Source organism: Cinclus cinclus, chromosome 23, assembly GCF_963662255.1.
Source record: "Cinclus cinclus chromosome 23, bCinCin1.1, whole genome shotgun sequence".
NCBI classification, from domain to species: Eukaryota; Metazoa; Chordata; class Aves; order Passeriformes; family Cinclidae; genus Cinclus; species Cinclus cinclus.
Genome location: NC_085068.1, coordinates 4,741,770 through 5,299,667, shown reverse-complemented (window position 1 = coordinate 5,299,667; position 557,898 = coordinate 4,741,770). Strand labels below are relative to the sequence as shown.

Here is a 557,898-nt window from a genome sequence, read left to right as displayed (position 1 = left end):
CAGCTGCCCTGGGGTCTCCTCACATGGGTGACCTGCCACAAGCAAAGACAGGAGTGAGTGGAAACCATCCATTTTCATTGTTATAAAATCTACTGCAAATTTTTACCTCCCTGCAGCTCTGTTCAGCCAATTTACATGAGCAAGAGGCAATATCTGGAAACTAGTGATGCCCTAAGAGCCCCACACACTCCCCAGAGCCTGTTCTGTCACACAGTCACCTGCCTAGGGATGGAGCAGCACAGAAAGCAAACACCATCCTGAGCCCCTCACCAGCTCCTGCTTTTATTTCTGTGTTCTGCCTCCCACACCATGACCACATGCTGCTGCATTTCTCCACTCCCAGAAAGGCTGTGCCAAGTGGAGCCACATAAGGCTGTAAACCCACCAGGTATTTGCCTAGCCTATACATCCTGTCCCCATCCTTCAGGAAAGGGTACCAAGCTTTGCCATCCTCTTTCTAACAGTATTTTGAAATTAAAAAAAAAAAAAAACAAAAAGAGGATGGGAAAAACACCGATCAAAGGGCAGCTGCTGTTCTGGCACAGCAGCTCTAGGTCTTCCTCCCTCTTCTTTGTCACCTTGCGAGTTAAACCACTCCCTGGGTTGTGGATCTCAGATTCTCCTTCCCAGGAGCTTATCGGCCCTTTGCAGGCAAAGTATGGAAATGACAATTTAAGATATCTTATACGGAGCTAATCTCTCCTCTGGAGATAAGATTTTAAAACCTGGAGTCACTGCACATTTATAGGACACAGAATTAAATACATTAAATAAAAGCAGCCAGCAGGTTCTGGGAAGGATGACATCCCCACTAGCCTGGATCTCACTCAGGTACAGCCCCGCACACGCTGCCAGGGCTTTGGGCCACACGAGCAGTGGGTTCTCACCAACATTGGCCAGGCAGAGGTGGAGGCGGCCCCTCACAGCCACACGGACACCGAGGGGCCGCAGGGCGCCGTGCCGCAAAGCCTCCCGGCCCATCACCGTCCCGTCAGGCTCGTACTCAGTCGTGGCCACCTCCAGCTCGTGGTAGGTCCTGACGGCCACCTGGCCCTGGCGCAGCAGGGGCTGGGGACAAGGCAAAGACAGACAAGGCACAATGAGTTACTGAGGAGTCTGGCCCGCAGGGGCCAAGGGGTCTGGGTATGAATGGCACTGGATGTCCTGGCTCTGTCGGACTTAGTGCTAGAATACTGCCAGAGCTCCAGGGAAGGGTGAAGAAAGTTAATGCTTTGTCATCACTTTGGAGGAAAAGATAACAAATCCTGTGATTAGGGACTTGTCAAGCTGACACCAGACTCAGTTACAGAAGGGCTGACAGCATCTCCACTACTGAAGACACAAGGACAATGCAACAGCATCTCAACACAGGACCAAAGGGAGAGCAGGGCTCTTCCCTAGCACTCCACAGATGCAGAGGGCTCTTCGGCATTACCAGCCATGGGAAAAGACCTTCAATCCAACCAATACCTCCAGTTTAATGGCAGCAGACCCAACATGGAGCAGGGAGTCTCCATCCCAGATGTCAACCTGGAGGCTGTGCTCTGCCAGGTACCGCAGGAACCAGCGCTGCTCCCCAGGCCGCAGGAAAGCTGGATCCACCATGTACTTCAGCTGCAAGCCTGGTGGTCCTGCAAGACACCACACTGTCACAGACATGGCCACTTGGCTGGGTGGGAAGCCTCAATGTGCACCTCATACAACTGACACTCTGTGTTCTACTTCAAACACTGGATGTTTTGAATGTTTTTCATGATATGCAAACCAGTAGAGGTTTGCTATTAACAGACACCAGCCCATCCCTTGGGCCAGAGGCAAGCTCTCATCCACCCAACAGAAGAGGAGCAGCCACACACGGATGCTAAAAGCAGAACTTACTGTTTAGGGTCCCATCCTCATTGACACGGACAAGGAGCTGCGCTGGCACAGCCAGCCCGGCAGCCAGCCCCCCGTCTGTGCTGACCAGCTGCAGCCGGGGTGTGGTGACTGGTGGGAAACGGTAGAACTGGAAGGTGAGGAAGACAGTCCTCGGCCACAGCCCCTCCGCACTGCCCTGGGCATCCCTTGAGGAGAGAGAGGGGTTGGGGTTACTTGCAGCATGGCACTGCCACTCTGTCACCAGCTCCTTGTGCATTTGGCACATGCCAAGAGGCAGAAGAGCGAGAGAAGATTGGTAGCATCACAAGCATTTGGACTTTTCTGAAGACAGCGGCCATACGGTTTGCCTTAACTTTCCAAAAAGCTTCGCAATTCCAGCTGTCTCCTGCCATATGCTGTGATGGAAGTGCCCAGCAAAGGCAGCATGTTACCTTCCCACAGCACACTGCCAGCCACGGAAAAAACAGAAGCTGGGCCTTATTCAGCCAAAGCTACCCCTTGGGTGCCAACTTTTCCAACTCCATTTGCATTTCTGGAGGAACCCTGCATTAATGAGCCCTGACATCACATTGTGGCTCATGGATCCAACTTAAAATAACTGGATTATGACTTAAAAGTGCCCAGGAAGGACAAAAGCAGGTGCTAAAAGAAGAGGCGCCTCTGCAAGGATGCCTCCTGCCCAAGCAGGGAAGAGGTTTGACAGAACTTGGGAAGGACTCTGCCCAGGAGGCCTTTGGGATCTGCCCACACAAGACCATGAGCTGCCATCCCACCTGCCAAAAGCCAGGAACTGCAGGATTATTTCATTGCCTTGCAGAGGGTCAGCTTCCTCCAGCCGCAGGTTGAAGCTGCCCAGCTCCACTGGCTCTGAGATTTCCACTGGCTCCTGGTTGCGGTCCAGGATGTCTGGAACTCCAGCAGCGTGCAGGCGTGCCAGCGCAGCACGAGAGAGGGACACATGGGAACTGACAGAGAAATAGGGGTGAGCTCCACAAAAGAGGCCATAGGGATCCTGGCAGGGCAGGTGATGGGGCCACAGGAGCCTAGGGAGGGCAGCTGAGCATCACCTGCATGCCTGCAGTCCCACAGGAGCCATGGGCAGCTGCAGTGGGGTGAAGGGTAGCGCCTGCAGCTGGTCACTGGCACAGGGCTCTGCATCCGGCGAGCCCAGGTTGGCCTCCAGGTGGGTGATGCCCCCATCCTGCTGCAGGGTCTGGCCTGTGTCCCGTGGTGAGGCCACGAGCTGGGACACCGACAGCTGGTGAGAGAGTGGCAAGCATGAACATAGCACCACAGTCCCAAGGCAGCCCCCTGAGGCAACCCTTGCAGCAAGCTGAGCCAGCAGCTCCTCTGTGCTAAAGGAGTCAAGCCACAACGTGCACCAGTGTTGTCATTCCACCAAGAACTGGTACAACTTGGCCACACAAGGGTTTGCACCTCCACTGCCATTGCCCTGCTGCTCGCTCTCTGGCAAGAAGAGGGATGAGCACATGCAGCAGTAAGATCAAACTGCTTAATGTGGCCTTATGAGGCATTTCATTTCATCAAAAATATTTGCGTGCGTTGATTCCTGCATCAAGATATAAAACAGCATAAAGAGGGCTCTCAGTATTCACAGTTCTCCTTAAATCCTGGGAGCTCTACACAAACAAACCATGTGTCACTGTCAGCACATACCCGGGACAACAGCACCCAGCAAATCTGGGTTGTCAAAAACCAGAGCTGCCCTCACTCCTAGGGTGTGAAAAGAGCACAGGGAACCTCTCCCAGCAGCATATCACAGGCAGGAGCTGGTTTGCTGCCTGGAAGAGGTGGAGTTGAGGACGCTTGGTGCCTCTTGGCTGCAGCAGACAGGAAAACAGGCAGGGGATAGGTCAAGAAGCACATCCTACATGTGGGCCATCCCCTGGCGAATGCTGCTGCCCACCACCCTCATCCACTGGTGCACGTGACACTTACCCCTGGTCTCCGTGGGGAGACTGGCACTCGCCGTGGGGTTGACACTCCTGTGGAGAGGGACAGGAGAGATGCTGTAGAGGAGCCATCACCCTCAGGCCCCATAACTGCAGCTGCACCCACTGTCACCAAATCTGCCCTGTCCTCCCACCAGCCCTTTCCCATTTTAGAGGTGAAGGCAGCGCAGTGAACCAGCTTACCATCACCCAAACCCTTCTATTGACTTATTTCCCAATAAGACTGCTGCTTGGGGGTTAACACAGCACATCTCCAGATCCATCCATTATTTTGCTGTAAATCAGGCTAACTCTGCCACAAACAGCAGCTCCCCCAATCCCTTACAGCACCACAGTGCCCCATGGCCACGCAGTGCTGCCTAAGTGGGATGCTTAATGATACGTGAAAGTTTTAGGATACTTAAGGTTTTCATCACTTCAGTTATTTTTTGTCACTCCCTTCAACTGCTCGAGCATTTGTGCCCTGAAACGGTGGGAGCTTTATTGTGTTTATATTCAGCTGCTCTCTCATGCCGGCACAGCTGAGCTTGCTGCACCGTAGAGCCACGGGTCCTTCACAGCAGAGCAGGGGCACAGATGTTCCATCTCTGCATCCACGTGATGCTGAGACCTTAATTTGCTTTCCCCCACCACATATATCCCAGCTATTTCATGCTGGCTGCTGCGTAAAGGAAACCACCCCATCTCTCTCATGCCTAAAATACTGTTTCCTTCCAGTTAGGATGGCTTTGGCTGGCATTAAGAAGAGGATGGACACATATAGCAGCAACACCAGCATCTGAGCTGACAGAAGAAGCTCTTGGCCCATCCTGGGCCAGGCAGCAGCATGTTTCTCAACAGAGCTCTACAAAAAGTTAACCCAATAGTCTCTTCAGCACCTTGGAACTCAGGCTGCAGGAGCACAGCTCTGGGACCACCACTGCACTTGCAAGCTCTCCCTGGTGCCATAAGCCCCCTGGAGCCAGGAAATGCCAGGGAGTTTGTCCCTGAAAATTGATGGGAATCTCCCCCCACCAGGGACAGGGCCCACAGCCCAGCACACTCCCCCAAGCCAGAGCACTCCAGACCACCACCCGGTTGGAAGCTCAGTGTCAGTACTTGCCTCTCTCTCCCCTTACCACACCACAACTCCATCAGCATCTCAACCACCTACAGCTGAAAGGCACCAGGAAAAACTTTTCAAGCAGCACCAGGAAGGTATCAGTCATGATGCAGCCTCTGCTGCAGGGAGGTGAACCCCACATAACCCCAATATCACCAGACCCCTTCACCTCCACCTAAAGCTTTCCTCTCCAAAGCCCCTCCCAGCAGCAATCCTGGCTCCTTGCTAGCAGAAACACAGGATTTGTCACAGCAAAGCCATGGTGACACTGCCATCTTGTGGAAGACACCACAGCACTGGAGCTGGCACGGAACAGCAAGCCACCATAATGGGCATTTGCTTGGCCCGGGGGGTGGCACCAAGTGGCTCATTAGAGAGCTGGGGAGATCTGACACACACTGAAAAAAGCTGCCTGGGGTCCAATGCATCACCCTGTCCAAAGCATCACCCCGAGACACAGCTGAGACCCCAGCAGGACCATATTGCAAAGAAAGGGGAGTTTGCTTCCCACTAATCACAAAAGGGGGATGAGAGAGAAAAAACCCAAAGAGGATTTTTAGGAAGACAGTGCATGGACACAACCTCATGCCCAAACCCAAGCCCACAGCATTTTTCCTTCCATCACCAATAAAGCGGAGGAGTGCTGGAACCCCAACCACACGGCCCCCCAAACTATAGACAGATGCACCTGTGCACATGCTGCTTGCTCTTCCCCAGCAAGGCACTAGCACATCCTGCATACATCAACCCAACCCAGGCTGCTGACACACTCCCTCAGTGGTGGTACAAACAGATTACTTTTCCCCAGCCTATGACTGGCATCTCTCTTGTCCCCATGTCTGGAGAGACTCTGAGTCCAGAGAGAGGAGCAGCAGTACCCGCAGCAAGAATGTGCTACTGGTGTGGCCACTGCACCTGGTGACCTGGAATGGGAGTGGGCTGGGGCAGTGCTGGCAACCCCTAAGGATTTTGCACAAGGTTCAGCAATATCATCACTTGGGAATTTTGCAAGTTAAAAAGTAAGAGCTGAATTCAACTTGACAAAAACTTGCTTCACTCCAGTAATTCATAACTAGCTTGCTGAAACTCACTGAAATCTTGTTTTCTCTCCCGAGCAGACACCAGTGCCACACGCTATATTTTAAATGTCAGCGATCTGGAAAACACTCACTCAGCGATGGCGTAGGAGGCTGCTTCAACTCGTCCCTGTCTTTACATAGGATCTCCGCAGCAGTTACAAGATGTTCTTCCGAATCAGTGGAAACATGGAATTGGACAGTCCCAGACTCCACGTGCTTCCCCTGAAGTTGGCAATAAAAACGTTTTCAGACGGTGTGTTACACGCAGCCTCCCTCGTGCCTCCGACAGCAGCTCCCTCACCCCGACACCGGAGGCAAAGCTGCCAGTGGCCAGCACAGCCTTACCTGCTGGGAGTTCAGTGGGGTCCGGTAGACCAAGGTTTGGTAGGGGCCACGGCGAGCGCCACCACGCAGGGGCAGGACCACGTCCGTGTCACCGGTGCCCGGAACAGGGCTCCAGACAGCCCAGCGCACCGAGCGCATGTCAGCCACCTCACTGCGGGCACTGCCGGACAGGGCCTGGGGGTGGGGGAGCACAGTGAGCACCAGGCAGCCCCACCTCACTGCCGGGGCTGGGAACGGGTGCTGCCAGACAGGCACTGGCTCTCACATCCCACCACGCCTCCTCACACCCGGCTCTGGCATCACAGAAGCCACTGCTTTTCATCCCGTTCTGAAGACATTTCACCTTCCAGGACCTTATGCCTGTAACCCCTCCCTCAAGCAGCCACACGAAGGGATATGTGTTGGACTCCTATCGCTGGCAGAGGGGAAAGGTTTCCACTTACCCAGTGCATCCACTGCCTCTCTCAAACCAAAGGACAGGCACGGAAAGGAGAGGGCTCTGCCAGTACCCACCATCCCCCTCACAGCTAATTATGGCGCTGAGGACAAGGACAAGGTGATCAGCTTTGCAAGCAGCTTTAGGATTAACCCCTCTGCCCCCGGGCTGCACCACAGGGACTGGCTCCACTGCTGCCCCAGACAGCACTCCCCACAGAGCCAAACGGATCTGCCTCTGGACCCCCAAATCTCCATGGAACCCTGGGCCTCAACTTTCCAACTGAGCTGTACCCAACAACTTCCAACAGCACAGCTAAGCATCTCCCTTCTCCGTACAAATCCCTCTTGTCTAGCACATGCATCCTGCCTTAAAAATACCCATTTCTCCCACTTTGGGTCTGGACAGCTTAATAAGAGGCATTTGCTATATTTTCAATGAATATCTTAGCAGGATGATTAAAGCCTCCTAAAAAACACTTGGCCATCAATTCAGCCAGCCAGGAGCTGATGGCTCCAACAGCACAAGGTGTCTGGAGGGGATACACAGTACTCATTGAGCTGGGTTTAACCTGCAGAAAGGTTAAACTAAGATGTGAGTAAACAATCAGTAAGTAGGTGAAAGTATATTGACTGCAGAGACCAGAGATTTCTCCTGCCTTTACAGTTTGAGAATGTCAGGCTGAAGCACCCAGAAAAACCTCAGCATTCACAGTAAAACAAAAAAAAAAACAAAAACAAACCAAAAAAAAAAAAAAAAAAAAAAAAAAAAAAACAGGACAGGTTAAACTCACTTCAGCATAAATGCCAAAGTCCAAAGAAATGCCTTTTTGATATTACAAAAAGAGCTGAAATTTTCCAAATTAGCTTGTCAGAACACTATGGGAATGCTGCAGGCTACATTCCTCCATCTCCATATAAACAGTGGAGAAATGGAACCACATGTAATTAAAATAATTCACCAAGCCATGCAGGTTGCTTTGTGCAGTGCTGTGGAAGGCACCCACACACTTTGCAGGGCCCTGCATTACACAGCATAGCCATACAACAAGGAGCTACTATGACTTAGAGAAGCAGGATGGTGAAACAGGGGCTGAGGAAGGAGCTCCTCAGCAGGGCTCACTCCTCCAGAATGGATCCCTGCTCTTTCACAGGCACAGAGACAAGGCACACACACTCTCAGCCCTACCTTCCCACCAGCTCTCCCCATGCTGCAGAAGACATATTCCAGCTGGAAGCAGACCTCGAAAGCTGGGTGAGGAACCATTTCACTCAGCTGGATGCGGCTCCTCAGCACAAGGGCTTGACCTGCACCCCTGTGCAGGATGGAGAAATGGTTGTGGGAGATATCCGAGGCAGGAGGGAAGCAGCACTGGCAGCAGAGAGGCTCCCCCTTACCTGGCTCCAGAGCTGGGCACCCTCTGGCAGCCACCTGGTGACAATTCCACGTCTGGAACCAGCACGACAACCTGCGGTGCCCGGACGAAGCGCAGGCCATTGTGGACACCAATGTGCAGCCGCCGCTCCCGAACCACCACCTCTTCACCATCTGGAGCCGTGTTAGCCTGTGACAGGAATGTTTTCCACTTTGGGCAGCATTCCCTGTGCTGACCACAGCCAGAAGAATTCAGGCAACCCTTTAGAAACTCGAGAAGCAGGACCTATTCCCCCAGCAGATGATAGATATTAAAATATTTTGTCTTTATGGCAGAGTTGGAGCAAATCTGGCAAGAAAGGACTCAGCCAGTGGCCACTAAAGAGATGGACTCAATACACACTGCATCTCATCTCTGCATTTCCCACAGCAAAGCAATCCCAAATTCTGCTTATGACTGTCTGGATGTTCAAAACAAAGCCCACACAGAGCACACATGAACTAATCCAATAGGGAAACAAGCTAAATGCTTTCACAGAAAAAAAAAAAAAAATGGAGACTCCAAGAGAAACAAATGCATGAATATCACTTATCTGGCACTTTTCACCCCACTCATAATTCCAGACATGAGAATTACTGCTCTACACTGTGCCTTCCCCAGTCCCAACCACATTGGCAGTACCTAGAATCATGGAATCACAGAATGGTTGGGGTTGAAAGAGATCTTAAGCATTAACTTGTTGCACCCTCTACCATGGGACATCTTCTACTAGAGCAGGTTGCTCCAAGCCCCATCCAACGTGGCCTTGGACATTTCCAGGGATGGGATAGCCACAGCTTCTCTGGGCAACCTGTGCCAGGGTTTCACCACCCTCAGAGCACTCTACTTACCTGAAGTAAGCGATCGCTGTTCAGTAAATCCAACAGCTCCTCCTCAAACTCCTCCAGGGAAGGGTACAACCGGATGAAAAGCCGCTCCAGATAGCAGGTGACAGTCTTCATCAGCCGGGGCTTCTGCAAGCAGTCATCTGAAAGACAAGGTGGTGGCCACAGGTTTCCCAAGCAAACAGAAAGCCACCAGTGCTGTGCTGGGTGCTCTGCAGTGCCAGCAGTGGCACTGCCCACTCAGCTTTGAGCATGGGCCTGAACACCTGCAGGGACTCAGCTGCTTTCAAGACCTTGCTCAGCTTCAGTACCAACAGTTACTACCCCAAAGCCATCAGCAGTAGGTTTTCCAGGCAGGAAGCTGAAGAATAACTAGGCTGCAGAACTGTGAGGAGTTTTTTGCCCTCTGAATCTTCAGCACACGTATTTTAATTCCAGAAGCTCAAAGGGAAATGTGCCATAAGAAGAGATTAACAAAAGCCGAGCAGGCAAGAGCTCATCCCCCCAAACCTGCCAGGCCCCAGCGATGTTGGACTTGCCTCTGAGGAGTTTAAACAAGCTGCAAAAGTGGTTTCTAAGATTCCACTGAACGACTGTAATTAAACCAACCATCACTTATCCCTAGCAGCTTCCCAGAAGGAAAGCAATTAACGGACAGGGAACTGACTGAGCCATTCTGACAGATTCCAGACTGAGTTCTGAGCATGAAGGCTGTGGCCCCACACAGGGGAGATGCTCTTGAGAAGGACAGACACTGCAGAGAAACCACTGTGCTCCCACAAATCCCATCCCAGTGCCCTGCCCAACCTGACCACAGCCTCCCAGGGACCCACTGCCTTAAAGCAGGAGCAGCACATGCAGCAGGAAAGGGAAAGAGCCCTTACTTGCATCTCCACGTGCCGGCAGCAAACCAGGAACAGTCTGCAGCCCAGATATCAGCAGGTTTTCAGGAAGGAGGTGAAATATTGCCTCCAGGGGCTGGTGGGACTTCAGGGCATACTGCAGGTGGCTCTTCTCCATTACTGTCATGTATTTATTCTCTGAAGAAAACAAAACATCCCAAAATGATCAAAACTGAGGAGATAGCTTCACAGCCCCAATGTTGAATGAATCATTATCTGTGAATACATGTGCTAGGAGCAAAGAAAAACCTGTGTTTGCCCAGCCAAGCTATTCCCAGCTGGAAGTAAGGCACATCCACTGAGCAGTACAGGGCATGGACCACGTCTCACATCAAGACACATACAACACACATTTGGGTAAGAGAAGCCGCCAAGAAGGGACCATGTCTGGCTGCTGCTTACTTTCCACAGGGTCCTGGAAGCGTGGGTGCAGTAAGGCACGTGGCGTCCCATGGTACAGCTTCAGCCTGAAAGCAAAGAGCACATGTGCAGCAGCCAGTAAATCCACCCTGAAGCACATCTTCATCTTCCACAAAGCCCCTGCTCAGCAGCAAAACCCACTCAACCCATGCTGGAAAAACCCTGTCCTTTAGAGAAGGGACAGGCATCCCTTCCAAACTCATCACTGCTTCCCCAGAGTGAAGAATTCCAGGATTCTAAATGCTGTCTCGGTTTCTGCAGCCCTAGGACCACCCTTCCCTGCCCCCAACCCCTCCCCCCCCCCCCCCAGAGGAGCCATGCATGTTGCCACCTCAATTCCTAGTGTGACCTGTCACACAGCAGCAGGGGAACCTACGCTCTGTCCTCAGTGGCTGGGTTTGTCACCTCTGACCCGCCATGAAAGAGGGGGATGGTTCCAAAGCCGCAGGAAAGATGCTGAGAGCTCCCATCCCCTTTCCCAGCTGTCATTACCACTTCCACAACAGCAGCAATGCCAGGGTGGTTCAAGGAGGTGTGGAAATAAACAACCTAGGACAAGAAAGGAAAAAGATGGACTATTTCAGAGCTGGCAGTGGCAGCTGCAGGCAGAGCAATGTCTGTTATGCTGGGACACTCAGTGGCACAACCAGAACATCCAATAAAACTTCCAGACAGAAGTTAATGGCAAATTACTTCTGGCTACAAAGTTTAATGGCAAATTACTGCTACAAAATCTCAGCCCTTAAGTCTCAAGCAACGCATTTTCTAGAGCAACTCACAGGCTGTAGACCCCAAATGCGTGGGGCTTCAATGCATCCGAGTTACAGCATTAGAGCAGGAAAAAGGAGCCAGAAACCTTCCTGGGGAGGGACATGGGAATAGCCTGCACCTAAGGGCAGAAGGGGACAGGACACAGGTCACCTCCCCAGGACCCAGAATTTAAAGCTAGGTTAATCTTTCTATTAAAAACTCATTGCCAGTGTTTCAGCGAAAATGTTTTCTGCAATCTGGACTGTCAGGAACGAATAACAGATAAACACATTCCCACATCAAGCCTGGGATATAAATCATTATTCCATTAGCCTTTATTGCAAGGTGCTGGATTAACAACCTGACTGCTGTGCCTGAAGAGCAAGGCTCACCCGGCAAAGGCACAGGGAGCCCTGACAGGGGATCCCCTGTGCCACTGAGCTTGAGGGCCCCTCCTGAATGCCAGCATTCACATTTCTGTCACTGCATTCCTCTCCCCTAGACCCTGAGGACAAAACCCACCACACATCCCTGTCCTCACACCTTCCCTGCTCTGGTGAGGCTGGTGAGCATGCACACAGTACACGCAGGCAGAGGAGTAGCGACTTTCCTCCCTGCCTGTCACAAATCAATTCCAGCTCCACCTGAATTGTTCCTAACATTGAGCTGCTGACTTTCCCACAGTTGGAAGATCCCACCCCGCATGCAGATCACCCGTCCTCTGTTAGACCTCAAGCCCTGCAGCTGCATGGACAGGCAACGCAGTTCAGCCACCACAGAGAGGCTGTAAAACAGTCCCCCAACACCCCAAAACCCTGACAACTGCTCCCAACCACATGGCAAACACCCAGGAAGCCTGCAGATGCTGGGAACGTATTTGGAAAAGCAGCTCCTCCCAGCATTCAACTCTCTGCCCTAGTTTTAATCCAACCCTCTTCAAAACAAGCCTGGGAGGGACAGTATTGAAACACTAGGGAGAGAAGCGCACATGCCAACACCCTTCAATGTCACTGTTGATGACAGAGTAAAGGAAGGAAGAGAACGGGGCTGAGCTGTGCTGCACTTCACCTGTGGCACTGAGGAGCTCCTGGGAACAGGAGCTATGAATTGGAAAACATAGGTCATGCTACAGGGCAGCAGGATCTCCCCATTTAGGGATATTTGCTAGTATCAGCGGCAGATGGACGCACGGCTTTGGGAGAGTTCAGTTCCCAGATAAGGAGAAAGAAGCGCTGTGCAGGAGGGTGGGCAGCTGCTCCTTCCCTTCCTTCCCACTTGTGGGGGAACACTGCTCTCTGTCGCCAGCTCCGAACACAGCAGGTGGCACACGGTGGCACATCACTGTTCCCACGGTGGCACCAGCCTCAGAGGAAACTCAGCACCCCAGTTCCCCCAATAAACCACACACAAAGCTTAATAAATAGGCAGTGTCTGGGATGCACCCTGGGTAAAAGGTCAGGAAGCACTGGGATGGGAAAGGATTTGGTTCTATGTTCCCCAGACCCTTGGCAGCCCCCACCTCATTGAACGTCGCCCTGGCTGAGCGCGGTGGGGCAGCGCTGGCAGCTCGCCAGCTGCTCCTCCACGTCTTCCCAAAGAAGTGGTGGTAGGTGGCATCAAAAAGGGAGAGGCGCAGCTGGTACTTGGTTCCCTGCAAGGCACAACGCACCAGCTTTGGGGACACTCGGGGACAGGTAAGCTCAGCATCCCCAAAGCTCAGAACACACTCTGGTAAGAGAGATTATTCCCGTTTTTTAAGGGATGCCCAAATAAAGCACATGGCCACAGACAGCTTCATGCATTGCTACAGAACCTGCCTCCAATCCAGAGGCTGATGGAGCAAAGGAAAAGTGTGAAAATTGAGCATTATGCACAGAATATAGAGGCAATTAATGTTAAAGTGCTATCCAGAAAAATTAATTTAAATATACTTACCTAAACTAACAAAAAACAAAATGAAAAATTAATTAAATGCTAACTCAGATTTACAGGTAATAAGGCATGGGACTGAAACAACTTTGTGCTTCTGGGAGATTTCCAGTTAGTTCCTCCCAAAACCACCTTGTTTTAAAAGCCACCATTGGGAGCTCAGGCCCACACACATGGACATGAATGCTGAAAGGGGCTTAGAAAAAAAATGGTGGGTGACTTTGTAAATCCACAGAAAGTGAGAGAATACAGGGGCGGGGGAAGGGGGTATGCTTAAAGAGGAGCAATTTAAGTTTGATCTTAGGGATAAATTCCTCCTTGTTAGGATAGTGGGGCACGGGCACAGGTCATCCAGAGCAACTGCAGCTGCTCCATCCCTGGAAGAGTTCAAAGCCAGCAGGTTGGAGAGGGCAACCTGGTCTAGTGGAAAGCAGCCCTACCCATAACAGGAGGGTGGAAGGAGATGATTTGTAAGGTCCCTTCCAACCCAAACTATTTCATGATTCTATGAATAGTGAGACTCGGCATAAACAACGTGCGCAGCAAGATATTGCCAGGGTCCCGTCGCGGGACCGATCGCCCCTACCTGGGAGAGGGCAGCGCCGTGCAGGTACTTGAGGACGCAGCGGAACGCGGTGGAGCGGGGCGGGGGCCGGGCCCGGGCCCGCTGCGGGTGCGGCGGCAGCGGCAGGTGCTGCCGGAACACCCGTTCCCACTCACCCATCGCCTCCCGGGGGTCGCCGCTGCCTCTCGGCGCCAACTACGGCGGGCGCGGGGCTGGAGCACCTGGAGACACGCATCGTGCGGGAACACACCACACGGACCCCGCACAGCCAGCACACACAACCCCGCGCAACAAACACACGTGGGTGGGGACGGCCCGGCTCGTACCCGCCTGGCGACGCACACGGGTCCAGCCAGGGCAGGGCCGGCCCGCGGCCGCCCATCCACGGGATCCCGGTACGCGGGAGCGGGACTAGAACCGGCCCGGTCCCTCTGCGCCCACACCCCCCCGCTCACTCACCGCGCCCCGACGCCATCTTCACGGGCCCAACCAACCGTGCCCCGGCCCGGGGGTGGGGAAATGGATGCGCTGCCGCCGCTCGCCGCCCCGCCCCCCACCTCCTGCGGCCCATCCCCGACGGAAAGCAGTGGCAGTCTGCGTCGAAACGATCCCGGAGCGATCCCGCACCGCGCGGGACGCGGCGGCAGGACGGAAGCGGCGGCGGCAGCGGCGGCCGCCCCCTCCAGCGCAAGTGGTCGCGCCCGGCTCAGCAGCGGGTTACTAGGGCGATGGTGCCGCACCGCGCGGGGCGGGTCCTCGCGCTGGACCCGGCCGCTCTGCCGCCAATAGGGACGGAGCGGCGCTCTCGTCATTTGCATGCGGCGCGAGAGGCGGGCGGTGCGGCCAATGGGCGGTGGGACGGGCGGGGCCAGGCGCGGCGGGGCGGGGCCGCCCCCCACGAGGGCGGGCGGCGGAGCGGCGGGAGCGGCGGACGCGGGACAGGTGCGGAGGCGCGGGGGGAGCGGGGCCGGGGCCGGGGCCGGGGCCGGGGCCGGGGCCGGGGCCGGGCGAGGGCGGTAGAACCGGGCAGGGCCGCTCTCAGGGCTACGGGCGAGGTCACCCCGCCGCACGCCCCTCCCGACGCTCCCTTGTGCGGAGAGAGGGGCCCTCGCCCCGCCGCCTGCTCTCGGCCCAGTGGGACCCTGGGCTGTGGGGGGATGGACGGAGGTTGGCTGTCCCTTCGTTCCCACAGCAGGGTGAGGTAAACACTGTTCGTGATGCTCCGGTGGTATGCGGCCTGTCACCGTACACCGGGAGTGACAGGGCAGGAGTCCCGGTGACACGGTGTGAGCCGCCGGCAAAGCCCCAGTGACACGGGGGTGGGAATATTGGAGCCGATTTGCGCGCAGTGAGTCAAACGCCGCGGTTCTGTCAGTTTGCTGCCGTTTCTTAGTTCGTTCCTTGTCTCAATTTGCTGCGGTAACTGGAGGGCTGCGGATGGAAGGAGCCCCGAGCCCTGTGGCAGGTCCCTGGTCCCCTCGCAGCCCAGGTGCTGCTGCTGCTGCCTCACCATTTCTTCTGCGAGGCCCGAAGCTCGCGAGCCTCTGTCTCGCCAGCCTCCATTTTTTGGGGGCTGTTTTCCTCGTGATGGGGATCCCCGTAGGCCCCCTGCCCGTTCAGCCTATGGCTGGCACGGGACTGCTAGTGCGGGCACCACAGGCTCTCATCCAGGTGAGATGTGGTCTGTGCTGCTGACAAGTGTGGGCAGGGTACACAGCCTGCTTCCCAAAACCACAGGTTTCTTCCCCAAGTGTTGCTGGGAGCCTCGGCGCAGCACCGTGGGTGAGTGCCAGAGCAAGCTGGGCGATCTGTATCCAGTCTCTATCACATCCCCTGTACAGGCCTGTTGCATATATTCAGTGATTTTCCAGCTGGTGAGCAGCAAACGCCTCTACATGGAACTGCCAACGGCAGATTCAAGAGAGCGGCTGGTTTTATTAGTTATTACTATTACTGTTTTGATTAGGAGGGTGGCAGAGCCAGCTGTCACCTCCCCCTCATGGCCTGCGGGTCTGTGGGTCAGATGCATCATGGAGCGGGAGCAGATCAACTTGGCACATGGCTCCCACCATCTGTGGGGGTAGCAAAGCCACTGATGGGCTGTTGCTGGGAACATCCCCAAAGGGGATGGGGTTTATGACCTTCTCTACCTGTTACTGGCTGTTCCTGGAGCTGCTGTGGCATGGAAGGCAGGCAGTCTGCTGGGATGACCCACCCTGGCAGTGCTGAGTGGTCCCTGCCAGTGTCAGCATGGTTTGGAGCAGGCAGTGTGCTTATTGGCCCCATCACTGCCAGGACTGCGCTGAAATGGCAGAGGAAGTGCCAAGATGCTGCCATGAAGCTGAACAGGACTCGGCTGAGGGAAAGGACCCAGGTTTGCCTGATTTATAGCTGCCAGAGAGAGCACCACTGCATGAGCAGCCTGTCCCAAACCCCTTTTCGCTGGCTTGGCCTCTAGTTTTCCTGTTAGATCCAGCTGCATTGGTGTTATTATTGCTGCGGGATCAGTTGCGCTGCCACAGGGACCAGCCTGCTCCAGTTACTGAGGTGGCATGCTCCGGGGTGTTTCTTTTGCCCAAGATAGCCAAAAAGCCAAAGGCAGTGAGAAGGCGTGATAGGCGCGAGGAGGATGGGTGGCCAGTGGCAGAACGAGGAAGCCGGGTGACCCTGGTGCTGGAGGCAGCCCCGCAGCATCACTGCCGACTCTATATTTGATTATTTTAAGAGAAACACGCCCGGCTCGATTTAAGGCAGCGACGATGCAGCTCCTGCTCAGACTGCCCGTGGCCCCGGACGAGCCTTCCCCCGCCTGAGCTGCGCAGGGGCGGCTGGTGGCAGCCGCTCACTCGCCCACGCGCTGCCGGTGCCGGGCTGCGGCGCCGACACGGTTAAGGCACCGGCGGGATCGGGAGCCGGCTGCAGCCACCGGCGGAGCCAAACTTGCCGAGTCAGGATGTGAGAGCGGCAGGGACGGCTCTGCAGCATCCTTGGGTACTGTCGCATCCCGGGGCGCAGAGGGCTCGGCTTCCCTCTCTGCCAGACGCCTTTTCCCGGGGACAGAGCGGGAATGGGGTAGGAACCGTCATCCGCTGCGTTTGCCGCCGGCTGTAGCAGCTGCTCTGCGCCGGCACCGGCGCTGCTTCCCGAGACCCGCGGAGCCCGCAGACCGCCGGCAGCCGGCTTTGACTCATTGCCTTGTGCCTCCCGACCGCGCATCGCCCTCCGTCCGAGCACCTGAGACAGGTAGGTGCGGTGCTGAGCGCCCGCGGCGCCGCGGCCGTGGCTCGGCCGGGGCTCAGCCGTGCCTGGCTGGCAGCCACGGCGTAGCAGGGAGGTGGCAGTGTCACACCGCAGGGACCCGCGGGCAGCCCGATGGACCCCGGTACTTTGGCTCTGGTGTACGTGACGGCAGAGCCGGAATAACCTCGACCGAGGCGCTAAAAGCGCGTGCTTTTGGGCTGTGTCATTGACTCGGGCAGCTGAGCAGCGCCGATGCGGGCGCTTCGGTGGTCACGGGCGACCTCACGTGTCGCAGCTGAGTCCCGAGTGTCCGCCTGCCTCGTTGTCGTGATGATGGGCTGGGGAAGGCGCGGGAGCCCGCCCGGGCGGCCAGAGGGGCCCGGTGGGCTGGGAGATGCTGCGCCGCAACAGAGGCTCCCGGGCCAAAGGAAGGGGCAGGGCTGCTGCTCTGCGGATCCCTGCGGCGCCGGTGCAGCCAGGGGAGGGGGGGGCACGGGACCAGCACGGGGCATGAGCGCAGAGGTGACGGCAGGAGGTGGCAGGAGGTGCCGAGGCGACAGAGTAGGGCAGCGTGAGTCACTGAGCTAAAGTCACCTTCCCCGCGGCGTGGAGGGGGGTATTTGCTGCAGACACAGTGAAAAAGCGAGGGAAATATAGGGACAGGCACCTGGCATGAGGAGATGCTCCCTGCGACATTACCTGCATCCGTCATCTGACTTGGGCAGGATGCTGGGCTTCCCAGGGCAAAGGTCCCCCAGCTCTCCGTGCCCCGGGGCCTCACCCTTGAAGGATCATGCTCACCAGAAGCAGCAGTTTCATCCCTACATTGACATTAATTCCATGTCCACTTTTACCCACTCCTACTCTAATGGCAGCATGTCTGGCAGGCTGCAGTATGTAGTCCCCTCCCATGCTGGCCCAGCTCCCAGGGGCTTCCCAGCCATAAACCATCTATGTTGCAGCACCCACACTCCTGTACCCCACTGTGCTGCCAGGGATGAGAATGGACCTTGGTGTGAGCCCAGATCATGAGGGTGTCCTTCACCTGGCTCCTGGGTGCATCCTGCAGAAGAAAACACTTTTCTTCCCTCTTGGGCCACTACTGAAACTCCTGCAGTTGGAGACTCACAGCTGAGTTGTTCCATGAGGAAGCTGGAGGTGCAGGAGCAGTCTCAGGGAAGCACCAAGCTGCTGACAGAGAGGGGATTGGACTTTTGGCAGTGTCTTTGGCTCAGCAGGATGAATTGGCCCCAAAGGCTGTGGCACTTTGGCTTCTCAGAGTGCAGAGCTCTGACCATGTACCCGTGGTCTAGCTGTGCTTGCCAGCAAAGTCCCCCTAGCACTGCCGGACACTTCCCAGCCACTGCGCTTGGTCCACACAGCATTGCTGAGAGGCAACAGGGAAGGGGCATCAGGTTCTGCTGAAAGTCGTACAGATCTGAGCTCCTGGCACCACAGCTCCTGGAATATGCAATCAGCCAGTCCTGAGCCACGGAGGAATCCGGGATTGTGTCAGTGCAAGCAAGGAGCTGCATGGCTGCACTGGGACACGGGGGGGTCTGCTGTCCCCCCCCTGCAGGCGTCCCCCAGCTTCCCTCAGCTTTGTTTTGCCACCACTAGCCAAGCGACATTGAGCTGGCATGAGCTCGCAGGACAGTGCCCGGCCGGTGGCTGCTGCTGACCCGGCGGTGCTGGGTGTTGCTGCTGGGCGAGGCCGCGGGGGCTGCGGAGCCAACACTCGCAGCACCCGGGAGAAGCCGGGGGGGGTCCACAAGGGCTTGGGGGCGGCTGAGCCGGGTCCTGGTTGTAGGGCTCGGCAGGATCCTGCGCCGGGCTCGGGTCAGTGCTGCGGGTTCGGGAGAGGGCGGCTCCCTTCTGACTTCTAGAAAATAAACTCGGATTTTACTGAGTCTGCCTGAGCTCCGGCTTCAGCGCGGCTGTGGCCAAAGGAGATGCACTCCTGCAGCGCTCAGGAGGAGGGCGATGGGGATCTGTGCCGGGAGCTGCGGTGGGCGGGTGGGCGGCTCCGCGGGGATGGGCTCGGCTGCCGCAGCCGCTGCCATTGGGCTGCGTGGGCTGCAGGGGCTGCGCCGGGATGCAGGCACGCCGGGCCGGGACGCCGGAGGGATGCAGGATGCTGGCACACTATGCTGGGATGCAAGAGGGGTGGAGGATGTGGATGCAGGATGCAATATGCAGGCACACTGTGCCGGGGTGCAGGATGCAGGCATGCTGTGCCAGAATGCGGGAGGGATACAGGATGCAGGCATGCTGTGCCAGGATGCAGGTGGGATGTGTGCCAGGACATGACTACACTGTGTAAGGCCATACTCCTGCTGAGCCCAGGGCAGTCGGGAGGAAGCCTGGAGATCTCTCAGTCCCCATCTGGGAAACAGCAGCTTGTGATCTGCAGTGTAAAGATGGCATCTCACCAGCCTAAAGAAAGATGGGATAAATTTAAATCCCAGCCCCAGTTCTGTAGGGAAGTGTCATTGTTTTCTGTGCTACTGGAAACTGCTGACAGTGTTGCAGGAGCAGGAACACAGCTCTCAGGGAGTCATGTTGGATGCTTCTGGCATTGGGACAGGGACAAGGAGAGTCAGGGGTGCCTGGGGGTGAACCCTCCTTTCCATTGGAGCTCACTCACCCCTGTGCACACAGTCATATGTGGGCTGTAGGAAAAGACAGACTGTTTTCGTCCCTTTAGCTTGTCCCAATCAGAGGGACCCTCAAGGACAGCTCCAGGGTTTTCAGAACATTTCATTTTTCAGGCCCATGTTTCCCCACCATTTCCTGAGATCTGGGGACCCACAGAAGTTTGGAGAGAGCAGCCAAGCTGGGAAGTCAGAAGGGATGGGGCGAGATGGTTTTGGAATCAGTGGGTCAGGGTGTGAACCCCAGGGTCTGAGGCTGGCAGAGCTGCTGTGCCCACACTGCTGCCAATGCCACAAGCCCATCCGGCTTGAGATCTCCTGCAACAGGAAGCGCTGTCATGCGCGTGCCCCGAAAAGCTCATTTCTTCCTCTTTTCCTCTTCCCCTGGTAGGGGTGAGGCGGCGAGTGGCTCCGGGGAGCCCAGGCTGGCTCCATGTATCCCGAATCCACCACTGACTCCCCAGCGCGACTCTCGCTGCGGCAGACGGGCTCCCCAGGGATGATTTACAGGTAAGGGTGCAGGGCAGTGCTGGGGGGGGGGGACTCTGTGGGGCTTCAAACCCAAGCCTGTGGCAGCCCAGAACTAACATGCTCCCTGAAATTGCCCTGGTACTCCTAAACTGTCCCAGCACACTTCGTGCAAAAGCTTCCAGCAAAAAATTCCCATGCAGTAGCAGCAGCAGCAGCATTTTGGGGTGCTGGTGCCTGTTATGGGTATAGGGTACAGGGGGCATTTTCAGGGTCGTGCCAGTGCCTGCTGGCCTGCCAGTGCCAGCAGTGCCTGCTGCAGTGTCCACTCTGCTGAGACATGGGTGGGTGTCGCTGACCCTTCCCATGGCCACTGGCTCTGGCACTACTCCCGCTCCTCCTTTCTAACGGGGTTTGTGGCATCTTTCTTCTCTCTCCCCTTTGCTGTCGGAAGTGCGAGATACGGGAGCCCCAAGCGCCAGCTCCAGTTCTACAGGTAACCAGGCCCTTACCCCTCCCCAGAATCCCTCCAGCAAGTGGCTATGGCCCCTGCCCATGCCCAGATAATGTCAGCACAGCACTGCCCTGTCCAGTGTGCCAGGGTCCCTCTGTGTGGGATGGGTGTCACAGGTGTGGCGTCGCCTCATCACCTGCCTGCGGGTTCGGAAGCATGGTGTGGGGACCCTGGGGTGTGGCTGGGTGGGGGGGACCATTCTCACAGGCTGTCCAGGCAGCACAGTGTGGCCACATGGCTGTGGGGTGCAGCTCTTGTGGGGTGTGGAGCTCAGCTCAGCTTGGGAGCAGTGTCTCATGTCAATACTGTGCCTGGAGAAGCCCCTGGCTTTTCCTAAGAGCACCTCTGGGAAACCAGCCAGCTGTTCCACGGCTCCTGCTATTAGGAGCAGTCCCATTAAGTGGTACCGGAGGCAACAATCGCCCCCATCACCCTTTTACCATCTGAAGTAGGGGTGGCACATCCCCACACACTCTGCCAGCAGCTGCTCCAGTGCTGCTAAGGCTACAGCAGCCCAGTGGTGTGGGACTGGGTCTGGTCTGGCTGCCGTGGGGTAGGGGACCAGGGGCTGCCCCTCTATGGAACCGTGGGCCCCCGCCCCACTCCATCCCACACATGACAGGAGGAGGTGAGGCCAGCCGGCCATGGGATGGCTCAGATGGCTCCCCGTGACTGCCACCAGCACTGCCAAGCCCAGCTATGGGCAAGTTTTGGCTGCCAAACTGGCCTCAACCATTGAACACAGCTGGTGCAAAAGGCTCCCAAGCACAACAGACAGGAGCCTGTCCGTAGGCTGCTCTCAGGCAGCAGCTGCCTGTGTTCATCACCCAGTCTTGTTTTGGGGCTCTCTCCTGGGAGGCGCTGCCTTTCAGTCCTGCCACAGCGCAACTCTGACTCCACTGCCATGGGTACCACAGGAGAGCTGTGTCTGCCACAGCGCACTGTCTCTGCTCCCTGATGGTCTCAGTGTCCAGCTGTCCCCACCGCCCTGTGTGCTGGTGATGGGGGACCTGTCACTGCAGGGCGAGGGGCGGTGGTGCCAGCGTTGATAAAGCAGCGGCACATCCCCGGGCTTTTAGTGAGGCGCCATGAATAATTTAACTCCCCTTCGCAAGGAAGAAAATCCCCTAATAGGGCTAATGGAGCGCGTCGAGAAGCCGGGCGCTGGGGGCCTGGCGCAGCCGCCAAATGCTTTGGCCGCCAAGCTCCGGCACTCCCCTAATGCAAAACAGCTCGGCCACCGAGGCTCTTATATCTGCCCCGGGGCAGCCTGGCCGCACAGAGCTGCTGCGCTGCTGAGCAGCTTCCCCGGCGCGGTGAGTCTGGGCCGGCAGCGCGGGTGGTGAGCGGGGCTGGGTATGGTGGGCGATGGCCAGGGACGGGCACTGCCATGGGGCAGCCACTACGGGCAGCAGGGAAGATTTTCCATGCAGGGTGACTTGGGATTTGATGATTTAGTGTGGTTTTCTTTCGGAGTTTGGGGTCTTCCTTTGGGGGCTTTAGGCAGGCTTTCCTCTTTGGGGGCTTTAGGCAGGCTGCTGGCTGCCAATTTCCCAGCTTGACAGGCCAGGCTGGCCACACATCTCTCTGGGCAGCTGCCCTGCCTGTCACCCACTTGTTGTGCCCCCGACTCTGCTAACAGTGCCATTATCCTGCAGGGCCTGCGCTCTGTCCCCATCCCTGCTCCTTCCTCACAAAGCACCCTCTCCCGCTTGGGCACGGCACAGCTTATCCTTGGCAGATCCTGCAGCCCTGCTGCCGCTCATCCCAGGAGCACTGGGATTTCTGCTATCAAATGGCCATGAATGCACCCACCAACTCTGCACTTTCTCAGCCATCCGGTTTTGTTCTGCCAAAAAACAGGGCAGTGTCAAAATAGGGCAGCCGGTGGATACCCACCCCATTCCTCAGAGCAGCCCAGCTCAAACCCCCATCTCTGTTTGCTGCAGCTGTTTTGCGGCTGTAGAGCAGCAGTGCAGCCAGCTCAGGTTTCTCCTTGCTGCTGTCAGGTGAGGGGATCCTACCGGGGCAAGGAGATCCCACGAGGTGGCCATACTCAGCAGGAGCCACCAGCACTGCCCTAATTAAAGCTACCAGCCACGGAGAACATCTGGTGCTGGAGGTGCTGGGTCTAGTCTCCAGCTTTGAGGTGTGGCAGGAAGAGCCTGATGACCAGGATTCAGTTTGGCTTTGCCACAACAGAGGGAAAGGTTTCCTTTCCGTGTCTCCCAACTTTCTCAAGGCCTTTCTACAGAGCAGGAGGAGCACAGAATGGTCTCTGGCAGCACCAGATGCCAAAGGAGACCTCCAGGGTTTTGGTCATACCTGGCCAGCTGCTACTCCATATCCTCTGGGCTTCCTTTTCCTTTCCTCTGGAGGTCACACCTCAATGACAGAGAGCACTTCACTTTTGGCTCCTGCAACTGTCAATTTGAGCTTCACAGGGAAAATAAAAGCCACCAGTGGGAGTCTGGCTGGAGCCTGATGCTGGTGTAGATCTGTCACAGTGCATCCCCAGTGGCCACTCCGGCACCAACACTACAGTTTTGGCCGTGCAGACACTGAAAACAAGAGAAGTTACAGAGAGAGGCACAGAAATCGACGCTGCTGATAGTGCCAGTGAGGTCCCAGCCATCGAGACAGCAAGGGCTCGGGTGTGCGAGGAGCCCACCCTGCGGCAGGCTATTTTCGGCAGCGGCACCGGCTGGGAGGTCGCTGCCGCGGTGGTGGGGAAGGTGTTGGCTGGTGGCGCACATTGCGGCAACGTGACGCAGGCACAGCGAGCACCCAGTGCCCACAGACCCTCTGCCAATGTCCACCCTTTCCAGGGAGCCCCACGGGGATCCCTTTCCCATCCCGATTTTCCTTGCCCACTGGCGCACAGTGCCAGATTCTCACCAGCAGTACTTGTGCCACTGCTCGCCGTGCCTTGGCCAGCTCCTGGGACCCACTGCGTCCCTCACAGGGATGTAAACCAGTGCAGCCCAGACAGTGCAAGCTGGGAGCCAGCACAGCCGGGCCACTGGCCACCCTGCTGCATCGTGGCTTGGGGCAGCTGTGGCAGGCACCACTGCAGCCTCAGACACGGACTGTGCCTCATTCCTGTCCTGCTGCTTCTCCTGTTGTGCTTCAGCTCTCACGGCAAGGCTTTGCTCTGCAGAAGAGGCTGGCTTTGCTAGGGTCCCCACGTGTCCTGGCAAGGGCAGGTGCCACCGCTCCGGCATGGCGATGCAGGCAGGACTGTGCCCTGAGTGGCAAGGGAGCCCATGTTGTGCTTTCCCAGCTCTCTCCGTAGCACCACAGAGTGTTTGGCGGCGTGGCTGGCCGGCAGAGCCCACGCTCGGGCGGCAGGATGCTCTCCATGACCTACAGTGAGAGCTTGCGCAGCGTGGCCAGCCGGCCCAGCCCCGAGTGGGGGCTGCCCCCAGCCCCCCGGGCGGCCGACGGGCTGGAGCTGCGGCGGCTGCGGGACGTGCGGGCGGCGGCGCGGGCGAAGACTCTGGAGGAGTTCCTGCGGATGCACGGGCTCTCCCTGGCCGACAGTACCGCCCGCGCCACTGGCATGAAGTACAGGTAAGGCAGCACCGCAAGGGCGGCGAGGGCCGAGGTGAGGGGATGACACAGGGTACGCTGCTTGGGGCTGGTTTGACACCTCGTCAGGAGAACGGCTCTCACCTAAACTCACCTCGGCTCCCCTGTGCCGCGCCGAGGCTGGGAGGAGCCGATGCCCTTGGCACGGCATGCGCCGGAGAGGCGGCAGCGGATCAGCGCCGTTAGCACTTTCCTACTTGGTTATCTTTGAGCTTCTCACTTGACATTCCGGTTTGCTGTTTGGGCATTTGCAGACGCAACGCCCTCTGAGCTTTAAAGATTAGGCAGCTGGAGCAAACAGCCGCCGAAGGGCTGCTTCTGCCTCAGAGGTGTAAATCTCTATCTGATGCGGGTACATCTCTGCCTGACTGGGGGGTTACATCTTCACTTGACAGGGGTTCATCTCCACCTAATGGTTGTAAATCTCCATCTGACGGGGGTACATCTCTGCCTGACGAGTGTGCGTCTCTTCCTGACTGATGGGTGTGCATAATTTTGCTTGTGAGTCCTGGTGCAAGGTATTTCAGGATTTCAGCCAATGTCCTTGTCAGGAGGACACTCTGGGCAGCTGGAGAGGTGGCCACAGCCCCTCTAAGGGGCTGTGGCTGCTCTACCCAGTGCACTGCTTCCCACTCTCCCCTGGCATTGCAGGTGGTGCAATGGGGCCCAGCACCCCCAGTAACCCAGGTCAGGCTTTGGGGGGCACCAGGGCTGAGGACAGTGACTGTTCTGCAGTGACAATGCAGGGGTGCCCCTTGTTCCCCACTTCAGCGAAGCCCCCCAGAGCTGGCAGCTCTGCCCGCTCCTGCCGTGCTGCACTGTGCCATGCCGTGCCGCGCTGCAGGTCAGGTTGCCCTCCACTCACAATGACCGCGGTAACATTTACACAGTGGCAAGAGCCCATCTAATATTCATGGGGACATTATTTATTGATGGGAGCAGCTGGCACAGACACCCCGAAGGTGCTCCTTCTTTGGGCACGTCCCTGCTGCCACCAAAATTTATAGGGTTTCTCGTCCTCTGGGGGCTGACAACTGCTGCCAGGTCCCCCCCTTCCCCCGCACTGGAGCCGGCACTGGCAGGATTACCAGCTAAGGAGCTTTGCGAGAGAGGGAAGCGGAGGAGATTACAAGATTTTTCATTAGGTTTGAGGCAAATGTGCATAATTTCCTGGAAGCCCCGCCGCTGCATTTTGCTCCATCCTGAGGGGCACAGCAGGTGCTGGCAGCCAGCACGTGGCCCCGGCTGCAGGACGGTGCTGTGGTGTGCTGACTTGTGTCCCTGCTTCGGCAGGTGCTAGGCTGGAATTCACCTCACTCGACTTCGCTTGCACTGGGAAAAATAGGGGAAAATGTGCTGCTGGGGCTGTGGCCCCGAGGGCGACAACTTTGGCAAACAGCTGGGCTCTGCTATGGGAGGGCCGTCAGCATCGCCGCCACCTGCGCTGTCGCCCAGCCGTGGGGCTGGTGATGCGCACGCTTTGCTGCCAGAGGGTTTGGTTTCGGACCCCTGCAGGGGAATCTGCTGCTATGCGTGACCGGAGTGAGGCAGGGAAGGACCTCTTCACTCCGCAGCCTCAGCCCTTGCTGTCCCCCATCCGGGGCTGGACCAGCAGCCTTACCCGCAGAGGGACGCCAAGCGGGACGCAGGGGATTCCTGCTCCGCCACGGCCGCTCCAGAGGGTACCGGCAGCGGTTCTGCCCCCCCACCTGCCCGGGTGCTGCTCGCTCGCTTCCTGAGCTCATCAAATATTGAGGGCAGGAGAGCTGACGGGAGCGCTCCTCGCCCGCCGCCTCGCAGCCCCCCGCCGTCACGTTGGCGGCGCGCGGGAGGAGCTCCCCGCCTCGCCCGGGGCGCCGGCTAAATTTAGGCAGCTGGAGCTGCTGCCCGCCGGAGCAGCATGCAGGTCTCCTTTGTGTGCTCCGAGCACAGCATCAAAAGCCGGAGCGCGGAGGATCGGCTGAACCGACAGAATGCCGGCAGCCCCAGCCTCGGCACCCGCGGCAAGTTCCGCGCGGTGGCCATGGTGGCCCGCAGCCTGGGGCAGCTCTCGGTGCAGAACGCTCCCTCCTCCAGCGACTCCAGCGTCAAGCAGCCGGGGATGAAATACCGGTAGGAAACGAGCACTACTGGGGCTTTCCCTGTTCCTCACTGCGATCGGGGCGGCGAGGGGGGACTGGGAGCCAGGGGCGCCGCACTCTCTGATCTCCGCGTCCGGCTCTGTCGATTTCTCGTCGCTAAAAGTGCTGACCATGCGCCTCCGTGCGATTCCTCCGTGTTTGCTCCTGCCCCCTCAGGGCAGCTTTGATCCAGCCGCGCGTAAAATCTTCAGGATGGGGAAAGAAGGGACCCTAATATTCAGGGTAGGATTAGTAGCATCCTCAGTGTCTGCCAAGCCAGGCAGGCTGCCGAGCCGGGGGGGTCTGGGAGTCACGGTAGCGTTAATCCGGGCTGCCATGGCATCCTTTCAGTGCTGCCGGAGACTCAGTGCCCTGTGAAAGGAGTGCAGAGCCATAAGTAGCTCTGGCCGCCCATTGTGGTTCTGGAAATGGGGTGGTGTGTGCATGTGGGACCCCCCTGGCCAGCACCCACAGGGCTCATACACCCCATGTCTTGGCTTTGGGGCAGAGTACAGAGGGCTTCCCCCACCGAGGCTGAGTGGGCACCCGGGCATGAAGCTGGGGCTCCCCCCGGATGAGCATGGACCCCAGGACAGGGTAAGGCCCCCCCCCAGATGAGTCTGCACGCCATGGTCTAGCTGCCAGCAGCTGCGTGCCTCCGCTTCAGCCCAGATGTGCCAGCATTAGGCAACAAAGTGTGTCAGGCCAGCAGGGCGCTGGGGTGAGCCTGGACATCATCCACCAGTGTCATCCAAATCAGCCAAGTCCCCTTAACCGGGCACTGGGGAGGGGGCTGGTCCAGTTCTGTCCAGCTCTCAAACACCAAACCCATGCAGTGGTAACAGCAGGACTGGGTCAAAGCTCCATGGCATCCTCAGGGTTCAGTAGTCGTGCCCCACAGTCATATCCTCATACTGGTAACACCCTCCCCCAGGCAGTGGGTGATCACTTCAGGAGTCCTCACTGGTGGCTGCTGGAGGGACAGTGGCACAGGGGGATGCTCCAAGCAAGTGGATGGGATAGGAAGGCCATAGCACAGTGTGAGGAATTGCTCGGCCTTCCCAAAGTCTGCCAGTATCTCTATTGGGCAGCCTACCAACATACTTTTGGACTGGGAAGCCAAGAGCAGCAATAGCCACCTGCCCAGGGGAACCCCAGCAATGCTCTTGGAATGTCCAAGAGGATGCAGGTGCTCTCCACTCCACATGGCAATCCCCCATCATGGACTGGCTTAAGCCACCGCTGGCCCATGGCCATGACCTCTCCCCACTGCAAAATGCTCTAAAAACACCACGGGACAGGGGGAGCACTGGTGCCTCCAGATGCTGGGCAATAACATGACAGCACAGAGGGATGCAGCCTTGACTCGGTGCAGCCCACGGTTGCCCGCGGCCGGGCCACAGCCACTCCCTGCCCGGCTGCCGGTGCCCGTGTCGGCGGTGCCGGCGGTGGCGGTGCCTCCGGTTGCTATGCGACACCCGCGCGGGCGAGCTGCCGCGGCTCACCTACACTTTATTTATTTTAACGCTCATTTCTTGAGCCTTTGTCATTTTTAACAAGTAACTGGCTCTCCATCACCACGGCGAAGGCGTCTGCCAGCCTGGCCCCCTTCCCGAAAGCTGTTCTCCAGTTCCTTGTGCCGGTCAAATTTTCTGGGGTGCTCCATTTCTCCAGGATGTTGCTTCACTCCTGAGCACCCTCACTTGGTGGAAGCCCTGTGCTTCCCTGTGCGATGCAGAGAACAGGCACAACTCATACCATGTATAGGATGCTTCAGTCCTGACCACCAGCATGCTGGCTCCTCTTTCTCCAGTCTCATTCCTCAGCGCCAGCAGCACTCTCAGGGCAGCCGGACACCCCAGCCTCATCACAGGGAGCTGCTTTAACGAGGTCACTGCTCTCCCAGTAGCCTTGCCGGGCACATTATCACTGCGCAGGTGCAGGCAGTTCCACAACCAAGCTGCCGGATGCCTTGTTAATCAGCTGAGAACTGAGTAACTGGTACTCATTGTGGAACCATCCCAGGTGGGGATGGGGACCATGGCCCACCACCACACCTCCCGGTCCTCGCACCCGATGTGTTTGGTGGCATGCAGGATGCATGAGACAGCGTTTTGGGGCTTTCTGGCACCTTTCCTAATGGTCTCTGTCTTCCAGGAACCTCGGGAAGTCTGGGCTGCGTGTGTCCTGCCTGGGTCTGGGTAAGTGCCAGGGTTTGCCACAACCCCTCAGCATCCCCTCAGTTCTGCAGCTGCTGCCGGCACTCCCCAGCCAGGGCAGCACTCGCTTGCCCAGGCAGTGTTTGCAAAGGGAAGGAAAGGGTTTTCCTCAGCCCTGCGGCTGTTTTGAGTCACAGCCCAGAAATTGTTGAATTATATTCTCTTTTTCTGACACGATAGGAAGCGACTGGGCCGTGCTGGGAGCACCACAGTGCACGCGGCAGGGCCGGCTGTGGCCACCACGTGCCAGGGCTGTGCTGAGGGAGCCAGGGTGGGTGGCTGGGGGCTTCAGGTGGCGGCGCTCGTTGCTCACCACATTCACCATGCACACACCTCTCTCTCCCCTGCAGGAACATGGGTGACTTTCGGAGGGCAGATCACAGATGAGGTAAGGCTGCACCCCTTCACCCCATCCCTCCCCAGCTTTTCCTTGGGGAGTGGGGGGGGATGGGGCCAGCACAGGTGTGGCTGTGGCCCGGGTGCATGTGGCACGCCGGAGCTCACCAGTGCTCTGTGCACACGCCCATGTGCCAGCTCTCAGCCACCCCCTTCACCGACCCTGCTCTCTCCTCGCAGATGGCAGAGCAGCTGATGACTTTAGCTTATGACAACGGCATTAATCTCTTCGACACAGCAGAAGTCTACGCTGCTGGCAAGTAGGTACCCTGCTTTGGTAGCGCCACAGGGGTCTCACCCTAACCCTGACTCCCACCAAATCACAGTGGCACTGGGAATCTCCCAGTTTTGTCAGCTGCAAAGCAGCAGGATAGGGCTCTGAGCACTTGCTCACGGGGGGAGTTGTGGTTCTGGCAGTCCCATGCTTCCCATTGTGGCCTGTATCATGCAGGTGCAGCCATGCACCTTCCCAGCACAGCTGTACCCAGGGCAGGCTGGCCCAAGGCATTGGCATGTGCCTATGCATTCACTTAAAATTAGCAAGCTCACGCACTGGGGGCAGCTCAGTACTGGGCACTGCAACCAAGGGGCAAACAGTGTCCCCAGAGCTACTGCATTTGCCTCCTGTTCTCCCAGGGTCTGGGGCCGTCCCTGCTGGCTGCCACCACTCCCCATGGCCACAGCTGCCAGGTGCAAATGGCTGATGTCCCCTTCCCTTGTAGGGCCGAGGTGGTGCTGGGGAACATCATCAAGAAGAAAGGGTGGAGGTAAGCCAGATGCCATCCCTATTTGGTAAAACCATTGCTGTAGTCCCAATGGGCTGGGGAAAGCTGCTAGAGGAGCCTTGGGCAGGAGTGTGCCATTCCAGGCAGGGTGCACAGGGCTTTGCAGGTGTCACCACCAGTGATTCTCTCATTCTCCCTGCAGACGGTCCAGCCTGGTCATCACCACCAAAATCTTCTGGGGAGGAAAGTAGGTAACACCCACCTTCCAGTAGAGCAGGCACAGGTCAGGCTCTCACAGCAGGCTCTCACCCACCTTTCCTTTTCCAGGGCCGAGACGGAGAGGGGCCTGTCCCGAAAACACATCATAGAAGGTAGGGGTAGGAGTGAGGGTGCTTGCCAGGCACTGCTGGCCCCGGCGCCAGGCTGTGCCTCACCATCTGCCTCACTGCTGGCAGCATGGGGCTCAGCATGCCTGACAGCCCCATCCATGCTGCAGGTCTGAAGGCATCACTGGAGCGGCTGCAGCTGGAATATGTGGACGTGGTGTTCGCCAACCGGCCCGACCCCAACACGCCGATGGAAGGTGGGTGCGTGCCGCGGTGCCACACCCCTCCCCGCTGCCTTTCATCGCCGTCGTGGTTGGTTTGCGCCAGGCTTGTGTTTCAAGGGCATTTTCCCTCCCGAGCAGAATCCGCTCCTCCACCACTATGGCTGGCCCGCACCACAGTCACACTTCTGCCACCCCCTGCTCAGCGCCAGGACCCTCTCGGGCCGCAGCGGGGCGGGTTGGCGGTGCGGTAGCAGGTCACTGCCCCGGTCCCAGCAGCAGTGACTCCACTTTCTCTAAATCTCTCTTTTATCACCAGGGGACCCATTTAGTTCCTCCAAGTCCAGGACTTTCATCATAGAAGGTACTCCCTGCCCGCACTCTGCCCGCCAGCCGCTGCCTGTCCCAGCGGTGTTTCCCGGGGCAGAGCCCCCACTCCTCTGTGATTCCCCATCCTTGTTCCCCCCTCTCAAGCAAACCCCGCCATGAGATGCAGAGGCAGCGGCAGCACAACACAGACTCCCCCTGGCCCTTCAGGCCGTACTGCAGTTTAAAGGACAAAAAGCAGAGAGGCTCCCACCCCCCAGGGTCCTGCCATAGGACATGTGCCTTGGCACATGCCGGGGTCTGCAGCAGGGTCCCTCCTCGCCGGGGCAGCTATGAGCATGCTGGGGTGTGTGCCCTGGTGCTGGCCGGGCGAGCCTCATGCCCCTCGCCGTCCCCGCTGCCCGCCTTTGGCTGCAAGAGCACCCCTTGGCTTGGCCCCAGCCCGCATGGCTCAGGGCTGGCTCCCCCCAAGACCCCTGAGCAGCTCACACAGGGTTCAGGCTTCCCTCCATGGGTCTCTGTGTGTGGGCAATGCATCAGTCCCTCCCCCTGCAGCAGTGTCAGTGCTGGTCTGGCAGAAGCCTCAGGCTGCTCTCCATGCAGGGAGAGCCTGGCACCGTGTGAGCATGTCAGGTCGCTGTGGTCCCTGGCACATCCTGAGTGGCTGCTCCCTCTGTCCCCATCCTGCTCTTCTGAAAGCATCCCCTGGACATCACCCAGCTCCCACTGCAGCATTGGGCAGTGGGATGCTTGCCAGACATCAGTGTGGTTCAAGCCCCCTTCTGCCAGTGCAGCCCCTGCTAAACCCCACCTGCCACTCTCTCCTTCCCTCCTGGCAGAGACAGTGCGAGCCATGACCCATGTCATCAACCAGGGGATGGCCATGTACTGGGGGACCTCGCGCTGGAGCTCCATGGAGATCATGGTAGGGGCCCAGGGGACTGGGGCGGCTGCAGCAGAGCAGTCTCGGCGATGCCGCTGATGTTGATTTAATCAGACAGCAGCTGTTGGGAGCCAAGCGTGTGCAGATGCATTTAAGCCTTAATTATTTTTCGGGGTGGTTGCTCAGGACTTGGCTGGGCAGGGGGCTCGGGGGGAGCAGCAGGGTGCTGAGGGTGCTGGCTCTTCTGCAGGAAGCGTACTCAGTGGCCCGGCAGTTCAACCTGATTCCACCGATCTGCGAGCAGGCTGAGTACCACATGTTTCAGCGGGAAAAGGTGGAGGTGCAGCTCCCTGAGCTCTTCCACAAGATAGGTATGACAGTGGGGATTCCTCCCCAAGCCCAGTGCTGCTGAGGTGAGGTGCCATAGCCCCTGGGGGAGCTGGGAGCAGTGGTGTCATCCCCCTATTTTGCTCTGTCCCCAGGCGTTGGAGCCATGACCTGGTCCCCACTGGCCTGTGGCATCGTCTCGGGAAAGTACGATGGGGGCATCCCCCCCTACTCCCGTGCCTCACTGAAGGTGAGCTGCACCAAGGCTGGGAGGGCACACGGGGATTGACAGAGCTGGGGGAGCAGGGCCAGGGGCCTTGCAAAGTCCCTACAGGAACAGGAAGTCCAAGAGCCACAACCCAGGGAGTTTGGGGATACCTTTGCCTGTGCAAGGTACTGGTGCACCCTGATCCCATCACAACACCCTTTTCTGCTCCCCAGGGATACCAGTGGCTGAAGGACAAAATCCTGAGTGAAGAGGGCCGGCGGCAGCAGGCAAAGCTGAAGGAGCTGCAAGCCATTGCTGAGCGCCTGGGCTGCACCCTGCCCCAGCTCGCCATTGGTAAGAGGATGGGGGACAGTGGGGGACAGCTGGGGGTGGCACCGAGGGTATTTGGGCCATGCTCAAGCTCTCTTCTCTCCCTCCTGTCCTAGCCTGGTGCCTGCGCAATGAGGGTGTCAGCTCTGTCTTACTGGGGGCCTCCAATGCTGACCAGCTGATGGAGAATATTGGAGCAATACAGGTCAGTGCTCCCAGCAGGAGCAACATTTGCCCACGGTACTCATCGCTGTGCTGCACTGTGCAGAGAAAGAGGGCTGCAAACCCAGCTCCATGACAGGTTTTGCTTGTCATGAAGGCGAGAAGCAGCGACGAGGGCTTTGCTTTGCTGGGCTGGGGGCAGGGTCAGGACAGACTCAGGCTCTCCCTAACTGGGTCACCCAGCCAGCAAGCTGGGGCTTGTGGCAGGAACATGGTGGGGTGGAGGCGGTGAGCACACACCAGGATCAAAATCCCAACTCCCCGCATTGCCTCCATCCCCCACAGGTCCTTCCAAAGCTGTCGTCTTCCATCGTCCACGAGATCGATAGCATCCTGGGCAACAAACCTTACAGCAAGAAGGACTACAGATCCTAAGCGTGCCCGAGTACACCGCCCGCCGCGCAGCCCTCGCCGCCCGTTCGCTTGCTTACGCTTTGTTGGAGCAAAGTGGAGAGTGTGGTTTTGCACCGCGAGCGCCGAGAGCCAGCGCTCCCGCCCGCGCTGCCCCGGACATGGCACCGCGGCCGCCCGGCCTGGCTCTGTGGCGCAGGGACGGCCGGCGGGAGGCGAGCCCCGAGCTGCCCGGCCACCCTGCCCGCAGCCGGAGCCGCCCCGGGACCCGTTGCATGCGTGGCTCCTGCCTCCGCGTTGGCGGAGGCGGCGGGCGCGGGGCGCACGCGGTGCTGTACGCCCACGAGGCCGACAACACGAAGCTGTTCCCCAGCCTGCGCCCGGCCCTCGCCTCTGCCCTGGCATCACCGGCGCGGTACCGGCACCGGCACCGTGTGCGGCCGCGGTTTCTGGCGAGCACCTGCTCCCGGGGATGGGGTGGGTGGGATGGTGACAGGGAGACAGTTCTCTGTGGGAAGAGCCTGGGGTGCTCCAGCAGAGCATGGGGTAGGGGTCGGGCTGGGGGAGCGTGCGTGGGCAAGTGTGCGAGTGTCTGTGTGCACGGACACACGTGTAGACACGGGGACATAGAGACATGCAGACGTGTGGGCTTGCAGACAGCAGCTGTGGAGGTGAACACAGCCCACGTGTGCCTTCAGCTGTATCTGCACAAAGCTACTGAAAGCTTCTACACATGCACCCACATCCACCCATTACAGGGGTGTCTACAGACACAAACACACACATAGTCACACATGGACAGATGTAGATAAGGATGTAGCTCTACCTCCACCTCCATCTCTGGTATCAGTCTCTGAGAGATCAATACCTATTTACATATATAGATACCTGTATGTAGATGTGTATACACACCTCTGAAAATTACATACATAGTGTATATACACACACATGTAGATACTCGTGTGCTCGTGTATATACAGACATACATGGTTTTGTGTATTGATCCATATATGTAATATACAGATGTGTACATATCCATGTAAATATATTGCTATAGCAGCATCCATGTTTGCATGGATATATGCACACATGAAAATTACTGTTACGTACTTAAATGTGTGTATACAGAGAGAGATGTGTATATACTGATATATGTGTAGATGTCTCTGTATCCATACCCAGCTCTTTAACTATATACTCATGTCTACACATCTATGAACATATGCCATATATGCACATGGACAGATATTTAATTTAGATATAGCTACAGCTGCATATGTAGTTGTATGTCTAACTATAGCTGTGTATATATATATATGGATACATATATGATAGATGATACATATCTCTATAGAGAGAACAATGTAAGTAGCTAATAGCTAATGTAATTAGCTAATAGCTAATATATCTATCCCTTTATAGCACTGTGTAGAACAAACATTTTGCCAATACTTCTATATGTATCCATAGCCACATACATTTATATGCAGTTTTCTCTATCTCTGCACACATAAAAACTGCAAATGAGTGTGCAAACCCTCAGCTCTGTGCAGCGTGTGAGCTCTGTGCACTCTGGGCATGTGTATGAGCTTTGTACTGTGTGTGAGAGCTCTCTGGAGCGTGCACAGCTCTGTGCACTGTGAGAACTCTGTGCACAGAGCTCACACAGTGCAATGTGTGTGTGTGTGTGTGTGTGTTTATCTCCTGTGTAGCCATGGATGCACCTACAGCCCCACTATAAATGTGCATATGTACAAACACGGGAGGGTCTCTCCTGACCCCACTGATGACATCAGAGCCCCCCTCTGCATATGGTTGAGTCAGTATGCACCCATCCCACATCCATCTATATATGTACATCTGTCTGTAGAACTACATCAATGTTTGTGTGCAAACAAACATACACATTCCTATATATGTGTGAAATAAGAAACATATGTCTCTGTGTGTATATACACATATATAATATCTCTGTCTAGGACAGTTATATGCCTTCACCTATATCTACACTTATGTATAAATATATAAAAATTACAAATACATGTGTGCCCGTGTACACATACACAAAGATCAGTACACCTATATAGCCATACAGAGATACAGATATGGAGATACAGAGATGTGTAGATAGATAGATACATCTGCACATGTATGTGTATGCATGTGCATATATTCAAATTTAAAACACATGTATTCTTACATACACACATGTATATACACCTCTGTAAATACAGATCTACACATCCATGCCACGTATAGATCTATCCTATGTACATGTATCTCTTATCTACCCATACCTGTGTCTACACCCACACTCACAAGTATGTATGTACACAAATACACATGTATTAGAACCGCAAATACATGATATAGACATGTATAATATACACACCCACATAGCAGTACCTAAATAAATCACTATTTATAGCTGTGTATGCTCACATAAAGATATATATGCACACATATAGATCTAAAACTTACAGTTCTGTATATATCTACACATGTGTATATAGATCTACACATGTTGTATATTAGGAGGTACATGTGTGGGGGTGACATAGACATATGTACATATATGTGCACTCATGCAGAGATAACAGTATCAGTGTAGATACACAGGACATTCTCATGTATGTCTGTGTCAATGTGTGCATGTCCCTGCATCCCCATGTACACACGTCTGTGTACATGTGTGTGGGTGTGTGTGTGTAGACATCTGTGTCTGTGGACACACGTGCGTGTGCATGTGCAGATACATGTGCAGGACAACAGGGGTACCAGGACCGTGGCCAGGCCCCCCACCCCGAGGCCACCCCACCATCCCTTCCCTTGCCAGACTCCACTGCATCCTTCCCAAAGGATTTATTAAAACACAGAACAGAAATCGGGACACACAGAGCACGAAGCGGATGCAGGGGCGTTGCTTACGGCTGCCGGTGTCACCACGCTCAAGGTATCCCCATCCCAGTTCCAGCTGTCCCCTCTGTCCCACCCACCTCCCCTCCATCTGCCTGCCCCAAGCCCAGAACATGTGGACCCCCAGCCACACCACCGCAGTGTTAGGGATTCCAGCAGGGCAGCAGCACACGTGGGCTTGCTCAAACACCACGAGGACGAAGAGACGGCCCGTAGGGGGAAGCTGGGGAGCACAGCTGGCTGGGACATGGCACCACTGGCCTCCACTCACCCCCACACCTGCCAACACAACCAGACAAACACCGCAACTCCAGCCCTCCCTCCCTCCCTCCCCTCAGCCCACCTTGCCCAGACAAACTCTTCAAGTCTTCAATAAGAAAGTGCAAAAAATATACACGGACACAAACCCCCGGCCCCGCCGCTCCCACGGGGGCCGCAGCAGGCAAAGCACACTTGAAGCGGGAGCGGGGCAGCGCGGCAGCAGCAGCTTGTATTCCACGCAGGCAACGATGGCACAATTTCCCCACCGACCTCTGGCTCAGGGACAGAGGACTGTCCCCCGGGGCTGCTGCAAGAAGAGGGGAGGGAGGGCTGCCCATCAACCAAAAACTGGACACTCCCCACATGCCAACCCCACCTGGGAGGGGCTGCAGGAAGGATCTGCTCCCACCTCCACTGCAAGCTGCTCAAGTCAGAGGCTGCAGCCAGATAAAGGGGAGCTTCCATTTAACCCCCCACCCCTTCATGTTCCCCAGCAAACGGAGCACAGGGAGAGGAAAGCACAGCCTTACCTTGGCTAGGAGTGGGAGCTGCAGGGGAAAATCGTGGAAACTGCTAAATATCTGTGGTGACAGAGAAAACACCTTGCTCACTACTGTCCTTTGGCAGTACTCCTGGACCGCCCAAATCCACCCTCTGAAATTTTCTGCCCAAGAGCAAAACCCCAACCTACCAGTCACGTAGGGTCCCAGAGGCATCTGGCTGTAGTTGACAATTCCTCCTGGCCCAGGACCACGGAAATTTGGCCCAAAGCTATTGTTGAAGATTTGAGCGGAGCCAAAGGAGCCCTGGGGAGGCAAGAAGGGAGAAAAGACATGGGCCTGACCCGACCACGTCCCTCACAGTGAGGGCTCTCTGCCCGTCCCCACGGACCTGGGCAGCTGGGTCTCCTCCACGGGTGGCCAGGCGGCTGAGGATGCTCCGCTCTGACATCTGCAGCCGGGCAGCCACGGGCGGGATGCGGGACAGCATGGAGGGCAAGCGTGTCACATCAGCCTTCATGTCACTCAGCAGCTCCTCCAGCTGGTTCAGCACTGCAAGTAAAGGAGGAAGTACTTGGGGGGACGCCTGCCAGACCCAGCAAGCCGAGAGGAGTAGGCAGCTCCTGGCTGAGAAAACACAAGATGGGGACAGCAACCTCCTGGCTTGGCTCCCCAGGTGAGGGTGGGGAACCCTTCCTAGCCTCAGAGCAGACTCCCCCAGCCCTGCAGGCACACACCCTTGTGCAGGACAGCGTTGGCAGGCTTGTTTCCAGCCAGGGACTCTTTGGAGAGGTGCTGGTGGCTCTCGGCAAGGCACTCCACTTCTGCCAGCCGCGCATTCAGTGCCATGGCCGGGTGACTGGGGTCTTGGGTCATGTTGAGGTACGCCGCCCTCCGCAGCTGCTCCTCGATCACCAGGGCCTGCTCCAGCAACTGGGAGGTGCAGGAGGGGAAGGATGCAGGATCAGACCCCGGCCCACTATAAACCAGTAAACCACGGAGCCCCTCACAAAGCCCACTCCCCACGTGGTCCACAGAAGATGCTGGCAAGCTCCCCCCTGGCTTCAGGGTGCTGCTCTGGTCCTCCCATCAGTAAGGAGGAATCACCAGCCCTAGACATGCCACTCACCTTAAACCGTCGGGCAAGGAACTTGTTCTTCATCTCGAGGTAGTTCCCCTTGTGTATCTCTGACTTGAAGGGCTCGTTCAGGATCACATAGCGTGGGTCATTCTGGATGTCCTGCCAGCGGGCATAGCCATGACTGGTGTGGGGGAAGTGTCAAGGGCAGAACCAGCCAGCCAACAGCCTGCCCACCACCCCACAGTCATACCATGGCTCTAAACCCTCTCTCTGCTCATCACTGCAGCACCAGCCCAGTTCCCACACCCCCAGAGAGGCCTCTCCCGCCTTGCTGCCTCCTGCTATGCCAGGTCAAAGGGTACGTGACAATTCCTGCCAACAGCCAGTAGTCATGTCGGCGGTGCCAGACGTCATAGATCTTGCCAGAGGACATGGCAGCCCTCTCCTCATTCTGCCACAGCGTGTGCAGCTCTGTGAAAGCAGAAGGGAGACAGCCTAGTGAGGCAGCCAGACTGCAGGTCAAAGCACAGCATGTGGGCAGGGCGATGGAACCTCCCAGGACCACAGGCACAGTGCAGACCCAGATCTGCTGCTGCAAGAAAAGCATCAGCCCATCCATGGCCCGTGACAAGGGTCACATTCCTTGAACAGGTTCAGAGCCTCTGCAGCAGCTTTGCAGGAGAGGCCAACACCTCATCTCTCACTCTTACCTGTGAAGCCACCATCAGCAATGTTGAACATGAATCTGAAGTTCATATTTCTGTCATCCTTCTTTCCTTCCTCCTCTTCCTCTTTGTCACCGTTTTGCTGGGCATCACTTGGCTCCTTCTCTTCCTCCTTGCCATCCTCTGCTTGGCAAACACAAGAAATTGGCCTGTCTAATTGTGCTCCACCACTAGACCCCTTTGTGCCACTCCTGCCCCACCAACAGCCATTGTTAGCACAGGCAGTGCCCATCCCAACAGGGTCTTGTTCTCACTCATGGCTCCCGTGCACCAGTGGTGCTGGTGGCATCTTTGCCACCACCCTGTGGGCATGCCAGGCACTGGCCTCACTCTGGGAATTCTTCCCACTCTTCTCTCTCCAAAGTCTCATGCCTCACCTGGTTTGACTTCTTTATCCTCCCCCTTCCCTGGGCTGCTGCTCAGCTCCGCCTTCTCCAAAGGCTTCTCTCGCTCTTGAATCCCTTCATCTGCAGAAGGGAACAGGCCTACAAGAAATGCTTGACATGGAAAATGCTCTGCAGGGAACAACCTACTTATCCAGAGAGACTTTCCCTTTTAGGGTAAAGTAGCTATATTGTTTGTATGTTCAAGATGTTCAAAGAACTCCAAGCAGAACATTCTTCTCCATATTATCAAGTAAATGTATTTAGTTTTCCCTCTTCCTTGAGACGTCTGGAGGAACAAATGCCTCCTAAAATGACCATTTCATACAATTTACAACTTGTTTTTTCAGGAATTTCTGCAGGACTTTGAGACACGCAGGTTTCCCAAAGCAACACAGAGAAGATACACAGCCTCACCTTTCACCAGGAGCTCAGAAGAAGGCTCAGCCTTTTCACAATCCTCTTGCTTCTCTTCCCTTGGCCTCTCCTTACTGCCACAGCTTTCTGGGTGCTCTTCTCTCTCCACTTCAGCACTTGCAGGCACCTAAATGCCAAGCATCCATTCCAGATCAGCCTGCCCCCCCCTTCCCTAGGGAGTACCCCAAGTTCTCAGGCAGAGCAAGGGAAACATCCTGGAGGAGATGTTGAAAAAAGCCACCTCACCTGGCTGTCAGACACCCTTCTGGGCTTCTGCTCCACCAAGTCCTTTTCCTCATGGAACCTCAACTGTGCTTCTATTTTGTCTGTAAGGAAGAGCAAAGCCAGGAAACTGTTGAGCAGGGCCTGATGGGTCAAGCACCTGCAAAACCTCCTAGTGTCTTAGCCCACCTCCCTCCCTAGCCAGACCCCAACCACAACCCCCTGGAAACCTGCAAGGGCTCCTGGTCCTGTGTGTGTGTGTGCTGGACTGGCCGGAACAGGCGTGTTGGGATCTGAAGACACAACTTCACCGGATCTCTTGCTCTCTGGACCCTCAAGAACCAGGTCTGGGGTGCTGTACTTCCCATTGACATGCTCGAATTCCTGGACCTGGGACAGACACACACAATCAGGTCAAAGAGAGCAGGGACATTCCCAGCTGGTACCACAGAGTCGGCATGTCCAGGCTGCTCACCCACAGAGTGACAGGACTGTTGCACCCACCCCATTGGGAAAAGTCTCCAGAACATTCCTGAAAAGGCCCATGCATAATTTTATTTGCCCACCTTCTTCCTTACTAGTGACATGACCCCGATGCGAGTCAGCACGTGCTGGCGTGACAGCCCTTCCCGAGGAACACCGTCCGCAAAGGTCTCAGCACCGTCTGCCCCAGGCTCACACAAGTGTCTCATGAAGAGAGAGACATACGCCCTGCCAAGGAAGCCAGACTTCAGTCCTGCCCCATGGCCTCCCTGCTCAACCCAGCACCACACAATTCCCTGTCACCCATGGGGGAGGGAAGTCTCACACCCAGGAAGGGAACAAGAGATGCCATCTCAATGAAACAGACACTGCCTCCCCAAAAAGAGCCTACAGTGAAGGGGTGCAGGTCCCAGTCTCGCCTGCCTGCCAGGACTTCTGTACCTGAACTCCTTCTCGCTCTTCCCTCGCAGATCCCGGACCAGCCAGTGGGAGTTGAAGGCATCCTGGGGTGGCATTCCCCAGCGCATGATGGCATTCAGGAATGCCTTGCGCTGCCGGGCGTTGAAGCCCAGGACCTGCAGGAAGAAAAGGTGTTGCTGGGATCACAGAGTGGCCTCAGCAGCATGTGGCATTCTGGAGCTTTACAGCTGTAACAGGCATTGCTGGACCAGGACTAATGTCCCAGTGATTCAGTACAGAGGGATCCAGCCTGCAGGCAACCTGGGCACAAAAGCATTGGCCGTGCTCTGGCTGAGGCTCACCTCAATGCTCCCCCCAACTCTTGCCAGCAAAGGAGGGAGAGGTTTGTCTCTGTCAGTCTTCAGCTGTCTCCGGGATTGTCTTCTGCCACCTAGAGCCAAGCAGCATCAGTGACGGATGGGCCAGGCAGCAAGGAAAGACACCTCATGTGCCCAAGGTACCTGCCCTCCCTCCTGACAGGAGCAGAACCCACCAGAGCATCTGCCCAGACTGAAAAATCCCTCCCAGCCACCACTCCCCAGGCCAGGACACTCCTCTGCCCTTCCCAGGCAAAGGGGGACCATGCCTGGTCCTCACGGTGGATCACGCCACAGTCCTGCAGAAGTCCAGAAAGAAGCTTGCTGCCTTTCCTGCCCTTGAAAGCTCCTCACCTGATAGCAAGCAGGGATACAGCCCCCTAAAGAGAAGCCCTGGGCACACCAGTCCCTCCAACCCAGACATTTGCATCCAAATCCCAGGGAGTATCAAACACATCAACTCACTCTGGCCTTCTGGCCTCTCTTCAAAGTCTTCATCCTCATCCTCAGAGCCAATGGAATACTCTGACTGGTTGTCAGAAAGCTCATCCTGCCACTCTGCAGGACATACAGAGGCCAGGTTAGAAGACCCTGGCTGGGAGGGATGTGCTAGAATGTCTGCTTGAGGGCATTTATTGCAGCCATTCACTACCAGGCAGCAGGAGAGGGGGACACAGCAACAGGAAATCACATCCTCAGGTTTTACAGAATTAGCATTCTGTTATGCAGCAAAAACCCAATTTGAAATATTTTGCCCACATACATGTCTTTCCTAGATTCTTCCAGCAAAACCAGAGTTTACAGACCAACAAATAAAAACAAAAAATCTTTGAAAAATTCTACACTGTAATGTTTAGGGATCTGGAGAGTACAGATCCAGGCAATCTACCAGCTGCAGAGAGACAACAAGTGACAGCTCTGTCTGTCCCGTGAGCCCAGCCAGGACCGAGCACCTGTGGCTGTACCTTGGTCCTCCTGAGAGGTGTCATTGTAGTTGACCTGCTTGCGGATTCTCTTCCCTTTCCCCAGGTTCCTGGCCAGATCTTCCTGCTGCTGCTCGTAGTGGTGCCGCAGCAGCTTCTCCCAATAGTCAGGGTCCACATTCTCCTCTTGCTTGATGATCTCCCGTTCCACTTCCTCCTGCAGAGCCAGAAACAAAGGGCTCGAGCAGTCACAGAGAGAAGAGCAGGGAGGATCTTGCCCCATGCCAAGCACTAGCAGGGACAGGAGAGGGAGCAGAGGGAACACAGAGGGATGTACAAAGGGGTGATAGTAAGACTTGATACTGGTCACATTACCACACCGTCCTCTTCTCTCACAACATACTGAGCCACTTTAAAGGAGCTGAGATACTCATTCATGTTCTGCAGCTCCGTGTCATCAGTTGCATCCTGGTTTCGGTCCAAAAGCTTAGAGATGGCAGCATCATCATAGTGGATCACACTGCTGTCATCTACATCCTTATTGTCACCTGGAGAGGAAAGCAAGGGGAACAGCAGCGCAGATCAGGGTGCTGCACAGTCTGCTCCTGAGCCAAGCAAGCTCAGGTCAGGTGAGGGGATAGGGAGGGGGATGAGTCACTCCAGCAAAGAGGGGCTACACACCTGGTGGGGTGCCACCATGCTTTTTTTTCATGCCAGCAGTTGCTGCACCCCCTTTTGCTGACAGTGTGTCTGAGAAAGGGGTAACAGCATCCTGCATGGCAATCCGCTGTCCCTGAGACACCATGCCTGTTGCACAGGGAGAGAACAGTGAGCCCCAGCAGCTCAGAGAGGGCCCTGCCTCACAGAGAGCATTCCCACCTCACCCTCCACATCATCCTTGAAGAGTTCTTCTGTCCCAAACTTGAGGATGTCATCCAGCTCTTGCTTGGTCATGGATCCCGACTTGGAGCCAAGCCCCGGGCGGACCACCAGGTGGGTGAGCATCATCTTCCTTTTGGCCACCTGGGTGATGCGCTCCTCCACAGAGGCTCTGGTCACGAAGCGGTAAATCATCACCTTCTTGTTCTGCCCGATGCGGTGAGCTCTGCTGAATGCCTGCAGGCGGAGCATGGAGCTGGTGAGGGTGGTACCATGCCAGCTGGACAACAAGGCCATGCTTCTCACCCTCCAAGCTGCACGAGAGGCACCCAGTTGAGGACAAGTATGAGAAAGAAGTGAGAATGTTACAGAGCCAGTTTTATGTGTCAGGTCTCTCCTAAACTGCAGAGAGGCCAGGATGAGGCCAGAGGGTGTGGGAAGGGCACTGCTGTGCAGAAACACCCACACACACAAGACAAAGTGTCAGCAGCTCTCAAGTGAAGATACTGAAATCCCAGTGAGAGTGTGCAAAGAGAGGGCACAGCCACAGAGGTACTTACTATACAGGAAGGAAAAGGGAAAGTCAGAAACCTGGATGTCATTGTGGGGATTCCAGTCAGAATCATAAATAATGACAGTGTCGGCCGTAGCAAGGTTTATGCCCAGACCACCAGCACGGGTGGAGAGGAGGAAGCAGAACTGCTGAGCCCCAGGAGCTGAGAACGACAAACCCACAGGTGAGAACAGGTGAGACAGAAAGAAGCAGAGCACACAGAGAGGAGCAGCACTACTTCAGAGGGACAGAATGGCTTCTGAAGCGGGCAAGCAAGAGGCAGGGGTGGCAAGGAGTGAAAACACATCATTCTTTGGGAACCAGGTACTGCAGAACCCAGCTCCAGAGGAAAGGGGAAGCTCTGACATTTGCTGACGTGTTGGAGGGAAAGGCAGGAGCCCCTTCAGCTCAACAGCTGCAGGCACAGTCAGGGTTCCTTGTAGGAACCAACTCAAGGGCGTAATGGCACGGTACGAGCAACCCCCACCGTGTCACTGGAAGCCAGACCCGAAAGTGTGGCACGAGCTATGGGCACTGGCAGATGACCTGCTGCTGGCCACACGCTGCCATCCCCCCATGCCCACCCCTCAGCAAGGTAGGAAGGTGAGTACCATTGAACCTGTCGATGGCCTCCTGGCGCAGGCCACCAGTGATGCCCCCGTCGATCCGCTCATACTTGTAGCCTTCGTACTCCAGGAAATCCTCCAGCAAATCCAGCATCTTTGTCATCTACAGGGAAAGGCGATCCTGGCATGAGAGGGTCTGCATGGCCAAACACCCCTGCCTTCCCTGGGGACCTGCCCTGCCCTAGCATGGTCCTTGCCCACAGCCCAGAGGCCTTGGTGGCGGCAGCACAGCACGGTCAGCAAAGCAAGCATAGCTGCCAGAGGAGCAACACTCACATCTCATCTTCTACAGGCAACTCTGCCAGCCGGAAAGAATTGTGTCTGACTGTCCCTCCCCAAAGAGGAGCTTTGTGACTGTTATCTCCTTTCTAACCTGAGCTAACAGAGCTCTTAAACACGACAGGCACTCCCTCAGGAGTGAGCTGGGACACAGCCCTTCCACCATTACTGCCCTGGCTGCTTGGGGGAGAAGCTGTCACCAGCTATTCCACCTGTCTCTGTCTGCTCCCAGCACAAATTTCCCATATATAATTTTTTAAAATTCCTTTAGAATTTTATTTATTATTATCCCTCCCTGCTCTCACCTGTGAGAAGATCAGAACTCTGTGACCCCCATCCCGTAACTTCTTCAGCATCTTTTGAAGCAGCATCAGTTTCCCAGAAGATTTGACCAAAGAATTCCCATCATAAGATCCATTGGGCAGCACTGGGGCCTCCTGTGAAGGCAGCATCGTCAGTGCCCACAAGGACAACGCACGTTAACCCCATGAAGAACTTCACTTGCATATCCAAAACAAAAAGTCCTTGTACGAAACCACTCTCATGGAAACACACAGTGTTAACCAAAGCAGCATCATGGAAGCAGCTGCCACCCAACATTCTGACACGTTCCAGGGTGCAAAGGCAGGGGACGTACCACGGCTGCCACAGGGAACAGGTAGGGGTGATTGCAGCACTTCTTCAGGTCCATCATGATGTTGAGCAATGAGACCTGGTTCCCACCACCTTTCGAATTCAGAGCTTCGAAGTTCCTTGTCAGGATGAATTTGTAGTACTTCCTGCAGGGGGGGGCATGGGACAGACACCCATGTTAGCTGGGGCAGGTGTGGGACTGGTACAAACAGGAGGGCACTGAATTAAACCCCTTTAGTGTCACTGGAGATGCAAAAGGGACATTTGGAGGGTTTAAAGAGCAATTCAGCACCTAGGGCTGGGTCTTTCCAGTTGCTCTGGGGGAAAATCACAGCCCTGGCAGTGAGATGGACTGGGGGGAACAGCACCTCTACCACCCCCCTCAGCTGAGTGCCAGCCAAGCCCTCTTGCCCCCAAGGTGGGGAAGAAGTGACAGGCCCTTCCTGCAGGTGCCCTGAGCTGCAGGAGATGCCACTGAAGCTGAGCAGGTCAGCCTAGCAGAACCAGAGCTGAGGCAGTAGCAATGCTCCAGGCTGACCCAGGCACACAAGCAGCACAGGCCATGTCCTAGTACCAGGAACGGGAGAAGGAGATTCAGCCTCAGTGTTTTCTCCCTGCCCCCAGAGCCAGCAGAGCCATACTGCAAGCCTGCCATGCCCCCAGGACTGCACAGAGCCCAATTCAACCACACCTTGGTGAGACACAAAGGAACTCTCACTCTTCCTGCAGCAGGCCCCAGGCCAGCTGGGTGCCTCTGACCCCTCAATCCCCACTGATACCTCACCATGTTGGGGAAAGCCAGACACTCCTGGAGAATGTACTGGAATCACTCACTTCTGCATCTGGCTCAGCTCCACTCGCACGATCAGCTCGGTTTTGGCCGGCATGTTCTTGAACACATCGGCCTTAAGCCGCCGCAGCATGTGGGGACCCAGCAGGTCATGGAGCTTTTTGATCTGGTCCTCCTTGGAGATGTCTGCAAACTCCTCCAGGAACCCCTCCAGGTTGCTGTGGAAGCAGCCAGACCCCCACAGCACTGAGCAACAGGGGCACGTGAAAGCAAAAGGATCTGCTGCTTTATGAGTTAAAACCAGGGCAGAGCTCTCAAGGCACATCAGGAGATAATGCTTGTGTGCCTTCACCAAAGCCAGAGCAAGGAGCCACCCTGATGGCCTGGGAAAGTGCAACTTACTTAAACCTCTCTGGAGTCAGGAAATTGAGCAGGTGGAAGAGCTCTTCCAAGTTGTTCTGGAGCGGAGTCCCTGTGAGAAGCAGCTTGTAATCGATCTTGTAGCTATTCAGTACTCTAAAGAACTGGAAAAGAAATAAGTTTGGGTGACAAGGACTGCAAGGAACCAATGTGTCACTGTAGAACTCTGCAGGGTGCACAAGGAGCCTGAGCAGTGACCCCCATGCTGGGCACACAGAGCAGGGTGCCAGCATGTCCTGCTCCCAGCCATTCCCACTGAGCACAGGCAGCAATTCTGTGTGTCCTTGGGTCACAACCCTTGTCTCCTCCTGCACCAGGGACAGTGAACATCACTGGAGACTGCACTGAGCCTCAGGTAAAGGGGAGAGGAAGGAGAGGGATCAATTCCCTTCCATGATAGCCTGTCCAAGGATGGTCAGGCAGCCAGGCTGCTGCCTCTCCGACCGCTGAAGGGCTTTGAATGCCAGAGGATATTAAAGAGGAAAAAAAAAAATCACTCACAAATGCCTACCACTTACTTTGGACTGGTTGTTTTTCAGCCTGTGTGCTTCATCCACCACCAGACAGGCCCACTCTATGGAGCCCAGCACCGCCTGGTCAATGGTGATCAGCTCATAGGACGTGAGCAAGACGTGGAACTTGATCTGGGCTTCCTTCTGGATGACCAGAGGGAGAGAAAAGCTAGGATAAGAGATCAGTGAACAGGACAACCTCCACCTTTGCTGCTGCTGCATGTGAACCAAGACAAGAAGGACTGCACTGCCTGGCAGAGCCCACAGCAGGGCTGAGTTGTGCCAGCAGAACACCCAAACACAAGAACCAAACAGGAGACTAGAGAAATAGAAAGCTCTGGGAGAAATCTGTAAAGCTCATCACAAATCTCCTGCATTTGTAAACAAATAGCTTCCCTCTGTAGGACACAGCTCATCAGGGGCCTAACCAGCCTCCCTCTCCAGGTCAAATTCTCCTCTTCCCTTCTTACTGACAGGTAAAGCAATGGGGAAAGCACAGACTCAGCTCCCACCTTCATCCGGAAGACCTTCTTCCCGCTCCGGATAGCGTTGTCTTCAAAAGAAAACTCATTTTCCCGGATGACCGAGCGGCTCTCCTTGTCCCCCGTGTAGGTCACGACGTAGAAGTCAGGTGCCCACATCTCAAACTCACGCTCCCAGTTGATGATGGTGGAGAGGGGGGCACTGACTAGGTACGGCCCTTTCGAGTGGCCCTGCTCAGGGAGACAGAGCCCAGGCTGTTCTCCCCATACCCAGCAGCTCTCAGCCACCTCGGGGACTGCCAGGCACTCCACTCACCTCTTTGTACAGGGAATACAAGAACACAATAGTCTGCACCGTCTTCCCTAGCCCCATCTCATCAGCCAGGATTGTATCTGTCCCTTGTGCCCAGGAGAATCTCAGCCAGTTCAGCCCTTCCAGCTGGTAAGGGTGCAGCGTGCCTCCCGTGGCATCAATGTACCATGGCTGCTTGTCAAACTTCACTGTAGGCTGGAAAGAGACCCATGGCACAGAGCAATGAAAACCACTTGCCCTTCCTTCCCCTGCACCCAAGCACATCCCTCTTTAGGTTTGTAACATCCAACAGCTCCAAAGGAGACACAGACATGGTCCCTGGCATAGCCCAGCCCCCAGGCTCTTCACAGCAACACCACTCTAGAGTTTTCAATGAAAACAGGGTCCCCAAAGGAACCAGAGGAGGACAATGTCACAGGACAAGGGCACAGACAGCCCACCCTCCCTCTAGGTTCCCATGCCACCCTACTGTCCCCACAATTCTCACTCACATCCACAAGAGGTGTTTCTGGAGGCTTTTCCAGCTTCTCCTCTTTCAGCTTTTTCCCTTTCTTGTTCAGCTTCTTCAGAGGGCGCGTGTCCTCCCCCAGCATCAGCTCCCTGTGACAGCCAGCACATGTCAGAGATGGCTGGAGGTCACTGTTCTCTCAGCTCTGAGCCAAGGGACAGAAACACCTCCCACACTCCACTGCCCCTCTCTCCACAGGAACTCTTCTGGTCCAGTTAGCAGGGGCACTCACAGGGCATTGATTTTCCCCTCACAATAGTCCACACAACAGTCTCCAGAATGAAGAACAGCAAACCCAGAGTACTGTGGTTTTCCCCCAAAACAGGCAGCATAGCCATGGAGACCATGAAAGTCATGGCAGTGCAGGCACAGAGGAAGGAGAGCACAGGCTGCAAAAAAAGCAGGTGAGGTTGCCCAGCAGTCCCAAAATGGCACATCAGGAGTGCCAGCCTTCATCAATGCTGGGCAACTGCTCTTTGAAGAGAAGTCACTGCAAGTGGTGTCAATGTATTCAAAAGGGGGGCACCTCTGTGTCCCAAACACTCACACAGCTGCCCTGGCTCTGCCCAGCTCCCCTGGCTGTGGGCTCTTACCTGTGGTTCCAGTAGAGGAGTTTGAGGTTCTCATAGTAGGGGATGTCTATATCATCGATCTCCCAGGTGCACTGGTCATAGGGCAGGTCCTTCCACTTGATCAGGTAATGGATGTCTCCCTTCTTATCAAAGCTGTAACACGGGGCACAGAAAGCTGATCAGTGAATGCCACCAGCCCCTGGGACCAGCTCACCACGATCTGCCTTGGCAGAGCTGGATCCTTCATCCTCTGCCTTCACCTACAGACTAGGACATCCAAGCTGAGGTAGAAAAACAAAGCACTGACACCTCCAGCAGAAATGGCTGTTCATCTATGAGTGTGTCAAACCATTAAGCCTTACAGGCTGCTTTTTCTTTCCATTGAAAAACCTCATTTCTCTGTTTCATCAGGCCTGGATGGATAACAGTGCTTCCCCTCTCATCTGCAGCATTCACCACTCTAGGAAGTTCAGCTTACTAAAAACAGAATAAACACACTTCCAAGTCTGACTCTGTGCCTACAGGGAAACCTGCTGCCTTGTTAGTGAACAAGGTAAAGCTCATTTGAAAATCAGACAGGCAGCTTTAGTTCTTTCCTGCCACACAGCCTTCTAGCAGAGCTGCTGCTACTGCTTGATATTTCAAGCTGCCACTTGAAATGCAGAAATTCAACAAAAACATGTCGCCAGCCACTCAATGCAGAAAGCCCATCTGCACAGCACATTTCATTCACAGGGAATTTCTTCTACAGAAAAAAAAAATCAATGTCAAGGTTCTGTAATGGAGTTGGCCACATGTTCCAACTCTTCCCCTCAGTACCACCCCATCAGCATCAGAATTTACAGAATGGTTAGGCTGTAACAGGACCCAAGCAGTATGACTGGGAAGAGTGGAGCAACACTGGGCATCCACCTTTGGGAAAATTTGCTATAACTCTATTTTTAATGGGCAACATAGCAGAAATTAAAATAAGGCAGCATGGATCCCCTTCCAACCTCAGCTTCGCCCTGAGAGCAAATCTCCAATGCAACAGAGACCCCAGCACAGGTCAGAAGCTGAAATTCCACCAGGCCAAGATTTTGACCTTGCAGAAGGATGGCACAATTTCCCTGACGGGCTCCTCACCTGTGGTTCAGGATGCGGTGGATCATCATCCACTCGGGCTTGATGCCATAGCGGTAGAACCGCTCCTCCATCTTGGCATACTGGGGGTCCTTGTTCTTCCGCTTCTCCCTCTGGTTGTCCTCGTCCCCAGAGCCGTAGTCGAAGGCTGGTGGCTCATCCATGTCGTTCTTCCGTTGGTAGTTGCGGTACATCACGGTGTGGTAGAGCTCCAGCTGCAGCAGGAGGGAGCCACACTCAGCCCACGGGCAGCGAGAGAGCCGGGCAAGGGCTCTACATCAATGCCACGTGGGCTCACCTGCAGCTCCTTGACCCAGGAGCAGTGCCAGTAGGAGAGGCCTGCCCATTTCACAAAGAATTCACGCTCTGGGATGCCCTCCAGCACCTTCGGTGGGGGGAGAGGCAGCTCTGGGTCTGCGGTGGGCAGCACAGGTGGGAGCGGGGCAGGCGGCGGCTCCTTCCAGGCCCAGTGCAGGATGCGCTGGACTTTGCCCTTCAACGGAGGGCACTGGGGATACAGAAGCAAACAGGCAACAATACACAGTAAGGTGAGACGCTGTCAAGGGCCACAGGGAGCTACAGCTGGGAACTGGGGGGCAGAAGGGGACCCTCAATGCCAAGTGGACAGCCACCAACACAGGGCACCTGAGAAGTGTCCGTGACATTTCAGCATCCCTGATGGGGATGGGTCTTGCCACCAGGTAGAAAAGGCCCCTCTCCATAGGCCACATATCAAACAAGGCTTTCTGGCCATCAGAAACCAGGCCAAGAAGTTGTCAGCCAACAATTCCCACAGGGAGACCACAGAGGCAGCAGAGCCTTCCAGAGCCATCCTGCGCCCTCAGCACACGCACCCACACGACACTCCTCAGGGAGGGGTTTGGGGCAGAAGGCAGGGCTGTGAGGGGCAGCAGCAGCCACTTGAACCACTGGCAGGCCAGGCAGGTGTGGGAGCAGGGACAGAGGAAGGAATAGGAATGCTAGTAACACTCACTGTACAGCGTGGGCAGAGCCATTCACCGTTTGGTATCTCTGGCAGCGGCGGGTTCAGGCAGTGAAGGTGGTAGGAGGACGGGCAGGTGTCACAGCACAGCAGCTCCCCTCCATCCTTACAGACACGGCAGAACTCCATGTGGTCATCCTCCTCCTCCTCGCCACCATCCTCTTCTTCTTCCTCCTCCTCCTTCGGCTCCCACTGGATGCCCTCCTTCTCCTGGGGAAGCACAGCCAGTGTAACATCAAGGGTTTCCCCCAGCAGGCCACCCACCCCCACGGGGCCCCGACCCCACTCACACAGTGGGGGCAGCTCCACTTGCCCTCGGGGGCCTTCTCCAGCTCGGGGTCCAGGCAGACCAGGTGGTAGGCACGGGGGCAGGTGTCGCACAGGATGATCTCCCCGCCCTGCTGGCACACCTCACAGTAGTCCTGATGGTCCGTCTCATACCCGTCCCCCTCTTCGACTGCAAGCAAGGGACAAGTGACAGTCAGAGAGGTGGCAGAGCAGCCAGCTCTCCCGGAGGGAATGGGACACTTGCTCCTCTACCATACAGTTAAGGAAATAAGGACAGCATTTCACCTCAGACCCCTCCTGTTAATTCCCACTACCTCTCTGTCCCTCAGCACCACAATTCACCTTTGCACACAGCATCATCTCACCTCTGTCTCTCTTTCTCTCTCCACACTGTATCATCCTTTGGTTCCTTCAGGCTCTCAATGGAGAATGCCAGAACCTGGAGAGGTTGCAAGGGAGGCCAGTCAGAGAAACCTCCCCAGGCACCAGCACCAGCTGCAAACGCACCATGCAAGGGTGACACGGCCAAGGACAGGACTCCTCTCCTGGGACTACTCTGTTCTTCCTCAGGGCTCCCTGGCACAGAGGCAGGAGCACTCTCAGCACAGCATGGATGGGAAAACGAGGAGAGGAACGAGGCCTTGCAAGTGCCAGAAAGGCTAATCTGAATTCCCAGCTGTGCCACAACTCCTGGCACAGAACTCCAACCTTCCACTCCTCCAGCACGCAGCAGGAGCTGCCTACCTCAAGCACCAGGGCCCTCATAAGACCACAAGAAATGTCCTTCACACACAAGACATGGGGCTAGCCAGCCAGCCCAGCCACACTGATCAATGGGGAGGCTGGCCAGTGTCACACCCTAACAGATCCCCAGCTCAGAAGCTGTCCTTCCATTTCTTGGAAGCAAAAATCCATCAGAAAAGCTAAGAAGCCAAAGGATGCACCTGGATCTGAAATACCTCATCCCAAACAAGGACACAGGACAAAAAGGAAACGTGCTCAGCAGAGGGGGCTGCTCTCCAGAGCAGCACGAGGACAGAGGTGCTATGGCACAACATCTGCACGGGAAGGGATGAAGGGACACACACACAAATGTGGTCACACAGCCACTGGCAGACCCTGACAGATCCTTTCCACCACGGTTCACGTGCCTCCCTGTCCCTGTATCACTTCCACAGCTCTGCCACCTGCCTCTGCCTGACTGCACACCTCACACAGGCAAAACACTCCTCATCTTCACACGGTCTCACCCACAAGCCTGCCCTGCTCTGCTGGGAGCTTACCACAAGCCACAGATCTCTGGGGGCTGTTCCTCAGAAAACCACTTCCCAGGAAACTCCACAAATTTTGAAACTTCCTTGCAGTCATAAGCCCCCCAGCAGCAGGGCCTGGACACCAAGAGAACACCTCACATTCCACTCACACAGGCACATCCTCTCCCACCGAGCCAGTGCCAGACACAGCCCAGAGCTGCACAGGCCAGGGAAGCACCATCTGAACAGGGAAATCCAATCAGAATAGGAATAGAGTACAAAGGATGGCCTACTCCTCTTTTTCTTTTTCCTCTTCTTCCCTCTCTTCCCCAGGCCAGCTGAGCACTCAGAGCGCATGGAGGAGCTGTTGATGCTGGCACTGTCAAAGTCAGATTCTTCCCGTTCCTCCTCTTCACTCTGCAGAGGAAAAAGCAAAGCACACCCAGTCCAAGTGCTGGCATCCCAGCTGTCGTTCCACTGTTGAGACTGTGTTCTCCTGGATAGCAATAACCCTATACTCCCACCCTGTGCATCCAAAGGCCTCTTTTAACAGTACTTGGCAGAACTTTGCTCCCTCTCTCTCTTTCGACACCCATTTCAGCTGTGCCATCCCTCTTGTGTCCATGCATGCAGGCATTCACTCTTGTCATTCCCATAGCATGAAAGAAGTCAAAACAGGCACAGCATCCCATGGAGTCAATACATAATAATAAATCTGAATTCTTACTCGGTAAACTCAAGCATGCAAATCCCCAGCCTGCAGACTCCTAACCAGGGGCTCAGGCACCAGCTGCAGGAGGCAGCCTGAGTTCTTTGTGACTCTCAGGAAGGTGAACGTGTGGCTCTAGAGCACAGGAGGAATTTTTTGTGATATATGATTGAAAATCTGCAGAAATGAGTGGCTCCTGCCCTTCAACCTTCAACACACAGATGTTGCTCACAAAGAGGTTGTGTTATGGGAACTAGAGCTGGAACTGCAACACAGGGAGATGAGGAGGATTGACCAATATTATCAACACCTAGAAGAGCCCCACCCTCAGTCACTAGTTATCTAAGGAAATTATTCTTTAAAATGCTGTTAATTCCTTGAAACATGTCTGATACTGGTGCACTGAGAAGAGCCCAGTGTGCTCTGCCTGGGCAGCTCCAGCACTCCAGGCAATCCCACAGGACTCCAGCTGCTGTGGGCAGGCCCTGCTAATGCAATTAAAGCATCCTAGAATTCTCTGTGACATACGGTTCAGATGCAGTGCAAGAGGTGAAGAATTCCTTTGCAAATGAAATCTGAAATTATGGCATTATCACCCTCACTGCTGAAAGTAAACAGGGTCATGTGATTTTAGCAAAAACTGTGGCCAGACACGAGTCACACAAATCTGAGCCTGGACAGGGGTGCAAGTGGATGGGCTGATCAGGGCCTGTGAGCTGAGCTGTGACGCCCCTGACACGGGGTGACTGTGCCATCCCCAACAAGGGCTTGTCCCAGTACTTCCCTCCCAGACCCAAAGCTCTGCAAACTTACAGAGGAGCCCTTTTTCCTTTTGCTGGGGATTCCTCCAAACCGGAATTTCAAGCCTGCCATCTTTTTCCCTTTTCCCTTTTTCTTCCCATCTTTGGAGCTCTTGATTTTTTTCCGTACACCTGGACCTTAGGAAATTGAAAATTTGTTTGGTACTCTACAAACAACTGTCACCCAAATCACCCCCCAGCACAGTGGAGTAGCAACTACCCAAGACAGTACATGGCACAAAGGCAGATCCCTCCCTTTCCTACTGCTGCTCAGCTTAATTAATTGCCACAAACTGCCAAACATCCAGCAGACCCAGAGGCTCAATCTACCATGGTTCATGAACCACATGCCTCTCAAGGACCTCTGCAAGGGCAAGGGGAGCTGCAAGATACCCCTCTGGCATCCTCTTTTCCTCCCCAGTTTGCTGAAGCTGGCGCTTTGCAACCTTGTGCCAGCTCTGCTGGCAAGAGGAGCCCCCCACAAGTGGCACCCACCCTTCCCCTCCTTGGTTTTTGCCTTCCTGATGATGGGGGGCAGGGCAGAGTGCTGGGGGCTGGCAGGGAGGGCCGGGGTGATGGTGACAGTCTCCACAGCTGCAGCCACAGCTGCTGCAGCCGCCGCCGCCGAGCTGCCCTTGAAGGGGTTGTTGGCACTGAACTCTCGCCACTTGGCACCGAGCACTGTCATCATCTTGGACATGGGGATCTTGGGGTTCTTCTTGGCAATCAGAGGCCTGCAGGGCAGGGGAGAGGGAGAACCACATGTTAGCAGCACTGTGTTGTGTGTCTGCTCCTGCCCTCATGTGCCAGTGCTTCAGCCCAAAAGAGATGGCAGCACTGCCCCCCAGCAGGAGTTTCATGGGGAGGCAGCAGAAACCAGAGTTTCCTTAAGTAAATATATGCAAGAGGGGCACACCTAAACCTCCTCAGAGACCTCCCTTCCCTGGAATAACTGCTGTGCTCTGAAAGGGTCATGGTACAAGCAGAAATTCATTAACACTGTTTTTCTCATGAAACTTTTCATACAAGCATACACAAAATATGGGGTTTTGGAGAGCAGGAAAAACAAACGTTTCAGATGTTTGAGACAATCCTGCAAATAAATGGAGTTCTGAGGACTGAGTTGGGAGGAAGAAGCAACAAGGAGCTGGCAATGCAGAATTGACTTCACAACTTCATCTGCTAACTGAGCAATGCCCACACCTTAACTACCGGGTCCACAGTTCCCTACCTGAGGAATTGGCTGAAAGCTTTGTAATTTGTCAGAGTGTGATAATCCTCTTCCGAGAAAACGTAATCTACATCATCAAGACCCCATTCCTCCATGAGCTGGGCTGAGCTCTTGGGCTCCTGAAGATTTAGAGAGTCATCATTAATGCAAACAGCAGATGAGCAGCACAAGGCTGGGTCTGTCATGTGCTCCACATCTCCCTAGTCAGTGATATGCAGGGATTTGTTTCAGGGATTTAAGAAACAGCACACGCAAGTGCTTAATAAATTAATGCTTCATGCAGTCCCAAGAAACAAACTAACATGGCACCATGCAAATGCCCCCCCCCACCATGTAACACTATGCAAGGCCTTGGCAGGTTTCACAGCTCTAAGAAACTCAACTTCTCCCTGCACTCAAGATAAGCACCAAGGAAACAGAACTTTTCCTGTCCCAGTCGTTAACCTGCAACCTCATCCTTGCCAAACCCAAGGAAACCTTCTCAAGAAACCTTTGTCCAAGCCTGGCTTCAGGCACTAGCACCAGCTCAGGGAAAAGAAGCCTTTCATACCTTTAAACCTCCATCCTCATTGTCATCCTCTTCTTCATCCTTCTTCTTCCGTTTTGCCTTCTTCTCCTTCTTGTCTTTCAGTTTTTTCTTCTTCTTTTTGTTGGGAGAATAGTCACTCCCTTCACTTTCTGACTTCTCTTCAATCTCCTCTTCATTTTCTGACATTTCATCATTGCTCCCCTAAAACAGAAAGGGACAGTGAAGAACAAGCCTGCCACTTCACTCTCTTCCCACAAACCCTCCCTCTCACATGAAACCACCCCTCTCCAGTGGATGGATGCACTCTGCTTCCCCACAGTCAGAAAGCAGCAGGCTTCGACAGCTACACTGCGCTGGAAGAGCCAGAGCAGGGACTGCCCAGGGGGTATTTTTGTTTATTCCTGGAGAGATCGTGACCCATTGCACAACACTGACAGTAACAGATTTACCATCTCAGTGTGGCTGCCTGCTGGGAAGAGCCCAGGTAATTTCCTGGGCTGCCAACATACACGGCCAGGGAATGTCCAGCCTCTCAACAACCAGCACACCCAAGTCCTCAGCAGGGCCGCTCTCGATCACTCGTTGCCGAGCCTGGATTGATACCGGTGGTTGCCGCGATCCAGGTACAGCACCTACACTTGGTTTTGTTGAACTGCATGAGTTTCCCACAGGCCCCCTCCTCGCGCTAGTCCAGGTCCCTCTAGATACCATCCCATTCCCCCTAGATGCCATCCTGTCCCTCGGGGGCACCGAGAAGCACCAGGGCTCGGCTCCTGCCAGCACAACGGACAGCGCCCAGTCCCGCCAGCCCTTCCCGGGCCCGATCCCGGTTCCCTCTGCCCCTCCTGCCCGGAGGCACCGCCCGGCCCCGGGCGCTGATCCCCAGGGCTGCCGGGGCTCGGTGTCCAACGCGCCCGGCCGGTCCCTCCCGGTTCGGAGCAGCCTCTCCTTCAGCGGGGATAGGAACAGCTGGAATTGGGCACAGGATAATTGGTTTCCATGGGAACTGCTGCAGTACAGGTTGAATCTCCCTCTCCGCTGCCTTCCCTGCCAAGGACCTTCATCTGCCTGCGCTGAGGTTCCAACCACAGCCTGGCTGTTCCGTGCGGATTTTTTTCCGGGGGGTTGCAGCACTGCTTCGTGCATCGCCTCGAGCTCCACTGCGGCTGCTGCCGGCAAATTCCCGCGGCAGTGCGGCATGACAGCCCCGATACAGCCCGGGGACTGCAGCGGGCACAGGCACTGGCCTCACACCTCACTCCCACTGCCTCTAGCTCATTTGACCCCAAAACTCTTGAGAAGTTCAGGAAAATAAAGCTCCATTCAAGATCCTCTATCTTTTACCCCCTGACCCCGAGGGCAGCCTGGGTGCTGCTTCATGCCAACCGACAGCCCCAGCATCAGCTTCTCCTTGGATTTGAGAGATGACCAGGGGAACCTGGTTAGAGCTTCCCACAAAAGGCATTAATTAAAAAATAGGAGGGCTCTCAGCCTGTTATTTCCTCCCCACCCCCAGCTCAGCAGCAGCCAAGTTCAGCAGAAGCTGCACACACACCTGCAGGGCGCAGGCAGGTCAGCAGCAACAGCAAAGGGGCAGAGGTAAAAATACCTTGGGGTTGTGTTTTATTTTCCCCCTCTCAGAAAACAGCATAGGAGAAAATACAGTGCCTGATGATGGGAGAGGTAGAGGGGGCAGAGGGCCTGAGCCTGCTTTGGGGGGTATCTGTAGAAAGAGAACATCATCATGGCCACAATGGAAACAAGCTTCCTTGGAGCCACAACGGCAAGAGGCAGCACAGGATGGAATCACCTGTCTTTAAACCAGCAGCTCATCACATTCCTATCTGTACCATAAGAACTTCAATGTGATACATCATCCAGCCACTCTGTTTACAGCTGCCTTGGGGAGATCAGCAACACCCAGCCCAGCCTTGGCAAGGGGGAACATGCCCAGTTGTACTGGGTGAGCAACTTCTCCCCAGCCCCAGCAGGGTAAGTGGGGGGCTGAGGAATCGTCACTGCTCACCCTTTCTTCCCAGCAGCTTGTCTACATTTAGGCAGGAAAAGGGCCAGTACACAAGATGTCTGCTCCTCTCCTCATGTCCAGCACTGTCTGGGGACGGGACAGTGAGAGAAAGAGCCCATGTGGCACAGCATCAGTGAGCCAGGCTCTGGGAGCAGTGCCAGTCAGCCTTCTAAACCCAGCAGCACACCTCCAGTGCAGCCTCAGGGCCTGACCCTTGAGGACACAAATCCTCACCTTCATTTTCTTACAGAAGGCCTAAGAGTCTTTCCATGTGCCAAGTTCTAGAGGCCCCTGGATCACCCCACTTGAAAAAAGCTGGAATGAGTGCAGCCAACACCAGTATCCACAGAAACCTCCAAGCCCTGCCCCAATCATGTCCCAACACGGTGGTTTGCATCTCCCTCCTTGGGAATATGAACCCCAGGTGCTGTGTTGGTGCAGCACACGTCAGCAAGATTTGCTGCTGTCCCCGGATGCTGCACTGTGGTATGGGCAGGAGGACCTCAACACATAGGGCCGGACAGTACCGCTGGACACACCGATGTACCCACGAGAGCTGAGCTGCTCCTGTGGGGCAGGTGCCTGCATCACTGCCAGGAGACATGGAGGCCCCTTCTCCCCCCAGCTGCTCCCCAGTGAACATTGCAGGGGACATTGCCACTCCTAAGTAGCCAAGCTGGGCAAGAGAGCCACATCCTAGGGCTGGGAGAGCACCTCCTCAGTGAGGGAAAACCCCAATAACAACCATTCTTTCCATCCACAGAGACCCAAGAGGTGCTTGCCAGCAGCGCTCTGAGCTGCTGCCTCTGCACCACAGCTGAAGAGCCCCAGCCCAGTGTGAGAAAATGCAGTGTTACCTCCTTCTTCCTCCTCTTGATTTTGGCAGTCTTGCCATCTTTCAGCTTCTTGGATTTCTTCTTTTTCTGTACCACAGCTTGATCTTCTGAAAAAAACTCATCCAATCCTTCCAGCACCCCATCATCTTCTTCTGGGGACAAAAGGGATAGCTCACGTGGACAGACTGCACAGGCACAGGACACTGTGTTCACGATGACAGAGGAGCACACCTGAGCAGCAGACTCAGGCCACAAGACAGAGAGCTCTGTGGCCTCTCCTGCAGACCCTCACACTGGCAGCTACCCCACTGGTGCTCCTCAAGGGTCTTGCCCAGCAGCACCAGCCTCAGCTCTTCCCATGCCCTGATCCTCCTGCCACTCACCCAGCATAGAGGTACGGGCAACCCATGCTGCGCTCTCAGAAATGGGCATAGGGACACCCTGGGCACTGCTGTTCCTGCTGACCCGGGCCTGACTTGGCTTTTACCTTTCCAACCCCCGGAACTCAGAAAAACACACAGAGTGGAAGAGAGGAAGTGTTCATGTAGAAAATGGGTGCCATGGTACCACAGCCACCAAGTTGTTCTGGGTTGCTCACACCAGCTCAGGGACCCAGCCCTGGGCAGAGGCACTGATGCTAGTGCATACCTCCCCTCCCCATCATTATCTTCCCAAACCCAGAGCATTCTAGCATCCCAGCCAGTCTCCACATGTCTTTAGGCCTGTCTTTGTTTTTAATTTCTGAGCTCATACAGCAACACCACTTCGGAGTGGTCAGGATGTATTGCTTGCTCGACTTGCGCGAGGCCCCGGTAACACCTGCCCAGAGAAACTGTGGATGCTACACCCCTGGAAGCGTTCAAGACCAGCTTGGACACAGCTTGGAGCAACCTGCCCTAGTGGAAGGTGTCCCAGCCCATGGCAGGGGATGGAACTGGATGGTCTTTAGGGTCTCTCCCAGTCCAAACCATCCTGTGATTCCATGATTCACTGATTCACGCTGTGCTGGTTTAGGTCTGACAGGGTGGGCATCGCTGCACCAAGCCCAGCCCGGGGTATCAGCCGGCTCCCAGGCACCGCCCAGATGGGAACCGGCTACTGAGGAGGACCGGACACAGATCCCTCCAGTCCGGGAAGCGCGGAGAGCGGAGATCGCCCGCGGCACGGCCGGACCGACCCGGGGAGAGATGCCACTGCCCCGCCCGTACCCCCCCCCGCCGGCCGCACCGCCGCCGCCTACCCGACACATCCTCCTCGTTGTCCGCGTCGTCCAGCAGCTCCCGGGCGGCCGCCGGGCCCCGCATGCCGGGCGGGGCAGCGCCCGCCCCGGGCCGAGCGCCGGGGCCGAGCCGGGCGCGGCCGCTCCGCGCCAAGATGGCGAGAGCCGGCCCCGCCCCCTGCGGGGGACACGCCCCCGGACACCCCTCCCGCCACCCGGGCCGCGCCCCCGACCACGCCCCCCGCTCGCCGCTCCCCAAAAACCCCCAAATTCCCCCCCACCCCAAACCGCCCCCCGGAGCCGGAGCCGCAGCCGCCACCGAGCACGGGCTATGAACAACTCTGCTGCCGTTTATTCCAGAAAAGTGAAACTGTACAAAATGGCTGTCAGCAGCGGTGGGGCTCAATCCTCCTCTTCCTCCTCCTCCTCATCCTGGTTGATCTGGAAGTAGCGCAGCTCGTAGCTCTCCTTGCTGTTGGCCACCACGCGCAGCCAGTCCCGCAGGTTGTTCTTTTTCAGGTACTTCTTGGTCAGGTACTTGAGGTACCTGAGGGAGAGGCATGGCTGACAGTGGTGCCCTCTGCCAGCCCCCCAAGTGGCATTTTGGCTAATAAACCCTTATTCCTGCGGGCTTCCACCTCCAGCAGGACCAATACATCCCACTGGCTAACTCCTAGCAAAGCCCCTGCCGGAAAACGCTGCAACCAGAGGAATCACACGGATCCTGGGAGATCATTCTTGCCCCAACAAGGCTGTGATCCCAGGGCCTTGTACCCCCTCCCCCCCCCCCCCCGAGGTAATCTCCACCAGGATGGTGAATACCCACTGCTAGGATGTGCTAGGTTTGGCAGAGGTGTGGCACCGACGTGGAGCAACAACGCTGGGAGAAAGGCAGGTGATCACAGGGCAGGGCACGCCCACCACCCACACAGCTCTGCTTTTCCCAACACTCTGCATGCCCAGCCAGCTCCTGAGCCACCTCTGCCATAGCATGACCCTGGTTTGCCGATGGCTGGGCAGCGAGCCAGAGCACCAGTGACAAGGGGAACAATTTGGCACAACCACATTTTGCTGATGTCGGCCCAAGGAGGACCAAAGCCCCACAAGATGAGGGGAACAACCTGAGAGAACTTGTCTGCAGATACCTGCAAATTCTCCACTCAGCATCTACTGACTGCAGGTCCCCTCACTACCCAACCCAGCAGCCTTCCCAGCTGTAATACTAAACACATTCCTCTCTCATATATCATTTCAGAAGAGCAGCCACTCAGCGAGTGCCAGGTAGCACAACTGCAGCACAATTTGTGCACTGAGACATCTTTTCCCTGGCAGCCTCTCCTGCCCACAGGCCCTCAAGTGCCATCCCCAGCCGAGGGCCATCTGGATCTGATGCACTGACCAACATGTCCCAGGGGGATTTGGGCCTGCCCCACCTCACCTCTTGGAGAACGGCACCTCTGATGTGACGGTGATCTTGCTCTTGCTCCTCTCGATGGTCACCACGCCCCCGCCCAGGTTTCCCGCTTTGCCGTTCACCTTGATCCGCTCCTGCAGGAACTGCTCCTGCAGGAGGAACACAGCCATAAGCCAGAGCCACAACTCCCACCAGACACAGCCCCCACTGTGTCCTCCCCAGACTGGCTTGTGCCTGGTGCCTGGAGCTGGGGAACAGACACCAGAGCCCCCATAGCCCAGGAGAGCCCCTTCCTCAAGCCAGGCTAATCCATCCCATTGAAGCTACACCTAGGTGAGGTGCTCAAGCCTACACGTATCGGACTGTGGCATAGTAGGGATGTTCCCTGCCCTCCGGGGGGGACAGCCAGGTCAGTGGGGTCAGGCTCCTCTGTACTCTTCTCAGCTCCAGCCTCACCCAGGCCCATGCTGAAGTGCAGTTTGGACAGGCATAGGTTCATGACCATAAAGTGCAACATCCCTGGCCCTGCTACATCCCTGCCATGACACGAACTCATCCAGCAGAGATGGGCAGAAAAACTCCATGGACAGGAACAACGCTTGGGCTTTAACTACTCAGTATCCCAAACCCAGCCTCATCCCCACCCCAGCACTTCCTGCTCCTCTGCCCATGGTACGGCCTCAAGGGAGCAGGGCAGAGCTGCAGGCTAGCCGGGGATGTCTGGGGCTGCTAGTAGCGGAGCATCACCCTTGGAAGGCTCCCGAGGGCGGCGGAGCCATCACGGCTCCCGCGGAGGCACCGAACTCACGAAGTTGGCGGCGTCCATGATGCCATCCTCGACGGGGTGCGTGCAATCCAGCGTGAACTTCAGAACCTGCTTCTTTTTCTTGCCACCTTTCGCCGCAGGCTTCTTCTGCTGCAGGGGGAAAGAGAGTGAGGGAGAGTGAGAAAGGGAGGGGGGGCGCCGTGAGGGACCGACCCCAGGGAGCGGGGAGGGGCCGCGCCGAGCTCCGGGCTGGCGGAGAGAGCAAGGCCCAGGCGTGGATCGAGATCGGGGACAAGGCGGTGGGAATGGGGCTCGCCCGCCGCCGGCCTCCACGATCCGGATGGGCGGAAGGCGACGCGTGGGGCCCCGGGAAGGCGCGGGCCGGGCCCGGCCCCACGCGGAGAAGAGCGGGCGGGGGCAGGCCGCGTGGCTGGGACAGGCGGCGTGGCTGTGGGGAGTGCCGGGGGCTCGGGGCGGGGCACGCGGCGTCCCGGTGGCGGCGGAGGGAGGTTCGGGGAGGTGGCGGCCCGGTGCCGGTCCCGCGCTCACTCACCGCGGGCGCCATGGCGGCTCCGCGCGAGGCAGAAAGGGAGCGCGCCCCACGCGCCTGCGCAAAACCACGCTCGGGCCGTCCCAGCCGAGCGCCGACGGCGCCGATCGCTTCCGGTCCCACCCGGGCAGGGCGCCTGCGAGCGGACAGTGATGCCTGGCGGGGCGGAGCGAGGGCGGGGGCCGGGCAGCGGGGGGGCGTGGTCTGTGGGGCGCGAGCGGCCGGGAGAGGGGGCGGAGCGTCCGGAGCGTGGGGAGCGGCACGTGGGGCGCGCGTGCCCTGCGCCCGCCCCGCCCGCGGGGGGACCCCGGCCCCGGGAGCCTCACCGGGCACGGAGTGACCCCCCCCGGGAGCCTCACCGGGCACGGAGTGACCCCCCCCGGGAGCCTGTCTGCACGGAGTGACCACCCCGCACACCGGGAGCCTCAATGTGCGCCGAGTGACCCCCGCGCTCTGTGGCTCCTCACTTTGCACGGAGTTACCCTGCACTGTGGGAGCCGAGGTGTGCATGGAGTGATCCCCCACACCCCGCGGCTCCTCACTACGCACCGGGTGACTCCCGGGCACGCCGGGGAGCCTCACGGGACACGGGGTGACCCAGCACCGCGGGGAGTCTCGGTGTGTACTGGGTGACTCTGCACCCCGGGGCTCTCACTGTGCACAGGTGACCCCCGCACCTCCTTGCAGGCCATCACCAGGCCATGCAGATGTCCATGTCTCCGTAGTCTGGGCTGCTACGCAGTCCCGCGTCCCCACAGCCGAGGGCCGTCCCCGCCGCAGGGCCCCGAGGAGCGCACGGGGCTATTTTTGGGCCGTGGCGTGGCAGCCGATCGGCAGTGCCAGGGGGGCCCACGTCACAGGGTCGGCCGGGCCTTGCCGCCTCGGCACCGCTCTCATTCCTGCCGGCACACGGTGAGTGAGCAGCAGCACAGCTCGGCTCGGATCCCCCGACTTACAGACAGGGAGAGGTAAAGCCTTCATTTGGCCAGGACACACCTGTGTCCAGAACGGGTACTCCCGGCATGTGGGGCACCTGAGTGCCTTCACTGCCAGGCTGCCATCGTAGGGCACATCTCTGGGCAGGGGACACCCTATTCTAGGGAATGCTTCCTCCAGGGGGACACCCTGCTCTGAAGGAGCCCCCACCCCTGTCCTGGGGGATGCTCTGCTGCAGGGGATGCTCCTTTGCAGGGGACAGCCCATCTCAGGGGATGCTCCTGCTTTGGGGGACACACACCAGGGGGACAGTGAGCTGAGGGGACCATCCATCCAGCCTAGCGCTGCAGCCCCCAGCCTGTAACACCAGGGGAAGGGGCGTGTTCGGGGCAGCCTTGTGCCATGCAGCTCATAACCTAAAAATAGTCAGTAGCTCGGGGGCCCTGGGGCAGGATTCGTCCTTTCTGTGGCAGTCACAGTGCACTCACACGGGGTCCCTGAGCACAGGGCTTGGCTCTCAATCCCACAGATGGCGGGTGGTATTTTCTCCCCACTGGAGAGCTGCTCAGAGCTGGAGAAGGCCAACTGCCACCCATTGGTGTGCCTGCTCTGCCACGAGCCCTACCAGCACCCCTGCCTGCTCGACTGCTACCACAATTTCTGCGCCAGCTGCCTGCGAGGCCGTGCCAGCGATGGCCGCCTGCGCTGCCCACTCTGCGGGTAAGGGACAGCCCTGCCCGGGGCACAGCACAGGGCTGGCAGCTCAGCACAGCACTGCTCCCTCCACCCCCAAAGCTGCCCCACTGGCCCAGGTGGGTGTCCCTATCCTTGTCCCCATCTCTTCCCTGCAGGCACCCCTCAGTGGTGAGGGGTGGCACGGGGCTGCCCCCCGTAGACCGGCTCCTGCAGTTCCTGGTAGACAGCTCAGCTGACAGCGAGGAGGATGTGCAGTGTGCCAACTGTGACCGATGCTGCACCAAGGCGGTGAGGGAAGCGGGGTGGGTAGGGGACCCCTGCCAGGGCTGTGCCTGCCACCAGCTATGTCCGTTCACACAGGAGCTGGACACCATGTACTTCTGCAACACCTGTGGGCAGCCCCTCTGTGCCCCATGCCGCGAGGAGACCCACCGTGCCAGGATGTTCACTCGCCACGAGATCGTCTCCCTCTCCAAGCGCACCAAAGACATCCACAAGAAGTGCCGTGAGTGCCAGGCCAGGCTGCCCCATGCCGTGCTATACTGCACTGTGCCGTGCCAGGCTATGCCATGTTCCCGTCCCCTGCAGCACTGCACGAGGAGCCCTACATCATGTTCTCCACCGAGAAGAAGTCCATGCTCTGCATCAACTGCTTCAGGGACATGCAGGGGTGAGTAGTCCCAGCCCCACACTTGCCACATGCCCCATCCTGTGTTCTCCCCTGATGTCTGTGCCTGCAGGGAGAGCCGGGCACACTGCATCGACATTGAGACAGCGTACATGCAGGGCTGCCAGCGGCTGGACCAGGCAGTGATGGTGGGCAGGGCCAGGGGGTGTGGGGGCAGCATGGGGGTGCAGTGCTGTCTCATGCACTGCAGCCACCCTGCCACCCCGGATAGGCTGTGAAGGAACTGCAGACCTCCACGCGTGAGGCCATTGTCTTGCTCAAGGCCATGATCGAGGAGGTTCGCAACAGTGCCAGTGAGGAGGAGGCAGCCATCAACTCCCTCTTCAGCCGCATGCAGGTGCAGCATCCCTCTTCATCCTCCTGCACATGGAGTACAGGACAGAGCCAGTGCAGTGGGAAGGGACTGGGGTGCCCACAGGACACAGGGTGGCTGTGCCATTTGCAGGAGCAGCTCTCCGAGAGGAAAAAGACACTCCTGAAAGCTGTGCAGAGGTGAGGGACCACAGGCCTGAGACCTGTCCAAGGGCTGTCCCCCCATCCCAAAGTGCTTTGGTATGCCTGGGGCTGGATGGCTCCCTGGGGTCTTGCAAAGGATGTGCCATGCCCTGCTCTGCTGCAGCCAGCATGAGGAAAAGGAGAAGGCATTCAAGGAGCAGCTGGCCCACCTTGCCTCCCTGCTGCCCACTCTGCAGGTAAGGCCTCATACCAGGCAGGGACAACTTGACACCAAAGCCAGGCAGTGACAGATCCCCTCCACACACACAGGTCCACCTGGTGACCTGCTCGGCCTTCCTGAGCTCTGCCAACAAAGCCGAGTTCCTGGACCTGGGCTATGTGAGTGTTGCCAGCATTGCAGGGTGGTCAGAGCATCCTGCGGCAGTGCTGAGCTCAGGGCCAAGGTGCTGGGCACCCCTCACCCTGCTTCATCGCTGCCTTTCAGCAATTGATGGAGAGGCTGCAGAGAATCGTCAAGCTGCCACACCGCCTGCGTCCATCCCAGACCAGCAAGGTAGAGCCCTGCCTACAGAGCCTGTGGGCAGTGCCAGCTGCCAGCTCTGCCCTAGCCCCAGCTGCACTCTCCTCTCTTGCCCCCCAGATCAACAGCGAGTACCGGGCAGAGTTTGCCCGCTGCCTGGAGCCCCTCCTGATGCTCAGCCCCCGCCGTTCCGTGGTGGGCAGTGCTGGTGGCATCGGTCCTGGCATCACCGGCACAAACATGTGAGGTGCTAGGATTGCACCCAGGGCACATGTGCTACTGTGTCCCCTGTCACGTGCCACACTGCACAGTCCCCTCAGCATTTTACCATGCCAAGCTTGCCCCTGCTGCTGCCCTTGAGCCTGTCACCTCAGCAGTGGTACCAGGACAGCACAGGCACAGCTGCACTGATGAACAACAGGCTTCAAGTGACACTTCTGGGAAGTGGAGCGGGTGGCAGAGGGGTGGGCAGCAGCAGGGCTGGCAGCTGGAGGCCTGGTTGAGCCTCATTCTGTTCCCCAGCCCAGCCCCTGCCATGCTGCCTGGTGGGCTCTGCCCCCTCTCCATGGGTGTTCCACCTGGGCCAGCTCCTGCTCGCCCACATGCCCGTGGTGCCACAGCCTCTTTGCCCACCACTATTTTTATCAGAATTTCAGGGAAGTGCTCGGCCATTCTTCACCAGGGATATATTTAGGCCTGTTGATGTCACAGCAGCACCGGCCCTGCCAGGCCCTCCCAGCCAGAGAGGACAGACGGGCACTGCCGCCCCATGGGGACTGCTCCTCGGCCCCAGCCAGGCTTGGCACTGCAGGGTGGCTGAGCTCCTGGGGGCTGCTGACCTCAGCACGGGCGGGGGGAGCACAGCACTGTACGGTAGGACCAACGGTGGTGGTGGTTAGCACGGGGAGACCACGCGATAGTGGGAAACACAGGGGCAGTAGTGCCTGCCGGGGGCCAGGAGATACCAGGGGTGAGGGAGCAAGCTCAATCCCACCCTTTAGAAACTGAAGGGTGCCGAGCTCAGTTCCTGGCTTCTCACTGCCACAGCTGGTTCCAAAACTGCAAGAATCAGGAGAGAAGCCCATAGAAATCTGATTTTTGGGGCAACATAAGGCACCCCTGACTGAACCCCTGTGCTTGGGTGAGGGAAGGGACATGTGGGACTGGTGCATCCCCAGGTTGACCGGAGCTGAGCTGGCGACATGGTCCCTGGCACCTCACCCCCACTGCTGCTCACCTGCAGCATGTCACTGTCACCTCTCCATGCAGGCTCCCCGGTGGCCAATGCTCCAAGACCCTCATGGTGCCCAGCTGTCCCCCCACCAGTGACAAAATGTCCACCGGCGCCATGGTGAAGAAGCCAACGATGCACCGGTACATCAGCACCAAGGTGCTGCTGGCCGAGGGGCGCGAGACCCCCTTCGCCGAGCACTGCCGCAACTACGAGAACACCTACCGGGTAGGGAGCATGGGTCAAAGCAGGATGGGATGGGACAGGACAGGACAGGACAGGGCAGGGCAGGTTGGTGCTGCTCATATGGCTGTGCTCCCCGGTTCCCACAGATGCTGCAGACGGAGATACAGGGCCTGAAGGACCAGGTTCAGGAGCTGCACCGTGACCTCACCAAGCACCACTCACTGATCAAGTCGGAGATCATGAGCGAGATCCTGCAGAAGTCGCTGCAGATGGATGTGCAGATTGCAGCTCACTACTCTGCTGTGGAGATGATGCGCAGTGTCTTTGAGGAGGTACAGCTGGCACATCCTGGCAGAGCAGTGCCCCTCTGTGCCATACCACTGCAGACTGCCCAGCTCCCTCTCTTCCTTCCAGGTGTGGGAGGAGACCTACCAGCGGGTAGCAAATGAGCAGGAGATCTATGAAGGTACTGGTGACCCCATGCTCCCTCCACATGCCCCCTGTGCCTGCACTGTGGCAGGAAAACAGTCCCAGCCCACTCCTCTGACCCCCAGCCCAGCTCCATGACTTGCTGCAGCTGCGGCAGGAGAACAGCTGCCTGAGCACCATCACCAAGCAGATCGTGCCCTACGTCCGCTCCATCGCCAAAGTGAAGGAGCGGCTGGAGCCCAGGTGAGGAGTGCAGGGGCTTTCAGGGCCAGGGGAGAGACATAGCTCATGGTTCACACCCATCCCACCACAGGCTGCAGGAGCCTCAGGAGCCCAAAGAAGAACAGGCCCAGATGCTGCTCAAGATCTGTGATGACAATGAAGTGGTGCCAAGGTAGGTGACAGCAAGCACCTGAGTGCCAAGTTCCTCCCCTGCCCTTTCCCAGACAGTGACCCTGTCTCAAAGTGCCTTCCCTTCCCCAGGGATGCCTCTCCTGGCAGCAACAAGGGGGCTTCAGCCAGCCCCAGGGAGGGCTTCATGTCCAGGGACACCCCTGGAGACCCCGCCCCAAAAAACAAAGACTGCTGCAGGAGCCAGCAGAAGAGCGGAGCAGAGAATACCACCTCAAAAGAGCCAGCACCGTAGAGCCCAGTGCTGGGCATATGGCAGAGCTGCTGGGCAGAACCATGCCCCGGTCACTGACCAGCTCCTCTTGCCCGGTGCCACAAGCCAGGGCAGGAAACAGCCTGGGTAGCCATGTCTGCAGCACATACAAAGGCCTCAGGTGGATTTGCTTCTTAAAAACTCTTTGTGCTCTCCCTTGCGTGTGTCAGACTGAAATAAAAGGATGCAGTTGTCCATGTTTGCATGGTTCTGCAGTGCTGACAAAAGGGATCTTCTGGCTCAGAGTATCCAGCTGCTCTTAAAACCACAATATCAGCACATTATGGGGAAAAATAGCAACTCCCGGTGCAGGGCAGGGCCAGGGGTACACAGCTGAGTGATGGAGCATCCTGTGAAGTGCTGGGTAGCCCACGTACCAACACGGGCCAGGTGCCAGGAACAGCTGCTCCAGAGGTACCCTGCACATGTGGGAACTAAGAACTCATGGATTGCTGTGGCACAAGGGGTAGGGTTTCACAGATTACTCCAGCTTTTCCCTAGAACTTCACATGCCTTCCCCATACCCAGTAAGCTGCTGTCTCCTCACAGAGCTTCTGGTCACAGGATTTCGGAAAAGGTTAAGAGAAGCTTTTGGTGTCAAAAGTGTCAAGAGACACTGAAGGTTTTTGCTCAGGGTGAAGTTTATCCCTTTCTTTTGGTGCCAACGCATCCTGCTTGGACAGAGCCTGCACAGCTGGAACCAGAACTTGTGAAATTAGGATCAAGGTGCATTTACTGTGAAGAACAATCTGGGAATGAGGCTTTGTTTCTGTTCTCAAATGTAAGAAACTCAAGTGACAATTGCTTGTTTCAAAGTTCCTTTGATCAAGGGCACAGCAGGAACATTACTGCCTATAAAAAAAATAGTTACAGATTAACCTGCCCAAGGCACCACTGGCTTCAACCAGTGCTTCCCTGAGCTTCCCTGAGACAAGAACAGCCCAAGTGGGAGCCTCTGAGTGCCTAGCACAGATCAGCACTCTCCAACTGGTGAGTTTTCACCTTTGTTCTTTTCTCCCAAGACAAAACCCCTTCAGCAAAGGACAAATCACCAGCGAAAGCGTCTGGCAGATGCTCTGTGATCAAGCAAACCCAGTGGAGGATGGATCCTGCATCAGGTTCAGCAAGGAGAAACAGAGGGTCAGGGTCAGCCTCATCCCTGTGGCTGCACAGCCCCACAAGTCACTGAGTCCCATTCATGCCTCAACGCAATGCTGACATGTTCTGAGAACCCACCAGGAATTATAAAGGATTCCAGTTTTCATGACGATGCCACCAGCACCTCAAGAGACCTTCAAATAACCAGACAGAAGTTGGCAATGTTTTATCTTTTTTTTTTTTATATAAAAAAAGAAAACCTAAACCCAAACCCAGGCCATTCTCACCAAGTGCCCCTTCCTGAGCCGTACCACAGCGCCTTCCCCATGGAACACCACAAGCTCCAAGCATGAACCTGACAAGCAACTCACTTCCATTCCAGCAAGGAAGAATAATGTAGAACTCAAGAAAACAGTGAACCTCTTTGGTATATAACAACAAAGTTATACCACACAGCTCAGTGGGAACCATTTCCAAATGGTTACTATAAAAGAGCGTTAGCTAGCCCAACTCTTCTCCTGGTTGGAGATTTCCCTAGAAGCATCTCCTACTTGCCCTGACATCACAGCTTTTGCCCAAAAGAGCAGGGAAGGATCTCGGGGACTAAAGCCCTTAGCAAGCCTGGCAGCTGTGGTTCTTTCACAATCCAAAATCCTGGGATCTCTGCAAGACAGAGGCAGCCTGGCAAGAGAGGAAGCAGCGCGATTTGGAAGCAGGAACAGAGGTGGCAGCAGAAGGCAGCAGCTGGAGCAGAGACACTGCATCCACAGCAGCATCCAAGGGAGCAGGAGAGAGCCCAGAGGTGCTCAGATCCAGCAGCACGAGGGGAGCAGCAGAACCCTCCCTACAGACCCCAAGGCTAGAGAGAACTGAGTGGTGCCATGCTGCCAGCACTCTGGCGCTTTGAAGGCAGGCAGAGCCGGAGGCTGCTCCCACAGCCACCCCATTGCCAGCTCAAGGAGTTTGGCCCGAGGAGATTAAAGCTGTGTCACCAGGCTCATGAGGTCAGAAAGCTTTAAAATCGAATTATGCAACAGGAACAATCTGCTGCCCAGCACCTTTCCCACCCAGGGCCAGGAGGGCAGTGCTGTTTTCTGGTAGAATCAGTTCCAGAGGCATTCCAAGACAATTCAACTGCTGCAGGCAGGATTCATTCTCTTTAGGGTCGCTACAGGCTAAGTTATCTGGAAGATCCCTGAATGTGCAACGAAGGACTGATCTCAAGGAGGAGGGATGAGCTTCTTATCTGCAACTGATGGAGCAGGCTGCCCAATGCTGCAGCCCTCCACCAGCTCCTCCTGGGTGGCCGGGAAATACCAACAAGCACTTCCCAATGCCAGTGCCACACAGGCGCTGGGCGCAGCAGGAGCTGGGCATCTGCTCAGCCAGTCTGGTTTTCACCCATGTTACAGCTCCAACTTGACTCCTTTAATAAAAGGGAGACCCGATGGCACCTTCCTTTTGTACTCCAGGTATTCTTCTCCAAAGAAATGAATGAGTGTGATCTCCTCCTCCTCGATCCGCTCCCTGAAGAAGCGCCAGGATGCCAGTGCGTAGCCCACCACACAGATGGGATTGCAGAGCAACACCTGGAACAGATGCTGCTGGTGAGCGTCCCCTCGAGAACCCAAGGCTGCTCCAGCCCCACAGTTCATCCCCCTCCAGTAACATTGACACAGAAAAAGAAAAGATCCCAACACTTCCTGTGAAACTTCATAAGCACTAGTTTCTCCCCAGAATGAAGAAAGCAGTGCACAGGAAGCACTGGCTTCACTGACCTAGCTCTCAAAAGCTCCATGTGCCACCCTTACGGATTCTCTCCAGAGAAACTCAAACCAATGCCAGCGCCCAGCCAGCCGCAAGAACACATAGCTGCAGCAGCACTGAGCTCAGGCTCGGCTGCAGCTGGCCAGAGCTGACCCTCTAGTCAGGGAGTTTCCTTGCCCTCAAGAGCAGTGCTGGTGTTTGGCAGGAGCCAAGTTGAGTCTGACCACTCATGGAAGGCATGTCGACCACAGGGATACAGAAAACCCTGGACATCAGCTTTAGACCAAGTGCAAATCACCCCCCAAACCTCCAAGGGGGTTGTGGGTCTAAACCCCAGCTCCACCACCTCTCCTTACTGCACAGAAAGAAATTAAGGGGACAGGATCTTCCCAAAGATCACATGGGGCAGAGCGCTCCTGATTTCCTGTGTGCCAGTGGGAGGCAGCAGAATCCATGCCCAGCACCAGGTGCTGTCTGCACCCCATCACAGCACGGGCAGCAGTGAGAGCAAAGACCAGGGTCGTGACAAGAAAGAATCTGACCACACTGGATACAGTACCTGTGTCCCAATACTCCAGTAAAACCATCCCACGTAGGACGGGTGCCGGAACCACCCATACACCCCACTTGTCACCAAAGTGTGGGTGTCAGATTTCTCGTTCTGAACGATGTGGTTGAAGTTGGAGCCGGCTGTAAGCATTGCCGCCTTCCTCAGGCAGTCCCCGAAGATAACCATCAGCAGCCCCACGGTGCTCAGCCAGGTGATCTGCTTCAGCTCTGCATGGACAGGGAGGGGCACAACAGGTTTGCACAGGTCTCAAGGGGTGCAGTGAGCTGCTCAGTCAGTGGGTTTTGCTCCCCCATCTCAAAGCAAAACATGCGACAGCAGCAGCCATGCGCTGCCATCCTGCACCAAACAGATAAAATCAGCAATCCCTGCTTGGCGTTAGCATGAATTAATCCATGGTGCCCAGCTGCAGAAGCTCAGCAAAGCCAACACAAAGCACAGCCAAGCACATGCTGAGGCTGTTACAAAACAACAAAGGGGAATAGCTTCCCTCTCCAAAGAATAAACAGACGAGCACAGCCAGTTTACCCCACACTGGGCAACCAGCAACAAATTTTGACAACTTCAGTTTATTCTTGTCAGGTGTACCTGACATATCATTCTCATACCACCAAGGCAGGAAAGGGCTGAAGATTCCCTGGCCTGGCATGTCAGAGTGAGGGAGGGCTCGCCCCTGCCCTCCCAAGATCCAACCTGAGAGGCTTTGTGCATTGAGGGATTATGACCATGGCAAAGCTGCTGCAGGCCTGTCACAGGGCAGCAAGCTGAGGGTCACCTCCACTTCGCTACCAGACAGATGGACCCCATGCGAGCCACATGCAGCCGGGCAGAGTCAGGGAGAGACAGAGCACCCGACCTGGGAAGAAGAGCTTCTCCAGCGTGAATTCTACCCAGGAGGACAGGGCAGCCAGGTTGTACTCGAAGCTGTGGTTGAGTAGGAAGGAGTCCAGGGAGAGGCTGCGCGGGTTGTTGATGGCTGTCACCAGATACTCCGAGTAGTGAAAGAGGGAGAGGGAACACATGTACCTGCGACGGGAGGGAGGCAGGCCAGGTTTAGTAAGGCCGGGGGCACCGCGCCCGCCCGGCTGCCCGGCACGGCCCTTACCATCCGAAGTGGCGCCAGGCGGACCGGCCGGCGCTCAGCAGCAGCCCGCAGCCGAAGGCGAAGCCCAAAAAACAGGCCCGGACGGCGATCTGCAAGTACAGGGAGGGTAGAACGCGCTGCTACCGCCGCTCCCCGGGCCCAGGGTATCCCTACCGGCGCACCCCGCCACCAGGACCGAACCCTCCACAGCAGCACTTCCCTCCGCCGCCCGCCGGGGCCACCCCCGTACCTTGTAGAGCGGCCGCGGATAGATGAGCAGTAGCGCCGCGTTCACGCCCGCCACGTGTAGGGCGAGAGCGAGGCGGCCGCGCACGCCGGGGGCAGCCAGCAGGGACGGGGACGAGCCGAGTAGCAGTGGCAGGGCCGCCACCGAGGCGCCGAGCAAGAAGGAGCAAAGGCTGGCGCGGCCCTCCCGGCCCAGCCGCCCCCTCCGCGCCACCGCCGCCGCCATGATGGCGGCCCCGCCCCGCCCGCGTCGCCCGGGAAACGGCCCCGCCGCTCTCGCGAGAGCCCCGCCCCGCGCAGCCGCGATAGCAGTAGAGCGGCGCGGCTCTCGCGAGGGTTGCGCCGCGCCGGCCGCCAGTGCTGTGGGGCGGGCGTGGGCCGTGGCTGGTGGGGCCGCTGTGGGTTCGGGGACGGAACCGTCGGGGTTGGAGACCTTTGCCAGGATCCTGTTGCACTGCCCGCCCGGCACCGCCACCGTAACCCCTAAAGCACATCAACCAGCGCCAGGTGCAGACGCTGCTGAACACCTCCGGGCATGGTGACTCCACCACCTTCTTGCTGTCTGAAAACATTTTCTGATAGCTGTTCTGAATTTGCACTCTGTCAGCCTAAAGCTATTCGCCCCTGTTCTCGCACTGCAGGCACGGCAGAAGAAACCAGCCCCCACCTCACTACAACCTCCTGTCAAGTAGTTTGTTGTTTAATATCGCAAACCGGGAACCCATTCCAGCAGGAACTGCTCTGGGGATCCCATTAAAACAGTGAGACTTCCTTAAATACAACGTCGGGAGCGCCTGGCGCCACTTGGGGAGCGCGGGCGGATCTGGGGGAGGGAGGAAAAGCACAATTGTTTGAAATAAAAGTGTTAGCCATTCATTCCAGTCAATGAAACAGACTTTATTTATGCCACAGGATTCCTTAAATAACTTAGATGTGCACAGAGAACTACCTAGAGATGTCACAGACATTCAGTGCGGCCCCGGCGCGGCACAGCACGTACAAAAGCTTTGGTGTGCATGGTAGGACAAACCAGCGAGTCGAACACAGCAGCACAAAGACTCGCGGCCTCACACGCCCCTCAAGCCACCACTCGCCTTCATCCTGCCTCTGACACAGGCAGGAGCATCACCAACAGGATCAAACAACAACAATGACTCTGGAGGCAGATGGCGAGTGCCTGGGAAGACTCCTGGGGGCTTTCAGGGAGCTTCAGCCACCTGTAGCACGAGGTTTACAGTGCTGAGCCCATCAGCAGCAAAGCAGCGGCACCGGCAGCAGGCTGGGGCGGGCAGAGGCATGGGGCTGGCGCGGACCGGACACAAAATGAACAGGAACGACCTGGATGTTTGGCAGGTGAGGGAGCCAGCCAGGTCACTGCTGGGCAGCCTGCTGCATCTGCGCCTGCCGCTTGGCTTTGGTCTGCAGGTACCTGCCTTTCCCTTCCTCAAAGCGACGCTTCTCGTCCTCTGTCTCCGTCTGAGACCACAAAAAGAGTGCAAAGCTGCAGTGTCAGCGTGCTGACACGGAAACAAGTGTCCCCAGAAACAAGCCTCCCCTCACAGAAGTGTGAGGGAAAAGTTGCCTTCTACCAAAAACACAACATGACAGCCAGTGTACTCCTACATTAAGCATCAAATTGCCAAATCAAATATTAACCAACATCCCCAAGTCAGGAGCACCATGTCAGCAAAGCTCTGCCAGGATTAGGGGAGCTAATATAGGCAGGAGGCTGGAATGGTGACACTGTGGGGAGCAGCAATTAGGCATGTGGAGGCCTCCACTGCCACTCAGGGTCCCCTGGTGCAGGGCCTGCATGCAGCCTGTCTTCAACAAGGAGAAAAGAGAAAATCCCCAACCTCCACATTGGCAATTTTCAAAAGAAATAAAAAATAATAACAAAACAAAAACAAACAAAAGCAACCCCCACTAAAGCCTGCCTTGGAAAGTGTTGTTTGTGCTCATATTTTCCTGCTGAGTAACTCAAGGGAAGAGTATTTCTTGGACAAAAAGGCCAGCTGGGCTCTGCCCCAGGAGGGGAAGGAAAGGTGATGGCCCTGCTGGCTCCAGTCCAGAGAGAAAAGCTCTTACCAGCAGCTGCGGAACGGGCAGGGGCTTCCCCTCCTTGCTCAGGGACACATAGGTGAAGAAGGCGCTGACGGCACGGTACCGCTCCCGAGGCTCATCCACAAACGGGTCAGCATCCACAAAGACCTCTATTTCCATGGATTTATTGCTTGTGAATGTCATACGTCCTGAGACAGTGATGACACAGCCTATGAAACAGAGAGGGGCTGGTGAAGGGAGCAAGGTGTCCTGCATGTCCTATGCTTAAGCTGTGTCTTAAGCAGAGCATGGGACAAATCAAACAGGGACTAATTTTCTCTGACAGCCTGTCCTGAGAGTGCACTCAAGGGAGCCAGGGTGTGACAACACAGGAGATCACAGTGCCTGCCACCACCCTTGGTACCTTTTTTGATCTTCTCATGGAAGTTGATGGCATCCACCGAAGCAGTGACAATGTTGGTCTTGCAGTGGCGGGCAGCCACAATCCCAGCAACCTCATCCATGAGTTTCATAGTGACACCTGTGAGGGGAAGCAGAGGGTCCTGTCTCGGGGAAGTCAGTGGAAAACCATGCAAAGGTCAGTAAGGCCTTAGCACAGCCAAAGTTACACTGGAGAATTGGACCCCAGACTAAGTCCCAACTTCAGGAAAATCCAGTACCAGCACAAGGACTCCTGTCAATACCAGGGCAACATCCTCACAGACCTGTGATTAAGGTCAGCTCCATCTCTCCTGAATTTCTTTGAGCAAACCTCACCCTTGCAAGGCAAGATCTGTCCCACAAACCTTGAAACAGCTCTGAACCAGATTGTTTTATTTTGTAAGGATTAGGTGTGTGTTGTCCCAGCCCTTAGCAAACACACCTCTCCCAGGGCTTATAACACACGTGCCAGCCCTGCAGGTGGATGGGACTGCCAGCTAAGAGCAAATTATTTCCACTAATTGCAGCCACAGGCTAGGTGTTTGTAGTCCAGGAATCTCAAAAATCACCTTTGCAATCTCAGAGGTGATGACGAAACTGTAGGATTTACAGTTTGAGTATATGAGTTTTTGGGGCACAGAAAAGGATTAAGCTTTTGTCCCAGGTAAACCAACTCTGACCCTGACAGTCAAGGCAAAGGGGCCTGTGTGCCTCCAGAGGCAGAGCCCACCAAAAACACTGAGTCACTCTCCAACCACACTTGGCTCCAGGGAAAAGCTACCCGAACCTGCAACCCAGCTGCCTCTGAGGGCAGCACCCACTCACCTCCATGCACAAAGCCCAGCAGTGTGCAGTCCGACGGGCCCACCAGATGGATCAGGCTGGATTGGCTGTAGCCAACGGTGTGTGGCTCTGGTTAGAGAGCAAAGCGAGGTGAGCGCTGCTCAGCTTGCACCCGTACACCACCATACACCCCTGTCTTAAATTGCGCAAAGGAAGAAAACATGGGCCTGGCTTATGCAAATCTGAACTGTGTTGAAACCAGTTGGAGAAACAGTTGGTGTTTCAACCGTGTTAAAACACCAGGCTGGAGAAGTTCCAAGAGCAGAGACTGTTCACCACCTGATGGGCTGCCACCTCCCTTTAATCCCTACCCTTCCACTTTATTCCAGCTCAGCTCATTTCTTTCATTTCAAGCTTTCAAAGAGCATGAAAGCCAACAGGAGTGAAATGGGTCACATGACTGTATGCTTCCCCCCTCAACTGAAACTCCCAGACCCTGCTGCATAGAGCCCCTGTTTTCCCCTTGGTGAGAAGAGCTTCACCCCCCCAGGTCACATCCTGGTGACCACTGTCCCACCACAACCTTCAGGTGACAAAAGTCACACCTCCAAACTCCCAGCAGAGGAAGTAGTCTCTCAGAAGTGGCTGCGTTTTCTATCTAATGAGAAATGTGAAAGAAGCTCAGAGGAAATAAAAGCAGCCAAGTCCCACACAGGGTGACCACCCATGCAGCAGTGCCCACTGATCCTTACCTTTTGTCTGCCTGTCTGTGAGCAGGGAGGACAGAGGAGAAAAAAGCATTTGAGCAACTTTCATCCCCCATCACCTCCCCCAAAATTCTGTGTGCCACCTCTCCACTGCTGCCTGAAGACCTGAAGACCACAGCCAGGCCTACAGGCCACCCCTGCCCAGCACTTGCATGTACCCCTTGCTGAGCAAAATCAGCTCTAGCTGCACACAAGAGATGCAAGGAGTGATACAGGAATGGGGTTTTGGAGAGGGGATTTCATCCACCAGCCCATGCAGGGTATCACAGGTATCCACTCAGCTCCCCCTCCACCCACATACTGTGGCTCCAAAATCCCATCCCCATCCCTGGTGTCTGTTTCACATTGCACACTTGCAGCTACAGGGCCCTGAGAACAGCTGGAGTTGCCCTGGGGACCAGTTTTATCTTCCAGTACTCCTGGGCAATTTGCACTGGCTACACACTGCCCATGTTACCTGGGTTGATGACAGGTAAGATCACGTCACCATTTCTCTGCTTAGTTTCCAGCCGATCCAGTTTCTGTTCCTCATAACGCTTCTTCCCCTCATCCTCCTGCTCCTTTCTCACATACTGGAAGAGAAGGCTGGTAAGAAGGAGATTGGCAAAGCCACTGGCACAGCTGGGAGTGCCGACAGGGCCAGGTTAGTGCCATTCCACAGGGAGGACAAGTTCCAGTTTTAGGGGACCCAAGTGAGCTGTCCTACCTGGATGGGGGGAACCTCAAGGACCTTATTCACGTTCTTCAGGGACAGCGGCACATACCACAGTGTTGCCTTGTTTGTCAACTTCTTTGCCCCTGGAGGAGAAGGTGGCAGCAGGTGATGGTGCCAAGGCCAGCAGTGCTGTACCTATCAACCGGTCTGGGGTTGGGCACACACCAGTAATGCCACTGGCATTGGTGGCCCCTTCCCCTGATGGCTCCTGCCAGACTTTAGCTTGTAGCGGATGTGACAATGCACTTTTGGGAAGGTGTGCCAGCAAGCAGAACTGGTTGTCACAGCAACAGCAGGAAAAGGGACTTTTTCAGGCCAAAGGCAGCCACAGGCAGCAAATCAGGCAGGAAGAGCTATGAGCAGGTTTTGATGTTTTTCACTACAATGGAGCCATAAATCCCAGGGAGCCTGCTTGGCCTCTCTCCCCAGCACCAGCCCTCCCTGCACTCCAAGCTCTGTCAATAAACACACTAGATCTCCCTGCCAAATGCTGCCAGTGACAGAGCAGAGGACGGGGTCACTGCTGAAAGTTCTTGGCTTAACACTATTATCTCTGGAGTTCTGGAACACAGCCACCAGCAGCCACCCACCTGTTAAAATGTTTTCAGACATGACGTTGACCTGAACCTCCACAGAGTGCCGGGAGGTGTAGGTGATCTCGGCACTGACGTTGGCCACCTCGCCGATGCACATCGGCGAGAGGAAGTCCGTCCGCTCCACCCGTGCCAGTGCAGCCACACAGGGCTCCTGGGGACGGTGAGACAGCCAAGGTAGTGATCAGGGCCACGACGTGTGGGACCAACCAAACCGGCCATGCCGTGTGGGGCTTGGATACTGCAACTGCCACCTTATCAGCCTCTGACCATACTTCTTTCCCCATCTGTAACCAGCTCCAGGGTTGCCCCAACTCGCCTTTCTCAGGAGTTAAAACATTGACAGCAATAATGACAAATAACGTTTCTTCTGGTAAAGCACAATTTCAGCAAAATGCTTCTAGCTACTGGGGCCCTGCCCCAGCTGCAGTCAGAGACACCAGTGGAGTGCATGCAGGAGCAAACACTCCCAGTGCAGGACTTCTGTTGCCCCTGAGACATGGCAGGGAGTCAAGGGTCACCATGCCAGAGGCTGGCAGGCACCCGAACACCTACTCACCCCAGCCTGGGAATTGCAGTGGCGGGTGCTGATGATGGCTCCCGCCTCCTCGATCATCTTCAGAATGGTCCCGCCGTGGACATTCCCAGCGATATTGGCATCGTCTGGGCGCATAATCCTGCCGAAGGAGGCACATGAGAGCTCATAACCCCTGCCGCGCCCCCAGCCCAGCCCCGGTGCGGCTGCCCGGAGGCAGCATATCGCCCACCGGCTGAGCTGCCGGGCCATCGCTGCTCGCACGCGGCTGGCTTCCTGTGAGTTGCGATTGAAACCGCTCCAAATTACCGCTGGGAGCGGAAGGAAGCAGGGCGCCTCTGCCGGAGCAGCCGGCGTCTCACCGGGGCCGCACCCCGCCGGGCCCCGGTGCGACACAGACCGAGCCGGGCACGTGCCGGTGCCGCACGCGGGCTCCCGGCAGCAGCCGCGCTTTCTGTCAACGGCGAATAACGGCCCAGGGGGCACTGAGGCAGCGGCTGCGCGCTGGCCCGGACAGGAGCTGCTGTTTCACGGCGGCCGCGCCCGGGAGCCGCGGGGACACAGGCGGAAGAACCACGGCAGCCCTGCCCTCTCCCAGCACCCGCAGCACGGAACACGGGCGCGGCGCTGCTGCGCTCTGCCCGTGGCCGGTGTCATTGACAGCGTGACTAAAGCAGGCGGTGCCACCGATGCCGGCAGCAGGGCGGGCAGCGTCACGGCCGCAGACCGGCACCCGCCCGCGGCCACCAGCGCGCCCGCCTCCCTGCCCAGCCATGCCCGGGACGCTGGCCGCGGCGGGGCCCTACCTGGACACCTGGATAGCTGCCGGGCTCGGGCCCGCGGCCCCCGGCTCCGACATGGCGGCACCGGCGCCCCGCTCGCAGCGGCGCTGCGGAACCGCCGCGCTTGGCCACGCCCTGCCGCGCCCCGGACACGCCCCGCCGCGCTATTGGCGGGCAGCGCGCGGCGCGCCCCCGCGCGGGGAGGACCGCCGGGGCCGCGCGGACCGGGGCGAGGGTCGGGGGTCGGCTCCGGCGCTCCCCGCGGAGTCGTGTGACCCCCCCCCCCCCCCGAGACCGGCGTCCCCCACCGCGCCCAGGAGTGTCCCGTCAGCGCGGGGACTCGTGGGGAGCCAGGGTCTTCGGGTCGGCACGTGCAGCACCGCCCTCCCGCCCGCTTTTCCGGCGCCGTCGGTTTTCTCCGGCTGTAACAGAGCTCCCGTGGGCGCCCAGGGATTTTGGATCGCGTGGTAGCGACAGTCCCGAGCAGGCAGTGACAGCTCGCAGTGGAGCGCACTCAGGGTTCGGAGGGGGTCCAGGATCCCGTCCCACCCCGTGCGAGGGTCGGCCTCGCCGACCGCGAACTCTCGGTTCTCGTTGGTGCGAGCGCGGCGGCGCGTCTCCGTGAGGGAGCGGAGGGTCTGCGTGTAGACGGGGCAGCCCGCGGGCGCGGGGGGCCGGGAACGCCGGAGCTCTCACCTTGCACAGCTCGGCGGAGGCAGGAGGGGGACGCAGGAGCCGGGGTGCCTGCAGGGCACGGGTACGGGGTGGGGACATGGCGCTCCCGCTCTCCACACCGCTACCGGCTTTATGTACAGCCGGCGGGGCAGGGCGGGGGGGCCGGGCACGGAGAGCGAGGGCCAGGCACGGGAGGAGGGCGGCAGGGCGGCCTTGCCTTGTCCTCGGTGCTGATCGAGAGGCACCTCCGCTGTCCGCGGTCCTGACGGAGGAGGGTCCCCGCCTGTCCTCCCACACCGCCCGCTGCCCAGCCCTCCGGCGCTGCCCCGCCTGCCATTCATAAAAAACCACTTTGCCGAGTGGCGGCCGGGACAGGGACAAGTGCAAGTCCGGGTGCAGCCGTCAGCCCAGCGCCTCCCGTTCTGCCTGCGCTGCTACGACCGGCAGCGCACGTGGGGGCAGCCGGAGGAGCCCATCTTTGCTGCGCCTCTCGCCTGGGCGGGCGGCGGGAGGGGACACCCGTGGGGCCGCTGCCCAAGGCCGCGGACAGCGGCGCCGGCAGCCGCGTGAGGTCCGCTTTTGGCTCCACCCGGACTTGCACCTGTCCCGGTCCTGGTCCCGGCAGCCATTCGGCAAAGCGCAGCTACCCCAGCTGAGGCCGGGGGGAGCGGTGTGGGGGTCCTGAGCGGCGGGCAAGCGCCGCGCCGTCGGGCGGGGCGGGCGGAGGGGCGGCCCCGGGGGAGGGAGAGGTGGAGCCGGCGGGGCCGGGGGCCAGCGGGGCGGGAGCGCCGCGCAGTGCCAAGCGGCGGCCGGGGCCGCCGGGGCCGGGGCCGCCGCCGGGGCCGGGGCCGGGGCCGCCACCGGGATGGCGCTGGAGCGGGCGCTGCAGGCGGCGCGACAGGGCGACGTGGAGGCGCTGCGGGGGCTGCGGGCGGCCGGGCTACTGCGGCCGGGGCTGCGGGACGCTCTGGGCGCGTCCCCCGCGCACCACGCTGCCCGGGCCGGCCGCCTCGCCTGCCTCCGGTACCTGGCGGCCGAGGCCGCGCTCCGAGGGGACGCGCGGGCGCGAAACGGGGCCACGCCGGCCCACGACGCCGCCGCCACCGGCAACCTCGCCTGTCTCCAGTGGCTGCTCACGCAGGGGGGCTGCGGCGTGCAGGTGCGAAAGGGGGCGCGGGGGCGGCGGAGGGTCCCTCGGTGGCTCGGGCGGCCGGGGAGGCGTTCCGCGGTCCCGTGTGGGTGGCTGTGGCCGCGGGGAGACGGTCACGCGTGGTGCTCCCAACTCTGCCGACTGCGAGCCGGGGTCCGTCCTAGCCGGCGCGGGCAGGGCCCCGCCTTGCCTAGCGGGCGGCATCCGACGGATTCGGAGAGTCCCCGGCATCCCGGAGGGGCTCAGCCGCGAGGGTAGTACATATTGCTCGTGGCTGCCGCCCCCTCCCAGGGTTACACAACGGCGGGACCGGGGAGGTAAGCGGCTTGCCCCGGGGCCGGCCGAGAGTTAAAGACATGTGACGGCCGAAGGAAGAGGAGGCGGCGGCAGGGCTGTGAGCGGAGATTAATCGGGAAGGAAGGGGTCAGCACGCATCGGCGACCTCCTGGCCAGGGGCCAGCCCTACCCGCGCCCCACCGAGCGTGGAGGGCGGACTGGCCGGCGGCACAGCGGGCCCAGCGGCAAGTTCCCGCGCTCAGAGGTTCCGCGGCCGGTAGAACAACGAGGGCATTGTGCTGCACTCACTGTGGCGGAGGGCAGACACGCTGGTCCCACTGTTCTTCCAATGTCCTGTGCTCCTGCTCCAGACCCGCTCCTTACGGACAGGAACCCCACCCTGGCCACCCCACCCGCCCGGAACCAGCTTCGGGCTGGGGGATGCCCCACGGCTGCCTGCTGTCCCCAGCCCCCTTGCCGGAAGGGCTTGGTCCTTGACACTGACAGCCGTCCCACTTCCTCCTGCAGGACACAGACAACTCTGGTGCCACCATCCTACACCTGGCAGCCCGCTTCGGTCACCATGAGGTGATCGACTGGCTCCTCCGCTTTGGAGGCAGCGACCCCACGGCAGCCACCAACACGGGAGCACTGCCCGTCCACTACGCCGCGGTGAAAGGGGATTTCCCTTCCCTGCGACTCCTCTTGGGACACTGCCCCAGGTAACGGCCCCCACTGCTGGCAGCGAGACAGGGTTTGCCGGAAGCTTGGCACCCACCAGCAGGAGAGGGGCTAGTGGGAGAACAGGTTGCCTGCTGTGGCCCCAACCCTCCCTCCAGCCACTGGGCAAGGTGCCAGTACTGGGGACAAATGCTGCAGCCACCCTGATCCCCCAGCTCCAAGGGCAACACGGCCACGTTATCAGGCTGGGTAGACAGCTGCACCTTCTTTATGGCCCAGAAAGAAAGGGCGAGGAGAAGAGGGGTGAGCGCTGGCAGAAATATTGTCACTGGCCGCTGAGTCGGCTCCTGGCGCAGGGCGATAACACAGCCGCCTTTGTCCGCCCTCTGTTATGTAAATGGATTAGGCTGACCGCCGAGGAGAGGCTGCTCCCCGCGCCGGAGACGACCTTTCCACTTGCCCAGGTCCGTGGGCATTGCTGGACATGGCAGCCTCTCTCAGACGGCTCCGTCGTGGCAGCACCCCTGCTTTTCCCCCTGAGCAGTACCTGGGGCTAGGCTGGTCCCCGGGTTACGTGGCATAGCAGCCCACGGGGCCCACGATGCCGAGCCTCGCCACGAGGCTTCAGCAGGCGATTAGGTGGCCGCTAATCCGATTTCCTGTGGTGGGCAGAGGCCACTAGAAATAACCCACAGACCCGGCCAAAGCAGAGCAGGGGGTATGTGCTGTTGCTCCGCATTGTCCCTGAAAGTCTCCAGGGTTGTGGATGAGAGGGACTGCACAGCTTTCCCACATCCAGGTAGTCCTGAGGCAGCAGGATGTGAAGCAGCACTAGGTGTCTCTCCGTCGCTGGGTGCCACAGCACCAGAGCCCTGCATCCTTTTCTCCAGGCAGGGTCACAGAGATCCCTAGATCACGTCGAACTTACTGCCCAGAGCTGTCCCATTCCCAGTTCTTTATCTCCTTGCCCCAGGTGTGCCATTTTAGCCTTGAGCGTTTCTGGGATTAACCCCTGTAGCCCGAGCCCAGCCCCAAACCAGTCACTGCTCCTGCTCGATGCTCACTGTGTCAGTCCAGGTGTGGCACGGCACTTGCATTGCCTTTCACGCTGCTTGCCGGGGTTGCTCCACTGCTGTCACCGCCTTCCCCCTGAATTATTTACTGCTGGCCCTGCTCCCAGTCCTGCGCCTGCCCGGAGGCTCCGTTACAGCTCCGAAATCCAATCCCTGGTACCGCTGCAGGATGCTGGCTCTCCCAGCCCACCTTCGCACCGGTCTGTGGGGCCACCCCCGGCAGCCGGTGGCCCAGCATGGGGTCTCAGCCATCTGGCAAAGCAGTTTACTGGTGCTGCCCAAGGGTCTTAACCCCTTCCCAATCACTGAGAAATGGGAATCAGGGCTGACCCTGTGCCTGCGCTCCCTCTGTCCCCTGCACCCCAGCCTGCGGCTGCCTCAAGCCCCAGCCCCTACTAGGGGACCACAGAGGATTCTGCCAGCCTGGCAATGCTGGATCGTGGGGCAGGCACTCAGTGGCACAGCACGCAAGGCACAGCGGGAAGGGAGTGGTGGCCACAGCCCGTCTCACAGTTACAGGGATCAATTATTAAGGGCCTGCGATCGTTGCGATAACAGAGCAGAGTATTTATTGCTCTTCCTTTTTTAAATATTCAACAGGTTTTTTTATGGAGCACTTAATAAAACAGCTTCCTGTGGGGTCGGGAGGCAGGATGCAGGATGTGGAATACAGAATATGGGTCTAAGGGGGATGTGGGGTAAAAGATGTGGGATTGAGGATTTGGGTTGCACGATTTGGGATACACAATTCAGAACGAGAGACACAAGGATGCTAAGGCCTTTTGGGGCAGTGAGGGGACACTGGTGTGCAGCAGCTGGGCTGGGCAGCACCATGGTGCAGGTTGGCCTTTCCCTGCCGGCTCCACGGCCGGTGCTGTGTAAGCAGCTTACTTTAAAATACGACTATATTGCAGTGTCCAAAAACAGCCGGAGGAAGGAGCTTAGCCTAAGCAGGCTGATTAACTTAGTGACCTCCCGCTGCAGCTGCAGCCACCACCAGAGCACTGGGACCTGTGGGAAGGCGTGGGACAGACAGGTCTCAGCCCTGGCACTGCCCTGCCTGCCTGCAGCTGTATCCCCTGCACCTGCCCACGTTCCTTGTGTCCCACAAGCCCCCATATCCCTGTATCCTGCCTGACCCCTGTCCCAGCCCTGGCAGTAGCAGTGGCCACAGGTGACGGGCGCTGTGCCCCGCTTTCAGTACACTGAGTGCCCAGACCAAGACGGGGGCCACCCCACTGTACCTCGCCTGCCAGGAAGGCCACCTGGAGATCATCCAGTACCTGGTGCAGGATTGTGGGGCTGACCCCCACGCGCGCGCCTATGACGGCATGACCCCTCTGCACGCTGCCGCCCAGATGGGCCACAACACTGTCATCGTATGGCTGGTAAGTGCTGTCCAGGCACAGCGTGGCACGGAGTGGTGGCACAGTGCAGTGGCACAGCACAGGGCGCAGAGCCCAGTGCTCAGCCTGCCTGCCCACACAGATGAGCTTCACAACGGTGAGCCTGTCAGAGAGGGACGCCGAGGGGGCCACGGCCATGCACTTCGCTGCCAGCCGCGGCCACGCCAAGGTACTGAGCTGGCTGCTGCTGCACGGCGGGGAGATCACTGCCGACGGCTGGGGTGGCACACCGCTGCATGATGCTGCCGAGAATGGCGAGCTGGAGGTGGGTGCTGGTGGCCAACAGGGTGTCAGGGCGAGGGGGGGGCCCTTCCCTCCAGCCCTGCCATGCACCCCCACTCTCCCCAGTGCTGCCAGATCCTGGTGGTGAACGGTGCCGACCTCAGCATCCGTGACCAGGATGGCTACACAGCAGCCGACCTTGCCGACTACAACGGCCACAGCCACTGCGCCCAGTACCTGCGCACCGTGGAGAACATGGTATGGTGGTGCCCGGGCACAAGGGCATGGGGAACACACAGGGAGCACACACAGCCTCCCCACCCCTGCCCTGCTGCCTGACCCCAAAGCTGTGCCAGCAGAGCGTGGAGCACCGTGTGCTGTCACGAGACCCCTCGGCAGATGGGGAATGCCGACAGCCCGACTCGGGCATGTCATCGCCCAACACCACGGCATCAGTGCCCCAGGCGCGCTTCGAGGTGGGCTCCCCTGCCAGCACCCTCTCCAACTACGACTCCTGCCACTCCAGCCAGTCAAGCACCGGGGAGAAGAGGGGCGGCCCCCCAGGGGCCCCTGCCGCCCGTGAGTGCGGGGCCAGGGGGCACAGGGCAGGGGGTGCAGGTCCAGCCCCACCTGACCCCCTGCCCTGCGCAGGGGTGCCTGAGCCAGCGCTGGCGGATATGCAAGCGTACATGGACATGCTGGACCCCGAGATGCGGCCACGGGGCAGGGGCCCCACGGGCGAGGGTCCCCCGCCGCCACCACCCCCTGCCTTCCCCCCGCCACCGCCCCCACCCCCCACCACCCGGCCACCCCCTCCACCCCCCGGCTACCCTGCACCTGCACCCCCCGCTGCCCCCCACACCGCTGACATCTACGTGCGGGCCAAGAACAACCTGCGGCATGTGGAGAGCCAGGCGCTGCGCCGAGAGGTACGGCCTCATGCATCGTGTTTCCTGCACCATGCCCCATACACAGCTCAAGGGACATACCACCCGGGAGGGACATGCCACTGGTCACTTCTCCCCTTTGAGGAGTTGTTGCCTGCACTGGGAGGGGACAGTTGCAGCTGGAGGCCACATGCCTGCAAAGCTGGCATGCACTGGGGCAGGGGGTGAGGTTCAACCAGCAGCGAGGATGCAGCAGCTGGGGCCAGTGATGCTCTGGTGGCTCCACGGCACTGAGTGGGCCCACTCCACTGCTGCACCGGCTGGGACAGCTGGCAGCATCATGCCATGGCAGCCGCGCCCGTGCGGGTGGTGATGCCACCGGCACCATGCCGAGCTGGGCGTGGGCAGCTGCGCAGGTGGTAACCTGAGCGGCCGGCTCCGGTGTCACCCGCGCCACAGGTGTCGGGTGGCACAGTCAGCGCTGCCAGGAGCTGAGAGGGCTCAGCCAGGCGTGCACAGGTAAGAGGGGTGCAGCCCTCCATGGCGGGCTGGGGGGGCATAGGAATGCAGTAGTTTTGGGGCCACCCTGACCCCCTACCATGGCTCTCACCACCTCAGTGGGGACAGGATTCTGGGAAGGTCAGGATGCTGAAAGAGCCCAGTGCTCTGGGAGACGGGGCACGTGGGGTGGGGGTCTCGGCAGAGCAAGCGTGTGCTAGGCACGTGGCGGGCTCTGGACCCCACAGTGCTGGTTGTGCACGGCTTTGGCTCTTTAGTACTTACCGGAGTAAAGAGCTGCCTTGGGGAGGTGTGGGCGTGTGGTAGAGCGGTGCCACACTGGTGTGGGTGCCCCATGGAATGGGGTTTGTCAGCATGGACCCTTGCTCCAGACAGGGGCTGGGACTGCCGCAGTGGGAGCCAGGCTTGGTTCAACTCCCATGGCAGCCAGAGTAGGAAGCACCAAGCTGACGTTTGTTGACTTAGCTGGGGCTGGCGGCGGCGGTGGTGAGCACCCGGCCTCACCGTGAAAATGCCATGGGTGGAGGTGGCGTACGGGGAAATGCAAATAACGGGGCCCCCAGCAAGGGGAGCAGAGCTATGCCACGGTGGCACCCCAAACCCAGGGAGCAGGCACAGCCCCTGCAGCACAGCACTCAGCAGCACAACTCGCAAAGCCGCTGTGGAATGCGCCGGGGTGAGCTGAGGCTGCGCTGCTTGAGAGCCCTGTTCAGAGGGAGGTTTGGAACTGGGCCCCAGCCCTGCGCGGGATAAGCTTCCGGTAATCCGCGGGGCTGGGGCTCGCCACTCCTGTTCCCAGGGGGTTATCTCGGGAGAGGCTTGGACAGGATCCTGGGCACAGGCTATGGGGTCACAGTGCCAGGCACTGATGCCGCACACTGCCACCATGGCACGCAGCCCATGGTAGAGCCGTTTCCCGAATAGACCCCAGGGCATCCACCTGTTGTCCGTCCAGCTCTGCATCTGCCCCAAAGCAAATCGCTGACACAGTCATACTCCACGGCGGCCCTTGTGCCACGGTCACAGTCGGGCACGGCAGTGCTGAGGTGGGCTCCCCATTGCAGCTGGCATCGCGTGACAGCAGTCCCGAGGGCCTGCGCCGGGCCGACTCCAGCAGGCGGTCAAGGAATTTCGGCAAGCAGCCGAGCACCGGTGACTACTACAAGCACCTGGGGCACGTCGTGGCCGAGCAGCCAGGCCCCCAGCGAATGGCGCACACCGAGGAGGTGAGCCCCGCGCCGCGAGCCTGTGCACATCTTAGTGGCACCGGCACCGAGCAACGCCTGACCACGCTCTCTTCCAGGCATCACCCATCTCGGCGGACACCATGAGCAATGGCGAGAGCAAACCTGGTGCCGAGCTGCCGCCTCCGCCTCCGCCCCCACCACTGCCCGACACCGGCTGCCCGACACCCCCACCGCCTCCTCCGCTCGTCGAGACTCCCGCCGGACCCCGCCGCTCCTCCTCCTCTACGGGAAGTAAGTGGCAGGGTGCCGGGTGGGCACGGGGAGTGATCCTGGGCACTGTCCCATTGGCTGCACTGTGGCATTGACCTCTTTGGCTCGTCTCCTCCCGCGGCACTTCGGCCGCGCGGCTCCTGACAGCCTTTCTGTCCTTCTCTCCTCCGGTGTCGGCGCGGGGGCCCCCACGCCCGCTCGCCCCTGCCTGCTCTCACTGCTGGCCGCTTCTCTTCTCTCTTGTCTCGCGGTGGCCAAATCCTTCCTCTGCCGCGTGCCCCGCGCCGCCTCTCTGCTTCTCTCCCTAGGAGGAAAGGCGCTCAGGCAGATGAAGAGTAAGTACCGCGGTCCCACGCTCCTCCCTGCTCAGGGGGTGCCCTGGCACGGGGCACAGCTGGAGGGGCCTGTGCTGCGGCCGCGGGGCATCGACGGCCGCTGCGGCTGTCACCTGCCCGCGGCGCTCCGGGCCCTCGCTGCGCGTCGCCGGCCGGCGGTGCCACGCGGGAGGCCAAGCGCTGGTGCGGGGCTGCCGAAGCCTCCAGGCAGGGCTGGCAGGGCTGGGCAGGCAGTCGGGCCCCGCGGCCCCGCGGCCCCGCACACAGAGAGCCTTTGTTCGCGCTCAGCCGGCCGGCGTGACCCCGCCACGTGAGCGCACCGGCCGCTCCCCCGCCGCTGACTTGCAGCCGGCGGGCTTGGCCGCTGCTCGGCGCCCGCTTTATTAGAGCCGGCTCCCGGGAGCGGGGGGTCTCAGCCGGCGCTGGATGGCAGCGCGAGCGTCCCGCTGGGCCCTCAGCACCCGCAGCCCTCTGGCTCCAGCGTGGCGCAGCCCAGCGAAGCGAGCTGCGGGCGCCCGCCGCGGGGAGGGGGCTTTGCAGTGGCACGGTACCATGGGCCGTTAGGGACTCACGCATGGCTGGCACGGACGGTGGGTGCTCGCGAGGCGGGTGGCGTGAGCAGTGGGAAGAGCATCCCCGGGATACCGGTGCCACGCAGCCCTTTGGGCACCGGGCTGGCAGGGAGTCTGGCTCGGGCTGTCGGTGCATCGCTGCCGGGAGCTGCCAGGGGAGTGTTAAGGGCCGTCCTGCAGTGGCAGGGCTGCCACCGGCCGTGGAGCCATCCCTCCAGAGGCACACTTCTGTTGCAGCGTAGTGCCTAGCGGGCATGGAGTGGCATTCGGGGTTGGGGCCGGGCTGGGACATTTGCAGCTGAGTGTTGGGGTGCTGGGATGCTGCTGCAGCGGGGTGTCATGGACCCTGTAAGCTGCTGTTGGAGTGCTGGTCTTATGGATCTGTGGAGCTGGGGTGCCAGGTTGTTGAGTGCTGCGGGGTAGCTCTACTGGGGTCTGATGGACCCAGGAGTTCGGTGATGTGCTGTTCCTGTGGACCAGTGAGCTGAATGTCTGGATGGTTGCTTCAGGGGCATTGCAGGGGCTCCTGGATGTCGGGGAGGGGGCAATCAGCCAGCCACCCATCCAGCCCTCTACCCTGCAAGCTAATGGGAGATTCACAGGGGCAGGGAGATGGTGCTGGTGGGGTACTTACTGCCCCTCCTGCTCCCTTCAGGCACCAAGTCCTTCAACATGATGTCCCCCACCGGCGACAACTCGGAGCTGCTAGCCGAGATCAAAGCTGGGAAGAGCCTCAAGCCAACGCCACAGAGCAAAGGCTTCACCACCGTCTTCTCCGGCAGCGGCCAGGCAGGGGCCAACGTAGGTGGTGATGAGGGTCAGGGGACCTGTGGTACCGCGCAGCACAGCACGGCAAGTGCCCACCGCCCTCCCTCCCTCCTTCCACAGGCAGAGTCGCCAGTGTCCTCCCCATCACCCACCAGGACGCCCACCCCACCGGCCACCCCCGAGGCTGCTGGGCCACCACGCTGCCTGGCGGGGAGCTCACCAGAGCCAGTGCTGAACGGAAGCTCACCGGTGCCGGCAGCAGGCGCTGGGGCAGCGGTGGAGGTGGAGGCGCTGGTGCCGAGCCAGGACGAGCAGGGTCGGCCCATCCCCGAGTGGAAGCGGCAGGTGATGGTTCGCAAGCTTCAACTCCGCATGCAGGAGGAAGAGGAGCAGCGGCGCAAGGTAGGGGAGTGGTCCCGCGCCCTGCGGCGGCGAGCGCGGTGCGGGCATGGCCCATGCAGCTCAGGACCTGGCGAGATGGCGTGCGTGGCATTGCCTCTGACTCCAAATCGGTCTAGGGACCACCCTACCTGCATGCAGGGGAGTCATACCCCGGGGATCCCACACACGGCGGCAGCGGCTCAAGGTGCGTGCGGCATGGCCTCAAGAGCCCCTTTGCCCTCTTTTCCGCCGCAGCCTGGGAGCCGCTCGCCGCCCCTGTGCCGGCGTGGGCCACCTGCCCGCGGGGGCATACCGGGACCCGCCAGGCAGCCGATGTGGGAGGAGGACATGCAGCACCTGGAGAGGCAGCTGGGGAGCCTGCGGGTGATGCACGAGGCGCAGCCGCTTCCAGGGGGGCCGGAGGAGGAGCTGCCGCCACTCGTGCCGCTCTGCACCCCGCCGGCACCCCGGCGCTTCGCCCTCGCCCACGAGGACGCGCCTGCCCGTGGCAGCCAGTCCCCCATGCTGCCGAGGAGCGCGGCCTCACCACCAGCCACCCTGAGCGGCCGCGAGGGCCCCGGGGCGGGGGGGACAGTGGATAGCCCCGGTGCCCAGCACGATGCCCGGCGCGAGATCCTGGGCTGCGGTGTCTCTGTCCGCAGCCTCAAGGCCAACTACGAGGGGCCAGGGGGGCGCCCTGCACCTCCCCCCAGGGTCACTAAGTGTAAGCGGGTGCAGCCCCCTGGTAGTACCCGCCGGCCCATCCTGGAGGAGGAATACGGGGATGGGGCACTGCGACGGAGCAGGCCAGCGCTGCCAGAACCTAGCAGCCCACATGAACGCACCAAGGGGTGCAAGGAGCGCGCCGTCTTCCTCTTCCTGGAGCACTGGAAGAAGCGGGCACTCGCGGCGGTGCCTGGGGAGGAGCGGCCGCGGAGGCTGGGGAGGCGGCGACCGGCAGCGGGGCGGCTGCTGGCCCGCTGGAGGAGTGTCGCCCGCCGTGTCCCAGGGCGTCAGATCCGGCGGCTGAGCCGCACCGCGGTGCTGTACTGGCCCCAACACTTCCTGCCCCACGTCGGCGGCTCACCCATGACCCATGACAGCCTCCCGCTCGACCTCTTCATGCTGGGCTACTTCCAGCTGCTGGAGATGCCCCTCAGCCCCGAGGAGCGGCGCTTCCGCCACCTCCTCTGCTACGAGATGTTTGACCGCCTGGGCAGCCACAGCTGGCACCGCGTCCGCAGTTTCCACCGCACCGTGCTGGAGCAGGTCGAGGCTGGCCACCGCCACTGGCTTGACGGCTTTGAGGACCTCGTGAAGGAGTTTTTTGAGGATGACCCTGTGACAGTGGTGGAGAGCCTGCCAGAGACCCCCACCATGGCCCCGGAAGGGCAGGGGGCAGCAGTGCCAGTGCCAGAGCTGGGAGAGTTCAGCGAGGAGGACGTCTGCCGCTTCATTGACCGCAGCTTCTCCTTCTGGAAGGAGAAGGAGGCAGAGATGTTTGACACCTGAGTCCGGCAGGATGCTGCAGGCTGTGCCAGTGGTGTGGCGTGGAGTGGGGCGGTAGCAAGCTCAGGGGACAGCTGTGGGCTGGTGCCCGGGTGTGCTCGCCTGCCTCTGTGTCTCGTGGTGCAGCTCAGCTTTGCAGAAGGCTGGGTGTCGTTCTGCGCGGCCCCGGGCCGAGGTTGCAGTGTGTGCCGCTTGCCGTGGCTGTGTGTTGTGTGGGAGGAGCAGCGGCGGGGCTGCGCTCCCCTCTGGTGTGGTGTTTGCGGTGCCGGGGCAGCGTGGGCCCCCGCGTGTCATGCAATAAAGCTGTGGTGTGCTGCAAGGGTTGGCCACGCCACGGGCTCCTTCCTCCTCCCTGCGCCGGCGGAAGGCGGGCAGCGAGGGGCGCGTCGGCGAGCCATGTGCTGGTGACCCTCACCAGTACCGTGCCAAGGAGGGCGGCTGCCAGAAGGATGCGGTGCCGCGCACCAGGATGATGCTGCGGCCCCATGGTGCCGGCAGTGAGGGTGGGCTCCCGGCAGTGCCGGTAACACGGCTGTCTGTTGCAGGAGAAAGAAGAGGAGGAGCGCCTGGCCAGTATGCCGGCCTGGAGGAGGGACATCCTGCGCAAGAAGCTGGAGGAAGAGAGGTGAGCCAGGGTCGGGGGATGCCGCACAGCCGGTCACTCCCGCGGCTCTGCTAACCCCACTCTTCCCTTTGCCTTTGCAGGGAGCAGAAACGGTGAGTGCCGCAAGCCCCTTCCCCGGGTGGGCGGGCACGGCGGCTCCCGCGGCTCTGGTGACCGCGGCGCCCTGTGCCCTCTGCTGATAAGCAGGAAAGAGCAGGAGAAGCTGAAGCGGGAGGAGGAGGAGAAGGAGAAGGAGCAGTCGGAAAAGCTAAGGACTCTCGGGTACGATGAGACAAAGCTGGCGCCCTGGCAGCGACAGATCATCCTCAAGAAGGGGGACATAGCCAAGCACTAGCCACGCCACACAGCATCCTGGCTCTTCGCAGCAGGAGGAGGCTGGCAGGTCCTCCCATGGACCGCGACAGGCTTCGGCACCCTCCTCCTGCCGTGGATGGCCACATAGCCCAACCTAGAGAAGCACCGCCCCCCCCCCCAGCCCCAGGCACCCGTAGCCCCCCACCTCACCCCCACATCCCGCTGCCGCCAGCCCACCCTGTGCTGCCAGTTGCAAAGCGAGCTGCCGCGGCGTGGGACGCACGGCTCCCTGCGCACTGCCCGGCTCGGCTGCTCCGGCTGGGCTCGCCGCACGCCCCGCTGGCACTACTCGCCCTTGCAACGTGCTCGCCCTCACTCCTGTCCCTCCAGAGCCGCTCAAGGCCAGCTTCCGGCTCACCTCTGCCCAGACCGCCTGCCTTTCCAGCGATTAAAACGATAAACCCCGCCAGCAGTGCCCCGCGCCTTCCTGGGGCTTGCCCACACCATCCCCCACCCGCACCACCCTCGCCGACAGCGGTGCCCCCCTCACCACCATCACCACAATCACCCCCAAACACCCACATCGCCTGCATCTCTACCAGCACCCACGGTGCCTGTCAACTGTGGTGGCCACATCACCAGTGGTGGTCCTGAGGCCAGCACTGCCCTGGTACCTGGCCGATGAAACCTTGCAAAGAAGTGCCAGGGCTGGCGGATGGAGAACACACCATTTATTGGGGAGGGGGAAGGAGCGCCCAGCAGCGGGCAGCCTTGAGAACTATCCCATGGGTTTGCAGTGGGCTCGGTGCCTGCTCGTCCCGCGAGTGGCTTGGCAGCCGACGTGCTGAGGCATGGGGTCCTCCCCGGCTCTGGGAGCAGGGGGACATAAATAGAGGGGACAGGTGGGAAGGGGACATAAAACTGACATAAAATGTCTACACGGTATAAGTAACAATACTTAGGGGTATGGCTGGGATGAGGTGCCCAGTGAGATGTGGAAGTTTTGGGACCTCCCTGTGCCAGGGTGCTGACGCTGGAGATCAGGGTCCCACAGGCAGACTCTGGCGCAGTGCCTCAGCACAGCCGGCCAGCTCCATGCGCTCCAGGGCAGCAAAGACGTGGTCCAGTGTGGCACTAGTCTGCTGGCACCAGCGCTTCAGCATCTCGTACTGCTGGTCGCGGATGTGCGCCACCTCCAGCTCTACCAGCTCAATCTCTGCCTCCCGCAGTTCCAGCATCCGCATGAACTCCTTCCAGCGCCGTACTGGCACTACATCGATGACGGCATAGAGCTGGCTGCCCTGAAGCAGGGCACTGCGGGGCTCTGGGGGTGCAGAGGACTCCCCTTTGTCGCTGGGTGGCTCACACAGCAAGGCCTGGTGGTTGAGGCTCTGCTTTGCTGTGCCAGTGGCACGCTCTGTCCCCTGTGGGGAGCATGGCTGGGTCCAGCACAGGTTGTCCCACCTCCGGGCACTGAACTGGCACCATGGTGTGGCTGCAGCCCCAGCCATTGTGGTGGTGGCCTGTGCCGTGGGGAGGGGACTACCTGCCAGGGCACCATGCCAGAGCCTCTTCCTCTTGTGGTAGATGGCAAGGGCACCCAGGAAGAGAGGCCCAGTGAGTCCCAGCAGGATGTACTCCAGACCTGAGCCTGAAAGGAGCAGGAGCGTTTCCATCAGCTGGCCAGCATGGTGACTGCACACCACCGACCCTTGCCCCACTGTCCCCATACCTTGGTCATTGTTGCTGCCGCATGCTTGCTGGCACTCTTTGCCACACGTGTCCAGTGTGGTCCTGCAAGGAGATGGGACCCATGGGTGCCATTCTGTGCCATGCCATGGGCCCCACGTGTGTTCCTAGCCGGAGGGTCAATGCTTACGTGTGGCATGGCCGGCACTCGTTACCGTCTCTGTAGAAATCAGGCTTGCAGCTGCTGTCACAAAGTGTGTCCTGCGCCTCCGAGCCTGCGGAGAGGGTGGGCATGAGGCACGGTTGCACAGTCAGAGGTGGCACAGCTGGCAGGTTGTGCCATGGGGCAGCTGGCACTCACAAGGTCGCTGGATGAGGCGCCCAGTGCAGGTCCGGCATTTTCGGCAAGAGAAGTCCCTGCAATGCTCGTCAAGGCAGACACGGAAGTGGCCGGGCTCACAGCCACAGGCGACGTTGCTGGTGGCCGAGCAGTTGCTCAGCACACTCTGGAAAGCTGCACAAAGCACGCAGTGAGCAGCATGGCACCACGCTCCATAGCACTGCATGGTGTGGTGTGGTGCCAGCTCACCTTCTCTGTCACACTGGTAGCAAGCCTGGCACTTCCTCAGGGTGTTGGGCTGGGTGCGGAAGGTACCGGCGGGACAGGCGAGGCACTCGCTGCCATTCTCAGGGCTTGTGCAGGGCTTGGACAGGAATGTCCCTGCAGGGACAGTGGGGTGACAGGGAGCACGGCCACCTGGAGCAATGCACTTGCAGCGCCATGGTGTGCTGTGCCATGCCACGCGGATTGGGCTGCGCTCACCTGCGGGACACTGACGGCAGCACTGGTGAGCAGCCTCGATCCAGTTCATGCCAGCGGGGCACCGGGCGGGGACTCTGCTGGCATGTCTCCGCAGGCGGAGGAGTGGCTGCACAAGGACCCCCTGCCTTTGCGGCACGGCGCGGTCCCGCCACCCTGGGGGCTGCGATTCGCTGGCCGCCAGCCACAGCGCTGCCAAGGTCACCTGCAAGCAGGGAGAAAGAGCCGGGCTGCAGGCAGCCGGGTTGTTCCAGGAGCCGTGCACCCGTGGCTCACACCAGCTCACAACTGCGTGGAAACAGATGCCTGCACAGGGCAGAACGGCTGAAGCCGCGGCCTCTGCCCCAAAGCCGCGTGGGTGTGCTGCCCCAGGGCCGGGAATGCCCCGCGGCAGCCCCTGGGCTCTGCTTTCCCCGCAGTACACGAGCAAGCAACTTCCGGCTGGCACTGTGTGCGGGGGCCACTGTGCCGCAGCCTGTGCCCCGGGGGCTGTGTCCCCGTGCGCTCTGCAGCTGGGGCTTCCAGGCTGGCTGGGGAGCGGCACTGAGATGCTCGACCGCCTGTGCCAACAGGACCCCTGCCAGTTCACCAGGGATGGGGACGAACGAGTCAGGCACACAGACTGCTGGCGCTGCCAGCTCAGGGAGGTGTCGGTAGCCGGGCTCTTAGGGGTTAATGGTGCCAGTTTTGACTTTCCTGGGGTTTATCTCCCTCACAGAGGAGGCGATTTCCTCCCCGAAAGGAAGCCGTGCCTGGCTCACGCTCCCCCCGATGCTATCGCGCCTCGTTACGTGCGTCCTAAAGTAGGTCACTGCTCCCCCGCGGGGTACCAGGTGCTGTCCGCAGGATAGCCCCGCTGCCCTGGAAGCCCCGGTGGGTGCAGCGAGACTGCCCACGCTGACACCCCTTCCACAGGCCGGGCCGGGGGCTGAGAGGACCGTGGCACTGATAGTGTGGGCAGGAAGCCAGGGGATTCCTCGCTGGGGGCTGGATTTCCCAGCCGTGATGGCCCCGATTACGGCAGTTGAATCATTTTCTACTAAACCCGCCGCCACCGGCAGACTGGAAACCGCGCTGGGCCGCCCCGCTCGCAGAGCGCTGCCGGCAGATCCGGGCGGCTGCCTCAGTCCCGGCTGCCAGCGGCACATCTGAGTCACCGCTGAGGCACGACCGTCCCGCAGCGGGGCCCTGCCCGCGCACCCCGCCTGCAGACGGGCAGCGGCCCCTGCCCAGCGCGGGGAGCAGGTGCCCGGCGGACAGGGGAGTGGTGGACACGGAGCAGGCCCAGGGTTGGCAACGCGGTGGGGAGAGCCACGGCCGCTTGTGCCGTGCAAGAGCCTCTCCCGCCCGGAACGCCGCCGCCGCTCCAGGCGCCCGTGTCCCGGGGCCGCCGCCCGTGCGCCTGGCTAGCCCCGGAGGCAGCCGCCCGCAGGCTGTCGACATAGCCACTCCCCGCGGCACTGCCCAGCCTGCAGCCCCATGACTGACCCCACTCCTCCCACTGCACCCCGCATCCTGTCTGTCTCTTTACGGCCCGTGGCCCCCGCGGTCACGCCACACCGTGAAGGTTTTGTGCAGCAGAGCCCGTCCCCAGCTCTTAGCCAGAGGGGTAAGCGGTTTTGGCGCGCTTGGCATTGGAGTTAATCCATCTTCCCCCCTCCCTCCCTCCTCCAGACCTATTACGGCCACAGCCGTGGGACACCCCACGACTGGTACCAAGGATCTATAGGACCCCCACGCCACCGCACTCACCCAAGCCGCCCCAGGGCAGCAACACTTCATCCTTGTGGCCGATGCGGCTGGGTCATGCCGGGGCGGTGAGGGGAGCAGGGCAGCAGGTGCACTGGGGTGTCGGGGCAGCTCAGTGCCCGGGCGGGGTGTCCCGGCACCCCATGGCTGCCGTCAGCAGCACGCGACGCGTGGTGAGTGAGCGCCAGCCCTCCCCAGGCAGGCTTTTACGCCCAACCACAGCAGGAGGAAATGCTTTTTTGGAAATGAGTCCAGGGGGTACGAAACCACATGACGAGAGTGCTAGGCGCGGGAGGGACCTGCGCTGCCTCGCCTCGGACACGGCCACCGCCCTCCCTTGCTCGTTGGGGCAGAGCCACGGCCGTGGGGGTGATGGGAGTACACAGGGTATGTGGGGACCAGTGCTGACCTGCATCCCAGGGCTCCATCCCCACCCCGAGCTCTAGAATGGGAGTCTGGAACTGGCCCCAGCCCCCTCTTTGTCCCGGTGGGGCTCCCTCAGCCACACTGCACCCACTCAGGTGATGCCCAACCTTGGGTGCCGCTGAAGCCGAAGGAAAGGAGAGGCGGACATGAGCGTGCACCAGCTGGTTTTATTGTTCAGCTGGGACGTGGAGTGCGGCTGAGCGTGGGGGGGCAGCCGGGGCTCTTGCCACTGTGCATGTCCCGCTGTGGCTCCCACACTCCGGTCCCAGGTGCTGCCATCCACTGACACCCCACAGGGCAAACCTGCTTCAGCCCTGCACCATCCTCTTCCACCACCAGCCCCAGCCTCCTCCCTGTGCTGTCCACAGCACCGTGCCACTGGCACCACATCCCTTTCAACACCTTCCCCACTCGCCACTCCCGACATCATCATCCCTTCATCGCCTGCAGGGGCTGACCCACAGTCTCCCACAGCCCCCCACAGCCCCAGGGCCCCCTGCCCGACAACTGTTATGTCGGGGGACAGGGGGCTCAGCACAAGCCACGTGCCATGTCCAGCCCCACACCGCCATGCCCAGGACACGTCCTCGCCAAGGGGACTGGTCTGCATCCCCATCCATGTCCCCACCAGCGTGGCATCCCAGTGCCTGCTCTGCCCAGCCCCGGCATTACGCTACGGTTAGAAGCAGGAGAAGCTCCTTGGTACATCCATGCATCTGTCCCTTTCCATGCCAGCGGTTCTCAGACCTCCCTGCAAGACACAGAGTGGGGAGAGATGCCTTCAGCACTGGGACTCAGTCCTTGGGAAGCCCCTGGAAGGGCCGGGGCATCCCCCAGGAACAGGCACCATGTGCTTACGAGGCAGTCAGCGTGGAGTTGAGCAACAGCGTGGTCCGGATCCGGTACAGCTGTGCCAGTGTCAGCTTGCGGTGCTGTGCCGACTGTGGGTCCGAGAGGGTTCGGCGGGCGGGAGGTTGGAGGTCACGCCTTAGCTCCCCTGGGAGGGATGCTGGGCTCTCCACTGGCTCTTCTGGCTCTGAGAGCTCTGATGTGGAGCTGCCACTGCTGCTGGGGGCAGCCAGAGGTGCAGGGTCTTGGCTAGTCCGGGGGCAACCAGCACAGAGGTCAGAGAGGCTGCGGCTTTGGCTTAGGGGGCCTGGGGAAGTGGGCGACAGGAGTTGGGGCAAGCTGGCCTCTGACTTGGACTTAAGCACCCTGGCTGGGCAAGGCAGGAGCTGCACAGGTGTCCGGCGACGCAGCCGGGGCGAGGCAGGCCGTGGAGCCGGAGGGGCCAGAGAGGGCTCCCGCCCCTCCTCGGCTGTCCCCTGTGGCTGCTGGCCAAAGTCCCGCAGAGAGGCAGGTGAGAGCGTGCCATAGGCGCTGTCGATGGAGGACGAGCGACAGCCGCTGCCTGGGGAGGCCACGCCATGGGGCGAGGGGACAGGCAGGGCGCCTGCAGGCAGCTCCTGGGTGGGAGTCTCGGCAGAGGTGGGGGTCTCAGCAGATGTGCCAGTGCCGATGGAGGTGCTGGTGCTGATGGAGGAGCCATCCGAGGTTGAGCTGAAGGGTCCTGCATCCCAGTCTGGGGAGGAGAGCTCATCGCCACCGTCTGCTGCCGCCATGGCCAGCGTCTCGGTGGAGCCGTCAGACGGGCTGTGGATGCAAGAAAGTGAGAAGGGGCCTGTGCCAGGCTGGGATTGTGCAGGTTTTCCCCTCTCTAGCTCCCTACCACTGCTGTGAGTCCGGGCTGGCACTGCTGTGGTGCAGGATGGTAGGTGAACTGGCAGCTGAGGTGCCACTCTCACCATCATCCTCCTCATCCTCCTCATCTTCCTCCTCCTGCTCTTCCATGTGCCGGCGCTGCCGCAGCCGCTGCAGCAGGTTCTGGGAAGAGGGAGTCGTCAGTGAGGAATGGGGTGTGCACAGGGCACCCACTGGTCCCCTACCCACCCATGTGCCCTCACCTGGGCATTACGCACTGCCTCAACCCAGCTGCGGCACAATGGCCCACTGGTCTGGAAGGTGTAGGCGGCCACAGCACTACCCAGCTCGTTCAGGTAGATGAGGAGAAAGGAGCCTGTGGGCAGGGGCTGTCAGCAGTGTCCAGGGACCTCCCTGTAGTCCCCCTTATGCCCAGTGCTCTTACCTGTGTCTCTGAGCTCCCGGCAAACGACTCTGTCCACCAGCAAGGGCTGCCGGATCACCTTGGTGCGCTCAGCCTTCTTGAAGGGCTTGGTGATGAGGAAGAGGTCAGTGAAGAGGAAGCAGTAGACGTCCATCTGGGGGTGAGAGTGGGGCCACGGGCACCAGTCAGTGCAGAGAGTGAGGGTGGGTAGGCAGGGGCCGGAGCCAAGACCTCCCTGTCCCCTGCAGTCCTCACCTTGCTGTCTTTACCTTCCCGCATCCTCAGGCTGCCCTCGAGGAGGAGCTGCCGGGTGTCCTCCGGGGAGGTGCCAGGTATGGGGGCCGTCAGGTCCAGCCGGAGGAACTCCTTAAGCAGCTGCCAGAAGCCCCCAGTGTCAGTATGGGGTGCATGGGGTAACATGGCATAGGTGGTGTGGCATGACATAACATGGGGTGGCTTGGCATGAAGTGACATAGGGTGGTACAGTATGGTAGCAGAGCAGTGTGGCAGAGTATGGCATTGAGTGACATGGCTTGAGATAGCAGCTCTGCCATGTCCAGCCTACCTTGTCCACCTCATCTGTGCTGCCCTCCACCACCTCGTAGGCATCGATCCGGCTGAGAATGGCGTCCAGGCGCTGCCGCTCCTGCCGCTGGCGCATCCGCGAGTTGACATCATTGATGAAGCGCTCCACAGAGCTGATCTGTTCCAGGAGTGGCAGTGGGTTTGAGGGGCCAGGAGGGGCCACCGACGCTGCTGCCCCCCACCCCTGATGGCTTACCATGGTGTTGATAGCGTCACGGGCACGTGGGTCATCAGTCTTCTTCAAGATAGACTTGAGGAGCAGCGGGTACTTGGTGAGGCGCTGGTGAGGTTTCACCAGCATGTCACTCAGCTTCAGGCGGCTGCACTGCTCCTGCTTCTCAGCCCACTGTGGCACACAGGCATTAACACCGGCAGGGCCCAGCCCCAGCCCCAGCCCCAGCCCTGGTCCCCGCCCTCCCTTTACCGTCACATAGGTGCGGAAGAGCTCGCTGTCCCGCAGCAGTGCCCGCATGTACTCCATGCAGCCCTCCTCTTCCATGCAATACCGCACATAGGGCTTGAAGAGGGACCCGAACTGGGGGACACAAGGAGGTCACCATGCAGCACGCGCCATGGCCTGGCTCCCCACTGTGGTATGGCATCCCCACTCACCATCTTGAAGGCATCAAGGAAGTCAATGGGGTCAAGCAGTGCCCCAGTCCGTCGTGCCTTGGCCAGCACTGAGACCATGACACTGCGCCACAGCTTGCAGTGCAGCCGGATGATTTCCCCAATGTTGCTGAAGAGCCTCTCAGCATCCACCTGTGGGGGTGAGGTGGTCAGTGCTGGGAAATGGCACCTCCACCCTGCAGCATGGCAAAGCTGAGGATCTATCCCTGAACACCCTGTCCCCTGCAGCCCCCTCCACTCACCTCACAGAGCAGCCCTGACTCCTGTAGGTTCACCAGACAGGAGAGAAAGAGCTGTGGGGAGAGAATAGGGAGCCGGTGAGCTACAGCCACAGTCCCTAGCCCCAGCACAGTGCAGCAGCTGCCAACACTCACATCAGTGATGACTTTGAGGTTCCGGATGTAGGTGGCCTCTGTGTGCAGCAGCTCCCAGATGGCTTCCTGCTGGTGGCACTGCCGGCGCGACAGGACCTGCCAGGCTGAGTGTCAGCATTGTGCTGAGTCCTGGGCAGAGCCCCTGAGACTCCCCAGGTCCTGTTCCTACCTCTGTGCCCTGGATGATTTGCTGCCAGCTGTCCTCCAGTGTCAGCCCAGCCTCGTCCCCATCCTCCTCCCAGGAGTCACGGTCAAAACGGAGCTGGGGCGGCAGCTTGGGCAGCCCAAAGGTGCTGTAGGCATGCAGCCTGTTCACCAGCTGCTCCAGCTTCTCAGTCTCCTGGCCAAAAGTGGGGGACAGAGCGGCTCGGTGGGGGCCAGGGAACATGTGCCACGGACCACCTCACCCTCTCTGTGGAACTAGGGTCTCAAGCCCCAGGACAACCCATTCCAGCTCCCCAGCACAGCCACAGGCAGTTCCCATATGCCCTCCCCATGCCTGCATCCCACATACCCGCACGAAGGAGCCCGTGTTAGTCCCGGAGCCGAAGAAGCCGCTGAAGCGGCTGGCAGCACGATTCTTCCAGGTGTCAGTGCCATTGGCGGGAAGAGAGCTGCTGCTGTGCAGGGCTGGCTCAGGGCTGGGGATGCTGGTGTCCCCCAGGAACTCTGTTATGTTCTTCCTTCGCCGTCCCAGAGCCTGCAGAGGGGACAAGCAGTGTCCCCAGGTTCAGTGTCCAGCAGTGCAGCCATGGCACTGGGATGGGGACAGCAGCCTGGCTGACCTCGAGCACCGTGGGGCAGACAGACAGACACCCAGATGTCAGCCCCGGGCAGCGGAGTCACCCGGCCATGCTCCCCTGCCTGCACTGACCTGCCTACCTGCGTCCCAGGGGTGCAGAGCCCCGGGGGTGCAGGACCCCGGGTGCTACCTGGCCAAGCCCGGCCGGCCATGGAGAAGCGGCCCCTGCAGCGCGGGGGCTCAGGGCATCCCGAGGGTCGCAGCACCCGGCCGAGCCGCCCGTCCCCAACCGCACTCCCGGCTCGGACCACAGAGCCGGGGCCGGGACAGGCTGTGGCCGAGCTCCTCCGAAACAAAAGGAGGTGGGGCCAGCGCCGAAAACCTAATTTCCCTCCTCGGCAGATAAGCTACCAGAGCTGAACAATTCACCGGCGGAGATCAAAGCCCCCCGGCTGGTCGCGAGAGCTGGGTCACGGCCAAGAGGCTCCCGCCGCCCCGGGCAGCGCTGTACCGGCTGCTCCGTGTGTGTCCCTGGGCCGTGCCGGGATGCGGCAGCTGCCATCTCCTCATCGTGGCAAAAAACGCAACAGGCTCGGGGCTCCCTGCCCGCCGCACAGCCCTGGGAAGCCGCGTGCTGCTGCCACCGCCGCCACCACGGCCCCACACCCGGCCACGTCGGTAGACCCAGGCGGGAAGAGCTGCTACCGGCACCATCACCATTACTCACTGTGCTGTCACTCCTCCAGGTGCCCCGGCCGCCACCAGCCCTATCGCCTCGGTGCCACTTGGGGCCCACCTGCCGCCAGGAATGTGGTCGGGATCGAGACCCCCACAGAGGTGGCTGGTTGCCCACTTGACCCCTGGCCCTGCTAGTGCCTTGCCGCTCCCGCAGCCAGGCATTATAGTCCTGGACACGGGCAGCCACTAGCCCTGGCCATGCAGCCAGTTTGCCACCCTCAGGGCCTGCTGGCACAGGATCAAGCAGTGTCCCCCTGTCTGAATCCTGAAGAGCTACTCCCTGCAGGCCTGGCACCCTGGTCCCATGGGAGTGACACCCAGCCTGGTCCCACACCTTATCTGGGGCCAGGGTCCACGGGGCAGGACAGAGCTGCTGTGCTCAGCAGCTGCCAGGCGCCACAGTAAGAGGAGGGCCAGCGGCCAAGGCGAGTCCTGGGGCCAGGACAAGTCCCAGGGGCGGGGTGGCACTAAGTGGCAGCCACCACTGGTGGCACCACTGGGGCCCTCAGGGCTCCTATTTGCCTTTGCTTTGGTGCCAGCCTTTACCTGGCACAGCCGAAGGGCTGGTGCTGCTGCTTTGAGCTGCTACACTACCATGGCTTAGCCAGCACAGCACAGCACAACACAGCACAGCCAGAATATCACAGCTAGGAGAAAAAGCCGGTCTTGAGAACTCCAGGGGGATCTCCAGCCCACACCACACGAGGCCATGGAGAATACACCATGCTGCTGCCCCATGACCCGTCTTCAGAAAGAATGGCTATGGGGGGATCACCCATGCTGTTGTCCCATCCCCAAATCCTTCCTCCCCTGAGCTAGCACTGGCACTCACCAGGCTCTCATTGCCCTCCCGGCGTCCTGGCAGCGGCTCCAACACTGGCCCAAGGAATGCAGCACTGCTGGCAGGGTGCAGGATGGGCAGGCTGGCTGACCTGGCATCTCGCACTGCCTGCTCCACCTTCAGTTCATCTCCAGGCTTGGCTGTGGGAGCATCAGGTTGTTAGTGTCCTCTGGGAACTTTGGAGCAGCCAAGCCTCCCTCTGGGCCCCCTCAGCACCTTTCACCCGCAGATAATGTCCCCCGAAGCGATACGCCTCGAACTGAAGGGACAGAGGTGTGTGGGACTGGTCCAGGTAGATGTCCACTTTGCCCAGCTCGATTGCCTTCCTCTCGAAGACTGGCAGCAGCACTTCCCTGCAGGACATGAGTGCCACATTTGTCTCTGCATCTGTCCCCACACTGTACCTTGTCCTGTCTCCAGCAGACTCACCCCAGTGACTTCTTCTTCACAGCTGGCACAATCTCTGCTTCGATATCGATGCTGAGGTCAAACTTCAAGGTGAAACACTCTTTGCTGGGGTCCTGGGGGCAGGTGACAGCTACTTGCCCAGGGGTCCCTCCCTCCCTCCCACCAGGGCCATCCTGCTGCCCTGCTGAGTTCCCCAAGGAGAGGAGCCAGTGCCTTACGTCCGTGTGCCTGCGCCAAGCCTTCTTCTTGGGCAGCTTCAGAGCTGAGCTCCTGCGCTCCCTGCGGGCACAGGGAGGGCAGGGTGACAAGGATGCCACGGGCAGGGGCTGCACACGGGCTGTGCAGGGCTAGGGGCTCACCCTCTGCTCTCTGACGGACCCTCCTCCTCCTCCTCCACATCAGAGGCAGGGCTGGTGCGCGGGGGGCACGAACGTGTTGACATGTTGCGGGCCAGGACGGAGCCTGCAAACGGGCATCGAACTGGGCTGTGACACCTCCCCCAGCTCCGTGCTGGCTCCCAGTGCATCCCATTCCCATCCCTGAGTTGCACCAGCCCCGAGTGCATTCCATCGCTCCTATCCCTGCGCTGCACTTCTGCCGCGGAGCCGCGGGAGCAGCGGTGCCCCAGCCCCGTCCGGCTCACCTTGCGGGGACAGGTCGAAGCGGATGTGGCCATCGAAGTGCATGGCGCCATGGAGGCGGCCGTCGCAGAGCTCACACAGGCTGAGGGGGCCGCTGAGGCTCAGCTGCCGGCACTCGGCGTGGTGGCATTCCTGCAGGGACATGAGTCCATAGCGGGCTGCCAGCTATGGAGCGTTGAGAGGAGGGATGGCCAGCACCGCGAGCAGCAGGGTCCCCTCTCCCGCCCCCAACCGCAGCTGGCGCACTGTTCTTCGGGAATGCTGAAGCCAGAGTGGGCACAGGGAAAGCAGCATGACCAGGACATGGCCATGTGGCAGTGGGTGCCGTAAGGACATGGTGATGACACGGGGGCTTCTGCGCCTCAAAGCCCCTCCCTGCTCCACTGCAATGAGCAGAGACCCTGGGACACCTGCACACGCCGAGGCTTGTGAGCTGCGGGACAGTCACCTGTATTGTGGCACTAGCACCTCACCAGGGGCCCAGGAGGCCGCCCTGGCACCCCACAGCCCCTTTGTGCTGACGAGAGCCGTGTCCCCGTGGCAGGACGGAGGAAGTGAGCGTCTGCAGCCAAACAATGCTCGAAGCCGGCGAGTTTCCTCCGATTGTGTGCGGCCACGGCCGCGGCCCCAACCCCTCCAGGCATTCACAGCGGGTTATTTTTAAACCCCCAGCCAGGCCCCCAGCACAGCGCACAGCCTGTGTTCCCTGGCCGGTGCCCGTCTCACTGGGGCGCCTACTGGCCCCGCTCCTGGGTACCGTGGTGCCGCCGGCCACTGCCACCAAGTTCTGTTGCACCGCTGACACATCCCCGTCCCCGTGTGGGACCCCTAACGCCAACCTGCCCGCGGAGGGGTGCGAGGGTGCCGGGAGGACACAGCCCTGCCGGGCTTGCCTGCAGTACACCGCGCTGCTGCGGGGAGGAAGCGCCTGTGCAGCTCCAGCCGCCCCCGCTTCCTGCCCTCCTTCCTCCCGGCGCTGCTGAGGTCAGAGCTGACACGCTCCCACCACCCGCGCTCTCTCCGAGGGGCCGCTGGCCCCTCTGCAGCACCCCCTGCCATCCACGAGTGTCCTGTCCCAGGACTGGACACAGCCTGAGCCCCGGTACACCTCTCAGCTCTCCTCCTCTCCCACCACAGCGTTGCTGCCATCGCGGCCATCGTGACACCTGCGTTTGGGGATATGGCCGCGGGTCCAGACAGTGCCTGCAGCTGGCATTCATCCAGTGAGATCCCCTGAGACCCTTGGCAGCCACCCCAGAGGGATGCGGGGCTCCACCCTGTGCCAGCAGCTCATCCCACAGGAGGGGCCAGGCGGGATGGCCGAACCTCTCTGCCCGCCCCAGGGATCAGCTCCTGATTCGAGCCCCACGGAACTCTCAGCACAGAACAGCTCCGCCGCCCCTCAGCAGGTGCCTCACAAAGCAAGGGGGTTCACAATCCTGCACCATGACACGGCAGGATGAGCTCCCAGCCTGACCACCCTCCCTCTGCCCCCTCCCACCTCTCCCCCCCGACGCTACCTGCCAGGCACCATCAGGGGTCTGGTGACAACGGCGGGGTGGCCTCAGTCACTCTCGCCAGTCCCAGCGGCACTCCTGGGCAGCTACAGTCCAATGCCACGTGTGCCTCAGCAGCACCGGCCCTGCCAGCCCGGTGTGCAAACAGAGCACCGCGGCACACCCCGGTGCACCCGGGCCGTCCTGCCTGCTGCGCCGGAGACTCGCTAGGAGCCAGGCCGTGGGTCCGTCCCGGCTCTGTACAGCCGGCAGGAGAGAAGAGACCCTAAATCCACCCTGGCTTCACGTTAGCGAGCGGAGGGACAGACGGGCTGTAGTCGATTAGCCCAAATCAGGGCAGCTTGGAGAAACGCTTAAACCGCCTTTAAACGTGCCTTTAAATGCCAGCAGGACCCTGACACCAGCAGGGAATGCACACCCGGCACGGCAGGCCAGGAGCTGCCGACCAGGGCAGGGGCCCTTCAGGAAGTGGCAGGTTGGGCAGAGCTGTCCGCTGCCCCCTCTCACCTCCAAGACCCCAGGCAGCAGCTGCCCGGCGCTGCCCCCACCCCGCAGGACCCACCTTGGCCGCCCTTCTCTCTCCAGTGCAGTCCGGATTCTGGCAGTGCAACACTGTCTCCTCTTCTGGGCACGGCTCGGCTGTGGAGAGAGTAAGGTCAGTGCCTCGGTGCCGTGGTGAGCCCTCTCCGGGTCCGTGCTGAGGCCCCCACACCGGGAATCCCGGGTTTCAGAGCTCAGCAAAGCACTCGGGTTCAGCCCGCTCCTGCCCGCCCCACAGCTCATCCAGGGGAATGAAGCCCCATGCCCAAGAAGCCAGTGATGCATCCCCGCCGGGGGAACGCAGTGGCAGAATCCGGCACCTCCTGCTCAGCACCCCAGACTACAGAACGAGGACACGGACCTGCCCCAGCTCCCCTGGGGCTGGCACGGCCTGGGGCTGCAGCAGCAACACTACATCTGCCGTTGTCAGCCCCCAACGGGGCTTAGAAGCCACTTTAAGCTTTGACAGTTAAATCGGCCTTAGGGACAAATCCTATTTTGAAGGCTTTTGTTATGTGTCGAACCTAATCGTTTAAAAATAACAGACTCCGTGCTGTTCGCAGCGGCAAACGAGCAGTACAGACACCCTCTGGCAGGACAGCCCCGCTGCAGGCGGGGATGCACCGTTGGGAAGCTGCCTGCTGGGCAGGGAGCCACTGCCGGGGATATGGAGAGGCCAGATGGCATGGCTCTGCCACAATGGCACGGCTCTACCAGGTGGCACGGCTATTATACCAGCCCAGCGGCACAGGGACTTCCCCGCCGCACCACTTCCCTCTCCCGCATCCTTCCTGCCAACAAAAACAGCATCCACGCCGACCCGAGCGAGACCGCAGCCAAGGCCGAGGTTAGAAACGGTCTGCGGGATAAAACAGTCTGCCTTTTGAGGCAGCTCTGAAAAAACTGCTGCCTCTGCTTGGAGACTGGGAAGCATCTCGGAATGGTGCTGGTTGCCCAAGCTCCCATCTTGGGAGGCGATCACGGGGCTGCTGCGGCACTATGGACGTTGCTGGAAGGTGCAGGAGCAGCAGGGCAGCGCTCAGCTCTTCGCCCTTCGGGAGCCGGGCTGGGAGCCGGGGCCGGGAGCTGCCCCCGCGGCAGGAGCACAATGAGACCTCTGTCCCCGCGGCCGCCCCGCAGCGCCCGCCGGGCTTGGCCGGCCCCCGCCCCCCACCGCTGCCGTTTCACTTGACCTATCGGGAATAATAACGGAAACAAATAAGAAATTCTTTCATGCACCCAAGGGAAAGTTTTCAAAACTCACCAAAAACTAGAGACTGGCCGAAGCGGCCGGCGGTGCCAGGGATCAGCCCCACGCCGCAGCCACCGGCACGGCCACGTTCCCAAAAGCCGACCCTGCCCGCGGGTCACACATACACCAGGGCCTGGGACACACGGGCTGGGAGCTCCTCGCTTAGTGTTAGAGGCAGGAGTGCGTCCGGGTCCCCACCAGACACTTCGGGGGCTGCAGGAGAGATCCTGTCCCCATCAGCTCCTCTCCCCGCCCGGTCACCTCCTCCTTCTCCTGCTGCCGGCTGTGCTATTACACCCGGCGTTCCCGGTGACGGCAAACAAGTTTTGAAACCGGATCGTCCTTGCGGCAGAGCACACGACAGCGACTGCAGCAAGCTGCTTCAAACGCCTGCCTGGGCCGGGGGGAGCGACGGCGGCACGGGGCGCTTTGCTGAGCGCTCCCCAGCTGCACCTGTAGCATTCCCACGACATCCCGGCGGCACCCAGGAGCTTCTCCCAACCCCTCACCGTCGTTGCCAGGGCTGGAGGCTTTGGGCAGCCGCGCTCAGCCACAGCCTGCCGGTTGCCCAAAGTCCCCCAGCCACCTACCCCCGAGCTCCTCGCTGACGTCCAGGCTGGAGCTCCAGGAGAAGCGCTCCACTGCCCCGTACTCCAGCCCCGTCAGGACGGGCGGCAAAGCCTCCAGCTCGTAGGCACCCCGCTTCCTCCAGTATAGAAACATCCTGGGCTTGCGGCCGGGGGGCTCCCCGTAACCGTGCCCGCCCCGACGGGGCCACCGGTGGGACTAACCGGGGGAGACCAGCTCCGGCTTTAAGAGTGGGTCCCGGTCTCTGGACAAGCGGTGCATTGACGCCGCCGGCGGGAGCCGCGGGGCGGCCGAGGGTGCTGCTGGAGGCTGCCCAGCGCCCGCGCGGGGGGCGCACAAAGGGCCTTTCTTCAGCCTCCTACAGACATTGCACAAATTTCACTTTCCACCGTCTATGGAAGACATTCGGCCACGGAGACAAGACGTGTTTGTGATGGAAAGAATCAGCATTAAGAATGGGGCTGTTTGGCGGCTCTGCTGTCCGCCCGGCGCTTGAGGGGGCAGGAATGCACCGCCCCGAGCTCCGGTTGTATCCCTGCACCCGTGGGCACACGGGGGCCCCCAGCCTGCAGAGGGAAAACCAGGGATCTTCAGGGGGATTTTCCTCCTGCTAATCCAAGAAAGCACCAGATAGGGCTTAAGCCCCACAAAGACAACAAAAGATGGTACCTTGATCCTGCCCCATGCAAAATTTCCAGGCCAAGACAATCCCAGCCTCCAAACTTACCACAGCATCTCCTTCCAGAGGCACCAGGTGCTTCTCAGAGTTTTGTTGCCTCTAGGCACCCTTTGCCAGAAATTCAGTCGTAAATCACTGCTGCAAAAGTAACAGATTCCAGTGTATTGCAAAATTAATCCTGCTTGATTTAGTGCATCCTTAATATTAAAAGTGCTGACACAGATTCCCCACTGATCACAGAACAGCATTCTTGCTAGGACACTTCACCGAGGTTTATGCTCTAAAGCTCCCAGCCTCCTTGTTGTCCACTCAGGGAACGCCAGAAGCCAGTAAGGTTTGCCATTCCTGAGGCTGAAGCATCTACTTCTGGGCCCCAGCAGGCACTGGCATCCCCCCTGCCCCTAAAAGCCCCAAATCAGACGCAGCTCAGCCCACAGAGGTTACTCACTTGCCTCCTGACTCCAAGGGATGGAGCCACTGAGGGATCCATTGCCCTCAGCTGGGTAAGGTGGATGCTGGGGGGCTGGTGACAGCACCAAGGGGAATGCCAGGCTACAGCGCTTTTAGTGCTCATACTGCTCCCATGTCCTTTGTCTATCTCACCTTTCCTGAAGCTTTTTCCACCCACTCCTTCATGACTTGAACTCCTGTCTCACCCTGCCTGGGATGCTCCCCATGGGTGCACCATGGCCCCTTTATTTACTTTAACCACTGTTGAGGCCACAATGCTAGCCAACTTCTTCCTTTGCTGCCAGACCCAGCCATATGGGGATAATTAGGCCTAGATTAAGTTTAACTCTTTACAAGGCTGCAACAGTGTACAGCCTCTTTCAGCTCTTCTCCAGCTCTGTCCCCTCCTCACCTCTCAACCCAGTTTGTTTGTTTACAGCTGCTCGTCCCTGTAGTTCTAGGAAATCTCTTCCCAAACCAGATAAAAGCAATTTTGCAGATTACTCACACCCACAGCAGCCAGCAGCCAAAAAGCTCTGGCCCCAAGTAGTGCAGCACATTCCTCCTTCCTCTGCTTCCTCCCCCTCCTCCACAGACCTGGCCCAGGGGATTTGAACCAGCACTGGGCGCGGGGAGCTGCAGATTCCAGGGCTGGACTGTTCCCCAGTCTGGGCTAAGGCAGAGCCATGCCTCATTTCACAGGAGCTGCTGTTAGAAGCCAGGTTACTTTTGCAGTCACAGATCCAGTAAGAGCCCAGTGTGCTGGTATTGTCCATTAAGAATAATATTTTCCAAAAATGTCCTCAACTTCACCCGAGGCACTCATGCACCCCCCTGTGATTCCCACCACTCCTGGCTTCCCTTGGGAGCAAATTGCTAATTGACAAAGGGCTGGGAAGAAAAAGAAATTAAGTTCCTGTCATGTCCCAGTGGGCCAGACCAGATGGGGTCAAGTAAGGCCATACACCCCAGTGCTTCATGCAACACCTGGGTGACAAGTTACTCTCCAGTCCCATCCTGTTACAGCCTCTATCCATAGCACAGTCCCTTAGAGCTGGGGCCATGTCAAAGCTGCCTAAGCTGCTCCCAGACTGTGCTCAGGGCACTGAGCTCACCCTGCAGCACCAGATACGCAGCAGACAGCACAAGGCAGGAGACTGCAGTCTCAGCAGACAAGGTGGGCTGTGCAGCATGGAGTGGTTCCATGTTTATCACTCAGGGGGCCAAGGACTCCCTGTGGTGCTCCTTCCTTCCCCTCTCCTGGACCAGCAGGACACCCAGAGCCATGGATCAGCCACGGTGCCAGAATCCCACCACGGGCCCTTCCCCAAACCCAGGGGGACAGTGAAGTTCTGCTCAGGACACTGGATTGCAGACAGCCCCTGAGGGCCAGACAGGCAATGGGAAAAGGTCCCCACCAGAGTGTGGGCAAAGGCAGCTGCCCCCAGCTGTATCAGCCTTCACCTAGCAAAAGATCCAAATCAGCCCAATGTTTACCATAGATATTTATTACAAAACACAAAAAATACAAACAGAACATTACAAAACATTATCAAAACCAGCCCCACTGTAGCATCTACCTGCTCAGGGCCTCTGCAGCACCCAGGGCTCCTGCAACCACCTGAGGTCCTACATGAACAACCCCTGGCTGAGCACTCTGAGGTTTCAAGTGTAATCACACTCAAAGGGGAACTCCCTCCTCTTCAAATGCGGCTTCTTCTTCCTCAGTTTCCCTGAGCCCATGATACTGTAGTTGTAATCGGATGTGACGTAGGGTATCTCTCCCTCAACTCCTTGCTGGAAAATGGGAAAAATTAAACCAGAAACAACTTTAAGAACTTCAGAGGGGGAAGCACATCCCTCCCCAGGGTGACAGAGCTGATGGTGGGAAGGACCCAGCAATCACCAAACCCCACTCTGGCATCTGAAACTTGAACAGAACATTCTGTTCTCCCAAGGTTTCTGTGCTTAAGGACAATTTCACGGAGAGATAACCATCTGCTGATGCCCAGGCATCTCCCAGCACGCATCAGCCTCAGGAATAAGAAAATGGAAAACCTGCCAGCCAGTCACAGCTCAGCCAACCCCCACCCCTTCCGTGAGCTCCTACCTGGCCCACAAATACACAGTTAGGGATGGCAATGCTCCCAAGGAGCATACAATTCACTAGTCTCAGATTCTCTGGAGGCACTGGTGTCAGGATGTGGTAAAGTTTCTTCTCCATATCAACCCCTCGGACAATTCCTAAAAAAAAAAAAAAAAAAACACATGCAAAGCTCAGTCACTAGGTATCCCTGCTCACCGGCACATCCCTACACATGATTAAGCACCAAAGTCCAAACTGGAAGATTAAAGTCACACAAGGAAACTGAGACAACTACTGGAATTCTGCAAAAGCCACATGGAGTCCGCTTTTGAGAACATGAACCAGAAAATGAGTCACTGTGGAGTTCTGAGAAAAGCTCTGAGTGGCACCGTGCAAGGCCGTTCCCCGCAGCTCTTACCACCTGCTAATCGAAGTCCAAGGACTTCGCAGTACAACCTCTGTACTAACAGCAGAGAATACACCACGCTCATCCTACTTCTCTAACTGGTTTTAGAAGAGTAGGGTAATTCCATCAATCTGCAACCTGTCTGCAAAAACAAGGCAAGTGAGAGCAGAGTTTCAGGCATGCTCACCAAAGCCCAGGCAGTTGCAGACTGGTGTCTGTGTCAGCAGGACTGGCCCATCAGCCTGGCATTGGACTTCCTCTGGAATGCAGCAGAGCCCGACCCAGCTGGCGTTCACTGCATACATCATGTTGCTGGGAGCAACATCCGTGTGAATAACCCTGAGTGCAACAGCATTAAAAGGCACCTGAGGGGGGAAAGGGGAGAAATAAAAGTGGTCATCAGCTCCACATGGATTGAGTTTGAGTTCAGAGAGAAGACCTTGCTGAGTACAGACCCTGCACACTCTTACACCACACCTAGACACAGGCACTAAGGCAGGGAACACAAAGCAGTTTCTGCACCAACACCTGCACATGCAGAACACAGAGCGGATGTGTCATACCAGCAGCTCAACAGAAGCTGAGCTTCCAGATACCCTCCGTACAGCCACTCTGCAGATTAGAATGTTTACTCCTCTTCTGAGAAACACATACAGTAGGAACAGAACTGCCCATCACTTTAAGTTGGGCTCTATGCACACCTCCCGCAAACCATCCCAAAAAGCTCCTTTACCTGATATGGCACCAGGCTGTGCAGTGGGAGCACCGCCCCAATGTCCGGGCTCTGCAGGTGCCCCAGGTACCCCAGGATGGACATGTCACGCAGGATGCCGCTGTGCACTCGCCTGAAAGAACAGCCCTGTGTCAAGTACAACGTGTGGTTCTGTTCAGCCCATGGACCTCACACAGTATTTAATGTCCTACTTACGCTTCACCCGCCAGCCCTGCCCGAGGGAATTCCGGGTGGATATATAGCAGCTTGTGCTGTGGAGCTGACATGTCCTCCCCTTCAGGGTACTTCCAGCTCTCCAAGCTGTCTGCTCCCAGCTGCTTGCACTTGGATTGCTGCTTGCCCTTGGTGTGCAGCCCAGCGCTGAAGTGGACATGCTCAGGTGTCAGCGGGGGCATGGCCTTCCAGTCATAGATGTCCATCTGAACAATGTGGCTGGGTGACAATAGCCGGATGATATCAATGAGGAGCAGCAGCCCTTCACCTTCAGAAGCACAGGAAACACAGGACTGCTGCTACTACTGCGACAAGTGGACAGCAGCGTTAGCTCAGGGCAGACACGCTGTGAGAGTTCTTGCCCCACATGACCGTGTGCCACCGTTACCTCCCTCCCACACCTCTCCAGAGCAGAATCACCCCATTTACCTTTCACCCAGCCCATGGTATTGATGACTAGAGGCACTTCCTTCTTGTAGCAGCTGAACACGTATTTCACAACATCAAGGTACCTCTCCGTGTCCTGCTCACAGCTGGTCTGACCATAATACACCATCTTACGGGGCATCTGCTGGTGAGTGAAGGGAGGACCTGGCAAAGAGAGCACCAAACATCCAGTGCCTCCCCCAAGTCAAACCAAAACACTCCCATCTCTTAGCACCCACATGCCTCCTCTCCTGGAATAATCCATGCTCTTCCCACATGCCAACTGTCCTCCTTGCACAGCCTGCAAGTAGGGGAAACTGGTCACTTGCAGGCTGGGAGTTTTGCTTGTTTCGGGTTAATATTGGGTGTGTTTTTTTGTTTGAAATCACTGCTTACACACTTGCAAATCTTTGACAAACCATCTATGACAACCTGGTTAAACAGCAAACCAGCATGGCCACATCCTTTTAGACAGTGACCCAAATGTGCAAGACTACAAACACCAGTAGTTTCCTGGACTCTCTTTTTTCCACTCATCACAACCACCCAAATCTGTTCAGATCCACTTTGGATTTGTTAAGCTAGTTTTACCTAAAAGATACAGATTTTCCCAAAGAGACCTTCCACATCTGAAAGGCAGAACATCCCCTTTGACACACCTCAGCATGTACTACCACCTCTACAACATCATCTCTCTTTAAAGACAAAATGAGCAGAAGAAGAGGTCTGTGTTACTCAGGGAGTTTAAATGTCCCTACAAGAAAACTCAAAGAACATTTGGTTTGTTCTTTCCAGGAAACTCTGACAGCTGTAGCAGCAGCTTTCCCTGAAGCAGAGCTTCTGCCTAGAATACACTGTTCGTTTCAGAAACGGAACAGGTCTCTGGTAACCACAGAAGCAGTGGAACACATACCCAGAATGGGCTCCGTGACACTGCTCAGGGACACGCACCCAGGCGGTGTGAATTCCGTCTGGCCGATATCACACTCCATGTACTCGACCACAGGAAGGCTGCAGGGAGAGAGACTGTGTGTTAGCATCCACCAAAAGAAATATAGAATGACCTGAATGTATCAGAAGAGTAAACTGATTTTGTTCCAAGTTACAAAGCTAAAATTAATGAATAAAATCTCTTCTTCCCGCAACCAACACTCATGGTGCATTTTTAAGCATTGTAACTCCTCTACTGAACCCAAACTGTTTGGTGCCCAATATGCTCCTACACTCAGCAGCAATTTAACACTATTTCAAAATACAAAAGTTCGGGAATTGAACTTTTCTGAAATCACTCAAGACAAGAATGCCAGCTTTTCTGAATTATTGTTTGTGTTTAAAAGCTATGCACCTTCCAGGTCTGATGGCTCTTCTGAGAGACCTATCAAACATTTTTCTTTTTTCCTTCTCCTAAATCTCATGCAGCACTTAAAAGCTTGCAGAACATAGAAAGACTCACCGGTTCAGTAACAAGTTAATTAGGTATCTGTTAAAAGTCGATTTCCCAGTATTTTTTGGGCCACACACCAGCACCACAGGGACACCTTCATCTTCGGCTAGAAAGGAAAGCAGAGGGTGAACTTAACTGATGCTGGCATCACTGATCCACCCTAGGCAATGCCTAAGCTCTCTGCACGTTCTTTAAACAGAAAAACGTGACCCTCACAAAAAGCCTCATGTATCTGCTCTTCTTTTCTGCCTACTAAAGCCCCAACCTGACCAAAGGCCTGCACTCACCACAGCAGGCCTGGATCAGCTCCTCCAGTGCCAGGCACATGCTCTCCGACACCAGCAGCCCGCGGTCGGGGCTGCACTTCACGATGCCCACGGACGCCAGGACCGCGTCCTCTGGCGTGAAGTTAGACTCCTCCTTTTTCTAGGCGAGAGGGTGAGCACTCAGCACGGGGTGTGCGAGGCCACGGCCTGGGCGCTGACATGGGCGGTGCGGGGACGGCGCAGGGCGCAGCGGGCACCGCGCCGCCTCACCTGGGGCTCGAAAAGCCGCGACAGCGGTGGGTGGCTCAGCAGGAACCGCGTCACCGGCGTGTCCAGGTGCTCCAGGAGCACCACGGCGCAGTCGGGCGAGAACCGCGCCATCACCTTCACCCGCGCCTCTGCAAGAAGCAAGCGCCGCCATCACCCTCAGCCCCGCGCCCGCCCGCGAAATGGCACCCTCCCGCTCCGCAGCGCCCCGCGCACAAAATGGCCGCTCCCCGCACCGCCCGTGAAATGGCGCCCGTCCGCGCTCCCGTCCCGTCCCGCACTCACGCCGACGGACGCGGTGCGAGCGCATGGCGGCGCGGGCGGCGGCGCGCAGCTGGCGGAGGGCGGCGGCGGGCGGGCGGGCGCCGGGCAGCGCCTCCAGGCTGAGCGCGCAGTGCGTGGCCGGCGAGAAGACCGGCAGTCCCGGGTGGTGCGAGGCCACAGCGAAGCCCAGCAGGCGGACGGCACCGTAGAGGCAGCGCAGGCGGCACTTGCCGGTGAAGGTCAGCGCCTGCAGGACAGAGCGGGCGGTCAGGGCGGTGCGGGGCGCGGCGGGACCGGCGCGCTAAGAGCGCTGCTCACCTGCCGCGGCGCCAGCAGCAGCACGGCCGTGCCCTCCGCCGCCTCCACGGCCACCAGACCCGGCTCAGCCGGCGGCACCATCCCGATCCGAGTGAAGGAAGCGGCGAACTCCCGCCAGGCCGCCTCTGCCCGGCTCGTGCGGGCCAGGGCACGGGCCGTAGCCCGGCGGGGGCGGCTGCGCCGCGCGGGCATGACCGCCGAACCTCCTCCGCCTCTCGGGGCCGCCCCTCGGCCGGCCCCGCCCCGCCCGGCGCGAGGCCCCGCCCGCCGCCCCGTTAAGAGCCGCCCGCGCGGTGCGGGACCGCCCCGTCATGTCGCCGCCCGCGCTGCTCCGCCTGTGCCTCTGCGCAGCTGCTGCCGCCGCCTCCTCCCTGTTCACCCTTCGCGGCGATCACCGCCTGGCCGGGCTGTTCCCGCTGCACAACGCGCCGCACCGCGACGACGCCAGCTCGCTCGTGCGCGGCTGTGACGAGTGAGTGTCTGTGCTCCCCGTGCTCCCAACTCTCTGTCTTCCCTAACAACCACTCTCGATTCCACAGCGCTGCCTTCAAGAGCCACGGCTACCGCCTGTCCCAGGCCCTGCGCTTCGCCGTGGAGGAGATCAACAACTCCAGCACGCTGCTCCCTAACGTCACTCTGGGCTACGAAATCTACGACACCTGCTCTGAGCCTACCAACTTCCACGCCACGCTGTCTGCCCTTGCTCGTAAAGGCAAGCAGGATGTCCAGGTGCTCTCCAGTTTCCAATACTATGAACCCCAGGCTATGGCTGTCATTGGCCCTGACAGCACCCAGCTGGCCCTGACCACAGCTGCTGTCCTCAGCCTCTTTCTTGTACCGGAGGTAAGTGCAGGTCCTGCGGCTGATAAAAAACAGGGATCTAAACAAGCGATGGTTTCAGGGAGGGTGGGCTTAGAGCTGAGGAGCCTGGTAGAGATGGAAATGCAGCCCCTCTGTACATGCTATCCTAGGATCCTTCCTAGACAGTTGGTGGGCTGGCTTGCTATTCCTCACTGCTTTCTCCTGCTTTAGCATGCTTGGCACTGGGTCCACTGCCTGCCCAGCTCCAAAAAGGCTGCCAGTGCCATTAGCTCTCAGGGGTGCAGCTGCCTGCACCAGTGCATTCCACTTTCCTCTGGCTCCCTTTGCAGATCAGCTATGAAGCCTCCACAGAGTCACTGAGTCTGAAGCGGCTGTACCCCTCTTTCCTGCGCACCATCCCCAGCGACAGGCAGCAGGTGAAGGCCATCTTCTTGCTGCTGCAACACTTTGGCTGGACCTGGGTAGTGCTGCTGGGCAGTGACAACACCTATGGCAGGGCCAGCCTAGATGCCCTGCAGGAGCTGCTGACCACAAGCAATGTGTGCGTGGCCTACCGAGGCACCATCCCTGCCAACTCGGATGCCAGCAACCCAGAACTTCACAATCTGGTCCGAATCCTCACAGATGTCAAGGTCAATGTGACTGTTGTGTTCTCCACCAGAGGAAGCGTTCTGCCGTTCTTTGAGGTGGTGGTCCAGAGGAACATCACGGGTATGGTGTGGGTGGCCTCTGAAGACTGGTCCTTGGATCAAGCTATCTGGCAGGTGCCTGGCATCCAGAACATTGGTTCAGTGTTTGGGATGGCAGTTGAGAAGCCAGAGTCTACAATGCTGGAACGCTTTGAAGCTTGGAAGATGCTGGAGGAAGGCACTAGGGCTGAGTGTCCCAGCAGTGCAGAGGCAGGTGGGGAATCTGTGGAGAATACACGGCTGGACTGCACCCAGTGCTGCACTGGCTGCCGTGCACTTGCCACTGTCCCTGACATGTATGACGCTCAAGGCTCCTTCAATGTATACTCAGCTGTATATGCCGTGGCCCATGGCCTCCATGATCTACTGGGCTGTGCCTCAGGGGCCTGCAGCAAAGGCACTTTCTATCCCTGGCAGGTAAGAGCAACCTTGTGGAAGAACATCCATGAGGATCCTTTCCCACAGTGAAGGATTTTTTCCATTGTACCCAAAGGTTTAATGTCTTTGCCAAAGGCTCAAATCTCAGTTGAAGACTTGTGGGCTTCAGCTTCCCCTCACAGTCAGACCTAGATCTAGACTCCATCCTAGGTCACTTGTTCCTCTACCACCAGCCTCTCACTGGATGGGATTTCCTGCAGATGATGGGGGGCTAGTAAGTAGCTGCAGGACAGAGGAAGTGTTCTCCAGCACATCTCTCCCAATGGCAGGAGTCATTGGAAGGGCTCCTCTCTTATTCTTCTGTTTTACAGCTCCTACAAAAGATTAAGCAAGTAAACTTCACCCTGTACAAAAGCCGAATCTCTTTTGATGCCAATGGGGACATTCATAAAGGCTATGACATTATCATGTGGAAGTGGAGGGGACCAAACTGGGCTTCTGATGTGATAGGAACCTTCCGTGTGAACCCTGACAGACTGAGCATCAACCCAGGCAAAGTCCTGTGGCACACAGAAGATGGCCAGGTACTGTTCTGCACCCAGGTCTTGTTGACTGCTCACTTCCAAGCTGACTCCATCCCAGTGCCACCAGTTCTGGGTGTTTCCTCATAGCAGGGCAAAACTGAGGGCAGAGGCAGTGTTGGGGTGGGAGGTGCTAGAGTGCTGCTGAGCCTGAATTGTGCAGCTGCCTGCCAGCCTGACCCTGTCTGTGCTCCTGGCAGGCTCCCAGCTCAGTGTGCTCTAAGGCCTGTGAGCCAGGGGAGATGAGGCTGCAGCAAAGCCACCACAAATGCTGCTTCAGCTGTGTGGCCTGTCCACCGGGAACCTTCCTGAATGCATCAGGTCAGTACACCCCGGGGTCTGCTCCTGCCCCTTCCTCCCCTGCCTGCATCCTACCTCCTGCTCCTTTCTCACCATTCCCAGCCTCTCACATCCTGTGATTGGTAAAAACTCTGAGCTGACCTGAAGGCAGTGGCTCCTGTTTGCTTACCAGTGGGTATGCAAAGCCCATGCCCTGTGCTTTCCAGGGAGTACTGCCCACAGGTGAGCCCACCTGGGCAAATAGAACCCCTTTGCCTGTGGCCAGGGAAAGGGGATGTCCGGCCTGGTAGCTGTACCCTACACCACATCCTCTGCCAGGGATATTCAACCTAGTGGTTGCCTTTGTGGCCCAGATGGCACATGGGGCTTCCGCACTACGTGGTCACCAGCACCTGGCATATGGAAATGTCTCCTGCCTCAGAATCACCAGCCACAATGACAAACCCCTTCCTGGCAGTTAGTCCCTCAACACCCTTGGCCTGTGGAGTGGGCAGGGGCAGCTCTGGGGACCGCGGGAGCAGAAAGCACCCCTACATGGTACTGACCCATTCACCAGCAGGTGCTACAGATCCTTCTCAGGTTACTGCTGCTGCCTGGGGCCCCTTCCCACCCACAGCTCCCGTGGCCCTGAGCCTCACACAGCCGAGCCCCTGTCTCAGCTCATGTCATGGATTTTGGGAGACTTCACAGGATGAATTTTAGGTGGGGGGTCTCTTAGGAAAAGAGCCCCCTCTGCTACCCTTGGCTGAGAGCGCCTGCAGCAAGGACCAAGCGCAGTGAATGAGCAGAGCCAGGGAGCTATGGGCTGAGCTCTTACCAAGTTCGAGGAGTGTGATGTGTCCATGTCCTCCACAGACCCCTTTGACTGCCAGGCCTGTGGCTTGGACGAATGGGCCCCAGCAGGGAGCGAGGTCTGCTTCAACCGCACCATCGAGTTCCTGTCCTGGTCTGAGCCCCTTGCCTGGGGGCTGCTGGCCCTGGCTGTTCTTCTCATGCTGCTCATAGTGGGGCTGGCTGTCCTGTTCGCCTTCAATGCCTCCACACCTGTCGTCAAGTCTGCGGGTGGGAAGATGTGTTTCATCATGCTGGGCTCCCTGGCCTGCACCTGCAGCAGCCTCTTCTGCTACATCGGGGAGCCCTCGCGGGCGGCATGCCTACTGCGGGTGCCGCTCTTTGGCATCAGCTTCACCGTGTTCCTGTCGTGCGTGGCGACCCGCTCCTTCCAGATCCTCTGTATCTTCAAGCTGAACGCACGCTGCCCTGTGCTCTACGAGGCCTGGATGCGGCGCCAGGGGCCGGTGCTCTTCGTGGCCGCCAGCACGGCGGCACAAATGCTGCTGTGCGTGGTCACCGAGGCCGCCAGCCCCTCGGTGCCGCGGCGGGAGTACAGCGCGAGGGACGGGTGGGTGGTGCTGGAGTGCGGCCACAACGCCGCGGCCGACGCTGCCATTATCTACACGGTAGTGCTCAGCGCCGGCTGCTTCGCGCTCAGCTACGCGGGCACAGACCTGCCCGCCGCCTACAACGAGGCCAAGAGCCTGACCGTGAGCCTGCTGCTACACCTGGGCTGCTCGGCCGCCGTGCTCTGCTCGCAGGGCGCGCTGCGCGGCCGGGCCGAGACGGTGGCGCGGGTGCTCAGCACGCTGGGCACGCTCGCAGCACTGCTGGGCGGGTACTTCCTGCCGCGGGCCTTCGTCATCCTGCTTCGGCCGCACGAAAACACGGCCGAACACTTCCAAATGGCCATCCAGGAGTACACCCGCCGCCGGGCCGCCGCCTGAGCGGCGGGGCTCGACCCGCATCGCGCCTCCCCCGCCGCCGGGACCCACCCTCGGCCCTGGCCCGCCCTCGGCCGCGCGCTCTCATGCGTCACTGCCGGCGCCCGCTGACGCCACATCCGGCGGTGGCGGATGCCGGTGGGCCACGGAGCTGTGCCATGGCGGCGGCGGCGGCGCACAGCGTGCGGGTGCTGCGGGAGCTGAACCGGCAGCGCGCAGCCGGGCAATTCTGCGACGCGACGCTCGGCGTGGGCGGCCGCGAGTTCCGTGCGCACTGGCCGGTGCTCGCAAGCTGCTCCCGCTTCTTCCGCGCGCGCGGCCCCGGCGGGCCCGTGGCGCTGCCCGACGGCCTCGCCGACACCTTCCAGCTGCTGCTCGACTTCTTCTACACAGGGCGCCTGGCGCTCACGGCGCACAACCGCGCCCGCCTGCTGGCGGCCGCCGAGCAGCTCGGCGTGCCCGACGCCGTGGCGCTGTGCCGCGCCTTCCGCCCGCGGCCCCGCCGCGCCGCCACCGCCACCGCCCTCCCGGAGCCCGCGGCGGCCCCGCAGCCCGGCGGGCAGGCGGTGCGTGAGGGGGGCGGGAACGGGACGGCGGGGCCGGGGCCCGGCGGGGAGGCGGGAGCGGCGCCGTGACGCCGCTGTTCCCTCGCAGGGCTTCCCCTCAGCCCCGGAGGAGGCGGCGGTGGGTGGCGGAGGGCGGGGGGACGGCGACGCCGATCCCCTTCCCGAGAACAAGGTGCTGCGAAGCAAAAAGAGTCCCCCTGCTCCGGGAAAGGCAGCGGGGAGCAGAAAAGGTACAGCGGTGCCGGTCGAGTGCCCCACATGTCATAAAACCTTCCTCAGCAAATATTACCTTAAAGTGCACAACAGGTAAACGCTCTGGTTTCTCCTTTTCCTTGCACGCTGGGTGGACGCGCTGTCCCCGCGGATCAGCCCCTTCCTGGGGGGAGGGGGGAAAGGATGGCCCCATTTCTATCATCAGGTCCCAACACCTCGGCATCTGCCGGGGTGGTAAAGGAGGATCTCCTCTGCCCCTGGGGGAGGGTTATACCTCAATGAAAGGCGTCCCAGAGCTGCAGCGACTGTCCTGAGCTGTGGCTCAGGAAGGCCGTGTGAAGGGCTCCGTGGGGGCTGTGCTAGCTGCAGGTGGGAGATGGCAAATCCTCCTGGGCTTTGAGATTCCCTGAGCTGGGGGGGGATTGTTTCTGGGGTTGCGGGGGACCCATAGCTGGGCTTTATGAGGAGCTCCAGGATAGACCACTGAGAGCAGGGCATGGCCCTGCAGTGAGACCTCAAGCTTTGTTTCATTTGTGATGGGGAATACTCTTGGCCCTGCAGAAATGATTGTCCATCGAGTGCAGCAGGCACTGACAGCTGTACTGTTGAGGGGACACAAAAGTGACATGAAAGCAGCTTTAGGACAGCTGTGAATAGTAGCACTGTGGTGGTGGGGGGAATACCCACCTCACTTTTCCCTGTCACCTCCTGGGTCTGACTGCAGATGCTGTTGGCAGGCAGTGATGTGATTCTGTATTTGCATACCCCAAAGGAAACACACTGGAGAGAAGCCATTTGAGTGTTCCAAGTGTGGCAAATGTTACTTTAGAAAAGAGAATCTCCTGGAACACGAAGCCAGGAACTGCATGAACCGATCGGAACAGGTACGCCCAGGAGCTGCCCTGCTGGACTGGAATGTGGCTGCTGGAGGAAGGTAGCTGGAGCCTTCTCCCAGTCCCAGCCCATGCTCAGTTCCAAACAGACCCCATGTCAGCACTGTGTGGCACATGTTCCATGGCTGCAACTCCCTCAGCCAGGGCCCCTGTGGCTGAGACTCATGCCTGACGCACAACACGGCCTTTGCTTATGTTTCAGCACACCAGCACTCTGTACTGTACAGTATTTGGTTCTTGTGGGTATGGGCTGAAAGCTGTAGCGGGGTTCCAGTGCCATGTGCTGGGCAGGGGGCTGAGCTGTGGGCTCCATGTCAGGCTCTAGGTCCTGAGGAAGCCAACATCACCCCATCTCTCACAGGTATTCACATGCTCAGCTTGCCCAGAGGTGTTCAAGCGGCGGATGGAGCTGCGGCTGCACATGGTGTCACACACTGGGGAGATGCCATACAAGGTCAGCAGGGCCTGCATCCAATGTCCCTATGGATGCTGCTGGATACTGGCAGAGAGCAGGGATGAGCCTTTCCCTTCTAGGGCAGTTCAGCCCATCAAGAGCTGAGCGTACCAGTTCCCTTCTCTTGTCCATGATAGCCTACTCAGTTGTTCCCTGTCTCTGAACCAAAACGTGATCCAGGGAGGCACCACAGCCAAAGGCTTCCTGTATCTGTATGAGGAATCTGTTCTACTCCCCCGCTGGTCCTCTCCTTGCTCTGAAATCACTCTTTGGGGGCAGCTGGAAGCTGACCCCATTCTCCTGTCTTGCAGTGCTCTTCCTGCTCACAGCAGTTCATGCAGAAGAAGGACTTGCAGAGCCACATGATAAAGCTGCACGGCGCACCAAAGCCCCACGCGGTAGGGACCGGGGGTTTTGGGGAGGGTGTGATTCTGAGTGTGGACCTGGCCTAAGGAATGGCACAGTATTATGCTGGGCTCTGTCAGTGAGGGCATAGGGCACAGAGCTACTGGATATGGGCTTTTTTGGGTTCAGGAGCAGATCACAGATCCAAGCACTGACCAGCACTTCATCTCTGTTGGGCTGTCCCATCTCACCGGGTGTCTGAGCTGGGGGTGCTGCCTTGGCTTCTGCAGGGAGGTCCCAGGGAAAGGGACCTCCAGGGATGTTCCCTGGAGCAGCTGGGGAAAGGCTGGGTGTGAGTGGATCTGGGGTGGGTGTTCCCCAACCTTAACACCCTCTTGTCCTGTGGCCTTGCAGTGCTCAACCTGCTCCAAGTGCTTTCTGTCCCGGACAGAGCTGCGCCTGCACGAGGCCTTCAAGCACCGCGGGGAGAAGCTGTTTGTGTGCGAGGAGTGCGGGCACAGGGCCTCGAGCCGCAATGGCCTCCAGATGCATATCAAGGCTAAGCACAGGTACAATGTGACCCTGTCCTCTCTTATGTCACCCCAGCTCTCCTGGCTGCAGTCTCTGCCCCACAGGCCTGGGGGTTGGCTGAAAGTCACCCTATTCCCAGAGGGGCTGGGCTGAGACCCAAGGGGCCGAAGCTGGCGGAGGTAGAGGTGATGGTAACATTTCCCTGCCCACAGGAACGAGCGGCCCTATGTGTGTGAGTTCTGCCACCACGCCTTCACGCAGAAAGCCAACCTCAACATGCACCTGCGCACGCACACTGGCGAGAAGCCCTTCCAGTGCCATCTCTGCGGCAAGACCTTCAGGACACAAGGTACCCCTGCCTGTGGCAGGTCATACTGTGCTCCAGCATCCAGGACCTCCAGAAAGCAGCTTCCCCAAGAGCAAAGCCATGCTCTTGAGTGCAGGCTGATACAAAGAAAAGCACATTTCTGTCTCCTGCACTGCTTTCATGGCACAGAAGGGGAACGAGTTGGTGTTGCTCATTACCCGTAGCTGGAGCAGGCAGCTACTGCTTGTGCTGCTCTTGCCTTCCCGGCCAGTCTGACAGCACTTGGGATGGGGTGCATGGGTTGTGCTTCTGACTGGCCACTCTCCCTGTCTCCCCCGGTTAATGGCAGCGAGTCTGGACAAGCACAACCGGACGCACACCGGGGAGCGGCCGTTCAGCTGCGAGTTCTGCGAGCAGCGTTTCACGGAGAAGGGGCCGCTGCTGAGGCACGTCGCCAGCCGGCACCAGGAGGGGCGGCCACACTTCTGCCACATCTGCGGGAAGACATTCAAAGGTGACATGGGGACTCCGGGTCTCATGGGGCTCTGCAGGAGCTGCCTCCTCCTTCCTGTGGGTGGGTCGGCATTGCTGAGCCTGTACGACATGGACCTGCTGCCAACAGGCTCTCGTTTCCCTTCCCAGCGGTAGAACAGCTGCGTGTTCATGTCCGCCGGCACAAGGGAGTGAGGAAGTTTGAATGCATCGAGTGTGGCTACAAATTCACACGGCAGGTGAGGCATTCCCTGGCTCTAGGGCCCCTATGCTGCACTGGGGAGCCAGCCCCTCACCAGGTCTCTCCACATTCCCTTTCTTTTGAAGGCTCATTTGAGGCGCCACATGGAGATCCATGACCGAGTGGAGAACTATAATCCTCGACAGCGGAAGCTGCGGAACCTCATCATCGAGGATGAGAAGGATGTGATGGTGGTACTGCAGCCACCGCCAGAGCTGGAGGTGGGCTCAGCTGAGGTGATCGTGGAATCACTGGCCCGTGGGCCACTGCCTGAGGAGGTCCCTGCACAGAAACTCTGCTCAAATGAGAACTTCTCCCCTGTGGACGTGATTGAACAATCGCTGATTATAACCACAACGATTCCTGAAGACTGTGAGACGTAGTGTTGCCACCCATTCACTTACACTGCAACAGAGTAAAGCATTAAGCTGAGCCACTTTCTGCCACGCTTGTTCTTTTGAGCCCCCTCCCCTCCTTTTCTGCCAATCTCCCATCCCAGGCTGCAGGGAAAGGAAGTCCCCATGATGCTGTGACTGAGTGTCAGATAAGTGTCTCAGAACGGTCATTCCAGTCAGTGTCTATGCACAGTGGGATGGGACTGACCTCCCTGTGTCATACTGTGATTCACTGACGCGGGAGCTGGTGCTGCCCTCTTCTTTCCTCCAGCCCTCTCACCCTGCTTGTGATTAAAGATCACCTTCCCCCACCGAGAGCAGCTCTGCCCATTCCTTAACTCCTCCTTTAACTTGTGCCTTGTTTCTCCTTTGTTTTGTTAAGCTTTTCTCAGTTGCTCTTTCTTTCCCCCATTAAAAGCAGAGCATGACCCGTGTCTGCTCAGCGCTGGGATGACTAAGCTGTGAGTTAACTTGAAACACACTCCAGCAGCCACAAAGTGCCTGTGCTCCTGCGCTCAGGTGTGGAGTTCTGCTCTGTCCCAACTAACCCAATCCAGGGTTGCTGGGAGAGTGAGAACCATGGCCTGAGTGGTGCCAGGGTGGGAGGGAGATCTCTGTGTACACCCCTACACCCCAGAGCTGCAGCTGCGCTCCCTCCCCTTTCCCCCTCTACTCACCAAGGAGGCAGAGAGGCTCTAGTTTAAGAATATCTAAAATGAGAAATTGCCAGTAAAATCTCACTCCAGGTCCCTTCACCTCATAGAAAGCAGAATTGTGTAACAGGTTTTATTTAACTTGACTGCTGCAAGTAAATTTAAAAACAAACTATGAGAATAAAAATACATTATCTGCAAATGTAAAATGCCTTTGTTTCAAAGGATGGAGTTCAACTGTACTTGAGGATTCAACACAATGAATTCTACAAAAAATAAATACAGATCTGTAGCTGCTCAGCAGGTGGGACTGGGGGTCCAGCAGCGAGCACAGCCGTGTGCGCCGGGGTGCGTTATTTATAGCTCAGCAGAAATGCCTCAGGCTGCGGCGCTGTCGGGAATTGGACATTGCTCCCAAAAAAGCAGCAGCTGCCCTGAATTGTGGGCCCCTGTGCCCCCCTGCTCTGTCCACGGGTTTGACACCGAGGGGCAGCCGGGCCCTGCGCGTTCCCTGCTGGCACGCGGCAGTCTCAAGGCACTGTCAGTGTTCCAGGCTGGAGAACAGCCCTGCTTCCCCGTGGCTGAGGGGTGCAGCAGCATCAGACAGCATGGGGGCAAAACATGTTTCTGTAAAGCTGTGAAGACGCTAATGCTGTAGAAATGGGGCTCGGATGCTCCTTGACCCAGGGGCAAGCCTGGAGGAAAGAGATCGAGTACATGGAGTTTCCACTTCTGAATTCAGTTTAAATGCAAGTTTTTTCCTCCATTAGCTAGAATTTAAAGACCAAAAAAGCAAATGCATCCTGCCACACTTTAGCTTCTGCCACACTTCAGAGTTCTCCTGAAGGTGAAGCACTTGCTGTCAGGGAGTCATGCTGCAGGTTCAGCCATTTGCTTCTTCCAGAAACATTCCACAAGTAAACTGCACACAGCTGCTCTTCAGCAAAGGTAGATAAACAGAGCCCACCTGGCCAGGGCACTTGGGCAAGTATAAAGGCAAATCTAACACAAGCCAAAATAAAACTGCAAACCCCAAATAAAAAGAAGAAAAAAAATCCTAAAATAACTATCTATCTTTCAATCCCAACACGTGCACAGGAAGCCTGTCTCCCTCTGAGGCACAAAATGGAGGGGGGCGTTCACACCACTGTCCTACCAGACAGACCCCTCTCAAGACAGAAACTGAATGAAGGAGTTTGGTGGCAAACGAAGCATTACAGGGTGAAGGAGCTCCCAGTGAAAGGTGTCTGGTCACAAGCCGTAAGCAGCGGTGCTGTGGCACGGTTCACCACGAGCGCTTTCGGCTGAGGGCAGCAGTGGAGGCCTTGCTGCCCGCAGGCCCACAACATCACGTTCAACAGCCAGTTTTTTGCTCCCTCTCTGATCAGTGTGGTTTTGTTTCCAAGCGCTGGTTTGCCTCAGCCTTCTCCCAAAGCAGCCCAGGTTCCGGATGAAGGACTCTGTCAAGCCACTTCCTGTGCTAAGGCAGCTCATTGAGGTTCTGGTTGTGAAGGTTTTGGTTCTGCCTGCTCAAGCTGATGGTGTTGTCCAGCGTGATGCTGTCGTCCTCCTGTGTGGTTTCTGGCATGAACTGCCGGAATATGCTGACACTACCGTGCCAGAAGATGGGCTCAGGGAGCTGGCCCACGATGCTCCACGTTCGCGTCTCGGGGTCGTAGGCTTCCAGGACATCCGAGAGTTCAAACGTGTTATCGTAGCCCCCCGAGACATAGAGCTTCCCACCAAGCACAGCCACACTCCCCCCAACATGAACCTGCAACATAACAATAAATACACACCATGGTCAGGGGCTGTCTGTCTGATCAAGGGGGTCGGTGGGATGTAGGAGCTGTTTCTTGGAGGGAGCTTCATGCCTGCCAGCCGTAGGTTGGGCTCTGAACCAGTGCTGCCCACAGATCTCACACGCAGGGCTGCACACTCAGACATGCCACCACATCCAGGACTGTCTTCCCAATGAATCCAATACACTTAAACCATCTCCACATGCAAGGGGTTCTGATTCTAAAAAGATCTTGGTACTCCAAAGGTAAATGAATCTCAATTGTAACACTTCAGACATCCCAGAAACAGGAAAATGTCCTACCTGAAGCATGGAAGGGATTTTATCCCATTCATTCTTTGATGGATTGTAAACATCCACTTCAGCCGAGTCATCGCTGGGGAAGAGAACACAAAATTACTCTTCTGCATTCTAGAAACACTGCTTGAGTTCTTCATCAAAGCCAAATTTAGATGGGCAGGAGGAGAGAAGAGCTGGGGAAGCAGCATAATCCCCCAAGGCTTCTCTTACCCACCCAGCTCAGCAGACAGGAGGGCGACAGTGACAGGTGAGGGACGTTTGCGACTCAGAGACATGCGCTGATGACACAAGAATGCGGAGAGGACAAGGACAGGGCAGCTGAAGAGGAGCTGTCAGTCTTTCCAATACAATCCTGGTACAGATGGGATCAAGATGCTGCAAGGCAGCTCCAGGCAGGGCCAGCAGCCAGATCAGGCCCTCCTCTCCCAACTCTCCCAGCACGAGGAATCATCACACAGAGCCTTTAACCTGAGCTATTAAACCAATTTGCTACTTTTACTTGCAACTTACTCCTCTGCCCTCCAAAGATTATCCCACAGCTCTACATGGAGCAGCAGCCCACGCGCAGCACGTGAAATGAGGGAAGAACACCTAACCCAGATCATCTCCTCACTGACTCTTGCAGATGCAAAGTAATCCAAAAATCCTGAAGTAAATCAGCAGCATACTATAATGGGTAAGAAAAAGGAAATTCTATAGAATCAGGTTGTGACAAGGATCTGAGCAGCTGCAACACCCTGGCAGGATGGACTGAAACCAGCTGACCAGGACAGCCGCCAGCAAGACACTTGGCTGGACCTGAAAGGATCAAATAAAAAAGTCTTGGGCCAAAGCTGCTACTTTATGCAAAGCCAAGAGGAGATTAAAAAAAGAGAAGTGCCTGGGGGCCATCACAGAAGTCTGTTTGCTCAGAGTCAACACAGGGAGATGAAATGCTCCAGCCCTAGCATGCCTTCCCGTTTATTTTTAATTAAGCGGATAACTGAAGTATTTACGCCACCAGGACAGCTTCAGATGGGTAATTAAGTCCCAATTTGGAAAGGTGCTTAAAAATAGTGACCAATCACTTGATCTTCAGCGCTCTTATCTCTGCTGAGACGGAAGACGTCCTCTCCTGCATTAGAGTTTTAACGTTTTCTTGGTGCTTACGTGCTTATTTATAGCAATGAGGGGGGCTGAACCAGGAGCTGAAGAAACCGAGAAGCCAATTTCCAAGCAGCGCTGCTTACTTCAGATGGATTTACACCAGCCTTTTCCCCAGCCCTAGGTTACACTCAGACATTTTTACAGAAGTTTACGGGCAGCTCTTTGAGGCCCACCAACACAAGGAAAGAGGTTTTACATCCCTCCCTGTACCATCAGGGGAAGCACAGCTGTGCTGTCCCAACCCATTGCCCTTGCTCCACCACCTCCAAAATCCTTCCCAGGGAAGCTGTGGGCTCTCCTCATGGAGATATGGGGAGGGAGGGAAGGAGGGAGGGAGGGAAGTGATTGCTCCCACTACTCACCGTATGAAGTACATGAGACCATTGAGCGTGACGGTCTTTGGGGCAAAGGACCAGGGAGGCAGATGGCCGCAGTTGACAAGGGACCAGAGGTCACTGTCAGGGTCATAGCACTGCATGACCATGGACTCTTTGCCAGACAGGGAGCCGATGGCGAAGAGTTTCCCACGGCATGAGGTGGTGGAGCAGTTGTCCATGGGATACAGCATGGGCTGCAGGGCCTCCCAGCTGTCCAGTGTGTGGTCGTAGCGCTCTGTGCTGTCGGAGGCAACCACATAGAGCAGCCCGTCCAGGACCGTGGAGCTGTGGTATTCCCTGGCTTTCAGCATGGGCGACACCTCCGTCCACTCATTCACACTGGAATTGTACCTCCAGACGCAGTCGTACAGCCTGGACCCATCTGAGCCCCCTGTGGCACAGCATGACACATGTCAAGAGCTTGGCTCCATAAAGGGAAGGGAGACAGAGGAGATGGCTAGGCTAGGCTAGGCTTGGCACTTGTGCCACAAGGACTTCAAAGCAAGTTTTGCACTGTTTCATTTCCCACCAAGACAGGGAGGATTTCTCCTACGTCATTTCTAGTCTTCATCCAGCTGTGACTCAAAATGAGTCTTCCATGTTTCACCACCTCCACCCTCTAACACCCACTTCTCTCCCATTCTGCTCTGTTGCTGCCCAGAAGATGCCAAGGCAGTGGTGGTGTTGCTGGCAGCTTAGGAACCTCCTAGCCTAGGCTGCATCACACTGACACTGACCAAAACAAACCAAGATCCCCAGCAGCAGCCTGCACACAGCTGGACTGACCTGCCTGGGATCACTCCAGGAAGCTCCCATGGGACATAAGGGCTTCTGTAAAAACATGCTACATCCATGTGGTAGCCTGTCAGTTTTACAATCCTGTCCTTAAAGCAGGGCCTTGCTTTCTGCTTGTGACTAGAGAACACTCAGTTTTCTGTTCACCTGTGTTAAGACTTGCTCTTTGAAACTCTGCCAGTGTGTCCTGCACACCAAGGGCATGCTGCTCCATAGAACTTGGTGTCCTGGACCTCAGTTTGTTACAGCTGTCACAGAGATGTAGTTCAAACCAGACATTGCATGCAGCTTAATGACCAAATTTACATATTGGTGTCACCCTGACAGAAGTAATTGTGGCCTGAGCAAGGAGGCAGGATTTGTGCAGGGGAAGGTACTGTGACTCACAGGGGCTGGCAAAGGAACCTGGGGCTTTCTGACATGCCTCTGCCTCAAGCATGTGCTTAGCTTGTGATTCAGGGGGCTCTGAACCTGAACATCCTCTTCAAAGAAAGAAACTCAAAACCTTCTTACATCACCCCTGTCCTCAGTGACGGTTAAAAAGTTCTAACTACAAGATCTGTGACTTCTGCCAGCATGCTCAACAGCATTAGTCATGACAAAATAGCTCCTGGACTGAGACCAGCTGCTAAATCCAGCAGCGACTCCAGGAGTCTCCGTGCCTGCTGGCAGGCTGCAGGCACCCAAGCCAAGCCCCAAACTCTCTGCTACCCAGGAAAAGCCAAGTGTTGCAGCTACAACCTACATATTTTCAACAGAACCCGCCACCCCGGTGCTTCCCCACGTTCCCTGTATGCCTTACCAGTGACGTAGATATCATTGCCCAGCGCAGCAACGCTGTAGCCCCCTCCCAGGTGCTCGGGGAATTCGGCCAGGTAGCGCCAGTGGCCAGTGCGCGGGTTGTAGCAGTCAACGGTGACAAGCTCATCGCAGTCACGGTCGCAGCCACCGACGAGGACAAGGATCTCAGCGAGGCCAGTGGAGGGTCGGGGGCGCATACGGGCACAGGGCCCCCGGTCATGGCGGTCCAGGCGGGCAGCCTGGAAGTCGCGGGCCTCACGCAGGAGGCGCAGGCAGGGAGGGCAGCGGGCCACCAGGGGCTCGCTCTCCACGTGGGCCAGCAGGTAAAAGCGGCGCACAAAGGGCAGGCGAACGTGGGCCAGGAGCTGCGGCAGCAGCGGGGCACGGGTGGCGGGGTCAGCACGCACCCAGCGCAGCGCCAGCTGAAAGGCAGCCTCCTCCTTGGGAATGCAGAGCCCGTCGTCCCGCAGGTAGGAGAGCAGGCGTGGCAGCGGCAGCCGCTCCAGCTGGGCGCCCAGCTCGCCCACGTGCCGCAGCACGAAGCGGTGGGCGGCAGCCGCCAGCTCCGGGCAGGCAAAGGCCTCCGCGAAGTCCTGCATGTCCAGGGCGTTGGCGGGCTCCAGCTGCCGCGCCAGCCAGGCACCGCAGGCCTCCTTGACAGCGGGGAACTGCAGCAGGTCGGCGGCGCGCAGCAGGCGCTCAGCGATGTCGGGGCCCAGCCGCCCCACGCGGCCGGTGTAGGCGAAGTCGAGCAGCCGCCCCAGGCACTCGGGCTCGACACCGTGCAGCCGCACACGCTCGGCCCGCGATTCTCGCAGGGCCCCGCCGAACATGGCGCGGAAGTATCCCGAGGCGGCGGCCAGAACGGCGCGGTGAGCCCCGAACTCTCGCCCGCCGGCCACCACCGTCACGTCTAGCAGGCTCCGCTCAGCCCGCAGGGCGCTCAGACCCCGCAGCAGCGACACCGCGTGTGCCGGTTCTCCCGTCGTCGCCGCCGTGGTCGAGACTGCCGCTGCCGCCCCGCCGGTACCGGTCGCCATGCCGCCGTGCCTGCAGGGAGCGCACCTGGGTCACACCCTGCACGGAGCCGCTGGGACCGACCCCCGAGCGATTCCCGGGGCGGGGAAGGGAGGTGGAGATCAGGCAGGGAGGCGGCGGGTGGGCTCGGGGAGCCCGTCCCGGCTGGGGCCCCCCGAGAGCGGGCGTTGCGTAACGCGGCGGCGCTGGCAGCGCGGTCCCGCTCGGGCCGGTCCCAGGGCCCCGCAGCTACCGCGCCCAGCCCCGCGCCCTTGGCCCCGGGCTGGCGCTTAGAAGGAGCCGCCCAATAGTACCGGGGAACACAAGACCGGCCCCGAGCGCAAACAGCGCTGAGGGAACTCGGCTCTGAGTCCGGCTCGGGTACCGTCGTTAGCGCGGGCGGCGGATCCGGCTCGGGGTTGAGGGTCCGGCTCGTAGCAGACGCTCCGGCGCCCTACACGTCCTGCCACCGCCACCAGCCAGGCCCCTCGGCGAACCCGAGGGCGTCCCTTCCCTCCCGGGCCCACAATCACCCAATAAAAAACACTCCCGGGCCCCGCTCACCGATCTCCTCTCTGTCCTGTTTCGTGCTCCGCTTCCCGCTCCGCTCACGGCTCCCGGCACCGCCCCCGCCCCTCCGCCGCTCCCAGCGCGCCCCGCGCCCGGCACTGCGCACGCCCGGACTACGGCTCCCGGCGGCCCCGCGCGGGCGGCCGCCCCTTCGCCGCCTCCCGCCGGTACCGAGCGGCTCGCGGTGTCGGCACTGCCCGGCTGCCGCCCCGGCCCCGGCCCCGCCCGCGTCACCCGTGCCGGGACATGGACTCCGACTCCTGCGCTTCGCCGTTCGCCCCGGAGGTGAGCCGGAGTCCCGAGGGGAAAAAGGAAGGGAAGGGAGGAGCGGGGAAGGAACAGAAGGGGGGCGGGGGGGGAGTCCGTCACCCGCCGCCTGGCTCGGCCCGGCCCGGCCCGGCCCGGCCCTGTCCGGCCGCCGGTGCCCGCTGCCCGTTCCCCGCCGCGGGGCGGGGGGCCGGGGCCATCTTGTGCCGCCGGGGCGAGGAATGGCGGCGGCGCCGCCCCGCCGCGGGGGAGGGGGTTGCCTGGGGGCCCGGTACCGACGCCGGGGGCGATGGGGCGGGGGGGAGGCAGTGCCCGGTTCCGCCGCTGTGGGGGCGGGGAGGCGGTGCGGGGAGCGGCGGTGCCGCCTCTCACCGGCGGGCCCGGCCCCGCGGCCGCCGCTCACCCCCGCCCCTTGCAGGACTTCTCCCCCGGCTCTCGGCGGCACCGCACCGTGGAGGACTTCAATAAGTTCTGCACCTTCGTCTTGGCCTACGCCGGCTACATTCCGTACCCGCAGGAGGTGAGTTGCACCGGGGGCTGACCTGGGGGTACCGGGGGGTACTCGGGGGCACCGGGCTGGTCTGTCAGACCGGCCGCTCCAGCGGTCACGGCCCCGCGCCGGGCCTGAACAAAAGGGGAACCGCGGCAGCGGGAGCCTCTGGGGACGGGGCGGGTGGTGCCCGCCATGGGCGGGGTGAAAAACGTCGGATCCGGCATCGCTCCTACTGCTACCCGGGCTCGGGAGCTCGGGCCGGAGAAAGCCCGGGGTGGTATGTAGGGAGAGCGGGAGTGGCAGTGCCCCAGGGGACAGGGCTCAGCACCCTTGGGACAGGGGACAGTACCCAGGGGAAAGGGTTCAGCGCCTCAGGGACAGGGCACAGCACACCTGGGGACAGTGGGACACCGGGACACCATTCTATGGGACAGGGCACAGCACCTCAGTGATGGGGCAGAGTTCCCTGGGAGACAGGGGACAGTGTCTTGCCCACGTGTGAGTCTGCTGCGAGTCAAACTGTTACCTGCTTCCCCAACATGTTCCAGGAAACACCGCTGAGGAACAGCCCCAGCCCTCCCAACAGCACTGGAGGCACGATTGACAGTGATAGCTGGGACCCCCGCTTCAATGACACCCCCTCCTCTGTCTCCCTGCCCACCAAGAACAGAAAGAACTTTAGTCAGCTTAAGCGAGCAAAACCATATGGTTCCCTGTTCCAACGGGCAAAGGCCAGCAACTTCCTGCCAGAGCGAAAGCAAATCGATAAGATCCGGAAGAAGAAAAAGCTGAAAAGGAGGGAAACAGAGGTGTCTGCAGAGGAGGACTATGAGGAGAAGCTGCTGGATCTGGAGGCAGAGGACTCTTACACAGAGACGCCGATGAGCCCCTCGTCAGAGGGCGACCCTCAGTCTGTGACTGAGCACTGCTCGGTGTGGGACTCTGACACTCCGTCCAGTGTCTCCTACCCTGCTGTGACGGCCGAGCAGACGGTGGAGATCCAGAGCGTGGGCAAACGAACGGTCATTCGGCAGGGCAAGCAGGTGGTTTTTCGGGATGAGGACGGCACTGGTGATGATGAGGACATCATGGTGGATTCAGGTAGGTGGCCTGGCTGTCCACGAGAATTAGCCAGGTAGAAGTAGTCCTTTTCTTACAGCCTGAGGATAATGCTGAGGAGCACTGCCTGGGCAGAATTCAGGAGCAGTTGGATTTTTGGGGGGAGGGAGGTGGGTTGGTTCTTTCTGTAATAAACTGAGTGAAAAGCTGCAACTTTATAGAAGTAGCTGGTTCTCCTCTCCTCGATTATGGCCTCCCGTGTACTGCTGAGAGTCTCTTCCTGTGCAAGAGAGACCGGGAAAAAGTGGCAGAGTGCCTGCCGTTGAAACCCAGGTAGTTAATTTAGCGTTAAAGGAGAGATAATTCCTGGTGTGAGAGGTATCAGCCACTAAAAAAGTATCTTTGACTTTTGTCTTTACAGATGACGACTCATGGGACCTGGTCACTTGCTTCTGCATGAAGCCTTTCGCTGGGCGGCCGATGATCGAGTGCAATGAGTGCCACACCTGGATCCACCTCTCCTGCGCCAAAATCCGCAAGTCAAATGTCCCAGAGATCTACATCTGCCAGAAGTGCCGGGACTCCAAGTTTGACATTCGCCGTTCGAACCGCTCCCGGACCGGCTCGCGCAGGCGCTTTCTGGACTAGGGGAGGAAGCACATGCTGGTGCAGTGAGTGGGTGGGCGAGCTGTGGGTGCCGGCCAGGAGGCCGGGGAGGGCTCCCCTGAACTACTGCTGCTCAGGTGGGAGGGCTGCCCAGCCGGCCTGTGACCCAGGAACGAGGAATCGCCGAGCCGCGGGCAGCCGGAGCTGGGAGCGGCCGACTGGGCGGAACTGTGGCAAGAGACTGTCTTGAGGGACGGACGAAGCTCTCTGAGCTCCGTGAAGTTTTGTCTGGTTACAATGACTGGGTGATGTACAATACCTTTGCCAAGTAGGTTTTCTCATGCCATTGGGAAACTGCAAATCTTCTCTGTGCTAGAAAACTCCTCCTTCTCCCAAAGAGGGAAGGGATGGAGGAGTGAGTCTGTGTGAAGAGTCTGAAAAGTAAATGGCCCTGTGTTTTAAATTCAATGTGATATTATACCTGCCCATTTGTCCATATAGATCAGTCTTAGATACCCTAAGGCTCCGTAGGAGTCAGCCTCAGTGCTAAAGGCCTCTGTGCGATCCGCTGCTGCTTCCACAGGGCTGAGCATAGGGAAGTTCTGTCATTTGGCATCATCCAAGTGCAAAGGAGACTCAGAGCTCCCTCCTGTGCCAAGGGACAGCGCCCTGGCAGGAAGGAGCAGCCCTTTTCCTGGACAGGCAATGTGAGGGATCAGTGGCATCAAGATTCATTCCTAGAAGGTCTCTTACAGTGATTTTTTTTGTGATTTATTTGCATGATCAACTCAAGTGTGTGTATGGGGAGAAACTGCTCCATTTTCTGTCCCTTCATTAACCTCTATGGTGCTGTTTTAAGATGACTCCCTTTTCTGAGCTCAGAATTCAAACATGGGCTGTAAAAGAGGCCAAAGGAAATGCAGAACTTGGCAGGTCTGATTTGGAATTTGATCGTGTCCATCCAAATACAACAGCTGAGTTGATTTTTGCTTTTGCTGTTTGTTTTTTGAAACTGGACTGTAACCAAAAAGCCGGAACCTTTATTCTATTGGTAGCAAGACGCATATCGAAGTGAATGCAGGCAGTGCAGCTACAGGATGAAGTGCAGTGAGAATCTGTCTGTCACGGTGTGGACAGTAGAGCACTGAGGCCCTGGCCAGCACTGCAGACAGGATGTCCTGGGCTTTAGCCCACGGGAAATCCCTTCAGGATCACGATGGAAAGTCATAGCTCATACACAAAGCCAGGCAGATGCTGGCATTGTTCCTTAATGACCAGACAGATCCACATGGACCACACAAATTGGGTTGATGTTTTGAGGTGTTTCTCAACGTTCTGCCTGAAGAACAGTGTGTGCTCTGTCCAGTAAGGGGCTCAGAGAAGCACTGGCTGGCACAGCGGCTGCAGCCAGACCAGCTGTGCCAGCAGGAACACATCCCCATCAGTTCTGCAGTCACACAGCATTGGAGCACTGCCTTTTGTGAGGACTGGCTCACTGGGAGATGTATCCTGGTGATGACTGAGAGTCTTGCTAGCACACAGAGTCAAGTGCCCTCCTTCAGACATCAGCCCTGGGGCTGCCACTGCCTCAGGCAGCCCAGTACCACAGGGACTCCATGGCGTGGGGTAGGGCGACAGAAGTGCACAACATGCAACTTTTCTCTCGTGGTTCTTGGTAAAAATCTTGTTCCACCAAGATGTAACAGCTGACTGGGTTCAGAAAACCAGCTTCTGTGAAATATCTCAACCATGACTGTGCTGTGCTGCCTTCAGAAGCTATGTGGAACCACCAAGGAGTTTGCCAAAGACTTGCCCCCCATTGGCTGCCTGACTGTCCTTTGCAGCCAGAAGAATAACCAAAGTTCTCCAGTGCTGCCATTTCCCCAGAAATGCTTTGGAAGATCCCGGCCACAACTGTGCAGGAGGTGGACGTGATCTGAAATTGGTGTTGCTCGTGTTTACAGTGTGCCTGCAGTTCAACTGGACCTTTGTGGACTGCGTTCCTGAAGCTTTTATGGGAGAAATGGTGCACTGTCAAGTGAACTGGCTCTTTCACAGAGGTTCAACACTAATCAATGTGACTGACTCTTGTTCTGTCCCCATTTTGGATTTAATCCCAGTGGATGGTGTCCAGCACATTACAGTATCAGCAGAGAGAAATAAAAAAGTAACATCTCCATTCTTTTAGTTCATGATTTTCAGCCATATATAATTATAGTTTAATTCAGAACTTTATTTTTTCATTAAAACTTTTAATGAACCATGTTTTTTTCTTAAATGTGAGACAAATGAACAATGAGTTTGTTATATTCCAAACTCAGGAGTCTGCTGTGATGATTTATTTGTTTGTGAGCTGTTGGGCCAAGCAGCAGGAAGACTTGACACTGGAAGTGCTGTTCTCGAAACAATACACTCAAGTGGGGATAGGAAGAGCTGGCAGGTATCCCCACCTTTCTGGGGAGCAGCTGCTCCTTGCTAGCCTCTGCTTAGAGTGTGGGACATGGTGTTGGAGCCCTGTGGCTGGGCAGGGTGGGAGGGTTGGGAGGCAGGCACTACCTAGAGCAACTGAAGACAGGACAGTGCAGGGATTGTGCCAGGGGCCTGCTGAAGGGTGCAATGACTGAGCTCAGGGACAGGGTTCAGGCCAGGATGCTGATGCTGTTGGAGTGCACAGTCCTGGCACCAGGTCCCGGCAGCCTTAGAAACAGCCCTGCAGCATTACTGCACTCCCTTGCAAGGACTGGAGGCATGGCCAGATCCAAACCAAGCCCCTGTGAACCCTCTGGGAGCTGTGTTGAAAGAGAGCCCCCTCCCTCCCTCCCCACCACCGGGCAGCACCGAGGACTCCACCCAAAAGCTGCTGGAGCCTTGGTGCCACCCTGCAGGCCTTGTATGTGCCACAACCTCACAGGCACTGCTGCTCAGCCAGCTGCCATCAGAGCAGCAGCCTGAACACCTTGGCAAATTCAAGGTGGCTCAACCTTTTGGAAATGGCATTAGGTTGCACTGGAAGCTAGGCTGGAAGCTCAGCTCTGCTTGTTTAGAGCTTTTCTTTTAATTCTGTTGGTAATTTTGAATTATAGGGAGTCATAAAAAGAAGTCCCAGGGGAGTTGTGGCTGTAAAATAGTAGCTGCTCACAGCAAGAATAAGGTGGTGGTGGCTGTTGTTCTGCAGTGGGGCTGTTCTTACAGTTTTGGCAAAATTTAGCACTGACAGAAAACAACGAAGAAAGGAGGAGAGGACTGGGGAGACTGACCCGAGTGTCTGGCTCTCAGGGATGCTCTTGTGCCAGTCTGTACAGGTTGGCTCCTCGCTTCTGACCATACACCTCACACAGTGACAAAAAGGAACTGGAGATTTAGATTTCTGCAGTCCCACCCAGCAGAGGTCAATAAGCTGGATGGGATGGGGAGTGCTGTTAGGTTTACAAAACCTGCAACCCTTGCCTTCCAGGGGTTTCATCTCAGGAACTTCCTACAGATGCAAAGGGAATGGGAGCTGCTTTTCAGCTGAATATAATTTATTGCACATTTTACATTTAATTTCAGATCGACAGAATGTTTGCCGTGAGTGAAATAAAGCCCTGCACCAGGAACTGGTCACAACTGAGAAGTTTTGGTTTTAATAAAAACAAATGAACACCCCTTCATAATACGAACTTGTTTTTTACAGGGAAAAGCGTTTCTTTTGGAAATCTCATCTCATTGCAGTGACCTGAGCAAAGAGAACCACAGCTGCCCAGAACAGGGGCCAGGTCCATGTCAAGAAAGGAGTTATGGCAGGAGCTGTCCAAAGCAACTCTGTACTGCCAAGACATTGGTGTTTTCCCCTCTGCTCTCACCCATCATCCATAAAGGCTGGTCTGGACTTAGCCAGAGCAAAACTATGACCAAGAACAGCCACACCGATTCCTTGTTTCTCTGCAAAAGCCTCAGATGTGCTGATGTACCCAGTGTGTAGCAGATTCTACAAGGTGCTGTTTCCAGCTGCTGTGTCACCAGCCCAGGACTGCCCTTCTGCTGGAGATCCCTGGCAAGGCTTCTAAGCAAGATAAAGCCAATGGAACTATACTGTAATGGCTACTTTTCAGAAAGGGCAGACAAGTGTTTACATTTTCATCTCTTTGTCCATTTGGCCTCTCTCCTCACTTTGGTATGATTTACTTCATGAACTACATTTATTTTTGCTAGAAATAAATTAGATGTGAAGAGACAGTTGCAGCATCAGAATCAAATGAAATTAATTGCTGTCCTTCTCCCTCACTTACTTTCCTCTTTTCTGGAAATCCTTGACAATACATGGCTATGGGTGGCAGAGGAATTAATAAACCTAGGATACACCGTGTTCTTGTCTGGAAGAGCAGTGTTGGAAATGAGCAGCTGGACAGACTGATACTGAAGAGGTCCATGTTATTTCAAAAGGCAGATTCATTCATACTTAAGCACGTACTTTTCTTAACGAGTGCATTTCAAACACAAATTTGAGATTGAAACAATCACTGACCTCTCTCCAAAAGTATTTGCACAGGGGACCTCCAGGAGGTGTCAAGAGAACTGAAATTCCCCTCACGAGAAGAAGGTGTGTTACCTACCCCAGGAAGCACGAGGTGAGGTGAGAACAACAGGTCTTTGTCCCTGCTGAGTGCCAGGAGAGAGGTGTGAGTGCACGGACGGGCCCACTCAGCCCCTGGCAGAAAGCACTGTGCACTCAGAGTCACGCTGCTTTATTGGGTACCAAGCCACAACTCAGATATTGCCTGGGAGCCGCCTGGAGCAGCAGGGTCTGTCCTTTTGTCCCTAACAGAACTGGCAGGACACCACCTGCTACACAGACAGTAAAAATAAAAGTGTCTCTGCTCAAACTCGCAGCGTCCGGGGGAGGTTTTGCACTTTCCGTTGACCCAGGTACTGTGAGAGATGTGTGTTCCCCGGATTAGCCATCGGCATCAATCCTGTGAGCTGTGGGGGAGAACAAGGAACGGACACATGCTGGAGCCCACCACTGTACAAGGACAGGCAGGGACGTTTCTGGCTGCTAGTTAGACACAACTCAAATACGCCTCCAATGCACTTCTGGAAGCTCTGTCATTTGGATGTGCTGCTCACACAGGGCAGGGAGCTGGTGTAGGGCAAACAAAGATCTGTGCCCTTGAGCCAATGCACCAGACTCACAGGGGTGCCAGTAAAAGTTGTCACAAGCACATACTAGTTTCACAGAGTTATTGCAGCAGGGAAAATATTTTGGCAGGTAAGATAGATGGGGACAAGGAAAAAGACTGACTCAGGCCTTCATACATTAAATTCAGTCCCCAAATGGCCACCCAGTACTGTGAACTGCACAGAAGGACACTGGCATCTGTGGGAGGCCTCTGCTTCCAGCCCGTTAGAGGTCCCGACTAGCTGGTACAAACAGCTGCAGAGCTGCTGCTGCTGCTGAGTTCTTTTGGGCCTTACTCTAGAGGCAAGTCATAGTCAGTCCATTCCAGTAACCCCAGTTCTAAACCCCAGAACCCCAGTTCTGTGTGCTTCACCACAGAACTGAAGAAGTCCATTACTGGTTTCCCAAGGAAGATGCTAGGCAGTCTGTGCTACTTACATTGCTTTGGTATCCTAAGGGCCTCATTGTCAGCTGACATCACTTGGTGCAGAACTCCTCGGAACTGATAAAGCACTTTCAGACTCTTCTCCTCACCCACACACGGATCGTAGAAGCCTGGAAGCCCAGCCTTGAACCACAGAAGGACAGACTGAGCATCAGGGAATGGACTTTTACAGATCTCCACTGGCCAAAAGCATTTATTAGTGCCAGGACAAGATCTCATTAAGAAAAAAAGGAGTTTTGCTGCCAGCAAGGTGAGACACTGGGGAATCACCTCCACAAGTGCATAAAAGTAAACCAGGGGGTTGAGAAGTTTCTGATGTACAGCCCCAAGGTCTGTAACACCCACAATGCAGACACTGGCACTGGAAAAGCCCCAAGAAACAGAAGTTCCTGGAAGTTTGTAGTACTTGGTATGCAAATGGCATCTGTAAATTGATCCAGAGCCACTGGAGAGATGCCCTGGCAGGACACCACATGGTTCAAATGCAATTCTGGGCCACACATTCGAGTCCCTGAATCTGGGCTTTGACAGAACAGCTACGTACCTTGGAGGCCTCTGTAAGGATGAGTTTAGAATCCTTCACCAAGCACTGCAGAGGCACAGTCACGTCTATAACCTTCACCTTCTCATTCTTCCTGCTGTTGTCATTAACAAACTTCCCATACCAGGCGTTCACTACAATCAGACCTGTATTTCCCAGGAAATCACAACTGTGATGGAAGGTTTCCACTGACAAAAAGACCATCCCAGGCTGGCATTTTCTCTTGCTTTCAGTGAGATTTAATTCTCCTGGCCTGGACCCATGCTTCCCAAAAAATAACATTTTTACGTGGGTGTTTGTTAGAATGGAGTGACAGGACCTTGGTGCCACACTGATATGACATACCAAGTAGATTTCAGTTCACTTTGGAACATTCTGTGGAAAATTGCTAGTAACCATCAGAGATCAGATTGCCACTATGATCCAGGAGCAAACCATGTAAGGAAAAAAATCAGTGAAAGCTGAACTTCAGACTACAACTTTTGCACCTATTTATACACACCCCTCTCTCTGAGGGAGAAATGAATCCAGACTGTTGTCTTCAGTCTATTGGTCCACTTCACATCACATCCCAAGATAATACTCTGTGATCCCTCCTAAGCTCAGGTACCTGGAGCTGAGTCATAATAGGGCTCCCCCACTATGTGCACAGCAGCAACTACGCTGCACTTCACTGGGAGTGGGAATAAAGAAACAACACCTTTGCATTGCTCCTTCTTCTCTCCAAATTTATAGAACAAGTAAATGGTATCATAATCTTTACCCATTCTGGCTTCCTCTGCTTCAATTATTCTTCGGACTGACTCCTGCATTAACCGGACCTGTCACAACACAAGTGGCAGAGCAGAAATCACACAGGGTCAGACGCTGAGGCCAAAGGAGAATGGTCCAGAGTGAAAAGAGTTTCCTTTCACTCAGGGGACCAAGTTACAAGAAAGACTCACTGCAGCTTCAGCCTCCTGCTTCTTCTGTAGGATGTCACTGGCTGTGCTCTCCCGCTGCTTCTCCAGCTCTCTGGCAGAAGGAAGGCAACATCTCATCAGGAATACATGGCTGGGATTCAGGCAGAAACTGGCAGGGTCTGATTACCCGCCCAATTACAAGCGACCCACAACCTCACACAAATGAGCCTGAGTACGACTTCCTCAGGAATGTGCAAGCTCACCTCTCCTTCTGTGCCCTGAGGTAGGGTTTGATGACCAGCCTGTGCATGGCAAAGTAGATAACAAGAGGTCCCACAGTGGCATAGAACACGGCGCTGGGAAGAAGCTGATCTGTTAGATGGACAGGGAAGAAGTAGGTCTGGCTGGCCCTATTCAGCCTGCAACAAAGAAGAGCAGAGGGATGGTATGAGGAAAAGCAGAGCTGGATGTGCTTGATGAAGCACACTTAGCAGCAGTGCCTGCCGATGAACCAAGGGGAGATGAATGAGGAGCTCAAAAAGGTGAAAGCCTGATAAAAATGAACAAGCCAACAGCAGGAAAGGCAGCTGACACCAGCCAGAGCCAGACTTTGAAGTAGCAGCTTGTGATAGTACCTGACTAGATATTCTAAGGTTCTTTTTTTAATCTTAGGAGAATTTGCTTGATCATTAATTTCAACAGAAAAAAGGACGAACATTCTCATGAAAGAAGAGAAAATGCTTCTAGAGAAAGCCTGTGTTCATAACACTGGCATGGGCCTTCAGGGCAGGCAGAATATTTTTCTTATGTCTGTAACAATATTTATTCTAGAAAACATGAGTTTCCTTGGACCTGAATTCTTCATGCCCTTCAGCAGTTTCACACCCCACCTGTAGCTGGCCCCAGTTAAAGTACACCACAGCACAGGGACGCTTAACGAGCTCTGTCCCTCTGTGAACTGCACCTTGTTATTTTTTGGTCCAATCACCTGCATTAGGTCATGGTAATTCCCCAATTCAAGCATTCACTTGTATACACATGGAATCCATCTCTACTAATATTTTCAGAAATCTTCCATTCACTTACCAGAGTGCTCCAAATCTCACTTTAAGCTGTATTTCAGAATATTCTGATGCACACATACACACACACAGGTGGCTCAGGCTGTGAGTCACACCAGTGGAAGGCACCCACTGCTTATGATGGGCTTAGAGCTTGTGTTAGAGTTGAGGGCAGCTGCACCCTGTCCCAGTGATGTATCAATACACCTGTACTGACCTGGGACTGGGACCTTCCCACCTGAATACTGGAAATAGAATCATGGAAGTTATGGTCAGCCTCTGCAATTAAGAGTTAAGATCTTGAACTGACTTGATTTTCAAGGACACTCCTTGAGGAACACCAACGCTGACAGTGGCTCCTAAAACACTGTGTCGGGAAATCTTCCTCTCTGCTCCATACTCCACTATGGTCCCAAAGAAACCTGCCCTAGAATGACAGAATCAAGAACGGTTAAGACAGAGAAGACACTTGAATTTCTCTTTACTGAATCCTGTAACTCCCAAACAAGTAAAGCATGGAAATGCATCTGTTTGCTGAAGATGTTGGCCTCTGGAAGATTCACAGTGTATCTCCAAGGTGAGATTAGACTTTCCAGCTTGCTAAGTAGTAAACAAGAACTTTTGGCTTTCTTACTGGGGATGATACAGAGATATCATACACAAGTATTGTAAGTTCCACTTAACTGCAGAGGCACACAAAGCCAAGCCTCCAATACATTCACTTCAGCCTTTACCAGATTTAAAGAGAAAAAAGCAGGCTCCCAGAGGCCACAGAAACATTTGTTTTTTGCAGAACCTGGAGGCCTACAGCAGCAGGAGAGGACAGAGTCCTCGGGCTGTGAGCAATGTGAATTCCCTCTAGAGCACTTACTTGAGAGAACCTTTCACTCGTGTTTGATCCTCATCCTGAAACTTATGCTGATAACTGACCATCATGAAAGAATGGGGGATTCCCAGCTGAAACACAAAGGCACAAATGTATCAAAACTTACCCTTGACCACTGATGCCCCCCAATTTCCTTTCTCAAACTTGAAGCACAGAACACAGAGCAGTGCTTGCCACTTATAACCTCTACTGCCTGTGTTGTCCTGACCTTAGTCTAAGCTGACCCACATCACCTATGACAATGCTAAAAGTTGTGCTCTGCCAAACAGCTGGTTACCTATATTAGGTCCAACATGAGATACACCAACTGCTTCCTTAACCTTTAATCCCAAGGAAAATATTGCTGGGACAGGAAGCTGAAGCTGCTCTCTCCCACCAGGCAGGATCACTGTCCCACCTGTGGCTCTCACCTGCATTGCCACAGTGAAGTGGCTGGTTTTGGTGTCCCGGACAATACTGGTGTTCATGGCTGACTGGATGCCCCACCTCCACTGCAAGTAGCCCATGGTATTCTTGTCCAGGTTGCGGGCCAGGACCGTAGTGAGGCCAGGGCGGACCCCGCGGGATGAGAACTGCAGGGCACAGTTTGTGGTGATGAAACTAGAGAAATGAGGAAAAACTCGTCAGTGAAAGAAAAACAGGCTCCCAGGTGGCCTCAGAGTCCTTCTTGCCCAGGAACTTTAATGAGACCATCCTGCAAAAAGCATGATGCTCCAGACTTTCAGGGAAAAGTAAAAACTAACTCAGACTGCCCTGAGCACAGCAGCACCCAGGAGAGAAGGCTGTGCCCTGGTTTATTGTCTGTGCATGATGCTGCTCAGGCACCCAGCCTTCCCCTTCTTGCCCTGTGCAGATAACATTCTGGTCTCTGCTGCTCTGCTGGCACAGAGCAGCCCTACTAATAAATAATCCTTGAGCATCAGCTCTAAAAACCAGCGTTAAAGCACTCTCTGGCAAACAAGAATCCTGAAAAGCTCTGAACAGTGGCTGATTCACTGAATTAAAAAATATAAGCAGAGGGAACCTACACGAGATCCTATGATGCTGACATGTAGCTCCAATCAGAGGCCTTACCTTGTATTCTCCTTTGAAACCTGAGACCTCTATTCATTTGTGAACAGACATGACACTAGTGGCAAATTTGGCATTATTTCCCTAAAATATGATACATCATCTCCTGTTTTGCTGTCAGAAACTCCCTCTCACACACGGAAGCCTCAGAAGTGTTCCCCGTTTTTTGTTCTGTTCCCAGAGCAAACTTCTGTTGCTCTGATTGGAGATCCTGCCTCAAATATGATGAATCATGACAAGATCAAGTACAAATCTAAGAATGTGGAACACAGACCTTCCTTAAACTGGAAATATGAAAAGGGAGGGCACCAACACCTGTAAAGAATGCAGGAATTTTGACAATACAAATATGACCTTAAGGCTAAAGCAAAAATACCTTATTCTGTAGACAGAAAACAAATCCAAAATTAATGTGGAAGACAATTAAAGTAATTTAGTTCCTTATTGTGGAATATTAACCACCAGGCTATTTTTCTAATATTTACCATCTTGGTGTAAGATTACGAAATATCTTCAGCCCAAAGAGAGGTCCATGAAGGTCTCCAGCTCCAAACTCCAACTGTGGGAATTCACAGTGCCAGTGTGTTAGAACAAAATAATATCCTTTACAAAACTGACAAACTATGTCATGAGCATCATTTTCATCACAGCTATTTTACACATCTGAGTAACATTTACCACCTCTTTCAGCATCCTCCCTTTTCTGCAGCTTTGCATAAGGCTCCAGTCTGTGCATCTCAAACAAGAATTCTCCCAAGCTGAGGAAGCAGGCTAGCAGGAGCTCATGTGCAAGAAGGAAGGTGCAGGCAGGTGCCAGCTATAGTAGGGATGCCATGAGCACCTCAAACACAGCCCAGCTTGCAGGTGGTGTAGCACGGGACCTTCCAGCTGCTCAGAGCACAACTGCTGGGGGGGGGTTGGGGGTCAAATTATTTCCCCCTTAACTTCTTCCAGTGCAAACAAAGCAATTTTGAAAGCAAAGGCCACCTATCGTGCTGCCCTAATAGGCCTGCTCACAGCACTGTGCCTTCAGACAGAGCAATCAGAAAGACTAGAGACATCAGGTAACAATTCTGTCTGCACAAGTGAAGTCCAAATTGCATGGCCAAATGGAGAGGGGAGAAAAATAAGGAAAAAACAAGGTTTGGTCTTCCCTTTGTCTCAAATTCCTTTAAGAATTCCTTTCTCTACATTTTGCAGAACATAGAAAATGAGAGATGAACCACAGCTAAAGTTCCCCCCAAAATAGAACACCAGGTAATAGATTGAATACAAAACTGCATAAGAGGTGTACTCTTACCTCTCCCCATCCTTTGGCAGATGTCACTCGTCTCAGTGCAAGATTAATTGAACCCCCTCCATTCCCATTCTGGGTGGAAAGGTTACCAGACAGTATTGCTGTATCTGTGGAAGTCAGGGGTGCCTGAAAAAGGAATACATTGTTTCCAGTAACTCTGATCCCAGTTCACACATTTAATGCATGTTCTGCAAGGACATAATCACCACCAGAGTGTAAATGATTTTGCAGTCAAACATCAAGCATGGCAAAAAGTCAGATAATTCTTACAGTACCAGACACTTGTGACACCTGTAATGTACCACCTTAAAGTCCTGACCTTGAGCTGTAAACCATTCTCATCTCTCTAGCAGACTAAATTTCTACAACTGTCTGAAAGAGGAAATGTTTCCCATCCTTTTCCTCATCCTCAAGCCTAGGTGCCATTTGCTTTTAACCACTGAACACACCCTGTTCAGTGAGAAATGGGCACTGATCATCTCCACTGGACCACTGCAGCCCACAGAGCAGCTTCCCAAAGGCTACAGAGCCAACCCACCCATTCTGCTGGCCCCAAGCACCCTCTTCCCACCTGTGCTGGCCCCTGTGTACCCCCAAATCCCGTGGAGAACCCTGGAGCAGCGTGTTCTGAGGTGCTTCATTCATCCATGCCCTGCTCGCATGGCAGCGTTCACCTTCCTTACCTCAATGGATTGGGATATGTGCATTTTGTTTATCTCAATCTGGGGAAAGCTGCTCCCAGGCACATCTTCATATTCTTCATCATAGCGATCAAACAGGTCAGTGGCATCTATTCCCACACTAATTGTTCCCTGAGGGATGACAAGTGGAACAGGCATTTAGCATTAGCCAACATCTGGTGTACACAGAACAAGTGGTTGAACCGTCCCTGTATATGATTACATTTTTGTGCAGTTTTCCATTATTCTGCAATTACTTTTACCACTTTAAAATGTGTTTCCTAATGCATAAGACAGAAGTGAACGATTACAATATTTCAAAACAGCAATATAAATCATCAAACAGACTGGAGAAAAGGCAGTTTTTCAGCACAAACTCAACTTGCAATTCCGGGAGGTCATTTTTCTATTGTGACACATTACAGAAGCAGGTAGAACACCTTTACACAGCAGGTTTCTTCTTTCCCCACAATTGACTGTGTTCTGTCAGAATTTAAAAGCTGATATAATAAACTAGAAATTGATTTTCTTCAATGGAACTTGGTCAGAAAACCTCTACAGGCTTCTTCTTACGAGTTACCTAAAGTGACTTAGTACTGAACAGTATCATTCACTTGCAATTGACCTTGTTAGTAAAATATTTTGATTTCTTTTTCTAATTTATATTTTGTGATCAGAAGGAAGGCATACTTTTAGAAAGTGCTAAATACTTCCTTTCTCAGACCATAGAAAAACTTATTCCTGCAAAAAACTAGGCCAGTGAACAATAGTCTGGCTACCTGCTGCTGTGCTCCCCCAGACTAACTGCAGGAGTGTGTTTCTTTGAAGAGCACAATTAGGTACTTGTCTGGGTCATATAACTTCAAGAGACTTTGGAAACCTTCCCTATGGACCCATCTGACAGCATCCCAGATCTTATAAAACGTACAGATTGCAATAAAAACCCCCCTCTGTGTACAAGCACCGACTGAACTCTGAGCAGTTTGTATATGGAAACTCAATAGCTGGGTAGCTACAAACCCCCACCCACACTAAGGCCAAGCATGGCTGGAATAAATCCTTATTTCAGTCTGAGGGAGCATTTTTCCTTGATCGCTCCACTCTAATCAAATGCTGGACTGTAAATAAAGGAAGAATTGCAGAGTCTGACAGGACTTGAACCTTTTCTCTGCCTGGGCTCCCAGGCTATCTATTTGCTATGGAGATCCCCAGCCTCTTCTCAGTGTTTATTTTCTGATTACTTACGAAGCAAAAATTGGATAAATATTTTCAAACTGAAAGGTGTTATTTCCAGTAGAACCCTGGAGCAGGGGCTGTGCCCCAGCTGTTTACTAACCACCCTTGGCAGCTGGTGAATTTCAGAGCAATTACACTCACTGTTCTGTGTGCTGGTGGCACCAACAACCAGCTCCTGCCCTTTCTGCACTTTCAGGAACCATCTGCAAAGTCACCTTCAAGCAACTCCAGACCCTACAGCTTCTCCAGTTTCAGCCCTCTCCTATGCCCTGCTGTTCCTTGAAACAAGGCCAAAAGAGAGAAGCAATAGAAAACCTCTAACCACCCTGTAAGGGTACAGTTCTGTGCTACCAAACACCCATTTGGAGACCACCTTGCTGTATTTGGCTTACTGGTGCCCCAATGCTGCACACTTTGGAAAGATGCACCAAGATCCACACATATTCCTGAAACTAATTGCACCTCCTTTCTCTAAAACACACTCAAAATATTTAGGATTTCCTTTTTCCCACGTATGAACTGTACAGCAAATATCCCTCTCATAGGAAAAAGGAGGACCTGAACCCCTACATGAAAATCCACAAGATCCGTTCGGAGAAAAGGAGCATCTCCCTGTTCCCTCCCTGCTTCCCAGCAGAGCTCCTACTCTTCTGCCTTTCCGAGGTAGGAAGTGCACCCTGGTCAGACCTTCCACCTCCTGCCAAGCAGGTGAAGTCACCCTTGGAGGTCTGTGGATCCTGGCAAGGAAACTGGTTCAGGCACAAGCACAGGAACAGCAGCAGATGGTAAAGTTAAAAATATTCCCAGACAACAAGAGTACCCCTATACCTCCGGATAATGGAGGGGACTGCTGCTGCTCCCAGCTCCCATCAACCACCTGCTCTGACCATGAGAATTGAGGCGCCCTCCCCAAAGGAAGAGCAGTAGGAGAGAGCTGTAATGCCCGCTCAGAAGTCAGTGGTGCCTGCACTGCACTGCACAGAGCAGCAGCTCAGCAGGACAGGAAGCAGGAGTGGCACTACAGAACCATCGGAGCTGGGATTAGCTTTTAAAATCACCTTCATTTGCCAGCCTGTGAATATGAAACAAACTTCACTGATGGAATTCGTAGATGTGCCAGAGGAAAATATACTTCCTCCTTACTTTTTTTTTTTAGGGATTTACCTTCAGGAAGGTGATACTTGGAAGTTGTACCAGGCTTTGCCTTGAGGAGACTGGCATATTGACCTTCCACACCAGGAAAATAATAGGATTTAATTCCTCCTAAGAGGAAGTGGTACTTCTTAAACCTAATAATGAACTTTTCAACCCTTCTGCACATCTTTGAAAGCAAAAACAAAGCTCTAAAAGCAAATAGGGGACTCAATTTCAACCCTCCAAATTGCCTACATCTGGTTATTGCTCAACATTTCTGGTTAAAATGCTTTATTTTTGTGGAAGTGTTTTACAGAACCGACAAAATGTTGGAAATTTTAAAATAACTTGTGCTCGTGTATGAAATGATCACAGCTGCGCTCCCCAATTCCACGGGAACACTGCCTGGAGAAGCATTTCCATCGGCTGCCAGCCGGCAATTGCTGTAAACACCCAGATGGCTAATTTTATCCCAGGACACAGGCTGAGGCTCACAGTGCAGCTTGCAGCCACGGCGAGGCGCCCAGGGAAAATGTCACAGTCCTGAAGCAGGGAGCAGCAGAGTGGGAGATAACCGTGCTCCTGTCTGAAAACATCTCTCTGACCCCACTCACCCACACCTCCAGCAGGGATAGTTTGCCCTGCCTGGCTTGTGGCACCCAGAAATCCCCTCCTGCCTGGAATAAAGCTGTCAACAGATACTCACACAACACTTTATGCTAGTTTACCCTTCCAGTACAAACCAGTTCTAAGTGTCTATGCGGTACCCACAGCCTGGGGATCTGTACAGCCCAACTGCTTTGCTAAGAGCAGTGCAGATCCAAAGGTTGTGCCAAGGTGAATGTCTCAAAATATTACACCTCTGCTTAGATGGATGTTTTCCTTAGGATTTTCCAGTCCTAAGCACCACTGCATTCCCATATCTCTCCACTCAGAAGTCACTGTGATTTTATGCTAACATATGAATTCATTTAGTTAATAGTAGATGCAGCTCTTGGATAATGTTAGTCACTGAATAAGAACCAAGATTTTTGTGATTCAACAAGCTTTGAAACTTCAGTCAGGGACCATCCTGACAAACCCCAGGTTTGCCTCAGACACTCATCAAGCCAAGAGCCAGCAAAGACACTGCGAGTCTGAGCTACAGATACTCTGGACAATCACCATGCCAATCTCTCCCTGCCATCCCAATGGTATTCCTGAGCACCTCTGACCAGCCATGGTTAGCTGCAAGGTGAGTCACCTGGGGTCAGAGTCTGCTGCTCAAACAGACTGAGATGGGAACAGCATCTGGGATGATTCTCATCATGAAGGCACGATCATGCTTTCCAAAGACAGGCAGTAAATGAGACACTGGCAGACCCCCAACCCTCTTCAGGTTGACTTTCCTCACTGTGGTGCTGCCCAGCTGGCTTAGGGCTACCTCAGATTTGTTGCTGGTTTCAAGCTGCATTTGAATAGGCCCCTGCATTGTTGTGACACTGCAGCAGTGCCAAAGAGAAAACCTGTCACGTAACTGCAGCGAGTTATATTTTGTTTAGAAAACTCGGAAGAAATCATAAATATTTCAGTGTTAAGTCTATTTTCTGAAAATTGCTGAAAAAGGTATTTTGTCCCAACATGTTTCTCCAAGAAAAGAAGAACATTCAGTAGGGGATCATTGATGGAATGAGCTGTTTGCCCTACATTATGCAGAGAAACTGCATATGCAAGACAGAAAGTCATGCAGCATGTGTATACACCTGAGGGGCTCTTTCCTACAGGCCCTCACCTAGGTTCAGCACACCCTGCACATTGGTGATAATAACAGACCCACTCCTGAGACCAGGATTAAGTCTTCGCTTACCTTTGGATTAGTTCGTTGCTGCAGTCTTCTCTCTTCCCTCTCTCTCTGCAAACGCTCAAATTCTTCCCTGATTTCAGCTGCAGTTCTCTTTCGTTCCACAACCTGCTCAAAAAGAAATGAAAACCAAACAATTAACAGAGGCTGCTCAGGGCATTGCAATGCTGGGGGGGACAGAGGCCCTTGAATGCAGTATGCACTAACACACTGCCCTGGCTGCTGACAGCCACCCTGCACCAATTTCAATAGTCAGAGTTTGGAATGAAGCACCCAGGCCAGACCAAAGGGTGGGTATGAGGGAAAACCCCATGCCTTGAGAGAAAGGAGAATGGTTTTATTATTTCCATTCATTTGATAAAACCAGAGCAAAGAGCTTTCCAACCAAAACTACAAGACACTGCAGTGCAGTTGTTACCCTCAGTAATCCATTAACTGTTCTACCAGGTGTGGACAAAAAAACTGAAAATAACTGAAAATCTGTGGACTGAGGTAAATTGATTCCATGAGAGTTGTGTGATTTTAGGCTATGCTGGTTCACAGCTGCTTACCTGACATGACTCAGAGAATAAGGGTTTTACACAGGCCCAGTTTTGGAATGGATAGAAAGAGTATTGGATTTGGCTTTTCAAAATAAGATGAAGTCTGCCAAAAGCAGTTCAAAAACATCTGTTACATGCTGGATCTGCTCCACATTTCTAGCAACTGACTCCAAGTTTGACCTTGGTGCTGATCTGACCCAATACCACAGGATTCTGCTTCAAGCAGCATAGTGCAATCAACTCGGGCTGGCAGAGGCCAGCAAGGGACTCAAGAGCTGGACAGACATGAATGGACAAGTTCTGTTTCAAAGCCCATAAAACCTAACTAAAACTAAACCAAACCAAAACCCCAAAAAACCCCAACGCACCCCACCCTAAAAAACCCAGGAAGAAAAAGTAATTTCAAACTCAGAAGCTAGTCAGTGCTGAAAATAACAAGTTTCAGATGAAAAAGATGGGACTAGTTGGACAATAATGACACATTTGTCTCAGATAAAGATGTTGCCTGGCATGGTAATATCCTTCCAGGGAACCCTGAATGTCAGGTTTATTGTTCTCTTGTCAAGTGCAAAACCAAAGGGTTCTCTGAAAATCCATCATGGTGTTCCAGCAGGGACAAAGAGAGACAGAAATAACTAAGGATGCCTTCGAACCAACAGGCATTTATTACCAGACAGGTGTCAGTGCAGCTGATAGAACAATGGCAGATAAAGGTGGGCTTAGTCAAGGCCACTGGCCATAACATGCTCAATTTCTCTCACCTCCCAGCCTTCCATCTCCAGTCCTCTCCTCCCATATATGTCATAGATGGCTCTGGTCTGTGGATCACTAAGCACTGTAAATTGAAACCAAAAGAGAGGAGAGAACTCAGTTTTGGGTCTTCTCCTCAGATTTCAGACCAAAACACTCATAGTATTTGGAATTCAAGCACAGATCCTGGAAACATCTTCTTCTACAGCTGCACATGAACCCCTTTGATGCTTCCATGTGCTTTATTAAGACATACTGACTTTTCCCCAAAAAAATCCTTTTTTTTTTTCTTCTTCTTTTTCTAAAGCAAGAAAGTGGAAAGAACACAAGAGACATGCAGCCTAAGTGAATGTGCAGGGAGGGGGATGGGGAGTCTAACACTGCTTTCTTTGAAGGTGACACAAGCCCTCTAACAAACATGACTGTGAACAATTTGGCCAGAGCAGTCCCTGGGCCCTTCCTGGGATTGGCACCCAACTGTGTCTGGCTTTCAAAGCTCTGTGGTCTTCCTCTGTTCTTCCTCACCATCCATGTCCACTGACCCTTTCCCACCTAGTCCCCACACATGGTACATGCTAAGCACCAACAAAGCAATTTCCATGAGGCAGTTCACACCTTACCAAACATCAATAAGGGGTAACTGGCAAAGGTTTGTGTAGAATCTTAACATCCCAAATGTCACCCAACACAATGGACAACACAAAATACAACAGGAGACTGCAGAACAGTTACTTTAGAAAAAGACTGGGTGCAGAATTAGGGAGAGTCTCTAAAGGGTAAGGCATATTCAAATGCATAAACTCCTATAACACACCTTTCTGTAAGAAAAAAAATAAATCAAAAAATCACCACTTTTTCTTCCTCCAGGGTTCCAAGACCAGCTTTATCATTATCATGTATTTCTCGAGGCTGTGGGAAAACTGATGTGTCCCCAGGGAGCTGGGGGAGTAAAGTAAGGCAAAAAGAGGCTTATACTGGTAATTGAGTTTTGGTCTGAACTAGTGGGATATTATTGGACTTGCTAAATGTCACAGGCAGACACTGCTTTTTATGAATTCTGATAAAATGAATCTTTTGTTGTGTGATACTATGAGATGGAAGAGGAGAAAGAGAAAATAAGCAGGAGGTGGAGTGGTTCATTTCCAAGATGTTGAAATTCTTGCTTGTAACATACTACACTCACATTTGGTACTAAATGAGCACCAATTTCCATGTTCATTGCAAGGCAGAGCCAAGAGCAGCCAGAAAATTCAAAGGGAAGCTGCTGCCTCTAATGTAAGGCCACTCATCATATTGAAGTGAAATTACTGAAGCATTATGAGTTTTTGTCTGCACATCATCAAGGTCAGACATTTTCTGCTCTCCCAGCAAAAGCTTCCACATGTCCTAACACCTACCTAGGGACATGCTCCACACATGCTCAAGTCCAACTGGAAGGAACAAATCCTTATCAGTCAAAAACAGGGGTGCAAAAAAGATTCAATCATATTTGAGGCTGAATGGCAGGATATTTATTCAGCATTTTGGTTTAGTTTCTCTTTAGGTTACAGGACTGGGTGCACCAGGTTTGTAACATGGATGACTCCTACCAGCTTCTAATCCACCTGCACTCCAGGTGCAACTTGCACACTGGGATTTAAGTAAACTTAAGTTAAATTCAGAGTATTTGAATAGGGCTTTGGCACAAGAATAAACAGTAACTGCTATGAATCAGTTGTCCTCCTCTCAGTCGGAGCATATAGAAGAACTTGTTGGAAATGGAGACCACAGCCTAGTGACAGGGAACAGAACCCAGAGATACAGCAGTTCATCAGTACAAAATGAAATTGTCTCTCTGTTTGAGGTTTTTCAGTCTTATTCTCCTATGGAAGAGGTCTTCACAAGTAAGGAGAGTGATGAGAAGATCATTTGCAACATGCAGCAGGTAAAGCAGACATCTCATTCCCTACAGCATTCATATGGTATTTCTCCTCTGACTTACGGTACAGAAGCAGGAAACAGCATTGGTAAGTATCAGCAAATTTAATTATTACTTTGTAGTAATAAAGTGCTTCAAGAAGCACGAAGGCACAGCTCTCCCAGAAACCCCCTGCAAAGCTCAACCTCCCGCTGACCTTCGTACGCTTGGTGGACAAGGTTGAAGAGCCGCTCAGCCTGGGTTTTGAGCTCGGGGTCGCGGTGCTTGTCGGGGTGGTACAGCATGCACAGCCGGCGGTACGCGGCCTTCAGCTCCTCCTGGGACGCCTGCGGAAACCACGGAAAATGATCTCAAGGACGGCCAACGCCACTTCCAAAAGGCCAATCTCAAGATCAGCCCTGAAAGGGAAGTCTGTCAGCTGTTACACTGCGCTACTTTGGACAAAAAATAATAATGGATCATTGCTTCATTACATAAGTTAAGAAAATATTCAATTATCACACCAGGATTGTCTACGTTATCTGTAGTGCAACAAGGGACCTCAACAGCTCATCAGTGTATAGTCAGGTATAAAAAAATTATGTAAAAACTCCACCACCCAAGCAATCCATACTCAGACTTCAGTTGTATTAAGCAACTACTATCCCCTCCAAATCAGAAGAGCAAGAAAAAGCAAAGTCACCTCAGATAAAAATACATACATCCAGAGATGTACAACGAAGTCTACTTATATTTCAATCTCAACTCTCAAAGGAACACTTTAACTATCCAAAAGCAATGACTTTCCACAGCTCTAGAGGTAAGAAATGTAAACCAACGGCTCTACACTCATCCCAGCACCCGCCTTGTGCTCCCCAGTACCCAATTCTGCTCTCCAGCAGGGTCTGTGTTGTGCTGCAAAGGAGGAAGGTGCATCATCCATCTACAAAGCCAAACACAGACAACCATGAGAACACCAAATGCATCAAGAACGAACCTGCCTTGTCCTTTACCACAACCACTCTGGGACTTCAGATGGCACCTGGCCTCGTTCCAAGGATATGGACGGCTCTCTCAGAATCAATAGAGAAAAACCCCTGCTCCTTCCATTATCATCTCCCAGCAATGTTATTTTTGGACTCTAGAGAGTCCCAGAATCTCCCCTTTCTCACCTCACCCTGCTACATCCCTTGTATTACAGCTTCTGCCTACTCCTTGGAGATTGCTTAACACCTACTTTTTAGAAGTGCAGATGCTAAAATCAACCAGAACTTCCCCCAGGCAGAGCTTGAAAGAGCCCAACCATCCAGCTCCCAAACTGTCCAGGTGATAACCAGTTCCTGGGCACAGGGAGCCATTCCTGGAGGAATGCCCTGAGTAAAATAACCAAAACCTGATGATCCAGGCTGCCCCCAGGGGCTGCCACAGTCAAGACCCAGTGCAGTCAGTGAGGGAGACACTCAGACAGAAGTGGATTTACAGACACAAATTCCATTTACTGTTAACACCCTCCAAGAAGCAAAGCTGTCACAGGTACCTAGCTTTTACTGGGGAAATAAAGTTCCTAAAAGGTAATTTCTTAAAGTAACATATTTTTTACCACTTGTAGCAAGGAGGATTTCCATCACAGAAATGCACTCCTTTGTGTCACAATGCCAGGACGCTGCATTTGCGACAGCTCAGAATGTTTTCTTCTGCACGTTTGTATTGTGGCTTATTAATGTTTTGAAATTATATGGCAAAAGGGGAGCTGCCAAATTTGCTGGTCCCAAGACAGTATGGACAGCTACAACCAGCTTTTTTCTTTTTACTACCTTGTGCTTTCTCGGATATCAAATTTAAACTCGACTGGGAAGACAGGGGAACATATAGGCCCAAAATGGCATTTTTAAATCAAATTAATGATAAATGTGCTATTGATTATATAATAGAAATGAGCAGGTTCATTTTTCATAAATGCCATGTTCAATAAAACGTTAGATTGGACATTTCATCATCACTGAGTAGTTTGGGTCATTGGCTCAATATTCCACGAGCAACAGCCTCTTCAAAACCACTAAAGAAACCCTGACATAGTTTTTTAGACTGCCAGGAAATGTAGTCACAAACAATTGTATGTAAGTTACATTTTTATTATGAAAACTCTTGTCAACATTAAGAGTGCCTCATTTAAGAAATCAACCACCACACCACATTTTTAGCAGACTAACATGTCTAAAAGATTCACGCACAGAGAGAGCAATTCCTGCTCGCAGGATCCTGCCTTCATGGAGTCACTGCAGTTTCAAGCTCAGCTGCCACACCACCCTGTGCTCAGCACCCAGACATTCTGCTCACTACATCCACTACAGGACAGTGCTGCTGAAGATAATTAGCAAGGGGTAATTAACAAAGCACGAGCTCCTCTCTGTTGGAATGACTCCCTTGCAGACCTCTTTAATTCAGTTTACAGCTCCCTGCTGTACAAAACCTGAATATCCTGCTCTGGAAGCCTGGCTAAGTTAACCATTAAACTTCCCCCAGCAGTCATAACCCTTGCAGGGCTCCCACCTCTCTGCTTTAACCTCTGCACGCTGCTGACGTTTTGGAGGGGAATTACGAAAGCTCCCAAGGAATGTACAAGCATAACCCTGCCGGCTTTGAACCACAGGAAGGCTCAAAATTTTTTTAAAAGGAGCTCAGCATCAGGGAGTTCTGCAAGCAGCGTGACCATCACACGCTTTTCCTTCAGGAGGGCAGCAGATTCTCACATATGAGGCACAGGAGACTGACGCTGCAGCTCAGAGACTGACAGGAGCCCCAAAGGGAATTCTTCCAAAATATCAGACTGAATCTCTTCCAAGTGTGGATCTCCTATTGCACGCAGTAGTGGTGGTTCAGTGAGAGCCTTGTCCGACTAAAAAGGCCACACCCAGGCTGATGGACTTCATGGGCTGTTTATACTTAATTATACACACCCCCCCCCCCCACACACACACACATATATATACACACACACACACAACAGATCTATACTGCAGTTGCATTTGCTGAAACGAACTACAGCACAGTTCCTACATTCAGATCTTTTGAGATCTTCCTAATTATTACTATAAAAAAGTAGTTGTCTCTCAGTAAGTTCCAAACTGTTCTGGTGTAACAAGCCGGCACCAATTAATATCCATCTATTCTTAGAAGTAAAATCAAGGACTCACGATCCTCCTTTTTTTGGCGGGAAAAAGGTTTTTTAAAAAAGAAAAGAAAACAAAACAAAACACATAAAAAACACAAAAAAAAACAAACAAAAAAACCCAAACCAAACAAAAAAAAAAAAAAAAGAACCCACAAACAAACAAAAAAAAACCCGTCTGCTTCCACATTGGAAACGTTCGGGAAGTCTCCGCAGCCGTGGCCGAGCCCGCGACCGAGGGGACGTGGGTGCATCCCGCGTGCTCGGAGTTGCATCAGGAGCGCCCGGGAGCGCCGAAACCGCCGCGATTCGGAACAAACCACGCATTTCTCGGCCTCAGCCGGCGCTCACCCACCGCACTCAACCTGGAGCCCCGCGGCCCCGCTCGAGCTCTCCCGCCCCGCCGCCGGCAGCGGCAGCAGCCCGGCCCGGGCGGAGGACAAGCCGCAGGGGCGCCGCTCCCGCCGCGGCGGGAACGAGAGTCTCACCTCACCTCACCCCGCCCCGGCCCGCCCCACCCCGCGCCGCGCCGCGCCGCGCGGCCCCAGCCCCTCGCGGCCCCGCGGCCGCACCTCGCGGCGCACGTTGAGCAGCCCGTAGTAGTCCTCGTTGTCCGGCGCCTCCTCGCCCAAGGCCGCCGCCATCGTCCCGACCTCTCACCCCGCGCCGCGCGCTGTGGCGCCCCCCGCCGGCCTGGCGGTCCGACCGCCCGCGCACGCGCGCGGCCCCTCCCCCCCTCCCTCCTCCCCGCGCTCGCGCGGCCCCGGCGTGTGCGCGTGCGTGTGCGCGGCGCGCGAGCCGGGAGGCGGCGGCGGCGGCGGCGGCGGAGGAGGAGGAGGAGGAGGCGAGGGGTGAGTGAGGGCGTGAGGGACTGAGGGAGAGAGCGAGGGAGGGAGCGAGCGCGGACCGGCAGCGACGTGTTCCGCCGCGCTCCGCTCCGGCCACGTAACCCTCGTTCTTCGCCCCATCGTTCTGACGCTTCTTTGCTGGCGCTCTATTTCGCTCCATGCTCCTCCGTGCCCCAGCGCCGGCTGTGGCAGTGCCGTGGGTGCTCAGGGCCTCCGTCCGCCCCGCTCCCGGGGGACAGCGGGAGGGAGGGCGACCGCCGGTGCCCGTCCCCGGTTCCTCTCTCGGTGCCCGTCTCGGTGCCGCAGAGTCCTCAGTACCTGCTTAAAGGGCAGTCGCTCTTTCCGGTCATTTGCGGAACCTGTCGGTGCAGACGGTGCCACGAGGCCTCTCTCTCCTGTAACAAGAGGGCGATTTCCAGACCGTGCTGTCACCATCGCTATTCCGTGAGCGACTCCCGGCCCCGGTGGGGGCTGGCGGAGGGCAGCGGGGAAGTCCGGCAGCCCGGTACAGCGGAGGGTCCCGGGGCAGATCTGCCTGCCCGGCACCCGAAGGCGAGCAGAGCTGAGCACGGCGATGCCAGACCCGCGGGTCGGGGCACGGCGTGGGGCAGAGCGTGTGCTCGTGTGTCACCGGTAGATTCCTTTGGATCAATAGCGCTGCTTTGGCTTTTGGCGTAGATAACATGGACCTGGGGTTCTTGCTGTGCTGCCCTCCCTGATGGTGGGTTAACTCCCCAGGGCCGACCAGTACCGAAATGGAAAGGAAATGCCTCCAAAGTGTGCAAAGCTTAGAGCTTTTAGCAACAGGGCTGCCTAGCCGGTCCGTTAACGTGAACCTCGCTTAAAGCGTGCTGGTGGAAGGAGTGGGTATTAATGCTGTGATAAGTCTGTCAGGAAGAAAAATAAGGCCTTTCCTGCTCCTGTATAGATGTTGCACAGTTACTGGATCTGATCTGTGTGTGGGCATGCTGGAGTGGTTTTCGGGTAGTGCTGTCTGTAAAGAGGAATGTTTGAAACACTCATTAACACCAGTGTAGACCTGCGTGAAGCTGGAACCACATTCCCATTTCAAAACTCAGCTAATCTGCTTTGGATTTTATCTTCACGTAACTTTTATTTTAAAAGGAACATTTTTGAAGAGGAACATTTTTGAAGAGGAACACTTTAATAAGATTTTTTTTCAGATACAAGGGTAGTTCACAATGAAGTATTGATTGTGTTATAGCAGTTCCTCTGCACTCCTGGTGAGTGAGATGCAATGCTTGGAACAAGAGATGCACAAAGGCTCCCTTTCTGAGAAACCATGCGGAAATGGGTCTGTTCTGCAGGGAAGCACCTCTAGCACTGTTTTTCCTCAATGAATCCACCTGCTAGACAGATTTTTTTTTTCCTCGTGGTTTAGGAGTCATTGAGTCTGTGCAAGAATGCAAAGGAGATTCAAGTTGTGAGGATGAGAGTTGCCATGGCAACGCTATTTCCCATAGATTTTGGTCTTGTCATAATTATGCTCTTTTTCTAACTGATTTGGGAGCTCTGTGGTCCTTGGGGATGTTAGTGCCAGAGTTACTGGGGATCCTTCCCCTCACCAGATTGATCTAACACTTTCCTAAAAGACCCAGCTGCTTGTTGCCAATGCTGGCTGCTGTTCCCTCGCATCACAGATGATTCAGGGGAATTTTCTGGGAACATTCCACAGGTGTCACATCTTGGCAGGGAAATATAGGAAGAGAGAAATACAAGTTTAGGGAGCTAAATATGAACTGTGCTTTCTAAGGATGTAGAGAGAGCTCTTTAAAACCCTGCGTTATAACAGAGGAAATGTAACATCCATGGCAAAAAGCAATCTGATGGGAAGAAAAAAAAGTACTTGTTTGTTCTTTACTGACTTGCTAAGGTTTGGCTTGGGGTGCAATATTCCTCTTCCCACATTGGTACTTGCAGATGGAAGCTTTGTGGGGCTGTGTGGGGGACAGTGCCTGCAGCAAGAGAAGCAGCCCACAGGACTCAGGTCCTGGGTTTAGCTAGGCATGTGTTGTCAGACCTGTGACATTGTGGCTGCTGCTTCAGTGCTCTCTAGTAAGCTGTGAGTAGCCTTGCTAGAGGTGATTCACCTCTGCTGTGGTAGAGCCAGAGGTACCAGAGACCTTCATCATGGAATCTCTTCTTGCAAGTGAGCTGGATGGAGCTGCCTTCCCTGTCCCTCAGGGTGGTAGGGGACACTGTGAGGGGCCCAGTGTAGCAGATTCTCAGTGACTGGGATCACGGAGTCAACGCTGGGAACCTGTCCCCTTGCGGAGTGGTTTTGGTAATATTAACTTTAGTTCCATCACAGCTCAATGGAGGGAAAAACTAGAAAGTGCCATAAATTCAGCCGAGCTTGTCAAAGCTGTCAGGTTACCCCCTGACAAAGCTCCTGTCTGTAATGACTAGAGCATCAGCTGGAGGGGATGTGTGCGATGGGGTGACAGTGCCGGGGCTCAGCACCGTTACACTTGTGATGTACTGTCACTGGGGGCTCCTGGGTGTCACTCGAGGGTGATGCTCTGAGCAGAGTTAGTTTAAAAATAAAAATCTAAAAATCTCAGGGTGTAGACCAGCATCCTGCCCTCTGTTCTCAGCCAGAGTAATGCTGACTACTAAATTCTAGTAAAGGTCTTTCTTGGCCCCATTTGTTAGTATTAGGAGTCCAGAGACATAATGTCTTTGCACGTATAAAAGGTGCTATTGATTTCCTGTTACTGTTGTCCTGAAATGTGCACGGGGTGTCTATGGAGCAGTGACAATCCTCCATCACTAGCTTTATGGGAAAAGAATGCTTATTGAATCTCTTCCCATAAAATATAATCTCTTTCTCCCTTCCAGAATTTGCTGGCCCCTGTGGGAGTCCCTTATGTTATGTCTTTGAGAAAATTGATTTTTTTTGTCTCTGCTTTGTACACTTGTGTTTAGTTTTATTTTTAATTTGGCTCATGTGATGTGAAGGCTTCTCTAACATTAAATATGCTTTCTTAGTTTTGTATTGCTTTTCTTTTATATAGATTAACACTTTCACAATGTTTTAAAGTAAAATAAAGATATTTGCCTGGCACAAGTCTCTCTTGTTGTTGTTGGAATTCTTTTAAGTCTGAGCAAGTTATTGCCCTGCGCCTTCTTTCCAGACAGGGCCGAGGCACTGATCACTCTTCAGCTGCTTACAGGTAAATTTGGGGTAAGTTTCTGGAGTGAGCGCACACTGATTGATCATGGCTGAATGACACCATAGCCAAAAGCACAACTTGCAGTGTTGTCTGCTCAAGGAGCAAGGTGGTCTTTGAATTTTAACAGTGGCAAAAATACTGTCAGATTTGTCCTTTCCTTTGTATAGCAAATGACTGACTATGGGATTTTTCCTTTCAGGGAGGAAACGGCAACATGAATTCATAGATGATGAGTAGGATGCCAAAGCCAGAGATGACAGTGCTCTTGAAGAAATGCTGGGTAGAACAAAAAGGTAAAAGGAACAGCTAATTGAGTGCATTTCAGAGCCTGTGGGACTCCGTGGGGTACTTTTCCTCATGAGGCAAATGGCACACCCCCTCAAACCAGTGCTCAGTGTTCTGAATTCCCTCCTCCTCCTTTTTGCATGAAGTCCCAGTGCCACCTCTCACTCCTGACCTGCTCTCTCCTTGCTTGGGTTTTCCCCAAAGTTGCATAATTCTGTACCTAAAACCCATGCAGCTCATCCTTTCCACCCTGTCCCTGCATGTGTGTGCTTGCAGGTGCAGCAGTTCTCCCTGCCCCACCAGCCCAGCAGTTACTCCATGCCTCTGCTGCTGTGGTTGTGCTGAGGGCAAAAACACAAATGAGAGCTGCACTGGACCAGTCCATTTGCAGCCAGTGTCATGCTACAGAGAGTTGGTCAATCAGCCATGGCCTGCTCCTGCTGTGGCCATGTCCCTGGGCAGGTGCACACAGCTGCAGAGTTGGGAGTGTTCTGCAAACAGGTGCCTCCAACAGGGCTGAATCTCTCTGTGCTACTCTGATGCCTTTTACCACATTTTGTGATAATGCTGTTGAGATGCCCAGAGGAAATACTTCTTATTTGCTCTTTCGTTCTGTGAAATTCTCTCTGTAATGGAAGCGTGATAGTCTACCTGGGGACTTGGGGAGGTAAGAGGCAGATTTAGTCATACCTGCAGAGCACCCCACAGTAGAAAGACCTTGTTACACTCATTCAGTGGCAGCAGAAGTGGCTGAAGCAACTGATGAGGAGCAAGAAAATCTTCATTAGTCATGTAGCTCTCTTTGGGATATTTTCATGCTTGTTTATGCAGGCTGACTTAAATCCCTCAAAAGTCAAAAGCAAATGTTCTCCTTGCAAGTGCTCCAGGTTTGCAGTGATGATCTGCCTGTTGCCCCTACCTCTCATCTCTCTCCAGCAGCAGCTGTGTGGGACACAGGGTGCTTCTGGGGCAAGCAGAGGGTCTTTTCAGTACTGTCTGATGGGTTGATATATATACATAATAGTTTCTGCTGGAAGTGTTGTTTTCAAAACAGCAATCAGGGAGGAATTCCCTGTAGTTCAGATGGTCGTGCCATTTGGCCAACCAGAGCTCTTGGTCTACTTGGAGCCTTCCAGCCCAAAATGACAAGAGCCTGTCATGGACAGAGCTCTTTGCCCTGCCTGTGTTCATAGTATCCACTAAATATACTCCGAAATACTGGTTGACTTTTTGGAATGGTCCTAACTTGTATAAGCTGTCCTACAGTTCAAATCCATGATTATATAATTTTTAGTTTAATAGCACCACAGAAGAGAATTTAAGGATACTTAAAATAGTAATTAACAAGTTCCTGTTGTTGTCAATCTGTATTTTGGGAGATCCGATAGTTTTGTTACTTGTTTTTCTGCATATGTGTTTGTGTAGGCTGTTGATGCATTTTTCATCGATTTCCATAAACTTGGATGCAAATCTGTTATACTTGTTGGGTTTCAAAATTCTTCACCATCAGTCTGGAGAGCTTTGAGTGTATAAAACTGAGAACAGCCAGTGCTGGCAGGACCCATGTCCCTACAGGAGTGCTGGTTCCCTAGAGCCAGATTGTATAGCCATCCCTTATTCCTTCTGGTTCCTGGTTGGGGCCCTGGTGCCCAGCCAGCACATAGCAGTGGTGGCTACAGCACCCACAAGGCCAGGTGAAATGTGGAGCAGGGAGGCTTTTCAATATTTGCTGCAGTTTTGAGAGCTCAATAGATGTGTTATTTTACTGCTCACGCAATTAAACATTAGCTCAGGGCAGTTGCATGGTGCTGGTGCTTTAAGGTGGCCAGTGGCCACTATCTGTGCTCAGCACTGCCATTGCCAGCTCCAGCATTACAACATGTGCTCTCCGCTCAGCAGTGGCTGGAAAGTTCCAAAAGGACCAGATTTGGCATCAGCACAATCCTTTCTGCAGGCGTTGTGCTTCAGGCACTGCCAAGTCCTTCCTGCTTCTACTTCCTTCCAGCATGTGGTATTTGGTGTGACCCTGGGGACAGACAGTAGCCTGCGGGGCTAGCTCGTGTTTTTTTAGCTTTTCCCTCAGTCGTGTCAGCATTCAGGTTTTCAGTTGCAGGAGAGCAATAGGCAATACCTTTTCTGATTTGCTGGCTGTCCTGCAAATGCTGGCATCAGTGAGCACTGACAGCAGTGGAAAGTGGTGTGTGTCACCCCTCTGGTGACATGGGCTGACAGAGAGAGCTCTTGAACAAGGCAGCATATCTAAGGGAGAGTCCTATTTGGGGTCCCATAGCCTCACTGCTGATGCAAGTTTTCTTACTGAGGTGGAGCTTTTCAGAGCACCTTACTGCTGGTGTTTAGCCCACGTCTTGCAAGCAGTCAGGAAAAGAAGGTGAATGACTCCATATCCTTTGATCTGAAAGTTCAGTGCTAGTCCTTTTCTGTAATTTCTTAGTCACTGTATTTGAAGCTTTTGCCCTCAGAGTTGGAGGCAGGGCAGGAGGAGGAGATGCACTTAGAATTCCTCCAGCTTTGAAATGATTTGAGATAGAATATTACATGGGCCCACCAAAGTGTTTTATCAAGGTCATGCCACGTATCAGTGGCTGTCACTAGAAGTTGGGGCTCCAAGGCTTTCTGATTTTATCTGTAGGATTTTATTGGTTTGCTTTGGGTTTTGCCCCAAGAAATTGTGTATGTTTTTGAACAGTACCTGTTAGTTCCTTAGACAGGCTATGAACAACCTTTCACTGCAACCCTGGGAGTTTTAATCCAAACACTTGCTCTCAACAAACTTGTTATAAACCATACAAGTGCTTTTGTGCAGATAAATTTTGGTATCACTACTGAGAGCAAAATTGGAATTTTGATTATGAAAATTATTGGCAACGTTTGGTCATGTGGAGCAGGTTTTACAGTGTATGTGACAGGCTTTGATGGACATAAGCACAGAGCCAGAAGATCCTGGGCTTCCTGTAAATATGCAGGTGAAGTTATCCTAATTTACTGTACATTGTTTCCCTGGCAGAGATGGCCCTTTAGATAAATGTTAAATAAACATTAAATACAGACTGACACTGTCAAAAGGAAGATGCAGCTCACTTAACACTGAAATGGCACTTCATAGAGACCTTTTGCAATTTGTAGTTCAATAAAAAGGGTAATCTGTGTAGAAATATTCTGTGCTTGCCTATTCTGTCCTTGTCTGCCAGTGCTGACAGGATTGTGCTCCTGGTTTTACCTTCTTGGTGTCCCAGGCTGAAATACTTCATATTTCACACTCTTGAGTTCTATAAATAATTGACGTGCCTGTCTTAGCAACTGAGGAACAGCAGCAAATTGTATTATTCTGGAGTAATAGGGGTTTTCTGCATTCTGTACTCCTTTTCATCTTAATTTTCACTTCACTACTGAGAATGAGGAACTGATTTATTCCACTCCAGGAGAAAAAGTATTATTGTACTGGTATTACTGTTCCAGTCCTTCAGGGGAGGAACTTCAGGGGAAAGGCAGAACTCAAAAATGAACACATCTCAATGAAAACGAGTTATTTCTGTATATTTTCTGCAGCTAGTCTTTGGATATATTTCTCATTTTGTGCAACTCTCATGGGTCACATGGGAAAGAATAGTCTTAAAGGTTAGATGAGGTTTAGGCAGACCTAGAAGGAAACTGCTTTGTGGCTAAAACTAGTGAGAAAATATTAAACCAATCATTTTTGCTTATAAGAAGTGTTGTGTACCCTTGCTGACAGAGCAGAAGGGGCTGTGTGATAAAGCACTGTTGCACCACCCCAAGAGAACTGGAGCAGCTGCTCTGCCATGGTGCCACTGGGAGCGAAGCACGAGGGACTCTAGTTTGTAACACTGGGATTACTCTTCCATTTGGTTTACCTATTTATAAATAATGATAGGAAAAGTCAGGGAAGTTCCTTCTCATTATGTGTTTATAACATGGCAGAGCCCAGTCGGGATGGAGTCCTTTAAAGATTTGGGATAATGCTTTCAGCAATTTGCTTTTTAATTGAAAGCTTGAGTGCTCTGTGTGTTAATGATGCTCCCTGAGGGAATCAAAGGACAGACTTGGTTCAGAAGTCCCAGGATGGGTTTTTGGGCAAAGGGCAGTGTTGGGGTGGTGCCATCTGGGCAAACTGACTCAGGTAAATTTGAATTTGCCTCTGGCTTCTGGTTCTGGAATCCACTTGACTTGGAGCACTTTCTGCCTCTGTTACCATCACCAGTTCTACTTCCTCGGGTTCTCCTGTTATTTTTCCTTTGTTGTCTTCCATTACTCATTCTTCTGTTCTCAGTGCCTGAGGCTGATCATTTCATACCTTGGTGACTGGTTTGGCTCCCAGATCCCTATTTATTCAGATAATGTAGACAGCAGTCCAATTCTAGAGGAGATGGAAAAAATACTTGTTTAAAAGCTGGAACACAACTTTAGGAGCATAACTTTAGGGATCTAAAACATCCTTCCCCATTTGTTCCAGCTGTGGCTAGAGATCCAGTCCCAAACTCAGTCATGCTGAGCTGAGAGCTGTGCATCCACTGCAGAGCCAACACTGCATGATGGCTTCTGGCACTCAGAGTTTGCAGGATTTATACTTTCTCCCTGGGAGGAAGGGTTAGGATGTGGAGTAAACCATTCTCAGGCACGCTATACAGCTTGTTACAGGAGGATGACAGCTTAACAAAAAAATTAAAAACTAATCCTTCCATGACCCTCATTGAAGACTGCACTAAAATTCCAACCGAGGAGGCCATGCATGACAATCATATTCCCTTCTTACGTAGAACAACTCGATTGTCTTATTAGAAAAGAAAGCAAAGAGGAATGTCCTGCATGTAGTGTAGGAAATTGTCTTTACTAAATCTACCCCAGCGTTTATGAGCACTGTATATATTATTTGATTTTACCAGAATTACATAAACATGGGGGAAAATTGTTAATGTAAGTTGACTACCAGAGTAAATCACAGCCTAATTATTCTTTTTTTTCCCTGGCTAAAATTAGAATTTGATATAGTGGTCAACAGACATTTTCTTTAATTTTTGAGACATAATTTCTAATGGCTAATCCAAATGAATAGGAGAAAGTTGCTGCAGAATTGAAAAAATAAATTATCTGAATTTTATGGTGACTTACTGGTAAATCCCCTTAGTTGGAAGCTTTAATTTACCTCATATTTCATTTTTTTTTCCTCCTCTAACTGGCTTATGGGTGTATATTAGGGCAAAATGATTGTTACTTTCTTAGTGCCACTGCTGGGAGCAAAGTGAAGGCAGACCCCAGGCTGTCTCACAGGGAGCCAAGGGCTGTAGGGGCAGTGTGTAGGGCATGGTGGGACAGTTGCTCCCTGGCACTGCTGCCTGCAACAAAGGCTGGTCCTTGGCAGCTCTGTCAGTCCTTCTGGAGCTGTGTGATGCTGCACTGGAATGACCGAGGCTCCAGCACTGCATCCCCACGCGATTCCCATCTGGACCTGGTGCCCCTGTAGAGCAACTGCATTGTTGGTCCTGTTCTTGGTTAAACAGGTACATGCTGTGTTTTGTGTTGAGCCTATTGGTTTAAATATCCGCAAACTCTTTATGGGGCTTTGCACAGCAAAACCACCTTTCCTCAAAGAGTCCATTAAAGGGGCTGGGACTTTGGAGTTGTACTTCATTTTAGCCTGGGGTGTATTTCCTGTAGCCGGCAGAATTTAACTAGAGGTGATTTGAGTGTATTCTTTGTATTTCTGAGGGAAACAAATGGGCTCAGAACTGCAGAAGGAATTGAGAAAAGGATGGATCCAAAGCCCATTGTATAGAAGGTGATTGAGCTCGACCTCCTGCTAGGGGAATATGTGCTTTTGTCCATTCTGAGTCCAGTATCCTTAGTTCCTGGTAATGTATATTCTCTTCACCTTCCCCACATAATATTGGACAAGTTACTTGGATGGTGGGGTATACCTCTTAGGAGAAAGAAGTGCATGTTTTGGAATATTTACCTGTTTTTGCTAAACCTAGGAATTGGCAGTTGTACATCACAAATGCAGTGACATGTTTTAAGAGTGGGTTTGTCCAATCACATTGTCTTGGTTAAGTCTTGGGTTTATTCCTAGAATAACACCTGGAAGAAACACCTTTAGATTCTCTATGAGAGAGTAAAAGGGCAAAAGCATTTCATTTCTATCATGTCAGGTTTTTCTAATCATCTCTTCTCACACTTGTGAGAGTATTTTTGTGAAAACACTTGGCATTCCTTGCTTCTAAATCATGAAGTAACTTTGTGCAAACAGTTCACAAGAACTGGGGTTCCAACAGTGTCATTATGGCTATTAAACCTGTCTGAACTGTTTTCCTTTGTGCTGCTTGCCATAGCAACAGTGATGTGCTGAATATCCATAAGAGGATATTTGAATATATTCTTAACAGTTTTACTTCTGCATAGAGCTCTGTATGCCAAATCATCACATTAACCCAATTAACTAAGCCAGACCCACATCTGCCACAGACTGACAATTAAGAATTTTAAATGAACTTGGTATTTCACCTCCCTTTTAATGAAACCAACCCAGACACCAATCACCAGCATAGCAGCAGCTTTTATCAGTGTGCTGTTAAAAATTATTCATGATTCAGACTGCACAAACTCCTGGCACATCTCCTCTCTTGCTGCTTATCAGCTGGAGGTTGCTCTGTGCGGGAGCCCCTGGAAAGGTAACAGTGAGCAAGTTTATCCCACACCATCCATGCATGGAGTCTTGTGCAGTTCAGTACCTCTGTGCCTTAATAGCAATTGGACTGAGTTTTAAACAGTGGGAGCTGAGAAACTTCAAAGATACCAGCAGCACTTCAATTCAAATGGCTTCTTTCTTATCATTTTATTGCACAGGAATTAAATGAAAATATTTGGAGCTTTGCTGGAGGAAAAAATCCCCATTTAGTATCTCTAGTATTACACAGGTCACACTGCTGTAGTAACCTGTGTGTACAGAAATCACACACCTAACATTAGGTAATTTCAGGTGTGGAAGATTGAGTTCAGTAGGGGTTTGTGTCTCCTGGCAGAAAACCTCATGTTGAGGAGGAGAATGAGTTCATTAGCTAGATGGAGCAGAGTTCATACACTGCTTCAGTAACCCCTTAAAAATGCTGTATTCATTCTCATCCACACAAAATCTCATTGTCTTTACAGACCAGGAAGGATCTAGAAAGCCAGGCAGTACTCCCAAAGACACATGATAGAGCAGGGTACACACTGCTGTGGAGTCATGGTGGTTGTGTTAGTCTTGGAAGTGGAGCTGTTCCCAACTAGTGCAGCAGCACTTCCCCGTGTTCGTGTTCCCAGGCTGTGCAGGCCAGGAGAAGGCAGGCAGCGTCCTGAACAACTTTGGCCTTCCGAGCATGGACCTTGTTGCTTTAATGAGCCATAGAAGTGCAGAAGGAACTGCTCAAGCCTTGGAGGAAAGAGACAGATGTACACTCGTGTGTGTGCACAGAACTGACTCGGCATTTCATTTAGTTTGTGGGTGATGTCAGGGTGATGTGATCCATGTAGAGTCCCCATGGTTACTTGTCCAAAGGGTGTCAGTGAATACTGCGGCAAGGGCTGTGAGTGGAATGAACAGTTGTGCCAGTTTCCCTGGCAAGAACAGGAAGGCTGTTTGTGGCAGCAATTGCTGTGGGGAGCAGCCTGAGTTCCTGCCACAAGCATGAGGGGCTCAGAAACAAACCCAACAACTCTCCAGCATTCCTGTGTTTGGTACCAGAGTGAGAAGCTGCATCAATTGGAGGAGCTGTGTTGGTCCCATCATTCTCTCATCTCTTTTCATTACTTGGTTTTGCCTGGATACCCACATGGAAACTCAAGCTGCTTGAGAATGCTGGCCTGATGTTACAGGGGCTGGAGGTGAGCTGGCCCAGGGCAGAAGCACTGTGGGCTGTGCTCCATTTCTTGCTGAAGAAGAAGGGGCAAGGCAGGTCTGTCCATAGGGGCTCCAGCACCTGCCACCCTGAGGGGAGCACTGGGGAGGAATTCAGCATGGACTGGCCCTCCACACCTCCATGAGGCATGAACCAAAGGTCCATGACTTGCATCAGGAGGTCGCTTCTTGTCCCTCAGCACCAAGGGATGCCTCTGTTAGTCTGATACTATCTTTTGCTATGCAAAGTATGAAGTACAACAACTGTATGGCTACCTCGTGTCTCTGCTGAGCATATGGATCGCCTTGGAAGAATAAACAAGGAGAGACATAAATTTCCTAGAATTCATCAAGATAATGGTAGTTCTTTGCCAGTGTGGCAACTAGAAAAGCTTCCATTTCCAGCATATTTTGAAGTGCTGAAGGAAACAACTGTCTTAGCTGATCCTGTGGCTGCGTTAGTATTTGTGGGTATTTATAGGACACTGTACCAGATAAGCTTTCTGACCGTCGGGAGTGAGCCTGTCATTCTGAAGCCTCTTCATCAATGTGCCTTTCACGCTCCACGAGATTAGCAGCTGCTGAAAATAGGAAAAAGGAAAATTCCTTTCTTCTGTCTTAGTAGAGGCCCATCACACCATCCTCCTTTCGTCTGTGCTCGGAAACAGCTTCGGTCCTTAGGAAAGCCAAAGCACCAACAGGTCTTTTTAAAGAAGTTCTGTTCCCAGGAGGATCTAAGAGAAGATATCCTTTTTGTGTGTTTAGTCACACACATCAAAGGAAACAACCGTTGCAGTCTTGGTTTGCATTGTGCAGGCATTAGCTGTGGTCCAGTTCCGCAGAGCTCTACTCGAGGAAGCTGAAATGCCTGTGCTCACCGAGCTTTGAGAGAGATGGGGCAGACTCAGCCAGGGCAAAACATTTCACTCCTTGGGGCATGTCAATTTTGAGAAGGACAGTGCAATTTCCTTGATGTGGGAGCCCTTTCACAACCCCCCGGCCCTGTGCAGGGTATGCTGAGTGGGATCTGTGACATTCTCTCAAAATGTGTTCGAGGGATGGGCAGGACTGTCTCAAACCTTTAACATCTCGTTGGCCATCGTAACTTGGTTCTCTCACAAATTATCATCTCCCTGCACACTGCGCGGAACGCCTGTTTCACCCGAGCATTGTGCTCTGCACCCTGAAACGCTGCGGCTGTGGAAGAGGGCCTACAGCACCCCAAATATTCAGCAATACTGAAAATTGGGGTAATAACCTTTGCAGCCTCGGGGGCCGCCGGTCAGGGCAGGGAAACAGCTCCGGGCTTCGTCTGCCACATAGAAAGGGGGTAGAGCCCGGGAGCTGCTCCCCACCCGGAGGGTTCTTCTCCGTTCTAGGGGATCGGTATCTCCGTCCCTTCGGGAAGCGCTGGGACCAGCCCAGCCGGGCGGACCCCCTGACCAGGACACGCATGTTCGGCACCGGCGTTACAGAGGGCGGTCGCAGGTGGCGCCTCTTACAAAACGACCCCGGCGCGTCCCGGCGGGGGTAATGTCGCTCTCTCCGTGTAGCCTGGGCTCCGGTGCACGGGGCGGGGCGGCCCCGCCGGGCGGGGACTGGCGGCCGCGCCAATCGCCGCCTTTGTTTGGGGTCACCGGGCGCGGGGAGGGCGGTGCCCGCCGGGGCCGCGCGCAGGCAATGGGCGGGGTCGCGGCCGGGCGGGCGGGCCGCGTGTCCCATTGGTGCCGAGTGCCGTCATTCTGCGGGACGGCGCTGCTCGTTGGCCGCCGGCGCGCGCGGTGGTGTGCGTCAGCCGCTTAGTCCCGCCTCCCCCAAGGGACGATTGGCTGCGGCGGCTGTCAGTTACGCGATCTCGGCCCTCCAGTGGCTGCTGCGGCTGTCGATCACACGTTCTATTCTGCCCCCCGCTCACCCGCCCAGCGCCGCTGCTGAATGGCTGTGGCGCGTGCCACTGAAGCGCTGCCGCACTGCCATTGGCGGGGCAGCTTGTCCATCGCGCCCATCCCCTCCGGGGGCCCGCCCCCAGCCTGTCACGATTGGAGGCCAGGGATGTCAGTGCGGCGGATTGACCAATGGGCGGCCCGGGGCGTGCGCGGTGCGCGCGGGGCGGCCGGGCCGGCGGCGGCGCGGGAGGAGGCGGCGCGCGCCTGGTCCCGGTCGCGAGGAGGCGGAGGAGGATGTGGCGCGCGGAGGGGAAATGGCCGCCGAAAACAAGCCGGAAGGTGAGAACGCGGCCGGGCCGCCCCCGCCCCGCGCCGGGCCCCGCGCCGGGCCTGCCCGCCGGGCCGCCCCCGCCCCCCGCCACGGCTCCGCCGCGGGGCGGTGGCGGCGGCGGCCCAAGCCGGGCCGCGCGACGCGAAGTTTGCGGCGGCGGCGGCGCCTCCGCGGGGCCGGGCCGGGCCGGCGGGCGGGCCATGTGCGGCAGGAAGGCCGCGTGGCGAGGGGGCCGCGGCGGCCGGGCCGGGCCGGGCACGGTCCCGCCTCCCGCCGCCCGCCGGCACGTGCCCGCCCGCCGCCAACATGGAGGCCCCAGCGCGGGGCCGCCGCTCGCCACGGCCGGGCCGCCCCCGCCTCCCCCCCCGCGGCGGCGGCGCACGTGCCTCGCGGGCGCGCGCCCGTCGGAAGCTGGGTGGCCTTGGCCACGGCCCCGCCAGACCGGGGCCTCCGCGCCGCGGGCGGGCCGGGGCGGGCGGAGCGGCAGGCGCGAAGGTGAGCGCGGCGCGGGCCCGGCCCCGCTGGGGGCCCCGGGGCGCTCGACTGAGGCCGAAAGTTGCCGGAGCGGCGGGAGCGGGGCCGGCGCGTCCGCAAGGGGGAAGCGCCGCTCCGCCGCCGCTCCTGCCCCCGGCCCGGCGGGAGCGGGGCCGTGGCCCGGGTTCGGCGGGAGGCGGGTTGGATATTTCGAGTTATTTGAGATAAGTTTGTCCCGGCCGGTTCGGGCAGCGGTGCCGGCCCGGACCCCGCCGGCCGGGTAGTCGCGGCCGGTACCGGTTTCGGCGCCTCCATCTTACAGGGGCGGGAGGAGAGAGCAGAGGACAGTTCGCAATCCCTGCCTAAATCCGGTTGAATATGCCAATACCCCAGGGACTGGCCTGGTTATAGTTGGGCATCTCAAGGAACGGTGTTTAGTAGTAAGTAATAGGGATTTTTTTTTTCTTTATCTGCCACAGCAGATGTACATCGTCGTCTGGAACGCGTTTGCATTCTTTACTGGGAAACCTCTTCATAGATTACAAGGGTTCTTATCCTGCCTTTTGTCTGAATTTCTTTTCTTTTTGCTTTGGGAATATATTTTTTTGCATTGTTTCTTGGCGGCTGTAGAACCCCTCTGGGCATAGGTTTGAGTTTTGATTGCGCCGTGAAATTCAAAGGCTCTGCAAAAAAAATAAATCTAAAATTTAAGTAGTAGGGGTGATTTTGAGTATTGTTGGCTTCATCTTTTACTAATCTCTTTGATGCTCCCAAAGCCATTCGTTCGATCTTTCCTTTGGTCTGGAAAACGTCGGGTTTCATTCTTTACTCACTTGCGTTGAAGTACATGATTAACTGCACTGAAGCAGTGAAATGCCACCTGGCTAACAGGGGTGTGTGCGAGGAGAGGGCGAGCGTTCACCTGGATTTCCTGGCTCTCACTGTGACGTTTTCGTTCTTTCAAGGGTGACAGTATTGTCACCAAAGCACAATCGGGTTCGATTCACTTTTCAGGCTTCCTGTACCAATGTACGATGGATTTTTGCTCTGTAAAGCACGGGTTTCAGTGTGCTCAGCCCTGTGAGGCTGCGGCTCTACGGACCAGGCAGGTCAGTGCTCCCTGACTGGGAACGTAACTTGTCCTTTCCGCTTGATATTTACTGCAACTTTTGTCGTGTTTGGTCTTGGTACCTGATTTCAGGGGGCGGGTGAGGTGTGTTTTTGCTGAGGGTCGGCAGCCGTGTTTGCTCTCGAGTAGGGCTGTGCAGGAGCTGCCAGCGAGACGCCCGCTATGCCCCGCGCTGCCGTCCGGCGTCTCCGCTGGCTGGGCCGGCGCTGTCTCTGCTCTGTGCCCGTGCAAAGCGCGGCCGCGCCGCGGAGGTGAGGAGCGGAGCATCCCCGGCTCGGCGCCGGCGCCCGGGGTGTTGTACGAAGTCACAGAGCTGCTCCCCCGCTGACCTACTTTTGCGGTGGATTTTCAAGGAGACGACATATAAACCATTCATTCCTTAAGCTTAAACTCCACCTGTCAAAAACTTAAATGGGAATGCTAAAGGCGTGATTCGAGCAGAGTGTTTCACAGTAGTGCAGGTGCTGGAGGAGAGAGCACAAGTTGCTTTACATTATAGTTACTTCAATGAGTTAAAAGCGGATGTAAATGGCAGCTCGCGGGCCGGCTGTGGAGCTGTGCTGCTTTCACTGGGGAGCCGCCTGCTCCATTCCCCCAGCGCGGTGCAGCAGCGGCGAGCCTCTGAGCAGCAGCACACGGCTCTGCAGACCTGCCTGGTCTTGGATCTCCCTGCCAAGCTGCCCTTGGGGCTGCTTGTGCCCCCCCGAGCAGCGGGAGATCCCCGGCGGGAGTTGAGGTTTGGAATGAGGCTGGCGCCGCTGTCCCCTGGCCGCAGGAAAGAGTTCCACGGCTTGGAGAACTCGGGTGAGTTTCCTCCTTTCTGGTTTCCTCGGGCAGGATGAGGCTGGTTCAGTGACCCAGCGGCTTTTGCCATCCTGCAGCAGAGGGTTTGTGGGTTTTGTAGTTCCTGCTGTGTTTTGTGCATCTGAGCTGAGCCGGGAGGACTGACCCTTGCCGGTGCCATCTTGGCAGCTGTGACAGCTCCGAACTTGATCAGAAGGTGCTAAGTGGGGGTGTAGTTTAAAAAAACTTTTTTAATAATTTAAAGTTCAAAAAGGGAAGAATGTAGACGGACAGCCTTTTTGTGTTCTCACAGCAGGTACCTCTAATTAGCCAGGAGCTTTGCAGAGAGTAGTGCCCATGTGTTTTGCGTTTGCTGGCAGAGGGGCCTGGAATTTTGTTGTGTGCTGAGTTCACTTAAGTGCGATTGTTGAATTTTCTGTCTGTTAGTTGAGGCAGGGTCATAGGTGGGATGGCAGGAGGAGGTGTTGTTTCTCCCTACAGCTCCTGAGCATTGAGGGTGCTGGTGGCGTGGGCTGACTGAAGAGGGTAAGTGGAGCCTCAGATGTTACTGGCTTTGGAGGGACTATTTGGAGAACAACAGCCTTCTGAGAACAAAACATCCCCGATTTGGTTGTTAAACAGTAAATATTTACTTCCCTCTGCTAAAGTGTTACCTAGGGTTTATTACTTAAACAAACCTGAACTTACGGTGTGTTGATGACCGGGATTGTGTGTGCTGCAGGATCGGACTGTCGCGGGGAGGAGGCAGCATTTGATGCTCGGCTCAGTCCACTCCTTGCCCAAGAATTTTTGCTGAATCTCAGTTGTTGGGATTTTACCAAAATTTCCGTTCTCAAAATTGAAAGCAGACTGTCTCCTGGTCAAGTTTCTAGACCCTCTTTGTGGGCTGTCAGCCAGCAGGACAGGTTCAGGGACTGGGCTTCATTCCCTTTTTCCAAACATTAGGAACTGTATGTTTGTGAGGTCAATTTTTTGAATACTTTTGGTATTATATTAGTATTATTCCCAATGTAAGGCTTAAGGCTTCTTTAAAACTCTATTTTTTAAATTTAATTCTGCATCTCTTCTTGTTACTGATTTTCACAAATACTTTGGCTTAAAGGTTTTTTGTTTTATTTTTGTCAGTTTTAAAGCTACATATGCAGGAAACCTTCCTGGAGATGTATTAACTCAGGTTTCATTTTCTGTATCAGAAAATGATGTAGTGAAATGATGATGTAGAAGTACGGTTAAAACAGATACCTTTAAATTTAGTATTTAAAGACTCAATGCTGACTTTGCATTACTGGTGGTCTTAAATGGCTCTTATAAAGACCTCCTTACAAAGGCAGGTGTTGTTGGAGGAAGGGGCAGTAGCTGTCCTCCCTCTATCCAGACACCCTTCAGGAGGAGGGAGCTGGAATGTGACCTTTCTTTTTCAGTGTCCCTCTGTCTCTGCTTCAGTAAGCCACATGTGTCTAAAGGGAAAAAGCCCCCAGCCAACAAATCCAAATATTGCCAGGGAGTGAAGCAAGGCTGGGTGGAGTGCTTGTGGAATACTGGTCTGGTTAATTGAAATGCAGTGCTTCCAGCAGCTTCCTGCAGCTTCGGTGTTCTGCTTCCACACCTTGCTGAGTTTTTGCTTTGTAGTTTTCTCCCCTCACTTTGTGTTGTGTTTTCACCTTCCTTGGCTCCTGGAAGCCTTGTGTTGTGTTAGTGCTGGGTTAAACCCCGTGGGTTTGGAAAAGCAGGTTTGCCTGTGGGTGCTGGTGCCTGTCTTAGCCCAAGTCCTTTGGGGTACAGCACCTGCCCTGTTCCCAGGGCAGCACTGAAGGGCCGCTCTGTGCTGAGGAGTGGTCGTGGCACTGGGTGAACAAGAGCAAACTCTCTTCTCACTGGACACGTGTGTACTCGCTGTCCTGCTCACATCGCACGCTTCAGGGGGCTGGGTTTTTCTAGCCAGCTCTCCAGGTAGGTTTCCAAACTCTTTGTAATATGAAAAGAAAGAAGTGAAAGTATTTGTGACTGGTGGCTGCAACCGTGTAAGGTCAGAGTAAGTGTCTGCCCTGGCCTTAGCCAGTACTTCAGGACTTCTGGGAAATGTATTATAGTGTTGAGAACATCTGTAGTATTGGGAACTGAGTAAAGAGATGGTTTGTTTTTTGCTAGACCTGGCCAGTAGTATCCACCAGTCCTTGGCTTCGTTGCCATTGAATTTGATGATGTAATTTTAGTGACAACCAGTGGGTGAAGGAATTGATGACATGTCTCAACTGAAGAGTTGGTGATGGTGAGCAGTGGTCTCATCATTCTGGTGCACTTGTCAGATTTAGCAGCCAAGAGGTGAAAGTCAGGCATGAACACGAAGAGCTGCAAGGAGAGGTGGAAGTGGCTGCACTGTTTGAACACTCCCAAAGTTTGGTTTTAGAGTAGGTCTTTGTGTGTACCTTCTGACTGTAAGGGAATTCTCCTTTTGCTCCGTTAGCAAGTGCTTGGAGCCTGCCTAGGTGGGAGAGGGAAAGAGGAGCTTGTTTTGCTGGTGAGGGAAAGTAGACTTGGAAGTGTCGTGCAGAGTGCTAAGCGTTAGGGCACGAGAAATAAACAGCTGATTGTGTCACCTAGCCCTCAGCCAGTGTGTAGGCCTTCATTAGCTAAATTTGGCTGTCAGCTTTTCCCTAAAATACACAATTTGTAGTTTAACCTAATTGGTGATCGCACTGAATTTAGTTACAAAATGTCAAGAAACTTTCTGCTATGTGGAAAGGATAAAAGGACTTGGAAGTAGCATGTTACTGATGGGGAGAACTGGGCCACTGGTGCACAACAGCAGCTTTATCTATATTTGTGTTTCTTGTGGTTTTAGAATTGTTTGTAGAGTTTGTCATAGCAATGAAGTATTTATCACAAATATTCCAAGACACTAAGGCAAGATTCAGTAACTTCTAGAAGAAAATTGTTTTATTGCTCATCCTTCATACTGCCACCATTCCTGTGATTCCCTCCTCATCCTTTCTGGGTTTTTTCCTTCCTTGCTTATTCTACACAGACAGCAGTCATGGCCATACACATGCTGGTTGGTGTTGGTCTCTTGCTTCTGTTGTACATTTTTTACCTTTGCCTGAACTGCTTAGTCTTTCCTTGTGTCCTCCCCTCAGCCCCAGGCTGCATCCTGTGCTGGAGGACTGGGAATGCATTTGCTCAGCCAGTGTCTGAGTGCTGGCATCCAGCAGAGCCCTGCTGAGACAGCAGCACTGCAGAGCTGGACCTGGTTATCTTCTCTTAGCCACCCTTGACTGATATTTAGAAATCTGCTTTTGTTGCCAAGAGATTTACTACTGTAATCATACAAATGTTTCTAGCAAACAGACCAAGAGCTGTTGCATTTGCTTCTGTTGCTGCTTGTTTATGGATGGAAGATGCCAGGATTGAAGTTTAACTGAGAGAAATAGCCTGGAAGTCCTGCAGTTGTTTGGATCTGGAGTAATTCTTTGCATTTATTTCTTCCAGAAGGAGTTTGTTGGATTTGCCTGTGTGTGGAGATCAGTAAGTGACTGGGTGACTATGGTGGCCTCTCTGCACTGTGTTTTTGTGGTGCCACTTGTGCACTGTAGGGCTGCAACTCTGCCCCCTCAGTGGCTGGTCATTGGTGGTGGGATCAGCTGGATGCCTGCCCCTTCCCTAATTAAGAATGAGACTGGGATTTTAGTAAAAAATGTTTTGTACTAAAGTGCCCATCTGTAATGTTTAAACACCTCTTCCCTCTCTTGAGGTAGTTAATGAGATGGCCAGCCTTAGTTTATTATTTCATAATAATAGGTTTATAAAATTTCTGTTTGTGAGTTTATAGCTTACTTGCGTTATTTATTTCCAGTATAGACCTGTCTCCAGATCAGCAGCTGATGAACATCCTTTTTGGCGATTTCTTTACTTTCCAACTACATGTTATATAGGAAAACTGTGGTAGTTAATGGGGCTGCAGGTCTAAATTCACCTCCTGGATCACGAAAGATTTAAGAACCAGTTAAAGAAAAAGAAAAGGGGTAGAGGGTTGTTTGGAGAGTGGGGGTAGAGCACAGATTCTCTGTGATTTGCTGTTGTGCACTTTAAAGTTTTATGGCCCATGGTACATCCCTTGGGAGGATAAAGTGCAAGGAGCATGAAGAAACCCATAAAATGACGAAGGGTTTATGTGGTATAATTAATGTGGAACTTTCCATGAACTTTATAATACTTACACTTTCTTAATTCTACATGAGTCTCTGGTTTGCTAATAAGTAATCTTGAAGATTGCTAATGGAATTTAAATTTTGCATTTTCATTCTGAATTATAACAGGACACATTTGTAGGCTGCTATATTTTAGTCTGTAGCTTCCTTACTTGAGTTCTCAGCTGTGGCTGTGCCTGCCTTGGGAAACATTTTTGAGCTATGGCCAGCTCTGCACTAAAAACCCCCGTGTTGATAGAGCTTTACTGGCAAATCCTCCCTGTGCCAGTGTGGCCCTGCTTGCACAGACACTTGTTATTGACACTGGATGGATTTGTGGATCTTGGTGTTGTTAGTTGCACCCGTAGCAAAAATAAATGAGGAGAAAGTTCAAGATCTGGATTTGCACAGTAGAACCAAATCAGTGCTGGGAAGTTGCAGCTCCTGTTTTTAGCTACTGAGGAAATTTTAGTTGGTGATAAACAGAGGAGTTTGCCTGCTGGGTGCTCTGCTGGAGCTGCTGGATGAGCAGGGCTGCAGAGCAGTGTGGACCCTTGTCTGCTTTTACCAGGAGCCCCTGTGGTGGTGGCTGGGCTGGTCAGCTGCACTAGTAATGGCAGATTTGATTCGAGCCGAGGGATAGCATTGGGAGCGGTTTGCTCCACCTCCCTAAAGATGTGATGCTGTTATTTGTGAGGAACAGGAACAGGACCAGGAAAGTGGTGATTCATTTGGAAGAATAAGAACTGTTGTTCTACCAGTACCCTCAGTGCCACTGGGTGAGCAGTGCTCCTTTCCTCTCCTGTTCCCAGCTTTCCCAGACTTCCTTCCCTGGAGGAATACATTGTGTGATTACAGAGAAGCAGATTTGAAAGCAAATGTGTGTACATCATTTGGAGCTATGAGTTCTTCACCCTAATAGCTGGTTGGCTGATTTCATCCTTTTCCAAGGTCAGACCTGGTTTAGAGGTCACTGGATTTAGAATTTGCATCCCATACTGTGATGGTTGTGTGTTGTTCTGACTACACAGCTTGAGGAGTCCATAATGAAAAGCCGGTTGGATTGAGGCAGGAGGCAGTTGTTTTTCACACAGGGGATTTTTTTTTGGAGTGAGGAAATGCCATTGCTAAATGCAGAAAAGGGAGGCATCTATGAGATGTAGTCGTGTTACAGGATGGTGAGAATGACCTTCCATTGCTGTAATAACAGAAGGTGGGAGATGCTAACAACGGGAGTTGGAAGGTTTAGCGTCAGCAAGTTCTGACAACTTCTACCAAAACATTTTAAAGGGCTCTATTATCCATAGGCACTTTCTGGATTAATAATACTGATAATTGATGACAATGGAAGAAAGTTAATAAAACGAGCTGAATAATTAGAGGTCTGCCAGCCCTGCAAAATAATGGAATGAGTGATAGAGGGCTTGACTGATACGGAGGTAAGGGGAAGTAATACAATTAATGTCAATTAAAATGTGCCCATGGAAAATAAGCTGATGAGATGTAACTGGGATGTAGTTTGGCTGATAAAAGCAATAATGTGTGCTGTAAAATGCTTTGCGCCTTAATGAATTGAATGTAGAGCAATGCAGTGTTTTGGATGAGAAATGGAAATGGTGTAAAATGAATGCAGGGAGTATGAAGTGAGTATTGGCTGCGTTGGGTGGTGGATCTGGAAATGGCTGGGAGCTGCTGGCATGGCAGGCCTTGCATAGCTCTGGTCTTTGCTACAGTTGTGTTTTTGTGGATAACCCCAGGTATCTCAGGTTGGGTGTCTGTGAGGCTTTGAATGGCCCGAGTGCAGGGCAATAGCAGTGACAGTCATACATGCAGAGCATTGGCTGGGGAGAAGGATGTGGCCAAAAAACCCTGTAGAATCATGGTCTGAAATAGTCAATATCCAAATAGAAATCCTGGAATGGTGTAATGGAGAGCACCCTCTCTGTGATTTCTTTAGCAGTCCAGCAGAGATCGATCCTGCTTGGCTGCTCCTTGCCCAGGAAGAAGTTGGGAAGTGGCAGCCCTGTTGATTTAATCTGACACAGTCTCACAGTAAAGTTCCCAGTAACTCAGGGAGCACACAGGACTCGTAAATTACAGAGCAGCTCACGTTTATCATACACATGGCTGCTTATCTTGTAAACTCATCTGCTGGGCTTGCACGAGCAGTTGATTTAACAGCATGTATATTGTTGAACTTGACACATCCAAGAGTCTAATCAAGCTTTAAGAATACCAGGGATGTCTGGCGGCTGGTGTGAAGTCTCTACAATTCCTGTGTAATTTCTAAGAATGATCGTGGGCCAGGCTCTGTCGGGTTCACTGCAGGTCACAGGGAATGTCTGTGTTGTACGGAATTGCAGAGGAGTTTTATCATAGTGCTGGCATGTGTTTTATGACATAAAATGATTAGATGTGTAAAATGAAGTTAATATCCTTTTTCTATACATTTCCAAGTGGGAGATGACTATAAATTAATTTTGTAGGATGAAATGCCAGTGAGTAACTGTACTGCTTGTGTAGCACTGCCCAGGATCTGTCATGGGATGGATGAGGCTGGTGGAAGACGACAGAGATATGGTGTGTTTGGAGGGAAAACTGATACAGTTCTGTATTGTGGCTGGTCTTTCTTATGCTGCTGCTCCAGTTCCCTTTCCTGTGGGGACTGATTTGGTCGATAAACATGTGCATGGGTGCTCTGATTCTGTGGTGTTAGAGGGTGATAGACATCTTCAGGGTGCTGCTGTTGGGACTGCTACAGGCTGGTGTGGGATTGCAGGGCTTTTTGGGACTCGGGTCTTTTAAGGTGAATTGATGCACCTTCTACATATTTAGCAATAAAAAAGAATAATGTTGTATTATTTAGTATTTCTGCTTTTGAGACCATTGGGCATGGTGAGGTAGGAAAATTTCCATCCCTGTTCTTCTTACATTACTCTTACATTGAACAACTGCATTTACTTTCTGAGCAGTGAATAGAAATAGAAGTAACCTGGGTTTGATCATGTATGGTGTGTTTTAATTTTAAGTGAACTAATAGACCTTGAGTTGCATTTCTGCTGCAGCTTGACAAAATTATAGCAGGTGCTGGGGCTCTGTGCTTATTTACTTGCAAATCCTGTCAAGTGTGAACTTCATTTATGACTTCCCTGGCAGGTCATGCTGCTGTGGTCACAGCTTCTACAGTGTTTTGTTGCTATTGCTTGTAAAATTTGCCACTGAGGGAAATAATGAGCAAAAATAGGCACAGGTAAGCACACACAGGCTCCCTGTGCCCAAATCCATCAAAGCACTTCTAAAACTTTGCAACCAGAAAGAATTAAACTGTATTTATATTTCTGAAATAAAGTTGCAGTTTCAGCAGAAAACTGTTATTTATCTTATTACCATGGCAAGTTGCTCTTTTTGGACAGAAGAACTGGGGGATTTCCAAGTCTTGTCCTCACTTGAGGCTCCTGGTTGCAACCATCCATTCTCCTCTGTGTACATCATATGTCTCCTCTTTTTTCCAGATGATCATGGGAACAGCAATGGCAGTCATGTAAAAATCTTTTTACCGAAGAAGCTGCTTGAATGTCTACCAAAATGTTCAAGTTTACCGAAAGAGAGGCACCGCTGGAACACTAACGAGGTAGTTAAATCTCTTACTTGTTCTTAAATGTACCAGCTTCCTTAATGCTTATGGATTGTTTTGTGAGAGAATGCCATGCAAGTTACAGGATATGAATTCCCTGGCTCTGGAACCTATTTCATAAATAATAAGTCCTAGTACGTGCTGAAAGTGAGCTTTAAGTGAGACTTGAAGTTTAATAAAGAAGTTTACTTCTAGTACAGTAGGAGCCTATTGCTCATGTGTGTGTGACTCCTCTCAGAGTCAAATCTCATATCACCTTAATGACCTGTTTCAAAATGGTTTAAAATTGGATAGGTGTGTTTGTACTGTGATAGATAAAGTGTTACTTTCCTGTGCATGAAGACTTCAGAACAAAAAAACAGTGTGTATGCTTTCCTGCCACACAGGGTCCTGGGAAATAACCAGCTTACCTCTGTCTGAGTAATCTCATTAAGAACAAGGGAAACATAGAACTGGGTGTTTTTTATTGGAATCCAGTTATCCAGGGTATGCTGGTTCACAGATTTCCTCTTACTGCATTATGGTTGGGGCAATTTAAATAAAAAAGAAGTATTTAAAATGCTGTGGGCTAAAGTGAAGTTGAAGAACAACCCAGGTAGCTCTACAATCCCTAGGCTTTATTCCTGCCGTGCAGCAATGCTGAATGTCCCGTGGCAATACTCACAGTGTGTAGTTTTAGTTTTTAGTAGCTCTGTCTTAGCATAGCTTTGCCATATTTATGGGACTCACTTAATAATAGAGGCAATCCACTTGGAGAAACGACAGTAGAATTCCAGTTAGTGTCTGTTTGTTGGGAGCTGACTGGTCCTGTTCCTCTGATCCCTCGTTTGTAGATCTAAACTTGTTAACAGAAATCTGTGCTCATGAGTTTAACACCTGCAAGTGGCAGCTGAGTGCAGGATCAAACACAGCTCACTTCTGTGTGTGCGTTTGCTGAGCATAGAATCAATCACAGAGCAGTGACTGTGTGTATTTTTCAAAATTGGAGTCCTTAACGTCTCTTCCTTTTGGTGTCTGGAAGTTAAAAAGATCAGGTATCTATTTATAACACACCCAGTCCTGTGATGGAATGAATCGGGTCTTTGGGGCAGTTGCTGGCCTTGGCTTTTTTGTGTAGATATTTTTTGTCTTGGGTCATTTGAATTGAAATGTAAATTGTAGAAAATGTAGGTTGCAGTTTATTTTGTGATAGTGTTTGTACTAACAGGGACAGGGCATGGAGCAGTGGCAATGATATGTGGCTCTGATAGAAGATAAACAGAGTTGGGGTAAAGCAAGCTCTGCATAGGTTTGTGACAGAATTATGTTGTTCTTTGTTACTGGAAAGAGCTGCTTCGGGTGAGGTTTAATCACTTGAATATTGCAACTGTCCCCAGTGCAGAACTTTGTGCACACACTTGCACACGTGGCTTTGGGAAGGATTGGTGTGTGGAGTTTCCTATGGGTATAGGATGTGGCAAAGTTCATTATGCAGCTGAAAACTGTTATTATTCATGAGCAGAAGCAGGAAAGTGCAGGTGCTTGGTGTGGTGTCTTAGGTTGGGATGAGAATTTGGGAGCATGGCTGTTCTCGTAAGGGTTGTGTCAGTGTTTTTTGGGAGCGAGGAGTGAGTGCTCTGCTGGTGCTCGCCAGTGTATTGCTGGGGTGGGATTGTCTGATGCTGTAATTGTGGTTGGATTGTTTGCTGATAGACACAGGTCATCAGCTGGGACATTATAACCAGCCCCAGCCCCTGTCTGTCTTTTTGAATGTCAAATTCCTCTATCTCATTTGTATCCCCTCTTCACAAATCTCTCACTGAGGCTGTTAGGCCATGGGGATGTGGATGGAGCCAGGTCCATCCATGGATTGAAGCTCATGCTGACTCTGCCAGCCTGTGTGGTGTGGCTGGTGCAGTATCCCTGTTGCATGACTTAAATGAAAGAACTTATCTTGTGGCCAGAGATTTTTTGGCCTCATTAGCTCAGTGGGGGGAAAAAATAGAAGAAGCCAGAGTCTTATGCCTAGATGAAGTCTTGGAAATTTGTGTTAATTACGGGGGAGGAAGGAGCTGAGCTTCCAGATTTTATTGCCTTCCCCACCCCCAATCTGAAAGTTTAATTTTGTGCACTGTTATAAAACTTGAATTTTTCTTAGGGTATAATTGAATAATAATGTTGGACTACATTCCTGAGGCATTCCTAGGGGAATGATTTTTTTCATCTGAGTATACAGGTGTTCTGCCTGTGCTAGTGAAGACAGAAGTTGTAAAGTAGAGAAGAAAAAGTTGAATTTTATACAGTGGTATTTCCAGAATTTTTATACTGATTTCAGAATCCCTGGTCCTGTGTGTGATGTGTCTCCTGGAGAGGGAGGTTTAGTAATAAATGGAAAAGAAATGAAATTATTAAACAACCTACAGATCTGAGCACAATGCTGTCCTCCCTCAAGTGGTGTGTGTTGGGCAGTCACAGGTGTTCAGTCTCCCCATGAGCTGCAGAGTGTGAGTGTAGCAGGCACTGGTGTGGGATTCATCCCCAGGGGTAGTGGGGGCCAGACCCCCTAATCCAGCTGCAGCCTGACTCCTAAGCATTCCTTTTTGTGCTCCTTTGTATGGGGATGGTTCAAGGAAACTTGAACATGGTTCTTGCCCATCTGTTGTGGTCCTGAAGCCCAGCACACAGGTGTTCCCAGCTGTGGGGGTGGTGGGCAGCAGGGTGGGCAGTGCAGGGACTGGGCCTGGACTGCATCGGGTTCTAGGTGCTGCTGGTGCAGAGGTCAGGGAGCAGCCAGGGTAGAGCATCACCGTGGGAACACTGCAAAGAACTCTTCTGAGCACTTAGGTCTGCAGATGGAGCATGGTGGTAAGATGTTATTCTGGACTGGGTAGTTGGGATGGAGAAACTGTGTCCTCTTGAGAGCTGGGTGGGCTATGGATGACTTTACACATAGTAAAATCACCTGATGAGCAGCAAGAGAAATGGAGCACCTAAAAATGGTTCAAACATGTTATTGAGGCGCTTGCTTTCCATTGGATCATGCATTTGCAACTGAAATGTTTGATGGAATTACATTTCCATACCAAGAAGTCATCTTGTCTTAAATCAAGTTTATAGTGGTTTTATATTTCCTACTGGAGGAAGTGTTCCTTCTAATTCAATTCTTTTTACCAGAGATAGAAAATCTTAAGTTAAGCATAACGATTTAATTACAGATTTACATTTTTGAAATGCCTGTAAAGGTGCATTGTGCTTATTTCTACAGCTCTGGGAAAGGAGAGATGGGGCTTTCATATGATTTCTCACATTTAGACAAATGAGTTAGTTGCCAGAAAGTTCTGCAGTGCTTTGTGCTTGTGAGAGAGTTCCTCACTCTAAGAAGTTGTTGTTCCCTGTGAACCATTTTAGGGTTTGTGAAATGCAGATCCAGTTTGGTTTCTGTGAGTGGATGGAGCAAAGGCTTCTGGCTAGGCGTGCTGGCAGTGCACCTTGAGCCAGAATTTTGGGAGAACTGGATCTCAGCTCCCTTCCATGGGAATAGGGCTGGGCTTCCAAAGCAGGGCTGTACAGAGCCACCCTCCAGGTGCCACAGCTGAACTCCAGTGTCCCCTGACAGAGGTGGTGAACATGGTGCCTCATTACCTGCTAGCTACTTTGGGCAGCAAGATACATTGTCTGCAGGAGATGCATCCCACTGCTTTCTGTCTGGGAATTGGGAGCTTCGCAGGGTGCTGGGGCTCAAGGATGTTGGAGTAACCTTGTCTCTGCACAGCACTTGCCAGGCACTGGATTGCAGCTCTGAACAGAGATGCCATTTGTTAACAGTTGGCAGCCGCAGTCATTAATCATCCTTGTAAACACTTAATGACACGGTGCGAGAAAGAAGAAAAAGTTAAACATTGGAAATGTAAAATGCTGTCTTGGGCTTTGGTTCCAACAGGATTCTCTATTTACAGTCTGTTGGGAGAAGCCCAGCACTTCCATGGTAGAAGAAGCCAGCAGCAATTGCTCCATGTGCTTAGGCTAGTCTTGACGGGCATGGCAGAACTGCCCTGCTCTCTAGAGTCAGCCAGCATCCACATTTTGCAGATGCCAGGCTCGGGTACTGCTTGGGAGAGTATGGCAGTTATGAAAGTCTGTATTTGAGCATTATTTAGCATAGGAAGAAACCCTCTGCCTCTGCTGCCTGGGGGCCTGAGTCGTGTGTTCACTGACATCTTGATGTGCTCTGGCGTTGTTGCTTTGCTTGCATGACACTGACATTCTCCTTTTCGCTTGACAACGAGTTATTTGCCATCTTTTCTTTAAAGCACAGAGAAGATCTTGAAGGTTTGGAGAATTGCCTGAGGGACGTGAGGGACCCAGACTGATAGGGGGAGCGAGTCTGGAGCCTTTGGGCTGGCTGTGATGCTGAGATGCTGTCAGGGAGGAAGTGAAAGCAATACATCCCTGCTGCCTGCTCCTCCAGCTCCCCTCTGCAGCTGAGTGTCGGGCAGGGCAGCTGGTCACCGCACGGCTCCTGTCGCCACATGTTTGTTCATCGAAGCCCCGCTCTGCTACAGACCTGGCAGCACAGCTACTGCTACTGCTTTTCTTTTTTCTTTTCTTTTAATGTTTCTAAGTGCCTTTTAGAATCGACTCTTGCATCAGAAAACTTAAAAAATCTCATTGTTTTAAGGCTGCCTGGGATGGTGCAGTGTGTTGTAACCCTGCACTGCATGTTCCAGTTCATTCCTTAAAAAGTAAGGAATGTAGCTGAAAGTAGTCAAATGTGTTACAGGTTTGTGGTGTCGAGCGAGTGTATGGGACTGATTTGTGTCACCAGTACAGTTGGAGCAGGGAAGGATTGTTGATCCAGGTCACAGTGTCCCCTCAAGATGGCAAAACCTCATGGAAAGGGAACAGCACTCAGTACAGTTCCTTGTGGACTCTGAAGTCTGGCATATTTTTTTTAGTGCTTTATGTCAATTAATTCAGATGTGTTGAGCTGGAGCACAGGGTTCTTGAAGCCAGAGGTCACTGGAGGCTGTTGTGAGAGCCCTGTGCCTGCTTAGGAGCACTCCCAGGGCTTGGGACATCCTCGCAGTCTGCATCAGTTCTAGGGTTTCTCAAAAGCAATAAGAATATTGAATTTAGACTAATTGCTTGCTGTCCACGTGATTGCAGCATAAAATACTCCGATGGTAATGGCAAATGCTGTTACTAGAAGTGCTGTTGGTTTCTGTTCCGCCTGATGATCTCCCGCTGGAGGAGAAGCAAGGAAGTGGTTGCAAACCAGCTCCCACATAGTAGCTCCTCCTGCCCCTGCTGCTCTGGCACCTGGGGGTGCCCTTTGCATGGTGCTGAGTGGGGACTGAGGCACGTTACAATAAGGATTTGGGAATGGCAGGTGATACCTTGTTGGGGGCAAAGTGTTTGCAAGTGCTGGAGCAGCCAAGAGCGTCCATGAAATCCAGAGTGCCGGTGTCCATTCTCACCCTTCATTTCAGTGATGGTGGTCTGCCAGGTCCTGTGCTTTGGAGAGACCTGTCCCACCTGGCTTTGTCACCATCGAGCTGGGTGCCCTCACTGCCAGCTGGTGGTACTGTGCACCCAGAGCCTGCCCCTCTTCTTGGCCACCAGCAGGAATATGCGGAACCCCAGTTGCTTTAAAGAAGAAGGAGCTCGGCGAGTGAAATGCAAGGGAAGCAGTGTTTGCAGCGTGAGGAGAGCGGAGCAGAGCGAAGTGTTGGTGCACCTGACTGGGGCTGTCTGGCGTGTGGGGGCGGCTCCTCCCGCTGCGCGTGTGGTTGGGGTTTGAGGCTGATCCGTGAACGAGACGGCAATTTCTCTAACAGAAGCACTTAATTGTGGGTTTATTTTGTGAAATTAATGAAATTCTGTGCTTTGATTAATGTGCAAAGCAGGAATGTGGTGCTGGCATTGTGTTTGCAGTTCCTCGGTTGTGCTTACAGTCCTAGTGACTGCTGTGAGTAGGCTGGGGATTGAGCGAAATTGGAAGGTTACCTACCAATCCAGGTGATTTTTAACAAGGGCAGTAATACCTGTTCATGCTATACAGTTCATGCTCAAACACAGAGAGGATTGTCTCCCTCTTATGAAAACCTGGCTTTTTTCCCTTCCCTTTGGTTCATGTAAGGGTCAGTGAAAAAGAGCTGGTCTTGTGGTGCTGGGCAGTTGGTATGTCAGAGTGCTGGAACTGGAATGACTTCTGTAAAGCAGAGCAAACAGATCGAGGGTTGGGAGTAATTTACTGCCCTCCTGATTTTTTTTTTAATTTTTTTTTCTCCAAGTGAACTCTTCTGAATAAATGAAATTAATTAACTTTTTTTTTATATTTAATGATAGCCTAAAGAAAAAGAACTGCCTCATAATTAGTTTTAGCATATTGTACACAAAGTATAAAATGCTGATGGTATTTAGCTTACCTGACTGTCATTAGTAACCTGTCAAAGTATCTCTGAATATTGGTCAGTGGTTTTTGCTGTTTGACACTTGCAGGTTCCTCCACAGAGTGGGTGTTGTAGATGACTGTGGTTCAGCAGCAACAAATGTGTGTCCAGACACCTGGACAGTTGCTGTACAGTGGCTCCAAATCCTTTGTCTTCTGAGAAAATAAGGTGGAATATTATTTTCAGTTGATGGACCTGGTGTGCTTTTCCTAACTTGTGTCATCTCTTGTGGCTTGTCCTTGTTAACTGTGATTATCCTGAAGTGTAGTATCAAAAGTGAAAGTGGATTAATTCAGTTAGTATTTACCTGTTTATCTGCAACTCCAGCAGTAGTGCTAGGTACCACTGCACTGTGTGTCTGGGTCTCTGGCTTGCCCAGAGCTGAGTGAAATACTCAGCGGTGTTACACAAGGTGTACTTCCACGTTATGCAAGGAAAATGTTACAACAAAGTCAATTTAGAAACTCGGTCTCTCTGCCAGGGCCTGGCATGTACACTCACAAAGGAATTGGTTTATTTGGCAAATGAATGGGAATTGAGGAGGTTATATTTTGTAAGGGATTTAAATCCTGTCATCTTGGTCTCAGGTTTGCTGCTTCTAAGGGTGGCTGTTTCATTTGGAAGAGAAAAATCAGATAGTTTAGATGAGAAAGAAAAGAAAAACTAGATATGAAGGAAAGATTGGTGCCAATGAAAGCAAAGGTTTTCTTCTGCTGCGGCACTGCCTAAGGAAAAAAAGGGAAAGCAGCAGTGGTCTTTGCAGGGAACAGTGTCCTAGGCAGAGCAGGAGAGGGCATAATCCACTGCAATAGGAGGGAAAGAAAAACCAAGTGTCTGTGCTCATTCCTTTGTATCTGGTGTCTGTGCCCCATTCTTGACAGACTGCAGGAGTCAGGAGCTGTTTGCAGCACACAGCCCTGGACCCAGCCAGGCACTGGAGAACTGTCCCACTTTGGGGCTGTGCCCCACCATTGTTGTCCCAGGGCTAAAATGTTCCTGGAGTTACCTAAAACTCGTATGTGCAAACATTTTGTTACCTGAGAAATTGTGAGGGAGCCCTACTGCTCTGGTGTGTCCTGCAGACATGTCTCTGTCATGCACCTCTGAGGTTCCTGAGCTCTGAGGACTTCCTGGTCCCACAATTCATATTGATGCCTTCAGGCTTAATTATCTGATGAGTCACTGCAAGTCTGTGTCTGTGCTCTTGAGTTATTACAAAGTTGCTGGTTCCCAAACCACTTTCTTTGATACCGAGGTCATCTGGCATATTGTAGTATGAGCTGTGGTGAGCGGAGGCAACCCAGCACAGTGGTGGGGGAACAGCAGAAATGTGGACTTACTGGTTTGGCTCACAGAAACTGGAATTGGCAAATGCTGGAAATAATGGCAGGAACTGAGTTTTGAGGTTAACAAGCAGTAGCTTTAGCAGGAACGTTTGCCAGACAAGGGTTGCTGACGGGGAATATGGACCTTCTTGCATTCTCCGAAAGGTTCCTGACTGTGACACGCATGGAGCAGGAATGACATGGAAAGATGGGACATTTTCTGGGAAAACATCCAGGCAGACTAGATCCCTGTGCTACAGCTCAGTGTTACATATGGTGATTCTCTGATACTGGGGGCTTCTTTGCCTTACAAAGGCAGGGTTTTGCGCAGGGAGTTTGTTTCTTGGCTTCAAGCACAGAGCTGGTTTGGTCCAGATAAGAGTCTCCCAAAACTTAGGCAGGGGGAGGGTTGCTTGAATGAAGAGGGATGCAATGCCCTTGGTACTTGTCTTTCTCCAAAAGTTATCTGTTGTAAATATTACGTTCTCTGCATAAATTTAGTATAGATAATTGACTGCATCTTGCTTGGAAATGGGTACCAAAGGTTGTTTTATAGCTTCTGTGTAATTGAAATTCCAGGAGGAGAGGCCTTTGTCTTGGAAACCACATTTGAATTACTTTTTTATTGGAGTGTTAAAGCAATACGTTACGATGTGAGGGATTCAGTGTGTGCGTGTGTCAATAATTACCAGATTTCCACAGTTACAGTGAATAAAGAAAACTGTTGTAAAAGCATGTCAAGCTTTCCCTGACAAGCAGCAGTCCAGCAGTTGTGTTAACAGCCAGGAGTGGTCTGACCTAAGCAGGGCCTCCTCAGCACAGGCAGTGGTCAGCGCTAACACAGGACCTGCAGCTGACACTTGGGCTGCGCTGCCTCGTACCCTCAGTGCTGAAAAGTTTGTGAAACAAGAAACCAGTGCTCTGACATGGAAAACTTTAAGGAGCTTGTCTACAGGGAGGTTAATAATAGCAACAAGTCAAAGTGGCTGGGGCACCACTGTGGCCGGGGCAGTGTGGCTGCAGGAGGGTCAGTGGCCTCAGGAATGGTCAGTGGCCGCAGGAATGGTCATTGGCCACAGGAACGGTCAGTGGCCGCAGGAGGGTCAGTGGCCGCAAGAGGGTCAGTGGCCGCAGGAACGGTCAGTGGCCGCAGGAACGGTCAGTGGCCTCAGGAACGGTCAGTGGCCGCAGGAACGGTCAGTGGCCGCAGGAACGGTCAGTGGCCTCAGGAACGGTCAGTGGCCGCAGGAGGGTCAGTGGCCGCAAGAGGGTCAGTGGCCGCAGGAACGGTCAGTGGCCGCAGGAGGGTCATTGGCCTCAGGAACGGTCAGTGGCCGCAGGAACGGTCAGTGGCCTCAGGAACGGTCAGTGGCCGCAGGAGGGTCAGTGGCCTCAGGAACGGTCAGTGGCCTCAGGAACGGTCAGTGGCCTCAGGAACGGTCAGTGGCCACAGGAACGGTCAGTGGCCGCAGGAGGGTCAGTGGCCGCAGGAGGGTCAGTGGCCGCAAGAGGGTCAGTGGCCTCAGGAACGGTCAGTGGCCTCAGGAACGGTCAGTGGCTGCAGGAGGGTCATTGGCCTCAGGAACGGTCAGTGGCCTCAGGAACGGTCAGTGGCCGCAGGAGGGTCAGTGGCCTCAGGAACGGTCATTGGCCGCAGGAACGGTCAGTGGCCTCAGGAACGGTCAGTGGCCTCAGGAACGGTCAGTGGCCGCAGGAACGGTCATTGGCCGCAGGAACGGTCATTGGCCGCAGGAACGGTCAGTGGCCGCAGGAGGGTCAGTGGCCTCAGGAACGGTCAGTGGCCGCAGGAGGGTCAGTGGCTGCAGGAACGGTCATTGGCCTCAGGAACGATCAGTGGCCTCAGGAACGATCAGTGGCCGCAGGAGGGTCATTGGCCTCAGGAACGGTCAGTGGCCTCAGGAACGATCAGTGGCCGCAGGAGGGTCATTGGCCGCAGGAACGGCCGCAGGAACGGTCAGTGGCCGCAGGAGGGTCAGTGGCCGCAGGAACGGTCATTGGCCTCAGGAACGGTCAGTGGCCGCAGGAACGGTCAGTGGCCGCAGGAACGGTCAGTGGCCGCAGGAGGGTCAGTGGCCACCAGCACAGGAGAGCAGCTAAGCGTGCCATGGGCTGGGTATGGAGTGCAAGAGCTTTGATGTGCTTCCATGGAAGGTTCTAGTTTTACTCACTGAAGCTCCTTTGTTTTGCAGAGATCTTGATGCAGACGCCCTTTTGGATTTCTTTTTAATAGTGTGTGACCCTTCACCTTTGATCCCTTGACCTGCATTACTTTGGTAACCATTTCATTTTTTAAATTTCATTTCATTTTTAATTTTGGTGTGTAAGCTGTAACATTTCATCATTTTAAACTGTAGCGTTCTTTGACCTCCCCAGATGTCTTTTCTTTTATATGAAGATGTGCAATGTTGGCTTTTCTTGAATAAACATTATTTCAGTTGTTAATAAAATATGTATTTTTCGTTGGTTTTTGCTTCTTTTAACTGTGTGTATGTTGACTGTATAATACTTTACTTCTTTTGATCTGTATTCTCCCACTTAATCTATTTTTATATTTTTGTACATCTTTGCTTTTAATTCACATTTTTCCTACAGTTCTTTTGTTCAGTAAAACCCATGCTCGTGGCCTGTCCATGGCCCATCCATGTCCCCTTCTAGTCAGCTTTCATAGCTTACAGTAACCTTGGGAGCATTTCAGATACACTTATGAATAAGAACTATTCTTTCACTGTTAATTTTTTTTTCCCTGTCCTGAAGTTAACTTTTCCTAACCATCAGCTCCAAACTGATAGCTGTTTTAATAAAAGATTAGGCTTCAGACCAAAATGAAAATCTCACTTGAAACTCAATTTGCATGTATTTTTCTGTTATCATTGGAGCCCAAAGAGAAGTTATCAATGCTTGGAGCTGTGCTTTAGGCACGCCTGTGCTTAGGGAACCAGCGTTGTGTGTATGTGGGATGGCTAAGCCCCCAAAGCTTAGTTGGTTCTTTCCATTCTCCTGTTGAAAGGGAAGCAGTGGATAAGACAGATTTTGGCCAGATTCTATTTTTATCTGGTAAATGATCATATGGAATCCACTGAGCGTGGCCCACTGAAGTACAGATTACTTTTTAAGTGTCTCATTATTTTATTCTCTAACATTTAATGCTGAAGTTTTAATTGCACACAGATGAAGCTGCTAAATGAGCACTGAAATGGATTTAGGTCTTCTTAGAGCCTTGTTGATGTTTATAAAACTTTATATTGTCCATTAGGACTACAGCTTAAAATTGTAGTGAGCTGTTCACATAGTGCCACTAGGCTCTGCTGGTGCCTGGCCTCTGGAGGAGCCTGAAGCTCACCTGAACTACCTTCTGCTAACTCTTTCCCCAGGGAAACTGGACTTTGTTTGGCTCTGCTCCCCTGTCTGGGGGTCCTGCTGACCTCCAGGCCTGAGCCTGAGTTGTCTGTCTCCTTCCCCACTGAGTCCTCTGTTAGTCTTGAGGGATTCAGCCCTAGCAGATTCTACCTGGACCATGGGGATACACCATCATCCAGGACCTGGTTCAGGAAACAGCTGATTTGAATTGGCATCCCTAAGAATACTAAGAAGAGTATTTCCAGCACTGATCTCTCTGCTTAACCACAAGATCTTTGTTTTTAAACTGTCCTTGTGTGGCAGAATTACCTGCTAAAAGTAGTGGCAGATCCAGTATTCACAGAATTCCCTGCCCAGCACCTCTGTGTTACTGTGTGAGTTTTTCTGACCCTGTGGCTATGAGCTGTGGTTGGACTGTCACAGCCTCCATCAGTGCTTGAAGCATTCAGGAGGATTTTTCTTTCCCGTCCCATTCCAAATTTTAGCTGGAATTGTTTTTGTAGACCTGGAGTTGTCAGTTCTGGTACACAGAATGCTGCTCCTTGTAGAGCCTGTCTGGGATAGCTGGGATTTGGCTTTGGCTTGGGTTTAATGGCTACCTGTCAGCCTGAGAAGAAGAATCTTCCAGAAACCATCTCAAGCCATTTCTCCAGTCTCCAGAACAGCGTTCTTAAAACTCAGTGGGAAAAAATACTTACTTTTCCCAAGAAAACTCCTTGAAGACTCTTTTTCTCCTTGTTGGCAGCAGTTAGATGTGAATGCCTTGACTTTCCAGGGCAACAGTTCTTAAAAACCTTTATTTAAATGTCTGGAAACTGAAAGAAAGCTCCTTCCCTGTGCAGAGGGCTGGCTGTTGGCTGCCTCCTGCTGGAACAAATAGCAGGGAAAAAGAAGAAATTGAGTAAAATGTCTGATGTTGGGAATTGGAGTCAATAATAAAAAAAAAAAGAAACCAGCTTAAAAGATGGTTAGAATGTCTTGTTTCTTTTTTTTTTTCTTTTTGTCTCATTTCATGTTTTGTCGTGTCCATCCTGCCTTCTTTCATAAGGTAAGCGCTCTGACCCATGGCATTCTCTGGGTGTAGCTCCCAAGGTGGTGGGATGACAGAGTGATGCATGCTTTGTTGTGATATTTCCGTGTATTGTGTTAGATGCAGATGGTTATTTGCAGATATTGGTGTAAATAATATGGGTTTTGCCTGTTCAGCTATTGCATGGGCTTCCAGGATGCTAGAGCTGCTGAGGGAGGAGGTACAGCCTTTGGGAAGGGAGGAAATAGGAATTGTCCCCCGTTTCCTTTATAAAACGCAGTAAATATTGGCAATAAAAGCTGCTTTGTTGATGCAGCAATAACACTATTTGCCCCAGTGTAAAATCTGTCCCCGGGCTTTTGCTGCACTGCTGCTGGATACAGCAGGAACACCAACAGCTGACCCTTGGATGGCAAGAGATGATGGAACTTAATTCACTTTACTGAGCTTGTTTTTCACTGAGCAGTAACTCAAATACATGTTTTCATCAAACACTTAATCAAAGAACTACACAAATGCTGCAAAATGTTTGCAAAGCAAAACATTTGTCTATTTAGATATTGAGAGAATACTCTATTGAGAGATCTGTTCCTGCTTACGAGGTTTTTCTGTTACTCAAAGCCAGAATGTTGACAACATCCACTCCTGAAACAAGTCTTAATTTTGAAATCTATGCAATATCTTCTGCTGCTGGAGGCTTTTATGTATTAACCTTAACAGAAGGCTGAAGGGCTGAAATGAAATCCTTGGCACACATGCAAGATTGAGAGCATTGCATGTGTTGCAGTTCAGGTAATGCAGCTGGGGTTGGATTAATCTAATCTGCTTTATTCAACCTTAATAGACACCTGTGTGTCATCTGCATGTGCTGCTTATTTAATAAAACATAGGCAGCATCAAATTGCTCACTTTGGTCTGACTACTTTTGAAAATCAGATGTATAGGTCAGCACAAACACACTGTTTTCTGATAACACTAAAACTCATTCAGAGGTGCAGGATGAAAGTACAGGACAGGTCTGTATCCCCTGCCCAAGACTGTACCTGGGAAAACACAGATTTCCATGCAGCACCTGACCCTGTGCAATAAACTGACCAAGTGCCAGCTAACCTTACTCGCGTTTCAGGGCTGGTGGGTTCTAGGCATGGATCCTGCTGCTCCTACTGCTCTTGTGCTCAGAGGGGAAGGGAATGGAATTCCTCCTTTCCAGAGCAGAGTCTGAGTCCTGCTCTGGCCTCACACTGGGACACCGGCTGTTGGGGCAGGACTGCAGTCCTTGGCAGCCACTCTGCAGGGAGGTTCTTTTCAGGGTGGGGGTGAATTTCTTAGGCTTGTCACCCTGCTTGCTGCTCTGGGTGTGTGTTGGTTTGCAAAGTCCTTAAATAATTTAATTATTGCTCCTGCTTTAATCTCTAACTTCTCGACTTGCATTAAGGACTCTGATGGCTGAGGGGTTGAGCTGGTGCCAATGGGCAGCCAGCCTTGACCCTCTCCTGTGCTTCTGCTTTTCCTCTGCTTCAGAAGTAGAACTGTAGCCCTTGACACCCTGCATTGGCTTTGTGTCTGCTAGAGCAGGTTCCTCTGCCTGTTCTCCGCTCGTAGCTGCACATTCAGCTCAGAAAATGCTCAGTGATAAACATGTGTTTTTATTTCTCCTTCAGGTTTGGCTTGTCTGCTTTTCAGCTCTTCTAGACATTGGAAATTCCAGTTTGTGTTTATTTTCTCTGGATTCCTTCCCACAAGACAGAAGTGAATTCAGCATGGATTATTGGGGAGAGCCTTGGCTGGGAATAAGGATAATTGCAGCCTCTGGCTGTGCCACACTTTCACTGATGATTTCTTTTAAGTTACTCACCTGCATTGTATCTGTTTCCTCAGCTGTAAAATGTGGGTAATTACCTCCATTGTAAAATGTTACAGGGTCTGCTGGTAATTATATGAACGAAGTGCTAATTACAGTGATTATCCCTTGGACCTAGTCTAGATCTGGCTGATGTTCCTGTTGTGATGAACGTATGAAACAAATACTGCAACTTGCTTTTCTCCATTCTTTGCATGGGGCCTGGAAGGTGCTGTGTGGTGCGATGTGTTCCTAGTGAGAGGCTCTGTTGCCCTGTCACCCAGGTCCCTCTGTTCATTTCTCATTCTCCTCCACCTGTGGGCTGAGGAGGTGCTGAGGAATTACTGATTCAGTAGCTGGATCCACATATGATCTAATAGCCAGGGTTTATGCTGTGGATTAGTTTTTCCTCTTGGGGATATGCAGAAGGCAGCAGCCAGGGGAACTGTGCTCGTGAGGTACCAGTTGGGTTGGGGCCAGTATGTGCTGCCTAGTGGCCTCCATTCCTTAAGAAGTTCTGACCTTGATGCCAGGAGAGGTGTCCTTCCAGCTGTGGAGATTATTTCCCTCCTGTAAAGGCCTACAGCTTGCAAGACTTTATTATCAAACATATTTGCCTTTCTCTTGTCCGTTTATTTAGGACACATTTTCTTTGTAGCTGGGAATAAAAAAGCTCTACTATCCCCTGGGCAGGGTTGGGTAGTGGAGGAAGAATTGATATTCTTCAGGGTAGAAGTGGGGTGTTCTCATCCAGAAAATCCTGCTGCTGCTGCTGGGAAGGTGCTGTAGTTTTTGATGGTAGTAATAAGTCACGTTGTATATCTGGTAATGATGGGACTCTTCTCCTATCCTGCCTTCCCTGGTCACAGTATGGCACAGTAACAAAAATCATGTGCTTGGTTCTTATTCCTTCAGCTCTGCCTGCTCTGTTCTGCCACATCTGATTCCTTGCCTTTCTGGGTTCTTCTGGATGGATTTTCTGCCTTTGCCTCCAGCCTCCATATGCCTGCTTCCCATCAGCCTCAGCCCTTCTTTGCCTTGGAAGAGCAAGGCTCAGTTATGTCTTCAGAATTTAGTAGCTGAGCAGCTTTTCCTTTCTGCGAGTTTGACAAGTGCAATGAATTTTTAACTTTCAAGAGAAGGTTTTAGTTCGTGTTGGGGATGATGGTTTGGGAAGGCTTTCTAGCAATGGGAAGACAATCTTTAATTGCAGTTTTGCACCTGAATTTTCCAGACTAGATACTCTTCTCTGACAGCTTCTGTCTGACTGATTCTATGGCCTGTTTTCTTCTATGGCCTGTTTTTTTCTATGGCCTGTTTTTTTCCATGACAGGATACTTGAGTGCTCCAGGGATGGGAGCAATGTGCCACTCCTGATAGGTGAAAGTGGTCATTGCCAGGCAGTGAGGGTATGGAAAGAACTCGTTAGGTAGAGGAAAAAGTAGATGAGGGATTATCATCTCTCCCACTATTTGCTCTTGCCTTGCTTTAGAGCATCTAAACTAGAGAGGTGTGTCTGTATTGTGCCTGCACTTCTGCCAGACTTCTTTGAAAATCCTTCATTTGGGAAGCAAAAAAATTTGTTTTGTTCCTGCAGAAGCATCATCTATTATGATGAGTTAATATGGTGTGAGCGGCTTCAAAAGTGAATGATGCCATATCCATGTTCTTATTGCCCATTGCACAAGTGAACCGATTTTTGTGCTCTCTGCAAGTCACATGCTGAAGGATGTTAAGTTACTCTGTAACCTGGAGGGTAATAATTGATTCAGAGTTGAGATTTATCCAAGTCTAATTTTGCAGCATTCTTGCAATATCTGGCTTTTCTGTATATTGGCACCACTCTGAATGCTGTATATTAAGAGTGTAGATATCACACAATTTTTTTTAAACGTAAATGTTTAGTAACATAAAAATTATAAAGTTTCTCAAGTCTTCTTTCTCTTAAAAACGAGTGCACTGTTTGGTTTTCATTGAGGTGCAAAGTGTTGTGTAAAATCACTGCAACTTGTGACAAAAATACTTTCAAGTATCTGAATGAAAATGCAGCATCACCATGAAAACAGAAGTGTTCATGCAAAAGCGGTTCCAAAGGAGGTGCTGCTAAATGAAGCTTTTCCTGGTTTTGAAAGCAGGTTTTTAAGCCGTGATATACCCCGCGGGGGGCAGTTGCACACCCCAGGGAGGTTGTTGAGGAGCACTTCGTGTACGTCAGAGATTGCTACAAAGAAATGTATTCATTTTTGCTCCTTTTTGTAGTTACCTGTCACTGCTTGGCTTTGTGAGTCAGTAGGTTATAAAGACACCGGCTGGTTGCGGGGCAGTGCCGGCAGTGCCGCTGGCCGCAGCCCCCGCAGTTGTCCGGGCTGTGCCAGTGACCGCGGTGCTTTTGGCATCTCCTCCTCACCCAGCCCCGCTCGGTACCGGGGGCAGTGCCGGCGGCCGGCGCGGCTGGAGCTGCCTTGTCCCCGCGCCTCGCCGGAGGAGGAGGAAGAGGAGGGTTTGCATCGCGCCCCGTTTCCAGCTGCCCCCGTGTCTGTACGGACGCGGAATCCCCACAGGAGGGTGCTGCGAAGGCATTGAATGTGCAGGTTTGCAGGGAAGATGAGGGCTTGGAGGAGACGGCGATTGTAGGGCAGGCAGCGCCGTGGCTGTGGCGAGGGCAGCGCCTCAGCCGTCCCCGGGGAGGGGCGGAGGGGGAGAGGGTTGGAGCTCGCAGCTCCCCGCTGCCGTGCTGGTGGGCTCCCGTGTCCGGGTGTGTGAGTGTGAGCAGCGGGAACACTGACTCTCGGCTGCTGCAGAGCGTCCCAGGGCTGTTCCCCTGCCTCCTGCTCGTGGCTCGTGTTGGGACCCTTGCCCCTTGGACATCATCCGTGGCCAACGGGTGGTATGGCTTCTCTCCAGCGAGCCTTGGGGCCACCCAGCTACTTTCCTGTCTGCATGTAGTATGTTTAATCTGCACAAGTGGCAAAATGCATTTGCTTGCAAGTAGAGACAGCCTCCAAGTTCTGTCCTAAAATACTTTGTAAGTTGGACCATTTTATTCAGCACGACCAGATGAGAAATAACAGCAAAGCCTCCCTTTGGTTCCTGGGTGTGCAACCCTCTTCCAAATATTTTAGTTAAAGGGATCATTCCTTTTGCATAATACATGCTCATGCCAAAAAACCTTGTCTGACAAGGCCACTTAAGCAGCAACTTTCACGTGATTCTCCCTTTAGCTGTGCACTGCTTCACCCTCAAATTGTGTGATCATTTAATAGTAAGCAACCCTCCACCCCAGGGGCTGCACACATCTGGTCTGGCCCTCACTCCATCCTGCTGCTTTTCACTTTTTAAAGCTGAGGGTTATATAACTGAAGTAGAGACTTCTCTTTGGGATGACCTCTAGGCCATGTGGGGGGATTCAGTCTAATTCTCGTATATCTTAGTGTGGGAGCTCTGATGTCTTCCTTTTAATGGCAGCAGGATCAGCTGATGGAGCTGTGTTAGAGAGGGGGTGTGAAATCAGCTACTCATTGCATCAGAGCACCTCACTTGGAAACCCAGGACTGAGATCTGTGTGTGAGTCCCTCTGGGGTTCCCTGCTGGCCACGGGGGCATCATGGCATGTGCCAGTTCAGTACCTGGGTTTGGATGGACGACCATGTCCAGCAGTGACAGTGCTTTGTGTTACTCTGTGTGTTTGGCACTCATCTGAAATTGCATCACCAAAAAACCCTTTTGGTGGGATGGCTGATCCCAAAGTTTGTCTAATACACACTGTGAAAGAGGTGCCTGGCAGCAGTGGGGGCTTTGCCTCAGTACCTGCATGGCAGAACAGAGCTGGTCTCCTTAGATCAGCTGCAGGCAAATACAAATAGACTTGGATTTTGGCCCTGTAAAGGGAGACTTTCAGCTTCCCCTGGGAATTCTGCTTGGCAGAAACCAGCTGTAGTTCAGTGGTTTCTGTTACCAGGCAGAGTCTGTTTGGATGTTAGAAAATTAGAGCAGAAATTCCTGCAGCAGTCAGCTGTGTCTGCATCACCTCTGTGACCTCTAACTGCTACTCCTGCAAACAGTTGCTATTAAACACAGTCAATAACCCCCTTCTGCATTCCATTGGTTCGTCTCTTCCTGCCATCTCAAATGAAAAATAAACAAAAGAGCTTAAGCGTGCAACGTGCTAAATAGACTAATCAGCTGTGAAAATATTTTATGGGGGAATCTGGGGCAAGAGCTGTCAATGGGAGAGAACTGATTGGAGCTGCAGCAAAACAGCTCCAGGAGGTGGCCATGGGGACAGAAGGGGATTTGTTCAAATGTATTTGTGCTATTTTTTTTACCCCTTTCTGAGTAGTTTTAGGAAATCCCTCCCTCTGTAAATTGATTACCTCTGCAAGTCAGAAGGCCTTGGCTCTTAAGTACGTGCTGAGCTGCTCCTGTGCTGATTTGACTTTGCCTGTTAAATGTAAAACAGGTTTTAATCTTCTCATTTAGATGATTTAATAGAAAGTAAATGTTTAACTTGCTTTGCTGTGGCCTCCAAATCTTTAATCCGTGGGAACAGTTTTAATGAAAGGAAAACCGTGCTTTTGTTTAAAGCACGGGGTGATGCTGCAGGCAGTAGTGCTGGTGGGGGGAATTGCAAACCCACATCAGGAATTTTTTGGCACTGGTGGATCCTGGATTTGGGCATTATGGATTTAGGAATATGCTGGGGAGAGTGGCAAGGACCCCATTTTAGGACAGCCTGTGGCTGGGAAGGGGTCTGTCACCATGATGTAAGTTCAGTGTCAGTAATTCCTGCCCCTGAATTCAGAATCGTTCCTGTGTTCTGATGATGTTACAGGGCTGTTGCTGCTCCAGCAAGGGAGAGCTGAGCAGAACCGTGTGCTTGCCAAGGAAACCGCAAAGCAGGCAGCACTGGGTTTTGTTCTGCACACAAAAGGGGGGGTTCTGCTCTTCTGAAGCCACTCAGCTTACTTACGATTTAATTTAATGTAATTTGTTAAAAAAGATGTGTGGCTCCAAGACACACATATGGCTGGCAAAGTACAAAACTGAACAAGGAGTGGAACACACAGTGAATGTGGGTAGAAACTAGGGGCAAATGCAGGCACCTGTGCCCACTTTGGGGCAGGACCCACAGCTGTTTCCCGCTTCAGTTGCATTTTCTGCCTCAAATTAGAATCGGGACTTCATTAGGTTAAAAGTGCAGCAAGTCCTGGAAGATGGAGAGTACTGCCAAAGGATTTACCTGCATGTTTCCCACCAGCCTGTGCTGCCAGAAGAGAGACGTTCAGGGCAGCTGAAGGCAGACAGGCACCTACAAGGAAGTGCTTCATAAACACCACTTCCCTCATTGGAAAGCCAACTGCACCAATAAAGCTTTGGCTGGGTAAATAAAGTGTTCTGATTTCCAGGCCTGTATTGTAAGTTGTTGAGCTCTAATTGTGTAAGTGCCAGGGCTGTAAATAGTGCGTGCATCTGGCAAGCCCCAGCCATGACACACCGCGGCACCGGTGCTCCGTAGTGAGAATCAGGAGGATTGTTCTCATTGGGGTTTTGGCTTCTCCCTTCTCATTCCATGCTTTTCCCATCTGGACTAGCAGGGACTGGGTCCTGTCCTGTAGCCAGGACTGGCTTTCCTTCGTGGGACAGGAGCCAGCTTGGACACAGGAACATCCTGCAACACCTGGATTTGTGCCTGATCTGTGCATCAACTGGGCTGTGTGTGCAAGGCAAGGAGAAGAAAACTATTGGTGAATTGACTTCAAAACAGTTCATTATTGCAGCATCACTACACTTAAGAGGCTGGTGCTGTATCACAGATGTGTGGATACCTGTGGAAAATGGTGTCATATGGGGTGCCCTAGCAGTATCTGCAGTGAAGGATTTGCTGTTCACAAGATGTCTGGGCAGCAGTTTGCATGTATCTGTGGGGAAACAGAGCTGCTCCTTCACTGTGCACCAGAGGGATGAGTTAGGTTTTACAACATAGTAACTTCAATCTGAGTTGTTGTTCTGTGTAAATTAATTTGCAAATTTTTTTTGTTTCCTTTTTTTTCTTTGACTTCTTTTATTTGACCAAAATCCTAACAACCCCAACAGGTCACAGGTGCATCAAGATGCTGGGACAATGCTGGGGGCTGAGGAGAGCAGAGCCGGGGCTGTGTTTGGGGGGTTGGGGTGTGGGAGGAGTACGGTGGTGGAAATGTTTGCCTTCCCTGTGGGAGTGGGTTGAAACGCTACATCAGGCACGTCTCACCAAAATAATAAAAGTACTATGAAAGCAATCAAGTATGCGTTACCCACTTGGCGTGTTACAGGTGGCTCCTCCCCGTGCAAGGCCAAGCCATTCTGAATTCATTCCCCCGGGATTTGGTGTTAAAACACGTTCGCTGCCAGCTGACAGAAGAGTCAAGCTCGGATTTATTACACCGGCACCTGCAGTAAAAAATGACAGATGATGCGAATGTATTTAATTATCATTCAACGCCACGTTTCTGCCTGCTCCGGTCGCGGGGCTACAGCTGGCACACACTTTAACTAAAGCCAGTGTGCTTATCTGGAGAGGGGCCCGGAGGAGCGGCCGGGGGGAGCACACGCGGTTCTCTGCACGCTCTCGCTGACCCGCGTTGCTCCATCCCTGTCCCCCCGCAGCTCCCGAGCGAGCGCGCTCCCAGCCCAGCGCTGGAATTCCCCGCAGCGCCGGCCAGCGTCCCTGCCTCGCCGGTCCCTGCCAAGGGGGATCCCCGGTGGCATCCCCCGGCCAGAGCCCGGGCACGTCCGCTCCCACAGCCGTGCGGCTGCGGTCCCGCGTCCCAAAGGCCGCTGCGGTTTGCAGCAAGGTCAGGGGGACACGCCGGGACTGCCGCAGCGGCGCCGGGAGCGAACCGCGGCTCCGCCAGCGTTCACGTGTGCCGGTGTAACACGGCAGATCTGCTCTGTATGTGTGTGTGCCTCGTGTGTGCAGTTACACGGACATGCAGGCCCAGAGATACACGCCTAGAACGTAGACGCATACATACACACGCATGCATACACACATACACACACACCTGCGTACACACATACACATGCGTGCATACACACATGCACACATACACACACACACACGTGCATACTTGGCTTGGGGCAGGTAGCCCAGGTGCTGCTGCTCAGCCCAGGTGCCGCAACCTCTCCCAGCTGCATCAGTGAGCACTGACAGCGCTGATGAGGCTGCCGGGAGAACTGGGACAAGCCCAGAGCCTGCCCAAGATGCTCTCGCTTTGCTGGGGTGGCCCTGTGGTGCAGAGCCCGTGTCCCCTCAGCCCGCAGTCCCCTGCCATTACCCCCATGTCCCCCTGGATGCCAATTAGTGCTCCTGGTCAGGCAAACCTGTGGCCTGCCACCCGCTGGAATAGTCTTTTTTGGGGGGGGGGAGGCAATCCAAGGGTGATCTGGGAAACCCCTTCCTCCCTGAGGGATGAAGATTTGGGGGTGTTTGAGGGGGAGTGTCCTGCTTGCCTCCCTACTTTATGAGAGGAAAAGCTGCTGTTTGAGTTTTGTTATTGCTTGTTTGTTGCCTGTGCTCACCAAACCATGCAGGGGAAAAGGGATTTAGGGTGGATTAAAATATCTGATTCTTGTTGGTTACTGAGCCTTTTGGATGTGAGCTCCAGCAGCTTTGTGCTGCATGGAGGAAACAGCAGCCCATGAGGAGAAGTGGTCAAAGGAATTGGCCAAAAAGGAAGAGAAAAATCTGATTTTTTTGCAAAGCTTAAAAGGAAAATAGAAGAATTTTGATCTTGCCAAAATGCTTTTGACATCGGAGTTTTCCTTGTTTTTAACAGTGACTTAAAAAACACGCTTAGTTGAAAGCAAAAAGTAGAAGCCATCTGGAAATGAGGGGTTTTCCACAGTGCCCTGTCACAGGGTGTCCTCACTGCTGTATGCAGTACAGGGACATACTTCCTTGTGGGGGACACTTCTGGCACGAGTATCTTGCACACCAAAACTCACTTGTTTTTGGTGGATGTGGCATTTCCCCTGGGGTTTTGGCCAGAGTAGCTGGGCAGGTGCATAAAGCTGTGCTTGTGGGTATTGCTCTCTCTTAACCACACCAAACCCCACATTCACAAGTGGAGCAATCAGCTGGGGATATTTTAGAGTGGGTGGTGAAACGAGGTGGTTTTTAGTATTCATGAAAAATGCTTGTGACAGCCTTACCCCAAGTAATGAGCAGCCACCTGCAGTTCGGAGCAGTGCTTGATAATGCTGTAATTAGATTGGAGATGCAAAAAAGCTCATTAAAATTAAATAACATATTTGTCACTGTTTTAAGAGGTGCAGATTGCCTCGAACCATGCTGGTCTCTTGACCTTGAGTATTTTGGCATAGTCCTCGTTGTTGAGTGCATGAAAATAACTTGGGAGCATCCCACAGGCAGGTTTGTGGTGGGGGTTTCAGTGCAGGGTTGCAGGTGCTCACCTGCCCTGGTCACATCATTTGGCACCTCACCATACAGGGCCATGCTGCCAGCACCAGGATGACACGGGGGAATGCAGGCTTCCAAAGGCATGGGTATCTAACTCTTCTGTTTTTGAAATAAAGTAAAATGTGTTCTGCGTCCCTATCCTCCTTCCTGCCTGAAAAGGAACATGCAAAGTCACGACAGTGCCTATTAACAAGACTGTAATTTTCTAAAATTAATTTTTAATCACTAATTTGTCTTGTTTTCAGATGTTTTATACAACACCTATTGTTTAAACTCCTTTTGTTTCTCCACATGTCACCACAGCGGAGGCGGGTGTTGGGTCAAGGTCTCCAGCTGGGACCTCCACTGCTAGTTTGGCTCTGCCCTTGGGAGGACTGCATCTGCCAAGGAAAGGCAGCTTTGGGGAAAGGCAGAGGTCCTTTCTAGAAGGGATTTCCCATTCTGCTGCCCCAAAATGGCTCTGCTGTCAAAACACTGCCCTCACTCTAGCTGTTGTGGTCACATGCTGCTCTTTCCTCCAGAGATGCTGGCTGGTTGGGGCTTCTTTTGCAATAGCTTCTATGCACAAAGAAGAGAATTAAAAACAAAAAGTGGGTTTTTCTTCCTCCTCCTCACTCATCGTGAGTAATTACCCGTAGGTGTCTCGCAACGGGAGTGTTTACAGACGCTCCGTATTTTTGGCATGTGGGATTTTCCCACTGTAGCACTTGGGCTGTGAGCAGCAGCAAAGGCAGCACTCAGCCTGGTGCCTGGATCACCACTGGTTTGTATGGGAACTGGGGAACCTGAGGTGGGAGTGCTCTTGAGAATGGAGCATCCTTGTGGGATCATGGCCCTTTGGTGTCCACAGGAAGGGAGTTTGTAGCACAACTTCTGGCAACTTATGGAGAAACATTTTTTTTACTGTACTTTTTTCCCCTTCTTAGGAATGATCTTGGAAGGGCTCAGATTTGGGTGGTGGCAGCTTGTCCTGCCTTGCAGCTGGGCACATTGCTTGGCTTCACTTGCTGCTGTTCATGTCAGTGTTTTCTGTTATATTCCTGGCATCAGATGGGAATTTTCTCAGAGCTTATTCTGACTAATGTTGATGAAAGGGCAGAAATTCATTATTAGAGTGAACTAGCTGGTGATAGACTGGGGTTCCCAGGTGTATGAGTGAATATCAGCAAATGTCTGTAGTGAAATTTTTTCTGCAGATCCTCGCCTGTGTCCACCCCCGCTCTGGCTGTGTGGACTGAGCAGCACCTTTAGGGCTGCCCAGGTCTGTGCCACGGGCTCCCCACAGCCTGGGCACCCACAGCTTCTCTGGGCAGAGGTGGCTGCATGGGGGTCCCCAAAACCAGCGCAGGAGCCCGTGATGGGCAGACAGAGCCTAACCGTAAAAAAATAAAATTGAGTAAAATGTTTTCAAGGCCCAGACTGAGACAGGACCCATCCACCTGTTCCTCTCACCTGATTGTTTTCAGAGTAATCTTAGTTCTTTGTCCAGGGTGAGATGGTTGGGAGGGAGGGATCTGTGCATGAACAGTTTCATCACCAATAAGTATTTCCAGATAAAACAGAATGTGTGATTCCTATGATGCTTGGAGCAGAGTGAAGGGCTGTGGCTCAGGCTTCTGGTCAGATCCAGGTGGGTCCTTTAGGCTGGTCTTAGGCAACTTCAGAGGAAAAGAATCCCCCAAACACATTTGGCCTTTGTGGTTATGCTGAAGGATCTGCTGGCAGAGCAAACCCTGGGTAAACATCCTCAATTTGCTGCCTCCTGAAATGGAGCGGCTTTTGGAGTTTGGAGCCACAATTTGTATTCAAATGAAGGTCATTTGAAAGGTGTAACACAGTAAACAGCCATTATTTCATTTTGATAGTGGTACTAAAATTATAGTGTTGGTTGAATTATTTTAGTATAGGACCATTACCATCCCCCTAAAACACTTAGAGGGGTTTTATATCAGTGCTGCAGTCCTGAAATTAGAGGAAAATTAAAAATCACACGACTGTGGTAGAAAAGTAATTTATTTGCGAGGATGCCTTCATTTTATCATGGAGTCTCTTTTCCTTCTGCTTTGCCAGAAGAGAGATGTGCTCCCAACACCCAGACAGGCTCTCAGGGTTCACCTTGCTGAACCAGGAAGGTATCAGCTTCCCACGAGCCAGGGCTGCCATAAGCCACCCCCAAAACTTAATTTCAATTTTTTTTTCTTTTTCAGTAAAAGTGACTGATGTGGTGCCTGACGTGATTGCCTGACTCAGTGCTGTTAGTGTGTTATATTTCAAGCATACTTGTGTAGGGGGGCAGGCACACACTTGAAATCTCTCTGCATTCATTTTCTGCTAGGAATAAATGCAATAGAAGTTGGAGTTAATAGAGTGGCAGTGATTTCCCTCACCGGGGTGGCCAGGTGAGGGTACCTGGATGGAGCCCAGCAATTATGGCTGCTGTTGGGTTGAAGGGAGGATGCTCAAAGGCTGCGTTGGAGCGAGAGCTGGCGGACGTGAACAAAATCTTAATTGGGAAATTCCCGTAGATTATTACAGCTGCCTTCATTAACATTTTCACACTTGGCTGGTAACAAATGAGGAGAAGGGCTGTGTGTGCCACTGGATTTATAGTGTTCCAAATCCATTTCGTACCTGGGGTGTGCCTTTGAGCAGAAGGGATTGTAGCTTTTTGTGGAAGGGTGTTCTGTGAGGATTTCTGTGAAAATCTTTACTGGCAAGGAGCTGGTTTTCAATGAAAGGAAGGAATACCATGCAAATAAAAATTCCTAGCTCCATCTCTGGCAAAGTTCAGTTTGGGTTTGGATCTGGTTTTTAAGGGTTTTTTTAATCTGTGCTTAAACTCCAGGGTTTTTTAGTTGCACAAGGAGGATATCAAGTGTATATCCACTGGAAAAGAGCATGAAGTCCTAAACACTGCAAATTGAGCTGCTTTAACATTACCAAAGCTGACTTAAATGAAGTACTAGCCATGAAAGATATTGGCCATGGAAGGCCACCTCATCATGTTTCTGGAAAAGGACATGCCTTGTGTCCCTTCCCCAGCCTCACCAGGCCCTGCCTTGCTCCTGCTCACACTTAACTGCTGGTGCACATGATGCTGGCAGGGCCAAAATACATTTTCATTATGAAATCACAGGGTGCTTGTGTGCTGGGCAACATTGGGGTGGATGGTCCCATCCTTGGGTGAAAGCTGCTCTCACAGAGGAGTTCCTCAGGAGCTCCTTCAAATTGAGGGGAAAACCTGCAGCTGGATTAGGATGCCCTCGGAGATGAGCGTAGCAACGTGTTCCATATTTATTACGGGCAACAATTTGACTAAGGGAGAATTTAGATTAATAACATTCAGCCCAGAGAAGTAATTTCCTTTGAGAAAGCGATTTACATGCACTCTGCCAAAAAGAGCCGTCACCGCATGCTCTCCCTGTGTCAGCTCCAATAATGAAGTTGGAAATAACATGGGAGGTTAATAGGTCCTACTTATCTCCTTAGCGCTGCAAAGGAAGATTTACAGTGCGGAGCCTGGTTTGCATATTCCCGTTGGAAATGGAAAGGTTTTTCCCAGCTGAGATTGATGAGACATTGCAGGGTGTCTGCTAGGCTGAGACTGTAAACCTCCATCCCAGGGACACAGTCCTGCCAGAGGGAGCCGCCTTTCCTGGGCCATTGGCTAGGGACTGACTTAGATGCTGTACCACCATTCCAGTGATAATTATTTTTATCCATCTGTCTCCTCTAAACCTGGAAGTTCACAGAGACGTGGCTGCCACACCGTGTTAGGAGCTGTGTTGAAACCCAGTGGGTTTTCCCTTTGAGCTGCCCATGGCGTGCGAAAGTAATCTGGAGATGTGGTACGAGGTGGTGCCATGGAGGGTGGTGGAGCTGTCTGTGTTACCTGTCAGGCCACTCCCTGTGTGATGCCAGCCTTCTGGGCATATGCTGGGGTATGTTGTGTCCTGCCCTCACCCCAGCTAGGGGGGGTCTGCATGCTGGGCCGCTGGTCTGGGAGCTGCTGGACTATGCTGGTGGGTTAATTGGGACCTGCTTCCCTAGTTGGAACTGGTAAGGACCCTGCCACCATGGGGGAGGATGCTGCTGCCTGGGCTGTTGGTGCTGCTGGAAGCAGCTGCAGCTGCCTGTAGTGGCCCCTTCTCCCTTGTCTGGCTGGCCCAAGAATGGCAGGGACAGGGGATGGCAGGAGCCAGAGCCCTGTCACTTCACATTACTCGAATGAAATCCCAGAGGACCCATAGCACGTTATGGGCTATTGCAGGAGCTGTTTCCCTGTGAAGAGTGGAGCTGTCTGGACTTAGAAGAAGGAAAGTGCCTAAATTCTGTGGCTGCTTTCCTCTCCCCCCCAGCTCTCCCCACCAGCTTTTGGGAAAGCTCTGTGGATGTTCTCTCCCAGCAGGGTTGTGTTTAGGTCCTCCCAGGTTGCTGGGCTCTTCCAAACTGGGAATAAACCAAACTCTAAAAAAGAAACCAAAATTCATTCCCTATGGATAATTGAAGTCACACTGTGCCCAAAACCTGCTTAGAAAAGGGACTCTGAGAGGGAAAGAATTGTTAATAAATGTTCTGTCTGCACAAACTGTAAAATATTCATTTCAGTCAGTTATTTCACTTTACTGAGCAAGTGCAGGAAGAATGAACTTTCTGAACAGCTTAAGGTACAATTCAGTAATAACCTGAGCCATTTAATGAATGAAATATTTAACATAATTTGCATACATTAAGTGATGGGATGACGTTTTTCTACTTCTGTGTACTCTTTGTGTATCTGGAACAGTGCAGCCTTTCCCCTTCACCACTCCTCACAGTGCTCCAGGGTAGGCACTGAGGAAATGGCATTTTTTCCTCCCCATTTGGAGCCAAGCAAACAGGAGCCGCACCAGCTGAAGGCAAGGGCACACACAGGCACAGCTGAAGTGTTTTCAGCTTGGCAGCATGGCTTGAGTAAGCATTGCTTCTGCTGCCATTTCTGCTTTTGATTCTCCCAGTCCCACAAAACATGACTTGTTTCCTTTTTCTTCTTCTTAGTTTTTTTTTTTTTTTAATCAAAGAGTATTTTAAGTGCAGACAAGAATCTGTCTGCACATGCCAGAGACTGCTCTTGGCAGCATGAGGAGGCAGGCAGAGGGCCTGGGAGCTGCCCTGTTCTGAAATACTCCTGGAGCGTATCTGGGACTGGCACAAAGCCCATCCCTGGGATGGGCCTGCCAGGCTGTGCCCTTGTGGCACGCTGGCACCCAGAAGCCATCCCTGTGTGCCCAGCACATTCAGCGCTGCTGGCCCCTCTGGAGTTGTGGCTGGGCTGCTCCTGGGATGCTGAGCTTGCCCATGGTATCCTCGAGAGTGGCATCCCTGAGCTGGCACCACTGTCTGATGGTTGCTGGGTAAATCAGGGTCAAGTAAGGCAGTGAAAACCTCAGGAATGGGAAATAAAGGGGTGAACCTTGGTGCTTTCCCCCACAGAAACAGAGAGAACTGTAACAGGTGCTGGGTGACCAGCACTTCATTCTCAGCAGATTGCTCTGGGAGGAGGTAGCTGCTAATTTCCATGTGAACACAAATTGCAGTTCATAATCCAAACAGTGGCAGGGCTGTCTTCTCAATTATACCCAATTAAGGTGTGACTTCATTAGTGTTCCCTAACTTAAGTGCACTTTAATTCATTAAACTCTTTTTCTTCTGCTCTGTAAGTGGTCTTCCTTCAGGAAACGCTGGAGGGAATGAAGTGTCCCAAGGAGTGTGTGTTTGAGTATCTGTGTACAGATTTATAGATACATAGGTCTCTCTGTATCCTGTGGGTGGGGTTTGGGTGGTTGCCCATAGCCAGAGCCCTGGGGAGCACAGAGTGGATCTGGGGTGACCAGGGTAGCTCATGGTGATGCAGGTACATCCAAGGTGTCCACCATGCTGTGTACTGATGCCCTCACTTACTCAGTGGTAATGCCACTAACACTGACCCTCACAGCCTGGATGAATAATGCATCTTGCTCTTCCAATCCCCATTCCTTTGATTTTATTTTGCATTCCACGCACTCGGTGTCATGTCAGTCATTTGCCCAGTTTGTAATTTTTTCAGGGCTCTGGGCTGGTTTTCCAGCCTGTCTGAGCCTCACTTGGAAATGTCTTCTGTCATGTTCAAGTGGCACCTTCACGATTCTCATTTCCAGGTCATTGGTAAATATGAAGCAATAAAGGAAATATAAAAGAAGTTCAACCAGGAATCCCCATCTGTCTGGGTCTGCAGTGTCTCTGGATGTCAAAACTGCCTCTCTAGAACTTTAAAGGCTTAAAACTAGAGAAGACCAGTGTAATTCTGAAATGCATCCCTTTCTTTGATCAGCAAGATTTAATTTTTTTTAAAATATCTATTTTTAAACTAATAAGAAATGAGCCCACTCCTGGGAATGTAAAGCACGAGTGTTCAGGGTCCCCTCTCAGCAGCTGGATTAGAGCTGGGTGAGCAGAGGGAGGGCTGTTTTCATCCTGCTGTCAATGTGCCTTGACAGAGCGTTAAAGTCAATATTACCCTAAAAATGTTCTGCTTTCATAACAGGCAATTTTTTTGGTGTTGAGAACGCTTTGTTTGATTTCGGGAGCCATTCATTACAGGATCAGGGCTTCAAAGTGAAGCCAATTAGTTATAAGAGCTACTTTTACTAAGCTTTTTTTCAAACATCAACTTGAAAGTTAGAATGTGGTGAATGGGGAGCCTGTGCTGGGGTGGTCCCACCACAGTGTCGGGTACCACTGGGGCTGCATCCCCCTTGCTCAGGCCACATCCTGGCAGGAGCAGGAATCTGCAGCCACACTGCATGTGGTGGCTCGCCCCCTTTTCTATATTAAGTAAGAAATGCATCAGCATCCCTTTTACTGCCTGAATTCCCTCTGGGAATGGAACTGGTAAATAGCTGTCACACTAAAAATAACACCTGCAGCAGCCACTGGCAGCCACGTTCCCTTCCCTGGCTGAGCACAGAGCCAAAGGGCTCCTGCCCTGGGAGCAGATGCTGGGATTTATGATTATTTAAAAAAATAAAAAAAAAAAAAATCAACCGCTTAGAGATATAAAGAGGATGAAATCGCCTGTGATGCTTAACCTTTGGGAAGCAGCATCCATGCTCTCTGCTGGCTGCTCTCCATGAAAAAGCACACAGCAGCCCCAGCAGAGCCTGCAGCAGTGTTCTGTGTGCCCGCAGTCCAGAGGTCACTGGCATGACATGGCATCAGCCCTGCCTTTCACCAGCCTTCTGGTCAACCCCTTTCCAAGGATAAATGCAGGGAATCCTTGGCACTTTGGCCAGTTTGCTGTCCTGGCACTGCTCAGAATGAGAAATGGCTCTTTCACACAAACATCCTTTTCTCTGGTCATTTTTTTTCCCTTGTCATTTTTATCTTATATGTTCTCTTAAAGGTGAGGATTAACTAAACTTTTAGAAGTCTGAAAATAACTCACAAGCAATTCACAGTTCCCTGATGGTGCTCTGGCTTTATGGTTGTTTCCTTGCAGTGCCAACACACGGGATAATTCCAGGTCAGAGGGGCAGTTTCCACAGATGGGAGCCAGCTGGCAATTGCCAGCCACTCTGGGGCAGACCTGCAGTGCCCCCTGGGCCACGGGCCCTGGTTAATCATCGTGGCTGGATCTTGACATGGGGCATAAATATTTTCCTTTTCATGCCTCCATGGAAGGGAGGATGGTTTGATGACAGCTGTGAGTGTTTTGATTTCACTGGAGCTGATCGGCGCTTTGGAGCTGGGCTCCAAAAACTGGGCTGCTTGTTCCTTATTTTGTGAAAAATCCATCGAAGTGACCCTGAGATTGGCTCATTTGGTTAAAGTGTGTGAATAATGCCAGCGTTACAGGTTCAATCCCCAAATGGGTCATTCAGTTATGAGTTTGACTTTATGATCCTTCAGGCTCTCTTCCAACTCAGAATATTCTGAGATTCTGAATTTACCAGGGAAGATCTGGGGAGAAAAATCCCAAACCAAAAAACCTTGCCAAAACCAACCAACCCATCAGCACCAGCCAGGAGCTGGGGACATCAACACATCTGAGCTGGGCCTGGGACAGAACCACTCTCTGACGTGTTGGAGGAATCTCCTGCAATGCTTTCTTGCTAATGGCTCTGGGGCTTCTGAATAAGGAACAATTAATTATACAAATATCTGAATAATGCTTCTTCTGGCTGCTTCTACTTGTTTATTCTTGTTTTTGATACTTACCCTTCCATTTAGGTTTTTTTTATTTCAGTGGAGCAGCTTGAGATTAGGGACTCCTGTACAGGTCAGGCAATCCTTCCTGCCTCCAGGAAGGACAGCCAGAAGCCATGACCCTCTCATAGACTGTGGTTCTTTTGGCATCTTGAATGCTTAAAACCCCTTTGTGAAATGTACTGGTGCTGCACAGGTTCATTCCAGACACTGTTCCTGAGTTTTCATCAGCCTGGCCATGCTTGGCTACAGGGCTGTGCTGTACAGCTCAAGGCTCTGCCATGTTCTCTGTTCACAAATGCAAATCATGAACAATTCTTATAGGAATGATGATAATGAGTAGCATGGGTAATTTTTTTTAACACTAAATGTTGTTTGCACAGTGATACAGGACACTTGTGTGGTATTGACAGAGCTGGGAAAACCTTTAGTGTAAACAATGGAAAATGAATAAACCTGATCAGTAATAACTTCAGGTGCAGCAGCTTCTCTGTTGAAATAGATCTTCAGGAAAAGGGATCCTTATGCTTGGGCTGGAGTGGGATAGATGGAGCATGATAGCACCAGCATCCAGGACTCTGGTTTGCAGTAATTAAGATGTGAGACTGAGGTGGTGGGATGACAGCAGAGCATTGGTAACCAGTAAAATGTCCCAGTCCCTGCTATTCCTGGATTGCCTGCTATTCTGAGATTTCTGGGCTTTATGGCTCTCAGTCTGACCAGCAGCATCCTTTGAATGCAGCTTTTATAATGATTGAATATGTATCATTTAAGAAGGATTTTAATTCTGTTTGAAGTAAGAAAATGCCATAAATCAGCAGCAGAATCTTTTAACATTTACAGTTTTAAATGAATTCCTGGTGAGAGTCTCTTAAGCCAGATTTATATCTGACTCTGCATTGAGCTGTTGTTACGTGGGACTGAAAAACTCTGACAGAATTAGGCATAATGCAAAAACATGCTGAAAAGACATTTCTGGCACATTATTATGTCAGAGCATATGGGAGTGAGGAGTGTGTAGAAAGGGGCAATTTCTGGGGATATTTCCCTTTTAATGATTCTTGCATTGGAAGGACTTTGGAAGGGTTTGCTGCTGTTTCCATGCAAGAGAAGGCAAATGGAGCAGGCCCTGGTGTTCTCACCTCGCTGGCCACAGTGGTCCCACTGCTGAGAGTGGGACTGGTGCATCCCCCTATGGCAGGAGGGACCATCCAGGCTGGGAGGAGGCCACAGCATGGGCAGGTTCACAGGGGAACTTCTCCATCCCCCATGATGCAGTTAGACTTTGCCGCTTGGTGGAGGAGAGCTGAAGAACATTCCATATTCCTCCTGGTTTCTGTGGGAATTGAGATCAGGGCAGCATCTCTGACAGCACATGCCCACTCTGGAGCAGGGAAATGTGCTCTGGCATCTTCAAGCCACATGACTGTTTGAATTGTGTACAATAATTGAGGTTTTTGCTATTACGTTGTAATTAATGGATCGTAAACACAGGGATCTTAGTGAATTTTCCTTTTTTTTTTTTTTTTTTGTCCCACCGCATATTTGACTCTTTCAGGCTGCAGAGGACAAGTGAACTGAACCAGCAGTGCCAGCAGGATGCCAGTGTTCATGGTTCTTTAAATCACAGGGTTTAGTCCAAGGTCATTTAAAAGGAAAAAAAAAAAAATCACATAATGACCTGTGGGTGTTTTCCAGTAACTCAAGATTGGGATTATTTGTTACTGCTCTGTTTTACTAACTGTCCCTTAGTGTGGGGCCTAAATGGAAGATAAAATCCATCCTAATCCTATTAGGCATGGGCTGATGCAAGGCCTAACTTTGCTCTTACTTGTGACTAATAGGGCTTCTGAGTGGTTCAGGGCAGCCATAGCTGGGGGCTTGTGTCCAATTATGCTGTTGCTTTTCTAAAGACCCAGTGCATGCATCAGTTTGCTCCTGTCCATGTGTTTGGCAGGTGAAGGAGCTGATCTTGTTCGGGTCCAGTACCTCTTAGTCATTGCTTGTGCTCTTGGTTGGGGTTTTTTTCCTTCTCCTTTTCACATGTTTTAGAGGAAATTATTTCTTGTCCAAATCTCTTCTTTTTTCATATTAGGTTTAACCCTGAAAATAAAATGTTTGAGTTGTCCATTTGCTAATTTTCTTTTTTTTTTTTTTCACTTGGTTTACTTTTTTCCCTTTCTCCTACCCCTTTCTGTAGGGTTTTGTTGGGACTGTGTCCACTCTGATTTGCAGCTTGTTCTCTGTTGTGCCTAGGCTGCTATGAGTTTCACTGTTGTGGTTCTTTAACCCCAGGAGTTTGTCAGAGCTGCTCCAGCACTGGAACCTGAAGACAGACAGCTCTTCTGACGGTGCTGGGTGCACGAGGCCCCAGCAGTGCTGCGGAGCACCGTTGCAGTCAGATGACTTGATCAGCCATCACAGCTCAGGATTCCTAAATGTCACCCTATAATATCTAATTAAGATTGCAGTTTGAAGACATCATGTACTTTAATTGAAAACTGTAGAGTAATCTATTCCATTTTTTTCCTCTTAAATTAATAGTGTGGACCTTTAGCAGATGGTTGGTGAGACACCATTATTAATGAAAACATCCCCCCTCCTGCGATCCTGCCGCTCACTGCCGTGCAGGAAACCAAGGCGAGCATCTTCCAAACACAGCCATTTCCCACTTGGTGACTTTAGTGTCCTGTGGCACCAGACAGTGCTGCCAGGGCTGCCCTTAGGCCTTTTCCTGAAGAGATGAGCTCAGCCAAGCTGGCTGGGTAAGGGGACAGCAACAGCCAGCGGGCTTTGGGCCGTCTCCTGCTCTCTGCAAACCAAGGGAAGGCAACACTTTGGGCCTCGAAATGGTGGGGCTTTCATCCATTAGGGCAACAGACAAGGGTCTGGCTTCAGCCAGTCTGGGGTGTTTTCACAGGTATGAATAAATGGCTCTGCACTTGGCAGGAAATTCATGGCATGAGTTGGAAGACCAAAGCCGTGCAAACCCGGCCTGACACGTGCTCCAGCTGGGCAGCCCTGGGCAACCTCTGACCCCCAGTCACAGCTTGTACTGCTGACATAGATTGTCAGCAAAACAGCAGTATTATTTAAGCTTTATCCCCTTCTCAGCTTCAGCATAGGCAGATCAATGTTTCTGCTTTGAGAAGTTGCACACAGGTAACACTTTAAGATCAAACCAAGTCCTGCCTAAATGGCAGTGAAACATTCTGGAGTGTTTTGTCACTGACAGGTGTTGTCAGCCCTGACCCTCCTGTCCCTGCTGGACACTCATGGGCTCGCTTTGTCTTTCTCCTGCTCCTGGTTTCACCCAGTTCATGAGCAATATCCCCTTGATAGTGTTGCTGATGTAGGCCAAACAACTGGGCGAATGCAATAGGATTGTCATTTTTCTTCCCATGATGCTGAACAAGGTGGTCTGAGCCTGCTCTGTGTGGTGCTCGGAGCAGTTTGTAGTTGGGATATTCAGAATATTAATGGCTTTGAGAGTGGGGATGGGTAGAAAATGAAAATGGCTCAATCCCGGCTGAGAAGATGGTCCATAGTCAACATGAATTTTTATTTTAATTTCAGAGTAGAAGGACAATAAGGAAGTGATGTGGCTGGAATTTGTCTTTATAGCAGAGAGGACATGGTGAATTCCTAAGAGCATAAATGTGCTTGCTTAAGAGATTGCAGCTTTATTAGCTCTGTGGTCTAAATCTAGGGATGAGTACAAACTCTTCTGCTTTCTCCTAACACATGCATAGATTCAGGCTTATTAATTTGGGTGTGTATAATTCATACAAAGTAATAACTTGAAATTCAGACTGGTTTTTTTTTTTTTAATGAATTATATGTTGCTTTAGGACCAGATGGTGACCACAGTTGCCTGGCCCAGGGAATCCTGCAATCCTTCTCCCTTACAGTTTCTCTTTTCATTTCGAGAGGTCAAGTGGGAATTGCTGACACCCTGTGATGATGCAGGATGACCTGGAGGGAGTTGAGCTGGGAGAAAGGAACCAACACTCAGTTTGTGGCTTTAGGGAACCCGTTAATTGACCATTTCAGAGTTTTTTATAGATTACTCCTTTTTTTCCAAAAAAATGTGTGTGTTCACTGGAAACCCTTCAGCTCAGAGCAGAGTTGGCACCTTCCTGTGTGCACGATGGGTCATGGGCCCCTCTGACGCTGTCAGATCCCTGCCTGTCAGTCTGTCCTGTGCTTTGTGGCCACGTCCTCTCTGTCTCCTGTGCATGAAGACATACAGCTTTGCAGCAGCTGCTGGGCAGCACTGAGCGTGCCAAGGGAGCTTCTTCCTCCCTGCTGTCCCTGTCCCTGCACCACTGGCTGCGGCACTGCCACTCGTCCTCAGCGCGGCAGCTGGGACATGGTGGGTGAGATCAGGTCGCCCGTGTGCCACTGCTCTGGGCTCCTGCATGCTGACATTAAATATTGAAGTGTCTGAGGAGCTGCAGTCACGTAGCATTGGGTGGGGAGAGTGTGGTGGCTCTGTCACCATGCCTGAGCTGGGAGCACCAGGCTGAGTGGTGCCACGCTGGCATGAAGCTGAGAGAGCAGTGGGAGCATCCTTGGTGGCAATTGTCTGGAGACAGTGGAGCTGCTTGTGTCCTGTATCACACAACTTGCAGGGCTTCCCAGCTGGTAGCTCCCTGGTGCATTCACACTAATAATCTAAACAAACTGGGAAGTGCAAAATAAAAATAAATGCGCACTTAGATAAAATGCTTTCAGCATGAGCAGCCAAGTCTAAACTAAACCACAGAATTATGTGACCAAGTTTAAGATAAAACACAACTTGAGTGATTTGAATGTTAAATCATCTCATTGCATTATGGGGTGATTCCCTGAGATGGTCAATCAAACCTGTTCTCACCAGTGTGAGTGGTAGGCTCAGTCCTGCAGGCACTCAGAAAGGGAAAGCCACGTGCTGAGCATTGCTGGATCCACACAGCTTTCAGTGGTTCACCCTTTGCCAGCAATGCTCACTCAGTTTATGCTGACAGTAATTTTGAAACTGGGATAGAGGGAATGTGGGTCTGGGTGGGACATCCTGGCACAGGGGCTGCTGCCCATGGTGTGTGGGGCCCTTGCCTATGGAGGTAAACTTGGGTGGCCTTGGGGTCCACCTGGTGCCATCTGGCTTCACTGGTGCTGCAGGGGGACTCACTGGTGATGAGACTGAGCGTTTGTGTCACGAGCACACGTTCCTTGATTTGGTTGCTTGCTGTGCAGGCACAGAGGAGCCAGGACCAGCCGGGGTTTCAGAGCTAGCTCTGTCTCGTCTGACCTTGCTGGTGCCATGCTGCCTTTTGTTCGTGGTCTTGGGCAAGAAGCAATGGGAAAAAGGTTTGATAGGAGACAAAAGCAAACAATAGCCTCGCTCCAAAGATACGATGAATGGGATATAATTGGATTTTTTTTGTGAGGACATTGATTTGACCCTGTGAGACACAGAAAGAATCATTAGGGGAATTAACACGCATTAAAATGCAGGGTTTTATCAGAGGTCTTTTATTGTGCCCATAGTTTTGTTTTTAATTATTTAATGACTTTGTGTCTTCTGGTGATAAATCTATTTCTTTCCTCTTTTTTCAAAGGGAAAACGTTGTTAGTGTGACAGCAGAGTACTCAGCCCATGCAGCTGCTGAACCTGTGCCCCACCATGTAGACAGGGAGCCACTGGGCAGAGGCATCTCATGCAAACCTCTGATCAACCACCAGTGCTGGTCTGAGCACTTTCCTCTGCAGAGCTGACACAGAGTTGTAGTTACAGAAAGCAGAACATATAAGGAATGGGGTTTAAGGGGGTTTTGCAGCAGAGAAGCACATCCTCCTTCCTGGATGTGTATCTGTGGCACTGACTGGCAGCCTGGCCTTTCCTCTGCCCAAACATGAGTGGGCCAGGCCAGCAGAGTGAAAACCCATGTTCTGCCTCTCATGGGAGCCTTTTGTAGCTGCAGCTCCTCCAGTTGGTGATGATTTGGGATTAGGTTTTCACATGTGCCTGACATGGGCTGGCAGGAAGGAGCAGAGTGAATGAGCCATGGGTAAGGCTGACTTCTTTCACCTGAAATACTTTGGGTTTTTATGCCATAGCAATGTATTTTTTCATCCACAAAAGTTAAAAATTACTTAATTCTCCTTACAGCAGTTTAATTTTAGTAGGAATAGGCAAAATCACAGACTGATCTGAACTCCCTAAACCTTCTCTGTGTTGAAGGGGTTTGTTTCTGTAAATACTTGCTTCCCTGGTGCTGGAGAGGATGTTCAGGGAGCTCCTGAGTGTTCCTCAGTCTCTCCAGAGCTCATCTTCACTGTACAGCATGAGGTGACACTGGTTTGTAGCATAGTGAGCTGAGGACACATTATGTGGGAAGGGTTGGGAATAGAGCTCTGCTGATTGCAGCAGTTTTGGTGGAATTACTGCACTGACTTAAAAAAACTCCAGAGATATTTTTTCATATTTTCCGAAGAATTTTAGTTACGGACTTCTCTGGTGGTTTTAGCCTGTTGGAAATCTCGGATCAGACCTTTCTGGCAATGTAGTATCCAGATCTCAGCACTTGCATCTGATTCAGGTGCAGGTGCTATGAAACTGTGAGGATTGGGAAGGCCATCAGTGTCGGTGCTGCACTGGCTTTCTTTGATGCTGAATTTCGTTCAGCCATTAGCCAGAAATTAAAAAAGAGGAGTTTCTGGAGCTTCGTGCCACTGCTCTGTCATCTGCATGTGTGGGGATCCCTTAAACCTGCAGAGACTGGCTTGGAAAACAAGGGGTGCATCGATGGATTCTGGGAGAATTTATTTGCAGTGTAAACATGTTGGTCAGGAGTCATTAATATGACATTCACACAGCTCTAATAAAGTACATAACACAGAGATCTGGCACCGCTGCAATGCCCAGAGGACATTAAGTATGAGTCTTAAAACCAAGAGTATTGGAAACAAGATATTTTTACGTCTCGTTTGGGAGTAATATAATTGCATTTTGTGGCTCTAGCAGATGCTTGGGCCAGCTGGTTGGAGAGCATTGTGGGGATTTTTAGCTTTGGTACTGTAAGCGACAGCCCTTATATAGAGCTAGCTAAAAAAAAATAATAAAAACCCCTGTCTTGGTGGAAAGCCCTGGTGCTAATGTGTGCTGTTGGGAGGTACATCCGGGGGACACTTCTGCTGCAGTGGCTCTGGAGATGATACTGCATGTGGTTTGGGGGTCTGATTTGAGGCATTTGTACATTGAAGGCAGTTTCACTGACCTCACTTGTTCAGCTTTTGCTATGCAGGCCCCTCTGAGAGGGCTGGGAGGCAGTTTTTGGAAAATAACCACCAAAACCCTACATTTTTCTGAGTATATCACAGGAGCCTTATTTTCAGCACAGTCCTAGGAGTCCGTGGCCATCTCTAGATATTGGACACTGCTGGTGTGGTGACAGTTGCCACCTCGCGACCACCCTGGGTCTGTATACAGGAAGTGGATGAATGTCTGTCCTGTGTTCCTCAGGCCTGTTTACAGGCACTGTCGTGAATTATCTCGCTGGCGCCGATAATTTCCTGCAAACAAATCAGTTCTGATCTGGAAGTAATCGCCCGTATCATTCCTGCAAGTGGGAGCAATGACTTACGTTGATGTCACCCGCTGGCTTTTTATGGCAACGATTAATAATTCAGTAATTCTCTCTGCAGTGATGCTGTTCTATTTATAAATATTTTATTTAGCTCCCTGTGTCTGTATTGTCACTGCCCTCCCCTTTGCTTCCTGACGTCACACCGGGCTCGCGGCGATGCCGTGGTCACCGCAGTTACCAGCAAATTCTCTGTGCTGGAAAATGTTAATGCCTTTCCTCATTTGCATCTCTTCATTGTCCTGTTTAAGCCTGGCCTTGGTGGCGTGGATGTGAACATTTACTGAGCACACTCTTGTCAGTCAAAACCCGATTTCAGCTGCAGCCTGGTCCCGGGGTAGGCGGCTCCGTGTCTCTGTTATAAAACTTTCCAGTTGCCAGCACAGCCATGCAAGTAACTGTTTTCTTTCTGCGTTTCTCTTTCAGGAAATTGCAGCTTATTTAATAACGTTTGAAAAGCATGAGGAGTGGCTAACAACCTCCCCCAAAACCAGGTAATGTTCTCCTGCTCAGCACATTGACTCTCTCGCGCTGATGACTTGACTCACTGATCAATGACTTGACCACCAAGTGGAAACTCCCAGTCATGCCTGATAGCTTGTGACACCAAACTCTCATTAATTGCCTTAATGAGCATTTTATTGAATGAAATCAGATTGATTAAAAATGGAACAGCTATGGTCTTGGCAGCCTAAAGTTTTAACCCAATTGCTCAGGATTTAATTGTTTCCCTTCAGATGAGCAGATCTGAAGCCTCTGAGCAAGGTCACGGGCTGTTTATCTTGACAGAGCTCCCTTGCTTCTAACGTTAAATAAATAAAAAAGCACCAGCCTCACCATGTGCCGCTTGTTCACAGGCAGGCACGAGGATTGTTTGCATTCTGGTGTTTCCCTTGCTGTGGTTAAGTGTTTGATGGTGAGGAGGTCCCAAAAAGCTGCATTAACAGACATGTTTGCAGTTTATTATTCAGTAAATGTCATGTCTTCTTCATGCTGCCATAAATGTTTAACTTCTCCCTCCCCTGGGAGCCCAGACATGGAGTTTTAGCTGTGGATGTTTTCCTGCTGTTTCAGCTATGTTCTGGCTCCATACGTCTCACTAACGCAGAGAACGACTCTTGCTTTCTGGTCTTGCTGGGCTTTTGCTGCTTTTCTTTCTCCCAATCCACCCCTTTCCTATTGCAGAGGGCTGGGCCATTGGAAGGAGCCTGCTGGGACCCAGGTGAGAGAAAAGCCTACTCTAGCATCCTGCATCCCAGCATCATCCGTTGCAGGGGCCGGTGCCGCAGGTGCCTGGAGCAGCGTGCTCCAGGTTTGGCATCAACTCCTGCTGCCAGGAGCAGGGACAGAGGTCACAGTGGGACACAGGGAGCAGTGCCACCCTAACGAATAGCACAGATTGATTCCAGGTGTTCCACAGCACCCAGCTGAGGAGAGGATGGACGTGGAGGACTCCTCTGCACCTCTGCAGTGCAGCTGCAGGTGGGGAGCACAGAGGACCTGCTTTCCATGGAATACGGGAACAAAAGAGCTGTGTTGTTTTACTTTTGTGGGTTTTTCCCCCCCCCCCAGACTATATTTTTTGTGACATTGGTAAGTAATCAATTTGTTTGTCATATTAAAACATGTAGCATCTGGGAAGGAGATGTGGGAAACCCACTTGCTTTCTCAGTTGTTCTCCAAGACCTGGACCTGCCATGGTGGTGGAAGGGCCCTGAATGGATCTTTCCTGCTAGTGGCAGCTGTGAGGCTCTCCTTGGCTGCGGAACAGCAGGTAATTCAGTTAATATTAGTAATGTTTTTTCTGGGTTAGTAATCCCAGTTTCAGAATTAATTCAAAACAATTTCTGTCTGAGCCTTTGCCAGAGAAACCTTTTAAGGGGTCAGAAAACACATTAACTGGTCTGTCTCTACATGGCATCATTAAAGATACGAGATTATAAACGTTTTTGTAGCATCTTCTGATCTTAAGAGCTTGGTTTGCTAAAGGCAGTGCATGAAAATAATTTTCTGATGAACATTTCCTTACCGTCCTCTTTTGTGTTTACACTTGGAAGAAAGAATGTCCCAGGAGAAGGAAAGTTGTGACATGAGTTCAAGGTCCTTCTGAAATTGTTGAGTTAGTTGAGTTAGTTTTCTATTTTTTTTTTTTGTAATATAAAAATTAATTGGAAGAGTTAAATGCTGAGTTGCTACAATCAGGGCTCCCAGTATTACAGAATTAATGACATCGATTTGGCACTGAACTGGAACACTCCCCATTCTTTGTTTGCTGCTGTGGGTGCTACTAATTTCATCTCACAAAATTAATAAAAATTAATTGCACCACTGACACACAGAGAGTTTCCTAATCTGATGATGTATAGCATGCTGTGAGGAGTCCCTGCTGGATGGGGACTGCGGGCTGGACGGTGCCTGTGGGAGCTGGTGCTGCTGCAGCTATTGGCAGAGGGTTGGTATTGGGGACAGGGTTTTGGTGCTGTCCAGCTCAGCCACCAGTGAAGGAACTGCTGCAGAGGGTCAGGCCAGGTTGGGCTGTGATGCCTCACAGGTCACTGAGCTAAGGCACAGGGTGGTAATGAGGAACGAGCTAGTTTTGAGCCAAGCTTGCAGTTCTGAATGTTTTCATCTCTTTCCTGAACAGAGATTCCCATGTTTACAGCACGGTTGGGTGTTGCTTTAATCATGGACATGGAGGGGAAGCCCTCTTGCCGTTGTGGTGGCACTGAAGGAGCTATGACAAACCTTTGGAAAAGGTCCCTAAAGTTACTTTTTAATGAAACTTCTTGTTGAACGACTCCAATTGATTGAATACACTGATATAAATGTACTGGAGCAGTATTACAATAGTCTTTTGAGCACTCCGGTTGATCAACATAAATTAGCGAGTACACCTCGCAAGCATCGACCTTGAGGCTCCCTTGGAATGGTGTTTGGTTACTTGATGATGTGCTGGGTAATCCGCAGCGGGTGTTCCGTCAGCGGGGCGGGGGAAGCGTTCTGCTAATGCAGCAGGGCCAAGTGTCTGACATTTCCAAGTTTAAATGCAAATCACGATGACAAAAAAAATTACTTGACATTTATATATCAAGTACAACTTAATTGTTATTTACTTTGGAATTTCAATGACAAAGTCAATTTTCTGAGTCCAGAAGCATTCTGCCAGAGGAAGATACTTTGCTTCTCTGTTTCCAGGTGCATTCTGCCATTAGCATTTGTACAGTATTTTAGAAATACTCTTGAGCGATCCGAGGTGGCTTCACTATTTCACCAGTGGGCCCCAGGCAATGGAAAAGGCTTAGCTGTGCCCAGAAGCTGCAAGGTCAGTTTTCTATCTGGGATTGCAATTCAGATGTGTTTCTGCCCCTTCCTGCTTCATGTCTTGGAAGGGACACAGGGGGATTGCTGGGGGGACCAGCCCTCCTCCACAGTGAAAGCAGGATGGGTGCAGTCCCTGGAGTCTCCCCACCTCCTGTCCAGGTGCCCATCGCCCAGGAACCACACCCTGTGACTTACCTGTCCATCAGTCCAGTGTAAGGAACATCCCCTATCTGGGATATCATTTTCAGTGGCATTGTAAAGAAAAGTTAGGATCTTGCAATATATTAATTCTGTATTAAATAATTAATAGTAAAATTAATTGAATTACTCAATTTTCAGGTAAAAAATAGGGTAATAAATATTCATAACTTATATTATTAAGGGAATTTCCATTTCCTATGTCGTTAAAGTGAGATTAGGTAAGGTTGGGTTTAAATGAAGATTGAAAACAATTGTGCTTTGGAATTAATTCACTGTGCTAGGCGATTACCTTGCAAGCCTTCTTTCCAGTGTGCTCTGTGTGAAAGCTGTCCCACTGCATGGGGTAGATGCCACTGCCAGGATGTGCTGGCTGCTGGGAAATGAAACAGAGGCTTCCTGCGGAGAAGAAGCTCATGGGAGCTGGAAGCTATGGAAAAGCAACTGCCCAGAGCTGTGATTGGTAGCAAAAGTTCTGTCCATCTCCCCTTGTGCTTGTTGCAAATAAAAGTCCTCTTGAGACCTTGTTTAGACTTTCAAGGCACGTTTTAAAGGTCCTGCTCTCTCATGTGGCTCATACTCTCCGTAGGATCCAGGACCATTAACCTTGCCCGTGGGCAGTGCTGAAATTTGGGTCTTCTGCTCATGCTGCTGGAAGCTCTGCCAGCATGTTTGGGGTCTTGTACGACCTATTTTCCTTTGTTGAAGGCAGTGTGTGTGTGCTGTCAGCACTCCTGGCTCGGGATGCTGCTTGACATAATCCCTGCTAAATGTGGCACATTTCTCTTAACACTTTATAGATTTCATGACTCTCAACACTTTCTTCTCACTGCTTTCAGTATTTCTTTCTCTTTATTTTCCCTGCGGAGAATAAACAGTGCACAGATGGTTTTAAGAGCCCTTAGTTCATATAGATTTTTAGCTGCTGTAGTCCAGGGGTGTTGAGACACCAATAATGAATTCTTTTAACAGCTCACTGTTGTTAATTGTAAAGTGACCTAAGGGCAGAGTTGCTGGGAGCCATCCAGATGCATGGCAATGGTCTTCAAGTATTCCTTCCAAATTCTTCTCGTGGCAAATCCAGCCTGGTGTGTGCTGGTCTTCTGGGAGAGCTGGTTTCCCTCTGTATTCATCTGGCAGCTGAGAAGAGCTGCAGAGGATGTCACTGGCCAACTTGGACAACCAAGGCAAGAGGTCTGTGTTTCTGCTGTGGACTCACCTGGCACAGAGGCTGAAGGGTGGCTCTTCCAGCCCAGCAATGGCTCTGCAGACCCTGTGCATGGTCACCAGGCTTGGGCTTTCCTGCATATCAGAGGGATGCATGTCAGAGATGGTGGCTCCACAGCTGGTCCATGCACACGAGCACTTGCCCCCACTGCCTGACTTTGCAGGCACACAGCGCTGGGGTGCAAAGGCTCCTTCTCCTTTTCATGTGGACTCATAAGAGTCCTGCAGCATTGCCCCTTGGAGGAGAAGACAACTTTGGAAAACATGGAATCGTCAGAAAAAGCAATTATCTGATAACAAAGCAGTGAAATCATTCAGCAAACCCATCTGCATGCAGCAAGGCTTGGTCGGTTTTTCTGTCAATGGGTATGGCCTAGGAACACAGTGTGGCTTTGGACAGCACTGACATTCAGTATTTGGCAGGCTCTGGCTGTTCTTGATCCCACGTGGGAGGATGCTTAGAGTTGAGGAGGCTGCTCGGTGTGTGTGAGCCCCCTGTACTGGGCCTGTGATGGGAGGTTCCCAGGCTGCGAGGCAGATCAGTGAGGAGCTGCCCTTGTCCTGGGTAGAACAGAGGAAAGGAAAGAGTGTGCTGAAAGAGGTGTTGGGCTGGGGCTTCTGATGGTCACAGCCAGACCTGGCAAGCAATTCCATATTTTCCAGCATTCTGTGCTTCCTATCAAAGTGGGCCGTGAAGGACAGGGCTTGATGGTTCTTGTGGAACCACCCTGTCCTTTCCTGCCTCGTATGTGCAGGCTTCAGAGTGGCAGAGTGGCACTGCTATTTGTTCTTCAGGCTGTTTTAAACGACAACAAAATGAAAGTCTGTCACATGTTTAAAGACTTTTGCAACTTAATTTATATTCTCATATGGCACTGAAGAACCTCCTTTTGTCCGGGAGGTGAGATATGCAGAAATAACCTTTAAGCTGCTCCTAATTGACCCTTAATGATATTCTCTTGTTTCTTCCAATATATTCTCTGTGTCAGAAACACCATCCAGCAACTGCTTGTTGCATCTTAATGGCTGCAAATAGCAACTGATGCAAAATAAACTATTTATTTGGTTTCTTTATTTATTGACAAGGGTTTTTGCCTCCTGGAAACCTGGCCCTGAGGTTGGAGTGCAGGGCTGAAGCTGAATCACCGTGACCATCTTGGGCTGGCAGGGATTGGGCCCCCTGAGCCTGGAGAAGAGGGTACCCTGTGTCCAGGGAGTTGATGCTTTCCTGTTGGGGAATGTGTCTCATATGACAAGCGCAGTGTCATTTAAGTCACCCATTGGAATGCTAGCCAGCATGTGCTGGTAACATGGAATTGGGGGGAGGATGTTTGTGCCTGTGTATGCAGAGCATCTGGAAGCATTCCAGAGGACCTGCTGCTGAGCCTGGAGAGGACAGATTGATTTGTGTTGTGGTTGTTGGAAGATGAGGAGCTGCCTGCAGACACTGAGGTTTTCACTTTGGTGCTGAATAAGTGTGTGTAGGCAGTGAGCAGGCTTTGCTTTTGCTGTGGTGTGAGGAGTAATTGCTTGGCAGGCACAGGTGCTGTAGGTGTGCATTGATATTATAGTGAAACACTGGACAAGTGGGTGATTCTGCTCATCCCAAATGTGGAGCAGTTGGTGAGTGAGCAATAATGAAGCTGAGAGCACTGATACAGGTGTTCGGGTCTGAATTTTTCTTTTTTTTTCTCCCTGGTCCTGAAAACACAGATTTACAACAGTCTGGCTAAGATTCTCCTCAAGTTACACTTGGTTGGCATTCTTGCTATGCACACTGTAACAATACTTTAATATAATTAAATTTTAAATTCCGTGTAGAATCTGGTGGGTAGGCAGATGTACCGGTATGTTAAACTTTATGTCACTTAAAAATGGTTCTCAAGTACATCAGAGGGAACCCAGCCAGCTGTAAAATTATCTGCTTTATGGTGCTGCTTTGCAGCTTTGGTGTCTGTGTTTTAATTACAGATGTACCTAAAGTCTCACACCCTTGGATAACTCTGCCAGGCCATTTTGTTTCTTGTAAGTTACTGACAGGATGTAAAGTGACGTGAGGGAAAGTGCTGCTGGGGTTTTCCAGAGCTGCTGTTCATGAGAGTGTTGAGTTTCTGACTCGTGCTGTGGCTGCTTTGTTTCCCATAAACAGACAGCGCAGTCTCCTGCCTGGGGCTGCTGCACCTGAAGCGACATCACCAGGATGACAAGTGGTAAAAGGGATTTTAGGAGCTGCTTTGCAGTCCTGGGCAGGTGGGCCTGTGTTTGGACTGGTGAGAGGAGTGGCTTTGTGGTCGCAGCAGACTGGCACCTGTCAGGACTGGTGCCAGGGCAGCTGGGATCTGTCTCTCCGCAGCCCCTCTGCCTCTCTGGCTTGTCCCCAGCACCAGCACCCACCAGCTACCCAACAGCTGACAAGAGCTTTGCCCACATTTGCTCTGCAGTAAGTGGAGACAGTGGCTGGGCTCAGTGCGGGATGGAGATTTTCAGTGTTGTGAAGTGGGAATCTTGTTGCTTAGCAGGCAGAAACCATTAATGGTGCTCTTTCTGGAAATAAAGAAGAGGCCTTGTCCCGAGGCATCCCACGTGATGATTTGCCGAGTTGTGCAACGTGATTTATGCCTAGCTGTGGGATTATTCTTTTCTATTGATTCTGACAGAGATGAAGCATCAGTAAAAGCCCATCAGAAGCCTCCTGGTGGAATGTGAAAGCTTGAAGCTTTCCTGACAGAAATCCTGTTGCCTCTTTGGTGGTGACTCGAAACCCGCTGCCCAGCCAATCTCAAAGCATCACCTTGCAGTCCTCCCCTTTCTCCTTTCAGCATTGCCTGTCTCTGGCCAGCAAGGATGTACGTAGTGCTGCAGGGAGGTGTTGAGCTGAGAGGTACTGGTGGATCCCTTGGGGATCCTGTGGCACCCTCTGCTCTGCTACCAGCAGACAGTAATCATGTCACTCCCTGTCCTTTGTCAGAGCACGTGTGGTTCCTGCTGCCATCAGTGAGAGTGAATTGTGCCCATAGTGTTATTCCTGTATTTATTTTGTAAATGTCAAGGATGAACTAAATTAAGATAAATAAGGCTGTTCCATTTCACTGTTCAATTTAAAAAATTTTGATGAGACCAATAACATCTGTCCTGATTCCATCTTTGGCCAGTTGAAGGCTGCTGTGGGTCTGACAGCTCTGTTCCATCTGTTCTCCAGGAATGTTTACAGACAGGGGATGTACCAGTGAGGCATTAAGCCCTTTGGTTCTGCCTCTGCTCTGTCTGCCTGTGGTAGAGAAGCTGAGAGGGTGATGTGGCTGACTAAGAGCTCCACCCTCACAACTGGAATTGTTGTGTTGCCTTAAGTGCTGTTGTGAAAGGCGAGTGATGGGTGAGCACATTGCTGTGAGCTGCAGCAATGCAGCTGGGTGGAAGTAAAGCCTTAGTGGGAGGTCCCTTATCTGCAGCCTTCCTTTCTCCTGCTTGTCCTGGAAAGGAGGGAAACTCTGGTCCCCTGATTTTCTCAGGAGAACCTGGACACTAACGCTCACCCTGCTTATGAAGTGTCCAAATGTGGGTGCATTCCTCTCCTTGGATGTGGGTCTGAGGACCAGAGCAGCATATGGAGCATTCCTGCTGTCACTCTGTGCCCTCTGGAAGGTGACCATTTATTTCTCATCAGTCGAGCCTCTTGCACAGCAAATGGGTCATTCAGGGGAGATCTTCTTGCTGGATAAGCAATTAGGTAAAATAAACTACTCAGAGGACAAATTATGCAGGACTCTTGCCCTGTAACAAATGAATTAATTGACTTTGGTATTTGTGGGATGTTCCCACTATTTTATTTAATTCTCTCTAACTAAAGGGCTCCCGTGTTTCCTCCTGCTCTTACGCTGCTGCAGTGAGTAAACAAGGTATTGGGGGTTGATTTACATGGTTACAAGCAAAGGAAGCAAAGTGACAATTGTGGGAAACTTTCCATATTTCCTTGAGACCTTTTAAAACCTGTTTGAGCAGCATGTCTAAGAGGCTCTGTTTGACCTGTTTCTCTGGGGTGCCATCAGTTCTCTCTGCAGCCTCACAAAGCTCATTCACAGCAGCATGGCAGCACGGGATGGGCTGGAATTGTGACCTGCACACAATCACAAGGACTTTGGAAGCACCAGCACTGAGGGGTGCCAAAGAGGCTGCTCCTGAAACCACCATACAGTCAGGAGCCAAAGTAGGCTGGTGCAGGATTGGGGCTGTGTCTCTGTGGCAGTAACCCCAAGTTGTTTTGAAAGCTCTGCCTGTCTTTGGAAGCAGTGGATGCTGTAGCAGTGTTACCTGGGGCGTCACATGGAGCAGCACTGCAGGCTGATTACAGGTTCTGCTTCTTGGCTGGGCCGGTAACTCATGAAACCATTCGGCCAAGTTGCTGGATTTATTTACAGTAATTAAATTAAAGCTCTGGTACAAATCTTTGCTTTGTAACAGGATTTGTCAACAGCTAAGGGTGACACTGTTGGACCAGCTGCCAAGAAAATACTCCATGGGTGAGGCGACGTTGGGTTCACTGAGTAGTGCACAGTCCCAACTCCCAATGCCAAGGTGAAACTTGGCTCTTCTACTGTTCAGCTTCTTACTTCTACTTTGCAGTATTCAGGCCAGGGATGATAATACTTGTGGTGATGTGGCATGGGGACCTGTCTCAATGGCATTTGTAATCCCAGACAGCTTTAGAAGACTCAACCAGTGCTAAATTGTGCAACAAACGTTTTTTGATAAACTGTGGGCTTTGAGAACAGCGCTAGCCAAGAGCGGGGCAGTATTTTGTTCTCTGCTTTAAATTTAGGATATGAAAGATTTGGGGGTATTTATAATCACAGCTTTGTGTACTTGCTTTGCCTCCTCTTCTCCCACTGGTTTTACTCCCAGGCTTTTCTTGTCTGCTGCTCTTGTCTGGTTTATTTTCCTCTTCAGTCCTTGCTCTCATCTCCTCAGCTACTGAAATTTATAAAAAAGTCACTTCTAATCCTGCACAGATCCCAGATCTGGAGGGAATGTTATATCTGTTACGGCTCCCTTCATTCTGCCCACCTGCCTTTACCCAAATCCCTAGTTTTGGGTGAGATAGTATTTGGTCATAGCCAGAGGCATGTGCAGGGTGGGAAACCACCCGAAGCAGGTGATGTGTGGCCGCAGTCCCACTGCTGTAGTGTTGACGTGCCAAAGTGGACAGTGGTAAGAGAAGAGGTTCTGCCCTGAGGAAGGACATGAGGGCACTCTTGGTAATGTATGAAAAGGATCAAATGATCAAATGAGTAGGGCTTGGGGGTTTTTGTTCAGATTATGTAGTTCATAGGGAAGCTATCATTTAATCCTAGTTTCTTGATGATATTAAAAACTTGGCGAAGTTCTGGAAAGTGAAAGTCTTGCATGGCATTGCACAATTGCATCATCTGACTCGTTGCAGGGATTAGATGAGTCTCCACTTGGCGCCTGAACAAGTAGGTTTCAAACATGCTGAGGATTTGACAGTTGCATCAGATCACAACTGGTGGGAAGGAGGTGAGAGGAAAGCTGTGGAGGCCGTGCTTGGATTCAGGCAGCCTGGGGAGAGGCCGGGATTCCCAGCACAGTGCTGGCAGGGCGTTCCGTGGGAAGCATCAGGTGTCCATCAGGGAATGCTTCATGTCCTGGGATTTGGTTTGGGGAAAGCTGAGTGCTGGGCCTGCTTTGGGCCAATGTTCCCATCTTGTGCTTCTCCTGTGACAGCTCAGCTGAAATGTCCTTGTGAGAACATTGTCCTTGGGTTTTAACTAAAGAGAGAAGGTCGCGCCTTCCCTGCACCAGCGTGTAGGGAGCAGTCACCCCTTGACTGTTCTCTGTCAACCAAGCTCAGAAAATAACAGAGGTAAGAGGAAAAGGAGGGTTTTGATCAAAGGAGATTGGGCAAACATTGACCCAGCAATGCTGGGTGCTGTGCTGGGTTTGGGGACAGAGAGCGTGGCTTTATGGTGGGGTGATGCAAGGTTTAAAATAGCAGTTCATGCTGACTTGTAGGGTCACAAATTAGGGCATGATAGAAAAAGGCTATTATCAAAAGTTGGTTTAGGCTAAATTAATCTGAAAATGTGTAATTTCATCTGAACTGAAAGTACTGGAATGTAATTAGATTCCGAAGTAGGATGAGCTGAGAGGGTGTAAGAAGAGATAAGCATCAGAATAAGACAATAATTGAGTTTGTATTGTAAACACATTCCTTTAGGAATTTGGGATTTTTAAGCTGCTTCATTAGAAATTTTGAGAGTACTTAACAGCTTGGTCTTGTTTTGGAGAAGTGGTTGACTACTTTTATGTTTGTCTGTGTTCTTTGTTTGCAGGATTTTCTATATTTGGGGTTAATTTTCTCTTATCAAATACGAGTTTATTAATAAGTTTGAAGGGGAATAAGGCTTAAAATTAGAAAATGCGTATTTCCATGTGAAGCTGCTTTGTTTTGTGGACTCATGTTTTTCATCTCATTTTCCCTAAAAATTGAATCTGTAATATATACAATTGATCAATTAGGTTAGTACCATTAAACCACTGGTAATTCTGGAGTGCCTCACATGAAATACTGAAGCAAATACGTTGTCTTTGTTTTGTGTACAAGTTACTTGCTCAGTCTATCTGGTAGGAATGAGCCAGGTCAGGTCATGCTGTGCCATTCTCTTGTCACTAATGGCAGTTGTGGAGCCAGTGTGTGAAGGAGAGCTCATGGCTAGGATGAGTGGGGTATTGCATTATCATCTAAATAGAGCTGTGAGTGCTGATTTGAACACTAATCAGTGCAATTCCTGTTTTTCAGGGTCTTTGAAAACCACTACAGTTGGTGGTTTGAGACTCCTTTCTCTGGTGCCAGCACCTGTGCAGTGGGTGTTGGATGAGGGATGGAAAAAACGGGTGCAGCCATGTTCTCAGGTTCATCCATGACCCAAATGCTGTGGGGAAGGGAGGTGATGAATGTGCCTCTTTAGTGCCTGTTTGGTGATACTGCACAGACTGCTCTGTACCTTAACGTTATGGAGTTGTGTCGTTTTTTGCAAAAAAGTTTTTTTGCAGAAAAAAATGTAGACAGGTTTTCTTCTTATTGACTAAAAATGCCCTTAATTCTGAAAAATTACTTTGCGTATCTTCATATTTCACAGACTATAACTAGATTACTACCTTTTACTGGAATACTTTGTGTTAATGAAGACCGATTGGAATTACATAATAGATTTCCTCTAAAGAAGGCATTATGTGGTTATTTTTTACTGTCTGGCATTCTAGTTAATTGCCTTGTCATCATTAATTGATGGGACTAAATTGATATAAATAAACAGATTATATTTGTGAGGTTCATTTGAAAGAGAGGAAGGGCTGAGAACAGGCTGCTGAGGGGCATTCCAGCATGTGCCTTGTTGAAGACTGCTAAAGAGAGCTCAGGTTTGGTCAGTGCCACCACTTGTGAACCCATTTGCAGGATGCACAGTGAGCTCTCCTCTCCTGCCCTGGGAGCACTCACTTTGCCTGGACAGGGCTGGCATTGCCCCATCTTAAAACTGACCTCAACAGCTGGCACAGTCCTAAGCTTCAGCCCTACAAAGAGCTGATGATCTTGGCTGTGGGCTTAGGATAGGCAGCCCAATCAGCCCAGCTTCTGGGACAGTTTGAGCATCTCTGGTTTCCAGGTTAATCCAGATTTATGTATATAGTTACTATGAATCAGGAATTAATGGAGTCCAATGCAAATCAACATTTTAAATTCAATTGCAATATAGCAAATGATGCTTTTGCCTGGACTGAGCAAGCTGGTGGTGGCTCTTGAGCAGCACTGTGTCCCCTCTCCAGCCCTTTCAATAGTGCTCTTCTGCTGGAAGCACCTGGCTGTGCTGATGGAGGACAGATGTGTTAATGGACCACACTTGGGGAGTTGCTCCCTCCCATACCAGCATCACCAGTTCCTCCAGTCTTTGCCGTTTCGCTGCCTGCAGTGTCAGAAGTTCATCAGTTGTTGAACTGCACTTACCATTTGAAGTGGTTCTCAATTAAAATTTATAATTAATTTATTATTATTAAATTTTCAAACATTTACAGATTTTTATAGTGTCTCAAGTCATGAGTCAAGTTGCATGCTGCTAGCAGAGGGAGAACCCTTTTGCTTCCTCAGACCTCTGCTCTCCTCCCAACCCCAGTGAGATTTTTCCCAATTACCAGCAAAGCCCACGTGGCTGCCACCAGCCTCTGTGCTGGGGAGGTGACACCTGCCAGAGGCCAAAGACATGGTTCACATGCATCATGGCAAATTTCCCTGGTATGTGGTGGTTTGAACACAACTAAGATACAGCCCTTCTTCTACACAGTTGTGGACAAAACCTTATTAGCCTGGAGTTGGTGGTTGTTACAAGTGGGAAGATTGGACAAGAAGTAAGTTAACTCAATAAATAGAATTTTTCTTCCATTTTCTTCCTTCCCCATAAGAATGCAGCCGTGTTTGCATACATGTGTTGCTGCTGTGCTGAGAAGTGACCAGATTCAGAACTGAAGTACCACCCGCAGGAGGAGGCCATCTCCAAATAAGTATTTTAAAAGTTAATTGGAGCCCTTGGTCCTCACCATAACAATCTGTGTCCATGGAGAGAGTAATTGATAAGGCAGAATGGCTGCTGGCACCTGGGGGCTGGAGCCCTTTGGTGTGTGTGAGCACAGAGAGGGAATGGGGCTCTCCTCAGTGTACCAATGGAGATGGTGGTGATTAATCTGAAAATAGTTTAAAGCATTCATCAGTTGTAAGAATTAATTCCCAATAAATCAAATGGTATCCCTATGGGAGCTGGGAAGAGATATAAATGAGGGCTAAAGAAATTGATAAAAATCTTTGAGCAATAAAGAGATGAATGCCAGTTCTTTAAAAATTATATTTAAATGAACAAAGTTGATTTAACAGGCTTTTTTCATACCTTGTACTACGATTTAGTTCTACAGCATGACTTTATATCAAGAAATAATTTGCAGAAAGACTTTTTAGCATTTCATGTACATTCCACTTAATGACAATTTTAATATTCCGTCTTTGGCCCTACATCGTTACGAGGAGGCTTCAATTGCTCCGTGTGCTGAGGAGTTCATAAAGATTGTTTCTAATTTCTTTTTCAAGTCTGTTACAGAGTTCAGAGCCATCAACATGAAAATTATCATGTTGCTGAGTAAAATGTGTGGAAAACTGTTGTTAAGTGCTTGAACTAAGTATGCAGCTTAGCGACAGTGCTGGTTCTGGAAGGATCTTCCTGCCTAGAGAGGTCCAGACAAGTGCTAAACTGAGTTCTGATCTGCCATGTCAATGGGAGAGCAGAGCTCACCCACCTGGTTGTGTTTACCAATGACATATCTACTTCATTTTTAACCTGTTTTTTGGTGGGGTTTTTTTGGTCCATTTTTTAAATTGGTTTTAAAAAGAAAATTGTATTGGTGCAATTCATCAGGCTGAGTAGCCATGATAGGCAGAGGTGCTGTGTGAGCCTTCGGTGCAGTTTACACTTTGGGGGCCAGCTGCAATACACTTAAACATAAAGGGCAGCAGAGTAAATGGCTACTGAGTAAATGGCTCCTGTTGTTAGTTGTATCACTCTTATTAGTGCTGGTAGCGCTGTTACCTATTTTGTGGTTGTATCAAGAGCAAGGGCACAGAGCAAAGACCTTAATTTCTGACACATTGGTGAGTACAGCTCTTAGCACAGAAGGAGTGGTGGTGGTCAGAGTGTTGTACTGAGGTGCCTAGAGCTGCCCTGTTGCTCTTGGCCTCTGCAGCCTGACAGGGACACCCATGGGGGCACAGGCAAGGCTCTGCTTCCCCGTCACTCGCAGCTGCAGCTGCTGTACGTGACACCTGCCTGCATTGCGCTGCGGGGACATCGCTGATGGCAGCATGGTTGGGTCCTGCCTCTGTCGGCAGAGCCCCAGATGTTCCAGGGATTAACTTCTGTACCAACATGCCATGCAAACAGAATGTCTTCACAGCTGTGGCACCAGCTTCCTGATCACTCCTTAAATAGCCCCAAGGAGCTGCTTTTGGGGTAGGACTTATCGATGGCTATCCCAGCCCACACCAAGGAGATCCCCAGCAGCTATGTATTGGTCTGCAGCTTGTGTTGCAGCCATCAGTGTTTATCCTGATCTTGCAGAAGGGCTTTCCTTGGCGGTCCCTGGCAGTTCTGTACGATGGCAGAAAAGCCAACTTGGCACTGGCATGGCTCGTTCAGTCCTGTTTGTTGGAGCCGCAGGTAATTACTTCCATACTTAATGAATCACATTACTTTTGTTGATGAACATGGAGGCTACATGCTGGAAAGAGGAGGTAAGGATTAAGTTTTATGGCCTACTGCTGCTATGAGAAGGAGCATCTAGACACCAATTAACGCCCCCTTGATGGGATTAGCCATTGCGTAAACCTCAGCTCTGGATAAAATTGCTAAGTCTGTGACTTTACACTTAAACTTCTTAAATATTATAGATATGAAGGAAGTTCACTTACATCTTAAATGCAAATGACATTTAATTCTAGATACAAAAAAACCTGTAGCATATTTACATTTCCTTGTGATTTATACCTCCTACTACATGGATATGAAGATTTATCTGAAGTCTTTATTTCATCCCTGCAGAGTTCAAAGATCAAACAAATTTCAAACACATAATCTGTGATTCCTTCAGTTGCTGTGCCAGTAATCCCAGTTTGCAGTGAAGAGAGTGGAGTTGTAACGGCAGCAGCCTCTCCCCATGAGATGCAATGGCTTTCCAGCAGTTATGGTGAAGTCTGAATGTCTACATTAAGTTCTTGAGGGGCTTTTCTTTGGATTTTGGTCCCACTAATGCAGGCTGGTCACATGCTGGGATTTCTTTTCTTTCAAGGCAAGTGTGAATCATTGCCTGAGGGTCAAAGCCAAGCATTTATTTTGGGGGGGTGGGGAAAGTGTTTGTCAAATGAATTTTTGTGTGATCTGCCAGTGTTACAGCTGTGATGGACAAAGTCCCCACAGTCTTGAAAACATTTGCCCGTGTAAATATAATTTTAAACCTTTCTGTCAGTATGGAAGAGATCTACCTGTTACAGCATCCTCCAGATGTGTCCCTGGGCTGGTAGGATGATGCCCTTGAGGCAGGGGTTATGGCTCTGCCTTGACCTTGGGTGCCTCCATCTTTCATGAGCCTGGGTGACCTCCTAAACCAACAGGGAGTGTGCAGGTATCTGCATGGCCAAGGGCAGGTGAGATGTCAAGGGCTGCAACTGCTTGAGATTCCTTTTTCTGTTTTCCATTTGGGCTTTAATCTTCTGATAAGCCACAGGTGCAGTGGGGGGAAATGTCAAAGTAAATTAAGACTTGAAGAGCAGCATTCCTCAGGGGAGAAATAACTTCAGTCATCAGGTATTTTTCTTGGGCAGAAGCAAGAAATAAGAGATGAGGTGTTTCTGAGAGCATGATGTCAGCCAGGAAGCACTCCTGACTGACAGTCCTTGTCCATCACTGCTGCAGTGTGAGGGCTGCACACAGTGCAGAGAAGAAGAAAATAGGTGGTTAGTTGGAGATCATCACCTGCAGTGTTTGCTAGTCCCAGAGCTCTGCCTGCTCTGGCAGGGCATTAGCTGTGTGGGAGGCACCTTGTCACACTTGCTCTTGGCACTTCTCCCCATTCCCAAACTGGCCTGGATGAATACAGGTTCGAGAACCAGGTCTTCTTTGCATTCCTAAGGAAACGAGAACAAGGATTCAGTGCAGTATTTTCTTGAAAGGCTGTCTCTTTTCATGGCTTCCTCCAGGACTTCAGTTTTTCCCAGCCAGTTTCTGCATCAGTAGGTTGCTCCTTTGGGAAAACGGAAGTTAATTTCTCATTATTATCATGCATAGATGCAGAAGATGGAAAATAGTCCCCTCCTGTCTTCCCTCGACTCCATGATAACTTCATAGCCAGAGAAAATACCATGCAAGTGAAAAATAGCATCATCCAGGCTGTTTGCAGGAGCCATTTCTTAGTGTGGTGGGTGGCAGGGTTGGAGGGGTCTTGTCACCCAGGCACTGGGGGCAGCTTCTGCTCCTGCACTGGTGAGGTACAGGAAGGGTCTGGTGTGTGGGGTTTTTTTCTGTTTTATGGCAGCTGCATTAAACATCCATATTCGTCCTTTAAATAGCCTGCTTGGATTTGAACTGGAATAAATGCAGATGATATATTAAAAAATAACTCTTAGAGCTATGGACCTTCTCAAGGAATGGTTCTGGCTGATCTTGCTCTGTTATCTTGAAAAAGAGACTCTTTTGGATTTGCAGTATTTGCAGTTCTCTTTTGGCACCCCCAGCTCCTGAGGCAGTAAAACGTAGTTTTCATTAACTGATATGTCTGACATTTACCACATCTCGATGTGACAATTTAGAGGGAGCTGGTTAAACTGAACAGCATTTTTAATATTGAAGTAATGTGACTAGGGGGAAATCTCTGTCCTTCAGGCCAGAGGGACCTAAATTTGAGTACTAATGGAGAGGCAGATATGAAGCATCAGTTGACCAAAATATCTTAATCTTAACTGCTTTCTGTTTATTCCCTCTTTGCATCTGGTTCCTCTTAACAAGAAGTAGGTTTAGATTCCTATGACCTAGGTGAGGGACTTAATCCAAAAGAAACAAAATCCACTCAGTGCAGGACTTCGATCAGAGGTCAGTATGCACAGCTGAGTTGGGTGTCAAATCCAAAATGACATCTCTGGAAAATCTTCCCTGGAAATCCCATTTCCTCTGCTGCTCCCTCTCTGTGTCTTACTGAGGGAAACTGGTTTATCCAGTGGCCTGGATCACTCCTGAGCACTGTCAGGAGCCCTGGGTCACCTCAATCACTAAGCAGGTTCCCAGACCCATTGGCTGCAGGAGATGATTGTTCACGTTAAAAATAAGTAGGAAAATAGAATTTAGGATCTTCTTCCTGGCCGCAGCAGGAACAATTTGGGCAAAAGTAGCTCTTAGGCTGTTGTGGCAATTTGTGAAAGCCTTGGTGGTGGATAGCTGGGTGAGAGGGAGGAAAGCATCCCAGATCTCATCAATACTTGAGACAAAAGGCTTTCTGCTTTGCAATTACTCTTCTGTCCTTCCTCCTCCTTCCATCAGACCACAGATAAGAAACCAAAATAGAGATTAGGCAGCTTTTAAATGCCACAGGCTTGTAAAAGAGAGGAAATCCAGAGCTGATCAAGAATTGCAGCCTTCACTCAGGCTTGTGACTTTGTTCTTCTCATCTGCAAAGGGAAAAAGGAAATCCCCAAATTCAGGCTGAGTGGCAAAACCCCCAGAGATTTGGGCTGGAGTCGCATCTGTCACATGCCCTGGGAATCCCCGGCAGGCTGCATCTTCCCACATGATCACTTGTCTGCTCAGGGCTATGTCTGAACGCTGAGGGATGAGCAGGGCAGAGCTTTCCTCTCTCAGTTCTTACAGAGGGTGAAATACAGCATCAGTGTAGATCAGGTTAAAATTGAGTCTCATCTCATGAAGTTATCTTTAAAAACCAGCTGCTTTCTGTGAGCCTTAAAGCAGCTCGATACACTCTTATCAAAATCGAAAACTGCTCCAGAGATCCTTAAGAGATTTTGTTTCATTGGGCTCTATTTTCTATAAATCTTGTTAACTGCTTTGCCAGTGCCCTATCACTGTGTTCCTTTTTCATTGCAGAAGTAAACCAACAAACCTGGTTCCAGCCCTGCACAGCAGCAGTGAGGCTGCAGAGCTCGCTCTACCCTGCCTGTGCCCACGTGGTGCTGGGGGCAAGGGAATCAGGATTTCCCTGGCATCAGAAGCCTCCAGGTCCTTTGAATGCATGTTTTGTAAAGGGTGTGTGAATTTGTTTTAGTGTGTGAGTGCAGAGGCATCAGGCAGGACATGAGCTCGTGGTGGCTTTTCATGGCCTGCCCTGACCACGAGGGTGACTTGTCAGCCATGGGACACAGCCTGACGGTGCCTGGGGGATCTCTGGTGGTGTGAGAAGGGTTTGAGCTGACACGTGCAGTGACTGGGGTTTATAGAATAAATACTGGAATGAGAGACATAATACCTCCACTGGACTAATGCACTATCTACAGTGCTGTCAAACACATACCGGGGCTGTGCCGACTCCTGAGTGTTTATTTTCAGGGTGGTGGGTAGGAGGAAAAGAGGAGGAGCAGCCTCCCTGAGCCCTTGGGTCCAGGATGCTGGGACCTGGGGAATAGGAGAAGGTGTAGTTTGGGAGGATGAGGCTTGGGTTTCTGGCCACAAGCAATAAATATTTATGTGTATATGGAAAAAATGCTCACTGCCTCTCAGCTTGGAGGGTATTTGTTATTTCTCAGTGTTAAAACAGACTTGCTTTGGTTGTGATTCGGTCTAGCAAACAGCTAAATCTCTCTTCACTCAAACTACATTGGCTCCAGTCCACTGGGCATCACCATGCCTTTAAGGACATTTCAAATTGCCATCGTAGTTTTTAAGTGGAAAAAGTTTTCCTGTGTCTTTGAAATTGAGAAGGAGCTCAGAAGAGAGCAGGTTACTCCCTGTCTAGCACTGATCTAAGCAGAACAGCGAAACCAGTGTATAAACTTGTGCTTTTATCCTTCCTTTTTTTTCTCTTGTTTATTATCACTTTAAGGCGATTTAAGGCAATATCCATGTCCTGATGCAGCCTTAGAGGTGGTCGGAATCTCATTCTGCTGATGTGTTAGCAAGAGAGAGAAATTGTAATTAAATAATAAAAATCCTTTTTTCCCCCCTAATTTTTCTTTCCTTCTAATTTTCAGCATGTAGCAGTCAAAATACAACCAGTGAAAATGTTGGCTATTTTATCAGACTTCCCTTTTTTTTTTCCTTTAACCTATCACTGCCACTTCCTGCATTAGGTACCAGATCCTCAGGGAAGAGTTTGCAGCACGCAGACATCCCTTCAGCCAGGTAAAGGCAGCAAAAGGGGAGCATTTATTTGACACAAAATCCTGACTATTGCTGTTCTGTGTAGCCTTTTGCTGGTCTGTGGGACATAGTTCCACAGACACTTTCAGTCTAGTTTTGTTGTTTTATATAACCCAAACCTGTTTCTTGCTTTTAGACCACAGAATGGTTCTATGATCCTGTACAACAGAAAGAAAGTGAAATACAGGAAAGATGGATATTGCTGGAAAAAAAGGAAAGATGGGAAGACCACAAGAGAGGATCACATGAAACTGAAGGTGCAAGGAGTGGAGGTAGGAGCATGGTGGGGGTGGCTGTGGGCTGTGTTGGGCTGGGAGGTGGTGGCTCCCCAACAAAGTCTGTCCACACCTTCAGAAAAATACTCCTATTTGCTGAATTCCATCTGCTCCCTCTGGCCTGGGTCTTAGTTGCTGGCTGGGGTTAAACCACAACTTAGCCCACCCTCAGCAGATACACTTGTTCTTTATCACTCCTTTGAGCAAGCTGTGAGTACAGCTTCACCATCCGCCTGTGTGGGCTGCCTGGGCTGTGTGACTGTGCAGTGTCTCCATGCTGAGCATCTTCTGGTAGACTCCGTGGTTTTTTTAACAGGGCCTGCCCAAGAGCAACCCAACACCTCAGGGTGGGCTGCACAGTGCTCTGTAACCATGGTAGCTAGAATGGGTTCAGTTTGATTCTCACAGATCTCAGCTAGGTTTTGGTAGCAATTGCTGTAGTTTCTGTGTGCTGATGGAGTGTTGGTCTTGCAGTATGCAGGGGTAGAATTTCTGTCGAATTTGGCCCAGAATCCATGTGTGTTTTGAGAGAACCTCTGCTCTGCTGATGGTATTAGCCACTCAGACACATTCATGGAAGTGATTTCACCTGAGGCATTATTTCTGAAATAAGCCAGTTTGTTTAAAATATATCGTTGTTTGACACCACTTTTCTTTTTTAACCTCCATCTGCATGAGGAGAGAGCTGTTCTGATCAGTCTGGTCACTTCTGATGTTAAAGGTTTGCCCAGGTGTGGATAACAAGTGCATTTATCCAAGTTTTATATTTATTAAATGGCAATTACTTGTTCTAGTAGCAGAAGCCCACCCGCAAAGCTGTGCCCAGCTCATTCCTAAGGCAGCAGGGCTGTATTTCCAGCACTGGATACCTAACTCAGGGCCAGAGTGGTCCAAGGCCGTTGAAATGTTTAATTGCAGTGTTCAGCTGTGTCATTTTGGCCAAGGAGCGTGAGGCTGCCGGGTGTGTGTTTGTGTAGGCTGGGTTGATTTTACAGCTGACAGCCTGTGAGCCTGGCCAGGGTTGAGATAATTGGGGTGTCCATGACAGGCAGAGCTTCACCTGTGTCTCCAGGCCTGTCTGGCAGCTGCTAGGCTGGACTTCAGGCTAAGCTGAGCTTTCCAGCTTCACCCCCAGGCCTGCCTTGACAGAGTCTTTGCAAGGCATGAACCTCCCTCTTGTTGGGGTGATGGGCACCCTGTGCTCCCCACATGCTGCTGGTGGTTGACACTCCCCTGGTATCCCCAAAGTCAGTGCCAGCAATGGGAAGAGGAGGAGTGCCCAGAATTCATCTCTTGTTCCAGCTTCCTCCTAGCCCATTTGTCATTCTTACATTCTGTCTGCTCTAATGAGGTTTTGGGGTTTAAAATAGTATTAAATGGATTGCATTATATTACACCAGAGAGGCATAACTTTGTTCCATAATTTTTACATCCAATAACAATGTTTTATTATGACAAGCACAAAAAAAAAAAATCACAGAAATGGTGCCTTCTTTTTGTTTTGGTTTTGCAGAGTGTGATTTAATTAACTTCTGTAAACTTTCACAGTGGAGAACACCAGACCCTGTGCTGCTCCTTTACCTGTAGCAAGAGATTGTTGATGACCGTTGGCTGCCACATGAGCACATGAGAAAATAAATGGGACTTTCCTGGGGTGATTCCAGAGCTGGAGTGATCTAGCCCTTTAATGCCTGACTGCATGGATGTAGTGGTGATCGTGTTTAGCTCAAGGAGCCCTGCACTGAACCCATTAATTTCTGTTTCACTGAAGTGTGGCTCCTGGAAAGTAACAAATACAGATGGGCACATCGTGGGAGCTGGAGGAAGCACAGCTTTCAGGGTTTCTCCTTGTGGCTGATCACATTCACCACTCAGGAAAAATAAGTGTTAAACTATTTGCTTTGCGATTTGGATGTACCAGGGTTTAGCCATTCATTCCTGCATCCTTCTCTTGAGAGCCCTTTAGTACCTGATTTTCTGTCTTCAAGAAGGTACTTTCACCCTCTCATCCACAGGCAGCACCTGTGTGGTCACTGCCAGTGTCTGTTCTGAATGATGCAGAAGAATTCTGTTTTCTTGACTTCAGGTGTTTCTTGGGCAGAATGATGTAGTTTTAACCCTCTTAATTAATTACTCAGTCAGTACACCATGGTACTTCACAGACAGTGTTTTGCGTTTAGGTTTCTGATAGCATTCTAGAAGGAAGCAGTGTTCTCAACTTGGACACGTAGGCAGCAGATTTAAAATAACAAAAAAAGGCTTTTTTCAAATTTGGAGTGATACCGTAGTTAGCCGCATTAGGGTTTAACAGGGCATGAAATAACTGTCTGCCTTGTGGCACTGCCAGATCATCTCAGCAACTCTTGCAGCCAGAAGATAAATAGGGATCATTGTCACACTGATGGAAAAGTACTTGCAGAGCCGACAGCCAAGAGCATCAATAGCATCCAAACATTGCTCTGGAAATGGCAGCTTGGAGGCAGGGAGGAGGAACATGCTGGCCTGTGAAACTAGTGACCAGCCAGTTCTTAACAGGGATTTGTATTAGAAGATTTAATAATTAATTCTTTCCTAAGGGTTGTCAAGGTGGTAGCTCCTTTGTCCAAGTTTTGGGTAAATAGAAAAATACATTTTGAAACAAAAGGTCAACATCATATCCTGAGGGATGTTGATGTATATGAGGACCTTACAGAAGAATTTGGTGAGCATGGGTGTGGCAGCTAAAGCACATTTAGGACATAAATAAGGAATAAACTAATTTGACTACAAATACACTAATTTAAATAAATATGGATTAGGAAGAATAAACTACTTAACGAAGCGGATGTTAAATGAAAATGTCCTGAAATCCTCAGGATGTTGCTTTGGTTAGCATTGCTGTTCAGGAGGGGTTTGGGTATTACTTGGTTAATCTGATCACAGTCCTGTTAGAAAAAGCTGGATAAACTAGAAAGGAGAAGTTAATTTGGCCTTTCCCTTAATACACCTCTTTGTGCAATTCTTTGTGGAATCTCCGGTCTGTGATCCTTATAAAATTATAATTAATTAGGATCCCCGGTGATGTGTTCCTAATCAATTCACATAATTAAAAATTTTAACTAATAAATAATAGTAAGGGAAGTGTTGGAATAGCTTTGCCATGATTCTGTATGGTGCTGCTCCACATTGCAAGTGCCTGGCTCAGCGGATGCATTTCTGCCTTTTCTTGTGTATGAACTTTTCCAGGGGAGTGTAATTGTGCCTTCATGTGAATTCGTAGTAAACTGCTGCTAAAATTAAAACGAGGTCATGTTTTTATAGTGAATTTCCCTCTTGTCATCTGTGTTTTGGAATGTCGACACTGATCCTGCTGCTCTTTATCCTGTGTTGAGGATATTTTAGTCTCTCCAAAACCCCAGTGCCTGAGAAGTGGTTATGAAAAAGGGCTGTCCCAAGGCTGGTGCAGAGCTGTGCCCCTAGTCCCACTCCAAGCCTCAGAGCTTCTGTATCTGAAATACCTTGGTCTCTTGAAGAGTGGCTGTTTGTTACTTTGGTATGATACGATAATCCTTATGAATTCCTTAAACAAAAAAACCCAAAATGAAACAAAACAAAGCAAAAAACCACAAAACAACAACAACAACGAAAAACCAAAAACAACAAAAACCACAACACAACAAAAAACAACAACAACAAAAAAAAAAAAGTAAAACTTGCTTTCAGTCTTATTAAGAGAGAAACCCCCTTGTGGAGATGGAGATGCAAAGTATCAATTTTGTATGCAGGACTTGTATTTAATTAATATCATAACAGTCCCTTAACACTATTGCAGATTAGTCCATGAGGACAGGAATGAAAATTTTAGATTATTCAATTACTGCATAAACCCTGGGACATCACCATCAAAACTTCACACGTTTCCGTAGCATTTGGGTTTTGGCAGTGTCCCTGTCCCCACTCTGGGTCACCAGAGTGGGGATGGCATCAGTGCAGCCTAGGGCTGGGGGTACCTGTGAAGGACCAGATTTTTTTGCTTTTGGTAAATGACTAAATGGGCTCCTCTGCATTGTGCCAAATAGCCCACCACTGAGTATTGAACTGCAAAGTGGTTTTACATCTCTCTGTTCTGTTATCATGGGTGAAATCTTCTGGGTTGTCACGGAGGGTGAGAGCAGCCTTGGAGGTGGCACGTTGGAGCAGCCCTAATCTGGAGAGTGATTCCTTGGGCAGCCTGAGCCAACTCGCTCCAATTCGCTTTAATTTACACAGGCTTTGCTCACCCTCAGAGGTGAGCTGTGTTGTTGGCAGACTAATTAGGATCACATTGTTCAGTCAGTCTGCTTAATGCATTTCAGAGAAATACTGTGGAATGGATTTGGAGGAGAGAGTTTAATGTGAGAGGCTTTCTGGAAACATGACACACACGTGGGCAGACATTAACACAAACAAGCAGCCCTGAACAGGGGAGAAACTATTCCCTAGGAGGGGCACTCTTCTGTTCTTTATTATTGCTGCAAATAGCATTGTCCTGAGATTTGACTGGTCCCCTTTATAACCAGCCTCTCCATTAACCCCCTGTAGCTCATTAGAGATCATGGAGTCCAACAGCATCTCCCCACTTTTGCTGTGGCACACTTAGCTTTGCAGTGTGCACATCTCCACAGTGGGCACCACAGGCAGATGCTGGTGCAGAAATGTGGAGGTGTTGACTGCTCATGAGCTGTGGTTGGGATTTATTCCTGTTCCAGCTGGTGTTTATGGCACCTGGAATGCAGGGTTGTGACGGCATCTTAACAATTCCTGTGTTGGAGGCAGTCCTGGGAAATGGGAGCATTGTTTTGCCATTTCTGAAGGGGAGTATGGATTATTGTTAAATCCAGAATGGATCTCCTGGGAGTCTCTTCAGAAGGGAACATACATATCAATAATCCTTTTGTATATCTGGGTCCTGATGTATTCTCCTGCAGTAACATAAAGTCCCAGCAAATTCTTTTGAGGTTTGGCTTCTTTTCCTAATGTCCTGTACACGTACAGAAGATTTTTTTTTTCTTTACAAGACCCCTAACATTCCTAGTCCTTTAATTGTCACGGCTTATTTAATTTCATCAGTAGAAGTTTTCCTAGTATCTGGGTGTCTCAGAATGAAGGTTCAGCTGAGATCAGAGCCTTGGGGGATGCTCTGCCTGGCAGGTGCCCCGTAGGCAAGTTCTGCCCAAGTCAAGGGCAACCACCGTCCCTGCAGTGCATGGCAACAGGTTTGCAGCAGTGCTCAGGTAATTGCTCTGTAATTGACTGCATCACCGTTTTTCCCCTGTTTAATAAATAGCGTGAATAAAGCTGAGCCACATGTGGTAGGGTTATAATTCAAATCCCATTCACTGAAGTCTGAGCATTTTTCATTTAGAATGTAAAAAGACAGTTTCGATGTAAATGATTCCAAAAGGATCTCTGTGGGCTAATGACAACATCAGGCTAGATTTGAATTGTTGAGTAATTGGTTCTGCAACTATACCCTGTGCTGAGGGGAGAGAGGGAACCAGGGACCTACAGTAGTGGAAGTGTCCCTGCCCATGGCAGGGTGTCCTTGAGGTCCCTTCCAGTCCAGACCATTCTGTGATGGGTCTGTGGGGATGTCAGTTTGCAGAATCCTCTGCTCATAGGGAATCTTGCCTCCTGACTTGCCTGCAAAGCAGTGCTAGACATCATACTGCTTTTTGCACCCCCAAAACAAAACAGTGTAACAAAAATTCTAATAAATATATGTACACTTTTAGTCATCCTTATGAAAGAAAGCATTAGAGCAAGTATACAGACACAAAACACACTCGCAGGCCCCTGCACCCCTCAGAAGTGTGAGGCTTCTGTCTCCTCACTGGCTCTATGGCACAAACATACATTGACATTTATATTGACCATTTCAGTTTAGAAAAATTTGAAATTAAATCTATTTTCTGCCAGCTCTGTGGGAAAATCCATTTACAAAAACAAAATGCAATAGGAGATCTAAAGATCGGTGGCCAGAAATGAAATATATTGAGAATAAAATATAAGGAGATTGGATTGCTGGTTCTGTGTTCTGGGTTTAATGTGCTGGGAACTGGAATGGGAATGGAAGGATACTGGTCTATCCCTGGGTTTACAATGTAGATGAGACAGCAAAACAAAATAAACGTCAGTGCTTTTTGGACTAGAGTTGGTGGTCAGCATTTATCTTTTTGACCACACAGTTTCTTTCTGTGCCTGTGTGGACAAGTACAAACTCCTGGCGATGTCTGTCCCTGGAGGTGGCGCCTGGAGAGGGGTCAGTGGGAGCCATGCTGCGAGGAGAATCCGTGCCATTCCTCACAAGATTAAGAGGTTTCCTGGTTCTGAAGGGATCCCTGTGCTTGCACGGAGGATCCAGATGCTGGAGCAGCATGTGCCTTGTAATCTTGTAATTGCATTGTGGGCTGTGACGGAGATAAGGGCTTCCGTGGGAAGCGAGGAGCCTCGGTGGCTCTGCCTTCCCTGCCTGGCTTTCAGTGAGAGCCTCTTCATTTATTTATTTCACTGTGTGTGCGGCAGGAAGGCAAACCTCATTTGCTGTATTGTTGCTAATTCTGTGTGCGTCAGGGGTGCATTAAACATTTTAATTTCCTGAGTTCCTGTTGGAAAGTGGGATATTGCTTGCCAAGGTGTGCGTGGGGAGGGGGAGCAGGGAGAGCAGAGTCTTATTTGAAGGTGCTGGATTTCCTAAACACAATCTGGTGCTGTCCCTAGCAGGCAACATAGACACAGAACCTGGCCAGAGGGGATTTTAGAGTGTGGACACATGTAAATGTTTGGATGTCCACCCCTTTGTAGGATGTTACTTACTTCCCTTTTTTATAGGCAAGGAATAAGGATTAATTATATGGTGTTTGGACACTTTTTGGACATAAAAAGCATTAATTGCTCACTAGTACCCTGGGGTGACGTGAAAGGGAGACATGATGAAGGGGAGCGGGGACGGGCTTGGCAGTGCCAGCAGCAAGGGGTTCTCTTGGCTCCCAGCCGAGATCTGACCCAGGAATTAGTGTGAAGCAGGAGCTGTGATCCGAATCTTGCTGTGTCTGCTGTAGGTCAGATCGAAGTTGCCAGGGGAGCCGGCTGTTCTCTGTCAGCGCTACAGCGGGGAAGCCCGAGTGGAATGCAGAATGTGTGAACTATTGTGTTTCGAGGAGAAAAACTGGTTTTCTACTCTCTTCTTATCCTGAAACCATTGTAGACGTAGTAGTTGCCTCGTCTTTGCAGAATACCTTTTCCTTGGAGCGGTGGGATAAATGCGTTCGTCCGCTCCGGTGTTCCCATATTTCTGCTGCCATCGCGTGGCTGCCGGGGTTCAGCAGCGTGCTCCGTGCGGGAGAGACCCCGCTGCCATCCCGGGAATCACCGGGGTTCAGCAGCGTGCTCCGTGCGGGAGAGACCCCGCTGCCATCCCGGGAATCACCGGGGTTCAGCAGCGTGCTCCGTGCGGGAGAGACCCCGCTGCCATCCCGGGAATCACCGGGGTTCAGCAGCGTGCTCCGTGCGGGAGAGACCCCGCTGCCATCCCGGGAATTACCGGGGTTCAGCAGCGTGCTCCGTGCGGGAGAGACCCCGCTGCCATCCCGGGAATCACCGGGGTTCAGCAGCGTGCTCCGTGCGGGAGAGACCCCGCTGCCATCCCGGGAATTACCGGGGTTCAGCAGCGTGCTCCGTGCGGGAGAGACCCCGCTGCCATCCCGGGAATCACCGGGGTTCAGCAGCGTGCTCCGTGCGGGAGAGACCCCGCTGCCATCCCGGGAATTACCGGGGTTCAGCAGCGTGCTCCGTGCGGGAGAGACCCCGCTGCCATCCCGGGGGGCTGCCGGCGACACAGCCCTCGGCCCGGACCCCCAAACCTCCGCTGCCCCCCTGCTCAGTGTTGTGGTGATGTTCCCCCCGCAGCTGGAGTCCCTCCGTCCTCCATGGACACAGCTGGACTCAGCTCCATGCACCAGGGATGTCCATCTCAAACTGCAGCGCTTGGCAGATCTGCACTTGGTTTAATGTTCGGCTGAGTTCTCACAATAAGGTACAGTAGCTCTGAACTCTTCTAAGGTGAAGAGTTCAGGCATCCAAATCAATCGATGAAGATTGTGATCTCGCAGGGCAAAGCCTGAGGGCTGTTTTGGGCCGTGTCTCAGTGCCTCTGCAGGGGGATGTGTTGGTGCTGGCAGGGCTGGGTGTCCCAGCAGCAATTTGCTCCGGCCCGCTGCAGCCCCCACCGCGGCATTCCCTCTGCACTCCCCGCTGGACAGCTCCATGCTGCTGGAGTGTCTCCTTGTCACTTGCCACGACAGATACGTGGTGTTTTTCCATTAAAAGGCCCCGTGCTCCAGAGGACTGCAGCGTCTTAGAGCACTATAAATATATTTGTGGAGATTATGCCTTCTTCTGACCCCAGACACTCTCTGATGCTGCGTGGGTGTTTCTGTTGATGGTTACACTTTGCCTGCAGTTTTTGTGTGCTTGTTGCCATGAAGAAATTTTGAATAAAAGCAGGATGAGGTGACACCAGCATGCTGGAGCACTGTGAGGAGGATTTGCAGCACCTGTGACTCTGCTGCACTGCCTAATCCTCCTGCTGCGCTTCCTTCTGAGCATGCATGATGGGAGCAATGGCTTGGCTCACTGTTGTCCTTGCAGGCAGGTTGCCATTGTGTGTGAAATGTCCTCCCATAGCCGGGACAATTTATTTTAGCATTTTCCTACTAAAAGAAGCATATTTTTGAGCTTAAAAAAGGTGAAATGCCATCTTCTTTCTTGCCTTCTGTGTACTTCCCTTCATGCCCGTGAAGAAGAGACACGGTTAGACTTAAGCGTCTCTTTAATAATTCCTTATTGGAATTATAAAAAGTACATTTATAATGACAAAAACATGATCAATTTTTATGTGCTAAATCATGAACTTTCCTGTGAGCACTTGATGAGGTTTCTTGCCCTAGCTCCATGCCTGGTGGTCCAGACCCACCATCCTACGCTGTCTCCATTCTTAGGGCAGGCAGAGGGAGCTCCCAGACCCCAAAAGCCCTTTCTGCCTTGTCTGTCACACATTTGAATTAACACTTCTTGAACTATCATACCTGTATAAAATATATGGAAGGGTTTCAATCACAAACGTAAAATCTAAAACAGTATTAATGGCTGGAGTGAACTGGAATTTAGTATTTGCCTGTTGTCTTGTCAATTCTCAGCATTTAGAAGCCCAGCAGCATGGGAATGATTCTATATATAGCAACTTTATTTGAATAGACAGCACAGCTTCAAAGTAAATATTAATTCCATTATGCTATTAACAGTTATTTATCATGACAGAAAGCCATAAAGTTATTTTACTGGAATATAGCCAGCAAATTGTATCTCCTAGATGAGATACAGCATATGTTGAATTTTAGCAGCAATTACCCAACATACTTTATACATGTTGGTGTCAAACATGCTCCAACATGAGCCAAGCTCAGGCTTGTATGGAAAACCCTTTGCAGCAGCCATCACTGAGCCACAGTGATGTGCTGGCAGGAGATGGCACTGGTGCCATCATGAGCACTGGCCAGGATCAGGAGCACCGTGCCATGGAGCAGTGACACACTGATGATGCTTCTTGCATATTATATATCTGACTTTTTAATTACCTAAATTACTCATTAAAAGTCCCTCATAATTGCCTGACTCCAAGGTATGGTGAGAAGTCTAGGTTTTAGTTACGATTTTTTTTCTAAAAGATGTACATTTAGAGTTGATCACTGAAAGGATGGATTTTCTCCTGCTGTTGCCCTAAGTGCAAGTGTGCGTCCCTAGCAGAGGTGGGAGCCACTGGGGAATGTGGGCAGGGCTTTATCCTTGTTCATGAAGGATACACACTTGTTCACACACTTGTTCACACACTATATACATATATAGTATATACATATCCTGTATATACTGCCTGTGCCAGCAGTTTCAACATGCTCTCATTTGATCTTTGGATCAGCTTTTCCTCATGCACAAAGGACCGTGCAGAAGTGGGGGCACTTCCAGCTCTGCAGCATCCTGGGCAGAGGACACATCGATGGAGCCACTGCTGTGACAGGGCAGAGGATGTTACACAATAGTACAAATATCAGTGAGTTTATGAAGGCTATCACTGATTGCAGTCTTTGGTGGGGACTGACCTTCAGCATAGATTAGATCTTCCATTTTATAGCAGAAAACAATATCAGGGAAGCATTAAGGCTCATCAGCAGTTGGATGCGCTTGTGCTAGCAGAACAGTGAAGGCTGTCTGCCAAAGATTATTGACTCCTTGTTGTCTTTTATCCACAAAAATAACTCTTCTTATATATAACCTATGAGAGCTTCGCTCTCATAACACTGACTGCTGTTAGAGGAAAACCCCAACAGAGTATTGAATAAAATAGTTTTAAAGAATTTTAGGTTTAGTTTCTTTAATCACTGAGAAATGTCAGAACCTGTATGCTAAGTGTTGCTCTAAACAGAAGAACATAGAGTTCATTGTATCACATTTGTAAATATTTTATATATTTTTGTGAGAATGGGAGAGAGAAAAAAAGCTCATTTAATCAGAATCATCTGTAAGATCAACTAGATTGCCTGCAGTACCAGGAAGATTAAAACTGTGAGGTTGGCATTGGAGAACTTTTCAGATATCAAAGGATTGGCTCAGCGTGCAACCACCCAATATTTGAATTCTAAAAACATCCTGGAAATTGCTCAACTCTTGATTAAACGAACAAAATCTGAAGTGGATTTGGGATAGGTTGTGATTTTAACATTAGATTATCAAAGTCAAAGAAAAATAAGTAACAGTTGTTGACAGTCCATGATGGGAGGAAAACCCCCAAGCACAAGATCGTTAGTTGTAATGTTCCTTGATATCCTTGGTATTCTGTAACCAAGGGGACACATTAATTAAAATACAGATTGCAAGGTCAAGAGGAGCAGCTGGGATTGGTGCCTTGACAAGCATCCTAGAACAGAGGCTAGCCAGTGTTAAAAATAAAGCAGGGATTTATCAAAAGGCCTTCAAAGGCTACACCTTGGGCAGTACAAGAGCTTGGCCCAGGCTACACCCAAGATGGATGACAGGTCACAAGTTTTCACACTTTTATAAGTTTTGGTCCATTTCCATATTGGGGTTAATTGTCCAGTTACAGCTCCAGGTTCTGCAGTCCCATCCTCACAGATTGCTCTCCCCAGTTCACTGTTGTTGACACTTTCTGGACCTGAAGCTGCAACAATGTCCTTGGTTCTCAGGCTGGAAAAGGATTGTTTTGTGTGACTGAACTGTGAGGAGAAGTTGCTAATACTTTATATGAAGTTCAGAGTTGCATACTAATGCAGCACAGAATATGAAAAATATGAAAGCTAAAACTTAAGGCATCAGGATCATCTGGCCTGCACAGCATACATTGGAAAATCCCACCTACTGATGTCTGAATTCAGTTGTTGTGTCTTTATCTTCCAAAAATATGTTGGTCATGATGTAAAGATAGGCAAAGTTGGAGAGCTTGCTGCAGGCTTGGGAATGATGCTCCAAGGGGCTCATCACTTAGTACTGGTCAAACATCTTGGGTATGGCCATGCTGGTTCTATACCCTTTCTTTTAGGAGCCCACAGCTGGATGTCTTCCACCTGGCTGAGAGTGCCATGACAGGTTCCTCCATGCCCTGTTGGGTCTAGGACAGGTGGCCTGTCCCTCTCTGCTGGGCAGGTGACGACTGGGGTAGGACCAACCACTGATGGGATGGGATGGGATGGGATGGGATGGGATGGGATGGGATGGGATGGGATGGGATGGGATGGGATGGGATGGGATGGGATGGGATGGGATGGAAGTGTGGTTGAATCATTGAGCCAATTCCCAGCCCAGATGACAAGGAGCTGTGTGACAGGCTGTGCTTCCACATGAGCATGGTTGGTACAAACCAGCCCAGATGCCCTGGACATGGAGACAAGGCAGGGGAAAAGTGGGGTGTCAGAGGCCACTGGCAGATGGCCTTTGTCAGGAACACAGGTCTGAGTCGGCACAGCTAGGGACTTCAGTGCCAGCCAGGACATGAGTCAAGGCCATGCTCTCTCCAGTTCCCTCAGCGAGAGGCACTCAGAAACAGAACCTGAATTTTAATGTGTGTTTATAAAATGCTTCTGATGGCATCAAATGACAGACAGATCAGTTCTCCACTTTCCACTGTGCCACATTACATTTTACCTTGTATTTCTGATCAGGGTAGCTCTGCCTCTTCTCTTGTGCCAGTGTTTTAAAGCAACATTTTTGTGGCTATTTCCAGAAGACTACAGATGTTTACCTGTTTCCTTCAGCCACTGCTGCTGAAAGCCTTCCTGTGCTCTGATAACGCCCTTCTCCTTCCAGTGGTTCCCCTTGAACTTCTGATGCACTCAGCACTCTCCTTGTCTGCCATCCCAATTCTGTCACCCTTTCTTTGGAACCCATTGGTGGCATCTTTCTGTATCTGTTTCAAGACCCTCTTCTTCACCATAAAGTTTTTTGAGTTTTGCCTTGTTGACATGTTTTGGTCCTGATTTCACCCTTGTTTCTCTACTGCCCTTCATCCCTTCCAAATCTGTCTCCTTGCCCATCATCTCTTGTCTCTCCAGCCCTGTTCATCAGAGGTTGTATCCAAGGTGTTTCTTCCTCTGTCCTTTTTCATCTTGCCTGTACTTGCTGCATGTTCTTTGGGACACACTGTGGGCCTTGGTGTTTGTCAGCAAGTACCACGTGCCTCTGCACGGTGTAAAAATGATTAACTGCAATAGTGGTAAAATGTAGGGCACAGTGTTTTTTGACAGGAGCTACATTGCTGTTGAGGATACATTTTGCTTCCAGTGATGTAAATGTCTTTCACCAAATAAAAGGAGTGTCTAGGACCTTCACAAAAGTCCTATTTTTATTGCACGAGGCTTGGGATAGCAAGCAAGACCTTGAAATGCTTCATCTGTATGGGCATAGCATTTTTGTTATTGTAAATAAACAGAACTGCCTCTCTACCTCTGACTCTGTAATTTGGAATTTTCCTCCTCCAGATCTTTTAGGAACCTGTTCAAGAAATGGGCTCTTAGAAGTACACAGTCCTTCTCTGATCTTCACAATTTGGGGGTCATAATTCAAATTATTAATCAGACAACCATTATGCATTGGGTCTGCCTTGACTTTGGGTCATTTATGGTCATTTTTTGAGTTTGGCATCATCAAAACATCTTGAAAAGCATGGATGAGTCCCAAGTGAAGAATCACAAAAACTCCCCCTCTTTCCATACTCCAGTGCCTAGGTAAAGCGTTTTCTATCCAGGCTCTTGGAGGAGCATCCTTATTTTGTGAATGACTTCAGGGAGAGGAGCAATCCCCATCAGGAAGCTATCAAGAAAGTGGATTTTATTATATTTTGCCAGTAAAAAAAAATGCAGCACAGTTAATATTTCTTCAAGTCCTGTGGGATCTTGCTGACTAATGTGAAATGACAGTTGTCACAATATTCCGTATAAATACCCGTCTAGTTGCAGGTGTCTGTTCTATTTTTAATGTGATCCCACATTTCTTGCTGTGAGGGAGAAGGGAATGATCGATGGACCCTGCACCTATGTTTGTCATTTATGTTCTTCTGTTGTTTATATGAATTCCAGGGTTTTAATGCACTTGCTGGCCTACCGTGGTAATGGTTATTCATGTGATTTCACTGCCAGGTGTGGACGAGATGGTGCTGAGCTGATGGCTCGTGATGACTTCAGTGGGGGAAGTGGGGGACTTCAGCTGGTGTGGCAGAGACGATGGGTTGGGAGAGTAAAACTTGGGTTCAGAAAAAACCCAAATATAAATAAATGAGGAGGATTTGTAATGTCTCGAGTGAACGGGTAGGAGGACGGCTTCACACCATGGTTTGATAAATTTCAGGCTGTTTCTTTAGTTACAGTTTGGTGTCTCTGAGCCATGTGAAGCAAACATCCCCAGGTCACTGGTATTTTTCCATGTGGCTAACTTGAGCCTTTCCTTTGTTAATTTGCATATATACATATCTGTTTGTAGCCAGACATAAATTTACACTGCTGTAGCTTACTCGCACACATCCAGTGAATTATTCATGAGGGATATTTTGAATTTTGATTCATCAGCATCTTGCTTCATGCAGGCACCTCTGACCTCAGAGGTAGGAAAGTTTGTCTCAACATGGGACACATCTGGTTCCCCACAGCTCTGGCAGGGGTTTCTTTTGAGCATGGCCAAGGGGAGGCACCTGGTGCCACTGTTCTCCCATCAGCCCAGCAGAACAGGGGGTGCTATGCACCCTTCAAACTCATGTGCTGCTCCCATGACAACTCCTGATTTCTGTAGGCTGAGCAGGGAAAGTCCCATCACCAGTGCTCTGACACCAGTCTGACCCCTGTGGCACTGTCCCACTGACTGGTGGTAGGTGCTGTTTGATGAATGGACACACCATGCCAGGGTTTGGCAGCCTCAGACAGCCTTTTGCTTTTGAATAAAGCATTTCTGTAGCCTGCTCAAAATCTTCCAGTGGTGTTTACATTTTAATAGGCACTGCTGTAGAATGGAACATATTTTTATTGCTTACATTTATCAGCTGGAGCAAAAACTGAGTGCCTGGGTACAGCTTTGCAGGGAATTCACTCTTCTAAATAATCAGTACATAAGACTGTTTAGGAGAAAATACCGTAGAATTTTAACTTGTCAGAAAACCACGCTGTGCCTGCATTTGATTGCCAATATACATCATTGGAAAGAAATTCTATTTAAAAATAGAATTTTCAGCAATGTCAGCATGGAATAAAATAAGTGGGAAGTAGAAAGTCACATTTCTTTGTTTCATGCCGAAAGGGAGACCTTTAGTACTGTCGTTTTAAAACCAAAACTAAGAAAACTGTGTAAGCTTTGAGAGTTTGGACAAATACTCTCAGAGGCTGGTTCACCTCCACGAGTGCCCTCATGGCAGTTTGGTACTGGGGGATCTGGCAGGGGAAGCAGTGTTGCCCTGTGAAGCAGTTTTGGTGTGATTCCTGCCTTGTGGTGGGAGCACCTGCCTGGTCCCACAGCTGAAGAGGTGGTTTGCAGTCAGAGGGCAGTTCCTGTGCCATGCCCCTACAGCCATAGAATGAGCAGTGGGGCTGCCAGTCCTCTCCCTGGCACAGGATGTGCAGCACAGGGTGATGGCCACGTGCCACATGGTACAGAGTGAACAGCCAGATTCCCCAGGGAAGCCTCTCGATCCTCTCCTGACCTTCCCAGGAGGCAGCTCCTTCAAACTTGGGATGCAGTTTAAAAATACGCTTGCCTGGTGTTTGTTGAAAAACAGCAACTGCTGATGGGAGCAGCGGCACAGGCCGAGGGCAGGGATGCCATACCTTCCCCTCTCCATAGGCAGCTGCTGGTGCTGGTGGGCACAGCTGAATTTCAGAGCTGCCTTCCTTGCAGGCTGTAGCAAATGGCTCTGGGGGCACTGACACATCAGCACTCATCACCCAGCATCTGGAATGCCAGTGAGAGGCAGCTCTCCAACCAGTACATGGCATGGCGTGATTTAGGAGGAAGCAGGGCTTTGGCAATCTGCAGGCAATTTGGGCTGATGGATCTGCTCACTGGAGCTGATGCAGGAGTGCTCAGGACAAACAGCTTTGTCCTAAGAGCTGCTACTTGGGAACATTTCGGCAGTGGTTTGATGGGAGATGCGGTGGTGATGGATGGGCAGTGTCCCACCAGCCATGGGTTGCTTTAAAAAGTTAATCAGGTGCTTTAAAAAGTTATTTAGGTACTTTAAAAAGTTAAACTGAAGATTTGTTTTGGGGTAGAATATTGAGTTATTACTCAGACCCTGTTTTCAGTTGGAAAAAGGGAATGCTGATGAATCTAATGCTCTCAAATCAATTTCTTTTAAAACGAATTGACTTGATGTTTTGTTTAGCGTGACAATCTGCAAGCAGCAAACACTTATTGGCACATTTACCAAAGAAAAGCATGGATTAAATTGTAGTTAAAATAGAAGTTAATTTTCAATACATAGCAATTCCAAACTGTTTCAGTTGTCCATGTTGATTTGCCTCTCTCATTGCCTGCGGGAATGTGTCTCCTGTTCCAAATGCAGACAAGGCCCCAAGTCCTCTGGCAGAGGAGGAAGGCAGCTCAGAAGCCATGGCTGGCTGTGACAAAGGGAGAAGGGAAGGGAAACAAACTCAGCATGCAGCTCCCTTAGTGTCCTGGCTGGTCCCTGGTGCAGTTCCAGCACCTTGGGTGGATGGCTCACCATCCTTGGAACCGAAGTAATGCCTGCAGAGACCTAGACTTGGAAAGAGATGAAATTAGGGCATGGCAGGGAAATAAAAGTGTAACTTAATGGGGGTTTAAAACAGTAGTTTGTTTTGACCTCAGCTAAATGACCTCTCAATAAGCCATTTCCTTCCTGAAGACAGTGACATTTTCAAGACTGTAGAGCATTAAAGATGGGGACTTTGCAGCAGCCAGCTGGGATGGGCTCAGAACAGCTGAGGGATCCTTCCGCCCTTCTCTCCCCACCAGCATGATCCACAGGTATTACCTGCTGACACTGGGGCAGTTTGGTCAGTGTCCAGCAGCTCCTCCACACCGTGATCCATCCTGGCTGTCTCTGCCTTGGTGTCCTGCCTTCTCCAGGGAATCAATAAAGCTCTGAAAGGGATGTGGTCTCTCACGCAGCAAAGTGAAGATAAAACACAATAGTGATAACAGAAGTAGTTATTATAATCTGCGTGCTCTGTAAAATGGGAAGGGTGGTTTGATTATTGAGGTTAGGAAGTCTCTGTGTCACTGCTAATGATTGTAGTGTCACAGGAATTCCTTCTTGCACTACTTTCCCTTTTTTAAAATCTGCATTTCTGAGTGTTTTTCACATGCTACATCTGCTTCATGGCCTTTTGGATGGTATCTTCCCACTTTGGTAGGGATAATCCATCAAATTCCAGTGTCATATTATTAAGGCTGTGTGGTGCCCTTTGAGCCTGGCAGTGCTGGCCTTGCTGGCTAAACGTGCATCACGTGCCAAGAGCCCTGTGGATCTGTTTCTTTTGATCTCTCTCACTGCTAAAATATTGTCCTGTGGATATCAGATGAAAAGTGTACAACCCTATTTCTTCAAAGATCAGCCAATCTAGCCCAGAGGCATAATAAAATTCCAAACTTTGCTTTTAGGAATCATCTTTTATAAGTAATATTTTTCAGAGTTAAGTGGTAGGTACACAGCTGAGAAATAAAATACCAAGGCTTTGTGCCTTGGAGCTGTGTAGGGTTTGTGTTGTGGTTGTGGCTCGGTTTCATTAAGAGTTACATGATGTAAAGAGTGTCTTCTGTTGTAAGGAAGGTGCTTCAGCACTGACTTACTCCAATCCTGCTGCTGCTTCTCTTGTAAAAAGAAGTGGTGTGCAGTCTGCCCACAAAAACCTTCAAACATTTGGCCTGAAGCTCTTGGCCTCAGTGGAGAAGCTTTCAAGTTGTTCACATGAATCTCAAGAACTCTGAAATACCTGGATTTGTTCTTAGAGTTGAAGTAAGGGCAGAGGCACTGGAGAGCCCTTGGTCAGCAGGACCCAGCTGGATCACGCAGGCCCTGACCACAAACATCTTGGTCCACGAGCATCCTGGTCCTCACTGGTTGGGAATTCCTGCACAGGGCAGGGAATACAGAGCTGCTGGACCAGAGCCTAGGTCTTGTCAGGTTATTGGGTAAATGGAGAAAGCCTCACTTCAGGTTCCAACAGTAAGACTCCGCTGGTTTCATGCACAAAATGGGTTGTCTGTCGCTAAAGCAGACTCTTGCTGTCTGCCTTGTGGGTCTTATGCAATCAGCAGCTGCCTTCATGGGGAGGTTTTATGGCCACATGGTGTCAGACAACAAATCCAGGCTGCCATGCAAACCTGGTCATTAAGATTCTGTGCTTTTGCCTGTTAATGGTACCACAGAATAATGATAATTATATGAAGCATCATTTAACATCATTGTCAGTGTGCTCTTTGTTTATTTATACACATTTGTGTTCACAGTCAGCAGAACCCGGGCTCTAAAAAGCTCCCAGTGAGAGGAATGTCCCATGGCTATCACTCTGTTAGGAGGCTGCAAGGACTGTCATTCCTGTCGTTACACCTTGGGCCATTTCCTGAGTTGCTCAAGGCACCCTCTGTTTCTTTTTATTTCTTGGTTCACCCTTGTGCCACAGCAGGACCAGTTCCCAGAGAAAATGTCTGCCATTACTCCCTCCTTCCCTGGAATCCTTTGAAAGTTCATTAAACTTTTTTCAGACATAAATTCAAAGTGCTGAAAATTGCTGAAGTTCAATGCGGGGCTAATATGAAAGGTTTTTTCACTCCTGATGAAGTGATCTGACTTTGTTTTAGTAAAACTATTTGGATGGCCAAAGCAGGGCTTCTCTTGAGAGGGCACTGGGTTCACAAAAACGTGTGTTGGCTGCCAGCACCGTGTCATTGTTCCAGAGTTAATCACATTGGATGTATCACACCAGAGAGTCAATGCCAACAGCTCCCTCTAGATTTTGGTGGAAGAATTCTGCAGGTTTTTTGTCTGCATCTATAGTGCAAATGTTAAATCACTGTTTTGAATTTGTCAAAGTAAAGTACTTGAGTCACTGATGTGAATTCCCACCCTGCTTGTAGCTCTGATTCCCAAAATGCTGCCAACATCCATACCTGATTTACATTTATTTTTTGCTGGGGTGCTTGGTCCTGTTGTTCTTGGATAAAACCTAAATATCCTAAATATTTAGGACTTCATAAATCCTGTAGCTGTATACGTAGAACTTAACCTATCTCTACAATGAATTTCAGTTTATATTTACTGATAAGCCACATTAAGAGGATAAAACAGTCACACCCCTGTAGTTCTGTGGGATGCAGTAGCCTTTGGTGGTTTCTCTGCATGGGGTTGAAACTGTGTTAAACAAGGTGCAACCTTGGAAGTAAACATGTCTGTTATCTGGAAGTCATGGCAGCAGATAGTAAAAACAGACTATATTTTATTGTACAAGGAGTCAGGGCATGACATGCTGTTCATAATTAGTCATAAACTTATCTCTGCCCGGCTACTTTTTATGATGTTTTTATTTTTTATTGATATAATCATACTTATGCTGATCATTCCTCGGAGGCAGTAGTGGGCTCACTGCAGTGGAAGTGTCTCTTATTTTGCCAGTGGGATCTTTCTGGGTTCTCTTGGGCTGGGCAGTTTGTAGCAGTGTCGTGGCTGTGGCTGTCTTTTGAGCTCATTTTCCTGAGTGCTCATACCTGAAGCTGGAAAAAAGCCCCAACCAATTGTATGTTCTTTGCTCCAGTAAAGAGAGGATTGCTGCTGGGGAGCACAGAACTCTCCTGATGGTGGGTCCATCATATGGCAAGGACTGTTCTCAGGTACAGAGTGGAAGGAGGTTCTGACTCCCTCTCCCTGCTGCCATCGTGGCTGCTGTGGAAGGAGCAGGGCAGTCTCTGGTAATGTCCTCAGGTGCTGGGAAGTTGGATAGGGAAGGTTTCCTGACAGCCTCTGGCAGATGTAACCGTGAGCTGTTAGAGCTGGTGAGGACTGTGACATACATGACCTTGGCTGTCTTGTTCTGGGTGAGATGTGGGAAACGGTGGTGAAAAGTCTGGGTAAGCGAGAGGACAGGCAGGTGAGCCATGAAACTTTTCCATTTCATCTTCGCTTTGCAGGCTGGCTCTGCTCTCCTGGCACATCCTCTAAAGTGCCCTGCAACACTGAAATCACTTTGCAAACTTTTGCTGTACCTGCAGGAGACCTTGGACTATAAAATAGCGTTTTATTATCTGCATAACGCTGGACTCTTGCAGCAATGCCAATGTCAGAAAGATTGTTAATAAATAATGAGCAGCAGAATGAGCCAAAGGTTGACCTTTTGTGGAGCACCATCTGTCACTGGAGCAGTACTTGATCTTTCTTTCCAGTGCTGATTTCTTTTTCCATCCCCCTTGGGGGATATTGTAGGTTTCACACTTTATTAATAGCTTTTGTCTGACTTGTAACAACTCTTGTAAAATTGAGAGGTTCCCGACTTTCATGGGAGACAAATATTTGGGGAACTAAATCATTGATGTTTGTGGAAGTGCCAGTGACTATAAACAACCCTTCTCAAGCCAACTGTTTGTGGCTAAGGAGACACAAAGTGCTTGTGTGTGCTTGGAAACATCCCCAGATCCCACGAGGTGAAAGAGTGTCTTAGAGCATCCCTGGGATGCTGGATCATAACCTGGATTTATAGGTGCTGTGTTTCCTACTTTCTGTATTGTCTGGAAATGGGGAGGTTAAGAAAGGGGGCAAAATCCGGGGAAAGAGTTTCCTGAGTATTTTAAGCAAGGGCTTGTGTGCTCTACAGAAGCCAATCCAGCACACAGCAGGAGGCTGCCTGCAGGTGAGCAAATAAGTCACAGCAAGCACATGCTCTGGTCACTGTGGGGTAAGCATTGTGTCTGTCTGGTCACCTGCTTTGGGAGGAAATTACCGGCAGATAAATGCCCCAGGTTTTCAGGCTGTTCATAAATAAGTACCTGTGAAAAGCACACAGGCTAGGGCTTAAGTGGTGTGCTGGACAATGCCCTTCCAGCTTGCTTCCACCCCCCTCTGTGGCACCAGTGCCATCAGCTGAAGGAAATGATAATCAAATGTGATCTGTGCAACATTTCCTTCCTCATTTCTTTGTAATTCCAAAGCCTTGAATCATAGAATCCGGATGCAGGGAAAATCTATCAGGTGATTCCTCCTGCTGCTGGAGCCAAAGGTGGATTATGCCCTGGGGTGTGTTCCCTAACGTTGTGCAGAGCCTCCAGTGCTCCAAATGATGAAACTTTCATCACTGGGCCAGGAGGTGAGTCTGACACATGATAAATCATCCTGCCACAGAGGCTTCTGTGATGTTCTGCCTGCGTTGAGGAAGAGTTTCCTTTTTTCTTCCTACTGTAAATTTCCGGCAGTCTACATAAGTCCTAGTCCCAATGTCTGATGGTTTCTTCTCTGCAGCTTTCCAGCCACATCCTCCTTCCACCCGCACAGGTAGTGGGACAGGGCCCAGCTCTGGCGGGGTGGGTGGTGGTTTGTTGGGTTTTTTTTCATCCTCTGTGTTGGTTATTTTGAAGATAACTCAGTTTTGGCTCATTTTAGCCTCTGCATCCTGACTCAGCTGGAGTTTCTAGCATGACTACCTACATATCATCTGAAACTTTAAATGGAAGGATTTACTAGCTCAGTGCCTTGCTGAGTCCTATTTCAGAAGCATCTTCTGCTTTGCCGTAGCTGTAGTTTGGATGCAAATCATTCCCCTTCCCACTCGTTAGCACAGGCTGATGGTTGTAATTATATTTGTAATGTTAGAGACAGAGTCCAATAGCTCCAGTTGAAGAGTCTTCCCTGAGTGACATTCCTTCAGAATTATTTGCCTTTTGGGCAACACAGTGTGGTTAAATAAAAAAGTGTATGAAACCAGACAGTTTGAAATCAGGACTGTGCTCAGCTCTCTTGATGAAGTGGGAGCGTGGGGTCCCTCCAGGTGAGACAGGGGTCCCTGACCTCACTGTCTGGTTCCCTTCCCTTACTCCACCAGGGTTCGTATTTCCAGGAGTTATTTTTGGTCCCAACCTCACATCAGTACCCCTACAGTTTATGTGAAAATTGACCTTTGCCTGCATCCTCCTACTCCTGTCCTCCCTGTGCAGTCTCCCTCTCTTGAGAGTATGTTGACAGGACCTTTCTGCATTCCCTGTCACTCTGGAGTAATCTTAAAAGCTGGAAAAGACAGAAAAGTTAGAACTTTTCTACTTTGTCTCTACTGGCCACTGGCAATTTTTTTTGGTTGTCCAGATTTTTTCTCATGGAACTGCTGCTTGTCAAGATGAGCCACATCCTCCTCCTGAGCTGCAGAAACAACTTTATTTGATTCAAAATATGTGGAAAGATAAAACTTGAAAGTCAATTGACTTAAATATAGAAAAAAACTGCAGCCTGGTTATTATGGCATATGCTAAATTTTAATAGCATTGAGAAAGTGTTTTGTGGGGTAGAAAGAAGCAGCATACCCATCAAAGCTCAGCTGTGTTCTGGTTTATAGTGCAGAACACTTTGCTGCTGCCATCCAAAGGTTTTAAAATGTAATAAGGCTCAGTTGAACCCAAGGGTTCCAGGATCTCTGTAAAGGCACACACACCTCACAGGGTGGAATAAAAGGTTCCAGTGCAGAATAGGTGGGATCAAGGCAGAGATGCTTTTTATGGAAAAGCCTCTTTGACTTTTCTGTTTCGTAGAAAATTATCTACGAATGCTTACGACTACCTAACAAGTGACATTTAAAAAAAAATCTCAAAGACTTGGAGTATCTGTAATGTATTATGCTTCATCTGTTTAAAAAAACCCTGCAATAATTGCAGTAATGTACTAATCTATTTTTAAATATGCTGAAAAAAATCAATGAGAGGCTGCAGTTCTTTGGTTAAAAAAGTGAACCCGAAGAGTGAATTATTGCACCAGTTTCACATCCTGGTTGTTGCCTCTGACTCGAGCAAGCACTATCACAGCTGATGCCTAGTTTTCATCTGTAATTTTGTTTTTCATTATATTTCTTTTGTAGAGATTCTGGGCTTTCTTGTACAGATTTATAGGCCTTTCATCTTTATACACTAATAATATGTTGTTATGCGCTTTCTGCAAACTACTGCAGAGAACGAAGCCTGTAAGTCTCTCCCTGGGTTCATTCAGGTCTTCTGAATGCATGGCTTTCTGGGAATTCTACCAGAATGGCTTTCTGGGAATTCTCCAGTCACTACCCCCATCGTGGTTCCCACTGGGAAGTGGCTGTCTACCACTTGGGTGTTTTCCTTTTTTAATTTGGGCAAAGATGCAGATGGCAGATACCTGGGGAGTGGAATAGCCAGCGGTGCCAGGAGTTTCAAGTAAAAATAGTGAGCAGTAGAACATGTTGACTGGCATCAACAGAATTAGATGCTAGAGATGAGATACTTTGGCGTGTTTGTTGCAGCATCATTCATTAAAATGTAAATTATAATTGTGTAGATAAATCATGTTTCTCATAGATCTCATTCTCTGCCAGTGGAATAGCTACAGCGTGGAAGGCTGTTTAGAATTTTGGATAATGCCTTCAGGAGTTCCTGATGTCTTGTGCAAAAGCCTTTCACCTTCTTCCATTGCATCTTGTGTTGGTGGCTGTCAGGAGCAGGAACTGAGGCTGAAAGGGGATAGATCCAGTATGGTAATGGCTCTATTTCATGTCTGCAAGTGGATAATTCCAGTTAAATACAGAATGCGTTTCTGTGAATATTTGTTTACCAATGCATTCTAAGGATCCTCCTTCACACTTGCACACACACACACACACACACACAGATGTTGGACCCCACAAACACAAGAGTGGCTGAGGAGGAGACACTGGCAAGAACCACTTGTCCTTCAGCTTCTCTGGGGTGTGGCTGGGATAATGTGTGTGTGGTGAGGAGCAGAATTAATCCTCAGCTCTGAGCAGCAACGCTGCCTTTGTTAAAGCTGGCTGTGAAACACAACTCCTGCAGTTGTACAAATGCCCCATCAATAGTGTGGTGGCTCATTGCCTTGGCCCCGGCGCGTGCAATCTCCATTATTTGCACTGCTGGTAAAGGCAGTATTTCCAGCAGATCTGCACTACTCCATTTAGCTGGGAATAATGATTTATTCCTCCCTTGCCATCGGACATCCTCTGCTTCCCTGGCTAATAATGAGCCTGGCTGTGAGGAGGAACACGGGAGGGATGGTTCTGCTGTGAGGAGGGGACAGAAGGGATGGCTTTGCCATGAGGAGGGGCACAGGAAGGATGGTTCTGCTGTGAGCCACCAGACACAGGGAAGACAAGCTCTCACTCCCCTCGCATGGCATTAAACCACACGTGTTCCTTACAACCACCTTCCTTAGAGTGAGTTATCAGCTGCTGTAGACATTGCTAAAGCAGGCTTGATTTCTGAGCAGTCTGGCACCCTGAACAGTGCTGTGGTTGGGAGATCATGTCTCTGTGCTGGCATTTTGGGGCCTCACAACCCCTTCCTTGGACCTTTGGGGCTTCATCTTTCTTTCTTTTCTTTCTTTGCTTTCTTTCGTTCTTCCTTTCTTCTAACTGATGTTGGGGCCTGGCATGTCTTGCCTCAGAGCATCAGTGCTTCTCATCTCCTCCCAGGGATCCCCTTCCCTGCACTCTCCCCTCACCAGTGTTCCCTCCAGATGGTTCTTCATGCAGATGAGAAAGCCAATGACTTGCTGGCAGGTGAGCACAGGGACATTCTTGTGGCTATGTTTGTTGTTGATGTGTAGAGATGACATTAAATTTCTTTGACTCAGCCCTTCTGGCATTTAGAGTAACCTAGTGAGAAGAAAGGCAGAAAGGCAGGCTGTTGGTCAGTCACTAAGCAGGGCACAGTCAGTTGCAGGCAGGGCAGCCTTTCCCCAGCTTTCAGGAACTCCTGAGTGTCTGCTGCTGGTGGCAGAAGGAACCAGATCCAGGAGACCTCATACTGCTGAGTATCACTGCCTTTTTGGCTCCCCCCAGTGAGCTCACATGTGGGCTGATGGATGAAGTGCACATGGTGGGTAAGGGCAGAGGTGCCCTCAGTCATGCATGGCTTCTCTGCACCTTCTGATCTGACATAACAGCTCATGTGATGGATGGGTGCAAGGAGAATCCATATCCTGGGAAAAGGACGGGGAAGAGTATCCTTGCTGTGCCAGTTTAGATGTTTCCCCTCTTTAAAACTGTTCTAACTGGCAAACCAGTGTAACAGAGCCAGGCAGTGGCTACTCAGGCAGAGGAGATCTGTGGGTATCTCTGTCCAGATGTTCTGCAGGAGCCTTCACCAACCCCGTGTCTCTGCTGTTAGTGCTGACCCAGCAGCAGTTGGGTTTCACAGCTGCCTGCACGTGTGGGCTGAGCCTTTTGTCCACTCCAAAGCCTGGGCTCTTCCAGGGTCATCGCTTCCCACGGTGCAGCCTTGTCTCTGAAAGCTTACAATTCATTATAGGTCCCAGCTGACCTCTGCTTTCAAGATCTGTCTGCTAGACAGCTTTTAATCCATTAAATGTGTGTGTGTTTTTAACATTCAAATGGTGTTTGGTACGGAGTCAAATGCCATACAAAATTTTAAGTGCCTTCCAAATATGTGGCCTTTGTCAACCAGAATTTGAACCTCCTTGAGGAAGGAAATCAGATTTGCTTGACAAGAGCTATTTCCCATGGAACCAGGTTGGGGACCATTAAATGCATTAAAACATTCTTTAATTCCTTATTAATTGAATCTCATATCAATTTTCCCACTGCTTTACCCAGGACTGATATTAGACCAGTCAGCCCAATGTGAAAGAATGAAGGGTTCATTCTGCTTGACCTTTTTGGGTATTGATTAAGGGAGAAATTATACAGAACTTAGGTATTACATCCTGCAAATAATCAACATGTGCATTGTTGCCTCTGTGTTTGAAATAAAAGTCTGTAAAATTGGGTAGGTGACAAAACCCAGGCATGACTGGAATGAGTGGTTGGAATGCTGGGTCCCTGGGGGTGTGTGGGGAGTTGAAAGGGCGTTTGGGCTGGACCTGGTGGGAGATGTGTCAGCCAAATACATCAGGTACAGCAAGGCTGATAACACGACTGTGGTTTCAACCTGGGTCATCGGAGGAACAAGAAGAGTGACAGTTTTTTACTTTATCCAGTAATATAGTAGAAGAAGACAGCAGAGAAGCCTGCAAGTTTCCTTAATCCTGGAAAAAAAACTGTGGAGGCTTTTTTTTTTTTTTTTTAATTTAAACATTCTTGCTTCAAGCTTAAGAGTGTTCTTATTTGGGAATCTGTTTCCAGTTATTTGCAATGTGCTAATTACCCAGTGGCAGAACCTAAGTGGGTGTAAATTGTCATATCTCTGCTGACTTCAGTGGAACTGTGGCAATTTGCACTTCAGGAGGATCTGTTGCCTAGATTCTTGCCAAATTTGAAATCCCTTTGCTCTAACTTGGCTGGGGAGCCTCGGGCTCGAGGGAATACAGAAGAAAACAAGCATTTTGCAGGGCTTAAAATCCTGCTCGTCTCATTGATTTGTTGGCGTTCATGTTTGTTATTCAAGCCGCCGCGGAAGGTAATGGATACTTGAGCCATCTCACTGATGAGAAAGGAATCCTGCCTCACTCACATCGCGCCGTTGCCTTGGAAACGACTGCGGCGGTTCCCACGCGGGCTCCCCGCGGGCTGGGGGCACCCGGGATAATTCGGCGCAGAGCCGGCAGCGGCACGCACAGCGCTCCTGGCATCAGCCTTTTGTCGCAGCCGCTGCCGAGACCCGCATCTGGCCACGACCCGTGTGGCTGGGACTGGCCAAAACCCTTTCCACTGGTTTGTCAGATGGCTCACCCCTCCTTTCAGAGCAGGATGCTCGGGATAAGTCTGTGTGTGTGTCTGTGTGTGTGTGTGTGTGTGCGTAAATCACTGGTGGGGGATTCCAGGCAGCAGGACATAAATACAGATCTTGTTGGCCATCGAGCATCCTGACGGTTCCTGATGTAATGGCCACTTAATTGGTTCATCCTAATATAGAAGATTCATGCTGTTATCTCCCTTCACGTCTTTTTCAACTCAGTGTCATCTTGGAGACAACAGAAATGGCTTTTGCATGGATGAGAGCTATGGAGAAGGTGGTGACATGGCAGAGCCTTGAAGGCGTCAGTGTTTGGCATTTGTTTGAGTCAGTGGTTCAGGTGATGCAGCCCTTTCTGCATCTCTTTTACTGCCTGCACGTACGTGGCAGAGAGCTTAATAACCCTCCAGTGAACGGGCTGACCTTCTTAAAGGAGATAAATCCACAGGCATTGAGAGATTTTTCCAGAACTGTATTTATAGACCATCTGCTTGTATGTCTTATCCCTTTCCCCTTCAGGGGAATTTGAAGACTGTGAGACCCCATTTCCAGCTGAAAGGGGGCAAAGACTGAGGTGGGGAAAGCAGAGTGGGCTGCAGAGATGGCCTCCTGCCAGCACCCTTGCACTGACCCTGCCTGCCCATCCTGTGTTTATGAACTACTAAATGTTTAGGCAAATACAAGCACTGATTTCATAAACAGGTGTAATGGACCAGGTAGCAGATTTTTATGTACTTTGGGCCTAATTCATTAACATTTTGCCTGTATAGGCATATCGTTATCTTTATGTGGCTCCTCTGGTTGGCCATATGGGTTTGTTGGCTGCATAGTATTTTTCAGCAAGGATACAGCAAACTTGCCATCTGGGTGATGTTTGCCCCACTACTTGTAATACTTCAGGTTTTTTTGGTTTTGTTTTTTTTTTTAATATGGATATGAGAAGTCTCTGCAATCCAGGATTTTACCATGGGTTGTGCACAGTTTGCCCCCCTCAGTGCTGATGCCCAGAACAGCACAGGGTGTGAGGAGCTGGCTGGGGACCAGTGAACAACTTCTTCATGCTGGGCAGAGTCACCTCTGTTGCGTTCTATGCTCGGCTCTGCAGATACTAGGGGAGGTGGCTGGGGAGCTCGTGGGAAAAAAAAAAAAAACAAACAAAAAAAAACCAAACGATTTCTTTGCAAACATAGTTGATATTCCAATAATACAGGTGTATTTTATTGCACTGCTCCTAAATTGGTGCATTCCATAAAGTTGATTTATGGATGCAGAGATGACAGCAACTGAACTGCAGGAGCCATTGGTATGGGGGGGATGTACTGGAGTATTGCTCAGCTGTGTAGCTGGGATGATGCTCCTTGTGCTGGTGAATTGTCACCTGGGAGATTGTTTCCCAGGAAAGGAAGGATGTGCCTGCTCTTGGTGACAGGACATTTACCAGTGTGGCCAGGGAGCCCGGTGAGCATCACAGCTCTGGTCAGCGTGGCTCTCCTTGCCTCACTGGTAGGAAAAGAGGGAATGTGCAGTACTGCATTACTGAGCAGCATGTGGAAAATTGCCCTCAGACCTTGCATTCCTGTTTGTAACCTTTTTAAAAACATTATTTCCCATTGCTACTGGGTTTTGTAATGTCAATATCCTAAGCTCTGCCTCCCAGTGTTGCACTGTGCATATGGTGCTGCCTTCTCTATGCCCTGGAGCACATCTACTTTCTAAGCAGGCTTTCAAAAATAGTTTTCAAAAACAAAAAAAGAATTCATGGTACACTTCGCTGTTGCCAGGGGAAGAAGTTTTTATCACGGTCTAGAGCAAAATGCACAACAGATCTGTAACTGAAGTTCACCTTCAGCATTCCAGGTAGTTCTGGCTCTTATGGAAAACCATTGCGGGGGATCATTATCTGCAGAGATTCCTCTCCAATGGGACTCTCCCATGCACAGAGCCATTGCACATAGCCAGTGGTGGTTAAGGCAGTGATGTGAGGTGCTGTGGGGCAGCCAGCTGCACCAGTGCTCCAGCTCTTGTGCTGCTCCTGTCTCCAGACCTTTCCTCCTCGGGAAACACGAGTTCCCTACTATTCATTTTTCAGATTTTATCCCACCTAATGCTTCACTGTCACCTGGCTTTTCCTCCATGAAGTGCACAGTGAAGAAGCTGCATTTAGATTATGGGAGTGATTTCCCCAAAACATGTGTAGCCCGAATGTGCAGTTCCTGCTCAGTGTTGTGCCCTCAGTAAATACAAAAGATCTGTAGGTAGTCCTACAGTGCCACTGGCAGGGGTGGGATTCACTGGAGTTGTTCTGGAATTTAGGGAAACTAATACAAATTATGTATAACACTCTTAGCTGGAATACCAAGTCCTAGCATCTTACATTTTGACATGTCTATTACGTATATGCAAATTCAGTCTTTTCTGCAGAATTTCCTTGGAGAGAAATGTTTTATTAGTTAAGGAAGAGGACACAATACGTTAATGGAAGATAACTAACACATGGCTTGTGACTGGGAATGCAGCAATGAAAAAGAGAGAGATTAGCTTTTACATCACTTTTACTCTTGGAGGTGTGTTCTAATTTCCCTCTGCCCAGCCTGGGGATGTCCTGTTTGCAGGCCAGGTAAGGCCATGCTCAGTTAAATTTCCTGTGTTTACTAACATTTTGTGCACTGGAGGATCTTTCCAGCTAAAATTTGTGTCTTGTAAGCTGATTTAGGGTGGCTTGCACACACTGTTGAATGTTATTTGGAGTTCCTTAACCTCAGACAGCATGTGCTAATGGCTCTTATGGCATGTACAGTCCTTTGGGTGCTTCAGAGAAGCAGTGGGGCCATGAGCGAGGTGGCACTGTGTCATTTACAACTCTATATACAATGGAGGAGGGCAGTGTTCAGGGGACATTGGTGCAGAGCAGAACAGAAAACAACAGGTTGGATCAGGAAAATGGGCTGTTTTATGAGCAGAAATAAAAAGCTTGTTTAATCTGGCAAACCAAGGCTGGGAAGTGATGCAGTTGTTCCATCTACAAATGTCAAAAGAAATAGAGTAGGGAGGTGGAAATCATGTAAAATGAGGGCTGTCATTGGCACTGAAATGACCAGAGCAAGAGTGGCCACAGATAAATGCACATTCAGGACTGTCCCTGCTTGTGTTGAGTCTGAGTGTCTGTCCAAGCCTTCTCACAGGAGTCAGGTGCCAGCTGCAGGGCTCATGAGGACAGAAGCAGGCAGGAACCCAGCAGTGTCCATGGTGTTCACACATGGGAGTGCTGGGCTTGGTGTTCCAGAATCGTTGGTGCTGCTGAACACCACAGCAGGGCTGCTCTGGGCAAGGGGGATCCTTTTTCTTCTTTCTGTATTTCTTTCTTCCCCTCCTTTTTAGAATATAATTAGATTTTTGTTATGTGTTACGATGGGCTGAAATGTTACTTGGGGTTAAGCCTTGTGGCAAAGTCATTATAGGACCCGGGAAAAACTCCACCCCATTCTGAAGTAGCACATTATGTACTCATGAGAGTCCAGACACCACTGTGCTGTGCAAATACCTGTCTGCATTATTCTCCAAACAACTCCATTTCACATGCTGCTACTGTCATCATGATGAATCATTTCACGTACAGCTTTGGGATGATGACTTCTAAATTTAGGGCTTGGCTTCATGGAGCCTCCCTCCCTGGCTGTGGGTATATAAGAAAGAGCAGTTCTGCTCATGGGTGCCAGCAGCAGAGCTGGATGGCTGGCACTGCCATGTGCTTGTCCCCCTCACACAGCTGAGCTTTGGCTCGTGTTTAAATCAACACTGTGCAGTTGTATAAACAGGGATAACCCATATTTCACTGGCAAGCCCGATTATGCAAAGTCAGCACCTTCTGCAGCTGAGAATGCCTCTTTTTGTATGTTAAGAGAAAAGAGGATGACGAGGATGATCACAATGAAACCTGCAGAAAAAAAGCACTTTCCTAAAGCTGCCTGTGCTGTGGTGCAAGCACAGGTCTTTGGGGCTTGGAAAGCTTTAGTAGCCTGAGGACCCTTCACATACTTTGTTTCCTTGTACCATTTTTTGTGTGTCTTAAAGTTACCCGAGGGGATTTTTACATTTCAAAATGGGTTTGTGCCATTGGCAGTAATAGTAATGGAATTAATAATTACGTTTTTGTAGAATTAATAATCACATTTTAATAGAATTTTTATTTGCAAAGTGCATTTCAGCTGGTCTGTAATTAATTGCATACCTGTAGTGGCACTGAGCTGTATCAGAGATGCCACAGCAAGATCAGTAGAGGAGTTTTTAGGGGCTGTGTTTCACTCTTGCTTGCTGGAGCAGCCAGTTTGGTGCAGAACTTGCTTAAGGTTATGCATCTTCCCAGTTGCTCATGCTCTTGCTGCTTTTCTGTCATAGATATATTTACTGACAAGGCAGACAGCAAAGTTTCTAGGCTGCAGTGGAGTGCACCATCATTTACTAGAACTTGAAGAAGATTGTTTCAGGCAGAAAATAAGGCCTGTGGTCCACCAAAGGCCACGTGGGACCATGCCATGTGCTGGTCCTGGAGTCAGTAGCAGCTCCCCTGACACTGCTGCCCCATGCAGCACAGGGGGATTTGGCTGTTGCCCCCTCTATAGTCACAAAATAGTTTAAATATTTCATAAGAAGTCTGTCCACTTAGAATAAAGTAATTGATACAAGCAGTTTCAGTCCCCTTTAATATAACAGATCTCAAGAGTGAAACCTCCTTACTTAATGATCAGCATAAAATAAAAGTCTTTTTAAAATGTAAGTTCTCAGTTAATTTTACAGTTCAGTTGAAGTGAAAATATCATTAAACAGGGTAGCATTAAACTTTATTCTTACTGGGCCTCCCCTACTGTGCAAGGGAGAGGTGAGTTGGTGTTTTGACAGTCACAGTCAGATCCAACTTAGCCTGGGTCCATCCCTCTCTTTTCCTTGTTGCCATTAGAGATACACCTTTTTAATACAAACTAAACTTGCAAGCTAACTTTGACATAAAGAAACAATATTTTCATATCATAAAGCATACTCTGGTATGGTGAAGTGGCATCCCTCATATTAAACAGGTATTTGCTAATTTGTGAGGAGCGTGCACTGAAGCACCAAAAAGGTTTGAAGGTCACCTTTGCTAACTACATTCAGCTGTCCTGTTGATTTCAGTTCTGAGATGGCACAAGCCCTCGCTGCTGGTCCGAAAGCTGTGCGGGAGGATGAGGAGGAGGATGAGGAGGATGAAGATGAGGATTAGGGTGAGGGTGAGGATGAGGGTGATAAGGAGGAAGAAGATGAGGAGGAGGGAGCTGCCGGGAGGAAGCACCTGCAGCGCCTGAGCACTGGTCCAGCAGCCGCCTGCAAGGAGCTTTGAAGGGTACGGGAGTGCGCAGCTTTGTGCTGCTGACAAAGGACAGGGGATGTGGTTTCGGCTTCTCCTCCCACTGCCTTGCCGTCCTTCCATTAAATGCGGGTTTGATTGATTCTGTAGTGAGCCAGGCAGGAGCGTGCTCCCTTCCCCGAGGCAAGGCTCATAAACCGACACAAATCAGTGCTAGACTGTATCAGAATGGAACATTGCCACCGATGAGCCTGGAGAAATAAGGGCAGAATAGTATTTTTTCATTTTAAAAGAGGGTTAATGCTGGAGAAGAAAAAATGAGGAAAGAAATTGTTGTTTGCTTGATCTGCAGGAGACACAGTTGTTAGAGAAAGAAACATGAAACATTCTCTGGTAATTTGGGGAAATACAGGGGTTATGGGAGTGAAAAAGTCCAGCCTCAGGAAGGTAGGCACACTCAATCCTCTTTCCAGAGCCATCATCCATGACCTCTCCCAGTGACCATGGGCTCATGTCAGGGGCAAGTTTCCTCTGCAGCAGTCTTTGTGTTAGGTTCAGATTCTTTATCCAATTCAATTAAGCATCCCTTTGAGATCTGTTTTTGGCAGAGAAAAGTTCTGTCAAAAAGTAGCCTCCCAGTCCTAAGGGTAAACTTTCAACCAGAAGTAGCATTTGCTGTTGGTGGATTTGGAGGGACTGAAGGTTTTTGAATGTCTGTACTCCTGTTTTGCAACTTGAAATCTGTTGGCTCTGGGTGTTTGTGACAATTGTGGATCTTGGGCAGTTCCCTCCTCTGAGCTGCCCTTCAGCACATGGGTAGGACCCAGTCAGTATTTTGGGATAGCCTGAGTAATTTCTCTGTTGAATTTGCAGCGTACTGGGACATGGTGGTAACAGAGCTGCTTATGGTGCCTGTGGGAACAGCCCTGTCCTTCTCCCTTGCCTGCTCTCACCTTAACGAGCCGATCTCTTCATTAGCCGCCCTGCTGGTAATCTGCTGCTGATGAAGATTAATAAGGAAAATATTTTCTAAACACTTCTGCCTGCATTTTCATTAATCTGTGCTTGGAAAATTAATCTTGTGGAGTGACCTGCAAAAGGTGTTAATTGCCATTTCAGGGAAGGATTTATCAAAAGTTTGAGGAGGTGCTGTAGCAGCTGCACAGCGGTGGCAGGAGTTTCAGAGGGATTGTCCCTGTCTTTCAGACCCCAGACCTTAATTCAAGTAAAACCAGTTGTTTCCAAAAGTTCTTTGGGGCAAAGTGTAGCTTAGGCTCTGGTGAGGGCCAAGTTTCTACCCTTTCAGGTTCAGCATGCAATTAGAGAAGAAGGAACAGGTGAATAATTTAATTAATGTCCATCCTTAATACTGTATCATTATCTTCGAAGACTCCTCAGATGAGGAAATTTTGTAGGTTTTGTGGTTTTTTACGGCTACCAGTTATGAAATTTGGCATGAAAATGAAGCTGTGTGTTACATGAGTGGCTTCGGTGTGATGATGATTTATTGTCCACTTTTCCTTATGAAAGCCACTTGGTAAATTCCTTGTGATTTGTAAACCTACAGGCAGCGTATTGGATAGAGATGATGGATTGTGTGGCCGAGGGAACAGATTTCTGCCTGCCCATGGGACTCATTTCTAATGACAGTTTTGTGATGTCAGTGGGAGGTTGGGAAGCAAGCAGCCCAGAATTTTCTGTTTTCTTCTGCTTTTTCTTGAATCTTGAACCTGGTTTCAGTTACAAGAGAAAATCTTGCTGTTCAGTTTTGTGCTGCAGCCAGTGCTCAGTCTCAGCAAAGTATTTTCTCTTGGCAGTGAACAAGCACGAGTGTCTGTCTGCACCTTTCTCCCAAATGCTACAAAACTTCTGCTTACAAAAATGCAACAAACACTGTTTAAATTGACATGTGTCACTGTGAATCTTCTTGTGATTTGTCAGTTTTGTGAACCTCTAGATACTGTGAGTTACCTATAAGTGCACTGATCTCCTTTTGAGCTGGATTCAGCCAATGAGCATTTTAGAAAGTGTTTCAAGTTTCCATGTGTAGGTCCAGGTTTTGTAAGAGGGGATTCCTTTCAGGGAATTGGCATTTCACCATTTCAGTCTTGAAAAAAGCTGAAATAGTAATTTCATGTTCAAATGGCATTTCAGTTCTTGCTCACCACCAGTCTCCAGCAGTTCTCTTTCCTGAGCCAGCTGTGTCCTCTGCAGAAGGACAGAGGATATCTAGGATGCTGTTTTCTACAGGGGCAGGGGACAGGGCTCAGTGCCACTACTCCACACCCAGGATACTCCCCTGCTGCTTTGAGAGAAAACCGTCTTTTCTGTTGACATCAGCAAAGTTGCACTTTGTACTCACAGTCAAGGAAAATATTGTTTGGGTTGAGCAAATGCTTCTCTGCCATTGCCAGTAGAACACCCAGAAACCAGGAGGATGGAGAGAACAAATCTAACATTAAGTGTGGAATTCTCTTTTATGAGTCTCGTGATCTTTTCCAATTGCTGTCAGCCTTGAAGAAATGTTATGAATGCTCTAATTGGTTGTGATGGGGAAGACGAAGATTCCCTCTGCATGAGAAGAGGTGATGTACTAAAAATGATTCAGCGTTCTGTTTTGTCATATAGCTCATCAGCACTGTCTTGCTTTTATTGAGAAAATATGCAGAAAGCACTTTAGAAGCAAAACTGTTGAACCTGCCAGCTAATCACTTGACTTTCATTTGTCAATGCTCTGTGACTGTCAGGTCCCCTTCTTTGTGCACTGCCACCAGAGGCTGTGGGATGGTTGGACCCTGCAGCTGGAGGAGGCTGTGCTGGAGACATGCACTGCCCTGCTGCCACCATCACTCTCCAGCAGTGAGTCCTGGGTGACATCCAGTGATGCATTTGTGGGAGACTTTTCAACCCTCATGACCTGCTAAAGTACCTGCAATTCCAGTCATGTCCTTTGTGAGCACTTTCAGCTTCTTAGCTAAAGAGTACAAAAGGAGAGGGATTAAGATTCATTTGTGTGAAGCCTTGCATCTAATTAATCAGCAAAGCCCCCCAGATGTTATTAGATGCTGGTGACAAGTCAGTAAAAGTGAAAGTAAGTCCCTTCGGGTCAGTTTGTGTGCAGGAGACGTGGCAGGTGATGTACCAAGGAGCTGCACCTTTGCAGTGGTGTCCGCGAGCTGTGATTGTAGCTGGGGAGGTGCAGGAGCAGGTTCAGGTCCTGGCACAGTGAACTCGAGGGTCTTGGGGTCAGGTGCTGGCTGGTGTTCTGTACATGGCAGGACTCCAGGTGTCTCTTGGAGGACAGTCCACACAGAGGAGTGCAGGGACAGCTCTTGGCAGGGCAGCGCTGTAGCCTTTCTGCCCTAGATGGAGTAACCCAAAAGGAAGGACGAGTGGGATAGTCCAGACCCAAGGTCCATGATACCACTGCCTCCTAGTCCCATTCCTGACAGAATACATATAACTTGTTGGCAATGTGTAGACAGATCCTCATTGGACAGCTGTACTTTGAATGCCAGGGATAGAAATCACTATTATTTTACAATAAGAAGATTTGCTCATAGCTTGCCATCTCTGCTTCTGCCCTCCAGAATGTCTCAGGGCATATGGGAGATATTTGCTTTTGTATTTAGAGTTCTATTTTCCTTCTCACCTGTCCAAGTGACATAACTATTAAATAGCCCTGAAGGGCTCTTCAAAAGTCAAAGTCCCAGTGAGAATGTCACTTGAGGTAAGTCTCAGTGATGATGTCACCTCAGGTAGGCACCTGGAAGGGCTCTGAGGTTCAGCAACTGTTCATATGGAGAGTACCCCCATCTTGTGTATTTTGCCACAGCAGACCTCTTCCAATGTTCATTATCTGTCATGAAAATGAGCTTTCCCTTCTCTGATAAAACATTAATGCAAGTAAAATGTTGACCTTTTCATTGCTTATTGAACGTCAGAAACACTCAGCTGTTTGCTGCTGGTGAACTTCAGTAAATTTTGGTGTACTAACCTTGAGAAATTAATGCTTTTCTGTTTGGGTTTTTGGGACAGGAATAAAATATTGATAAGTTGGTTGTAAGCAGTATAAACTTAGTGTTTCTACAACAGCATTCTTAAAAGCCTGCTTACTGTAGTTCCTGTCATTGCTCACGAGCAATAGTGAGGCTGTAATGATTTAAAATCAGAATGGGAAGATTTAGTATTGGCATACATAATAATTTGTTTTAAGGTTGTGAAAATAGTTTTTAATAAAGGGATTCTCTGGAAGGAGGTTTGAAAGTCAGGTCCTTCTGAGTTTTCTATTCACTTGGATTAAATTTTCAGAATTCAGAACTACTGAAAACCTTAAATGGCTTCCTGAAATGGGAAGGGAAGCTTCCCGTATCAGCTTCCACTGGAAGCTCCCTGTCTGGAGCACCCAGCCTCTCCACAGCCCTGTGCTCTCTGCTCAGGCTGTGTGGAGCTGCAGTGGAACCATGGCACCTTTGCAAAGAGCCTGAAGTCAGGGATGGACGTGTGGTGGTCATTGAGTCACTCACAGCAGCACCTACTGCTCGGAATTGTAAGCAAGTGGAGTAAAGAGAACAGGACCCAGAACCTGATCCCTTTGCAGTGTGGGATGTCTGCAGATATCTCCAGGGCTGATTTTGCCCAAGGGAGGTTGCCAAAAAAAGATCTCAGCAAAGGCTTCTTGTCCATTCCAGCACAAAATTAATCCAAGATAAAACTGCATGTATAATTAATAGCTCCCAAAAGTTCTCTTAGATATTTATATATTTCCTATGAGTTGGATTTGTTAGAATTGTCCTTATTTGCCCGAGTCAGACAGACAGTGAACATGTCAGACAAACACCCCTCACGCCATCATGCTCATGTCCTGCATGCCCTGGGATTGTTCCAGATGTGTCTTGTTTCTGTTGTGTGTCTGCAAAAGTACCATCCCAGCCTGCATTTCCCCAGGGCATTGTCACATTTTGTCTGGTTCCCCCATGCTGTGATGGTCTTTTTTTTGTTCCCAAAAAAGAGAATCAGATAATAACCAGATTTCCCACTTGGGCTCAGCCTGCCCATGATGGCCGTGGTGGAGACAGCTGAGCTGGAGATGTGATGTTGTTCTTGTCACAGTCTTTGCTACCTTAGTCAAGTTTCCACCAAGACCAGCTCAATAATGTGCAAAGTTTCCCCAGATATAAAAGTATTTTGATGTCAGCCTGTCTTCATTAGCCTCTGCCTGATCTGTTCGGTCTCAGCCCCCCAGCATCTGAGGCAAATAGCACAGACATTAATGGTTCATACAGCTGTGTATCTGATTTTCCATTGATGTTGTAGAAGATATGATTAAAGCCTTCAAGTAAAGTTGCAGCTAAATCCTTGTTACAACCCACCCTATTATTTTTTTGTTCTCCTATTAGGATTTTAGGCATTTCTTTGACATTTTTATTGCCAGATTAGGAGGAAAACGCTTGACTTGTTTGCAATGTTCTCATTATATTGTCTTTCTAACATTTCTAAAAGAGAATAAATATAAAATACTTGTGTGTATTGTGTCATATTTCAGTATGACATTAATATGCTCCACGATTTCCCAGCTCACAGTTCTCACTGTGTGGTGACAGTCAGGAAGCTCTTGCAGGGGAATGGCATGGGGTGGCACAGGCTGAGGAAACTGTGGGGGTTGATGGTGTACAGGGACCCAGGTAATGCCTGTCCTGTAGGTTGGTTGTATCCCACTGTAGAGCCACCTGGGCAGTGCTGGTTTACAACGTGAGCCTGTGGAGTCAGAGCAGTCTCTTGTACCACTTTTCCTCCTACTAATTGCTCATTCACATCAGGGATGTTGGGAATGCTCTTCCCTTACCCGAAGGTATGGGAGCCTGGCTCTCATGTGGGGTGTGTGTCACCCAGATCTGCTCTCAGTGACCCCTTGCACACAGGTGTCATCAGACAGTCTGCAGAGCTCGTGCTGCCCTGTTTGTACCCAGTCCAAATGGGTCACCTACCTCCAAGTCCCTTTGAGTTTAGATAGTGGAGGTGAATGTGGGAATCCTTCCCAGTGAGAATTCCTCTCCTGCATACCTGGTTGAGCACAGCCTGCTTGTAGCTGTGTTGCAGGGTTTTTTTGGGTTTATCATGTCATTCACAGTATCTGCAAGAGCAGCTACAGGCAGTGCTCACACTGTGTGGCCTCTGTCCTACAAATCAGTGATTTTTGCTCAGCCTTGCTGTAATCCCTCACCTGAAATAATTCCCAGGTATCCAGAAAACCCTGGAGATTATTCTGGAGTATTCAAGCTGGTGACACAGACAGGCTGTGAGAGTCTTTGAGGTACAGGAAAGTGATGGACAGGACTAATGGGGATTGGGATGCTGCAGGATGCCCAGGTGTGTTATCCTGGTCATCACCCTGCAGGGGGTTTTATGACTGACAGTTTTTGGGTTCAGTTTGAGCGACATGGGTATCAGGGAGTGAGGTGAGTAGTATGAAGCCTTTTGTGTCAGATCAAGAGGTGGGTTGAAAAGGATATTTCATTACTAATTGGCCATGACTGCTGGCACTAAGGAAATCTTGAGCTCTTGGAAAGATGGTAATCCCATCAAGGATCCAGTGCACATTCCTGGCTCGAGCTGTTCTAGAGATAAAGTGATGATGTTTTCCTCCTACATCTCACAACTTTGCCCCTATCCAGGCAGCATCCCTCTAGTACGCTTTTCACCCAGGCCAGGGTGATTAAGCACTTAAATTGATTAATCAAATTTCTTGTGATGAGAACTACTGTCATTCATTAATCTGAATGGGATTATAAATAAGATCTGGCAGAGAAGGGAGACAAACATGTTGACAGATAGACCTGCTGCTTTGAATACAGATCACACCACTGCATCTGGAGGGTCTAAGCTCCTGGCAGCCTCGGGATAGAGCTTTCCTAAAGGTAAAATTAGACTGAGATTAAAGTATCCCTGTATTAATAAAGAAATATGCATTTATGAAGAGGCAGGCACTGCAGTGGGGGTGTGGGGATGCATACCAATGATCCTGCAGTGGGCCAGGCAGTGGGTGTTGCTGCCTGTGGAAGCATCAGTCCCCACGTATGCTGATTTCTGTTGTTAAGACAATGTCATTAGAGGATTCATTTCTGACAGTGAGAAATGTAAAATCTTGAAATCCTTGCAGAGACTTCAGAACCCCACAAAGGGAAAACAGGGTTTGAAAAAGAACCCATTAAACATTTAAATATTCCATTAAATATTGAACATTTCAAAAATTGCTTTCTAACGAGTCCCCAGGTAAACAGAACAATATTTGTTAACAAAAGCCACAAGAATTGACGAGATCCTGCAATGCACAGGCTGTGTAACCTCTCCTCCCTTGATCAGCCATCACATGAGAGCCCTGGGCTCATGTCCAGGAACTATTATCTGGGTATGGCTGCCAATGGCATCGAGGGCATATGGGGGGGGGGGGGGGGGGGGGTTGAAATGTGTCAGGAAAAGAACTGACGGGATTAAACCTGAAATTCCTGCACCAAACTGAACGCCTGCACAGTGGGCAATGCCCGGGGCTGCACAGCGCTGTGATGCCACAGCTGAAAAGCAAAGGGTCAGGTTCTCTGGGTTTTGCAGCTGCCTAGAAATGTTAGGAATGTTTTTGGGATCTGCTGTCAGTACCAGGGACTCCTTGCCCAACCTGGCAAACCGTAAGCAATTGCTTAAGTTCTGTTGACATCGATAAAAGGCGAACCTTGCCAGCAGCGTGGCTCAGCCCAGGCTGAGATCTGAGCACGTGGTTTTGTGCTTTGCTGAATCAAAGTTACTATTTATGAACGTCAGAGGAAAATCCAAACCTGTCTCATGTCTGTGTTTCTCCGAGATGATGAGTGAGAATACACGGTTTGGTTTTGATTTGCAACAGTAATGGGAAATCTTGGATCCATTCCTGTATTATGACACTCCTTAAGTCAAAATAAGAGCTCTGGCGGCAGCCTTCTGGCCCTGGGATTCCCCAGGGTTCAGACATGGTTTCCCCTCCCTGTTTACTGCTTTCAAAAGCTGAACTGGGGCCAACGTGCACGGGGAAATGTTGAGAATCTCCTGTCGCCTCTCTGTCTGCTCAACATGCCTCTTTTTTTTTTTTTTTTCTGTGTGTGCCTCTTTTGCCTTACGAGAGTTGTGACAAGCCCCCATCAGTCCCCCCCGGCTGCCCATGGCTGCTGCAGGACAGGGAAGATTGATGGCACGTGGCTCCCTGCGTGGTGCTGGCATCGAGTCAGGGGGTTTATAGCAGCACATTGGCTTTTCTCGCCGAATCCTGATTAATGGAGTGGGCGGGAGCCGCCGCTGTCTCCCGGCTCCCGCAGCTGACAGGGGCGAGCCTCATCTGACGTTTAAATGCATTTGGAATGCGACTGTGGATTCAGCATCCCTGTCCTGAAAGAAGGATTATCTGTTGTAAGATAACCCAATCTCAGAAGGTGCTCGCTTCGGGTCTGTTTGAGAAGAGAGGTGACGCACAAAATTTGAGGGGTTTCCCCGGTGGTTGTTAATTCAGTGGCCAAGAAGCCCGGTTTTCAGCTGCCTCGCTTTTCTAGCAGGACTCTGCCCTCTCAGAGGGTCGGCAGAGAATTTCGTGGGTAATGGTTACAGAAGCAGAAGGACAATTGCTCCTACGTGTAAAACAAATATATCACTCAAATAGCTGACAAATTCCTCTGGTCATGATTGTATGAAATCCAGAGGAATCGGTTTCAGGAAGATGGGATGGTGTCTCTGCTGGGATATGGAAATGTTGGTGAAAAGAATGGGATAGCAGTGGTACCTGTAAGAACAGATTATGGAGATGCCTGTGACAAAATCACAGAATGGTTCTGTATATTAGATGGGAGAGTGGGGTTTGTAATTTCATGTTGACTGTATCACCAAAACACAGGTTGCTGCATTGAAGGAAGCTCATCTGAGCACTTTCAGGCTGCTTTTCCAGTTTCCCTTCCATGCCTGTGAATCCATATGTGCTGCTGCACAGCTGCTGCTCCTTCCCAGTGTGTTATGGCAGGCAGGGGTGGGAGCAGAGCGTGGGTGGGCTCAGATACAGCTCCTGCTCCAGGAGACCTGTACTTTGTCATCAGAATGATGAGAGGAATGAAGCCAGTGCCTCTCTTGGCTTTCCATGGAGGTTTGATCCATGGCAGCAGTGCTGCTACTGCCAGCAGTGTGCTGCTCTCTCATGGAAATTGGTGAGGAAGCTCTGAAATGGTCAGTTATTACAGAGGGAATCCTAGCAGCACAGGGATGTACCAGGGAGCCCATCAGCTGCTGGGCTGAGCACGTGTTGCCCAATACTCCCATGGAGCCAGGAGCAGAGGGCATGGTCCTTTTCCCCCAGTAACCTGCACAGATCCTTCTCCTGGTGTCCGGAGGCTGCTGGGGTGTTGAAAGCTGAAGCCTTGCCACCAGAAAATTACTCAAGTATATTTTAATAATGTACAGCCATAGGTCTTACGTGATTTGTTCTCTAAAGATTGATTTAGCTTCTTATTAAGGGAATTGGGAATTCAATGTGAAAATCTGAACAAAATCTAGGCGATTTTTAGGGTTTTTTAAATATCCACTAGTGTAACTCACCAGGGAGAAGAATTTCAAAGCCTGTCCAACCCTATCTTGAATTTTTGATTCTCCTGCTTTCTTGTTTCCATTCCCAAGGTATGCTTGTTAAGGAAGAACACCTCAGCGTTATTGTATTATTTTTAAATAAGCCACAGTCACTTTAAGGAGCTCAGGATAAAAAAAAATCCACTAATAATTTGATTTTATATTCCCCCCCTCCAGTTTTCAAAAGTTTGGTAATGCCAAATGTGCACTGCCTACAAATGGCAGGGCGGGCAGCTGTAATTTCACACTCTCCCCTGCTGACCAGAGAAGGCCTTTTCTCTTTAATTACCCTTGGAATTGTAATGGGATGAGCTGCAGCAGAGCTGTCAGGGCCAGCGTGGGGATGCACAGAAGGTGCCTGTAGCTGGTTCCTGGGGCAGGTGCAGTGGTCTCATCCTGGGAGCTGTGCAGGAGGGATCCCCCATGGTGGCAGGACACAATCTGTGCTCAGGGCATCCTTGGCCACACACACAGGGTCATCTCCAGGGACAAGGACACACTCCCTGGTAGGTGATGGGACCACAGGGGCACCGCCATGGGCAGCCAGCAGCGGGTCACAGCATCCCCACATCCCCTGAGTGTCCCTCTGCTCAGGGCTCCTCTGGGGTCAGGCTGATTCCAGCCCCTCCCGTGTTCTCCACACAGCAGTCAATGAGCTGCTGAGGTGGCATTTCTCCTCAGACTGTTCAGAAATGCCTTTTCTCTTCTGGAAATTTTGTAAACTTGAAAGAGAATCATGAAAAAAAATGTTCTCCTCCGTCCAGCCCATTAATTCAGCCTGCTCAGGACAGAATTAACCTTGGCAAGCCTTGCAAAGGAGAGAGTCGTTCTAACCTTAAAAATCTGCTGATTAAAGCTGGTTTCAGGAATTCGATTTCACTTAATGCATTGGCTGAGCGCCCAGCCTGGCATTAACATCTCCACAGACACACAGGCCTCTGCAGCTTTTACCTTCCCACTAAAAAATAATTTAAAAAAATAAAAGAAAACACAGCTAATGAAACCCCCTTTGCCTGCTTTGAGCGAGAGTTCATTTTAAAGACTGCTTTAGCTAAAGGTACTACTCCTGGCCTGTTTACCTGTCTGCTCTGGCCAGGCAGGGTGGTAATTCCACTCTCCTCATTAGCTGCAGGGAGGTGTCAAGCTGGCCAGTGCTTGGCAGCCCTGGGCAATCCCGGGGCCAAAGGCAGGGGTCAGCATATCCAGGTGTAGGGATATCCTACACCCACCTCCCCACAGCCCCCCTGTGCTGAGCCATCTGGCTGCAGATTTTGTGTTATCCACAGTGCTTAACCCATTAATCTTGAAAATCCTCCAAAACAATGACACAGATTTCCTAGGTTTCTATTTATATCCTCAACTTTTTGTTATGCCTTTTAATCAAAAAATTAATGTAGTTTTTATTGCTGTCATCACTCATTTTGCCTGCACTCCACATGCTGGGCTCCCAGGCTCTGTTTCAGCCCTGCAGTGTTTCTCTGCCTCTGTGGTGCCTCAGTGCCCGTGGGGACAGTCCCTGCTGTCCCTCCTGAGGGACAGGAGCTTGCTCAGTGTGTGGGTTCTCCTTCATCCTAGCTGCCCAAGTTAGGACATCCAGTCTCAAAACATCCATCCAGAGTCATATTCCCATATCCTGCTGCCATGGGGGAAAAAAAAAAAAAAAAAAAAAAAAAAAAAAAAAAAAAAAAAAAAAAAATTAAGAAATTCCTCCTGTGTTCTGCGAGCTTTTTGGATTCTGTGAGCTGTTAGAATTTTTTTAATGATTTGCTGAAATGTTGAGAGCCAGTTTCATGGAGGTGGGAGGCTTTTGTGTGATTCATTATTGACAGCTCTAGAATTATCCACAAGACAGCTCTGGAGAGGGAGGGCAGCGCTCCTGCCTGTTGTGACCACGAGCTGCACAGAGCCCAGTGCTGGGCTTTGTTTTAATCAGGGCCAAGTTTCGATCGACTCCACAGCAGATTGGGGTGGGAAGCAAGTCAGGGAGTGCTGGAATAAATTGATACACATCTCACAAGGTGCTGTGAATGTCCCTGGCTGCTGTGGAGGCAGCTCCAGACCAGCTTTCCCATCCTCACTGAGAAGCAGCTTGGACTGGGAGATGCTGCACCTCACAATCTGCTTTCTGGAGTGGGGGGACCAGCTCTGAGTCAGCAGAACTGAACACTGCAGACCTTTCCATGCAGCCCCCAGCGCTGTATACCAGGAGTCACTGTCAGGGCAGCTGTTCCCCAACCCTCAGGAGGGATTTAAATGTTAAGCTTTTCTTTGGATTATTTTCTGCAGGGCTTTTTTCCTCCTCTGTTTTTCCTCCCCGCATTTCATTGTGTAGAATGTACCCTTGACACATTTTAAAAACATTATTAATCTTTGTCATTTGTGTTTTAAGAATAACTCGGTGATAGCAGCCAGTCCTTAAATCCTGTTTAATTCAGGCTGACCTTGTGAGCAGTGATCCTGGGGAGGGGGGACTGCTGCAGCCTCCCATGTGCTCACTGAGCACGCATGTCCAGCAGCACGGGCACCCCTGTGCGCTTGGATCTTTGCAGTTAAAACCATTTTTGTGTGTTTGGGTTGGCACTGGCTTGGTTTCCAACTAAAACGTTCTAACATACTGGAAATGTGGGGGTTTTTTTCCTGCAGGAAGAGTTCCTTGGCCTTGCTGATTTCAGTTAATCAGAGGACCAGAATTCATTACAAAAAAAAAAAAAAGGAAAGAAACAAACTATATTTTGGCATTTTGCTGTCTAAAATATCTGACAGCAATTTTTTCAGTTTACAAACATAACATTTTCAGTTGAAATACCCAGGAGATAAACCATGGAAAAAGAGAGGAATGTGTTCTATTTGCGAAAAAATAAAACTACAATAAAGCAAAGGTTTAAAGGCAGCCCCCAGACCAGCCCTGTCTTTGTCTTGCTGCCCCAGTTGGCTCTGGCCACTTCAGGGTGGCCACCCTTGAGCAGAGCCCCATGGCAGGGGCTGTTAGCAGGGGGGGTTCTGTGACCTTTAGCAGTGCTTACAGTGTTTACACCGGGGTGCCACAATGCTGTGTCGAGTGTCACAAGCCCCAGACCAAGGGCAGAACAATGTCCTCCATTTGTGGGTCACGCAGTGCTGTCCCATCCCCAGCCCAGCCTCTCAGGATGTTTCCTCCACTAACCTGACTCTGTTTTCTCTCTTTTTGTGTCCCCAGTGCCTGTATGGCTGCTATGTCCATTCCTCCATCATCCCCACGTTTCACAGAAGGTGCTACTGGCTTCTGCAGGTAGGATGACAATGAGTCCTCTCTCCTCACCTGGTTGAGCTGCTGCAGCCACGTTCGGCTGCTGCTGGGGGGATCAGTGTCCCATGTTTTACTGTCTGGGGGATTTTGTTTGTCTGAAAGGGAAATAGGTCTTCTTAGTTCTGTGTCTCTATTTGGAGGGATTACATATTTTCTCTAGCAATATAGAGCTGATGCCAGCTCATATGTTCTCTAAACATGGAGTTGGCTCAAGTGAGACCTTCTGGAGTTTTCTGGTTGTGTTGTTCCATCCTGAAGCAAGGCAGGAGTCAGAGAAGCAAATGCTGCACAGGCATACCATGGTGTGGGACTGATATCAGCCCTGGGCTGTGCTTGACTTTGAGGAGAACCCTGGGGCTGTGTTTGAATTTGGGGTCAACCTTGAAGCTGGCCCTGTGGTAGATCTGCTTTCCTCTAGTGAGATGTTTAGTCTCCAGGGAGTATTTTGGAGTCGCTCAATGATTTTTCTTCTGGCTGTTGTGGGAACAGCAAAGTCCCAGGAGGAGTCAAGCCAAATTTTCCTCTTATTTACAAAAGGTTTGGGCAGCTCCCCTGGGTCTGTGGGGGTGTGCAAAGGATCTCATGTGGTTTGCCTGGGGGGGTGTTTGCTGACCCCACCTTTGAGGAACTGTTCACATTCTTGACTGGTTACCATGGTGTACAAAGTAGAAGCAATTTGTTTTCTTTCATTATGAAACGGCACTTGACACATACTGTAAAAATATTGTTTTAAAGATTAAACTCCCATGGTCCTTAAAACAAACAAGTCTGAGGAAAGTGACATCTGTTTCTAGAAGCAAATGGAAAATAATTCCCGTTTCTCCCTAGTTTTGCAATTGCACTTCCATATTAAAAAAGAAGACACTGCTGCTGTCACTGGGGCTGAACAGACCCCTCACAACCCACAGAGGATGGTGCCCACACCACGGACATAATCAAAGAAAACACACATCAGATGTCACCCTCCTCTGTGTTACCGGTGCGTTCTCAGCTCCATTTGCATCTGTGGCATATAAATGCTGTGTGCAAGGAAAGAGGATACGCTTGGCTGCAGTGGTGGGAGCAGCACTGCGCCTCACAGAGAATTTTGGCTCCTCTGAAAACACAGTGTGACTGCATCAATCATGTTCTCTTATGGGCTGCCCAGGCTGTGCTTGTCCTCCTCGAGAGCTGCTGGCCCCATAGTCTTCATTTTTGAGATTTGTATTACTTTTTCTTCTTGAGATGTGCTCCCTAGAAGTGCTGCTGGCCCTGGCTGCTGTGGCACTCAGCCAGCATCTTCCTGTTGGGTTGCACTGCAGCACTGTAGGATCTCTGAGCTGTTCCCCGGGGTCTGGCTCCTTCATGTTCACAGGGTGTGCATCAATGTTTAGTCATTTTCTTTGCTCTGGTAATCACTTTCTTGTCAAAAGGATGGGAAGTACATTTCTTAGAAGCCTATTTATAAAATGTGCTGCAGGACGTCTCACTGTGGCTGTGGTAGACTGGTATTCCTCAACAAGGACACGCTGTGCCTTCGCTGTGGGAGGAAGAGGGGTCTGATTCATGGCAGCATCTCCCAGGCATAAACAGGCATCCTTCAGTCATGCGCTCAAGGTTATGCAGCTGGCAGAAAGGAGCTGGCCAAGAATAGATGGCACTTTTCTATCGTCTGCACAGTGTTTGTGTTCAGCTCTCCATGGTGAATTCAGGAGCAGTGACACCAGAGAGACAGAAGGTGTGTTGTGCATCTCCTTCAGAAGCTTTAACTTCAACATCCCTGGTAAATGAGTTTGATATTCAAAAATAGGTATAGCCAGGGCAATGTGTGACATTAACCTCCAGCAATATGTTTGGCTTTATAGTTCACAGAGGCACATGGGTGACTTTCCCTTTTTTGGGGAGACATTCATCACTTTCCTGGGACATGCAGTGCTCTCTCTGTGAGTCTCTCTGGTCAATAGGGAGTAAATACAATTAGTTTGCGATGCCATCTATGGTTTATGGGATGATCTTCCTCCAAATCCTATTGTCAGGTTAGATATCAATTAAAAATCCTTACACAATTGTTCTTGATCTTTCCTGCCTCACATTTTCAGTGTAAAAGCCAGGACTCAAGCCAGCCATAGGGACTCACAGCCTGTCTCATGCGTTTATGTGGCGCCATAGCCATTAATTTTATGATGATGTCTGATTTCTTACTTAAACAACTTTGTGTTGTCATTTATGATTGACATGATGTGCCTGCTCCCTGCAGACTGGTCAGAGGGTTGAGAAATGAGAACCAGTCATCTGGAGCTGCATGATGCAGTGTTCTGGGTCTCTGCTATGAGTTCTCAGGATGTCGGCAGAGACTGTGGTGCTGATGGCTGTGGCTCCACTTCCTCTGTCTTCTGAAGGGGTTTCACTTTTTTGATACATTTCAAGCTTCCTTGATAACACATTTTAAGTGCTGCCTTATCCCAAAGACCCTCAATATTTGTAGTTGCCAAGCCAGCGTTGAGATGTTCCTGCTGGACATGGTCTAGACCTGGGCACTGGCAGCCTCTTGTATGGATGCTCTCTTGGACACTCACTCTTGGGCCTGAATGAAAAAAGCATACCCAACGTGGTGGTTCCCTGTACTTGGTTCTCATATATTTCTTTTGATTATCTGATCTCTAAAAATATGAGATCGTACTCTGAGTGACACAGGCAAAGAAGAAGATGAGGGTGAGGACATGGGTGGCCTCTTCAATGGTTGCTGGGGAACACATCTCAGTAGAACTTCAGTTTTTATTGTTTTGCATTATCTGTTTGCTTCTGAGAAGATGAAGAGCCCTGGCCATCCACAGCTCACCGAGTGTGGAGCAGAGCTGCTGAAACCTTTCTTGAGATGTGGGTGATGGCAGGTCCCAGCCTCCTGCAGAGGCTTTGGTGCAGCTGTGACTCTGCATGCCTTGGTTTGTCACTGGCAGGACTCAGGCTGCCCATGTTAGACCTTCAGCATAGTATCAGATTTTGAGTCAATGGAAGAAGAAAGAAGAAAACTTTTCCTGTTTGTACTCGTACTGACTAATGGAAGGAAAATGTGAATTCTCAGACACAGACAATTTTCAAACATTGGCACAGCTGAGCAGAGAAATGCAGTGTTCCCTTCTGTGTGTTGGAAGTTGGCACCCCAGGAACTGAAAATGAATCTGGCTGCCAGGCTTCTGGGTGGGCTGCTGCTTGCCAGGGTTATGGAGGCAGGCTTTGCCTTCACCCATGGACTGCGATGGGCACCTTGCTTGCTCCCACTCCTGTGCTGCACAGCTGGAGATGCTGAGCTCATTGGATGCTCATTGTGTTCCACCTGTAGCAGGGGCTGGTGTCTCCTTTAAGTGCTGGTGTTGGCACTATGGGGATGGGAGGGAATACATATTTTAAGTGTTGCCCTTTTTCTTAATTAAGAAGTACATAAGCTGTGCTATAGGATCATGCTAAAAACTTGTAAATTTAGACCTCTTGGCCTGTTGAGCAAATTAAGACTTAACAAGCCTTGGAGAGAGGTATGTTGCAGAGAGCTGTTTCACATTGCACATGCATTGACTGCTCACTGAATAATTCAGAATTGGTGGAGAAGAGTGTCAGTGGTGCTGTTCTGGCAGGTGAGCCAAGGAGGCAGAGTGGGATGCAGGCTGAGCTAGGCAGGCACAGGGACACACCAGAGCTCCACAGAGCTCTGTTGTAAATCCAGTGTTTGCAGTAATTGCTGAAATGTGATAATCCATTTCTCTGGGAGCCGGGGGGAAAACTGCATTTCATCTTTATTGTCCTCACAGGATGCTCCCAGCAGTCATGGCAGTCATGGAGTACTTTTCTGTCGGGTAGGAAATGGCAGGGGAAGGTCAGGGAAGTCACGGAAGGAGCAAGTGGGAGATGCTGAGGGGCACTGGTAGTGGACAGTATTTGGGTAGTGGTCTTTAATTACTGTTCCTGTGGTTCTGTGTGCACCAGCTGTGCCTTGCAGAATATGTATAAGCACTGGTTGAATGTCAAAGGTTTTTGCAATATTCTCTCTTTCCTCTGTTTTTTTTCTGAATTCTTCCTTCTGATACACTTGAATATTCAGCAGTTTGTTACTATGAATGTCTGCACTGATGCTTAATGCCCCCTGAGTGTGTTCCTTTCCTAAAATACATCTTGTCTGAAAGCTGTGGGCAGAAAGTATTGAGACCTAAAAATAATTTAAAACATGTTACATGACATCTGTCACTGTCCTTCATAAATTTAGTGCTTGTTCTATATTTTTTTGCCTTGGTTTTCCATTATGCCCTAAAAAAGAGGAAGCCCTTCCCATTTCTTTTTGGTAGCACCCCGTCAGAGTAGCTTTTCCCTCTCTGATTGCTTGTGCTGCGCTGCGTCAGCAGCATCTCCCACATCCCCGGCTGGAGTTGACAGACAGCTTGAGGATTTGGGGCTTTTTCCAGATAAATTGGAAGCATTACAATCTCATAAAATTTATCAAGACTTTTGCTTAGTAATGGGTTTTTATTTTTCATTTGGGTGAAATAAAAGTGGCTGGGCAATAAAGCACAGAGGATGCTGTGCTGCACATGGGCACTTAGCTGGGTCCTGTATGTTAGGGGGTAGGGTGTGAGCGAAGCCTCGGCGCAATGAGTTTTTGTGCATTTTTGCTAACAGGATTATAAACTGGCGCTGCTATGCTGGCACATTTTCCCAAAGTGTTTTTTAGCCTGTGTGATGAAATTAAGTGGTATAGAAGTACGGCAGAGCACGGTCTGTGGTAGCAAACCACCACCAGTCTGGCTGCACGTCCCAAGCATGCTCAGGATACAGGTGGGTGCTCACAGAGCAGACTTGTTCAGCAGCTGTGCTTTACCTGCCTCAGTTCCCGTTGCCAGTGCCCTGCGTGCATGTGGAGCTGTGCTGGAGAGGAGACTGGGTGTGGGGAGACCAAACAACAGTACCAGGAGAGCAGAATTGTCTTCTGTGTTGATTTAGATGTGAGCTGCAGCAGCAGAGATGCTTTTGGTACCAGACACTGGCAGGATGCAGCAGTCAGTCCTCTTGTGTTATCACTTGGTTTCACGATGCACAAGCATTTTCAGAGGATGAGGAAGTTGTGGGTATCCTTTTCATGCTTCCTTAACATGCTTTTGACTTGATCTCTCTGAAGGATGCACTCTTCTTTCCCTCCTTTCATCTTCTCACCAGCTCCTCTGAAGGCACCTTGCTCGTTGCTGTGTCTCTGCTGCCATGCAGTCACTGGAGCAGCCATGTCTTAAGACTCCCCGTCATGTTTTTCAGGATTCATTAAAGATCTGAAATACTCATGGAATTGGTGGAGCTGTGCAAAAACTATTGCTCAGTCCAGCTGAACTTCCAAGGGTTCTGTGAACTCTTTTGTAATAATTGTCCAGGGGTTTTTTTTGTTTTGTTTTGGTTTGGTTTGGTTTTGGTTTTGTTTTTATTTTTTTTTTGTCACATGCCTAACATACTGACTCCTGAAAGTGAATTTCAGAGAAACTATGTAAGAGAAGCAAAGGGTCCTGTGCATCATGCTCCCAACCACCCTTTGGAGTCACAGAGAGCACAGCTTGTGTGCTGCTGGAGGAAGGACAAACTCTGGAGCCTTGTTTGTTGAGAGAGCTGCCTGCATTTGCAGCCATCCTCACACATGAAATGGAAAAAATAAGTCAGGATGTTGCTTCATGAAAAACATCTTCCATGACAGAAATCTACAGTAGATTACACTGAGCTATGGCTTGGCTGGATTGTGCATGTATCTGCCTGGATCCCTCTGAACCAGAGACTCTACAGAGTGGGTGAAGTGGGGCTGCGAGAGCAGCAGCATGAGCCCTCTGCTGATGTTCCAGTGAAGGGGAGGCAAAGAGGATTACAAATGAACTGGTGTGTCAAAGGCTGGAAACATTTTAGCAGGAGTGCTTTATCTTTTGTAATGTTTTTATAAATTATTTATTAACACACTTGCTGCATTTTCCTGAGAAATTGGGTGGAAGAGCAGAATGTATAGATGGCAGACTATATTCCAGAAGAAAGACTCCTGTGATTAAAAAACAATTTCCAACCCTTTCAAACACATAACTTTATTTTAGACAAGCAGGCTTCTATTTTTGTACTGCTCTCCACCATTTTAAAGAAAATCCCGGCTTCATTCCCTAGATATATGAGGAGACTGACATTAATGCGAGCAAACTAAAAAGCAGTCAGAGTGCTTTAGTTGTTGCTTAAATAATCTGTTGTCATTTATAGAAGAGATGCATTTCCCAAACTGCTGGGGGATGTGCCTGGGTTACTGATCAAGAGAAGTTTTGGCAGGGGCAACAGAGAAAAGGCCAAAACATGTCCAACTCCCACAGACAGGAAGAGCAGCTTTTGTGCTTTCGGCTCTTGGTGGAAATGATGCCCCATTTGCCCTGGATGCTTGACTCAGGGGTGGGAAGGCATTGGCTCCGTCCCCCCTCGGGGGCTGCAGCCCTATCATGCACCATGGCATGGCAGGGGGGGCAGCCACAGCGTGGCTTCTTGTGCCTCATCCGGCAGCTCAGCATGAACTGGAGCCCCTGCCTTACCTAAAATGAGTTTTGCCCCTGTGGCTGCAAAGGGATCTGACAGCAGGGGTGGGTTGGGGGTGCCTGAGGACCCTGTGAGAAGCCTGCTGTCAGTGGGGAACATCAGCATCTCAGCAGGGACACCGAGAAGTGACACGACTGGAAGCAGGATTACTTTTGCTTCAGAGCCCACCCCTGTGTTCTCCCAGGAAGACCCCACAGAGCAGGACTGTCATCCCTGTGATTCTGCTCCAGTTCAGGCCAGTGATGCTGTCACCGAGACATCCTCGCAGCAGGGATTGCAGCCATGCAGCAGCACAACTCAGCTGGAAATGAAATCAAAACACAGGCTCCAAGACACTTATTAATATGCTCTGTATACTGAGGATTAGGCTTTTGGTGACACTTAAATTGAATTCTAATGCTATTTTGAAATATATAATACTCTGAATTTACTTCACCTCAGGTTTGAGTTAATGGTTTATTAAATTATGCACCTTGCAATAGCAAAGCTGTTTCCTGGTGTAGGACACCAAGCCTTGCAAGAGCAATGCAGCGATTCTGCTGAGCTCATCCACATCCTCCCTGGTCAATTATTAGGTCTGCAGGTGTCAGTGAATGTATTATACTGTTGGCTGGAGTTTCATCCTCACTGGAGAGTTATAATTGGGCCTTGAGTTGGGAATTCTGTAGTAAAGCAAATTACAGTTTGAGTTTAGAGATCTGGAGTTTGTTCTGGCATGGGCAGCAGAGGACTTGGAGCAGATGCTGCCAAGGCTGAAGTCTCTCTTTCTAATGTGGGGCATTTTCTCCTTTAATATGCAGTGTTTTGGCCTGCAGTGAGTTACCCTTGTATTTTATCTGTTAAGGAACACTTTTGTAAGTGTTTTGGATAAATCACTTCCCAGGTGCCTGCAGGTTTGAATGCTCTTCCTTCTATCCTCTGCCTTTGTAAGCGTCTTGCTTATTACCCCGGTTGCTTTTATTCTCAAAATAATCTTTCATTTCTGAAGGAGTCTCTACTCCCATTCTATCAACTGGCTGCCTCAGCTGTCACTGATGTCTGTGCTGCCCTGGGTTAATGAAGCTGTGATGCCTCTCGTGTCTCGCACTGCCTCAGTGCTGTGAGGTGAAGACTCTCCATCCCTGTCACCTCCCCCAGCTGCCACCTGCATCCTGCCATCTGATCCCACCTGGGATGCATCACTGCATTCCTCCCTGCACACCCATGGTGATGTCTTGGATCAGACCAGTGCATGGCCAATTGGCTGTTAGACCCATGAATGTATACATGGTGCAGTAGCCTTAGTGAAAGACAGTAAGGATTGTTAAAAAGAGCCCCAAGTTCATGTCTGCACTATAAAATGCTGTGCTCACCTCTGAGGCTGTGGGGTTATGGTGTGTAGGGACCACAGCCTTAGTCCTGTGTCAGATCACGCATCAGTTTTGGCATGAAGGGGCAAAAGCCAGAGGAGGAGGAGGAGGACCGACCTAAATGGCTTTTGCTTCTGAACAGGCGGTGTTCCTAAGGGGATCATTTTCAGTGTCAAGGAAAAAGTGCACAATTTTTATCACTGTACATTTTTTTCCATTAAACATCAGCTTTGCGTCTGTTCCTCGTGCTGCCGTGGGGCATGTATTGTACAACTGTCTGCTGGCTCATGCTGCTCTCTGGCCATGGGCAGCAAAGAAGGCATGACAGAGTGAAATAGAGGTTGAAGTTTTTACCAGTTTAAGTTGCTGTAAAATCTCTTCTTCCCAGGAAAGTAGATTTCCCAATAATATAACCAGGACAAAATAAGTCTGTTGGATTCAATGCATCTTCATATTGTTGCCCTTGTTGTATGGCAGAAGGGAATGGCTGCTCCTAGTTGTCCCCACAGTACCTGATGCTGCCCTGGCCCAGAGTGGTGGCACATACAGCACTGCCCTTCTGCTGACCTCTCATCACAGTTACGATCAGCTGAGCCATCACAGTCACTTTCTGCTGGAGAAGGGAGAGAGGAGGCTGCTGGGATTTTCACCATTCTTCAATTATCTTTCTTTGTGGCACTCATCAAAAGCTGCTGTCAACAGCTCCATAATCACACTCTTTATTTCTGAATGCAGAGCACTGGTGTTTGTTCCTCTCTATAACTTAGGCTTGAGTCACTTTCTGTAGCGATTTTGCTGTTTTCAAGACACAGCACTGGTGTCTGAGTGTTCTGGGGTGCAAGAACCTTGTCAGGTTGGTTCAGCCAAACATCTCAGAGTCTTTCAACCCCTGTTGACCAGCACAGACACACAGTCTCTGTCTGGTTTATTGGTCACACAGATACGTAATGACTTTCTGAAGTATACCAGTCCAGTTTTGCTCATCTCATGCTTTTGCATTTCCTGGAGCTGTCCTGCTGGGACTTTGTAAAACTTTGTAGGAAAAGGAATCTTCATGGAAGATTCATCCCCTCCTTGGCCTTCAGTGGAGAATGGAGCCACAATTATTTATATAGTGGAGCCACACTATTATTCCATGAATAGTCTGAGTGAGATGCAGATCCAGACCCAGCTCCTCCCACAGCTCTTGGCACTGGCACAAAGAGCTCCAGCGTCAAATGCTGTTCTTCTTCTGGGCTTATTGAACGATAAATCCATCACAAAAATATGCAGAAAGTAAAATGAATGCAACATCTCTCAAGGTCACTGGTTCCACGGAGGAGATGAGACTGCCTGGTGCATCCTGTGACACAGCAGACACACGTGTCATGGGACTGTCTTCAAGTCCTGTAGCTGTGTCCTCTTTTAATACAAAAAAATGCAGCAAATACATCCTGCAACCTGCTACCTATGCAGTGCAGCACTCTGATAAACAGTAATTATAACTATTATGGGATGTCACCTCCTCTGCCATTTATTGACCTTTTCTTCAGTGTAATTTTCTTCTCAGGGGTCCAGATAGCTCAATATCCAAGGAAGAGCTGCCATGTGAGTGTCTGGGCAACACAGCCACCAAGACTTGCTCAAGTGCTGAAAGGTGCTCGATTTTAGACTTGTTTAAAGTTTACATTATAGTGACAAATCTGGAAACCTCTGAGTGAAGTTTTTTTCTGAGTTCACCTTGTAGTTGTTGGATGGAGAATTTAAAAGTGTTGGGTGCTGGGATGCTGCTAAAAGAAGTTGACTAAAATAGCTTTTCTGTTTCTAATAGCATTTCAGATCCTAGAGCCTTTTCCAGCTCAAAGTGACCCGAAATCACTTGTACAGAGAGAAACATCATTCTTCCAGGGAACTAACCCCTCATTTTTGTGTTTTGTAGAATCAAATAGGAAACCCATTACAGATTCAGAAAATAATGTGACCAAGTAAGTCTTGGAGGGGCAGCTCTGAATTTGGGAGAAGAGGTGGTGTCACATTTGGATTTTAACAACAGTTTGCTGAAATTGTGTGAATTCACATTGTCAGCTAAGAATATCAATTGCTTTAAAATGTCACCTTCTTCACAGCTGTACTCTCTGTGAAGCAGACCTAGGCATTGCCTTCAGGCATGGCAAAGGGGAGATAACCCCATAACCTTCAGGCAGAGCATCCCTCCCCTGAGCTCCCAACTGCCCCAGTGCTGCAGGGACTGGGACTTCGTGGGCTCCAATTCCCACCCAACCACTTGGGTTCCATGGGAGGAGGGAGAGGATGTGGAGTGAGCTTGATTAAAAAGTGCTTTTGCTTTTTCTCCTGAAGGATGTTTGCAGTGAAAACTGTACGTGAAATTTATACTCCTCTCATATGATTCTGACTGGTTTTAGTGCACGAATTCTCAGAAGAAAATGTATTCAATAAAAATTTGATGTGGAACTATAGCTCAGCAGAATCTTTTTTAAGAAATCCAGCTCTGGGATATTTATTTTGTATCTAGTTTCAGTTTTAGTGCCTATTCCTCCTGCAGATGCCCTCGTTAGCCTGCTAACAGCTCATGAAGAGTTCAGCCCCTCTCCTGCCCTCATTCTGGGCATTCCTGCAGTGCCTGTGGGGAAGGTTTGGGGGGAAGCACAGCTGTGTGGAGTGCTACATGGGGCTGCTGCTGTTGTCTTTTTCCACAAGCAAATAATCCTGCTTTTTGTTCATGAGGAACACAGAGGGCCCAGGGCTCAGTCGAGCAGGGAGGCTGAGCCTGAGGTAAGTCAAATGTTGCCAGGCTGATGGACAGTGATGTGGCCGACAAGAGCGTGGTGTGCTTGGCTTGTAACAAGTCTGCTGGGAAATAGTTTCAGCAGGAAAAGTGCAGTAAATCTGGATTTATTCTCCTTTGATGCTCAGCTTGCAAAAGGAGGTGATTTAGGGAAAGTAGGAAAGGAATCCAGGATGGCCACAATGAAAATTGCAGGGTAGACCTGTGAGCCCCCAAAACATTGCTCCTTGCAGGGGAATAATGTCCCTTTGGGCTGTATCAGGATGTGACCCCAGTATCTGGGATGGGTTAGCGTTGGTGTGTAGGGCAGAAGAGACAGAATTCTTTCCAGGCTTTGGAGCAAGTGATACTGATTAGTGAAATCCTCAGTGGCCTCCTAATTTTCAACCCTTGTTCCTAAAGGTTCCTGTTTCTTTCCCAGGATTGCAAGTGAGCAGCATTTCCTGCGACAGTGTTTGTCCCAGTGCCTCCTCCCACCTGCTGCTGGGAGCAGTGTCCCAGGGTTGTGGTGCCCAAGCAGGCAGAGTCACTCTTCAAATAGAAATCCCAAGGCAGAATCCTTTGCTCAGTGTTTCAGGGGCACCAGAAATATCTCAAACAGGTTTCTGGTCCAGTGCCCCCTGAATCACCGCCTCCTCAATGCATTTTAATGCAAAGCTGGAGCCTCAAGGCAACTGAGAGCTTTTTCCTAAGGTTTAGTGATAAACTTGTGAGTGAGCAATCTGCTGCTTCACCACTTCTTTCAATTTAGAAGGGAGTACACTGAAACCTCTTGCAAAAACATTTATTGTATCAAGCAAAACTGGAGGGTTTGGGTTCTACTTCTCTCGTAAATTTTTTTCTTTACTTCTAGTGTTCTCATATCAGATTTTCACTGAAAAAATACTACCCAGAAACATGGAAAATGGCATATGGCTCTATGAAATATACCCCTGTCCTAGGATACACCATGTTTTTATTTTGTGACAGTCCAAGATTCAGTGCATGGCCTAGATATTGTGGCATCCTATTTTATTTTTGAATTGTTGGATGGACTAGACACTATAGCTCATGGACAACACTACCATTTTTCCCTGTGGTTTACCCTTTTTCTAGATTACTGTCTCTAAGTTTCAAAATGGAACAGGATTTCTCCCGGGTTTATAAATTAGGGCCATATTCCAGCAGCACCCAGCAGTGCTGCCATATTTTAGATGGTGTCAGGGTTTCTATTATAAACCTTATTTTTCAGAGGTTTAGAGCTGAGCCATAAAAATTGGCTGTGTGTTTGTATAAAAGTTGCAGCTCTGCTATGCAGAGGGGGTGCTCTCATGTAGTTCATGCAAGCAGAACAAACCACACTTCCTACATGCATTTATACATAGAGCTCTGTATAATTGTATTAAAACTCAGTGTAATATTGCACTAAGTTTTTATTTCAAAGTTAATTGTTTGGAAGTCAGGAAATGCTCCATTAGGCAGGGGTGTGGGAGAGTTGCCAGAGGGTGCTGGGTCCCAGGGGATACTGATCTGTTGGGGCTGGGTCAGGTTTCCTTGCACCTTGAGACAGGACACAGCCTTTCTTTCTCAGGGCTGATAGTTTTTGCATATCTGGAGTGATTAGCTTACTCACTAAAATATATCTGGCCCACACAATAAAAATTTGCCATAAATATCTATGTTCTACCAAAAGAGACCCTGAGAACAGAATTGCACCCAGGCTGTACATCCTATAATATCTAAAGCCTAACGTGGCTGTGTGCCATCGGTGGGTTTTCTTCTATTGACGTATGAGTAAGATACCAACAGCCTCTTTTTAATAGCCCTGCATAATGCTCACACCTGCTGCAGTATAATTTGCTGCATTTCCGCAAATAAGCTGGCTGAAGGGAGTGAGGAATATCATCCCACGGTGCCCTGAGCTCCTGCTCAAGGAAAAAAACTGTGGCTGTTTGTGGCCTGGCACCGTGTACAGCCGTCACACAACCGTGAGGGTTTCTGTCTACTGAAGCTCCAGCAGCCACCAGCACAGGTGTGCTTTAGGTTTGCAAACACCCAGATAATGAAGGACACAGATTTGAGCCAAATGTCAAAACAAATAAAAAAAAAAACCCAAACCAACAAACCCCACACAGTCTGCCAGTCGTTGAGAACCTCACTGCGGCTAGATGCATCTTCCGTGACATTTTGGTTCTTGTTGGCTTTCCATCTGCAGAAGTTTTATGTCAGTGTCAGACAGACCTGTCTTTAAGCTCGTGTTTTTCTGTGTGATAAGGCATTCTGACCTTAAGTGCTGTTGGTCTGCGTTAATTCTCACCTCGAAATTCTGCCTGGTCAGATCTCTCAGGTGCTGTGGTGGAGAGCACAGCACGGGCTGGTTCTGCTTTAAAAGTCTCATTGAATTCCTGCCAGGAGCACATTTTTATCATCTTCTCCCCAGGTGCTTCATGGGATTTCCCATCTGAATTCAAACCTCAGCAGCAGCATTGTGTTGGCTGTGTAAGAAGTCACGTGGCTTTATGGCATGGGGCTTTATGGCCATGGGGGTGTTTTGCCACAGCTGACCCCTACTCCACCTCCCTTCAATGTGAACAGAGCTCAGCCACGTTCATGAACACACCTGCACAGCCTCGTTAATTAATAACATGTTTTACATTCTATTTTAATAAAGCCTTTTCATTACAGAGCTTGTTCCCATGATAGGATAAATTGAAATTCTTTGCAAGAGCATTATAATTAAGCTGTAGTGCAGTGGGTAAGGATGTGTGTATGGGTACAAATTGAAAGAGGAGAAATTTAGGTTAATGGAGGAAATTCTTTACTGGGGGGGTGGTGAGATGCTGGAGCTGGTTGCCCAGGGAGGTAGTGGGTGCCCCAACCCTGGAGGTGTTCAAAGCCAGGTTGGACTGGACATTGGAACAACCTGGCATAGCTGACCCTGCCCATAGGAAGTGGGGGTTGGGACTGGATGGTCTTTAAAATGCTTGGACCCTTCCAAGCACTTAACGTTCTATGATTCTGTGATTCTGTGTGTCTTGCTTGGGAAATGTCTGTTGTAATATCTCAACATCAGGCAATACCAGCGGGCTTGGGCAGTGCTCCTCTGCTTTGTGCCTCAGGGGACTTTTGCTCCCAAGGCACTTTTTCAGCCTCAGGTTGTATTTCACAGTCTGGAGAGATGGAAAATAACCTCTCCAAGGCAGCAGTTCCCCAGTTTTCAGCTCACTGGACAATTGCAGCTCTCAGACGTGCCTGTGGTGGCTAGGGCAGCAACAGGAAGCAGGTTTCAATGCTGAGGTTGGTTCTGCAGCTGATTTATTTACCATAGGCTGGAGTTAGGGGCTATTTCCAGGTGGGGCCTGCCACAGGGAACAACTTCGGGGTGTTTCTTCAGTTTAGTGTAAAATACCAGGAGTGACAGGAGGTGAAATACTTTATTTTAGTTTGTTGTGCCTTGCTCCTGCAGTTTAAAAATCAATACACCTGGTGCATCCACAGCTGTTCATAATGGGGAGAGTTGCTTTGATGAGTGCAAGGTAACAGGGGTTCATCATGGGGTTAGAACATCCCTGTTCAAGAAATGCAGTTCAGCAAGAGGAGGCGATGAAGTTGTTTCAGAATTACTTGAGAATTTGGGAACATATTTTTATTTTCTCTTTGACAAAATCTGGGATTTATAAAAAGAGAGAAAGCCTGCCTGGGAGGGGCAGTTGAGTTCCTGCTGCCAACCTCAGGGATGCTTATTTATGAGCTGTGCAGCAAGAAGATGGAAATGCTTCATTAGCAAGCTGCAGTGCATGCTAGCTGGAGAAGATCCTAATGGAGTAAATTAGGAAGGAAACATCTGTTGCTTTCTGTTTTGGTTTTAGTTCTCAATCTGGTGCTAATCCTGGCCTTTTGTGACCTTTTTATGTGTCCCCTCATCCTAAATATGAGACATGTTTTGTTCATTAGCTGTGGATATGTGTTGCACCTTTGAACAGAGTTCATCTCTACCCTTGTGGAGAGATTTGTTTCCTTCTTGTTTTCCTTCCTTCCCAAGACCTTGCAGGCAAAATGCTAGAGATGGAGGGAAAGAAGATGCAGTAAAAGCCTGAGCCAGTCAGAGAATATATATGGAGATATATATATGGGTATAGAAGATGCAAAGTTAGGCCTTCTTCCACAATTTGTATAAAGATTTTGTCATTAAAAAATGACAGTTCATAACAGAAATGTTAAGTCTTGATGGTTTCTACAAAACTCATGGCATGTTCAGGGAAAAGTATTTCTCTCAGCATGTATAAATAGCCAGGTTTGGTGCAGAGAGAGAGGTGGCATGCAGAAATTTCCTTCCTAAATCCTAGTTTTTCCACCAACTGATACTGTAGTGGCAGACACAGATCTGCTCTGCTGCTCCACAAAATCTGAGGAACTTCCTTGTTAGCCTGGAAGGGGACAGGAGCTGGGGGGTGCTCTCCAAGGAGCTCCCCTGTTTCCAGGAAAGGTGACAGGAGCTGGGGGGTGCTCTCCAAGGAGCTCCCCTGTTTCCAGGAAAGGTGACAGGAGCTGGGGGGTGCTCTCCAAGGAGCTCCCCTGTTTCTAGGAAAGGGGACAGGAGCTGGGGGGGTGCTCTCCAAGGAGCTCCCCTGTTTCTAGGAAAGGGGACAGGAGCCAGTGGGTGGTCTCTGTCTAGCACAGGGAGATCTCAGCATTGATGCTGCAGGTCTGAGCTGCTCAGCACCAGGTTTGCATTTGCTGAGTTTTGTTTAAGGCTTAAAACACTTGCACAGATTAATGACCAAAAATGTCAAATGTGTCCGCAGCTAATTATTCATTAGATGCGTAATTAGTGTGAGATGATCATGACATTTTACTGTTATTAATTTTTATACCCCAATAGGAATTAAATCAGGCTGCACTCACAGAACAACAGTTGGAAGTGGCACAGGAGATGCTGTTGTGGATCTGGAGGATGCTCCCGCAGCGCTGCCCGGCTCTGAGGGAGCACTGGGGCTGCTGGGTTTCCTGAGATCAGTTCTTAACTTCCTGTTGTATCTCTGCTCTCAATGGAAGGCTGCAGGATGCAGCCTCTGAAATACTAAGCCTAGTTGGCTCCATTAAAGTAATGATAAACTCAAAAAAAGCAAAGCCAAACGTTTTGGGTTCTGTTCATCGGAGACCGGCGGGTTTCTGGCTTTGTTGTCTTTTAATACCCCAAGAACAGATGCAGGTTGACAAGTGGCATCAGCCAAGGGATTCAGCTTTATAAGTTTGTGTTGAAGTAGGCTTGGAAGTAGCCAGCTGAAATCTAATTTCTAGCCAAGTGGAATAAATTGGAACTGATAGTTATTCAATTAATGGCATGGGCAGCAGGGTGAGGTCTCCTCTCAAAATAGCAGAATAAGGTTTCTTGTCAGGGAGGTTTGGGAAAAAGGGGCACAGCACCAGGTTTTCTATCAGATCCACCCATTAATCATCTGAGTAGCGGGAGGGAGATGTGATTATTATAGAGAGGCTCAGCAAAACAGTTGGAGTGAGCACTTCCTAAAATGGTGATGGACTCCAAGCCTGAGCCAGTGGACATGCCCTGGAGCCTGCCTGGAGCTGAGGATTCTGTAGGCAGCAGGTACCTCAGTACCTGTACCTCAGTACCTGTACCTCAGTCCTGCAGGAAGCAGCAGCAGGGGCAGGCGTGGGCTGAGCTCTACTCCTTGCTCCTCCAGGCACCTGTGGCACGGAGACTCAACCTCTTCTGTCACTCACCTGCTAAAGCCAGAGCTTCTTTCACATCTGAAGACATTGTCTTTGCAAGCTGAGGAGTTCAGTAAGAATGTGCAATTTGGGTGTCTTTTCAGTGCTTTTTGTGCATCTGGTGATGCAGAATAGGGGGTTGACTCATGCATTCACCAGACTTCCTGCAAACTCCCATGGTGTGATGGCTCAAATCTTGGAATAACTGCACAGACCTTTGGTAACAGTGCAGTGATGAAGCTTCCACTGTTGTCTCCAGTACAGGCAGACCAAGAAATATGGAAAGGCTTTTTTGTCTTTAATCAAAGGAAAAATTTCTTCCTATGCAAATGATGTCTGCAGTAATATCAGCATTGCCTCAGGTTTGCATGAGCTAAATGAGAGAGAAGCTGAGTTCATCGTTTTCAGAAGAATGGTTTTAACTTTTATCAGTTCGGTATGTTAGTAGGAAAGGAAAACTCATTTTCCTTGGAACAATGGAATCCTTTGGTTGCATTTAAGGACAGACCAAACAAATAATTTAACTGAAAAGTTCATGTCAGTTGGAAGCTGACTGGATCCATGTGAACTATGGCTGTTGTAGTGGAGCTGTGAAACCTGTGCTGGGCTCTGAGCAGCCTAAAGCAGCAGCAGGACACAAGAGCTTGTGTGAGAATGTGGTCAATCAAACTTGTTTGGGTTTTGGCACTGAAACTGTCCTGGGCAATGGGAATGGGTACAAGGGAAAATTTATGCAGATTAGCTGTGATATGGAGCATATATAGACCCACACAGATGAGATCTAAACTATGAAACATTTCTCAGGTTGTAATGCAAATACAATCCAACATCTGTGGCTTTTCATTAAAAGTGAAGTTACAGGAGTGAGATTTCACTCAGCAGCACTAATTTGTGCCTGTGAAATTATTAGCAATTTGATATAGTGGCTTGCTCATGATAAACTTCTGTGGGAAAGGGGAATTAATTTTTCTCTGCTGTTAGAAGTTGTCAGAGGAGATCCCTCCCTTCCTGCGTAACCAGATCAGAAATTCCTCACATACGTGGGTTGACCCCTTTCCCTCTGGGGAACACATTAATTGAAGCTGCACTCTCATTAAACTGGTGCTGCAGGAGAGGAGTGTAAAAATAATGCAGAATAACAGTGGCAGGCCTGGAGGAATTTGTAGGAATGCTAAGCAAGGAAGAGGGTAATACATCAGGCGCTTTTGGATGGGGACTGCAAAGCAGAGGCTGCTGGTGGCAAATCTTTTCCAATTGTATGTATGACATTTTTCTGTAATCAGGACTATAAGGACAGTCATAGGATCTTCTTATTGCAGCAACATCTCAGCCAGCTCTAGGTATGAAAGCTCTTCATCATCCTGCTAGGAAGCAGAAGGCGTACCAGGATGAAGAGTGGCTCTTTCTCTGTGCCATTCCTTCTGGTCCCTTTGGAACCTATTACCATGGAGCACCTTCTCTGCTCCCCCTTCTCCCCCAGCAGTGCCAGACCACACCTGAAAACTCACCAGGGATGAGTGGAACATAGACTAGTTCTCCTTTTCCCATTGCATGGCAACCTGTTATCTTTGACTTAGATAAATGTCTGCTGAGAGAGCGGTGTGAGTTCATCTCACCAGACCCATCTGACAAACCCACCATGTTTCTGGCTGTTTTGGGTTTTGCTGATGAATGCTTCTCCCCACTTTCCTTACATCACACACAGAGCCAGCACCTCGAATGTTGTTCTCCCTGGTGAAAACAACTGCCATGGCAAGGGGAGAAGCAGGTGTTGCAGGAGGGATGGGGCTCTGGGCTCTCATGGCTGCTTCCTCCAGTACACAGGTGATGTGCTGAAGCCAGCCAGCACATCCTTTCCCCAAGCCATTTTCACTTAGTTTGGGATGCCCTGCTGCCACTTCTGTAAAAAAAAAATAAGTGCAACTCCATTGTGAAGAAAACATCTTGGATAAAGTGGGAGATGAGAAGAGACGCATGTACAGACTGTCCTGTCACTCATCAAGGCAGTGCTGTGTGTCACTGTCAGTGTCCAGGTGTGACATTCATGCCTCACACACAGGCCTGTCCTTCTGGGAACCTTGGTGCTGATAGCTCATATCACCATGGCTGATGCCAGACACCAATAGAGATGAGAGGGGTCTGGAGCATCTCTCTTATGGGGTGAGACTTAGGAACCTGTTTAGTCTAGAGAAGAGAAGACTGAGAGGCTATCACATTAATGAGTATAAATGTCTCAAAGGTGGATGCCAGACTGCTTTCAGTGGTGCCCAGTGACAGGACAAGGAGTAATGGCCATTAACTAAACCACAAGAAGTTCCACCTCAGTGTGCAGAAGGACTTCTTTCCATGGGGGGTGGCAGAGCACTGGAGCAGCTTCCCAGAGAGGGAGTGGAGTCTCACTTTGGAGACATTCCAAACCCACCTGGATCCTTTCCTGTGTCACCTACTCCAAGTGACCCTGCCTTGGCAGGGGAGTTGGATTGGATGATCTTCAGAGGGCACTTCCAACCCCAACTATTCTGTGATTGAGTCTGAGATTTGCAGGTTGGACAAGACCTGTGTTAATAACCGTGCTCCATCCTGAAGCAGCAATGATGAATGGTTCTCTTTGGCAGTGCAGTATTGATGGGGCAATTCACTCTGCCATGGTTGTGCTCACACAAAAGCTCAGGAGAGCTCCAAGTGTTCTCTCTTTAATATTGCATTGATGGCCTGATGGTTTCTTGCTGACAAAACTGCCACAGTTCTTAATATCAGCCTGTCTACATTCATCAGATGCAAAGGTTTTCCATCCTGTTGGACTCCAGAATAGCATTAGACAGTAAATGGAGAAAACGTAGGAAGCCAGTATGATAATTTTTTAATCTAATCCCCCGTACCAGGGAGTCACTGGTGCTCTGATGACTGGGAGTTGTGATGCAAAGCGGAGAAATGCTGAATGTCATTTTAGTGATATATGTGGAAATGTATTTTTCAATATTCTGCTTGTGTCCAGCTGCAGTGCTAAAAAACTCCTCACGGCCTGCACAGCTCTCCTTCCCAGGTCTTGCATGGACCTTGGGCTGAGCACACTTGAGGAACAAGGAGCAGCCCTTGGAAGGAGCCTCAGGTCCTGTTGAGCATCCATTGCATGGATTCAAAGGTGGAGAATATCCATGGTCTGCTCTTCCACCCCTCAGGAGTTATGGTCTGCAAGAACATCTGTTGCTCCTTGTAGAGACTGTCCTGTCACTCATCAAGGCAGTGCTGTGTGTCACTGACAGTGTCCAGGTGTGACATTCATGCCTCACACACAGGTCTGTCCTGCTGGGAACCTCAGGCTGGGAGGGGATTAAGTATTTGACTTGGAGCCATGGTCTACTTTGGCCTAAACATAATCCCATGCTGTAAACATCAACCCCATGTGCAAGGACTATTGGCTGTGGCTTCCAGTAGCCACTGGTGGATCTTGCCACTTCCTTGCTAATGGGAAGCTTATCAGTTCATCACAGCAGTTCTGGCAGCGTCCCTTTGAGGTTGCTTTGGAATAGTATTCAATATTTTATCAATCATCTGAAAGGAATTATAAAATCATTACCTGCAAGTTTCATCACCACTTTGATTTGTGAAGTTTTGCAGGGTAATAAATATTAATGAACACTGGTCACAGAAATTAATCTGAACATGGTGATTAGAGATGGGTAGAGCTGTCAGCACATATTTGAGTTGAAAAGCAAGCTTTTGCCTGAAAAGAAGGTGAGAGAAGAAGGCTTGCAGGGTAATGAATGTCCGGGTCTGGGGACATGGGGACGCTGCTCAGTTCTGTGATGAGTAGTGCTAGCATGCAGCCAGCCATTGTCCTTTTGCTTTAAAGGTGGGAAATGACAGAGGTTTAGAGAAGAGATTCTGGTGAGAGGACAAAGCAGCTCAGAGAGGCAGCCACACAGTGCTTTGGTCACAGCCTATTAACTTCACTTGCATTGAGGCAGTTGCAGCAGATGAAAGCTCAACAAGAGACAGACCTCACAGGGCCCAAGTCAGCAAAATGAAAACTTGCACATGTGTTTGCTGTGTGAATGGTGAATGTAGTTACCGAGAGAGTGAGAGGTGTTCTGGGACTGTCCCTCTGGAATGTGCTGTGTTTGGGGAGATGTGTGTCCTGCTCAGCCAGGGTCCCTGCTGGAGACTGGAATACACAATTTGTGTCACTGTGCTGGGCAACAGGATTGGTGTGAGCATTGCTATTCCCTGGCCTTAAAAGCTAGAAAAACAGGAAAAGAGAGAAGTTTTCAGGATGAGCTCTGCAGCTTTCTCTGCAGGTCTGCCCAAAGATCCTGAATGGCAGGAAGGGCCTTTGTGAAAGAAGGAAAACTTCTGGAATTGCAGCTCTGGGATACTGGTGGAGGTGGGGGTGGGTTTGAGGCAGCTGTGCTGGTGACCCTGCCAGTCCTGGCATCAGGGAGTCCAGGAGATGTACACATGCTACCTAAAAAAAGACTTAAAATGCATATCCCAGGCATATCCCAGCCAAATGGAAACTTATCTCTGGAGGATGCTGCCAGGGCAGGGCTGCTGTGGTGGTTTTGGGCCAGATTTGGGAGGCCATGAGACTTGGGACTGCAAAGACAGCAGGCAGGACAGTGTCTCTGTCAGGAAGAGGGGGAAGCAGGGCTGAGAGGATATTTATGTGTGAAAGGCTGTCAGAGCTGGAAAGATGAAAATCTGTTGTGCTCTCCCAAGGCTCCTAACTTTCTCCCCTCCAGGCAGCTGGCAGGATTTCTCTAAATATTTGAGACGGTAAAGGGCTTAAACTGGATTACTCCTGGACATGAGCAATTATAATTGTAAATGCACCATTATCTGAGCACTCTCCTGATGCTATTTTGGCACTGATGTGTGACACAGTGACAGGGAGGGTGCGAGGGTCAAGTGCAAGGTAAGGAGAGCCCTTCCCTGAAACCTCGCTGGCTGGTTTGTAGCAAACCCAACCTCCCAGCAGACATCCTTTGCAAGGCCTCTCATTCTCCTTGTCCCAGATTTGCAGGAAGAGCTCCCAGATGCCTCAGGCTTCAATAACTTCATTGAGTAGCAACTGTATTTATTAAATGGCTAAATACCCATTAGGAACAAGGATAAACCCAGTGCATTTTGCTGTGTATGAGTTTCAGCTGGAGCTTTCTGGACCTGAATATAGTTCTAAGAAGGCTTAGATAGCTTTTTGGAACAAAACTCATCATTCTGTTTTTTTCTGATGGATCTCAGAAAACTTTGAGGGTGCTGGTCCAAGGGCTATTCCAGGTGGAAGACACACAGGACAGAGGTGACGGCACAGACAGACACATGCAGAGTTGCTGGGGAGGAGCATGGCAGGTTGAACTGTGAATCAAAAGCAGAAGGAAACTGTGAAACCCAGCATGCAGTGCCCCTCTCTCTAGAGAGGGACACACTGGCAGAGGTGGCAGCCCCAGCTGAGCCTGTCACAGCCAGGGGTGGGAGCCTGGGCTGGGGCTGCCAGCATGGGGAGGACACCATGCCCATGGTGATGCCTTGAGAGGCTGACCTGGAACAGAGGCTAGCCAGTGTTAAAGGAGTAAAAGAGGTATTTATTAAAAGGCCTTTAAAGGATACATCTTGGACAGTACAGGAGCCCCGCCATGGCTCCACCCAAGATGGATGATGGGTCACAAGTTTTCACACTTTTGTAAGTTTTGATCCATTTACATATTGGGGTTAATTGTCCGGTTACAGCTCCCAGATTTGCTGTTGTTTATGGTTTTTTTGTGCCTGGAGCTGCAACAGTGTCCTTGGTTCTCAGGCTGGAAAAGGATTGTTTGGTCTAACTAAACTGTGAGAAGAACTTGCTAACACTTTATCTGAAGTTTGGAGTCACACCCTAAGGCAGTGGAGAACCTGAAAAATATAAAAGCTAAAACTTAAGGCATCGGCGGAGCCTGATGTCAGCCCCAGGGGAGGGTTGAGGGGCTGAAAAGGGCACATGCTGCAGCAGCAGCAGGTGCCCCAGAAGCACTTTGCCTTTATGGTTTCGTATTTGAAGGGGATGGGGTGTTTAAAGAACTTGATGTTTGTAAAAATGTTTGTATTTCCATGTTGAATTTAACTGGTCTGAGTGATTGGCAGTGTATTGGTAATTGGGAAATCAGTCTGTTGGGGACAAAGAAAGATTCCTGTTCATGTCAGCAGTGTGCTGTAGGGAGGTACGCCACACAAAATCATTCCCCTTCCCAGAGCCAAGAGGTCATGAATTTACCTCCTGCCTGGCTTCCAGAGAGATCCACGTGTTCCTGTCATGCTGAGGAGAACAGATCAGAGGATGTTCAGCAGGAGCTTGGGAGACTAGTGATATATGAGCCTCTTAAATGAAGTGTTTGCATATTGTGGTGTGGGAAGCAGGTAATCACCCCCCACACACTCAGCATCCTCAGCATCTCTAGCCCCTGGGAAAACAGCTGCCTTCCATTTCCAGCAGTACCAGCCATGCACCTTCCATTTTCTCTGCCTGAAAAGCCAGGAGAATGATTACATGTGTGAGCATGCCATGTGTTAGGAGAGACCATCTACTTGTCTGGAAAGCTGGGCAAAAGCATCTGATACAATTTTTGCTATGACTTCTGTTGGGGAAATGAGGTCAGAGTTTAGTCTTGTGATGAAATAGCTTTCAGGACCATGTGAGGCTTAATTGCAGATCTTTAATTAGCTATCCAGCATGGCTCATTCCTCAGCAAAGGGTGTCACTGGCGTGGGCAGCACAGCAGGAGAGCAGCAACATGGGGCCACCAGTATTTAGGTTAAAGCTCAGCACACGTGCAAGATAGAGTTCCCTTCACAGGAAGAGTAGATGGGAACAAAGACAAGACATCTTCAGCATGTCCCTTGAATATCTGCTGATCTCTGGTGCCTTGCTGGGTGTTTGAAAATGGTTTGAAGTTAAGGTGTCGATAAAATGAAAGCTTCATAAAACAATGCCAACAAAAATAAATTAAATCCTTTTATCTGATTCCTTGCTGGTCCCCTGAGGTTCATGAAACATGGGATGGGGGGACTGCAAGGTCATCTGCAGAGTAAGCTGGAAAGGCTTTTTTTCTCTCTGCATGAGCGGCTAACTGGAGCATGCCAGAGAGTGTTTACAGCAGGATTTTGGCTTCACAATGGATTAAAAGATTTTAAAATCCATCTGCAGAATATCTTGAACCTTAGGGTTGTTATGTGCTCAAAATAACATTAGTCCTTTAATGTTTGATGTGCTGGAAGCCTGGAGGGAAATCAGAGGGTTTGAAATGGTGGGAGAAGGGGAGACAGAGGAGGCAAAGTTTGCTCTGTCTCTGTATTGAGCTATTGCTCCATCTTTTCGGGGATTAATTTGAATTTGGGGAGCCTCTTTTTAAATCCATACTTCAGCTGATTCTCATAATTATTCAGAAATATCACCAGAATTCATTCCAAAGTCCCAAATGCATCGCTGCCAGGAAGAGGTAAGTCGTGGGTAAGAGTGTGAGTCAGCATCTTCCATGTGAGTCAGCATCTTCCAAAGGCTCAGGCTCCTGCTGCCATGGGTGCATCTTGCTGAGGTGCCCCTGGGGTGTGGAGGTATCCAGTGCTGTCACCCAGACCTGCTCCAGGACAAGTCCACTCCAGCCAGCAGCTCCAGCAGGTGGGAAGCACAAAGCTGGGCACTGTGGTCTGAGCCAAATCACTTTTTAATTCCCTCCAGGAAGAAGTTGACTGGTCCTTGCTTTTAGTGAGAATCACATCAGAATTCTGCTCAATGCATGTGGCTGATGGGCTCCTGCCAGCACAGGCTCTGCCACTGGTTTTGGTCTATGCTGCTGTCCAGTTCAGAGCATTAATTTTCAATCCAACAAGATTGAACTGACTGAGCCCCCTCCTGGCCCTCCAAGCAGGTGTTGAGGAAAGCTCTGCTGACACAGGGAATGCCATCACAGTGATGCATGAATTGTCAAAGAAATTTATCTTCTCTTAGTCCCCACTTCCTCTGTTCATTTTCCTTAAAGCAAATGGCAGGTCTTGATTTTCTTCAAGCAGCCAGTAACGCCTGGAGGACTTTGACCCTTCTGACAGAACATCCCTGAGCTTTCCCATGTCTTAGTGAACAGGCAGAAACCTCTGAGCATGTTGTTATGGCAGATTACTGCCCTGCCATCTTCATTTAAGTCTCATTGCTACAAAAAAGGCTTTCAGAAGCTCCTCAGAGCTGGTGACAGCTGTGGCAATGGCAGGCAGCTTTTGCTATGGGTGGTGGCCATTTCAGACAGATATGTCACTTATTTTTAGGTAGTTTTTACAGGAAGTAATCCAGTTAATAGCAGAATCTGAATCTTACCAGTCCCAGATGTTTTTTCCTCTCTGGGCTTTTTCCATTTTTGTGAGGGTTTGCTGCATCCTTGAACAAGTTTTCAGCAAGATAACAAGAAGAAAATCCAGGACGTGGGACCACCTGTAATCTCAGGTGGAACAGCAGCATTCAGTATTGCTTCTTACTGTACAGCCAGGGCAGAAAATGCAGGGAGAACTATTTTTACTGACTAGAAATACCAAAGTTGGATCTGTCATTGCAAAAACTGAGATCAGAAAAGGCAACTATAATTGAAATTTGCTGTGTAGAAAAATAGTAGTACTCTGAGGAGGAATTGAGGGTCAACACAGGTGGTTTGCCAAGCCTCTGCAAATTGCACTCTATTGGCTCTGTTGTTTAACTTTATTTCTAAGTTAATTCTGTAGAAATAAATCTCTTAATGTTCACATGTTTGCACCGCTCTTATAAGGAATATGTGTCTTTAAAATTGCAGGCAATGTTACGGTAAAATTCATTATTACAATGTGCACAGGGAAATTACACTAATATAAACATTTATGTTAGGGTGTAATAGTTTAAATTTCAGCAAGTCATTCCACTTTAGTGCCCAACCTGTAACATGAAACACTTCTCTGGTCACAGCTCTTTCTTGCTTATGGGACCAATAAATGAATTCACATTTGCAAGTTAGATAAACCCTTTGAATGTATTATTGATGCAAACAAATGAGGATTGGGGCTCTAGACAATACCTAATGAAGCTGACTTGACACAGGCTGTTCCTGCTGAAGGGTGCCATGGCTCAGAGCAGGAAGAGTGGTGCCTGTTTCATCCCATAATTATCCTGTGGCTGACACTCACTTTGTATGTTCCTTGACTAGGCATAGAGCTGAGGGCATCATGATAAGGAATTAATTGCTGGGGATCCACTGGCAGCAATTAAAGAAAGCTCACAATCAGCTGATGGTTTGTGAATGTATCTGCACTTTGATCTCCTTGTAGACTCAGGGTGTTGCAAAACCAGCACATCTCCCAATTATTTTCTCTGGTAAATATTGCTAATCAGAAGGTCTTTTAGAAAAGGTGTGCCCCTTTTCTGGAGATGGTTACTTTTTTCAGCTGCAGGCCCGAACTGGTGCTAAATACCAATTTGGTGTTAAGTCCTGCTCTATTGTAAATGAAGTGTGCAGCACTGAGTCAAACACCAGGGGAAAAGCTGCAGCAGGACATGATGGGAAGGACCTTTAAACGGCTGGGGAACTGAACATTTCCCTTCTTGGCAGGAGAAGACCTGGGAGCCAGAGGTTACTCTTCTCTTAGGCTGAGAAGGAAGGCATTCCCAGTTTAGGACTCCAGGAAACAGATAGATGCTTTGCCCTGCAGTGTGGGGTGAAGCTGCTACAGGTGCTTCAGCACTTCCTGGTACAGCTCAGCATCAGGTGCAGAATGGAAAGGTTTCTTGGATTAGCATTTTGGAGCTGCTCATTACCAGTACTTGCCCTGTTACAATGAGTTTCCATTTAGATTTTTTACCAAAAGGCAAGTGTGAAAAAGCCCTTGGACTAAACTCTCTCTATGGGGGGTAAACAACCTCCAGTAGATTTTAATGGGTTCTTGTCAAATTACTGAAGAAATAAATCCAAGTGCTCTTAGAGACTGAATGTTTCTTGTTAAACTCTCCAAAAAAAGAATAGGATTGATTTGGAAATGTCACTTGTGATTTAAAAGCTTGAAGGTGAAAACGGCAAGATGTAATTAGCAGTAGCTGATTTTTCTTCTATTTACTCCTAGTGGTCTGTGTAAAAATGTGATGCCCCAAGTGACTACTCCCACATGACCCTATCCTTGCTGAGGGACTGAGACTGTGCAGCCAGGAGACAGGGGTCATGCTGTGCCAGTTTCCAGTATTAGGAAATAGGTGTGTGAAATACCACTGTCATATCCACCCCAGAGCCAAGGGGACAGCAGCCTCCAAAACAAAGGAGGGAGGTGTCTTTTCTTGGGAAGGACTGAAGGAGAGGAGTGCTGTGTGTGTTTCTCTGTCTGATGAAGATGAGCAGATGTGTGATGGGCCCTTTGCTCAGAATCCCTGGGACAGGAGATGGGGCTTTGCATGCTGTTGTGTTTTTGGATCCTCCCTCTCAGTTTTGCCTTCTCTGCCATGCTTTGAGCATTGACCTCCTGCTTTCCTGGGCACTTTCTTTCTGGGGAGAATGCACATGTTATTGTCCCTTGCTATATTAGCATTTGCTGGTGCATTAGTTGGTGCTTTCCAAAATTAGATGTGCTACAATAAAAAGTCCAGAGTTACTGCCCTGATCTGAAGAGACTTTTTAAAGAGGTCTTCTGCCATTGGAAGGCAGTCTTGCAGCAATTAATTATAAAATTACATTTCAGGTGAACAGTGCTCATCATTTTAGAGATTAATTCTTCTGGAAATACCATCTTTCATCACACTTGCTATTACTTTTGAAATAAACTCCTCTTTTTCTCAAAAATAGAATGTGAGCCTATAAATAGAAATCATATTGTGAATTCAGATTTAAACTGAAATCACTGATATAATGTACTCAAGATACAGTCTTTGAAAAACGTCTGATTGTGATAATCCTATGCTGTTAAAATTATATTGTGCAGCCCAAGGTTTGAAAAGACCCAGGCTCTCCTTTTTTCAGCTGCAGTAAGTGCAGCCATTGATCAGGCTCACCCAGTCCATTCTCTGTCTGCTGTGCCCTGATGATGTGCATTTCTTCCGCTCCCATTATCTTTGTTGAATTTGAATAAGGTCCAATTTCCTGACTTAGAAAGCTCTTTGCACCTCACAAATTGTTATCCTTACTTGTAAAAGAGGACAGATTCATTCTGTCCTGGGTAACTGGACACAAGGGACAGGCCAAGGGTGCCACCCTGTTGGCAGATGAGGTGTGCTGGGTGCCTGGCAGGTTGCCTGCACGTGTCCAGCTGTAGCTGCTCCTGGAACTCCTCCAGTGTAGTGTCTGGAGTGTGCTGGAGGGCTCTGCTGAGGTCACAGGGGACAGAAGGGGATGTCTGCATGTGCTGCACAACACAGCTTGGATTCTTTGAGTGGGCTAAGGAACACCTGCACTGGTTCTTGTGTCTGGAGGAAGAGGTCCCAGGCTTCGTGTACTTCATCTCAATATTTCACCTCAATTTCCATTTCTGCTGTGATACTGCAAATGTGTGTGAGTCCCACAATAAATATTTATGGCAGCTGAGGTCAAGGAAGTGTTGACTGCTGTTCCCAGAAGAGAAGGGAGAAACTTCTCAGCTTTACTGCTGCTACCAGAGCCTAATCCTTACCTGTGGCTCCTTACCTGAGAGCTTGTGCTGACAGACAGAGTCAGGTACAGCCAGGCCAAGGAAAGAGGCCAGTGAAGGAGGCAGCCCTGGGCTGACAGCTGCATCACAGCAGCTGGGGCATCGCTGGATCTGGAACTAGAAGAGGCAGCATGATGCAGGCTCCTGCTTGCTGGAGCTGTGGGCCCTCAGTGCCAGCCCTTCAGTGCCAAACTGGAGAGATTCCTAGAAACCACTTCCCAGTTTGAATTTTTTTTTTTTAAGGGAAAACCCCATCTTGAAACACGTGAGAGCGACTGTAAGCCACGGTGGGAGAATGCTGTTGTTCCTGTGATGGGAGCAATGCAGCATATGGGCAGCACAAGGCTCAGTGCACCTGCAGGGAGCAGACAGAAATATTAATGCCTTCTACGTCTGCCGAGGCAATTGCTGGAAAAATCCTTCCAGGAGTCCTTGCTTATTGGCAGGGCGAGGAGGAGTTTTGGAGCAGGAGGGTGCTGTGCTTGGCAGCGTGCCCCACCCGTGTGCCCGCAGGTGCTGCCTTCCCTGGGCAGAGGTGCAGTGTCTCACCTGTGCTTGGCCCTTGGTGCTGGCACTGCAGCACTGGGGACACTGTTGGGAACAGTGTCACCCCAAGCAGCCAGGCTGTGCTGTGTCACGCCAGCCACTGTGCACAGCCCTGTGTGCCCTTTTCCCTGCAGTGCCATGCAGGAGTCAAGGGTGCACCTGTACTGTAACCAGCAGCTTTTTGCATGGCAGAGCTACAGATCACATGGAAGAGTCTCTGGTCTGGGGCAGGATATGCTCAGCCCTGTGCTGCAGATTCTTGCATCCCTTCTTCATCCCAGTGGGATGTCACCCTGCTGTCTCCTTCCCAGGCTGGCAGCTTCCTGTGAACACTCTGAGAGTGTCCTTGCAGAGTCCTCCATCCCACAGTGTTTTTCTGGTGCTGCTCTGGTGACATAATGAGCCTTTGTCAAGGAGCAAATCTGTTCAGAGGAGGAATGGCTTGACCCAGGTGATCAGTGGTGAGTGATGCTGCCTGGGGTGGAGCAGGGGGTGCCTACAGGTGCCAAACAGGGCTGGTATTTCCAGAATCCCAATGCCCTGGCCAGTCTTTTACTGCCATGGCTGAGAAGCAAGCAGTCAGTGCAGGAAGAGGATGGGAGTCAGGGATTGCTGCAGCTTTTTCCTTCTAAATACAGGTTGAAGTGATTAACAGGGAGAAGCATCTTCAGTTCCCCTGGATAAAGCTAGGCTTCTGTTTCCCTTTCCCTCTGGTGTCCTTGCAATCACTGTGATCTCAGGAGAGGCTGCAGAGATGATGTTGCAAAGAGGGACCAGGTCTGCCACAGCTACAGAGGATATACACTCTTGGTGCTTGCCTTAGTTTCTGCTGCTTTAGCCATTTTAAAGAAAGGAACCTACATTAGGCAGCCATTGTTCAGTATGTTTTATGGTATTTTGCCCTGGTTTGAGTCTATAAAGTTACTAAGCTGTTAAATTCAGCACTTCTTCTGTGTAGCTGGGTGACATAACTCGATCTGAGTTCAGCTTCTGTAGCAGCTGAGCAAAAAAGGAGACCCCAGGTTGGGGAGACTTGATCTTTGGTTGGTACCATGGAACTCCTCACAGGTTTTCTCATTTGCTCTGATATGTTGTGCTGTAGTGAATCTGATACTTGGCCTTTTCCAGCTCCTTTCTGTTACCCAACCTGGGCTTACCTGAAGAACAGCTTGGGATGTGCCAGGTGTTTGTTCTTCTGGTCTGTTCTCAGGTTGTTAGTTGTCTCTAATGTCTTTACTTTTTACCTCCTCCCCATGACAAGCAATGAAGCCACCTTCAAGAGTGTGAGTCCCTGACTGTTGCATCCACCATGTTGTGCCAGTATCATATTTAGCTAGGAAAGGATTTTTTACTCACCCACCTCTTTATTCTCAGGTGTTTCCATCCCTTGGGTTAAAGGCACAAATGTGTACAAATGAATGTATGCAGCTTACCCATGAGTGAATCTCAGTGCCAGCGGCTTCCAGGTGGGAAGACATTGGTGACAGTGCTGTTCCTGAGTTGTACAGAAGTGACCACGTGTTGAGTGTTGACAAAATCTGCCCCAGTTGCAGCTCAGAACTCAAGTTTGAAGCCAAAGTCCTCTCTGGTATTGCTCAAAGCAGAAATCCAGTTCTGCTGGTTCCTGTATGGCCCTGTAGGACAGACCTGCCTCTTGTGTAGGATCCCCTGAGAGGATGGGCAGTGGTGTGATGAAGCAGGAGGATCAGAGTGAAGCCAGTGCCACATCTCACAGCATCAGCCTGTCTCCTCCAGGCCTGGTGGGCAGAATTGCAGTGATGGTGCTTTGGGAAGGCACTTCCCGAGATGTTCCCCTACCCCACTGGAGGCTCCGCATTGCATCCCCTCCCTTGCAAAGCCTTGGTGTTCGAAGAGGGAGTGTGAGGCTGCCCTGATTAAAATTTAATGAGGCTTGGTATTATTGAGGGCCCTTTAGTGTCATTTCTGCACTCATTGGCAAATAAATACATCAGCTGGAGGTACGGGGGCGAGCCCTGTCCCTGCCAGCTGCCCGCACGGCTGCGGGGCTGCTTCTGCTGGAGATGCTGGGTTGAGAGAGAGCAGCTCGGGGCAAGGTGGGCAGCTGGGCGCCCGTTCATTTTCTCTCCAGCAGCTGCTGGAGCAGTGGTTCCCTTTTATTTGTTATTTGCATACTTTAGCCATTGGAATTGAATTTGTGCCCATTAAAACTAAATTGGTGCTGCCTGGAATTTTAAATAGTCTCTGGCAAAGCAGCCCATTAACTCTATCGGAGCAGGTTCTGCAGATGCCTCCTCCACAGGGACACGATGTGACTGGGAGCCACTGCAAAATGTGGATTGTTTGCATGTTCCCAGGGATAACTGAGTGCTGATATTAGAGTCAGTGTATTAAAATATTGAAAGTCATCAGCATGGCTCAGAGCTGGGCTGAACTTGCTCTGCTTCAACAAAAGGTGTGGTGCAAATGTCTCTGCAAATAATTTTGCAATTCCTTAATACCGTTGAGGAATGGCTTAATACCTATTACTGGCTTAATACTGTCTTATTGCCATGACCTCTGGCCCCCTGTTGAGCCTCTGGTTCTGCTCTGGCAAGCCCACTGGCACCTTTCCAGGTTGCTCTGCTCCATCCCTGGCAGATCTGCTGGCACCTCTGATCCCAGCCATTTCTTCCTCATCCTCCTGACAGCCCTTCTGCTCTTCGGAGTTCCTGTTGGTGTGCCTAAGACTTTGGCTGCTTTGACTTTGGGTGTGGAGCCCTCTTGGCAGGGACCCCAGGAGCAGCCCTGGACCCTTGCCTCCTCAAGGATTGCTTTGTGCTTTCTTCCCAGTCCTCATCCCCATCCCATGCACTGGGTCAGTCTCAGCCCGTTCCTGGAAGAGGTTCAGGACCCAGGTAGCTTTGCCAGGACTGTCAGCATGGCAAGCCCAGAAGGTCTGGGAGTAAATGGACTTTGTGTTGGATTTGCTATTAAAATAATCTCTGTTGTTTGGTAGTCTCTAATGAGTAAAGAGGAAATACTCCTGAGCAAAATGGTGCATCTTGTTTACACATAGGGGAATTAAATTCAAAGCTTATAGTTTGCAGGGAAAAAAAACCCCAACATGTTCAACCACTCAGAAATTCTACAGCAGAGTTTATGAGACCTTGGTCCTGGTTCCAGCCAGGATACTCAAATTCTGTTGAATTATGTATTGGGTATCTTCAATGATTATGAAATAAGTGAATCACACTGGTGTTTTTCCAGTGTTAGGCACTTCTCAGCAGTTTTTGCTCAAGACACTTCCTCGGCATGCTTCCATCAGGCCCTTGGGTTCAGTTTATTTTGCTTGTCTGCATGTGTGCAGGATAAAACTTCCTCATTTGAGCCCAGGGAGATGGCTCAGCGCTGCACAGACACAGACATCCCTTTTAGGTTTTTTTCCTTCTGGAGCTACATCTGTTCCTGGGGTGTCCACAGAGGCTTTAGGGCTTTCCAGGCCATGGGATTTCTCTCAAATGTGTCACAGTGCCACTGCAGCCCCTCTGTGCCAGTGCCTCACCAAGGTGGGATGACCCAGGTCACTCAGGTGTCCAGTCTCCATCTCATGGTCCTTCCTTATGTAGCAATAAACCCCACAGTACAGGTACTGCTCTGCATCAATAAATTCAGCTGCTCTGCTCTGCTGAGCCCAAGCATGACCTGTCCAGTGCCCTGTGCTGGTGCTGCCAGGCACTGGAGGTGGAGAGGCTGGGAAACAGCACCACAGCTCACAGCAGCCCAAAGCAAAATTTCTTCAAGAATTTGATATAAAGTGGCCAACCCGACTTCTTTGTAATTGCTTTGAATCCAATTAATGCTACCTGAGTAGATGCTAGGAATTATAAAGAGGAATCCAAGTCTGAGCTTGTCACCTAAACTACGATAATATTCCTTCAAAGGAGGCACATTTGCAAACATTATTAATTACCTGGGGAACAGCTCAGGGTTTCAACTGAATTAAGGGGGAAATGTATTTTTGTGATTTTGTGTTTGATTGAGAGCAAGAGATTACCTTTTTCTGAAACAATGGAGCAGTTCTTTGTCACAGACCTGGCAGCAAAACACAGGGAATTAGTCTGCACCAAGTCCCCCACCCCCAAAACCAATTTACTTGGAAGGACATTATACCAGGAATTACCTGGGGCCAAAAGAGCTTTTAAAAGTCTTTAGCATGGGCTTCTCTAATCAGAAAAATCCAGGAGCACAGAACTAAAATTCGGCGCTTTTTTGTTTTCTATGAAGTGCTGCTTGGCTTTGAGGTGTGCTGGAGCTGTTTGGATTGTGTTTTTCCCAGGGGGTGCCATACTGGGATCCTCAAAAAAAACCCCCATAAACCAAAATAAATTCAGGTGCTGACACAGGGCAGGAACCTGTTCTGAGGTGCCAGACTTTGTGTATGATCACTGGAAATCTTTTATGGAAATTATCTACCCACACAAATGTGTGAATTTGCATGTCATGTAGGCAAAACACAGCAGGCTTACTTGTGCAGAAGTGCATGAGAGCTCGGTGGCAGCAGTGTGTGACTTGCCAAGGCACTGCTTGCCAGGTGCCCCCAGCCACGCTTTGCAGAGTAGGTTTGAGTTTTAGGGACAGGAGGGGTGGTCTGTGACAGAGCCACTCCTGATCCTTTGCCTGCTGGCTGTCTCTTGACTGGTCAGAGGAGTGAAAGTCTCAGAGCTGGTTTGCTGCAGGTGGGAACCACCAAAGGTTCCTAGAGGAGTTTGGTGTCTACCCCTCATGAGCCAACAGGCACTGGCACTGTGAGAGCTGCTCTGGTGGCACTGACAAGCACCCCCTCACCCCAACACTGATGTCTGCTTCCATTCTGTTAAAAGACTGGCAAAATGGGAACATGTACCTGCAAAACTGGATGATCTCCTTGGGGTCAAAAGGAAATGGAAATAGATGGGGAAATAGGAAGAGTAGGACATAAGAACATCAGTAGAGTCTGGTGTAATAAATTAGCAGATTGCAGGCTATCAATTCACCTGTCTAGGCTGCGCTTGTATCAAAAGCACAAACACATTTGCTCATTAAGCCCAAATCATGTTCACCATTATTATTCAAAGCATTTTCAGGAAAGTAGCAGTAATTAATAGTCTTTAAAGTTTATGCAAGTGCCAGTCGTGCTGAGGTTTCCTGTTGGAGTAGGTGTGCATGCTGGCCCCAGCCCTGCTCTGGATGTTCCTCACACATGGAATGCATTGCTGAAACCCACCTGGGCAAAGCACAGCACACACTCCCCGAGAGGAGCAGGGCTGGCTGCCCTCCCAGAGAGCAGACACAGTGAGGTAGGAGACTATTTATGGCTGTCTGCCTCAGTGGAGTGGGCTTGAAATTAAGATGGTGCTGATGAATGGAAAAAGGAGAGAGAGAGAGAGGCTCAGAAGGCTCTGGGCCAGGAACACTGGCAGTGTGGAGATGTTCTTTGAAGTACTCTTTAGCCAGTGATGAAATGGCATCTGGAACCTCATTCAGGTGTCTCAGGACAGGCGAGGGCAGGAGGTTGTAACACAAGACTGAGGGGTCCCATGCCATGAATTCTTGGCTGAAGAGTCCAGCAGCACCTGCAAAGTTGCATTGTCACCATTTTGCTGTATTCAGTCTAGACATAAAAGCCACTACTACTCACCATTATTTAAGTAAAGTTAGGACTGTTCCCTGAGTTTGCTGACAGTCCTGTCATGCACCCTGTAGGAAAGCTGGGCTCACTTTTTCTGCCTCCATGCACCCACCATCAAGTAATGTAAACAGTTGTTCCATAGTGGCAATGGGCCACCCGTGTTCTGTATGATGTTGTGTCCTGTCAGTACACAAATATTACACGTGCTTCTGTCCCAGGACAGCTCTGAGAAGCTGATAAATGGTGGCATCCATGTGTTTGTTTTCCTTTCCTATGAGGGTGCTCTAATCCTGCTGTGCTTTTGTCACAGCATCTGGGATCTTGCCTGCCCCAAGGGCACAGCTCCAGGCCACCAGCAGAGCACGAAGCAGCCACGAAGCACACAGAGCTGTCAGTGCAAGGCACTCCCTCCCCTCTCAGCTCCTAAAACAGAACCAGAGAACACAGACTGCTTTCCCTGTGCGTGGAGTCAATTATCTGGTTTAATTCCAGCTGAGAAACCAGGGCAAGGAGTATATATCAACACCATACACATTCTAAATCACCACAATCAAGCTTAAATTCTTTTATTCTTCACTGTAAACCTGTCCTAAAGTAGGTTAGTGGATCAGAGCAGATCTGCTCTATATTATTTATAGGTTTCCTTTTGGTTCTTGCTGCTTGGCTGGATGCTGCTACAGGACTCCATGTTCCAGCAGTTTTTCTCTTTGCTGCAGCTTTAAAACTTTCTATTTTTGTCTGTAGGAATCCCATCTCCCCAGCTCCCTTCTCTGCTAAATTCAGCACACTGGCAGTGCTGAAAGTCTTTCATTGCATGCTGTGCCAAGATCTGACTACGGCAGAAAGTGCAGCACTGTTCTGCTTGTGTGAGCACAGGTAGCACAGGCAGTGCCCAGCACTGGCACAGGTATTCCCTGCTGTTCTTCGGAGGCCAGTGTCCTTCAGGGGATGTCTTCAGGGAAAGCTGCTGTCCACTGTGAGGAGGATGATTTGGCTGGGGTGTTCCTGCCCAAGTGTGTTGCCCCTCTGAGCCAGATAACCTCATGTTCAGGAGCATTTGCAGCAAAAGCAATTGTTGTCTTTGGCTATGAGATTGTTCAGCAGCTCAGGCAGCAGCTCAGCAGAGGGCTGCCCTCCCACAGCCTGAGGCAGGAACCCTCAGCATTTTTACCAACTCTCGTAATTCAAACCCACTGAGAAAGTGAAGAGACTCTACACATCAGCTGAATGTGATAGGCAGGGTAGGGCTGCATAATTTATAGACCTGCATTTCTTTTTGATGAGATTTTTGAGTCTAAAAGCTCTGGGAAGGGAGTGCTATTTTTTATTGCATCTCTGAACTCAAATTATGTCAGATTCTCTGGGCACAGTCTGTGCTTGTTAAAAAAAACCCCACCAAAGTGCAGCCTCAGATTGTTCTGGCTCATGAGCACTGCTGGTCCTGCTCCATGCAGAATAAACCAGTTCCTTGTAGAGCTGCACCAAGCACTCCCAAGGATTAGTTCCTCCATATCCAGAGGGAGCATAGGCATTCACAGCATGCCAGGGATTATACCACATCACCAGGTGCTGGTCCTGCTCGGCTGCAGGATGTCTGGATGGCCAGGGGCCAGTTGCTCCCTGCTGTGTACAGAATCACAGGATCCAACTGTGTGCTTTTAAATGATTTGGCTTGGATTTCCTGCGTGCTTGGTATCTCTCTGTCCCAGGCCCCTTTTCCATGTATTGCATGATCTGCCTGGACCTTGGTCTGTGACAGGTTCTTGGAGCAGCCACAGCACCTTCCTTCCAGGTGCTTGGTGGCCTGTGGCTGGTGCAGCAGTGTGACACTCATCACATATTCATTCCCACCCACACTGTTGTTGGAACCCTGGATACTGAGAATTTTAGACTTTCTGTGCTGACAGGCACTGACCCACAAGAAAGCACTGCTTCTGACCTGAGGCCGTGGAGAAGGCTTCCAAAATTGAGTGTTAGAACTGGGGTCACTGGTGTGTAGTTTCAATAGAAGTGTGTAATATCACATGGTGGAAAATTTGGAATTTGAGGTTTTAGAATAGAGTAATATATAGAAGGCAAGATGGAGGTTTTAGGGTGGAGGTTTCTTTCTTCTTCACCTTCTTCTTCATGGGTCTGGGTAGTATTTTGTAATTGGATAGAGAAATTGTGGGTCATGGGTGTTTGGTTATTGGGTTAAAAGTAAAAATAATTTAGGTGTCCGTTCTTAATTGGACAGTTTGGCATTAAAGGGCCTTATTGATAGGGAGATACAGCTCCATTTTTAGCATGTTAGCTTGAAGTGCTGTAGAACTCACTGTAATATAGATAAGAATTAATAAACATCTGAGTCTGAACATGAAATACACATCTCTTGAGCTTTTAATCCCGACTGGCAGAAGAAAAAAGAAGATAAAACTCTATAACCTCTTGAAAGGATGGAAATTCAGGGTCACTGTTCTGCTCGTCAAAAGTCATTGTGTAGCAGGTGCAGGTACACTTGTTGCTTTGAGTAAACAGCAGCACATTATCCCAAAAAATTCTGGTCTCACTGCAAAGGTGGGTGCCTGGTGGTTGGAGTGCTGGAAGCAGAGGGTTTTGGAGCAAGGGCTCCCTTTTTGAACTGATTATTCTGAGTGAATTATTGCAAGCAGCACTGGCTGAGGTCAGAGAGGCTGATAATGCCAGCTGCACTGATTTGTAAGGATTTGGGAGACATACTGATATTTTCTGGAGATAAACCACTAGAAATAGGGAAAATGTTATAAAACTGTGGCCCAAGCTCCTGTTCCCTTATCTCTGTGTGAGTGTTGTCAAGAGTTTAAAATATATGTGTGATAAAGCACTTCCTAGAGCAGTTGCAGTGACAGTGTGTCCTGAAAAGCATCTCCCCCTTCGTTGGGAGTGGGAAGCCAGAAAAGCCATGCCACTGGGAAGGGAATGTCACAGAGATTGTTCAGACTGGTGTTGGAGCACAGGGTGCTCTGGATAATGAGCCAGCAAGGATCAAAACCTTTTATAATGTATATTTTTAATGGAGCTGGGAAACAGGGACAAAATAGGAAAGCTGTTTCTGAGTCCTGCAGGCACTTTGAGGGTGGTTAGGATATCATTAGAGGGAGTCATGGGTTGTCAGTGTTTCTCTTAATATGGAACTGAAGTCAAGAGCAAAAACTTGATATAAAAATAAAGAAGAGGGGGATTGGATAAAACCAAGTGCATCCTATTCCTGTGTCACAGCCCTGTCCAAGTGGCTGCGGGTGGTGCTGGATGGTCCCATTCAACAGGGGCCAGATGGGGAGAGATCACTTCTGGAAAAGGTCCTGTTTAAAGGAAATAGAAAAGGTCGATACTAACAAACTAGGAAAAGACAAATGGCAGTGTTGTACAAATACTGTGTCAGATGAGGAATTGTTCCCAAAATTGTAGATAAAACAGTTCTGTCCTTTTTATCTGGTAATACTGAATAAAAGGACAATGAATTCTGCTAAAGAGCAACACAAGTTAAATCTGATTTAAGGAAAGGAAATACAGTGACACTGCTGCAAGATGCTATTCCCTTCTCTAGTGTGGTAAACTGAAAAGCGGAATGAAAATGTGTGGATGGTGAGAGAATCCAGAGAAATAACAAGCAAGCTTATTAGGGGAACTGCCAGAAGGGACATCAAGACTTGGACCTTTCTGGGACTGCCTGCACTTCAGGGGGCTCTTCACAGCTTTTTGTCTGTGTCCTGCTGTGTGACCTTCTTCTCTCCCATGCCACAATGCTGGTTTGGCTCCATGGATGAATTTCCTCCCTGTCTCAGGTCTGACCTGCTGCCACCTGTCATTTCTGCTTTGCTTGAAATTCACCTGTCAGCACCCATGGCAGCCATGACGTGGATGTGTGGAGGAGCATCCCTGGTGGGTCAGTGTGGATTTGCACTGAAGGGCAGGCACTGCACTCCCAACACAGCCTGCCAGTCCTCCCCAATTAGGGTGATGGTTTTCTGTGCAAGGCCAGGACATACATGGAGATCTGACTGAGCTCCCTGCAGTGAGCCGTGCTAAGATAATTCAGGTTAGCAGCTACAGATTCATCAGTGATGCTGGAATCCTTCCAGTGGTGCTGAACACACAACACTGTGGGGTGGGACCCCTGCACTGTCCCATCCTCAGTGGCAGGGTGGCAGGGGTCTGCTCTGTGCTGGGGGTGTCCTGAGGTGTCCTCTCTCTGCTCTTCATCCTGTTAACAAATGGCATCCTTCATCATCCAAATATTTTCCATAGGCACTGTGGTGATCACATGAGCAATATCAGTAGTCATTAATTCTGAAATGCGGGCTCCAGGGGACACTTTGGGCAAGTTCAGCTGGCAAATAAACCTTTAAACCTTTCCTTGTCAATGCTTCCCCTGTCAGGCAGGTGCTGAGCTGTCATTCACCAGCCTACAGCTCTCCTCAGCAAGCAGCTGCAGCATTCCTCCTCTGCATGTCCTGGTAAAGCCAAAAGGGCAAAAGATTCCCTAAGCTGCCCAGCTTTTTTTTCCCCAAGATAAGTATTTCTTCAGAAGACTGTGTCAAGGTGGCTGTCATTTATACTCTTTTAAACAAGTATCCTAACAGTAAATGTGTTATGTGAGCAGTGGGGTTTTTTTGTTTGTTTTGTTTGTTTGTTTTGTTTTTTTAAATTTGTTTCTGCTGATGCATTCTCTAAGGTCTTTTAAATGTAATTTGGGATTGTTAGTGACTTCCAAGGTGTCAAAGGGTTCAAACTGCCTGGTTGAGCCTATTACTCTGAGCAGCAGTTGGAGAAGGGCTTTCCCATCTGATGGCTTTTGCTTATCGAGCAAGGAGGCAATACCTAATACTCAGTGAAAAACCTAAATCTGGCCTATGGAAAGGAATGAATTCTTTCTGAAGTGCTTCAGTGCTGAGACACATCTAAATCAAGTTATTGGGCAAGGGGTGGTTCTGTGCCATGGGGCAAGCAGCTTCCTGTGAACATTAACTGCATGTGATGCCTGAGCCAAATACCCTTCAGAGCTGCTTAGCAGCTTCTCCTTTCCATTTTGGTGATATCTTTCTAAATTATACATTAAACTTATCAGGCTGAGTAATGCATCACAGCTTCCCCATGTCAGACTTAATGTTCCTAACTCAGCTGCAGCTTTGTGTTTGCCTTTTCCCTTCCGTTTAGCATCAGGCAAACCCTGGGTCCTCCTCTCCAGGTGCTGCCTGTGGCACAGGTGCTCTGCAGGATCCGGGTATTGGGGTCTGCCCCATCCCAGGACAAGGCTGGCTCGTGACAGCACAACCTGCCATGCTGCTAAAGGGTCCTGGAAAATGCTGAGTCCGTGGAACTCATGCTGCTGTCCTGTGGGATGTGGGTGCTTAGCTGTAGGTGGGGGTTTGTGTTGGTGAATAAATTAAAATAAAACCCAAAGAATCTGAGCAAGCAGCTCACAGGGAGAGTGGCGACAGCAGTGTGGTGGCACTGGAGGTTGTGGGTGACAAGGGACTGACACTGTGCCTGTTGGGATTTTAAATGCTACAGGAAAAACAAGTAATTTGCTACTTTTTCTTGCCAATATGTCTGAAGACAGATAGTATTTGGTTAAGTGCAGCTCTAAAATGGAAACTCAAGCAATTTTCTTTCAGTGGCTTTTCAGATCATTGCACAGCAAGATGCAGCTAAGGAGAAAGGCATGTCTCTTGGTTTTAAGTGCTCTGTGTTAATGCTGCTGTCTTCTGCAAAATTACCAGGCTGTGTTGCTGTAATTCTGTGCAAGGAGGAACTCCTAATTTTAGGTTTTTTGTTTTTTTTCCTTGTCTTATGGGCCCTTTTGTATTTCTTCTATTGGATGTTAATACCTCACTCCCAGGAGATGGACTGAGTTCCTTCTGTTCCTTCCTGCCTCTCTCTTGAGCTCCCTGTGTATCAGCCCCTGTTTGAACCCGGGGTCCTTTGGCCACATCAGGCCCTTCAATGTGCAGATGCTGTGCAGGACTGCTGCTGTTTGAAGCAGTCCTTTTTTATTGTTCCATTTCATTTTATTCTGATGTATATATAAATAATTGGATGCCTTTAGTAGGCTGCAACTGTACTCCTGGGTCATATATCCACCAGTTTTGTTCTGCTTTTTTTTTTTTCCTCAGAAGTCAGGAGGCAGCTGTGGGATTCAGTGCTGCTCTTTTAATAAATGCAGTCACTCCAATGCCTGTAGCACCTGAGTGGGTTTTTCTGAACAGTGCAGCTTTTCCTATTTGTAACACACTTTCACCTTATTATGTTTACATTCTATAGCAAAACAATGTATGTTTTCAGCAGAATTAATCAGTATAATTACATGTTATTTCCAGTGTCAGGTTCAGCAGAAGCACCGATTCAGGGAGGTGATTAGCCCTCTCAGCAGCAATGGGGATGGAGAGCTAATCTGTGCTGAAAACTCTGATTTTGAAAGATGCCGTTTATTCTCTACTTATAAATTGAATATTTCCTCTGAACGCCCCCAACCAGTTTGAATAGAAATGTATTTATACCTGATGGCATGTTTGTTTTAGATTGCAGCTTTGCTTCTGTTTGCAGAGGCTGCCATTACTCAGACAGGGCCTGAGTCTTTTTTAACAGGACCTCTGCCCCTTTGCATTTGCCTGAAGTTATACCAAGTGAACTGCAGTTGTTTAAATCTGCATAGTCTTCATCTTCTCCAATCCCTGAAAAAAAATAATAAAGTCCTTGAATAAGCTGTGTTTCTGTAATACTGTTTTTTGGACAGTGCAGCAAGAGCTCCTACATGAGCTGTCTGTGTGTGGTTTGTGGCATGTCCCTCCACACAGAAAACTCCTTGACCCCTTATAAAGTTCATGAGGCAGGTTCAAGGTTCATTGCAAAAATGGAAGAGTTGTTGATTTCCTAATTTCTATTATTTCAGCTTTTCAGAATAGGAAGCATTTTACAGACACAAAGCTCCAAGAGAGCTTTCATTTGCTGTTTCAATCTTTTAGAAAGTACAATTATACAAGAAGGAAGTTCCTGCATTGCAAAAAAGTTCAGATCAATTAAAACAATTTACTTTGTTGCTAATGATTCCAGACCATTGCAATTTATTGGTAAATAAGTGGCTTCAAAAGCGTGTTCATTCAGTGAGTACATAGAGGAAATGTTAATGGGTTCTTGGGTAAATGAGGTCTTGGTTTGATCACAGACTCTCGTTGCAAACCTTTCTGTGCAGGCTTGCCACACAGCCTGAGGAATTCCAGCTTTTAGAGCAAACTACAGTTTCTGATGGGTTTTCAGCATTCAGAGAAACACAGGTAGTGAGGGGTGCCATGGGCTGGTACAGCCAGAGTGGGCAACCAATGTTAACAAGGTGAGGTGCATCCCTTTTTATGTGTTACAGACCAATGGGTTCGTGCTAACGCTCAGCAGAGGTGAGACAATAAACAGCAATTACTGGGCAGTTTTTATATTGCACACAAATGTATTTTGCAGAGCCTTTTGAATGTTCTTTCAAAACTGACCTGTTTTTTTTAGGAGAACTTAGCAGCGTTAAAAAACAGGAGTCGGTGCTGGTTTTGTCAAGGTCTCACTTATTCTGTGGACAAGTTTGCTGCAGCTTCAATTTGCCTGCTTGGAAAATTGGCTGTCACATGCCAGGGACAGCCAGATCTGTCAAGCTCCACACAGTTTTCCTTTATTAGCTCTATTGGGTTTATTGCTTTTCGTATGCTCTGAGGGATGATGGTTGTTTAGTGACAAAAACCTGAAAAATCATTCAAGTTGACAATGCTTTTTAGATTTCATTTTTTCCTTGTGTCTCTATCTATAAAACAGAATGACTTGAGGACACGGTGAACATTGTGGGGAGTTTGCTCTATTGCTGGGAACGTGCCTTCAAGCTCTGGGCTCTGCTGTTGTTGCGATCCCCATATCAACCAAAATGCAGTAATGGGCATTTTACCTGTCCTGCTGCAGCTTCTGATGTGGCAGGGATGGGCTTTGGTTTTCAGCAGACAGGCTCTGATCTCCTTAGGCATGATGGTTGCTCCAGTCATTTCCAAATTGTATGTGCAAGTTGGGATGAAAGATTTTTGTGGCATTTTCCAGGTTCTTGCAGTACTGAGACAACTGAAATATTTCTGACATAACACCAAAACATCAGGAAACCCAGAGAAGAGAGCATTCCAAATAGTGGTGATGGAGGATCTCCTCTGACATGGGTATTTCTGCCTAAAGAGATGGATGCTACATTCCTCAGAGAGTGCTCTCCTAGCACAGAGTCAAAAGAAGGCTCTGCAGGGAATCCCTGTGTTCACCCACGCTGGTTTTGTTGCCTGTCATCTCATTACACATTCCTTTACAGGTTCTTTCGTGGCAGGCAGACAGCACATACCATGTGAGGTGCCTGTTCCTCAGGGGGGCCCAGCAGGACGTGGTGTCCCTTGTGCTTTCACATCACAGCATCTCCAGCACCGTTGTTCCAGTCCCAGGGATTGGGAATAGCATCAACAGCTGTTGCATGTGTAATGAGAACAGAATCCCCTTGGCTGTTCTCTGCTCCATCTCTTGCTGTGAACCCGCAGTGGAGGAAGGATGGTGCTGCTGTAACCACTTCACAGGGGCAGTGGGCACTGGTGCTCCTGGCACACTCAGTGAGAGTGTCCAGCCCTGCACAGGGCACCTGCACTTCTGGCGTGTGTCCTGCTGAAAGAGAGGAGCAATGACATGGGGAATCCTGGTGACTTGAATTCCTGCTGTAGCTGACGTTTCCTTGCTCTCTGCAGCTGTGGCAGGTGGCGGAACTGCTTCTGATGGCAATAGAAATGTTCCTGATGAAGGGGAGAAGGCAGCTGCAGCTCTTGTGTCTGTGCCAAGATGAAAATCTTCATTGTTGAATGATTTGCAAAGGCACAACTGCAGTCACCTCAAATTGTGCTGTTGCTGAGTGAGCACCAGCTCTCCATTCCAGCAGTATCAGAGAGAAACCATCTTTTTGTTGGATGAATGAAGTCACTCAGCACCAAACAAGAGGCATCTGGGCAGGGTCTCTAACTCAAACAGGCAGTCTTTGCTGGTGGAATAAAAAGCAGAAAACTTACATGGGATACATGCATAGGCTAAAATGTGGGTGGGCTTGTAAGTCTCTCAATATTCTGCTCAAAAACAGCCCTACCAGCAGTCATGTGTGGCACACTTAACAACAGACCCTCAGGTCAGTTCTTATGCTGTCTGATGAAGTTCAGATCTGAGAAGTCCAAGCTGAAGAACAAAAATTGGTCTGTCCTTTATTTGAAAGGCAGTAAGACAAGGGTCTCCATTCCTCTCCCATGTTCTGTGCAGACAGGATAAAAAAAAAAGGAAAAAGCAGTAAATTAGAAAATGCACAGAGCACTCTTGAGCCTGGATAGTGAAGTATTGCTGTTTCTGGGGCTTCAAGAACTCTTGTCATAAGCTGTTCATTCCTCAGTGTTACCTCTCTCTTAGATACTTCTTCAGATGCATCGATGCCTAAGCTCAAAAACCCCTTTGATCTGTGCTTACTTTGCTGAGCATTTACCAACTTAAAAGTGTCTGTGTTAAACTTTAATATTCCCATGTCTGGCACTGGATGTTCCAACCACTGCTGCTTTTTTGGGATGTCTCAGAAGATACCAGTGTATGTAGCTGGGTCAAGTAGCTGATGGGTGAAATGAGCAATGACTGGCTGTGTGTAATAGTCTGCATCTGTTACTGAAATTCAGAAGCTTCCCTGCCTTTTTGTATTTTGTGAGGCGTACAATGTCATGTGCCTTGTATGTTCTTTTCTTTTGCTGATGTGAATGTACACCACAGGCAGCAGCACTTAGTGTATAAAATATCTCAGCTTCATAGTCACATTAGGCAAGTAGAGAAAAAGAAAAAGGGGGAGGGAATGTCTGCATTTAACGGCAACTGAATTGCTATTTGTTGTATTCTTCAGAAGGCATTGCCAAAACTTCACTCTTTTCCTTGGAGCATTCTGTGAAATAAAAAGATGAGGGAGACTCTCCAGGAGAGATGCAGCCATGGAGTTACCAAAGAAATCGATAACTCTCATGTGCCACATCTCCAAATGTTCGCCTGATGAATTTGCACTCACTGCTTAAAAATCTAATTGGATGAAGTGTTGGCATCTGTCATCGGCTCAGCCTGAGCCCAAGGGCTAAACAAAGCTCACCTTTCTCTGCTTAAATAACACAGCTTTGGAGGTTATCGGGGCATTGTCGTGTGCTGGGAGATTGCCAGGCTGCTCCTGTGCAGTGAATTTGAGACTGATGGATGAGGCTGAAGGGCAGTTTGCTGTGCTGTAGCAACTTCTGCTCATCCTTGATAACATCTCTTTCAGCAGCCAGGTCACTTGCTCTGACTTGGCACTTTGAGGCAGGATGGGCTCGTTGTGCAGTTTACAATTCTTTGCTCTTAGTGTGTGAAAGAGAGACCTGATTTGGGGCAAAAAGGAGCCAGGAAGGAATGTGTGCCCCTGCTTAGAGTTCAGAGTTGTGCTGAACTGGGCACTGTCTGGGCACTAACTAGAGCTGTTTGTCCACCCTGGGAGTGCTTCTGTGCTTGCTCTGACATAATGAAAGAGAGAAACAAAATCCATTTGTCAGATTTCCCCAAGAGAAACCTGAATGCCTATGTGGCCAGAAAGGAGTCGGAGTCCTTGGAAAGGTCTGATAAGGAGATAATTCCTCTGTTATCAGCAGGTCAGAGAAGCCCATCTGAGCTGTGCAAGCAGCACTGTTGGGGGTCACATTTCCTTTTAAGATTCCAAGGCATCCACGTGGGAGTCTCGAAGTGTATGAGGAGGAGGCCCAGGGAGCTGGGCTGTCTCCCAGCCTACAGCAGGAGTGCCGAGATGCTAATCCCTGTTTGTTAATCCCATTGTATGCAGGAAACTTCTGAGTGGTACTGAAGAAGAAAGAAGGTTGTCTAGTAATCTTTTTCTTTCAGTTCAGAAGAAATTCAAGTCTGATACTCCGTTTTTTTTTTGCTTTAGGATTTGATGTTTCTGGTTTAAAGTGTTGCCTGAGTTCCCAGCTGGCTGCTGTGGATCCCTTTCAGGACACCGTGGCCAATGAGTCACAGCCAGCAGCTGTAGGGAGAATGGAGGGAGGCATGTCCTTGATATGTTTGGGGTATCCCTGGTACCTGCCCATCTCTTCCACTGGGCATGTTGCTTAGCTTTTATGCACCTATTATTTGGATCCTTCACTTTGTGAACCCTCACATGCAATGCAGAAGTAAAACTGGACTCCAAAAGGAGAACCTTGGATTCCCTGGCACGGGCATTACTCATGTCTGGAAGGGTTATCCAGGCACAACAAAACCTTCAGTGAATAACCTGTGTGCTGTATAGCAGTGTCGTAAGGGTTTTGCCATAGGAACAAACGTGTTGCAAGACTATCAAAGGCAACATTATGAAAGTGTTTTGAAGGTTATTGATGTTATTCCTCCGGGAATCGTATTACCAGTCACTGATATCAAAAGTAACAAATTTAAAGAAGCTATAAATGATAGAGCCCTCAGAGCAAGAGCAAAGAATAGAAATAAAAAGGACTTGTTGGCTTACCACATGCTATATAGGCTGTGTGGAACATTAAATAGCATTTATCTGCTGTTCCTTCAGGCAGGCATCAAGCTCACATGTGCCTCCTTTCCTGGAGCCCCGTGCTCCTGCACTGTGTCTGTGCAGGTGTAGGGAAAGGGGTCAGGGCTGGTGAGCACCATGAGCACAGCTCCAGCCCCTGGGATGCTGCTGGAGCTGCTGTCACCTTCTGGCACTGCTGAGAGTTCCCTTCCTGCTGGGCAGGTGGGACGTGTGGGGCTGGCAAGTGCTGAGCTGCTGCTCTGCTGCCTTGTGCAGATGGGCCAACTCTTGGACACATCCTCGGTCCATCGTGCCACTGCTGTGGGGTGTGTACATGGGGTGTGAGGGGCAATCCTCTTCCAATTTATTTGAAATCATTTTTATGTGTATAAATGTAGCTTGGAGCTTGGTGAAGCTTTAGGCCCGTGCTGAAGGACAGCGTGTCTCTGTAGGGAGAGCTTATCACGAGCTCTCAGTACAATCTCCTGGGCTTTTCTTGTTTGGTATTTGGAAATGTCAGCTTTCTATTACTTGGTCCACCTACAACAATACCAATTAAAAAAGTAAGAAGTGATGCATCTGCAGGTGCCCATAGAACTGCTCTTAATTCACAGAAATGCATTAATATTTAACAGATAATAGTGTTATTGAGGCAAACTAGGCCATCAGCTTGAGAGAAAAGCTTGCACCATCTTCATTCCAACTAGAATTGGAAGCAGCACATTCTGTTGATAGAAACTTTGAAAGCACTTGGTGAATGTCAGTGGAGCTTTGAAATTAAAATTTCTTCTTATTTCAGACCAACTATTATTGTATCTCTGGCTTGGGTGAGCTAGGAAAGGGCAGAAGCCACTTGGGGCATGATTTATAATGCTGGCATTTCTGGCCAGTGATGGGGATGGAAGTGTTCCAAGCTGAGCTCTGCCTGAGCTCGTTTGAAATGCAATGACAGAATTCCCATGTAAAGGTTGCAATAAAAACAGAAAGAAGGAGAAGAGATTCTGTACTTCAGAATAAAAAAAAAAAAATAAAGAGTCCTCACAAATGTCAGCTGCGGGATCTCTGGCTCACACTTGTGGGGAAAAACAGTCCAAATGCAGTAGCAAATCTTACAGAGCAGCAGCCTGCAAAGAGAGCAGCACTGTTGCAGCATATGCAGTACCTCAATATTTACATTTGTGTCTGTGATTTGTTGGTACTTTGCCCATGTGTGCACGGGCAGCGTGATTTCAAACATGATTTCAAAGTATTCACGCAGCTGCAGGGCAGAACTCTGCTCCACATCTGCAGCTTTGGCAGCTGGAAGATTCCTGGGTGCTTTATTGGCAATCAAGCCTTTGCTTTGTGTTGCCTTATAAAGAGCCATGTTTTGCTGTTAAATTGAGTAATCCCAATGTATAAATTGGGCTGTATAAGTTGGCAAGTTTTTTTAGATGTTTTGAAAATGAAAAGCACAATTCAAGTGTAGGACACTGAAATATCACATGGCTTTGATGTTCTCCTCTGAACCACTTTCCTTGCAGAAGAAATTTCACTATTCTGGAAATGGTTGCAATACACAGGTTTAACATAGGAAAATACAGAGGCACTGTGCAAAGTCTTCAAAGGTGGAGAGCTGGAGTAGCAGAATATACTCAGTGTAGCAACAGATACGTGTTCTATAATAAGCCTCATTTGTCAGGAAGAGTATCTCAGAGGAGTTCAAACCCAAAGAAACCTTTGCTTTGCCCTAAGCACTGTTGTTTGAAAATCCTCAAGGCTTTTGCAGAATGAATTGTAAAACTGCAGAGAGCAAGTCACAGGGAGGAGGAGGAGGAGATGCCTTGGTGATTTCCATGGCAAATGGGTCTCCTTGTAGAGGCAGTCGGTGCTGCATGCAGCAGCTGGGTTAAAGGCAGCTGTTGCTGCTGTTTCATACTTTTCCTGAGCAGGGTTGTTAAGAAGGAGTATGTCTGAGTAAGCTGAAGAAAGGCAGGTTGCTTTCTCTAAGTTTTCTCTGCATGCTTTAATGATGGTTGTGTTTTTATACACAAGCAATGCCAGAGCTGTAGACAGCTATTAACTGTCAGACAGCTGCCTCTGACTGAGGGCTCAAAGCTATGAAAGTTTCAGGCTGGTCTTTTTCAAGAATCCAGACAAAGAGTAAAAACCGTGGGTTTGAAAAAGAGCCTTGCTCTGTGGGTGGCAGCCTGGAGCCCACTGTGGCTCTTGGAGAAAACCCTTTGGAGATGTGGGTGGGAGCCAGGCTCTGCTGAGGGATGTGCTGCCATTGATGCCCTGCATGCTGGGCAGTTCCAGCACCACAAGTGCCACAGACTCAAGCGTCCTCAGACCTTCCCATGAAACCACTTTCATGGTCTCTGGGGCAATAAGCAGGACAGAAGTCTCCCCTGCTGCATCTACATCGCTGGGACCTCTGTCAGCAGCAAAGCTCCCTGCATGTTCCTGGATAAATAAACGCAGTCTCAGCTCATGGCAGAATTATCTTGTCCCTATCAGCTACCTGTGTAAGTTCAACCTTCCAGCTGGGAGAGGTGACGCAGATGAAAAGAAATTTCCATTGTCCAGAAGAATTATACCTGTGTGAGAAAGAGAAGTGCCTTTTGTTTTATTTTGCTGCATGTTTCTGGTTGTGTAGCATCATCTGCCTGTTACATCTTCTACTAGCACTAGAGGTATTGCTGTGAAAGATAAAAAACATCCCAGAAATCAATTTCTTTTGGAACTTTGGAGGCCAGAAATTACTGCATGTTATTTCTCTGTGTCTTTCAAAGTGTACGTTAAGTAAACATGATCCCCAGGAGTACTTAGAGGCAGCTCTTTCTATATAAAATATCTTCAAATGTATCAAATTTGAAGATGTATTAGTGAGTGTTTGGTATTTGTTCTATATTAAGACTCTCTTACTTTACTGCTCATGCCATTTAAATGCTGCCTGCTCTGTGTGCTGTGCCCTTACCAAGGTATTGAAGAGGAACTGGGGAACACGTTATGAAGTATACAGCCAGATGAAATCCCGATTCTCTTTAAAACAATTGCAGGAAATCTCATCATCTCAAAATAATTTTTTACTTTCCAAGGCTTACAATATTTGCAGTATGTGGAGCTATATTGTCCTGTAGCCAATCTCTTGTCTCAAAAATTCTTGAACTTAAACAAACAAAAACCTCAAAATAATTTGGACTGAAAAACTGGTAAAATCGAAAAACTGTGTTGGAGTTGTGGGCTGGCTGACCTTTTGAGACAAGCATTGTATCCATACAGTATAAATCTGGAGACCCCAGCCATGGCAGGGATGTGGTGATGGTGAGGATGGTGGGGATGGCCACCACCCCAGAGGGGACCCAAAGCTCCTGTACCCAGGCAAGGACAGCGACAACTAGCAGGAGTTCCTGAGTGTGTGCCAGCATGCTGATTTAAGTGCAATTAAAACCACACATGCACCAATGTCTCTCTGCCTGGCTGACTCCAAGCATCTTCTCTTCCTGAAGAAGCTATTGAAGGACCAGAAGTTCCAGCAGCTCTTTTTTCAGCTGGAGCCACAGGGGACAAGGTTAATTCAAGGTGCTGTGCTGGCTAAAAGGGATTTTCCAGCAGAAGGAGTCCTGCTCTGCAGCACAACTGCTTTTGTGTCTGGCTCTGGGGTCCCACTCTCTTCCCCGTGCTCCAGTGCTTCAGCTCAGGTGCCAGGGCTCTGCTATGTCTCTGGTAATTGTCTCGTTCTCCCTAATTAAACATGCCCAGCTCCAGATAAATTAAGGCAGTAGGTTGTGCGCTCAAAGGCAGTGGATTTTTTTTTTTTTGTTTTCACAGTTAGTGTGAAAGATTAATATATTCTAAGGCATCAGCCACCAGGTTGCCTTCCATAGCATGACCTCAATTAGAAATTAGTTCAAGGATAAAGAAATTGCTGGGATTCAAACCAATAATCTTGCCCAAAGCTAGCATTTGGTCTCCGAAAAAATTCCATTACTTCATTGTCTGTGTTATGTATTTGTGCCTTTTTCTTCAGGTATGTCAGACTTTGCTCTCATACCTTTGAAAATCCAGAGGAAACCATCCAGAAAGGCACTGCTATAAATAGTAGAAGATTCTGTCATCCATGTGTCTGGGAATAGTTTCATTCACTGGTTTGATTTTTTGATAACGTACAGATGATACACAGGCACTCCAGTACCTGTCCCTGAGCTACTTGTGGGTACTGAAGCATCATGTAATAGTAGCCCCTCAAAACTACAGAAACCTCTTTATATTATCTTTTTATGGGACCTCTAGATTATCTTTTTTGGGGGTTGATAATCTGTCAGATATTAATCCTGTCACCTCACAGCAATGGATGTGAATTATCTTCCCAGAAAGCTGAGATTTCCCTTTCAGCGTTTTGGATTGTTTGAGAAATACAAAGTAAACCTTGTGAATGAATAGCTTCTGGAAAAGAAAAAACCTCTTATCATTTTGGGGGTGAACAGGGAGGGAGGGGGGCACAGGAGCTTCCTGTGTATCCCACTGTCATGCTCCACTCCTCCTACCCTTCTGCTTCATGGTGTAGGCATTAGAGCTGGAACAGGCTGTTTTCACCACGTGTAGGGCTTCACAGATTTGACACAACAGAACTGACGCAGATGTCCAGTGCCAGCTGGGGCAAGTGGCTGCATTTGGGGGTAATTTCTTGGCTGAGATTTAATTCACTGATCTCATCACCCCTGAGGATGATTTACTTCCTTTCATTCTTCCAGCAGGGAGTACAAATGCAAAACTTTCAGCTCAGAGGTATTTTTCCAAATAAAATTATCTTCAGCTGTGGTCATCGGTGATTTGGGAGTCCCTGCCAGTGAGATTTTGCCTTGAGCTGATTGCCTTGGCTGAGCAACTGAAGAGCAGTTGGAAGCTGGCCAGAAATGGCTTTTGATTTTTGCTTTTAAAAGAAAAAGAAATAGAAGAAGAGAACCAAGCCAGCATGCTTTGGTTAGGCAGAGGGTTTTTGTGATTATTCTCCCTGAGAAGGAAGACTTCCCCACGGAGGGGACTGACTCTGGGAAGTGAAGAAGAAGCAAAAAGTGGTTGCTGAAATGAGAGTTTCTCCCGTGGTTGAGGCATGGTGGAGCTCTGACCATCCCTTCACCCCAGCATTGGTCAGCCCTTTGCTGGCTGCCCATGGCACCCCATCTACCAGAACTGTTCCAGTTTGGTGTTTCTGCTCCATGTGAAAAATCTCCACATGGAGCAGGCTGGTGGAACAAACAGTCCCTGTTTTAGTCAGATAATTTCCATGGTGTGTGGTGGGCAGCAGAGGAGGCTGCCAGGCTGCTCCAGCCACTGGGATGGAGGGCTGCAGCACCATTATGTGCCATTATCACTTCTGGATAATGTGTACACTTTCACCATCACATAGTTTTTCTCCTTCATTTCTCATGAGAACTGGCATTAGATTACTGGTTAGCCATGGAAGAAATGTAATGCCATGCCAGTCTGATTTATTGACCACTTAGTGCTGATGAAGCATCAAACAAGAGTTAGACAGATGTTGCAGTTGCATTTTACTTCATCAAAACCAGCGACTTTTTGTGTTAGACCACTTGTTGCACCATCTCCTGCTTACCCCCCAGCAGCAGTGGAGCAGTTCTTCTGCCACACTGAGGAGGCAGGAGAAGCCAAGGAGCCTTGTCCAGGTCAGGGACAGATGGCAGTCCCTTCAACTTGGATGTGGGGGAAACAGAGCAACTCTGCTGAGGCTCCAGGCACTGGAATGATGGATGGATTTCCAGCAGGAATGTTTCCAGAGCCGTCTGCAGCCCAGTGCAGGGCTCCCCTTGTTGCCCCTTGCCACCCCAGTGAAGAGCTTCTGCCCTGGCGTGTCCTGTCAGGTGTCCTGACACCTTTCCTGTGTGGAAGTTAGATTTGTTGTTTGTTTGTTTTTTCAGTCTTTCACACCTCTCTTGCTCTCCTGATAGGCTATCACAAATAGGGATTCGCTGCTAATTATGAGTTTTCTAAAACATAACTATTCTCTTCATTTGTGTCAAAACATTTAAGTTCACCAAGTAGATTGGCATTCATTCATGAGATGTATCAGTCTGAGGTCAACTTTTAGATGTAGGCATAAGGAGCAAACCTGTTTGGTTTGTGTTTATTTTATATACTTTTATATATAAGAAGTATAAATTCTAGTGTCAGTCCACTCCTGAGGTCCACTTGCTTGTGCTGCACTGAAACCAGGAAGCCCCATAATCCTGACCTGCCTGATGACAAATCAGCACTGTCAGGCTGTGAAAAACACATCTTACCTGAGAGGAAGGTAGGAGCACTGCAGAACTGCCACATCACCCAGTCTTGTGTCCTTGCTCCCTTCTTTGAAACTTCCCTGAGAGCAAGAGGTGTATTTACATGAAATCTCTGAAGCATATTACTTTTTATTACTTCATCATCTAGATCACTAATTATGTTAAATTAGCTGATGGAGACTATTTGGGTGTATGGGTAATCATTTTTACTATCTGAATCTCTTCAGAATTATGCACAAGAAGGGTGATTTTTCACACCTCCCCTTTGTAGAATGAGAGGTTGTGGTAGTTTTCTGTGTCCTCTGGCTGTCTCTGTCTGGGGCAGATGTGCCCTGTGAAAAGGAAAGTTTTGAACACCTCACAGTTGAACACAAAAGGTCCAGTTGTTTGTCCCAGAAGAATCTTGGGAATAGAAGAGCCAACGGTTTTCTTTGCTTTAGCACTTCCTAAAACCTCTCTGAAATAAATTCGTAGCTGTTCCTTACAAGGTTTCTTTGCCTCTTTCCTGTGCAGTACAATTCTTTTAGCACTGGCTGCAAGAATTTGATACTGCTTTCTCACAGAATCTTCGCTGAGAATCCCTGCCCACAGTTCTGTCCATAGAGGGAGAAAATGCAAGTTCCTGCTTGCATATTTTCCTAACCTAAAATTGCTTCTCGTCCAAGACAGAAGGATGTATCTGGTTATTGAGGGGATGCCCTGCGGGGCTGCTCTTGCTTTTCATGTTGCTGTACATGGGCACCAGTGGCCTCTCCACTGCCAGCACCTTCTTAGCCAGCCTGGAGGAGCTGGGAGACATGACCAGCCACCCCTGATCTTGGGGATGTGCAGGATGCTCCCTGTGTGCAGGGTGCATGTGCGGGTCATGGTCACCCTACACCCAGCCCTGCTGAGTGTCACACTGCCCTGGCCCTGGGCTGCTCTGGGTGCAGCTCTCAGCATGCTGGTCTTCACTACTGTGCTTTGCCCTTCAGAAATTCCCTCCACAGGTCTCCTTGGTGAAGGTGTTTGTGTCCTGCTCCAGCTCTCCACTGGTTTCATAGGCAAGTGCTCCCATCAGCACAACCTGTGCAAGTGGATGATGGGTTGTGCTCTCGTTCCTCTCTTGGAATGGGGCTCTAACAGCATTAATGAAACATTAGAGTTTTAATTACACCATTATCCTATTTATTTTTATAAATAATTCCAAAGCAGTCATTAAAGTTTGCGAACTTCGGAGTAAATGACTTAAGGGAGAGAAATCATCTCCTCAATCTTGTTATTATCTATTGAACAATCTCCCTGGGACACTGTTGGGGAACTGGCGGAGCTGTTGCTGCTGCTGTTGTTAAGATGATTCATTTACTCACAGGGTGGTAACGCAGAGCTCAGCTCCTGCTCCAGGTGTTGGTGGGACAGCACCGCAGTGCGCCAGAGCAGGGGATCAGAGCACAGCTGTGGGGTCAGCTGTGGGATCAGCTGTGGGATCCTCCTGCAGGATCAGCTGTGGGATCAGCTGTAGGATCAGCTGTGGGGTCAGCTGTGGGATCCTCCTGCAGGATCAGCTGTGGGGTCAGCTGTGGGATCAGCTGTGGGGTCAGCTGTGGGATCAGCTGCAGGATCCGCCTGCAGGAGCCAGCACCTCTGTCTTCCTGCAGCTGTCCTGCAAAAGGCTCTCCAGTCCCAGCCTTCTGCAGTTTGCAAACATCTTCAAAAGACAAGGAATTACAGGCTTGTCTGTAAAGAGCCCACGTTTGGGGCACTCTGTAATACTGTTTGTGAGCCTCCTCAGCTCTTCCCTCCTGCTTTCTGTCACTGTATGGAGAGTGTGGCTGTTCCTGATGTTCTCAAGTGACTTTCTGTATATTCAAAAAAGACAGATGTGGACACGAACTATGGAAGCATTGTCTCAAACAAACAAAAGGTCCCTTAAACCAAAGCATATTACCTGGTGTTCATTGTCAGTGGTGTTCACAGGACTATTGCAAGTATTTGGTGTTGTGAGAGTTGGAAAAGAGGTTCATTCCATAACAGTGGAGCAGGAGAGTTGCAAGTAGAGGGCCCTTAGGATAGGGGAAGCCATGTGCAAACTGTCAGGCACTGTCTTTTGCACCTCTTTTAAAGAACAGCTCTTAATCTCAGGGAAATCTGAAACAATCTGGGGTCTGATCATGATGCTTGCTGCCAGTAGTTTTAATTAGGAAGTTCATTGCAGAGAGTGCTGGCCCCAGTGATGTGACTCTTTGTCTGCTGTCCCTTCAGAACCCAGACATTGTGTTGGTGCACTACCTGAACGTCCCAGCCATCGAGGACTGCGGGAAACCGTGCGGCCCCATCCTGTGCTCAATAAACACCGACAAGAAGGAATGGGCAAAGTGGACAAAAGAGGAACTCATCGGGCAGCTCAAACCGATGTGTGAGTATCTGGAGCTGCTTTTGCTTCTTTGCTGTATATTTAGAGTTCAGTGTCTTTCACAGCCAGCAGACATCCTGTGAAGGGGTCATTTGTCCATCTAACATAGCTTGCATCTGCACACTCTTTCTTTCCAATATTCAACACTACTGGGATGCATGGTATGAGAGCTGCCTTGACTGTCTCCAAAGAAATCCCCGCTGCACACTGTGGAAAAATTGTACCCATGTTCTAGGGTTGTTTGTAGGCACCTGATCACTTGCAAAGAGCATGTGCAGTACTGGCAGGTGGATTCCCCCACGGGCACTCCATGGTTGGGTGGTTGTTCTCAGGTCACAATGGGTTGCTGTAGCTTACAGGTGGACCCCATGGAACTGAGTGTTTTGAGCTGAGCATCATTTTCTACAGTTTTGAACTGTGCAGCCTAAAGAGAAAATTGCTTAGGTGTGCAGAGTGATGGGGAAGTTTGCTTGGCAGACAGGCAGTTCTTTGAACCCCTCTGCATCTGCCTTGGTGTATAATATTTTCCTTTGCATCACAGTTATATTTTATGTCTTCCCCTGGAGAGCACATTCCAATGTGCACACAAACATCTTTTTGCAATGAGAAAAAAAATTAGACATAAAGTGGGTCTATAACCAAGAGAAAATTAACTGCAAAAGCCACAATACCAAATGTGAGTTAACAAATACCAGGTCTGCTTCTGTCCCTGCCCCTGACTGGATGCTGGTGTCATGCCCAGCCTCCTGTAATTGGAGGTCTCAGCCATGGAGTGCATCCTGATGTGTCTCTGCCATCCGTGAAAAATCAACATCGTGCTGACTGCAGTGTTGGTAATCTGAGTTTGCAGTCCTTTGTTGCATCCTGAACTGTGCAGGTCTCTGTATCCCTTTTCCACACAAGGCTGGAGGGCAAAGGATGGTAGAGAAAATAACATGTTTGCCCCTGGGGCTGATAAACTTAGACAGAAATCCAGGATGTTGGTATAGCTGAGGCTGAATAAGTACCTTAACATTAAACAGGAAAGGAAGCAGCCGCCTGTTAAAAAATCTGCAGTGCATCAAGAAAATTATGTGAAAACTACAACGAACTCGCCGTAAATTTAATAACACTTGGCTCTTTTATGTCCTGGGAGGGAAGAGTGAAATTCTGCACAATTATTCAGAGTATATATGCAGGCACACGACTCTGTTTATGGGTACATATCCTGGGAAACACATCCTTAGAAATGTAGCTACAATAAAAGCTTTGGATTCTGATCAGACCTAGAAAACAAAGAGGACACGGGTAACCGTGTTCAGGGAACACAGAGGGGCACCGCTCGCCAAGAAGCCATCAGATTTGGTTCCAGTATAGGGTGTGCCATGAAATTCTGGAGCCAAGCACATTAGTTTCATCACATTTTTGCATTAATCACATTCTTTCACAGACTTCACAGTTTGATTGCCTGATGTTTCCAAATTTCTCTGCCCTAAAGCAGATTTGTCAATGACTTAATCAAAGTGTTGTGCATGGTGTCGCTGGTGCAGTGACAGTCTCATCCTTTTACCTGTTCTGTATTGGAGTTTATGTACCTTATGTTTTATTCCTGTGGATTTGGAAGCTGTGTGAGGGTTTTGTTGACTATTTTGTTTTCTTAGTTGCTGCTTTCCATGAGAATTTCTCATTTAAGACAAGTGAGTTAGTGATGATTACAGCCAGGGTGTGTGTGTGGAGGTCCAGGGCCTCTGTACCTGCAGCGGGGTTCCCATTTCAGACCACTGATGTCATTGAGGATTAAGGGAGAGAAGATAATACTAGTTCTGCCTTTGGGGAAAATGCTTCCTCCTGGTCAAAGGTTGATGGCAGTGCCCAGCTCTTGACTCACTGACAAGTGCTGTTTGTTTAAGTCCTAATCAGCCTGGGCTGGAGTCAGGTGTTAAAGCTGTTGACCTCTGTCAGGTATTAAAGCTTTTCTATCAGAAGGGAGGGTAGCAGCCAGTGGTGTGGCAGCCAGTGGTGTGGGAGCATGTTCTCTTGACCATGTGTGCCTGGAGAACTAAAAGCAATGTGGCAGATGGCTGGCAGGGTGAGCAGCATTGGTCGTGGAGTCCAAGCCAGACACATACATCAAATTGTTTTTCCTGAAATGCAGAGAGACCCTGGCTGGGATGATCAGGGAGTTTGTTTACATTTCTTGCTTCCGTAAATTGCTCAGCTCCCTCGTCCTTCCCTGCTGCATCATCCCAAACTCAGTCCAGGCTTCTGCAAGTCCTCAGCAGCATCAGGGAGAAGCATTAGCTCCTGGTGCCAGCCTTGTGACCCCCATGATCAGAGCAGGGCACTGAAGTCTGGGTACTGAGACTGCCCTGCTCCTGAAGGAGACTTCTGAACCCAGAGAGAGCTTCTTGGCTGGCTCCAGGGCTGATGTTTGCTCATTCTGTGACTGCTTGCGCTGGTGGTTGTGGATTAAAAAAACACCTTTTTGGAGTGACCATAGAGCTCTGAGAGCTTTGTGGAAACAGCATTAACTTGTTCTAACATAGCTGCTGTGTGCACTAATTAAGAGACTGAAATGAACCCATCTGATCATCCATGAAAGGTAAATGGTGCAGATGCTCTAAGGATTTGAGGTTTTCTCAACAACTCCAGCTGAGTTGAGACTGTAAATAATTAATTAATCAGCCTGACTTCAACTTTCATGGCTTTCGATTTTTGCTTTAGTTCTGATGTTTTTGTCACCTGCCTTCACACTGAAATGTCCATGACCTCTTGATCACCTTCTCTGGACCATCATTCTTATATTGTCAGACCTCAATTTAGCAGTCCTCAAGACTGAAGCATGTGAGCCTGGAAGGCCTCCTATACATTCCTGACCTCCCACAGGATGATTCCTTTTACCTTGCAGACTTGGAGATAAGACCCCTTGTCTCAGAGGTGTCAGCAAGGTCAGGGAAAGGCTGTGACACAGGGAAAGCTGTGACACTTCCACAGATGGCAGACCTGGGATAATCCAACTGTTGGGAGGATCTCAACTGGGTGTCTCAATCAAAAGGGTTCCAATGTGTGTTTTGCTTTGGTATGATCTCAACTGGGTGTCTCAATCAAAAGGGTTCCAATGTGTGTTTTGCTTTGGTATGAATGCAACTTTTGGGTGCATTTGTGTAAAGTGAATAGCTATAATACATGAAAATTCTGCAGGAATGTTGTCCGAGGCACCTGTAAGTCATTTCAGGATGCCTGGTGTGAACAATGAGTCTCAATTTGGCATAGCTTTCAATCCCCTCCTGCCCTGTGTCCCATTACAGTCTTGCTTTGAGATTTCTCTGAACAGATTAGCAGATGTCCTTAAAGGCATCTGGTGGTAAAAGCAAATTCAGTGGCAGAATCTATTACAGCAGAATTCTGTATATAAACTCCGTATGATCAGCAAATTGTGGGCCAGCTCATGTTGGGGGTTTCTCCAAATCATCCCCTTTTGGCTCTCTCATCCTTCAGCTGGCAAAGTATGACTTAGAAGCACAGCTGGTGCTACGTTGCAATTCTTGTTCCAGGTCCACTATAATTAAGAGCTATCTTCTTTTCAGAGGAAAAGCTTTTTGCATTTCTCTGCTGCGTAGAACTGAAGGCTCCTGTTTGTGCCGCCTGCGCGCAGCCACAGCTGGGCAAGCTGGAAGTTCTATGTGTGCTCATCAGTCAATGGGCATGGGCTGCTCTTGACTTTTCCCAGAGTCCCTAATTCTGTGTCAGTGAAGCCATCAGGCCTCCTGGAGGTGACCTCAACCTGCATCCCTGCATTGTCATCACTGGAAAACGTGTCAAACACATGTAGCTCAGAACAAAACTCAGAGAGCAGCAATTGGCATTAATGCAGTTTGAAGAATTGAGTTGTTGGGAGTTTTATCTCAGCTTGAATTTATATTCAATTTCAGTAACTCTGTTTAAGGATTGGGGTTATATTTCATCTTAAGAGATCAGTTGTACAAAAATGCTATATGGGATGAATTTTACAATTCCCCAAGCAGTTTGTCTGAGCTCCAAAGTACCCCTCAATGAAAACTAAAGCTTGCCAGCTTAACTCAGCTGACCACGTAGAAAGCAATGTGGATTCTTTAAAAAGACATTGGGTTTAGTAATGATGACATCGTTTTACTGCCATAGTCTGAGTTTTTATTAAAAAGAGGACATGATAGAAGGTGTTAGGTAGCTTCTTATATCTCATCCACCACTTGGACTTTGAGTACCCCTGCTCACATTGTCTGCGTGGCCAGCATCAGCTCCTGCTCATCAGCCACCTTCTCAGCTTCTCATCTTCACCCAACCCCTTCACTACTGCAGGTGTGCAGCTCTAAAAAGGAGTCACATGCAAGAATACACTTTTCCTCTCCCTCTGAGACCTGTGGTAGCCATTATGTCCTTAGAGGAAGCTTGATTCCGTGCCTATATGTGCCACACTGTAAGGAAACATAATTTGCCTTGTGGTCAAGTTTTACCTACCTTAGACAGTCCCACTTTGCCAAAAGAACAAAATTAGGAACTGTGTTTCAGCTGGTGCCTTTCAGCTGTGTTTGGAGACAGCGAAGTGAAACAATCCCTCTGAGTGCTGACAGCAATGTATTAGGAGCCCACCATTATCAATGGAAACTAACTTGAGGAAACCTAAACCAAGTAGTTTCCTGATCCCCTGAAACTTGGGAATTAAACCAGATGCAGTAATTGCCAAACCTCTCTGAGGAGGCTATGAGCACACTAGCCTTTGTTTCCTGTTCTTCATTAGTATTTTATGTCCCCTGTTAATACTTGCCTGTAGTGACTGGCAGACTCAGTCCTAGAGCATCTGCAAAGATGTGTCAGTCCACATCTTCCCAGCAGTGCCACCGAGATGGGAGAGCCTGGGGAAGGAGGGCTGGGAACCCCGGGAGGAGCCGTGGAGAGAAGGGCTGGGAACCTCGGGAAAAGCTCAAGGCCCTCTCTGTATGGGCTGTGCTTATGAGGAATTTTTTCCCCTAAATACACCAAGACAATTTTTTGATAAAATAAACTAACAAAACAAACAAAAAACCAAAAAAACAAAAACAAAAATAGAGGGAAAAAAACCTAAAGATTAACACTAGAGAAATTGAGAAGCCTTTCTGGGCTTCTTGTGGGTCCGGGGCACCGGGGCACGCGGTCGTGCTCAGAGTGCTGACGCCGATCGTGATCCCGGCCCCGATCCCGGTCCTGCTCGTGATCCCGGTCCCCTTCCTGATCCCGGTCCCGGTCCCGTTCCCGCTCGTGATCCCGGTCCCGGTCCCGATCCTGATCCCGATCCCGGTCCCGGTCCGGTTCCCGCCGCCCGTTCCTTATCCGCTGGCGCCACCTGGCGGCCGCCGGGCGCCGCTCCCGGTGCTCTTGGGAGGAGGAAGAGGAGGAAGAGGAGGAGGGGGAGGAGGGGGAGGATGGTGATGGTGCCCTTGAACTGCAGCCGGAGGAGGGCGAAGACCACACAGGACGAGCAGGAGAAGTGGCTTTGGCTTCCACTGTGCTCCTCCATGTGCGGGCAGCCTTGGACTTCAGGCGTCTGTAAAGAGTGGCAGGAGCGCTGCTCCGAGCAGCTTCGGAAGAGTCAGTCGTGTCTTGTCCTGCTGGTCCTCTCCAAGGGACATTGGACAGCACAACTGCCCAGTCCCTATGAGCATCCCACTGCATCTGAGCAAACCTTCAAGTAAAAGTGTTTTTTTGGAAGGCAGACATCCCTTTAAAGAGCAGCTGCGAGTAAAACGCCGGTGTGAGTCCGTGCAGGACATTAGCATTCAGGGGGTGTCACTGCTGTCCCCAGCACTGAGGCTCAGGTAAACCTGTCCTTCACAACCAGTAACGAGTGGAAATGGAAGGCTGGAAAATCAAAGCTAAACTGTGTGTGGGCGTCTGAGTACGAAGAGATAAATCTAATGGAAATATCCTTCAGCCAAACTGAGAAATCAGAGCAAGGCCTTTACTTCTGTCAGCAGAAAAGCAGCGGAAATGGAAGGGACGAGGCTGCCATTTCCAATTGACCATCGCCATGGAAACACCTCTCCATGTCAGCACTTGGTGGAGTGGGATGTGGGCAGCAAGGCAGGAATGGGCACTTGGACAAAGGACCCACTCACACTCCCAGCAGCACTTTGGGGATTTTTAAAGCGCTTTGAGTGGGTCAGGAGTGGCTGAGGGCAGGACTTCTGACACCAGGGCTTGCAGCAGGCTGTCGAGATATATTGGGAGGGAGAGGCAAACAGAAACCTGACTTCGATGATTCTAGATATTCTAGCTCTATCAGTCTAACCAACTTACCGGTTTCATGTGGGAGATCTCGTTGTTTTTACTCAAGTAATAAAAGATTTACCAAACTGAGGCAGAGGAGCCACACATAGCATATAGGGAATGGCTTCATCATGTACTGTATATGTACATGTATGTTTAAGCTGTGTTTTGGGGGAGTCGTATGGAAGAGCAAAGTTTTTGGAATAAAACCAGGGAGTGTAAAATGCTTGAAGTGGCAAAGAGAAATGTCTAAGAGTATTCAGAGAGGGTGAAATGGTAAGATTTAAATGTGTGAGGGTATTTTAGGGACAAGTTTAGCTTAGGGTAGAGAAACCACAGGGAGAGAAACAGGGACTGGTGTTACATCTAGAGTGATGATGAGACAGTGAGGTAGAGTTCAGGTGATGGGGAGGAGGAAGATATCTACAAGACAGGAGGACTGCAGGCCTGGAAATTGTGGAGGGCTGAGTACCAGCAGCAGAAGGCAGAAATAACCAGGGTGTTTTAAGGAACTTGGACAGTCATATGTTTCTTTGTGCAAGTTTCCATTGGATTCTGAGCAGCCTTTTTGCTGGTAATTCAGATCATCTTTCATTCCTTTGCTCATGGTGGTCAAAGTCAGTCCCAGCAGTGCTAATGAAAGAGGAGCTGCTGGGCACTATCAGAAGGTAATTTTTATTACCTTTTCTTCAGAAGGGAAGAAAGAGAAGAAAGGTGAGAGCCCAAGCTCGTAAAAAGAGATTGGAGCAGCATTAGCACTCTGAGTTGTGGACCTTCCCCCAGCCTTACTTCTGTCCTTTGAGCACCCAGTGCAGCACCAGTAACTCTGCCTGGCTGCACTGCCTCGTGCTGCAGGCGCTGTGCAGAGGGTGTGTGGCAGGAGGAATGTGTTGCTGCTGTAATGCAGCAGCTTTTAGACCCCTCCATGCTATCACTGAAAAGGAAAGTGTTGAAGCAGTTCATAGCTTTCATTTTAAATTATCAGGAAATGCAGTAGGAGTATGAACAGGAATCTGGATTAAAATCCTTTCCAGAATTTCTGCTAAACTTCAGACTTCTTTTCCCTTTTGTGTTCATATATTATGGCTATATTTAATCAAACATAGTTCTACAGTGGTTTCACTTCTTAAACCACTAAGAAGCAGGAAGAGTATGTGTGTATGCTTTTTATTAGCCTTCCTTTCATAATGCACTCTCTTCCCTATAGAAATCTCCTTTCCTGCTGATTCATTATGTGTCAGGAAGCCAAGCGTGACATGTTAAAAGCCATCTTGATAGTGTTTGGTATTCAGTACTAACAATTCACCAGGCACAGGAGTCTTTCTTTAAAAGAGGGAGGAAGAAAATCTGCATATTGGATATGCCAAGATAGTGGATAATTTGCATTAAGCATCCAGACATTCTTTTTTTGCAATCTGTCACCCTTCACTGGCTTTTTATTGTATAACCTTCATAGCATATGGGGAGCATAAGTACCAAAAAAAAGTGGCACCACGTGGACAGAAGCTGGAGCCAGAGCCCTTTAGGATCAGCTGGAGCAAGGCTAGAGAAGGACCTTTCCTCAGCAGCAGTTGATCCTCAGTGGGACTTTGCTATGCTGGAAGGAACTGAAAATAATAGGCATGGTTCTCTAAGTACCCAGCTATAAAGATGTCCATTATGCCTTAGCTCCTAGCTCACAACTTGATTCAGACTTAAGAACCATCATCATGAATACACAAACCCTGAGCCATGATTCACTTCCCAGACTTGCCCCCACGATGGGCTGCTCATCCCAGGATTTACCTGGACACCAGCTCACTTCTTTAGCAAAGCATTTCTGAAGTAACCAGAAATTACTTAATGCAAAGTTTCTCAATAATAATTACAGTTCAGTAACTTTGTGTTGTATGGCTGAAAGCATCCAAAATACTCGGCTGTATCCTAATCTCACTGACAATGTATTTTTTGTAAAATTGGTATTTGAACATCACTTATTAGACATAATATCACTGGTGACAGAATAATGTATCTTAAATAATAAAATTAATGGGAGCAGAGGTAGTGAAGTGACAAGCGTGTCTAACTTAGATGTAGTAACAGATACTGAGTGTTAAGAGGAAATCCAAAACTGTGAATGTACTGGCAAGCAAAATCTGTTGGGTACAATAACAATAAATGTGGTCATCAAACAAACATAGAGGGACTTATTACAAAACTATCTGCAGCACTTTAAATAGTGATATGGGGAAGAATACTTGAAAACCTGATTTACAGCATTTCTGCAGGTTTTCCAGCCTGGCCAATAGCAATGTGAATTCTGCAGTATAAAACTAGAGCAAGATAAGATGCTGTTAGGCAAAGACATTAGTGGGTGATGAGGCAGTACAGCAACAGGTAACAAAAAAAGCAATAAAACTGCTTCCCAGAGCAGATCCAAGAGCTCTGTTCCACCAGCTGCGTGTGACACGCTCAGTGAACAGCATCAAAGAGGAGAACAGGACACTGGATATGCTGCCCCTGTGACCACAGCCATTAGATGTCACAAACATCCCTTCATTTGCTTCTGATCTCCTTGCACGATGCTGCTTTTGGCTTGTGCCCCAGCCTCTGCCTGTTGGCCTACTGTTGCCAGGATTTCACCCCCTCACATCAGGCACCTTCACCATGCAGGGTTCTGTTTCTTCACTACAAAGCCTAAGTCCATGGGACTTTTAGCTTTGATTTTGTGTATTCTGGTTTAAGGATTTTAGAACACAACATGCAAGGAACATGCCTTGATAGACTATGGCAAAGACACTCCTGAAAAGAAGTTGCCAGGCATGAGGACATCTTGGAAATGACATTGTCACTTACCAGCACTTTCCAAAATCTGCACGAGCTGTGGTGCATTTAAAGGATAAATAAATAATATGCACATATAAATTGCTCAGAGACATTAAAGGAGACAGAAGATGCTTTGAGTCAGTTATTATGGATAAAAGATTTTATAAGTGCCATTTCCATTGTAAGTCAGGTTGCAAATATCACTGTTATAGGAAATCATGTATCTGCATGCAATCTAGCATTCTTATTTAACTAGCTAAGAGGCCCAGAGAGTTCCCACGAAAAGAGTTCCAGTTTGCAACATGTTCTGTAACATCACCCTCCTGTCCATTTTCCCATATTACTAAAAGGTCATCCAAGTCTGAGGAGGAACTCACACAGTGTCTGTTAGTCACTCCCAAAAAATGAGTCAGCCTTCACTACTGCCACCCAGGATCTGACAATGAAGACCTGGCAGAAGGTTTGCATTTGCTTTTCCTCTGGTGTATTTTTGGCTGCTGATTTTACTATAAAGCCGATTTTGTTTTCATATGAGACAAAAAACAATTCTAAAACACTCTTTGGAATTACACTGCTTTACTTCAATGTAACCAAATCTTTTGTTGTTTTTGGGTTTTCAGTGAAGGTTGCCGGCACTACAGAGAGTCATTGCAGGTGCAGAGTCCCTGTAAGCAGAAGACTGAAATAGAGCCAGATGCTCTACTGAGGAGTCCTTCCTCTATATATACCTAATTCTGGAATTGCCTTTAGAAGCCTGCTGATATCAAGGAGCAGAGAATAGTAAACCAGTATCCATTACTGTTGCTTTTTATAGGTCCCCTTTCAGTTCTGACAGAAAGCAGCAGTAATGGATTTTTGCTGGTAATTTGGAGTGGTTTTTGATGGTTTTGGTGTGACTTTGAAGTTTCTGATGGGAAATTTTACTGTTCTCTTTGCAGTTCATGGCATCAAGTGGACATGCAGCAATGGCAACAGCAGTTCAGGGTTCTCAGTGGAACAGCTAGTGCAGCAGATCCTCGATAGCCACCAGACCAAGCCCCAGCCTCGAACACACAACTGTCTCTGCACTGGTACCTTGGGTGAGTATGTCAGGAGGGCACAGAGTGACTCAGCTTCATCCAGTCTGGGAGCAGGGTTTGTAGTACTGAAGTGATAAAAATGCTGTCTCATGAAACACTGGAATGCAATGAACTCAGAGCTGACAGGAGTCTCGAGCATAAAAAGATGCAGCTGGAACTTCTGGGAGAAATGTCAATGCTTTCTAATAAATGCAGTCCATACATGAACTGCTCAAAAAGGTATATTCTCTTCTATATGTGCAAATTCTGTTACAAAAACCTCAAAATCTAATGTTCTTCCAACTTCACCCTTTGAATTCCTTGCCCTGCAGCTCATTATTTTTTTTGACAAGTGGTTAATTGCAAGGTATCACTGAGATAAGAGAGGTCTTAGGTATCATGAAAATACAGGTCTCTTTCCTGTTAAAGGAGATGACTTTGTTTTCATGACAGTACAGCAGCAAGAAACAACATCCTTAGTGTTAGCATTTCCTGCAGACAGTGGGAAGCTAAGTGATTCACTTTCCAGCTCATCTGCTTTAGAGCTGCTCCTTTCTAGCACTTTGGTCAAATAATGTATATGACACATTAACTAGTCTTTAGCAAAACTTATAAAGGAAAGTTGTCAGTGCTTCAAAGGGTTTTTTTTTTTCTTTTTTTCTTGAGCAGTTGCATTATACAATCAAGGCTTAAATAAGAATGATGACCTCTGAAATACCTGAGTTTGGATTAAAATTCACCCCTTAAGGCTCACCATTTGATCCAGGCTTGCAGATCTGAACATGAATCCTTTTATTCTTCCCTTTGATGTTTTGTCTTGTGCTAAGTCTCCTCAGTGCTTTTTAACATAACAGTATTGCTTTGTTTTGTAACTGGCTTGCACATTGACACACACATTCCCAATCCCTTACTGTCATCCAGAAATACAGCCGCATGAAAGCCTTTCCCTTGTTCCTGCTTATTTCTATACCTAGGAGAATAGAGAGATTTAATATTGTATTTAGTCTCAAAAGCACTGTCTTGAACTACTTTAAGTGACCTCATTCAAATCTTTCACACATAGTAGAGAAGTTCCCTTTCAAGGGCAAGCAGCAAATGCTTTAGCAAATTGCAGTGGCTACATGGTTGTTTTATGTTGCCCAGAAGATGGCATTTGTAATTGTAGCCATTAGCTATAGAGAGGAGGCTTCTTTCCCCCTTCAGTCATTCTGCAGTTCCATAGTAATGTTCTTACCTTATTCTAGGGAAAATTAATCAATTAAGGAAAGAAACATCAAAAATTCATGGGGTGCTGCTCTTGGAACAGCAAAGGCAACCCCTGTACTAGAGTTTGTGACTAAGGCACCTTTGCAGACAGAATTGTTTACTTCATCCTGCCTGATTACCAGCTCTCAGGAATGCAGGGGCTGTTACCTTTACAGGCCAGTAATTAATGGAGGAATTTTCTTCAGGTGGCCCTTGCTCGAATATTCTTCAGGAGTTCCAGTGCTGACCATATGCTCTGTGTGCTCCTCTCAGAGCACAACATATCTGTCAGCACAGGAATGGCTGAGGGTCAAGAGAAACACATCATCATCTTTATGGGAGGGCAAGAATGCTTTGTATGGCTAATGGGTTAGTTCTTTAATAATTTGATTGGCAACTGTAAGACAGTGTGATGACAGGAAGATGTGGGCTACAGTCTAGGCAGTAGGGTGATGCCAGGGACAGGAGCTTGATGTGGCATCTGTCACCTCCAGATTACTGGTCAGCATCTGTGCCCTAAGAGTGGTTGTCAGATTTCCCAACATCACCCAGCGTAGAGAGCTGAGCATGTGTGTTCCAGGGGCTGAGGTCTTGTCCATGGGGCAGATGGAACAGGGCCCTGTGCCACAGCTGACAACAGCAGCACTCGCTCTGCAGACTTTGCACTGAGATTAGGCACATTTAAATAACTCTGAAACTTTGTCACAGATGCCAATTCCCCTCTGCCTGAGGGGAGGGAGGAAGGGGGTAGGTGGAGGTGAAGGTGGGGATGCCTCCATTCCTGTTCCTGGGGTTGCTGTCATTGCGTGCAGTAGATCTGTGCATTAGACAGGACCTGTGCTTCTGGCACTGGAGAGAAATTTGTTTTATTTCAAAGGTCTTTCCTGCCCTCTCATGTGTGTCCTCACTCACTCTCACACATGTATGCACAAGAATAGCTGTCTCTTGCTACAGCCACGAGATACACAATTAGCATTGTTCTAATTTTGTATTTACTGAACGGTAAATACTGTTGTTTTCTGGCACAGGCGCAGGAAGCAGTGTGCATCACAAGTGTAACAGTGCCAAACACCGCATCATATCACCAAAGGTTGAACCAAGGACAGGTGGGTACAGCACTCATTCAGAGGTACAAAATAACGATGTCTCTGAAGGCAAGAATGAGCACAGTCATGGCAAGGCCTCCAGCCGAGAGAAGAGGAACGGCAAAGTGGCGAAACCAGTGTTGCTCCATCAAAACAGCACTGAGGTTTCTTCCACCAACCAGGTGGAGGTCCCTGACACGACCCAGAATTCTCCTGTGTCCATCAGCAGTGGGTTAAACAGCGACCCAGATATGGCAGATAGCCCAGCTGTCACTGGTGTGTCCAGTATGGCTGTAGCATCAGTTATGGGAAGTTTGTCACAAAGTGCCACCGTATTTATGTCAGAAGTCACCAGTGAAGCTGTGTATACCATGTCACCCACGTCTGGCCCAAATCAACACCTTCTGTCCTCAGATGCAGCTGCACAAGGACTGGTACTTGCTGTGAGTTCAGATGGACACAAGTTTGCTTTTCCAACAACTGGCAGTTCAGAGAGCTTGTCAATGCTACCCAGCACTGTCTCTGAGGAACTTGTGCTTTCCACAACTTTAGAAGGAAATAGGAAAATTCCAGAAACCACCATGAATTTTGACCCAGACTGTTTTCTTAACAATCCCAAGCAAGGGCAGACTTATGGTGGAGGAGGTATGAAAAGTGACAGCATCAATACCAACATAAAGCAGTCACCCACAACAGAACGTAGCTTCAACTTCAGTACAACCCTCACAAAAGAAATTAAAACTGAGGACACATCTTTCGAACAACAGATGTCCAAAGAAGCATTTTCCTCCACTTCTGCATCTAACACTCTCACACTCAGTACTGGTTCAGGTTTACTTCCATCTGGAGGAGGTCTGAGCCCAAGTACCACCCTGGAGCAGATGGACTTCAGTGCCATTGACTCTAACAAGGACTATTCTTCCAGCTTCAATCAGACCATCCAGAGCCCTCACGTCCATCAGACCCCTTCCCCCAGCTTCTTTCTGCAGGATGCCAGCAAACCTCTTCCCCTTGAGCAAAACACTCACAACAATTTGAATGACACAGGTAGCTCATTTGTGAACACGTTAGGAATCTCCAGTGTGAAAACAGAGCCCTCTTCCCAAACCACTTCCAACTGTAATGGCACGGTGGAAACCAGAATAGAGTCCACCTCTTCTCTCCAGCTCATGCAGTTCCAAGCAAACTTCCAGGCTATGACTGCAGAAGCTGAAGTTCCCATGGAGACCTCCCAGCAGGCAGAAGGAAATGAAAATCTACTTAAATCAGGGGATCTTCAAGCCTGCAACACAGAACATTACTTGCAGCCTGAGGCCAACGGGGGTATCAGGAATGGAAATAACCTCCCTATTCTCCAAGGAAACATGGTACAAGGACTCTATCCTGTGGCCCATCCTAGCTTAAATAACTCCTCCAACATGGAGCTTAACTTAGACCACTTTGACATCTCCTTCAGCAACCAGTTTTCTGATCTAATTAATGATTTCATATCAGTAGAAGGTGGGAGCAATGCTCTGTATGGACACCAGCTGGTATCAGGTGACAGTGCTGGATTGTCTCAGCCTGAAGACAGTAACAGAGCAACATACAACCAGGCCGAAATGTGCATTCCTTGTTGCAGCCCTCAGCAAGCCAACATGCAGCTCAGCAGCACGGAGAACGGAGCCAGCACCATGGCGTACATGCACGTGGCTGAGGTGGTCTCGGCGGCTGCGGCACAAGGCACTTTGGGGTTGCTGCAGCAGAGTGGGCGCTTGTTCATGGTGACAGATTATTCACCAGAATGGTCTTACCCTGAGGTGAGTCCAGGACTTTTACTCACTGATGTATACTGCTTTGTCTTTCCTTGCTTTGTTAATGAGGAAACTGTTTCCTTAAAGCTTTGAAAAGGCTTTTTAAATATTTCTCTCCAAGTCAGAGCATTCAAGGCCGTTTGCATGTCTGAGTTTACTTTTAATTAAGTACTTTGTTATCCTGACAGGGCCTTTTTTTCACTTAGGAAGTATCTGAACAGAAAGGTATTGTTTCTTTGAAAGCTGAGTCTTTGCCACATGATGGCTTCATGGTGCTACCTAGGCCCAGTAGAGCAGTAGAGTTTGCAAACTGGAGCTGTACCTTAAATTTGTCACTGATGTTCCTAGTAGAATAATTCAAGGCCTGCACAGCTTTAATGAGTTCGGCGTTTCCCTCCATCTCACTGACTTCCAAAACCAATCACATGCCCCATAAGCTGAAAATGGGGCACAGTAGCACAGACCTTGCTGATGCAAAGGAATGTGTGAGGAGAGAGACTGAGCCACTAAAAGAAAGAGAAGGTTATTGCAAATCTTTAAAAAAAAAAGAAGAAGAAAAAAAAAGGATTTTGTTTTCATAGGCCTGGCCTTCGAGCGGTGTTGTGTCTGTACGGAGGTGTGCAGTAGCTGCTCAGGGCCGGTCTCCCTGTCCCCGCAGCGCTGTCGGGTTCTCGGGGGGGATGCGGCCCTGCGAGGGGATGGGGCCGCGCCCGGACATTCCCGGCCTTCCCCGAGCGCCTGCGGGCGGGGCGAGCTCGGCAGGACCGGGAGCGGCACCGGTGGCCCCATTCCCCCGGGCTGCCCGTTCCCGGCTGTGTCTCTCTCTCTCTCTCTGCCCGTTCCCGGCTGTGTCTCTGCCCGTTCCCGGCTGTGTCTCTCTCTCTCTCTGCCCGTTCCCGGCTGTGTCTCTGCCCGTTCCCGGCTGTGTCTCTCTCTCTCTCTGCCCGTTCCCGGCTGTGTCTCTCTCTCTCTCTCTCTGCCCGTTCCCGGCTGTGTCTCTCTCTCTCTCTGCCCGTTCCCGGCTGTGTCTCTCTCTCTCTCTCTCTGCCCGTTCCCGGCTGTGTCTCTGCCCGTTCCCGGCTGTGTCTCTCTCTCTCTCTCTCTGCCCGTTCCCGGCTGTGTCTCTCTCTCTCTCTGCCCGTTCCCGGCTGTGTCTCTCTCTCTCTCTCTCTCTCTCTGCCCGTTCCCGGCTGTGTCTCTCTCTCTCTCTCTCTCTCTCTGCCCGTTCCCGGCTGTGTCTCTCTCTCTCTCTCTCTGCCCGTTCCCGGCTGTGTCTCTGCCCGTTCCCGGCTGTGTCTCTCTCTCTCTCTGCCCGTTCCCGGCTGTGTCTCTCTCTCTCTCTCTCTGCCCGTTCCCGGCTGTGTCTCTGCCCGTTCCCGGCTGTGTCTCTCTCTCTCTCTCTCTGCCCGTTCCCGGCTGTGTCTCTGCCCGTTCCCGGCTGTGTCGCTGCCGGCGGTGGCCGCCCGAGGGCAGCACGGCCGCGGGGAAGGGGCGGCGGGCGCGTTCGGCCGCGCTCCTCCTCCCCGTGGATTCTCCTGTCACTCTCGTGTCTCTCCCTTTTTTCCTCACAGGGAGGAGTGAAAGTCCTGATTACCGGCCCATGGCAGGAAGCCAGCAATAATTACAGCTGTCTGTTTGATCAGATCTCAGTGCCTGCATCTTTAATTCAGCCAGGGGTACTGCGCTGCTACTGCCCAGGTAAGGAGCACTGCCCTCCTACATCTGGTGGTTTCGGAGCCTCATTGTCATACACCTATACAAAACTGCATAGGCATTGAGAAGATTTTCCTTTTTTTTTTTGACCAATTTAGTGTGAGAGCAGCAATTTCGCATCTTGATACATCACGACAGATCACAACAATTGCTATTTAGAATCTCTGAATTAACTTGAAAGTAATTATTTGAAATTATTTAAAGTAATTCTAAACATTCCTTTTGTTTTGAAAGAACAGATTAAAGAGTAGCTGTTATTCAGGGTTGCACTCACTGCTTTGCTGACTCAATTTGCCTACATTTTGCCCTTTGCTACTTAGAGCACGAGAGCATAATGTTCCTGCAGAGATTTTCAATAAGTGATGGCCCTCAATATATGACTTCAAGTGGATGAAGAATAACTTGGTTTCATTGCTAGGCCCCAGCTTTCCACTGGAAATGCAGTGAGGCTGCTCAGTCTTTAGAAGCACATGTGATTCTGCCTTTTGCCAGAACAACCCATTAGATGACTTTGAATCTTAACATCTCCATGTTTTAATATAGCAACTGGTATTTTGGACTTTCAAATTGTATAGTCACAAAAATACTGTCTCTTCACCTGCTCTCAGCCCAATACTTAGCACATGGGGGTGATTCCTAGCTGGGGGTTTCTGCGGGGAGTTCTCTGTCTTACCACTTGTACTTTACTTTTAGCTCATGACACTGGGCTTGTGACTTTGCAAGTTGCCTTCAACAATCAGATCATCTCCAATTCTGTGGTATTTGAATATAAAGCCAGAGCTCTGCCAACCCTGCCTTCCTCCCAGCATGACTGGCTGTCCTTGGACGGTAAGAAGCATGGGATATTCCTTAGGAAAGCACACCAAATGTAGAACTGTGAATGACAGAGTAGCTCCTGGTGGGGAGGGATGTAGAGGGGCAAGTTTGTCCTGACAGGAAGGGCTGGGGCAATGTTAATCAAAGTCCTCTCACTGAAAAGTCTTACTAGTTGTGTTGGTGTGAGCAAAATGTTTCTGCCTTTTTTACAAGGTGACAAAGGGGTGGGGTTTTTTGTCTGACTGGAAAGCTGATCATACTGCCCAGTTTCTAGAAGGAGAGAAGCATGTACCCTGGAATCGTCTTTCCTGAGAAATCTGAAACTTGAGCTTGTCTAGAAAAATGTGTGTTTATTTAAGCAGAAAGTGGGGAGATAGTGAGGCATGTACAAGAGCGACGTTCCAAAGAAGTTGGGATGGTACCACTTGCAAAGATCAGCATGGAGACAGGGCACTGTGGGTATTGCAGAGTGAGGAGAGGTTTGTGATGTGGCTGCAGAGGCATGGTTGCAAACAGAAATAGAACTGACTGTTGCACAAAGTCTCGTGTTTAGCATCAAAATCGAATTTGCTTGACTTGAGAGGATTGTAAGAGTCTTTAGGTGCTTTTCATCTGCTGCTAAGGCCTCCCGCTGCCTGTGGAGTGCAGCTGATAGTGTGTGATGGTGATTGATACTCAGCTGTTAGCAATCTCTCCAGGGCTGGAATGCCAAGTGGGTAGGTTTTGAATTTCTTGATTGACAGTTCCCTCAGTGTTGCTGAACTCAGTGTAGCTGAGAAGGTGGCTGTGAGTGCTGTCTCTGGTGTCCCTGCAGTTTCTCTGGGTGCTCTTGGTTAGTAGCCCAGCTCTCAATTAGAGGTTGTTATGCTGTGGTGATGGTGGAAGGGAGGAGGACTGCAGCAGTGAACAAACTAGGGCATTGCTAACAGGAGGGGAAAAAAAAAGTAAGAGGACCACTGCATTGCAGAGGCCCTTCAGGGAAAAAGACTGAATAATTATACTAACCATGACTTATCAGAAGCCTCTGCCTTGATGCACAGTGCTCCAAAGGGAGCAAATTACACTATTATTTAAAGGACCAGCTACATCTTCTAATTTACTGTTAGAGAACAAATGTTAGCTAGCCAAGGTAAAAACTAGTGTGAGTTGATTCTATCAATTGAATAAATACACAAATCCCTGACTTCTCTGTTTGCTTTAATTTCCTTGCTTAAAATCCTTGTCCTACTGAGTGTTACATAGTCTTGAGGGAAGATTTTCGAGGAATATTTGTAGTCACAAAATGTTGACAAGGCTTTTAAAATTCTTTTTAATTAACTTGGTGGAACACACTGAGTTCGTTTGCACTGCATTGTTAAAACACAGTTCATGATTCCAGCTAGAATAACCACTGCCAGAGAAATGGGGTTAACAGACATACCCAGGAACACCCTAGGAAAAGAACAAGCAATTTCCATTTCATCTAAGTTTCAATAAACAATTCTCTTGCACAAATCCCTTTAAAATAAAGTCAAAGTCACTCTATATGTGGACTCTATGTTTTCAGTTACTTTAAGACAAAAAATGACTATTTTTTTTCTGAGCACAGCACAAGTACTGGCCTTTGGGATCAGGGAGCAGTCCTGCTAATGACTGGGAAGGGTTGTGAGACCATCTCCCACCACGCTCCTGCTTCTCAGACTGAATTGAGCCACATGTAGGAATGGCCAATGAAGGAGTTTGAAGGGATGTTCTGTACCATCCTCTGAAGGGATCCTTCTGTCTGCTGTGCCATGAAGGATTATGCACCCTGTTCTGAAGTATATACAGAGATGCTTGTTTTATTCTGAGTTTTCCTTGTTTCACACCATGCATGAGTTTGATCTTTTACAAATGGACAGTTGACCCAGCTGCTGATGTTCTTGCATTTTTTTCGTAGTTGATTAGAATAGTGGTGTTCTTTCTTTCCAAAGCAAACCTTTTTCTCATGAAGGAAACATTCTCATGTGATCCTGATCTCTGCTGATAAACTTGGCAGCCTTTTCTGGTTTTTATGTGAAACTCAGTTCTCAGAAGCCACTGTGTGCTTTTTTAACCATTTGACCTCACTTTTCATTCACTGTCTGTAGAGACGTTCTTTTAAGAAAGAAAAACAAAAAGCAAATGAGGCTTGAAGAACTGAAGGACAGAGATCTTCTCTCAGCAGATGCATTGCAAATTATAAAGGCATTTCAGTACAGATTCCCAATGGAAAGCATGTGTGTTTGCCCTCCACAGAAGCCTTTGTTGCTTTCATAAAGTGCCTGTAGAGATGGTGTTTCCTTGGCATGGGATGTGGTCAGAGATGCCAGGAAAATGGCTATAAGTGCTGTTGGCATTACACTTGTGCATCTACAGGAAAGAGGACAGAACCTAAAAATAGGGGCAGGCCATGTGTGTACTGATGAGTCAAGTGTGTATGGGTTGGACAAGGGTGTGACTGGTACTGAATGTAAATGGCACTGATGCAGGAGCACCTGACAGGCAGCCTTTCAGTTACTGCTGGGTTCTCAGTTTATAATCTGGCTTTCTTACCCATCTGGAGAACATAAAAAGACTGGGGGGGGGGGGGGGGGGCTTGGTGGCTCATTTGTGTTAGCATGACGTGGCCATACCCAATGGTATCCAAATTCTCATTTTGGCATGGAATCATCTGCAAGCAAACAGCGTGTGTGTGTGTGTGTGTGTGTGTGTTACCTGTGGCATTCCACAGTTTGACAGGTACATGGTTCCTGTACAGTGGTGATGTTCATCCCCAAAACCCACAGCATGCGTGTGTTTAATGGGATCAGGTGCTGTTCTCATGTGATGAGATGCAGGACACCATGGTCGGGTAGGAGAGATGTGTTCAGTATTGGTGAATGTTTTGCAGCTGTAAGAGACTTTCAGTAGGAAAAAAGTTTGTGTTGATGAACAGTAACACTGTTTTTCACTCCTCTTTCCATCTGGGTAGAGGTGACTGGTGTTTGTATCTTGGATGTTACCATAAAAGATTAACCATTTGGGTTCTCTCAGGGAAGAGGGATCAATGTTTTGTACCAGGTTACAAAATGTTACAATGTTTTGTTACCAGGTTACCTGTACCAGGTGCAGCTTGCAGGATGTGTGAGCATTGGTAGAGGACAGACACCTTGTCCCTTGATAGGAGCTATGCATTAAACTTCGCAGGTTTCTATTCATCCTCTCCTCTACTGGCTCCTCTGTAGTGTGAAGGTTTTGTCGGTTCTATTTATGTATCCTGCTGAGATGTGTTTGGTGATTTTTTTCCTTTCACACACTATGAAGGACACTGTTTCAGGAAGCCAGTCTCCTACTGCTCTGGCTGCATTTCCCAGACTGTCCTTTTCCATTTTGAACATAATGTGATTGAATTGAGGCAAGGAGTATTTATTATCCTATGCTGAGTGTTATCTTCTGAGCCAGCCTGACTTCCGTGGTCAGACATGAGGTTCCTCTGGGAAGCCGTGTCTGTTCTCAGGCCGACGACTGAACGAGCCCTGCTGCCCCGAGGAGGCCTTGTGGTCCCTCCGTGGATCGTGGGACCGCACAGTCTCCAAAATTCTGCCCTGTTTTAACGCTCTGCGAATTTACCTGATTAGAGCAGTAACTCAAAGTACAAATACTGTGTGTGTAGCGAAACGAGGAGAACCGCGCGTATGAGCGGGAAGGTGACCCGGGGCTGACTCGCCGGCGTGCGGCACGCTCCGGGGGCGGCGGGCGGTCGGCGCCCGGTGCGGGGCCGCTGTAAACACGGCGGCGGCCGCCAATGGGGCCCGCTGACGTCAGGGCGGGGCGGGCCCGGCGGCGGGCGCGGAACGGGAACGGGAACGGGAGCGGGAGCGGGGCAGGGCCCGCCAGGCCGAGCCGCGCAGACAATGGGAGGCGGCGGCAGCCGGCGCTGAGCGTGGGGCGGGGAGCCCAGCGGACGCGGCCGGCGTCCCGCCATGGGGGCGGCGGGGGGCCCCGGCGCGGGTTGAGGGGAGGGCGGTGGCGGGACCCGGCGCCGCTGCTCCCCGCCCGGACAGCCGGAGCGCTCTGCGGCGCGGTCTCGGCGCTCCCCGCCCCGCCAAGTGCCCCGGGGCAGGTGCCGGCCGTCCGGGACTTGCGGGTGTGAGAGGGTGTCGGGCGCGGCGATGGCTCCGTGGGCGCGCCCGGGGTGACCGGGGCGGCCGCCGGTTCCCAGCTGCCGGCTGACCCTCCGCCCGGGACGCCGCCGCCTTCGCTGGCCGCCGCCGCCCCCGGGGTGTTTGTCACGGCGCAGGGCGAGCCGGGGGGCGGGCGGCAGCCGTGGAGCGGGCTCTGAGGCGGCGCCGGTCCCGGGGCCGGTGCGGGGCGAGGAGCGGCCCGCCCGTCCCCGCATGCCGGCCCCTGCCTCCCGGAGCCCGCTGCCGACCCCGGCCCCGCGGCCCCGGCGCTCGGGCCGCGATGCTCGCGGCCGCTGAACGGCGCCCGAGATCGTTCCCCGCCGCGGCCGGCCGGGCCGCCCCGAGCCCCAGCGATGCCGGCCGGCATTAGCCCGTCCGCCGGGGCGCGGGGCGGGCACCGCTGAGACCCGCCGGCGCTGCGACAGGACGGCGGGGCTCCAGTTGGCTGCGAGGATGCGAGAGACGACAAGCAGGTCTGGGGGGAGCCTGCTCTGCCCGCCCCTCCTGCGGGGTCTGCGCCAGATGCTGGCTGGAGCCTCCGCTGATGCCTTGTAGACTCCCAGGTCAGTCTTCTGGTGCCAGGTGTTGTCACATTATTTACCTGGAAGCAGGTAGAGGGACCACAGAGGGGTCCGGGACCCCCAGCCGTTGCAGGTGGACGTGCACATGTGACAAAGTACTGCTTTCAGTAAGTATTGCAGGATAAAGTGTTGCACAGTGCTCGTTTGGTTTTAAATCTGCATGCTTCTGTGTTGTGCCTCACTCTGCTGCACTTCCACAATAACTGCACGCCTTGCTGCTCGCTGTGTCCCCCTACGCTGTGCCCCCAGCCGTGGGACACGGTCTTGTTTTCATGTACTCGCCTTCCCGTGTTGGTCCTCAGCCCCTCCCGAGTGATGTTGCGATGCAGGCTCAAGAGTTGTGACAGCACTTTAATTGTAGCATCACGTGTACAGCAAGAGACATTACATCGGAGCGCCTCCAGCTCACAGCCTCGTGTTCTGAGCTGGTATGGCACAGCAGGAGGTCGGTGGCCCAGACTTTTTTGGGGATCTTGGGGATGCTGGAAGCACACACCTGCTCCGGACCACGTTACTGGAAAACTTGTTTTGCGGCGTGCTTAGCCAGAAAGAGCGGGACTAGGAAGAGGACTTCAGGAGACTGTGTGGACTGCGTGCGGTTTAGATGGGGTAAACGTGACTGATGTCAGACTTCATGAAAGCTTCCAGCAAAGGAGCTCTCTGTCTTGCTTGCTGACCTGTTCCAGTGCTTCACAGTTTTGTAGCTTGCAGCAATTCCTATTTATCTATCTTTACAGCAAAGAGAGACCATTTTATAGCATGCTGCTCTTCAGTCTGGTGATTTCAGAGTGAGTATTTTGGCTGTTGAGATTGCAGATTTAATGAGAAGACTTGGGTCAGAATTGTTACCATATGCATACATAAATACCATACACTGTACTTGTAAGCACAGATACTGACTGCATAGTGTGGCATGAGATGCTTTTTTCCTTTTTGTAGCCCCTTTAGCATGTAGCCCTCGGAGAAGGAAATCTCCAGGAGCCCTGGGTAGTACCACTGGGCAGGTGAGCAGCAGCATAGCATGTTCTCCCACGCTGTTGCTCTTTGCATATATCCAAGAGCATTTTGCATAGTACTGTACATTTTTCTTAGGATTGGCACTCATGGGGTCAGTGTCTGACCTGAGATGCAGAGACTGACCTTAGGCACCCAGATTTTTATGCGAATTACAAAACAGCACAAGAAGTGATGTCTTTAGCTGTGTGTCCTACCCCTAAAATATATAAATTACACATGGCATATTTAAAACTTTTCTTTGATTCCTGAAGTAGCTGTTCCTGGATAACATTAAAATCTTGCCCTCCCTAAGCCCTAGGGAAGCGAAGCCTGAAAAATGGGGCAAGTGCTTTATTGCTGTTGGTATAAAGACTGCCACTTGGGGAAGAAGTCAGACTGAGCAGCCCTCCTACTTCTCTTTTCTAGTAATGGCGTATTAAAGTAGAGAAGTACCCTGTTTTAAGGAAGCACTGGCTACTGGGGGTGACAGAGAGGAACAGAGAAATCCCAGATGGCATGGGAGTAGTAGCTGAAGTCCTACAGCACTGGAAAAGCTATTGGAAAAGTGTTGACAGTAAGAAATCGTGCCTTGGCAGGTGAATTAATGGCTTAAAATCACTGAGAGTACCTGTGTGTGGAAGTCGGGATGACTTCATCATTCCTGCTCATGCCCAGTAGTGTTCATTTCTTGGGTGAAAGCATGGGGTTTCTTCAGCTGCTGCTTAGGCTCACACTGTACAATACAGTATTTTTCCTCACATACTTTGGTAGTTGTGGCATTTCTCACTGATCAAAAGCCCTGGAAGTGACCTGCCTCATTTACATAGATACGCATTTGTCCTAGAATATGAATTTTAAATGCTTTCATTTACTGGTAAGGACCGTGACCTGTAACAACTTACTGCTAAAGGGAGGTTCTCATAAGGATTCTAATAAAAGGGTTGAAGATGTAACTGCAATTTAATTTAATAGGGCTCCTGCAACAATGCCACCTCGGAAATCAGCTTTAAATGATCAAATTGTTACTGCAACATGAAAGATGTTCAGAATTTGTACTGTACAGAAGAATTGAGCAAGATTTTAGGGACCAGTGACAGATGATTTGCAAAATAGAAACAGAGCAGTGGCACTGTGAGTGACGTGGCCTTAGACTGCTTCCATCCCCACCCACAGCTTGTGCTGGATGAGAGAATATGGTGAGAGAATTCTGGCTTGCTCTGCAAAACAGAAAAATGTCTTCACGCTGCATGGCTTTTTTTACAGTGCTCAGCTGTCACACTTGTTCAGTTCAGTCTGTGTGTTCTCATGCAGGGAATGATTTAACACACAAACTGCCAGTAAAGAAACAGCACAGGCTGAGAAGCCAAAGCCCTCAGGGTGCCTCCTCCACACCAGAGTATCTAAGTAGAGTGCTTGGGAACACGTGCAGATGCAGATCTTGCACACCACTGTTAGCTCAGTGTTTAGAATTCTGTGGGGGAATAATTACGTGCTGGGCAGATGCAGCCCCAGTGGAATGTGCAGAAGATCATGGACCCTCGTGCTTTAGTCCTTCCAGCCAGACACTGTCTGTCATTTTGGTTGTGCAGCATGGCAAAAACCTCCAGGGGAGAGTGTGAAAAAAGAGCAAGTGTTGTTAACACTGCTTGCTGCTAAGAACTGCTAATTTGTTTTTCATGTGTGTTTTCAGCAGTATTTCCCCTGTAATAGCTCTGGCTGCACTGCTAAGTCATGTGTGGCATGGTTTGTTTCTTGCTGTTTGAAGCTTGCTGGGCAGAAGGACTGAAGATCCTTTGGGATGTGTTCTTGTCCAGTACAGCAGTACAGTGCAGACATTAGAGGAGCAGCTCTCTGTGCTCATTTCTTAAAATTGCCTGTTAAGCAGAGGAGGGCTTGTCCCTTACTTCTGTGCCTTACTCTTCTCTTAGCTCCATGCCATGGGCCACGGTGGTGTTTTGGGTACCACACAAAGGAAGTGCAGAACTGATGTTTGATGGAGGTGTGCCTTTACTACCTGTTGTAATAAAATATGGGCAGAGGCAATGCTCTGAGCTGTGTCTACCCATGGGGAGCACTGTGTGCACTGCTCAGAAACAGAAATCCTGCTGTTGGAAGAGGCTTCACGTTTAGCAGAGGGGAGGGCTGTGCAGAGGAGAGGCTGTCATGGGGATGTAGGTGAAATGTGTGCAAGTGCTGTCTTTCAGCTCCCCTGCCAGTACAGGCTCTGTGCAGTCAGGAGCTGTTACCAGGCTGCACAAGGCACGTGCTTCTGCAGCCTCCAGTGAAAACTTGTGTCATGGAAATGGCTGGCATCTGTTCAGATTCTTACTGAGGAAATTCACTGTTTATTGGAGAACACTACGGGAGGAAGTGGAGGTGTGGCTTTAGCCTTGGAGATGAAACTAACTCTTCTGCTCTCTTCACTTTTCACTCTGTATGTCATAGTGGCTTATTGAGCTGTTGCTACAGGTGTGTTTTAAATTCATTGTGGAGGGGTCTGGGTTAAGAAAACACCAATGAATTAAACCAATCCTGAAAAAAAGGTAACATTAAACAATATCCAGGTTGTCTGGATGTAACTGTGCAAGCATACAGGCTGTAACTCTGTAAGAAGCTAGCTGATGTAAACAACCATGCATCCGTAGAGGATTTGTACCGGAATTTTTCTGCATCTTTAGATAGGTTCAGTGCATAACCTGCTGTCATTACTGTGATCAGTAGTAGGCTCTCTCACAGTGCAGATGAAAATGAAGCTTGTTCTGCACTTAAAAGATGGTTTATGTTTTAGGGAAATGAGTATGAAGTTCAAACCAATTGCTAAGTACTGGTTAAAATCTGACCAGGCAGCTCCTCCCTGTCCCTCCCTGCTGGGATAGTTCAACTCCCCTCAGGCTGCCACCACCTCTCCTTGTTATGCTAGGGGAAAGATGGTGAAAAGTAATTTTGGTGTTACATTGATACTGTTAAATATGAAGAAGAATAATTTCCATGAAAAATACAGTATTCAGAATATTTTTTGTGAAATTATTCTGTGTCTTGGAGGTACAGAAATGTAGTTATTTTTACTGCCTTTGGTGGAGGAAGGCTTGAAGAATACCTTCAGAAATAATTTCTGTAGTTTCCTAAAGAACATTAAAACATTTCTTAGATTGATATGCAATGGAATAACTCAATAAATTCATGAATTTGCATGTCTAATTTTTTAACTCACAAAAATATACTGAATTCTGTCATCAAAAGCAGAATTTTTGGGCTAAACCTTGAATACATGAGTATGTTTGTATCCACATGGATCTTTGTTGCCTTTGGACTGAGTGAGGGTGCTTCCAGTGTGAGGCATTTCCTTGGACTTGGGCTGTTTAGATTTCCTGTACAATGTAGCAAGAGAAAAGTTTATTTGGACAGTGATTTTTTATGCTGTTGAGCTCTCATCTTCAGTGCACTGCAAGAGACTTGCTTGTCATTAGATCCTCTGCTGGCTGTAAAAGACAATAATGAGGAAACTGTTCCTTTAACTTCAGTGCCCATTAAGCAGGTGGCCTGCAGAGACCCCTGAAATAAGCAGGAGAGAAAATATTGTGACTAGAAAAATGAGAAATAACACAGGATAAAAGGTCTTGAATTTCTCAGAGTGGTGGCTGTAATGTTAAGCTCTGTGGCTCTTGCAGCCCTTCTCTCAGGTATTGCAAGGTACATCTGTTGGCTCATCAGCAGTGTGTGAAATGGCTAGATATGGTCTAAAATATTGCTGATCTGGTGTGTGCTCAGGCTGGGATGGGAGAGGAGAGTTTTGCCTCATTGCTGAGTTCAGGAGAAACCTTGGGGGAAGGTATTCTCTTTCCTACTCCCTCCCTGACCCCCCCACCTTTTTTTTTTTTTCTTTTTTTGTGGTTTGGTTTGAGGTGGGTTTTTTGTTTGTTTGGGTTTTCTGTTGTAGGTTTTGTTGTTGTTGTTGTTGTTGTTAGTTTGTTGGGGGTTTTTTTTTGGTAGACTAGTGCAGTGCACACATTTCAAGCGACCAGTTCCTTTTGAAAGGGACATCTCAGTGTAACTGATATTACAGAATAATGAAAACACTATACATAAATAATTTTGGAATTGTTGGTTGTGGCTTGCTTAGGCCAATTTTGGTCACCTTGAAAATGGGCAGCAAAGGGGCACCTTCCCTGCACTGCTGCCCCATTTACCATATTTGCTGTCTGAAGCTTTCTCATTTGGGGGCACACCCTGCTCTGGGTAAATTCTGGTGGTCTCTCCTAGACACAGAGAGAGCTCTGGCTCTGTCTGTGCTGTGCTGGCACTCCGGAATGTTTGTTTCTACTTCCCATTTTACCAATAGCAGCATATTTCTAAAATACATGATCTGGTCAGAGCTAGTTAGTCCTGCCCTTAGTATTTTCCAGGAGCACTGTCAGGTGTCTGAATAGGAATATCTGGGAGCACCAGATGCTGTTTTGAATTCTGCTTCCTAAGAAGAATTCCCTGCTTTCATTTCTTTGGTTTAATGTTTCTGTCTGGGGACACTGGTGGGTGACAGGTGTATCTTTGGTAATTTCAGTCTTCTGACAAAAACTGACAGGAAGTTCTCAGTATCTTTAGCTTGGGATCTGGAAAGGTGGAGGCTTCGCTCATTGCAGATCATAAAGTCTGGAGAGAATAGTCTGGAAAATAGTCACAAACGGAGGGTCCTCCATTTCTGTTCCACAGTGCTTTCAGATTGAGAAAAAAAAAGGGAGGGGGGGAAATAGTAATCTGCACTTCTACATTTCACTGGAATTGTTTTCTCCTTTTGCTTCCAGGTGTACAGAATTATTCTCTCTTGACCGCTAAATGAGTAGGAACAAATCCCAGGATCTTGAAGCCCTGAGCTTGTTGGTTTATTACTTCGGTTCAAGCCAAATTTCTTATTTTAAAAATATGCTGCTTCTGCCTGTACAAGGCTGCGGGCTCAGATGTAATACCCAGCTTGGCTTGCTGCTCTCAGCTCTAATAAATGCAAGTGCTGGTACCCAGCTAGGGAGAGTGGCACTAGCTGTGTGGAACAGAGCCGTTCCCTGCAGGGCAAGCGTGGCCACTTCTCCAGGTGCCCGAGCTGTCGCAGCTGTGTTTGCAGGGCGGGAGGGGACGGCTCAGCTCAGCGGGGCCAGGTCTCTGCCGGTCTCTGCAGTGGACGTGCTCTGCCTGGCAATGGGGAGGGAGGAGACAGCGGTGTGGACTGCACTGCAGCACACTGCAGCACTCCTGGAACAAAGATCTGCTGGGCAAACAGGGCTTGTGTTGCTGCCGTGTGCTGACCGCAGCTGGGGGACAGGGCCCTGGCACCGCATCAGCACCACGAGTGCTTCATGATACGGCTGCCAGTCCTTTCCCAGGGGCTTTGCAATTAACAGGACAACGGAAGGATTAGTAAGACACTACTAATAAATCTTTTGGACTAGTGAGCTCATCTCTTACATGAGGTTAGATGGGAGGTGCTGGCCACAGTCCTTTGTCCCTGGCTCTTGAGCAGCCAGAGTGGGATGCTGAAGCTGGCCAGAAGGGAGTGGAGCTCTTGCCTGCTGTCAGACCTCAGCAGCCTGTTGGTGAGAAGGGGAATGTCTCCAGCCAGTGGACCTGAGCTGTCTTGTACCAATGGTCTGCAATATGGTCCTTAGTGAAGTACAGCAGAGACCCACATCTCTCCAGTACCCTCTGGTGAGAGCTGTGCCTCGGAGTGTAGCATATGAGTACTCCTACAGCCTTCCGGGGAGGGTTCGGTGTTCTTGGAGAAGGCTGACATATTTAAAACTTCATCAGAGCTTGTCTGTTTTGGTGCACATAGTCCTTTTGGTGTCAGTGGGCTTGGTTCTGGGTTTATGAGTGTTTTGCACCACCACACCATCTGTATGGATGCATGAAACTGAACAGTATGAGGGCTCTCTCTCCCTTACAGTTTACTACCTATGCTCTTAGCATGATATCAAGATTCATTAAATGTTCCCTACCCACAAAGCCATCCTGCCCAGCTTCACATGACCTGCATGGAACTTACACCTTATGGGTCACTGGACAGAAGGAGCTCTGCATTTGCAGCCATTCCCTTTTCACTGACTGGCCCTATCCAGGGAATCATTGCCTCAGCTGATCTCTACAGCATCAGGTTTAGCAATGAACTGTTTATCAGTCTGAACCTCCCTGCTCCCACCATTCAAGCCTTAGTAGGTCTAGGATGGTGCTATGTTATGGTGCAAGGAGGGGAAAGTCAGTAGTACAGTCCTGAGACTTCTGCAGGGACCAGAGGGCTCCAGAGTTGCATGGCTTTCCAGAGCAGTGTTACAGGATTGTCAGTGCCCATATGCCAATTTCTGGTAGTTCTGTTTGTGGCACTAGGCTGAAGTGTTTTCCAAGAAAGAGAGCCTGCCAGGGAAGGAGCAAATGCCCTGTCAAAGGCTCCTTTTCCTAAGCACACAAAGAAGCAGAGCAATCTTTTTCTTCTAGGTACCATTATTGCATGATTCCAGGAGGCAAGCCAAGCTGAATTCAGGACTCTTGTAGAATAGGGGGATGACTCTAAAATGACAGATGTGATCCTACTGAAATGTTCTCTGAATGGGTATATTTGCTGAGAGTTTGTGTTTTGAAAGACTTTACATTACTCCTAGTATTGTGTGCGTGCAGCTGGACTCACGAGGAAAGGAATTTGTCTTCTGCCTGCATTTTTCATTTTACTGTAAGGAAGTTCTCTGGAATTGCAGTCAAAGGGTTGCTGCAGGAAGTTGAAGAGCTAGGATACTGCAGGGTAAGTGTGTGTGTGTACATTTGCAAGCAGAGCAAATCTCCTCTATCACTTCCAGAATAGCTGTTTGTGACTTCCTATAATTGGCTGTCAAAACCCAAGCTTCCTTTCTGTGGAAATGTCCTTATTCTGGCTTTCTCCAACCCAGATAACCAGTTCAGGATGTCCATATTGGAGCGACTTGAGCAGATGGAGAGGAGAATGGCTGAAATGACTGGCTCCCAGCAGCACAAACAAGGAGTAGGAGGCGGGAGCAATGGGAATGGGAACAGTGGAACACAGGTGCAGGTATGAAGCCTTCTGTGTCCAGACACAGCTTTATGCTTGCTTAGCAGAAGTTTTTTTGGGGGGTGGGGTTTGGTAAGGGTTATAGTTTGTCCTAAGTAACAAGTCTGCTTTGTGGATGTCTAGCAGCAGTGGCTTTTCAGTCTCATTTGCCACTGTCTCAGTACTTGTAGAAGTGGAAGGCTGCCTGTTCAGGGCAAGCTGCAGCTCCTCTCCATGGTTAAACTGGGATGTGTGTGATGTTTCAGTGTGTTTCTGGGACTGGGACCCTGGGCAGCTGCTTTGAGAGCCGCGTGGTGGTGGTGTGTGAGAAGATGATGAGTCGTGCGTGCTGGGCAAAGTCCAAACACTTGATCCATTCAAAGACCTTCCGAGGAATGACACTGCTCCATCTGGCTGCTGCCCAGGGCTATGCTACTCTCATCCAGACCCTCATCAAATGGCGGTAAGACCCAGCCTGCTGGACTCTGGGGTGTCAGTACAGGCATGGCAAGAGCATAGAAAAACTCTGCTCAGTCCACACTTCTGGTTGTCTTGTACAAAGAGCCAAGTCCCTGAACTTGTTCCCATCCCCTGATCTGATGGGACCTGTCTCTTGAGAGCGAGTCCAGTCGCTAGATGTATCGTGCTCTTCATGTCTGTGGTGGGGGCAGTGTCTGTAGTAAATACATGTGTTGTGGGCATGTGTGTGGACTCTTCTCTGTGGTACAGTGCTTTGGATAAATCTGTGCTTAGACAATGATCCTGACCTGGCTACAGAGCATCATTTCTTCTCTTGTTTCCCCTGCAGCACCAAACACGCAGACAGCATTGATCTGGAGCTGGAAGTTGACCCTTTGAATGTGGATCATTTCTCCTGCACTCCTCTGGTAAGAGCAGGGTCTGAAGCTTCTGAGAGAGTTGAGTTCTTGGGGAGTTCTTTCTGGTGTGTTCTTTTCCTAAAGTGTTTCACACTCTGGAGAGTAGATGTTCCTGTGTGTTCCTGCTGCTGTTCCTTCCATGGTAAGACATGGTACTGTCAGCTTCCTGGCGTGTTGTTGAGAGAGAGCACACAGAACAAAACTTTGTCATTGAGAAACATGAGGAACGGGAACAGATAGATGGTTCTGGTCAGTGTTTTACACAGAATCTAGTCTCTACTCTCATGGTGTGAAAAGGACTTTACATGCCTTCTTTCACATTGTCCTCTGTGGCTGTTTAACTGTAGAGGTTGCAAAGTTATAAACTGTCTTGGACACTAGAGTCATGAAATCGTGACTGAGAATTTAGACAAGTAAAAAGCCAAAACAGATAGAACCAGAACTTCCAGTTTACAACCCAGAGTATTGATTTTATTGTTCCCAGCCTTTGGTCCTTTCTGCATGTTTCTAACCTCAGATTCCTTTGTGTATGAAGCTGTTCAGTCTCTGCAGTGATGTCAGTGTCACAAAAAAAAACCCCAAATGAAAGAAAACAAACTGTCAACTTTGTCAGTTGGAGGTTTTTCTATTGTAGGAGAGGATAGCATGAATTCAGTCCTCTATATTGGCCTTTTGTTGGGTTGGGGCTTTTGTAAAAGTAATCTTCTGGCTTTGAGCGTGTCGTGGTTTTGTTTATCTGAAGAGTTTTTCCTTGAGCTGGGACCAGACTCCACTGCATTAATAAGAAAGGAGAAGGCAGGTCTCCCAGTGGGTCAATTACCTTTTCTTCTTTAGATGTGGGCATGTGCCCTGGGCCACATGGATGCAGCTGTTGTGCTGTACAAGTGGGACCGCCGAGCCATCTCCATTCCTGACTCCCTCGGGAGATTGCCACTGGCCATTGCTCGGTCTCGGGGCCACGTGAAGTTGGCAGAGTGCTTGGAGCAGCTACAGCGAGATGAGCAAACTCAGCTTGGGCAAAACCCCAGGATTCAGTGCCCCTCAAGTACAGACTCCAGCACAGAGAACTGGGTGTCCCAATGGCACAGTGAGCTTGTTGCCTCTCAGGAGCCTCAGAAGGGAGTCACAGTGATTTCCAGTACAAACACAGGTAAATCATCCTGGAGGGCGTGCTCTATTTTGTTGACATTTGACATGTGAAAATGTGGGGGCAAGGAGCTCACCTGGGCAGCAGGTGCCACCTGTAGCCTTGCTGTCCATGCTTAATTCTCTTCTTGTGCTCCATACACTTGCATAAGCATCAGGAAGAGGAGTGAATGCCTGCTTTGGAAAGACTTGTGTATCTTAGGAGTGGTTGAGGCAGTATCCTCCCTGGGTGATTGTTGCTCACTTTGCACATCCTCTCAGGTGTCCATAGAGCACAGCACAAACTTCAGCCTGAGGCAGAAGCTGTTGATGTTCCTATAGCAGTCGTGAGTTGCATATTTAGTTTTGAACATTGGTCTGTTTGTTTACAGAACTGAGGCGGCCAAGATCAGAACCTTCCAGCTATTACAGTAGTGAGACTCAGAAAGATTACCCTGCACCCAAAAAGCATAAGCTGAGCCCTGAGTATTTTCAAGCCCGGCAAGAGAAGCTGCTTTCCACTGCACTGAGCCTGGAACAGCCAAGTGTTAGGAAGCAGAACTCCAGCTCCAAGCAATCCTCCACTGAGACAATCAGCGCCAGTGAAGGGCTGAGGGACTATGGCCGGGAGCTCTCCCAGCACATCCCAGAAGTTACTGGGTACCGGGGTTCTGGCAGCCAAACAGGCATCAAATGGAGCCCAAAAGACATTTATATTGGTGTGTCTGCAGTGCAGGTGGCAGGGAGCCAGAAGGGCACTGCCCTGGGGAAGGATGCTGTGGCCCATCGGCTGCGCCAGCGGGAGCAGATGAATGTGTTGATGATGGCCGACAGGGAGATGGTGGATGCAGAACTCCTGTCCTACAGGGACAGCACAGGGGATGAGGACTGCTTACACCACATGGATGAACTGCAGGTAAACACACCCACAGCACCAAGATCAGCAGTGTCATAGAGCACGGAGGCTGCACAGAGGATCCTGACTGTGAGAAACTCCCGTGGAGGCCTCTAGAGACTCTGAATTGTGCTTTGAGGAAGGAGGTGGTCATGCAGTCAGTATATACCTTCTTCCAGTTTGAACACAGACGTAAAGGCTAATCGTTAGCATTTAGGGTTGTACATGCACTTCAGTAACATACAGAATGCACGATATTGTTTGCAGTTGTGGAAGGAAAAAGCAGAGGCTGATCACAGCAGTGCATGTGACTCAGGTGGCCCAATAGTCCTGTGGGAGCTGGGCAGCAGTCCCTACAAAGACATCTCAGCAAAAGAGCAGCAAAGTCACTTTTCCTTTGGAAATAACATACTAGTGACAGCTGTGGAGGGAGGATCCAGAGACCTTTCACCAGCTCTCTTGGCCTCCCCATAAAGGAAAATAAGAGGTTCGGAGAATATAAAACCCTATAGTACTTGGTCTGAAGAGGCAGAAAAGCAAATGAGCACTGGTTAATGGATTTCTTTCCACTGCTGAGACAAACTGTAGATTCCAGCTTCCACAGGTTTGGGCAAAATGGGGAGTTCTGCCTAAAGCTGAGCTGTAACATGGAAGAACAAGGCACCTTTTACCAGGCAGCTAAAGTTTGCTGTTCTTCCCCCTTGGCAGGTGAACATGATGACACTTGCAGAGCACATTATTGAAGCTACACCTGACAGGATCAAGAGGGAGAATTTTGTGCCAATGGAATCGCTGCTGGCAGAGAGGACAGACAGTGCTGCCATGAGCACCACCATGAGCTGGCTGGCCAGTTACCTTGCTGATGTCGATCACTTGCCCAGTGCTGCACAGATCAGGTCAGTGGGAGCTGTGAGATTGCTCTGGGTTTTGGTGTGGTGTGCATGCTGGGCAGTATGTTCTGACTCTTCAGCCTGCAGATGCCAATTGTCAGTGAGACTCAGTTCTGGTCTTGCAGACCCAGGCACACTCTTGTGCTCAGATGTATTGTTGCCAGCACAGCTAAAAATTCATGGAATGAGGGTTTCACTCCAGTGCTGCACCACATTTGTGCAGTGCAGGACAGGCAGGCTCAGGGGTGTGGGATGTTGCTTGGAGAAAGCGGGGGGAAGCATAAACTTCTGTCTTGAACTCAGAAATGTTCTTGTCCTTATCTGTGATGCCAGCCCAGGTGCTTTGTAAGCCAATAATTCCTACTGTGATTGGTATTTCAGAAGTCTGTATAGTGAACCCCTGACCCCTTCTTCGAACACCAGCTTGAGCCCTGCAGGCTCACCAATCAGTGAAATAGCTTTTGAGAAACCCAGCCTTCCCTCGGCAGCAGACTGGTCTGAATTTCTGAGTGCATCCACCAGCGAGAAGGTAGAAAATGAGTTTGCACAGTTAACTCTGTCTGATCATGAGCAGAGAGAACTCTATGAAGCTGCCAAACTCGTCCAGACAGTATTCAGGAAATACAAGGTATGTGGCCCAAATGTCCAGTGTCTTCCTTGATGTATGTGTGAGAGACAGTATATAATTTGTTACAAACCAAAATGCGGATAATAACCACTCCAGGACCAAAAATACAATTTCTGTCATAACCTTTTCAATGCTTCTGACATTTGCTTGTTGATGTTTGCCCAACAAGTACTCTATGGGGAGTGCATGCCATGCCATGGCACATTTGCTGTGCCAGAGCAGCACTCACAAAGCACGTCCTCAAAATGTACCCCAGAGGTTCTGCTTAGTTGCCCATTTGGTGTAAAGATGCATTTTGAAGGTTTGTTCCTTACATGAGTTGACAGCAGAGGCATCTCCAGGAAGGGCCTAGGCCTGAGTTGGACCAGGTAGTGTTGACAGGAGAGGTTTGCCCTGCGAGCGGCCGAGAGCCACATCACCTGTCCTGGGTTTTGGTGCACTCTGACTGATGCTGCTCCTTTCTTTCTCCACACAGGGTCGTCCTCTCCGGGAACAGCAGGAGGTGGCTGCTGCTGTTATTCAGCGTTGCTACCGAAAGTACAAACAGGTAATCAAGAAAGTAACATTTTATGAAGCCACGTGTGAGTGCCGTGAACACACCCTGTTGTAGTGGCCAGTGTCTCCCTGTTCCTCTCATATGCTTTTCAGCCTGCTGTAATGAATACCTTGCTCAGGCAAAATTGAAAAGTGAAGAAGATTCATGTTCTGAATTGTAGTTTTGGAAGGAATCCTTGAAATTTGTGATAATGCCTGTGGTTTTGCTGTGAGATGGACGGCTGTGATGTATTCCATATTGGCTTTTATGCATGCTACAGCCTGAGGAGACTATTCTCTGACTAGTTGCTTGCCAAATTTCATTGTGAAATTGAAGTTGGTTTTGCCTTTGATAAAGGTGAAGATGAAAAATAAGTTGTTTTGTTTTGCACATACTAAACTTGTAGACTATGGGAAGTCATGTGTTGTAGCTTGATCCGAGTTTTTCCAGGACTGAGACTGTTCTCCAGGCTCTGGTTGGAGACATGTTTTCAGGCTGAGTTCTCAACCCCAGGAAAAGAAGATAACTTTTCTTTTTGTTTTTTTGTTGTTTTTTTTGTTTGTTTGTTTGTTTGTTTTTTGGGTTTTTTTTTGTGAGGACTGGAGCCCACATCGTTCTTTGCACTCTGCCCTGTTAGACACAGTCTGTCTAATGTATGTTAACAGAAAGTGAGGCAAGGCACTTGTGTTCATTTACAACCCTCAAAAACATTTATTTGGGAAGCATTTCTAGTGTTAGGTGACTGCATTGTGGTTCACATCCAACCCATCACATGGCTTTCATTCTGGAGTGATGCTTCCTGTAGTAAGGAAGCTTAATTCCTTTCAAAAACTGCTTGACAAATTGCTTTGTCTTGGATCCTGGAATCACTTCTTTTTGAGAGAAGATTGTTTGGATCTTTTTGTTTTAGTTTCTTTCTTTTTTGTTTTCCATTCTTTATTTGCAGAACTAACATTAACTATGTATTTTTCTGTTTCTCCCCAAGCTTACTTGGATAGCCTTGAAGGTAATACAAATACAAACAGTATTTTGGAAACAGTTCCCCCTGTGTCACTTACTTGCACACTCAGTATAACAAGGAGAACCTGGCATTTTGGAGAAACTCTTTAATACTATCCACTAATGGATAAATGCCTGTGGTTGAGAAGTCACTGTCAAACCAGATTTTCTGGGAGTTGTGTAGGGACTACTGTGCCACAGTTGCATCAGCTCCCATGAGCAGGGGTGGGCTGAGCTGCTGGGAGGATTTTGCAGCCAGTTTGTAGAGGACAGGCTTTCCTTTAGTGCTCCTGATCAGCTGTCACTTGGTGACCTTTGCCTTGGCATTTGGGGAGCACAGAACATTTATTCCACCAATGAGCCAGTGTCCACTGTGTTCTGGTACAAACATCTCAGTACATTGCTGCTCATGCTGGAGGCACAACTGTTGATGCCAGTCTTAAACTGTTCACAGTCGATAATTCTCTGTTGTAAAGATGGGTTTCCCAGCTGTGCAGCATCTTGATCTCATCAGATTCTAGAATCAACTGAGCTTTTCTTAGGGCTACCAGGAGGCAAGGTGTGCTTTTCCTGGAGAGAATGTGTCCTTGGATATTCCATCCACAGCTTCCCACTACCCTGTGGTTTTGTGTCAGGCTGAGGACTGTTCTGTCAGCACAAGTGGGTTGAGCTGTGGGACACCGAGCTCACCAAGGCTTTCCTCTCTGGGGAGGCCTTCAGATGACATCTCCTCACTGATCCCCTTCCCAGAAGGAAGAAGGAAGCAAGAGGAGGACAGGGTGCAGCTACTCAGGTCTTGGAGTTGCATGCAAACATATTGGTGTCTGGTCTATGCAGTGACTGCTAATTTCTCTTTCACGTGCCTATTCCTCTGATCTGTTACTGCACTGAGGACTGTGACTGGATTGGAACAGTCTCAGCTCACGACACGGTGTTGTATTTGAGCCCTTCTGTTCAGGGGTTTGTAACTCAGCCACAGAAGTCCCATCTGGGCTAAAGCTTTGAAGGAAAACCATTACCAGCCCATGAGTGGACTTATTTAAAACAGAATTTAAAATCACAATCTGATCCATTAACTAAAAAATGTTAAAAAGAATAAAAAGAAGGAAACAAAAAAAAAAAAACAGTAGAAATTAATAATGACAAAATATAACTGCTCCTAATGACTGCTTCAATTCCAAAAAGTGAAATTTGGTAAATGGTGGCCTGTGATGATATTAGAGGTTTTTTTGCTTTGGGGTTCTGTTGGGAGGGTTGTTTGTTTGCTTTTGGGGTTCTTGATTCCAGTAGAGTAGAAAATACTGGGATATATTAGGACATTGCCCTGTACAGGACAGTAGCTGCTACTCATCTGTGTGATAAAGTAAGCAGAAGTCATAGCTGATAAAATATCCAAGAATGATAGACACATCAGTTTTGAAAGTATTAAAACTTACCAAAATAAGAGCAAACACTGAAAACCTCTGTTGTAATAGTATGACTGCAATATAGTAGTATGACTTCTATACATCATTCTACATTTCCATTTTAGAAAGGTCTTAAAAATATGCATGAATGCACATTGTTTCTGTTAAGTGGTTATTGCCTTGCATGCTTTCAGAGGAAAAGGATGTAGAATAAAGGTTTTCCTTTTAAGAGTTTGTGCCTGCTTTACTTGAAATCACAGGGCTAGAAATAATACAGTGCGAGATGGAGTTTGGGAAGTGTGTGACTGCTCATGCAAATTTGTGAGTTTGTTGGATGCTTGTTATGTATTTCTAATGAAATTTAGTTTTGCCTGTGTCTTGGGCTCAGTATTGGACTTACAACCATTGTGGTTTTAAAGGTTTGTTAGGGTTTTTTGTTTTTTAAGAAAGATAGGGACAGACATGCAAAAGGAGAAGTGGTAATGGTTTCAAGCTAAAAGAGGGTAGGTTCAGATTAGATACAAGGAAGAAAGTTTTTACAGTGGGGCTGGTGAGTCACTGGCACAGGTTGCCCAGAGATATGGCAGATGCCCTGTCCCTGGAAACATTCAAGCAGGCTGGATGGGGCTCTGAGCAACCTGATTTTCTTGAAGATGTCCCTGTTCATGTTGGGGGGATGGGACTAGAAGGCCTTTAAAGATTCCTCCCAGGGCAAACTATTCTATGATTCCATTAATCCAGTCAAACTATTCCACAGACAGAAAAACAGATAGTTGTTTTCTTGATGCAGACCAAGTTCTGCCCCTAATCTTACAGTTGTTCCAGTTTGCTGTCACCATGTTCTTACACAATTCCCAGTCAGGGAAGAGATACTTATTTACTTGTCATCACTTCTTAGTGGCTCAAGACTCTATCACCATAGGGAACCTGCTTCTTACTGGTCTTACTGGGATGCCTCAGCTTCTCTTTGTTTCTGTTGTAGTATGCACTTTATAAAAAGATGACGCAAGCTGCCATTCTTATCCAGAGCAAATTCCGAAGTTACTATGAGCAGAAAAAATTCCAGCAGAGCCGACGGGCCGCGATGCTGATCCAGCAGTACTACCGCAGTTACAAAGAGTGTGGCAAGAGGAGGCAAAACCGCCGGGCAGCCACCATCGTACAGCAGAAACTCAGGTGAGCCCCAGGGGTGTTGATGCTATTAGCATCTTTGTATGTAGTTTTATGCTCTTCGAGGCTGTGCTGTGCTTCACAGACAAAGGCCAGCGGGAAAAGGACTGTGGTTTGTAGGATAATTATTCTTGCATTTAGTGGTATTCTCCCCAGTTTTGCCTACACTTCAGTGTTGGGGTTTTTTGTGTTTAGAAGCAGTCTGCTTACCAAGAAGCAGGATCAAGCTGCTCGCAAGATTATGCGGTTTTTACGACGCTGCCGCCACAGGTATGACACTGTCTTTTGGTATCTGCCTTTCCTAAGAGCATTGTGACAATATTCAGGTGTGTCTGCAATGAGTGCAATGTAGATGTAATAGTACCAGCTCACTACAGGTCTTTTAGTCAAAGAACAAAGCTGAGCTTTTTCCGAGTTGCACTGTCAAAAATGAAATCTTTAACTTAGGACTGTTGCTGAAAGAGAATTGTGTACAGCTCCATTGCTTATAATGTAAAACAGCCCAGGTTGTTCGACTTTAAAAGCTGGAGTTGAGGATGTCTAAAAAAAAAACCTGTTAAATCACAGCTACAGCTTCTGAGTGCCGCCCAGAACATTCATGGTATGTGGGAAAGTGTAAAAAGTGATGGCATCTGGTGTGTGCTGGAAATGCCTTTAGTTTGGTCACATAATCATTTGGTTGGCTCTCCTCAAGTGCTTGTTCTCTTCAGTGTGGGTAGGTGGCATGTGGCAGCAGAGCAGCACAGGTTAAGTCACATCAGCCACTCCACAGACGTGAAGATGAACCAGCTCCTGCCAGCATGGGAACAGCACAGGCTTGCCAGAATGCTCCCTTGTGGCAGCCAGCACTGCCTTACCAGCAGGGTATTTGCTGTGGCTTTTAGCTGAAAGGATCCCCTATATGATCAAGTTGCAAACTGGGACTTTGCCTGGACAATGGTGAATCCTGAGGTTTCTGACTCTGCCCCTTCCATTCTCACTACCCCATGCATTTCATCCACTCAGGAGCTGGTCACATCTGATGCATTTTGAAGCATGTTTAGTTCAGTCCAGTGATATTTAACAAGGAGAGCTCTTAGAGGCATGTGATAGGCTCCTGATTTTTAGAAACAGACTCAGTCCTTATTCCAGGATTTCAAAGCTGCACTTGGCAGGAGGTCAGTGTGGTTCATGCTATGGAAGTACATCTTAGCTGCAGGTTCAGTGGGAAGTAATATGTGGGGACAAGATAAAGAGCTTTGTAGTTCCTAGGCTGATTCCAAGTGCTCTTGAAACAGCCACAGTCATTGATGAAGAAGCACAAGTGACTTCTTGCTTTTGGCAGGGCATATAGAAGAGACCAAAGGGGTTGTTTTGTTGTGTTTGTTGTGCAGCATGTCCTGGAGGTTCAGAATTTCTGTATCCTCTCAGATCTGCTTGAAATCCAAGCAGTCCCTGGGGGAGCCGTGTGCCAATTTTCCATCCATGGGGTCTCTGGGGTCAGCCTGAGAGGCTCTTAGAGCCAGCTCAGACTCAGGCCCAGAGAATGCCTCCAGTCTGGCTGTGTTCCTGGGGTTCCCACCAACACCCAGGATGTGCCACACACTCCAAACAGGGCTCAGTTAAGACTCCAGCTGTTGAGTAACACAGATTCTGCAGGGCTTAAATTACCCGTGATTCCAACAGTTCTTGACTTCAGCTTGTTGCCTTCCTCTTTGTCAGTGTCTCCTCTTTCCTTTGTAGAGAGACCTTGCTCATTTGCACTACTGAAGTTTGCAGACCAGACCCAGGGTCAGTCTCCTCTCTCCAGCAGCAAGGTTGCTGCTCTGAGCATGTCTGTGGGATGGGTTTAGCTCTTGGGGAGTTCCAGACAGAAATTCAGGGGGGATTCAATGTCATTAGGCTCTCTCTAGCTCACATCACACTGCGCAGTGCTTGAATTTCTGCAGCAGTGCAGTCCTGTCCTGTGTCCACAGGCACTTTGGTACTGGTTGTGATTGCACGGGAGTTTGTCTGTGGTTCTTGGCTAGCATGCAACAAAAGGAAAAAGTGACTTGCCTCCACTGAAGATGTTAACCGTGTTTCAAAACTGCCTTGCTTTTCTTTCTAAAGTAGAAATGATCACGCTGTTGTGGTTGCCTGTTTTCTCCAAGCAGTCATAAAAGTTTAACACTGCATCAGTGTAACTATTACTAGTAACTGACAGATTTGAACAGGAACACTGTGGCATTGGTAATTGCTAAAAGTGAAAGCAAGACTTACCAAAATGATGAAACCAGCATTCAGAATCTGCTTGAAAAATACATAAATTTACTAGATTTATAGAACCATTTAGAAATGTGACAGGTTTCAGTCTCCTTCTCCATTTTCCTCCTGCTTGCTAAAAAGCTCTAGCAAGCAGGAAGGCATTTTCCAACAGTGTAAACTTCATGCTCTGTACACTTGGGCTGCATCTTTGTTCCTGGGGTCACACTGATTTAGTGTCTCTCAGACCCTCGGGCTCCTCTGGCTGCAGGAACCACACGGATCTGGTACCTCTGCTCTCTGCAGTCAGTGACAAAGACCAGGCAAATCAGGTTCTTAGAACTTTATTACCACGCAGGATTTTGAAGACAAATTAGAAGCCTTTTGCTTGTGTAAACAACTGTAAAGGAAAATATAATACTGGAAATTACACAGATCATCTACTTACTAGAACAGAGCTTCACTTACTCCAGCATCTCAGCTGACTCAGGCTGACCTGTTTGCTTTTTTGTTCCCTGTCCTGATGGGCAGATCCCTGCGCTTCCCCTGGCACAGCCATATCCTGGCAAGAGCTCCTGCATCCATTCCTTCCCAAACCTGGCTCTGCAACCCTCTTTCTTAGCTGCCTTGTGGTGAAGGCAACTGGGGTACCAGGTGGAATTGCTTCCTTCTCACCTGCTCTTCCTCAAGCTTTCTGAATTTTCTTTGTGTCTCAATAACATTATTCCTCCCTGCTTGACTTTTCTTGCTTACATCTTCCTAAGAGTAGAGTAATAAAGCTTAGGATGCCAAGTTTCAGATCACCTCTGTGTAAGCCTCCTAATTACATCCCTTCAGTCTCCCATGTGACACTCAACACAGGGTACAGCTGATGAGGATGGGACTGGTACTTGGGCTAAGAGCCCCACACACTCTTTCTGGTTGTTGAAATCTCGTTGCAGTCTCTTCCTGTGTTATTCAAAATTAGCACACTGCTGCTATAAACAAGAATTTAAGAAAGCCCCAGTGTCCAGAAGGAAACACTTTAGCTATCCAAGCTCCTGAAATCCAGGGGAGAGCCATAACAGCTAATACCTAATGTTAGTTAATGCTCTGTAGCATAAAAATGGCACTGTGAAGCCACTTTTTGAACCACAGTGCCTTGATAGTGCAAGGGATAGAAATGACAAATATTTTTGGAAAATCTGAGGGAGTGAGAGAAAAGAGAGCATGCATTGTTAAACAAACAGGATCTTATAGCAGATTTCTGCCAGTTGATAGATCTGGGGGAAGAGGCTGCAAAAGCCAGTTGCATTCTATTGTAAGAAGAGTGAGCTAAGTGAGAAGGCAGTAAATGCTTAAAGTTCAGAAATTCAACCTTTGAAAACGTGAATGGCTTAACCTAGATTTTTGTCCATGAACAGATTCTGTTGCTGATTTAAAAAATCACTCTCAAGAACATATTCTATAGCGTTTAGGTGAGATTTATTCAGGGTTTCCCCTGGCAACTATCTGCTTGGTGGGGTTTTTTTTTCCATTTAAAATTGATCAAAGTCTACTTTAAGCCAATTATGAGAACACTGCTTGCCTTCAGAACAGCTTAAATGGTCATCTTGTCCCATTTTGCTTAATAACTTTTTGGCACAAAGGCTTAATATTTCAAATGTGATTTTGATCACCTTGAGGATCTGATCTCCTGAACTTTAATGTTTGTTGCCTGACTGGAAGGTATTTCAGGAGTTTGGGGAGAGTTAATGAGAAGTTCTGCAGTTGGAGCTCTCACTAGTGGATGCACAGATGTAGATGAAAATCAGAAAATACATAAGTTTTAGTTGAATATGCTCTTAGAGAAGATATTGGAACTCTAGTAGTTGAGTGTCATGGAGACAAAAGGGATCATTCATCAGCAGGGGTCATTCTGACCGTCAGACATGTATTGTTTCCTTTTGACTTTAAACAGAACCCCCCATATTTATCCATCTCTTGTCATATTCTCAAAAATCTGGTGAAAAACATGCATCAGCATAACACAATATCAACATGATCTGTCACAAAAGTGTTGTTTGTTGAGATTGAGAAACAGAAGCTTCCTGGCCTCCCAGGAGAGCTTCACCCATCTTCCCATGGTGCCCAAACCTGTCAGCTTGTACTTAATTGATTAAGTTCCAGCCTAAAGCTTGCCCCTAACACCTCCTGTGAACTGAGCTGCCTCCAGGCTCACTGTCCTGAGGCAGAACCAAAGCTTTGCATAGTTGATGATTTTGGCAAGACTCCACCTACTTAGTGATCCCCAGATGTGACACATCTAGAGCTGCAAGGAAATCCGGGAGCTCCGAATGGGTTTGGATTTGCTGGGCTGAATTCATGTATGGTACAGTCAGCTTGCACTGGGAAGGTAACCTCCTATTTCCTATTCTTTCTCTGATTTTTAGGCAACTTTTACTCTTCTGGGGAATATCTAAACCACTGCTAATATGGAATTATGATCTGCAGTATTTTTTATGCAGTAGTATTTGGAATGAGATAGAAAAGAGGTGATTTCTGCCAGGGGAGGCAAGATGCAGCTAGAAATGCCACGGGGATGACAGTGTTGGGTTTTTTCTACTTGCTTATAACTTTCTGCCCTAAAGCACCTAAACACAGGACTGCCCTTCCCTGGTAAAGAGGAATCCCATAGGCAGGAGTGGGAAGGGTTCTTTGTCTCCAGGCAAGCAGAAGTGCTGTCTCCTCCTCCCTGAAGTGAAGCTCTGGGTAAGGTACAGTTGTTGCCATGTGTGTCTAATAGCTCTTTGGTATTGTTTTGCACTCTGAAGCCCTCTGGTGGACCATAGGCTGTACAAAAGGGTGAGTGTAGCTGCCTGCTAGCCAGTTCCTCTCTTCCATTTTAAATATATTTGCTTTCTGCTTGCTTGCATGGGGCTGCGGCCGAGATATGCCAGTAAGTTTCACCTCCATTAATTATATGAAAGAATCTTGTATAAACTAACCCTACTGCAATGACTAACACTGCTGCTTTTGTAACAGGACAGCTCTGCAGTAGATGTTGAATGCATGAATGTGTGAAAAAGGACATGTATCTTCATCATGGGCATGCTTAGATGGCGTTGTTGGTGGGGTATTTTTTCAGTATCCAAAATGGCTGTGAGTAGATGTTGGAATTTGACAGGATCTGCACTCACACACACTCAATGAGTTCCATTGTCATGGACTGCAGCAGCATTCAGGGTAGATCATAGGAAGGTGCACTGCAGGTGCAGCCTGCTCTAAATGGATATTTATTTCTGCCTGAGCCAGATGGAAGCTCCTCACAGTGCTTTTTTATCCCAAAGATGGTTAAGCACCAGCACTTTATCTTCTATAAAGTTGATTTTTGGTAATTTACATATCTGGTTGTGTGGTAGGGCCAGCTTTTTGACAGCTGTTTCTCTCATTATTAATCCACATACTGGGAAGGAGAGCAAAAACAAGTGAAGATGATGTAACTATTATAGTAAGTGCCAAGAGAACTTCTGTTGGGAGTCTCATTCTCAGCATCAAGAGCCCACTCGCCTGTGTGCTCAGTCACATTAGTGGCTGGTAGGCTGTGAGACAGCAGGGTGGCAAGAGATGATGTTGCCTGGAATCAAAAGAAAGGCTTTCTGAACAATATTAAAGTGCTGATATAAAGAGCAGTTCTTTAATGAAAGCATTCAGGTGCAGAAAACATAGGTATGACCACATGTGTAGGATTTCTACAGTTTTGTAAGGTTGATTAATTAGTGTATCTAGCAGAAAAATCCAATAGTTCCACCCTTGGGCCTGCCCCTTGGAGTGTCTCCAGGAGGTTTTTTGCCCTATATCTTGTTTTGACTCCCAAATGCTGATGCTAAACAAGATTTCCTTGCTAGAAATTATTTTATTGAAAATAAGACTAAATAGAACTTCAAGAGTCTGACATAATGTATTAAAAAGGAGTAACTATTGTTTGAAAATGTGAAAGAGTAAGAAAGGGCTGGAAAATATAAAACTATATATTATAACCCTACAAAGCTGCAAATACACGAAGAAGCTAAAAGTCTTTATTTATCAGTGGGAGAATTGCCTTGACAGGTCTCTTAAAGCATGTGCCTCAGCTGCCAGCAGGCTGCTCTGTTCCATCTCACACCTGAGAGCTTGTTAGGGCAGCAGGGTTTTTGTAAAAGACTGCTACCAGAAATATCACAGTTTGTGTGCTTATTGCTTATTGTCTTCAGCAAGGGAGGGGTGGCCTGCACCCCTGCTTCCATGTAACATTGTAAAAGGAAAACTGCATTATTGATGACAGAGTTATATTGACTTGGAATTGCAGAGATCAGGACTCAATAGTGAGAACGTGAATAGGGTTTGAGCCTGCTGGAGACACCATTATTTGTTTAACTATTTAGACTAACAAAGGAGTAGCAGCTAATGACATTTGTTTCCAAATGATGATATGTATGCTGCCATTTTTTGTTGTATGTCCTCAGTTTTTTATAAGTTAAAATTTGGAGTTTTTACTAATAACAGATGAAGTGGGAATTGGTTGAAATTAGGGCAAAGGGCCAGAGGTGCCCTGAGGGCAGGCTCTACAGGGGCTGCCTTAGCAGAGGCTAGTTGTCAGTGTTGGAGGGGAAATAGTTGTTCCACTTCTAAGGCTTTTTCTACATGACAGCATATGACAAATTAGCAGGAGGCAGGTTCTGGAAGTTTGGTAGCATTTGCAGGTTTTGTCTGGAATGAGCAGTGATATTTGATTGATGGGGAAATGGGGTGGCTCTCTGTCTGGAAAAAGTAAACTGTGAGCTATCTCAAAATGTATTGGCTGCTCTTCTGCCAAAGTAAGTCTGTAATGGCAAGATGTTATTTGCTGCTTTGCATTCTGATTGCACCCTGTGTGTGTCTGTTGCTGGAGTGGACAAACACCAAAAATATTCCCAGGCCTGCTGATGTGTCCAGGCTGACACAGCCCCTGCTGCTGAGGGAGTGCCTGCAAACATGGTGTCTGTAGTACACAAATTGGGTGTTTTCTATACACGTGCTGTTGGAGTGTGCAGATAAATGATCACAGTATTCGCTTCTGGGTTTCAGTTTTAAAACCTTTCCAAATTGAGTGTACTTTTTTTTTTCCTAGATTGTTTGGGTGACATTACACCAGGATCAGTAAAGAGGGAAAGGCAGGAGATTCTACTGGCTGACTCTTGAGTGAGACAAGACTTGGTTTACTCCTGCAGTAGAAATTAAAATACATTTTAGGGGGGAAAAAAAAGCCCATCCAGTTGCTGTTGTCTTTAAGTAACAGGTTTCATCTCAAGGAAACCTGCTGCAGTAGAGGAATTTCAGCTCCTCACCATGCCCCCATACACAAATGTTTGCCTTCATATCAGTCAAGCCATCCTCTGTAGCTTCCTGCGAAACAGAGCTTTGCTCCCAGTCCAGGTGTGGATGTGAACAAATTGCACAGCTGCCTGCAGTGTTACCCTCTCTGCCCTACCCTTGGCAGGAGATGATCTGGAGGAGATCACAAGGAGTGAGTCTTTCCCATCTCGAGGGGATGACCAGTCAGGCACCTTCTGCCTACAGCAAAACTTCTGTCCTCTCTGGGGCAGAACAAGTGCACTTGTTACCCGTGATCATGAGTAATAAAAACTGTCTTTGTTCACCTTTCATGTACAAATAGGCCCCCTTACCCCACCATGATCTCACTGTTTGATTCAATGCTGCTCTCCAGTTTTGGGGAGTGTGTAGCATCTGAAGTCATTTCTCTGGTAAGTACAGCTGCATTTCATACCTGAATAAACATCTGCTGTGTTTTGTTCTCTGCATACTCTTTCCCCTTTCGGCATTTTAGCAACAAACCTTTTCCTACTCCTGTGCATCCAGGACTTGTATTTTTTATGTGGTTTTAATCTGTGCCATGCAGCAGACATTGCATTGAGGTACCTGGTTTCTTGCCTTTCTTAGTAAGATAATGGAGGAAAATTTCAGGGGGTAGGAAAGTCCCATTTGTTTGAGTTCAGGACAATGTGTGAAAATGTCATATTGGGATGTGCATCTCTGTACCTGCAACAAAAGTTTTCAAAGTAATTTCTGTTTTTCATTTACCTCTTGCAGGGGCTGAATGTATTTGAAGCTCAGATGTGTGTATTAAATTGCAGACCATGTTCTCTGGGGTGTCATTCTTATTGGGCCTTTCTGTCTTTTTTGTTTTGCTGCCTAAATGAGATATCTGGAAAAAGGCAAGATCTCCCTTGTCTTAAATATCCCACAGGCCATTTCAGCTCTCAGAGCAACAGGTAACTTGCCAGCCAGCCTTCTCTGGCTCTTGCACCCTGTCCTGTAAACTGATCTTCAGCATTGGGACTCATTCAGCATTTCCCTGGCTGGGCACTCCAGAGTCACTCTGATAAAGCAGCTTGGTGTTACGCTTTACCCATGAAGCCATCGTTTGCTGTGACGTTTTCTGAGAAGGGCTGGTTCATTTGCTGACACTCTGTACAGGACTGGGGAGGGCACAGGGATAGGAGCTGCCACTTGCTGGGGCTGTTGCTTTCTACATTGCTTCAGCACACAGATGCACCTCCTGAACACTGTCCAAGTGAGCAACATGGTGTGAGGGGTAGAAACTTTGGCTGGCTGGAGCAGTTTGGGAGCCAGGATGTACCTCCCAAGAATCAGGGTTGAAAGCTCATGTTTGAAATCATCTTCTCTTCCCTTTCTGTATGTCAGCATCACGGCTGTGATTTCAGACACCTTAGCAGTGGTCATCTCTATTGCACGTGCTTTTTCCTTCCATCTGCTCTTCAGCACTTGCAGAGGGAATAACTTTGTGCCTTAGAAGTGCTTACTTGTCGGTAGAATATGGTTTTTGGGGAGGTGTTTGTTCAAGGCTTCGTAAGTGCAAAATCAGATGTACAGTCCTTGCAGTTTTGTGCATGGTGTCAGAGCTGCTGGCATAGGGTGGTGCTTTTTTTTTTTTTTTTTTTTGGAGACCTGCAAAAGCCAGGGCCTGTTTCCTATTCTGGGGTGTTCCACTCACAGCTGAGCATCACTTGAGCTGTCCTCACTCCAGCCCCCATTCAGCTCAGGAAGGCACTCCCAGAAGAGATCCAAGCCAGCATGACAGTGCTTGTAGGCTCCTGGGGAGGTTTGCACACCATCCAGCAGCACCTGGCCTGCTGCTGTCACTTTCATTGCCCTCATTTCCTCTGTTGTTTAAAAAAATAGTCTCACTGCAAGTCTACCAAACTGGATTGAAGCATCTTCACTAAGAATGTTCTCTCTGCTATTCAGTTCTATAAATCCCAGTAGTGTTCTTTTCCTTACAGCAGTTTATTAATGCTTGTAATTGCAAATGCTGCATTTTAGTTCTCTTCCCTGCCTCAGTTTAAGACTGGAAAAATATTAACCAAAGAAGATTGCCTTTATAGCATGAAGGCAGTGCTATACTGTTCACTTAAAATCTCTCCTAGCAGCACTTTACTCAGAGGGTTTCTATTCTCAAGTGTCCTAATTTGTCCAAAATTCTTCCCTGGTCAACCTGTATTTTTTAACTGTAGTTGAAAATGTCAAGGGTTTATTACACCAAGTATTAATGAAGAGGAAATACCAGTCCCTGCTATTGGACTTTATACTGTTGTAATCAAATCAAGTGCCACTGAGTGAGGAACTCAAGAAAAGAAAAGACTGAAAGGACTTCTAAGACACAAGAAAGACTGCAGTGCAGACTATCCAAGAAAGAATTAATTGGTTGAAGGCAATTAGTTTTAGATTCTCTTGACCAAGCATTTCAGATAAGTAAATGTATTACCTTGGTGCATGCACTGGTTCTGGCACCTCCTGTTTATCATGGTTCAAAGCAGCAGCGTGGTGTTCACAGCACCACCTCAGAGCTTCCCCAGTGACAGTCTGACCATGGATTGGTTCCATTTTTGGTAACATTTGGAGGTTCACTTGGCTGTGCCTGCTGCAGAGCCCATGGTGAGCAGGGCTGCCCTGTACCATCTGCTAAGGAGAAAGAACTTCCTTGGCATCCCAGGGCCAGCTCGAGAGAGAGGATGAGAGACTGACAGCTGCAGACTGCAAGTTTCCATGTCTAACTGGCAGTGTGTTAATGGAATAAAGGACTCACAGTACCTACCTGCACTCCTGTCTGCAGTGGGACACACACACTAGTACACTGAGCTAAGAGATAATTTAAAAAATAGGGTATCTTAGTTAATTTGGATGGTTATCATCTTGAGGCCTAAGTGTAAATGCTGTGGAATTCAGGGTTTATTTTAAGCTGTTACATACTAAATATAATCTTTCAGTAATGTATGCGTGGCAGATTTACTTTATTCCTTTAGGGAAATTCCTGTACTATTTTCTGTCTTTGTTTTTTTGGCAGTAATTATTACACCTGCATACAAATGCTGTAAATTCCACCTGGCCAAGGAAAAAATTGCAAATGCAAAGTGACGCTGTCCCATCCTTGTGTGTAAATTGGAGGGATGTGGTTTTGAGGATGGACTACTGGGTGGATGAATAACGGGCTGGATGGCCACATGTCAGAGCTGTGGTCAGTGGCTCACAGTCCACATGGAGGCCAGTGACAAGTGGGGTCAGTGGTGGGGCTGATACAGCTCAACATCTTTGTCAGTGCCATGGGCAGTGGGATCAAGGGCACCCCCAGCAAGTTTGCTGACACCACTGAGCTATGTGGTGCAGTCACACACAGGAGGGATGGATCCAGAGGGATCTGGACAGGCTGGAGAGGTGGGACTGTGTGAACCTCGTGAAGTTCAACAAAGTAAAATGTAAGTCTACACTACAGTCTCCTACACCTGGGTCAGTGTACTCCCACACACATAGACAGGCTGGGTGGAGAAGTGATTGAAAATAGCCTTGAGGAGAAAGACTTGGGTCATGGTTGATGAAAAACTTCCCATGAGCTTGCACTGAGTGCTCCAAGCCCAGAAACCAGTTTTGTCCTGGGCTGCATCCAAAGGAGCATGGGGAGGAGGGGATTCTCACCCTCTGCTCTGCTCATCAGAGTCCTGCACACCGTTCTGGCGTCCTCAACGTAAGAAGGACATGGAAGTGTTGGAGCAAGTCCAAGGGATGCCATGAAGTTGATAAGAGGACTAGAGTACCTCCCTTACAGAGACAGGCTTGGAAAGCTGGGGCTGCTCAGCCTGGAGAAGAAAAGGTTGTGTGGAGACCTCACAACACCTTCCAGTGTGTGCAGGGTGCTACAGCAAAGGTGAAAAGGGACTCTGCATCCAGGGCTGTAGTGATAGGGTGAGGAGTAATTGATACAAATTGAAAGAGGGTAACTTTACGTTAGATATTAAGAAGAAATCTTTTTCTGTGAGCATTAAGAGATACTGGAACAAGTTAGCCTGAGAAGCTGTGCCTGCCCCATTGCTGGAAGTGTTTAAGGCCAGGTTGGATATAGCCTTGAGCGACCTGGGATAGTGCAAAGTGTCCCTGCCCATGGCACATTCATTCCAACCCTTTACATTTTATGATTCTGTGATACAGGACCCGTTTTAGTGCAAATGTTGAGTGCTGCAGTAATTAACTTCTGTTGGCATGTGTGTTCCAGGCAAACAGATGCAATAGTTCTGCACCAGTACAGATATTGCATGCTGTAGGTTAAAGTTGGCAGCAAAGCATGTCTTGCATTCTTCCAGTAAAAGTGCTTCGTTAGTGTAGCTCTTGCATGTGAAGTGCTAAAGTAAGGAATAGCATGTCTCAGTGAAAGAGCCACCAGCTTATTTAATGTGCATGTTCTCAGTGAGAGATCTATAATAACAGGTTAATTTTACATTACAGTACTGAAGTGCAACAGAAAACACTTGGAAGTTGCACTGCAAATCATGCATTAATTGATGGTATCTTAAACACAGCTAATCTAAGCCTTAAAAATTATCCATTGCACAGAGGCACAACACCTTTTCTAGCACAGCACCAGAGATTCTGGCTCTCCTGCTTCTAAATGGTACACTACTAGAAATATTAATTAAAAATTCAAGGGAGAAGCTGCTTTCCTGCTCCAAGAAAATAAAACTAGATATACTGGAGATGGTTTACTTGCCATTTGTGACTCTTTTGGTGTACTGTGTCAGCCCTCCTATATTTCCTGCAATTAAAAGGGGATCTGGCTGTACCCAGCATGAAGAACCCCAGTGAACTTAGAACTCAGGCTGTCAGCCTGAGTAGAGGCTTGTTGCTGCCTTCTGTGCAGTGCTGAAGCCTCCACTCTCTTGATGTCAACAGGCTCTTTTAGTCACCAGCTTGTGTAGAGCCAAAACCTTCCTGTGGAAGATTTCTCTGTGAAGTTGTAGCAGGCAGTCAGGCTGAGCATAGCACTGTCCAGGCAGGAACTGAGAACCCCTGGTGCTGTTGGCCACCTTGTCCCTTCCTCAGCCTGGGGACCAGAGCCTGCTGGGCTGTTCTGCTGGGCTCGGATGTCAGGAATGCCAGGGCCTCTCCAGCAGTGGCCTTCGCACTCCGAGCACACCGTGTGCATTTGGCCTAGCAGAGCCCTCTGTCCTTCCATACATGATATTCTCCAATTCCAGTGGAATTAGGATAATTAACAAAGGTCTAACATACATACAGGTTAGTCTGATTTGGCCCCTGTTGGTCACATTCCACAAATACTGAGAATGCTATTGAGCCCTAGAGCCTTTGAGTCAGCTAAAACAGAGACAAAAGCAGCCAGCTCCCTTTTCACTGTGGTTCTGACTAATAGTGCATGCAGAAAAATGAATAAATAGAACGGTGAAATGGAGGTGTATTTATAGAGATCAATTTATAGCCTTCATTGTGTCCTTATATTAGCAGGCTGGTGTAAGAGCCAAAAGACGTGTGGGTGTAAGTCTGTGCACAATAGTTACAAACTGTCTCTGCTGCTGCTGAGCTCTCCTGACATGTTTTCTTGCTTTTATTTACTTGAGCTTTGTTAAATTCTTTCACTTGTAGCTGGTTGCATTACACAAACTTGCATCTCTGACACTATTTTTTTGTACTAAGCCTTTGTTACTTGTCCTTTCAAGTTTTTGCAACATCACGTGAGCACTTGAGCCTATACACGCTTAGCTAAATCACTTTTTTTTTTCTTTTTCTTTTTTTTTTTTCCCTGTAATCTGCTCCTTTTGCGGGGGACTTCCCCTTGCAGGAGCAGAGGGAAGACATGTGGAGGCAGGTGGCAGAGGGATCTCAGTGAAGAGGAACTCCCTGCAAGCGGAGGCAGGGCCCCAAGCACAGCTGGGCACCTTCGGGGCAGCACAAGAATGCCTCTGGATTTGGTCTGGCTCCTCTGCAGGGAGCCTGCACTGACACACAGCCAGGTTCTCAGCCTGAGCAGAAAGTTGCTCCAGTGCAGAGCTCTGTTTCACTTGATGGGATTGAAAATATTCCCTTCTCCCTTTAATTTAATTTTTAACTTTGTCAGCCTTCAGTGGTGGTTTAGTTCCTGTGTTGATGAGTTAGAGAAGGTAATGTATGACATACATTTGAGAAAGTTGAGAATGGGGCATCAGGCCACATCTAGGAAGAGTGACTTCCACACTGTAGGTTCATCTCCCTTGGCACACAGCATCCAGCATCCTGCACTGCTGGGAAAACACAGGACCATACTGCCAAGGGCATAATGAAACACACAGGCACAGCAGCTGGAGTATTTGTGGAACAAAGCACTTTTCTTCACACCCATACCGGTTCTTCTGCTTGTACATAAACACTTTCTAATGTGAGGTTCTCTATAAACACCAGGCTTCCTTTCCAAGCTGGACAGATGGATTTTCCCCCACTGTGCCGTGACTGCCTCAGCACTGTGTGGAGAAAAGGGGTCAGCACTGAACAGCCCCTTTGCTGTGGCAATAGGAAGCAGCTGCAGGGTCAGGCAGGGAACTGCAGTCCAGGAAACCCCAAGCAATCAGGCCAACACCAGAACAAAGCCCAGCTGTAGTTGCCAATTCTAGAAAAAAGCAGTAGCTAGAATCAAGTGTGTCTGTCCAAAAGTGTGTGTCTGGGATCTCCAGCGGCCCATTCTTGCACTTCCAACTGTTTGCGGTGTTGGGAAGGTGTTACCCTCCTGTCGTGTCTCTGGGAGCTGCCTCTTCTGCACGGGAGGTTGGAGTGATGAATCCTTTTGATTGTTCTGTCTTCAAGAGATTGGTAATAGAAGTGTTACATAGCTCCTCTTTGTTTTTTCAGAGTGAAAGAATTGAAAAAGGCCAAGGAACTTGAAGATACGCAGCAGCATCCCGTAGCAATGTGACATTGCTTTTCAGACTGTTTTCATTTTCTGTTTTTAGCAGAGACATGCAACAACAACAAAAATACCCACTGCAGTTCTGGAAATACCAGCTGCAGGATTTTAACAGTAATGTTTTGGTCATTGCATTTGCACTTTCATGGACAACTTTTAATTTGTTCAGCAAGACATCTTGGAACTCAATCTTCTGTTGGATCGTGGGGAAAACAAGACACCGGGAGGAAATCGTGAGTTGCTTCATTCTCCGAGAAGGAAGGAAGAAGCGATCTATTATCCTTTTCATATAGGGCTGTATTAAACAACATGTGGAACTGTACAAATACTATACCAAAAATCTTGTTCAGAAAAGGTGGGAATGCACAAGCAACACAAGAATGCTGTTCCTGCACCTGTCAGTCATCTCCAAGAAACTGAAGCTTTGAGAGTCTCAGTGGAGGGGCTTAGATCAGTACATCTTTATTGGGTCCATGCATCCTCATTTCCTTCGCACTCCTGTCCTTTGTGTTTTATTTAAACCTCTACAGCACACTTAATGCAACTTTTTAAATCTGCAGGTTTTTAATACATCCCGTGGGAACTTACAGGAAGGGTTTGGTGTATGAGAGACACGGGTATTGCATGAGGAATGGAGAGAGCAGCTTAAGCAAGTTTTACACTTTTTTTTTTTGTATTTTTACTAGAACCTGCAAACATATCAACTGTCATGTACTTTCTCTCATATTCAGCACTTTATTTTCTAGCCTTACCTTCATGTACTATTGTTTGATTAAGTTCTCAAATAATTTGTAAAACATGTAGCTTTTTCTCTTATGTACTTGTCAAACCTCTTGTCATTTTGCAGAGTCACGTACATATGTTGCCTGGACATTTTATGCCACCTAAAGATCAGTGGTGCTGCATTCTGGCCAGTAAATTTCTTATTTTGGCTACTTCATCAAAATCTGGGCAGTTTCTGTATATATAGAAGGTAGAAATGGAAAATGAGAAAAAATATTTGAAAGGGAATATATTGATTAATTACTAAATATTTTATTCACAAAGGGTCAATAACTTGGCAAGATAAAATTATTATTTGTATAGTTTTGTCTGAATGAACGAGGAGAGTGTGGATGTATTGTTTGTACATATTGTATATATTAAAGAGATATGTGCATGAACTCAAGAAAAAGAAATGAACAAAGCAAAGCATTAGTGGCTATGGTCTGTAAAATGAAACAAAAACTTTATTTCACTATAAGAAACTTTATTTTAAATGTTCTTTAGAAGAACATTTTTGCTAAAGCATGATTAAATGGCAAAAAAGAGCTACTGTATTTAGACTTAGGAAAAAAAGGCAGAGCAACATTACTTTAAAAAAAAAAAAAAAAAGAAAAAAAGGATATGTTTACATTTGATTTTGGCTACCAGGAGTTTGGTTCAGTTGGGTTTAATTTATGTATTCCTTCCTTCTTTTTTTTTTACCCCCGTCTTTTTTTTTTTTTCTTTTTTTTGCCAATGGTGCCAAGTAATGTGAATGCTAATATTGCTTAAGAAAATTAAGTTACTTTTGCAAAGCAGATAATCATAAGAGTACAAAAAACGTATCTAGCTTAACACCATACACTCACTCCAATAAAGAACACTTAGAATGAACATAAAATGAAAAAAAAATAAATAAATAGTACGAAAGTAGAAAATATGTTTCACATTTTCATATCTCCTGCTGGAAGTCAGAAAATGTAATAAAAATTGCACAAAAAATTTTAAAAAATTAAGTAAAACTTAAAAAAAAGATGCAAACTGATCCTGTAGGGGTGTCATGGTATATTGCTATTTCCACATAGTGAGGAGCCAAAGAAATTAGATTTTTTTTAAATTGAACTACTAATTTAAAACTGTCACAGATTCTCAACAATGGGAACCAGTTCTGATCTTCATTACACAGGAATGTAAGGGAAGAAACTCCTGAAGTCCGTGTCATTACTTGTGGGTCACGTACATGTGTCTGAGATCAGAAACTGCTCCTGTCTGTTTGTCTCACTCGTGGCAGTTTAAAATTTCTGAATGAACTTGTGTAAATTTGAGATTGTTAGTTTTGGAATAGTTGTTCTTGCTTGATCCCGGCCACCAACTGCAATGTTTAAACGCAAGGCTTGTTGTGAAGCCAAAAAATATTCACACATAGGAAGCTTTGAAACTGGTGTCTTTAAAAGAAGAGTAAAAACAAAGATTGTGGCAAAAAAACTGGGGTCAGTGCTCTTGGTGCCTTTTCTATAATTGTACCTGTTTTTAATTACTTCTTTTCACTGCCAGCATTGAATTACAGTAGATGTGCTATAGCTCATTATCAGAATTCTCTTGTACATTTCTGAACTGCTGCTTTATGACCTGATTCAATTTTAAAAAAAAGGGAAAACAAATGAAACAAATGGCCGGGCTCTCACACTGTGCCTGTGGGCAGCCTCATAGCCTTGATTTACTGTCTAAAATTGGAACCTTAACCGTTCAATTTTCCTCTCACGCCAAAACAGAACAGGAGACACTGAAGAATCTCCTTTGAAATGGATTGGAAATGCTCTGTATTAGTACTGGAAGAACTCTTGACATTTTGAAACTGAAATATTGCACCCATTAACCAGTACGTGACAATATAGAATTGATCTGTTCCTAACAAGAGTAGTGACCTCAGTGGAAATGTTTTAACTCCTTGTCTATACAGAAAACGATTCAGTAATATACAGAGCTATTTCAAATTACTCTTCCAGATCCATGGGCCTGGTGGTGTATCTACTAATCTAGATCCTGCTTCAGCCAAACGTTTAAGCCTGTACTGGCTGTTAAACATGCAGGCAGTTCTGCAGCACAGCTCCAGGACTCCTGGCATGCTTGAAGCCAGTTCAGCTCCCAAGTGCTTTGTTGTGTCGGGCCGTAACCCTTCGGTGTGTCACTGGGGAGGGAGGAGCACTCCCCCGCAGTGAAGTGATTCTTCGAACCCTCTTCTTGGTTGTGGAACTTCACATTTTCACCTAAGATAAGTAAGTGCAGCTTTCTAGGAAAATTCAAATTCCCAAGTGCCAGGAGCCAGATCTTCTGTCTTCTGATAATAGAATTGCTCCTTTGTGAAACACATTCGACAGCAGTAATACTGTGTGAAAGAAATACAGAATATAACATGAACCCCCTCTCTGGTTGCACGCTTATGGCAGTTCCACACAATAGCTGGTGCCCAATGGGGGGTCCCCAAGACTTGCATGTAAAACTAGTATAGATGTCTTCTCTTTTGTAAGTTTTATTTTTGTAACTGTGCATGTAAAGCATCACTGAATCAATGGATCTGTTGAAGAACTCAGCTGCTGGAACCATGCAAAATGTTTTGAATTGCCCTTAAAATATGGAAAATGTTTTCTGAATGCTTTATATTCTTTCTGCTGTAAATTAAAAAAGAAAATTTCCCCATATAAAGTGTGTGCCTTCTTCTGAACATATCTCTCCTGAACACGTCTTCATCTGAACACATCTCTTCTTCTGAACACATCTCTTCCATCCTAATTTGAGAGAAAAGTAGTCCTTTAGTTGCTCTAAGGGACCACCAAAAAAAAAAAAAAAAAGTTTCTGCTCGACACAACCTGCTTGTAAGAATATTGCACCTGATTTCTTACAGGCTATGGTGTGATAGTCCACAGCCTGCCCGTGAGCAGGTGCAGCCCCCAGAGCTTTATTTGCAGTTCTTTTTCAGTGGACAATCACTTCTAGGCTTTTTTGTGGGAAACCATATAGATAGAGCTGGAAGCAAAATGCTTAATCCTATAGTGTACACAAAGCAGAATCAAATGGCAGAATTCAAGAGGGCTGCTGAGGCAGAAACCTAAGAGGTCACAATTAATAATAAAAATAAACTGAGACACAATCACTACTGCACTAATCAAATACGTAACTTATATGAACTGGACTTCAAGAACAAAACTTGTACCAGGCTACATTGCAAGCCCAGCAGGCAAAACCTGAAAGCAGGTTTAATAATGTAATCATGTGGTCTAGCAGAGACTGTGTTAGTACCATTATGAGTAAGCTGTTCCAAAACCCAGCTCCACAGCTGAAGACATGATTTCATTCAGAGAGTTTCTTCTTGACTGCAGAGAAAGTTTATGCTTTTCTTTGAGAAGAAATCAGCATTTAACTCTCCAAATTGCTCTCCCATATTTCCATTTTACATGGCTGTTAATTGCTGGGTTCTCTACCTTCGTGGACAGGTTGACCCAGTCCTGAAAGAAGGCACCTCCTCCCTTTTCCCCAGGGGCATGGCAGGAGAGAGCTGGAAGACCAAACACGAGGGGAATAAAATGCCTGGGGTGAGATAAAGTTTAACAAGGGGGGACAAAAAAAAAGAAACTCAGAATACGTGGTGCAAAAGCAGCCAGTGCCTTGCGATAGCCGATGGTCCCTTGGCGGAGCAGCCCCGGGGCTCCCACGGGAGCACAGCCAGCAGCACCGAACCCCGGCGTGTGACCAGCCGCGCTCTGCTCAACAGCACCGGGCGGGTGCCGGCACCCGGGACAGCGAGCGCGGGGCTCCCGCCGGGCGCCCCTGGAGCCGGGGCGGGGGACGGGGACAAGGGGAGGGGAGGACAAGGACAGGGACAAGGACAGGGACATTCCCGGTCCCCCCTCCGGCGCTGCACGGAGCGCGCGGACACGAGTGACATCACCACGAAATGCACGAATGTCCGTGTGTCCGTGTCCGTCCGTATGTCTGTCCCCATGCCCGTGTGTCTGTCCGTGTGTCCATGTCTGTCTGTCCGTGTGTCTGTCTCCATGCCCGTGTGTCTGTCCGTGTGTCCATGTCTGTCTGTCCGTGTGTCTGACGATGTGTCCATGCCCGTCTGTCTGTCCGTGTGTCTGTCCCCATGCCCGTCTGTCTGTCCGTGTGTCCATGTCTGTCTGTCCGTGTGTCTGTCCGTGTATCCATGCCTGTCTGTCCGTGTGTCTGTCCCCATGCCCGTGTGTCTGTCCGTGTGTCCATGTCTGTCTGTCCGTGTGTCTGTGTCCATGCCCGTCTGTCTGTCCGTGTGTCTGTCCCCATGCCCGTGTGTCTGTCCGTGTGTCCATGCCTGTCTATCCGTGTGTCTGTCCCCATGCCCGTGTGTCTGTCCGTGTGTCCATGTCTGTCTGTCCGTGTGTCTGTGTCCATGCCCGTCTGTCTGTCCGTGTGTCCGTGCCCGGCCGCTCGCGCCGTTCCGTTGTTCCCGTTCCCGTCACCGCCCGGGGCGGGCACAGCCGGCACAGCGCCACCCAGCGGCCTGCGGGGGCACGGCCATGGTCAGGCCCCGCCTCAGGCCCCGCCACGGGGCCGCCCCGGCCGCGCCCCCGAGCCCCGGCCCGGCCCCCGCCCGGAGCCCGCTCGGCCCCCGCCCTGAGCTCCCGCCCCGAGCCCGCTCCGGGCCCGGCCCCCGCCCTGAGCTCCCGCCCCGAGCCCGCCCCGGGCCCGGCCCCCGCCCTGAGCTCCCGCCCCGAGCCCGCTCCGGGCCCGGCCCCCGCCCTGAGCTCCCGCCCCGAGCCCGCCCCGGGCCCGGCCCCCGCCCTGAGCTCCCGCCCCGAGCCCGCCCCGGGCCCGGCCCCCGCCCTGAGCTCCCGCCCCGAGCCCGTCCCGGGCCCGGCCCCCGCCCTGAGCTCCCGCCCCGAGCCCGCCCCTCATCCCGCCCCGTGAGTCGTCAGCGCGGGGCGCCGCGCGCAGTTCCCGCTGGACCTGCCCGGGTGCTGCTGCCGCGGCCCCGTTTTCGTCCCGCCGTCAGGATGTGAGTGCGGGGCGAGCGGGGGGAGCTGGGGAGCGGCGCGGGCCCGGCGGCGGCGGGAGCGGGACCCGGTCCGGCCCCGCGGGCGGGGGCTCCGGGAGGGGCCGGGGGCAGAGGCGAGGCCCGGCCCGGCCGTGCCTTGGGCCGCCCCGCCCGAGCCGCTGCTCGGGCCGGGAGCGGGGCGCTGGCCCGGGCTGCGCAGGCCTGGCTGTCCCGCCGGCCCCGGGCGCGTCTCAGAGTGGGAGCCGCCCTGCCGGGACAGCGCCTGCTGGGCACCGGGGCGTTGCTCTGTTTGGAACCTCGCAGGAAGCGGTGTCATTTCCGAGGCTGTTCACCTGGGACTGGCACTGAAGCGGCACCGAAGGGTGACGGCAGCTCCAAAACAGTGATACTGTGCTCCGAGCCTTGCTCTGGCTCCCGCGTTGTGCCTGTACTCTTTAATTTAAAGTTAGAAGTCAGTATGCAAATTTGTAAATACAGGAAACGGTCAGACTTAGCTGTTTGGAGTGCAAGTATACACTAAACAAGCATCTGATGTGAAAGAAGTAAGTACATGAATAAGGAAATTGAGTGCAGATAGTTCTGGAGGTATGCATTAAATCCCTGGCCAGGTGGTGAAAAGGTAATGAGGAGTACATCCAGAAGCTCTTGCATCCATTACAAAGATGCAAAGTCCTGTTGCTGGTGAAAACAACTCACTTATGAATTCAAAGCTGACCAAAGGTAAATTCTTGTATTTTCCAAATACTTTTTCCTTCTGGTGCTTTCTCTTGCTCCATATCAACCATTTCAAAAGAATAGACAAGCATCACTGGAAAATCATAGTTAGAATAAGTATTAAGTTTTTGTATTTAATTTTTTGTAAATTGCTGTTGCTTGAAACTTAGTACTTGTGTTCATACGGGAAATCAAGAACACCCCTGAGCCCAAACTTCTCACTCTGAGCTCTATGGGTCGTTGTTGGAGCTTTCCCCTGCCTCATTGCAAAGTGTGGTGTTAGCAAGCCACTGCTGCTCTTAGCACAGCTAGCAATTTGTTGACATTTGAGACTGCATGACTTGCACCCGCTGTCAGCTGTTAAAACACCATTTCTCCAGTAAGAAACTGCCGTGTATTTATTACAAGGATACAAGTTCCCAGTTTTCAGGACTGTCAGATGTATAATGATGCCTTTCTTTACTTGCAGGTCAGCCAATGTCTCTGGAAGCTCAAATATGGCTGCAGGCAATCGCCGGCTTCAGCAAACTCAACACCAAGTAGATGAGGTAAAAGTCTGGTCTGATAGTAGTGTCATCCTCTTCCTGCAGGAAATACATGCAGTTAGAAGGGATATTTCTGCCAAAGAAGTTTTCCCTTCTTTACATGAAGGGGAAGCAGAGAGAGGTTCCCAGTGCCCAAACATTAGCTGCAATCTTGGTACTGAGGATTTGGCACAAGTAAAGACAAAAACCTTTGTATACAGAGAACAAGCTTTTTCTCATCAGTTGCCATGAGATCTGACTATCGAATGGGATTTTTATGGAGTCCAAAAGCCAGGCTGGCTGACAAGTATTTCTTGACGTGGTTTACTATCATGTTTCTTTTCCTCAACTCCTTCTGAAGTAAGTCAGGAAATATTTTCCAGGTTTGAAGGAATGCCAGCACTACTGACTTTTTAAAGTAGGCATTCAGGGCTTCTAGCCACAGGTGGATTTCATAGTTTTCTTTAAGATTGTGCTGCATATACTAAAAGGCAATAACTCCTGCTTCTGAGAAAACATTGAGTACTTTGCGGTGCTGTCTGTTGGCTGTGATTATGTTCCACTGTGTGGTCACTTACTGTAAGCATTGAACTGCTGTAGGTTGTTGACATCATGAGAGTGAATGTGGACAAGGTATTGGAGCGAGATCAGAAGCTGTCAGAGCTGGATGACCGCGCTGATGCCCTGCAAGCAGGGGCTTCCCAGTTTGAGACCAGCGCAGCCAAGCTGAAGAGGAAGTATTGGTGGAAGAACTGCAAGGTAACCTTGGCTTGCGTGCTTGCACTGTGCCTGTAATACTATTACAGTTCGTGTCTCAAAAGGCAGAAAAAGTTTAGCCAACGTTATTTAAGTCACAGCATCTAGTTTTTAAAGCATGGCACAGTGGCTGGGTGAAGTAACAAGCTGCATTACTGGCCATGCTGCCCTATGCAAGATGTAGATAAGATAACGGCCAGAGGGGAAGCATGTCAGTAATCAGAGGCTTTGAGAAACAGGAAGGCTAAAAATGCATAGCTTGAATTAATGTGCAGGAAGTATTAGAAAGTGAAAGAAGCTCACTCAGACTCCTGTACTCTAGCTGTTGCCAAAAGTTGGAATCATCTTTGGTGAGTAACAGAACAGCTTGTGCATTCACTTGGGACAGGCTTTATTTGGAGAAGACCATATTGCTGTGTTTGCCTGCATGCATGGCCTGCCATCTCTGAGTGCTAGTAGTGGATTGAGCTTCCTGACTGAAGAACCTTTGCTTGCCTCGTTAGATCTGACAAACAGTGCTAAAAGTCCCTTGCAGGGTCTGTTTTCCTGTACCCTGAGGGGCACTTGGTGCTGTTGCATGGTGTATAGTAAGTGTCGTATGGCCTTTTTTTCCACAGATGTGGGCAATATTGATAGCTGTTGTTGTCATTATCATCATCATCATTATTGGTAAGTTTGATCAAAATGGGGATTTATCCTAGATTTGAAATGGATGGTGTTAATTTGCTGACTGGTACGGTGTAAGCAAAGGCAGGATACTCAGATGGAAGTATACTCAACATGAATTTGAAATAACAGTGTTGGATTCAATAACAGTGAGTGGCAAACTGTGATAACATAGGAGCTCCAATACCAGAATGTCAACCGGGAGTGAGGGTGACAAAGGTGAAAGTGAAAATAGCAAGGACTTCGAAACCAGGAACAGACTTGGGGTTTCTTTACAGCTGCCTGTTGCGGAAGTATAACATGAGATTCCACCCACTGTCCTTGTCTGAGACCTGTTATCTTCTGCCTTGTCTTCCTGCTTTTTTTTTGTGGCAGTTATGAGTGCACTGCCATACCAGGGAGACTCTGAGTAGAGTTTGGGTTGCTGGGTGAAATGAGAGACTAGCATTGGGGTAGGATAGAGAGCCAGGGAAGGTATGGTTCAGTCTTTGAGTTCTCATGTAATCAGGAAGCATTCAAAGGGAAGACAAAGTTTTTAAATTTGTGCTGTAACAGTAACAAACACAGCAGTAACCACTGATACCAGAGACATAGTCCTGGCCTGCAAGCACAAGGGAAAAATACAAATAAGAAAACCTACATGGGCAATTCTTAGATTTAAGAGGGATTTAGCTCTATTATCCTAAATTCTTAAAATGCAGGATTGTTATGGTGAGGGACTGAAGGACATCGTCCAACCTTTTTCTTCTTTTTGTAGTCTGGAGTCTGTCTTCATGAGTTACAAGAAGAAACTCAGTTCAACTGAAGGTGCCTTTGAGAATCTTCTTCAGCCTCTGCACTCCAAACCTACTGTCTTCTCAGCCCATTTACTGCTGTTTAAAGCAAAACTATTTTGATTACCGAGTTGTTTACTAACTTTACTGGTCGCCTTAAGACACTCGTGTCATTAATTACTAACCAGCGCAGCTCTCAACTCGCACAGTGCCTCAATGACCCCGGCCGGGCCCCGCCCCTCCAGGCCCCGCCCCTCCTCCGACCACGCCCAGGGGCGGGGCCGGCCCCGCACGTGGCGGCGGGGCATGCGCGCGCACGGGGGCCGCGTGCGGCGCCGCGTGAGGGGCGGGGCGGCGCCCCCGCCCGTCGGGGCCCCGCCCCCCGCGCGCGGTGTCCTCCAATAAAGCGGCTCCGACCCCGCCTCCGCCTCCTCCTCTGTCCGCGGGGCGCGGCGCACGTGGCGCGGGTGTGTGGGAGCGGGGCCGCCGCGTGCGCCGCGTTACGTAACGGCGCGGGGCGGGGGCGCGGCCCCTCGGGGCGCTCCCGGCCCGAAGCGGGCACAGCGCGGGGTCGGCGGGAGAGGCGCGGCCTCGGAGGGGCGGGAAGGAGAAGCGGAGGCCGCCGGGGCCCTTGTCGAGGCTTTCCGCGGCTGCGAGCTGAGGGGGCGCGCGGCGGGGAGCAGCGCGGGAGCGGCCCCGGTGACCGCTCGGCTCGGCGGAGAGGGGGGCACCGCTCCTCCCATCGTCCCGTGAGGCGGCGCGTGCTCTCCCTGCAGGCCCGGGGTCCGGCCGCGCCGAGGAGCCGTGGCAGCCGATGCCCCCCGTGCCGTGGTGCTCAGCGGATCCGGGATGGACGCGAGCGAGCGCCGAGGCGGCAGCGCGGAGCACGGCGCGGCTCGGGCCGCGGCCGCCTGGGCTGGGGCCGGGCGGGAGGCGGCGGCGCCCGGGGGAGCTGCGGGCGCTCGGTGCGCGGCGTGCGCGGGAAGCGGCCCCTGCGGGACGGGGAACTCCGGGCCCGGCGGGACCGAGCTGCGCAGCCCTGAGTCCGGCGGCGGCTCGGCCGCCGAAAAAGCCAACAGGTACCCGGGCAGCGCGCGGGGATGTGCTCTGCCGGGGCGGGCGAGGGGCGGGGACCCGGAGCGCTGCGGGGCTCCGGGGGTCACGGGCCGCGGCGTGTGCCGGTGCGGGGAGCGCGGAGCCGCTCGCGGCTCCGGTCACCTGTGCCTCATTCTGAGATCGGCTGAGCCGCTCACGTCAGCGACCCTTGGGTAGCTTAGATGTGTGCTTCAGCTAAAGACCATTTAGCATCAGCAAAGCAGAAATTACCGAAATAACATTTTTCGTCAGAGTTCAGAAATGAAGTGATTTATTTTTTTAATTAAAAAAAGAGTTCAAGAGCTATAACGTGTGCAGCGTTAAACAGGCATGTTAAGTTACCACATAATACTCGCGCTTATGTAATGGTTTGTATAGTAAGTACAATACTAATGATAGTGTCAACTGGAAAAAAATGCTACTAAAAATGGTGTTCATATCTCATTTGTAGGATTAGAATCTGTGATTTGAGGATATTGACTGCTTATTTTTTAGTCAGTGAAATATGTAAATGTAAGGAGAGGGAGGTTTTATCTGTTAACATTTCTGCAGCTATTGAAGTTAACAGCTAAAATGTATGATGAAGACTCTGAAATCACAAGGAATAAAATCTTTGCATCAGGTGTATTTTGAGGACTTTATGGTTCCCTGAGATGCTTTATAACTAGGTGCAGCCTTCAAAGCTAGGAAAACATAGATCAAGAATCAGCGTTTATTGATTATTTTAATACCTGTGATATTTAGAAAATCTAGAGTAAACATCATCTTATTTTTAGTTGCTAGGCATCTTAGCAAGCAGAGTGGTTTTGATGTGACTTTGCCATCCATGCCAGTGGAGTTGGGAAGGAGGAAGGTAGAGGAGAAATGCTTCAATTGCAAAGAAGTGAGAAAGGTACAACAGGAAATGTGACTGAGCATTAGGACGTTCCTGGATATTGCATGACTCTGCAGCCATTCCCCTAAAATGTTGATTTAGGGAGTAATTTTAATTGGGTGATAGGAAAAATATCTCCTACAGCAGAATTCTCTGGTAAAGTTTAACCTCTGTTTTACAGTGAACAGCTGAATTGGAGCCAGTCCCACAAAGATATGATGATGATGATCCAAGAAATGAAAAGGTGTTTGCCCGAAGAGAAAAGGAGTTCTAACAAGCCCAGTACCATCAGTGCTCTCAACTATGCCTTGCAGTGTGTCCAGCAGGTTCAAGGTACATGTGGAGACAGTCTGGAAGAACAGCAGCATAGTTTGCATACAAGTGTCTGGAAACAAGTAGCATTAAAAGATTACATTCCAGTTATCCTGCAAAGAATTGACTTTCTGGAGCTCTATGGTTTTGTTGCCAGGTTTTTTTTGTTAAACAACCATGCTATCTTTTCTGTTGAGATGCCCCCTATTGCTTCTCTTTTCTTCAGAGTCCCATAGCTAAGAGATGCCTAATAGTAACTTTCTATGTCTGTGGAGAAAAGGCATTCCCATCCCACTTGGAAACATTATTGGTTAGTTTGTGTTTTCCCACAGAACTAGGTAGCTGAAATTGTACTACTTCTTCATGCTTGTTTTCTGTAATAAAATAAGATTAGTCCAGTAGTATAGTTGGTATTCCTTTTCCTTTTGTCATTACATACACCTTCTCATCTCACCTTGGACTTCACAAAAAAGATGACAAAAGTACAAGGGCTGTAAGAATTACTTTCCAAGTAGTCTCCTTACTGACTTCCTTGTCTTTGTTTTGCTTTTTCTGTTTTTTTTGTTTGTTTTTTTTTCCCCAATTAGCAAACAATGACTTTTTCCAGGCTCTGAATGACCGAAGAGCTTTTCAGACAGATGTGGTGACATACAGCATAGAAGAGTTGGTGGCAGTTGCATCTGAGCACACTCCAAAAAACACTGTAAGAATTCAGGCACATTCAAGGATTTCATTCCATTTCACTCTATTTAGTCTCCTAGCATTGTTTTATGGAAATAGAATGTGTAAAATTGAAAGGTCCTTAAATTTTAGCCAGACAATCCTTCCAAATTTTTTAAGATAAATCAAGATTATATCTTAGCTGTGCTGTGTCAGTACCCAGCAATAGTGAGTGAGGATATGCTTGTTTTTTTTTTTTTTCCTTGGCCAGAAGCAACAAATAGCTCTTTGAAAATTTGTTTACAGGAGTCTAATCTTTTAAGACATCAGAGGGTTTTTAAAACCAGTCATATCCATACTTGTGAGGGACTTTTGGTTTCTACTTGTATTCTGCATTTAATTTTTCTTTTTTGTTTTCCAATATGTGTTGTGCTTTCTGGCTCTGCATAAAAGAAGTGTTTCTTGAAATTCGGTACTGTTGGATGCTGTATCAAAAATATTGCTAATGCTTGAAAAAGTACAAAAAATACTGGAAAGCGCTCAGAATGTTTTTGTGTGTGGAATGTTGATGAATCCTCTGAAATTTGTGGAGGAGTGTGTGGGGTGATAACTAATCATTCAGAGCAAAGACAAGCATCAATCTGTTTTGAGAAGACTAATGCAGTCTTACTAGCCTTGAGTGCACTGCTGTAGCACTGTGGAGAATGTAGTAGATCACACACCACCCAGCACGTTTTTGAACCTCAGCCTGAGGCTGTGGTTTGGGGTTTGTTGGTTTGTTTTGGGGTTGTTTTGCTTTTTGTCCTTATGTTGTCACTTCCACGTTTCAAGCAATGATTACCTTTAATATTTGTTTTCCAGGACACATTTGTGGCTGTATTTTCTTTGCTGTCTGGACGCATAGTGCATATTTCTGAGCAGGCAGCATCTATTCTGAACTGTAAGAAGAAAGTGTTGGACTCTTCCCGGTTTGTGGAGTTGCTTGTCCCTCAGGATGTGAGTGTGTTCTACACGCACACTGATCAGTCTCACCTGCCCCTTTGGAACATGGAAAGTCAAACAGGTGGGATGTGGCAATGCTCTTAAATGCTCTGTTTCTTTCTGTCTTCACAGAATGAGGACAGAGTAGTAGTTAATTTTAAAGGCTTATGCTAGCAATATGCATCAGCCTCATTTGTTCCTTTCCACTTTGAAAACTGGAGTGGCTGTGGGAGCAATCCTTGCTAGTCTCCTAAAGGCTTAACTCCTACTTGGGGTAAATAAAAGGTGCGTGCTTCATTGTTTATGTATCATCTTACTCATTCCAAATACTGCTGCTTTTTGAAAAGAAAATAAGTCTGATTGTGAGCTTAAAGTAGGTTAATCTACACCTTGTGGAAGCTTAGGTGCTTTGTCTTTATGGTCTGCTCACTTGTGAGCCGAGCTCATCAATCCCCAGTTTTAAGTTGATTTGCTATTTAGTGCTGGATATGTCTAAACTGAGATGTTTGAGTCCTGTGTTATTTGTGAGCAGTTCAAACATAACTTGCAGGCCAAGGCTGTGTCTTTTGCCCACCTTAACATGGGGCTGTTCTGGCATCAGTTCTGAGAAGTCCAAAGTCCTTGGTATCAAAGGATATGAGACATCTGTAGGTTTTGAATGCCAGGGATTCCACAACTTTGATACCAGTGATGTGCCTACCCAGCAGAGCAGTGGCACCCCAGTGGAGCTGTGGTTTTCTTGTCTGTGTATAGTTTTTGGTACTTGGCTCATAAAGCCAGGAAATACCACCTTTCCTTTTCACAGTGATGCACTGGAGAAAGGTGTTTTTTGTTGTTTTTTCTTATGCATTTCCTCTGAATTTAGTTCCAAGTCAGCCATTTCTCTAAGAGTGACTAGAGAGGAAAGATAACATTTGAGGTGGGAACAGACTGTTCAGTCTCTAATAAAGAGTACGTTGTGAGACTTCAGTCTTGCTCAGAAAGTCTGGAGAATGCAGAGTTTAACATAATTCTGATAGGTGTGACCTTTTGAAGGATATTAACTGATGCTTTCAATGTGTTCATCTTATTAGCTTCTCCATACGAGTATGCCCAGGTGAAATCCTTTTTCTGTAGGATCAGGTAAGTACATTATTGTAGTTTTATTTTTGTGAAGGCTGACAGTGAAGGGGTACAGTACTAGCAGAAACTGTTCTATTGTTGACCAGCTGACCAGTGTGAGCTCATGAAACTCCATTACAAAATGGGCTTTATGTGTTTGATATTGTCATCAAGTAGCATGTTTTGAACATCTTTCCCAGAGTGATGCATGAACTTGCACTGGGACAGAAGGAAAACTGTTTATACATTTTTCTCCTGGACCTATTGGTTTCCTTAAGTACTGTCATGCAGGAGAATGATCTTGTGAAAAATTGCTGCTCCCCCTTTTACTGTTTGAGAGTGGAGGCAAAGAGTGTTTTGCTTGAGATTAAGATTGCTTGAGAGATTGGGGCAGAAGCCTTAAGGGAAACTCAGGTTGCCTAAGTCCCAGTGTGAAGCCTGACTCCTGAGGCTTGTGAAGCCTGACTTGCTGCTACTGTGAATGCTGTTTGTTGCTTAGTACCTGACTAATCTTGGAGCTAGAAGAGGAAAAATACTGAGATTGACCTTCAATCATCAGTGCAGTTCTGTCCTAGACTCAGGTGATCTCTGGATTTCAGTAAGAACTGTTTGCTTCTGAGCAGATATGACACTTGCTCATCTTTCAGTTGATCATTGATTCATTCATACGTGTTTCAACAACCTTAGCTCTTAAATCATCTCTGTCTCTTGAATTGTGTAAGGGTCCCTGAAGTGAAGATAGCAGGACAGATAGCAATGTTAGGATGAGGGACCTGTTTGTTGGCTACATAAACATTTTACAACAGTTTTTCTCCATGTTTTTGTACAATATCTGTCTACTTCCCTTATGTAACAGATCTCTTGACTATGTTGGCTTTATGAGTAAAAATATCTTTTCACAAGCACTCACTCTAGGCTTAAGTAAGAAAACGGCTTTTTTTATGAATTAGACTTCTGCAATATCCAATTTCCATTTGTATCTTTTGTTTTCCCAAAGACAGAGGTGTCAGAAGTAGGTTTTATGACACTCACTTTTCTCTAGAAACATTTTATAAAACTAAGTGTGGAATAAGAAAGTAACTTTTAGTGTAAATGATAATCTTCAAAAATTTAACTCAATCCTTTCTGTAAGAGCTGGGTACAATGTTGAAATTATAAGAGATGGGAAAGCACTTGCAGTAGAAAGTACCAATCATTCTGGCAGCTGTTGCAAAGCCATGGTTAAGCTCTCATCAAGAATGTTGTGTGCTGCTACAGTTCAAACACATTATAGGAAGACAGATTCTTATAGAGGATAGTCAAAGAATAACAATGCACCAAGTCTGGAGCAGTCTTTCTTACATAGGTATGTGAAAACTAACCTTGAGGGAGACAGAGATTTAATTTTTTTTCCCTAAAATTGGTACCGAGTAAACAACACGCAGAAAAAAACTATTTAGCTTGCAGGAGAGCACAATGACAAATGGGCACTTGTGAATATGCTTGGACTGAGAATTAGAAGGTAGTCTTTAACGATTAGAGTATGAGTATTTCTAGACAGTGTCTGAATGTAAGTGTTGGAGACAAAACATTTACTTGACTTCAGCAGGAGGGAGGTCAGTGTTGCTGAGTGTGTTGACCTTGGGGCTGACTCAAAGGAGTGTGCTTGATTATTTTGGTTTGTGCTTAGCATAACTTCTCTGGGCAGGGTCCTTGGCCCTGGCACAGTGAGCCTTGAAACCAGGGTGTTAATTCCTTTTGCTTTTTCTCAGGGGTGGGAAAGATCAAGAACAAGAAGCACGTTGTTACCCTTTCCGAATCACCCCATACTTGGTCCATGTGTGCACTTCTGTCCATGTGGATGCAGAGTCCTGCTGCTTAGCTCTGGCTGAGAAAATCCACTCTGGATATGAAGGCAAGTCAGGAGGTTCCAGTGGAAAAAAGTCCAAACCAATAGAAAAATGCAGTGTATGAAAGTCTTCTTCCTTTGTTTAGAACCTGTGCTTGGGTAGTCTCACCTGTGTAAATTGCAGCTTGTGTGCATACATGCAAATCCAGAATATCTGTGCTGCCTTTGCCAGGCCCCAAAGCGTTTGACCTGTACTTGTTGTTTTTGAGAGAAGTCTGTAGTACCTAAAAATCTGTAATGTTTCTTTGAGTTACTAGTTAGAAAGAAGCAAACAATTACTAAGTTCAGGAACCAGTAAATGTAATGAGCAACGGCAGTGCCCAAGTTTTCTGTCTTAGTGCATATTTTGTTTCTATTAGCTCCTCGAATTCCTATGGATAAAAGAATATTCACCACCACACACACCCCTGGATGTGTTTTTCTGGACATAGATGACAGGTGAGAGATTTAAGTTTTTAAGAGCTATGAGGTATGTGTGGAGAGGTAGAAAAAAAACATTTAGTGATGCAACTGGAGGCCCAAGTAAAGTAGCTGAGCTGTGTGATTGGTAATATGTAATTAAACAAAACAGTTTTGTGTTAGTCCACTCATGGAAAACATCTCACACTCCACAGATACAGTCTTATATGTTTGTTAGTTTAAAACACATGTTAAACAGAACTGCAATAAGTTTTCTTTATCAGGGGCAATGGAGAGCTGTGGCTGCATCAACAGTGGAAAATGAGCATAATTACTAACTTTTTGCCAATGACCCACTGTCTTCAAGATCTGCTTTTTTTCCCCCTTTTGCATGTAAACAAGCACAAAACTGCCTCAAAATGTGGATATCTGTTGAATATGCAGGCACAGAAATGTTTGTCATGGGTATTTATGTGTCAATATTACAGTGCAGGCTTATGAGATGGACTGGGAAATGTTCTGTAGCCTTAGTTCACTTCACTGAAGATTGTGCATGGGCAGTTCACTGACCAGCAAAGGGTTAAGGATGGAAGTATACATTATAAGCTGTGATAATGTGTTTGGGTTTCAGAGCAGTGCCTTTGTTGGGTTACTTACCTCAGGATTTAATTGGAACATCCATTCTGATGTACTTGCACCCAGAAGATCGTCCTCTGATGATCACTATTCACCGGAAAAGTAAGAGCTGCTTTTAGAGGAATTTCAGTTGGTTTTACGATTCTTTATCGTACCTTTATCATATTGCTTGACATGTGACTGATCTGCAATCTAGACAAAAATTAACTAATTAACTCATGCAGTCAGTTTGAGATCAAAGTAAATTCATTGCCAAAGTTCTAAGAGCCCCAGTCATTAGTGTTTGTGCTTTCACTACTGTGTCGTAAGCTAAACCTTGTTTCTTGATTGTGTTGTTTTTGTTTTTTTTCTTTCAGTACTGAAATTTGCTGGCCAACCCCCTTTTGAGCATTTACCTATTAGATTTTGTACTCAAAATGGGGATTATGTCATACTGGACACTAGCTGGTCTAGTTTTGTGAATCCTTGGAGCAGGAAAATTGTGTTCATCATTGGCCGACACAAAGTCCGGACGTAAGTCAGTTGTAGAATTGATCAAATAAAGTGCTTTTCATTGATCACTCTGCAAAACAAAACAAAACAGACTAAGTACTGAACTAGAGACATAATTTGCTCTTGCAGATATGACAACAGCCTAGCATCTGTCTTCAGACCATTCCTTCAGAACAGCATCAGTCTTGTTTATTAAGTGTGAGAATAAGTGACTTACTTTGAAGAAAAAGGCAAAGCCAGCTTTTTATTTTAGCAAGTTTTTGCATATGGTTGATGTCTAAATCAAAGTACCAGTTTTAGATGAGCAAAAGCTAGAAAGCAGCATAAAATTAGATCACTTTAACAAATAATTACCTAAAATTCATTCATGCTCAGCTCACTAGAAAAACCCAAGTAATTGACCCTTTGGCATATTTACTTGATAGAGCATTTAAATATTTACCAAGGCAATGTCTTTTTAAAATGCAGTCACTATTGAATGTACAAATTAATTTTTCAGATGTTTCTCCTTAGTTTTCAATAAATTTGAAAATATGACTGACTGCCTTCTTACCTGATTTCTCTTAGAGGAAATGGCTTTTAGGAGCGGCCTTCTGACTTTTCAAAGTGATCTTTTATACAGGATATTATGGGGTATGAGTTTGCCTTCTGAGTGAAGGAGACAGAAGGGTATATGCTTATCAACCTTAACTGGTGTCTCTGCTGGTGTATTGACTTCCTTGGAGCTTCCCTGCTGTCATAGCACTGCCCCATCAGAGCAGCTATTGAGACAGATGACATTCCTCTGTGTTGTCTCATCAGAACAGTCAAAATAGTCATAATCAATTAGGAATCTGTTCTAAGCATTTATAGTTATATTTTCTTCATCAAATGAAAATGATTAGTGAAATACTGTTGGCTCTCTGCAGAAGCCCTCTGAATGAAGATGTCTTTGCCCCAAGAAGTAAAGAAACTAGCAGCGTGGAGAAAGAGATAAGAGAATTACAAGGACAAATTTACAAACTGCTTCTGCAGGTAAAGAAGGCAAAAGAGTTTCAGATCACAGGCCAGTCTTCTGAGTGAGAGACTAAAGAAACTTGAGTCTGATTAGTGGGCTGTTTTGAGGATGGTCTTTTAAAAAGCCTGAAAGGAAAGTTCTACATGGATACAGGCCCACCTCATTACCAAAAAAAAACCCCAAACTGTTTGACATTCTTGCCAAGTCTTTATGTTGAAAGGTAAATCTGCATCTTGAAACAGTTTGAAGCATGGTAGAGAACTTTTCACTTGAATGTATTTGTTTATTTGAAGTTCTGTGTTGCAAAGTATGTTGTTTCCTTCATTTTGTTTTCTCAGAGGATGATTTTTAAAACTTTATTTTCCCCTCTCATACAGCCAGTTCACAGCAATGTTTCCAGTGGTTATGGAAGCCTTGGAAGCAGTGGCTCTTATGAGCACTACATCAGCATAGCATCTTCAAGTGACTCCAATGGGAACTGTGCAGAGGAAACACAGGAACCAGTAAGTCTAAACATGTGTCACTGCCTGCAGAGTAGTGAAAATACACCTGTAAAAATGAAAATGTTTACTGGGTACATATGTGCTTCTCATCATGAATTTTACTGAAGCTGGAAGAATAAAGCCATGTTCAAGCTGAATAGGTTAATTATGGAGTGCTGGCTTTTGGTTTTTGCTCTTAGTTCTGCTGACTGTTATAGAAGATGGCATGGATATTAAAACATTCAAATGCTGAGGCTGTTTGAGCTTTATTGTAGTTAATTTACTTAAATTAATCATGATAACAGGATTAGTTAAGTTTAGAAATAACAATAGATACCAGTCTTAGGCTGATAGTCTATCCCTTTCAATTTGAAGAATACAAGATCCCAAGTCAGCTTCTATGGCTTCTTTGTACTCATTTTATTCTGGCTTTGCCTTTTTTGCATGTCTCAAGATGACATTGCAACAAGTTTGTGCAGATGTCAACCGAATAAAGAACCTGGGGCAGCAGATGTACATTGCATCTAGGAGCAAGCCACAGAATGCAAATGAACAGGCTGTGAGCTCAGAAGTTTTGGGAGGTAAGTGAATGTAGTTATGATCCTGAAGGTAACATGAACTCCTGTAGATGTGTAGCTGTGTGTTTGGCTATCTGGTGTTACACTGAAGAACTTTAGATAGCATTTCTTAGCGTGGCTTACACATGAGAAGATGCTGGTTTTGCTTAAAACCCAAACAAACAAATTCCCCCCACCCTCCCTCCATTTCACCCCTAAAAACAACCTCAGCAGATGCAATAACTTTCTAACTCCTCCTTGAAATATGGAGGAACATATGTCTCTTTCTAGGTTAACAGACCTCTCCTTTTTTATACTTCAAGATTTTCTAGTGAAAATGCACACGTGCTTGTAGCAAGTAGTGTGGAAGCTCCTCTTGGTTACTTTATATGAACTCCTAGAAGCTGTCATAGGCCAGACAATATGGCCTCACTTCCCACTGAACTAGGGGTTTAGTTACTGAGTGCTTAATGTTATATTAATGCACATAATTTGCAGTTTGTATGTAGCACAAATATATGGACAATCCTGGATGCTCCCTCAAATATCATAGGAATCTCTATTAAAGCATTTTGCTCTGTGATACTGTCTATTAAAGTTAACTGCTGGTGTTGTCCTAGAGGATTGTACTGTGTCAATATTGATAGGACTCTGGACAGTGTATTCATGGTATACAAAGCTGTGAATTACTGTTAAATAATGGGTTGGATTCTATGATGTATAAATTGAAAGAAGAGTAATATTGATTGCAGCTATATTTGCAACTTAAATGCAGGGGGTTTTCTGTATTGTCTTCTTTTGTGTTTGCTTGCTTTTTTGAGTGGATGTTTAAGGTGGGGTGGGAGGGTTTTGGCTTTTTTCAGGCAACTTTCCCCCTCTGCTTCCCTTGCCTCAGAACATATAAATGGAAATGAAAATGCAGAATAACTTTGTAATGAGAGCTATGCTGTCATAAGCCATATGTCCTTGTGTTGTTATGTGGTTTCCACTATATATTTATCTGTGTGTGTGTATATGTCTGTGTGAGGGTAGTGTTTAGATGCCCTTGAGAGGAATCTTTAAGTATTGCCTCTGTTCCAGGGAAGAGGCACACTGCTTCCTGTTTTCTTCAGACACTGAGAGGGGGTAGCACAGATGAACCAGGCAACACATTTTATGATGATCCAAAGAAGACTCCACATGTTCCTTCCTATCAGCAGATCAATTGTGTTGATAGTATCATCAGGTAATAAACTGTGAAACAGTTTTAGTGGTATAAATTTAAGATTATTTGTTAGAAAGTAAATATCCAAACAGTTTGCATTTGCCTTAAACTGTCTGGGGTTTGAGTTGGGAGATAAATTTGGGGTTGTTTGTAAAGTTTTCTGCCTCTTTGAGCATTGGGATGGATTGCCCAATCTGAATTACACAGTAATGAAAAGTTTAGGACCTAAGATTCTGTTTGCAACTATTTGTTGAGATTTGTCGTTGGTGTAGTAGAAATTTAAGTGAATTTTGATGGTCCTAATGTGTCAGTGTCTTCTCATTACACATTCTGAGAACATCCCTATAAAACAGAAAGTTGATATAATTTATAAAATGTCAGTATTTTTTAACCCAGTGGATAATGTAATCTTTTTTCTTTTTTCTTTTTTTTTTTTTCCCCCTCAAAGAGTGATGATAGATTTTATTTAAAATACTGCTTGGAAACCAGATACGTGTCCAGAACCTCCTGCAGTGAATTTAAAATACTAGTTAACAACCTCTGGATCACCAGTTTGGATTGTTCAAATGTTTGTATCTCCAAATGGAGAAAAACTCTCCCTCAAAGTAGAGAGAGCTTCCTGTGATATGCTTTCATTTCAGATATCTAGAGAGCTGCAGTATTCCAGCACTGAAAAGGAAATGTAAATCATCTGCAAATGCATCATCGTCATCTTCAGAAGATGACAAACAAGTCCAGCAGAGTCAGCAGGAAGTCAGGGCACTGGAAGGTAACACAAAGTGTACTGACAATCATTTTAGAACCACAAAAACTGATTTGGGATTTTTTTTATATGTCACTGTTATGTGTTCCAAGGTTTGTCCACTTTTTAAACTGTTGTGTTGCTAACAGTATTTTAGTAAATATTTGCCTAAATTGTCTAGATCTCCCAATTAAACATAAGCTAAAATGTTAAGTCTTTGAATGCATCAAAGGAACTCTTCTTTATTGTTGTTAAATGAACCTTCTGTTGCTCACTCATTTTATGCCACATTTAGTATGTGCTGCCTTTGCACTGGCATGTAAATGTTTTTTTTTAGTATATAAGACTGTCTTATTTAATAGTCTGCATATTTACTGGTTATTTCTGAACCGGTGAGACTTGATGAATTAGGAGCATAGTGCTTGGAATGGAATTCCATGTAGAAACTTTGTCATTTGCCAATAGATACTACTATGCTGTCAGCAGTTGAGTCCCACACGCCAATATCTGCTGGTCTGGAAGAGACGCTGAAAGACCAGACAACTTCAGGCATGGTGGGAGCTCCTCTGGCAGACCTGACCCTGTCCAACAAGGCTCCAAGTGTCATATCTGTCACCAGCCAGTGCAGCTACAGCAGCACTATAGTGCATGTCCCACACCCTGAATCAGGTACTGTTCACACTCACAAAACACTGACTGATATTTAAATTTACACAATGTTTCCAGCCTGAAGTACAAGGTGAGAAAGCTTTGTTCATTTAAGATACATCCTCAATGAATGTGAATTCTGAAATACTAAGGTACTTCTCAGGGTGATGTGAAGAAAAACTTGAGCCTGGAAGTTTTTAGGGTATTTTAATAAAATAGTTTTAACAGACTACACTGTTGCCTTTCCCCTTGAATTTCACTGCATATGCCTCAAAACACAGCAATGTGCTTTTGGACATTGAGGATTCAAATAAAAATTACTATGGGGCCAATGTTACTTCATTTTAATGTAGAAAGAAGCAAAAAAAAAAAAAAAGAGAGAGAATGTAGCTGAGTTGTTGTAAGAAAATATTAAGAAAGAATTGCCTCTAACTTCAAAGTGGATTTGAAGTTTTCCAGACCATGCAAAGTAATTTGCTCTGTTGATGTTAGTGTAACTATATTTGAGTTGAAAGACTTTTCTCCCAATGCCTCTGCTCAGTAGCTCAGATGAGGTTGTTTTCTCTGTAACACTCTGGGTTTTGTGGTAGTTGACACCAGAAGGGCAGAGCAAAGAGTGATTTGTTTTCGTCTCTCTTCAAAGAAGTGACTACAATGGAGGATGCTGCTGTTGGAAGTGAACAAATTGAGCTGCCTCCTGTGAGTGCTCAGAGTCTTGCGGTGCTGCCTGAGGACTTAAAGCCAGTTGGGCTAACAAAAGAGACCTTGTCAGCCCACACTCAAAAGGAGGAGCAGAACTATGTTGACAAGTTTCGACAGAGGGTCTTGCTCTCTCCATTTAGGACTTACCTTCAACAAGGAAGCAGAAGTAACAACAGACATTCCTGTGCCCAAGGTATGCAGCAGCTTTGAGAAATAAAGATTTGTTAGATGATTTGCAAGACCAGCCTAGCCATGAAGTCTGGTTCTCCTTTGTATAAATGAGTGTCTTATTGTCGCTGCTTACAGAATGCTTCGTTTGGATTGCCCACAAAGAATGTCTGCTCCATCTTGAATCTTGCTATCTTAGACTTTTCACAAAGCAGATAGTTATAGCATTAAAACCTGCAAATTCCAGGTAGTTTGTTGCATCCCCTTGAAAGAACGTACAAGATCTGATTGGGATAAGCCAAAATGTTTGATAAGAAAATTGATGACATGAAGGAAAACATTGTACGTGTCAGCAAATCCATCACTGGTTTATGGAAGAATTATCCAGAGGAAAGTCAGCTCTCTGACTAAGCCATACTCACTTATCTGGGTGTTTTTCCCCTTTTTTTTTTTCCTCTTTTTATTTCTCTGGGTCTGTGATTTCAGTGAATGTTTATTTTTCTTCCTCAGGTGATTTCCCTGCAAAGCAGATGAGCCCAGCTAGCTGTAAAAAAGGAAAACATGGAAAATTCAAGCGCCAGAAACCTCAGAGACAGTGCTCAGATAGCCACTCTTCTAGTAAAAATAGAAATAGTCTTCCATGTGAGAAGAGAACAAATCAGAAACAGTTGTTCTCTCCCTCAGAAGTGTCCTGTCTGAGCTCCTCCACTCTGAATGTCCATCCTCCTATGGGATTTCCTGCCTATTCAAATCCAGTGTCTACTTTTCCAGCCTCTTCTGGAGGAGAGCAGCTTGCCCTTCGCTCATTACAGCCTCAGTCCATGTCCTCATCACAGCTATACTGTGGAACAGAGTCATACCCAGTCTTTTATCCCCCAAACATAGGCACATTTATGGCTGTATTTTTTCAGGGTTTCCCCATGTATGCTCAGATTCCTCAACATGTCTTTCTCCCTAGCCCTCAGTATGTTTATCCCCCCTCTTCATATCCATGCACCACACTACCTCCAGCACCCCCTCCTTGTGCTCCATCACCAGTAGCACCACACTCTGTGGATCAGCCCTTTCCAGCCTCTCCTCACTCATCCGTGGAGGACCAGCAAGAGGGCCAGTGTGACCAGGCCCTACTGCTGAGCAGCTCACGGAGCAGCTCCCCACTTCAGCTGAATTTGCTTCAAGAAGAGCTGCCAAAACCTATGGAGCTTTCCAGTAGTGCTGATGTTAAGCCACATGCAGAAGATAAATGTGTAAGTAAGAGAGATGTTTTGTGTAGAGGAGAAACTGACTTTCACGGTGTTGTGTCACCAAAAGCGGTGGTGATGGTCTGTGTGTCAGGGACACAGATTTTGTTGGCTGCTTTTTCTCTTGGCTGTGCTATGTAGGCAGGTCATGAATAGCACAGGAAATGGAGAAAGCAGTTTATACTTGTGCTTGTGGGAACTTGTACCAGTACAGTGTGGGCACTTAGTAAATGACAGAAATGTGAGATCTTCTGGTCTAGGCTGCCACAAGCTGCTTCTGCTCAGCATTCTGGCAGCAGCCTTTTCAATGGAACTGCCAGCTAGAATTTGGGATTTGGGGCTTTTATGCATGTGGAACTTGGTTAGTGCTGCACAATTTGCATCCTTTTTCACCCAGTCCCACAGTCTCTGTGGAGAACCAAAACAAAGGGAAGATACTCTTCTAATTACTCCCTCTGTCTCCCAGGGATGCAGCTAATGAAAGAAGAACAGGGATCCGTGTGGGTCGGTTTCCATACATGGGCATAGAAAAGGCCTCTCCAACTTCCGCGGTAAACTCAGAGGCAGGAATCTGAGCTCTGCAGGCAAGGAAAAAAATGTTGCCTCCTGAATCCAGATTGGGCTGGAAAGGCTGGATCAGCTGAAACTGCAGGGTAGGGTCCTGAAAGGGGAGCTGGTGTACCTGGAGCTGCAGAAGCAGTTGCTTCGCTTAGTGAATCAGGGGAAGACTCTCATTTTCCCTGTAGTGCACCTTTGCTTGATGTGTATGGCTGCTTCATGCCATCTAACAGGATGTGAAGGGAACTGACTCCTCTCTTGTCAGTAGAAATTGTTAACTTTATGCAAATGTACAATATCCTGACAAACTGGGGAGGGATCTACAGCAGAAACCAGTAAACTAGAGTTCAGATGCTTGTTGATCTTTCACTTATGAAGAGTGTTATCCTGAGTTCTAAACTGCCAGTCATTTTCAGAGCTAAAAACTCCATACCTGTTGAATTGTTATGAGAACTTGGTCAACGTGTGACAAATTCAGTAACTGCATGGATTTCCTTTTGCATACTTAAATGTAACTTCTGTGGATGTGTTGGATCTGCTTTTTGTCTCCAGGATAATGATCCAGAAGATAACGGTAACAATGCTGCTCTTGAATTTCCTGACCGCTCGTTGTACGAGGACTCTCAGTTGGGTTCAGGTTCAGCAGCTTTAGGCGGTGGATCAGCTTTATCTGGTTCTTTAGGCTCTAGCTTCAACAAGACTTCTGGTCATGGCGCAGGTAGGGAAGACCAAGATTTAGGTATTTGGTGCTAGATGGCTTGCTAACATAACTAATAGCAGGGTACTGTAGTGGGGAAGGGAAATCCATGTGAGAAGATCCATGGCCTTTACTTTTCATCAGCTTTCTGTGTTTGAAGCCAAGTTTGCTTCAGTCACTGTAGTTGGAAATGTGAGTCTAAGAAGCTACTCCTTTAACCTAGAAGTCACTCTTCATTTTTCTGATTTTCACTTTTCTCTGCATTAAATACTGCTTTACACCTTACTTGACTAAAGGTAAATCTGCCTAGAGCAGGACCTCTCAGAAGCAGAGAAGTTGAGCCAATTAATTTTAACAAAAGTGAATGGAGCTTTGGAGATCTTGAATAATTTGAGAAAATGCACTTTATCTTTGAATTATCAATAGGTAGTAATTCCTAGAGCAATCATCTGGGAATGCCTGTGTTTGTTTTACAGAATTAACTTGCAAGAGTACACTGGGGGTGGTGTACTTTTTGTGCTGAATTACTGGGATTTTCCAGGCATCTGCCTTTTTTTTTTTTTTTTTTTCCATGGTCATTCTCAGCAGGTAGTGGGAAAAGCACCAAATATTTTCCCAGTAATTATTCTTCTGAAGCTTCCAAAGAAGAGAAGAATCAGGAAGCAGAAGAAAAAGGGACAGCTTATAAATCGAAACATGAGTCAGCCTGGGTGATGATGGATTGCACACCTGAGAGAGTTCTAATGAATTACCAAATGCCAAACAGGTTGGAAAACATCAACAATTTCTGACATGTAGTTTGGAACTGTGCATGGAACTATAGGATTAAAGTAAGACTGTGGAAACAGCACACAAACCAGTGAAACTTCCAAAAGGTGTCTTAGATTATTTTTGAGCAATTTAGGCCTGATAATTTACTTACTTTTGCCTACTTCTTTCTCATTCCCCCCCATCTGTTAAAATAAGGTAATATGTAACCTTTTTTACTGAAGTATTAATGGTATTGGTTATTGTCCTGTACTTTGAATGCATAGAGGGGTAAAACTACGGGTTATTTGCAAATTGCTTGTAAGTAGCTTACATATATAATTTGTAATTGGATTCCACATTAAACTAAGCACTACATAAAGCCATTAAAAAACCCCCACACCAAACAACCAAGAACTCCCAACAATATCAACAGCAAACAAACCTCAGACTGTTAGCCCAGTGTTGAAAGCAGCCTTACAAAGCAAATAAGGTACAAAGTTCCCTTTCAACAGCTGATGCTGTCTAGGCTTCAGCCATAGATTGTGGTGAAGAGACTCTCACAATGTCAGTGCCTGCCTTGCGTGTGTAGTATGGCTGTGCTCACAGCTGTCTCTTCCTTTCAGAGTCAAAGAGGAAGTTCTAAAGCAGGATCTGGAGAAGCTGGCAGTCATGCAAAAGCAGCAGCCTTGGTTTACAGATGGGCAGAAGAAGGAGCTTGCAGAGGTGCACTCATGGATCCGGACCCAGACTGTCCCCCTGCAAATCAGCACTCAGGTGAGCAGTGAGAAAGGAGCTGCAGGTCATCCCAGGCATTTCCAACCAGTGCCATCTTACAGTGCTGGATTGTGGCTGTCAGGATCTCAAGTAGGGCATCTAGAGTTGCTTTTTTTCTCTTGGTATTAAGTCCTTTGCTCTTTTTCTTATAAAATTGTTGCTATAATTGAATAGCATATAATGCTGGAGTATTAGTAAAAATTAGATCAAGTGTGTTCAGGAAGCTGAAAAATGCTCAATCACAGAGGAGAGTCAGGTGTATTTTAAGAAACACAAAACTAGCCAGTTACGTGTAGGTGTATTCATTCATTCTATCTTATACTTCATTACTTTAGCTGGTATAACTCTTGGGCACTCGACTAAACTGCTTCTGGTTTGCATTGATGGATATTAGAGAATGTCCTAATCAGTTTAAAGTGCTCCCAGGTGCTATAGAGAATGGCAAGACAGATCTAATTCCATAAAGACCTAGAGCTTCAGTGTTGAGTTGTACAGGAAGTTGTAAGGCTGTGTTCATGTACTTGTGTACCAGAAAAATCTCTTGTCTATTTTAGCACTGCATGTTGGGCTGGGTTTGTCAAGTGTGGCATTCTGAGATGTGGTATTTATTCTTAAGAGGAGAATATGTATGTCCTTGGCTATGGAACAAGACCAGAAAACTAGTCCTTGTTTTCCTAATACCTCATTGATAATATGTGTCCTGTTGTGGTTAACAACAGTCTTTGATTGAGATAGCAAAATTATGCCCAGTGATCTTGTAGAAAATTCTGTTGAATGTTTATGATCTCAAATATTAGGAAATGTATTGGTATGTAAATATCACTCTTTCCTATCTATGGTCCTGAAACCGTTTCTAAGCAGAAAGTCATGTTTTTTCTAAGCAGAAAGTCATGTTTCCAGTGCAGATTGTGACTTTGCAAAAACAACCAGGCTTATGACAGTAGCAAGAAATACAGGGCTTCTGTTTGGAGACTTTGTTTCAATATTGTATCATTTCTCAAGAAGAAAAGAAATACCAATACACTCAGGTATTTCAGCTGTTTGTTGGTCAGTGCTGTTGCTGTTCAGGCTGCAGTTCAAATCTTCAATAAGGAGTTTGCTTATAAAGCTGAATGATAAGGTCTTCAAATTCAAGAAAGTCATATGCCTTTTTATCTCAAAGGTAGAACTGTATGTTCCACTAACCAAATTAACTAATCTCAGAGGCACGGTAAGTGGCAGGTACAAATATCTGCAAGATCTAATCTCTGCTTTTAGAGAGCTCTCACCCCATTGGTGAGAGGTTTCAAGAGACTGTAATGTATCATTCCGTAGGATTTGACCCTTTGAAATATAAAAATAATTAAAGTACTATTTCTTACTCCTTTTCCAAGGGCTGTGTTACATGTGACAGCAGGGAAGCAAGCTGTGAGGCTGCAGTGGCTGATGAGAGCATGGAAAACAAGGGAGAGCCACCTCCAGTCCTGCCACGCTGAGGACATCAGCACCTGTGTCAGTGAACTGATTGGTGTAATTCCCACCCTCTTTCCCTCTGGCTTTGCTCCATACCAGCAGTGAATCTCCATGGCCATCTCTTACCAGTATGAAATATTTCAGTCACACATGAAACTCATCTTCCTCCATTACCCCTCTGCTCCTGGCATGACTCTGAAGACAATCTTTCAGTGGGAGGCTGTTTCACTTTCTGACCTCACAGACTTGAACACAGAATGGGTTATGTTTGTAACCTTTAACTGCTCAATGATGAGCAAAATACAAAGACTTTTTTCTTTGTTTGGGTGTTTGTTCTTTTGAAGTTGGCAAATAAGTGTGAAAAGATGCAGTGTTTAAGAACCTGTGAATGATGAACCTACTCATCAGAGCGTGTTTGCTCTCTAAGGTGGATGTATTGAAGCCAAGCTACAGTACTCTTCATTTTTGTTCACTATTTAAAGTGGACTAAAGATCCAAATATTCTGAAATGGTGGTAGCTGGTTTGAGAATCCAATAGGCTTTTTAAAGAGCAGCTGAAACCGGACAGGTTATTCTGCATCAAATGCCTTTTGCTAGCTCGTGCCCATCAAAAAGAAGTCAATTGAAGTGAAAAGAAGCAAATTTTTCCCTATGTTTTTTGTGATGTGTGTTTTGGAGTCAAGTTGTTCTACAGCTTTTGATTTTAAAGCTCTCTTTATCAAGACAGATATATAAATTAATTGAGGATAACTGGTTTGCAAATACACCAGAGGTCAAATTACATACAGCAATTAAAAAAACCCAACAAACCCAAAAGTATGAATCCACAGGCCCTGGTTTTATAGACAGAACCATGGAAAATTTTCTCTATCAAGGCAAGTAGTTATCAATTAAAGTAGTTACATAAAATCTTTTATCTTACGTTGGTAGTGCTTGGGAAGGTGGGTTTGTATCTTAATGTTTTCTTTGTTGAGTGGTTAGAGGAGTTGAATCCAGACATAAGTAGGAAATTAGTTAAGCAGTTCATTTGATTTGTTTTTGTTGTGGTGATGCCAAAACCAAAAATAATTCATTTCATTTCTTCTGCTTTCAAAACTCACATGGTGTGGAACTAAACTTGAACATCAGACTACATATTTGTTATTTCTTAGCACTGTTGACATCCTGTGTAAGATTTAACCTCTTTCCTTGTAATGGAGTCTCTGGCTGTTGAAATCCATGGATGAAAAAGGAGTTTGTAGTTCAGAACGTGGTAACCACTTTCAATATGTAAAAGGACTTGTTCTCATTAATGTCTCAAAGTGCTCTTCAAACAGGACATGCTTGGCTAAAAACCTGGCAAATTTTGTCTGATTTCCCCTCTGTTTATCAAAGGCTGGATGTAATCAGATTTTCCTTGTGGTGTTATTAATCACCTTAGCTTTCTCAGCAGAGTTTTAGAATGTAACACATTATTTACCCTTTTGTTTTGTGTAATCCTTTTGCTGGTGCGTGAAATATTTTCATTTATCTAGTTTCAGTTACTGGTAAAACTTCAAGTAAAATACTGTGATCTGCAGGTCACTGAAGGAAGACTATATTTATCTAAAGGTTTCTTTACTTGTAAAAGTCAATCCAGTGACAGTCTTTCTTGTTGAAGTTTATTTTAAGGAAAGTTATTTTTACAGAATTCTGAGTTTTCAAGACTAATTTGACTCAGGCAGCATTCTTTTTATGGGTTTGGGGTTTTTTTCAGTTTTTTTGCCTGCTCTGTCTATACCTGTTGGTTTTTATTTATTCTTTAGCTACATTTCTTTGTCTTTCAGTTTTTTTCAGCTTGAACTTGTTTTTTTCTTCTGTTGTAAATCAGCAGAGGTCCACACATCCTCAAACTTCAAACAACTCTTAAAGTAAGAGTCTTTAGTAGGTGTTTACATGTAGCAGGTTATGTATTCAAGTAGGAGGATGTGGGCAATATCTTCTACCTTTCCTAGTCTTTTTACAGCATTTTCCAAACATAACCTGCTTTATAACCACACTGCCTAAAATATTTGCTCTAAAACATGTTATCAGATACTTTGTGTAAAGGCTCTTTCTTGACTGGGAAGCTTCTTAATTAACTTATCTTACAAATTAGACTTATGCACTAGAATGTATTCTGCTTAGCTGTGTTTAAATTAAAATGATGGCTTTAATGCATTTCAAAACCTAGTGAAATAGATTAAATTGAATATTTCAGGTAAGGACAGCTGTCTCCTTCAAAATAGTTTGGAAGCTTAAGCCAGAAGGAAAGTTTTGCTAACAATAGACTCTTCTGTGTATGTTATCTTTATTTTCTGAGTTTGAAAGTGTTCATTTATTTCCCAAGTATGAAAATGAGCTGATTTGCAATGTCTTAGCAGGCAGACGTGTCATCTCTCATGTAAAACAGTGAGACTTAGTTCAGGAGAATGGCAGTATGTACCTAACACTTGAATAATGCTTGTGATCCGTAGGTCCATGAACATGTCCAAAAGATAATTTTATTATCCCAGCTATAGAAAAAGATAGAGAGACACAAAGGTGCATACCCACAGTTCATTCTAAATTCAGGAGTAGAATTTGGGAGTCTTTACTAGCTGTGTTCTGTGCTGTCTTTGCTACAAGTGATCAAGATTCTTTCTGTAGAAATCTGATCATGTTACCCGTGTTTCTTGTTTGGAGATGTTAACCCTTCTTGTACCCCTTACTGCTGTGAATTTGTGCCCAGTAGAACCACTGAGCAACAGAAAGCCCAGCCAGTTTTTGAATTGCTGTGAATACCATAGACCCTCTGGCCATATACGTAATGAAAATTCATGTGCCTAGGAGTTTGAATTCCAGGTTTGTAATCCTGGCTAAATCTTAGGTGCAGGATCCCTTCTCTGGGGCTACACACATCCTGGATTGTGGTAAAAAATTATGGTGTGGGAGAATAAGAGGAATGAACAGATGAATCAGTGTCCTGTGTGATTAAACAATTATTTGCCCAAGAATTAAATGGTCTTGGTTGCAAAATCGGCAGGTTTTATCCACTTAGGTTAAAAAAAACCCCCAAACTTTCCCAAGGTACCCTGCTAGAACCACAACTTCATCTTTCAGTGAAATGCCTTATAAAGCCTTTGACCTCGTTTCCTTAAGTTTTCAGGAGCTGGCAGTTTTTTCTTCAGCTTGTATTAATCTTTCAGTCCTTGTAGTGTGCTGAAGTAATCACAGCAAGATGCAGTTCTGATCAGAAAGGCCAATGGAGTGAGTGTTGTAGATGGATTTGCACCTGCTGCTGTTTCGTTTCTGTGGCTTTATTTTGCCTGGAAAAATGTTGCAGACAGTTTAGAGCTGCTTGGAAAGTCACTTATTTAGTGGTCAGAGGGAAAACATGCTGGTACAGCACTGATGCAGTTACTACCCCCTGTGGGGGTGTCAGCAGTTTGGAAACCCTCGGAGGATTTCGCTGGCATTTTTTTGTTGCTGTTGTATTCATAAATGTAGAATTATGTTTTTAAAAAATGAGTTGTTGTGCAGATATTTTCATGGCATTGCTGTGAACAGAAGGGACCCTCATGTATTTTTACAGTGTGGTAAATACTTGCTGAATGAGTAATGTATTGGTAAGTTTATCTTCCAGCTGAACTGAGTTTTGAATCACAATTGAATGAATTTTTACATCGGTTGGTAGGAGTATTTTATTGAAACAATATTCAGCTGTGGTTGAATTTACAGTTGTAATTTTAACTGTACACTTTAAAGGAGCATCTGATTTTATAAATAAAACTGAAAAAGTATGCTGCAAAAAACTGTTCAAATGTGTGTTTATTTTGTTCTTGGTAATGTGTAGAAAATAGACTTTTAACAGAATGCTCAATACCTTTTTTTGATTGTGTATGGGTTTGGATACATTGTCCATGGGGTCATGGGTACAGTGAAAATGGCCATGTAGTGGCCATTTATGCTGTTTTGTTGAGGAATTTTGTGATAGTTTGCTTTTTTCAGTCACACTCCATCTTCCCAACTCCAGGATATGTTCTTTCTTTTCTAACTGTATCCCATAAGGGCAAGCATTTTGTGTGTGAAATATTACAACTGTATTTCTAAACGTCTGGGTTTTGGCATGTAGGAGTTAAAGCTTCTGTCTGTGATCACTTTTCTAAAAAAAATTTGTTCTAGAGGAAGTACAGAGGAAAAAACAATCATAGGTTTAATTAATGAGCGTGTCTCATATATAGGCAAGGAAGTTCTTAACTAATTGCAGAGCAACAATTTGTTCTTCTTTTTCTGCTTTAAGGGACTTAGCAGAGAGATATGATTGATAGTGCTTAAAGAAGCCTGCAGGGAGTACAAGATACAGAACAAAAGTAGGATCATACTGAAATTGGAAAAGAAAGAAGTAATCTTAGATGAGTACATAACTGAACTGCTTCTGATAAGGTAAGTGATACAGTGCCTTGAAATACAGGCATCTTGAAAGTAACATTGGATGTATCATTGCTGAGAGGTTTTTTTATTTTTTTAAGGTTTAGTTGGTCATTTTAGGCATTCTTAAAAATGTGAGTCAAGTTGTCTATATATTCCAAAAATGAGGATAAATGAATAGGCTTGTGAAATGAAAAATGTTCACGGTGGATCAATGTTTTTATTCAGAGATTTAGGCTCTGTCAGCCTCTCCACATTTCTGCTTTGTCAATAGTAGTCATCCTCCTGCCAGCTCAAGTTCTGGCTCACAGCTGAAAGCCTGAAGTTACACATTTGTGTGGATGTCAGAGGTGAGCTGCATGATGTACTGCTGTATTTTTGGCAGCTGGGGAGAAATTGAACCTGTGATGCTCAATCACCCCATTCTCAGAATTAATGGGCCTGCTTTTTCTGTAGTAGGTTTTGCTTCACAGAAGCATAAATCCCTGTCAGGATATCCATCACACACAGACCTGCTGTGCAGCTCTGCCTGGGCTCTGCCTGCTTGGCCCCATGAACAGGCCAGGCTCTGCTCTTGGGCCCTAGACCTGAGTTTATCTGGCATCTGCCAGGAATGTCGTTTGGGAAGGAATCACATGGGTCCTCAACAGTGTCTCAAACAGTTGCCTCTTTGAGAGGTACCAGTGATGTCCAAAGACAGTCTGAACTCCTTCCTTTTCAGAGGCGAGGACTGTGACTGACAAGGTCTCAGGCTCTGATGAAGTTCTGGTGTATTAGAATTAGCTGAATTCTTCCTCAGCCCCTGCTGCTGCAAGCTGGCTAGCTGGAGTAACAAATTGATTTGGTATTGCTTCTTTGCATGCCAGAAATATTAGAAAGTATTTTGTAGTTTTAAAAGCTAAGGTTTCACTATCTGTAGCTTAATTACCTTGTCTTGACCCCATCCTCAATACCTGACAGCTCTTCATTTCTTTCCTCTCTCAGGTAGATGGCTAGTGAACTTATAATACTTGTGATTTTTTTTTTTCTATTATCATTCACTCTGGTTTTATTTATTTAGCTTTATGCTTGCAGTTTTTGAAAATATTTTTCCCCCAGACTTTTTAGGCACGACACTTCTCCCAGTCTATATGTCTATCTTAGCTGATTATTCATTTAGATAAATTTGAAGTATCTTCTGACAAGTTTTTATTGGCTGATGAGGTAGCAGTAGAGGAGTAATTTCCAGAGAGCCACTGACTTGCTCCACTATGTAAGAGAAGGATGAATGTTGAGAAGATTTCAAATAGCTGCACAGTGCATCCTGCTGCTCTGACTTTGAGGACATTTTTCTCTGTTACATCTGGCATCATCTGTCTTATAATTTACATGAGGTGAATAAGCTGTTTTAAACCTGTAGTCTTTGTTTAAACAGCACAGTCAGAGATTTATGATGTGTACTATTGAGATCACTTTAGCCTGTATATCATGGTTAGGTGTTTACTTCAAGCTTTCTGTGAGCCTTGGTTGGAGTGAGATTTGTACAAAGTATGTATTGAGCAAGGGTTCACAGCTCAGACAGTTTGTGATGTCAAAAATGGCATCTCCCAGAGACAATTCCTGTTTAGCTCTATTTCTTGAAGTTACTATCAGAAGGTACCCAGGGCTGAGAGAGTCTGAAGGTACTCTGCATGCAGGGGAGTCAGGCTAGAAGCTTCTTGTAACTACTGTTTTGTCCTCTCCTTTATTTATGTTACATGCCAAGATAACAGCAACATTATCAATGAGTGGTAGCTCAGAGGAACAAATGTCACTGCCCTTGAGTCTCAAAGCAGGATTATCTATGTCATGTATCACCTTCCTCCACCTGTGTGCAGGTCACAGCCACAGAATCTTTCACATGGTGTCATTCCTGCCTCCACTGACTGTCCAAATCTGTATGTAAAGTCTTGACATTGACAACCAGGTTTACCTTCCATACTGTTCTTGATGATAATCACACGCAATTCTTAAAACTCATCGTACACACCGGCAGCCCTGTCATGGGTAGCTGGGAGCTGGGCAGAGCAATAGATTTGTGGATCTTTGTACAAGTGACTGAGAGAAGCAGTTATCTCCAGCAGTAGTGGGAACAAATGCTTGATCCTGACATGTGCTGATTGTTTTTGAGGTGCCTGGGCGATGGCAGGAGGGGACTGGGCATTGTTAAGCTGCCATCCCTTACCTGCTCAGTATTTTCAGGGAATGCACCAATGTCCCTTCTTCCTGGCCTCCCAGTCTACATTAAGTGACAAAGGAGAAAATCCCCTTGCCTCTGAACTTAGGCACAGTTGAGCCCTTCTGGGAGTTTTCACAGAACCCTACGGGAATTTTTCTTCCCCTGCCCAAGTTCTCTTTGTGCTGTGTATTTGTCTCTTTCTCCTATTACTTCCTTCCTGTTGTGCTGAGCTCTAAGAAATTACTACATTGGTCACAACATAATTGCAAAACATCAAGAATTTATTCATTTCCAAGTAGCATAGAGTCTAAAGTTAGGCGCTGCCTTCATGTTTCTTCATTCTCATTTTCAATCAAGCGAATCTATATACATGTTTTCAGACATCTGTATAAATTATGCAACCAGTCAGGGAGTTTCCTGTTTACACACAATATTTCCAGAAGCACTCAGAAAGATTCCCACGTTTCTTGTACTGTTTCCTGTCCTTGGTCAGGAAGCGTCCCAGCAAAGCAATTCGAGGAGGATTCCCATAGAAAGTCTGAAATCCAACAGCATTAGAGAGGTTACTGGCAGGTGGTTCCCAGGGGGAAAGTACACATTCCACTGCCCCCACCCTTCCTGATCACCCAGCCCTGTGTTCTGACACTGGGGGAAGGAGGGGACTGCCCAGTGTGACCTCTGCTTTAGATGTTGCACTAAAACTCATCCCTGTATTCTGCATTTACATTTAATTCAGCAGGAAATGAACAGGGATGATGTTCTCCATGTATGTATGTAATGGTTGATAACAAATCTGATAATACTGTGTCGCCTGTGCTGAGAGTGGTGGTGGTGTAAATACTGGTGCCTGGGCTGATGAAGCTGGAAATTTGCCTTGACTTAGCTGTTTTTCTAGGGAAAAAGAAAGAAAGGGGGGAAAAAAGTGGAGGGTTTAGAATTAAATGGTCTGGACTTCTTGCCCTCTCTTTTTTTTTTCCTTTTCCATTTTTTCCTCCCTCCTGCCTAAGTGATTCCAGCTTCAAGAACACTGTGGCATACTACTTTATACTGTACTGTTTGTGAAGTCTGTGGATCTGAAATGACATCTTGATAACAATTCTGTGTAGTTTAAATTTTTATTTTTCTTGTTTCAGGGACAGGTGGTTATTTACTTACCTCTTTAATATTTTCCCCTGGGTTGTAGTTGCTGGGAGTAAGACCTGTTAATGGGGAGACGCAATGAAATGTTTTACCATTTAGAAATCATGAATTAGGCAAGTAATTCTCATTTGCCATAATGCTATAGCTGACAGAGGCCTTGGACTGGAATGTGCAGGGTAACATCTATTGCTTCCCAAACCATCCATTGCTACTGAGTCTGCATTTTCTGCAAGTATTGATGTTTTGTAAGACTGCTATTCTGTTCTGTCTGCCAGCTCCTCTTAGGCCAATCTTCTCCTTGCCCTGCTTTGGCTATCTGGAAGTTTTGCAACACTCATTTGCAGATTTTGAGGTGGTGTTGAGCTGCAGGCATGGCTGCTCAGCAGGTTTCCCCAAAATCCACGTTAACTGGGAATGACAGCTGTTTGCTGCTTATGCATAACGTTGTATTTTAGCAAATACCAGGAGCTGGGGTGTGGTATCTGTGGGAGCTGGAGGTGCAAACCATGGGCACCTTCCCACTGCTGTGGTAAATCCTCACCTGCTTTGCTGTCCTCAGTCAGTGTGCCCAGGAGCTCTGGCAGGAACTGGAGCAGGGAGGTGCTTCCAAGGCTGCCCAGCCTCTCCAGGTTTAACCTTGAATCTTCATCAGCTGTCAATGGAAGATGACAAAAACAGGCATAGGGTGAGTCTTTTGCTTTGCATCCCTGTTTCAGTCTGTGTCAGGTGATTTCTGATCAGGTCTGTTGACCCCACCTGTTGAAGATTTTAACAAAAATACCAACTATCCATCCTTATTTAGTTATTATAATAGGGGATAGTTGGTTTTGTACTCCTTTATTTCCAAAGCTTTGAGAAAATATACCTTCCTGACATTCATCGCAGATTCTCATTTCTCTGGCAGATGTTTCATTACCAAAGTTTTTGACCAACAGCAGCCTCTCCTGTCACTTGAGGTACTCAACGTCATCCTTCCAGTTCCTTCCACACAGCCCAGACTTGTATGTAATTTTAAAATTTTTATTTCAGTTCATTTCTTTATCAAGTAGTTCCTATGCTGCAGCTTTCCTATGAATAAAGACAAAACTTCTTGATCAAGGCCTATTAAGCTGCTTCATTTTACAATTACTAAATCCAAGGCAAGGTGTGGAAGGGCAGGAATAAAGGTAGGAAAACTTACAACTTATTTTGGCAGCTGCGCTTCTTGGTGCAAAAATACTTTTTCCAACACAACAGCTTGCTGGTAGCTGATACAATTAATTTGTCTACACACAGAGAATTTAGAATTCTCTGGCTAGCCTGTGCCCCAAGGCGGGTTGCCAACAGAAGCCCTTAGCAGTGCTATATTCCAGGTAACTTGGGTTTTTTGTAATCTGAGCAGTAAATTTCATCTTTGCTAATATATAGCAGACGTTCAAAGTTGTGAGCAACCAGAGGGTGTCATTATCAAACACTCTTTGTGTAGATGAAAATAATTTTGTAATTGTACTTGTAGGTGACCTATGGAGTTTCAGTTGCTCTGACCTGCAGGGATGGGTGTGACTGTGAGCTCCTCACATGGATATGTAAGAAAGTAAAATGAAAATAATCTCCCAACGTTTCAAAAACTTGCACAAAGATCAGGAGCTTGAAGACCTTGGACATCCATGTTATTGGTTTATTCACTGCATAAAAGGACATTTGCAAAGGATAGCGAGGATTTCAATATTGGACTCAGTATAAGAACACAAAAAACTCCCAGTGCTATGTGGAGACAATCTGTATCTGTGGCCATAGATTATTCTTTAAATCAGAGCAGTGCTAGCAGGTAAATTTGCTTTGGGATTTTAAAAAAAAAAAAAAAGACAAACAAACCAAAAACAACCCTCTTTAAGAGAGTTCCTCTTCTGTCTTCTCAATCCCAGAGACTCTTTATACCAGCAAGGAAGATCTAAAAGCACAGTGTCTTGAACCTAATGCAATAATGGTTAGAGCCAGCTATGATGTGACAGATATTACTCATATTGAGTCATGGGTACCTGTAAATGCAAATTACATTGTGGAAGGCTTGAGAAGATGTTAGCTTAATGAGACCAAGATTTTCAAAGCAGACTGGGGACTGCTGATACCTATGAACCAGCACAACAGCTGTTGCAAAGCAGGTAAGAACAGCTACTTTTTAATAGTCAGCTTTATGCAATAACTTCTGGATTGGTTTGCCTGTTCTTTTAGAACTCATTTCAGAGAGTCTTCCAGTACCAGTCAGGTCTGGTGACAGTAACCTTCCAGATTCTGCTGTGCATTTTTGCTGAGACATTTCAAACCTTGAGGATTGGTTTCTCAAGCAAACATTTATTCTTTCCCTGGGATGAATGGAATCTGAATTAGTGCAAATAGCATTCTCAATACACAGGACTGTAAGAGAGATTTGCGTGTTCTTGATGTTTGCAAAAGGTTTCCCCTTCTTTAAACATGTAAGAGCTCAATTCAAAGGGTACAAACAGGAGAGACTGTACAGCCAAGCTTCTTTAAGTTACCCAGTACCTATGAATGCTCAGACACTGAATACCAGCTCACATTCAGTGTTGTAAGACTCAGATACCTTTTTCTCCTCAATGTATACTTTTGTTTCGGAGCAGAACAGATACAGGCCCCTGGGAAAGCACGGCTGCTGCTTTCCTGGTTTTACTGCTCCAACCCCTGCCTGATAACCATTAAAATCAAAAGCCTCTTACCTGAGTGTTGATAAGACATCTCACTGGCATTGATGATGGGGAGAGACAAGAGAGGACAGGAGAAGCTGACGATAATGAGACAGCAAAGAATCAGTTTATGCATCGTTGCTGTGTTGGACGTTTCGTTGTGTCTAACCCTGTAACTCAGCACTCCTGTCTAACTGTAGCCTCAGCTCCCACTTTCACCCATTATATAGCCACTCATGACCTCATAAATATCATCATGTTCTCTCCCCCCTTCAAAAAAAAATCCAATGAATTTATTGCCCATTGATTCTAAATGGAAACCACTTTGCATTGATGTAATTTTTCAAGGTAACAGTTCATAGACAATAAATTTACTGTCTTATAGCTTGGTGTACAAATGGATATTATATCAAACCAAGCACAGTAAAGTTTATAAATCTGGCATTTAAAAAAAAGTAACTTTCAGTTATAAATCATGAGTTAACAAAAGGGTCAGACTTTGTTGAAATGACCAGGGCAATAGACAGCTGATTTATGAGCCTTAGCAGTCTTGACGCAAAGCATCTGATATGAAATGCACTTTTTTTTCCCCTCTCTCTTCTGTGAGATGGATGAATGTGTTGTGTTGTATTTGTTGTGCCAGAAAAAGTAAAAAACAGAGGGACTTAGAAATGCTTGATACTTACGAAGATAATATTAGGAGAACTCAATTTTTAAATGTTTTTTTGTTCCCCCTTGCAGAATTTCACATCTATTTATTTGGGAAGACCTCATCCTATGGTGCCCTAGAGAATTGTCTTGGCAGAGAAAGTACAGCTTCCATCTGGAGACTTCTTGGTACATATAAACTATTTTGGTTGATATTAAACACAGGTCCCTCTGTAGACTGGAAGACCATTTTCCATTTCACTTATCTTCTCTTTCAGTTGGAACTAACTACTTAATTCTGAGTATGTTAGCAAGGTTTTTCCCATTTGCCTTTTGCCTAATGCTAACACAGGGGTTGCCTCATGTAATCTCATCACTTTAGTCTTTCTTTCCCTCTGTCTGGTGTATTTTGTCTTCTTTATTTACAATTTGATTTATCATATCACAGAGCAAGGACTGACTGGACTGGTTCCTCACCTCCATTCTCTATGCAGTGTCATATCCAACTGTACAGAGCCTTGAAAATTAACAAAAAAGGTAAGTTTTTTTAAAGGCAATAAGACAATATTCTTTCCTTTTAATGGTGAGAAGATAATGCCTGTTCGTAACAAATTGAGGTTTGTTACTTTTCTGCCTCTCTACTCAAATGTTTTTGTCTTCAAATGTTCTTCAAAATGCTATGAAATCTAGCTAATGTTGCTAAAGTTGTTTCCATATGCTGAGTTTTGTGGTAATTAAGTTGCAAAAGGTGTGAACTTACCTGCTTCTCATCTTTTTCCTTTATTAGCATTTCCTGACAAAGATTAATTTTTGTATTGTACATCCTGTGGCTCCTAAGACTAATTTCAAATTGGCTACATCAGTTATGTAGAGCAGAAGTATTTCTGCTGTGAGTCTAACTCAAGGGGAGCAGTCTCCCTATGGGTGAGCTAACAGGGTGTCCAGAAACACACTGGGCTCTGAAAGAGGTTGAGGTCAGAAAGCACCTCTGGAAGTCTCATACTCTAATCCCCCTGCCCCAAGCAGGGTCAGCCAGAACAGTTGGTCCGGGAGTGTGTCTAGTCAGGTTTGAGTAGATCCAAGGATGGAATGGGACAGAATTTCAAAACTAAGCTTGGTAAGGCCCTTGGCATCCCCTTGTAAGTTCAAATCCTCTGATCTGAGTGCACTGGTGGAGTGTTGGAGAGGTGGGAAAGGACCTGCAGCTGTCCTGCCAGCCTAAACTTCCCTGTGTGCACAGAGGGGGCTGGTATTTGACTTGCCTTGACTATTGAACATATGCTTCAGGCATCTGAATGACAAATCCTATTTCTCTGGACTTCTCTTTGCTGAACTGAATGTTTATGACAAAAGAATTTCTCTGTAATCTAATATGTTTTATTCCCCTTTCCCTGTGCTTCCCTATGTGGGAGATAAGTAGCAGGAGAGGAATTCTCTCTCCTTATCTGAGTCATGCAGCTCTTTGTTCCAAAACTGCAGACAGTAATTAGGTCTGATTTGATGCATGATCTCACTGTTGGTGCTGGATGCTCTGTACAAATGCTTCTCCTTCAGTGAACTATCAATGACAATGGTATTATCAATATTCACTCTACACATCCTCCAAGGAAAGCTAATGAAGCACTCTTACCAGCAACTGCTGTCCTTTGTCTTTTCTCAAGGAAGACTCAGCCTCTTAGATCCATGCGTCATGCTCAAGTCGGGCAACTTGCCCGTGGCTTATTGCCTCTGCTTAGGTTTGAAGTTGTCACTTAGACACTCTTTCCTCTCCCAAAATGTCAAAGGCATCTCCCTCGGGCGTCATCATGCCAACGTCATCAAGAAACAGCTCATCCCAAACAGAGGTACAAATCCAAAGGTACAGATCCATGGGAGAGGGAAGTCAATGGGAACGGAACTTTGACAACTTGGAAATTGATTTGAAACTCTTCTGCAATATTTAGTGGGGAAAGCCTTCAAAGTTCTTATTTAGTCTTTCAAGTGCATCAGAGCAGCAGTAGATAGATAAATTGCAGTAGTAGGGTTAGATAAATCACTGAGCAAATTCTAAGCATTAAATATATGTTAACCTATCATAAAAGATTATCCTTCATTATTAGAAGAAACAACAATTCCTAGTTTAATATGATGGCTCATGAAGAACAAGTTGCTAGTCAGGCCAGGACAACTTTGAAAAAAAAATAAGACTCGATGGAAACAATCACAAACATCCCCAAAAATTATCTACTTCTGTGTAAAATAGTATGGATGAAATGTAATCTATAGTGCAACAGTTCTTTCCCCTGTTGCTGAATGCTTTATGGCAAGCAAGGCATGAGTTATTAGTCAAATATTACGACAGCTGGCAAAACCAGGAATTTGAGAAGGTGTGATTTACCAGTAGCATTTGTATGAGGGACTTCTTCAGAGGATAAAACTTCTAGTGTTAAACTTTGGCTTAAATTTAGTTTACAAGGAAAGAGGTGTGCAGCAGAATGATTTTTGTTTTGGCACTGGTATTGCAGATGAGCTTGTTATTGTATGAATACGCATCTCTTCCTTGAATTTTACCACCATTTTTTACTTAAAATGTTGTTTCAATGAGTTATACGTGTTGGCTGGAAAAATATTTGCACTGTTATTAATTTTTCTTTTAGGGTCTATTGTATAGGGGCTTGGAGGTTTTTACATTGCTGTCACTGCAGATATCTGTTCTCATTAACACCTAAGACTATATTTTGACTTAAAATTTAACATTTTAGCTGATTATTCAGCTACATAATGTGATTATTAGTTTTATTTTGCATACTAGAATAGCTGCCTCATTAGATCATGTATGGAATAAGGTGGTTTTTTTCTTCAACCAAATTACATTGCCCTATTTATACTGTGCTGAAAATAGCCTGTTTGGAGAATAAGGAAACCAAAGAAAAAAACCTAAGTTTAACCTGCTGTTAACTTTTTTTTGAAGATGCTTCCTCTGTTCACTGTGTGTGAGCTGTAATGCAGCAGCATATGGGGTAGCACTACAGAGGATGCATTTGGGTATGCATAGGAGTATTTAATCTTAAGAATTTCTTTCAATGTTTTGTAATACCTCTGAGGGGTTCTGACCTAGGCTTTCTTGTTCTGAGGTTGGTTGAAGGTATGTAGGTGAGTATGTGCTTGCCTGAACATGCACCCTTGTGTGATGAAGATGATGGGTCCTTAGGCCTCTCTGAAGGTATTTTTTTTTTTTTTTTTGCTACAGAATTGGCAAGGTCTGACAATTCTTGAGCATGGGATTGCAGCTGCCAAAACACTGTGCCTTTGTAGTATAGTTTCCACCAGTTTGAGGGGAAAAAAACCCTCTTGCTCTTTAGCCCTGCTGGGCTGGCACACTGTGGTCTGGGTATATTCTCCAAGTGGAGCTTGACAAACTGGTCCCTGATTCCCCTGTCCTCTCAGCACTGCAGAATTACCAACTTGAAGCTTCACACTGTTTGACATGAAGGAAAGTAAATCTGGCATGACTGAGACTTGGAAATCCAGCACTTCAATGTCTTATGGCAATTGAATTCTGGATAACACAGCTGCAAACAGAGAAGCAGAAACCAGATCTTGAAATTAGGTTTTTTCACCAAAAAAAAAAAAAAAAAATGGAACTAACTACACAAGTACAGTTTATTTTTTAAACTGAAATTATGATAGCAGAGTGTGTAAGAAAAAAGAGGAACACATCTGCAGCAAAGCTGGAACTTCTCTGTTGCTTTCACCTGCTGTCCCAAGGCACCCCAAATAATCTCTTCAACTCTAATAAGAACTTCTGATCTGGATAAAAGCAAAATTAAAACTTCTTTATTTCATTTTTCTGGTTATCACAGAAAGGAGCACAAAGCAGCCTTGTTAAAAGGCACAGGCAGTTTGTTGGCTCTGTCCATCCTTCTCATTTTATCAGTCACTGCTGTAGAGCAAGCAGGAGCCTTGGGCTTACTTTGAGGGAGGTGCACATATTTCTGTAATGCTGCTGCACTTGGGAAGGGGAAAATTTTCCAGTTTGGGTTTCTTTGTCACAGAGAACTCTGTTGTGAGACGTTTTCAAGGTAAAAGCTTTACAAATATTTCAGCAATGCAGAGTAGTCCAAATCAGCTCTGAGCTAGCCAGCACTCCAGTCCTTCCTCGCTGAGGTGGGGAGTGTGGGGGCAGAGAGGTGTTGGGAAGAACAACTCGGTGTCCTGCCAGCTCCTTACCTGGGGCTCGGTGGGAGGTGGGACCTGCACGGGTTTGGGGTGGGTTTGTGTTTGTGTTTGGGGAGGGTCCAGGGTCGGTGTGTGTTTGGTTGGGTTTGGGGGGCTGGGGGTGTGTGTTTGGCTTTGGGGCTCAGTGTGTTTGTGTTTGGTTGAGTTTGGGGGTGTTGGTGTGTTTGTGTTGGAGGGGTCGATGAGTGTTTGGCTTTGGGGAGGTTGGTGTGTTTGTGTGGTTACATTTGGGAGAGGTATATAGGTTTGGGAGTGTTGGTGTGTTTGTGTTTGGGGGGTCAGTGTGTTTGTGTGCATGTGGCTGGATTTCGGGGGATTTCAGTGGGTATGTACTTGTGTTGGGGTGTCAGTGTGTGTGTTTAGGTTGGGTTTGTGAGGGGTCAGTCTGTGGTTGGGTTTGGGGGGTTGGTGTTTGTGTTTGGGGGAGTGGGTGTTTTTGTGGTTGGATTTGAGGGTGGTTGCTGTGTTTCTGTTTGGTTGGGTTTGGGGTTTTCTTAGTTTTTCTCTTCTGAAAAAGGTTCTATCTCTGTTGCTTTCTTACATACGCCCATATTTCTCAGCTAAGTGACTCTTGGTTTTTTGAAGAACGATTTAGTATGATCAAGAGGCTTCTTACTGTGAAGGAAGTACCCATACCATGTATTCCTTAGGCATTAGTTTTTCTTGAGAAGCTTCACTGGTAGGAGTCAGCATCACTACAGGCACTGGACCTGTATGGGAGGCTCAGCCTGCTAAGGAACACCCCAGCAATGTGTGGATCAAAGCAAAGAAGACACGTTGGGACAGAGTTGTTATTCAGGAGTGGGTCTTGCATGGAGAATGCTGTGATCTGCTCTGCTTTCCCCTTTACTGTCCTCATCTTCCTTTTGCTATGGCCTTTGCTGCCTTGGGTTTTCTAAAAGCAATCAAGGCTTGTTCTCACCATAAGAAGCTTGGAAGACCTGCTTTTTTATGTCATTTAAATCTCTGAAATCAGAGCTAAAGCATTTTGTGCAAGCTTTTGGTCTTCACAGGGCTTTTATGTAGCAGCCCCTTTGTTAGTCCTTTCTTATGCCTTGTTTCATTTCATGTACTAATTTACCTTTCCTCTCTCTTCCTCCTGAGCTCCTATCTCATCTCTTGGTGTCTGATCACCTGCACCACTGTTGCAAAGAGCTGGTGCCAGTTCACTGCCTCTTGCCTTGGGTTCCCACTACCCAGAGCTCAGCCTGCAGCTCACACTGCAGCTGCACACTAAGGTGGCTGCATTAAATGTATTCCTCAACAGTTCTATCAGCAGTCCATGATGTATTTAACTTTTTGAAACAATAGTACAGTCTTCCTGAGGTTTAATTCTGGTTGTAATAAAAAATTATCAAGCTAAACCTGATGCAGAGATAGGTGATTGCTGCATACCGTGACATTTTTCACTCTTGTTCTGTTCTTAAACTTACACCATTCATTGTTTTTAAAGTAGAGTACTGAGGGGTTTTCCAAACAAATTATTGTCCTGGAGGCTGCCTACACAGACATCTATTCAGCTGAGGATTTAAAGGCATGAATTCCAGCTTAACATTTGTCTCCTAGGACTACGAATGCAATTTTTATAAAAACTGGTACTACTAATGTCGAAAAGGGAAGCAGCAATTCACTGCTAATTCTTTTCTTAGCAGTTTGGATGATAGAGTGGGCAGGCCAAGCTGTTGTCTTCTACTTTTTCTGGCCTAAAGTGATGAAGTGCAGAAACAGTAAAGCAGCAAATTGCAAGAGATGGACAAAGCCTAAGAATCACCTTCTAGATTTCCCTGCCTGAGACTACTTCATAATCTGTTAATTGCATGGTGCTCTGACTCATTTGTTTCTTACTACAAATAATTTTATTGGAAACTTAGTAATATATTACTATCTGTTCATTGTTTTACTCTCTGTCCTGTTTCATCATCTAAAAGAGCTAGAGGATAAGGACTTCAATCTACAGTGGTGGCAGAGCAAAAGAGTTTTATCAGAGGTGTCCTTGTGCTTTTCAAAAAAAATTTTTATTTAGCTTTTCACATTTGGTGTACACATACTCTTCCTGTTTTAATCACAGATGTTTAGGATTACTTTTCACTCCAATACCTGCTATCACATAGCTGTTATCAAAGGCAAATTTCAGGTAGTTCTGTAGAAGTTCAGCATGTGGGCAGGAGCCACTGACTAATTAAGAGGAATGCTAATAATCATTGGCATTTAGCTGTCGTCCACTTAGCGTAGGCAGTAAATGAATGGCGCACAAAAGCAGACTTTAATTTTTTAACTTTGTTTTCTGGCTGCATAATCCCTTTAATCCTTCACTATCAGAGTTTTTTTATTAATTAAATGGAATCTCTGCAGGCTCAGTGATTCACATTTCAGGGCAAATAAGTGTATTTAACGGGGGAGGATTGGCATAGGTCTCACTGGGCAACTTGAGGTCTAAAACAGTTCTTTCAAGGTTGTTTTGTAAATGAATGTGTGTTCCTTGGCAGTCAGCCGTGTAGGATCTTCACTGTTTAAGAGCTGAGTTCCAGTTTAACTAAGAATTCCTGCTGCAAGTGTTAACTGATTTCTTTGTGGTCACTGACCGATCTTGACTGGGGTAGAGAACCATCCCTGGGAATGGGAGTGACCAACAGGAGCAGGAATTAACAGAGGTGAAGGAAGCAGCGATCAGATCTTTGTCTTTTGATGCCACAAGTTGAACGTTTCTTGCTGTAATGGGATTGGAATCTTCTTTCCAATTCCCAAGGCATATTTATGGCATAAGAGAGTTCCAAAGAGCAGTGAGCGTTTAGCTGGATACTCTCATCCTTTTGCTATGTGTGCATCTCTTTTTCAGTCAGGATTGTAACAGACAGGACCAACTGGTTAATTCTGAGCAAGTCTTCTGCAGAAATTTGGAAACACAGGAAGATCCACCTGTGCTTGGAAGAGTTAGGACCTGTATCACCAGGGAAGGATATATCAGATAAGCATGTTGTAGCACAGTCCTGTATTTTTACTTTACGCTCCTGCTTCCTGTTGTGCAGCCCCTGTTCTGTAATGTGCAGAAGAACTATATTCTGGTGAAGGAGAAGAAATGCTGAAGATCTTTGCAGAGAACAACATTCCAACTAGCTTTTAGATGTCATTTATGATCTTAAATGTCTTTTCCAACCTAAATGATTCAGTAGCTCCTGCTCATGACATCCACATCTCCACTAGTGCTTGTGATGCTCCTTGTCCTTAAGCTGAAGAGGGTGATGGGGATGTGTTTCTATTTGTAACTGCTCAGCTCTATTCTTGGCCTTTTCAGCTGAGGAAGTAAGTTGATTTTACAAAGCTTAAACTATGTAGTATCCCATCCCAGTGCCCATGTAGCTTTTTAAAAAATCCTCTACAAGACAATCAGGATTTGTGCTTAGAAAGAAATTAATCCATTGCCAACCACTGTATGTGGAAACAGGATAAGGTGGGAAGCTTCCAAAGCTACTTCTGTTTAGTGCTTGTTTCTGTCACCATATTCATGTTTTATTTATATAATCATCTCTTTATGTGTCCTTAGGAATGACTGGAAGACAGTGCAGAAAGTTATATAAGGTCAGCTAATTAGTACTGCCACAACACAGTAAATCTTTTTCCTGTTCTGTAATGCCCTAAAGCAAATTTAATCACTGTTGAAAAGCACACAGTGTTTATAACATGTTACGGCCTCACTGTTCCCTGTGAGAAATATTCTGGTCATAGCCCACCCTACTGAGGAGTGCAAGTGAGATGCAATGACAAGAGAATATGTTACTGTCACATCCACTGGGTTCCTGAGTACGGTGCCTGTTCAGCTTCTTAAATACTTTAAAGCTAAAGAAGAGCAGCTTCCTTTTCTCTTATTAGAACTCTTAAGTTTGATGCAACCATCAAGAATTTCCTGTGCTTACATTTCTACTTCTCTAAGGTAATACAGGTACTGAGGTGTGCCTCAAGTGAGGTGTGACTGCAAGTCAAAAAGTTGCTTTATTAGGGATGTCTGTAACACTGATAATGTTTAATGTTTAATCTGACAACTGTGGTGCTGAACTGCACTGAGCAGTTTCTCTGAAGTCAATAATGTATTTTTCCCAGCACTCCATTCAAATACATGTTCACTGTGTTTTCCATTCAAGTTAAAGAAAAATAATAATCTTTTAGATGCTTCATGAAATATTGGTTTAGGCATGTATGTACATCCACGTTAGAATTGTACTCTTTTTCAAAGTTGCCCTAAAGTTTGTATGAAGGTGACTAAAAGTAGTGTGATACCTCATTTTTTCTTTTTGTCTTTGCTTGCTTACAGACCTGTTTAGTGTTCTCTTTAGGTTAAATTGTTTATGCTTGTTCTGAATGGGCAGCATCAAAATATCAACACTGTGAATACTAGCAGGATTTTTTAAAAATACAAATATTTCTCAAGTCTGTAGTGTTGTAACTAAAGATGCATTGTCTCTTTTACCTCTCCTCGCAAATTCCTCTTCTTTTTTCCAAAATTTAGTTTGTTTTCAACCTGCTGAAGTGTTTGTATGCAGGAAAAAATTGAGCTAAAGTAACCCAAGATTTGTTTTTAACCTGACTTAAACGGGTAACTTGGATATTTTATTTCAGTTTTGAGTGTTTTGTTTCAGTTTGGGTTATGTAAACTGAGAATAGGTGCAACAGATTTAAGGTCCACTATGTGATAAGTCATCCTTAAATTGAAGTAGGTGTCTTTGTATGCAATTTTTCATTCGCTAAATCAAATAGAATTTGACTTATTTTCTTCAAGCAAATGTATTAGAACAGGAGAGCTCTTCCCTGGTTTCAGGATGTGTTTAGGTGGTGGTTTTTGGTGAAGTGCAATCCCCTTTGGTTCAGTATAGTCTGATGCTTGACCTGGCAGGCGCCCAGGTTCTAGAAGGTGAAAGGAAACACAGCAGGTGATATCACAAGAAACTTCTGCCAAATGGTTGTTAGAGGGAAATTCTATTTTTGTTGTAGATTATATTAAAATGTCTTACTGCAGTGAGGGCAGTGACAATATCCAACAGGTGTTATGCTCTGCTCTCTGCTCCTGATGCACAGCTAACACAGAACCTGTGGGATGGAGAACCTCTTCTTACAGCCCCTGAGGCCGCCCTGTGTCAAGGGAAGGCTTGTTCCTAGCTGAGAGAGGAGCTGAGGTGACCCCTGGTGATAAAATAGTGCTTCATGTAATTTTAAGAATGAAACTTACCTTGACTTTTAAAAAGGTGACAAAAAGTCAAATGAAGTGGTACGAGTTGCCTGTTAATATTTCCTGTGTGAACCATCTCCTACGAAGGTTTTTGCATCATCTGTGTCAGTATCAAATGACTGTCAGAGAAGACTGATAGAAAGACTGAAAATAAGAAATCATATTCTGCTTTAAAAAAGTTATTTGATGTTTACATGTTTTAGAGGAGCCACTACAGTTTGTCTCTATCATCCAGAAGTATTAGACACAGAAACGCCTTTTTCTACAGGTGGAGAGGGAGGTGAGAAACAGAAACCCTTTTACTATGAATCTTCTATTTTCCTTAGCCACACAAGTCTTGCAAGAAATTACAAATCCAAGGCATGTGATGAACATGATTTTAATTACTGATGCTACTAACTATGCCAGGAAATGCTCCTGGTTCTGGAAGCAATAAAAAAGCAGCAGGATCCTCTGCTTATACTTGTCTTTAAAGAGAATTTTTCTCCTTCCCATGTGTTCAGAACTCTGCTGACATCACTTGGGCCTCTGTGTATGGTCTGGCTAAGAGGACACTTTCTGACTTCCAAGAAAAACAAATGGAAATTCAAAAAGCTTGCATCTGGCCTGTTACCTCATCCTCGGCCACCTGGGCTGCTTGACAGTCATTAGGGCATTCCCAGTTCCATTTTGCTTGCTATATAATAAATTTAATGACTGTCAAAAAAAGAGACATTCACAGAAAGCAGAGAACACTTAAACTTGAAGTGTTACCATAGAATTACAAAATGATTAGGGCTGGAAGGGACCTTAAAGATCATGTAATTCTACTCCCCTGCTTGTACATGAATGGGTATGCTGACTTTAACACCAGCAAGGAACTAAACTCCAAATAAGCCACCCTCTTTCCTCTACCCCTTCCAGTGAAGGAGGGACAATAAAGGAGAGATTATGGTTTCAAATAACAATTTCCTAACACCAGAAAGCAGTGGAACGAGACACACAGTAACAGCTGTACAAATAGCAAAAACATACAAAAGGGAAGGTGTTTTACCCAGAAAAGGGTATTCACTATAGGGAACAAAAAAACCCATGGTGGCAGATGCTTCCTGTTGATCATGCCTTTGTCCTGACCATTCCTGTCCCGTTCTCTGTTGTATTTGGGAAACAAAGGCAATATGGGGAGATCTCCCATAGTGCATGTCCTCTCCAGCCTGAAAACAGCAAAAGCCAGAGACAAACAACCCCCAGAAGCTCCGTTGTTCAAATCAGAGTTGTGTAGCCACTTTGCTGAGCTCAGTTTTCTGTAGATGCCTGTGCTTCTCCACTGCTGAGGAGAAAAAAATGTCCCTGCTGGGGGGGCTGACCTCGTGCCACCTGGCCCTGCTGGCTCAGCAGCACCTCAAAGCTGTCCCTTCAGCACCACTGTCCCAGTCCAGAGAAGTGAGAAGGGGAAGCAGCAGAGGAGCTGAGGTCACCAGAGTTAATTGGGGACAGTCCCTCTGTGAGTGAGGCAGGGTGGTGACCATCCAGCTTTCCTTGCCCAAAGAAACACGCCCCAGTGATGATGTGTGTGGTGAAAAAAGAAGCTAAGATGCACAAGATCTATCAACTGTTTGTCATTGCCAAAAGATTCTTCTTCAGCTCTTCTTCTGCAATATGGACAGCCAGGCTTTACAGCTTCCTTCTGCTTTAATTACCAATAGTAAATTATGCAGGGCAGTTTTTTTCCCATTCACCCTTCCTGGATAAAAGATTTTTTTAAAGTGTTCCACGTGCAGATAGGAAAGCTGCTATCCTCTGTGTTAAAAAACAAACAAATTCAGCCACAAATTCTATTCAGGAAAGCCAATAGAAATTTAATTGTGATGATAGTGTTTTTTTAATCTAGTCACTGATGATCGGTAATTCTCACAATGTAGCCCTTTGTAAAAACAACAAAGTCTTTAAAAAATGGATACTGACATAATTTCTGCTTCTGTGGTTTGCATACTAGACCCTTGTCATATTATCTACCTTTGACTGAAGTTTTACTACCTGCTGTGGACTATTTTTTTTTTCAGAAGACAAAAGGATAACTTGAAAAGGAAAAAAGGAAGGTACAACTGTGTGTCTTTTTTGCAGATACAAGCTTCCTAACAAAATTGATGAGTCTGCTTATTGCATTTTCATAGCATACTGCCAGAAGTGGTTACAGCTGTCTGCTACAAGCATAACAAAAAGGAAGATTTAAGCAAGTTTTTTAATATTTTTTTATTAAATATCTGTTTATGACATATAGAATGGGAGCAAGTTTCTAATACATTTGTTCTATATGATCACAGTGATGGTAAATTAAACATCACACAAGAATGATGTTCACAAAAGTGCATGATTCAATGGCTGTAATTTGAATTTCTTATAGAAAGCCACAATTCATAGAATGTGAATACGGTATAAATCTGAAAATGGCTCAATATTCTAGCTATCTTGGTATTTGTAGTTATGCTGTTGTTATGAGTTGGAATGTCCTGCTTGGGTGCTTGGTGGCAAAACAGATTAATTCACCTGTATTTATTTTCATTTCTGTGAGGACCACAAGAAACACAGCTCTTCTGCCAAAGCTTTTGGGGAGTGAGGAAGCACTGCACACTGTGAAGTGCCCTGATCTCCCCTTTTCAATTATACCACGATTTATTTCACTTTTCAAAATAGTGTTTCAGTCTTTCCTTGGTTCTTATTAATAAACGTGTTTGCTTTTAAATATATATGAAGTGTTTCACAGAAGTACAAATTAGCCAGTCTCCTGTGCTGCTTCTGTGACCAGGTGATGAGCATCTTGTGAATTGCAAATATATCATCTGCACACATGAGACAAGTTGTTTGTGCCAACAAAATCTGCTTATCATTAATTCAGGCCTCAGTACTCTCAAATGACAGAAGTCACAGGTAGGATTGTCCACATAATTCTTTGATTGAAAGGAAGGTTATTTCTAACATTTTATTCAGAATGTACCTTCTTCTATGAATGACTATTCCCTGAAACAGTCCAATGCTCCAGTTTTGGTGGAAATGTGTCCTCAATGGTCACTAAGCAGATTTATTTTTGCTTCAGGTACGGACAAGAATAAGGGGTTTGCACCTTATTTGAAGCATTTAAAAATGTATTGCAAAATATATGCAGAATTTACTAGCAACCTGTAAAATTCCAGCTAGCATCTCTTTTTTTCCCAAGGAGAAAACACCAGATGTTTTGAGTTACAGGACGTGTACATTCATTCTCTACCTTATGTTTGGGCTAGAACTTAAGGACAAACCGAAATAGTCTTTTTATCTTGTTCTAAAATACAGTCAACAGGGACTAAATATAGTCAGTGATGCAAAGGTCTTTGATTTATAAATATATAGCTTTATTAATAGTTTGGTGGCTTTTCATGTGTCCTGTTCATGCCTTCAAGTTTGTGATTTTGATGCAATAGTCACTCAGCTCTCTTGGTTGAAAGTACCAATAGAAAGAAGACTTGAGCTAGGCACAAAAAAAATTCACAATTCAGACTTTCTATGGCACTTATTTTCTAACTATATAAAACTTAATGTTTTATATTTACTTGTACATAAGTTTATCAAAATGTGTAAGTGTGGCTTGGTGAAAATAATCTGCTATTGTAAGACAGCTTGTCATTGTTCAAATGCAAAATAATTTTCTCTTTCTTGAAATCAGAGAGGGGAAAATCACCTTTACCCCACATATTGGGGCATTTTCATTCTATTTTTGAATAACATTTACTGAAGTAATAAAATATGTGAGTCTTGTAAATGGTTAAAAATCGTGTTGCAAATGCCCATACTCAAACATGTATTTTCTTTTTTCTCAAGACCACAGTTAACAGTATTTGATCAGAGAGACAGATACAGTTTCTGATGTTAAAATCTTTCCAACCTCAGTTACAAAAATAGTACCACAAAGATACCACAGGGACAGCTTCAATGTACATTAAGTTTACATCACCTAAAAGATCAAAGCTGAATGATGTAGGGCTGAAGGTGGTGCAGTCCAGCTGCAAAGAAACAGCTATTTCTAAGCTCAAGTCAACCACAGCTTCTCTCAGTGTTTCCACTGCCTCCCTCAAGCCAATCAGTGTAATACAACAGCAGATGCTGCTGTGGAACACTTTGCAGCTCAAGATTTTTATGGCTTCCTTTCCCCTACATGTAAGGAGGGGTGCAGTGGTGAGGCCAAGGATCTGTTTCCAGGGCTGATGGGATCAAATGAGCTCCATCTGTATTTGCACACAAACCCCAAGACTGCTGGGTTTGAGCCAGACTTTGGGAGGAGCAGCAGTTCTAGACTCAAGAGGATGGCTGGTACTAAGAGACCATGAGTGTGACCAGTGACTCTACAATGTGTCCCAGATCTCCTTTTTAGCTTCAGATGCTTTTGGAATGCATGTAAATTATGGTTCAGGTAACATTAACGAGAGACTGCAAAAACTATTCTGCACTTCTGTTAGAGCAGAAATGCAGTACTTCTGTCTACATGTAGATCAGAAACCACTTCTTAGAAATATCCTTACTCTTAGAGGAAGATAACCAGCAAAATGTTTTGGAGGGGTTTTTTATTATTTTATTAAGAAATATTAAAAAAGCACTTTTTCCTCAGTGACTGGGCTTCTTGCTGCTCTAACATTCAGATGCTGACACCTGCTCTATTTACATAAAAAGGTTCTTGTTCTGTGCTCCAAAAGAAAATTCAAATGTGGCTGACTTGGACAGTTCAGTTTCTAGTGCACCAGAAGATCTCTGAATTCTGTGGATTTGCCAGGGTCCTGATATTCACCTTGTTCTTCCTCAGGGAAGTGGCAGCTGCAGGCATCATCTTCCTGAATTGACTGTTCAGGTGTGTGTACTGAAGAATAAGAACATCACAAAATCAATTCATTTGGAAAAGACCTCTGAGATCATTCACACGTTGTAAGCCAGACCAGAGCTCTGAGTGCCATGTCCGGTTGTTTCTTGAACACCTCCCTGGGTAGCCCATTCCAATCTTTAACAACCCTTTTTGGGAAGAAATTCCTCCTCATCTCCAACCTGAACCTCCCTTGGTGTAGCTTAAGGCTGTGTTTTCTAGTCCTGTCACTGGTTGCCTGGGAGAAAACCCTCACCCCCATCTGGCTACAGCCATATTCAGGGAGTTGTAGAAGCCAAGGTCTCCCCTGATTTTGTTCTCCTTTTCTCCTCATTAAAAAACCCCAATTTCCTCAGCTGCTTCTCAAAGACTTACCTTCTAGATTCTTCCCCAGCTTTGTTGCCCTTCTCTGGACTCGTTCCAGCACCTCAGTGTTTCTTGAAGTGAGGGGCCCAGAACTGGACAAATGTCCTCTTTCTGTTTCATTTACTTAGTCATCTTATTTCACCATGCCTCAGCCACAAATGCAGGATGCCAGGAAGAAAAAATCTTCCAAGTTATTCTATAATTTGAAATTATTCTTCTACAGCCTGTATATCCAATAAAACTAATTTATCATACTTTGTTTTTCCTAATTCAGCAGGGCCTCTGGTGCTCTGTTTGTCATGGCAATGACAGGAAGACCAGCATGAGGGAAATAGATTTTTGGACTGCTCTGACTTTCTGTATTTAGTTACACTAGAAGATTCAGACCTTATCCTTAGGACAGGGGAAAAGAAGGGAAAGGGAGAGAGAACCCCCCAAAAAAACAAACCAACCAACTATATTGAATGGAATCACCATCATCTTTGTGCTGAACTCTTGAGCTCGCCCAGGACTTACTAGCTCTCAGAGGCAGTGCTGGATTCAGGCTGACTCTGCACCTGTGTAGCAGTACACCCTGACTGATGTCCCCTTTCCTACTGCAGAGTTCCAAGACACTCCAGGCAATGTGTGCTCTCTGAGCAGAGAGAACTCAAAAGTGTTACAGCCACGCAGACCAAGGATGATGCTTGGAAGTAATAAGCTGAACTGACCTTTAACTGGAGCAGCAAAGCTCAGCTGAGTTTTTTCATTTCTCACAAATACTTCACTTCTAAGGATAAACATGCACTTGACCTAACACCCGCAGTGCTTTCTGCAATAGAAATTCCAAAACTGTTTCCCTTTCAATTGCTTCTGACTTACAACACCAAAAAACATGAAGCTATTGCAAACAGCTTTGAAAGACACTTAACCTAGATTCCTGACTTCTGTCTAGTTTCAAAAAGAAAAACCGAAGAGTATATTTATCTTACTTTTCTTGAAGGCAGTGTGTAGTTTCTTTTTATGCCAGACACTGAAGCAGATGCACAAAGGCAGGAGAAACATTATGCACGACAGCCCAGCCACAGCGACAGAAATCCTGATTGTGTCTGTCTGAACATCGTTCCCTAGGAAATAAATAACATTTTCTAAGAGTATTAACAGAACAAATTCTACTGCCATTGAATTAGCTGAAAACTTTGTCTCCCACTGTGCTTCTGGATCAGGCTGCAACACTGGAAATGCATAGAAGACATTCTGCTTTAATGGAAAGTGAATGAGCTACAATATGTTTAAGTAGGTCATAATTCTTTACTTCCATAAGCAATATTATACAATGACTCACCTGGCACAGTGATAGAAAATGGCATTTCAAGAGATGTGGTAGGTAGAGTAGTGACTGAAGTGGGATTAACTGAAGCGTGTTTGCAAATGACATCTTTTGCTGGAGTTCCAGGCTCCAGGACTTGGTTATCAGAGCACCTGAAGAACATTTACAGCAAAACAGGGAAAAGAATAAAAAAATTAAAATCCAGTCAAGTGGAATTTTTTTTTTTTTTTTTTTTAAGTTTACTTACATTGTCCAGTTTTTACAGGAGCCATTGGGTTGATCATTAAAGGTTCCATAGGGGCAAGTCTGGCAGCCTTCAACAGACAAGAATAGGTAAAGTCATACAAGATAAGCATTTAAAACGCAACATATGAAACATTATTTTTGCCTGCTTGTACAATGTCAGAATTGTTATTTCATAAGCTGCTCAGTATGCCAGGCAAGTCTTTCCCTGTCAGCCACTGACCAGTACAGTACTTGGCTACAAAGCCAGTTGATTTGGCACAAGATGTGACAAACCATACCTAACTCCAGAGCTCCCAGTTCAGTTTCCCTCATGCTGGCAACCAAAGAGCTGCCATGTAAAGGGAACTAACTGGTGCATGATTTGAGCTGTAGTAGGGCTCAGAGTGTGGTAGGTTTGTCTGCTCCTGAGCTTACACCACACACCGTGCAAAGGTTTAGCAGCAGTGGCAGCTTTTATCTTGCGAGGTCCTTCCTCCATCTGCTGCAGCGCTGTGTGAGAGGCAGTGCAGTGTGTCTGGTGCAGGAAGCAGAGGGGTTTTCAGCTGCTGGGGAAAGGTGATCCTACCGTTCTTGGTGCTCTCCTTGCCCACACCACAGCTTCGGATGCAGTAGGTGCAGCCGTCATTGCCACAGCTATAGCCCTCCTTGCATGTGCATTCAGCATCACTTGTTGAGGAACACTCTTTTAAATACTGAAATGGACCTGCAAGGGGAAAACGAGTTTTAGGTTACAGCATGCCCAGCGTGGTGCAGCAAAGGCTCGGACCTTTGCTCTCACAAAAATCAGGCTGGCGGCTCCAGCGAGAAGCCCCGCAGACGCGTAGCTTTATTTGGTGAGTGGCTCGTCCCCACGCCGGGCAGGTGCCAGCCCGGGCACGTCGTTGCCACGGGAGGTCACAGCAGGGCTGGTGGCGTCGCCGCCGGTACCTTCGCACCGCCGACACATTCTGCAGCCGCCGCGTCCCGCCGCGCTGGAGAAGGTGCCGGTCGGGCAGGGCTGGCAGGACGCGCCCGCTCCCCGTCCGCAGTCCGGGCTCGCTACGAACGTACCTGCGGGCCGAGACACAGCGGTCACCGCGGGCCGCGCCCGGCACATCGTGCCCCGGCCCGGCCCGGCCCTTACCCGCCGGGCAGTCAGCGATGCACGGCAGCGCGGCCGCGGGTCCCGGGCTCAGCGCCAGCGCCAGCAGAGCCGCGGGCAGCAGCGCCCGGCTCGGAGCCATGGGTCGGAGCGGGGCGGCGCGGCCGGAGGCACTGCGCGCGGGACACCCGGCACCCGCCCTTAGCGGCCGCCCCCGAGGGGTCCGGCTGCGTCATCCCGGGGGCGGCGGGGAAACCCCGGCCCGGCGGGACTTTCCGGACCCTCCCAGAGGCGCGACCCCTCAGCCCTGCCGGGCAGCGTTCGCCCTTTTCACCACTGGGGCTTCCCGGTGAGTGCTGCGCGGAATCCCCAGGAGATGAAAGGTGAGAGGCGGAGCCCTGCGCGAAGATGCCGAAGCCATACGGGCACGACAGGGACACGCAGGGAACGGGAGAGCGCCGCGCTCCGGCCACGAGCGCGTGGAACTCCCCCCGGCCGAGGGAGCGCGCACCGGCCGGCACGGGAACGGCACGGCCCCGCCCCCCGCGGCCCCCGCAGCCAATCCCCGGGCCTGGTCCCGCCCCTGCAGCTCCCCGGAGCCAATCCCCGGGTCTGGCCCTGTTCCTCAGCCGGGCCCGTCGCGCGAGCAGAAGACGCGGAGGGCGCTGAGGAGTTGGGTGCTGAGTTGTAGCTGAGAATCGAACGCATCTTCGTGTGTGCATGCCCGGCACTCGGGCAGGCAGAGCAAGGACCGGCCTGTCAAGGGTTCTGAGCAGACCCCGCTGTGGGCAGCACACAAAGCGCCCCGTGCCGGGAGCTGAATCCCGCACCGATCCCAGGAGAGCCCTCAGCGAAGTCCTTCGCTATGACCGGCTCTCCTCACCTGGACCTGAGCTGCTCTGCAGGAGGTCTCGTGAGCCCGGCACCCAGGAGTCAGACAGGACCTCCCAGCACCTGCGAGCAGGCTTTTACACAACAGGGCTTTGCAGTTCTAAAGGCCCCCATTAACAGCTCTGTCCATCCTTCAAAACATCGAAACCCCTTAAAATCAGGGACGACATCATCCCTGAGCCACAGCCATTCCCTGTGCACAGTAAGCCTCGCGAAACAGAAGCGTCCGGGCAGACGCTTCGGGCAGAGAACGGAGAAGAGCAAGGCTCGGTTTTGCTCGGTACGTGCGGGGCTGCCTGAGGGGCGGCAGCAGCAGCGGCAGCAGCAGCTCGCTCCGCCGTAGGAAGCGATCCTTGTCACTTGGCGTACCGGAGCGCTGTCCGCGTTCGCACAGCCCGTGAGAAAAGCGGAGCGGGCCGGCAGCGCAGAGGCCGCCCGGGCGAGCGGCGGGGAGGCGCCGGGGCCGAGCGCGGGCGGGGCCGGGGCGGAGCCTCCCAGAGCCGCCCGCGGCCCCGCTGAGGTGAGTTGCGGCTGTCGCCGCTGCGGCCCCCGCGGGCCCGGAGCAGAGCCCCGGCGGGCTGGGGGGTGTCGGTGTGGGCGGAGGGCTCGGTGCCCGGGCGGGGTTGCGGTGCTCGGGAGGCCGCGTTCCAGAGCGCGATCCTCCCGCCGTGCCCGTGAGGCGGCCTCGGCCCGGCCGCGGCCTTGTGGCGGCCGTGCTGCGTGGGATGGCGCCGTGTCCCGACAAGAAGGGATGGAAACGTGGGGATGCGGCCTGTCCACCCGGGCTGGTGCGCTTTCAGCTGTCTCCCTGTTCTGTGATCGGGACAGTGAAGGGTGTGCTTTTTCTTTTAAACCCGCCCTTGTTAGAGTTTCTGATTCCAACGCAATCTCCGGAAAGGCACGTGTGCCCTGCAGGGTTTGGGTGATAAGTTTGAGGCGGCCTTAGCTGGCACGGAGGAGCAAATGGGAGACTCGCACTTACTATGTGTAGGTAGCTTGTTAAATGACTTGCTGAATGAAGTTGCTGTTAGGTCTGTGTAACTTCTTTCTGCCTTCTCAAAACTTGTCTTTCCATAGTAGTGGGACAGCTATTTACATATGTGCCCATGTGAATAACAGTACTAATGTTCAAGAATACGGCAGTGTTATACAGTAGATATCTAAAGGCACTATGGAGAGACTGCATTTTGCAAAACTAGGAGAAAGAGTAAAGGTTTCAGGATCAGGTGCCTGTTTTCATCTAAATAATTAATGGAAGACAGGGATGCAAACTGTCTTTTCCATCTAAACTATTTTTCTTCAGTAGAAAGCAAATGCAGCATTTCTGCATGGTGGCTATTCAGGTAGTTTTTTGCTATTTTTTTCATATGCAAATTTTGCAGAATCAATGTATACCCTCAAGACAAGCTATTAAGAAGCTTTAGATTGTCCTAAAGTTGTTACTAATACCAGTGATTTGGGTACTTGATCAGTGGCTTTTGAATTGACAGTACCTAAAGCTGCCCTAAAAATAGGATTTGACACAGTGAATTATTCTGCTTGGGCTGGTTCAGCATGCTGTGGGATGTTGTGCTGTATATTACTGTATTCTAGAAATAACATTCTAAAGGATGGGACCAGTAGGAAGCAAACCTGAAAACACATGAAGTTGAAGCAGGGTGAGGATGATTTGATTTTGTGTAGGCACCCAGAAGTGCATCACATTTTATGAAGAGCTCTCAGGTACTACTACATGCAGTTTTGCAGTTTTAGATGGAAGGTCCCTGCATAGGACAAAAATCTCTTGTCTTCTAGAGCAGTAACCTGTGAAATGCCTTCTCACATCACAGATGCTTTCACAGACTTCTCTCAGACCAGTATGAGTTAGTGAGTATTTTATATGATGTAAACTTATTTTAACTTAACCTTCAAATGGAAACTTTCCCATTCACGTCAACTTGAATTTAGAAGCTAAGAAAAAGTCTTAAACCTGGTTTGTTCCATTTGCTAAATCCTGTGGTCTGCTCCCCCATCACACGTGTGCACATGTGTTTCTTACCCACTAAGTTGCAAAATAACCCAGAAAATCTGTCAGTGAGATTTTGCAGGGGCGCTGGTCGAGTCACTGTTAAGTCACAGGAAACTCCTCGCAAAGCATGCTGTGTGGAAACTAAAAGCCAGACATGAGGTCAAAGCCCATGCAAGCCCTTTTTGTAAGTGCTGACCTGGGTAGGAGTCAATCATCTCGGAATAAGTGAGGGTGTGCAAATTGAAAACAGCTCTGCCACCCACCCTGAACCCCTCTCTCTGGCAGACACAGGTCATTGTAAGGTCTTGATTAGGCCAAGCTGTTTCCTCTTGTGGTGCTGATGTGCTGTGCCTCCCACTTGCACAAGTGCCTTAATCTTTTAATATCATAATGCATTCTTTTTAAAAAGCTCCTTAGTTAAACAGCTTTGCTATGAATATTGATTTAAGCTAGTGAACTATTTTGAGGTGCTTTAAATGAAAGAACATGCAAAAGTACAAATTACTGTTCAATTTCAACATAAGGAAGGATTTGTAGGAGGGGATTTGCTTTCTAACTACATTGTCTTTCTACCTCCCCTCAGCCCCTTCCTTTACAGCCATCTCCCTAATAGCAGCCCCTCCAGACATGGCCTCAAAGAGAGCATTGGTGATTCTGGCTAAAGGGGCAGAGGAGATGGAAACTGTAATCCCCACTGATGTTATGAGACGAGCTGGGGTGAGTATGCAGACAGTGAAAAATCTTTGTATATGCCTGGTCAAGGGGGAAATCATTGTCTCAAGTCAATGTTCATTGCCAGGAATTCAGTGTGTGGTCTGTTGTGTGAAGTGAAAATTTACCCTTACCACCTTACTGGTTAGCAAATATTTGTGCCATGCACCTAATGAGCATGCCTGACTACTGACAGTTGCTGGTAACCTTTTAAAATGCAAGTCTAATGTGGACTAGAGAACATGTTTCAAGTAAATCCTACTCTGTCAGAAAACACAGCTACTCCCACGTATAGTAACTGGAAGTGCCTCTTTTTTAGGGGTCTGAAAAGCTCAGTACATTACAGCTCATGACATTGCATAGGTTTTTGTGAGTTACTTTTGAAATTCAGTTATTAACTACAGTTGTGGCTGTTGGGATTCCTCATGCTGTGTGTTACTCTTGCAGTTGTAGTAACACACTTATCACCTCAGTAGGAATGAAAATAATACTTTAAATAAACACACCAACTTCAGTTACATAGAAATGACTGAAATAAAAATTACCTTCTCCCACCACCTTTGTTATTCCATCACTGTGCTCCCTGTTTTGGCTGTCATATGAGGAACAAGCTCTCTGTATGGCTTTGCGTGTTCTGTGTAGTACTTAAGAACTAACATGTAAGAAAAATACCACAAATTCTTGTTTTGTAAAAATATATTTGCTCTCGTGTTAGATCAAGGTGACTGTTGCAGGCCTAACAGGAAAAGAACCAGTGCAGTGCAGTCGAGATGTCTTCATTTGTCCCGATGCCAGTCTTGAAGATGCCAGAAAAGAGGTTGGTCATCACCCTTCTCTGATATCATGGCCAGCATAGTCTTTCTTAGAGTTTCTGAGGTGAATTTGGAAAAGTTATGCATTACCTTTGGACGTATGTTGCCTGTTGTGTTAACTTTGTGTAGCAGTGAATTGCAGAACTGCACATGCTACTGTGTCCCCCTTCAGTGATATCCTGCTTCATAGCCTGCTAGGTTCAGACAGATTTCTTAATTCTGCCCCAGTTTTTGTTTTTTGCAAGGCATCAGTCACAGAGCTTTTCTTTTTCCTGTTAGTTGGCTTGACAAAAATCCTGTGATTTGGCCCAACTCAAAAGTTCTGATGAGAAGCTAAATAATGTTATAGTTAGACCTGTGCAGTAAGGTTGGCTCAAAACCATTTGTCTTTACAGCACAAGAGCTGTCGCTTGCTTGCTGAAAATTTTAAGTGTGCTAGGCTTAAAAGTCAGTTCTGTGAGAGACTTGATTGATAAAAGGCTTTTACTGGAACAGGAAATAGTGGTTTTTTTCATTATTAGAACTTGTTTTCTGATCATAAAGTGTTCAGTGAAAGAAAACCTTTGCTTGCCACTTGAATCAGCTGCAGTGGTCTTCAAACAGTGTAATGTATGTATCAGCCTCTATTCAACAAACAGTTTTGTCTTTCTTTGTTTAGGGGCCTTACGATGTTGTGGTCCTGCCTGGAGGGAACCTTGGAGCTCAAAACTTGTCTGAGGTAAGGTTCTGGCATTTTAAAAATTCATGGGCGTTCTCATGAGTAGTGGGGTGGTCAGCACTTGCTTAGTAATCATGCAGGTTCAGTTCAGCATCTAAAAATTCTCTTCAGAATAAATCAGTAAACTAATTGTTAATGGTCTTAAGCCTTCTTGTGATTATATAGGTGGGACAAATGGGTAAATTCTTGGCCGTGAGTACCTAGTAAAACAGAATAAAAATGGAAAGGTATTGTGCATTATGGGAAGATCTCTGTTCATATTCATATGAAGATGAAATGGTTACAAGTGAAGATTTGTTGCTGAGACTCAAAACTGTCCAAACCCAAGGGACTCTGCTCCTTAGCAGAATTCTGTCTCTGGTGCAAAACTGTTCCAGTGGTGGTATGAATTCCTTGTGGAAGGCAAGCAGGCAAATTGATCTATCAAATAGGGTTTAGGTGTTGTCACAGAGTTTGTAAGCCATGGAGTATGAGACAAATATCCTGTATAAATCATCTTAAGAATGATACGAGACTGTCTGAGGTATCGTATGAATACTATTTTCTGTTGGTCCTGTATTTTCAAACAACTTTCTATGGCCATGGGTTAACCAGTTTCATGGATCAAGTACTTCCTTGCAGTTTCTTCTGATTTCCTTCCTCTTTCCTTCTCAGGCAAGTATGTATTGGTTTCAATTTTTCTCCTTCTTAGTGTTCTCATTGCCCTCTGTCCTGAGACAGCGAGGGAAAATTCCAGTTGGTTTTCTGTACAAAATATGTTTATGAAATTTCAGTGAAAATTGTTTCAACGATACTTCAAATAATCAACTCCAAACAATGACCTGTGATGTTTCTACATACAGTCTGCTGCTGTGAAAGACATTTTGAAGGACCAGGAAAGCAGAAAAGGCCTGATTGCTGCAATATGTGCAGGTGGGTTAACAAAGTGTCTTGCTTTGTAAAGCATTTGAATATTTTGAAGGAGCATGAAGACAGTTTCCTGTCTTAGAAATCTTTGTTCCTGTAATTTAGTACCAGGAATTTGTGCCTGTATGCATATATATATATACACCTTTCAGCATCTGATTTTTTTTTGTAAATTTAGTAGCACAGAAATCTTCAAAATAATGGTGAGCACTTATCCTGCAAGTTGTGCTTGTTACCTAGTTCCTTCCAATCAGTTGTGTTACTGTCTTTAAAACAAGAAGTGAAAGGTAGTGTGGTAGGATTTTGTTTTAAAGTATGTGCTTATTCTGGTGATCTTTCTGAAAGTATACAGCAGTGGCAGAATGTCATTGCTGTAAACCTATCTCACATAACCACTCCTGCCCTTTAGCTTCAGAAAGAAGGCCAGAAATATAGAATTACAGTCTCATCCTTCTTGAGCTGCAGCAACAAATGGACTTGGTTTGAGGAGAGGGTTGCCTGCTTACATACTCTGCACAGCTTGGTATCCAGATCATGAACTTTGTAATATTTGTATTTTAAAAAGCAAGGTGAAGAATTGCCAATACTTCAACTGAAGGCTGGTCTCAGAACCTGAAGCTGAGAGCGAGGAGAGAGATGATGAATGCATAAAAAGCACTCAGAGTGTGTTCCTGGAGGGGATTTTCACTCTCAGTTTTTGGTACATTGCTTGGGGGGGTTTCTGCTTTCCTTCCTCATTTAGGTGCTAGGCACACACAGCTGTGAACATTCCTCAACTTGGCAATGATACTCCTCTGCTTCTTTATCTGTGCCTCTTGCAGAGCAATCCAAATCCACGTGTGCAGAGGCCTTTGCTTGTAAGCAGGATGATTCCTAGACCTCATTCCAGCTGAAGGCAAAAGAAGTCATTTCCCATACTAAGTCCATAATTAAACGAATGAACAGAATTGAAACTCGTGTCAGACAAATCCTGCCTTCAGTTTATTTTTTAATTCCCATAAGGATTTCCTGTCTGATGACTCAGCACTTCATGACGCAAATTCTTTCCTCAATTCAGGCGAAGGAGAAATTATGAAAAGAGAAACTCTTGAAACCAAAAACTGAACAGTTAGTCCATGATCTGTCCAAAATACTGCTTGGCACACAACTGCAGCATGTAGAGATTTCAAATGAAATCCTGTCTTTTAAGTCTCTGAATTCAAGGTTTAACAAAGTTATTAATGTTCAGATTGAAATGCAAACCTTTTGTGTCTTAATGTCAAGCAGTTTTAAATAAAATGTCTGGAAGTGGGTTGTTCCTCACTCCTTCAAAGGCAGCACAGTCATGGTTGGGACATTAGTTTAAACTGTAATGTGAGAGCTTTTTGCTTCAGAGATAGGGCTGGCATCAGTTTTTATAAAAAGTAGTCTGTCCACAGTGAGCTTTCACCCCTGGGGGTCCTTATGCCCAAATGTGTATTCTTATCAGTGTCTGTAGCAGAAGGCATTCCTCACTGGTGCAGTTTTATGTTCCTACAGGTCCTACTGCCCTTCTGGCACATGGCATAGGGTATGGAAGCAAAGTCACAACGCATCCTTTGGCCAAAGACAAAATGATGAATGGAGGTATGTTTCTGTCAAAGCCATTCTCTGATTTTTTAATTTTTTTTTTTACCTGGACCCACAATTTAAAGACAGGAAAAGAGCTTTTTTTATCTTACTTTTCTCTCTGAATTGAGTCTATATCACTGGAAGATAGAGGGCTGTACTAGCATTCTCATCCTTGGGGGAATTCTGCTGCTGCTGTCATGTTAGGAGCATTTATCCCCTTATCCTCTTGAATCTGAGCCATCTCTTGCCCCTTTGGTTTTTTTTTTGCCTTGGTCCCAACAGCAAACTCTGAGAGCACCTTTCCTGCTCTCCTGTGAGTAATGCTCTGGTTCTGTGACAGCTGGTGACTCCACACTTTTTTCTCCAACCTAAGGGAAGTGATGGTGAAATGCTAGGAAGGTCATTCTGTGAGCATTTATGGAGCTGGAGGTGAGCAGATGGGTTCCCCCACTATCTTCTGCATGCATTTGGGAAAAAAAAAGAAATTTTTGAACAGCTCCACAAAATTAGTATGACTTCCAGAAGTAATCTCATGGGAGCTGACAGGAGCTGACAGGCTCAGTGAGCACTTCTTGAGGAGCTTTTGGAGTCAGAGGGGCATTCCCACACCTTGGGAATGAGCTCCCTGCAGGCCCTGTTCTTCCCTGAGGACAGCAGGCAGGGTTGAGCTGCTCTGTGGCAGTGCTGAGGTCCTTGTGCCCTCTGTGGCAGCTGTGGGCTTGGTGCTGGACACTGACCCCTCTTCTGTTGTGTGTTCCCCCAAGCACACTACTCCTACTCGGAGAGCCGCGTGGAGAAGGACGGCAACATCCTCACCAGCCGTGGGCCCGGCACCAGCTTTGAGTTTGGCTTGGCCATTGTGGAAACACTGCTGGGGAAGGAAGTGGCTGAACAGGTGAAGGCGCCTCTAATACTGAAAGAGTGAAAGCCTGGTGTGGGATAGGGACTAGGACAAATTTAGATAGTCTTATCCTTTGTAGAATGACTGTAATGTGCAGTGTTGTAAATACACTTCGATTGTGGGTGAAATTAATAATAACTGTACTTACCTGAACTGGGATACCTTAACAAACCAAAGGTCTTCATTTCTGGAAAAAGATCGTCTTAGCAAAAAGCTTCATCACAAAAAAATCAGCCAGCATCTAATAATCCTAGTTAGTTCTTGGATGGCATTTAAAAATCACATGGAAAAATGTTTGCTGAGTAAATAAAAATGGAGCATCCCTACTGGTGTGTTGTTCCTTTCTCTGTTTTCTCCCAACCCAGACCCATGAAACCCTTTTGCCACCATGTACTATTCAAAACAACATCTGTTCAGATTCTCACACCGTTCTTCTGAAGTCTGAGCTGAAAGGAGAAGGTGGCCAAGCACTGGATCAAGCTCCCTAGGGAGGTGGTCATGGCCCCAGGCCTGCCAGTATTCAAAAAGTGTTTGGACAACACTTCTCACAACATTTCTCTTGGCTGTATGGTTTAACTTTTAGGCTGCCCTATGTGGAGTGAGGAGTTGGTTTTGATTACCTTTATGAGTCCCTTCCAACTCAGAATATTCTCCGATTTAATTACATACATGATTAAGTTGTAACCTAGAACAATGCTTAATTTCTTGTGTACAAGTAAGGCAAATAACTAGTATTAATTTTCCAACAGTGTTGGAACTAAATTTAAAGTAGTAATATTCATACTTTGTCAAGCACCCCAGAGTTCCTGCAGGTTGGACATGATACCTTGAAATTTGTCTTTAAATGATTGCAGATCCATTGAGCTATTTAGGGCAGCTAATAATCAGTATAAAGCATGAAGTTAGGATTTGGTAGAATGCCACCAGTAGCAGTGCTTGTTTCTGCTTACTGAAAATAGGAATTTGCTGCAAGCCTGGCTTAAGTGAGCCTTTGTCAGTTTAGAGGAGTTGCAGGACAGGTCTCTGGAGGAAGTAATGGAGCTGTATTCCCATGAGAATTAAGAACTTGGCATCAATTTTGTCTTTGCTGCCTTTCTTTCACCAAATCATTCTGGTGATACCTGGCTCTGTCAGCAATCATGCTTAAGGATGGCACCTTATTGGACTCTGAAGTTACCCCAGCATCTGGAGATCTGGTTCTGCATACATCTGAAGTGCATAGTCTGAACTTTAGAAAATTACTGCATAGGAGCCTTTATGATTGCTTATTTTAATGGGAAACAAGTTCATTTTCAATTACTGCATTTTCGTAATTAAATACATGGATACTTTTGCAAATTTAGAATTAAGAAATGTCTGTGTTGTTAATAACTACTGGAAGAACTGCTTCAACTCTGTGCTCTGTCTCTTAATTTGTTTAGGAAATATTTTATATGTTTCTCTAGCTTTGAAATATGCTCAAGATATGCAAAAGTTGTAATCTATGTAAGATTTTACAAGTTTGTGTGGTATATCTGCACATCTAACTGGTATTGCCATGCAAATGTGAACCAAATGATGGAAAGAGTCTTTGTCCTAGAATCAGGAATAATTAGTTGGTTTGTAAATGGGCATGATTCAGAATACAGGAAAAGCTCTGCATTCCTGGGTGGCAGCACTGCTTTGTAAAATTAGAAGGAAAAATTTCCATGCTAGTATTGTTTTTATTCTTGCAGAAATATTTTAATACAAAGTATTAGCAAAGTGGTCATAAATTCGATTATAATTTTTTTTCTCCAAGGCTGAGGGAGTTCAGTTTACAGAAATGAGGTTTTCAGTGTGTATATTTGGGCTTTCCCACTCCCATTAAAATGGTAATAGGAAAAACACTCAGAAAAATGAGCCTAGAGCCCATGGATGTATCTGCTTAACTTGCAGATTCTTCCACTGTGTTCAGCAAAAGACTTGGTAAATAAAATATTGTAGTGCTGCCTGCATCACAGTTACCTTCATGCAGCTGACCCTGTTCTCAACCTTCTACATTACAGATGTCCAGCAAACATGAATTTATTTGGGTTCTCTTTCTGTGTCATTAACTTGGTCTTTCAGTTAGGGTAAGTGTATGAACTAAGATTAGGTTAATTTTCCTCTCAGATTAAGTGTTACGAAGGAATTTGCTGATTCGAGGGGAAAAAAGTTGCCTTCCAGTTAGCAAAATGCTTTCTTCCTCACATTTCAGTATCTCTTTTCATAAAATCCTCTTTTACATGCTGATGAAAGATGAGCTGAGGTACTTTTCTTCTCATTGTTTTATGTACACTAGGAACTTTGTGCCTTTTTACTAATTGCAAGCTTTAGTTTTAGAACCTGTGGTAGTTTGGTATCTGCTGCCCCTGAGCTCATCTTAAGATGAAGGGAATACATCTACTCTTCTCCATCTAACATTTAGCATTTTGTTCCCTGGCAGCTGGAGGGTTTGGTTTTCCTCACAAGAAGGCAGCCAGGTGGCATCTGCTGTATGCCTCAAATCATCTCAGTAATAATGTGGGGTTTTTTTCTCCTGATTTTGGTTGTTCTGTGGGCTTGAATGCATCACTGAGAATGAGTTCTCCTAGGGAATTGAGAAGTATTATATGGCTTAAGTGCAGGAGTGTACACAAGAGGGCAGAGATGCTGGAGTCATCAGTGAATACTTATTGTGATGAGAAATATTTTCATTCAGACTGACAATCTTCCAACTGAAGAAGAGGCAGAAGAAATGTGGAGAGTGAACAGTCTGGTTTTGTTGCAGTTCTTTGCAAGTTTCTTTCCAAAAGGGGAAAGTGAAGTGCCCAGCACTGTACTGTGAGCAGGAGCAAATCCTATCTCAGGAATATGTCCCTCTCAGCAACAGAGAAAGGAAGCTTTCCTAGAGAGACAAAGGTTTTACTTTTAAAATGGGTGGAGACAAACAGAACCATCATGGATACAAACCAGCCTGCACACTAGTACTTAAAGCTGTAAAAGCACACAAGGAAATATGCTTCATCCAGTAATTACAAGCCTTGGACAGCTTGCTAGCCATTTATGTATATGCTTACCATTTGGTATGAAACCCACAGTGACTGTCAGAGCAAAGAATGGTTACTTAATCTGGTTATTTTGTTTGTTCTTTCCACAAAAAGATGCATCATGATGCAAACATAAGCAGTGATCCCAAAATGATAAAAAATACCTGTCTTCTGGCAGCCTGGGGGGGCCATGACTTGGCTGAAAAGATAAGTATGTGACAGAGAAGTAGGAAGGTGTCAACTACAGAAGTAATCCCTAGCACTGCATCCATACTCTCCTTCATGTTCTCATACTTTACCTCCAGAATCAAGGATGCGTTGCTGTTATACGGAGACTACATTTTAGTAGGGCATGGGATGCAACATTTGAAGTTTGAAAAATAGGCAACAAAATACTGGGCGAATAAATAAATTGATCCCCAGAATTGTAAATTATCTTTTAGCATGTTTAGAATGTGGTCTTGCATGTGGTATGGAAAGAAAATACGTAAAATGAGAGCAGATGTGCCTCCTTGCTGCCCTGATTTGTTAGCTGACAGCCTTGTTCTGACAACACTCCCTACCTCTGAACTTCAATGGATATTCTACAGTTCCTGCAGCATTATCACTTGGCAGGAAATCAGAAGCTTTCTGGGAAGAGCAAAAAGGGACGGGCTGTCCTTGCTGACACAACTTATCTGGCCTTTTGCCCCTTCCTGACGCTTCTAGAAAAGCATCCAGGGAAGGGCAGGGGCAAGGAGCAGGTTGTGGGAATCCCTGCAGTGGTGCTGCCCCAGGCACTGGCCCAGTTCCTACACTCAGCATGTGTTCTGTGTGAAAGGCATCACAGGGCAGACCTCACTCTTGTCTTCCAGGAGCGTCTGTGGCAGAGCTCTGTGTGCAGAGCAGCCCAGCCACAAGACCCAGATAGGAGGGAATTGAGCCCAGGTCACTGTATCCTGAGTACGCCCACAGTACATTATTATTTAAGGGACTAGGCAGCATTTCTGGCATGTATTTTTGTGGTCATGCTTTGGGAAGCAGTGCTGACACACGATAGGCTCCAGAACCGAGTCCAGACTTAGGAAAACCTGCATCCTATGTTCTAGGTAACACAATTCTTCCATATTACTGAGGTGCTCTGAGGGCTGCTCTGGGTGGTGCAGCAGTCAGGGGTTGCAGTGCTCTGTGTCATGCTTAGTGTCTGTTGCAGCTCTAGAAGCATTTCTGCTCTCTACAAGATTGTTCTGTGTGCTAGAAGGCATCATAGTTTGAGAGAAAGCTTTTATACTTGGGCTTGTTCATTTGCTTTACTTCATTCAACAGCTTCTAATTATACCCTTTGTACAACCTTAAATAATTCCTCCCTGCATAGGTTTTATGGCCCTCCGAGTCATGTAGATACTTCTGTACTTTTACAATATAATTCAAGGCCATTCCACTAACGGTGGAGGGAGGAAGAAGAAAGTTGTCTGAGGATTTCATATAAGTACTCATATTCTAAAGAGCAGAGTTGGGTCTAATGAGACTTGTGTAACATTGGTAAAACTAAAGTCTTCCACAGCTGATGGAAGTTTCCCAGCAGGACCAGGGACATTTCTGTGCAAATCCTGATTTCTAAGTATTGAAGGTGTAATTCTTTTTGCAGCTTACAGTGGCAGCACCTCTGAGCCACAGCCAGAACTTGCCTGCAGTTCAAGCCTGTACTCAGTTCATAAACAGCTTTAAAGTACTGCAGCCATCCTCTCCTCATGGATGGTTATAGTAGAATTTCCTTTGGGATTCTCGGTTTTCATCGTAAAGTTGCTGTTCTGAATCAAAGCAATCTTCTGAATTCAAGTGGCAGTTTCTGCAGCTTTTTGCCCAATTAAAATTTTGTCTGCTTTGTGTTGAACAGAGGATTTCTTCCACTGTTAACTGTGTAGTTTGACTATAGCCCCAGATACTAAAAGATACTTGGTTTTCAGCAGAGTATAAATTGAAAGTGTAATTTTGTGTATGCCCCATCTTTGGAAATAGGACGAATGCGCTGGAAATGGCCTCAAGTGCACCAGGGAAGGTCTGGATGAGACATTAGGAATTTCTTTTTCACAGAAAGGGTTGTAAAGCATTGGAACAGACTTCCCAGGGACTGTCGTGGAGTCATCATCCCTGGAAGTGTTCAAAAAATATGTGGATATGGCACTTGAGGACATAGTTAAATGGTGAATGTGGTGGTGGTGGATTAACAGTTGGACTTAAATATCTTAAAGGTCTTTTCCAACTTTAAGGATTCCATGATTCAGTGAATCCATAAGAACTGCTCAGCTCTCCTTGTTCAGGTCCTACAGGGCTGTGCCTCTCACTGGTGCAGGGTCCTGCTCTAGCTGACCATCACCAGTGCTTTTGATTTCTGTATGCCACTGGGGAGAAGCTGGTGCTGTTGCTCCCTGACAGCCAGTCCCTCTGTGTTTTCTCCTGGAGAATATGGGATTTGGTGCTGGGCAATACAGCATCATCTGGTGGCTCTAAACCTGGCAAGCAAGGATAATTCCTGAACTGTAGTTTAGTTGGAGTCACTTTGGTTCTTAAAGACTCTGTTCAGGGCTTTTGCTGCTAGAATTTAGGGTTTTCAGAATTTCTGTGCTACAAAGAGGTATCTTTCTACTGAGGTTCTTGCAGTTACAGCTCTTCTCTAAACTAGGTGTTTGGTTTCTCTGTGCTGTTAAGTTCCAATGAGTTATGCTGTCATAATGGTCTCTATGTCATGTCAGAAACACTTTTTAAAGTTTCACACATTCTACTTTAAGTTGTGTCAACTCTTTTGTGCATTGAGATATTTTCAGGTTTTAGTGGGTTCTCCTAAGAAGCGCACTGCTGCTTCCACATACATGCAGCTCTAGTCTCAGACTCATACTTTCACCCATATTATTTTGTATATGACGTGGAAAAAACACTCTCATACTGAAGTCACCAGCTAGGCAGGATAGTGACTGACAGATGGGCAGGAAATAAGCTGCTGCCTTATGTGGTGATGAGTCTGATCACTGATGGGCATAGCACTGTCATTTGCATTTTTCACAGGAAATCTGCTCTTGGGTAGGGAATTGCAGTCTCTGAGAGAACTGGCAACAGATGATGCATTTATCTGTGCTTTCTCATAACCACATCTGATATACTACTGAGTTGTTCTTCCATGGTGTTTTGCAAAGGATACTTTACCTTCCTTTCAGTCATGTAGAAAGTAGAATGCTTGTATTAGGAAGTTAGTAATAATGAAGCTGTAAGCTCCTGGATGGGCTCACAGAGACACAGGCTTTGCTGGCAACTTTCAAATAAATTCCCTGCATAATTTTTTTTTCCTCTCTCCTATTTGGAAAAATATAGAACATTAACAAGTTTAATAATAATCTCAAAAAGAAAGAAAGGGCACTTAGGGTGACATTCCCTGGCAGGTGCCCAGTGATGGTTCTGTCCCAGTCACCCATAATGAGAAGAGATGAAGCCTTCCCTCCCCTCCTCATGCTCTCCACAGGCATTTCCATAGGTCATGAGGAAGAGTTGGAGGCTTTGGCCTCTCTAGCTTTGGGTCTTGGCCACTTGTGTGTGATTTTGCACAGAGCCTCTCAGAGGGAATATTCAGTCTCATGAAATCCTCCAGGGCTGCAGCCAGTGAGCCTGCCTGCCTCCTGCTGTGCTGCTGGAGAAAGCCAGAGTTCTGCAGTTGTGTTGCATTGTTTGCTCCCTTGCAGGTGACTGACTGGCCCAACACAAAGCTCAGGTGTTAAATTGTGAACTGAACTGCTTGTAAAACAGCTGCCTTACTCATCATGCTGCTCCAGGGCATGCAATAGCATCCTGTCTTATCGTGGAGACTGCTTTTGATCAAGTTGGTCCAATTAAGCTCAGATGACAGGAGAAGTGTGGCCTGCGAGAGGCAGCATGTCCAGAGCACCCTGCAGTGGCCTGTGAGGTGCCAGGAGCCCGAGAGGCTGAGCAATCTTGAGCTCTCCTGCACTGTGTTATGTCACCTCCAGCTCAGCTTGGACTGCTGGCCGTGCCTGCTGTCTCTGTCTTAGTGGAGAGGTCTGCTCCCTGTGGAGGGATGGGGTCCTTGGCTATTCCCATGGAACATCCAGAACTGGCCATGATATGATTGACTATGGAAGAAAATATCCTCACATGGCTCCTCACCCTTAACAGTATGTGTAGACTGTCAGCCTTTAACAAAACACTAGCACTAAATAATTTAACTTGAATCCAGGAACTAGTTCATCCTTCCTTCTTCTTCAGAGCCCCATGACAGTTCTCCCTCAGCCTCTGTGTAAGGCAGGAGTTCACTGACACTCACCTTGCTGACATCCATTTTTAAAAGTGTGTCAGATGGGGCTCTCTGTCCCCGTGGCTTTTAATGAAGCAATTACTTTCATTCACTGTTTTTTTTTTTCACCATGATGAGAGGTTACTCTGAAAAAACAACCCTCTCTTCCACTAGCAGTTGAATCCCATGAGCAACAGAATGTATCTGGGTGTGTAATCTCACCTCTGCCCTTTGTCCTTGGAGGCCTCTGCACTGCCACGTGCCTCTTGCTGTGCTGGTGCTGTGTAGATTCTGCATCACAGCAGCCCAGTCCCAATTCCAATTGCTGAAGCTGCAAGTGCTGGGGTGTGCAACTGGGATGCAGGAAAACTTTTCTTGAATAACTTATCAACATGACGTGGGACCAGTGAAGTCACCAAGTGCAGCCTAATATGGTTCTTTCCTCTTGACCTTGCTTAACAGCCAGTAGATGACAATACAGGCATTGCAAGGCAATGAGTAACCTGTCAGAGGCCCACTTGCTCTTCACTGGTGTCTCCCCTGCACCTTGCCATGGAGCAGCTGGACTCAACATGGCATGAGCTGATGTGGTCCTTTCTGTGAACTTCCTTGAAGCTGGTAAGTTCCTGAAGAGCCTCACACCTCACCACTGCAAAGTTTATAGGGTTGGCTGTGTGTTCCAGTTGCCTTCCACAGGGGACTCAGTAGTGCTGACCCTGTCCTTGAAGTGCTTGTGAAAACAACACATTAACAAAGGTAAAATAAATATTGTAGGTAACAGGAACATATCTCTTGGTCACCTGGGTGCGTAGTTGGCAGGGGAAGCTATTCTGTGTCAGGCCTGATGACCCCATGCTTGATCCAGAGACTTTGTGCATGGAGGGCCTCTTAATATGGTATCATGATAGCTCAGTGTGATTAGTATTTAGCATCCTTAAGCAGATTCAGAGTGGGTATGGTGGGATAATCTGGCATGGTTTTCCTTCTGGTGTTTCATGGCAGTGTATTTGCACTTTTCTTCCTTCATGGCTTTCATATGTTAATAATTTGTGGATGACAGTTTTAATCTTCAGAAAGAAGCACCTCTTCTTCTGAATCACTTTGTAAGGAAATGAATAGCAGTCATGGTTCCCATGTTTCAGTGGCATGCCACTTAAAATTTGGAATACCTAACACCTTTTCCAAAATTAACCACAGCTGGGATCAAGGTGCACACCAATATATAAATAATATAGCAACAGTCTATGAGCAATCACGGGTGTGGCTTCCATTTATGATTCAGAAAAAATAATGAGCTCTGTGGATGAAAATAGGCATTTGGGTGGGGATTATGCAATGCCTGAATTACGATGCAGGATGGGTGGGGGTAACACCTCTTTCAGTTTACAAATGCTAATCACAAGCTCAGCAGCCAGAAATTTCTGCAGTGCTATTTAGCGAATATTAATAAGTATAATTAAACATTGTGTGCTAGATTTTCAGTGCCAGGAAGCTGTGTGAAACAGAACATTCGCTGTACGTTTTCAGTTTTAAATGAATACAAATTGTTCTGAAAAGCAAGCTGACAGGAAATAGAAAGATTAGCCTACTTTAAAAACAAAAGTTTACCCAGGAACATTGAGTGCATGCAAAGAAAATCAATAGGTTGCCTAACTGCAGAGCGCCTACAAGCAGATAAAATGAGGGTTTACCTTCATCTCCAATTTCCTTCTTGACATAATCCAGAGAGTATGTATTTAACATACAGCTTGTAATATTAAAGTATTTATAAGGGCCACAGTCTGTAATCATGAGTTTGAAGGCTGGGAATTCCACCGTGACTGATCTGGTCATCATCTTAACCCTGAATTCTTACAAGACTTGGTTTGAACACCATCAGCAACTATACTGTAGTAGCTTGCAAAATTGGTGTCTTTGTCCTGGACTGGAAGGATGCTTTATCATGTCAAACTTAAAACTTCACTCAGACTTTAAAAACAAAACCAAGGCTGCAGCAGGAGCCATTGTGATGTTGTTGAGTGTTCCTCTGCAGTTTCAGGATGGTAGTAATTGTGCCTGCTGCAGTCTGGGAGTGAATGGAAAACTTAATGACAGCAACAACAATCAGTACATTTAAATGACTGCAGATTTTAATTATGTTGTCAATCAGCATACTTCCGAATCAGGTTTACTTTCTGGTTTATCTCTTGTGATGCAAAAGAAGCTGATGATCAGCTACAGCTCTATGTTATTTACTGACTTTATCTGTTTAACAGCAAGTTAATATGGTGAAGTTAAGCTAATGGGTTTTTCAAGTCTCCTAATACTAACACAGCCTCTTCTTTTCAGGAAAAGGTACACTGAGACAAACATCCTTTCCTTTAGTTACCAGCCAGACTCAGCTTCTCTGGGTTGATTTGCTAGTCAAACTCACCAAGTAAAGGTGTTCTGCAAACAGCAGAGCAGCCAAGCAGCACCAGGCAACACCAACCTTTGCCCAGGGTGAATATGACAGATGCTTTTTGTTGTCAGTTGTTACTCATTGTGCTTTTGCTTGTGCTATCAGTGGGTTTGAGCCTAGGAGAAAGGTCACCCAGCACCCTCCTCCCATTCTCACCAGCTTTGCTGCCAGACACATCTCAGTGACCCTGGGTTCACCGTAGGGCTGTGCTGGAGGGAAACAAACCCTCTGGAGTTTGTTGTGGTACAACCCCTTTGTCCCATCACAGCTGCTGCCTCCTGACACCAAGGAGTCCTCACTGAGGTGGCTGGGTGGTCACAACAGGGCTCCTGGGGCAAAAAGGAGAGTGCTGATGGCAGGGGAGCAGTGTGGGTAACCTGCTCCTTGAATCACGAGGCTGTGAGCAGCATTGCCTTTCCACACATGTACATCTTTCTTCCCCCCTTTAACACAAATTCCTGGACTCTCCAAACTTCAGTTTATCAAGTTGTAACTGCTTTGAAGTGTGATTATTCCAGTCAAATCTAGCTCTCAGAGGCAAGCTCTCAGGCCTTGCCCAAGTGAGTTCAAACTCTAAATATTCAAACATGTGATCAGGCTGTTGCAAAAACGTGTTGTGTCCTGACAAGTCTTATCATGTGCCAGGGGATGAGCAGAGAAATGTCTTCTGGCCAGAACTTGCAAAGCTTCCCCCACAGCACTACAGCCTTAATTACTCACTTGGAAAATGAAACACAGTTTTTGGATCATGCAGACTGTTTCCCAAAGCACAGGAATACTGTGTCTAAGAATATATGCAAGGCTTCCACCTGCTTTTTCAGGTGAAACTTCTGAAATGTTAACTTCTTAACATTGTGCTGTAATTCAGCCGACACACAGATCATAATAGGAAAGCTAACATCGCTACAGTGACTTTTCTTTTAATACTCAGGACTAAGTAGCCAATACCAATACCCTCAGCAAAGGAGTGTGCAATTCTTTTTTTTTTCCTAGGAGAAAAGTCTTAAATGTTTTAGGAATTTCAGAAAAGGTCATACAAGACCATTCAAAACCACAAGCTTTATAATGGCTTTAAATTTTCCAGTACTATAAATATGACAATAGCTTGTACACAGAAGCAGCTCAGGTAAAAAACCTTCTGCTGCTACAGCAGCTGTTTTTTAGGGCATTTTAAGAAATGAAAATATGTGCTGGAATGCAGGGCTGGAGGTACTGTAACAAATACCCTATTTTATACTGGGTATGTTTAAGCTAAAAATGTGGAGTATCAGGAATGGAGTGGGACCCAGAGGCAAAAGCTGGGAGAGATTTGTAGGGCACTTACTTGGGTTTAGATGGAGTTCCACTGACAGAACAACTACTGAGTCTGTGCCAGCTCTAACAGTCTACAAGGGAAGAGCTGCAGCTTGCCCATGTCAATCTGCTTGCTGCAGCAGTGATGGTGTAACTGAGAGTTTACATTATTTTTGGGTCCTAGAGTTGCAGCCTTCCTCTTAAATACAAGCAGTTTTATGTACAGATTTTACCTTTTAATCTTAGAAAAATCCAGGGGGTGGAAGGAAAGCAGAGCTTTCAGTAGGCTGAACATGAGGTGACAGCCTTGCATAGAATTAGGTAACTTGTTTATGTTTTGAAGCTGATCTGCATGGGCTCTTAGTGCTATGGCACAGCAGTAGGTGTTTCAGCACCTTCCTACATGAATCTTAGCAATCCTCCAAGGTATAAGAGCCAAGGGATTTGGGATTACTGAAAAACTCTGACATTTTTCACATCCACTACAATACCCTCTTTTATTCTGAAATAAGCCCACTGAGACAAACATCCACACTGCCAGATCAAGGCAGGTATTTGCCTGCATACACAGCCAGAGGATCAAAGTTGTGTGATGCTTTCTATCTTCAACAACCTTATCCAAGGCTTTGCACACATGGTGAAATACACTTGCTTTGTGAGAAGTATTCACTATTTCTTTCCTCTCTTAACCATGCTTTTTTTTACCAGCTGAGAAATTGAAGACAGGAACACTACTGCCCTCTCCTTTCTGTATGATGGTGGCTAACATGCTGTAGGTGACAAAAAAAAAAAAAAAAAGGTAGAAAACATGCAGTAGGTAGAAAAAACCAAGATCATTAATAATGTTAGGCCAGATAACTTAATGTTACAGGATGTTTTATTGTCAGCACAAAACTATAGATACCATGCTACGAGGTTGTAGGGTGGAATTCAAATTAATGGCGTGTAATGTGAGTTATTGAACACTTCTTCAGACATCTTCACTCGAATTAAATGCAAACTGAATTCAATATCTTTTGCACATTTAACATTACTAACTTAGAACGTTCCAGTAAATACAGAACTAAAATGCAATTGCATGCACTATTGAATAAAGCAAAAACCAAAATGTATCATAAATATTTTATAACTTTATTAAACTCAAGACATGACAATATTCAAAATACAAAGTGAATTATTTTTATTCAATACTGTACACAATGCAGAAATATCAGTGCATTTCTATAGCATGTATTTCACCTTCATTTAGTTTGTACTAAAACAAAAAGTAAGCTTTAAAATAGCTCAAACATCTCATTCAGCAGTTTAAACTGTAAACACCTTGTTTACTTCTGTTAGGAGGAACACATTCATCTTCTGTACCCCTGTTAATGAGCACCCTTTCTCTTGTGCTTCTCTGTAAGAGGACAAATGTAACCAAACTGAGCACAAGAAACTAAGGTGGCACCTCAGTGAACTTCAGTGAATGGCTGAGGCACAGTGAGGAAAAATTAAACAGCAAGAAGCAGCATCTGAAGCAGCAAGAGATGGGACTGACACTGTTCATAAATGGAATCATGTTTTCCTCATACCCTCCTCCTCCTCCCCTAAAACACTGAACAGAAACCAGAACACAAGACCAGCTTGTGCTGTTTCTGTATTTAATACAGTCATAATTTCAGACTAGGTGAGCACATAGTTGTTACTGCCTACCTAATAGCAACCCTGTGGCTGCTCAGGACACATTCACACATTTCTAGGATCCAGCAGGAAAAGAGCAGCAGCAGAGGCTTAGCAATAGCTGGTCCAAGTCTCTTCTAGGAAAAACTGCAAAATTGAGCCAAGTGTGCCTAGCAACTGAATTCACAAAACCTAACTCACTTTAAAAGTCTATTAGCATCAAATTAATTTGTAAGATAGATTAATCTTTCAAAATGCACTTCCAATATGCCTGCCAAGTCTTGAAGTGGGTATCAGATCTCACATTTACCTTCTTATCAGACATATCCTAGCAAAACAGGACAGTCTGTTCTCAGTAGAATTACCATGTAAAAGAAAATTTAGAAAACAGCTGATGCAAAAACTGTACTGCATTACTTGGTCTGTTGTCTGCTTTGTAAGTGACTCTTAAGCAAAGATCAATTTTTATTTTTTTTTAGTAATGTTAACTACCAAACACGTTCATCTAGGTAGCATACAACTGGCCAACTGTGACTACTATCCCTCCATGTTTCTGTGGAATCTTTGTAGGTTTTCAGTTTACATACCAAGACAAAAAAAGTCTTAAGAAACATATCGAATATATGCAGCATAAGAGGACTTTACCATCCACTTTTCAGTTCTCAGAGGACAAACTGCTCCTACTTCATTATCTGTGAACCCCAAGAACTTTGTAACATGATAAAAGTTCAGCTCCATCCCAAACAACTGAGCTGAGACTGCTCCCAGACACTAAGGGGAAACCACGTAGGAGAGGTGTTTTCGTTTCAGGGGACCACCTATGTCCGTTCTGGCTTTTGAGTCCAGTTTTATTGGGGCTGAGGTGGCTGTGCAGTCACCAGACCAGGACTGAACCTCAGTGTTAGAACTCCTCTCCTCTGCTTCTCTGAAGAATTTCTCATACTTGTCCAAATATGGAGGCCTCTCTGGTAGCAGATAGTAGTGTGTTGAACTGGCCTTTTTACCGTTTTCAATAATCGGAAGAATGCAGGGGACCCTGTTGGAAGATCCTTCACTATTTTGTCTTTGTAGAGCTTTGCTGCTGACATACTTAGGATCAGGTGCAAAGCTCTGGGTGGGGGGCATAACCCCATTGAGGTACGATGGAAGGCTTTTGGGACTGGGGGTGCGGGAATTGCTTCGTGACAAAGGTTCTCGGGGGGGCACTTTGGGAGGCCGGTCTTCATCGCTGTAGGCACTGGAAGCCACTTCTGCTGACCACCTTCTGTAGTCTGGTTTGAGAGCCCGTGGGGGTATGGGCACCCTTGGTGGAATCTCTGGTTTATCTTCATCAGAAGTTGGAGACGACCTGTTTAAGTGTCCAGTTAGTCTTACTACGGGTTTATTGAGAGATCCAGCTGGCCCGGAATGGGACCTTCGCAGGCGTCGGTGCAGCTGCTGTGGAGGAGGATAAATACTGGATATGTACACATTTAGGCTTTGTGTAGGGTTGGCATCTTCTGGTTTTGGTCCCGTTGGGGTATCGAAATACGCATAGTTGATTTGTCCACAGCCCCTAAAGCTCCGACGGCTTGGAGCACTGGATTTAAAAGAAGGAAGTTCATAATCTTCTAGCAAAAAGTCAGTATCTGAGCTAGTCAGGAATTCTACCTCTTTGTCAACCTCATCTGGAGTAAAGTCCTCAGATATAGGCAGAGGGGGTAGTGGCCTGCAGCTGCGATCATTAGAAGATGCAGACAGAAATTGAATTGGTCCATTTTTTATTGGCATGTGAGGTGTTTCTTCAGAAACACAGCCCACGGTTAATGACAGTTTACTAAGGCCAGGAACGAGATGGTCGTCGTACCTTGAAATTGGATGTTCATTTTTGGGACTTACAGGAGGTGGACTGGATTTCTGAGATGGGACTTGGATGCAACTTCCAGCAATGTGGTCATTCATGGAAGCCTGGTTGGAAGAGTGCCCTAAAAAGATGAGAATTGCTTAGACACTTTTCTACGTAACACTCCAGCACACTACTCTGCCACTTCATATTTAATTCCTTCTAATGCAACAGTAAGTAGTATCAGTTTTATGTCTACAGGTAGTGAAATGCAGGTATTACAGATCTCATCTGGTCATGGATTTGTGCATTTAATTAAGACACTAGCAGATTATCTTATTGTTTTAGACCAGTGCTCCAGTTAAATGAGGTTGTTCAAGAGATCCCAAGCATAAGCAAGAGACCTACAAAGATCCCAGCATAAAAACTACAACAGAACAAGTGCTTTTTTTACCAAATATTTTTTCCTTCAAAATTGTAATGGCAACTTAGAGGCCTCCTATGTACCAGGCGAATGGCGGGGGGGGGGGGGGGGGGGGGGGCGGGGAATGCGTGTGCGTGTTTTTGTTAAACTCGAGTTTATTTAAAAGTGGTTTTGGAGCCGACTAGGAGCACCTTCCTGAGCTGCCAGCAGAGGGAGCGCGGCCCAGCCGGGAGGGCGTTGGTGTCAGCGAGGCCCGCAGGGCTTTTCCCGAACAAATCCCTGACACTTCCTAACACGTCTGTGGCAGACTTTGTACTTACCAATGGATGGCAAATGTTGCTCGCTTGATGGGTTTAAATTATATGTCACTGCTATAGAGTCCACATTAAAGAAAGTACTAAAAAAAAAAAAAAAAATTAACTATAGGGCTGTACTGGCACAAGTATTCCTAACACTCGTTTCACAGATTTGAAGATGCAATAGATAAATTGTAGCCTCACTTACTTTTCAAATCCACTGTGGGTACCCCAGCAGGTTTTCAGACTGCCCATGCCTTGACTGGTGTGAAGAAATCCAGTTTTTAAGGGGACTCTCATCTCCTGAGCAGCAACTCCTGCAGTTGACATTGTGCAGTGTTCTCTGAGGATGTCTCACAACCCTTGATATTCAGGACTTGGCAGGTTTCCTGCAGTTTTCATTCCCTTCAAGAGAAAGGACATAAACATCAGAAATGCAAACCTGATGTTCCATGTCTCATCTGAAATCCCAGTATTCAAGGAATTAAGTAGCTCTGTAGAGAGCTACTGAATAGAAAGGGCTCCTGTCCTAATACGTGCCAACTGGAAAACTTGACCAAACTTCTTGTTTTGAGTCTGACTGCAAAATTAAAGTACAGACGAGGTTAAGTTCTCTTAGAGAACTACACTGCATAGAAAAAAAGGAAAAATATGTTCAGGTATTGATATATGGCAGTTGAGTATCCCACAGCTTCACCTCTTGAACATAAGCTACTAGTTATTCATGCAAAGAAGTTTTAAAAAAGTTTTCTAGAACAATCTAATCTTCCAGTAGCTGTCTTCAATTGTATCTTTCTGGTAAAGATTTTAGTTTCCAGTGCAGCCAGCCTAGTCTGGCTGTTAAGTATTATCTTCTATAGCCTTTGCTCCAATAAACAGAATTATTGACTACTTGAATTAGAATTTTAAAACTTATTTTACATAAAGCAGCAACTATTTTTAACTAAACATTAAGATACTTTAAAAGTGTCAAGTCTTCTAGGTATTTCAAACAAATTGGAAATCTAGTGATTTTAAATAATCTCAGCTGAAACTACCCTGGCTGCATTCAAAGCTATTTTGAATGTGTGAAGAATGCTTTATCCAGCCCATTTATGGCTGAAAAAGTACATTGGCAATTGCTTTATATTGAGTAAGTAATCACAGTCTATGGAAGAAATTGACTCACAGGACTTTGTTTGGAAAATTCATCAGGGAGGGGAAGGGGCAATGTAAAATTAGTCAGCATTCTGAAGGCAGGGGAAATTAAGTCCAACACTATAAAAAGAGATGTTTTCTGGGTCTCTGCTTCATCTACACAAATATCCTACATTCAGGAAGTGTAATGTGGTCTGTTTAAAAAAACCAAAAAACCTACCAAACCAAACCAAACCCTATGCAAAACAGTTTAATTTGTATCTCTCTTGAGAATCAATACTATGAGCATTTAACATTAATGTGAATTTGTCCATATCCCTCCACCAAAAGAATTCCATCTAAAGAAAAGTCAACCAACAACTGAGGGCCAGCTATATCAGGGCTCAGCAAACATGGCAATAAAACCCCTTCACAGTAGCCCTGGTACTGCAAGAAAATGCAGTACAGACACAGGTAGTAGCTTTTGCTTATGGTAAATCTGCCCAAAGCCAGGCATTCTATGCAGATGTGTAATCTTCCTTTTCCTTAAGGAGGAAAGATCCATTATACTTGTCTGCAGCATGAGGGATGGACAGACTCCTAAGCAGGACTCTAAACCAGGTGCCTGAGGATTAGTTTGCAATCCAGCATCACTATTTGCAAACTAAAAACAACTGATTGAGAAAGAACTCTGCTGCACTCTTTCAATTTTGAATTGGGTCCACTACTGATCATCTTAAGAAAACAGTAGCTTCTGACCACATATATGTTCATGATGTGTGAGACCTAATTCCATTCTCTGCAGGAGTGTGATGGTTTTCTCAACCATGACTGTGTGTCAACAGAAGTGGGATTGTTTTACTCACTTCCAGATACCGAGTATATTTTAGGCAGGCATTTCAGAATAACTCTAATAGAAGTGAATGAGGGCTAAACCAGTGTTCTATGTACTGCAGCACAGTCCTACTTCATTCAGCCCCCCTCAGTGTCCTGAAGACCATGTTCTTCCTCTTCAGACAGCCTCCTTAAAAAGCTAGATTAATGCTGGAAATTTTTACATAGCACAGTTCAGTTGGACCCTTCCCATTAACAGCAGCTGGAGATATTTCATAGCAAAATTAAATAAAAACACAGAGCCCCAGGAAGCAGCAACATAGCCCTGTAAGTACAAGCAGAACCACTGTCTTCAGGGGAGCAGAACACTAAAGATACCCATTTGTCAAAATGGCTTAAGCAACACAGGACACATACAGCACCAATTCTAAAATTACTTCATATCAACATAATTTCCAAATAAAACATCCGTCTTATCAGCTCACACTGTATTGAAGAGTGATTTTTTTTTTTTGTGCCTCACGGATCCTATCCTATAGCAACAAATCTATAAAAGAAAACATGAATTGAGCTTCAGGCTAAGTCCTGCTATCCGTTTCAGTATTTCTGAAGTCAAATGCAAGTCACAAGTTTAAAAAGCATTGGTAGAGAACACTGATTAGTCAGCAAATGATTGTACTCCACCTCAGTGTGTGTACAAGATCTGACAGCACCACGAGACATTGATTATGATATTAAAAAAATGAGGGGGGGGGAAAAGTACTGGAGTTTGAGAGCACATGTAACATGCTAGCTGTGATAACATACAACCCTTGCAAGGCTTGTTAAGAAGCCCAGCCTCCACCAAATCCCACGCCTAAACCACTGCTAGTAATTACTGTGTCAGCTTTCTGAATGCTGTATAAATCTCTGCTCTCAAGACTGATAGTTGCACAATCACCTCCCTGAAATCTCTCTGGAATGCTAAGCTCAACTACTGAAACAGACTTAAATATTTACATATCCTAGGAAAAGGTAATTTTCATTTGTTTCAATCAGCCTTTATTTTTTAAAAATAAAGCACAATTTATATAGCCATAAATCTTGCTTCATTTATCAATGACCTCTTTGCAAAAAGGTGATCTGCCTTGACATTTGAGAGTTATGAAACTGTCCTCTTGTGCCTTAAGCTAGGATATCAAGATAGGCAGTGCTTTCACTAAACCACCTAGTTACTTTTTCAGTGGAGTCTAGAGAAATGGTGCTTGTATTTTAAAACACGCATAAGCTTGTTTGAAGACAGTATCTTAAGACAGAGACATGAGAACAGTAATTGAATACAAAGTTTTTATTTTAGACAGCATACTCTTACTAAAGCTGAGTAGTACATATTATATTCTAATAACTGGTTTAAAAAAAATTACAAAAGTCAGCCATGAAGATATAAGCATCAACAGTTTTCACTGTTAACTGTTGTCCCAATTCTGCCTCCTCAAAAGTTTAAGGATCTAAACTTGGCCATAAATAACATCAAACTATATCTGCTAAAGAAAATGGACACTACACAGTAATGAAGCATTCTTGATCTCATATTTGCACACAATGGGCTTTCAGTTACTCTGCTTCTCTGACCTACTTATGCTAGTCACAGTTTATGGCATTTAGGAAGATCGAAGCACTTTTGAAGATGTTACAGTTTATGTTATTCAAAAGAAATTGAGTACAAACCAAAAGCATGGCTGGTAACTTCCACAGGGCTTTTACAAGCCAAGGCAATTTGAAGATTTGCTGGTGCATTAGGAAGCTACTGACAGCCTTCCCAGTAAGGAAAGGTAACAGTGCAAAGGAGGTACTTGTAATCATCCAGGTCTGCTTGTACTGACAAAGATCAATAACAGCAAGTATCGGAGAGGAGATTGTAAAAAAAAAAAAAAAAAAAAAATCAAAGCCAAATATACCTTCAGACTTCAACAGGATGGCTATGTGTCAGCTGAAAATAGTCAAATGTATCCATAAACAGCAGTGTAGCTACATTGTGAGAACTGTGGAAAGATTTCTGTGCTAAGCTGTATTACAGCAAATATCCCAAAATACAGTTTTCACACAGATACATAATAAGTACTTGTGTTATAACAACAGTAATCCCCTGTTTAGAAACTAAGAAGCATTTGCATAAATTTTAGCTCAACCTATTACCTATCACTAATCACATACAGAATCTTATTACTCTATTGCCTGTTCTCCCAGCCCCAATGCAACCAAATATTTGAGGCAATTTAAGTTCATAACAAAGAAAACCTTTCTGGTATGCACAGTAGACCAAAGCATGCTCTAGAATGTTTCACTTAATGGGTATGGAATACAGTAACTTGCTGTACAGATTTCTGAATGCCTGTAAAGGTTTTATAAAGGCAGCACTCTTGAAAAGGAACTTACATACTTACTTACTTACACACTTCTTGTAAGAAACGGGAAAGAGGGGAAGGGAAAAAATAAGACCTGCTTACCCCTTCTGGGAGGGGAAGAAGTGTGTCTACCTTAAATCCACAACCTATTTTTGCTCACCTTGCCACCACATTATCTTTAACAAATCTCAGAAGCAATTCACAGGAGGAGGGGCACATTTTTGCACTACAAGTCATCTACTCCAGCTAGCTGTTCCTTATTTGACAATGTGATGTAATTTCCTTTTTCTCCTCTGACTTTCTATTTAACATAAGTACCTGAGACAGAGGCACCCCTTTTCATATTTAAGTATTTCAGACTTCCAAGCACTGGACCTTAAAAACCTAAGTGCTGTTAATATCCTTTCTGGAACTCCAAATACCTTTTTAAAATGTTAAAATTTCTGTTTCTCTAGCTCCTAACCCTCAAGTACTCATGTCTTCGCAGCTAGGCAAATGCTGAGTAACCAACACTTAGCAGAACCAGCCTCATGAGAAGGTTAGTTTAAATCTGTTCAGTTAATAAATAATTAGATGATCTTTACTATTCACCAAACCTCCACAGTGCAGTTCAGTATTCCTGAGTCACAGGCCAAAGCGTGCTCAGATACCTTCTGAGGCTTGTATCTCCATTTAGAGGAATTATATTCTTTACAGTTATTGTACAATGAATTACATTCTTAACTTTGATATATTTGTCTACACATTCTGTCAACCAGAAATTGACCATTCTGTGGTAAAGAATTTAAGACTGTGATCACTAAGCAGTCAAATCATGGGTGCTTGCAAATAAAAGTAACAGTTATAGGGCTTATAGGTATTCAACAGACAAAACAACTGAAGAGCAGACAAACTCTGTATTTAGATTGTAACAGTCAGCTATTTTGAATACATTGGAAAGAATCACAGTTCACCAAGGAGTTTAAGTTCAGTTAAAATCTGGGCTACCATTTCACAGTCCTACACAGCAAATGGGAGTAACCTGTAAATTGCCAGTAGAAAACTAATAATTAAATAGCAAGACAATTGCCTTGCCTCTGCTTGTCAGATTTCAGATGCATGCTTAAGGTATGGTACTTCACTCTCCTGAAAATTTTAATGTGAATATAGACAGCTTACATTCAGGAAATAAAAATTCCATTCTAGCTGACTCAGACTCATAACCATAGTGTTAGACACACTGTGATAAGTTTTAATTCTTTTCTACTACAGAGAACTGGAACTGTTTTTCTCTGAAATAAGTCCTGTACTAACAGAGCATGGCAGACATAGGGCTTCACCAAGAACATATGCCCCCCAACTCAACAGGTAGGTTTCTATTTAAAAAACAAAAAAATCAGAAAACTGTCCCATATAGGTAGATTGCTAAAAGATTGCTAAGGAAAGAAAGCTAAGTTTGTGCATAAAGTGAATTGAGTGAATAATACAGGCGAATTAAGCAGTTTAACTGGATTATAAGTGCAATTCACAAATGCACTTGTGATGCAGAGGCATCATTCACCTGCTATTCCAGTACAACAAAGATTCAGGTATTCCTAAAATGACCAGAGACCTTGCCCCCAGAGCCTTTCCCATCCAGTTAATATGTAATGAGGTACTGTTATCTTTGGATCAAGCACAGTAATTATTTTTGCTTATTACTTCAGAATGCTGCACAAAGCTCTTGGCCAGTAACTCCAGTGACAGGAGACCACTGAAGTCTCCGAGTCCCCGGCCTGCTCACTCTGCTGTCACAGGCTCCACTGTCAATTCTGAAGGATGCAGCGATGTCTCCAGATTTAACCACCACAGACAGGCTATTTTAGAAAATCGAGGATAAGTGCGTAATGAGGTATTAAGTCACAAAGAAACGTTTATTCTAAATTAAGCCAGCCTAAATTAGAGTGCGAAGCGCAGAGCCTGAGCCCACAGTGCGGTCTCTTGTTTACTCACAGGAGCGAGAGGAGCAGCTCGGAAGCGAGTGAGAGAACACTGATACTGCTTCGGGTCAGGAAGAAAACGTGTGGCTCGCCACGCCGATTCCCAAGAACGCGGCTACGGGCTCCGCTGACCGCACGGGGGTCCCGTCCCACTTAGAGAAACTCCCGCCGGGTGTCGCACCGAGGACCCCGCCAGCCCCGGGGCGAGCGGAACCGCGGGGAGTCCGGCCCTGCCGCCCGCCCGCCCGCCCACCCCCTCAGCACAGCGGCACGAAACGCGCTCCCGCCTCCTCCCGGCGCGCACCGCCACCCTCGCACCCGCCACCGAGGCTCCGAGCCACGGGCTCGGCCAACCCCGGCGCCGCGGCCCGACCGACTCGCGTGTGCCGCCCGAGCTGCCGGCCCCCGCTTCTCTCCCCGGCGGCAGAGCCCGCCGCAGGGAGGGACGGGGCAGCGCCGGGCGGGCCCGGGGGCCGCCATGGCCGCAGGAGGTGCCGCCGGGGCCGTCACTCACCCCGACAGTGTCGCGCAGCTCCGCGCGGCCACCGGCGCCACACGCATGCGCCGCCCCAGCGCCGGTCACTGCCGCGGCGCGCGCCGGCCGCCGCTCTTATGGAGGGGGGCGGAACCGCGGGTAGCCCCGCCCCCGCGCCGCGCGTTCGTCACGGGACGCCTTAAACGGGCGGGGGCGCGCGCCCGGGAGGGTGTTGTGGTGGTTTCCGGTTCCGGCGGGCGCGGAGGTCGGGGAGTTTCCCGGCGGGTGCCTGGGCGCCTGCGGTGCCGCCGCCGCTCCGCACCCGCCAGCGGGACCGGCCCCCGGGGCGCCCTCTCGGCGACGCCGCCTCCGCCCTGGCAGTCCGCCCCGCCCCGGCCTGCGGGACCGGCTGCCTCCGGGCTCAGGGAGGGTGGCGTTCGCCGGGCGGGAGTGAAGAACCGCGGCGAGCTGAGGAGCTCGCGCTCGGCCGCTCGCAGCGGCGGGGTGGCAGCGCCCGGCCGGGGGACGATGAGGCGGTGCTGCTCGGTTCTCCAGCGCTCGGCGTTCTGCCCTGGCGCTCTGCTTGGCGTTCCCTGGCCGCTGCGCTAATCCCTCAAGGCAATGCCTGCTACCCCCGGCTTCTGTCCCCGCGTTCCTGTTTCCTGGGGCGGCAGTCACTCGTTCTCTTCCCCCCGGCCTATCGCGGTGCTGTCCCTGCTGCTGTCAGGGCACCTCACTGCCCATCTCTGCGAGGAGTCTCCCTCCGCCTGTCCCGGGCTCGGAGCCGTTTCCCGCTGGCAGCAGGGAGCGCTCGCTCTCCCGGCCCGGCTCCCGAGCGGGCGGACCTGGGGCACGGGGCCTGGCCCGGGCCGGGGGGGAGGCGGCCCCCGTGGCTCCCCGTGTTTCTCCCCGTCCGTGCTTCACGGTTTTCCCTCGTCCGGGCGGTGAGGTGGGGCCGGGCCTTACCCACGCGTGCGACGACCGAGTATTGTGCAGTCATAGGGTATCCCTGTCCTTCAGTGTTACCAGAAGGAGAGAAAACATCGAACCTTTCACTGTTGTAGGAGTTGTTCGTGTGTATGTCAGTTTTCTTGCTATAGACATATTTGTGTTGAAATAAATCCGTCCTCACGAGTAATTATTTACTTGGCATCTTGAGAAAATATGTGTGGGCTGTCAAAGATTTGGCAGTATTTTGTATCTAGACATAGATTCGTGGTAGTAAATAAATCACAGTAGTCAGAAAAGGAGGATTTATGGTGAAAGCTGATGTTTAAAAACTTTTGAGAGCATTTACAAGTGATGCTGTTCATTACAGCATAAACAATAAGAATCAGGCATTTGATCAGTTTTGCTGTAAACTGCAATAATTTCTTGGAGAAAGAAATATCACTGTGGGACTCTGAAAACTCCTGACATTGAGAGGCACTAACAACAGGATTAAGAAAATGTGTCTTCTATCTATATTCTTTGAACTGGAATAGTTACTGATATTTTAAGAAAGAAGAACTCTTGATTTCAGTGCATGATGTGAAAAATGCTGATGAGGTCCTCTAAAGTTGATTGGACATGTTATGCAGGCTAGAGGAAGTAAAAAGAATATAAGGGAAAGTAGAAGCTATCAAAAGGAAGGAGGGGAGCTGAGTGTGGGTTTGTGATTTTGATGAACTGGGGTAGGAGACTGCAGGATGTTTGTGTTCTGGTGGCAGTGGCTTGTGCTGAACAGTACGTGCTCAAAGACTGCTTCCAAGTATTTGCTGTGCTTCTATTGTTCTGGACTTGAAGACCATGACTAATTATTTCTGTGGATAAGCTGGCCCTGCAACATGAGTTATCTCAAGTTCAAATTGTCCTGGTTGCATGAGGAGAAAGTAATATTTTATTTTTTTTCATTTTCCTTTTTCCCCCCCCTCTTATTTTTTATGTTGATGTACATACTGACTGAAATGCAAACAGCCCTACCTGTTGTAATGAGTGGATACAAAGGACAAACTTGTCTTTAAAATGTTTGTCAGAGATCTTCTCGGAGTGTTGACATGACTTCAGTAGAACAAACTCCTCTAGTGCCTCTATAGTGGAACATGAAGAATAATAATAGATGTTTGGCTTCTTTACTTGTTTATACCTGAGAATCCTTGATCCAGGAAAAGGTCTTTCTGGTATTCCTTACAAGTGTTACCCTATGGCCTCTGTACTTCTATCAGCAGGCCTTGTTTTATTCTGTTACATAATTTTGAAGTTAGTTCATGTGCATGTAATTGTACGGAATTTTTGTTTCTTACTGTTAAATAAGTTTACCTATGGCCTTTTTTCACTAAAACTCCATGCCCTGCATTTCTGATTGTTCTACTGAATAAAAGCATTTAGTGATGGTGTCACTTGCAATAGTTCCTGTGCTGACTTGAGGACAGAGGAAATTGAATTCTGCACCAACAGTTATATTCCCATTTCTCTCCCTTCTTTGCAACCGCCTCATAGTTCTGTAGGCATGTGTAAACCATGTTTTTTAATTTGCTAAGTGCCCTGAAGACTAACTCCTAAGTAGTCTTCAACACCATAGGTCATCAATACTAATAACAAGTCTGCTAAAGCCAACAGCTCAGTTAGTATTATGAGAGACCTTAAGCCTCTCCTGTAGCAATTTTGGAGACGGATAGCAGACTTTTCTGTGTTTAATAAATGAAATGTCTGAATTCTGTGAAAAAAAGAATAGCATGAACTTTCATTCATTATAGTACCTTTCATTGGAGGATTCCCTTTGCAGAGGGAATCCCAGAAATACTCAATGTCCTTTGGATCAGTTGTCCTGTTTCTAGCTTGCTTTACAGCCTATGCCTTTCCAATTATCTCAGTCTCCTTCATATTTCATGTGTTCAACACTTAAAATTTTCAGTTACTCCTTCTGTTTGTTTTGAGAGGAGAAAGGAATACATGTAAAGCAGCAGCTGGAGAAGCAGAAGGCAAAATCTTTTTAGGAAGCTAGAAAATTCAAAAGAACTCAACACTGCAAGACTTAATGGAAAATAATAGATATGTATTTTAATATAGAATGTTAGATTAAAATGCTGTACAGTCATTCTTTAGATTGTTGTGATTTTTTAAGCCACCTTCCGTAAACAACAACTTTGTTTTACAGTAGCTGCTGCTGTATTATTGCTTAATCATACTTATTTGTGGTAGATGCTCTTCAGCAGGAAGCTTGGGGATTTTTTTTTTCCATGCTCTCTGGTAACCATGCCTCCTGTCTGGTTGCCTGAAAGGGAATGAGTAGCTTAGACACTTTTCTTTTTGGCCTTGTTAATGACTAGAAAAGGTAATTGTGGTCAGTCATCAGAGAGGAAAAGCTTTTCTGAAGAGAGGTAAACAAAGTGCAAGTTGGATGCTGTGGTGTTAGTTTTTGCATGATTAATTATGTGAGTGAGGGTGGTATGGATATATTACTGTTGCACCTCCAGAGGTCCTTCTACAGAGCCAAGGTCATGTGTCACAAGGTATTTCAAATGTTGCCTTTATGAACCCTTTAAGTAAGACATTGCCTGGGACAAGCAAACCTAGCAAAATACAGTGCAGAAGGTGGTTTATGAATAAGTCTTTCTGTCATGAGAAGTCCTGAATTCTGTCATTATTCAACAGATTAAAATTCAAGACATTGTCCTTGGCTTGGATGCTGTCTTCCAAAAGAAAGGAGTTATCATGTGGCTCTTACCTATTTCTTAAAAATCACAGCCTTTGCTTCGAGCAGAATCAGGATGTGCACAGTAAGAACTAAACTATGTAATCCTTATGTAGTTGCATTCTCTCTTATTCAGGTACTTTGTTTTGTGGTAATCTGGCAGAGTGGATCTACACATGAACGTTGAGGTTAAGGACTCTGGTGGTACTCTCTGACATGAAAATGTAAACAAACGATGTAGATAATAAAATTCTTAGTTACCTAAATTTTGAACATGTAACACCCTAAACTGAGGGAAAGCAACTTAACCACGTTTATTCCAGGGGGAAAAAACAATAGATATATGGACAGATTAGAATGGTTGTAGTCTCACTGAACTGACAAGAAGTCAGAGGCTGGTGCAGTGGCCATAAACTGCTGTGCTGGTACATGAGTGGAAAAATATCTCCCAAATTACAAGCAGTTAACCTTTATACTTCTATTCTTATTGTACAGGGCATGCTGTATGGTGTCCTGTGCGATAGGAATGTAGGGAAGGGGCAGAGACAATGAGTTTAAGGCATTCACAGATCAGCAGGGCAGACTCTCGCATAACAAGGATAACATACAGTGCAACTGTACAGACCTGATGCTGAAATTCAGCTTTGAACGGGGACCATTACTCAGTCTTTGTTTGAATTGTCCCTATACAAGAGTTTAAAGCAATTGGATAATGCTAATTTGCCTCTTAAGCCATCTGTTGAAGCTGACACAGATAGCAAATCTTTTATGCTTCAGGCATGTGGAAGTGGTTTGTGATGCAAACATACTATCTAGAAGTGGAAATACAGCATGGCTTTTGTGAGTTCTTGTCTGTGTACCTTGATTACATCTCTGTCTGAATGCTGCAAATACCAGAAGTTTTACTTGCTTCAAAAACTAGTCACAGAATGCCTGATGAAAGAAAAATCCATTAAGGCTCTAGTGAAAGTGCCTTGTATCAGACTGCTGGGAACTGGGAAAGGAAGTTGCCCACTGCCCTAAACATTTGTTTCCTTTTTTTAACCCATGCTAGGGCAATATTGGATAAGGTGACCTTGGGATTTGGGGCAGTACAGCTGCTGTTGGAATTCATCTGTGTTTTTCATTCCCTTCTATATTTCAGTCAGACTTTTCCATAATTTACTGTTTACGTAACTGGGAATACAATGATTTATTTCTGCTTACAAGATTAAGCTTAGTCCCTTGTCTCTGCAGTTGTATCCTGAATCCTTTCAGAAAAGGACTGTGTGGTTCTTCGAGTCTAGAGATCACAAAGAAGGGAACAGGTTTAGGAGAGTACTACAAAACTTTTTCAGTGTAAGGATTCCTTGTTGCTATGAATGAGGAACATGTGCATACTTCACTGGTCAGATTTGTATGAATGTAGTTGCACCAGCCAGGTGTAGGGCAGAATGAGTGTCTTGCATTTCCAGTTTAGCCAGAAGACCCACAGAAGGGAGGAAACTCATGGGTCAGTAAAGGAGGGCTAAATTAGAGGTTAGCATATTCAAGTGTCTAGACAGCAAATACAGACATACTGCAAAATTCAGTCTGTCAGGGAGTGGAGAGTCTAGATTAAAAAGCCATTTCAAAGGCACGTTGCCTGAATGGGGTAATCATGTGCTCAGACTTTTTCAGCACATAAGCATAAGCTGAGTGAGGGAAGAGATCAAAAAAGGACACAAATATTGACACAGAGTCTGTAGCAGCTTAGACTGGAATGGAACTCGATAAATTAAAAATAGCTGGTTGTTCACACTTGTGTTTCCCAGAAATGGCCACAGCCACATCTGTTTTTTACCATCATTCTGTAATATTTGAACAACTCACAGAAGTGTTACCTCCTTCCTCCTGCTGTAGAGACATTGTTACACAGTCCTCCCAAACTGAGTTCATTCTTGCTCTCGGGCATGTAAACTGGTCATCAGGAAGCCAAGCTTTAGTCTGGTGAAATACCCGGAGCTCACTTAATCCGTTAAGATTGTGTGCTTTTAGGGCATTGTATGCTTTTAGGGCAGTGTCGAGAGATGTCCCACTGGAACAGCATGCTGGGCACATCAACAGAGGAGCTGATTCAAATCCCAGTTTAACTACTCTGGTGCATCCCATCTCCTCCTTTGCAGAGCCAGAGGACTTGTTGTCAGCTGACAGGCTCACTTGTGGTTTTATACCCTTTAGGGCATAATGAAATGTTGTATTTCACACAACTGTAGTGTTGTGCATAATGACAGTTTGGGGGAAGTTCCCGGAATCCACCTTTGTGCAGTGTTAGGGTCTGCAGCACTACTGAAGTTCCTTTTCAGCCTTCACAAGAACATGTTGTATTCTGTTACCTTTGTCTACTACACTATTTCTTTTTCAGTGTGCTTTTTTGGCATGGTCATCTCATTGCACTCAGTACACAGATAGACATTGTCTTTGTGGCAAAGATAAGTGTCCTGAAAACTATTGGATGCATTCACACAGTATTTTGCAGGTAGAGGTGTCTCTTCTTCAAAACAACTAGAGCCTTGTTTCCAGGACCAAACAGGAACTCTTGAAATACTCCTAAATATTGCTGGCATCTATAACTGTTGTGTTTTTGTATTGGCAAGCCTAGAAGTCATCAGGCTGTTACAGTCCTAATTAGACAGTAAGCTTCACTGAGACTGGAAGCAATGGTGGGAGTCAGCTCTTTGTTTCTCTGTGCTTTTTTCTGTGCCTTGCTCTATAATTTTTAGCTATTAAAGATAAAATGCCATAGCCCATTCTTTTGATAAAATAGTTTATTTATAGAGTATGTTAAGGAAATGTCCCTGTCTGACCATGCAGGAACCACTCTGGCAGTCACACTCACACCACCTGAGCTGGGACTGAGGCCCCTTTGCAGCTACACCCCCACATTTCCACAGTCATTTCCCATCACAGAGTCTCAGACATCCTGATCCATGAAATAATTTAATCTTGGCAAAATAACTAAATAACAAAATAACAGCTTGAGATGGTGCCTCTGAGAAGGGACCCCAAACAAAGGGGCTTTTATATCCTTGCAGTCTAAGCATGCAAAAGTCAAGGGGTTATGCTGCTGTCTCTGAGTGTCCCTTCCCTGGCTGGGCCACAGTCACCAGGCCCTTTGTTGTGCTAAGGGTCAGCAGTTCACAACCTCTTGCTTGGTGTTCCAGCCACCCAGAGCTCTACCTGAACTGTAGCTGCACCCTGAGCTACCTGCACTCAATGGATTCCCAAAAAAAAAATCATCAATATCCATCCTTGTGATCTCTACAGAAGAAAGAACAAGCAAAAGTGACAGCCTTCTAGAAGTATAGCAAGCTGTTTGAAAAAAAAATCACCAGGGAAGCTTGAGATGCCTTGTGTATCACATGGGTATTTCTGAGACCTCTAAAGCAGGGTAAGGAGATTCCACAGATTTTACAAGATTTGAAGGTGAAGGAGTGAATGGCTTTGGTGAGCCAAGGAGGTAAGAGCAGACTGAGCAGGAAGGACAGTGCCAATAGAGCTCATCTGGTTCTCATTCTGAACCAGTAATTTCAGTGGAGAAGCTGTATATACAGAAGCAGTTTTTGGAAAGAGTTCTAAGCATATCATTGTAGAAATTAATAGTTTGGTAACTTGATTCCCAAGTAGTATTAAGTTAATTTTATTCACGTTTAAGATTCTGCCTATGTGGGGTATGTGGAAGGGGACACAACTGTCTGCTGAGCATTTGTATTTTGAGATGTGTGTTTGTATTTGCACTACTCATCCTGTACCACAGACACCCCCAACAAATTGAGACAGTGCTGGTGAGCTTGCTTCTGGGGTTTTTTTGTCATGTCAAAATCTGACATGTGTTTTAATGTCTATTTATGAATGACATCTTTAATTCCAGAGCCTAAAGCCCTACTCACCTGAGTGGGTTTGTGACTACTAATAAAACACTAATTTTCTGAGAAGTGAATCTCTACAGAACCTAATGATTTTGCTGGCAAAATAGGTTAATCAACATATTTGAATGTTGGCTCTTAGAATTAAATAGCTGATAACTATTTTAAACATTTATTTATAAGTATTTAAAATGTTGTCTATAGATCATAATTAAGGGAACATAAATTAAGGGAACAATCTAATTCTATCTGTTTTTCCACTCCTCCCCTCAGCCTCTCCCAAGAATTCCACCTAAAAATACTTTTTTCTCCTTTAATTATCACATTGAATGATATCAATTGTGGGTATTTTTTTTTCAAGTACTGGACTGAACTCACTTCTGTGTTGAGATGTTGAGATTTAAGAAATTTATGAGGGATAATTAATTTATGAAATTTCTTGGGTTTAAGTACATTGCAGAATAATTAATGGGAATTTTGAGCAACTAAATAAATTGAGATTTAAACACATCTTTAACTACTTAAATTATATGGCGTTTATTCTGTAGTAAGTATCGCCTCTTAGTTGTTAATCAAAATGTGAGTACCTTAGTTGAATATATAACCTTTAGTCAGTTTGGAGGCATCTGGTGTTTATATTTTTCGTAACAATTTGTGATAATGAGATGAAGATGTGGAAAGTAGTTATGAAGAGTAAAGTATGATTGAACTGAATTTGCTGTTGAGCTTAAAATATGGAGGGGGGGGGGGGGGGGAAATGTTCCTGTTGTATGGCTGGAAATAGCTCTGCAGGGAGAGCAGTGGTGTGGGGTCTGGGTGGTGAAGCTGCACCTGCATGATCAAAGCCCTATACCCACAAGTCTAGAAAGTGCTGTTGTCTTGAGCCTGGACTCTCTTCCATCCTCTATGGGGTCACTGCAGTTTTGGGAGTTGATATTTGTTGATGGAAACCTCTTCTCTTCCTCCTGGGATCTGGTGAATATCTTTATGGGTCCAGGGCAGAGCAGATGGTCCCCAGTGAGTCCCTACTGCATCTCGTGTGACCAACTTGGGCAGCCTTTGCTGGGCAGGGGCTGCAAGGTGCTGGTGACAGTGGTGGTGGCCTTGGCATGGAAACTCTTGTTCTGTTCCTGAGATTTTCTGTGTATTATTCTCCCTCCATTGCCTGTGCTTCCTCCTTTGCCATTCCTATGTGCTTATGAACAGAGGAAGAATGATTTTCTTTGTAATTTAGCACCTGGGAATCCTATCCCAGATAAACTTTAGCATTTCCAGGAAGTCATAGGTACTTCTCTTTAAAACATCATTAGTTTGTCTTTGTTTTCTCCTTCTCTAATTGGCACTTTCCATTCTAATAAACCAACACCCACAAACTCTGCAGCCACATGATCTTTTCAGTTAATACAAATCGTCATTTCCAGTCCAATAGACTCAGTTAATTGTGCAAACCTGCAACACACCCATAAAGTGGCTATCAGGTTTGTTATGCAACGATGACTCATGAAGGAAATGTGGAGTGTAATTAAATACAGCGATGCAAAGATAGTAGTATGAAGCCAAAATCAAAGTATAAGTGATAATCATCTGTATTAAATGTTTGTTTCTGCATGTTGTTTTCAGAAATTACTTAAATTATAAGTTATCTGGCTGCTGCACACATGCCTGGCATATGTTTTGACAAGTTAAAAAGTGACCTGCAAACGTGTAAATAAACTGAACTAAGTCTGCTATCAAAATAGTCTTTTGAGGAAGGAAAGGTATGTGGCTCAATTTCAGACTTGTCACGCAGGCACTTTCTAATTCTGGTGTGAACTCCCAAGTTTTCTTGTGTTGTGGGAAGCAATAGTTAAAAAGTAAAGCCTCCATGAATTTTTTTGCTATTAAATGATTTCTAGCAATACAGGACTATTCTCCAAGTTACTTTATTATTTCCACTCTCTAGCAGGGAAAGATGCTGTCTCTGTATCAACCGAGAATTTAGGGCATTACGCAGGTGACAGATTTTTTGCTGATGGGTTGATTTCTCTTAAATACTCTTTTTATAACTTTGAAAATAAGTTTCACATATAGAAATGCTCGCGTGCAGGAGGATGGCTGCACAGCACTCTGCAATTATGTTATTTTTAGTTTTTCCCAAGCTGATTGCTGTATAAGAGAGCACTTTCTTGTCTAACACACACAACTAACACTGGTGCTAACCTCTGGCACATTCGTGGTAAGTACGTTAAGAATTGTTTTTCTTGCCTGTCAGATGGTATTGTGTTCCAGTGCAGCAGCTGACAGCAGTTCAGCAGCATTGTCTCTTGAAGGCAGCTGGCTGACTCCCAAAAGACAGCCCACATTTCAATGGAAAAAAAAGCTAATCCAGAAATATGTGTAATGAAAGTAACATCCATTCAGGATCTTGTGTGTGTGTGAATACCGAAACAGTGCACTAACTGAAGTTCTGAATTTCAGTCTTCTGCTTGTCTTTGGACCCAATAAAAGGCAAGAGATTTGTGTGGGGGAATAAATGTAACATGAGAAATACCCTAATTGGTCAGACCCACAGTCCATCTAGGCCAGTAATTGAACTCCTGTGGGAGCAACAGCAAAAGCTACTTTGAGGAAAGCTTACAAGCCTGGTTGCTTTTGTGGTCTAGTCCTCCTGCATTCTCCCAGGGGCCATGACTATCCCTGCCTGGTCCTGTATTTGCTGGTTACAGATCAGTTTTTCCATGCCTTTGGTCCCATTTTGAACCTGCTGAATGCAGCCGCCTCCACCGCTGCTGCTGGTAGCAGGATCTGTGAGTTTCTTGCTCATAGTATTAAAAAGTGTTTTATCTGCTCTAACTCAGTTTGCTGCTAGTTTCTGCAGGAGCCCCTGCTCCTACAGTTATAGGCTTTGGCAAATTACACATGGTGAGAGCTGCATATTCAGATTGTCTATTGCCTTTATGAATTTTGTTAACCTGTGTTGTAAACCCTCCAATCTCCTGTACCCTGTATCTACTCCTGAAAGAAATCTCAGCCCCATTGATCTCCCCTCATGAGCTCCTGTTACTTTCATCATTGTAGTTACCTTTCTCTCTGCATTGTTCTTGTGCAGAGATCAGCCACTGTGTCCTTCTACTTTTTGTGGTTTGTTTTTGGCAGCTGCCCCAGTTTGAGCCACTGGATGTGGAGCGCTGCTGGGCTGACTCACTGAGCTGCCAGTTCTTGGCTCAGCTTTGCATAGGGCTGGCTCACACTGGTTTTCCATAGATTAATTTGTGTTCCCTGTACTGAAGCTCTTCTGCTTCCTAAAACAATCATAGGGCATAAGAGTTATCTTCTCTGCACTGTAGGGTAGTTCATGTAGTCAGTGTATTGACCCTAAAATATTACATTTTTCAAGTCAGTGTACATTGATGGTTTTGATGTACATACAAAATTTTACTGCCACAGAAATCTCTCTGATGGATTGTTTGTGATCACTGTGTTATTGCTTGGAAGGAAAGCAAATGAGTTTACTTTTTTTAGTTCAACTCCTTCAAGTATAAAAGTGTATGCTTGTGTTAGTGGGAACAGCCATCTATTTACTCTAAGTACAGTGGGTTAGGATGCTGTTCCTTCTGCTGGACTGGGGCAGCAGCCCCACTTGAGTGCTAAACAGGAGCATAAGCAGCAGCTTTCAGCAGTAAGGAAGTCTGATGTTTTCAGGCTTTTTACTTTTCTTTCTGGGCATTTTTCCAGGAGTTAGTGGACAGTATGCTTTATGATTTAAGGCATGGAGATTCTTGATTTAGTTTGTAGAATGAGTTGGTTATGGGCTATTTGAAAATAAACACAGTCTGAGGAATATGTGGCTTTAAGCAGTGTGTGTTTCACTGGAGTCACCAGCAAAGGTGCCCCTTGGGGGCAGGGTGAGCTCATGGTGGCTGAGGGGCTGGTCCAGCATGTCTTTGTGTCCAAGAAAGGAGGGTGAGGAAGAGGACTTGGAGCAGGAAGCCAACCATCAGCTTATCATCTGTCTGGTCTCTAGAGCCAGCTGCTGAATCCCTAACAGATAACAGACAGAAGGACAGAAACTGAAGGTTCCTCTGCCCCATTTCTGACATGTTTTGCTTTCATGTTTACCAGTGGCTTCTGTTGGAAGTAGAACGAAAGGATGGAGTTGAGTAATGTGTTACATGTTACATAAAACAAGAAATGTACAGTGGAATATTAGAATGCATTGCCGGGGAGAGATAAACAGGTAACCCCACTGTAGTATGCTCAAGAAGAAAAGTACTGGCAATTGTCCCAGGGATAGAGCCTTCCTTACCTGTTCTTTTGCTAAGTAATTGCTGTGTCATACCTGAGTGTATGGGGTTGATCCTGGCTGGATGCCAGGCACCCACCAAAGCCTGTCTACCACTGGCCTCCACACCTGGACAGGGAAGGGAAAATATAACAAAGGATTCATGAATTGAGGTAAGGACCAGAAGACATCACTCACCAAGTATCATCCCAGACAAAACAGGTGTGAATTAGAGATATTAATTGAATTTATTACTAACAAAATCAAGAGCAGGATCATGAGAAGTAAAAGAAAACCTTAAAAACACCTTCCTCCCACTCCTCCCTCCTTCTCAGCTCTACCACCACCACAGTGGTGCAAGGAGACAAGGAATGGGGTTATGGTCAGTTCATTATTTCTTTTCCCTCTGCTCAGAGAGAGAAAGTCCTCCCTCTGCCACAAAATGGAGATGCCTAAGAATATTCTATGCCCTAAAAGTTACATAAAATAAGATATCAACAAGGTTGTTTGGCAAGCAAGTGAACAGGAAGAAGTGTCATGAGTGTCATTATTTCTTGGTGTCAGAGTGAAAGGGTTGATTTGATAATTTGTCCTGATAGCTGAGTAACCCTGAGTCACCTGGAGTAAGACTTGACTGCTCAAGCAGAGTTAAGGTAGCTGGGATATCCCAGTCTGTAATCCTTTTTGTTGTTGAAATCCTTTTTCCCTTGGGTGGGAAAGCAGTCTGTCAGGATTTTCATCATGCTACTCTTCATCTGGAATTCCTTCAGGGATGGTTTACACAGCTGGACCACATCTGCCATCTGGCTGAAGTTCTGTAGAAGTTAGCACATGGCACAGGAGTCATGACAGTATTGTCCCACAATAGAAGTTGTGGCTTCATCTGCACTGCTGTGTCTGGTAGTCTTGAGGGCAGGAGCTGAAGGCAAAGTAGCTGCTATTCATCATGTCTCCTTATGAGAGAATTTTTGTGACACCATGGGGAATGCTTTGGAATGAGGGAGGAGAGACTCCAGTAGATGCAGTTACTTGCAGAGTGGAAAAGTTCTGGCCATCCTTCATCTTGCACTGAGGAATTCAAGCAGAAAAGGTGGCATGGGATCTTTCTTTGCACGCACCTGCAGGCATTCTTATTGCTGTGATTTAATGAGTAAACTGATGAGAGGACAAAAGCAAGAAATCCCAGAACCATTTCTAAGCAAAAGGCAGGAAAGTGTGAAGAATGGTGTGGTGAAAGTGGGAAGTCAAGGGTGAGCAAAAGAAATGAGGGAGCAAGTAGGAGTCAAATGAGAACAGGGAACTCAGTATGTTTCTATGACAGCTAGGAAACTAAGGGAGGAAATCATCAGAAGAAGAATTTCAGCGGCTGAAGAAACACATTTCTGTGGGTATGTGCAAGGAGGGAACTTTGTCAAGCGTTGGAACAGGTACCTCAGAAGGCTTATGTAGTCTCTGCCCATGGAGAGTTTCAAGATCAGACTTAATCAAGCCCTGAGCAACTTGGTCTGACCTAATGGCTGGTGATCCTGCCTGGAGAAGGATGTTGGAACAGAGACCTCCTAGGGTCCCTCCCACTGTAAACTGTCATACAATCCAGAGTGTACTAAGCACAGGAAAAGAGAAAGCTTTAGAAGCACCTATGTCCAGCTTGCTCAAATTCTATTTTACCAGATTTACCCAGAATACATGTGCATTGTTTACTTCCATGATACTTTAAACCAACACAATGTTTAACTTCAGAAAAGTTGCCTTCTAAAAATTCCAGCATGAGGAATTGTATGCATTACTGTAAGAGGTTTTTTATGGCAGACGAAGCCTTCTTAAAATTTCTTCCTGAATATGGGGAGAAAATGTTTTCCCCAATAAAAAGCTAAGGACAGAAAGTCCCCAACAGCTAGTGTGTTTAAAGACAATGAGTTTTCACAACTGCAGGATCCAGCTGCTGATGTGTCCCAAGAATTTATTTGAATATTTAGTTTGGCTTTTTTTTTTGTGTTTTTTTTCAGTCAGTTAGCTGTGGCATGACTGAAGAAATGTTTATAAACACCTTGCAATGAAGTCACAGGATTCTCTGAAAATAAGTCTGTTCGAAGAACCTGGATCCTGTTTGTGCCTAGTCCTACAGACTCCTGTTTGGACAAATAGTAAGAAAAGGACATTGTTCCCTTGGCTGTTCTTTGAGGCTGAGTCAGGAAGGGCGGAACAGAGCGAGCAGCTGGCCAAAGGTGAGGGTGCTGCTGAGCCCTTCCCCAGCACAGGCTGGAGGCACTTGGCACAGCAGCCTCTGGCCTGGGGCCTCTGAGAGACTGAGCCCTTGCAAGACACAGCCTCTGACTCAGAGCTTGGAAGGGACTGCACTGAGGTAGTGGCTGCAGAGCAGTGCATTAGGCATGCTCAAATGGAAAGTGAAATAAAAAGCTGTGTATGAAGTGATCTTTGTTGCTGAGATGTCAAAATAGCTGAAATACATTCTGGCAATTTGGGAGGGAAAAGGTTAAGGGAAGGTATTGCATGTAGTGTCACAGTTACAGCCTCACCTGGGCCTCTGGCCAACAAAGCCAGTATTTCAGGTTGGATAGGATTCAGAAGAGGCTACTCCTCTTAAGTATGTTAGATCTGGCTGCTGTCTCTGAAGAAACTAGACTACAAAACAGAATGAAAAAAAAGCTGAGCCGAAGTGCCACTTTCCATGCTGCTTTTCTATGGAAACTGGAAAAATGCACTTGTACTTAATCTGTGTTCAATTGAGAGAGAATCCATATGGATTCTTCGAGGCTACTGCAAACTTGGCTTAGATGGGTTCCAGGGCACTGCCAGCCTTCTGAGAACCCTCACTAACTCCTAGGACTTGTATCAGAGGGGACAGTCCACAAGTGCTTGGTGTTGGTAGGAGTGATATGCAGTCCACCCATAATCCTTTCCAAAGGATTACTCCACTCTCAGAAAGACCACCTGTGACTAGCAATTCTTACTTTTATTTGGCTAGACTCTTGCAGTACTGTGTATTTAAAGCATCATTATAACTAGCCAGCAGAATCCTTGGAGAAATTTCCTTCAGAGCAGGTAAGCCCTTGTGGGTAGGAGGGCAGCTTGCTGAGCTATATACCCCACTTGTATCTTGCCTGCAGTTGAGAGAGGCTGTTCTTTAAACCCCACATGAGAGAATTTCTTAAGGATTGAAATCTCCACTTTTAATTGATCCTGTCTCACTAGCAGTCCCTTCCTGTGGTCACCTGCTTATTCTCCTTGCTGAAGGATTAGTTTTTCCTGATCATAGAACTACTAGCTCAGATATTGGCCAAGGTTATGAAATGGGAGCTGAACCTTTAAGAGGCTCTGGTGCAAGCAGTGGTGGTGATTTTTCCATGTCAGAGAGAGTCACTGGGGCCAGGGGGATCACTGAGAGTACAGTGGGTGTTGGCCTTTTTGGCTGAAAGTGATGGGGAATTGCACAAAGGAAATTTGATAACCAGGTTAGCTCACTCTCTCTAAGGAAAGCTATTACCTCTAGGGCTTTTTTTTTTTTTAATCTGTCTTTTAAGGACATTTGTGCTGGGACCAACCTCCCGTAGGCAAGACACAGAATTAGATGGATCCTTTTTTATTTGGCCCAGAATATCGACTCTTGTATTACTACTAGCAATGGAGAGACTCCCTCTTTTTGTTCTTAGGTAATTACTCCCATTATTCATTGTTGGGAAGTTAGAGCAGTTATTTGCATTGGGCTCAGCAAAAAGCTTCTGGAGTTGTCACAGCAGGCAGTTCAAGTTTACTTTGCAGCTTTCCCTTGCTGTGATGAATGTGTTAACTTCAGGAATGTCCTCACCTCGTGGCCTCTTTTTTAGTTTGTCTTCTGTAGAGCCAGTAAGGCAATTTCCATTGCTTCAGCCTCTGCTTGTCAGATGTTTCCTATCGTACCAAAACATGTGCCATGTGCAAACTTCTGTACGAGTGTGTTAATCAGGGGAAAGGAAAAAACTCTCTATGGCTGATTCCTCTGCTCAGAATGCTGAGTGGGAAAGCTGGAATGCTTACTGAGCCACTAGTGGTTCTGGCAGCAAACCATTTCTGCTGCTTGCTGAGCAAAGAGACCAAGGGAATGGAGAAGTTCTGTAAGCAACAGTCAGCATGGGTTAATGAACATTTGTTTTGTTGAAAGTTGGCATGACAAGGTGTACTTCTAATATTTGCCTTCTCCAATGCTTTTTAAAATGAGGTCATGCCCATAAAGGACCAGCAGTGCGAAGATCCTGAGCTGATTTTTATGAAGCTGAAACACAATCAGGATGTCTGAATATTTAAGGATAAGGAAATTGAAGTCCCAAAAGCTGCTGTTGAAGAAGAGAAATAGATTCACACTAACACAAGGCAAAATTGGAGATGCTCAGCGATGGAGAACCTGGATTTGTCCTGTCTGAGCAGGAGGTGATACAGATGGCCCAGTGTGTATGGATCAGAGGAGAATTCATTGCTCAGCTGTTTGCCTTTCTCCCTTGTTAGCTTGCTCCCACAGCCCTGTTGCAAACACTGGATATCAGGGATGTGCAGGAGCTGCAGCTTGACTTGTGATTCAGAGGGTATTGGGAACTGTGGATGTATCAGCCAAGATGTCATTGCCTGCTTACAAAGAGCACATACAGCTAGTGAGGGTGCTTTGTTCAGCAGTGTAAGAAATGGACATTTTTACTCATTAATATTTTTTCTTTTTCATGTAAGCTTATTAACCACTCTGATGTAACTGTATAAATTGTAGAAGCTAGAGAAGAATTAACCCGGGTCTGCTGTCCAAATACACACAAATTCCCAGATGCATAGATTACAGCAGGTTTCTGAACATGCTAATTCCTTTTAATTCTACTTCAGATTTCAGAAATCTGGGTCTGTGTTGTTGACAAGGTAACACTACTGGAGCTGGTGAGTAAAGCAGTGCCGCTTGCTCTGCATCCTGGTCTTGTCAGCTTCCAAGTATTCAGCTTTAAAATAAGTAAACACTTTTTTATGTTAGATTTCAGCAAATACTAAGACGTTTTCTGCCAAGCATTTTAGTGGGAGCTGTTTGTAGTTTTGAGTTAAATTTTTAGTAGTTAGAAATTTAAAATCTCTTGATTTTTGTATGGAGAAGAGTGTTCTGGGGAGTTTTTTCTGCTTTTTTCTTAAGATCTTCTTGCACAGGATTACCTCACATAAACCTGCCTGTTGGGACTGTTGTGGGATTGCTGCAGTTTCAGTTTCTTTTTTTTTTTTTGTCTTGATGTTCCATGCAGACTTATACAACATTAGAAAACCAGGAAGGATGTCAAACCTTTGCTTTTGTGCTTTACGTAGAGAGATAAAGTTTTATGAGATTGACATTTCAGTAGCTATAAATCTTTATGCCTGTCCATTGGGATCGACTGTCTGTAGTGACTGAGATAAAAACCAGCTTGAAGAGTGCTGCATTAGCAAGAGGCAAACATTTATTCTAGCTGGCATTTTTTGTTTGGGAAATGCTAACTCTCTTATGATCGATTCTTGTATCAGTTCTGTCTTTAATAATAAAATCCCCAAACAACAGAGGCCAAACCAAACTGCCCTCATCTTCTCAGACCTTACCAGTGATACATTCAACTAAATGATGACCAAATCCATTTTAGTCTGCAGTTAAATACAGTGGGCTACCCTACCTTACGCTACTTGATACTAATTATTCCTTGCCTTCCTAGGCACTGCCACATGTCTCTAGACTGCATTTAGTGCTTGTATTAAGTAAGTCAAAAGCTGTAAAAAGGTTCTTTTGGCAATTTCTGCAAGGAAAGATCTGTAAGAGACAATTTAGCAGATGTTTGGTGTTGATAAATATCCAGATATTTTGAGTAGATCTGGTGCTAATCTACAGTGCTTGCTGCTTGAAGGAGCAACTTTCAGAAACATCTCTTAAGGTGATGATCTCTTAAGGTGCTTCAGAAACATCTCTTAAGGTTTTGAAGTTTGCCTCTTTACAGAAGAACTGTCTAAGATAGTGAGAACTGCGTAAATGGGAAAGTGCTGTTTGTAATTCAGTGGATTTCATGAGGAATTGGAAATCTGCAGACACAAAACATCTACAGGAAGCATAAGGCTACACTGCTTAGACACTCACATTCACCTTCAGGTGAAGGTTATCTGGATAAATATCCAAGGCAGAATGCACCTTTTTATTGGATAGGTGTATGTAAACACAGAGGAGCACAGATCAGGAGGTCTGGTTGATTGGGGCACACATGAATTAGTCACTGGCAGGATCTAGCAGGGATGTAGCCAGCATCACAGATGTGCTCGTGTTACGTGCCCAGTTTGGGAAACATTGGCTTGTCATGGAAGAACATGAGGAGGAGGGTAACACAAACCTGTGGGAGATGCCAAGTTTTTTTTGTTCATGACTCACCAAGGCAGCAGCAAATTGTACTTGCTGCTCCCTGACTAATGCAGAGGTTATTCCAGAGCATTCAAAGAATATTGGAGGTTACTAGTTCAAAGTTTTTATGCATTACGTCATTTTGTTGCAATGACTGACTCATTTGGTCAGTTTAGTTGGTAAGTAGGCAGTGGTAAGAGGGAAGTGTTGGAGAGGTAACTCTACAGTGTATATCTTCCTTGGCTCAGCTGACAGTACAGTTTGCTCCCTGTCCTAATTACTTCTTGATAAGATTTATCACCTTTCCCAGAGGCAGAATGAGGACAGCAGTACCTGCAGGCAGTCTATGAGTCTCAAACAGAAAACAAGTTAGGGGGTGTGTTTGGGGTGTGGTATTTATTTTGTAGGTTAAAAAAACTACATTATTTCCTGAAATATCATTTTACATGGCTTTGTGTATGGGAAGCAGCATTTCTTACCTGTAAAGCAGAATGCTGTTGGCTGTATGGAAAGGGAAAAGACCAATGTAGAAGAATTTAGGTTTAATACACACATTCTGAGGCACGTTTGTCCCTAAAAATATCAATTTTTTGGGAGCAAAATAAGCATTGCATTGCCCAACAAAGACAGTTAACAGAGGTTGTAATGTCTTGTTGTCCCCTAGCTTTTTGTGAGTCTGTCAATCAGTATCATCAGGAACAGAATGTTGCCTGTAGTATTAAGGAACACTTGCATCATCAGGGGGACAATTACCTGGATATATATTTGCTAAGAGATAGGGTTCTCATATCAGAAGGCATGCCTGAGAAAGTAGGAGAATGATACTCTGTTGTATTTCTCCAAATAAATTATAGATACATTCACTTTCTTGTACATTTTAGTTACCTACTGTATAAAAGCTAAGAATGATGAAACTGAATGTTTATGGATTTTCAGTAAAACTTTAAAAGTAATATAAGTATATCATTCAGAATGTTTTTTTTTCTACCTTCAGCAGAGCTCTTTATGTAGAATACATGTCCTACGTTTTGAGTTTGTCCTGCAACCCCACATAGGTGACAGCAGGCTGTAAACATAAACAAAACCTTATTAAAAGGATTTTTGTTTATTTATTTATCTAATTTTAAGCTTGCCCATGATACTGCCAGTGTTTGAGCTGTGGCAGCTCTCAAAGGATTCAAGACACAGGACAGATAGATATCTGTCTTCCATACTCCATGTGTTAAATCAAGAGGAATACTCTCTATTCTGAAGAAAATAAAAACCTGCCTTACTTTTAAGTTTCATCAGGACATAACTGAACTTGATCTTAACACATTAAAATATTCCAAATGGAAGATCTGTTTACTGTATTCTTGTGTAAATTACTTTTCATGTTTCTCTATGTTACAATGAAAACATAATCTCTCAGCAAAGCAACTGTAGCTTGGAAGCTGCTGCACTGGGGGAATGGAATGTAACGCAATATCCTTTCTAAAAGAGTTTTTGCTAATAAGCTGGAATACATTTAACTGGCAAGGTCTTTTCAGCCAGGAGTGCTGGACTTCACTGTTTGTAAAACCCACCAAAGTGACCATGGCTTTTCACACATGATGACATTTGTTATGAATTAATCTATGTTCAAACTGCCCATCTTTGCTGCTCCTGCCCCTGCACAGTAACTGCCCTGTGTTCTGTGCAGAACTGCATTTGGCCAGGTGTCCTTGACACACTGCTGTGGGCACACACTCTCATGTCACTTTTGGTGCTGTCTGATCATGAGGCTATGGATGCTCTCGGCATCTGCAGCAGAAAGCGCCAATGTGGAAGGGTTTGCAAATTGAGCATGGTGGGTTTATCAGATGGAGGAATGATGTCAGTGGAGTCAGCCCTTGATGAAAAAACAGCATAGAGAGAAGACTGACAATCTAGGGTATGTCTGTGGGTCACCTGTTAGTGAGAGTCAGGCAAATAGCTTCCTTCAGTAGGAATGAGGCATTAGAACTATTTTAATGTGGATTATTAGAAGAACTGATGTGGTTTGAATTGATGTTACCAGGATGCTGAAAGATCGTGGGCATTTAAGAGGGCTTATCTCTACTTGCCCCAGGACCTGTCATGCCTTTTGTTGTGTGCCCATTAGCTGGAGTAGTCAAAGTCCCGGAACACCTTGATTTGTGGTTTGGAAGGTGATTTAGAAAGCTACTTTCCCTGCATGATTTTTGTTTTTATCAGGCACAGCATCTGTCTCTCAATGTGAAGAGAAATGTTGTTACAGCTGGAGCCCAAGGTCGGTTCCTATACATTTATCTGTCTTTTGCACTCTGAAATCTCTCGTCACAAGCAAGATTCTCCTGCTGTAGTTTGCCCAACAGCTGCTTAGGCCTTCCAGAAAATACTCTCTGTAGTAACACAGAAGAGTCAGTTACTTATTGCTGAAGGATTTGAACACTGGTGGTGTTTCCTTTTATGACACGAAAGCCCTCCCAGTTGCAAGAGCTGGGTAAAATGAGCACTTTTGGAGGAAGGAGTATTGAAGGCTCTGTGGACAGTACTGAACATTAGCAAATTCACAAAAACATGCACTCTTATCCTGCCTTTGTGGTAACAACCATCATGAAATGGGAGAATGTAAAGACTCAATGTTCACCTGAAGTGAAAACCTGTCTCCTGCTCTTCCAACAACCTGTGAGAGCATCCTGAAGTTTTCATTAAAACCTATGGCAAACACTAAGTCGAGTGTTGATTTTTTTTTTTAATTCATCTCCTCTTCCTTTGTCAGTTGTGTGAATACAAATCCAATAACCCTCATGGTTAAGGCCATAATCTTTACTGCCTAGTTTTCTCTTCTGCAAGATTGTCAGGAGCTGTGGGGAGCAGTAGAGAAGTGTGCTGATGACTTAGGATGTAAAGATTTCAGTGAGAATAGGGAACAGTGTGGAGAAGCATCTCTGTTGGATGCGCAGCACAGATCATATGCTGTGTCCAGATTAAGCAGCAGACACTTCAAGATCTTGCTTCTCCAGTCATCCAGGTCAGATACCTAATCCAGAGCATGCTCTGTCTACCTGCTGTGTGCATGTTTCTCTTCTGTCTATGGAAAGGAAGCAGAGATGAAAAATGAATTGTTAGCACACACCAAACTCTTACTTCTCTGTAGGGCCAAGTCATGGCTAGAGCAAACATGCATTGAAACTTGGTGTATTACAGATTCTGCTTAAACAGAGTTTAAAATAAGCCTATATTGTAGACAGCATGAGGAGAAAAACAAGAGGAAAATACTTGTGAAAAAGTTTTTGTGAATGTTTTGTCTTTTGCATATTCTTGCCTTTATTGCCTAGGTGGCTGAGCAGGGAAAGGGAATTCACTGTTAACATGATCGGGCACATTGCATAAGTATGAATATCAGGGAACAATTTGTGGCCTTTTCAATTGTTTGTTGTGTCTTTTATAACGTGGGAACGTTTTAATTATCCACTTTCTCCCTAAACGGACCTTTGAGCTTTTTCTTCCATTAGCTAAGAGATTACAAGGCTAGTTGAGTGGAGTATAGGTAATTTTCTTTTATCAAAGGCTGATATCAAATCACTGTTAAGCACCCAGTGTGCTTGAGGAGTGGGAGGAAAAATAAAGTTTGGGTCATTCTCTAAGTTCATTATCTGAATTTACTCCTGAATTTATTTTATCAGAGATGTGTTCCCAAAAGCTCAGAGTCTAACCAGACAGTGATGCAGAGGTGGGCATTGTTGTTTCAAGGCTGTGATTTTTGAAGAACAAATATTTGTTGCCTAAAAGGAAGACAAAGTGTAACCTAAACACGAAGCACTTTCTTAGCAATTTTGCATTATGCTTTTGCCACTAGTACAGGAAGTGCCTGAGGGGAAGACAAGGCTTCTCCTGGACTTTCCTGTTTTGTGCTTCCTGTGGTCAACTTAAAATACAATGCGAAATTATGTTTAGAAAGTTTTTAAAGAGGCAAGGTTAGCAAGAAATTACTTTGAACTTCACATGGGTAGTTGAGAATCACCCTCTGTATTTCTGTATTATTGCTACCTCAGTGGAAATCCTGGCTTCTTTTTGGGAACAGGGAGTTTAATTGTAAAGAGCAAGCTGATAACAAATATTGTTGGACAGAGCCTAAGAGCTTTAGTCCAAGGTTGTAGTTAGATCAAACAGGCAGTGCCCTCTGACACTTGTGCCAGCCTTTCCTAGAGCTGGCGTGGCGTGGCTGTGAGCTGGCAGCTTGCAGAGCTGGCCATACTGTTGGATCTGTGTGCTCTGAAAGAAAAGCAAAGAGTGGGTAGAATCTGTGTTCTTGTGTACCGCTTGTACATCCCTGCAGTTCTTCCTTTTGAGTTTGTGCAGGTGGTGTGAGAAGTTTACCACAGGGGATGGGCAGTGCAGAGGGGCCGTCAGGTGCCTCTCTCAGGTAAACGTGGGGGCAGCATGGGTGAACAGGCTCTGCTCTAGACCTGGCTGCAGGTCTGCAGAGTCCTCTGGGAGTGCAGACCAAGCCAGTGCTGGTCTCTAGCACCGCACTGTGGTGTGCAGGACTCAGCATGTTAGAGCTGCTCCAGCACTTCTCTTCCCTGCTCATTCACTGCGGGCTGAATGCTTTGAGCTGTTGGTTGCTGCAAACCACAAATGCTAAGAGACAGCTTTTCCAGAATCTGTTTCATGTCTGAAGAGGTGATTGACAAGAGGGTTGGTATTTTCTATGTCACAATGTGTACTCTAGGTCACATTGCTTATTTTCAGTTCAGTTTGCCTTGAGTTGCCAACACACCTATTTGGAATACGAAGGTACATTTCAAAGCCATGCCTGATCTCTCAATATAGCTGTAATTGTAGCAGCTGCTTTTTAAAACAGGCACTCTCCGGCAATTCATGCCAAAAAATGTAACCAGTGCTGGCTATTATACTGTTGAACACCAGGCTTTTTTAATCAATATGGTCACAGTTTCTATCCATCATGCTGTTGTTACTAAAGGTAAGTAAAAGCACATTATGTATAGTAGTGTTGTAGTATGAACCTAGATTCCACAGACTTCAGAATTTGGAGCACTACATTCTCCCTCTGTTTCTAACTATCTTTTTGCAGTCTGAAAAATTCATTCAAGAGTAGTTGTGCTCTGATTTTGTCACATCGGGGTGAATGGCCCCTTGATTTCTGACAGATCAATAAATCTTTTCCTTCCTGCTGATGAGAAATAACCCCCATATGAAAACAAGAATGTGTTTTGTAGTTGTGCCCGTGTCCTTCTGGCCTCTTTTGGGAATGCATGAATAATAAAATTAACTTCTCAGCATGCAGCATAACCATGATTGTGGAACAGCCTTTCATTTCCAGATTCCACCTACATACTATCATGAGCCACTTCTTAAAAAGAAGAGGCATTAAAGACTGAACAGGAATAAAGCTCTTGGAAAAATGAACTTTACTTTTCACTTGCTTAGAATGTGCATTGCAGGATATGACTGTAGCATATGTATAGAAATTATATCCTGTTTGGGTGATGTTTACTTTATAGCAGTATTTGTATCCAGAAAGAGGTCTAACACTGATAGGCCTTTATTAGTACTCAGTTAAACTTCTGAGGGGGAAAAATCAACCCAGAGGAAAAAACAAACTAAGGTCCCTGTGGAAGACCTTTACAGATCTCATTTTCTTGGCTAACACAGGATTTAAACAGGAATGCCCACAGTGGTTTTTAGAACATACCAACACATGTTGGTATATACCAACATAGGTGTTTTAAAATGTTTTGCCATTTCCATTCCAAGGTGTTTCCAAATGGTAGATAATGTTCATCTTTGTAATCAATAGTTTTGAGTATTTATGCTTGTAATCATAACAGTGTGGGGGTTTATTTGCTGTCACAACATCAGCTAACTGTTGTTTGCATTCAGTTGTGTGGCAATAGGCTGTTGGAAATATGTCCACCATGTATGTGTAAAAGTAAATACGGCCAGTGAAACTGTGTGTGTTTGTCCTCAGTACCCTGAGTCTCACCTCTCTCCTTCTTACAGTATCTTTATAATCAGCTGACAACAGAGTTTGTGTCACAAAGCAATCAGTCTCAGAAATAGTTTTGGCCTTGTAGGAGTCCTGACAACAGTCTGTGATGTCCACACAGATGGTCTGGAAAACGAGTCACTTGCTGATTCTCTGACTCACCCCCATAGATGAACAATGTTATAGCTTTTAAATAATTGCTTGTGTGAATCATGTGGAGGTCTATAAAGGAAGATGGATGGCACTCATTTTCATGACAGTGCTTTCCCCTAACCCTAACAGGAATTTAGTGAATGGTAATCAAAGGGGAAGAGCACTTTCATGAACATCTGCAGGAACACTGGGGTCTCACAGACAGTAGAAGTGGCACAAAACATGAAATTTCTTTGCTCTCTCTTTCTCGTTAGATTTTTTTGGCTTTGTGTTACCTTTTCATGTCAGTATTTCTTCCCTTAATCATTGGACTTATTCACGTCTTGATTATTACACTTTAACCATGATTTTACCTTGTAAGGCTTGTACACTTTCTTATGTCTCAACAGCAGTCTTAGCACAACAGAGTTGAGGTTGCACAGCCAGGCTTTGGATCACAGCCTAAATTGCCATGCTGAGTCTTACAGAAAGCTGAAGTGGTGTCCCCACCACCCTCTTCATTTTAATGGGGCTGCAATGTGCAATGAGCAGAAGATCACTGTGCTCTACAGAGGTGCGGTTTCTTCAGGCTCTCCACAAAATGTATTTGATGTTTGTTCTGAGCTGTTGCTCCTCCATGCTCTCAAATTTCCCTTCTGAGAAGGTTCAAAAGAAGAGGGACAGTGTCTTAATTGATCATGGCTCATTTCTGTCTCTGACATTCTACTTTGCCTACTTGTTTGCATGAGAGCACGAGTCACTACCCTTTATTTGGTGTCATGAAACTGTAATGATTCAGCTCTGAAAAGCTGGATTTACAGTCAGCCAAATGAAACACACAAGTACATGTACGGTTTGTAAAGCAGAGGGCTTGCCCTTGTGGTTTTTAGAATAAAATATGCTGGTATGTTCTAAAAACCACTGTGGGTGTTCCTGTTTAAATTCTGTGTTAGCCAAGAGACTGAGATACATGGAAATCTTGAGTAACATGGCAGATACTCAACATTACAAGAAATCCCACTGACACATTTTTCATTGTGTCATGGTCTTTTCTGAGTAATTGTGAAGAAAAATGAAATACCTTTCACTTTGTACAGGATCTAATGTACAAAATTCTAAATGTGCTTGCATTATTTCTGTGACCTGAGGTCAGTATGTCTTTTACATAATATGAATTTATGAATGCAGTACTGTATTAGCCCTTTCACATCTCAGTTTCAAAATGTAACACACATTGATTTGGTGGAATTAGAATGGAGTAATCTTGCAGTAATATTGTTAGAGCACTCTGTGTCATATTACCCATTTGCAAATTTCCGGTGGTGGTTCAGTCTTCAAACATAACTTAAAATGCTGTTTGACCAGGATGGTATGTGATATAAGATAGTTTGTATAGGAGACCACTTTCTTTGCTAATATAATAGTATTGACTTGGGAGTGAAAATCCTGCTTACTTGACAAAATATATCCATAGTCATACATGAACTTGAAGATTATTTGAAGACTTCTGACCACTTTGAAGTGAAGAGCTTGGTCTGGCTGATCAGGTCTGATCTGTAAAAACCTGATCTTTGCCTGTCTGCTAAAGAAGTCAGGACTCTACTAACATTGGTTGCTGGGAATGACAAAGTTCTTATCCAGTGATGAGGACAGTACTTGCAGCCAGAATATCTGGCCTGGGAATGTTCCCATCACCTTTATGAGGGAGAGTTTTGAGTCATGTCCAGGGATTTTCTGTGCATCATTGCCATATGTGGCTGTCTGTTTATAGACTGTTTTTAAGAAAACTGTGCTTGTCCAGTCAGATCCTGTCACCACCTTAGGTCAATGAGGGATTTTTTTAGCTTCTTTAATGAGTCTGGGCATCAGATCCATGCTTGCCACCTCAGAAGGGTGATGTAGCTCTTAACCAGCTACTGACCAAGTGCTGCTTAATTTGTGTAAGCAGCTCCAAAGGGGAAAGGTTTGGAAAATTCACATCTGCTCAGTCAGCTGTGGTTGTGATTTTTGTTGTCCCCTGTCATCTGCAAACTCCTCCCTGCACTCCCAGTTTGGGATTCCCCAGTGTATGCTGGAAATGGTATGAGATTGTGTCTTTGAGGTTTGGTCTGTCAGAAAGATGAATTCTCCCAGACTCTGCAGGCGCAGCAGTCTCTTCAGGTCCTAGAGTTAGTGTTTAATCTATGAACTGCACATTTAGCTCAGGAAAAAACAAAGCAGGAAGGACTTACCTGTTCAAATACAGACTTTTGCTTTGGAGCTGTTATCTCGGTTTCCTTGGTAGCCAGTGGAAAGAAGCAGGTGTTGGTGGGATGTGACTCATCCCATCCAAAGCAATGTCCCAACATCCATCTGGCCACCCAGACCATCACAAACAGTGTGGTACAGGTTTCATCAGAGCATAACTTATTCATGCCAGGTGTAAATAATCCACATTTACTTTACAGGCTCAGAGCATCTTTGCCATTAGTTGAGAATTACATTATGCTTATTTGACCCACGCATATTTCACTTCACAATAATAGTTTGATTACTATTATGATGGGTTTTCATTTTCTAATCTCTGTTCCCTGTGTTAATTGAACAGAGAAAGAAATATGCATAGGTTAAGAAAGATTTTGGCTATTTCTAATGGAATACATGTCCAAGTGTCTGTCTGTGCGCATTCATGCTTCATCAGCTGAGAGTGAAACTGCAGGTTTTCCATTCATAGCAAGTCAAGAATGACAGTCTCATTCCTGTTAAACAGTTGTTTTTATTTTACCCTTGTGCTGGCAAAAGGAGCTTCTGGAAGACTCTGAATTTGAATAGGGTCTCCACTACTTCAAGCCAAGAGAATTTCTGTGTCACAGGAAACTGCACACTTATGGCTCTATCTGTGCTACAGCTCTCATTTTCAAGTGTGCCAAAAAGGGTGGTATTAATGGGTAGTATCAAGAGATTAATCTTCCTCTGTTAGCCAGTATTGGTAAACAAATCCTGGCAATATTCCTCTTTCAGGACCTTTACAGAATACTTTGACATCTAATGTTTCTTTTAGAATGTGAAACCAGACTGGTAGAATTGCTGAAGTGTTAATTTACTACATGGTGCCTGTCCCCTGGAGGAAGAGGAAAAAAAACTGGAAAGCAGTAGTCTCCCACTGGAATCTTGGCTTGAGGTGAATAGATGAATGACAACATCTTTGTTCTGCAGTAGGGCCTGTCTGACCTTTCCTTTCCTGTTGAGTTGTGAAACAACAAAGTCAACGTTTAACTGAATGTGGCAGCCTGAGACAATTGGCCCTTTTGTAGAAGGAACGCCAGTCCCTTTACTCTGTATAAATTCTCTTTGCTGGCAGTGCTAATAGAGCTGCAGTGGAAGAAAGCCAGGCCTTCCTTTGGGCAAGACCCAAGTTTAAGCAGAAATACAAGTAGTGTGTGGCTTGGTCCCTGGAAGTGTCCTGGATGCAGCAGGGCTGCTGAGAACCACCCATGGTCAGAGCACTTTCAAAAGTATTTTGTTTGTAGCATGGGAAATCAATTTGCAATACTGAAGTCTTCAAAGTCCTGCTATGAGGATTGTTGGGAGTGGTTGGGTATGATTTCTTTACTAACAGAACAATGCCAGGATGGAATTGCTGGGATGGATTCCTTGGACAAAAAAGAATATTTTCCAAATTTGTTTCCTTGATTTCATGGCAGTCATGACACTGCATTCCCAGCTGAGGTGGGCTTCTGAGCATGAATAAACCCATGAGTTCTAAAATGCTATAAATGTACCTGAGCTTGATGTTCATCCAACTCACATGCCTGCGTCTGTTCCCTTGTTCCAGGCTTAACTGTTCATACCAGCCTTCAGCTGTGCCTTGTGATGATTTGTCACAATGTTGGAGTCTGCATAACCTGCTGAGGAAGCCCTTGCTAATACTCATGCACTACCACTGACTTTGCCTATTTCCAGTCCATGAGAACATTTTTGTCCTGCCTTTCTGGTGTACACGTAGAAAATAAACTTTGCAAGTAGAAAGAGACAGCCTGGAAATACATTTATTTTAATGGAAGTTCTGCCTATCTGCTGGCTTGCTCTGTTTATTGTGTCCTTTTTTATTTTAGAGCAGACTGATAACTGAATTGCTTTTAAACAGATTAGATGTCAGTAAGGATGGTACGTGTTTAATGGACATTAAATGTACTTACATTTATAAGGAGTTTTACTTTCTCCCCTCAACTGTGCTAGAATGCAGATGCCTGTTTCTTCTGACTTGCTGTATTTGGTTGTCTGAATCATAGCTGCATTTGGAATATACTCGGTCTATTCAGTCATAAATTGAGTACCCCTGTCATATATGCAGATTAAAATATTTCAGGGAAAATGTCAAAAAAAGCAACAAAATACCTGGTATATACACAGCTGACCACTGAGCTCTGTCATTTTGTGAATAGGAAAGTCTTAGTTGCTTTGGACTCCCTTCCTGGATCCACCTTCTTTTCCTCTGAGACTGTGGTTTGGACAGTTTTCACATGGATGTGTTTCCCAAGCTGTTTTCTAGAGGGACTTCTATCACACCCTTTGAATTGCCTAGCCCCTACTATGGGAAGGCAATCTTGCCCCTACTCTGTAAGAAAATTTGAGGGTGTTAAAACTGACACTTCCCCAGTTTTTCAGACATGTTGCTCCTCTGTTTATTTTTTCTGCACCACCCAATGTAAATGTGTTCCTCTTGGTCACAGGAAAAAAAAAAAGATAAAATATTTTTGTACTCCAATATTCATTAAATTGCTATACCTTTGAGTTCATAACATCACTGTGCATCAGTTCTTTGCCAGATGGGCCCCTACAAGCTTCCTAGAAGATGTCTTGGGGATTTCTTAAAATTTTCTTGACTTAGACCTGTCACAGTTCTCGCATAGTCTGTTTTGTGGAGCTCCATTTGAATGATGATGGACTTCAAGAGCTGGACTTGGACTCTGATTCAATGAGGGGGTTTTTTTTAGGTGTTTTAAAGTGGGCTGTGCACAACTATTACAGTGTACAGAAACCATAACAGCTGTTCTCCTCTGTGGCTTAAAATGGACCACAATGTTGTTTAAAGAGAAAAGGAGTCTAAACAGCTGAACCATTTGAGATGCCCAATATTTAGCAGTTAATGCTACAACCTAAGGCTGGCCTTGCTGAAAGCACAGACAGGACAAAGCCACTCCTGTGTGTTTTTCTCCTCTGTAGCAAGGTGATTAATTGCTGAAGTACAATATTGATCAGGGCTGGGTGTGGAAACACTGTCTTGCTTTTGCTTGTGTGGATGAAGGATTGTGGGGAAAGTTGGTACTGCAAATTAATGCCTAAATGCTGCACTTTACAATCTTCCCTGCCTGATTGCTGATTTTGGATAACTACCTCTAAACTGAGAGTGTTTTACAAAATCAGGAAAAAAAAAAAATAGTAAATTGGCTTTAGAAGCTATAATATAGAAGAGGAGTCATCTCACATGGAAATAGTGAAGAAGTCTGATCCTTTTGTGTCCTTGGGGAAGAAGGCTCTTTGCTGTTCATGCTGGGGGTAACCAGAGTGCAGTGTGGCATTGTCTATCTGTGTGACCCTTCTGTGTGTTCAGAACTGCCAGTCACGTTCAGTGCTTTTCCTCTTTCCCTGATTCTTTCAGGGAGGTAATCTCTCTGCTTTAGATCTTCATTTACAAAAGATTATTTTAACTTCTTAAAATATAACAGAAGACTGTGCAGATGGGAAGCTTAGAAACTATTCTTCATATCCTTCCCTCGTGGGAAGGTTTCTTAGTGTCCTGTTGGCAAGCAAAACACATGCTTCTTTTTTATAGAAGCAAAATTTATGATTCTGCTGGCCTGTTTAAATTCACTCAGTCTTTCTGGAGTTCATCCAACCCTAAGTTTTCAGACTTGAAAGGAAACACAGGCATTGGTTTGTTTAGCTCTGTCTCAAGTATGGAAGCTTTAAAGCTGTTTGTTTGGGTTTTTTTTTAATAATGTTTTGCTTCTCTAAATAAGGAGGTTTGTAGGAGTGACTCCAGGTGCCCTTTTTTTTTGCCTTTTTTTTTTATGTACATCATAACATTAAAAAACTACTTGTAAACTGTCAGGATCTAAGAGATATAGATTAGATATAGATATAGATATAGATATAGATATAGATATAGATATAGATATAGATATGGATTAACAAAAAGCCTTTCCTTGAGGAGAAGTATTTAATTCACTGTTTCTAAAGGTAAGGTATTGGAAAAATGAGGATGATTTGTCACTAGTGCTTCTTACTGTGAGGTGATTGTACAGTCATTTGAAATTTATCAATACTGTCTGGGTTTCTCCCTGAGCATTTTATCCAGCTCACACTTGCTCTTTGCCTCCAGAAGTGACTGTGTAAAATGTTTGGTGTCTGTGGTGTCAGATCACAGCAGAGTATCCCATTAGTCTTCTCCAGTTTTAAATTCTAATGATTTTCTTTTTCAAGATCCACCTGTCCAACAAGTTTTGTTACTTAAAAAAGTCAGCTTGGTAGAGGTTTGACGCGTGTGTAGCTGTTCAGGTGAAGGTGCAGAAACCTTTGGAATCTCAAAACACTGAGGTAGGACAAGAGGCAGATAAAGGTCTTACCTGCCCAAGAACCTTGCACAGAGTTGCTACAGAGGAGGGGGATCTGGGTCACAGAACTGTGTAGAGGTGGGAAGGAAATGGCAGAGGGCCTGTTCTCTCCTGCACCTCTTCTCCTGGAGAGGACAGAAGGTATGTACAAACCAAGAAATTTCAGGTTAATTTTTTACTCCTGCCTTTTCCCCAGCCTTCAGCAATTCTGTGTATATCCAGCTTCTCGCCAGAAGCAGCTGCTCTCTGCTGCCCTGAGGAGCTCTACTCTGCTTTTTGTGGAACTCTGAAAAAAGCCATTTCTTTGTTCTGTCTCCCACAGTTGTAAAAACGAATAGTAATTTAAACATGCTACAGGAGGTTTATGCAAGCCTAAAAAATGCCTCATGGACAGGAATATTGTGCTGCTGTTTCTTCACTTGGTTTTACTGTTGTGAAATTTTGACGGCAGCTGCAGTCACACAGGCTCAGGATGGACAGTATCTACCACCCTGCACGTAACAAAACTTAAAACCAGATATAGATGCCAGGTCCATAACTGTTACTTTGAAGGAAACCCCGAGTTTTTGGGAGTGGGCTTTATACTGGTCTTTTATTCTCCAAAGGTACATACATGTCAATGCTATCTGAATTTTCATGAAATTATAGGACACCGAGGGAGAAAATAAGGAGATGTTAGTTTAATTTTTCTCTTGTTAACAGGAGAGGATATTTTTTAGAAATGAGAACTCAGGTTATGGAAGTAATATTTTTTCCTCAGAGAATAGCATTCCTTTGAATAAAAAGTCCTGAATTATCAGACCACCTATTTAACATTTCTGTACGTCCTAATATTTACATAATAATTAACAATTAAGATGTAATAGTTCTGTTTAATTCCTGTGGTAAGACCATTTCTTGGGAAAATAAAGTTAATGACAAAGTAAGATATTTGAGTGTCAGAATTTTGTGCTTCTTGTTTTTCAAAACTGCCTTTTAGATGAGTGTTAGAGTATTCTGTGAGGATGGGTACAATCTCATCTATGAAAATTTCAGGAAAATTAAGAAGAAATGTAGTCTTAGATATTCTTATTTTCATATACATTTTGGAAGACAGGGGGCTGTTGTGCAAGAATGCTCTGAATCAAACTTTGTCAAGTTTGTCTCTCCACACTTTTTGTCAGCTGGTTCCCGAGCAGGTGGGGTAGCTGGTGTGTTATTATTACACAGGAGTCTGTTGTGACAGGAAGTGGAGGAGAGTTTTATTGACATGAGCTGAGGACAGCAGAGAACTATAAATCAGGCAGGAGATGCAAAATCCATTTAAATTCAGGTTCCACCAATTCAGCTACTCCCAGAGCTGCTTTGTCTGATGGATCAGCAAACTCTGTTTTCTACGAAAATGGCATCATAACAAACTGCATGGTGTGTATTCAATATTTCTTCCTTGGTCAAAAGAACATCCTTTTCCTGCAAGGACAGACCAGGTAGAAATCAGTTTACAAAACCAAAGTGACACAAGTGTAGCATAAGCAGGGCAAAATTAGGTGGTCAGGAGAGATGCCCACTCTTAGTTAGCACATGCCTCTCTCTGTGCAGCAAAGAAAAGAACACAAAATTAGAAATAACTTTTGGTTAATGTGCCTCATGAGTTCAGTTTGCAAACACACACACAGAGAAGTAACAAGAGTTTGTCTCGGGGTCACATCCAGTTGTGTCACTTTAAATGACATTCATTCACATTCATTTGGCTCCAAATAATATAGTTTGATTCATGTTCATCCCAAGTGCAAAATTTTGGGATATATAAAATGTCTGTGTTATTTCCATATAAAGTTGATGGCAACAAAGTGACATTGGAGTCAGCAGCTCCCTTCTCATTATTGCCTCAGCTTTTGACCAGCATTCTTACTGGATATGCAGTATTTGTTAATTAGCATTAGCTTTTAAAAATGTGTGTAAGAAATATTGTCTTCCACCAGAAAAACAAAAATTGTCACTCAGAAGCCAAATCAAATTGGTCATTTCATATGATTTAATTATTTGATTTTTTTGGTGTAGGATGAGTAGTCTCTTATTAGGATTATATGCTTATACTTCTATGAAGGTGCAGATTTAATCTGTTTTATGGTGAAAGATTAAACCCAAAAATCCCATTTAATAGTGGATCTCTAGCAATAAGTGGCCATGCCATTTTATGGCTAATATCCAACATGAGACTTAGCAGTAAGGGCACACTTGTACCTGTTCCACAGTGAAGACTAACTTGAATATTGCCTGTAAGGCAGGAAACAAACACTCTGTGGGGAACATAGCTAAACATTCTTGGAATAGATAAGTTGTTTTGCAGTGATTTTGCTAATTATTGATTAATTTATCTGCTTAGTTTCAGAATAGGTCTCTTCAGACTAAAATGTCCATGTAAAATATTTATTGCAAATTCCTGATGGTCAGTTCTGGCTCCTTTACATTACAATGTTTCTTTGTTACAAATAATATGTGTACTTGGTTTGAAAAGGCATTTCTGCAATATATTTATTTGTTGGTTCTTCTTATAAAATATCACTCTGCATTGGTATAGTTTTGAGTTACACAGTTTATTTGTATTTTTGAGATCTGGAAATCTTGAGGGGCTTTTTTGTTGTTGTTGTTGTGCTGGCTGGTTTAATTTGTCTTCTGTGGATCCTGTCCCCCTGAGTGTGCTGACATAGTTTCAGTAGTTTACCCATTGGATATTACAATTAGGGCAGAAGGTGAAGCACTGAGGTTCTCTGTAAACTCTGAGTGACATGGTAGAAATCAATGTGAATAAAACAGGCTGAATAAAAACCTGTTATCCAACTTGTGAAAGCAGGAGTCAGATGGGACTTGAAGGAGGATTTGCTGCACTGGGACTATTCTCCAGTGGGTATTGTGCATATTGTCCACTTGGCATTGTTCAGGAGGCAGCAGTGGTAGAACACAGAGGTTCTGTCAGTTATCTGGGGATCTGAGGTGTTAGCAGTTTAGTGGTAAGTTTATGAATAATGCTTATATGTTCTGCTGACAACAGTGGCAGTGATTTGGTGGTTTAACTAATACTCAGAAGTAGAAATACAATACAGTTTTTAGAAATTAATTTGACATGCCCAAACCCCCAAAATCTTCCGCACAAAACCAGACAAACCTAACACTTTAGTATGAAATATCAGTGTTGTGACCTTAGTATGAAAATACAGAAAAATAAGCAGTTACCACATTTGCTGATATGTTAGAAACATAGCAGTAGCAATAGAGGAATAACTTTGTATGAGTAGTTAATTTTAATAAAGTTATTAGTACGTTAGCCTTTTGGTTTTGGAAAGTGAAGGGTTTCCCCTTGAAGGAGGGAGGGCACAGGGCTATCTGTTTCTATGTCTTATAAACAACTTACGAACCTTTTATCCTTCAGGCAAATGCAGTAATACAAACTCTGCTGAATGGTTTTAAATTGACATAGAATTTCCAGAGCAAGACAAAATGTATGTGCTGTCTGGATTCAGTCCAAAGCATCTTAACTTCTGAACTGGCTTAGGCCAGAGAGACAGGATGTTCCACAGAGCAAAAATCATGTGATTAAAGAACATGAACAAACACAGAGTATATTATTAACAAAACACCAGACTGCATTTCATGTAGGGTTTTCTGGCTGGTGACCCATGGAGTTGACTCAAAAACTTAACAGAGAGACAAAGGTCCAGTCTGTTCTAACATAACTAATAATCACAAAAGATTCTCTGAAGCCTGCTCTCCTGTCTTAAAGAGATGTTCACACAGGTCCTGACAGGGATATAAATACATCCCAGTGAGACTCTGTGCTCAGGAACACGTCCTGAGAGAGTGTTACAGCATCTACTGCAATTTTTATCTTGATTCACCATTCTGTATGTGTCTAGAAATTAGGCTCCCTGTTGCCTCCAGGCTCATCATGCTGTCAACAGTATCTTCATTTCTCCCTTGTGTTCTGACTCACACGCCTGTCAGTGCCATCCTGTCTGTCCTACTTTGTGGCCTCTTCCATTTTCAGGATGTGGCTGAATCCTCCACATCCTGATCAGCAGCTGTCTAGGCCATGATCTGTGTGGGCAGACTTTGAGTCACTCTGTTTTGTGGTGAGGATACATGTAATTGAGGCATGAGGTGAAGGGTGTATGGTGTTTGAAGACTTCTGGAGTACTTGAATAGCAGCTGACAAAAAATTATGATCATAAGCAGGTAGATAAGATGGAGTAGTCTTGACTGGTCATGTCTGCCCTTACAGAAGATAATTGAAACAAAATTAACATTTTTTGCAGTTGTTGATAGTATTGGGAGGTTCTGCTTCTTAGCATTTGCATGCCTTTGACCCCAGAACCTGGAGAGATCGATGAATCTTCACTGTATAAGTATTTTACTTGCTGTGCTTTCCTGAGGAATTAAAGAAACCTGTTTATAAGAAGTAGAAACAGATAACCCTGTGCCCCCTCTCCCCAAGAGGAAACTCTTCACTCTCCAAAAGTTTCTTCAGGAAATTCAATCAGTGTTGGAGTGGTTATCTCCCATCCTGTCCACATTCATGCCTTTTCCTGGGAGGCTGCACTTCTCTCCTCTGCTAGCAAAGGGCTGAAGTGCCACAGTGGGCCTGTGAACTTGTGTGAGTCCTGGTAGTCTTTTACAAAAACTGCATTCTGCTCTCTGGACAGTGTGTGGATCTCACAAAAGGGCACATCAGACCCATTTTCATTCACTTTTCACAGAAGGTTACTTTATTACAAATGGACTTATGTATTTGGGATCTTCTTTCCCAAAGTTACATAAATATATTTTTTTTCATTGGTATTTAACACTTTTAGCCAAATGGAAAGCTGTAGCTGCAGTTTAATTCCTGTTTAGTGTTCCAGGCACATTATATTAAACATGCATTTTAGCCAGAGGGAGAAGGAGCTGTGGAAGCAGTGGGTGTTAGATCCCTGACAGGCAAGGCGCTGCTGTTGAAGATGACAGCTTTTCCTGTACTGCCCAGAGCATCACTGGGGAGCTGCCTCCTCCCTCGCAGAGAAGCCAGCTGCCATCCCATCCCATCCCATCCCATCCCATCCCATCCCATCCCATCCCATCCCATCCCATCCCATCCCATCCCATCCCATCCCATCCCATCCCATCCCATCCCATCCCATCCCATCCCATCCCATCCCATCCCATCCCATCCCATCCCCACTGTTAGTCAGCAGATGCACTCCGCTCCTCCGGATCCACAGCAGAAGATATTGTCAAAGCGCTTCCTCGCTCTGCTTTGTTAAGTAATTCTTCGTTGTTAATGCTGAAAGGGAGATTTTCCCGAGGCGCTCTGGGCAGGAGATCGCTTTGAAAGCAAGGAGAGGTCTGTGAAGCAGCACGTCCCAGGGCTCCGGGGATGGCCCGGGGTGCCCGCCGGGAGCGGGGGTAACTCGGCGAGCCTGAGTCACGAAGCTGCAGAACCGGGAGGGCCGGGCCGGCAGCGCTGCTCCTGCCTGAGTCACCCCCAGCCCGCAGCAGGGCACGGGTGGCCGCTCACAGCCCCGCACGCTCCGAGGGCCGGGGCCAGCCTTGCCCCGGCCCCTGCAGGCAGGAACGGCGCGGCCAGCGGGAGCCAGGAGCGCCCCTGGACTCGGCGCTGCTGAGGCTGCACCTCCAGCGCTGTGTCCCGTTCTGGGCCCACCGTGCAGGGCAGATGTTGAGATGTGAAAGACACTCTCTCTTTGGAGAAAGAGTGTCCAGAGCGTGTGCTCTGTGTCCAGAGAAAGGCAACAAGGCCGGTGAGGGGTCTGGAACACAAGTGCTGTGAGGAGCGGCGGAGGGAGCTGGGGATGTTCATCCTGGAGAAGAGGAGGCTCAGGGAGACCTCACCGCTCTCTGCAAGTCCCTGACAGGAGGGAGCAGCCAGGGAGGGTCGGGCTCTGCTCCCAGGGAGCAGCAACAGAACCAGAGGGCACAGCCTTGAGCTGTGCCAGGGGAGGTTTGGGCTGGACATTACGAAGAAGTTCTTCACAAAGGGTGGTCAGGTGTTGGAATGAGCTGCCAGGGAGGTGGTGGAGTCACACCTGGAGGTGTTTAAGGACAGACTGGATGTGGCACTCGGTGCCCTGGTCTGGGTGACAGGGTGGTGTTGGATCATAGGTTGGGCTTGATGACCTCACAGGTCTTTTCCAATTGTTTCTGTGATTGTCTCTCGGAGAAACAGTTTTCAGTTGCAGGTAATTGGGGGTGCTCTTGTTTCCCGTGGCTTTCCACCTACTCATTTGTGTTGGGTCTGCACAACTGCTTTATAAATGTGGAAATGTGCTTGAAAGCTGATGAGTTTCCAACGCAAAATAAAACCTACAGTGCTTGTAAATCTCAAACACTAGAACTGTGGGGCTTTCTGTGAAGCGCTGGTTCAGGTTTGCATGTAATAGTGAGATTAAAACTTGACACTGCTTTCAGGCTCATTTAGAGAAATTGTCCTTAGGTAATGTAACAATTAAAGGACCAAATTATCCTTCAGTGCTTGCATTCTTCAAAAAAAGGCAAATATTTTAGAATCCTGTAGCAGTCAAGAGGTACCAGCGAAGTCAGCTGGCCTAGAAATTATTTCATGCGTCCTTGGTATGGAAATACATTGAAGTTTCACAACAAAAAGGCAAACATAACTTACTGTGACCTGTTTTCTAGCCTTGGGACAAGATTAGATTTGAACTAGTGACAGGTATCAGAGTATTTGCTTAAGCAAACAGAATAAAAGTTACTGTTAAGTCTTCAGAATGTTCAGTCACCCATTTCTGCATGATTTGCATGATAAAATCTCAAAGAATGGAATAGAAACACTTTTCATATGTAAAGTAACAACCATCAAGTTCTTCCAGAATGTTCTATCTTCATACTGAAATGTTCTGCAGATTTTTCTGTAAGTTAGGTGGAGTAAAAAGGCAAATTTATCATCTTAAAGGCAGTTTTCTGATGGTATCCCAAACAGATTAAGCTACAATTGCATTTCCTTAATTCAAACATTTTGAAAGTAAAATTACTTTTATTTGGAGTTCTGTCACTATTGATGTCACAATATTTTGTTTACTAGAAGAGAAGTTCTAGTCAGAGGCCATAAGTAACATATTTTTTGGTCTTTTTGTCTTTGCTTGCAAAGCCTCTCAATTTCTTAATGACACTTAAACTTATCCCTGTTCTTCAATAAATTTTTCATGGCGCAGACTTAGAGTTATTTTAGCTATTTCTTGGCTATTGTCTCCAAATACTTGAGAGACGCCTTAGTCCTGGATTGTCCTGTTCATGCTTCTAAAGATTAGTTTTTCTCTCTGACCTATGAAGGTTCCTTCTTTTTCAATGACTTGCAGAAAATTATCACGGGCAATGAGATCTTCAGACATCTCATAGGGCTCCAGGATGCTGATTCAATAATATCCCACTTTTAGTACTACTTTTTAAATGTCTGTCTGAATTTGTTTTTGGATATATATGATGTGATATATGATATGATATGATATTATATTATATTATATGATATGATATATGGTATGATTGATATGATATGCATCATATCTTGCATTCCAAAAAAGAAATAACTATGAGAAATACCTACAATTTCTGTATTACTATTGGGAGATTTTACTCTATGAATGCCATAATGGACAATATGATTATTATAGATGTTTTCATAGATGGATGCATTTGCTTTTATCCTAATGTACACTTCTGATTGTCTGCTGAAAGGCAGGTATTTTTTTTGTTTTGTTTTGGTTTGGGTTTCTTTCCCAGTTCCTCACTGCCTGTTACTTCTGCTGTCTCTTTCCCAAGCTGGTCACATGTAGTTGCTGCTATTTTTAGCTTCTTTCTGGCTTTCTTTAATCTTGAATTTCCAAGATTGTCATTACAACATTTGGGATAAATATTTTCTAATTAAATTCACCTCTTTTGAACTGCCCTGATTTAAAGGACCTCTCTAAGAAAGACATATTCTAAACATAATTTGTCATTGCTAAAGATGCACCTTTTCCTACACAGATACAGTCAGCAGCTCGAGGTTTGGCTACAAACCTACTTAGTTTCTTGTTTTTTCAGGTCAAAGTATCATCCAGTCAGTCTTTGCATGGTATGAGGCAGAAACAGGATTTTCTAGCATGGCGAGTACTTGTAGAATCAACAGGCTGATGATTTCTAATGACCAAGAATTCAGGAGACACTGCATCCTAAATATGAGCAAAAGGGGGTCAGTAATCTGCCAAGTAAATTCTGTTTCACCCCTACATGTTACAGAGGTGACTTCAGGGAGGAATTTAGGAAAGGCTCATTTTGGAATGACTTAGTGTGAGCTCTCATGAGGATGGAAAGGAGCACTACCAGGGGGAAGTTCACAAAAGGAGATTGAAGGAGCTGTTTAAAATTATAATATGGGTAGGGATTTAATGATGATGTTCATGAGAAGACCTTAAGTAGGGATCATGTAGCAGAGGATGTTTTTCCTTTTAGTATTCACTGATTTCAATTGTAAACGCTTCTCTCTTTCATTACTTTGTTAGATGTAGACATTCTTTTCTTCCAGGGAACACAGACCAGAAGCGTCTCTTTTACTAGGTATTAGTTTGCTGTTTTTCCAGGCCATTGTCATTCAGTGTTTCCAGAAATAGCTAGGAAAGATGTTGCAAGGTCACAGAGTTCCTCTATGTTATCTGCTTGGCCCAAGGCAGGATCTAATAACATTAACATGCTCTCAAGCATCCTGGCAGACAATCTTAAAAGTCTCCAGTGATACAGACTCTCCTATATCCCTAAGCAATTTTAAATTATTTTTAATAGAAAATTTTGCCCACTAACGTATAAATGATAAATAATATAAATAAATAATCTAACATGATTTCATAAAATGCACAGGAGCGCTCAGGTTTTGACATGAACAGCAGAGACACTGGTTCATGAACTTGACTGCTGTATTTATGAAAGAAGGAATGATTAAACTGTGTGTAGTTGCTGCAATAATGTTTACAGGCATGTTCATTGGATCCAAAGCCCTCTGAGATATGGTCTGCTGATGGACAAGAATTACATCCACAGGCCCTCAGTCAGTCTCTCTCTGCCCCAGGATGGTCAGTAAGTGCCACTTTAGTGGCATCCTTTCCATTGGCTTTTTGGGTAAAGAAAAACAAGAGTATTATGTTCAATGATGCAGCAGATATTTCAAAGTCCTCCTCAAGAAAGAGATTATCCTGCTACTTAAATCAGGCATATTATGGAGTTTCGGAAATACAAAAAGAAATGTCCAAGCTAGGTTTGAATTGGCTAAGAAAGTTTTGGATTTAAACCATGTTGGCAAGGTCTATGATAGTGGCTTTACCAGAGTTTTATGGTCTTCTATTTGTCTGGTGCCTGTTCTGACCCTAAAACATCAGGAGCAAGGAGCAGAGCAGGAGAGAAAATATAATTGGATTATGCACTTGGTTTGCTGTGGAGGAATCATTTACCTTTGCATTGCTTACTTGCCTCCTGTCTGGTTTACCATGACCTGCAAGGGAACATTCCTCTTCCACAGCCAAGGCATTCAGGCAGAGTTAATTGAGCAATTAAATTATCAGGTGATGGAAATAAAAAAATCTCATCCGCATAGAAGGGTTTAGCAATCTGGCTCCTTTCAGTTTCTGACTTACTATTATGTAATGTGTGTGTTGCTACCCAAGTGCACTCTGTGCAAAACAAAGAGGGAAGCAGCTGTTCTGACTTAAGATTCAGAGGACATGGCATCCATGGCTTTTGTCAACTGACCACAGAAGAAGGTGACATTAAGGGTTTTTGAGGAGACACTGTGATAATGGACAGTCCATTTAATAGAACTTCCCTTCCCACCTCATCCTTTCTGTGTAGTGTCCCATCAGGAGTTTGTAGCAGTGGCTGAGATAACAAACACATAATAAAGCCTTTCTTTCCGGTTGAGTGTGTTGCACCTGTAAGTATCCATGAGGGGATGAGAAAGTTAGACAGTGTCCAAGTGCTGGTGGGTTTATACAGAATTGCAAATGGAAGCAAATTCCATGTTGGAGAAGAGTAACAAAGATAGTGATTGTCTTAGTTAAGATTCATTTGGTGACACAAGTACAGGCAACCTAAAATGCATCATGTTTTCTGAGAATATTGATGTGACATTTGGCTTTGCCAGCAGTGAAAATATACTAACTTTCATCTCTGTCCTTCAACTGTGAAATATGATCTCTGGAACTCTCAGTGAAGACATCTACTTGATACTTGCAATTTAAATGAGCCTATATTATAGTATCTTGGGATGTTCACTGTATCTTTGATCAGAAAGTTCTCCCATTTTATTGCCTCCATGTAACCTGATCACTTAAGTAAGTCTCCTGGTCACTTTTTAATTTACAAAAAAGCAGGTGTGAGAGGCTGGAAGCATTTTCCCCTTGCGCATGGGAAGGTTGTCAGCCTCTTGGCCAATGTGAAAATGAGAGCCAAGGGAACATGGTCTGTTTGAAGGAACTGGCTTGAGGTTATCTCTCTCACCACAACACTTCAGAAGGAGATTTTCTTGACTTTGCAAGAGATGGTAACTTGGCTTGGTGTGGAGTGGGTGTGACCTAATTCTGTCCCTGCTGTCTTTAAGAAGGGATTGTTTAGATAGATTCTCATCCTTACAGCTGCAAGGGACCAATACACTCACGGGCTGAGCTCTCATAGAGCACAAGCATATTCCATCCATATTCTCTCTTCCTGTCTGATTAACATATGATTCCAGAGACCTGTGCATGTCTACTGCTTCCTTTGGTAGCTTATTGCATCAATTGATCTTTTCTAGCTCTGAAGAACATTTTACTTGTAATTTCAAATTTGTTTAGCTTTAATATTCAGCCTTAGGTTGTATTACTTTGAAGTCTGATCTCCAATTTTATATATAAAGGTTATGGCTCTTGTTGGAGTGATCAATTAATATATCAGTATCAGGCTTCATGCAGAAATATCATCCATAGAGTGTCCAGGGCACCTTTGCTGCTGTTTATTTGCTGTAGCAGATAGTCAATCTGTTTGCTACCTGTTCTATTTCTCTTGCTCAAGAGCATTAGCAAATGTTTATTTGACAGAATGTTCTGTTCCTCTCCTATTTATTTTTTTTTACCTCCTCTGTCCTAAAAGAGTGGAGGCAAATCCCAGAGCACCTCCAGGTTGGGAACATCGTGTTGCAAGTTGGACTCTACTCAGAACAATTTTGTTACTGCTGATGGGGAAAGAGTAGAAAACAATGGACTGCCAAACAGAGAAAGGGGACTTTAACTAAAGTGTAAAAATTCAGAAGAGAGGAGATGCTCACAGCATTTCGACTCACCTGAAAACACTCAACAAATTGCATGGCAAGGTGAATAGGTTATTTACACCAGTAGAAGTAAAAGGTGAACTTGTCAGTAGCAGCAGCCACTGTCCACTGTTGGAAACAGCACTGCTACCTGATCTACTATGGCTGTCCTCTTGTTTTAGTGGGAGGCTGGGCTTGAAGGAATATATCCAAAGCCCCCAGTGCTAGTCCCAGAGGTGTTGCTTTCCAGTAGATAAACTAATTTTCTTCTAATGCTGTTCATTCAATGTGCACTGAAATTGTGGCACGTTACAAATCCCTATCATTCTTCTATGATGCCAAGCAAGTGGCAGCTTCCAATGCTGGTTAACACTTGAAAATAACAGAAATCCTGGTTGCTGCTGGCAGAAAGGGAGTGGGAAATTATAGGCTGGCAAATGGCAGGCTAGCAAATGACTTGTCAGAAACAAACATTTATATGATACATGGTGAGTGCTAGAATGCCACTGTCAAAGGAGTACATTTAGGAGGGAAACAAAATAATGCTAAGATGTTAAACCCCCTCATCTCTTTCACTGTACTTCAGGAAAAGGTAAGTTTTACTCATGACCCAACAAATGTTCTCAGATTTAGTTCTCACGGGATAATTTGCTAAGCCATATACTCTTGTCCAGTCAGAATGTCCCTGCTTGTTTCTGTGGTTTGGATTCCGGTGCATTTGAGGGTTGCTTTGGTGTTTTAGGCAAGCATAGGCCCTGAAAGAGACTGACGAGCTTCAAGAGCAGCCTAGGGATGCCCTTTTTCTATTCCTTCATCTCTGTCCTTTTCTCTGTTTTCAGTGGATGCAAGAGGCAAGGAAGACTGTCTGGCTTTGGGGCAATCTATACCTGTCTGTATCTGTTTCCACTGAGTAGCTGTCATGCATCCCAACATTTCTGTCTCCATAAAGTATCTGATTGTTCGAGATGGAATGTAGACATCTACATGTAGACATCCAGCTAGTCTCTACCTTGTTAAGATATTTTCATGTAGAAAGAGGATGAGAGCCCCTGCCTCTCCTGTCTGACAGGCACTCTGTATGGGTGTAAGAGGCTAAATTAAAACCAGCAGAAGTGGACTTTCTGGTTTTTCTTGATAACTGGTGTAAAGGAGAGAAGGGAGCAGTCTTGTGCACTACAATTAACATCAGGTGCTATTGCAACTCATCCTGTAATGCGATATAGATACAATCTCAGCAGAAAATTGAATGTTGCACTGAGTCAGAAACAGAGCAATGCTGGGTTTTGAAGAAAGTAATTAGCCCCAGGGACCCAGTGGTTTCTCATTTCCCCTGTGGCAAACACAGGGAAGTGGGGCAGTATTTCCCGTAGGCTTCCAAAGTCAGTTTATACAAGGTACAGAGCCAATTTATAAATCACAGTTTTAATGAATACTTAGCAAGAGGCAGGCACACCTTCAGTCTTCCTGCAGTGTCCACCAAGTGCCATTCAGTGCCATTCTGCTTTTTTTTTGTGAGCTCTGAGTGCCCCATCTCTGTCTGGGCATTAAGCCAGCCCAAGCCCCTGCTAGAGAACACAGCTCAGTGCATCAATGCTTTGATGGTGTGTGACAGACCTGTCAGGGTCACCATTCACCACCCTCACCTATGGCCAGGTGCTATGCTCACCTCAACACTTCTTCCTGTCAGCCCTTGGTACAGCGGTGGCCCAGCCCTTCCCTGTGCTGCCCTGCACTTGGCCTTCACAAAAGCAATGATTTGAGGTTTTGCAGAACTCACTGATCACGAATTCTGCTTTTTTTTTGTCCAGCAGAAGATCGGAAGAGTACAGAAAAAAGACTCTAGGTAGCCAAGAAAATTTTAATCTTACTAAAGACAGGATGTACTGGGCTGAAAGCTGCAGCTTACAATTAATACAAGAAGCAAAGAATTGAGCTGTTCAGGTAACACAACAGGGCTGAGAGTAGTCTTTATTTATGCTCTGTGTTTAAATGAGAGTTAGCCTGTCCCTTTTCTGGGTGACTGCAATTTCCACCTTCCACGATTCTTGCTCCTCCTTTCCTGACATAGCACTTGTCATCTTTCAGTGGTTTGTCACATACAGAATAAAATCTGCAGGGCCTCTGGGGCATAATCACATCCTTGTCTCTTGTGAAATGCATAGTCAATTGGAGGCACTGCAGTGAAATTAAATGCTGTATTTCAGTGAGTTTGCCACGCTGGTTTGTTTGTGTTCCTGCACTTCTTTCCCTGAAGCTGCACCCAGCAGCAACAGCCAATACTTCAAATGATTTGTATCTTACGTGGCAGCAATTGACATTTTTCTTCAACATTTGTCTAGAAGTGCATGGCCAGTGTAGTTTAGTATGTATGTTGCCTTAGAGGAGAGTTTTTTCCCAGCCTACTTTCATTCAGTTGATGGAAGAACAAAATATGATAAAGGTCATAATATGAAATATTATTATTTTCCTGGTTTTGTATCTTAAAATATCTCAGGAGTTTGCTTAGGAAGTAAATGCAAATCTCATCATTTGGACTCTACACTGTCCTGGCCTTCTGATCCCAAGCACATTCTCAATCTTCTGGATTCTCTAAGTGCCCTCTAGTGACTAATTCTCTGAACGGTGTCGGGTTTTCACTGTCGTTGAGAGACCAGCCATTGAAGGGGTGGTTGGTGAGGGCAGGAGCTGGATAAACGTCCTCATATTATTCTGAAGGCAGCACTAGTTTGTTCTGCAGAAGTAAATAGAAGTGTTTGTTGAGCAGTCTGCAGAAAGCTCCAGGCAGCGAAGGAGTGAATATATATGTGCTGCTGTTGTGGAAATGTCTGAGCTGAAATATGAGTCAAACCAAGTACAAACCACTGGAAGAAAAACTGTTCAACTGTCACTGCACAACACTTAAATGGTTTAGGTGAAGTGTGGCATTAATGAAATTTTCCTGAGTATTAAAAACTGATGTTCATATATTCTACAGTAAATCACTATGTTGGATTTATTTTCTCAATTAATTGACAACTCAATTTTAATTCAAAGAGATCAGTGCTGTTAGCATTGCTTTTCATTCTACAGTATGAAATGAAATGAAATGCTGGTTCTTATTTCTGGTGGTTCTTCAGATATGTCTTTTTTGGTAGTGTTTTTCCCTTTTCTAAGTAAATATTCCGGTGTCTTTTAAAATGCTTAATTACATCCATTAATATAGCTAGTGTAGGAGTTCAGTTCAGGAACTGATTTATCTGGGCTTTTAAAGTCATATGACAATGTGCTGAGGGCCAGATATGGAGGTGGTGTGCAGGCTGGCACATACAAGGTTTCTTTATGTTCTTACATTGTTTTAGCTGCCCACCAACTTCTTTACGCCTACTCAGTTGGCAGGTAAGGGATGCTGGGGCGGTGTAATTTACGTGGTAAGCTCATCTTACCATATAAGCATTAAGAACATATAATTGAGATGCACCTCACCTTGTTTGAACTTGCTTCTTTTTTTTCTGTCCCACTCTGTATTTGCACTGTGTTCAATACTATAGGCCATAGACCTTATTGGAATGATTGGGCATTTACAGAAACATAAATGTTGTTCTTCAACTGGTAGTATAAATGTTGTGGAAAACAGTTTCATTTGGATTTAACAAAAGCTCTCATCGGCCTGGAACGGATGTACACGGAGAGTTCAAGGGAAGATGGCAACTGGGATTGGCTCCAGAAATGATCTGGAAAAGTGGACTATGGAAGGAGCAGGTACAGCTGGGATTTATGATGAACACCTGTATTCATCTATGAAACTCCAGTGGTAACCAACAATAGGACATGAGGTCATGGAATGAAGCTGAGCCAGGGGAAGTTCAGATTGGACATTAGGAGAACGTTCTTCACTGAGAGGATGGTTGGTCACCAGAACAGGCTCCCCAGGAAAGTCATCATGGCACCAAGCTTGTCAGAGCTCAAGGAATGTCTTGTTATAAAGCTTAGTTTTAGGTGGACCTGTGATGAGGAGTAACTTGGACTTGATCATCTTATGGGTCAGTTCCAGCTTGAGATATTCCATGATTCTAACTCTTGCAATTTTTAATTAGCTGAACTAATTTTAAATAAGACTGTCATGAACTTGTCATTGGCTAAATGTCCTGGTCCCTGATTTGCAAACTTACAGGTGGTCTAGGGTTGATCTATTTTAAATTATCATAGTGCAAAGGAACAATAGCACCAAGGAAGTCAATCAATAATGTCCAGTAACTGCACTGGACAGAATGAGAAATTTACTGCATAAAAGAAAGAATTGCATCAAGTTTTCTGATGGATTACAGGAAAATTTTGAGTATTGACCTTGCTTGGAAAAAGACTATTTAAAAGAGGTGGGCCTGATGCTTGGTAGCAAATGTATAGGGCTTTACTCCTAGCTTCTTAAGTAACCATGCTGCTGTTTAGTTCTCAAGAAAAAAAGTCTCAGGGAACAAAACAGAATAGTTCAATTTGAAGGGACCTCCAACTATCATCTAGTTCAACCACCTGACTGCTTCAAGGCCGACCTTTGCTACTTCTCCCCTTGACAAAGTACAGTGAAAAATCTGTGGGCTGGTTTTGTATGCATGGAAATATCTGGAGCCATGTATCTGTACAAGAGAAAATGCAGGTGCTGACACTTTGTTCTCCAGACATGAGCTGAGATCTTTGGATGTCTGCTATAAGAGTTCCTGACTGCAGCTTATTTCAAGTGGGCTTTTGCTAAAATACAGTGACTGCCTAAGTAGAACAGGAAGATGCTATGGACCAGGACATCCTGGTCTCAAATACAGTTACAAAGAAGCTGTTGTAAAAAGTCATGTAAGATGAGGGGTTGTTTTTACTCTAAAACCTTCTGAAAACTCACCAAAAATTTAATGGGCAATTTATTTTATGTCAGACAAATGTCTTGAATCCATGGCATTAAATCCTACACAGCTTGAAGAACTTAAGACAGTCACTGTGTTTGGATTGCACATAAATATATATTTATCTAAAATACTTTGAAAACACAAGGTGATGAAAAAGCATAAGTGTTGTTTAATATCACTGGCAGTGGGTTTGTCAAATCAGCTGTGGTACTAAGGCTTAGTACAGCATACATGACTCAATGAAGTACTCTTTCAGTGAGAGCTATCTACTGGCAACAAATAAGTAAGAGATCTCAACTTTTTCATAAGTTCTGAGTGCTTTCTTGTTGTGGCTCAGGAATGATATTCCCCAAATTTGTAGTCCTAAAGCTGTCAGTTCCAGATGGAACACAGAATGACATCGTGGATCTGCTGAACCAAACTGAAAGATGTTTTAAATTAATTTTAGGACAAAAGGAGAAAAAAAAAATCCAACACCACAGAATTGAAACCCTGCTCTAATACAGGGAGAACAACATACTCTCTGTTGGTGTTTTGCACAGAATTTCACTCGACTGGAGCTAATGTCTGCTCCAGAGGAAAAGATTATGGGGATAGTAAGAGAGGTTTCCAAGAAACAGAGGAATGGTCTGAGCTGAGCAAAGCAAATAATGAGGCCTGCTGGCAAATGAAACAGTGAGCCTAACATCAAGCTGTAAATGAGCAGAGATGAATATGCTGTCAGAAGCTGCTTTGTGGAAGGACTTAACAAAAGTGTTTAGTGAATGCAAATCATCTTGCACCCAGAGAGGTTAGGAGGGAATAGTGCAGATTCATAGCAGTAGGTATTCACCACCAAACCCTGCTCTTTTGGATGTTGTTGGGTTAAACTAGCACAAAGTAAATGAGTAACTTTACATTTCAACAGCAATTTATGTGCAAGCTCACAGAGGAGAGGAGATTTGTGGTTTCTGTTTTGTCTAAAGCCCAAAGGATGCTAATAAAAGAATGCACAGCAGGAATTCCTTTTGTTCTCTCCTTTGTTGTTACCCTGGGAAGGACTAGAGTTACTTGTCCCACTGTCCCCAAGTGGATAAACTGTTCTAAATGGTGTAAGAGTTAATCTCTCTAAGTTTTGAGTGGACAATTTTATTTAATTGGCCATGGATAAACATGAATTTAATGTCTCAAATACATTTATGAGGAAAAATCATTGTATAAAATGGCCATGACTTCCTGCTAGAATGAATGATCTAACCCACTCTCCATGCCCAAGTGGAACAAAAAGTCAACCTCAATGACAAGGAATTGTCATCCCCAATGACAAGGGACTCTTAAGTACTGTTTTCATCTTCTCAGTGTTTGCTGAGCTCTAGCAGATGGGTGGTGGCTGGACTGAAGCTGGTGGGAGCAGGGGTTGTTGTCCTGTATTCTTAGTTGTGGTCAATGTAGAGGGGGCTAAGCCTGGGTCTTTATCAAAGCAGGCAGTTAACAGCTGTGGGTGTGTGACAGCCACAGTCCCAGCTCATGAGATGTCCCTGACCACCAGAAGCTGGGTGAGAATTAGCTGGTGCTCCTACAACTACTTCTGATGGCAATGGTTCCTCCCAGCACTGCTGTCTCTTGCCCCACCTGTCTGATCATTCTGGCAGCAGACCTGCCTGCTCATGTTCTCTTAGCAGCTGTGCCACCTGACTGGACCTGCTTCTGTTCCTGTCCTTCATCCTTAGGGTTTCAAATCTTCAAATACAGTTGTTTTTTTTTCCTTTTCTTCTCAGAGCATGAAGGATCCTTCCAGTGGCTGTGATGCTGGGGGCAGGTAAATAAAAGGGATGTTGTCAACCTGTGGTTTTTAATGAGAATGTGATTGTTTTCTTCCAGAGCAACTGCAATGATTTTAATCAGTTTGTTATGAATGTGGTTTCTAAAACCAGTTTGTTCTCTCAATAGGCAGCAAGTGGAGTAGTGAATATTGTGGATATAGTGGATGAGACCTGGGTGCAGACATAGCATCCTGTTGTGGCCACAGCCATAAGGATCAGCACTGAGAAGTGACGTGTGGCAAGGCTGGGTTGGTGGAGACCCAGAAGGTTCATATTTGGGGAGACAAAAGGAGAGGCTGAGCAGAGATAGGTGAGGGATACCCCAGTACCAAAATAGCTTCAAATCTGCCAGGAGGATTGGGGACAGAATATATGTAAAAATGGGGAACCTTCAGCATTCTCAATAGAAGCCTGCAATGATGTCTGGCATGTAACACATGTTGTTTGGGGTAAACAGGTGTATTTTTGAAATTACTCCATCACTCAAATATGACATCTATGACATTGGATTACTCTCTCATCTCTGTTTAGTTTATCTTGCATGAGCGTTTTTACAGGGGAGAAGGTGCTCTGTATCAAATTGCTGACAACAACAGTGCAACACTGCAGCGCATGACAACTTTCTTGCTCAGTTTCACCTAATCTGGAACCATTAGACACATACCTTAGGGTCATTTTAGGAACCTGTGCTTACAGAGATCCCTGTCATAGAAAGCAGTGAAGGGCAGAGTTTTGCTGGGACTGTGGACATGCTGTTTGGGTTGTGGTTTTTGAAGAAGAACATTTGAGGATACGTGAGGAACCCAGTCCCACTTTTCATTTAGACAAGTACAAAACCCCTTCTGCCCTGTGAAAATCATGCCATGAGTCAGTAACCCTAAGTGTTGTACACAGGTCCCTTACACTGCTGTTTAATTACATAAACACTGATGAAGAATGCTTGACCAATATCATGGCCAAACTGATGTTAAAAAGTTGAACACAGATCAGGTGGCAGGAAATCCATGGAGATTAAGAATGTGCAGTGGTCTCTTGTGCCTGTCCTTGTGTGCTGCAAGATTATCCCAATTTCTCACAATTTCTTGTCAGGCTTTATATGAGCTTGCCTCCTAGCTGAACCCTACTTGTCTCAGACATCACTCTTCAGTGTCTTTTCCAAATGTGATTGCAACCTCTAGTGCATGAATTAGAGCTCGTTTTCTACAGACAAATGGCACAATTCCTTTTATTCCTACTACGACTAGTGATTTATGTGCCATTTTCCTGCTACAATAAATTCTACAAGAATATGAATATATTTACTAATATTAAATACTAATACATGCTAGGGTTTCTTGCAGTGTTACGGTAACCTCTGAAGATAAAATTAAGAATGCTTAATGATTAAGGGTCTGAATTTTAAGTTTTATTTTAAAAGCAGAGTGGACTGCACTACATAATGGTGTCTTTGCAAACCATGAGGAAATGTGAAATTCAAGCCCAAAATATGTCACTATAAAATAAAATTGCCCAATTTCTTTAGCCTAGGAAGGGGAAGACTGTTAAACAGAGAAGTGCAGCGTGTTCTATGACATCTGCTTTACAGGCCTATCAACAAATACCTCTTAAAAATCTTAACTATCACGATCCGCCTCACCATACCAATTTGGGAACGAGGGCCCGGCAGCCGCATCTGTCCGGGGCGGGAGCGGCTGCAGCGAGCGCTGCCGCACTGACACCGTGGGGAGCTGGGTACCGCCGTGCAGAGAGGGCGACTCCTCCGGGCCGGCTCCTCCTGCCCCAGCCCCGCTCGGGGCTGTCCGGGGTCGCTGCGGGGGCGGTGCGGGCCCGGGGCCCTCCCGCGGCTCGGGCGGGGGCGGCCGCTGCCGCTGCCGGCGGCGAATGGCGAGCGGGGGCGGGCACGGTGGCGTCACGGTGAGGCGCAGTGCGGGCCGGGCCGGGCCGGGCCGGGCAGGTGAGGCGGCGGGGCGGGAGCAGCAGCCGGGCCGGGGGCGCGGGGGTCGCTGCGCGGTGGCGGCCGGGGTGGACGCGAGGCCCGGGGCCGTGAGGGACCATGACGGACCGTGAGGGACCATGACGGACCGTGAGGGACCATGACGGACCGTGAGGGGCCCTGAGGAGCCGTGAGGGGCTGGCGGCCCCGCCCCGGGGCGATGGCGCGGCGCTGCCGGCTCGGCTCCTGCCCGGCCGGCACAAAGGATGGGCAGGTGGCGGCCGGGTCAGCACCAGGGTCAGGGCCGGCCTTCCCCCGCGGAGCCGATGACTGTGAGGTTTTCGGAGTCCTCGGTACCCGACGCAGAAAAACTGGAACCAGGTTCTGCCAGGAAAGTAAAGACTTATTTTCGGCGTAGCGGTGAGGGTGGGCCACCCTGCCTGACAAGCACATTGCCTGTGCACACACGTTTGTGCAGGTAGCAGCCGGCAGAGCCAGCATCACCTTCCAGATTGTGATATGCAGCTGTTGCTATAACAGACGTCGAGTGCCAAAATTCCCAAATAACTATTGATACCGAGGGCTAGCAGCAGCACTACGGGAGAGGTTTTCTGCCTTGTCGCTGTTGCAATCACCACGTAGATTTACCCGAGGGCAGGTTTGAGATATCTTCCTGTGAACAACCAATAAATTGGGGGAAATGAGGAATTAAGGATATAATTCAGTTTTACACTGATTTTCTGATGGACCAGTGACGTGCTGTCAATAATAGCCTTTCAGTTCAAGTAATTGCAGGTCACGTGTATTTTTGAGCCATGCATAGGGGTTCTTTCCTTATATCACCAAAACATTGCCACTTATGACTTGGAATGCAGTCACTCTGCAATATACAATAAAGAGCAGGAAGATAAAGGAGGATCTGGTATGAAATGAAACTAATAGATGAAGATAAGGAGATAACATCCTCTGTGCAAATGGCAAGGAGCAATAGTAGTGAAGGGGGCTGCTAGCTCCTCTTCATTGTCATGGCTCTGTGAAAGGATTATTAGAGCAACTGTCGTGAATCTGATTGGGTTTTCATTATGTCTTCTTTCAGGTATCTCTTCATTTTTAACATATTGTCATTGTGAGGAAATTACTTTGTCCTGAAGGCTGATAAAGGTACTCTGCGAAGTAAGTACTCTGCTTGTGAGAGACATGGGTCATAAGAAGTTTTCAGTAGTTTGCAGAAACAGTGTCAAGGGGAGCGCTGATGCAGACATCTTCACAAAGTCTCTGTATGCTTCTTTTCTGCTGGTCGCTGTGTGGGTCTTTGTGGCTAATGAGCTTCCCCAGGAAGATGCAGCCTGCTCTTGGTACCGTGTGAGGTGACAGTTGTCAAGATGTGCAGCTGAGATTATGAATTGCTTGTTCTCTCTTACATGATAGACACTTTGGTCTGAGGAGAAGCAGTCTCCAGGAAACCCTTGATACAGTGTTAGCAATATTTCAATAGATGTCATCTCACTCTCATCCTTCCTTATCCTCCTTAGCCCCCAAATGCACTCAAGTTACTCCAACTGCAGTCTTCTGTGAGGTGCTTGGCAGTCAGTTTTGTATTGTCTAATGTCTCTGGATCCCTGCATGGAGTTGGGGATTGGTCTGTGTAGGCATAAACGATGCTTGGGTTGGCATGATGGTAAACATGGGCTTATGGAGTTCTGCTTTTGGTAATAATTGGGGATATGCAATAAATTGTGGCTTTGTGTAGACTAAGGGTTACAGAAAGGAAGACTAGTTTATGAAATGCACCACACAAAGAAGCAGAAAACATGAGATTTAGGGGAGTGCTGTACAGCCAAGGAGTAGAAGAGCTGGGAGGTTTTTCCCCAGGGGAACTGTAATAAAAAAAGGAAGAGACTTGTCTTACTCACTAGTGTGCAGATGTGAGGGTTTTCTGAAGAGGGATGGGGTGATGTGGAGCTGTTCTTGTGCAGCAGCAGCTTTGGTCTGTGGGCAAGGAGGCATAAAGAAAAGGTCAGACTTCACTCATGAGCTGTTTCCATTTCTGGCAAAAAGAATCAAGAAATCACATGTGGTTCGTTTATGCAGTGGATCTGTTGGCATCTATCTGATGTGCTATTTTGGAAACCATTTGGCTGTTCTACCCACCACACTGTGCATGCTTTGGCTACAGGAATTATTCTGATGAGATCCAAGGAGCCTATTCAGCACTTGGGTACCATTAAGCACTGAAAGAGGAGTAGCAGTTCTGACAGTGGCTTGTGGGGTATGGATCTTCTTCTCATTATTCAGTTCCTAAGGATCAGATGCCATCCTTGCAGTGGAGATATCTCTGCTGAATTGAGGACTGGAAACAGGATTAAAACAAAACTTGGTCATTGAGAAAAAGGTGTTGCATTAAGCCTTGGTCTCAGCACAGGCAGCAGGACTGGTATGATCAGTAGTGAAATGATTTTTTGCCAAAGTGATTTCATATTGCAGCAGGGGGTCTGGAATCTGCTGCCAGGCCACAGCTTTGCATTACTGTAAACATAGACTGAGATTGTGATTTATTTTTTTAGCTTGAGTGAGTTTAACTCAAATGAATTCTACATAAATGTAAACCCTTTGCTGACCCATTGGGAACTTCTGGGAAGTGTGACATCTGTGACTGTTAATTGTTTTAAATATTTCAATCTTAATCCCCTGTGATGGTAGACAAATACCTAGGTAACCTAGACAGTGGTGTGTCATTTGTGCCCATAAAACACAAGGGATGGAAAGAAGAGGTTGTAACTAACACAGAGTCACACTTCATATGTGAAATGTTGAGAAATTATTTCACTTCAGTTAAAAAAAAAAAAATAAAGCAAAATTTTCCTTACCTCAACCATTTGTTCTATTTGTCTTCCAGACCCCTACCCACGATGATTCCACCATCTGCACCAAGCCCTGTCAGCGATGCTGCACTCTTGTCAGGTGTGGCTTCTCAGGAAGTCTGGAGGTCACCAGTTCCAGGCTATTCTGGACTGCCCACACGACACATAAGTCACCGGGCCAACAACTTCAAGAGACACCCGAAAAGGAGGAAACACATCCGGCCTTCGCCGCCGCCGCCGCCAAACACTCCATGTCCCATTGATCTGGTTGACTTTGGGGATCTCCAGCCTCAGAGGTCTTTCTTGGAACTCCTTTTCAATGGGTGCATTCTCTTTGGGCTTGAATTCAGCTATGCCATGGAAACAGCCTATGTTACCCCTGTGCTGCTCCAGATGGGGCTTCCAGACCAACTGTATGGAATGGTGTGGTTCATCAGCCCTATATTAGGTAACTTTTCTTGATGCTATTTCTTCCCTCTTTATTTTTTTCACTATGGGTTTTTTTTATTTTTTGTTTGCAGTACCTCAGCTGTTCATCAGTATATTCTCTCGAGGTTAAGAAGTACTAGCCATAATTTTTGCTGTGTCCCACCTGAAATAAGACCAATGTGCTCAAAAGATCTGTTCTTTTAATAGCTTCTCAAACCTCTTAAAATTTGTGTGAGGATAAGCTTTGGTTGCTCTATTCCTGTATTTTTTAAAAAAGCATAAGAAGATGGGTGTATCCATTTATGTCCCCATGAAAAAAAAGTTTTCAAATGTGTGTGAAAAAAAGCAAAGTGGGATTGCCTTCTCCTCTTTAACTTTCTGAAACAAATGAGGTGTTCCAATGGTGATACAGGTGACTACTGGTGATACAGGCATTGAAATACTTGCCTTAGCACAGAGGCAGAGCTGGGAGTGTATCCATTACTATGGATACCACTTGGACAATTTTCTTCTGCCTGTTCTCACAACATGTGCTTCAGAAAAAGAGATAGGCTCCCCCTGACAGGCTGGCACAGATTAATACAGGTACCTTTCCTACTTGCATATTTGCTTCCTGTTGTTTTCCAAGCTGATCCTTGGAAAAGGGGATCTCACATCTAGTATGGGATAAATGAAATAGCTCATAAGGAACAGAGTGCTTAAGAATGTGTAGCTTGTACTCTGACTGTCCACCTGGTGTCAAACTCTGTGTTACTGATGCAGAGTGAAGTGCCCTGCAGTGAGCAGCAGCACACACAGTTACTCTGTCCCTGTCCTGGGCAATACCAGGCAGTGTGTGGTGTGTGCCCCTGGGTGACCAGTGCTGACTGGGGATGTCACTGCATTATGGTGTTTCCTGCCTTAACCACCTTTTAAGGCATGCCTGTTTTAACTCCTCTGTGAGACAGGCTTGTAGAAAAATCCTGTTCATTGGTGATTCCTTTTTTCTAGGGTTTTTGCTACAGCCTTTGCTGGGAGCCTGGAGTGACAGATGCACATCAAGATTTGGGAGGAGAAGACCTTTCATTCTGGTTTTAGCAGTAGGTGTGTCTTTTAGAAATGATGGGCATAACACTTAAAAAACATTGTGCATCTCTCTTCTGTGACGTCCCTTGTGGCACTAAGCTGAACAAAATGTTCCTGAGGTGCTGAGTGTTGTGGGTCTGAAGAAGATGGTGAGTGACACTGAACTGATGCTTTGGCAGCTGGAGATCCACACATAAAAGCTTCTCAGAGTCTGAAAGGATGTTTTGAGGGTGAATGTGGATGTTTTTGGCCAAAGTGAACTCTAGACATTTGTTTAGCTTGAAGAGTGGAAAAGGACTATGGGTATCCTATAAGCCACACTAATTTCTCAGGCTGCACTGATATGAGCAAGAGCAATAGTGCTTGCTGCAAGGCTGTGCAGGTAGAATAATGCTTTTGGAGTCTGGAGCTCTGCAGGCTTGCTTACAAATAGTGACTGATTTTGTTTGGTTTTGTTCCCAGGAGCATTGCTTGGGCTCTCACTTATGCTGAATGGCAAAGATATAGGGAGTGCCTTGTCTGACACTGAGAATAACCACAAATGGGGGATCATCCTTACCATCTGTGGTGTTGTCCTCATGGACTTCAGTGCAGATTCAGCAGACAATCCCAGTCATGCCTACATGATGGATGTGTGCAGCCCAGTGGATCAAGACAGGGGCCTCAACATCCACGCTTTGTTAGCAGGTATGTTTTCTTGGTGCTTCCTTGGAGATGTAAACTCTGAGTAAACAAGCCCTGCTGTGAGAAAGCAGGGTGTAAACACTGGTCTTTTCCTGAATAAGCATAATGACCAAATACTGAGAGGTATCACTAATTAACCGTAAAAAGAAAATCTACTTACTGCAAAAAGCTTTTGTAACTACCTCAACTCAAACAAGATACAGTCTTGGGTTGTTCATCTGAAGGTCCCTCACATATTTTGTAAGAGCTATGGAAACAAAATTATCCCTTGAGGGAAGAGGTTTGGCTTGCTGCAGGTGTGTAATATGTGTCTTGTAGTTGCTCTGTTGGAGGCGAAAGTGCATACTGGGTGCTGTTGATCCCTCACTGCTGTCATCTTCAATTGCTGTGCTGCCCTGTTCTAGAAGACTATTCCACACTCTTGAATGTGTTTGTGAGCAAGAAAGGAGAGTGTTGTAAGACTTTCACCATGTGAATGGAGAGAGAGATGCTCTCAAAAGTTCCCTGCTCATCAGTAGTAACACAGTGGCAGTTTTGTGCACTGTCAACACAATGCTGAGTAATGAGCTTGCTACGCTTCTGAAGTGATTGGATCTGTGTTTAGTTAGATCTACATTCCTCATATGAGGAAAATGGATTTTCACTTTCAGGAAAACAGTCTTAGCTGAATGATTGCAGAGCCTTGTCACAAGGCTGGTGGACACTTCTGTTTACGGACTGAAATAGCTAAAGGTAAGGTGTTTTGTTCTTGGCAAAGAAAAATTATAATTTTTAATTATTTGTATCATCACTTTCACAGCACTTTCTCCCTCTTTCTGTACCATGTTGGTACATCCAGACTGTCCTTCTGGCACAGCTGTATTTATTAGTGCATTTGAAGTGAAAAGGGGTCAAATGCTAAAACAGAAATGTCAGATTCTACCCATGATTCATCAGACAAGTGATGCTGTGCTGCTACTGACTTGTGGGACTGGATAGGGAAGATAATCTTAGCTCTGTTTTTCCACCAGGTCTTGGAGGTGGCTTTGGTTATGTTGTTGGAGGAATACACTGGGATAAAACCAGTTTTGGAAAAGCTGTAGGAGGGCAACTTCGTGTCATCTATGTCTTCACCTCAGTTGTACTGACTATTGCTACTGTGCTGACTCTAGTTAGCATTCCAGAGAGACCCTTAAAGTCCTCTAACAGGAAGAAAAAGGTGATGAAAAGTCCAAGTCTTCCTCTCCCTCCTTCTCCACCTTTCTTCTTTGAGGACAGTGTAAATGAAAACTCTGCTTCTCATAACTCAGCTCACTTACATGCAAGTTTTACGAGTCCTGTTTCCCCCATGAGCCCACTCACACCAAAATACGGGAGTTTTATCAGCAGAGACAATTCTTTGACGGGAATTAATGAGTTTGCATCATCCTTTGGGACTTCAAACATTGACAGTGTGCTCATAGACTGTTTTACAGGCGGGCATAATGGTTACATGACACTTCCAGCTAGTTTGTCCAGGCAGCCTGTCAGTGTCAGCTTTCCTCGGGTGCCTGATGGTTGTTACCATGGAGCAAATGGAGTTCTGGAGCAAGGGGAGAGCAGCTTAACATCAGGGCCTGATAGTGATGTGCTGAGAGTGGGCTCACTGGATACAATAAAGCCACGGTCATCAGGGATCTTGAAAAGACCTCAGACCTTGGCCATTCCAGATGCTGTAACAGGACACTGCCCAGAGAATAACAGAAGAAGAAATGTAACCTTCAGCCAACAGGTAAGAGCAGGAAATCAATTATATGACCATGTAAACATGAGTGTTATTAATCTCTTCATATAGTTTTAAATGTGTGGTGCACAAATTATTCATTAAAGACTCTTGTGACAGCTTCCTCATAAAAGTCATTATGGGAACAGCACACCTGCTATGACTCTATCAGTAAAATAGTGGGTAGAGTGTGAATTATGTCTGACAGCCTGTCAGCTGCCTTTGTTAAGATGGCAGAAATGGGAATTTACCACTCTTAACTGGGCCAGTTGGGATAGTTAGGTCAGTATTTTTAGTCCTGCTTCACTACCAAGGGAGCTACCACATGAGAACAGAAAAGGTCACATTTTTATTGAGCCTGTATCTTCCCTTTCCACAGAAAGACCTGCAAAATAGGGCCAGGGATAGGATTCTCCCATGAGCTTCTCCTTATGGCAGTCATTACATCTGGCTCCATCAGGGAGGTGAGCTTTCCCTTACTGAGGGATAAGACTCTGACCTCACCTCCCACTGTTGGTGATAACTTGGAATGTCTGAGACCTCTGCATGCTGGCCCATTTTTTTATGATCTGGGATGAGGTAAACGGTCCTCTGTTACTTTTTTGTTTGGTTTGGGGATTTTTTATTTTATTTTAAATTTTTGGGGGTGGTGGTTTTTTGTTTGTTTTGTTTGTTGTTGCTGTACTTTGACCCATTTTGTGAGAGCAGACTTTGTTAGGGCCAGGATTTTATATACTGGGCACACTGAGGTTGAGCATCAAGGTTAGAAAGCAGTAATAATGTGTTTCAATTAAACTCTTCCTCAGTGTCTCTAAAACTTCAGGATCCACATTCACCTGAAAGTGGGTACAGCTCCCATAAATGCAATGGAACTTATGCATTCCTGCTGTGCCCGTGCATCTGAATGTGGCTATCAAGTACCCTAAGGAAGGGAAGAGAGCTGGTTCAAGCATAGTGAAAGCTACAGTGCAGTGCTGCCATTTGTCACTTGTCCCAGTGTAATACACTTCTCAATCTCCAAGTCAACATACTCCAGCAGCAGAGTTTAACTTTCAGATGATCAGATAGGTGTGCAATACTGCATACACTACTTAAAGGATGTTTGTGCTTCCCTTACTGTGCTTGTTGACCTGGCAGTTCTTATGGTGCAGGTTGCTAATATCCTGCTGAATGGTGTGAAGTACGAGAGCGAGCTGAATGAATCGGGCGAGACCTCGGAGCAGCCTCTGTCTGTGAAGCTGCTTTGCTCCACCATCTGCCACATGCCCAAGGCTCTCCGTAACCTCTGCATCAACCACTTCCTAGGTATTCCCAAAGCACCCTCTTGCCTTCACGAGGAAAGACTCTACCTCGGGTGAACCTTTTTCAGTATTTTATCTATTGCTGCAATGGCTGCTAACTAGAGACAGCTTGATTTCTTCCATATAGATACCCATGGGGTACCTTCTTAGAATGCTTAGAAAGGAAAAAAAAATCTCAAAATACCCCAGCAAAGCAGTAAAGCTTGTGTTCCTAGAAAGGGAGCAACAACAGCCTAAATCAGCACATCTTAAGGGGAATGTTCACAACAAGCAGAAAGATGAGATTAGTTGTATTTCCATGCTTACACCCTGAGACTGGCATTTACTTTCCTCCCTCTGACTGCACAGGTACAGGGCTCCCAGAACAGGCCAAGAAGCGTGGAATGTGGCATTGCAGGAGTGCCTGTAACCAGTATAGTGTTACCTTTACTCTTAACCAGTGTGTGACTTGTATTTAGGAAGGGCTTGCAGTTATTCCAGTTTACACAAAATTGGACCGAAGGGACCAGGTAGTTAATACTCATTGGCTGTGAAAGGAATTAAGGGATTGTCTACATCAATGGCCTTGGTGCCAATTTGTGAGCAGAGTTTTTAACTGTGTCAGAGGCACTCTGGAGGCTGCAACCATGACAAAAGAAGCACTCCTTCTAGTCCTATGTGGGAGGATAACAGCAACCTGAAATTACTATGGGATGAGCCACTCTGTTAAAACTCCGTGCTGTGTCCTGTCAGAACCTGAAGACAGCTCAGACTGCTGTCACCTATTTTTCTAACTTGTTAAACCAGTATTTTGTGGCCTTTAGTCAGCCTTGAGGTTTCCACTTAGGAATTCAAATGGTAAATCTTGGTCTTTAAAAGCCTGAATGTCTTTAACAAACATTGCAGCATTATGCACAGGAAGCAGTGGTCTCAGATAAATGTGGCTGGATGTTATGTAACACTCAGGTTGCACAACCTGTCCTAGGGTGTGATTTGTAATATAGCTGATAACATCCATATAAGCTTACAAGGGGAAACAGGTATTCTGAAATCCTAATAGGTTACTTCTTGCTTCTTTCAGGGTGGCTTTCATTTGAGGGGATGTTACTCTTCTATACTGACTTCATGGGAGAAGTAGTGTTCCAAGGGAACCCGAAAGCACCTCACAACTCAGATGAGTATCAGAAGTACAACACTGGGGTCACCATGGGCTGCTGGGGAATGTGCATCTATGCATTCAGTGCTGCTTTCTATTCAGGTACTTGGTACAGCTGTCTTAACTACTGCTTTGGGAAAAGATACAGCTTGTATCTTAAAAGTGGTGTTTCCACAACAAGTAGGCCAGTGTTTATGTTGCATACAGCCTACCACATAGCACAAATGCTGTAGCAGAGTGTTCTTTCTCACCCTATTACCTCTGCTACTTAGCTTGGCCTGCACTGACAACAGGTGAGGTCAGCAATCCAGTGAAAACACCTCTCTCGTAGGATATGGTTCCTTTCACAGGTGGCATTTTCAGTATACATTGAATGCAGAGATCCATGCCATCACCACAGGCACAATTCTGGTGCAGCAGCACCCAGTGCCTGTGTGTCCCAGGCAGAGCACTCAGGTGTTATGTGCCACCCCAGCACGTGGTCACGTATGTCATGCCTTTGCTGCCTACCCCCACCAGGTCCCATTTACCACTCTGGGACAGGGGCACTGCCAGGCATCAGCTCTGCCATGCCCTCTGTGCAGATAGGGTAGCAATGCTGCATCAGGGCAGCCAGATTTGGAAGGGGTCCTTGGCACTCACGTGCAAGTCACCAGTTCCTCAGAGGTGTAGTGGTTGCCACTGATACAGTGGCAGTGGGAGAGCTGCAGTTCACCCCGAAAGCTGTACCATTTTCTTGCAGCCATGCTGGAGAAGCTGGAGGAGCGCTTTAGCACACGGACACTGTACTTTGTGGCATATTTGGCCTTTGGGCTGGGTACAGGCCTGGCCACGCTCTCCAGGAATGTCTACGTGCTGCTGTCCCTGTGTGCTACCTATGGCATTCTGTTCGCCACGCTCTGCACGCTGCCCTACTCCCTGCTCTGCGACTACTACCAGAGCCGAGAGGTGAGCCCCGGGCTGGGGAGGGGACAGGAGCCCCGGGGACACTCCCTTACTCTGTGGCTGTGTCCCCACAGTTCGTAGGCTCGCAGGCGGAGGGCACGCGACGTGGGATGGGCGTCGACATCTCCTTGCTGAGCTGCCAGTACTTCCTAGCGCAGATCCTCGTGGCCCTGGCCATGGGGCCGCTGACGGCGGCTGTTGGCAGTGCCAGCAGTGCCATGTACTTCTCCAGCCTGGTGTCCTTCCTGGGCTGCCTCTTCTCCTCCCTCTGTGTCACCTACGAGCTGCTGCCCGCCGAGGAGTTGCCACCTGCCGAGGAGCAGCGTCCGCTCCTGCCCCGTGCGCGGAACGAATAAACGGGAGAAGCTGCCACAGCCTCTGCTGCCTCATTGTGTCACCCTTGGCCTCCCTGTTGTGACGGGATGGGCTGTGCTCCTCTGGGATGGCAGCAGTGGGTTTGGCAAACGGAAAGAAAGGTCTGTGCTGGCTTTGCTGAGCTTTCCCCTGCCTGTGGGAAGGTGAGGGGTGAGTCATCAGCGCCTGGCACTACTCGTCCTTCCCCTGAGGTGGCAGAGGCCTGTCTGTGCCCCTGGGGCCACAGCAGCAGGAAGTGGTGGGGCCGTTCCCTCCAGCTGCCTTGTGGTGCTGTCATCCCAGTTGATGACTGGCATTGTCCAGCATGAGGCAGGAGACCTGCAAGTGGTGCCTGGGCAGTTCAACCTCACTCTCTCAATGGCAGTGAGCTGCTAGGCTGCACACTCTGCTGCAGAGGATTGCCACCATGGCAATGGTGACAGTTTGGGGGCAGAAGGAGCCACCTCCTGTCCAGGCAGAGCAGACTTGATCGGCAAGGCCAGTGGTGATTCCTGTGAGGCCTTTGGGAGCTGCAGGTCCAACCTACAGCCTCTGCCAGTGGAAGGCCTGGCTCTGGAGGGTACTTCATAAAACTTTGGGAAGGCTGAAAGCAACTGGTCTTGCTGAGGTGGTGTAAGTTCTCTGTCAAATGCCATGGGCTTCTGGGTGCACAGAGCTCCCACCAGCAGAACTGCTACAAGACACCCCTGTGGGCTGAAAGCACTGTGGCCTGGGGCCCACGCCCCTCTGTGGAGGTCCTGGCTGTGGTCCTTGATGATGTTTGCCAACACGTGCGTATTTCCTTCCTCATTAGAGCTTAATTAGAGCTACAGGGGTTTGTGATGACTTAGCAGGAGGATTTGTCCATAATCCAGTTTAGCAGTTGTCCATAACACAGTTTTGGGCAGAGAGGTCTTTTCCCATCAACCTCCCTTGGGCAGAAGGTTACTCTCAAGAACTTTACTCATGAGAAAAATAATTTGTATGGAAGCCTGCATCACATCATTCTTGTTTATACAGTTTTGCCTTGGGACATTCTGAAGTCTGGCGATCAGTGACTAAGTGCTTGTCAATTAGATCTGCATCTTCCACATCTCAGTGAAACCAGTAAAAGGGCTTTGGGTTTCATTATCTCAGAGATTTCTTTATTATTCTGATTTTAGAAGGTGGCGTGTGAGAATTTTTACAAGTTCTAGTTAAGGTCAGGAGTTAATTTTAAGTCACATTAATAAAACTATTTCTAACCCCCCTGTCAGTCTGCCTTTGTACTTGGGTAGGCAGACAAGTTTTACCAAGGCTGGCAGACATTTTGGTGTTCTCATGCGCTGTGCATGGCATCCCTGTAGAGATTATATTTGGTCTCTAGACCCAGAAGAAGAATTTTCTCTGGAGAGTCACTCATCTAAAATGGGTTGTACTTCACTGTTCACCTAAGTTTATGCTGATCTATGATGTCAAAGTGAAATAATGTGTAATCTTTAGTTGTTGTGGTTTACTGTATAAAAGCATATGAAAGCATAATACGCAACTTGTAAGAAGCCCTCATTTTTGTCATCTGCTCCCAATTATTATATTTTAGAAGCAAGTTTCATATTACTCAGTATTGACTTAAACAGAGGGATTCTGCTGAAATTATGAAGTCAAGCACTCAGAGATAAAGGACTGTCAGCTCTCAGACTGATGATTATATTCATCTTTCATTTCTTTGGGCTTACATGGTGTCATAGCTACAGGAATATCTGTGCCATTTCCTTGATTATGGGACAGCTGTCTCCAAGAATGTTCAGGACAAAGCTGGGGCAAAATAGTATGGGGAACTACATTTGGCACTTCTAATTTCTGACAATCTAAAGACTTGACTTTGGAGAATTATTCTTTTTCTTGTTAGTATGCTTTGTAATCTTAATTTCTCTTCCTTATTGCTCAAACTTTTAAACTCAAAAATTATTTTATTTTTTGTTCGTTCCTACTAGCTAATGTGGTATTAGTTCTTAATTGTTTTTTATCCTCTTAAGTTTTGTAGCCAGCATTATTGCACTAAATGGATTGTGAGCACTTTACTTTTCCAGGTAGCTGGAGTTGCAGATCATTTTGTTGCAAGTGAAAATCCTCAAAAAATGAATAAAATCAATGTATTTGATGATAATGTTTGTCTCCATTTCCATCTGTAAATATCAACTACATTTATGCAATTATAAAACTATTGCTATGCCTGTATGCCTTGCCCAATAGACTCTATATTACATTTTTCTATTTTATGGGATATGGACTTTATTTTGCATATGTATTTATGTAGTGGTACTTACATAGTACTTTTAAGTCAACATCAGTGTGTGTTGATCTGGGGCTTTGAGCAATACAAGTGGTGTCTGGAAAAAAAAAAACAACAGAGCCTGTCACCATTATGCAGAGTTGGAAATGGCACCAAATCCTTAGAAATAACTTTTAAAAGAGGCATTGCTTACTTGCTTATTATCTTCCTTTGTCAAACATTTTGTATTTTACAGAAATTACTGTATATGGTCATTGGTGAACTGTGAACTGCAACGTGATGTTTCCCTTCTGGAATCCAAAGGCTTCAAATATTCTGTCTAAATTTGCAAGTTACTGATTTAAAAAAAGATGCATGAGTCTAGGCAGGAAAATGATTTTACGCTGTGCTGTTTTTCAGTGATGTCTAAAGGTTAATTTTGATTAAGTCCATATCATTAAAGGTTGCTTCATGGCAATTATTTGTGGATGTTTGTAAATGTATTTATTACACATGTAGAGGGAAAATGGGGAGAGGGATGGAGAAAAGACCTAACCAGTTTTCACATGTTTGTAATTAAGCTACCTGTAACCATTTCAGCATGTCTGCAGCCACACTCAGCCTCTGCTGTGTGTCACTCAGAAAGACAACCTCATGATTTCAGAACTTGTGCTGTTCTTTGGTTGGAAAAATAAGTCTTTTCAAGAATCAAATAGAATAAAATGTGTATATATATAAATACAGTTATGTATCTATGTATATATACATATATATAAATTATATTGGGAAGTATTTGAAAGAGTTCTCTAGTCAATTTATTTTCTACAAATGAGTACTTAAGATACACTTTATTAAAGAAAGAATTTGTGTAAAAGGTAGCTTTCTTAAAGTATGTTCTCCCTCAGATGGGAAGAGACCTTCAGGAGAGAGGAGAAACTTTTAGATACCATTATCATAACAGCACCAAATGGATTGCGTAAGTCCAATACACATATTGAAAATTCTTTTGATTACCAGGAGCTGAAATGCCAAGGCAGATCTCCAGCATCTGTTTATCTAAATAGACATTTCCAAACCTGTGGTTGTTATTTCGTAATTACTCATTTAGCCCAGCTTTTTTGCAGGGGAAGTTTTTGTGAATGTTCACTGGGAAATGGCTGTTCCTGTGCCCCAGGCTGCTGCTCCTGTAGCAGGGTCAGTTGACAAATTTCAGGCTGCAACACGCAAGACAGCAGCTAAAGCTGCAGGGCAGCAGCAGTGGGACTGGCTGGAGGTGTTTTACTAGAATCCTTAATTGCTACTGCAATCCTTATTGTGTTTGAACGTTTGGGGAGACAGTGTTCTATGCTGTGCAAGAAGTTTTTCATGTTAAAAGCTTTGTCAACCCTCCCGTATATCCCATGCAGAAATGGTAAATGCATGGAATAATGAGAACTTTGGGTGATGGCAGCTTGCTGCCTAACGGCCCCAGCCACAGCAGTGGCCAGGTTCTCTTTAGATCTGTAAGGCAACAGCACAGTCCAGGACACAAAGAGGGTTAACAGTAAACAAAGGGGAGGCTGCTTCATCCTGTTCGGAACATGGAAATCCGGGGAGCAGGAAGAAAGTAGGCAATGAGAAATGTTAATGAGATGAATTCAAATGCAAGCTATGCTCAGAGTAGCAGTCTGCAGGCTGAGGAGAGCCTGCAATGGGGGTGATGCATTATCAGCCATGTATGTAAGCTTGTTCGTTTGTTTTGTTCTTGCTTTTTCTAGGATCCAGGGATAGCTTTCTCTCAAAAAAAGGATAACAAATCTTGTTGCAATAACCAATGGAACAGCCAGCAGAGGAAATCACAGCGTCAGAGCAGAAGTGAAGGTTTTGGGTTGTGTGAGTACCTGCTAACCAAGCTCATGAGAGCTACTTAAACATGAGGAATGCAACAATATTACTGTCAGTGCTGTGAAGAATTACTGTGCTGGAGGTTTGAGCTCCACCCATGGCTTTCTTCAAGCCTGGCTTTTGCTGTGTGCCAGCATGATGATGACCTACTCTGCTTCTGCTTTATGCTTATTCTTTTCAGTTATTTTTGATTTACTACAATTATTTTTTTAAGCCTACACAACTCTTTGTGGAAGAGGGGATGGAATACAACTGAGTCAAACAATGCTTCTCTTCCTACCAAGAAAGGAAAATGTTTGCTCCTTTTGCCCAGGAGCTCCTTCTTGCTGTGAAGTATTTAGTGAAGTGTTTACAGCAACACACCCTGGAACATCCCTATGCACTCCATTATTATCTACAGCCCCCTTAAGCAACAGGGACTCTTCACAGCTCCGAGAAAAGTATCAAATAACCTTCTGAAAGGCAGGTTCAGTCCAAAGACTAAATGGCATTCAGTGCTCACAACTACCTGCTACTGGTTTTCTCTACCAAATTCCAGGCCTCAGACACACCCTTTATCCCAGCCCTGCACCTCTCACCATTTGCACGCCACTAGGAATTTTCACTGTAATTTGTTCTCAGCCTTCATCTGCTGTCAGCATCACACCAGCTAAGAATTGTGCTTTTTGTGCTCAGCACGCCTGTTTTGTTGGATTGTTTTGGTGGTTTTTTTTCCTTTTTGTTTTTTTTTAGAGCTTGAGCTGTCGTGTCCTGGTACACAGTACTGTGCATCTGTGTGCAGAAGCTCACTGCTTCCACAACAGGCTGGCTTTACAGTGGCCCACAGGTTGTGCACTGCTGCACAAACTGTTCTGACCTACATTAAACAGTTTATACATCTGGAAAAAGTTATTAATTTGGTTCATATGAAGAGACAGACCCAACACTTCCATGGACAATGAAGAGGGAGTTAGGTGAGGCACTGCCAGACTCTTCTCTTAGGATTTCTTTCATTTACCTCCTGTTGCCACTGGGTCATGCAAAAGTTGTGTGTGATGCCAATAGCCCCTCACCCTCCTGCAGTGCAGAGCAGCCCCAGAGCTTAGTATGGGGAAGGGCATGAAAACAACTCGTTTACTGCCTTGTGGATGACTGTGGGATGCTTTATTTAATAACAAGGTAAGATTGAGGTGTTGTGTGTGGTTTGTTTTTGTTTGCATTTTTAAATTGGGCCAAAAGCCAGAGCTCCAAAGAACTGTCTTAAAAGAAACATTACAGACAGACTTCATGTTCAAAGGGGAAAGCTCCAGAAAGGAAAAGCTGTGTGGTACCTTTGGATTATGGTAAGAAAAACACTGCTGATGCAAACCTTCCCCTTGGAGCAAGGAAAGGAAATTGGAGTAAGCTAGAGAGGAATTTCCTAGAAACCAGTGCACTAGAGTGCACTTACCATTTTATAGAAAATGTGATGCTGAACATATCAAATACATAGAAGAGGGAGGTATAATAGAAAAGCAATATCACTTTTCATAGCCTCACTCACTTCCAAGAACAGCTTTTTAATCACCTGATCTTTCATCCATGAGCAGAAATAAAATCACTCTTTCTCAGTATTGTGAGAGCAAGCCAGGCCCTTTTCTTCAAGTGTTTTGTCAACTCATTCTCTGTTACACTACCAGCTTTATTGAGATGCAACACTGGAAACTTACCTTCATCTGATAGATGTAGAATAATTTAACAGTTGCACCAAAGGAAACCCCAAAAAGCTTAGGGGTGCATCTAAAGTAGAAGACTTGGGTGGATTTCTTGTCTCTTAGAACAGGGCCAAATATGTGATTGAATACTAGGACTTGTAGCTCACTTCTCTGGTCCCTCTTTACATGAGACAAAAATCTTTCTATTTTGCTTTTAAATGAACTAACAGGCCCAGAACCTCTCTGGAGAAAGTAAACAGAAACCAGCTGCATTTCCATTTGCATTTGTCTGTGCCAGCCTCCCCTGAACCACTGGACTGCTCTGTTACAGTAAATCACAGCCAGGAGTCAAAACACTTGACAAGAGGAGCAGGCCAATGGCAGCTGGCAGAGGACATGCCACTACTGCAGGCAGAGCACCTGGAGCCAGTGGCATGCCTAGGAAACGTTGTAGATGCCTTCTGGGACAGTCCCGTACCTGCATTAGAGCAGCAAAACCTCTTTTACGCACCAAATTTTGGCAACTTTGATTGAGAAAAGTCTGGAGAAAGCAGCAGATGGACGGTGTAGATTGTAGAGGTAACATTTTAATGGGGTCAGATGCACTGACAGAGCAGGAGGAGTCCTCGGGCCCGGCCGGGCCGCGTCAGGGCGCGGTGTCCGTGTCGGTGCCGGGCTCTGCCGAGCCGTCCGCAGAGGCAGCCTGGGGCTGCTGCTCGCGTTGTCGTCGCCGACGCAGCCTCTCGGCGCCGGTCACCGTCATGGGGTGGAGCGGCAGGAACCCCGCCAGCCCTGCCCGGTGAGACGCGGTGAGAGCAGGAGCGAACCACGCCCCCCCGCCCCCCAACCCCAGCGCCCGCCCCAGGCCTACCCAGGAGCTTCTCGGCGGGCCGGGACAGCTGCGCGCCGCAGCCCAGCCAGTACCGCAGCCGCTCCAGGTTGAGCCCCGCCACCTTCTCGCCGTGCGCGTTGGGCAGCGGGTCAAGGCAGCCGAGCTGCTCCAGGTACTTCCCGTCGCGGGCGCGCTTGCTGTTGGCCACCACGATGCGGAAGAACGGCCGGTTGGTGCAGCCCCCGAGCGCGAAGCGGATGACGACGTGGCCGCCGCGACCCCTCAGGAGGCAGCTCCCTGCGGAGAAAGCGCGGGGCGGTCACGGCCGGGCCGGGCCGGGCCAGGCCGCTCCGCTCCGAGCCCGCCGCACTCACCGAGCTGCACCATGGCGGCGGCACGGCCCCCCCGCGGCGCACAGAGATGACGTCAAGGGGCAGGAAGCGCATGGCGTGAGCCCGCGCGGTGTCTGCCGGGAGTTGGAGTCTGAGGGGGGGCGATTACGTCATCGGGGCAGCCCAACGTCACCGGGGGAGCGGTGCTGCGGCCGCGGTGGATGGGGAGTCACGGGCGGTCAGCTGGGGCTCCCCAAAAAGGGAGGTTACGGCCCAAAGTGCCTGAAAATTCATCCTGAAGCTGCAAAGTTTGTCATTTTTATATCTATTGAAAAACAAGGTTGCTTTATATAAAAAATGATTTAAAAATACCCCCGCCCCGTAGCTGCTAGATCATATACAGGATTTTAGAATATAAGAAATCCCGAATGTAGAATTATAGGGCTACTCGCTGGTGTCACCTGGTGGTTAAAGGCGGTACTACAGCTGGGAAACGGGTGTGGGGTCGGGGTCCGGAGTGGGGTCAGGGCTTGGGTTAGGCAGGAAGGGAGGGCTACCCATCAGGGTTTCGGTTAGTATTAGGACTTAGGGTTTAGGGTTAGTTTAAGGTCAGGGTTTGTGGATTTTATTTAGGAATTAGCGTTTGGGGTTAGTGTTAGGTCTCAGTGTTAGGATTTTGGATTTGGGTTATGATTGTGCTTTATATTATGTTCTGTAGTTTTGCATGACCCCGTGTTGGTCAAGAATTGCACAGCTTTGTGTATTTTTTTAAAAATTTTTATTTATTTTGAGTTTTATTGCATTTGAATGCCCTGTACTTGTATAGACACTGTGTTTTGCCCTTATATACTTCTTTTTGTATTGTATTTATGTGTATTTAAAGTGATTGGGTTTTTGAGAGATTGAAATTGTATGGGGTCATGTTATTTGTTCTGTCATCTGTGTTGCATTCTAAAGCCCTGCACTTGCATGGACTTTTGTCCAAGGATGTTTTGCATTTTGTGGAGTTGTCCCTTGTTTTGTATCAGTCTGCATTGGAACTGATGTAAAATTGTATTCTTTGAAATGACTAAGCTGTACAGAAATATATTTGAGGAAGTGCAACTGAAAAGAAAGTGATTCACTGAAGTGGTAATAAAGATTTTTTTTGTTCCCTCTTTGGCTCCTGTCTTTCTTTGGTTATTTGCTCTTTTTTGTTTGTTTAGTGTTGTCTTTGTGGGGGTCTCTCCCTGTCCCTCTGCCTCTCACCCCCTTCCCCCCTCTTTGTGCCTCTCTCTCTCTCTCCCTCTCTCTGGCCCATCTTTGTCCCCTTTTCTCTCCTCTTCACCTCTCTTTCCTCTTTTCCTTTCTTTACTCTTCACTTGGCCTCTTTTACTCTCTCCTGTCTTTTGTTTCTTCTTGTCTCATGTTCTTTTCTCTCTTCACTTTTTCTCCCTTTTAATCTCATCCATTCCATCCTGCATCTCTTTCAGGTAGCAAGTACACACAAAAAGCAGAGGTTTCCCCCCTGGGCAGTGTCTGACCATCCCAGCAGCCCAAGGCTCAGAGAGTCCCTGAACCCCTGCATTGGATGGGACCTTGAGGATCATCCACTGCCAACCCCTCCCTCCCTGTCCCAGCTGGCTCCAGGCCCCCTCCAGCCTGGCCTTGGACACTTCCAGGTTGGTATGTAGTTTTTTGTTTTGTTTTGTTTAGTTGTTTTTTTTTTTTTTGCAGCCTCCCTGGGCAGTTGGTGCCAGGTTGCCCTGCTTGTTGTTCATACCTGTTTAGTGCATTTTTGGTAGTCCTTTCATTCCCCTCATGTTCTCTCTGTGACAAGAGCAGCCAGGTAGCTGTTCTAAAATTTGATCGTTTTTGATGTCTCTTGGCATTAAATTATGAATGTAACATTTAAAATGCATTCTATTTCTAGAACTCTGAAAAGGCTTCTGACTTCAGACAAGTAACAGTGACATTCCTAAAAATTACATGAAGGCAAACAAGAAGAGTTGCTAATTAGAAGGTAGGATAAGTAGGGACAAGCTTTAAATTGACAGTAAATGCATTGTTACAGTTAAAATTAGAGATTACCTGCACCTTTAAAGCCTTTGAATATGCTTTCCTGTTGTTAATGAAAATAATTATTTCTTGTATTCTGGAAATCTCTCAGGCATGTGATGCATGGCAAAAAGAGGCACAAGAAACAAAAGAACGTTCTAACATCACAGATATGGACAAACAACTTGCTGTTTGGAAGGAGGAGGAAGTGAAAATAAATTTTAAAAATTGAAGGTGCAATTGCCTGCTTGTCTATGTACTACATTACCTTATATGAAAAACTGTGGAGATTTGGAAAAGATATCCTTGCCAAAGCTCTGTTCCTTACACAATTGGCTGCACTGAGATTTAGAAACAGTAGGTAAGGTGAGTTTCTACTGCATAAGAATTTTTTGATTAAATGGAACTGGCAGTTCAGTAGCTTTTAATTATGTATTTATACCAAGTTTCATTTCAAAGACTAACAAGTCTTATTTTCTGAAATAGGGAATGCTATCAGAACAAATTGCAAGTGCTTCACAAGAATTCTTGGGGTGATTTAAAAAAAAAGAGAAAAATTTATAGGTGACTTCTACCTCCAGCATTTTGAGCACTACCTAAATAAATATGAATAGTTGCCCTAAATAAATGGAAACAGTTCCATGTTTTGCACGCAATTTGAAAGTGAGGTTCCCTGCCAGGATTTGATGTCAGAGAGGCCAATACAGACTTGGAGCATGAAATCACTGACAATGAAGGAACTTTTGGAAATCTTCCTGTCCAAACCCCTGCTCAAAACAGAGCAGATTGGTCAGGGCCCTGCCCAGTAATGCTTTGAGTCTCCCCAAGTATCAACAGTCCACCACCACCATGGACAACCTTTTCCAGTGTTTGACCGTCCTCATGGCAGGAAAACTCTTTTCTTATTTCTATGTGATTTTTTTTTTTTTTAATTTTAATTTGTGTGTGTTGCCTCTTCTTTCACTGGATACCACCCAGCAAAAGCTTTTTGAGCTTTTCCCTCTCCATCTGACTGCCCTGATCGTGGACATCATTTGCACGATCCAGCAGCCCTCCTTTCACAGCTCACACACGGTCCTACCCCAGTGAGTTTCACTACTGGGAATCAGGACACTGCGCGCTGCTCTCCTGATGAGCAGAGCTCTCCAGGACAGCGGGGACAAGCCACCGCCAGGATCTCAGTTACAAGAGCTGCATGAAACATCTTCCAGCGCGGGGCCGGAGCCGGGTGCGGGTCCTCGCACACCCGGCTGCTGACGGGGCCGGGAGCCCGGCGCGGCTCCCTGCTCCTCCGGCCCTTCCCCTCTCCCGGGGCCCATCCCGGCCCCGCCGCCCGGGCCCGTGCTGCTGCCCGGGGCGCTGGCTCCCAGCGGGATTGCACAAAACCCTTCCCCTGGCGCTGCCGGGCACGGCAGGACGCGATTCCCGGCGGGAATCTGCCCTGCACGGCCCGCTCCTCTGAGGGTCCCGAGCAGCGATCCCTGCCCCGTCAGACTCTCCCCGGCCCAGCTGGCTCCCTCCCTGCCGGCAGCAGGGTCGGGCTCCGCAGCCGCCCCTCGCAAGGGGGATCCCAGAGCCCGCAGTGAGGAAAGGCACCCATGGGCAGGCTCTGATCGCTGGGCAGAGCCGATTCTGTGAGCATCCTGCCTCTGAGAGTGCAACTGCTCACTGCTCCGGCGCCATCCGGCCTTACCTAGGCTGCATCTGGGATTATTCGAGAGCCAAAATAATAAAAATATTATGGGGATTATCAGTTCCTCTGTTTTATTCGAAACCCAGCTTCTCTCTTGTTGAGTGGATTGGGAGGAAACATAAAATGCAAATAGAGGGAAAGGACATTTTCCAGATCTACCCTTGCTAATGCAGCTCTATCTCGTGCTTTTCTCTACCGAACTGTCCGAGTTTTTTCAGCAGAGGGTGCTCCAGCTTTTCGTTTGCTTTCCCTTCGCCTTTCCCCAGGATTGCCCAGAGGAGCTGAGAGCGAGCTCCTGCTTCTGGAGCCTTCCCTGGGCAGCAACATCCACTCACCCACCTCTCATGGGTACCTTTCCCTGCACATCCCCAAACACCTTTCTCTGGGCAGCAGAACCTACCCAGCTTTCCCTACCCTTACCTGGGCATCCCCACCCACCTTTCCTGAACATCCCCAGCCCTACCTGAGCATCCCCATCCACCTTTCCTGAACATCCCCAGCCCTACCTGAGCATCCCCATCCACCAGCAGCTGGAATGACACTCCCGCGGTGCCGAAGCTCAGGATATCCCCTGGCCCCACCCTGACGGCCGCGTTTTGCACCTGGCAGCTGTTGACAAAGGTGCCGTAGGGGGAGTTGAAGTCCTGAAGGGTGAAGCTCTTGTCTGAGGCGGAGAATTCCAGAGCTGCATGACGAGCTGCTACCCCTGCGGACTGGGAGCAGGGAAGGGACAGGCAGGGAAGGCTGCTGGAGGCAGCTCCAGGTTCGCCCCTGCTTTGCCAAGCCCCTTTTGTGGTCCTCAATCCCAGCATAAACCGGTCCCTCCACACTTTGCCCAGAGGACTCCAGCACATCCTCTTCCCTCCCCTCCATCCTCCACCTGTTTTGGGATGCTCGGCTGCCTCGGCCTCACCTGCAGGACGATGTCAGCCCCTCTGTGGCTCCCGATGGTCGTGGTGCCGGATTTCAGCTGGAAACACCCTGAACTTTGGAAAGGCTCACCTTGCACCAAGTAGCCAACTTCTCATTCAGCAACCAACACAACATGAGCCACGAGGGGCTCAACCAAGTGACGCACTAGAATTGTACAAAATGACCCCAAAAGAGGGTCTGTCCCAGCTGGCAGAGAGGCTGCAGTAGCCTTGGAAACCTTGGCCATGTTGCAACCCACTGTTGCCTGCCTGGGTGAGTTTTTCCTGTTTGTTTTGTTTAGTTTAAGGTTTTTTCCCCTTCTTTTTCCACGCAATTGTTCTGGCAGCACAACACAGATCCATGCTGGCATGGCCATAGTGATCCCATTAGATGGGGACACATGTGGGAATGTATATCCCAAACCCCACAGGGGCCCTGTCACCTGCCAGGGCTGCCAAATAACCTTTTTGCCCTAATTTTACTTATTTTTTATTTAATATCATGCACACACACCCATACACTCCCACACACACAGGTCTTGCAGCCTCAGGCAAAGGGATAAACGTTGCTATCTGGTGGATGCTGTCACCCATTAGTGCTTCTCCAACAATATTTTTTGGTGCTAGGCTACCACACACCCTTTACAGAAGGAAAAACAAAAAGGGAAAAATCCATACTTGCCACCACCAAACCCAACAAGTACCCACAAGTATTTCAAGATTTCGTCAGGCTTCATTTTGAGGTGGAAGCAGTGGATTTGGCAAAGCAGAGCTTCTCTGCAAACCTCTGCCAGTTTGAAGCCATTCACTTTAGACCTGTCACTCCCTGCCCTTGTCCAAAACAACAGAAATTAGGGGAAACAATAGGAAATAATAATTTAAAAGAGAAACTGTTGGTGATTTTGGGCCAGCATCTCTCCTCTACCTTTGGTCTCTTGGACTCCTCTCATACCTTTTATCAACCACAGCACCAAGCCAACCTCTGCTGAGCCATAACAGGGACATGGCTCAGTGCTGGACACAGCAGTGCTGGGTCAGTGGATGGACTTGACCTTGGAGATCTGTTCCAACCTACATGATTCCAGGATTGCATCCATACCAGCATCACACTGGCAAAGCCACCTCCACATCCCACCTCAGACTGCTGAGGGAGCCCATGGCTGGATGTGCTGATGGACTTTGTGGTTGATGGATTTGCTGGAAGCCTGCAGAGGGCTGGGATGCCCATGGAGCAGCACCTGCTGATGGATCACAAACCTTGGGAAGGACTAAGCACGCATGAGTACACAACACACACACACACACACACACACACACACACACAGAGCATACACAACACACAATGTACACAAACACAATGTACACAACACACACACTCTACACAACACTCACACACACAACGTACACAACACACTCAAACACAATGTACAAAACATTTATTCAGACCAATCTGCCTGCACAGGATGCTCAGCAGTGGTTTTACCCCTGGCACTGGTGCACGCAGCTCCCAACCCCCCAGGGTCACCTACTTGCCTCAAATGGAGCACAAAACACAACAGGGAAAGCAACAGAGGCAAGAAATCCATCCTCTCCCTGCGGAGCAGGAGGCCCTTTTCAGCTGCTTCCCACCAGCCAGCAGAGACCTTGGCAGGAGTCAGGGCTGGCTCTGGGCCACCAGCCCAGCCCAGTTGGGAGCCAGGGAAAGCCGTGGTGCTGCTCTGGCAACACGCTTCCCCTTCCCTAGAAAGAAAAGACACCCAAAAAAGGAAACATTTCACTTTTCCACTTGGAAAATCCTTCTGCAATATCAGTTTGGTGGCTTGTAAAAGTCTTGCTGGAAGCGAGGGGGAGGGGAGATGAGAGGATGCACTGGGTGGTCTCATAACAAACACCACAAGTGACACTTTTGGCACGTCCAGCCTTCATTTACTTCACAGCAGCAGAACTTGTGGTGTTCAGGTTTCTTTCCCCACAGTCTTTTGCAAAACCCAGTCCCAGGAAAAACGAGTCCCATCCTTGTGCCACAACAGCACGTCCTCCACATGGCAGCTTCCATGGAGCCCTGGCTGCTCCCGCACCCACACACCAAGCCCCTCTTGGCACAGCGGGTTTTAGAAAACCCTCAAACAAGCAGCATAACAGATTCCTCTTTTTTTTTGTTTGTTTTTTTTTTTAAGGCATTTGCTGGCTCACCGGCATCTTCTCCTGGATCTCCTCGTACTTGGGCGGAGGGGTGAGGGGCTCTATCGTGATAGGGACACTGCTGTTGCCCTGTGCCAGGTTTAACCTGATGTCCTTCAGGTGCAGCTTCTCTGACTTGATCCTGCGGACCTTGAGGGGCTTGAGGCGCTTGCTGAGGCGGGAGCTGTGCCTGCTGGGTGGTCTCTCTGTGCCAGGCTCCGTGCCCGCCGCTCCCGGTGCCTGGCTGCCCTCGTCCAACCCTGCCAGGGACTCGTAGGAGGGCAGGGAGACGCTGAGCCTGTTGCTCCTGTCCGAGTCTCTGGGCTCAGAGTAGCCCGTGTTCATCACCTCCTCGTAGCTGGGCACATAGTACTGGGAGGAGACGTCTTCATCCTCTTCTTGGCTGGAGGGGAAACAGTTAGGTCTGAGTAGCACATCGTTTCAGCTTGGTTGTGGGAAGGGGATGGAGAGGAAAGAATAAAACCACCCCACCCCACCAGAAATAGTTTTTGCCCTTCTGCATTATGTGCCAGTTTCTTTTTGCTTGACAGAATAAATCATGACCCCACCTAAGTTCAGACACATTTTATTTTCTTGTGACTTATGGCCATATTTGATCATCACTTTCTCTGCCAACATACCCTTTTCTATTGTCTAGCAGTGATTTCTTCCCTCAAGAGAACATCAGTTTCTCTCCTCCATTCTCAAAAATCAGTCAAAACACGTTAGAAGAGGACACCACCCCTCTGCCTTTGTCACTCTGATGTCTTATGGGTTGGGTTTTCCTGCAGAGAGATTCAACTCTACTCTGTGCCACCACCTATGCACAGGTACCTGCACACAATACTTGCTATTTCTCTGGCATTCTTAAGTTACTCTTCCAATCAAACATGGAAAATCCATTTTCTCCAACGATCTGCAGACTCTGACAAGAGCCAGCAGAGCCACTGTCCCCTCCTGTCCCCTTGCCCCCCTGTCACCCTCTGCACAGGGAGCTGTGCTGATGGACAGGGACTTCCCCTGTGCCTGTGTTTGTCCAGACCGTGCCTGCTGTGGCAGCAGCCTTTGCTCTGCTCCACAAAGTTCCCTGAGCAAACAGCAGAGCCCTGCAGACTTTCACCAGGTCTAAACTCCATGGGCTGTCTCCAAGGCTCTTTGGCACCTGGGCTGCACCCAGTGAGGCAGAGCCAGCCCCCCTCCTGCCACTCTGGCTGCTCTCCCAGCGTGTGGCAGGAGCCTCCTGCTCTCTGTGTCACCCACGACCCTGCCCAGCGTTTTCTCAGCTCGCTCCCATGTCCCAACTGAGCCAGGAGTGGCAACCTCTCCCAGTGCTGCCTTGGCCACAGCTCTGTCTAGACCCCACCTCGCACCAACAGGACTCTCTTCCACTTAGAGCTGCATAAATGCAGCTGCAGTCATTCCTTTCTCATCTCCAGGACATACCAAAACCCTAAACCGTGACATGTGCTTCCCGATCTTCCAGATCCACATCTTCTCAGCAACAACAACAGCCCTTGCTTTCACTCCCACACCCAACCCCTCTCCCTTTGTCCCCAAACCTCCTCCTCACCTGTCCTCCTGCTGCGAGGGCTCCGCAGACACCTGGTGCTGCACGTGAGCGATGGACAGTTCTTGGCTCTGCCTCTTCTTGTCTCGGACGTTGAGGCAGAGGGAGAGCAGGAGCAGCAGCAGCCCTGCCCCTACCAGCACGTAGGCCACCGAGAAGGTTTTGCTCTTGAGGATGCCCCCGGAGCCGCGGTCGGGTTTGCTGCTGTTGCCGGCGTGGCCGCCGGGTTTGTCGGGGGGACCGAAGCCGGGCACGAGGTTCCACACGGCCATGATGATGCCCAGGACCAGCATGCCCAGCCCGATGGCAGTCAGGGCGTAGTGGGACCCGTTGGCCCGGGACTGGGCCATGGCTGCCAGGCTGTCCCCAGGTCACCGCATGGCTCGGGGCTGGGGGGCTGCAGCCCTGCTGGCATGCGTGCGGCCCCCTCCCTGGGCAGGCAGCAAGCTCTGCGGGCAGAGGGGAAGCTGTGCTGAGTGCACGGCAAACAGAAAAGGCTCTGCAGCCACCACAACATCAATTCATCCAACTGACACCAGAATCTCACCCTGCCGTGCCTGAGGAGTGCATGTCAGGATAGAGCAGGGCAGGTGGATCCCTCCTGGCTGTTCTCATCCCCACCCTTTGCTACTTTCTCAGCTGTAATATCCACCAACCTTTGAAAACAATCAAATCACTGATGTTTGCTAAGGCCTTAGATTGCCTGTCCTTAGGAGTGTGATAACTGACAGCTTCACAGCACCAAAAGAAGGCCATCAAAATCTGTTTCACGAGCTGTTAGTGCAAACCAACCTGGAAATGTTCAGCAGCACATCCCTAGCTGAACAGCTTCTCTTCTCCCCCTGTCTGGGAGGGAGCAGGGCTCCTCACGGCGCTGGCTGCCTGCCCTGGAATGCCTTCCTGCCCAGAGAACAGAAACCAAAACTGCCTCTGTCCCAGCCAGCTCGACCCTATGGCTTCCCCTGGCTGCTGCTGGCAAGGGCTGCCAGGATGGTGAACCCTTGGTAGGACCCCTGGCTCACTTCAGGCTGGCTCCTGCCTCCCTGGAGCAACACATGCTGGTGTTCAATGCCCCAGCTGCATCCCTCGGGGATGTTTGAGCATGAACATTCCCCACCAGCCAGGCCACGGGTATGTTTTCCAAGTTGCCAGGACCAAATATGCTCAATTTCCAAAAACAAACACAAGGAGCCACATCTTCTGCCCACTCGCCTCCCTGGCCTCGGGTCCCGTGTCCCATGGGTGGGCAGTTTGCATCCTCACAGCAGAACTGCCCCATCTCCACCCCAGTGAGCCTTGCAGATTTACAGATGTGCCAAGTCAGGGATCTCTCCTTCCCTCCCTGGCTTCTTTATGCTGGGCTGGGCTTGAGGTGGCTCTGGTCTGTGCTTTCAATGGTGCTATATCCATGCCCTCCCACACCCTTCAGCTCAATCCTCCTGAGCTCAAAAGCTTAATGTTTGCTTGTTTAGCTTGAGTGCACGCCCAGTTTGCAGGGTCAAGGGCCAGAATAAAACAGCATTCCCAGAAAACAGAGCGGCTGCAGCAGGAAAAGACATGCACGCAGGCCTGGAGAGCAGGAATCTGCAGAGGAACTTCCCTGCTCACTGCCTGTGCTCCAGCATGGCTGTGGAGAATCCCAGAGGAGTGTCCCAGCCCCTCTGGACACATCACTGGCCCCACATGGGTCTGGGCAGGGTAAAGTCTTGTCTGCCATGATTTTCTGGGGCTCTGGGACACCCAGGACCTGCTGATCCCATCCTGATGGGAGCTGCCACAGGCAGGCAGGGGCAAGCCCAGCATTCCCTGCCATGCCCAGCTGCAGCACGGGGCTGCTGCTCTGTGTGCTCCTGGGGAAAGGCATCTGCTGAGCCCAGCTTTAATTCCATCCTAGTGAGCAGCTATTGAAGATGTGGAAAACACTGCACCCAAAATGTCCTCACCTGCATTCCAGGAGCCATCCTCCCTGCCAAGTGCCTCCAAGCCTGCTGCTGCTACCAGCACTAGTCTCTGTCTTCCCACACAAAGGTTTTGCTCTCTGCTTGTGCCCTGTGGGGTCTTTCCTCACCTGATGATCCTGCTGAGCTCCCATCCTTGCCACAAACACATCAGCCAGCCAAGACTTGACTTGACAACAGCTGTGATGGCCTTGGGGCAGGAAAATTGCACTGCACCCACAGTGGGCACAGAACACACACTGGACTGGTCACATCTACCCGTGGTGTCTAAATCTCTGTGCCTGCTCACAGCCTCTGTGGTTCCCCTCAGGCATCTCAGTCCTGGAAGTGGGCAGGATTTAAGCTCCTACGTCAGCCCTGTGCCTGGAAGTTTATCACAGACCCATTGCAGTGCTACCCATCAGCCCAGAAATCAGATTAAAGCAGGAGACTTGCTATTCCAGTCTATCTCTCCATTGAATTAGCTGCT

General features: G+C 48.3%; 26 protein-coding genes across 43 annotated transcripts in view; 11 read left to right on the top strand and 15 right to left on the bottom strand.

Moving 5' to 3' along the window:
* The window catches only part of NPHP4 (nephrocystin 4), a 19,279-nt gene extending 5,482 nt beyond the window's left edge, over positions 1-13,797 (bottom strand). The window contains exons 1-17 of the mRNA XM_062507541.1: positions 13,660-13,797; positions 12,664-12,795; positions 10,771-10,943; positions 10,377-10,441; positions 9,957-10,112; positions 9,079-9,215; positions 8,211-8,377; positions 8,002-8,128; positions 6,378-6,551; positions 6,125-6,254; positions 3,838-3,884; positions 2,946-3,136; positions 2,652-2,843; positions 1,879-2,063; positions 1,471-1,631; positions 888-1,068; positions 1-32 (exon numbers count right to left, since the gene is read on the bottom strand). The exon at positions 1-32 is cut by the window's left edge and continues 85 nt beyond it. Of these exons, the coding sequence (XP_062363525.1) occupies positions 1-32; positions 888-1,068; positions 1,471-1,631; positions 1,879-2,063; positions 2,652-2,843; positions 2,946-3,136; positions 3,838-3,884; positions 6,125-6,254; positions 6,378-6,551; positions 8,002-8,128; positions 8,211-8,377; positions 9,079-9,215; positions 9,957-10,112; positions 10,377-10,441; positions 10,771-10,943; positions 12,664-12,795; positions 13,660-13,797 (2,388 nt within the window). The remainder of the gene's footprint in view (positions 33-887; positions 1,069-1,470; positions 1,632-1,878; positions 2,064-2,651; positions 2,844-2,945; positions 3,137-3,837; positions 3,885-6,124; positions 6,255-6,377; positions 6,552-8,001; positions 8,129-8,210; positions 8,378-9,078; positions 9,216-9,956; positions 10,113-10,376; positions 10,442-10,770; positions 10,944-12,663; positions 12,796-13,659) is intronic.
* Positions 13,798-19,929: 6,132 nt separating this feature from the next.
* KCNAB2 (potassium voltage-gated channel subfamily A regulatory beta subunit 2) lies at positions 19,930-32,784 on the top strand. Of its 5 annotated transcripts, none has more exons than XM_062507431.1 (15): positions 19,966-20,042; positions 20,455-20,496; positions 28,383-28,426; positions 28,795-28,832; positions 29,021-29,100; positions 29,563-29,607; positions 29,768-29,812; positions 29,893-29,936; positions 30,062-30,148; positions 31,279-31,364; positions 31,573-31,693; positions 31,805-31,899; positions 32,091-32,211; positions 32,304-32,392; positions 32,695-32,784. In XM_062507431.1, the coding sequence occupies exons 1-15, from the start codon at positions 19,966-19,968 to the stop codon at positions 32,782-32,784; spliced, it is 1,104 nt and encodes a 367-aa protein (XP_062363415.1). The 5 variants fall into 5 exon arrangements, with proteins under 5 accessions (XP_062363416.1, XP_062363415.1, XP_062363411.1 ...); XM_062507427.1 differs by lacking the exons at positions 19,966-20,042; positions 20,455-20,496 and adding exons at positions 23,867-24,087; positions 30,432-30,476; XM_062507432.1 differs by lacking the exon at positions 20,455-20,496 and having other exon boundaries at positions 19,930-20,042.
* A 3,397-nt stretch (positions 32,785-36,181) lies between these two features.
* CHD5 (chromodomain helicase DNA binding protein 5) lies at positions 36,182-59,121 on the bottom strand. Its single transcript, XM_062507383.1, has 42 exons — positions 59,052-59,121; positions 57,833-57,963; positions 54,971-55,150; positions 54,421-54,539; positions 53,685-53,923; positions 53,203-53,327; positions 51,974-52,097; positions 50,430-50,596; positions 50,131-50,349; positions 49,435-49,644; positions 49,140-49,351; positions 48,036-48,167; positions 47,426-47,534; positions 46,938-47,129; positions 46,652-46,852; positions 46,146-46,283; positions 45,610-45,731; positions 45,252-45,425; positions 44,422-44,563; positions 44,090-44,221; positions 43,491-43,608; positions 42,918-43,042; positions 42,332-42,563; positions 42,129-42,254; positions 41,823-41,995; positions 41,490-41,664; positions 40,990-41,082; positions 40,510-40,598; positions 40,190-40,323; positions 39,832-39,976; positions 39,496-39,655; positions 39,290-39,369; positions 39,044-39,170; positions 38,621-38,710; positions 38,229-38,366; positions 37,881-37,989; positions 37,567-37,699; positions 37,175-37,370; positions 36,829-36,989; positions 36,629-36,743; positions 36,468-36,518; positions 36,182-36,244 (listed from the first exon to the last, which is right to left on the bottom strand). Exons 1-41 carry the CDS (start codon positions 59,113-59,115, stop codon positions 36,511-36,513), a joined length of 5,859 nt encoding a protein of 1,952 aa, XP_062363367.1. The 5' UTR covers positions 59,116-59,121; the 3' UTR covers positions 36,182-36,244; positions 36,468-36,510.
* Positions 59,122-59,360: 239 nt separating this feature from the next.
* Positions 59,361-66,436, bottom strand: RPL22 (ribosomal protein L22). 2 transcript variants are annotated; one of them, XM_062507537.1, is made up of 5 exons: positions 66,398-66,436; positions 65,675-65,677; positions 61,253-61,360; positions 60,469-60,593; positions 59,361-59,577 (listed from the first exon to the last, which is right to left on the bottom strand). In XM_062507537.1, exons 1-5 carry the CDS (start codon positions 66,434-66,436, stop codon positions 59,433-59,435), a joined length of 420 nt encoding a protein of 139 aa, XP_062363521.1. In that variant the 3' UTR covers positions 59,361-59,432. The 2 variants fall into 2 exon arrangements, with proteins under 2 accessions (XP_062363521.1, XP_062363520.1); XM_062507536.1 differs by lacking the exons at positions 65,675-65,677; positions 66,398-66,436 and adding an exon at positions 61,764-61,818.
* RNF207 (ring finger protein 207) lies at positions 63,226-67,548 on the top strand. Its single transcript, XM_062507535.1, has 17 exons — positions 63,226-63,416; positions 63,548-63,680; positions 63,753-63,897; positions 63,981-64,062; positions 64,133-64,208; positions 64,292-64,417; positions 64,526-64,572; positions 64,700-64,772; positions 64,846-64,914; positions 65,021-65,089; positions 65,177-65,298; positions 66,326-66,515; positions 66,620-66,805; positions 66,888-66,939; positions 67,028-67,145; positions 67,216-67,296; positions 67,386-67,548. Exons 1-17 carry the CDS (start codon positions 63,226-63,228, stop codon positions 67,546-67,548), a joined length of 1,923 nt encoding a protein of 640 aa, XP_062363519.1.
* Positions 67,549-68,883: 1,335 nt separating this feature from the next.
* On the bottom strand, positions 68,884-72,555 carry ICMT (isoprenylcysteine carboxyl methyltransferase). Its single transcript, XM_062507523.1, has 5 exons — positions 72,334-72,555; positions 72,105-72,193; positions 71,856-72,025; positions 70,991-71,208; positions 68,884-70,253 (listed from the first exon to the last, which is right to left on the bottom strand). Exons 1-5 carry the CDS (start codon positions 72,553-72,555, stop codon positions 70,071-70,073), a joined length of 882 nt encoding a protein of 293 aa, XP_062363507.1. The 3' UTR covers positions 68,884-70,070.
* A 683-nt stretch (positions 72,556-73,238) lies between these two features.
* ACOT7 (acyl-CoA thioesterase 7) lies at positions 73,239-79,133 on the bottom strand. Of its 3 annotated transcripts, none has more exons than XM_062507505.1 (9): positions 79,013-79,133; positions 78,231-78,348; positions 77,669-77,825; positions 77,070-77,161; positions 76,821-76,935; positions 75,639-75,725; positions 74,797-74,913; positions 74,418-74,602; positions 73,239-73,805 (listed from the first exon to the last, which is right to left on the bottom strand). In XM_062507505.1, exons 1-9 carry the CDS (start codon positions 79,063-79,065, stop codon positions 73,701-73,703), a joined length of 1,029 nt encoding a protein of 342 aa, XP_062363489.1. In that variant the 5' UTR covers positions 79,066-79,133; the 3' UTR covers positions 73,239-73,700. The 3 variants fall into 3 exon arrangements, with proteins under 3 accessions (XP_062363489.1, XP_062363490.1, XP_062363491.1); XM_062507506.1 differs by lacking the exon at positions 79,013-79,133 and adding an exon at positions 78,439-78,561; XM_062507507.1 differs by lacking the exon at positions 79,013-79,133 and having other exon boundaries at positions 78,231-78,464.
* A 1,395-nt stretch (positions 79,134-80,528) lies between these two features.
* On the top strand, positions 80,529-92,014 carry ESPN (espin). Of its 2 annotated transcripts, XM_062507686.1 has the most exons (15): positions 80,529-80,822; positions 81,618-81,811; positions 84,045-84,231; positions 84,332-84,514; positions 84,598-84,729; positions 84,831-85,050; positions 85,138-85,400; positions 86,942-87,103; positions 87,181-87,355; positions 87,643-87,669; positions 88,897-89,042; positions 89,130-89,411; positions 91,445-91,524; positions 91,605-91,616; positions 91,711-92,014. In XM_062507686.1, exons 1-15 carry the CDS (start codon positions 80,529-80,531, stop codon positions 91,856-91,858), a joined length of 2,505 nt encoding a protein of 834 aa, XP_062363670.1. In that variant the 3' UTR covers positions 91,859-92,014. The 2 variants fall into 2 exon arrangements, with proteins under 2 accessions (XP_062363670.1, XP_062363671.1); XM_062507687.1 differs by lacking the exon at positions 87,643-87,669.
* Positions 92,015-92,625: 611 nt separating this feature from the next.
* On the bottom strand, positions 92,626-96,109 carry TNFRSF25 (TNF receptor superfamily member 25). The gene is made up of 7 exons (XM_062507697.1): positions 96,080-96,109; positions 94,331-94,532; positions 94,097-94,228; positions 93,869-94,021; positions 93,698-93,782; positions 93,551-93,612; positions 92,626-93,469 (listed from the first exon to the last, which is right to left on the bottom strand). The coding sequence occupies exons 1-7, from the start codon at positions 96,107-96,109 to the stop codon at positions 92,859-92,861; spliced, it is 1,275 nt and encodes a 424-aa protein (XP_062363681.1). The 3' UTR covers positions 92,626-92,858.
* Positions 96,110-96,925: 816 nt separating this feature from the next.
* Positions 96,926-103,646, bottom strand: PLEKHG5 (pleckstrin homology and RhoGEF domain containing G5). The gene is made up of 20 exons (XM_062507479.1): positions 103,589-103,646; positions 103,305-103,407; positions 103,164-103,224; positions 102,967-103,058; positions 102,754-102,890; positions 102,529-102,677; positions 100,731-100,916; positions 100,386-100,556; positions 100,217-100,312; positions 100,085-100,135; positions 99,825-99,974; positions 99,637-99,747; positions 99,409-99,558; positions 99,193-99,330; positions 98,883-99,002; positions 98,649-98,781; positions 98,457-98,579; positions 98,232-98,406; positions 97,361-98,155; positions 96,926-97,253 (listed from the first exon to the last, which is right to left on the bottom strand). The coding sequence occupies exons 1-20, from the start codon at positions 103,629-103,631 to the stop codon at positions 97,244-97,246; spliced, it is 2,994 nt and encodes a 997-aa protein (XP_062363463.1). The 5' UTR covers positions 103,632-103,646; the 3' UTR covers positions 96,926-97,243.
* Positions 103,647-110,102: 6,456 nt separating this feature from the next.
* Positions 110,103-115,372, bottom strand: NOL9 (nucleolar protein 9). The gene is made up of 12 exons (XM_062507589.1): positions 115,036-115,372; positions 114,739-114,964; positions 114,457-114,584; positions 114,208-114,346; positions 113,930-114,026; positions 113,390-113,487; positions 112,480-112,641; positions 112,033-112,318; positions 111,838-111,949; positions 111,292-111,469; positions 110,723-110,856; positions 110,103-110,409 (listed from the first exon to the last, which is right to left on the bottom strand). The coding sequence occupies exons 1-12, from the start codon at positions 115,225-115,227 to the stop codon at positions 110,278-110,280; spliced, it is 1,884 nt and encodes a 627-aa protein (XP_062363573.1). The 5' UTR covers positions 115,228-115,372; the 3' UTR covers positions 110,103-110,277.
* On the top strand, positions 115,217-119,605 carry TAS1R1 (taste 1 receptor member 1). Its single transcript, XM_062507588.1, has 6 exons — positions 115,217-115,507; positions 115,575-115,878; positions 116,187-116,963; positions 117,296-117,508; positions 117,706-117,826; positions 118,661-119,605. The coding sequence occupies exons 1-6, from the start codon at positions 115,347-115,349 to the stop codon at positions 119,584-119,586; spliced, it is 2,502 nt and encodes an 833-aa protein (XP_062363572.1). The 5' UTR covers positions 115,217-115,346; the 3' UTR covers positions 119,587-119,605.
* Positions 119,606-119,719: 114 nt separating this feature from the next.
* Positions 119,720-124,331, top strand: ZBTB48 (zinc finger and BTB domain containing 48). Its single transcript, XM_062507555.1, has 10 exons — positions 119,720-120,149; positions 120,238-120,455; positions 121,135-121,246; positions 121,617-121,709; positions 122,021-122,107; positions 122,469-122,623; positions 122,798-122,934; positions 123,242-123,406; positions 123,535-123,623; positions 123,712-124,331. Exons 1-10 carry the CDS (start codon positions 119,742-119,744, stop codon positions 124,006-124,008), a joined length of 1,761 nt encoding a protein of 586 aa, XP_062363539.1. The 5' UTR covers positions 119,720-119,741; the 3' UTR covers positions 124,009-124,331.
* Positions 124,332-124,465: 134 nt separating this feature from the next.
* On the bottom strand, positions 124,466-130,978 carry KLHL21 (kelch like family member 21). The gene is made up of 4 exons (XM_062507554.1): positions 129,895-130,978; positions 128,283-128,688; positions 126,778-126,850; positions 124,466-126,447 (listed from the first exon to the last, which is right to left on the bottom strand). Exons 1-4 carry the CDS (start codon positions 130,931-130,933, stop codon positions 126,154-126,156), a joined length of 1,812 nt encoding a protein of 603 aa, XP_062363538.1. The 5' UTR covers positions 130,934-130,978; the 3' UTR covers positions 124,466-126,153.
* A 679-nt stretch (positions 130,979-131,657) lies between these two features.
* On the top strand, positions 131,658-134,373 carry PHF13 (PHD finger protein 13). The gene is made up of 4 exons (XM_062507538.1): positions 131,658-131,765; positions 132,166-132,267; positions 132,789-133,341; positions 133,721-134,373. The coding sequence occupies exons 1-4, from the start codon at positions 131,727-131,729 to the stop codon at positions 133,945-133,947; spliced, it is 921 nt and encodes a 306-aa protein (XP_062363522.1). The 5' UTR covers positions 131,658-131,726; the 3' UTR covers positions 133,948-134,373.
* Positions 134,374-136,976: 2,603 nt separating this feature from the next.
* DNAJC11 (DnaJ heat shock protein family (Hsp40) member C11) lies at positions 136,977-157,291 on the bottom strand. The gene is made up of 16 exons (XM_062507495.1): positions 157,087-157,291; positions 153,563-153,692; positions 151,460-151,533; positions 150,163-150,264; positions 145,950-146,078; positions 145,270-145,392; positions 144,455-144,528; positions 143,309-143,498; positions 142,884-142,969; positions 142,323-142,439; positions 141,215-141,370; positions 140,994-141,063; positions 140,813-140,870; positions 140,053-140,195; positions 139,502-139,631; positions 136,977-138,864 (listed from the first exon to the last, which is right to left on the bottom strand). Exons 1-16 carry the CDS (start codon positions 157,156-157,158, stop codon positions 138,839-138,841), a joined length of 1,680 nt encoding a protein of 559 aa, XP_062363479.1. The 5' UTR covers positions 157,159-157,291; the 3' UTR covers positions 136,977-138,838.
* Positions 157,292-160,766: 3,475 nt separating this feature from the next.
* CAMTA1 (calmodulin binding transcription activator 1) lies at positions 160,767-395,054 on the top strand. Of its 4 annotated transcripts, none has more exons than XM_062507526.1 (24): positions 160,767-160,852; positions 181,071-181,189; positions 219,935-220,002; positions 239,357-239,492; positions 284,120-284,191; positions 338,550-338,703; positions 348,705-348,845; positions 351,098-352,953; positions 354,519-354,645; positions 355,354-355,488; positions 368,140-368,279; positions 368,525-368,721; positions 369,067-369,145; positions 369,971-370,286; positions 370,654-371,177; positions 371,865-372,052; positions 372,428-372,674; positions 373,150-373,221; positions 374,195-374,215; positions 376,597-376,790; positions 376,980-377,054; positions 381,800-381,830; positions 385,095-385,276; positions 391,188-395,054. In XM_062507526.1, the coding sequence occupies exons 1-24, from the start codon at positions 160,786-160,788 to the stop codon at positions 391,249-391,251; spliced, it is 5,205 nt and encodes a 1,734-aa protein (XP_062363510.1). In that variant the 5' UTR covers positions 160,767-160,785; the 3' UTR covers positions 391,252-395,054. The 4 variants fall into 4 exon arrangements, with proteins under 4 accessions (XP_062363510.1, XP_062363512.1, XP_062363511.1 ...); XM_062507527.1 differs by lacking the exon at positions 160,767-160,852 and adding an exon at positions 170,866-170,975; XM_062507528.1 differs by lacking the exons at positions 381,800-381,830; positions 385,095-385,276.
* Positions 395,055-396,915: 1,861 nt separating this feature from the next.
* On the top strand, positions 396,916-400,598 carry VAMP3 (vesicle associated membrane protein 3). Of its 3 annotated transcripts, none has more exons than XM_062507500.1 (5): positions 396,916-397,018; positions 398,202-398,280; positions 398,857-399,015; positions 399,630-399,681; positions 400,436-400,598. In XM_062507500.1, coding segments are annotated over exons 1-5 (312 nt in total). In that variant the 5' UTR covers positions 396,916-397,016; the 3' UTR covers positions 400,456-400,598. The 3 variants fall into 3 exon arrangements, with proteins under 3 accessions (XP_062363484.1, XP_062363486.1, XP_062363485.1); XM_062507502.1 differs by lacking the exon at positions 396,916-397,018 and adding an exon at positions 397,155-397,738; XM_062507501.1 differs by lacking the exon at positions 396,916-397,018 and adding an exon at positions 397,763-398,111.
* Positions 400,599-401,300: 702 nt separating this feature from the next.
* On the top strand, positions 401,301-423,642 carry PER3 (period circadian regulator 3). The gene is made up of 21 exons (XM_062507797.1): positions 401,301-401,530; positions 402,602-402,753; positions 403,320-403,435; positions 404,254-404,455; positions 405,447-405,495; positions 407,226-407,368; positions 407,722-407,800; positions 408,393-408,499; positions 408,754-408,910; positions 409,798-409,903; positions 410,264-410,389; positions 410,823-410,949; positions 412,006-412,150; positions 412,771-412,898; positions 413,337-413,540; positions 414,163-414,414; positions 414,900-415,636; positions 416,741-416,906; positions 417,471-417,651; positions 418,259-418,409; positions 419,783-423,642. The coding sequence occupies exons 1-21, from the start codon at positions 401,301-401,303 to the stop codon at positions 419,882-419,884; spliced, it is 3,660 nt and encodes a 1,219-aa protein (XP_062363781.1). The 3' UTR covers positions 419,885-423,642.
* A 3,244-nt stretch (positions 423,643-426,886) lies between these two features.
* Positions 426,887-430,422, bottom strand: UTS2 (urotensin 2). Its single transcript, XM_062507595.1, has 4 exons — positions 430,320-430,422; positions 428,147-428,257; positions 427,621-427,664; positions 426,887-427,003 (listed from the first exon to the last, which is right to left on the bottom strand). Exons 1-4 carry the CDS (start codon positions 430,420-430,422, stop codon positions 426,887-426,889), a joined length of 375 nt encoding a protein of 124 aa, XP_062363579.1.
* A 14,661-nt stretch (positions 430,423-445,083) lies between these two features.
* On the bottom strand, positions 445,084-448,378 carry TNFRSF9 (TNF receptor superfamily member 9). The gene is made up of 7 exons (XM_062507379.1): positions 448,279-448,378; positions 448,083-448,205; positions 447,721-447,858; positions 447,157-447,223; positions 446,925-447,061; positions 446,572-446,706; positions 445,084-445,234 (listed from the first exon to the last, which is right to left on the bottom strand). The coding sequence occupies exons 1-7, from the start codon at positions 448,376-448,378 to the stop codon at positions 445,110-445,112; spliced, it is 825 nt and encodes a 274-aa protein (XP_062363363.1). The 3' UTR covers positions 445,084-445,109.
* A 1,254-nt stretch (positions 448,379-449,632) lies between these two features.
* On the top strand, positions 449,633-457,093 carry PARK7 (Parkinsonism associated deglycase). 3 transcript variants are annotated; one of them, XM_062507548.1, is made up of 7 exons: positions 449,633-449,647; positions 451,719-451,852; positions 452,562-452,663; positions 453,317-453,376; positions 454,219-454,288; positions 455,801-455,887; positions 456,637-457,093. In XM_062507548.1, exons 2-7 carry the CDS (start codon positions 451,763-451,765, stop codon positions 456,795-456,797), a joined length of 570 nt encoding a protein of 189 aa, XP_062363532.1. In that variant the 5' UTR covers positions 449,633-449,647; positions 451,719-451,762; the 3' UTR covers positions 456,798-457,093. The 3 variants fall into 3 exon arrangements, with proteins under 3 accessions (XP_062363532.1, XP_062363531.1, XP_062363530.1); XM_062507547.1 differs by lacking the exon at positions 449,633-449,647 and adding an exon at positions 449,794-450,114; XM_062507546.1 differs by lacking the exon at positions 449,633-449,647 and adding an exon at positions 450,724-450,785.
* An 11,831-nt stretch (positions 457,094-468,924) lies between these two features.
* On the bottom strand, positions 468,925-478,858 carry ERRFI1 (ERBB receptor feedback inhibitor 1). 2 transcript variants are annotated; one of them, XM_062507584.1, is made up of 4 exons: positions 478,822-478,858; positions 472,224-472,420; positions 472,040-472,116; positions 468,925-471,437 (listed from the first exon to the last, which is right to left on the bottom strand). In XM_062507584.1, the coding sequence occupies exons 2-4, from the start codon at positions 472,343-472,345 to the stop codon at positions 470,245-470,247; spliced, it is 1,392 nt and encodes a 463-aa protein (XP_062363568.1). In that variant the 5' UTR covers positions 472,346-472,420; positions 478,822-478,858; the 3' UTR covers positions 468,925-470,244. The 2 variants fall into 2 exon arrangements, with proteins under 2 accessions (XP_062363568.1, XP_062363567.1); XM_062507583.1 differs by lacking the exon at positions 478,822-478,858 and adding an exon at positions 478,321-478,520.
* A 53,343-nt stretch (positions 478,859-532,201) lies between these two features.
* Positions 532,202-540,112, top strand: SLC45A1 (solute carrier family 45 member 1). Its single transcript, XM_062507473.1, has 8 exons — positions 532,202-532,904; positions 533,876-533,968; positions 534,413-534,637; positions 535,645-536,384; positions 537,527-537,680; positions 538,737-538,913; positions 539,554-539,759; positions 539,831-540,112. The coding sequence occupies exons 1-8, from the start codon at positions 532,289-532,291 to the stop codon at positions 540,110-540,112; spliced, it is 2,493 nt and encodes an 830-aa protein (XP_062363457.1). The 5' UTR covers positions 532,202-532,288.
* Positions 540,113-542,390: 2,278 nt separating this feature from the next.
* Positions 542,391-547,169, bottom strand: MRPS16 (mitochondrial ribosomal protein S16). Of its 2 annotated transcripts, XR_009933900.1 has the most exons (4): positions 547,125-547,169; positions 546,790-547,047; positions 546,430-546,710; positions 542,391-542,479 (listed from the first exon to the last, which is right to left on the bottom strand). XR_009933900.1 is itself a non-coding variant. In XM_062507474.1 (3 exons), exons 1-3 carry the CDS (start codon positions 547,135-547,137, stop codon positions 546,565-546,567), a joined length of 417 nt encoding a protein of 138 aa, XP_062363458.1. In that variant the 5' UTR covers positions 547,138-547,146; the 3' UTR covers positions 546,226-546,564. The 2 variants fall into 2 exon arrangements, 1 of the variants encoding a protein (XP_062363458.1); XM_062507474.1 differs by lacking the exon at positions 542,391-542,479 and having other exon boundaries at positions 546,226-546,710; positions 547,125-547,146.
* A 6,726-nt stretch (positions 547,170-553,895) lies between these two features.
* Positions 553,896-555,821, bottom strand: TMEM51 (transmembrane protein 51). Its single transcript, XM_062507743.1, has 2 exons — positions 555,475-555,821; positions 553,896-554,307 (listed from the first exon to the last, which is right to left on the bottom strand). Exons 1-2 carry the CDS (start codon positions 555,819-555,821, stop codon positions 553,896-553,898), a joined length of 759 nt encoding a protein of 252 aa, XP_062363727.1.
* Between the last annotated feature and the right edge of the window lie 2,077 nt (positions 555,822-557,898).

Bases quoted from the DNA above. Each gene is read 5' to 3' on its own strand.
- KCNAB2 (XM_062507427.1), top strand. From the start codon at position 23,867: ATGCTCTCCATGACCTACAGTGAGAGCTTGCGCAGCGTGGCCAGCCGG. The intron at 29,608-29,767 runs GTAAGCCAGATG...TTCTCCCTGCAG, and splicing joins ATCAAGAAGAAAGGGTGGAG to ACGGTCCAGCCTGGTCATCA. The intron at 30,149-30,431 runs GTGGGTGCGTGC...TTTTATCACCAG, and splicing joins CCCCAACACGCCGATGGAAG to GGGACCCATTTAGTTCCTCC.
- CHD5 (XM_062507383.1), bottom strand. From the start codon at position 59,115: ATGCGGGGCCCGGCGGCCGCCCGGGAGCTGCTGGACGACGCGGACAAC. The intron at 57,964-59,051 runs GTAGGCGGCGGC...TTTTGTCCCCAG, and splicing joins CAACGAGGAGGATGTGTCGG to AAGAAGATGATGGGGTGCTG. The intron at 45,426-45,609 runs GTAAGTTGCACT...CTGCTTCCACAG, and splicing joins CTGACTCCAGAGAGGTTTAA to CAACCTGGAGGGGTTCCTGG.
- RNF207 (XM_062507535.1), top strand. From the start codon at position 63,226: ATGGCGGGTGGTATTTTCTCCCCACTGGAGAGCTGCTCAGAGCTGGAG. The intron at 65,299-66,325 runs GTGAGGTGCTAG...CTCTCCATGCAG, and splicing joins GGCATCACCGGCACAAACAT to GCTCCCCGGTGGCCAATGCT. The intron at 66,516-66,619 runs GTAGGGAGCATG...CGGTTCCCACAG, and splicing joins ACTACGAGAACACCTACCGG to ATGCTGCAGACGGAGATACA.
- RPL22 (XM_062507537.1), bottom strand. From the start codon at position 66,436: ATGTACCGGTGCATCGTTGGCTTCTTCACCATGGCGCCG. The intron at 60,594-61,252 runs GTGAGTTCGGTG...TTCCTCCTGCAG, and splicing joins TCATGGACGCCGCCAACTTC to GAGCAGTTCCTGCAGGAGCG. The intron at 59,578-60,468 runs GTGAGGTGGGGC...CCTCTCCCTCAG, and splicing joins GAGGTGCCGTTCTCCAAGAG to GTACCTCAAGTACCTGACCA.
- ICMT (XM_062507523.1), bottom strand. From the start codon at position 72,555: ATGGCGGCGGCGGTGGCGCGGAGGGGGCGGCTGGGCCGGGAGGGCCGC. The intron at 72,194-72,333 runs GTACGGGGGTGG...CTGTACTTGCAG, and splicing joins ATCCGCGGCCGCTCTACAAG to ATCGCCGTCCGGGCCTGTTT. The intron at 71,209-71,855 runs GTCGGGTGCTCT...CTGTCCATGCAG, and splicing joins GGAGAAGCTCTTCTTCCCAG to AGCTGAAGCAGATCACCTGG.
- ACOT7 (XM_062507507.1), bottom strand. From the start codon at position 78,458: ATGGCCCGGCAGCTCAGCCGGTGGGCGATATGCTGCCTCCGGGCAGCC. The intron at 74,914-75,638 runs GTGAGTGGGTGC...TTCCCCTCACAG, and splicing joins GCTGGGCTTTGTGCATGGAG to GTGTCACTATGAAACTCATG. The intron at 74,603-74,796 runs GTACCAAGGGTG...TCTGTTTCATAG, and splicing joins CCATGAGAAGATCAAAAAAG to GCTGTGTCATCACTGTCTCA.
- ESPN (XM_062507686.1), top strand. From the start codon at position 80,529: ATGGCGCTGGAGCGGGCGCTGCAGGCGGCGCGACAGGGCGACGTGGAG. The intron at 87,104-87,180 runs GTGAGCCCCGCG...GCTCTCTTCCAG, and splicing joins GAATGGCGCACACCGAGGAG to GCATCACCCATCTCGGCGGA. The intron at 87,356-87,642 runs GTAAGTGGCAGG...TTCTCTCCCTAG, and splicing joins CTCCTCCTCCTCTACGGGAA to GAGGAAAGGCGCTCAGGCAG.
- TNFRSF25 (XM_062507697.1), bottom strand. From the start codon at position 96,109: ATGAAGTGTTGCTGCCCTGGGGCGGCTTGG. The intron at 94,533-96,079 runs GTGAGTGCGGTG...CCCTGCTTGCAG, and splicing joins GCTGCCCTGGGGCGGCTTGG to GTGACCTTGGCAGCGCTGTG. The intron at 94,022-94,096 runs GTGAGCTGGCAC...TGCTTTGTGCAG, and splicing joins CTACCAGTGTGACAGAGAAG to CTTTCCAGAGTGTGCTGAGC.
- PLEKHG5 (XM_062507479.1), bottom strand. From the start codon at position 103,631: ATGCACTTCGATGGCCACATCCGCTTCGACCTGTCCCCGCAAG. The intron at 99,748-99,824 runs GTGAGTGGGGAT...TGTGTCCCCCAG, and splicing joins TCCTTGATGCCTTCAAGATG to TTCGGGTCCCTCTTCAAGCC. The intron at 98,580-98,648 runs GTAAGAGCACTG...CCCTGCCCACAG, and splicing joins CCGGGAGCTCAGAGACACAG to GCTCCTTTCTCCTCATCTAC.
- NOL9 (XM_062507589.1), bottom strand. From the start codon at position 115,227: ATGCCCGCGCGGCGCAGCCGCCCCCGCCGGGCTACGGCCCGTGCCCTG. The intron at 112,642-113,389 runs GTATGTGTTCCA...TCTCTTTGCCAG, and splicing joins TGTCACGGAGCCCATTCTGG to GTCCTCCCTTCACTCACCAG. The intron at 110,857-111,291 runs GTGAGCATGCCT...TTTTTTTTTTAG, and splicing joins CTGCAACTGCCTGGGCTTTG to GAATTGTCCGAGGGGTTGAT.
- TAS1R1 (XM_062507588.1), top strand. From the start codon at position 115,347: ATGTCGCCGCCCGCGCTGCTCCGCCTGTGCCTCTGCGCAGCTGCTGCC. The intron at 115,508-115,574 runs GTGAGTGTCTGT...TCGATTCCACAG, and splicing joins CTCGTGCGCGGCTGTGACGA to CGCTGCCTTCAAGAGCCACG. The intron at 117,509-117,705 runs GTACTGTTCTGC...TGCTCCTGGCAG, and splicing joins GGCACACAGAAGATGGCCAG to GCTCCCAGCTCAGTGTGCTC.
- ZBTB48 (XM_062507555.1), top strand. From the start codon at position 119,742: ATGGCGGCGGCGGCGGCGCACAGCGTGCGGGTGCTGCGGGAGCTGAAC. The intron at 121,710-122,020 runs GTCAGCAGGGCC...CCTGTCTTGCAG, and splicing joins CTGGGGAGATGCCATACAAG to TGCTCTTCCTGCTCACAGCA. The intron at 122,935-123,241 runs GTACCCCTGCCT...GGTTAATGGCAG, and splicing joins CAAGACCTTCAGGACACAAG to CGAGTCTGGACAAGCACAAC.
- KLHL21 (XM_062507554.1), bottom strand. From the start codon at position 130,933: ATGGCGACCGGTACCGGCGGGGCGGCAGCGGCAGTCTCGACCACGGCG. The intron at 128,689-129,894 runs GTAAGGCATACA...GCTGTGCCACAG, and splicing joins CAATGATATCTACGTCACTG to GGGGCTCAGATGGGTCCAGG. The intron at 126,851-128,282 runs GTGAGTAGTGGG...TCTCTTCCCCAG, and splicing joins GGTCTCATGTACTTCATACG to CGATGACTCGGCTGAAGTGG.
- PHF13 (XM_062507538.1), top strand. From the start codon at position 131,727: ATGGACTCCGACTCCTGCGCTTCGCCGTTCGCCCCGGAG. The intron at 131,766-132,165 runs GTGAGCCGGAGT...CGCCCCTTGCAG, and splicing joins CTTCGCCGTTCGCCCCGGAG to GACTTCTCCCCCGGCTCTCG. The intron at 132,268-132,788 runs GTGAGTTGCACC...AACATGTTCCAG, and splicing joins ACATTCCGTACCCGCAGGAG to GAAACACCGCTGAGGAACAG.
- DNAJC11 (XM_062507495.1), bottom strand. From the start codon at position 157,158: ATGGCGGCGGCCTTGGGCGAGGAGGCGCCGGACAACGAGGACTACTAC. The intron at 140,871-140,993 runs GTGAGTCTTTCT...GTGTTGTGACAG, and splicing joins AGCAGGAGGCTGAAGCTGCA to GTCCGGTTAATGCAGGAGTC. The intron at 140,196-140,812 runs GTAAAGATTATG...TGGGAAATACAG, and splicing joins AGCAGAGGAAGCCAGAATGG to GTCTGATTGTAGTGAACGCC.
- CAMTA1 (XM_062507526.1), top strand. From the start codon at position 160,786: ATGATGAGTAGGATGCCAAAGCCAGAGATGACAGTGCTCTTGAAGAAA. The intron at 239,493-284,119 runs GTAGGAGCATGG...TTGTGTCCCCAG, and splicing joins TGAAGGTGCAAGGAGTGGAG to TGCCTGTATGGCTGCTATGT. The intron at 374,216-376,596 runs GTAATACAAATA...TTTCTGTTGTAG, and splicing joins TTACTTGGATAGCCTTGAAG to TATGCACTTTATAAAAAGAT.
- VAMP3 (XM_062507500.1), top strand. The intron at 398,281-398,856 runs GTAAAAGTCTGG...GAACTGCTGTAG, and splicing joins CTCAACACCAAGTAGATGAG to GTTGTTGACATCATGAGAGT. The intron at 399,682-400,435 runs GTAAGTTTGATC...TTCTTTTTGTAG, and splicing joins TATCATCATCATCATTATTG to TCTGGAGTCTGTCTTCATGA.
- PER3 (XM_062507797.1), top strand. From the start codon at position 401,301: ATGGACGCGAGCGAGCGCCGAGGCGGCAGCGCGGAGCACGGCGCGGCT. The intron at 403,436-404,253 runs GTAAGAATTCAG...TTTGTTTTCCAG, and splicing joins AGCACACTCCAAAAAACACT to GACACATTTGTGGCTGTATT. The intron at 412,899-413,336 runs GTAACACAAAGT...ATTTGCCAATAG, and splicing joins GGAAGTCAGGGCACTGGAAG to ATACTACTATGCTGTCAGCA.
- UTS2 (XM_062507595.1), bottom strand. From the start codon at position 430,422: ATGCATAAACTGATTCTTTGCTGTCTCATTATCGTCAGCTTCTCCTGT. The intron at 428,258-430,319 runs GTAAGAGGCTTT...TTCCATTGACAG, and splicing joins GATGTCTTATCAACACTCAG to CTGATGAAGATTCAAGGTTA. The intron at 427,004-427,620 runs GTAAGTAAATAA...GTTGGATTTCAG, and splicing joins CAGGGGAAAATATTAAAGAG to ACTTTCTATGGGAATCCTCC.
- TNFRSF9 (XM_062507379.1), bottom strand. From the start codon at position 448,378: ATGGCTCCGAGCCGGGCGCTGCTGCCCGCGGCTCTGCTGGCGCTGGCG. The intron at 448,206-448,278 runs GTAAGGGCCGGG...CTCGGCCCGCAG, and splicing joins CATCGCTGACTGCCCGGCGG to GTACGTTCGTAGCGAGCCCG. The intron at 447,062-447,156 runs GTAAGTAAACTT...AATGTTCTTCAG, and splicing joins TCCTGTAAAAACTGGACAAT to GTGCTCTGATAACCAAGTCC.
- PARK7 (XM_062507546.1), top strand. The intron at 451,853-452,561 runs GTGAGTATGCAG...CTCTCGTGTTAG, and splicing joins ATGTTATGAGACGAGCTGGG to ATCAAGGTGACTGTTGCAGG. The intron at 454,289-455,800 runs GTGGGTTAACAA...ATGTTCCTACAG, and splicing joins GATTGCTGCAATATGTGCAG to GTCCTACTGCCCTTCTGGCA.
- ERRFI1 (XM_062507584.1), bottom strand. From the start codon at position 472,345: ATGTCAACTGCAGGAGTTGCTGCTCAGGAGATGAGAGTCCCCTTAAAA. The intron at 472,117-472,223 runs GTAAGTGAGGCT...TTTTTTTTTTAG, and splicing joins ACCCACAGTGGATTTGAAAA to TACTTTCTTTAATGTGGACT. The intron at 471,438-472,039 runs GTAAGTACAAAG...TCATCTTTTTAG, and splicing joins GCAACATTTGCCATCCATTG to GGCACTCTTCCAACCAGGCT.
- SLC45A1 (XM_062507473.1), top strand. From the start codon at position 532,289: ATGGTAGACAAATACCTAGGTAACCTAGACAGTGGTGTGTCATTTGTG. The intron at 534,638-535,644 runs GTATGTTTTCTT...TTTTTCCACCAG, and splicing joins CATCCACGCTTTGTTAGCAG to GTCTTGGAGGTGGCTTTGGT. The intron at 537,681-538,736 runs GTATTCCCAAAG...TGCTTCTTTCAG, and splicing joins CTGCATCAACCACTTCCTAG to GGTGGCTTTCATTTGAGGGG.
- MRPS16 (XM_062507474.1), bottom strand. The intron at 546,711-546,789 runs GTAGGCCTGGGG...CTCACCGGGCAG, and splicing joins GCCCGCCGAGAAGCTCCTGG to GGCTGGCGGGGTTCCTGCCG.
- TMEM51 (XM_062507743.1), bottom strand. From the start codon at position 555,821: ATGGCCCAGTCCCGGGCCAACGGGTCCCACTACGCCCTGACTGCCATC. The intron at 554,308-555,474 runs GTGAGGAGGAGG...TTTCCCCTCCAG, and splicing joins CCCTCGCAGCAGGAGGACAG to CCAAGAAGAGGATGAAGACG.